Source organism: Paroedura picta, chromosome 9, assembly GCF_049243985.1.
Source record: "Paroedura picta isolate Pp20150507F chromosome 9, Ppicta_v3.0, whole genome shotgun sequence".
Classification (NCBI taxonomy): Eukaryota; Metazoa; Chordata; class Lepidosauria; order Squamata; family Gekkonidae; genus Paroedura; species Paroedura picta.
The window spans coordinates 36,729,489-37,261,080 of NC_135377.1; the positions used below are offsets into that span (position 1 = coordinate 36,729,489).

Consider the following 531,592-nt stretch of genomic DNA (forward strand, 5'->3'; position numbering starts at 1 on the left):
GAGAAAGGCAGGGTTAGATGAGTCACAAATTGGGATCAAGATTGCAGGGAGAAATATCAACAACCTCATATATGCAGATGATACCACTCTAATGGCAGAAAGCGAAGAGGAACTAAAGAGCCTTTTGATGCAAGTGAAGGAGGAGAGTGCAAAAGTTGGCTTGAAACTAAACATCAAGAAAACTAAGATTATGGCATCCGGCCCTCTCAATCCCTGGCAAATAGATGGGAAAGAAATGGAGGTAGTGACTGATTTTATTTTCATCGGCTCCAAGATCACTGCAGATGTGGATTGCAGCAAAGAAATTAAAAGACGCTTGCTCCTGGGGAAGAAAGCTATGGCAAATCTACACAGCATCCTAAAAAGCAGAGACATCACCCTGCCAACAAAAGTGCTTCTAGTCAAGGCTATGGTCTTCCCAGTTGCACTGTATGGTTGTGAAAGTTGGACCATAAGGAAGGCCGAGCGTCAAAGAATTTAGGCTTTTGAATTCTGGTGCTGGAGAAGACTCTTGCGAATCCCTTGGACTGCAAGGCGAACAAACCAGTTAGTCCTAGGAGATAAGCCCTGACTGCTCCTTAGAAGGCCAGATCCTGAAGATGAAACTCAAATACTTTGGCCACCTCATGAGAAGGAAGGACTCCCTGGAGAAGAGCCTAATGCTGGGAGCGATCGAGGGCAAAAGAAGAAGGGGATGACAGAGAATGAGGTGGCTGGATGGAGTCACTGATGCAGTCGGTGCAAACTTAAATGGACTCCGGGGAATGGTAGAGGACAGGAAGGCCTGGAGGATCATTGTCCATGGGGTTGTGAAGGGTCAGACACTACTTCGCACCAAACAACAACTTTTATTTTGGGTTTATTATTTATTTTGCATTTGTAGAAGCAACAGGGCTAATCCAGGAGTATTGCAGTACAAAAGTAAGACCAAAGGAAATTTCAACCATATAAAGGTAAAAGGTAAAGGTATCCCCTGTGCAAGCACCGGGTCATGTCTGACCCTTGGGGTGACGCCCTCTAGCGTTTTCATGGCAGACTCAATACGGGGTGGTTTGCCAGTGCCTTCCCCAGTCATTACCGTTTACCCCCCAGCAAGCTGGGTACTCATTTTACCGACCTCGGAAGGATGGAAGGCTGAGTCAACCTTGAGCGGCTGCTGGGATTGAACTCCCAGCCTCATGGGCAAAGCTTTCAGACGGCTGCCTTACCACTCTGCGCCACAAGAGGCTCTTCAACCATATATAACAAGTGAAATACAAATTATTTGGGGTAAATATCTCAAATAGGATATATTAAAACATATTGTAAACTCTTACAACTGAATGCCATAAACATTAGAACATACTGTATGGTCATTGCATACATATTGTGTGGTCATTGCAAATAATTTTCACATTATTAGTATAAATAACTGTTTTGTAGGACATTAATTACTACGGGAGATTGCTGAATCCTAGTGTAGGTCCAAAATCAGAAACATTTTAAATTACAGGATTACTAAATTCAACAAAAGCATTTTCATACTATGCATCAGAAACATAGCAGGGGAAGGTTAAGTGCAAAATCATCCAGCCTGGACTGAAACTTCAAAGTGGTAAACCCTATATATGCTGGATGCAAACACAGTACTGAAAACTATATTCAGGCATATTATAGTTCTATAAAATATTAAGTTTAATGAATTCCCATCCTGAAGCTGTATTACACTAGCTATCTACCCCAAAAGTCTCCAGGTAGTTTCCATCCCAGAGCTGGCAACCCTGTAAAGGTAAAGGTAAAGGTATCCCCTGTGCAAGCACCAGATCATGTTTGACCCTTGGGGTGATGCCCTCTAGCGTTTTCATGGCAGACTCAGTACAGGGTGGTTTGACTAACCCTTCCCCAGTCATTACCGTTTATCCCCCAGCAATCTGGGTACTCATTTTACCCTCCTTGGAAGGATGGAAGGCTGAGTCAACCTTGAGCCGGCTGCTGGAATTGAACTCCCAGCCTCATGGACAGAGCTTTCAGACTGCTGCCTTACCACTTTGCACCACAAGAGGCAACCTATACAGTAGCCTAATTCCAAGAACTAACACTGGCAAATTCTTCAGTTCTGCCAGCATTACATTTAAACCAGACCTAAGCTGTGGTGTGGAGAGTTTTGTGGGGAAAAACAAGTATACTTAAAGGTAAAGATAAAGGTATCCCCTGTGCAAGCACCGAGTCATGTCTGATCCTTGGGGTGACGCCCTCTAGCGTTTTCATGGCAGACTCAATACGGGGTGGTTTGCCAGTGCCTTCCCCAGTCATGACCGTTTACCCCCCAGCAAGCTGGGTACTCATTTTACCGACCTCGGAAGGATGGAAGGCTGAGTCAACCTTGAGCCGGCTGCTGGGATCGAACTCCCAGCCTCATGGGCAAAGCTTTCAGATGGCTGCCTTACCACTCTGCGCCACAAGAGGCTCCTAAGTATACTTACATAGCAGTAAATAAAGAGCATGCAAACATACTACACATTTATATGTAATTATATTAGTGGTCATTTGCACTGAGTTCCAGTGAATGTTTTGCATTTTTTAAAAGTCTGAACAAATCTAGATAATTATATATTTTCAGGTAGATTTCAGAGCAGAAACAGTCATTACTGTATGTAAGTAAATAAAGTCAAAAGACAGGAAAAGGAATGCAAGTAAACCACTGGACTTAAAACTCTACTACTGTATAACAAAACTTAGAATTTTACATTTCAAAAGGAGACTGTTGCCTAGAAGGGTGTAATGAACAACACTTAATAGGCACACTTAAGTCAGTATGCTTTAAAGGCTGCATTTGAGATTATATCCCATCAAAACACAGTAGGATATTTCTGAATAATGTTGGCAGGTTTGTGGCATAGCATAGAGCAACTTAGAGAGCAATATTCAGCAGGTCGGCTGAAAATCCTACTCAGGTATAATGAATGGTGCTTACACCCAAGGAAGTGAGATACTCTGAGCACCTACACAAGAGGTTAACTAAAATCATCTAACCAGTATATTTTTATCCCACCTTTACTCCTACAACCTCCGAATGGCATACATGGTTCCCATTCATTTTATTTTTACAACAACCCTGTGAGATAGGTTAGTCTTGCAGAGACTGATTGGCAATAGATAGGGCAAAACAAATGCTCATTATGGCAGTAACAGCCCTAGGAAGTCAATCAGGTTGAGAAAGAGTGTCTGGCCAATATCACCCAGTGATCTTTATGATTAAACTCAGGCTTAGTCCTGCAGTCTAATCAGTATACTATTGTGTACAGCTGGAATGAATTGTCTTGATTATAATATGCTGATCTAAAAAACACAAAGTACTATATGGTCTCCTCACATAATTGTACTTCAAGACAATCATCTGAAGAGTGATCCTGTGTGATCCTGTGAAATGGGCCAGTATACATGCACTTCTAGCTTGTAGTATGAATGGCAGCCATGTTGTAGCAAAGTTGGTGTAACTGCCATGGGACACAATGCATGTTGGACCCTGACCAAAAAAACCCCAACAACCTGTAAGAACATTGTGCAATAATTGCCAAACTTCACTTACACATAGAAATGCTTTATACTGATAGTTTTTGTAGGTAGTCTGAAGGCAAGTTTTTTAAAAAACTGCCTAGTTTTATTATATAAAGCAAGAGATAATCTTTGTTGTTGGTTTTCCACTTTTTTTCTGACAGAGCTCTTGAATTGTAGTATGGCAGGCAGAAATTCAGCAAGTATGGAACAAGGTGATACATTATTTAAGAAAGCTGTGGCTCCAAAATTCATCTGTTCGACAGCTCTTAAAGGTAGAGAACAGTTCTTAAACTGACAATCCTGTATCTCTCAGGTCTATTCACTTGGTGACGTTACATGCAAGAAAAAAACAACACAGGGGTAATATTTTAATTTCCAATCCTCCTTAAAACATTGACATGTAATTTACATTCATGTAAGGCTGTCATTTTAAATGTACTAACTAAAGGACTAAGTCCCATTTAATTCAGTGGTACTTACTTTTGAGTATTAGGACAGTGCTGTAAGTCTTTTTAGGACTGAGATAGTAATTTGAATTCTCTATAAAGCCCCGGGTTAGTAAATCACTGTTAAAACTGCTTTCATCTGAAAATAGATGCAGATATTTACGAGGAAGGAACAGGAGTTTAAACTTCCCCAGTAACTGCTTAATATTTTTTCCTGTTTATCAATCCTAACTTAATTTTTAGATAGGCATGCCTTCTCCTCTTCCTCTTAGTCGTCTTCTTCATTTGGAATTTTCTCCATCTGTGCGACCCTGTAGCAGTCCCTTGGTGCTGCCTGCCAAAAGTGGAAAACTCTTGGCAGAGGAAAATTCTCCCAAGCTGCATCGGCTGCCCCCTCGCCTGGCTTGGTGTTCTATAGACTGGCATCATTTGTGTCTGCTGCATCCCCTAGGCTCTGGTGGCTTTGGTTCGGTCTACAAGGCTACATACCGTGGAGCTACAGTGGCTGTAAAGCAGGTGAAGAAATGCAGTAAGAACAGTTTAGCATCACGGCAGAGCTTCTGGGCAGAACTAAATGTAGCACGCCTTGATCATCAAAATGTGGTGCGTGTAATAGCTGCTAGCACATGCTCCCCTGCTGGGCAAGATAGTTTGGGGACCATAATAATGGAATACGTAGGTAACAGCACTCTGCATCATGTTATCTATGGGACTAACTGGGTAACAGAAAAAAGGAAGGATGATAGCCTTGGATGTGGCCGAGAGCCCTTAAGCTTAGCTCAGTCTCTTCGCTACTCTTGTGACATTGTGGCAGGTCTAATCTTTCTCCATTCACAGTTAATTGTGCACTTGGATTTAAAACCTGCTAACGTATTCATCACTGAACAAAATATTTGCAAGATTGGAGACTTTGGATGTTCCCAAAAGCTAGAGGATATTGCAAGCTCGGGTCCACAGCTGTATCACCAAGGGGGGACATATACCCATCGAGCTCCTGAACTCCTTAAAGGAGAAAAAGTTACCTCCAAAGCAGATATTTACTCTTTTGCTATTACTCTCTGGCAAATGGTTACACAAGAAGAGCCTTATCTGGGTGAGCACCAGTATGTACTGTACTCTGTGGTGGCTTATAACCTGCGCCCCTCTCTGACTGCACCTGTGTTTAGAGACTCAGCCACTGGGCAAAAGCTTGAGACTATAATTGGCAATTGTTGGAGAGCTGATGTAATAGAACGTCCTAGTGCTAATCATCTCCTTCACAGTCTTCTCTCTTTAACAGTATAAAACTCTATCTCCTTGCCTTAATTCTGTCTATGGTTTTATTGTTAATTCTTGGTAAATTAGTGTTACTGCTCTGGCCCAGATCAGTGCATACAGGGATTTTCAAAAAAGGATGCTACAAGTGATAAAATATTCTATAAATAAAGTTATTCCCAGAAAATTAAAAATCGTTTTTTTGTGCTGTTGTGCTCAGGAGATTGAACTAGTTAAGCTGGTTATAGATTCTAAGGGTACAAGTCAGATTAACATTTATTTTCCTTTCTTTACATTGACCTAAATTCTGAAATTCGGGCTTTAATACTATGCAGTTTATCTAGGAGCTCTATCAATTACAGATTAACTGGGGGGGGGGGAAACCTACACAGCAGTAGGGTGCACAACTATAATGCAAATTGTAAAGATGTGTGTAACAAAATTGTCATACTGCTTGTCCAGGACATATGTATAAACAGAGTGTGCGTGTGTGTGTACAGAGTAATAATTGTTTACTTTGTCTGCCTCAAGTACATGTACCCCTTCTAGTTGCTCATTACAACACAATGATAGATTATGAAGGACTTGCTTACTTAGTATATGTCCTTAAGTGATATAGATTTCCGAGTGACTGGAGTTAGCATATTTATTTTAACTCATATTTAATTTAAAACATTGGGAAAAGTACCTCATTTTAATTCTATGTCAAATTAATGCTTAATTAGAAAAAATATGTATAATCTAAAAGTTCAACCAAATTCAAAGCTTTTATGTGGAAATTATCTGAATAATATTTAAAGATAATATATCATTTCTCTCTTACATTGTTTCTATCTTTAAAAATTAATCAAATATGCTGAAAACTATTGATGACAAATTTAACATTCTTAAGAACCCTACATGATATACCATGGCTGTAACTGTCTACTCATCTAGTAGCATCAGAATTTAACATTCCCAAGGAGGATTTTAACTTTCCCATGGAGGTCACCAGACAAATCAGATTTCCTGTCATTTTTCATGGTATGTGTTACGCTATTTGTTCAATTTGTTATTTGAAAGCGGTGTTATCAGAAGCTGTTTAATTCTAAAAAAGTGAGTCATAAGGGAGTTCTTGATAAGCAAGTTAAAATAAGGAAGCCTTTACTGAACCTCAACTACTACAAAATAAACTAGGAACTTTTGTTATGCATTTGTTTCCTGGTTTTCATGCTTAGCTACCCATATCCATACTAATTTAGTTTTGTGATTCTGATATAGAAGTTGGTAACCATAGTACCCCTGGAGAAAATGGCTGCTTTTGGGGGAAGGGGGGGTTATATATATCATTACAACCACTGATGGATTCTTGCTTAAGCCTACATATAAAATGGGTAGCTGTGTTAGTCTGTCTGTATCAGTAGAAAACAGCAAGACTCCAGTAGCACCTTAAAGACTAACCAAATTTGTGGTAGGGTATGAGCCTACAACTGCTTACCACTCAGTATCCCCAGTAGATGAAGAAGTGAGCAGTAACACACATAAACTCATTCCCTGCCATAATTTTTAAAGTCTTTAAGGTGCTACTGGATACTTGAACTTTTGTAATGCTTTAACCCAGTGGTCTCCAACCTGCGGGCCGCGGCCCGGTGCCGGGCCGCAAAGGCCATGGCGCCGGGCCGCAGCTCCCTCTCCCCGCCCCCCCCCCCCCCGCAGTAAAAAACTTCCCAGGCCGCAAGCTTGAGGCCCGGGAAGCTTCTTACTGCGGGAGGGCAGGGAGAGGGAATCAGGGCCGAGCCACTCGGCCGTGCGGGCGCGGCCCGATGAGCGGGCGCGGTCCACGTGGGCGCGGCCCGATGCCCTGCCGGTCCCCAGCCTCAGAAAGGTTGGGGACCACTGCTTTAACCTACACACATTCCTTTTATTATTATTTGTTTTAAAACTAAGTTGGGTGGCTTTTTTTAGATTTCACATTTTTCTGTAAACCAGGGGCCCTTTTTAGGTTTGGATAAAGATCTGCCTTGCCTATTCGCAGCTCAGACACTGGATTTAAATATCCTCAGATTTACCCTACATTGCTATTAATATAAAGATACAAGCCTTCACACAAATATTTACCTTTCCTTCTTGATACCCATTATCTCCAATATGTTGTTATTTACTACTACAAATTGTAACCCACCACGAGACAGTCATGAGAGTGGCGGGCTATAAGTCCAATCAATCAATCAATGAATAAATCAATACAAGTGCTACACTTCATTCTCCTCATTACGAAACATTAACTATTCTGGTTGTTATTAAATGCAGAATTATGCTATTGGTGTAGTATTTTGAATATTTGCTCTAATATAATAATAATAAACCTTTATTGGCATAAAACAATAAGAGGCAAATACAGCCAAGCAGGGTAAAATACAATAGGGTAAATGATAATCTCTAAGTAATAGTGAAACTGAAAATCTAAATGTGGCTAAGTATGACATTCCATATGGTCACTCTTGTGTTACAATTTATCCAAATGTGTTGGTTTCTTAGTGCCAGAGCCATTTACCCCCAAAACTTTGCAGTATATATTCACATCAATTCAGCTTTTCTTTTTTTTACCATTTCTGCTACCCCCTCCTACACCTTCTATTTTTCCTATTTTTATGCTTTGTATCCCCCCACCCTAACAACAGGCTTAGAATCCTCAGGAATGTTGGCTGAGGGATGCCTAGTGTGACAGACGGCATTAAAACTGTAAGGTACTAAATGCTGAAAAAAGCAAATATGAGAATGGTTAAAATCTTCAGTAGGAAGAGACAGCTTGAGTGACAGTCTTCTCCAAACGTTCTGATTGGTCAACAATAGATGAGAGGGAATTGATATAGTAGGTGTATGCTGAAGAATGTTTATTCTGATTGGCATACTGACAGAATGTGCTTAATTGAATATCTCTTCTGAGGAGAAATTTTAGTTAAAGAAAAGAATCTTTACTAAAGGCTGCAAGCAGATCTTTACAGTATCTTGAAAACTGGGACTAATATTTTGGCAGTAGGAATTTGGGCATAGGTGATACTCCCAACTCAGGCCAAAAGGGATAGGGGAGAATTTTTCTAAGGAAAGAAAGAGAACCCCTGCCCAGTGAAAAAGGTATATGGAATCAGTGAAATCAGATGTGAGGATTTCCTTAGATATGTGTGAACGAGGACTGAGCTTGAGATTTGAGGTAGGATCAGAGGGGGTAATAAGCTGCTAGATCCCCACCTCAAGATCCAGTCAATTTAAATTGAAACTGAAACTGACCAACAGTGCGTACTAGTGGGAAGATCCATTGTTTGTGTGTGTAGAATCATAGAATCATAGAGCTGGAAGGGATCTCCAGGGTCATCTAATCCAATCCCCTGCAGAATGCAGGAAATTCACAACTACCTGACCACCCACAGTAACCCCAATTCACTAGCCTGGAGGAAATTTGTCTTCCAATCCCAAATTGGTGATCAGCATTTCCTTGGGCATACAAGGAAGAATTCCAAGAGCCATGCAAGGACACAGTCCTTTCTGCCTAGCCACTCACAATCTGCCTAAATTCACAGCATTTCTGTGAGGTGGCTATCTAGCCTCTGCTTAAAAACTTCTAAGGAAAGAGAACCCACCACCTTCTGAGGAAGTCTGTTCCACTGAGGAATCGCTCTGTCAGGAACTTCTTCCCATTGTACCACCATGCTGAGATCCTAATAAGGAGTTGATAGAACTCCCAGTGCTTCTGTCTTCCTTCAAACCCACAGATTTAACACTGGCAACAATGTGGGACTGCAATGATAGGTAAGGAACTCTGGTAAGCGATCACCTTCTGCTGAATTATTAGTGTGGAGCACTGCTAACCAAGGAGGGATTATCCACCAGCTGAATCACACTTCTGTTGGTGCCCAACCCCCAAGAGGGACTAACAAAAATGACTAATGCACTGACTGGAGAGCAGGCTTAATCACATGGAAGCCATGGCCAACTTGAGCCCAAAGTTGAAAGCTTACATTGGCTGCATGGCCATTTTCAGGCAAACACTATCACCGACCAAGCAATCCAGTGGGACAACTTCCTCAGTGTCTGTGGCATGGCCACATTCGAACTGGCCCAGAACCTCATTGCTCCTACTGCTGTTGAGGCCACCACGTTTGACGAGATTCTGACCAAGCTCCATGTCCCCTATTTGGATCCTCCTGGAATTTGCGAGCCACTAGGTTTATTTATATTATGAGGTGATTAACTACATATAAGGGGGGGAAACATTGGTGAAAACGTGAAAGAGAGGGAATAGCCACTGACGAAAAGTTGTTAACCTTGAAAATGGGTACTTTTTAATCTAGACTCTGTTTTTGGAAAACGTTTATGAGAGGCTTACATTATTTTGCCATTAGAAGATGTACATGTATATGCAAAAGTTATTGGAAGAAATAAATAAATGTTTGCACTTTTTTTGAACTTTTGTTTCTGTATACAAGCTGTGGCTAAATCTGATGAAGACTAGAGTTTAACAGTAACGAATCTTTTAATACTGATGGCAAGATAGGAACACCTCTCTGAAAGTCAGAAAGACATCTCATATTTGCTGAGGACTGTCAAAGACAGCTGTAAAGTGGAATTTGGGAGACTTATTCAGGGCAGCAGTGTGGTAATGCCAAATTGTGTTCATAATCTGTTTACAGGATTTGTTATGTTTCTTTTTACAGTTTTAAACTGCATGTTGTGACCCACATCCAGTCCTGCAATTCTGATAGGCATATTTATGAATTTTCCATACACAAAAAACAATCTTTAAATACTTTTATGCCAACAGGCAAATCTACAGTACAATACCAAAGTTGTGGTACTTTGGTCATTATATTGCCTGCATCTTCACCAGTGCCCCAGTCTATATTCCATTATTTACTTCCAGACATAAATCAGATAAAATGCTAGGAACATACCAAGTAGTGTAAATGAAGTAAGAATATACCTGACCATGAGCTATGAACAACATATGCCCAGTTCAAATTATTATTTTTATTATTATTATTATTTAATTTTTAGACCACCCTTCTCCAAATAGGTCTCAGGGCGATTTACAACATAAACAGTTAAAACACAATAAAATCCCCATAAAAACCCCAATTAACATCAACAACAAGTTACATATAACATATAAGCGGCAGTGGTCACAATTCTGATCTTAATTACCCGACTTCCCCCCAAGTTCAGCCTGGTGGGGAGAATAATATTCAGAAGAGGGTGGCACCAATACAATAGATCTAACAATGATCTCGATGTTAGAGATCTCAATATTGGAGGGGATCCTCTGATGGATTAGTGGGAGAGCTGCCCTGGCCTCAACCATATGCCTGGCAGAAGAGCTCCGTCTTGCAGCCCTGCGGAAAGCTGGTAGATCCCGCAGGGCTCTTAGCTCTTCTGGGAGCTCATTCCACCAGATTGGGACCAGGACTGAAAAGGCCCTGGCCCGGGCGAACATACCGTGGGCCCGGGACAACCAGTAAATTCATACCCACAGAGCGGAGTGCCCTGCGGGGGGCATAAGCAACCAAGCAGTCCCACAGGGTGGCAGGGAAGAGGTGTTAATTGTGTGCGGCAGGAAAGAGGTGTTAATTCTATAGGCCTGTTATAATTTGCAGCCACGAATCAGAAAATAATGTACCTTTAACACTAGATTAAAACTATAAATCTGATTTAATAAAGGTTTATCCAGAAGTCAAGTTCCTATTGGCTGCAGACTAAAGGAGCCACAGTAATGGTTCTAAACTACATGTAGAACGATTCAAGTGGGTAGCCCTGTTGGTCTGAAGTAGCACAACAAAAATAGACCAACAACGATTTATTCAAGGTGTGAGCTTTCAAGTGCCTGAATTCTTCCTCGGGCTGGGAAGAGTGCATGCACTCGAAAGCTCACGCCTTTGGTTTTAAAGGCACTATTGGACTGTTTTTTTGTTGTACATGTAGAACTAGGTATCTGGGCTAGGTATGGGGGGGGGAGATGGTTTCACAGAGTAGTTCAGCAGTGCCTAAGCTCCCCCTCACCGGCGGTCTTCCAGCAGCGGCTGGACAGATCCTTATCCTGGATGTTTTCGGCTGCTCTTGCATTGAGCAGGGGGTGGAACTAGACGGCCTGCGTGGGCCCTTCCCACGCTTGGATTCTTTGAGTCCGTGGGGATTGCTCTCAAGTCAGAACGCGTAATGTCGGTACCCTAAAACGTGCGCACTTAGCAAAGATCCTCTGGCACTCCGCTGAGGTTCGGAATAAAACAGATCAGGTCCATTAGTCCCGGCACGGTCTCCCCTCCCGGCAGCTCAATGCATGAAGAATTCTTTATAGCCACCGAAAGGAGGGGCAGTTTCTTGGCCGAGAGCATAAAGACCGCCTCCTCCGCCGTGCCCAGCCAGCTCCGGCGCCTCCCTGCTGATCAGTTCCGGGGCAGAGGGGGAGGAGGCGGGCGTTTCGCGGCGGGCCTATATAGCGTGTGGGCTCGCCAGCGCCTCCCTCTTTCCCTGCATACGCGCGTGCTCGGGTGGTGTGGTGCTCTCCTGACTCACCGCTGTTCCTCGGGCCCCGCTCGCTCCGGCCAGGGATAAGTCGGTCAGGAAGGCTTCGAGGCGGCCATGGTGAGGAGGGAGCGAGCGTGCAGTTCCGTTTAACCGCAGTAGCGCGTGAGCTAAGCCCCCCCCCCCGTGCGGCCGCCGCCCAGTATTGCCTCGCGCCGCCCGCGCGAGCTGAGTTGTGTTGTTGTCGCGCGCGGCCTCTTGGTCGTGTTCCCGGCCCCCTTTGGCCTCGCGGGCAAGTGGAACGCGCAGGATAGCCGCGCAGGTGGTGCCGCTCGCCACGGGCGCCCTTTGCCTTCTCTTTCCCCAGCGTGGAGTAGAGTGATGCTCCTTTGCAAGCGCTGTGGCCTGTGTGACGACGTGGTGGCTAGACGGCCGAGGGGTGCGGGGCTGGACACGCTTCCACGAAGTGGGAGTTGAAGGCTGAGTAGGCGCGCGTCGGGTGGGGCCGCGCAGCTAGAGGGAAGCGCGGCGCCCGCTTTGGGGTTGCTGGCTTTTTACGGGTTTCACACGGTACTCAGATAAGGCCCGGAGAGGTTATATCTGAAACATTTGCATGCCAGACTGAAAAGATGCTCGGTCTTCCGGGAAATACTCTCTTTTCAGTAAGTTTGTAAAGAGGAGAGTATTTTAAATGCTCGCTTTTGGTCTCTTTGATTGTTGTGCAGATGTGGGAGGCAAAAAGATCTATGCTAGATTTAGGACTGGGTGGCTGATCTAGGAGGGAGTCATTTTAAAGGAGGGAAAGCCAAATTTGTATAAATGAAAACTAGGGCTCCTTTGAACCGCATTATATTTTTTCCCCCTGAAAGATTGCTGTCTTCATGTAAGGTACCTTCAGGTAAAAATGGGACTTATGATTCTCTTCCTTTAAAAAAAGAAAAAACTACTGGAGCTCGACCAACCATCTGTTTTGCAGAATATGTTGTTTTAATGTTTGTGTTAATTACTCTCTTGAGCCCCATCATCTCTACTTTCCCTGGCGGAGCAGCTCTTTCCTCCAACTTCTGCAAGAGTTTGTTGCTAAGAGGGAGAGCAGACCTTAAGCTGTTGCTTGCTGTCAGCATTAGGGAGAGTTCCAAATTTTCCACATTTGTGACTCTCTTACATTTTGCATTATGCAGAGCTCTTTAACAGATTAGTTGCCTAGCATGCTCATCTTTGAGATCTGTTTTGTTTCAGGCATTTAAAGATACTGGCAAGGCACCTGTAGAACAGGAAGTAGCAATTCACCGAATCAGAATTACCTTGACAAGCCGTAATGTGAAATCACTTGAGAAAGGTAAGTAGCAAAGCATTCTGGAAATTGACAGTTGACCAAAGGCCAACTAGGCCACTCTGCATACATTATAAGAGAAGAGCTGGAGTTTGGCCTTGCTTCTCACTACCCAGAATAGTTCCGAAGTGTCTTACGGACACCTTTTCCTTCCTCTCCCCACAACAGACACCCTGTGAGGTAGGAAGGGCCGAGAGAATGTAACAGAACTGCTCTGCAAGAACAGTTCGTAATTCTAGCCTAAGGTCACCCGCCTCATTGCATGTGGATAACTGGGGAATCAAACCTGGTTCTTCAGATCAGAATTTACTGCTCTTAAGAGAGCCTCTTGTGGCGCAGGGTGTTAAGGCAGCAGAAATGTTGTCTGAAGCTGTCTGCCCATGAGGCTGGGAGTTCAATCCCAGCAGCTGGCTCAGGGTTGACTCAGCTTGCTGGGGGGTAAATGGTAATGACTGGGGAAGGCACTGGCAAACCACCCCGTATTGAGTCTGCCATGAAAACGCTAGAGGGCGTCACCCCAAGGGTCAGACATGACCTGGTGCTTGCACAGGGGATACCTTTACCTTTAACCACTATACCATGCTGGCTCCCTTCTTAGAAGAAAAATTCATGGTGACCATCTCTGCAGTAACACTACAATATCAGGATAATGTCCAAGAAAGGCACTACCAGTGAAATGATTTGCCCAGTTACTCTAAATAAAATTCTACTTAATAGTAACAAAAAGATTACAGTGAAAATCTTTAAACCCTATATGGTTGGCTATGAGGAAAACAATTGTTAACTGAATTGCTTTGATTATTTTATACGCTATTCTGAGCCAACAGTAGTTACTGAACATCAATAGTACTGATTATTGAACTTGTGAAAAATGTATTATTATTTTTTAGTTTGTGCAGATCTGATCAGAGGTGCAAAAGAAAAAAACCTAAAAGTGAAAGGACCTGTTCGGATGCCGACTAAGGTATATAGTTTTGGGTTCTGAAAATAATTCCAAAAGCTGTACATAATAATGTAATGGATGGTAGTGGTTACTCATACTGGGAAGGGAGCAGGCCTTTTTCAGAGTAGAATCTCAAAAGAAAAATAGCTAGTGTGGAAGTTGGTCCAACTGCAGCGAACCCAAGCAAAAATAAATATTTATTAAAGTTTTACTAACTGGTTGAGGGTACAAAACTTTAGTATGAGAAATTCACATGCAGTAATATAGGTGACTGTGAGATTTATACAGGTTCATAGACCTCAGGGTCAGAGTTATAGGCAATGCAAACAAATGGGATTGGTGTAAACCATAATTCTTCTACAACAAAAATAGTTGTTGAGGTGATATTTGATTTCTGGTGAGCTTAAAAAGGGTAAGTCTCCATATGGTTATACTGCTAGCTCCTCTACAAAAAGGCCATATTTACCTAGTATTGCATTAAACATAAGTGCACACAGCTGTATAGTTCTCCAGACTTTGAAGTTAATAACATGGATATATTTTGGAAAATATACAGACAAAATGCATTTTATTATAGACTTTACTTTCCATATGGACTAATAAAATCCTATTCGGAATCTGCTTATGGATTTGCTGTTTATTTGCATTTTAGACTCTGCGAATCACTACTCGGAAAACACCATGTGGAGAAGGTTCCAAGACTTGGGATCGTTTCCAGATGCGTATTCATAAGCGCCTTATTGACTTGCACAGTCCTTCAGAGATTGTCAAGCAGATAACTTCTATCAGTATTGAGCCTGGTGTAGAAGTTGAAGTTACTATTGCTGATGCCTAAATGACTGTCATCTGTTTCAATAAAAGTTAAACTTTTACTTGCCTTTAATTTCTTGGATTTAGTTATGAAGAACTACAAAATTAATAGGACAGTTGTAAATAGTGCTACGTAAAACGTAAGCATGAATATATTTAAAACATTCTGTGAATTATGTGAGCAGGGTATACTAACGGGAATTGATTATATCGGGATTACCTATAGAGTTTTTCATACATAATCTTAGAACCAGATCATAGAATCATAGAGTTGGAAGGGGCCATACAGGCCATCTAGTCCAACCCCCTGCTCAATGCAGGATCAGCCCTAAACATCCTAAAGCATCCAAGAAAAGTGTGTATCCAACCTTTGCTTGAATACTGCCAGTGAGGGGGAGTTCACAACCTCCTTTGGCAGCCTATTCCACTGCTGAACTCCTTGTTCAAGATCATTTAATTAGCTGATTTTCCTGAAAAGCTGTTTTGTAGGGTTAGATCAGCCTTTTTCAACGTTTTAACTGGAGCAACCCCAGAAGTGCTACCAGCTGGCTGTGCCTCCCTGCCAATTTTTAGAAGTTGGGCTCTGGCATTATACCCCACTGAAGTCCATCCTTCCCTTATCAGGCTCCACTCCTCCAAATTTCCACATGTTTCTCAATCCGGAGTTGGCAATCTCAACCTGGTTGGTGTCCCCATACAACTATACTATGGTAGGTGGCCTCCCAAACTTCCAGGAAAAGCCTCAGGACCCCTGGGGAGCTCTTGTGGGGTCCCAAGGTAACCCGGAACCCCTGTTGGGAACCTCTGGGCTAGATGAACAAATCAGCAGGTAGCAATTTCTTATGGGTACAGCAGGAGCGGTATACCATGTATGGTCAATTGTGGATGACCTAGGTAAAGTTCAGGGAGGATTCCTGAACTACTTATGGAATGCTCTTATGTCAACCAGGAAACTCTCATAGATGCACTAATAAACTGCTAATCCAAATAACATTAACATTCAATTACAGTATGCCACATTTAATAGCAGTTCTTGCTTACAGTATTCCAAACACCTTGCAATTGTACCTAAATCAAAATAGATATGCTAGGATGGCTTTGTAAAGTTACAACTTATTTATCTGAAAGGCGGAACAACTGGATCAGCAAGTCTGATTTAAAATAAAATGTATGTGTCTTTGCCAAGAGCTGAAAATGCCGGGAAATAACTTTTAAATGATGCTGCTGTAGGTACTTAAAGGTAGTAAATTATTCTTGTGCAGTAGCAAGTATCTTAGAAATAGTTTGGTGCTAAAGACAGGTGCTAATCAGCTTCCTCCTGAAAGGTTTGAACTATTGAAGTTGAGTTTGTACAAGGAAGGTGGAATACTGAAAATGTAAAGCATTCAGAGGCTGGCAATATAATGAAGAAAGATGGCTTAATTTCCTGAACAAAGTTTTGAGTCCAGAGGCCCCTTTAAGACCGACAAAGATCTATTCAAGGCATAAGTTTTTGTGTACATGCACACTTTCTCAGATACAATGAAATGGGAATTACCATCCCATACATGTGGGTGAGTAATAAATTAACATACAGCATGATGATGTTTAATAGGTATGAGGGAAAACGAAAGACCCGTCAACCACAACAATAGATGAAAACCAAGCTGACAATGGCTAAAAATCCATTTATTGAAATATAGAGCCAAAATGAACTCTGGAATACAATAAAATTGTTTTCAACTGTGTGTCTTCTTCAGTGGCTCTATGAAATAGTAATATCAATGCTTAGTACTGATATAAATAAATCATACTCAAATATAAATTGCCAAAACCGCATACCTTAACTTTACAAAAATTATATGCTAGCCTGAGTGCAGAAGTCAAGTTGATTCTGGTTAGTACTTTGATGAGAGCACAGCTAAAGGTGAGTTGACCTAGTTCCATTTTTCACCATTAAGGGAGGGAAAAGAGGAATATTCCATGTCAAACAGGCCGTTCAAAAATATGGATACTACCACCCACTGTGACAAAGTACAGGCTGTAGCTGAATGATCCTGAACAGAGGGGACCATTGAAAGTGAGGTGCTTCATGAACTTGGTAGGCTCATGGGATCATACTAAAAAATATGAACATGTGTTTAAACTGTAAAATAGTACAGGAATTCAAAAAATTGAGGCATAATATGTATATATTTCCAGATTACAACTGGCTTCAGAATAAATAAAAATTTCAAGAGTTTGTGGCAGCCAGCTCACTAACGGCAGTTTAAATTATATGCATGTTTGCTAGAAAATGTTTATTTCTGCTGACCAACTAGTTACTCCTTCAATAGATGGCAAGAGAAATCTGCTTCCTCACCACAAGCATAGTACCCTGAATTATGTTGAATGTGTATCTCCCATATAGATTCAAGTGGGTGGCTATGTTGGACTGAAGTAACAGAATAAAGTTTGAACTGAGTATCCCTTAAGCTCTGGGGGTTTCCATTATCCTGGGTGTTGTAATTCAGCAAACCCCCATTCCTGTCTGTCCCTGACAGCCCATCTCAACTCATCTTAACCATTGGTCCCTTAAATAAAGTCGAAAGGGCCATGTAGGCAGCCCTGTCTTGAGTCAGCGAGCCAATCTGAACACACCCAGTCTGGATTGGGCTGGCCCCTGGAGTGCCCGCCTCCAGGAGCTGAGCATGCAGCCCAATCCGCACACGCCCAGCTACCTGGACCACATGCAGATTGCGGGCCCTCTGGTAAGGATGGCATGCGCCTGGCCCGGGGATGCCTTCCCCACTGCCGGGTGGGCAGCGGGGAGGCTGCGGCCTTGGCAGGGAGAGGGGGCAGGGGATGGTTTCCCCGCGGCCCACCAGGCACACCCAGGGCCTTGAAGAGGCGCTGGGTGTGCTTGGTGGGCCGTGGGAAAGCCACGGCCTCACCGGGGGGAAGGGGGCCGGGAAGGTGCCAGGTGTGTTTGGCGGGCCGCGGGGAAGCTACTGCCTCGCTGGGGAGAGGGAGCCGGGGATGGTTTCCCTGCAGCCCACTGCACACACCCATACCTCAGAGAGGCGCTGGGTGTCCTTGCTGGGCTGCGGAAAAGCCACGGCCTTGCCGGGTGGCAGGGGGCCTGGGATGGCTTCCCCACGGCCCGCCACGCATACCCAGCACCTTGCTTGGGGGGAGGGGGCCGAGGCTCGCTTTGGGTGTGCTTGGCGCGCCAGGGGGAAGCGGCCGCAGCTGGGGGGCCCTTTCAAAGTTCTTTCTTTTGAACGGGCTTTGTAGCTAGTTGCCTATAATACAATATCTAATTTGAACATGGAAATTGGTACCAGAGCTTGCAGTAAACCCAGATGCCACATACACCATACAACATAATCATTGGACCTAACAACATCAATCATTTCAGGCTCATTTGCTCATCTCTGATATTGTATATGCTGTTAAAAGCTAACAATGCCCTTCAGTTCTCTGCATAAAGCAAACAGTTCAACCCCTATGCCAAAGGATAGATGTACAACTCAGAAAACTATAGAACATTTCCAACTCCCAAGATACTCAATGGGGGAACCATGAAGTAGCTGTTTCATTGAAAAGGGACTTCAGAGACAAACTTGAGCAGGAGACTGCTGAATTTAAAGTTATTACGGCATTCAGGACAATGGAACTTGGGCTTAACAGAGCTATCGGTTCTTAAGTCATTCAGTTCTTGCATCTGTTTTTTAACTTTTATTTTCTGTCAATCCCAGGCTTTCCCCCTTTTGTAATTCAATCTTAGCAATACTTATTGATCAGTTACTTATGCCTCTTGAGTTCAATTAGCCCTTCCTGGCAACTAACCCCCTCTCCTCTTTACTATATGTAATGTTTGGCAAAGTCTGTTTCAATGTATCCAAAGAAGTGTCCATACACACAAAAGCTTATACCCAAAATTAAACTTTGTTGGTCTTAAAGGTGCCATTGGACTCAAACTGTGTTATATTACGCATAAAGTACAGCAGAGGGCAGCAGATGCAGTGCTAACAAGGTAACACAGTTCCTTGGCAGAAATCTAAGCCTGTTAGTTATATAATTTAACTTAATTTGATACAAAAGACCAGTTTGAACATTAAACAATTATACTTATATCTTTCTCTTATTAAATTCTGTCCTAATGGCTGACACATCAGAACTTAAAAATCTAGAGAAAATAATAATTGAACCAGTTGAGTTTTTTTTTTGTGAGCTCAATGGGCAAAATTACAACAGAATGTGTCTTACTATCTTCTACCATTTGAATGTGTTTTAATTGATAATTAAGGAGAGAAGTGGGTTCTCAGGTCCATTTCAGCTGATAGTAAAACAGAAGTGTTGCACTTTTGAGTACCAATTTGGAACTGTGATCTGAAATTATTCCTTCTTGAAGACAGAGGATGCGTATTATAGCATCCGAGTATACTTTAGTTTCCATGAGTTTTGTTTATTCATTTATATCCTTCCTTTCTATCCCAATGAGGACCTAAATCTGTTTATGTAGCTTCTCCATGTTTTCCTCTCACTTACCCTATGAGGTTAGTTAGGTTGAAAGTATGGAAATCTGAATCTAAGTTTCCCAAATCCCATTTCAGTACTAATTACTACACCATGCAGGAGTCCTTCAAAAATTCAAGGCCACATTTACAGATCATTTTCTGCCATGCTTGATTTGGTCTTTCAAAATACTAGAAACAGTAAAATTGTGAGAGATAAACAGCACCACAGTAGAGTATGAATGAAAGGGTGGTGACTGTCTATTAAGCTTTGCCAAGCTGCTTGTTTAACTTCAAGCCCATCTCCCCTTGTTTCCTAGTCCTGGAATCAGTGCAGATGATTGATGGTTAGTTTAATTACTTTTGTAATGATATAGTCTAATCCTGTACTGTTTATCCAGAAAATAAGTGTTGAGCACCTCAGGTCCAGATAGGTAAAAGATGGCAGAGATATATCACCACTTTCACTAAAATGTCCTATAAAGTTTAGCAAGTACTTGCAGAACCACATACCCAGCCCCGAAGGAAGACTTGGTGCTTTTGTTGCCTACACCACAGTAAACTGCCTGCCTGTTAGTATTCTGACAGTGAAAGCCTAAAAATACTTTCCTGAGATTAAATCTGATTGAACAGACCTGAGTAAGATTTGAATGCAAGGATTGCTCATTAAGTGATTCAAAGATTGGGATTATGAGTAGATTGAGGGTTACTAAATTGCTTAGCAATTTCTTATTGGTTGATGGCCAGCCTATACAACTTTGAAGGGGCGGAGGGGAAGCAGAGAGCATATCACAGGCCAAAATAAAGAAGGTGGGACTGAGTAGTGTTTGTAGGTGAAATAGGTAAGTATCAAACAAAAGGAGGAATGGGGCAGCAGAAAGGAAGAAAATGTAAGAATAAGGAAAAGTCTTATTTGTAAAATGTAGAAGTAGCATGAAATTTGAATGAAAATATGGGAAAGTAGCCTAATTCTAGGTATATTTGCTAACTGCATTAATTTTGTCTTAGTCCCAGGTAGCTGCATGAAAGATTACAGCCAGACATCCTGCTTCTATGAAGTGCTAGGTATGGTAAACTGTGGTAACTAAGTGTGCAAATATGTTTAATTTGAGCTATAAGAGCCATAAAAGGAATATATATCTGGGGATGTTTGGTTACTCAGAAGTGAAAATTATATATTTTTGTTTATACCTCAGAATTTGAGTTAAAAGGTAAAGGTAAAGTTATCCCTTGTGCAAGCACCGAGTCATGTCTGACCCTTGGGGTGATGCCCTCTAGCGTTTTCATGGCAGACTCAATACGTGGTGGTTTGCCAGTGCCTTCCCCAGTCATTACCGTTTACCCCCCAGCAAGCTGGGTACTCATTTTACCGACCTTGGAAGGATGGAAGGCTGAGTCAACCTTGAGCCAGCTGCTGGGATTGAACTCCCAACCTCATGGGCAGACAGCTTCAGACAGCATATCGCTGCCTTACCACTCTGCGCCACAAGAGGCTCTTAGAATTTGAGTTAGCTCGCACTAAATTGGAGCATTCTGTATTTTTAATGAGAGTCAATGGGGAGGGTTTGGCTTTACATGTACAAAAGCAAGGGGAAATGGTGTTACTACTGTGGCACTGAAGCAAGAGTCTGTCACCAAATTCCTGACCTTGTAATTGTTCTTTTATTTTAATGAGGATTTCAGTGGCAGCAATCCTGAACCATTAAGAAGAATTATTTTTATACACTGCTATTCACTGCCCAAAGAAGTCTCAAATTAGCTTACAAGCACCTTCCCTTTCACTTCCCACAAGAGACACCCCATGAGATTGGTGAGGCAGAGAGAGCTCTGACAGGACTGCTCGGTCAGAACAGCACTATCAGAACTGTGACTAGTCCAAGGTCACTCAGTTGGCACTATGAGGAGGAACGTGGAATCAAACCCGCATGCCAGATTAAAAGCTGCTGCTTTAAAATTTCTGTGTACTTTTTTGTCGTTGGCTTAAATGGGAAGTGTTTTCTCACAAGTAAAAAACTAGATGTTTCCTGGGGTACAAACATGCTGTTACTCACATTTTACAGTGGAACAATGAATTGTCAGGAAAGAGCAGATGTACTCTCAACAACATGTAGCATGGCTGAATTGGTGTCTAATACGGGCTTAACTTTACCCCTGGAGTTGTCAGAGATACCTGGCACTAAAGAGTATCATGAGGGAGAGGTAAGCTGTTTGTTTTTCAACTTTATGCTGACATTAATGTGTGTATGTGTCTTTTTTCCTTTCTGTCCGATGTAACAAACTCCTTTACAATGAAATCCTTTTATCCTAGTCATGGTCATTGTTTGGAAATATCAAGACCTATAGGGAGGAATTAATAAAGATTACTAATGATGCAAAAGAATTATCCTTATGTATTGTTCTTTTGTAGAATGAAGCTTGTGAGGTAAATATGGATGCGCAGAACCATAAAACTTCTATTTTAATGCTCTCTCACAGAGTCATAGCTATCTCACAGGGTCACATCTGAGGAGAAAACTGTATAATTAAGCCACTTTGTATCTTCATTGAGAATACTGGTATCATCCCTTCTTTTTTAATTTGTTTTGTTAGAACCTGTATGAATGGGTAAATGATGGTGGGATCAGGGTAGGAATATCTACCATAACTAATAGTGTAAAGTGGCCCAGCCATGAGTCCCATTAGCTACTGCATGGAAGTCATGGTTCTCACAGACAAGACAAGCTTTCTTGTGACTGTTTATTCAGATAACTTCTAATGTGTAGCCCTTGCATCATCACTGTACTTTGAGGTTTTAATAAATAAAAGCTCAGTGTGCTAGATTCTATAGTTATTTTTACCAGCTCAATATTTCTGTTAGCTGAGGAGGAAAGGAAGAATTTCCTTCCCACTGCAGTCCTCCATTTTGTGCCTTGTGCTGTTCCTCATGGTTCCTCTCAGTCCTGGGTTGGGGATAGCTGTACAGAGCATACTGGGAACTACAGCTGAGTTCAGAGTTGAACCTAACAAGGAATGACCAATAAACTGAGCCAAGGTATTTCTGTTCCAAGATTTAGTCCTGTGCCTTACTGCTAATGGAAAGATGCTTGATAACAATTGAGAAAGAGATTTTCAGGCATGCAGGGTCAGGAAGTGAATTGGGTGTATCACGAAGACAAGTGGAGATGCACAGCTCACAAGTTTGTGGCATCTTTGCCTAATGGTTGTTAATTCCAGATGTAATCTTTTTCAGGATATGTGTCAGTTACTGAAAGTGTATTTGAGAGTGCGGCCATTCTTCAAGGTAGAACTTGAAAACAATGAAAACCAAGTGAGTTGTACAGTTTATCACTAGTGGGCTATGTGCATGCAGAATCATTTTCAGAACTGTACCTGTGCCTCCATCCCAACCAGCATAAATACAAGAATGTAGCTTTTAATTTGCTTTGTACTTAGAAGTAGAATTTGAGGGGTTCAAGCCTCAACACTAAAAGACATGGTGAAGGGACATGACAATCAGGGGAGTGTTTAATGACTGAAGTAGGATAACCAGAACTAGAAACAGAGCTGAGTCCAGTAGCATCTTATAGGGTCAAAAAGATTTTTGAGAGTCAAAGCTCCCTTTGCATGGCAGAGGGCCGTGTTCCATGCTGAAGGGAGACACAGACACCATACTTGGCATAAAGCAGGGCACAGCTTTATTGTTATGCTTTATTGTTCCATCTGACTATAGCAGCCTGTTGTCTTTAAAGACAGGCTGGCTGACTTGAGTAAAAAGTGGCAGGAACCCACCCATGACATTTGGGTCCTATCAATAGGTAAGTTGGCTTATAGGTTAGAATTTTAGAAATTCTTTAAAGTCCTTTTCAGGTGCTTAATAACTATATGGCTGACTTAGAGCAAGTGTTGTTGTCCCTTATTCAGATGGGGGGGGGGGAGTACAAAGAGCTCATGAATTGAACCTTGTCATAAGATTGTATTCATTGTTTTTTCCCCCCTGGTACCTAAGGATGGAGGGGGCCTTAGGCCTATCCTAGCTACGAGGCCTCTAATTTTTTTCCTGAAGGTTAGAAAATTCAAAATGTTGTTAACATTAAACTGCTGGTTTTCTGTTCTTCTTCTTCAAGTCACATTTCATACAGCTGTCTACCCATGTGGTCATAGGTTTCTATGCGTGCTTAACTGTTTTTTAAAGTAACATTTGAGCTGCTGTGCTTTCTCAGCATGCTGCGTTCACAGTTTCTAGTGCAGTTGACTTGATAATTGTTGAGGGAATAATTTCCTAGCTGGGGTTCCTTCTGGGGGAAGAACTCCTCAGCTTTCTGTCACTTCTGATGCATCATTGCAGGCTTTGGGAGCCTATTGTGGGTTACTGTCAGTGTAATGTGCATGGTCACCAGATAAAAGAGGTTTTCATTTTAACCTCTTAGAGGAGGGGTAGTCAAACTGCGGCCCTCCAGATGTCCGTGGACTACAATTCCCAGGAGCCCCTGCCAGCGAATGCTGGCAGGGGCTCCTGGGAATTGTAGTCCACGGACATCTGGAGGGCCACAGTTTGACTACCCCCGTCTTAGAGTAACATGCAATACATTACGTACTTACCTTGTCTGCAGAGCCCACCAAGGAAAGTTATTCAGGTCGGATCAGTCAATACTACAGCTGTGACCTATATAAATCAACTAGGAGTCACAATTTCAGCAGTTCTATGCATGGAAGCTACTCTCATTTGGGAAGTGATGATAACTTAGGGATCCTTCATACAAGCAGTTCATGGATTTGTTTCTCCTGCTGCCACATATAGTGCCCGAGTACTCTTGTCATTAGTCTTGTCCCAACTCATGTAAGTTCCTTCAGGCCCCTATGTTTTGTAGCTTGTGACTATTGTCAGTCAGGGTTGTGTTCTTGGTAGCAATCACATCAGTCATGAGAGTTGGCAGCTTTGAGGGTGGATCATCCATTTATTAAGTTCCATGCTATCCATGTAGTTCTGATGCCTACTTTCTCCCAGTATTCTTCCATTCCACTACATAAGAGGTTGAGAAGAAGAAGAAGAAGAGTTGGTTCTTATATGCCGCTTTTCCCTACCCGAAGGAGGCTCAAAGCGGCTTACAGTCGCCTTCCCATTCCTCTCCCCACAACAGACACCCTGTGGGGTGGGTGAGGCTGAGAGAGCCCTGATATCACTGCTCGGTCAGAACAGTTTTATCAGTGCCGTGGCGAGCCCAAGGTCACCCAGCTGGTTGCATGTGGGGGAGTGCAGAATCGAACCCGGCATGCCAGATTAGAAGTCCGCACTCCTAACCACTACACCAAACTGGAGAAAATATTACGCTCTTTGGAATTTTTTGTTTTTAGATAGAACAAAGGGCTTTAGACAATCCTCATGCCATTTTGTTTGCTACTCAGCTAACTCAAAGGGGACACTAGTCTCAGCACAGATCATTTCTAGGTGGATAGCCTCAGCCAGGATGAGGTATGAAGAGACCAGATTGCTGTATCCACTGGAACTTCGGGTGCATTCAACATGGACATAAGCAGTGTTCCAAAGAGGGACTCTCTTGGAGGACATCTGCCAGGTGCTGATGTAGTGGTCATCAGACAGCTTGGTTAAACAGTAATCTGTGGACATGAATGCACAAAGGGGTTCACCAGTTGACAGAGCTGTGCTGCACTCCCTTGTTCCACTAAATTCACCCCACCTCTAAGGTAAGGAGCTCTGTAGTCTCCCAATATGGGACTGTGGAGAAGACTGATGATGAAAACTGTGTTGCCCTTATTAGTAACTGTTGTTTGTCGAGATGTCTCCTGTGCAGGCACACATTCCTTCCCTTCAACCCCGTTGTGAATTCATGGGATTTAGTTACATTCTAGACATCTGCAGCAGCTCTCTGCAGAGCTTGTGATCACTAGGTGGGAACCAGGCCTCTAATCAACTTTGCAGAGGAGGAGCTCCCGTTGGAGTGTTGGAAAATACCAGAATAACCTCTAGTGGCTGGCCTGTGCAAGCATAGTTGCAATGTGGGCATGCATAGAAGACACCTTGATAAACAGTCACACAAAAGTGCAGCACTGTTTTCTCTACACTTTTATTAAGGGCATTGTAACACCAACCCTGCCCAGATTTGTTCCTTTTGGAGGACAGATTTGTAATTTACAAATGTAAAAGTAGAGCATGTGTGGAGGCCAAGAGGGATTTCTGCTAAGAACTGCTGGATCCCTGGATGGGGATTGGAACTATAAAATATATTTAATAATATTAGTTGCCACTTTTCTGAAGTTATTAAGTATTCAAAGTGCTTCAGTCAACTCACAGCTTCTCTCTGCTTCTTTTGTTTTTTTACACACACAAACCTGTCCCTTCCCTTCTTTCCTCACCTAAAGAAGTCACCACCTCCTTGTTCTGATGGTATTTGATAGGATGCTTTGAGTGCTTAAAACAGGACTGTTAATTTTAGCAGCTGAAGTATACTTCAAGAGATTTATTTATGGTAACTTGTTTGCTGCTAAGGACTGCTTAATGATTGAAAACCAAGAAACAGTAATTCTTCGGGCACCTAAAGAATCAGCTGCAATGAAGAACAGCGAAAAGGGAATTGGGCAGTGTGCACATCGGTTCACCTTTACTAGGGTAAGATTACCTGACTTTAAAGGAAGAATATACTTAGGGTATTGTAACACTGTGTGCACTGATTCAGAGTGCTTACTCAGAAGTTGTGTATCGGCACATAGCTCAGGCCTAAGTAAATTGTGCCCTGAATTCATAAACAGATAAAATTTGGACCACTTTTTAATATAGAGATTTAATAAAAATTTAATCTTAGAAATCTGTAATATGTTTAAGGATACTTGGTTAATAGAACCTTTATCACTTAAATTTGATTATTTCTTAGATATCCCCCATCTTTTCTTGGAAGGAACTCAAGGTAGCATGAATGGTGGCTGACCCTGTTGTCCATCTTATCCTTCACAATAACTCTGTGAAGTTCATTAGGTTTACAAAGAAAAACTTCATTGTGGGATTTGTTATTTTAACCATTGCAACATACTGGCTCTCAAAGTGGCACACTTTGATTGCTCTATAGAAATCTTAGTAAAGATACCCATATGCAAGCAAAACAACTTGATCTTTGCTTAGTGACACTATAACTCTGATATTCTCTCTCTAGGTTTTTGGACCAGATAGTACTCAAAGTGAATTTTTTGAAGGCACAATGAATGAGATACTAAAAGCATATATCAGTGGAGTGAATGGACTTGTGTTTACCTATGGCGTTACTAATGCTGGCAAAACATTCACTGTTCATGGTACATATGTTGTTCCAATTTCTGTGCAAGAAATACACAGTTCAGAAGCCCTAAAAGCTAAAACATATAACACAAGAGAAATTCAATGTTTTTTGCAGGTTGTCCAAAAGATGGTGGTATCCTGCCTCGTTCTCTTGAAATGATCTTCAATCATGTAAGAGAAAGACAGTATCAAAAGATGAACTTAAAGCCATGCTTCAGCAATCTTGTCAAGAGGCTGGATGATATGCAGACTAAGCGAGAGGAATCCATAAAAGCTTCACTCCTTGCCTCTTTGAAAGAGGTCAGTGACAAGCAGGGTTCTCTGTTGTGCTTTGATATTACCATGCATTAAAATGGTTAGATGGTAGCACTACATTATTGTATGGGCAGCCATGTATTCCTCTTGTATTGATTTAATACTGTGTAATCTGCCTTGATTCTCAGAGAGAAAGGTAGACCAAAAGTATAGTAATAATGACTTGTTCATAGGCTGTTTTAGTATGTACAAATATTTTTGAAATGCCAAGTTTGAAAATGGAATTGATTAGGCTGATTTTTAAAAAAATAATTGATTTGTTTTACATCATGAAAATAATGGCATAGCACAACAACTCTATACATATTAGAATATCATTGACATTAACCTTTTTATGTTTATCAAGGAGCCAGATAATTTTTTGAAACGAACCACAACTTCGGGTGCACCAGATTCAACTTGTAGTAACTGTAGTTCACCCTGTCTTGCTTTGGATCAATTAGGTAACTGCTGAATGTTTATGGTTAACAAAATACTTTTGGAAGTGTTGTTAGCCTGTGGTATGTGAATGAAACCAGATAGGGTTACTTTACATAGGAATGTGGGAAATAATTAATGCAGAAGCACTTCTTTTGGTCCAAATATTTTGAATCAAAGTTGTTAAAGATACTGTGATGGTCCCCACATATTTCCATGCTCTGAGATAAAAAATTTCCCTCCCAAATAAAATCCTGTTCTTGAACAGACTTGGATGCCCTTTTAGTTTCTTTACTAGAAAAGAAGCCCATTTTAAACAGAAATAAAATGGGCGCTAGGCCTGCGCTCCCCAGGAAAGCCTTCGCAGGGCGAAGGCTTCCCGGGGGCTGGCGCTCCGTGGCAACTCAGCCGTGACCGGAGGCGTTCTCCCGGCCCCGGGAAGAGGCTCACCATGTCACAAGATGCGGCGAGGCTGTTCCTGGGGGCAGGAGAAGGGCGCTGGGCACCCACCCACCCACCTGGGGATGACGTGGGGCCTTCTCCCGGGCCGAGGAGCAGCCTTGCCATGTGCATGATGTGGCAAGGCTGTTTCTGGGAACGGGAGAAGGGTGGGGGCTAGGCGGACAGGCGGTGGCAACGACCAGGGGTTCCCCCCTACCTTACAGGAGCTCTGGCCGGTGAGGGCAAGGAGGCATGTGCGGGAGTCTGCACATGCGTGGTCCAGTGCAGTGGTCCCCAACCTTTCTGAGGCTGGGGACCGGCAGGGCATCGGGCTGCGCCCGCGCAGACCGCGCCCGCTCATCGGGCCGCGCCCCCGCAGGCCATGCCCGTGCATCGGGCCGCGCACGCGGGCCATGCCTGTGCACGGGCCGCGTGGCCCGGCCCTGATTCCCTCTCCCCGCCCTCCCGCAGTAAGAAGCTTCCCAGGCCGCAAGCTTGCGGCCTGGGAGGTTTTTTACTGCGGGGGGGGGGCGAGGAGAGGGAGCCGCGGCCCGGCGCCATGGCCCGCAGGTTGGGGACCACTGGTCCAGTGCAGTACCGTGGTGGCTGCTGCGTGGCTTGCACGGCCAAGCCTCGGCGCCGCAGGAACGCTGGCAAAGTGACAGGAAAGCAGAGGACAGCCTAACACTAAGGAGGGCGGCGGCGAGGGGCCGGGGGAAGGAACAATTTGGGTGGGGGTGGGAAGGGGCGGGAGGGCGGCGGAGCAATAGGCGGCCGGTGGGTGTCAGGTTGTGGAGCCGGGGTGGCGGCACGGGAAGGGTTTGGGGGGATTGAGGAGGGTCGTGATCGGAGAGTGCGTCCGTGTGTCTGTCTGTGTGTGTGGGGGTTTGTGTAAATTGGCGGCGGGGCAGGAAGAGGGTAGAGGGGGGTTAGTTATGGGTGGGTAGTGGGTGCGTGTGTGTGCATGTTGGAAGTGTAGCAATCGGCAGGGACATGGGAAGTGGTCTGGGGGGCGAGGGGGGGAGTAGGCGTTGGGCGGGTGCATGTGTGTGTGTGTGTGTTTGGTGGTGGAGAAGCCGCGGCAGGACAGATGGATGGAGGGGCAGTTTGTGTTAGCATAGTTGGGGGGTGGGGGGAAAGGAACAGGAATGTCGCGTCTTCGACGTGGCGTCCCTGCTCCTTTCCCAACGGGGAGGAGAGGTCGCCGGGAGGACTCACTGGCTCAGTGGTCTTCTTTGTCTGAGCGGCGAGTCCCCTGGTGGCTGAGGCAAGGCCGGGCCAAGTGGCCAATGGGGAGCCGCGCTTCGTGCAGCTCCCCATTGGCCGCTTGGTCCCCAAGTGGCACTCGGAGGGGCGAATCAGGAGCCGCTTCGTGGCTCCTGATTCACCCTTCCAAGTTTTTATCCCGGACAGGGCCCGCCTTAACTCCTCCCGTGGAGGCCTTAGCGCTTTATTTAATCCGCTCCACAGGAGCGGTTAAAGATTATAAAAAATGAAACTCACTGTCCCACCCTGTAACTGACAGATCTTTTGGCTTTAACTTAGCCTTGGACCTTTTGGGGAACCTGTAGAGCCCCCTTTTTAAACCTTTGTCAGCATGGCACTGAGGTGTTAAAAACAAACAAGGTTTTGTTTAATAAAGAGGAATAGGTTAGTTGGAATTAGGAATTCAAGATTTTGTTATACAAATCAAATATTTTTCATTTTAGAATTTGTTTACAGGTTTTATAAATGTTCATAGGCTTTTCTTTCAAATTTTAAGTTTTCTTTTAAACTGAGAGATTTTGTTACTGTGTTTTTCCAAAAACATATGTTTTTCTTTTGTCTTAGTGAGTTCCATTGAACTCTATTAGCTAGATGGGCAGTCTTTCTCTTCTCTGGACATACATGCATCAGACTACTGAGGAATTTGAAGAACTTTCTCTTCACATTTCCTCTTTTCTAACTGGACAGGGATTCTCCTTCTGACCTTAGAATAATTCTTCTAATTTTACCTTCATTGGGAGTATAACCTCTCTGCCCACATTCCCCCTCCAAAATATCTCCTCCCATTATTTCAGCCTGCCATTATGTCCAGGTTGATGTGGGCTGTATAGCCAAAGTGACCCATTGAGGGGCAGGCTACACCGGGCTGCCTTGTTGTCAGCTGACCACAAAAGGGCCTGACCTTTTTCCCATGCTTGCCATGCTCAGATTGTTGATTACAGGCTGTGGCCAAATTCTAATGCCAACCAGTGTGTCAGTGTCCTCATTAAGCAATCTTAATTCCCTGCAAAGCAACAATTCCCACTCACCTGTTGCTGGTCAGAGTGTTTTGAGCAGCCTGTGCTCAAATACTTTGCCTAACCCTTCATTTACTTTTGCTGTTATTTCAGCACTTGGATATGCAAGTATAATGGTGTGTTACATACATAGTGGCCCTGGTTTACATACATATATTTTCTGAGAGAGTGCCTGTAGATGTGAACAAAATAATGTGAACATTGACCTTTGTTTACACTTATAACCAAGTGATGGTTTTGAGTCATTCTACCTTTTTTCTACTTCTGGCTAACAGACCAAAGTAATGAACTACTAGATTCTGAGAGGGGCAGCAAGTATCAGAGGACACTGTTTTCAGTCTGGGTTTCTTTCTTTGAAATCTACAATGAATACATTTATGAATTACTGGACTTATCACCTACATCAAAAAATCAAAAGCGCAAAATTCTAAGGATCTGTGAGGATCAAGGAGGAAGTTCTTATGTAAAAGGTAACAATAGCTCTTCAAGGCTATGAGTTCAGTGCAGTTATTACCTTTGGGGTGCAGGGATCTTAGAACACACATTGTATTGGACCAGTGGTCCTCCTGACTGAGTATTCTGTTAGACACTGGCCACCTTTAGATGCATGGGGAAGCTCTTGACACTAGGGGGTGCTAACAGTACTTTCTTCCTTAAAATTAATATTGCTGTGATCCTTGCAACTGTTGCCTCTTATGCTATTTAGGGGCAGAGGTAATTCAAACATATTTTAGTTATTACATTTTAAAACTCAGCACATTTAGTAACAAATGATTTCTCATCCTTAGTAGTAGAAGGCAAGAGCACCAGTATTTTCATCCTTTTGATACCTATGTACCCCCATTAACCAAGACAGTTGCATCCTACCACTCTGGTCAGCATGGAGGCCTCACTTGTATTAATGGATGGCTTTTTTCCTGACAGAGTGTACCAGCTTAATTGAGTAGTGTGGTTGGATACAACCCATGGTATGTAAGGTTAGGTAAAGGTAAAGGCATCCCCTGTGCAAGCACCGGGTCATGTCTGACCCTTGGGGTAACGCCCCCTAGCGTTCTCATGGCAGACTCAATACAGGGTGGTTTGCCAGTGCCTTCCCCAATCATTACCGTTTACCCCCCAGCAAGCTGGGTCCTCATTTTACCGACCTCGGAAGGATGGAAGGCTGAGTCAACCTTGAGCCGGCTGCTGGGATTGAACTCCCAACCTCATGGGCAAAGCTTTCAGACGGCTGCCTTAGCACTCTGCGCCACAAGAGGCTCTTTATGTAAGGTTACATTACACTAATGATTCTCATTGTTTAGAGCTTTGTTGACCACTGGGCACTGAGCTGATCATCATGATGCCATTTACGACAAAGCTACTTGAGTGTTAAACGTGGTCCCCAAAGTTATACCCAAGTGGTAACTTTCCACTAAAGACATTGTTTCACATTGTTAATGCTGGATTTGTGTTGTGAAATCTGGATGGAAATCTTTGCAGTGTGATCTGAGCTATATTATGCTTTTTCTTTCTCAGAGTATTATTTTTTAAAGACGTTATGCTGTGTTTAAACAACATTAAACAACATTCAAGACAATAAAATAAACAGCTTAAAGGAAGGCAGTGTTCCATTTCTAGATAATTAACATTTGTGTAATACAATGTAGAAAATATTTCAAAATAAATTGTAAATACTGTCAATTTTTTTCCTTATTTGGTAAATTAACCGTTGACACTAGGGGGTGCTAACAGTTGCTTCTACCTATGGTCAAAATCATTTGTTTTGTTTAATTGCTGGAATTTCCAACATTTATTGATTTTATGAAATTCGATAGGAAAAAAAAGTTAAAGTGCTAAATACAAAAATACAAAAAGATATTGAATCCCTATATGGTTGCTGTTGACCCCTATTTGACTAATACATTGGTTTACTATCTATATAGTCTGTGCAGTAATACCATTGTTCTTTAAATTCTTCTGATGATCTACCATTGATCAGGCTGGTTAGCTTAGCCATCTTTGATAATTCTCCAAGTTTGCCCAACCTGTTATCTTTAGTAACTCCTGTTGTTGCCAGTTTTTGGCTATAAGTATTCTTGCCGCTGTAGTTGCATTAAATAAAAAATCTTGAGAATTTCAAGAAATATTATCTGGCATCACACTTAATAGCATATAATCAGGGTACATAGGGAATTTAGTATTCAACACTGTTTTTAAAATGCTATGAATTTTTATCCAAAATTTCATAACTATTTACAACTCCAACACATATGATAAAAGAAACCAACCTTTTCCCTGGATCTCCAACACTTATCATCATATTCTTTAGATATTTTAATGATTAGTTTAGGTGTTGTATACCATGTATAAAACATTTTATACATATTCTCCCTTAATAACTGTCATTTAGTGTGTTTTACAAGTCAAAATCATTCGTGTTATGAATCTTCAGAGACCTCTGCATAGGACTTCATTCATAATCAGCTTCCCGAAAAGCTCAGGACATACGATTTGATTGATAAATTTAGAACCATCAAAAAAGTATAGTATTGTGAATTTGGACTTTATTTCACAAGAGAAAATTTCAGTGTGTGCAATCCAATTCTTGGTTTGGATTTTTAGCTATTCGTTTGAATGTAGGATAAGTATAATGTTGCTGATCTGTTAATTTGTTTTGAAATCCATGGGGGACTTAAAAGTATCACTGTTCAAATTTTCTCCGATGTCTTGTTGAAATTACACATAAAAATATTTTATTTATTTTACTTTATTTGCAGATACCACCCTCTTAGTAAAATTGTCTCGGGGAGGTTTACACACATAAATTTAATGGACTAATACAATATAATTAATACTAAAAACAATTTTAAACCATTTTAAAACCACGTTTATCATTGTTGCATCAACACTAGTAATAATGAGCAAGTAACAAGATGTTGAATATTGAAGGAATCAGAGGAAGAAGGGCAGAAGGCATGGGAGGGAGGTTTGGATATAGTGTCCAACTGGCCTCAACCATAGGCCCAGCAGAAAAGCTGTCTTGCAGGCCCTATGGAAATCAGAGTTCCAACAGGGCATGGGTCTCTCTAAAGGGGCTCATTCCACCAGGCAGGAAGGCCCTGGCTCTGGTTGAGGCCAGGTGGGTTTCTTTAGGGCTAGGGATCCTCAGCCAGTTTGCCATACTTGACCAAAGAGGTCTCTAGGGAAATTATTCAGAAAGGCAATCCCTCAGATACACAGATTTTTAAATTGTTATGCAAATACACAAATGTAAAAATTGTTCCAGTGGTTCCATTGATTCTAGTTTGATAGGCTGGATCTAAGAACACACTTCTGCTAGTGTGGAGGCTTCCTTCCTTTTATGGAAAGTTCTTGACTTAACTGAAGAGAATTCGTAGGTCAACCCAGTTCAGCTACAAATAACATTTTGTTGCAATTTAAGGTAGCTGCTTTTTCTTTTTTTCTCCTGGCCACCCGTTTTGTTCTTGCATTTATTTTGCTGAAACATTTACATTGTACTGCTATTTAGTCATTTTTTGCCTTTAGTATACACAATTTAAAAAATAGAAGTATTTTCTTATCCTAGACTTGAAGTGGATTCACATAAAGAACATAGATGAAGCTTACAAAATACTTAAATTAGGAAACAAAAACAGAAGTCTGGCATGCACTAAAACAAATCAGCAATCAAGTAGAAGGTTTGTTCTTTTTAACTGACATACCCTGCAATAACTGTTATTGTCTGTCCTTCCTCCCTGGTTGTAATATTGTTTATATTATTTTTAAAAAATATATGTTAAAGTTTTTCAGTTGTTCTAATGTGTTTATGTGTGCCATCTTGATGACCCTGACTGGGTGGAAAGGGGAATTAAAATATTTTAAATGAAATAATTAAATCCATAAGCTAATAGCAGCTCTAGGGTCTCAAACCATTGTATACATGTGGGTTTGTAAAGGTAGTTTCAGAGTGAAACTGTATTTGTTTGTAGTAGAACAGTTTTGAGTCCAATAGCACCATGTGGCAAGATGTGTACTGGGATTTTTTTAAAAGTAATATACAGCATAAGGTATATTTGATCAACAACAACACAGTAATTTGTTTGATGTATGCAAGTCATGAACAATATCTAAAAGCATTCTGACTTGCTTCCTGTTAAGGAAAGAAGTTGGTTGGGTGCATCTTTGTGTGTGGATATAGCTGACAAAGTTCAGGAAATAATCCATGAAAATAAGCATGTTTCTATATTTTTGTAGTCATAGCATCTTTTCTATCAGACTAATCAGCTTGAGTGATGAGACTTCGCCGCATGTTCTTGGAGTCTCTGAGTAAGTGTCATCTTGGTTCTGCTAAACTATACAGGTGGTGGTGGTGAAAAAAGCCATCCAGTTGCAGCTGATGTATGGCAACCCCATAAAGTCTTCAAGGCAAGAGGCATGCAGACGCACTCCGCCTTTGCCTGCTTTTGTATAGCAGCCCTGGACTTCCTTAGTAGTCTCCCATCCAAACACCAACCAGGGCTGACCCTGCTCAACTTCCAGGATCTGATGAAATCAGGCTCCTTTGGGCCACACAGCCCAGTGCTAGAATATGTTTTTCTCAGTAATGAGGTTCTAGTAAAACATCATAAAGGTAAAGGTATCCCTTGTGCAAGCACCGGGTCATGTCTGACCCTTGGGGTGACGCCCTCTAGCGTTTTCATGGCAGACTCAATACGGGGTGGTTTGCCAGTGTCTTCCCCAGTCATTACCGTTTATGCCCCAGCAAGCTGGGTACTCATTTTACCGACCTCGGAAGGATGGAAGGCTGAGTGAACCTTGAGCTAGCTGCTGGGATTGAACTCCCAACCTCATGGGCAGACAGCTTCAAACAGCATGTCGCTGCCTTACCACTCTGCGGCACAAGAGGCTCAGTAAAACATCATAGAGCACATTAAATCTGTGGCAAAAATAAAGTTGTTGTTGTTGTTGTTGTTGTTATGTGCGAAGTCGTGTCCGACCCATCGCGACCCCATGGACAATGATCCTCCAGGCCTTCCTGTCCTCTACCATTCCCCGGAGTCCATTTAAGTTTGCACCTACTGCTTCAGTGACTCCATCCAGCCACCTCATTCTCTGTCGTCCCCTTCTTCTTTTGCCCTCGATCGCTCCCAGCATTAGGCTCTTCTCCAGGGAGTCCTTCCTTCTCATGAGGTGGCCAAAGTATTTGAGTTTCATCTTGAGGATCTGGCCTTCCAAAGAGCAGTCAGGGTTGATCTCCTCTAGGACTGACCGGTTTGTTCGCCCTGCAGTCCAAGGGACTCGCAAGAGTCTTCTCCAGCACCAGAGTTCAAAAGCCTCAATTCTTTGACGCTCGGCCTTCCTTATGGTCCAACTTTCACAGCCATACATTGCAACTGGGAAGACCATAGCCTTGATTAAACGCACTTTTGTTGGCAGGGTGATGTCTCTGCTTTTTAGGATGCTGTCTAGATTTGCCATAGCTTTCCTCCCCAGGAGCAAGCGTCTTTTAATTTCTTTGCTGCAGTCCCCATCTGCAGTGATCTTGGAGCCCAGGAAAATAAAATCTGACACTATCTCCATTTCTTCCCCATCTATTTGCCAGGAATTGAGAGGGCCGGATGCCATGATCTTTGTTTTCTTGATGTTGAGTTTCAAGCCAACTTTTGCACTCTCCTCCTTCACCCGCATCAACAGGCTCTTTAGTTCCTCTTCACTTTCTGCCATTAGAGTGGTTTCATCTGCGTATCTGAAGTTGTTGATATTTCTCCCTGCAATCTTGATCCCAATTTGTGACTCCTCTAATCCCGCATTTCTCATGATGTGCTCTGCATACAAGTTAAATAGGCAAGGCGACAGTATACAGCCTTGCCGAACTCCTTTCTCAATTTTGAACCAGTCAGTGATCCCATGTTCAGTTCTCACTGTTGCTTCTTGACCTGCATATAAATTTCTCAAGAGACAAATAAGATGCTCTGGTATTCCCATCTCTTTAAGAACTTGCCACAATTTGTTGTGCTCCACACAATCAAAGGCTTTAGCATAGTCAATGAAGCAGAAGTAGACGTTCTTCTGGTACTCCCTAGCTTTCTCCATGATCCAGCGTATAAAAATAAAGTATGCTTTACTAATCCAAAGTATGCTTTACTAATCCAATGTGAAAGTCAAATAATTTTTTTTTAATCTAGAGGATTGTCACATCAGTTATATTTATAAAAATTACCCTTTGAACATTTCTCTGTGACAGCAAATTGAACAGTTCCAAAGAAGAAACTATAATAAAATTAAGAAAATCTAGTTTAGTATATTGAACTCTTAGTTATTTGTTTCCCATTGAATGCACTGGAGTAAAATCACCAATACAATTTGTGTATACACTGAAATTAATGAATTATAAGTGTGGGAAATATGAAATGTCAGAAGGAATATGGCCTCATTAAGTTTGAGGAACACATAGAGGGAATTTTGTAGCAGATTAAAAGTTTTAGTTACTTCCCCATACTTTTTCATGTCGGTTTGACCTCACTTTCTAGGTGAGCTTTGTGTTCATTTGTTTGTCTTACCTTGCAATACTTTTTCTTGGCACAGGTGCTCTCATCTTGAAGTACCTTATGAAACAATGCCTTTGCCTTAGGGTTCTTGTGGTTTGGCTTTGTGGTATGAGAACCATTCTGTCATAGTGTGTGTGTGTAGAGTAGCTTGCTTCCTCAAATTTGATAGGGAAACTCAAACACACAATGCTGGATTGGAGCATCCCCGTGGTTTACCTCTGACTCTTTACTTTTGGAATTGATAGCAATGTTTAGTGGATCACTTTGACTTCCAGTAGACTTTCTCTTCTTAAAAAAAACAACACTGGGTGTCAGTTTTAGTACAACTTGTTTAAAGTAATATAACAAGTTTTAACTCTGGGAATTTATTTGTCCAGACTCTCTCTTTGTGACCTGGCTGGATCAGAACGATGCAATAAAACCCAAAGCTTTGGAGACAGACTTAAAGAAGCAGGCAACATTAATAACTCTCTTCTTATCCTTGGAAAATGCATTGCAGCTCTGAAACAAAATCAAAATCCTAAGTGAGTGTGAAAATCCAATTTTAGAAACTGTTGAAGAGTCTTACACCTGGTGTCCTTGTTATGTGCTTGCCGCGCCCCCAAGTGGTGAGACATCAGAATACAGCTTTAGTTGATTTTGGATAATGCAGAAGTAGATGCTGTGTAATAATCTGTTTTATTTACACAGTTCAGCTTGTCAGAGTCCAAGCTTTAAGTCAGTTGTCACTTGTGATAGGAGTTTTAGAAGTATTTTTGTTTTTTTATACTGACAAATAAAAAAAGAATATAGTTTTTATGCTGCTGTGTATATTTGTTCAGTTATAATTGTATTGTGAGATGCCTCAGACACCTTTATGGAAACAGAGCAGAATATAAAGTGTTTTAAATGAACAGATTCAACATGGGAACACTTTGGGATTGGTGAGCAGACATGTGATTATTGTCAACAGTTCAATGGGATGTTTTCCTAGCTATGTCCATCACTGCCATTCTTGTTTGTTCTGTCTGAGAAGGGTCTGGGTGTGGGGAGTTACCTTTTTTCCATTCCCAGTGTATGGAGGGCAGGGAAGAAGAAGAAGAAAACGTTTAAATTGAGCTGAATTTAATGACCTGTGTATATATAGCATATATAACTGGATACATATCTGGTATTACTAATTATTTACATCTTGGCATTAATGTTCTTACTATTTTCTCTTCAAGGTTAAGGCAGGCATACATTCCCTTCAGAGAAAGTAAGCTAACACGTTTATTTCAGCCATTCTTTTGTGGTAAAGGCAAAGCTTGTATGATAGTTAACATTAACCAATGTGCCTCTACATATGATGAGACCCTGCATGTAATGAAATTTTCTGCTGTAGCTAAGCAAGTGAGTAAGACTTTATTTCTATAGATATTTTATACCCTATAGATATTTTATACCCTGCTTTTTCCCAATTGATATCTGAAGTGGCTTTATAACATCATCCTGTCCCGTGTTATCCTCACTACAACCCTGTGAGGTAGGTCAGGCTTGAGAGAAAGTGACTGGCCCAACATCACCCATTGAGCTTCCATGGCAGGATGGTGACTTGAATCTGGGTATCTCAGGCCCTAGTCTGAAACTCAAACCAGTATACCACAAGGACTTGCTGGTTCTGTTTTCTCCACAACAAAAGCTTGTTTGTTTCTCGGTTACAACAATAGCGTGAAAAGGGATCAGGCAGAGCAAGTAAATGGTGATGAACCTAGCTCTGTCTATGACATCCAGTTTAATCCTAAATCCAGTTGTCAAAAGAAATTTGCTTCTGAATATACATGAATATAATTGGGCTGCACATGTAGATTTGAACAGTCCCTTATTGATTATGAACTTGTATAGAACACATTCTATTAAATAGCATTATCAGTTCCTTAAATGAAGAAAAAATTAGCCATAGAAATAGTTAAAGGTCACTTCACTATATCCTTCATTTCTCTTGTGGGTTTCTAAAACAAATAATCCAAAATTTAAAGATGCAGAGAAACAGCATGTATACCTTGATTTGCAACATTGTAACAATATTTTCCCCTCCCCCAGATTATTCAAACATTTCAGCCTAAAATCTTTGATTATTTCCCCCCACAATACAGTGGGAGGGAAGGAAAGCCTGCAGTGCATTTTGATGACATATCAGCAGAGGAGCTTCCAGATTACACGAATATATCAACTTCTTCCTCTGAAGAAGAAATAGACATTAGCATTATGACTCATGAGGTAACTTGAAGCTAAGTGCTGCTTTTAATTGTCTGCGTGATTTTTCAAACCAGTCTGCATCATTCAGAAAGGCAGTGGTTTAAATATTATGAACCTCAGGGGTAGTCAAACTGTAGCCCTCCAGATATCCATGGACTACAATTCCCATGAGCCCCTGCCAGCAGTTTGACTACCCTTGCTCTAAGTCAAGCTTTCTCAACCAGGATTTCGTGAAGCCTTAGGGTTTCTATATGGTCATGTCAATCCATCCCCCTCAAAATGGCCAATGATGGGCCTGGAGGGGGAGGTGAGGTGCCCCAGATGGGCATGATCACACCACTTCTGGGGTTTCTCAAAGCTTGAAGAATGTTTCAGGGGTTTCTCAATACTATAAAAGCTGAGAAAGAAAGATCTAGGTTGTTACAAGATTAGCCTATGTTAAAAATTGGTTGTTGTACTTAAGCCTGTCCTTAGGACCTGGGTCAAATGCATTAAGTGCTGTAGGCAAGAATTTGCTTGACTCTGCTAACTTCTTAATGATATGATAACTTCTAAAGGAGAAGGTTTTAATAATGTCTGTTGTTGTGTGCTCTTTATTCTTAATGGCTTATATGGCCATGTTGGGTTTTTTGACTGCTTTATTTTATTTATTTAAAACATTTATTAGCCACCTTTCTCCTTTCTCAAGGAAGCTTACAATATAAATAAAATAATTAATAATTAAATAAAATAATTAAAATAATAAATAAAATAATATAAATAAAATAATTATAAAAACCATAACAACAATAAAAAGTCAGTTTTAAAACTCCAGTTAGGAGGACTGCCGATAAATAAAACTGTCTTTAGCTGGCTACCGAAGACTGATAGTGAAAGGGGAGATTGTTCTATAATCATGAAGGTGCCACTGAAAAGCCCCTTCTCACATGGCTACCAGGTCAGCAGGTCAAGCTGTAAACCTAGCTTTCCAGTGTGAACATTATTCCATTCAAGCCAGGAAAGATCACATATTCCTGGTCTGTTTTTCCTCTGACCCAGAGTTTCTCAGAGGGACAGGCTTCCTTGGGCAGTGGTGGATTCTCCATCTTTGGAAATTTCAAAACAGAGGCTGGTTAGCCATCTGACAGAGAGGCTGATTCTGTGAAGGCTTAAGGGGGTGGCAGATTACAGTGGATGAGTGATAAGGTTGTGAGTGCCTGCATAATGCAGGTGGTTGGACTAGATCAGGGGTAGTCAACCTGTGGTCCTCCAGATGTTCATGGACTACAATTCCCATGAGCCCCTGCCAGCAAATGCTGGGAGGGGCTCATGGGAATTGTAGTCCATGGACATCTGGAGGACCACAGGTTGACTACCCCTGGACTAGATGATCCATGAGATCCCTTCCAACTCTATGATTCTATGCTCCCCACCTCTAGACAAGCACACTCTATGGGACTGCAGAAAAAATATTATCTGAAACATACTATGACTGTTGTTGATGCTATGGTTATTGATATAGTTACCGAACATGCTTTGTTATGTCATGACTGTTGTTAAATTATTGTTAAAGTTGATGTTAAAAGTATTGACAGTTACCAAACTTACCTGTACTCCATTACCCATCTAGGGTTCTCTATAAACCGCTCTGATCTCCCCCCTGGATACATTTGCCAGTTGTTTGGAAGCAGTGGCTGGAGGGCTCAGGCAGAGTCGCCTGAAACTCACGCCCTCCAAGACGGAGGTCCTGTGGCTGGGTAGAAGAGGCCAGGATCAGGAAGTGCGCCTCCCATGCCTGGATGGGGTGCAATTAACACCTGCACTGCCAGGAATTTGGGAGTGACACTGTCTTCCAATGAATGGTGTCTATTCATTAATTTGTTCTATTACCCCACCTTTCAACCCATAAAGATTCTCCAAGGTGTCCATAAAGATGGATACAGTTATTTTGAGAAAGTTACCATCTCCTTTGACATGGAAATGCCCACCTACATTGCAGATCTCATTAGGACTGGCTGTTTCCCAAGATCATTGCTGACAACCGGATAGTCGGTTGCTTGCTCTGTGTTCTCTCTGCTCCCCAACACAGGTAGAATGAGCTGATCAAGCAGTCTTATGCTTGATTTATGATAAAACATGAATTAAGAGGCATTTAAATCTTCTGACTCCTAATGGTATTACAACAAAATATTGCAGGATCTCTTGAAAACTACTGAGCTCCTAAAGGAGAAACTAATTTCAGAAAGACAAAGCAAGTTAATTCTTGAGGTGCAGATACGGAAAGAGATGGCAGAAGCAATGTTTCAGCAACTGCTGGAAACAGAAGAATCCTGGCGGTATGTTGTTAGATCTTGTAATGACAAATGAAGTGCTGTATCTATGTATGAGGAGACGTGAAGTCAAGGTTATGACTCCTCAGTTCTAAAATGAAGTTGCTTAATTTTTGATCAATATCGTATTAGAAACTGGATGATGTGTTAGTAGTCTATTGGTCTTGCGTTCAAACTATTTCAAAATGAAAGGCTGTTTGATAAGATCCAGGTTAGACTGCAGTAAAGTACTTTATGGGGGAATGTCTTTGAATATTGTGTGGAAATATTAGTAGCCTGAAACATTATTAATAATATTATCATTAACATTTGTATACCACCCTCCCAGACGGTTCAGGGCAATGGCTAAGCTAGGTACAGGGATCATATTGTACCTATGCCCAGAAATAGAATAGCCAGTACAGGGTCTTCAGCATAAATAAAATTTTTGATTCATTAAAATGAGACATGAACCACCTCCTCCCATATTAGGCAGACCACTAGTTAAAAATATATCTATAAGTTAAAGGGAAGCCAGGTGGTGTCCAGAGATGTAGCTTTCTCAATGATGATCTTTGGAATGATTTCCCTCTTGATGTTCAAGGAGGTACCTACCATACTGTCATTTAAGTGACGGGGCAAGAACATTGTTTCTATCTGTTATTGGGAATTTTTGTGGATAATTTCTAGACTGAGGACTATTTCTTGAGGACTGTTTCATAAGTATTTTTAAAAGCTACCGAATGTTCTATATTTTCATGTTGAAATTTTCTTGAGCTGTTCTGAAGAGATCTCTGGGGATATTACTATATTTTATAAATTTTTCTATTGCATTATTATCACAGGGACTACAGCTACCTTGAGCCAAGAGAAAAGACAGGGCATAAATATTAACCTCATTGCCACCCTGACTATGATGCAGATTTCATCCACCCCCTCCCCCCCCCCCACGGCTGCTTTTAAACATTAAATAATATATGATCCAATCACTGATCTCCATTGCTTCATGTTGTGGACTCCTTATATAAATAAGGTCCTGTGCAGCACACTTGCGGGTAATAATTATTAAGCCCTTTAAAATGTTCTGCAATTCTCATTGCTAACCCTGTCTAGTAAGCGCCTGGAAGATATGAAAGAAAGCTATGAAGAGAAACTGGAGAGTAAATTTGAAATGTACAAGGAGGCTATAAAGAAGCATGCATATATGTGTGCAATGGAACAAATTGAGGAGCATTATGTTCCAGTTGAAGAGTTCATGGCTGAACAAGCAAAGGTTGAGGTACGACTTATGAGAAAACTATTTGTGCTAACTTAGACCATTGCAAATACTGGCATTTTAGAATTATATCCAAGAATTCTATTCAAAGCTAATGGTGGAAGATGGAAGCTATGAGATCCCCCCCCCCCCGCAAGTCAATCTTGGCAGTTTTTAATCTTCCTGTACTTAAAATACCTCTGCTGCACAAGTACTTTGACTGATGTTATCTAATAGTAAGTACATTGTCCAGCAGCATGAAATGAATTGTCCTTAGAAAGCTTTAGGGGTGTGAAAAAGCTTTAAAAAACCCCTCTATTTGGACTGACACAGAATTAAAATACTATGTACAATATTTAAGAAGAACAGACTTTCAAAGCCTATATCGTTGTTCAAGGATCGAGAGATGAAAATACAGCAGCTGAAACTAAAATTCGGAGAACCCAATGCTTTTGCTTTGGAAAGTCCTAAATCAGATACCACAGAAGGGAAAATTAATCCAGGTAAGGGAATATTTTACATTTATGATTTATACTCTTTTCCAGCATCTGGTACAAATATTCTTAACCTTTTTATTACACATAGATGTTAAAGTCAAGATGATGATGCAAAAAGCTTCAGATACCTTGTCAAGGCAGTGTGAGGAGAAAGATGAGGTAACTTTCCTTGTGATTGCCAACAGTCACTTGACTTCGTGAATAAGCTACAAGTAGAACATTTGTGGGGGAGGGGGGAGACTGATCTCCCAAGGGGCAGTTCTGGGCAAGTAAATAAATGTAGCCACTCCTTGAGTCCTTAACACCTAGCCAGCACAGGTACTTTGTTGGCTGCATCCCTATTATCTGTAATTGTGAGCTGTCAAACACAGTATCCAAATGGAAGGTAGAAGTGGAGTATATTAAGTTTCATATAAAATTAAATGCAAGTATGCAGTAGATTTTGTACTGTAGACTTTCAAGTGACATATCCTATACTACAAGATCTCCCTGTGAGGCACGTCAATTAGAGTACAGAGAAAAATGAATGGGGTTATTGGCTGACAGTAAATGGAGTTAAAGGAAGGACTAGAATTGTCTTCTCCCCCTCTATTTTATTAGTTAAAATATTATAATAGTAAATACAGGTTCGTATCCCCATTCCTTTTAAGAGGGTTGTGCCATATGCACTTATTGACACAATGTTTTAATAAGAATAATCATCTTGTTTGGCAGTTAATCAGATCACTGAAGCTGAAAATGCAAAAATTAAATGAAATGCTACAAGATGCCAGTGATGCCTACAAAAAATCAGTTGAGGAGAATAATAGACTGAAGCAGGTGATAATGTTCAAGGTTGGTCATGTTTCTGCTGCATTTTAACATGGTGTAGTGGTTAAGGGTGAGGACTTCTAATCTGGTGAGCCGGGTTTGATTCTGTGCTGCTCCACATACAGCCAGCTGGGTGACCTTGGCCTTGCCACAGCCCTGATAAAGCTGTTCTGACCCAGTAGTAATATCAGGGCTCTCTCAGCCTCACCTACCTTACAGGGAGAGGAAAGAGATATAATACACTTAGAAGAGATGATTCTTGTATGCCGCTTTTCTACACCAGAGGGAGTCTCAAAGCGGCTTACAATCACCTTCCCTTTCCTCTCCCCACAACAGACGCCCTGTGAGGTAGGTGAGGCTGAGAGAGCCCTGATATTACTGCTGGGTCAGAATAATTCCAAGATGGCCTCTATCATGCTCTCTTTCTAAAGTAGCAGCCAAAACATTCTAGTAGCCCACTCACTCAAGGCAGCAAGTGTTTCTGCAGGTGCCAAGCTGCCAATGGGCAAAATCAACAGCTGCCTGCACATGTGCTTTCTCCCCACCTTGTGGAACCATTTGCCTGAAGAGGTCAGGAAAGTTGCCACTTTCCTGGCTTTCTTCAAACTACGCAAAACTAAACTATTCAAGATATCTCTTCTACACAAGTAATAGGGCTGCTCTGTACCAAATGGCTTGTACAAACTTGCTTGAATAAGTTATTAGGGTCTGATCTAGATTGCTTTGTATAGCATATTGTAAGTAGGATCCTGTTTACACAATTCTATACTATTTACTGTGTCATGTAATAATTCCATGCTTCATTTTATCCAGTGGTTTACAGACTTCTAAAATCCTAATGCTTTGGTTATTGAATATCCCCTTTTGTTGGTTGAACTGACTCTCATGTGTAATCTGCCTTGAATACCTGTAAGAAAGCTGAATTATAAATATGTATATATTTTAAATGGCTTCATTGTAACCCTGGGTTGGTGGTGAATAAGTATCTATGAATAACCTTCTAATGTATATCTAATGTTTCCATAGGAACAAGAGATTGAAGGACTTCAAATCTGGGCTAAACGTGTTCATGAACTTGAAGCCAGTGTATCCCTTCTACAGAAAGAACTAGATGAAAGCAAGAAAAAGTTTCTTGCTGCAGAAGATCTTAAGCATAGAAAATCCAAGAAGGGCTTCTTTGCAAATCTTAAATATACAGTAGCTGAGGTTCCTAAAACAAACACCAAAGACTCAGAAAAGCCTAACTGGTCACCTACAGTGATGTGCAAACAAACAGTGCATAAAGTAAAAGAATCACTCCAGTCTTTTTAGGTGTGTTAAATTGCCACTACAGAGACTAAGAAGACATTAGATTGGGGGTGGGGGTTCATAGTGAAAGAAAGGTGAAAAAAAATGAAGGCAGTCTAAATCTAACTTGAAGAGGATCAGTTCCAACTCTCTATTCTTTAGATAGGAAAACAGTATTGCTATGAACTGCCCTATAAGAATTATCGCTATGTAAATCTGCAGCAGGTTCTTTACACTTATAGTGTTTGAGGGACTTGACATTAAGAACAGGACAGTACTTTTTAACACCCCCCTTTTTTTTTTGCAATAAGCCATACTTTTTGGAAACCTTACATGGATGAGTTTTAAGAAATGCAGCTGACATTCAGATTTATAAACTGATTTCATAACTAATACAAGCATTTTGAAAAGGTACTATTAAAATTTAGTGACTCAACACTTTTTGCCTGTACAGAGGAATGTGTGAGAACCCTTTTTTATATACATACTAATAAATATTTTCCAGTTTTTGACCTGGCCAGTTTGTTCCTAGAATGGAAATTCAAAGTTGAGATTTATGTACCAGTGATGATGGTATGAGATCCAATTCTTCCATCATTTGTTTGCTAATATTTCGTATGCAAGTCCTAAGTCGAGCTATATACTCAAGAAAATATATAAAGAAAATCCTATGAAGATTTTACCTCAGTTTCCTTAAAGACATTTTCATAGTTTATCTTTTAGGATGTCTAAAGGTGACCTTGGAATACTAAAGAATGGGAACTAATCATGGAGTGTGAATGGGACCTACACACCAAACTCTGCCAGCTTTCTACAAACAGTAGCTCTGTTCACAGCTTAGTAAATGTGCATGCAATCCATGTATGGTGTGTCCTTTATACATGCCTTAAATATGTTCATGTTACATTTGACTTTTATACAACAGAATGTGTTGAGACCTTCACATTCATCCAGGCATCAGTCCCCAGTTTCATTGATAGTGAATACATGCTGGCACTTACTTACCAACAGGTGCACATATGTATCTGTAGGCATGTTCACGGTAACAAGTGAACAGGGCTACTGTCTCCTACAGTCAAGGGCCCCCTAACCTGCCTCACTGGTGACTAAGCCCTGGCTGAAGGGAAAATGACTGTTAACTGTTTTTTTGCTCTGACTTCTCTCTCCAATCTGTTTTCAAAGCTCCAAGGATCCTGCTGGCTGTTACTGACTCACTGTACATTCCAAGCAGCATTTAAAAGTAATTGGTAGGTGAGGGGGAAAGAGTAGGACTTTGACCTTTCAGTCACAAGATCACAATAATAAAATCACAGAACACAAATCTATCAATGGTTAATAGTCATGACAGTTAAATGGGCGTCCCTGTTCAGTCACCGTTGGCTCACTGTGTGTGTGTGTGTAAATGAGAGCAGGACATGGACAATGGCTAGGGTAATAGCGAGAGCAATATTATGTTGTTGAAATGCTAACAATCCTGTTTCTCTCCTCACTGTCTTTCATTATTACAGAAGGGCAAAGAAAATGGCATAATGCAAACAGCTACATTTGGGCCTCAACAATGGGTTTCTTTTTATTTAAAGAAGTTCTGTGCCAAGATGCCATTCCACTCAACTCAGGATCCCCCCAGTGGCAAACATTAAAACATTCCAAACACTAAAACAGCATTTAAAATACAAATATATAAATAAAACATGTATAAATACACAAAAGGAGGACTGATAGGAATTAAAGAACATGAAACAAAGACTTCACCTAACAGCAGAAGACAACAATAGAGGAAGATAGACAAATCTCCCTGGAAATAAGTTCCAGAGTTTTGTAGTCATGACTGAGGCCTAGAGGTGTCACCTGTCTAGAAGGGCTACTGAAGGTGACTGTTGTATAAATTCATATGGGAATAGGTAGGTTCCTACTATGGCTGCTATTTTAATGGCTGCTATGTTTTACTTTGTGATAAACTGGAACAAATGTAGGCCTGCAGTACTCATGAGAGGGTTCCCCTTCCCACTTTCGTGCCACGCCCATGCCTAGTGCAACTCTTATGGGTGTCTCTGCCACTGGCAGGCCTTTTGTGACTCAGTAGCATGCAGTGTGGTTCCTAAACTATGCCACCGGCAGTACATTAAGCTCAGTTCCTGAGATGCACAGCTGCTGGCAACCCAGTATGGTTCCTTGTCTGTGTAGCTCCCGATGGGCCTAGCACAGAGCCTGGTCTGCATGGCCACTGCCTTGGCTGCTCTGTCATTGCCCCCCCCTGTATTTTTGGGGGGAATTTTCAGAGTTTTCTGCAAATGTGGGGAGTCCCCTAAATTTGCTGAACCATCTGCTTAGTGTCTGTGTGAAAACCAATCTCTGGATTTAACTATTCACAGATGGGGCCCCACACTGATCATAGTATATAGACTGACTGTAATTAAATGGTCTGAACACTCAAGGGTAACAGTGGGGCTAATGTAAGAGGAGGTGCATTCCCACAGCTGTTATGTGATCAACAGCATTTTTTTCCTTTTCACCTATGAAACAGGCAAGTAAGTACAAATAATTTCTTCAGTCTCAGATCAGAAAATGTATAATTGGTCCTATGATTCTTAATTTTAAATTCTGATATCAAAGGAAAAATAGCTATCACTGTATTCAGAGGAGTTTTGTGCTATGAAATAAGAGATGCCAAACCTTAAGACTAGTCACCTTTTGGGGGAAAAAATCATATGTTGGATGAGGGTCCTTTGAGAAAAGGAAATGTTTTAAAATTTTATTTTAAAGCATAAGCAGCATTTTTGTATGAACAAACTAAGCTATGGCTATGCTTAAAGAGAATATACCTGATATGGTTGATCCAGTCCTCAGGTGTGCTTTGCAAAGCTCTGGAGAGCTTGGCAGCTGGAAAGGCCTCTCTTTGTTGAGGTAGGTGACTAATGTAGTGTCACAGGCCTAAAATAAGTAGATCCGAGCTATGACATCACTGTGCATAGTGAGGAGTCCAGAGGCAGATACTTAAGGTCATGTCTTTCTAGAATATAAATGTTCAGTTTTGTTTGACTTACTTCTTTCAGATCATAAACATATCTTGGAATAGTGAAGTTTGTTGGCATGTAAGGAAAACTTGAAGGTTTGAATTTGATGTGACATTTGGAGAGCATCTAGGAATGCATGCATTTCTTAATCTAGGTTAATATTGTTATCAATCCCCTTTAATATCCCAGAGTCATATAAACTTACTTTCCTAGCTAGTACAAACACTGGAATAAAAATGGGAGGAAAACTAGGACCATAATAAAAATAGGCAGCATAGGAGCTGGGAAAACTAGGACCCAACTCCTATGCTGCCTATTTCTTCAATCATAGATAGAGAACTGAAAAATAAACACACTTTATGAACTGAAGGCATGTTTGCACAGCTTTTTCAGGGCTTGGCCAACCTCTATGAAGACTATATGACATCAGGTTCTTTAAGATACATGACAGCATATATACTACAGCCAAAATAAACAGCAGAATTTAAGATTATTGTGCCAGGAAGACACAGCAACGTGTAAAAAGCATTTACTAGTCTGAATCTCGCTAAGTTTTTGTTTTGTTTTTTTACAAAAGGGTTTGCCATTTACATGGTTTGCCTTTTCAGTAAAGTTTCTCAGTAAGTTTAAGACTGGAATGATTCATACAGGGTCAAAAGGAATACACTGAAAAATTGGTGGAGGCACATTCAACTCAATGGAGTTCCTACAATGACCACATGAAGCTGCCTTATACAGCACCAGATTGCTGGTTTATCAAAGTCAGTATTGTCTATTCTGGCAAGTGCAACAGTCTAGTGCAGGGGTAGTCAAACTGCGGCCCTCCAAATGTCCATGGACTACAATTCCCAGGAGCCCCTGCCAGCGAACGCTGGCAGGAGCTCCTGGGAATTGTAGTCCATGGACATCTGGAGGGCCACAGTTTGACTACCCCTGGTCTAGTGTCTCAAGCAAACATCATTCAGCTCAGATATTACCTGGTTGTTCTAACTAGGAATGCCAGGGTTTGAAGCTGGGACATTCTACATGCAAAGCGGATAGTCCTGATTGAGTTGTAGCTCTTTCCACAGGCAGTCATAGAGAAGGTATTTTACACCATTAATCCAAGGAAGTGGGGACAACATACACGGTTTTCTCCTCAGTCGTATCCTAATGGTGAGGCAGACTGGGCTTAATAAATGATTGTCCAGATATCACCTAGGTCACATTTCAATTCTATTACCCTCTAACACCTTAAATAATTTTAGAAAGAACTGTTTTTGGCATTTCTAGTGTTTAAAAACTACATTTCCTGGGCTTTTATGGGTTAAAGAATAGCAACAATTTAAAGCATGCAAGAGAATCTATCAGGTCCAAAGTTTCAAGAATGTTTATTTATTAAAATCATGCCATGTAAATATTTACAGGTTGGCATATTAGTTATCAGTCTGCCAAATAGATTCCTTCATTGAAAAATAGTAAATAACATGCTTATAGTTTTGTAATGGGTGGCACACCACTGAACAGAATCACATTCCTTATAGCAACCAGTTTGTGAATGAGCATTTCCTTAATACTATTAGTCTTCCCATGCTTATCATGATAAAGAGAAAACAGCCCAACTGAGGAAATAGAGGCACGATTTCCAACGTTAGCTTTCATCCAGTTTCTGACTTGAATCCCAAAATTTTACCCCTGAAGACTTCTAATTTGATTTTTTGAGCAATTGTTATCACTCTAGATTGGATCCTATAAAAAATTGAACCCAGAATAGTCTCCCCTCCCCGAGTCTACTTTCATGTTGAAACCAGGAATTTTCAATTCTCCAGGTGCAGCAAATCTGGCTACAATGAGGAAGAGGAGGAGGCTTTTGTGCATGAGGATTTAGACTGGTTCCAAGCCTATTACATGCAAATATATCAGACTCTTTGATTGTACAAACCACAAGCAGTACTTCCTGAGATGAAATTAGCATTTTAGTTGTGCCTTTTGTAAAACATTTGACAAAACAAAAGGACTTAAGAATGAGAACAGCAATGACTCCAAAGTTGCTGTGCAGGGAAAGCAGCATCTTTTGCACTGTTAACTAAGTGCAGCAAGGTACATTTAGCAGTAATTTTTAAAAAATGTGTCTGGTAGAAAGGTTTTTAGAAACCCTATCAGTAGAAAGGATTTCACCAACCATTCACCTTTATCAAAGTGAGTTTAAACACTTCTACATGTCACATACAATGTCTCATATATTAGTTATAAAATGTATTTCAAATTCCGTACACTAAGCCTTTGAACAGGGAGCTCTCCTGGTATTTAGGATGGACAGGAGAGGGTGTGATACCACAGCTATTTCCCCATGCTTTAAATCATGGTTGCCAGCAGACAAACCTCAGCTAATTTTCTCCCCACAGGAGTAAAAAGCTACAGGGCTACTGTATATTTTCTCACACAGCTGTGATACCATTAGGTAGGAATTTTAAGAAGACAAACAGCAGGAGGGTAGCTACTGTTTCCCTTCTCATGCCCCTTCTTACCACTGCTCTTCTACTCCCAAGTGTGGCCCTTGAAGCTTCTGTTCAGTTAAGGCATACATTCTGCCAGGAGAATATTCAGATGTTTCCTGCACAAGATCAGGTTTCACCCTGATAGAGGCCTTTTTATGATGCACAGTAGAGCTGTGCCATTTGTTACAAGTCCTGATTACCAGCATGAACCTGCATTTGTTCACTGTGTTTGCAGTTGTTCCTTCATTGTATTTGGCAATGGTGTGGCTTTCTTTCCCTTTTGTCCTCTGAGTCAAAGCTCATCTCATCTGGATGCTTATCTAAGCAAAATGCAAAGGAAGCATTAATATTGGACTTTAACCTTGAGCAGGAGGATAATTTACATTGTTCATCTTCCAGCCGAACCGCAGTTTTTAGTTTCAGAAATCAAAGGTGATAAGACTATTCCAGTCTATCCAAAGTAACCGTACTTTCTTATCCAAAGACTGTCAATGGGGGACAGAAGCTTCTTTTTCTTATGGCTGCTGCTGGTATTGTCCTTCTGTAGCTGTGTAGAAGTCATCAAGCACACTCTGTAAATATTCAAATGTTGGTCTCTCTTCTGCTTTATCTTTCCAGCAAGTTTTCATTATGTCATAGAGCTCAACTGGGCAGCTATCCATGCGGGGCATACGGTAACCACGCTGAAGAGCGACCATTACATCAGAATTACTCATTCCTAAAACAATAAAAGCAAAAAACAACACACCTCATTCAAGCAGTCTGATCAGATTTTATCAGAGCCACTGGGTTTTACCTTTTCAACAAGGAAGGAAAAGTTCAACATGGTCAACTCAGGGGACCCACTTGTAAGGGGAGCATCTCTTTTCCCCTTATCTCTTTCCTCCCATATCTCTTCCCCCACCATTCCTTTTTCCCCCCATCTCTAGCAACCCCCTCTCCTTTCCTGCTTCTTTTTCTCCTTCAGATATAATACTGGATGCTTTTAAGCAGGGGACCAGAAAAGAGTAACTACTACTACTTTTCTGAGTTGACTGGCTGAATGACTTTTAATCTGAAGAAGTGTTGCTGCTGTTTTGGGTAATATCCCTGGTTTGAGACTATCATTACCAGTATATCTAGATGCCCAACCTGTATATACTTTCAAAATGTGCAGCCACGGAGTATATAAAGTTAACCCCAATAGTCGATAAGACCAACACTAAAATCAGGATCCAAGTGCCAGGAGAAATGTTCTATTCATGGCAGAATAATCATAAGTCTTGTTTACATGTGTCACTCTTCTTCATTTGTGGCCCAGTTCGATTTCAGCTCACTAGCAAGACACCTGTCTTTCAGAAGTTCCTAGTGTCAGAAGACTGCTTCCGCCATGGGAAAGGGTGCAGCATAACAAGGTTTAGGATCAATTCCCATTGTGATTTTATTTGGAAATATGCCTGCAAGTAAGTCAGATCTTCTTGGAAAGGGACAGAAATAATCTACTTGGAGATCAAACATGAATGTTTTGAAAATTTAGAATACATCCATACTATGATTTTATATATGAGGAACTGAGTGAAAACTAATACCAATAGATACTCTATTGCTTGAATGTCCAGTCCAAACACACCCTGTCACTTAAACTGGATTCTACATTTTAAAATATTTAGTTTATATGGTGACTGTGATGGCTTTCAATTTAAAACAAATCAAATAATTAAAATGCAGTTGAAGCAACCAAACAAACTAGTTGATCAAAAACAACCACAAAATCAACAGCACAGCATAGGGCCAAGCTAAAATCTTGTTTAACACGGCTGAAGGCTAGCCATATAATATATTAAAATCAGCTAAAAGGCAAAATGGGCCAATAAGTTGAGGTTATGGGCAAAGAAAGTGAAGCCTAATCCAAACAAGATGGAAGCAGTGCTCATTTGGGAACATAGTTTGGCTAGTATTGTACCAAGAAACTGTGTAATCTAGTATTCCAATACTGAAGTGCAGCTCCATCTGCAGATACCTAAATCCACAGATCCAGGCTACAGAGAAAAAACCAAATACATCTGTAAATTTGGAGGACAACCTAGCTATGCAGAAAAATCTCAAAATTAAAAAATGTATTAGGGGCTTAAATGCCCTCAAAATTATTATTTGTGTACACAGACAACATACTTACTCCATTTAGGCAATGCAATGATGTTGGGGAGTAAGGAGCAGTGGTGGGCCTGACAACGGCAGTGGCAATTGCGGGAGGAGGAGCTGTTCTAGGCCTGGTGACAAAGCTCAGGAGTTGTGGTAGATATGGCAGTGGGGGGGGGGTGGCCAGGTGCTATGACCCCAATGATGGGAACCATGATGATGAGTGATGGCAGCTGAGAACCCTGGCGGCCCTGATAATGGGAGCAGCAACTGGGACAGAGAAACCATGGTTGGCCTGACAGCAAAGGGGGGAAGGAGGGAAAGATCCCCTCACTAATATTGTGGATCCCCACTCCTGCCGTTGTACTCCAGAAAGCATTTTGTTTTAAATTTTTTGCTGGACGCTTGTGTTTTTGTGTTGTTGAAGCTTTTGCTGCTTTATTAACCACAATTAGTTTGAGGTAATGAGGAAATAACTGAGGATATACATTAAATGAAGATATATGTTTTATATAAAGCCAGTGGGGGTATAAAGGATAGTAGACTCTAATCTGGAAGTCTGTGCTTGGTTCCCCATTCCTCCGCATGAAACATTCTGGGTGATCTTGGGCTGGACACAGCTCTCTCAGAACTCTCTCAGTTCCACCTACCTCACAAGTTGAGGAGAGAGGAGGGGAAGGCAATTTTAAACTGCTTTGAGACTCTTTAATGTAGAGAAAAGCAGGATATATAAACCAACTCTTCTTGGTCTTCTAAATACTATTTACTATCTCTGAAGTGGTCGCAACCCAAAAGCCATTCTCCAGACAGATCAGGCAACAAAATTACCTGGGCTTAATTCATTTACCACTGCCCCTCAACATTAGAGCCAAGACTCTCCAGCTGATTCCACAATTTCTTCATCTGTAAAACTTGGCTCTGCTTGCTTTGAGTTTTCTATTTCAGCAAACACACCTGCATTTGTAGCAAAGCATGCTATTGAACAGGATGTTGTTGCTGCAGCAAAATAATACTTTTATGTTGTATAAATAGTACAGAGGGCTGGGTCACTTGTTTAAAAACAATTATGAATACAAATATATGGGTAGATATCAAGTTGATTGAGTACCATTGCCCATGTATTCTAATGCCAATGATGCATTCTAAGGTTGCTAATCAATGAGAACAACAGTAGCTTAGAACTGACTTTTTTGTGTGAGAGCTTCTGAACATACTGCCAGAAAGACAAGGTTCCAAGCCCATTTGTCTCATCTACCAGTTTAAATGTATTAAACTTAAACAAAAGGACTACTTATGTGCTGCTGTCTTTCCTCCATACCTGCCAAAATCAGCAGGCTTTGCCATTGGGTTGGACTTTACTAAGACCACTTCATTTCAGGTTGGGCATTACTGATTCACATTAGAGATCCGTGTGGCATCTTTAGGTTCTGGATTTTTGGGGGAGCATTATATTCAATGGACAGTCTGGAGCAGCAGTCACTGAAGATAACAACCACCCAGTGTGCTCTGAATGCAGTCCTCTTTCTTCTTTAAAGATGAGGGTTGCCAGCTCCAGGTTTGGAAAATTTTTGGAGTGGGGCCTGAGGAGGGTGAGGTTTGGAAAAGAGAGGAACTTCAGTGGGGTATAATGCCATAGAGTCCACCTTCCAAAGTAGCTATTTTCTCTAGATCTGTCACCTAAAGATTAGTTGTAACAGTGGGAGACCTCCAACTACCACCTCCCAAATTTCTAGCACATTCCACAAAAGGGCTCTGTTTTACTGGATGCTGAATTAGGCAGGTTTCCATGCACATGAACTGCGGGCAGGATGGCTTAAAATTAAGGACAAGAATGGCCTTTGGAAACAGTGGGAGGTACCTGAAGGCATACTGGTTATATTGGATCCATGTAGTTTCCTCACCCTTTACTTTCCCTACCTGTTCCTACCACCAAAAATGGCAAAATCAGAAACTCAGCTAAAAATCCCTTTAAAGTTGCTCAATACAAAATCCTTACATAGAAACCACTTTTGTGTGCAACATCTGTGTATGCTCAGAAGCCTGTGTGCTACTGAAACAGAACTGCTATCCTGCAGGCATTTTATAATGTACAGAAAATCCTTGATGAGTGAAAACTTTCAAAACTTCTTGCCTGCTGCCACTCCTTTAACACACTATTACACTCTTTTCATTATATAGGTCAATACAGTCTCAAAGATCTCAATAATTTGGCGTTCTGTTTCCAGCCCTTCTTTCATATGAGAAATCTGTTTATGACCAAGCACTAGCCAACTTTAAATTGTTCTTCCCATTATACAAAGTAACATGCACACAGCTTTTGTCCTTTAAAGCAGGGGTAGTCAACCTGTGGTCCTCCAGATGTTCATGGACTACAATTCCCATGAGCCCCTGCCAGCAAACGCTGGCTGGGGCTCATGGGAAATGTAGTCCATGAACATCTGGAGGACCACAGGTTGACTACCCCTGCTTTAAAGAGAACACTGACATCTGCAGAAAGAATAATCACACAGAATGGGGGTTCTTGTGTATTTTATATGATGAGTGTGTTTCCTAACTCCCACTGTACCCTATCCTACACCATTACCATTTCAAAATGTCACTGGATTTTTTACACAAAGAAGAAGTTCAGTAGCACCTTAAAGATGCACAACTTTTACAAGCTTTCATGAGGCAAAGCTCCCTTCTACAAGCCCAGACAAGCCCAATCCTGTCAGAACTGGAAAACTAAGCAGGATGGGAGTCCTCCAAGGAACATTAGGGGTCAAGACATGGGGGCAGGCAATGGTAAACCACCTCCGAACGTCCCTTGCCTGGCTGCCAGACAATCTTCGGATCTCCTGGCTACACAACACACATGCCATACGATAAATAACTTCCACAGAAGGTATAACGTCAAGAAAGACCTCTGGCATTAATCTGTGTTCTTCCAGTTTACTATGCTTATAAAATATTCTTCACATCTAACTTCTTATAAATAACTCAAAACCATGTCAGGAAACTTAGAACCTGCAGAATCTAATTTATTGTCTACAGGAAAGTTTTATAGAAACTAAGTTAAGAAAAAATGTATTGTATGTTCCTCTTCTTGTTCTCATAGTGTGTGGAATATCTTGCATTTATCATACTCTGATTTACCACACTCTAAATCTAAATCTCTATTCATTTCCATGTTAGAATCCAGTCTTGTGTGGAGTAAACACAATTCCAGGTCACTGAGGATCATGATAACCTGAATCTTAGTCAAACCAGGATGTCAAAGAAGGTGGATTAGAAAGAAATAAACCTCTGAACACTAAATTATTGCTCTCAAGCAAAACTCTTTCAGAAGAATTTGTAAGCCTCACATAGGTTTTGTTAGGAAAATATTTGGGGCCTTTTTGCACGCCTTCAAAATAGCACAATGGTTGCTAATTGAAAACGCTACTGATTTGCAATAACGCACGACGTCGTAGACAATCTGCCACACACCTGAAACCAATCAGCAAAAAGCGCTTCCTTGTAGCGCTTTCAGGGGAATCCCAAAAAGTGGATTCACCCTCCGGAAAGCGCTACACTCTTGCAACCAATCTGCAACACTAGCGAAAAAGACCTGTGCGTTAACATTGTTGCGGTTTCTTCAAAGTCCCTCCTCCTGAGCCTGTCCTCCAAACTTCCGGCGAAGCGATCGCCATTTTTTTTTCTCCGAGCGAGCGGGGATAAACGCACCAGCGAGCCTCTTTCTGTTTAGAGGCTTCCCTGGCTTCAGTCCTTCCCCTTTAGTCACTAAGCACAAACCACAGAAAAGCCCGTTTGCTGAAATAAAGTCCCTTTATTTTTTACACATTAATTCAGCTGAAAATCGGGCCCGCGAGAGGGGGGGGGATTTTTTTTTCCACTCGAGGCAGCGTGGCAACGATCATATGATCAAACGACAGCTCACATTAGGCAGCTGGATGGGTCTCTCCATTGCAACGAATCTACACAGATTCGTTACAATGGGTCTGTTTTTTAAAAAAAAAAACCCTTTCTTAAAGGGAAAGGGGCTGTTTGGGAGCATGCTAACGGCTGCCCATTGGCTGCTTGACGGCCAGGGGCGGGACGAGCTTGGCAATAGCGCTTCCTTTCTAGCGATTTCTGCCGAGACCGGAAGCTGTGGGAAACGCTACAAAATGCAACTGGATTCCACTACAAAGGCAGGTATGCATAACGACGAATTCCACTATTTTAAATGGCAATTTTTCATTCAGTGACCAATTTGCAACAAAGATCCCGGTGCGTAAAGCCCCTTGATATTTGTCTAAGTACATGAGTACTGTTTTATGAGAGTACATACAACAGAGAGGTAAATAAAAAGGTACATACCTGGATAAGGGATTTTTCCATACGTAATGATTTCGTATAGAAGAACACCAAAGGACCACACATCAGACTTAATAGTAAACGAACCGAAGTTAATGGCTTCTGGTGCTGTCCATTTGATGGGGAATTTAGCGCCTAAAGAAAGGGGGGGGGGAAATCATCTGAAATTACTGAAGAAAATAACTGATTCAGAGGACAATGGCTTTATGAGACCTGATGCATTTACATATGCTTCTCTCATCCTTGAACTTTCAGGCAAGAACTGTCTTTCCTAAGATATATCCCCAGACTAACAGTGAAGATGTTGTATGGCTGATGTTACATGTAATGCTGCTACATTTTTCCTGTGGGTTCACACACTGGCAGCTGCCTGCTCTTCCCATTTTTCCTTCAAGCTTTTAACATATGATCCTGGCCTTTCAGGAGAAGAAAGTGAGTCATGTTTAGAACTACTGAAATATTAACATTTAGCAAACAAGAAAATGCTATAAAATCTGCACATGCATCAGTATTTTTGATGAAAATCCTAAACGAGAAGTCACCCGTAAGAGCTGGGAATATTGAGCTGGGAATAAAAGGAAGGGGAAGCCAGTTGAGCAAACTGAGCAGCTGCAATGGGGGGAGAGGAGAATGAGATTTACACTTTCCACTATTAGGTATGGAAATGCGAGATAAATTCATTCAACCAGCAAAAGGCAGCTTCAGTCTGCATGCCAAAAATTCCTGACTCATTCATTCATTCATTCATTTATGCCACCCTCCCTTGTGGCTCAGGGCGGCTTACATGGAATATGGGAGAACATGGAACAATACAGTATAACTCAGTAGCCTTGCCCTCTGGGTATGTCTAAAGGGAAATGTTTTATATTTCCCCTAAGGTATTGGTATTAACCTTTAAGGCCATACACGGCCTGGGTCCCACTTACCAGCGGAACTGCTTGGTTGCTTATGCCCCCCGCAGAGCCCTTCACTCTGCAGGTATGAATCTACTGGTTGTCCTGGGCCCACGGGACATTTGCCTGGCCTTGATCCCGGCCAGGGTCTTCTCAGTCTTGGCCCCAACCTGGTGGAATGAGCTCCCGGAAGAGCTCCCTGGCAAAGTTATCAGCTTTCCGCAGGGCCTGCAAGGCGGAGCTCTTCCGCCAGGCGTATGGTTGAGGCCAGGGCAGTTCCCTGGTGGTCCAACTGAGGATCCCCTCCAGTAACTATTAGATCTGCTCCCACTCTCACCGAAAGTCATCTGGCCCACCAGGCTAAACAAAGGGGAAGGGACTGGAGTTGTGACCACTGCTGCCTTTATGACGTTAAGCTTGGGAAGATTTTATTGGGGAGCTTATTCTGTTTTAATGTTTTATGATGTAAACTGCTGTGAGCCCATTTGGGGATGGATGGATGGATGGAAGGAAGGAAGGAACGAAGGAACGAAGGAACGAAGGAAGGAAGGAAGGAAGGAAGGAAGGAAGGAAGGAAGGAAGGAAGGAAGGAAGGAGGGAAGGAGGGAGGGAGGGAGGGAGGGAGGTTCAGGACCTGTTTCAGCTGTCCCCAGGCATTGTGCAGGTGCATTATACAAGGTGTCACTGTTTCCCTTAGAAAAGTTAAGATTCTAAAACTTCAGGAAGTTACCAAGATACCAAAGAGACATTTCCCACAATATATTCTGCCTAGAGAGGAAAAAATACTTGCGTGCTCAATACATCTAACACTTAACAGAAGAATCCCTATGCTTCCACTTCCAAATATTAAGCATGAACAGAAGTTCTTGGCTTCAGAGTCTTAAATATAATCAAAACAAGACTAGACTCTCAGGTAACATTTAGTTTCACTGTAAAATTTCTTCAGCTTTGCAATAATGTTTGCATGCAACCAAAAAATTCAAACAGAGCACAAGGTCTCTTAGGAACAGAATAGAGCCTCTGCCCAGAGAAACGTGCAAACGTAAGTCACCCTAATCTCTCTCAAGCAAAAAGAAAAGGCCAATACATGACAATACAGTGCCCAGAGATTTAGAGCAGGGCAATTGGCTAGATACAAATGAGTAACTATTGGCAATGCAAAATTATTTTAATTTAAAATCCTTTGGAAACATGGCAAAGTTTCCTTTAACAGGTAAAAAAAGAACAATTCTATAGATTTATGCTGCATTGGTTGATTTAAGGCACAGACTATAATATTCTGAGAATCAGGAAAAGAACTACTTTATATCATCATTTAAAATATATTACTATTGTTAAAAATGTAGCAATAGTACTTGAAATATCAGATTCTTTCATAAGAAACAGTCATTTATAGAACTGTTTTTCTGTTATAAAGTGAAACTTACCTTCTCTGGCTGTATATTCATTATCTTCGATTACTCTGGCTAGTCCAAAATCAGCAATTTTGCACATTAGTGATTCTGAGACTAGAACGTTAGCTGCTCTCAGATCCCGGTGTATGTAGTTTTTCCTTTCTATATATGCCATACCCTCTGCAATCTGCAATCAAACAAGAGAAAAGCCTTCTGTTTTTATATCATAGCACAAAGTTTGACATGAAAGTACTGTTAACTATATCTAAGATTCAGATCCATCAGTGAAAAATAACTGAAGACATTTTCTCATATATGGGGACATTTTCTCTTTTCAATCATCTACACAATTCATCCACCTTAAAATAAATAAATAAATAAATTATGGGTTGCAACAGTCTTTTTTAAAAAGCACATAACAAATTCAGACCTATCCACCAGTGACTCTGTCTACAGATGTTTTAACATTAAAATATTACAGTTATATGTATATTTAAATGCCTTCTGAAACCAAGATGTTGTCAGAAGACAGGGAGGTCCAGTTCTTAACCACTATCTCAAAAAATGAGCTCGGGTTTAGCTCTTCTCCATTCCAAAAATATACCAGCCTTGTCTTTCAGAATTTCTTACACTACAGCCACTTCTGTAACTCTGCATCATAGCAATGAAATGGAGATAATGCTACTGAATGATTTGACTAATATATTGTCCCTTGACTCAAATAGGTCAGTGGAATGAATAAAGACTGGAAGTGCTGATGGCTGTTCATCAGGGGGACATTTAGCACAAACATTTTTGTTCAGTTCCTGGTATTGCTTTAGGTTCATACAGGAAGTTAGGCAACATGCAGTGTAATCAAGATTACCAGCTAGAGAAAATACACACAAACCAAGTTCATGCATATAAATCAATAGTACTAATCTGATTTTAATGCAATTTTTGCCACATAAGAGAATATTAGAACTACATTGTACAGAAAAGCACACCACCCTGGAAAGCCTTTTACATGCCCCTCAACCAGGAGTCCTGTATTTGACATGCAGGTCACCATTCGTAAAACAAAATTGTGCTTTCTCCTTGTTCCTCTTTTAGAGTGTCAGGCAATGGAAAAAAGCTGACAGCACTTCCCACCGCAGTATCACAAGACTGAACACAGTTTTTAAAAAAGAAAAATATAGCATGAAGCCAAATGGTTGCATCTGTGCGTAATCCGTGAAGCAAATGGGCAGTTTCTGTTTCTTGCTAATGCTGAAGTCTTTGCTATTAACATTTGCCTTTTAAAAGCTACAAAATTCACATGGCTGGGTAATTTGGCACTATGGGTTGTAGAATACTGACTGTTGCAACTAAGGTCTCTGCCAAAGAGTAACAGCAGTCTAGTACAGTAATGTCCTTTATCACAATATATCACTTGTAAAATTAATGAATCTGTATGGGCCAGGTTCCACTGAGGTTGGGTCTGAGTTCAGAGCTGTCTCATGTTTCAGGGTTGCTTTAGTTGGGCAAGTGTCCTAGGACAGAGCCTCAGAATAGAGCAAAAAGAGAGGGTTCTTCTTTACTCAGTTTCCATAATCTACAATGCCAATTACATGTTCTCACATGCCGTGGAATAAATCTGACTTCCTCACTGACTGGTCTTGGGCACACATTTTAAATGCTTCTCAGGCTCGGCCAATCCCCTCTCCCCAACCCAGTCCAAAGTGTGACAGGCCCCTGGCCAATGCATTCTTTGCCTTGGATTGGTGAGTTCACTGGCACTTCCCCCTGGACTTCTTTAAAGAGCTGGATGCCCCATCCAATCTCCTCTAAGAAGGTCAGTGCTGCCTACTCTCCCTACCCCTTTGTCAGAGCTTTTATGGGTCTCAGTGCCCATATAATATTTGGAAGGAACTCAAGTAGGTTGGCTTCTACTAATCAGTATGCTTCTCAGAGCCAGCTGGGCTCCTTCAAACTGGCTTATTCCTGAGGTCTCCATCAATACCATGCCAGACAACAACCAAAGGCTCAGGGCTGGCTGAGGCAGCACACCTTTGGTGGGGTTTGCAGTCTTTTGGAGGTAAGTGCAGGAGCTGAAGTATAGACCCCAGACAATATGGAATGGACACATACTGTGTGAACAACAAACATTTCTGAAATATAGCTCTCAAGATGATGTTGCATATGTATTCTTCTGACTGAAGATACAAATTTGCTAGCTAGCAGAATACTGTGAGATAATACAAAACAGAAAATGTTGTTACTTTGTTTTCAAACTAAGGCTCATTTTTATATTCAGAAATTAGGAGATGGTTCAAAGAATATTCGCTACAAAACTCTTTGTAGCATTGTGATGAGCAGTAAATATTTTTAAACCAAGCTTTGTGTGCATTGTTCTTATAGTTTCTCTTAATTGTGCTTCCTTTAAAGCAGTGGTCCCCAACCTTTCTGAGGTTGGGGACCGGCAGGGCATTGGGGCGCGGCCCACGGCCCGCACGCGGGCCATGCCCGCGCATCGGCCATGCCCGCGCATAGGCCACGCCCGCTCATTGGGCTGTGCCCGCAAGCCGCGCCCCCGCATCGGGCTGTGCCCGTGAGCCGCGCCCGCACATCGGGCAGCGCCCTCGCATCGGGCCGCGCCCCCGCATCAGGCCGTGCCCTGCGCCCCGCGCCCCGCGCCCCGCGAGCCGCACCCGCACATCGGGCCGCGCCCTCTCCCCGCCCTGCCGCAGTAAGAAGCTTCCCGGGCCGCAAGCTTGCGGCCCGGGAAGTTTTTTACTGCGGGGGGGGGCGGGGAGAGGGAGCCGCGGCCCGGCGCCATGGCCTTCGCAGCCCGGCACCGGGCCGCGGCCCGCAGGTTAGGGACCACTGCTTTAAAGTGCAAGAAAAATAGAGTCCAGTAGCACCTTTAAGACCAACAAAGATTTGTTCAAGGTATGAGCTTTCGAGTGCAAGCACTCTTCCTCAGACTAAATGAACAGCCATCATAACTGTGGAGATATATGGCACAAGCAAATTATGGCAAATTAGTACACTGTGTCACAATATCCAAATTAAACCATATGATTCCATATGATAATTCTTTGCCAAAACAGCCAATCAGTCATAACAAAAACAGGGAAGATGTAATTGGCAGCTGTTATGCATCCTTAACAGATTGCAAAATGTTATTCTTTTGCCCAGTCCCTAGCATTAATTTCATTGTCCCTCTGTAGTCATAGGGTCCATCTCTACTACTATGCGGCCTTTAAAAACCCTTGGACTGTTTTAGATAAAGGTGAATAAGTCTTAACCTTTCTTTAAATTGACAAGAGGACCTCCAAAACAAGATGCCTCCTGCATTATGCAGTCCAGAAGGAAAGGATCTGGATAAAGAAATCAGCCTTCTTGTGAGTTTTGAGTCTGGATTGGCCAATAGCTAGTTGCCAGTAGCTTGGAAAATCTATGCTGCAGCAGTGTGTCCTCCTGGGTTTGTAGAACTTTGCAACCTCTGATCCTACTCTGGTTTCATGACTGTTTCATGGATATAAGAAACACTGAAGGACAACTCCACCTTTCTGGCTGATTAAGACAACAATTGTAGGAATGCCAGCCTTCTGGTGGGACCTGGGGATAACCTGGAATTACAGCTCATCTCCAGGCAACAAAGTTCAGTTCCCCTGGAGAAAATGGCTGATCAGAAGGTGAACTGTATGATATTATACCCCACTGAAGTCCCTCCCCTCCCCAAACCATACCCTCTGCAGGCCCCACCCCCAAAGTCTCAGGAAAATGGCTTGCTACAGATTTGCTACCTTGTTTTTGTGGGTGTCCACCAGATAACATAAGTTTTGAGTACAGCTGGAGTATTTTCTCCCCTTCCCTCATTCCATTTCCATCCTAGTTTAGAGGACTTCTGATCAGTTGTTTTACATTAGTCTTTTTTCTGGCCTCTTCCACCATTCACTGTGCAGAAGTCATGCCCTATCCTCTTAATCACTTTAGATCTAAGCCAAAACCATTGCATTCTGTTTGAGAACAGCAAGTAGTTCTTCCTTTCCCTACACAAAATTTCTCCTCTCAGCAAAGCCCAAGCCTGCAATTAGGAAGTATGTGAATATTTCCATGACATCACAGAAACTTAGTCAAGGATTACAGGAAATGGTGATACATCAGTAATAGTACTGTGAGTACAACAAATTATCTCTTCATAATTAAATTTAAGTTTACACAATAAAGCGATACTTACAGGTAAACTATTTTGTGTTTTAAAGGTTACTTTTTTCTGCATTCTGGGGTCTGCAGCTCTGCACCAGGGTAATTATTTATAGTACATTCGAGGCATGCCATTCTATTATTTTCTACCACTTGTAGCTGACCTGCCCTGTGTGACCAAAAAGTTGCTCTCTATATTGCAAAGGCAGATGAATAAGGCCCTTGGTACATTATTCTGTCCCCACGAGCTCAGGTTGACATGAATTGTGACCAAACCAGTTTTGAGGGGGATTTAAAGAAAATAAGAATCAAACTGATTCTGATACAACTTGGCTATGGTTGCTAGTGATAGCCTAAAGAATCAGGATAAATGTCATAATAATCCCCCCCCCCACATAAACCAGAAAATAACTTCTTGTGGCCACATATGAGTATACTTTTGTTAAAATCCATTTAATAAAAACTCAGTATCCAAATTATGGAAATCAAAGGTATGGATCAAAGCATGCCTCAATAACCTGACCTTCAGGAAAATACGTCCAGGCCAAAGTACCTCTCTATCAATTGTTTTTGCTTCAATATACTGAACTTCAGCTTCAGTTATTGTGACAGTGGGAATGGCTGTCTCAGCTTCCTATGGCTTCTTTTGTCATATCAGAGAGCCTTGTGAAAGTAATATCCTTGCTTAGTCACACTTTTTATAAGGCAACCACATCAGAATTCTCAGCAACAGACCTGTAACACCCAAGCATTATACTATATTACTACTTTGTTTACCTGAGCTGAAAAGTCAATAAGTTTTGGAAGCAGTAACTTCCCACCATCTGTACTCTTCAGAAAATCCAGCAAGCTACCTGTGTTAACAGAAGTTTAAAATAATTTGAAACCAAGAAATAAGTTAGAACACTGGAAGTCTAATCTTTGAGGAATCAAGCAGAAATTTATTTCTACATATTTTAGTTAGCGAAACATAACAGATTTTTTCAACCCAGATAAGCTTTTCAGGTTTTTGTTTTGCAATAGCTAAGACTGCAAAACTGGCTACAATTAGCAATGCATTCCCAATATCTGTACATTGTGCTCTCATGCAGTGAAAAAGAAGTAGGTACATTCATCATGTACAAACTCCTAATCTACACCCAAAGTGAAAGTGTTTAATTTTTGTATGATGACTTTTTAAAAGAGTAGCTCTTTTGAAAACATGCTTCAGCTCCATAAAGGTAAAGGTAAAGGTATCCCCTGTGCAAGCACCGAGTCATGTCTGACCCTTGGGGTGACGCCCTCCAGCGCTTTCATGGCAGACTCAATACGGGGTGGTTTGCCAGTGCCTTCCCCAGTCATTACCGTTTACCCCCCAGCAGCAAGCTGGGTGCTCATTTTACCGACCTCGGAAGGATGGAAGGCTGAGTCAACCTTGAGCCGGCTGCTGGGATCGAACTCCCAGCCTCATGGGCAAAGCTTTCAGATGGCTGCCTTACCACTCTGCGCCACAAGAGGCTCTTTCAGCTCCATATGAACCTAATAATAGCTGCTTTAAAAAATTCAGAGAACTGTATATGAAGTAACCAGCTGACACATGTACTTGTAACGTTAGCACTGAGAGTAGGTGCAAAGATAAATTCACTTCTGAAGTAACCTACTTTATTCATAATAAAGAAAAAGAAACTGATTTGAATATACAAATTATCTACAATGTTTTCTTTCTTCCTTCATGCAGTCAACATACTGCATTTAATATGGTGTATGCAATCCTAAATATCCTCCCAACATTTCACAATGTACTTCATTGTAGAAACCAATAAGTACATGCCATAGACAGATAACCACAGATAAGGCCTATGTTCTGCTACATGTCATGCTTCTATAAATGAAAAGAACTCATAAAGCACTGGCCTGTGTAAGAACTTACATGTGACACAAAATCCTGGTGCATTTTTTAATCTTCTGAAATCTCCAGCCATTTAATCATTACCGTGTCCCCATTAAACTGTTTACTGAAGTAATTTTGTCCAATAAATGAAATTAACACTGAAAACAAGCTCCTTAGCCACTTCTATGTATATCAAATTGCTATCAGTGCTACACTTCAGGTTCACATTCACACAAAAATGATATTTTCTTGTTATGAAAACCAGTCATTCCTACCTTTTGCCATGAATTCTGTTATTATAAAAATAGGTTCTTCTTTGGTGACTACAGCATACAATCGAACCAGCTTGTCATGCTGAAGTGATTTCATAAGATTGGCTTCTTCCATAAAAGCTTGCACAGACATAGTACCGGGCTTCAGAGTTTTAACCGCAACTTTGGTGTTGTTATTGTAGTAACCTAGAATGAAAGAGGTGATTGTGGTATTACCAAAAGCCAGCAAGCTAAACTGTTTGGCAAAATGTTTTATGACACACAAAGGCCCAGAACAAAATACTATGTTTTTACAAAAATACATACAAACCAATTGAATAGATGGAATACAACTTTCAGATCAATCCCCTCAGAAACAGAATCTGAATCATTTAGTAAGTATATATTTTCTACATAAAAACACATTAGCCAATCTTCTGATATCCTCTGGAAGAGACCAAACTTATTCGCTCTTCATGTGGCAGAAAAGGTTGCCATTCGCAGTCTTTGAGGAAGAACGGAGGTTTTTTTTGGTACCCTGCTTCTCTAAGGAATCTCAAAGCAGCTCACAATCCCTTGCCCTTCCTCTTCCCACAACAGACACCCTGTGAGGTAGGTGAGGCTGAGAGAGCTCTGAGAACTGTGACTGGTCCAAGATGGCTGGCTGAATGTGGAGGTGGAGTGAGGAATCAAACCCGGTTCTCCAGATTATAGGCCACTGCTGTTAACCACTACACCAAACTGGCTTGGACAGAGATGGAAAAGAATGGAAAAGATGAACAGAATATAAGAAGTCGAGGAGATATGGTAAGCATAACTAGGTGCTGCTCCTAGTAGAATAGGCTTCCCTTTCAGCACAGTGTTTTATTCACTTTAGTCTTATAGCACTATTTGCTTTTCACAGTCAGCTGTTATCTGCTATCTATATGTCATCTGGATATCAGGAAAATAAAGGAGCAAAAAGTTTAATTGCAGAGAAGCATATTTCACTTTGCAACATGGGAAGCTTATTCATATGTTAACATGATGATAGCAAAGCTTGCATAATTAATGAGTTCAGAACTGGCCAAAGGTTGACCTAACACTTATACTTTAAGGCAGGGGTAGTCAACCTGTGGTCCTCCAGATGTCCATGGACTACAATTCCCATGAACCCCTGCCAGCATTTGCTGGCAGGGGCTCATGGGAATTGTAGTCCATGGACATCTGGAGGACCACAGGTTGACTACCCCTGCTTTAAGGTACTATTATTGGCTGTCATATGATTAAACAGTAATATTTTATTTATTTGTCACATTTGTAGACTGCCCCCATCAGGCCTGCCATCTCGGGGTGGTTCATGATATATAATAAATACAGTATAGTACAATAAAGTTTAAACTCAATAAAAGTTAAAAAACAGCCAACAAATTGGTGATGTCTTCATTGCTGTTCTTCTTTCAGGAGCAGATGGCGTGAGCTGTCTGGATTGCAGTGGGGAAGACCCTTTATGTTGATATATACTCACTTGTCGAAAAGGCCTCAACCATAAGCCTGGCGGAGGAGCTTTGTCTTGTAGCCCCTACTGAACTGTGAATGTCCCGTTAGGGCCCTGATGTTCTCAGGGAGCTGATTACACCGCCAAAAAGTCAAGGCCGGTTAGATTTCCTTAGGGCTGGGGACTACCAGGTAGTTTGCAGACACTGAGTGCTGTGTCCTCCGAAGGACATAGGCATTCCCTTAGATATGCTGGGCCTGGACTGTATATGGCATTGAAGGTTAAAACCAATATTTTGAAGCAAACCCAGAACTCTACTAGGAGCCAATGTAGCTGCTGCAATATCAAGGGGCCTCCGTGGTATTTTAGTGAGGACCACACAGCAGCATTTTGGATCAGTTGTAATTTCCAGATTGGGGCCAAGGTAAGAACTCAGACATTGAGCTGTACAATAAAATAATGTAAAGCTTGATAAGGAGGCATCAGAGATCATGCCCAAGTTCCTGGCAGTCTATGCAGTTGCACTTCAACCAGGCTTGCTCCAAACACACTTGCTGATCTGACCCTTTCCTTCCTAGCAACAGGACCTCTGTCTTTGAAGGGTTCATCTTCAGGTGACTAACCTTGAGCCACCCCACCACTGCCTCAAAACACTTCTCTTCAAGATTGCTGTTATTAAGATTTCCTACTACAATAGAGTTCCTACTACAATAGATTCCCTACTACATCTAAAATGAGTCACTGGTGTGAAAGCACACATTTATGCAGGGAATATACATTGTTTAATTTAAAGGAACAAGCATGATAATAGATTTCCAGGACCAAATCCTGGCATTTAGGCAGCGGGACAGTAGAAGCTCTCCTGATATCCAAGTATAATAATAATCTTTCCATACAATACATTCACTTTATTTCCACACTGCATTCCTTTTGAAGGGGCAAGCAGGAGGGGGGAAAGGAAGAACTTTTCCCTTCAACCTTATAGTTGGCTGGCAAGATAGCTAGAGAAAAGCCTCTTCTCAGTTACAATCCTGCTGTGGCTGGCTTCACTGCTGGAGGGAAGACACAGCCAAGCCATGTCTCTTCTCTTGTTTCTTTTCCTCCTCTTCAAACATCTGAGACTTACCATACAGGGTTGTGCAGATGAAACAGGATGCTGTTGCAGGGGTTCTTTGCTTCCTGTGGCTCTCAGAAGCCATGGAGTCAGCCAACTCAGGGTTGCTAACACCTGACAGGGAAATTCCAGGAGTGGATCCCCAAAAGGGTACAATGTCCACTCTCGAAACAGAGCTGTAATTCTGGAGATTCCCAGATCCCACATGGAGGCTGGTATCCCAAAACCTCAGTGGGGTGCCAGGGCAGCTGATCTTTTTAGTCTGGAGTTGAGTAACGATGGCAGTGACAGAGCAGCCTGTTGGTCAAGGCGGGGGCAGAGCAGCACAGCTGAGTTCCACCTGAGTGATAGACTCTGGCCAGCCCTTCACACCAACTACTACCACACATAATGGGTGTTAATGCTTGTACTGATATAATTCATGAATATATAAATGAACTATCGACTCCGATATTATTTGGACTTATGTTGCCACAGATACAAAATTGACAAAGGCTAATTGAAACTGTGGGCTTCCTATTTTTTTAATTCCCCTTCAGTAATCCCTTCTGATGAAGAAGGCTCTGGCCAATGAAAGCCCATGTGCAAGACATTGGTTGCTCCTTAAGTAGCTACTAGATTGTTTGCTGTTTTAGCTGCAGCAGCTTGCCATAATTATTTTTCTAAAATGCAAAGTCATCAGTATTTTACATCATTTGGATTTATGCCATGTAGATTTAGTGAGTCAGTACCCATGCACTTTTTTTTAATCTTTTATTTTTCTGCCACCATAAAATCATTCAGAAATAACCAAATACTAAGTACAATATTTGCTGGCGTATAAGACTACTTGTCCCCTTTGAAAAACATGCCTCCAAGTGGGGGGGGGGGTCGTCCTATCCGCTGGGTGCACTTCAGTTGGGATAGACATAGCTGCCCATAGTGGCCTCCCGATGCCCGCCCGGTGCCCATAGTGGCCTCCTGATGCCCACCCACCTCATTCTACATACCATCCAGTATCGCGCGGTATCCAGCGCAGCCGCGGTGGGTCATTAGCGTGGCTGCGGTGAGCATCAGCAGCGATACAGGGGTGCCAGCCTTTTCGGCGTAATCGGCCCGTTCTGCTCGGCGGGAAGCAGCGGTGCTCCAGCCTGCCCCTTGTCTACACAGAGCTCGCACATGCGCACTTGCGCACTAGTGTCGGTCACAGGGAGATGCAGGGGCGGGCCGGAGGTTGCGCTGCGGCTGTACAATGGTGACAATGACAGCTACTGTAATGTAATGTAACAAACTCTATATTTTGAGTGGAAATGTTGGGGGGGTTGTCTTATATGCCCAGTCGTCTTATACGCCGGCAAATACGGTAAGTATAATCCTTTAGGAACTGGTTGAGGCCACAGGCTTTCCAGGGCTAAAAAGGCAACTGAAGTGCTACAGAAGCAAAGCATTAAGATGTTTGCAATCAACATGCTTCCCACCAGCTGAAGCCTGAAGAGGAATCATGTAGCTTGGTTCACAGCACAGTAATTTTACCTATAATGTAACAATAACCCACAGAAAACCAACCAAGCTAAGCCAAATATAGACGTCAAAAGGCTCACATAAACAAGAGGAAACATCTTGAACCAGAAGCACCCCTCTCCAGTCCTGTATGCATATATGCAAGCACAGGACTTCCTGAAATTAGTTCTTTCTACCACAGATGACAGCACTTCACTCATATCTGTATATTAGCTCAGTTTCCAAATTGTTGTCATATGGGATTATTGCATAGCAAATGCTCTTGATGCCCAAGAACTGTATTTTAACTAGCATGGTCACACAAAAGAGGATGTATTTTCTATTAAACAGGTGAAATTGTTATACCCAAGTGGTAGAAAAGACTATGGGTAGTCAGAAAAATACTGCCCACACAGCATTCTTCCCTTGCAGAATGCAGCTGGGTCACATGTCAATGTGCCATAGTGCAGGGGTAGTCAACCTGTGGTCCTCCAGATGTTCATGGACTACAATTCCCATGAGCCCCTGCCAGCAATTGTAGGGCATGAACATCTGGAGGACCACAGGTTGACTACCCCTGCCATAGCGTAAGGGGAGAGCATCTCTCCCCATTTCAGGTGTATTTCAGTCTCTCAGAGAAATTAACAGCTGGCCACAGAATATCATATAGAAAGTTTCCCCTCAGCCTACTGAAGATCACCCATCATTGCAATTAAGATGTCCACAAACTTGCAAACTGTATCCCTATGGATGCTTCACATTTTTATTATTTTCCTGGAATGAATAATTCCGTTAAAGCAATCAACATTATTCATTCACTCACTCACTCACTCACTCACTCACTCACTCACTCACTCACTCACTCACTCACTCACTCACTCACTCATTAAGACTATATATGGAGGTGCAACCTAGGATATCCCGCCTAGAGGATATGGGGGGGGGGGGGAATGCCTCTGAGGCTTCCATTAGTAACAAGTATTTTATTGTTAATAGCACCTATGACATCTGAACTGGGCTTAAGATGAAATGAAGTAGTTTACCTGCTCTAGCCAGAACTTCAAAACTCCTTTCCTAAGACTTATTTGTCTCCCTCTATTGTTGTCTTCTGTCAGTGAAGAAAGGCTTTTGTGTTTTGTTTGTCATATTGTTCTTGGTCCCTGATTTTGGTATTGTGTGTTTGTGCTGAAATATTTTATATATACGTTATTTTTTAAACAAACTTTTAAAATTGAAATGTTTTCATGTTTGGTGTTCATTTATATGTTTGATGTTGGGGGTCCTATTTAGGTGAAAGGATGGAATAGAAACTGGCAGTCTTCAAGCAAAGGTTGGATACACACTTTTCTTGGATGCTTTGGGCTGATCCCGCATTGAGCAGGGGGTTGGACTAGATGGCCTGTATGGCCCCTTCCAACTCTATGATTCTATGAAATGTTTTAAGTAAAACAAACAGAGCTGAACACATTGCAGACTCAGATCATTAGTCTTGGAAAGTCAGAATTGTCTGTTCTCACTGGCAGCAGTTCTCACAGTCTCAGGCAAGAGTCTTTCATATCACTTGCTTCTTGGCCTCTTATTGAACATACCACTGGACATGAACCTGGGGCCCTGTGCATGCAGAGCAAATGTTCTGCTATTATGTCACCAATTTCTAGACAAAAAAGGTTACATAAAATAGTTTGTATGAATGACCTGGTCTGTAAAGGATCTTGATCTCCTTTTTAAACACATACAATATGTATAAGCTCCAACAGACTGCATCAAATGTAAAGTAACAACATCCATGTGAGGGCCCAGTACAGACACTGTGGATCATTCTGGCTTCTTAACAAACAACGTAATAACAGCAAGATTTAACACGTACAAGACCAGTTGTGAGAATTCCTAGGGTATGTTAATGAAACCAAAGGAAATTCAGAGTTAATAATTTAGCTCCTCAGTACTATACAGTTAGAACAATTTTACAAGAAATTAAGCCTCTGAACAGCTCTTTATTCAAACAAGCATCTTACCCATCCAGACTTCTCCAAATTGACCTGCTCCAAGCTTTTTGACTAATTTAATTGAGTCCCGTGGGATCTCCCAGGCATCTTTGTCCCACGGTTTCTGTGGTTTGGGACTAATGCATACTTTCTCCAGCTTTCGACATAAGCCATCAGCCTGCTCTGTTTAAGAGATAAACAAGATATGCTACAATTTAGGGTCTTAACCAACACCTGTTAGGTACAAAAGCCATGCACAATCAAGGACTCCTGGCTTGAGGAATTTTTACTCACTGAGCAAATGGCAGCCTCACAACTGCTCTGCCCCTGGGTTGTGTCAAAATAGTGAGATTTTATCCTTGCTTTTGCTGTACAACTCATGAGCCTTGAACAGTGGCTGGATTTATTGAGTACCAGTTGCAATGAGCATACAAAGACAACACAACATTCTATGGCAAAACATTTTCTCTGATTCTTAGAAATAAACACCAGAGACCCGATAGTAGGATCTTTCCCGTACTGACATACAACCCCCATAGATTTCTTACCCAGAATATTGATTAGCTTTGTTGGAATGTACATTGTGGAATTTGTGTAAGATCCTACCTATCTTCTGTGTTTGTCTGTGGCTGAGAGCTAGATTTTTAAAACTCTAATTCGAATCATCTCCCTAACTACTAATTAGTTTGAGTCATCCAGAAGACGGGTAGGTCTACCTCCCACTGGCATTTCTAAGGAAGCTCTTTTCTCCCAGAATGCTCCTTGTCAACCAGTCATATCCCAGGATTTTGGGGTACGTTCACACTGATTTTGCTGTCTCCTCTCCCCACCACATGTGGTACTTGTAGAGGGGTGTATTGAGAAACAGGAATGCAAAACGTCTTATTTCACATATTATTTACTTTGACATGGCTGTGTACTTGGCTGACAGATAAAATATGTATAGCTGAGAGACGGGCATTTTATATAGAAAAGAACAGTGGAAAGCAGAATCAGGCCTGAAGCATTTTAAAAAGCTCTACTTTGCTTCAGGTATGGATCAGCTCAGAATTCTCACACTAGGTTTATTTCTAATACACAAAAACATTGTCCTCCCTATCTTAAGATTCTGAAAATTAAAAATCAACAAGATCAATGTGAAAATTGCTATGAATTTTTAAAAATTAAACAATGCTACTTGTACCACCTATTCCACTGCTCTTGATTTTTCTGCCTGATGCCACTAACATAAGAAGGAAAATGCGATTGAATCAATCCCATCCAGTTTTGGGCAACTCAGTATCAAACCATGGTTTATGATCGCTTTAGACAATTGTCAGCAGCATTCACAGGAGACACATTAGACTAAAGAAAGCTTCTTAACCAAATCCATCATTACTCAGCCTTCAAAAACATGTTTGAAGTTCTATATAAGCAACACACATATCAAAAGAAAAAGAAATTAGTGCTAATTTGCCCTAATTAAAATCAGACCCCAAACAAACGAATTAAAATCAGAAGGCAAGTGTCTTCAAAGCATGATTTCCCCCTTACCTGATGAAAATAGTTTCATAGGAAAACAGGGGGGGAATCCCATAAACATTTGTAAATATTGGCATTAAAAACATTTCTGTGCACAAGTTAAATAGTGCTCTCTTAGAAGCCAAAGGCCATTCTTCTTTCCCACAGCTAGTATGATCACAAGAATGCTACAGTGTTGGTACAAGATAATTACAATGCTGATAACTTTAGTTTATCACTAGGTCTTCACAAGACTCGAAAAACTGCTTAATCTCCGAAACAAAAAACATCCTGTTTAAAGTTAATCTGATTCTCCCCTTACTTTAAGACTGATAAAAGCCAAGTTTTGTCTTTTCTGCAGCCTAATTGTTAAAATGCATTTGACATAAGTTACTTGAAATAGAAGAGCATCTTGTGTTTTGTGAAGCCAGTATTTCAAGAACTGACTTACTTTGATAATGTTTGATCATGTCACTGATGGAGGGAAAGGTAATTCTTGGGGAGATGTAATATCCTCCATTGTCTAGACTTCTGATTTTGTAGTGCTTGACAACATCACCCTGTTGACTGTCAATGTCCCTGATGGACAGAGAATAGCTACCTGTGGACAATTAAAAAGTTACATTACATGCATTACTGATGAAATTCCCACCATATCAAATTGTTGCTGTCCTGGCCAGTTTTAATGCTAAAGCATTATTTATTCTTTTTTTAAAGACTTGTAGAAGAGAGACTGAAATTTCTACTAGATATTAATCCTTTCCAAAGACTGGGCCAAATAATCATGTTTCCGATCCAATAAAATCACCTGAAGAAAGACAATAGACATTATACTTTCTCTTATGCTGCCTTATCAAATATTTTTGTTACTGCCATTAGTTTCTGCCACATTTCACAGAAGCAAAACTTTAGAATCTGGATTATCATGTTACTATTTATTTGCAAGATAAAATCTATTGTGGTAATTATCTTGAAGAATTCACACCTGTGCTTGAGGTTTCTGTAGAGCAGGTAGTCAACCTGTGGTCCTCCAGATGTTCATGTACTACAATTCCTATGAGCCCCTGCCAGCATTTGTAGTCCATGACCATCTGGAGGACCACAGGTTGACTACCCCTACTGTAGAGTGTAGGTCATCAAATTACGCCAAAAGGGCTACCATAGCAACAACCAAACTTTTAACACTTCATAAAAAGCGCTCTTTTGTTTTCATATGCCACCAATTCCAACAACAGTAACAAAGCAGAATTAATATATGGACTTGCAGCCTTCCATACTCCACTTCCTAAAGGAATGGATTTTGACAAACATAGTAACACATCAAAGTGCACAAATAATATATCTAAGCTAGGCTAAACATTCCTGAATTGCTTTTTCCCATCAAGGATCAGGAAGGCATGAGTGCATTGAATTTAGGGATCCAGAGCAAATCCTGGATTAGGAAGAAGCTTCTCTTGGATGAGCAGGACAAAACTGAATTTTAAAGTGGAATGGAATATATTTGCACATATTTGCCTTACAATTCATTGTTTTCCTATAAATGCAACAGGTTAAAAATGATATTTATAATACAAGAGTATCATATACTTTTCTTATTAACAGTAAGAGCACATTTCCTATGTTAATTTTTATTTTTCTTATATTTGTATACCACCGTCCCCTGCAGCTCAGGATGGTTTACATAAAACGTGGGAGAACATGGAACAAGTACTGTACAACTCAATAACAGCATCAAATAAACAACAGTAATAACAGTGGTTTCAACAGGTTCAGTAACTAATTGAACAACATTAACATGTTAACAATCCCATGGTTGGTCAGTTCAGGATATTTAGTTCACGGGGAGGTGTTCGGGGGGGGGCAGTTGATGTTCGGTCAACCTCAACCAATAAACAAACTGGGACAAAAAAAAAGAGTGACTTCAGAGATCAAGTCAATGGGCTTAGAAGTATGCAACTCTGTTTAGGATTCCATTTTTAAGTTTCTCCTTTCATAATAACTGGGACTCTTAAAGGGGATTAGACCATGATGGAAAGTTTATAGTTACTGGGAGATAAACAAATTTCAGTTTGCTGAGGCACGTTTAGGGGTGATTACAATCTGGAGTTAGCTTGAAGCCTTTGAACTTTAATCTCAGCTCAGTGCACAAGAAAAACACCTGAACTCAGAAACAAACCACATTTATGTTCCCTGAGAACAAACTCTAACATCTTATTTGTGAGTGAACTTTTGAAATTTAGAAGTATAAATTTTAGGAGCTGAAGTAAAAAGGCCTTTCACATGTCCTTTATAAATTATTATTAAATGGACTAAATTCATATACCTGAAGAAGCATATGGAGAAACCTTCAACTAGCCAAGTGTACATTGAAGAAGATCAGAAGGTTGAGCTTACTTTGGACACAATTCAAAAGGCCATTGCCTACCTTTTAATGTTTCACTCTCTCGGATAAGGAAAGCTCCAGGACTATTTCCTGGTGCAAGAAGTTGCCTTTCTGCATCTTTCCTGGTTATATCTTTAAAAAACCATCTGAAAAAAATATTTTGAAAAAATTAGAACCTTCCTTTTCCTGTTGGAAAAGTAGTGAACAACAAAAGCTAAATATGATAAACCTACTCTTCTGTTTCTAAGGTGTTGACTTTTGCAACATAGTTGCTTGGGATAAAGCCCTCATTCTTGGTCAAGAGGGATTTAGCTTTCCACCATTCTCCATGCCTGAGAGAGAAAAAAGAGCAAAACTCAGCAAATAGGAATGATCATCTTTATCAGTCTCCAAAAATCAAACAAACAAAAACCTCTTAGTCTTCACTGGGAGTGGGGAAAAGTCATGCTGGCTGTTAGGCATAACTCCAATCAAGTGCTTTGAGGACTTGTTTATATGAGTCCAAACCCAAATATGATACCTAAGGTTGCCAACCTCCAGGCAGAACCTGGAGATTTCCCACTTACCAACATCTGTATTCATACTATTCAGTTGTTCTGTCAAGTAAACACTTAGGTGGGAGAAAATTGCTCAGGCAAAAGCCTGGGTGGGGGATTATAATAACAGAAAAAAGAACCTATCCTAGGCTATAATAAACAATTTCACAATGAATGTAAATAACATGTCTAATCTCTTCTTTAATTGAACAACCAAAACGGCCTCCAGATTATAACCATTTTCAAGTGAGTTTTCATCAGTGGTTGTTTTTCAACTTAATGTTTGCTAATGAAGTCCTTCAATAGGATCAATTATTCTTGGCAGGATTTAAATAATATATATGTGGCCTTTGGCTCACAGGTACGGGGCAGTCTAGTCAGAAGATTGTTCCCACTCACTAGGTGGGGGATTAGGCAAGGGTGGCCCTTCCAGATGGTAAGAATTTGGCCTTGGCCTCAACCAAATGCCTGGTGGAAGAGCATGATTTTGCAGATCCTTCAGAACCTTGGGAGCTCCGTAAGAGCCTGGATCTCTATTGGCAGTTCATTCCACCAGGCTAGAGGAAGGCCAAAAAAACCCTGGCCCTGGTCAAGGCCAAGCACACATCTCTGGGTCTGCATGTTGGAATTTTCAGAGTGAAAAGTGGGCATATATATAGAGATGGCTCCTGAGGTATGCAGGCCTCAGACCACATAAGGCCTTAAAGATTAAAACCAACACCTTAAGCCTGACCCAGAATTCAACTGAAAACCAGTGCAGCTTTTGGAGAACAGACTGTATGTGGGCTCTCCATGGGGTCCTCAGCATACTAAACTTCAGTAGCAATGGGAGTATAGCTGTGCAATCTGTGTTCTCATATACAAAGGGGAGTTCATCTACCTAAAGTTGTTTACCCTGCATGTGATACAAGAACTACCAGTTATTCAGTAATTTAAAAACAGGTCTGTGTGTATTTTCTGCAACATCCACTTGATCAAACTGGTATGGTGTCGTGATTAAGACTGTCAGACTAGGATCTAGGAAAGGCAGATCCAAATCCCCACTTACGCCATGGGAACTTGCTGGGTGATCTTGGGCCAGTCAGATACTCTAAGCCTAACCTAACTGAGAGGATTGTTGTGAGGATAAAACAGACGAGATGAGAATGACATATGGTGCATATCTGTCTTAACCTGACTTCAGATTCAAGGGAGATCCATGTAGAAGGAGCCTGGTTGATGTTTACTCAGTTGTCTTGTTGTTCATTGGCCCCAACCAAATGCTTGGCATAACAGCTCCATCTTACTGGCCCTGCCAAACTGGTTCAATTCTGTTAGGGCCTTATGTCTTCTGGGAGCACATTCCACCAGGTCAGGGCCAGGACGGAAAAGGCCCTGGCCCTGGTTGAGCCAAACATACTTCTCTTTGGCCATGGATCTCCAATTTGTTGGAATTGGACAATCCTAAAGTCCTTTGGAGGGTATAATCAGTCAAGCATTCCTTCAGATACGCTGGGCCCTGATTTTAATTCTGCACTATATTATGCAGAACATTCAGCTTCTCAATAATCTCAATATTCTTTTAAAAACCAAACAAGTTTATTGTATAGAACTATGAGGACAGGGTTGATAATACATTCCTGCTGTGTTAAGTCTATACTTACTCCTCAAGAACTGTCATTTTCTCTCCTTTCTTGAAGGACAAATCATCTTCATGAAGACCATCGTAAGCGTACAAAGCTACTACAATGGCCCGAAAATCCTTCTCCTCTGCTAATATAGAAGTTTAAAAGATATTTTTATTCATTTATAGATTTTAATTTAGATTCATAGATTTTACTAACTTGTACTAACCAGTGGCTTTTGTTAACTTACCTTCTGGAAAGAACCTCTGACCTGGTAAAAGTACATCTGCTTTTTGCTGGAATAATAATAAAAAGGTAGTTAATGTCCTTGCCAAATGTATGAATTTGCCTATATTTGTCACTATTTAATTACATATTTTTCCCTTGGCCAGTGTTTAGGGGCTTTTACTAGATCACCAAGTGAGGGCTGGGAGAAATAGAAGTACAAAATTCACCAGGCTTGTACTTGTCCAAGGAATTAGGCAAAATAGTAGTATGAATAGTATGAAGTCCCTTTCTACCATTTCCAAAGATCAAAACAGAAACAGAGAAATCTTCAGATTCAGAGATTCTCACTGGAGTTGCCTCCTGCTGAGTAAGGTACTGCCAGATGCAGGCAGTAGTAAAGGTAAAAAATATTGTTATTTTATGGCTTTATTATCAGAGAGGGCAGAGGGGGTAATAGAGCCTCTCTCATGCCTTGTTATATGCCAAAAGAGTAGGCATGGATCAGTGCACCTCTGATCAGAAATGTGGGCAGGGGCTAAGCAGAAAAGGAATGGACTGGAGATGTGTAACAGTTGCATCATATCCTATAGGCCCCACCCCAACTCATTGTGTCTGCATAGAGACAGGCCACAGTCACTTGGAGTGATGGAAAGGCCTTGTGTATATAGAGGTATTTTCGTTTACCATTGATGTCTTTTGTTGCAATGCTCAACCCATGCACAAACTAAGAGAAACGAGGGCTATGTGGAATGCTTACATATGGCAGGAAAACCCGTTACCAAAATGTTTATTATTTATTTATTACTGTAGACTGACTGGAGGAGAGGTAAAAAAAACTAGAGTGGACTTGTACAGTTGTGTTCTGAATGTATATAGTACTAACAAGGGAAGTGTAAGGTGTGGGTGAAAGCAAAGACAATGTGATAACCCTACCATTCATTTAAATTGTATGGGAAAGGCACTCTGTTTCTTGTTCTGAACATCAGCAATGTCTATGAAATACTATTTATTAGAGTCACACAAAATGACACAAAATATTGTGCAGCCTACACGTCTTCACATTCAATGTATCACATTAAATAAAAATAGTGAGAAATAATTTTTCAGAATTCTTTCAATAATGGCTGCTTCATCCTTTATCTTCTGTGTATATGTAAAACAGGTAATATTAGATAAAAGATATGCACAAAATAGGCATCATGTTTTAATTTTTTCAGGTTTTTTATTTAACTGCTTGTTTCCTGTAAATAGGCATAAATAGTTGATCAAGAAAGGATTGGTATCTTGCTTGTGGTTATTGATGTGGAACATCTACTGGGGCACTCCCTCCAATGGAAGCCTATGGACATGGCATCCGTAGTTCCGCCCCCAGGGACTGTGCTAGTAGATGGACCGCATCAGCGGCACCAAAGCACTGAGGCGCACTCATTGCTCTGGCGTCATTGTCGCCGCTGCCAGTCTTCCAAGGCCACTCCTGCCCTCCAGAAAACGGGAACAGCCTCTGGAGACTGGGGGGGGGGGCAGGGGCAGCTCAGCATGACACAGCGCTGTGCACCGCTGGGCTGGGTCTGCTTCCGCTATGCCTCCGCTCTCACCCTCCAGAGAGCGGGGGCCGCCTCGGGAGACTGGCAGGAGCAGGGCCAGCAGGTAAGGGGAAGTGGGGGGAGGGAGGGGGCAGGAAGCAAGGATTCTCAGCCCTGATGTGGGTATTCCACATGTGGGTATTCCACATCAGGGGCGAGAATCCTTTTCGCTTGATTTTTTTTCATAAGATGCTGATTAAAATGCATTCAGTTCCAGCATGATACTATTCATTTAAAATTTTAAAAATACCCCCCAACCATTTTTGGCCCATAAGGTAAGCCAGGATTTTAAAAATTTTTGACCATGATGGTACTGCTGAAAAATGTTTAGGCTTTGAGGTAGCAAGAAGTAATGTCAGCTGACCATGTTTCCTCGCCATGCCCCCCAGAAGTGAGAGGAGCCTTGAGTGGCAAACTTTTCAATGGCTGGGCCCTTTACCTTCCCACTGCCTCCAGGCTCATCACTGGCCACTTTGGGAAGGGGTGGATCAACCTGCCCAAATAAGTATATACTTAAAAAAAAAATTAAAACTCCTTTTTCTTTCACAGGGTGGTAGGGCTCTCCCCAGCTGCCATTAAAAAAAACATGCCATGGTACCACTGAGGGACCTTCACAGTACCATATGGTACCTCGGTATTGTGGTTGGGAAATCCTGAGGTAAGCATATGAAAGGGCACATTTCCTATTTATATAATCACACTTGCAAAAGAACAGTTCCTTTCAAGTTATTAAATACCTTGATATTCATGAAACAAGCAACATATTTTGGAAGTCATTTTAAATAGCAATGTTCAGTAAGAATGTTTTAGTTATCTCAGTTTCTTTAAAAGCATCAAATACGCCAAGAATTCATAAGCCAAATGGTATTTATTGAAGAATGAACAACCATATAGTTGTAGATTGAAAAGCCATATTAGTGAACTTCAGTCAGTGGGACTGTCTTGCATATGCATTGGTGGGACAAAGTATTCAGTGTGCTCATGGAACTATTCACAGACGTCTATTGTGCATAAAAGCTTGTGATTTCAGCAATATTCTTTGCAAACTGAACAACTACAAACAAAAATCAGTTTTCACTTCAGCAAGCTTTTGTTTTTTGATTGAATTTTAAGATGTGCTGGTCATGCTGTGATCTTACTCTTGCAATTCTTCCCTGAGACTATCTACTTACTGGCCTTTGCTGTTTATTGGACGTTGGATCCCTCACATAAATAGTTCTTTCAGTTTTACGTACTGGTTGGTTCTTCAAATCTAGCCCATCTCCATGAAGATTGTCTTTTCGTTTGGATTTTATACATCCCATATTTCCTGCTGGAATAAAAAAAGATTAAGCAAAAATTCTGTACAGGGTATCCATATACAACACAGATTTCTGGCACAATTCTAGAAACTGGATATTTGTGACTTCAAATTGTCAGCATCCTATTGTTTAAAATAAGCTGAATTTAGGTTCCAGTGGCACCCTTAAAACCAACAAAATTTAATTCTGGATAGTTTTTTTGTGCATATACACTTTTTCTTCATAAAGCTCTCAGCTTTCCACAGGGCCTGCAAAATGGAGCTCTTCCGTCAGGTCTATGGCTGAGGCCAGTGCTAGCAGAAGATCTTAAAAATAGTTTTTGTAGTTTTCTATAATTTTATGGGGGTTTTAATTGGGGATTGTATTATTGTTCTGAACTTTGTCAAGAGCCGGTCTGTCTGGGAGTGGTGGGCAATAAATATACACAAAAGCTTATATCCAGAATTGAACTTTTGACACTGGGCTCAACTTTTCTTCTATTGCTTCAGACTAATATGGCTACCCAACTGAATTTAAGTTTTTAACTTAAGGATGGTCTTCGAGAGCCAGCTTGGTGTAGTGGTTAGGAGTCTGGAATTCTAATCTGGACAGCCAGGTTTGATTCTGCACTCCCCCACATGCAACCAACTGGGTGATGTTGGGCTCATCACAGTCTAATAAAGCTGTAATATCAGGGCTCTCTAAGCCTCACCTACCTCACAGGGTGTCTGTTGTGGGGAGAGGAAAGTTAAGGTGAATGTAAGCCACTTTGAGACTCCTTTCGGTCAAGAAAAGTGGCATATAAGAACCAGCTCTTCTTCTCCTTCTCAAATAGAGCTGCCAACTCTGGGTTGGAAATATACCTAGAGATTTTGGTCGTGCGGCCTGGGGAGGGTGAATTTTGAGGAGAGCAGGCAGTTCAGCAGGGTATAATGCCATATAATATACCCTCCCTGTAGCCAGTGTCACCTGGAGGTTGACAACCCTTAACTGAAATAATTATCCCTTTGACAATTTCTAAGAAGAAATAAGTTTTTGAAAAAGAAATAATTCTAGGATTCATTTTTAAAATTTCAGAATGAGACACTGATTCAGGTTGGACAGACAGACATATACAGTTATTTATGGTCTGGTTACCAAAACAATAAGCATTTTCTAATTTCCCTGACATGCTACTTCACTAACAAATGATGAAAACATTATTGGTCAGCCTTTTTCAAACTTTCTGACCGTGGAGGGAACCCCTGAAATATTTTTCAGGCTTTCAGAAACCCCAGAAGTGCTGTCAATGGGCCATGCCTCCCTGCCATGCCGCCCTCAGAAGTGATGTCACCCAGACACTCCCACTAGTTGTGACCAGGACATTCCCACTGCTACATCACAGGCGGTGATGTCATCAGGACCCCTCTCCTCCTGTGTGACCAGAATTGATGTGTCTAACCCATTCCATCCCCACCTACATTTGACTGTTGTGTATTAATGTAATAACTGCTTTGCCAGAGTTGCCAATCTTCAGATGAGGCCACAATTGTAGCTCTCCAAGAGCTACAACTGATCTGCATGGCTAGTGTTGCTGTTCTCATTCTGTTACAAGTGATATTCTAGGTAACAGTGATCAGTTCAACTGGAGAAGAGAGCTGCTTTGAAAAGTGGGCTTTGGCATTATACCCCACTGAAGTCCATCCCCTCACCAGTCTCCACCCTCCTCAGGCTCCACTCTCCAAATCTTCAGGCATTTCCCAACCCAGAGCTGGCAGCCTCAACTTAGCATGAGTCCCCACTCTGTGCCCCTATCCAAACATGCAGAAAGCCTATAAAACCCCTGGAGAGCCAGTTTGGTGTAGTGGTTAGGAGTGCGGACTTCTAATCTGGCATGCCGGGTTCGATTCTGCGCTCCCCCACATGCAACCAGCTGGGTGACCTTGGGCTCGCCACGGCACTGATAAAACTGTTCTGACCGGGCAGTGATATCAGGGCTCTCTCAGCCTCACCTACCCCACAGGGTGTCTGTTGTGGGGAGGGGAATGGGAAGGTGACTGTAAGCCGCTTTGAGCCTCCTTCGGGTAGAGAAAAGCGGCATATAAGAACCAACTCTTCTTCTTCTTCTCTCACAGAAGCACAGGGTTACCTGTTCCAGGTAGTGACAGATAATTCTTTTAAGCTGTTATACAGCCTTGTTTAAAAAACAACATGGCAACGTGATATCCCCATTGTTGTATTTGCTACTTAATATGTATTAGTGCCAATGAAAAGTATACTGGAATTCCAAGTCAAATTGAAACAAAGCTGAGAGACAGTACACTGGATTCCAGCATAGACTCTGATTACTTACAGCAGTGGTCCCCAACCTTTTTAGCACCGGTGACCACTCAACGCTTGACAATTTTACTGAGGCCCGGTGGGGGGGGTAGTTTACTCCTCTACTCTCAACCACTGCGCTAACGCTCTCTGGTCGCTATGGTAATGTTTAAACATCTCTTCAAAATATGATACACACACGCCACAACAATGAACATAAGGAACATTTTATTTTCATGGAAATTTTAACTCATGACAATGACAAATCAATGGGAACCCTGAGCTTGTTTCTCTGCAACGAGATAGTCCCATCTGGGAGTGATGGGAGACAATGACACCCAAAGTGTGTTGTAAAGGGCCGGGGGGGGGGGAGAAGGCGTCCTTCGCGGCCCACCTCCAATTAGTCAACGGACCATATGTGGTCCGTGGCCCACAGGTTGGGAATCGCTAACTTACAGGACTGTCTCTGTTTATGTAATGAGTATAAATGAATGGAATGCTCCGGCATCCATGAGCAAAGAATCTAATCAAATGTGAAGAAGAATCTGGGGTGGGTAAAGACAGGCTGTAACCCAACCCTAATTAATCTACAGTTAAACAAGGAAGTAGATTTCTTTATTATCCTCCCTACTGTTAGAATCATAGAGATGGAAGGAGTCATAGAGGTCATCTAATCCAAACCCCTGCTCAACGCAGGATCAGCCTAAAGCATCCAGTATAAGTATCTGTCCAGCCACTATGAGAAGACTGCCAGTGAGTGGAAGTTCTCCACGTCCTTTGACAGCCGATTCCACCGCTGAACTATTTTGACTGTGAAGACATTTTTTCTTGATATCTGTCTAGCCAGTACCGTTCTATATGTAATCATGCCAATCAATTTCACATGCTGTAGTTTTAGAGGCCAAATATACAGATTTGTGCACACAGCATGATCAATAAATGCTGCACAATTGCTGGAGGTTTTTTGGATCCCATATTAATGTGGATTATCAATATTTCCCTGTGTTGAATACTTTTTGTTAGAGGCTTCCTGGGTTTTCTGTGGTTTGCTTTCCATTGCCACTGCTAAACTGAACAATGATTTTCTATGTGTGAATGAGATGAAAATGAAAAGATACATCAGGAAAAGCCCTATAATTGCTGTATGTTTTGTCAGGTTTTGTCATCTACTGGTTAGCCTGGGAACCAGCCAGACCACCTAAGAGGAGAATGGCACCGATATGAAGACTTCCATTCTGCATTTTACATGGCATTACTTTGAAAAGCATGCTTTGATCAATCAAGAATATAATTAAAGATAAAAGACACTGCTCTCAGTTTTATCAAACGCCATCTATGCTCCATGCCCTCAGTCACATCATAATAAACTCTATCACATGGATCTCTGCTTAGTTAAGTGATTTTGATTGCTGTAAATGTCCATCACTACTTTCTTCATTCCTTAGTAATATCACCTGTATTAATGCTAGCTCTGTTGAACAGCAGCCGGTGGAAGACAAACAGAAGGACTCTGGAGGTTGGATTTATCCTGAAAATGATCAGTTCTGGCAGAAGTGAAGTGAAACTTACAAAAGATTAGAAACTGCAAATGCAGCAAATAACACACATGAAGCAACTAAGAGAAAAGTTACAAGAAAAGAGAAGAGACAGTATGCAATTGTGTAAGGTCTTGTTTCTTCCATCAATGGAAGCAGAACTAGGATGCAACAAGGGCATAATTCATGTATGAAGCAGGGCTGTATGTTCCATATATTTTCCTCCTTCCTTGGTTCCAACAGAAATGGAAAAAGCGCACGGAACAACAGATCAGCGGTTGGGATTATTAGATCCCACCATTTGTGTTCTTCGTGTGTCTTCATTGTCATTAGTTTCAGGTTTTCTCCTTTTTATTGGTATCCTTGACAATTCTATTGCTTCTTTTAATACAATTTACATACCATTGATGTACAAATAATGTTGAAAATATATTCAATTTATTGGGAAATTTTCAGTGTGAGGAAAGAAAAGATGTGAAAATGAAGACTCATGGATTCATTTCTCAGATGGGAGAAATGAAATCAAAATGGCAATATTCCAATCAGACTAGGCAGCTTTCAAAATCTGGCCTCGTCCCTAATAAAAGGGTGGCAGTAATGCAGTGCCCTTTTCTGTGTGTGCTATCAGTCACAATTTATTAGAAAACAGCTATTTGTATATATTTTTAAAAGCATCTACCACTGACACATCTAGTTTGATCCACAAAGAGGTCCTGTAACAGTGAATTCATTCAGTCACTACAGAGAGCCAGTTTGGTGCAGTGGTTAGGAGTGCATACTTCTAAATTGGTGAGCCAGGTTTGATTTCACATCCCCCTGCATGCAGCCAGCTGGGTGACCTTGGGCTTGTCATGGTGCTGATAAAGCTGTACTGACCAAGCAGTAATATCAGGGCTTTCTCAGCCACATCCACCTAACAGGGTGTCTGATGTGGGGAGAGGAAAGGGAAGGCGACTGTAAGCTGCTTTGAGACTACTTCGAGTAGAGAACAGTGGCATATAAGAACCAACTCTTCTTCTAGTTCTAGCTCATGAACTTCACCTTTCTCCACATATCTAGAGCATATCTCAACTACAGGCAACTTGTAGGGATTCTCTTTGCATGAAAACAAAGAAGAGTTTACCTTTAGAAGAGTTTAAACCACCAAGATAATAATTCTGTAGTTTCACTTCTGCCACTCTATAGCAGTGCATGTCCATCCAGATAGGGGACACTTAGAACATTAACCTATGGCATACAGATTGAACACATGTGACTGAGACTCAATTAATATGCCGGAGGAGTACTCAAAAACTTACATATATTTTACCAACATAAAATTGTAAGATTACCTATTTTTCTGTGTCTCAACTTGAGTTCAAAATCCCCAAATATAGATTTCTCCACTTCCTCCCCCTCTTCCAGCTGACCTCAGAAACTTTCACTTCCTCAACTGAAATTCCAGCAACTGTCTTAAACTATGTTCCCCATGTTTATTTCATTTAAAAGGCCTTGTAACTAAGCATTTAACAAGAGAATAATAATTTGATAGTAATCTCTTTTAACAAACAATAATTTGATTTTAAATACTAGAACACAATACAGAGGGAACTCCCAGGAGAAATAACAACACCACAAATACAGTACTGCAAATACAAATTCTGGTTTGGTAATCAAAGGTGCAATATATTGTCAAAAACATGAACTCCACAATAATTACATAATAATACAAAAATGAAGTCCCATGAAAAGTGAAATATAAATCCACATTTGGCTCTGTGGCCTGGCAGACAACCCAAATAATTCTGTCTGTTTCGAATCTCTTTCTTGGTTAGTCAGAGGAGAGTCAAATAGACATTATGCTGATTCTGATGGGCTCCAGCCTTGCACAAGAGCAATATCATAGCTTACTCACAAAATCTGAAACAGACTGAATTATCTGGGTTTACTTAATTTGGTAGGACATTCCCAAGTAGGTGTATTTTGTCCTGCTGCCTCAATCAATTAGAATCAAGATCACAGGTCCATCTTGGTCAGTATCTCTGTTTTCTAAGATCACAGGCCAAGTCTTTCCCAGCCTGTCAACTGAAATGTTTTTTCTTTAAATAGATTATCAAGAATAATGTATAGTTTGAAATGCTATTATCCTCTTTCACTGTCTTTTAGAACTGGCTATTATCTCTTCATTCCTAAATCAAGAAGAAGAACTGGTTTTACCCTGCTTTTCACTACCTGAAGAAGTCTAAAAGTGGCTTACAATCGCCTGCCTTCTCTCTCCCTACAACAGACACTCTGTGAGGTAGATGAGGGTGTGAGAGCTCTAAAAGAACTGCTCTGAGAGAACAGCTCTGTGATTAACCCAAGATCACCAGCTATCTTTGTGTGGGAGAGGAGAGAGTCTGCTTCTCTTTAACCACCACACCACACTGTTTCTCTATGTCAAGAAAAAGAGATTGCCCATTCAAATGTACCATGTCACTTGAAAAATAAAAGTACCATGTATCAGTACTGCTCTTGGCTACTAGAACAGGAGCATCAATTGTGAGGCAGGACTAATCCAAACAGAGTCAGTGTTTTCTCTCTCCCTCAGGAAAAAAAATTCAACTCAAAGATGTCTGTTTGTCAGAAGTGTAGTTGATAGAAGCTAAAAATAATTTTAAAACAAGTTTGCCCACATGACATATGCCATGGGAATCTCTTTAACTTGCATTAGACCTCATGACCCACCATATGGTAATCTCTTCATCTTGCAGATGTCTGAGGAAGAGTGCTTGCACTCGAAAGCTCACGCCTTGAATAAATCTTTGTTGGTCTTAAAGGTGCTACTGGGCTCTGATTTTATTGTTCTTCTTGCATTAATGACGAAGTTATGAGCCTCTGGTTTTTAGGGGCATTTCCTAATCTGCCTCTGCAAATTTGCCAGTTTAGTTTCTCTTTCTATTTTTAAGATTCTGCACTGGAGAACTCTGTGTGAGGGGAAAGTCAATACACAGAAGACTGATTTATTAAAAAGAATATATGTAACAGAAGGTGACAGAAAGTGGTAACTGACTATTCTTTTGATGTCATTGTGCAGTTGACAATGACCTAACAGGAAAAAGTTCTGGAGTCACTTTTCCCTACCAAAAAAGGTAGCGGAACAAGTAGATAGGAGAGCTGGGTTTTTTGTACCCTGCTTATTCGCTACCTGAAGGAGTCTCAAAGTGGCTTCTAATCTCCTGCCCTTCCTCTCCCCACAACAGACACCTTGTAAGGTAGATAAAGCTGAGAGAGTTCTGAAAGAACTGTTACTAGCCCAAAGTTACCCAGCTGGCTGCATGTGGAGGAGGCAGGAATCATACCTGATTCTCCAGATTAGAGTCCACTGCTCTTTAACTACTACACCAAGCTGAAGGAAATTCATTCCAAACATCGGTGCAGGATTGAGAGTTACATTCCTGCTCCTATTAGCAAAGGGCAAGCTTACCACAACTAGTTTAAAAAGCAGCTCATATTTTTAAACTTCCCTAATGCAACTGTGAGAAAGATCTCACAGCTCACAATATTGCAATAATGTGTGCTGATGGTACTGTAGGCACATACATCATCATAATGCCTCTTGGGCATTGTAGTTTGGTTTCAACCATGATGGAAAGCCACCTGGAAATTCAGCTGCAAGTACAACAGAAGAATTTAGCTTTGAATGGAGGGCAAGCAGCCGTATAAAAACAAAAAAAAAACAAGCCAAATTGAACCGAGGAGACTCTCACAACAAAAAACAGCTTTGGTGGGCAAATGTATTTACATTATTTACCAGCATTTTCTCATTGAGACTCAAAGTGGATTGCAAAAGTAAGTCAGTACAAGGACACATCTAATAAACAATGTAATGACACTTGGAATGCAGAAATATGGAACAAGTCATAAGTAGTATTCAAGTTATAAGAATTAATGCAAAAAATAGTACTATGTAAGTAAAAATATAATGCAGTAACAGCAAGATAAAAACATATAGCAACAGATAACATTTATTAGTAATACAATACAGTCTCATTCCCTCTATTGATTCAAATGGGTGGCCGTGTTGGTCTGAAGTAGCACAATAAAATCAAAGTGAGAGTTATATTCAAATAAAAGTGATTTTATTGTCCCTCTGTTGAAAAATCTTCCTGAATCATTCTGTCACAATGCAACTTTATTCTGTTATCCAAATCCTCATTACTACTAAAATAAAGTTCTAGTTTATTGAAACAAGGCCTGCTGCTTGCCATTGTTTATACAGCAAAGCTTCCTTTGGGGGGGGGGGGGAATGTTAAAACCAATTAATTGACTGTCATTAGGTCCATCCATGAATGTTGATGCTAGAGAGGAATTCTTGGATTTTCCCTCCCATTTTCAAACAAAACATTTTCACTACCAATTATGAATATGTGAAAAGTTGGATAGAAATATAATTTCTAATCTATGTTCTTCAAGAACAATTTTTAATGTTTAAAAATCTTTAATAAAAGTGGTAGTGCAATAGACTGCCATAAGAGTTACTGCAGAATAAGCTTAAAATGACAACATTCAAATTAGTGGAACCATGCTGATAATTTTCTGAGTAATGTTCATGTGCCTATAACTGATCATGGCCTGAAGAGTACAGAAGAAAAGCACATAAGGTTGTTTTTAAAAATAATACTATTGGAAACTTTGGCACCATCCTACTTCCCTTCTGCCCATCCTGTCTCATACAAGGGAAGGAGAATGACATCCAGTCAGGTCACCTCTCATCCTCCTCCAGCTCCCCTCTTTGCAAATGCTTGCATTTCATTTTCATTTAGAATGCTTTGCATATTGCTGTTTTACTGAACATTAGATTTGGGTGGGTAACAGTGCTGGTCTGAAACAGCAGAGCAAAGCTTCATGCACACTTCTTCAGATAAATTTGTGGCACATGAAAGCTCATACCTTGAATAAAACTCTTTGAGGCTTAAAAGAGCTGCTGGACTCAAAATTTGTTCTTACTAAATGTTATAGTATTTGTATTGCATTTTCCCATCAAAAATAATTGGGGGGCTTGTAAAATTAGGGTTTTTTCCCCAGAAAAACATCAATAATAAGAATAATCTTTAAAACAGAGCAGCTTTCATGTTTGGAAGTTACTACAGGATTACAATTTCCATAGCCCAAAGCCACCTAAGCAAGTACCCCATGAAGAAACTGGGATGATGTAAGCGTGGCTGCAACTAAACGGGTGGACTCAAGCAGACTGTTCATTTTCTAAACCACTGTGCAGTAAATATGCCAAAAGATTAAAACACTTTAATTTAAATTAGCAACTGCTTTTGTCCCCCAATGCATTATGGTTCTCAAGCGGATGGGCTAATACCAAACTCTTGTCTGGTTGGTTCCTTTTTGGCTAGCTAAGACAGGAAGAAACTTTTGCTGCTGTCTTGCCCCATTTTAAAAAATTAAGACATTCTGCTTTTTTATTTATCCAGTACTATATCTGCTCAATTTAACCCTCCAGTCTCATTTAACCCTCCAGTACTTAAAGCCAGAAGAGCTATAAAACTCCCAACACTAAGAATACATTGAGAATCCAAAACTTGCAAGGAAATATCCAAGAGGACTAGTGAGAGACAAAATGAAACCACACAAGATTCAGGTCCCAGGCTAAAATAGTAAATTGATCAAATGAACAGTAGTCTACTTTTCTTAACCAAACACAATTAGCCATGGAAGTCACTAATATCTTCTGGAAGCAATTCATGGTGCAATTTTAAAGATTTACTGGGGAGGGAGCTTTACTGAGCACTCTAGAACTTAATTCTGAGTAAACACGAATAGACTTTCGCTGTCACTGGAAAAATAAAAGTAACATGCTTCATTTTTTAAAATCTTTGGGGTCGCTCGTATTCTTTCACTTAAATTATTTCCGTTCTAGTTACTGTCCTTGTTTGGAAGAGGAGAACTGTAGTATAACCAGGGAGATCCCCCCCCTGTCAATGTATATAGACTCTTATCCTATCAAGAAGGCTGGGAAACATTAACCATCCTTAGGAAGCATTCAAACACGAGGTCAGATGTCCTTTAAAATTCATCCGCATCACATGAGAGATTACACTGGCCTGGCGGGCGCTTCCCCCAGGCGAGGGGGAAAGTGAGCCCTTGAGAAAAATAAGACTGACTTCCTTTTCACCAATGTACTGTAACATCAGTTCTGCCTGGTGCTCAGAGAAAAGTTCCTGTAAAGGGGGGGGGGGTGTCAGAAACACAAACTGTCCTTTAAGTGTCGCACCTTCCTCTTTTTAAAAATGTGCTCCTCCTGTAGTCCACATTACGGCCGGAGGAGGAGGGATGTGAAAGGAGGGTCTCAGTTTTCAGGACTTGATAAAAAAATCCTCTGATATATTAGATTCAAGTGGCTAGCCGTGTTGGTCTGAAGTAGCACAATAGAATCAGAGTCCAGTAGCACCTTTAAGACCAACAAAGATTTATTCAAGGCGTGAGCTTTCGAGTGCAAGCACTAAGAGTGCTTGCACTCGAAAGCTCACGCCTTGAATAAATCTTTGTTGGTCTGATATATGAGCCACCCTTGACTATGAGTTGCCCTCTCTGCTGTACAACCGAATTGCACAAGCTGCTTGTCTGACTTGACGGCCAGAACTTTGGGGAAAGGGCAGCTCGCCTCGAGGGGGCTGTGGCGGGCGGGTCTCCCGCACTTCCACCTGTCCTCCCCGTCCCTCAAGTCGACCGAGAGGTGAGCGGCCGGCCCCTCCCCGGCACGTTACGAAGTCTTCTAAGCCGAAATGAAGGGCACAACTTCCCCTTCCCGGGTCTGTAGGCAAACGAACGCGGCCCCTGAAGTGAAACGCGTGGCGGCGCGCAGGTGCCCCCCCCCCTTCCCGCAGCCGACTAGCCCTTCTCACACGCCCGACGACCCCCAAAGCAGCCGGGGCTGGCCTTTCCCGCCGCACCCCACGCTGGGAGGCTGAGCGGGAAGCATCACGAGTCAAAGTTTCCCCCGGCCCCGCGCCAGCCGCCCGCCGTCCCTACAATCCATCTTGCTTACGAGTAAGACAGGGGAGGGGAGGGGTGCGGGGACTTACTTTTCCCGAAGGCGGAGACTCGGGGCCCGCGAGTGAATCCCCCTGGTGGCTTCGGCGGCGCGGAGGTGCCTCGCTCAGAAGGAGGCCCCTGGGGCTTGGTGGGAAGGGACCCGCAAACCCGGCGCAGGAGACGTCGAGGCGACGGTCATTCTCAGCGCAGCCAGCCCCGCGCCCCTGCCGAGAGGAACTAAGCTCAGCGGCTCGCCCCGGGCGGCGGGTTGGCGGCTCACTTCCTGGTCGGAGGGAATTTGCATAGCTCTGCGGGGAGGCCGGGGTGGGCGCCCGGCGAGCTGGCGTCCGAAAGGGAAACCTGGCACTGCGAGTCAACACGAAGGACAGGGGGCCGCCCGGAGGAGGAGGCGCTGCCAAGAGAGAGGCCTCTGGGCGACCCCCGCGGCCCAAGTAGTTGGCAACGAAGGAAGGGAGAGGAGAGGAGAGGGTTACAGGGTTCTTATCTTGGCCTTGCTGGAGGGAAAAGGGAACTAAAGGATAAGCTGGCTGTAATCTGTAGTCCACTGGTCAAGTAAAGGCAAAGGTATCCCCTGTGCAAGCACCGAGTCATGTCTGACCCTTGGGGTGACGCCCTCCAGCGTTTTTATGGCAGACTCAATACGGGGTGGTTTGCCAGTGCCTTCCCCAGTCATTACCGTTTATCCCCCAGCAGCAATCTGGGTACTCATTTTACCAACCTCGGAAGGATGGAAGGCTAAATCAACCTTGAACCAGCTGCTGGGATTGAACTCCCAGCCTCATGGGCAGAGCTTCAGACTGCATATCTGCTGCCTTCCCACTCTGCACCACAAGAGGCTCTAGTACATCTGGCAACTAACCTCTTGAACCAGACTCTGGTTGAAAGACTATCATTGTCATCTGGGGCTGCTATTCACGAAGCCTAAGCATGTTCTATACTGCATAGGATTGTAATCGTGGTGTGGCAATGGGCAACTCTAAAATGGGTGGGAGGGAATATTCTAGTATAGTCTGATCGTGGCAGCTCAATGGGGTCAGTACTCAAATGGGAAAGCACCAGGAAGGACTTCGTAGACAGAGGCAAACTGCCTCAGCTTAATCACTTGCCTTGAAAACACTGTGGAGTTGCCACTTGTCAGAGATGCTTTGCAGCGCTTTACACACACATGCACACCCCACACACCCCATGGAACAATAGGAAGCAAGAAAGGGCAACCAGATATTGCTTAAATGTGCAGAAGAAAAATGACTTAGTGCACTGCATAACACACAATTTTATTTACATTATATTCATGTTCCACCTTTCTCCTCAATGTGAACCTTGAGCAACTGACATTGTAATCCTTTCCTCCATTTTATCCTCACAACAGTTTGTAAGGTAGGTTAGTTTGAGGGATGGTGGCTGGACGAAGGTCACCCAGCAAGCTTCTGTGATCTCCACAAGAGACAGACCCTAGAAAGCTGAAGCTCAGTAATCCGATCTTGTCAGATTGTGGAAGTTTAGCAGAGTAAACCCTGGCTATTATTTGGATGGGAGACCTCATTTTGGTGACACCAGTCCTGAAGAGATTAACACCTTGCAGCCACTCTGTCATAAACCATTCTTGGGCTAGGTGATTAAACAGAGTTCTTAGATTGGTGTTGTGCCCACTGGTGCAGAGGGCCATCATACCCTCCAGCAGACAAAACATAAAGCAAATACAAACAGGTAGGTATTTGATTCAGAAAACGAAGAAAAAGATACAACCAAAGAAGGTAGCATGTTTACACAATGCATCAGTAAAACAATTTAAAACTATTAAATAAAACATATATTGGCAGTAAAACCACCTCAGTATGTGTGCTAAAACCAACGGTATGAAAACACCATAAAAGTGAGCCTTAAAACAATCAACCAGCAGGGGGGAAAGGCCAAGATCACAACAACAGAACAGAAACATTTTAAACTGGTGCTGAAATACTGACAGAGTCGGCACCAGCCAAACTTCAGGAGGAAGGGCAGATGAGACAGCACCACTGGGAAAAACCACTGCGGTTCACTGCTCCCCTTTCTGCTTCAGGCAGGGACACAGAGAGCGGGTCTGATATTCAACTGGAAGTCTGGACAGTCCAGAAGAAGGGGGTCTGTTATTCTCCTGGGACCACCAAGTGGATTTATGGTTCAGTTGAGAGTCGAAGTTCATTTTTTTTTAATGTACTGTATGTGAAAAGGGTACATATTTATTTATTGTATCAAACTGTATTCTTTCATCAGGTTATTTTTAACTTTACGAAGCAAACTATAAAAACTTATCTGAGTAGTTCTTAAACCCTTTTCCACAACGGAAGAAGGAAGTGAACTTATTTTTGTGAGGTGCGTTGCTAGTGCTACTGAGAAGTAAGCGTCTTTTGTTCATAATCAAACATTCTTGAACTAGTTTCTTAAGGTGAAATACATTATAAGGAAAGGACTTTGGGGTTCATTAGGCAATGTGAAATGATGAAAGCATAATACAAGATTAATATCACTGGAACTGAAATCACACCCAAGGCCAACTAAGTGAGAGAACCAAATAAAATTTTCCAGGCCACTACTGAAAGAAAATTCCTTCCTCACTATGGTATTATGTGGCATTGGGTGTGTGTGTGGGGGGGTGGGGATACTGTTATTTTACTTAAAACATTTGATGCCACCTTTCCATGCACTTCATGATCCTCAGTCAAAACATTAAAACAAACATTTAAGTGCATATATATGAAACGCTAAAAACAAATTGCCCCCCAAAAAAGCCCACATAGAAACATGATAGGAATCCAAGAAGCTTATTTGGATGAACAGAGAACTTCATGAGGTACTAAGGAAGAAAAAAGAAATGTTCAAGAAATGGAGGGAAGGATAAGTCACTGGGCATTGTAGGTTAGTCATCCCAGTGGCCATAGCTAGGAGTGAGCTGAGACCGGCTAGGGAAGCCCACTATAATGAGAAAAGTTTCTTCAGCTATGTAAGGAGCAAGCGTAAAATAACTGAGACAATAGGTTCACTGTTGGATGAAGATGAAGAGAGTGTGACAGAGGCCAGAGAGAAAGTAGAAAGGCTAAGTGCCTATTTTGCTTCTGTGTTTGCCCATAAGAATATGGACACAATGAGGTATAGTGGGTGGTGGGTTGACATAAACAGGTTGTCAAGAGGCAACTGTCTGCACTGGATGAGTTCAAATACCCTGGGCTGGATTGTGTGCACCCAAGAGTGCTCAAGGAACTTCTGGAGAGGTTGCAGAACCATTGTCCATCATCTTTAGGACCTCTTGGAGGACTGGAGTGGTGCCAGAAGACTGGAGGAGAGCAAATGTTATCCCAATCTTGAGGGGGTTTGGAGGAGAGCAATGATAATTACCTGAGACCTGGGGACCAAACCCTATGAGGAAAGGCAGAGGGACTTGGGAATGTTCAGGCTGGAGAAGAAGAGTTTGAGAGGAGACATTATTGCTGTCTTTGTCACTTAGAGGAGGTCAGGGAATAGTACCTGTTGGCGGCAGAGGATAGGACCCACAGTAATGGCTTTATACTATATGTAGAATGGTACCGGCTTGTTGTTGTTGTTAGGTGCGAAGTTGTGTCCGACCCATCGCGACCCCATGGACAATGATCCTCCAGGCCTTCCTGTCCTTTACCATTCCCCGGAGTCCATTTAAGTTTGCACCGACTGCTTCAGTGACTCCATCCAGGCACCTCATTCTCTGTCGTCCCCTTCTTCTTTTGCCCTCAATCTCTCCCAGCATTAGGCTCTTCTCCAGGGAGTCTTTCCTTCTCATGAGGTGGCCAAAGTATTTGAGTTTCATCTTCAGGATCTGGCCTTCTAAGGAGCAGTCCGGGCTGATCTCCTCTAGGACTGACCAGTTTGTTCTCCTTGCAGTCCAAGGGACTTGCAAGAGTCTTCTCCAGCACCAGAGTTCAAAAGCCTCAATTCTTTGACGTTCGGCCTTCCTTATGGTCCAACTTTCGCAGCCATACATTGCAACTGGGAATACCATAGCCTTGACTAAACGCACTTTTGTTGGCAGGGTGATGTCTCTTCTTTTTAGGATGCTGTCTAGATTTGACATAGCATTCCTCCCCAGGAGCAAGCGTCTTTTAGTTTCCTTGCTGCAGTCCCCATCTGCAGTGATCTTGGAGCCCAGGAAAATAAAATCTGTCACTATCTCCATTTCTTCCCCATCTATTTGCCAGGAATTGAGAGGGCCGGATGCCATGATCTTTGTTTTCTTGATGTTGAGTTTGAAGCCAACTTTTGCACTCTCCTCCTTCACCAGCATCAACAGGCTCTTTAGTTCCTCTTCATTTTTTGCCATTAGAGTGGTATCATCTGCATATCTGAGGTTGTTGAAATTTCTCCCTGCTATTTTGATCCCAATTTGTGACTCCTCTAATCCTGCCTTTCTCATGATGTGCTCCGCATACAAGTGAAATAGGCAAGGCGACAGTATACAGCCTTGCCGAACTCCTTTCTCAATTGTGAACCAATCAGTGAGTCCATGTTCAGTTCTCACTGTTGCTTCTTGACCTGCATATAAGTTTCTCAAGAGACAAATAAGATGCTCTGGTATTCCCATCTCTTTAAGAACTTGCCACAATTTGTTGTGCTCCACACAATCAAAGGCTTTAGCATTGTCAATGAAGCAGAAGTAGATGTTCTTTTGGAACTCCCTAGCTTTCTCCATGATCCAGCATATGTTGGCAATTTGAGCTCTAGTTCCTCTGACTCTTCAAAATCCAGCCTGTACTTCTGGAAGTTCTCGGTCCACATATTGCTGGAGCCTAGCTTGTAGGATTTTGAGCATAACTTTGCTAGCATGAGAAATGAGTGCAATGGTGCGGTACTTTGAACATTCTTTGGCATTGCCCTTCTTTGGGATTGGAATGTAAACTGACCTTTTCCAATCCTGTGGCCATTGTTGAGTTTTCCAAATTTGCTGGCATATTGAGTGTAGCATTTTTACTGCATCGTCTTTTAAGATTTTGAATACTTCAACTGGAATGCTGTCACCACCACTAGCTTTATTGTTGCTCAGACTTCCTAAGGCCCATTTGACTTCACATTCCAGGATGTCTGGCTCCAGGTCAGTAACTACCCCATTGTGGTTATCAGGGATCTTAAGCTCGCTCTTGTATAGTTCTTCTGGATAATTTTGCCAACTTTTTAAAATCTCTTCTGCTTCTGTGAGGTCCCTACCATTTTGGTCCCTTATCATACCCATCTTTGCATGAAATGTTCTCTTCATATCTCCAATTTTCTTGAAAAGATCTCTGGTCCTCCCCATTCTATTGTTTTCTTCTATTTGTTTGCACTGTTCATTTAAGAAGGCATTCTTATCTCTTCTAGCTTTTTTCTGGAATTCTGCATTCAATTGGGTGTATCTTTCTCCTTCTCCCTTGCCTTTCTCTTCCCTTCTCTCCTTAGCTATTTGTAAAGCTTCCTCAGACAGCCATTTTGATTACTTGCATTTCTTTTTCTTTGGGATGATTTTAGTTGCTACCTCTTGTACAATGTTGCAAACCTCTGTCCATAGTTCTTCAGGCACTCTGTCTATCAGATCTAATTCCTTAAATCTATTTGTCACCTCTACTGTATATTCGTCGGGAATATGATTTAGTTCATACCTGGTTGGCCTAGTGCTTTCCCCTACTTTCTTCAATTTAAGCCTAAATTTTGCAACAAGAAGCTGATAATCTGAACTACAATCAATTCCTGGTCTTGTTTTTACTGACTGTATAGAACTTCTCCATCTTTGGCTGCAGAGCACAGAGTCATTCTGATTTCTGTGTTGACCGTCTGGTGATGTCCATGTGTAGAGTCGTCTCTTGGGTTGTTGCTATGACCATTGTATTCTCTTGACAAAATTCTACCAGCCTGTGCCCCACTTCATTTTGTACTCCAAGGCCAAACTTGCCTGCTATCCCGGTTATCTTTTGGCTTCCTACTTTAGCATTCCAATCCCCCATGATGATAAGCAAATCATTTTTTGGCATTGCTTCTAGAAGGTGTTGTAGGGCTTCATAGAACTGGTCAACTTCATCTTCAGCAGCAGTGGTTGGGGCATAGACCTGGATTACTGTGATGTTGAATGGTTTGCCTTGGATTTGAACTGAGATCATTCTGTCATTTTGGGGATTGTATCCCAAGACTGCTTTTCCTACTATCTTATTGATTATGAAGGCTACTCCATTTCTTCTGTGAGATTCTTGTCCACAGTAGTATACCTGATGGTCATCTGATTCACCCATTCCTGTCCATTTTAGTTCACTGATTCCTAAAATGTCGATGTTCAGTCTTGTCATCTCTTGTTTAACCACGTTCAGCTTGCCTTGATTCATGGATCTGACGTTCCAGGTTCCTATGGAATAAAAATCTTTACAGCATCGGACTGTCTTTTCGCCACCAGTTACTTCCACAACTGAGCGTCCTTTCAGCTTTGGCCCAGTCACTTCATTCATTCTGGCGCTACTTATACTAGCCGTCTGCTCATCCCCAGTAGCATATTGGACACCTTCCGACCTGAGGGGCTCATCTTCCGGCGTCATATTGTTTTGCCTTTTGAACTTGTCCATTGGGTTTTCATGGCAAAGATACTGGAGTGGTTTGCCATTTCCTTCTCCAGTGGATCACCTTTTGTCAGAGCTCTCAGCTATGACCTGTCCGTCTTGGGTAGCCCTACACAGCATAGCTCATAGCTTCACTGAGCTATGCAAGCCCTCTTGCCACGGCAAGGCAGCGATCCTTGAAGGGGGGTACCAGCTAGATACCAAGACATTTTTATTCCCAGTCAGAGTAGTTCAGCAGAGGAATCAGCTTCATAAGAAGGTGGTGAGCTCCCTCTCTCACTGGTGGTCTTCAAGCAGCAGCTGAACAGATACTTATTCTGGATGCTTTAGGCTGATCCTGCATGGAGCAGGAGGTTGATGGCCTGTATGGCCCCTTCCAACTCTGTGATTTACCTAAACATAAAAAGAAAGAGCAATATTCCACACCTGTCACAATTAATGTTGTGTTTAGTGCTTAATTGTTTATTTTCGCAAGTAATGAGATTTGTGCTTGAATGAAAAATGGATGATAATAAAGTTCAGTTTTATTCCAGTGAACTTATGTTGACCAAATATTCTGGCTGTCATTTAAACAAGCCTGCATCACAGTTCAGATTCTCCACCACTCTGTAATATTGCAAGAATGGAATGGAGCAGTACGTTGTTTGTGTGTATGATATTTCAGCACAGGATCTGTTTCTTGTGAGGTGACACTTGGAATTCTCTTCCTGGTTTTGACAGGTGTTAAATGTCCTATTGCACATTTTCATGATAAAATCATAATTTTGCTAAACTCAGATCCCTTTTCCCCCTCCAAATGTCTCCTTGGGCTGAACCCAGGTCCTGGACCAGCAGTTTCCATGTTTTTAACAGCCCAAGTAGCCCGGCTTACCTGAACTTCCCAAAGTTTAGGGGCTAAACAGGGTCAGTCTGGGTCAGTACCCCAAGGAAGGCTGGAGTTGAAGAGGAAGGCAATGGCAAACCACCTATGCACTTCTGTTGCCTGGAATACCCCATAGAGGAGGTCACCATGATTCAGTTGTGACTTCATGGCATGTTCTTCTTCCATGTTTTTTGTTTCCTTTCACCCCTTTCTGTCTTTCAGGTCAGTCTTGCTTTTTACATTTTATTGAGGATTGCATATATATCACTTTCTTAAAATCTCCACTGGATTAATTCCACTTCCATAGGTGGTTTCCAGGCTACTGCAATGTTGCTCTCTTTTGTCTTCCCCTGAAACTATCTAGGCTTTACTTTCTCAGTTGATTGCATCTCCTCCTTAATTATGTGGAACTGAGCCTTTCAGAGTCAGTAATTTACAAAGCCCTCCACGTTCTTTTTCAGCACCAAATACTTCTTCTATACATGTCTGAGCAAGGGCTCTCCATTGTAAACCATTGCAGAATATTTAAACAAAAGAACCAGCTGTTTCTTCCACAATTTTTTAGGTTCCTCCTTTTGTTCATTCAAAGTCTCTTGGCTAGTTTGTAAAAATGTTTACATTCTGGTCCTAGGAGATGAACATTTACTGATTCAAAGGCCTGCAACCAAATTTTGTACCAACAAGATTTGGAGGCATAAGCTTTTGACAATCAAACTTTATACTCCCCCCCCCCCAATGGTTCTTAAGGTGCTATTGGACTCAAATCTAGCTTTTCTACTCTGAAACTGTTAGAGGCAGATAAATACTGACTGTGAACAAAGGCAAGGCAAAGAGAGAGTGTGTGTGTTTCATATATATAGCCTCTTGTTTCTCAATTACGCGCCCATGAGGCTCCACTTTCTTGCTAACCACCCCTCCGTATTTAGTTAATATAGTTAAATAAGATTACCCCCCCCCCAATTTGAAGAAAAATACCTTGTTCCATTAGTAGAGGCTTAATAGGCTGTCAGATCCTATTTACCTCCAGGACATGAAAAACCACTACCGCCTATTTCTAAAGGAAGATCTCCCACATTTATACCTTCCCACCCCTCCTGAGTCTGAACAGCCCTGTATGTTGTGAGGATGAAAGTGGGTATGAACGATGCTTGTTGTGAGGGGAGGGGGAAGAAGTCCTTCACTTCTTGCATGCCACAGGCTCCTGCCCCCCCCCCCAAACACCAAGCCAATCCTGCCAGGCCATTGGAGCTCAGTCTTAGCATGGCATCACCAGAAGTCTTGGGGCTTGCTTTCCCTGACCTATTCCTAGGGTTTTCCATAGCGGCAAAAAGAGTTGTTAGCAGTGTCCAGAGATATCAGCAACACTTTCTGGAGAGGAGTATTCTGACAGCACTGACTCAGAGAGCTGAGGAGAAGCACCATTCCCTTCCACATCCCAACATCCTGTTGCTACGACCACCTTAACTACACCCCTCCATGGCCCCGCCCAGTCCAGTGCCAGAAAGCAGTGTCCCTCCTCCTCCCACCTTCTCTAGTCCTGGGGCTGAAGTTTGGAAACATTTCCACACTCTCCCCAGTGACTCCTGTGTGGCAAAGAGCCAGGTGTGCCACACCCAGTTCAAAAGGGGTGCAAACCCACCAAACACTTGTCATCCTCCATTTTTTGCAAGCACCTGCAAAGGGTGCACCCCAGAATGTTGCCACCAGTGGGAAAAGTGGCAGTCTGCAGGAGGAAGAAGAGGCCTATTCCCTCCTAGCAGGGAGAAGTGGAGGTCTCTCCAAGAAAGGTTACCCATACGCAGGCTGCCATGGGCAGGGCATCAAGGCGGGCCACCCTCCAAGAGGTCAAAAGGGCTACATAAAGGGCCCAGGAAGCAGTCACTCGCCTTGTTGGTGAGATGATTGCTGTGGCTGGCCAACTCTTCTCCCTTGTGGAGGATGTAGCCTGTTGCTGACTGCAGTGGCGAGGGCTAAGACTCAGCTCTCCAGAATCATGCACTTCTTGGCAGGCCATGAGGGCCAGTCCTGCCACCAGGCTACGAAGTGGTTTTGCTCCATTTGCAGGGGACGGATGTAGATCACAGAATGCAAAATACCACAGTCATGTGATAAAGAAGCCTGAGGGAATAGATCAGTTGTGGCAACATCATCTGCGGCTACATGCTGGCAGAGGTGAAGCCTGTGTGCCTCAAGGGCATCGTCTGCCTGGTATACACACTTCAGCTGGTAGTGAAAGGTGCTCAGAGGCTGGGAGCACTGTCAAGGCCACATGGGACGCTACCCCTCTCAAGATGAGACCTTTGCTCAAGAGACCTGCTGGCACCTGACCACCCTCTTTTCATTCAGCATCAAGTCTTCCCATCTGCACAAGAGGCAGGGGGAAGGGGATTAAGAACGCCATCTACACCATGATTGCATGTCTGGTGGAGCAGAATAGTGCTGCACAGGATGTCATCTCCTTCATCCTGCACAGGGAAGAGAAGCTCAGCATCAGCTCCAAAGACTGGCCAACCATTTCCTAAATGGTGCATGTCTTTCCAAACCACTACAGACGTGCTGAGTGTCCATAAGACCAGCCCAGGACAAGTCATTCTGTTGATTTGAGGGCTGTACCAGGCTTCTGCATTAGAGCTGGCTGGTCTCCCACTGGCCAGCGCCTTGGCAGAGAGGTTGCAGATGGGCATCACCACTAGGTTGCATCCTCCCTGCAAAACAAGGGAGTGCTAGCTGGCTTGTGTAGACTGTAACCTCCAGACAAAAGGCGGCATTGCTCTACCATCAGAGAAGGCTCCTCCTTGACCATCAAAGAAGGCTCTGTTGAGCCAGGGTACTGCATATACAATGTCGGTTGGGGCTGTTGTGAACAGAATAGCATGAGTGCAGAAAAGACTGCTGGATCTATGCCCATCTAAAAACATATCTACATAAATACGTTTGGCTGTATGTTGGAAATGCAGCTCTTTCCTGCCGAGAAATGTGCCAGGCTCTGTGGTAGGAACAGCTTCTCCCCACCCCCACCCTCCAATTGTTTTCCATCCCTGTTGATGGGAGAATGAAGATCCTAAACAAAAATTAGGCAGCAATGACAGGATGTCCTGTTGTATTTATCTAGTAAAGGCAGATACATGACTCACAATGTTGGTTCCTAGAACATTATTCATGTGTTTAAACGTCTACTTTAAGACATGGTTAAAGGCATAACAAGGTTTGTTTGTTTTTTTGTAGTCTTACCCCAAGATGAACATAGGGAACTATGCTGCAAACTTTAGAATAGGATTAGGAAAGGGACTGAGAATGAAATGGTTGGTACGTTAATTAGGGATGGGCACAAACCACCTGACAGACTGACGTTCATCAAGAATTTTGCCTGGTTTGTGGTTTGCTGAGGCATGTTCAAGAATTAAAGGACCACCACAAAATGCCTGCGCTCCCCACCACTCAGCGGTTTGATTTCAATGGCTCAAGCCACTGCTCCCTGTGAAAAGCCATGGGGATTTCTTCCCTGTGACTGTGGGCGGAGTTGCAGAAACAGCTGCTATAGGATGACGTTCAGACAGCACTGCGAGGACTACATGTCTAGTGCTATTTTTAAAACCTTTTTGCCTTGACCTGGCTAGCCAAATCTCATCAGATCTCCGAAGCTAACTAGGATTGGCCACAGTTAGTATTTGGATAGGAATAGGAGGGTTGCCATGCAGAGGCAAACAATAGCAAAGCACCTCTTGAAAATCCTATAGGGTTACCATCAGATAGCTGTGACTTGATGACAAAACAGTGTTGCCTCTGAAGCTATAAGGAAAAAAAGCTCTGCATGTAGCTTTCACAGCACTGCCCCCCTCAGCTAAACATCCAGAAGAAGTTCCTGACAGAGCGGTTCCTCAGTGGAACATGCTTTCTCAGGAAGTGGTGGGTTCTCCTTCCTTGGAAGTTTTTAATCACAGGCTTGATAGGCATGTGGCAGAAATGCTGATTTTATGACCTTAGGCAGGTTGTGAGTGGGTGGGCAGGAAGGGATGTGTCAGTGCTTGTCCCTTGCAGCCCTTCCTTACATACCCAGGAATGGTGGGAGAATTTCCTCCAGGCAGGCTGGATTCTGGAGTTTTGATGGAGGAATCACTTGTGCATGAAATCGGGGTCACCGTTGGTGAGCAGGTAGTTGTGAGTTCCTGCATTGTGCAGGGGGTTGGACTTCACTAGACGACTGTGGAGGTCCCTTCCAACTCTATGATTAATTTCCTTTTTCTTACCTCGTTTGCAGTTTCAGATCTTGCCCTTTTAAAACACAGCTTTTCTATAACCTTCTGTCAGCTACAGCCTACCCCAATTCATTTTGCAAATTGCATTTCCAGACTCATTTGCACCACTTCCACTCACTGAAGCTTACGGTATTTTCAATAACCATTCAGATGTTTAGCTTAATAAGTTCTCCAAATTGCAAAGTACTATGTTCAATGTAATGGCCTCAACGTCTTCCAAAATAAGGTTAGAAATGTGTGTCCAAAGTATCTCCAAGTTTCAGCCAATTTATGGTGACCCCAACAAAGCAAATGAAAAGCAGAGGTCGGCCGTTGCCTGCCTCTCCCTTTCAAGTACTGTTTAGCTTCCAAGCTGTGACAACATCAGGCTATTCTATACCACACTCCTTACCAAAGCTAATGATATTCCTAAATATTTACTACTGCAGATAACTCAAGCCTTACTAGAAAATATTTTATTAATATCTAAATTATACTCTTGACAATTTTTCTCAAGTCAACAATTCAAACATTACAGAACAGCCATTGATTGTGGAAATGAATGGAGAGATCAAAGTCCATGATGATCCACTGTGCATCAGCAAGACTGTACCCACATACATAGGTTATGCTACATCTTGTCTGATCAGATCACCAAAATAAGCAGTTATGGTCTTCAGTCGGTTGTTCAGAAAATTTTGTTCTATTTCAACTTTCCCTCCTGGTCCAGCTAAAGAAGCAATCTAAAACGAAAACAGAAAAGAAAGGTTCAAAACGATACCTAAACATGCCAGATAAAAACAGAAAAACAAGCCAACTCCATTGCTTTAGACATTTTTCTGCCAGCCCATTTCAATTCTGGTAACACAGCTGAGTTTCCAGAAAACTGTCTAGGAGGATTTGCACTTAAGAGAAGTGAGGCTGCAGAGAGTTTAGATTGATCTTACACACCTGATTTCTGAAGTGCAAATTAGCACCAAATCCTCACCTTTTCTCTCTTATACATGTATGTGCAGGATAGATACATGATTAGGTGAATGACACTGACTGGGTGACATCCAGTTGTCTTGAGAAATGCACACAAGTATATCATACATTTATTTAGAAGATTCCATATCCTCTATTATATCTTAAATATTTATTATATTTTACATTGGCACTCTGAATCCCAGTAATTAAATGCTAATAAATTATGTTAACAGTAAAGGAATAATAAAAAACAACAAGCCACCTCCAACTCTGTGAACTAGACTATTTGCTGCCAACTAATACTAGTAAGGCTCTCTTATCTGCTTGCCCAGAGCCTGCAGATCCACTAGAGAAGCAAATACATTTAGATGTGCCAGAAAATGAACTGAGGCCACGTGAACACAACTGTATCTGACACTAAGTGGGTTGGTCCTGAGTACTGGCAGAATTGGATACCATCTTGAAACTAGATAAAATCAATTCAGCACTTCTAGAGAGCAAAGCACCAAGAGCAAAGCTCTTTTCTCTATCCAAAGGAGGCTCAAAGCGGCTTACAGTCACCTTCCCTTTCCTCTCCCCGCAACAGACACCCTGTGAGGTGGGTGAGGCTGAGAGAGCCCTGATATCACTGCCCGGTCAGAACAGTTTTATCAGTGCCATGACGAGCCCAAGGTCACCCAGCTGGTTGCATGTGGGGGAGCGCAGAATCGAACCCGGCTTGGCAGATTAGAAGTCTGCACTCCTAACCACTGTACCAAACTGGCTGCTTCGGGCATGAATGGCTGCTTTGGCGGCCGAAACGCCCAACTCTAGTTTGGAGGTTTGGAAGAGTGGGTGGGACATAAAACTGACAGGAACATTACACACAAGGAAAAACCACTGCACCAAACTGGCAGAATAAATATCCTGCAGTCCACTCTCTCCCCCTAGTTTGACCTCATTATGTAACTGACCATTACTCTACATAACTCTCTCTACAAAACAAAACCAGCATTGGTATATTAATCAACAGGGTAGGGGTCAGCAACCTTTTATAACTGAAGTGCCAAATTATACCAAAACCAAGAGTATCAGAGCCAGCATACTAAAAACTATTTGCATTTTATATACATAATCATTTACACACACACATATATAAACACACTAATGATAATTTAAGTTAATGCTCTAAAATGAACCTCTTTCTGCCTCTGCCTTCTGGAACTTCTGTACTGAGAGATTTGTACCCAGCTTCAGAAAAATCTTGTACAATTCCCCTCCTTGAGTGTTGATAGAGATTGAGAACAAATGCTTAACCAGTAGTTTAATATTTAATTTTATACAGCAGAATGGACCATCAAGGACCACCCTGCAGTAGATGGCACTGGCAAACCACCTTCACATTTTTAAAATATTTTGCCTTGCAAGCCCCTTGCTGGGATTGCCAGAAGTCAGTCATGATGGCATAAAGCTGAAAGCAGAGAACAAGTGCTACTCTGCTGCCTTTCCTAAGTAGACGTCATTAATGTTTCCATTTGTCAACAACCCTTGCTGCAACAGGGACTCCATTCTCTCACTTATACCATGCTTAAATTCTACTTGCTGTCAGCATCTGGAAGTGTTGCTCCACTCACTCTGACGAGGCCTATGAAATGCTGCAGACACTATATATGAATTCTTATCTACAGAATATCAAATTTCAGTTTGTGTTTATATTCTTCTAAGACTTCTGTTACAAAGTACCAGCTTAAACACACCGAACTTCCTCTATCTTCAAGTTATTATTAGCAGAGCAAACTTACTGTAAAGAAGGAGGAAGTGAAATATTAACTGTTCTTTAAATGACTGATTCCTTGCAGGCAGAAGAGAAATTAGATGGCTGTCCAGCCCCCTCCCACTGTATCCTTTCATTCAATATACACAAATCTTTGTTTTAGTGAAAACAAACAAAACCAGCAAACACACAACAGATCAGGAATCTTACAGTATAAAGGAAGCAGAAACTGACCAGTCTGAGAGAACCAAGTGCCTAGATAACGGCTTGGAGAAATAAGGGCTCAAATATGTATATATGCTAGGACAGGGGTAGTCAACCTGTGGTCCTCCAGATGTTCATGGACTACAAATTCCCATGAGACCCTGCCAGCATTTGCCAGTTCCACTTCTTGGTGTACTGAGTAAGAATCTCTAATCTGGAGAACAAAATTTCATTCCCCATTTATCCACATGCTGCCTGCTGGGTGACCTTAGGCCAATCACAGCTCTTTCAGAGCTCTCTCAGCCCCACCTACTTCACAGGGTGTTACGGGAGAAGACAAGGCAACTGTAAGCATGGTAAGCAATAACTCAGCTCTTCTTCCTCTTAAAAATATCTATGTTCATGTGTATAGAGTACACAGACAGCAGATCAGATGACAGACCTGCCCCCTGGCTGGATAGTCAGTCTGCAGACAGGGTTTCCCATGGCAACTTGTTCCACAACAGTAGTTTTGCTATGTTCAGTGATTTTTTTTAAGTAGAAGAACTTTATGCTGTATAAGTGCATTAAGGATAATCATCTTATCACTTTACCTGTTGAGAGTGAAAACTAAATGGCAGCCATGGTAGAAATTAATACTAGAGTGCAGAAGAGAGAACGTTGTAAACTGGATGTTACATAAAACTAGCCTAACAGACTGATTTAGAAAATGAACCAACAAGTTAACTTCCCTGTGTCAGGAAGATGGCCCTGAATGTGATGCACACATAAACACACCCCTCCCAAAAAACTTTTACTGTTCACACTTGTATGAAATAAGGTGATTTCCCCCTTCCACCCCATTCTTGGCAGCACACCTGGGGAAAAAATCTACTCTTCCTTTTGAGTAAATATAGTATTTACAAGAGCAAATGAAACATTCAAATGTAGGGAGCGATCTGCATTAAATTCTTAAGAATTGCAGGACAGGAAGGTTCATTCCCTTCAAAGTACCACAGACAACATCTCCAACAACTGAATCAGAACAGGGATATCTTTCAGTCACAGCTAAACTAAGGCCCAAAATACAAACCAGAAAATGCCCTCAACTTCTTGCAAGGGAAGTCAGCAAAGGTGAAAAAGTCAATGCACTAAGTTGCATCTTCTTTCCTCTCCTGAAAGAACTCAGCAGTTTCTATTCCAGCACATGTACAAAGGACTGGGGAGCTGTAATCTAATTGTGGGCAGGCCTTTTTCCTGAAACCAGACTTCACAAAAGTTCACTGAACTCTATCAGCTCATAAGGGAAAGAACTGGATTGCACAAGACTTCTAATGCAAACTGGCTGAAAAAAAATGCTTTTGGAAATCCCAGCCAATACTCAGTTCCTGTCTGTTGTGCATTTGAGATATTAAGTCACATTCTTGTCATTTCCCATATTTCTAGGCACTTGCAATGTTCTCGTTATTTCTGAATGTCTTTCAGAAATAATTTGCATCTGGAATTGGACAGCTACACTTCAACAGCATGATGAAAATCAGACTAAGAAATTTAAGCTAAGCTCCAGGCCAGGTGGCATTCCCTGCACAAGCTCAGGCAAACCCACTCCCTGGTGATGAGGCACATGCAGGCAACACAAGGAGATTGGGACATCAGGCTACGTTTGCTATTTCCCCTCTAGGCTTCCCTCTTTGGCCAGAACAAGTCAGAGACTTCACTAAATGCTGAAAAGACAATAAAACCCCAAAGAAAACATCATTGGTAATGAGATGATATAGGTCATGGATCACCATCAGGTAGTTTGTAGTGGATGCTCGCTGGTGGCCACAAAAATGTAGGCACAGAAATGTATGTGGAAATCAGAGAGTAAAGCAGCAGAAGACGGGGTAAGAACTGACACAGGGGAAAGGTTCTGTGAAGCCCCAAAAGAGGGACAGAGTGCCTCAGAAGTTTATGATCTCTCCTTCAGTAGAGGTCTAAAAAAGCTGGATGGCTGTAGGGATACGAAACTGGAAGTTGGACTAGATAACTTCCACAGCCCTTTCTTATTCTGGCATTCTCACTATAAATAATGTTGGCTGACATTTGCTTGCTTCTGTGGCTCAGATTTGAAAGGAAGACATATCATTTCCTGTCAACTATGTATCTATGTATCTATCCCAGACACTTTGGCATGTTAAGTGCATGTCCAAAGCCAACACGAATTCTTGCAAACCATCTATTTCTTTCAAGTGGGTAGCCGTGTTGGTCTGAAGCTACACAACAAATTTATTCAAGTCTGAGGAAGAGTGTTTGCACTCGAAAGCTCACGCCTTGAATAAATGTTTGTTGGTCTTAAAGGTGCCACTGGACTCTGATTTTGTTTTGTTGTGCATCTATTTCTTTGTTTAAAGTAGGGTTTTGAGAAACAAACTAAAAAAGAGGACGTATTTCCCATCTGACTACTTCAAACAAAGTATCACTATGAGAAATCTCATTTTAATTACCACTAGTGTTTGAACTATGATAACTACAATTCCTAACCTTCCAAATCCAAAAGAGAACATTTTCATCAGGTTTCCCCCCCCCCAAAAAAAAGAGCTCAAAAGAGGATGGACACCCAAAAAAGGAGAACATCTGGTTGTTGTTAGGTTCTGTCAAGTCTTTCTGACTAGTTGTATGATTGTGCCCTCTAGGGGGTAAAAAGCAAAATGTAATAACAGAGTGTTCCATATTACCATGACACACCTTATTCTTTAGCTTCATGGCTTATTACATAGGAAAGTAACTAGCTGGATTCAAATGGTACTAAGTACCTGCTGGAGAGAGGGGATTGGCCTGACCATTGTGAATGTGGCGGTTGAGAGCAATTCCTCTTTAAATCAAATTAATTATTCCAGCTATTAGCCATTAGCTGATCAATGATCGAACTGACAAAGGAAACTGATCTGAATCCTTTCGCAATTACTTTCAATGCTCATGTGTTAAGTGAGAATCTGAAGTTTTCATAACTGGAATAACCACATTTCTGTTATCTTAGAACTACGATTAAGCACTGTATTTGCCCCTTAATACAGTTCTTCATGTTGTGGTGACCCCAACCATAAAATTACACAAGTGCTCTTTCACAGAAATTAAACTGAAACTGACCAATGGCGTGAAGATCCATTGTTCATGATTGTATATAAATTGGTTTCCCCCCAGGGTTTCTCAGTTCAGTTCTGCCTCTTGTCCCACCATGCCGATCTCTCTCTTTTCCATTGCTCCAGACAGACAAACGCTCTATTTTGATCTACCTCGCAAGGCTGTTGTGTGGATGGCGCCCCCTCCAGCCAAGCTGCTTGCACTGCCATGACCCCTGTGAAAGGATCGTTCGACCCCCAAAGGGGTCCCGACCCCCAGGTTGAGAACCACTGCCCTAAAGCATAAAAATAAGCAACTACTTTATGTGTAAATCCTGGTAATTTCTCTCTCACATACAAAACCATCTCACTGTGCTGCAGAGGACACTATGCTTCTTGAATATGGCAGGAGGGTAATACCCACCCATAAGACTGTTGCCAAAATTATTCACAGTTAAGCAAACCACTGATAACATGCTATATGGTTACAGTTTACATGGGAATTATTTTTAATGCTGTAGATTCTGTTTTTATAATACATTTAGATAAAACGTGGCTTTCATTTCACTTATTTCCAAAGGAAAAATACCACAGTTCTTTTTAGTGTTGTCAAATATTTCCTAATTTTTACATTTTTCATGTCATGATGAATTAGAAAAACCTAAGCAAAAGAATTTTTTTATTTCAAAAGACCTTCAAAATCTACTTTTCCATTGGAAAAATGAATAGCTGTTCCAGTTTTGTTCAATGCCTTAACATCTCTACTTTTTGACAGCAGCCCTGCAGACTTGATCCTGTGGGTCCACTGGGCCAGCATCCTAGAAGAAAAAGAGCTGGTTCTTGTGTGCCGCTTTTCTCTAACTGAAGGAGTCTCAAAGCGGCTTACAGTTGCCTTCCCTTTCCTCTCCCCAAAACTGATTCCCTGTGAGGTGGGTGAGGCTGAGAGAGCCCTGATATTATTGCTCGTTCAGAACAGCTTTATCAGTGTTGTGGCAAGCCCAAGGTCACCCAGATGGTTGCATGTGACGGAGTGTAGAATCAAACCCGGCTCACCAGATTAGAAGTCCGCACTCCTAACCACTACACCAAGCTGGCTCTAAACAACCAGTCAAATGCTTTCATGGGGCAGGAATGCAACAACTGGGGCTTCCCAAGTTCACATGTCCGCCTTAACCATTGTTAACCCAGCTGCACTCAAGGGTTACTATTTACCTGGTCAATATCAGCATTACGAGGGAGGAAGTACACTATGTTGTTTGTAATCATCTGTGATAGCTTGAAGATTTCATATGTAAAGATGAGTCAAGGAAAAAAGATAACATATCCCTTTGGGAGGTTCTCTTAGTAAGGAAGCACTCCAACAAGAGCAATACATTATTCCACAAATATAAACTGAATTATCACCTTATATTGAAGATGAGTTCATTCAAGCAGTGGAGTCGCCCTCTGCATGTTCAGTCAACATAGGTATGCTGGCACAGTTCCCTTACTTATAATCACTGGCTTGTGAGCACAGTGTGGATGCATAGTGTACATGTAAGTCAATGACTCTGCAATCTGAAATACTGCTTTTCAAATGTTCCCAGTCACAAGGAGGGAGTCCACTTACATAGACTCTGCTATACGAACCTGGTGATCATGGGAGATGGGGCCGGCCATGCTTGTGTCTGTTCCTGTCCTTTGTGTGCTGGCAGACTGTGTGGAAGGGGAATGTGTAGAGGGCTAAAGAAGTGGTAGAAACTGACAGAACGGACTGTTATTACTTCAAGCTATGAAGTAGTCCAACTGCCTGAGATGTGCAACAGCTAATTAAGGAAGAAGGACCCTCTAACCTAAAATAACAGAATAAATTTGCCATCCTGCATCCTACAATAGAAAATACTTATAGGAAAAAATGCTAAAACAAGATTTGATGTGAAAAAGGATATCCATTAGGAGAGATCATTGTTTGAACATCGAAGATTTCTGCAGTGGCATATTCAGGCCCACCCCATGGAGGGCTCAGGAATACAACGTCAGCTTTCAGCCCACTTGCAAGTTGCATGAAGTCCCCACATACGAACTCTATCTGGTCTGCAACTCCGTACACTTCCGCATTGTTGCGAGCAAGAGCAATCTTCACGGGGTCAATATCGACTGCAATCACTGAGAAGAACAAAACAGATATCTATAAATGGCTGCAAAAATCAGATCCAGCCTATTATTGTCAAGCAAGTTCTGAAGGCTTAAATTTTCCTGGCGCTTCAGGGACATTTTAGATACAAGTTCTTTTAAGGATTTTCACCATGGTCAATCATGGTAAACTGGCCACAGGATTAGTTCTAAAAGATGTATCTGCAAGTTCTACTTACCTTCTGCTTAATATAAGCCATGCTAAATTTATATCATTTATCTTCCATGTAAATGAGAGAACTAAACTGCTAAAATGCTGCCCAGGGCTCTTGAAGGCATGAGAGAGGAACCCAATCTCACAGCAGGTTCCTGACTGACAGTCTAATATATTTAATATTTATATACCACCCTCCTGTGTGGCTCAGAGCGGTTTACATAGAACGTAAGAGAACATGGACCAGGTACAGCATAACTCAGTAATAAAACAATAGTGGTAACAGTAATAACAGTAGTAACAGTGGTTCAGTGATAGGTTGAACAACATTAATATGATAACTATCCCATGGTTGGCCAGTTCAGAGTTCTTGGGAAGGGGTTCTGGTGGGTCCAGCAGATGTTGTTGGTTCAGTTGACTTCAACCAAATGGCTGAGTTCTACTTTTTACATTCTGAGCCAACAGCCGCCATGATCCCTGGACAGGTGCAAAACACACAAATGTGCCAGGCCTGTCTTTAAAAGTCTAAGACATAATCAGTCCTGCAACTGTGGGAGACAGCAGAGTGAGCAACTGGTAACAATTAACCATGAAGGAAATTGCTCCTTGTTTAGGAAGCTGTAACATTGTCTAACAATGCATGGCCCTATATTTTGCCTGTATTTAAGACATGTGTCAGCTTGGGAGTGTTTTCGTTGTTAAAACTATTTTCAGCTTTAACTACAGCAATCACATTTCAAAAATATTGACTATACCACACAATAAGAGATTCAAATGGGTAGCTGTGTTGGTCTGAAGTAGCACAATAGAATCAGAGTCCAGTAGCACCTTTAAGACCAACTGTTGGTCCTAAAGGTGCTAATGGACTCTGATTCTATAACACAATGAGAGAGAGAGAGAGAGAGAGAGAGAGAGAGAGAGAGAGAGAGACAGAGAGTGAGAGACAGAGAGAAGCCTTTTACCTCTTTTTGCTGCCAGGGCAAATTGAATAGCGTTCCCCCCTACGCCACAGAATGCGTCTATTATGATGTCAGAGTCAAATGACTGCTTCACACGCTCTGCAATGTGCTCTGCAATCTTCTCAGGAGTAACAGAAAACCATCCCTCTGTCAAAAAACAAAACAAAACACAACTGTTAAATTTCAGAATTCAACCCACAGACAAGTCTGGATTTTAAATTAATGGAGCCTTAGATCCAAACTATATTGGTGGAAGACACTTCTGTCAGCAAAAAAGGGGGTGTCCCCCAATTTCCCTTTTCAGCGCAGACTCCCCCCACCTCACCCCATTCTATTCCTCAGGGAGGGGAACACACAACCACTGCAGCAGGGAGAGGAAGCTGCTCGGCTCATTTCAGATAACGTCTCAACAAGCGTTTTTGGTGTGAAACAGCTTCACGCGTACATGTAGCATCATGCAATTTTACTACAGATAAAACACGACAGCCAGATATTCAAAAGAAAAAGGTTTCAATTCAAACAGTGAGTTGTAAGGTCAACAAATTAAGAGCTTACCTTTATCTAACTGAATTCCTTCATCAAATCGAGAGAACAGTCTATACCGTTGTGCCCAATATTTTCCTAGCTCAGGATCAGTGGCTATTTCAGGAGGCAGGGACTGTGGGGGTCTGATTCTTTTCTGCTTCTTTTTCTTGTTTTTCTTCTTTTTAAGAGAGTCTTTTTCACCTTCACCAAGAGGAAAAAATAGCTCCATGGTTAGCCTATCACTCTCAATCTGCCTGGCTGAAATGTTAAGATTTTCAGGGCAAATGTGAACAATGTTATCATACCTTTCAAGATATGGGATTGCAAGATAGAAAATATAGAAGTCGTCGTGACTGGCTTTGATTTGGCAGCACTATGCAGGGCCAGCAGTTCTAATTCATTACATGACTAGCAATTCATGAAGGTAGAAAAATGTCCCAACAAAAATGGGCAATGGTAATGTATTATTAAACAAATGAGACAGAGAAAACACTTGACAAAAAATAGCATGCAAAATTTTTCTAAAATCTTTTGAAAATGTCTGTTACTTTTTATCAGCATTTTCAATCACTTGCGTCATCTAAAAACACAGAAATTCCCCAGAAAGATTAACATAAAACCATTTGTTCCAACTAAACTGTCAAAACTACTATATCGCTTTCCAATAATTTATTATTTGTTAAAACAGGACACTGGATCAACGGGCAATTCCCGTGGGTGGAAGGGCTTTGTGCTTTCTCCCTTCACCCCTCAGCCCAAATGGGCTTCCAAAATGCAGCACCCTCTTGACAGGAACAGCTTCCAGTGCTGCAGAGAAGTGGGGTGATGGTGGTGGTAAGAAAGACATTCAGGCAGAATTCCTTCTACCCATGGAAAACTGGTGGATCCAAGCCATTCTCAGTTCTTGTTGTTGTTTTAAATTCACTGAAAATAATCAGAACTGGATGAGATCCAAACAATCAGGAGAAGAGGCAAAGGTATTTTCCTGTCATTCCTTCTCCCCTGTGGTCCTTTCTGAACTCCAGAAAAATGACTCCTGGATTCACGGGACCCTCATGGACAAAGCACATGTGTTTCTTTTGTTCTGTGGTTCCAACTGTAAGCTGCTTCAAGAGCTGCATGGAAATACCATACCACGTGAAACTGCGACCCTACTACCCGCCGATGTTGGCACTGACTGGCTGTCGGTGGGGAGGGGCTTCCCACTGAGCACCAAACAGAGAGCTGGCATGTTGCCAGGCACCACAGCAAGGCCTCTGAATGCTACCACAAAAGCACCGTCGCACCCCCCCCCCCCGCACATATAATAATGGCAGGGAACTGGTGAAACTGCCCTAACTTACTGCTTCAAGCACACTCTCCCGAACGGAAAGGGAGCTATTTTGCTGCAAGTCCCCTCCTCCCATCAGTCAGCAAACCCCAGGTTTTTTCTCTCTTGCTTAATTTGTGATAATGTGACAACGTAAGGTATATACTCCCACACCCATTAGAATTTTCTCGTACCTTCCGTTTCCACCTGCAGATAGTCTGGGATGTCCATGGGAACTAGTTGTCTTCCTGATGGACATTCTTCTTCTTGTTCTCCTGGCCCTGATTCCTGCGAGTTACAGCCAGACGTTGCTAGTACCCCCTTCTCACTGCTTTTCTCTTCAAGGCTTTCAGCTTTGCAGGAAGCAGAACTGGAAGGTAACAAGCCACAGTTCTGGAAATCCAAAGCCGTTTGAGAGCCACCATCGCTTTCCTGCTCCTCTAGATCACTGCTTGTAGAAGTGTTGTGAAGTACATCTTGCAGGGAGTCCTGTGATTTCACTTCCATAGGCTCATTCACTTGTTTCAAGAACTTTTCTACCTGGAAAATACCATGCATCACAAACAAGATGGGCCTCATATCAGAAATTATGGTAATAAAGAAATCACCTAGATAGAATAAAAGCACATATAGATTTCCAGTTTCAGCCTACGCTACATATCATAACAAACCATTTTCGAGTATAAATTCCAAATACATTTACAAGGCATACTTTTTTTGTTCTATTCATAATTTTGCAATTTGTTTCTAGTAAAATACAGAAGTTATACCTCCACAGAAGTGGAACTACGTGTCTGAGAAATTCCTGTTCTTTATTACCCAGTTGACTTATCTACACATTCTGTAATGCTTTTTTGTGCATATATTTTGGTACAACATTTAAGACATAATCAGACCTTGCAAATACACAGGCAAAGATGTACTGCTATGCAAATGAGCATTATGCCACATGCTTGCCCACCATCTACATGTTCACCATGAATCAACAAATAATGGTTCACCATTTCCATCCCGACCAGGATTATTAATCATGAACAAACCATGGTTTGGCCAACTATGGTCTGCACTAAAGCAGAAGTCATTAATCCAAACAGGAGATGGGGTACAGTGTTTTAGCACTGGGCTCATTCCTGTTTCACTAACCCATGGCTTAGAACTATGTCCACCCTGTCACAGATTTTTCTCTTGGAGTCACAAGGGATATTGTTCCAAGGTCTGTCTTCACCTCAGTTGTCTCAAAAACATTGTTTTTACAAGTGAGAGATCCATAAGATTCACTGGATAGGGGAATTCCCCCCCCCTCCATCAAAGCAGCTCTGGTTTGAAACTTCACTGCTCACCTTTGAGACCAGCTGTGGAGGCAGAAATGACTGGCAGCTGCTCAGAGCAGTTCCTGCATCCACCATAGAAGTGGCCGGGCCCAGATGTTCACTGCTGCAGAATTCTGGGGAATTTAAATCCCGTTATGTATCATTACTTCAGATTATTTTGAAAACCTCAGGGGTCTCCCAAGTTTGCAGGAAAATCTGTTTAGCATTGGTTTGTGTCAGTCCACAGAGTTAGGATCTGCAGAACGGGCCATATGTTGCTACTGGATACATAATCTAAATGCAGTGTGGACTAAACCGTTAGGCATTAGTTATTAAGCTGAACAGGATGTTGAAAAATATAGTAAAAACAGCACTTTGCACTTGTGTTCTATCAAGGTTATTACTATATAAATAATAGCTACCTTATTTAAGGTCTTGCTCTTCTTACAAAACAATGTATCAGATTCTTCTGTAAAAAAGATGTGTTTGTTTTTCATCTTGACTGTTCTGCGCATGTCTAAGATGTTAGCCTTAAATTTCATATTTTTATTGAAATGCGTCACTCTTCGTTCACTGAAGCCAGGAATTCCCCTGTATCTGCAGAAAGATTACATTTAGCAACAACTTTTCACTTGGAATACCTTTGCTAAAGGTAAAGGTATCCCCTGTGCAAGTACCGAGTCATGTCTGACCCTTGGGGTGACACCCTCTAGCGTTTTCATGGCAGACTCAATACAGGGTGGTTTGCCAGTGCCTTCCCCAGTCATTACCGTTTTACCCCCCAGCAAGCTGGGTACTCATTTCACCGACCTCGGAAGGATGGAAGGCTGAGTCAACCTTGAGCCGGCTGCTGGGATTGAACTCCCAGCCTCATGGGCAAAGCTTTCAGACGACTGCCTTACCACTCTGCGCCACAAGAGGCTCTTATACCTTTGCTAAAGCCAGTAATAACACAATACAGGATACATGTGGAAATACAATATACAAGTTATCAACTTTTAAGTCAACTTTGTCTCTAGTTAATTAGTCACTACTTGATGCATATACAAAAAGTTTTCTCTAGAAACATTTAAAAGAGACTTAGCTGTCCTCACAATATAGGTTGAATTCTCCTCATTTCACACTAGCACGTTTCTCAATTGCATCCATTTTACATTTCTTAAAATAGTTCAAGAAGGGCTGACAATATTTTGAGATTCTAACTAGGGTGCTTTGGCTGGTCTCTTCCAGTGCAGCCAGCGCCGCGGGGGGGGGGGGGAGAGGGGGAGGCTCGGGTGTCAGTGCGCCTGAGTGTATGCGCCAACCAGCGCACTGATGGCTGCACCCCCGCCCCCCCCCCCCCGCAGTGCAGCGTTGGGTGCGCCGGGAGAGACCAGCCACTTTGGGCACCGAAGCACCCAACCCTAACACAGTCAAATAGTATGTTGGCCACGGAAGCACAGTCTTTCCTTTAAGAGGGTTAGCAAGAATCGGCCTTTCACTACATTCAAGGGGAAGATGTTAAATCGTGCCACAAGTAATTTCTTACTTTTGTCCCATGCCATGTTTGAGACCCAAAAGGCAACAAACACTTTCTGGATATGCCTGAGCCTGTTCTTCAGCATCTAGTTCGTGGCTAAAAAGGAAACCAGAAATGTTTTTGTTAACCATCAAGAAAAAAATAGCTAGAGATACAGAAATATAGCTACACTACTCAGAACACTGGCCCCCTCAAAGGAGAATGGATCAGAGACTTAGCACTGAGTAAGGAGAGGGTGTCCTAACCTGCACACCCCAGGCTATCCAATTTCATTAAATCTTCAAAGCCAACCAGCGTTGACAGCCAGCTTGGTTGGGAGACCACTAAGGAAATCCCGGATTGTTATGTGGACGTAGGCAATGGCCAACCATCTCTGAAGGTCTCTTGCCTTGAGAACGCTACCAGCTTGATGGCACTTTCCAACACTAGGGAGAGGGGCATTTTGAACTGGAGAACAACTAGCAACACTGCTCAGATGCAGTGAGCGCCACCACGAAGCTGCTTCTTACTGTCATGTTACTCACCTAATGAGTAAAGTGGCCCAGAGTTTCCTTCAAAGTCTCCAGTTTATTAACAATGGAAGAATTTCTCTACTTCTCACATCATGACTTTGTGCAATTCCCCCCCCCCCCTTCCCAGAAAACTGGTCTACCTACTTTGACTCTGAAGTCAAAATACTATAGAGGTATAAATTATTTTCAGCTAACAGGAATACACACATATAGGAATGAAGTTTTCTCCACTCAGCATATCACAGGAGTTACTAAGCAAACACAAAATACTGCTTAACTACAGACACTATATTACCATACAATAAGGATCAATGATGCAGAACTGTATAAATATACAATGCCGGATTATTAAACAAAAAGAAGAAATGACTGATAACCTGCCTCCTCTTTAGTTTGACAGGCTTACGTTCAGGGGGCTGCTCTTCATCATCACTGTTATTAGGAGAAACCCCACCTTCTGTGGCATCTGCCCTAGATGACCGCTGAGACGCTAAAATGGAAACAGAAATGAATAAAAGATGAGGTAATTTAAGATACTATTTGGAAGCCTTTTTAAGATGTCATAATGCTTCGCCTTGAGACCTAATGAAATTAACTCATTAACAAATGACATTCCTCACCCCTTTTATTGGGCAGTGTCATATCTGACTTTGGGGATATACTACTAGATCTCTCAATTTACAGCATCAAAACAATGCTGTTTTGTTTGTAGGTCGTCTTTTTGAAACATTTTAAACCATTTCCTCATGAACCTTTTCTCAATGAGGTATCAGCCTATCTGAACTATTTGCTGACGGGACTGGGGGGATATTCTCCATGCTTGGGGGTAGGGGGCTTTAAACATCAGTATCCTGGGCACACTGCATTTTTCTATACCTGACTGTTTATAGGTCTGGGAATATAAGGAACAGCCTGCTGGATCAGACTAGTGTTCCATCTAGCACCGCATCCTGTTTTACACATCAGCCAACCTGCTGCCCTAGAAAGGAAACAAGCAGGACCAAGCAGCCAAGTTCTTCCCTAACGTTGCCTTCCGGGCAATGGGAATCAGAGGTTTACTGCATCTGAGTGTGGTTACCCTTTTAGTGCCAATGGCCTCTCCAGTTGAAAAGGACCAGCAAGTGACATGAAAGACTGCGATCAGAGACCCTGAAGAGCTGCTGCTCATCACAGCAGATCATGCTGACTTTGATGGACTAATGGTTTGATTCAGTATAAGGCAATTTAGTGTGTGTGTGTGTGTGTGTGTGTGTGTGTATTAGCCATATGTGTAATAGCCACTAACAGACCATCTATGCTCATGGCTTTCATTGCATTTCCTGGCACTAAATCCCACAATTTAATTACTTGCTTAATGAAGAAGCACTTCTTATCAGTCCTAAATTGACTTCATTAGGTGTCCTTGAGTTCTAGTATTATGGAAGAGGAAGAAAAAATTCCCTCTATGCATTTTCTTCTTCTCATGCATCCTTTTATAAAACTGCACATGTACAAATTACTTAAGCTGGATGCAAGGTATATGACTTATCACACTGGAATATCCCTCCCCACTGGACTTTATCCCTTTTTAGGTCAGAAGAATGCCGTTTCTGACCGTGGCATACCAACCTGGCTGACATCCTTTTTCTGAAGACACATTTTTTTCCTTTGTTCCATTTTCAGAAGTTTCAGCCTGACCAGAATCACTTCTTGAACTCAGTCCTTGATTACACGTAGTATCAACCACATTTGTTGAATTGTTCCATTTTGCTTCTTCAGAATCAATATTCATTTTTCTAACCGCAGAAAGCATTTCACTACAAAGTTCATCAGGTAGAATGAGATTATCCTTGCTGCTAACAACAGAAGAAAGATGGGGACAAAATTCTGAATCCAGTATTTCTCCAGTGTCACCATCTGCATCAATATCTGGTGTTTTTTCTTCTGGCTGCCTTGTTTCTAATGTGTTTTTTGTTATGCTGCCATTATGCACAGCATCAACAGTCCAACCCTGGTTTGCCCAGTAGTGAAACTGCTCCCAGTAATACCAGTATAGCTCGCTATAATGCTGCTCCCACTTTTCTTTCATTTCAGGATTGCTCCAAGGTTCAGAGTCACCATCCTTGTATTTCTCCTGCCAACTGTGCCACAGAAGTCCTTCTCCATATTCATGCCAATATGCTCCCCATTTTTCATTCTCATTAAGCTTTTCCAATAAAACAGCCCCATTTTCACACTCCTCTTCATTCTTACTCTCCTTTTTAATTAAGGACTCATCCTTGAAAAGAGAGTGGTCGTCGTCATCGTCACTTTGACCCTCTGCCAAAGTCTCTTGTGTCATTTCCAGTATATCTTTTTGGAGCATATTTTTCTTTTTCTTCTTTTTCTTCTTGAGTATTTTACACCTCTTGCCAACATTTTCACAATCCTGAAATTCAATAAGAGAAATATTAAATGCCTGTGCCAATTTTGCATACACACTGAAAGTAACAAATTCTGATTTCGTATGGATCATATTTCATTTAGCCTGCAGAGGAGGCGACTAAGAGGGGATTTGATAACCATCTTCAAATATTTAAAAGGCTGCTATATAGAGGATGGAGCAGAGTTGTTCTCTCTTGCCCTGGAGAGACGGGACCAGAACCAATGGGATGGAATTAATTCAAAAGAAATTAGATCTCAACATCCAGAAGAAGTTCCTGACAGTGGTTTCTCAGTGGAACAGGCTTCCTCGGGACGTGGTGGGTTTTCCATCTTTGGAGATTTTTAAACAGAGGCTGGATAGCCATCTGACGGAGAGGCTGATTCTGTGAAGGTTCAAGGGGGTGGCAGATTACAGTGGATGAGCAATAGGGTTGTGAGTGCCCTGCATAGTGCAGTGGGCTGGACTAGATGACCCATGAGGTCCCTTTCCAACTCTATTATTCTATGATTCTAACAGAACTTGGATGAATACCTCTCTTTCAACAAAGTCATTCTATGCAGTGCACTGATTGCAAAGCCTACATCTGTACAACATCCCAGTCCCCCAATGGAATGAAGAGCATACTGTTGCTTTCTGATGTGTTATTTTCACTGCAATCTTTTGTACCTTTTAAAAAATTCCCCACTTGCTAAAGTCTATTTTCTCTGTTCCCGTTCCTAATTTACTTTGACTTTCCTTCTGGAGGCAGAAGTACACATAAGTTCCATGGAGGTTCTTCTTGACTATTCCATTCGGGGTCAAACAACCAAAGGATACAATAGACATAGGATAATTTGGTCAGACTAATGGTGGCACGAATTAACTGAGTGGCAAACTCATATATAAATATTCATCACTTTCGAATCAATTGTGAGAGATGGCATTTGTAATACGTGCAATCAAAGCCATCTGCAACATTATTCAAGATTCTGCCTTACAACGTGCTTCAGAGGTTTCAAAAGAAAACTTGATTATTTTTCTGCCAGCTAATTCCTGTTATTTGGAAATATCCTTAGAGAGCCCTATACTTGTAAAATTTCTTTATCACTAACAAGATAAACAAACCTTGACAACAGATCTGTATGCAGGTGCGCAGCAAATATAATCAAATGGTTTCCAAGAAACAGAAACTTTCAGAGACAACCTCACTACATTTTCCAATTCTAAACCATTTTTTTGTACTTGCTGAGAATATGGATAATGTACATTTACGATCAAGATTTTAAAAAACTGAAGTTAAAATTCAGAAAATATAGTTAAGATGCACAAATATGAAGTTGAAATGCAGTAAATTCTTTTATGCTATAGTTTGTCAACATAAGCCCACGCATGCCAACAATTAAAAGTAATACTCAATGAATGAAATAAAATGGATTTTACCACAAATGCCTTTGGGCTAGTAACAGTGCCAAATTGCACAGGTAACCCCATACTCTTCATAAGTTCAGTCTCTGAATCAAATTCATTTTCTTCTAGCGTAACAGCATGGTCATTTGATAAATCAGCAGACGCAATGGGATTAAACTTTTCTTCTTCCTCCTCAGTGACTATGTCTTCCCCTATAAACAAACAACATTAGAGTTACAGGATGCTTTTTGTTTCCAACTAATCAACTGCAGATTTCAGCAACCTTTCAGTTTATAGATTATAATATCAAATCATTCTGACCAACAAGAATTCTACATAACTGAAGCATGTCTATTTTGCAAAGCTAAACATATGCTTAGGTTATTTGTGAGGAGAAGCACGGTTGCCACCACAATGGGGATCACCGGAAAGTTATACTTGCCGGACCTGGATAGCCCAGGCTAGCCCAATCCTAACAGATCTCAGTAGCTAAACAGGGTCAGCCCTAACTAGTGTTAACATGGGATCCCTCCAAAGAATACTAGGGGTCTGACATGGAGGCAGAGAATGACAAACCATCTCCAAACACCTCTTGCCTTGAAGACCCTATGGGGCTGCCCTAAATCAGCTATGGCTTAACAGAATTTTTGACCCATTCAATTTAAATGCAATCATCCCACAATTTCCAATCCAAGTTGGATTAGTTTCCAACTAATCAACTGCAGATTTCAGCAACCTTTCAGTTTATAGATTATAATATCAAATCATTCTGACCAACAAGAATTCTACATAACTGAAGCATGTCTATTTTGCAAAGCTAAACATATGCTTAGGTTATTTGTGAGGAGAAGCACGGTTGCCACCACAATGGGGATCACCGGAAAGTTATACTTGCCGGACCTGGATAGCCCAGGCTAGCCCAATCCTAACAGATCTCAGTAGCTAAACAGGGTCAGCCCTAACTAGTGTTAACATGGGATCCCTCCAAAGAATACTAGGGGTCTGACATGGAGGCAGAGAATGACAAACCATCTCCAAACACCTCTTGCCTTGAAGACCCTATGGGGCTGCCCTAAATCAGCTATGGCTTAACAGAATTTTTGACCCATTCAATTTAAATGCAATCATCCCTCAATTTCTAGATGCAAGAAACGTAAGGGGAAAAAAAATCTTTTCCAAGACACAAAGTTTAGCAATATAGTTTAAATGCATCTTACCTATACTGTCATTTTCATCATTTACATAAAACCCCTTTAAGCCTTGTTTGTACAATTTTCGGTCCCTGGGAGAAAGGGCAAGATAAAAAATACAACCATGTTACATCTTGAGTCAATTTTACTTGCTGAGCCACCAGCCTTAATGAGCTTTCTAAACCAATTAGCTGCTGCCATAACAGAAACGCAGAGGGAGACAGCTGCTCCATTCTGAAATAAGCATTGATAAAGAAGAGCTGGGTTCCCCCCCCCTTTATTGCTCAAAGGAATCTAAGGAACTTACCATCTCCTACCCCTCCTCTCCCCACAGAAGACACCCCATGAGGTAGGTGGGGCTGAGAGACTCCCGAGAACTGTGAGTAGGCCAAGGTCACCCAGCTGGTAGCATGCAGAAGAGTGTGGACTCAGGCCCACTTCTCCAGATTAGAAGCCACCACTCTTAACTATGCATTATCTTTAACCGCTCCTCACGGAGCAGAAGAAATAAAACAGTAAGGGCCCTGAGGGCGGGCCCTGTCCAGGATGAGGAAGGGTGCCGATAGACCCCTTCCCCTGGACTGACAAGCAGAGGGCTGAATCGGGAGGCGCTCGCTTGTCAATCCAGCCCCAAACTGCCAATCAGCAGCCGCGCACAGCGCGGCTGCTGATTGGCTGCTTGGCCGGACAACAACCAATTGGGAGGCTCCCAACCTGCTCCACCCCCCACCAGAGCTTTTCTTCACTCCACGGCGGCCATTACTCTGCTGGCTGCCGAGAGCGAAGGTAGGCTCGCTGGCCCCAGCCCCGACAACAGCTCCCCAGACCCCAGGGAGCCTGCTCGCCGAGCCACCCAGCACCCTCCCCGGGGCCTGGGGAGCGTTTTTCAAAGTTGGCCAGGGAGCCAAAATGCTCCCCAGGCCCCGGGGAAGGCGAGCTGCAGCTCCGTGAGCCGCGGATCGCCTTCCCCGGGGCCTGGGGAGCGTTTTTCTACATCGGGGAGGGGGGGAGCCAAACCATCCCCCAGGCCCCTAGGGCCCGCTGTATTTTTTTTACAGCGGGCTATACTGCTATGCATTATCCCTTCCTAAAAGAGAACCTGGATGTAGAACCCTTTAGAAACAGCGAACAGTATAGGCATGCACTTCAATCTACCCTCCATACAATTTTCAAGTGGCAGGTGGGAGATTAGTTGTACGGAGCTACAACCCCCAAATGTAACGTCCTGCCATGTTTTCTGTAGCAGGATCAAAAGTGGCTATCCAAATGAAGTATAACGAAGTATTGTTCCAAACAAATTTAATCTCTATTTCCTTGTCTTGCACAGTGATCATACGAATTATTCTCTTTGGAAAAGTCGGTCTCTTGCAGTCCCCATGTCTTCTGCAGCAGGCAGACGCAAAGCCGGGGGTGGGCAAACTGTGGTCCTCCAGAAGTCCATGGACTACAATTCCCATGACCCCCTGCCACATCTGGAGGGCCACAGTTTGCCACCCCTGCGCAAAGCCATGACTTACCACTCCCTCCCCCCGCCCCGCAAAGGAAGTGGCTCTGAGAATCTCCCGCTCTGTCCAACTTGGGAAGGCCAACGCGAGCTGCCCCGCGCACGACGGCTGCAAAATCGCCCCCCGCCGCGGGCACGCGCAGACCCAACCCCGGCCCCAGACTCACTCCACGAAGACCCGGGAGCACAAGCAGAGGATCCTCCCGGCGCTGCTGCCGCTGTTCCCTTCCTCTTCTCCTTCGCCCTGCAACGCCAGCAGCAGCTCGGCCACCATCAGGCTCCGCGGCACTTCGCGCAGCATAGCTGCGGCACCCGCCGCCAACCAGAGGCCCCCCGAAGCCGAGGCCCCGGCCCTACGGCCCAGGAAGCATGGCCCTTCCGCGCCGAAGCACCCTTCCGGCGGAAGCACAGCTCCTCGGGTGCCACCCCATTGGCGTCCGGGGGCGGAGCTGTGGGTCGTTTATGTGCCTCCGGATTCGCGGGCAGGGAAGTCCGCCGCCGCGCCGTTTTCCCTCCCTGCTTGGGGGGGGGGGGGGGGGATGAGGTCAGCGCGCAACCCCTCGGGATGCCTAGGGGTGCTTAGGACTCCCCCCTGGAGACTGGCACCCCTACTTCTCTTGGATGGTTCCCGGATGTTTCTGGGCCCAATTCAAAGGGCTGGTGTTGACCTTTAAAGCCACATACAGTTTGGGGCCAAGAATCACGTTCCCATAGGACCCTATCTGACGGCTGTGCTTTTCTTCTGTGGTTAGATGGTGGCAACATGAGACCTTTTTGAATTGTGGCACTGAGGCTGTGGATCTCCCTCCACTGGGATAATCTTCTATTACTACACCACACTACAGTCTTATACCAGCAGATGAGGTTTTCTTTGTTCAGTCTTTTCAGTAATCTGTACTCACTGCCCTATGTTTTTAACAGATCTCTCTTTCTCTGTTTTTAGTTCTTGTTTTTAACTTGAAGACAAAATACTGAAATGACAAATATGTATTATTTTGGTACTTCTATTCTGAGCATATGAGGATGTCCTTATTTTAGGGAGGACAATGATACTTCCCCAAAGAATACAAATTTTGTGAGTGTTCAGCAATGGATTGTGTACTGAGCTGTGCACCAATATGACATTTTGACTTGAATACCTTATTCCATGAGTTCCTTGTCCCTTTTATTTTCAATTTCTATGCTTCCACTCTACATTCTTTATCAAGTGGCTGTGAAGGATCAATTCACTACAGATTTTAGGCAAGGAGGCAGGACATAGTCAGGTGCGATGAAAACAATAATCAAGCCATGAGGTAGGGGATGGCAGAGGTTATAGTCAATAATAGTGTTGCACACTGGTTGGCTAAGTAACATATGGACATTTTAAAATAGTATTCCTGAAAGTAGTTCCATTCAGATAAAAGGCCAGCAGGTGGCAGTGTGGAGATATTACATCTGCAGTTCTATGAATTATGCTGTTTTATGAATGACTACCTGGGTTTAACCCCCCCCCCCCCGTATTTTTCAGGTTTGGTATACTGAGCCAATCAGGACATAGAAGGAGCACATTTGAAAAACACCAGGAACTTGCTAAGTAAACTATGCTAAATACACATCCCCATTGATGCCCAATGCAGGATATTCTTCATATGCTTCTGAATCATGCACACTACAGAACTTGCCTATTCGAACATTTCTTTCACCATATTGTCTGTTCACTCCTGTCTTTCTCTTTGTAAGCTCACTTGGCTGAGAGATTAGTGCTGGGCAGTTGGCGTCTGGTGAGCAGGCTTATCCTCACGCTGGTTCAGTGATCATGGACCAAGAGAGGAAGATATTGGTGCCATTATAGTCCTGCTGTACAACCCCTCTATGGGGGCCCCTGATTGGCCCCACTGCCACAGCCTCCTAGGAATGCTCTCTTATATGAAGAAAAGGCTGACATAACATATATACTTTTCAGTGTGGAATTAAATGATTTGTTGTGTATAGAAAAAAAATAAAGGGAAGATGTCATTTTTGTAATTAGTTCTCCTTACTGCATAGGGATCTGTTGGCGGCAGAGGATAGGACCCACAGTAATGGCTTTATACTATATGTAGAATGGTACCGGCTTGTTGTTGTTGTTAGGTGCGAAGTTGTGTCCGACCCATCGCGACCCCATGGACAATGATCCTCCAGGCCTTCCTGTCCTCTACCATTCCCCGGAGTCCATTTAAGTTTGCACCTACTGCTTCAGTGACTCCATCCAGCCACCTCATTCTCCGTCGTCCCCTTCTTCTTTTGCCCTCAATCTCTCCCAGCATTAGGCTCTTCTCCAGGGAGTCTTTCCTTCTCATGAGGTGGCCAAAGTATTTGAGTTTCATCTTCAGGATCTGGCCTTCTAAGGAGCAGTCAGGGCTGATCTCCTCTAGGACTGACCGGTTTGTTCGCCTTGCAGGCCAAGGGACTCGCAAGAGTCTTCTCCAACACCAGAATTCAAAAGCCTCAATTCATTGATGCTCGGCCTTCCTTATGGTCCAACTTTCGCAGCCATACATTGCAACTGGGAAGACCATAGCCTTGACTAAACGCACTTTTGTTGGCAGGGTGATGTCTCTGCTTTTTAGGATGCTGTCTAGATTTGCCATAGCTTTCCTCCCCAGGAGCAAGCGTCTTTTAATTTCTTTGCTGCAGTCCCCATCTGCAGTGATCTTGGAGCCCAGGAAAATAAAATCTGTCACTATCTCCATTTCTTCCCCATCTATTTGCCAGGAATTGAGAGGGCTGGATGCCATGATCTTCGTTTTCTTGATGTTGAGTTTCAAGCCAACTTTTGCACTCTCCTCCTTCACCCGCATCAACAGGCTCTTTAGTTCCTCTTCGCTTTCTGCCATTAGAGTGGTATCATCTGCATACCTGAGGTTGTTGATATTTCTTCCTGCAGTCTTGATCCCAATTTGTGACTCACCTAACCCCGCCTTTCTCATGATGTGCTCCGCATACAAGTGAAATAGGCAAGGCGACAGTATACAGCCTTGCCGAACTCCTTTCTCAATTTTGAACCAATCAGTGATTCCATGCCTGGTTCTCACTGTTCCTTGCATATAGGTTTCTCAAGGGACATATAAGATGCGGTGGTATTCCCATCTCTTTAAGAACTTGCCACAATTTGTTGTGCTCCACACAATCAAAGGCTTTAGCATAGTCAATGAAGCAGAAGTAGATGTTCTTCTGGACCTCCCTAGCATTTTCCATGATCCAGCGTATGTTGGTGATTTGATCTCTAGTTCCTCTTCGAAATCCTGCCTGTACTTCTGGAAGTTCTCGGTCCACATATTGCTGGAGCCTATCTTGTAGGATTTTGAACATAACTTTGCTAGCATGAGAAATGAGTGCAATGGTGCGGTAGTTTGAACATTCTTTGGCATTGCCCTTCTGTGGGATTGGAATGTAAACTGACCTTTTCCAATCCTGTGGCCATTGTTGAGTTTTCCATTAATTAGTACATTGACCTAAAAATGTAACATGCATGTCATGCCTGCTATTGCTGCACCTCTGTCTGAGCCTCCAGAGGGCGCAAGGCTGTGGCCAACTCAAGTATGCTGTCTGGTCCATGCACTCTTCCAACAGTGCCTGGATATCCTGCCATTGGGGACTGGGACCCGCCTGATTCCCTGGACTATGATCAGCCTGGTCCCAGCCAGGCTGATACCCAGACCTATGTGCCAGTCTACATAAAACTCTGGGAAAAGACCCTATCCAGCCCTGAAGTCTCATTAGAGCAGCAGTGATGGCACCACCAGACCAACTTGACAGCTGTCGGAAGATCACCATGTCTGTCAAGCACACTGTCAGTCTATATGGAGTCCACAACACGCTTTTGTCTGTTTACTCACAGGTTATATCAAATTCTTCCTCACTTTAAAAAAATCTTGCTTTGACTGATGCTTTGTTGTTGTTAGGTGCGAAGTTGTGTCCAACCCATCGTGACCCCATGGACAATGATCCTCCAGGCCTTCCTGTCCTCTACCATTCCCCAGAGTCCATTTAAGTTTGCACCTACTGCTTCAGTGACTCCATCCAGCCACCCCATTCTGATGCTAGGGACTGTTTAAACAAATTTATCTTTTTCATTTACACTCACTCTTTCTTCCTGATGGGGACACAAAGCACAATTATACAATTCTCCTGTCTTCCATTTTATCCTCACAATAATCCCATGAGGTAGAATAGGATGAGAATGTATGATGGTCTAAAGACACCCAGCAAGCTTCCATAGTTGAGGAAGAAGAGTTAGTTTTTATACCCCACTTTTCATTACCCAAAGGAGTCTTAAAGTGGCCTTCCCTTTCTCTCCCCACAACAGATACCCCGTGAGAGAGCCCTGTCAGGACTGTTCTGTAAGAACAGCTGTATCAGGACTGTGACTAGCGCAAGCTCACCCCTCTGGCTGCATGTGGAAGAGCAGGGAATGAAACCCGGGTCTCCAGATTAGAAGTCGCCACTCTTAAACACTACTCCACACTGGATTCAGACCTAGATCTCCCCCATTGTCAGATTTTTGAAGACTGTTTTATTAAGGGCTGCATTTGATAGCTCTCTGTGCGTAAGTGCCATCAAATTGCATTTGATTTATGGCAACCCAAGAATTCATGTCCTCCAAGATGTCTCAGGCCTTGCAAATTGAACACTTTGGCTTTCTTGATGGTATCAATCCATCTCTTTTCCTGCTGTCTTCAACTTTTCCTAGCATTTCTTCACTTTCAGCCTTAAAGTTGTATAATTCCTCATTAGTCATAATCTACAGCCATCTTGGTGTAGTGGTTAGGAATGCAGACTTCTAATCTGGTTTAATTCCGCACTCCCCCACATGCAACGAGCTGGGTGACCTTGGGTTTGCCACAGCACTGCAAAAGCTGTTCTGACCGAGCTGTAATATGAAGGCTCTCTCAGCCTCACCTCCCTCCTAGGGTGTCTGGTGTGGGGAGAGGAAAGGGAAGGGAAATGTAAGCCATTTTGAGACTCTTTCTAGTAGAGAAAAGCAGTATATAAGAACCAACTCTTCTTTGTCTTCTTGATGTTGAGCTGTTATCCTGCTTTGGCACTTTTGGCTTTATTCTTCACCAGCAGTCATTTCTGATCTCTACTGTCATCTGCAGACCTCAAATTGTTAATGTTCCTTTGGCCCCTCTTCCACCTTAATCTAAATATAACCCAGTTTTCCTTTTGATATTTTCTACATACAGATTGAAGAGATAGGGAGATCAAATACATCCTTGTCTGATGATACCTTTTGCCAATTGAAAACAAGGCTATTTCTTCATAATCTGTCCTAATAGTGGCCTCTTGCCAGACATTGTACAGGTTGCACATCAAAACAATCAGATGCTGTGACACACGCGTTTCCTTTAAAGCCAACCATAACTTTTCGTGATCTTCACAGTCTGACCAAATTATATATCTGTAGGTTGGAGATCTGGATCCAGGATTACTCTATCCTGGGGCCTGAACAAATGGGGTTCAGGAAAGGAAGCTCAGCTTTCCATCACAATATTTTAGCTCACTTTATTAGTATGAACACAGGAGAAGCTATGCTGGATCAGGCCAATAGCTCATCTAGTCCAACACTCTGTGTCACATGGTGGCCAAAACTATACACATGACCATACACAATCATGTTGTCAGGGAGGGGCAGCCAGTCATCATCATCACCATTCTTCACAGGGCAGGTGATCCACCCTTTAATTATTTTAGTTGACCTTTTATGCACCTTTTCCAATGCTAAAATATCTTTTTGAAGAGTGGGGACCAGAACTGTACCCAGTATTCCAAATGAAGCTGCACCATAGATTAGACAGGGGCATTGTGATGCTGGCTGATTTGTTTTCAATCCCTTTCCTAATGATCCCCAGCATAGCATTTGTCGCTTTATGGCCTATTATGCACGGCTGCCGAAACGGCAATTTCGGATCACATAGAAAACGCGGAGGGGGAAGCCGCGAAGCAAACTGCTTACGCACGGGACAGGACGCAACGGCAGCAAAACCCAGAGTAACTGATTATGCACACGGCGACCTCGGCGCCGCTTCTGGTTGCGCCCTGGTCGCCCAGGAGCGCCTCTTTCTTCTGCGTTTCGTTAACGCGGCTTTTTCGGCGGCATGCGTTATCGGTGATTTTAGGCGATGCCATTCCACCCCGAATGCGAACCTTCCCCTCCGTGCTTAATGGGCCTATTGCAACATTTTCCATGAATTATCTACCATGACACCAAGCTCTCTCTCTCTTGATCAGTTACCAACACAGCCTGACCACTGCTTTGCATTTTATTTGGAAAAGCCTATGTAACCCTGAGTCCACTAGTGGGTGTAAAAGAGTTGGGGTATTCCTTATTAGGAAGAAAAGGTGCAATTTTTCCAAGAGGGATTGGAGGGCCTGAAGCTGCAGGGAGAAGCACTTCCACCTCAGAAGCTCTCCTTTCTATGAAAGCTATATATTAAAATTTTAGCATTCAAGGATCCCAGAGACTTCTGTAAAGAATAGAAGACCTCCCAACCTAGAGCATGGCTGCAAGTTAGTGCATCTTCAAAGGACTGCCCAAACAGAAGACTGAAGCCCTGGTCTGCTCAAAACTAACAGGCCTGAGTAGTCAGTAGTCAGTTGTTGTTGGATATATTTAATTATTATTACAAATATGATGTCTTCCGGAGTTGGTTTATAGTTATTTCATAAATGCAAGTGTCACAAGTACAGGAATCACCTTGTCATATATTTGAACTTTCTGGGCACTAAATTTTTAACATGATTTTCCTTTTCTCCTCATCCAACTCTTAACATACTTATTTTTGTTGTTCAATTTATTTTTATTTATTATTACAAATAGCACCTAGCTTTTTCAAAGACACAAGATAAAGAAATACATCTACTATTGCTTATTGTTCTTTTCAATGTGCTTTGTGGAGAAATTGAGTCCATAATGTCATACTATACTGTAAAACAAGAAAAGGCAGGGGAAAGATGAGATAAGCATGGTGCTGTAACAAGGAATAGAGGAGAGATTGAGTCTAGAGAAGCCAACAAAGGATATAGAAAACACTGAGTTTTCCAGAAGTATATGATGGAGACTACAGGGATAATGAATTTAAGCTTCATTTAAAATGTGTAAGACATTTTATCTATATTTCCTATAAAATCACTTATCAGATATCATATCTATGTAGTTCATTATTTAGCTTTGTGATGCGTCTCAAAGCGTTCCCAAAGAGCTGTTCTTATGCTTCCTGGTATTTTTTGATGTTTATCCCGTAAGGCTTCTATTGCAGTTTTTACCTGTTAGGAGGGGAGCAGAGAAACATATACATTTAGAATAAAGTGTATGTCTCAGTTTTCTAACATGTAGGCAGACCTATAAAGTTATTCAAAACAGGACGTCTACTGCTTTGCCATAAAATGCACTGTACTCTGTCCCTCTTGTGAACATGCAGTGATCAGTACATCTTTGTGCACTGAGGACACCTTCTTGGTTACTTTGCCAACTCTGCCCTCTGATCAAGCAATCAATCCGTTTGCTCAGCACTCTGAGCAAACTGCCTATGTGGTATAGAGTATAATGGACTTTAGAAAGTCACTCACTGGTTCATATTGGACCGCATTACTTTCCCTTGTCCTTCTGATCTTTGATTTTTGTTCATGTCTTAGAAGCCATGCTGTTTGCCTCTGGTCCCAGTGATTGACAGCTGGCTCTGCCTTACCCTTGAAACATGACTGCTTAGTTAAGTTCCCAAGTTACCATGGCATCCTCATTCTTAAAGTTCTGTACTGGCAGCAATTAACAGAGAATTTGATGGTAGCATTAGCTTTTAGCACTGAAAGACTTACTTTTACAACCAGCTCGTCAGCAGTTGTATTTGGATCATAAGGAATTGGTTCTCCAATATGTGTCCGAAGTTTGACTGGAATTGGTCCAAATGCTGGAAATACTATAAAGCGTGCTCGTTCATAAAGCCATCTCATTGGCCCTGTAGATGAAATTAAGATGAGACTGGACTGAAATTGAAAGGAGATTCATTTTAAAATGAGTTGAATCCTTGAATAAAAATGTTTGTAAGAAGCCAACATAGGCATCATAAGCATCTGGTAGATTTTATCTGCTGTCACCAACTGAATAATACAAATTCATATTTATTCATTCATTCATTCATTCATTCATTCTGCGGGTATGGATTTGTTAAGGATCCCGGGTCCCCGGGAAGTACCCCTGGCCTTGAACAGGGCCAGGGTTTTTTCAGTCCTGGACCCTGCCTGGTAGAATGAGCTCCCAGAAGAGCTGAGGGCCCTGGGTTTGGCAGGGCCTGCCAGATGGAGCTCTTCCACCAGGCTTTTGGTTGAGGCCAGGCTCCATACTGCGCTATGAGATCGGGTTCTCCCCCACCCTTGTGGCATCTGGATCCCCCTGGGGCAGTCCATCACCCCAGTTTACATCTGCCGAGAATAGGTGAGTGAGTGAGTGAGTGAGTGAGTGAGTGAGTGAGTGAGTGAGTGAGTGACACTGCCGAGAATAGGGGAATAGGTGAGTGAGGAATATGGGTCTGTTAGGAATTGTTATGCCTGCCATCTTTGTTTTTAAAGGGTGTTATTGTGTTATATTGTAATATCGGCAAGGTGGTAATCTTGCTGTCTTACATTTTTATTGTTGTGAACCATCACAAGCCAGCTGGTTTGGGAGCTGGCGGTATAAAAATCTGATAATTCCTTCCTTCCTTCCTTCCTTCCTTCCTTCCTTCCTTCCTTCCTTCCTTCCTTCCTTCCTTCCTTCCTTCCTTCCTTCCTTCCTTCCTTCCTTCCTTCCTTCCTTCCTTCCTTCCTTCCTTCCTTCCTTCCTTCCTTCCTTCCCAAGCTGTCTCATGGTGATTCACAGAATAAAATAAAAGTACAATATAACTCCCCCCCCCCAAGAACCCCATACAAGAAATGAACAACATATGCAACAACAGATGGCGGCCTACTTAGGATCCTTCTAAACCCAACCTCGCTGATGACCCTAGGCAAAGATGACCCAGGGGTCTTGATCATTAAAAAGTAGGGTAAGATCCACAGTTCAAAACTCTAGCCACCTCACTGGCCTCAACCAAATGCCTGGCAGAAAAGCTCTATCTTACAGGCTCTGTGGAATTCAAAGAGCTCTGTCAGGGCCCTCAACTCCACCAGGAGCTCATTCGACCAGGTTGGGGCCAGAGCCAAAAAGGCCCCAGCCGTAGTCGAGGCCAAGTGGACATCCTGGGGGCCCAGGACAACCAGCAAATTCATACCCACAGAGCAAAGAGCTCTGCAGGGGGCATAAGCAGATCAGCGGTCCCTCAGATAAGTAGGACCCAGGCTGTGTATAGCCTTAAAGGTCAAAAACAGAACCTTGTACTTGATCCAGAAGCAGACTGGTAACCAGTGTAGGTCCTGCAGCACTGGCTAAATGTGGTCCCTCCAAAGTGTTCTAGTGAGGACCTTTGCAGCTGCATTTTGTACCAGCTGCAATTTCTGGGTTAAAGACAAGGGCAGGCCTGCGTAGAGCAAGTTACAGAAGTCTAGTCTGGAAGTGATCATTGCATACATCACTGTGGCCAAGTGTTCAGAGGGCAGGTAGGGCGCGAGTAGCCGCAATTGGTGAAGATGGAAAAACATAGTTTGGGCTACTTTCGTGATCTGAGTCTCCATTGACACAGAGGCATCAAAGATCACCCCCAAATTCCTGGTGACCGGTGCAGGTGTTAGTTGCACCCCTTCCAGGCAGGGGAGGCATGCTTCCTGATCCCACTACCTTCTGCCCAGCCATAGGACCTCTGGTTTGGAGGGGTTGAGTTTCAGATGACTCTGCCCAAGCCATCCAGCAACTGCTTCCAAACAACTGGAGATAAGAAAAGCAAGGTGCCAGATGTGCATGTTAGATTGAAAGTCTATGAATGCTCATGAACCCCTTGAATAGGCTGCTTCACCGTATATAGATTCTGGCTGCAGTCCAAAGCTGCATCATGTGCAAGATGCACAGAAAGAGTTCCCAGCATATGTACACAGATAATTTCCTGGGAATGTTAAATGCTGGTTGGGAAGGCTGAAACTGATGCTGGCTGGGAAGGCTGAAATTTTGGCGGGAGGTTTGCTAACCACCTTGGAGTGTGGGACTGTATCATTACCAGGCAGAGCTAGATTCTTGGGAGAGATTTTTGGGAGAAATCCATCATTATATGGCATGAAAATTGTCCCCTTCCTTTGACTAGGCTGGCCTAGCAATGCTAATCCATTCTGTAGTAAGTCTAGACAATTTTAACATGCCATTTGAGGATTTGTTCTTAAAGACAACACTGAAGCAATAACTAGTGCAGTCTTCGGCAGGTCTACAGTCACGATACCAAGGTTTTGAGACATCATGAAACCCTTTAAAAGTCTGTGTCGTTTTTTTTTATGTTACTAGGTTTTTAAATACTTACTATTAGCAGTAGCATATGTCTTGTTTTCCTTTGACTCCACAAATGTCCCTGGCCATGGCATTTCTCCCTTCCAATTAGATGCCTTTCCCAAAATCTAAATCTCCAAAGTATTTTTTTCCCAAGTGCATATGCCTTGAGTGGCCTACAAAGATTTGGAGAATCTGTAAAGCTGAGCTTTTCAAAAGAGCCTGGCAGCCCTTGAACGAAGGCTGTAGTAGTTTCTGTTTATTTGTATTTCTCTTGATATTTCTTTCTCTGTTTTTAAATTTGATGCAAACTGCTTTGAATTCAATTGAACAAAAAAATCTAGACATAAAAAGCTTTTAAAATTAATTTAATAAACCCCCTCCAAAAAGAATGTTTTGAAGATTGAGGAGCTTACATTAAAAAAAAATTCTTCCCTGGGATTTTACAAAGTGTAAGAATAACCCCATATACCCCATTCTTTACTCAGCTTCCTGGATGCAAAGCAAACACAATGCTTATACTGATAAACTAGATTTTAACACCATTGACAGCCTAATTGTAACTTACATATATTTCCGTATGTCCTGTTTGCTTCCCTGATATTTTGTGTAAATACTGGTATGACTGGCTAAAAAGAAAAGGTACAGTGAATTAAATTAGGAAAGCGTACTTTATTTCAGTTGGTGTAGATCAGTGAAAAGTGTTGCTGGCCTGTTTGAAAGGAAAACCATAATGAGAAACATCCAAGCAACTTGTCAATGAATTGATTAATTGCTGAACCACTTTGAGAAGAAAGAAGCAAGAATGATGGTTAGGGATGGCAGAGCAGGTGGCTAGGGACATGATATCAGGGTTCTGAGACATCATGAAACCCTTTAAAGGTCTGTGTAGGTTTTTTATGTTACTAGGCCCTTTGTTAAAGATGCGACATGGAATTGTCTCTTCTGCCTTTGAACTTTGTAAATAAAGTTCAGATGAAGTATAGATTTTTCTCAGACAGAGCTTGCCTGTTGCTGACAGCTGCCATTGAAGAATTACTAGTCATTTTAAAATCCTGAAATTCCAATGACAGCATTATTGTGAAACGTGTATTCTTTCTGAGAAAGCAGTATAATTTTAAAACAATATTTATTCCCCTTTCATCTTGAAATCAAGATATCTAGGAACAGAGGTATATTGTTGGATGTTGCTAGCCTATTACAATGCCCAGTATCTGGGCTATTGAGTTGAGGTGGCAAAACCCAAGAACACTTTGTTGCCTCAACACATTTTGGAATCTGATATTATCATGCTTGATGAAATCTGAATTGGGAATCTTATTTCAAGGGGGGTTAGGGAGGAAAGAGTGATCTGAAGCTGGTCAGGGGCACACAGGCATTTAAATTTTAAAGGACCACTATTTCTAAGGGAAGGACCTGGGTCCGGAGAATCTACTACCGTAGAATGTCATTGTTCTTTAAAATTTAAAGGGGGAGTCTGCTCTGCTGACCAGCTGTGAAGTGTTGACCGAATAGCCATTCTAGCATTTAAAGGGCCACTATTTTCTATGGAGACAGTTGGAACTATTCTGGACTTAGCTTTCTATAAAACACAGTGAGCCTCTCTTACAGCCCAGGGCTGTGTTTTATCCTGTCTCTGGTTCCAGGACCTCAATCCATCTCCAGGCCCTTTGTCTCATTCCAACTCCATTTGTTCCAGCCCCAGCATCACTACCAGCATTGGTGGAGGCGGAGCTTACCCAACAGCCAGAGAATTGGGGGCAGACCACAGGTTACATTTTCTCAATTTATTAAGGGATACATATTTTGGAATGAAGATGCTTAATTGAAAAATCTTTTAAAAGCATTCTCTGTATATTTATGTATTTTTACGTATGCTAGCATAGTGTAAAAATGTAATTACTAACTCATAGGCTTTAATTTAGAATGATCAAACGAATTAGACTACATGTTATCAGGTAAACTGGACCAACCCTATTCCTAATAGGTGAAATAGATTCCATGTGTAATGATATCTGGCAAATGTACACTACAAGAAGAGATAAAGTGATAGTAATGGCGAAATCACTCACCACTTTTGCATCTATGGCAACTTGAGCAAACCCTTTACGCTTCCCCCAGATAAGCCTGTAAGTGTTATCTCCATAGTTTTGCTCTCGAAGGCCACCTGGTGCAATACCCACCAGATAGCCCTTCTTTAGAGTTTCGACACACTCTTCTCTTGTCTCACAGAGGTTCCAGATCTTTTTCATCAACTTTACACCTACTAAAATAGGACCAAGTAACACATGGGAAATTGTTATTGCACTTTTTACAGAATTCTCTTTCTTTGACTAAGATTCAGACTATTACAAGTGATTTCCTTTAAAAAAAACCCCCACATAATTCTTGATGGTGTGTGTGTGTGTGTGTGTATAAAATTTCTATTTCCTCCATATATATGTCTGGGATAGAGGAAGAGTTACTTTCTCCTGTTTAGCGTCTCATGCTATGTATCCTAGATATGATTGCCTGACTGAGTTATGAACTGGTGGCTCTTTATTCTTTTCAGGCCAGAGCTGTCTTCACTCCCATGGCACTGAGGTACTTTGTGCTTGCCTGCCCTTTGCTGGCCAGTTGCTTATAATCTATGAACATGTACAAACATCAATCCTACAAATAATACATTTCCCAACATATTACAATTGGCTTCATGGGGGGAAGTTAAATCTGAGCGTCATGCACTTTTTGGTCCTGAGCTTCATGTACTTTTGTTCCTCCATGTGCACAAATCTCTTTTATCTTAAAGTCTATATTGTAGGCTATTTGTATTTATATTTTTGACAATCTAAATGTAGCATTCAAACGTGTATTTTGAGCTTCAGCGCAACATAGATTAGTTGGCTATGCAAAACAGCTATACCAGGAAGATGTTTGCAAGTTTTCATTTAAAAATACTTCTAATGACAAAAGATACAGATTATCCTTTACCTGGTAGAATATAAAAGTGGCGATCTATCACGCTGAAGCAACGTGTTCTTGTAATATTGAGTCTGCTCACAAAACACATGTAGTCTATAGGTGTGGATCCATGGTAATAGACAACAAGCCCAGGGCCTTCTGGTAGATTTTCAGTTCCACAAATCTCGTAACCTGTCAGTGGTACAACATAATGGCTTCAGTATTATTTCATAGATATAGATTACCTGTATATCTTAAGAGAGGAAGATGATGCAATGAAGAGCAAAATGAAGATGGCACAACGAAGGGCAAAAGTTATTTTGTTATACTAGAGCAGCCTTTCTCAACCTTTTTACTGTTGAGAAATGGCTGAAATATTCCTCTGGCTTCAAGGAACCCCAGAAGTGGCGCCATCATGCAGAATATGTTTAGGAAGCATAGCTGTGTACATGTCCACCTGGGGCCCCAGCTCTGCTCATCCCTTCCAGGCCAATCATTGGCCATTTTGGGATGGGTGGGTAGGTCAACATGACGTTATATGGTCATATCACCCAATAAATGTTTAACAAATTTTAAAAATATACAAAAATTAACAATTCATTCAGGAAACTATTCGAGGTCCATCAGGAAACCCCAGGAAACCCTGGTTGAGAAGCCCTGTGCTAGAGTTAAAAATCTAGTAGGATAAAATCAAGAATGTTATTGATTATACATTATCTACCAGGGGTTTCATTTGTCATGCTTCCATCTATACCTATTCCTCCCTTACTCCTAGGATCTTGGCTGTATGTCAGCCCTGTGAGGTAGTATAAGGTGGGAGAACAATTGACCAACTATTACAAAGTGACTATAACATAGATATATGAGACTAGTAGTTCATTTAATCTAGCATCCTGTTTTGCACACTGACAACACAGTTGCCCTTTTGAGCCAACACGCAAGACAGAATGGCCACTTCCTTCCCCTGATGTTGCTTTTGAGCAGTGGGTTTCAGATTTGCAATCTCTAACTATTGGGTTTCCTTAGAGTTACCAGAGAGTAGACACTGATGCAGCTATCCTCCATGTTTATGGCCATCACTATAAAACAAAATAATATAGAACATGTTTCTACAACGAAAGTAAAGAGGGAATAGGCTTTCTAGTGAGATACATTCCGTAGAGATGTTTACTGGCAGAAAACAAATGTGGAACTGAGCTCAATCAAGGTGCTATTAACCAGGCATTTGTATATTTTTTATAAAGATTCCAGGGCCCATTCTGCACACATTGGATACACTTTCAATGTATTTTAGAAGTACATTATCCTGCTCCTCACTGGAAAATCCAGCTGTAAAGGCACATTGAAAGTACATTATCCAACATGTGCATAAAGGACCCAGCACAGTGTTACCCAATAATGTTTCCTTGGTTAATTTTATTCTAGGTTTTTCGTGTACTTTCCTAATACTTCTGTGCATTATTTCTGCATTGTATGAATTTGCTCTTTCTACAGTTTACACAAAAGTTCTCTTGAAGTGTGTTCATAGCATGCCTGTGATTCATGTACCATGTCTCCCCTCCCTATTGCCTCCACCATGCTGCTACTATGGTCTTGAGTTCTTAAGAAATTTCTGTAACTTCTTCACTCTATAAGATTACATGATGACAGAAAAATAAATCAATTAAAAAACCAACTGAATAACTTGTGTGATTTAACTCAGGTCCAAGATACGACATTCTACACTTGTGTTCTGTTCCATGGTTAATCATTACCGGATTCCCTCAAACCATATTGAACGACATGTAGTAAGCGCATTGCTGAATTCTCATTTTTCTTCTGAAGAAAAGACTAACAGAAAGTCAAAGAAGATGAGATTCTAGAAAATCTGTGTAAGGCTCTTCCAGAGATATTTTTATTAAATGGGAGCCCCTAGAGATTGGATCCTGAACAGCTACTGCTGCTTTATTAGTAGCTCTGACTTTGAAGACCTAATGTGGGTTATTCAAATTTTAGCATACATCAATAAGTTAACACAGACATGATAAAAACACTGTCCCCTCTTTTCCTCTACTCTAGCCCACCCTTCAGGAGGTATCTGTGAATGATAACTAACTTAAAAGGTCTATTCAGAGATACCTAGAGATTACAAGAGAAAGTCATGCTTACCATGTACCAACTTTCCAAATATATTTAAAAATACTGAGTACCAATATGCTAATCTGTTCCATTTTTCATGAGCAATATCTTCTTGTAAGTTGTATATTTTTTTATAAATGAATGAAAAAATTAAACTTAAAGAAAAGAAAAAAGATAGAAGAATATAGGGGAAATACATTAGCACCACAATCATTAACAGTATCAAGGGATATAGAGTATAATTTTGATAAGCACATATCACATATTCCTGCAAGAAAGCACTGTTTGTGATATCTGTTGTCATCTTTGGAGTAAATAGTATTACAGATGCGACATCAAAAAGTCTCTTGTTTTTCTGGAATAGAGAGAGAGAGAGAGAGAGAGAAAGAAAAAATACAGTTTATAGACTTATTATTGCATTAACAAGGCAACTGTCTTGTCTAGGCTGGTCTTCCCCTTACTTTAGTGCTTTTCCTATAAGTGAAGATGAATCTGTATCTATTTAAACACTTACTCGATATTCTACCACACTTTAGAGTGACTAAGAAACTAGGGCAGAAGAATGTAAGAAGTTGCAGATTTGGTTCACAATGACCCATTGGGGTGTGTGCATCAGGTTCATGTGTGGTTAATTTTTAAAAGTAATCATTTAGCCCTTTTCATTGTGGAGATATAAAGGGAAAATGATATCAGTGAAAGAGGTTAGAGACTAATTATTTAAAATGAAAGCTAGGAATTCAGAGACCTTGATACATATATTGCTGCTATGTTATGATATTCCACTCTCAATTTAAACCAAAAAGTGCTCTGGTGTGGGGTGTGTAGAAATGGCCATTGCAGCAGCCACACCTTGCAACAGGAGTACATCTGCCATTCTCCAACTGTGAAGCAGGCTCTGCTACCTTTGATGCTGGCAACATGGAGAAGCTTCCAGTGAGAGCCAAGCTGGCATGATGAGTCCAGGGATGTTCCCCCCCCCCCAATTTTTTAGGACAGAACAAAAAGTACTTAGTAAAAATCTCAAACCAGTAACAACACTTTCAAAAAACCCAGGAAGACAAAAAGATTCAGAAGCATTACAATCACTTTTGATGAACACACCCTGAAATCTTTCAAATCTCCTTAAAAGATGGAAATAGGCCTACCAACCCCTGCTCACATCCCCATCCCATTACCTCTTTCCTGAAGCAGCTATTGTAAAGGCTTTGCGCTGGCCTCAGTTTTTAATGTCTTCACCCAGCCTCAGAGGGTGGACTGAACACATATCTATTAAATGACCTTGTTTGAAATACACCATGACATCAACTGAGGTATCAGATTTTACACCACCACTACAGTATTACTTCAGTGTAGCAAGTGTGGGCTTCTAGACAATGGGGCAATAATTTGCAGTAGATGTGGGAATAAAATATTATCTTCAGGAAGCTTCGATAAAAAAAATACACAAGAGCATCAGGAAGTTTAAATTAGAGAATTACAATTCAAGAAATAGGAGAGGCCAGATGGATTAACAGTGGAATTCTACAAACAACTGAAACATGAGGTGACCCCCCCCCCCTCTTTACAACGTATAATGAATGAAATCATTGAAAGGGAATCTGGAATATACCCAGAATCCTGGCGACAAGCATACATTTCATTAATCCCCCAAAGAAGGAGCGGATACAAAACTGCCACAGTCTTATAGGCCAATCTCTTTATTGAACGTAGATTACAAAATATTTACAAAAAATATTAGCTAAATGACTCATGAAGTGTGCAGTTGATGTCATTCATGGAGACCAAACAGGATTCATAAAAGGAAGACAACATTTGTTTTGCTCTGAATGCCCTAGAACTGGCGAGATCAAATGAAAAAGAGGCAGCTCTTCTATTCTTAGATACCAAAAAGGCCTTTGATAATGTCAGATGGAATTTTTTGTTATCTGCACTTGAACAAATGGAATGTGGAACTAATTTTATGAAATGGATACAAAAATATACTTTAAACAAGAAGCAAGAATCTTGATCAAGAGGTGGTCAAAACAAAACTTGTTCTGGTCAGCAATAAAAAATTATTTTATTTATTTTTAGACTTATATACCGCCGTTCTCAATGACAGTGTCACCTAAAATGAATTTTTTATTCCAATCCTAACCCCTAGACATCAAGGATAAAGCACTCCAAAACTGACAGAAAGAAAGAAACAAATTTATCTGGAATTATAAGAGGCCTAGAATTGCTTTCAAGGTACTACAGGGTCCATCATTGACCATTTTGGGATGAGTGAGTGGGTCGTCATGACCATATATGGTCCTATCACCTGATAAATGTTTAACAATTTTTAAACATACATAAAACAATAATTAAATCCCACTATTCGAGAAACCCTTCCAGGGCTTTCAAGAAAACCTGGTTGAGAAAGCCTGGCCTAAAGCATCCAGTCACTGCTTAAAGGCTCTGAATGAGAGGGAGCTAACCACTTCCTCAGACAGCCAGTTCCGCTGCTGAACTAGCCTTACTGAAATCCAGTAAACACCATGCAGTATGCAGTGGGACGATGACATGATTTTCATATGATGTCTCTACATGATGATACAGCACAAGTCTGCATTTGCCTTCTTTTCTGCTGCATCTCACTATCTGCTCATAGTTAGCTTACAGTCCACAAGTACCCGAAGATCTAATTCATAAATACTGCTACCTAGAAGTATATCTCCCATTCACTATGCATGCTTCTAATTTTTGTGACACAGATGTACTTATTCTTATTAAATTGCATCTTGTTCCCATTTGCCATTTCTATCATGGTCAGATCTTGTTGAACTCTATTTCTGTCTTCTGGGATGTTCGGTACTCCTCCCAGTTTGGTGTTATCTGCAAAGTTAACAAAGAGTCCCTTCCACCCCCTCATCCAGATCATTGATAAAATGATGATAAGTACCCTACCCCAGTGGTCCCCAACCTGTGGGCCGCAGCCCGGTGTCGGGTCGCAAAGGCCATGGTGCCGGGCCGCGGCTCCCTCTCCCTGCCCCCCCCCCGCAGTAAAAAACTTTCCAGGCTGTAAGCTTGCGGCCCGGGAAGCTACTTACTGCGGGAGGGCGGGGAGAGGGAATCAGGGCCGGGCCGCGCCTGTGCGGCCCGATCCGCAGGTGCGGCCCGCGGGCGCGGCCCGATCCACGGGTGCGGCCCGCAGGCGCGGCCCGATCCACGGGTGCGGCCCGCAGGCACGGCCCGATCCGCGGGCGCGGCCCGCGGGCGCGGCCCGAGGCGTGGCCGTGGCCTGCTCGGGCGCGGTCCCTGCGGGCGCGGCCCGATGCCCTGCCGGTCCCCAGCCTAATAAAGGTTGGGGACCACTGCCCTACCCAGTACCTAGCCTTGTGGCACCTTCCAATCTGATGTAATACCATTAACAATTATTCTTTGGGTGCAGTTTTCTCACCAGTTCCCCATCCACATAACCATCCAAAAATCCAGTCTGCAGTCCTCCAGGTTACCCTATCAGAATATTATTGTTGTTGTTGTTGTTGTTGTTGTTGTTATTATTATTATTATTAAATTTTTAGACCGCCCTTCTCCCAATAGGTCTCAGGGCGGTTTACAACATGAATAGTTAAAACACAATAAAATCCCCATAAAAACCCCAATTAAAAGTCCAAAGTTACATATAACATATAGCGGCGATGGTCACAATTCTGATCTTAGTTCAGCCTGGTGGAGAGAATAATGTTCAGAAGAGGGTGGCACCAATACAATAGATCTAACCATGATCTCAATATTGGAGGGGATCCTCTGATGGATTAGTGGGAGAGCTGCCCTGGCCTCAACCATATGCCTGGCGGAAGAGCTCCGTCTTACAGGCCCTGTGGAAAGCTGGTAGATCCTGCAGGGCCCTTAGCTCTTCTGGGAGCTCATTCCACCAGGTTGGGGCCAGGACTGAAAAGGCCCTGGCCCGGGTCGAGGCCAGGCGAACATCCCGTGGGCCCAGGACAACCAGTAAATTCATACCCGCAGAGTGGAGTGCCCTGCGGGGGGCATAAACAACCAAGCGGTCCCGCAGGTAGACGGGACCCAGGCCGCGTATAGCCTTAAAGGTCAATACCAATACCTTGAATCTGATTCGGAAACAGACTGGTAACCAGTGCAGATGACGAAGCACCGGCTGAATGTGGGCCCTCAAAGGTGTTCTAGTGAGGGCCCTGGCAGCCGCATTTTGGACCAGCTGTAACTTCTGAGTCAAAGACAAGGGAAGGCCCACGTAGAGCGAGTTACAGAAGTCTAATCTGGAAGTGACCGTTGCATGGATCACTGTGGCCAGGTGTTCCGAGGACATGTTAGAATTATGTTAGAATCCAGGTAAACAGAATCAAGTGAGTTTCCATGATCTAGTAAGCCTGTCACTCGGTCGAAGAAGGAACCCTGATCTGGCAGGGCCTGCTGGAGGTAAGTCTGTGCTAACCTCCCCAGATCAACAAATTCTCTTTCAGATGTTTTCAGATCACCCCCTTTAAAATCCATTATCTTCCCTGCAACTGTAGTCAGACTCACTGGCCTGTTATTTCCCAGTTCAACTCCATTTTTTTAAGTTTGGGATAACATTCTCACTCCTCCAGTCTTCTGGCACATCTTTGATCCTCCAAGAAGTCCAAAAGATGATGGACAAAGGCTCTGTAAGCTCTCCAGAAAGTTCTTTGAACACACTCTGGTGCAGATCATCTGGCCCACGGATTTGAACTCATCCAGTAGGCCATGCTAATTCACTAAAAAGAATTAAACAGAAACAACGGGAAAATGCCCTATTTATTAGGACTAAAAGTCACAATTATATTTTGAATTTTATTTTTAAAAGGAAATCCTCAAGATTTCATCATAAATGTGCAATTTATAATTACTATACCTCACAATGTAATTTTAGGTTTTGGTAGCCCTAGCAGCACAACGTATCAGAAAATATTAGCCTTTTTTGTACATAAACCTTGGAGCTTCACCAAGTATCACTGAGGCATCTCAACCCTGTATCAGTTTTTCACTATAAAAAGGGCAGGTAGAGGTGCTTTACCAACACAGACTGAACATACCAAATCCCAGATTAGAATGACAGCTTCTGGGCATAGCAGAAGTGCTCTGCAACTGGAACAACTGGTCCCAGACTGAAATAATAGCTCATGGGTATAAGAGGTGGAATGGCAGCCCCCAGAATGGTGTGATCAGAAGCATTTGGGGCCTGAAATGACAGTTCCTAGAGTGGAATGATGGCCTTTTTGAGTAGCAAATGTGTTCTGGGACTGGAATGAGAGGCCCAAGGTGTTGGCAATAACCTTTAAGGCCCTAGGACTCTCATATCTGCAAGACTGCTCCCTCCCCTATGTCTCTCAATGAAGCCTACATTCCAACGTGCAAAATCTGCTGAAGATCCTAGCCCTAGAGAAGAAAATCAGGCCTCACCCAGTCTGACCAAATTATATATCTGTAGGTTGGAGATCTGGATCCAGGATTACTCTATCCTGGGGCCTGAACAAATGGGGTTCAGGAAAGGAAGCTCAGCTTTTCATCACAATAATATTTTAGCTCACTTTATTAGTATGAACACAGGAGAAGCTATGCTGGATCAGGCCAATAGCTCATCTAGTCCAACACTCTGTGTCACATGGTGGCCAAAACTATACACATGACCATACACAATCATGTTGTCAGGGAGGGGCAGCCAGTCATCATCATTACCATTCTTCACAGGGCAGGTGATCCACCCCTTAATTATTTTAGTTGACCTTTTATGCACCTTTTCCAATGCTAAAATATCTTTTTGAAGAGTGGGGACCAGAACTGTACCCAGTATTCCAAATGAAGCTGCACCATAGATTTAGACAGGGGCATTGTGATGCTGGCTGATTTGTTTTCAATCCCTTTCCTAATAATCCCCAGCATAGCATTTGTCGCTTTATGGCCTATTATGCACGGCTGCCGAAACGGCAATTTCGGATCACATAGAAAACGCGGAGGGGGAAGCCGCGAAGCAAACTGCTTACGCACGGGACAGGACGCAACGGCAGCAAAACCCAGAGTAACTGATTATGCACACGGCGACCTCGGCGCCGCTTCTGGTTGCGCCCTGGTCGCCCAGGAGCGCCTCTTTCTTCTGAGTTTCGCTAACGCGGCTTTTTCGGCAGCATGCGTTATCGGTGATTTTAGGCGATGCCATTCCACCCCGAATGCGAACCTTCCCCTCCGTGCTTAATGGGCCTATTGCAGTCACACACTGAGTCAACATTTTCCATGAATTATCTACCATGACACCAAGCTCTCTCTCTCTTGATCAGTTACCAACACAGCCTGACCACTGCTTTGCATTTTATTTGGAAAAGCCTATGTAACCCTGAGTCCACTAGTGGGTGTAAAAGAGTTGGGGTATTCCTTATTAGGAAGAAAAGGTGCAATTTTTCCAAGAGGGATTGGAGGGCCTGAAGCTGCAGGGAGAAGCACTTCCACCTCAGAAGCTCTCCTTTCTATGAAAGCTATATATTAAAATTTTAGCATTCAAGGATCCCAGAGACTTCTGTAAAGAATAGAAGACCTCCCAACCTAGAGCATGGCTGCAAGTTAGTGCATCTTCAAAGGACTGCCCAAACAGAAGACTGAAGCCCTGGTCTGCTCAAAACTAACAGGCCTGAGTAGTCAGTAGTCAGTTGTTGTTGGATATATTTAATTATTATTACAAATATGATGTCTTCCGGAGTTGGTTTATAGTTATTTCATAAATGCAAGTGTCACAAGTACAGGAATCACCTTGTCATATATTTGAACTTTCTGGGCACTAAATTTTTAACATGATTTTCCTTTTCTCCTCATCCAACTCTTAACATACTTATTTTTGTTGTTCAGTTTATTTTTATTTATTATTACAAATAGCACCTAGCTTTTTCAAAGACACAAGATAAAGAAATACATCTACTATTGCTTATTGTTCTTTTCAATGTGCTTTGTGGAGAAATTGAGTCCATAATGTCATACTATACTGTAAAACAAGAAAAGGCAGGGGAAAGATGAGATAAGCATGGTGCTGTAACAAGGAATAGAGGAGAGATTGAGTCTAGAGAAGCCAACAAAGGATATAGAAAACACTGAGTTTTCCAGAAGTATATGGTGGAGACTACAGGGATAATGAATTTAAGCTTCATTTAAAATGTGTAAGACATTTTATCTATATTTCCTATAAAATCACTTATCAGATATCATATCTATGTAGTTCATTATTTAGCTTTGTGATGCGTCTCAAAGCGTTCCCAAAGAGCTGTTCTTATGCTTCCTGGTATTTTTTGATGTTTATCCCGTAAGGCTTCTATTGCAGTTTTTACCTGTTAGGAGGGGAGCAGAGAAACATATACATTTAGAATAAAGTGTATGTCTCAGTTTTCTAACATGTAGGCAGACCTATAAAGTTATTCAAAACAGGACGTCTACTGCTTTGCCATAAAATGCACTGTACTCTGTCCCTCTTGTGAACATGCAGTGATCAGTACATCTTTGTGCACTGAGGACACCTTCTTGGTTACTTTGCCAACTCTGCTCTCTGATCAAGCAATCAATCCGTTTGCTCAGCACTCTGAGCAAACTGCCTATGTGGTATAGAGTATAATGGACTTTAGAAAGTCACTCACTGGTTCATATTGGACCGCATTACTTTCCCTTGTCCTTCTGATCTTTGATTTTTGTTCATGTCTTAGAAGCCATGCTGCTTGCCTCTGGTCCCAGTGATTGACAGCTGGCTCTGCCTTACCCTTGAAACATGACTGCTTAGTTAAGTTCCCAAGTTACCATGGCATCCTCATTCTTAAAGTTCTGTACTGGCAGCAATTAACAGAGAATTTGATGGTAGCATTAGCTTTTAGCACTGAAAGACTTACTTTTACAACCAGCTCGTCAGCAGTTGTATTTGGATCATAAGGAATTGGTTCTCCAATATGTGTCCGAAGTTTGACTGGAATTGGTCCAAATGCTGGAAATATTATAAAGCGTGCTCGTTCATAAAGCCATCTCATTGGCCCTGTAGATGAAATTAAGATGAGACTGGACTGAAATTGAAAGGAGATTCATTTTAAAATGAGTTGAATCCTTGAATAAAAATGTTTGTAAGAAGCCAACATAGGCATCATAAGCATCTGGTAGATTTTATCTGCTGTCACCAACTGAATAATACAAATTCATATTTATTCATTCATTCATTCATTCATTCATTCATTCATTCATTCATTCATTCATTCATTCATTCTGCGGGTATGGATTTGTTAAGGATCCCGGGTCCCCGGGAAGTACCCCTGGCCTTGAACAGGGCCAGGGTTTTTTCAGTCCTGGACCCTGCCTGGTAGAATGAGCTCCCAGAAGAGCTGAGGGCCCTGGGTTTGGCAGGGCCTGCCAGATGGAGCTCTTCCACCAGGCTTTTGGTTGAGGCCAGGCTCCATACTGCGCTATGAGATCGGGTTCTCCCCCACCCTTGTGGCATCTGGATCCCCCTGGGGCAGTCCATCACCCCAGTTTACATCTGCCGAGAATAGGTGAGTGAGTGAGTGACACTTCCGAGAATAGGGGAATAGGTGAGTGAGGAATATGGGTCTGTTAGGAATTGTTATGCCTGCCATCTTTGTTTTTAAAGGGTGTTATTGTGTTATATTGTAATATCGGCAAGGTGGTAATCTTGCTGTCTTACATTTTTATTGTTGTGAACCATCACAAGCCAGCTGGTTTGGGAGCTGGCGGTATAAAAATCTGATCATTCCTTCCTTCCTTCCTTCCTTCCTTCCCAAGCTGTCTCATGGTGATTCACAGAATAAAATAAAAGTACAATATAACTCCCCCCCCCAAGAACCCCATACAAGAAATGAACAACATATGCAACAACAGATGGCGGCCTACTTAGGATCCTTCTAAACCCAACCTCGCTGATGACCCTAGGCAAAGATGACCCAGGGGTCTTGATCATTAAAAAGTAGGGTAAGATCCACAGTTCAAAACTCTAGCCACCTCACTGGCCTCAACCAAATGCCTGGCAGAAAAGCTCTATCTTACAGGCTCTGTGGAACTCAAAGAGCTCTGTCAGGGCCCTCAACTCCACCAGGAGCTCATTCGACCAGGTTGGGGCCAGAGCCAAAAAGGCCCCAGCCCTAGTCGAGGCCAAGTGGACATCCTGGGGGCCCAGGACAACCAGCAAATTCATACCCACAGAGCAAAGAGCTCTGCAGGGGGCATAAGCAGATCAGCGGTCCCTCAGATAAGTAGGACCCAGGCTGTGTATAGCCTTAAAGGTCAAAAACAGAACCTTGTACTTGATCCAGAAGCAGACTGGTAACCAGTGTAGGTCCTGCAGCACTGGCTAAATGTGGTCCCTCCAAAGTGTTCTAGTGAGGACCTTTGCAGCTGCATTTTGTACCAGCTGCAATTTCTGGGTTAAAGACAAGGGCAGGCCTGCGTAGAGCAAGTTACAGAAGTCTAGTCTGGAAGTGATCATTGCATACATCACTGTGGCCAAGTGTTCAGAGGGCAGGTAGGGCGCGAGTAGCCGCAATTGGTGAAGATGGAAAAACATAGTTTGGGCTACTTTCGTGATCTGAGTCTCCATTGACACAGAGGCATCAAAGATCACCCCCAAATTCCTGGTGACCGGTGCAGGTGTTAGTTGCACCCCTTCCAGGCAGGGGAGGCATGCTTCCTGATCCCACTACCTTCTGCCCAGCCATAGGACCTCTGGTTTGGAGGGGTTGAGTTTCAGATGACTCTGCCCAAGCCATCCAGCAACTGCTTCCAAACAACTGGAGATAAGAAAAGCAAGGTGCCAGATGTGCATGTTAGATTGAAAGTCTATGAATGCTCATGAACCCCTTGAATAGGCTGCTTCACCGTATATAGATTCTGGCTGCAGTCCAAAGCTGCATCATGTGCAAGATGCACAGAAAGAGTTCCCAGCATATGTACACAGATAATTTCCTGGGAATGTTAAATGCTGGTTGGGAAGGCTGAAACTGATGCTGGCTGGGAAGGCTGAAATTTTGGCGGGAGGTTTGCTAACCACCTTGGAGTGTGGGACTGTATCATTACCAGGCAGAGCTAGATTCTTGGGAGAGATTTTTGGGAGAAATCCATCATTATATGGCATGAAAATTGTCCCCTTCCTTTGACTAGGCTGGCCTAGCAATGCTAATCCATTCTGTAGTAAGTCTAGACAATTTTAACATGCCATTTGAGGATTTGTTCTTAAAGACAACACTGAAGCAATAACTAGTGCAGTCTTCGGCAGGTCTACAGTCACGATACCAAGGTTTTGAGACATCATGAAACCCTTTAAAAGTCTGTGTCGTTTTTTTTTATGTTACTAGGTTTTTAAATACTTACTATTAGCAGTAGCATATGTCTTGTTTTCCTTTGACTCCACAAATGTCCCTGGCCATGGCATTTCTCCCTTCCAATTAGATGCCTTTCCCAAAATCTAAATCTCCAAAGTATTTTTTCCCAAGTGCATATGCCTTGAGTGGCCTACAAAGATTTGGAGAATCTGTAAAGCTGAGCTTTTCAAAAGAGCCTGGCAGCCCTTGAACGAAGGCTGTAGTAGTTTCTGTTTATTTGTATTTCTCTTGATATTTCTTTCTCTGTTTTTAAATTTGATGCAAACTGCTTTGAATTCAATTGAACAAAAAAATCTAGACATAAAAAGCTTTTAAAATTAATTTAATAAACCCCCTCCAAAAAGAATGTTTTGAAGATTGAGGAGCTTACATTAAAAAAAAATTCTTCCCTGGGATTTTACAAAGTGTAAGAATAACCCCATATACCCCATTCTTTACTCAGCTTCCTGGATGCAAAGCAAACACAATGCTTATACTGATAAACTAGATTTTAACACCATTGACAGCCTAATTGTAACTTACATATATTTCCGTATGTCCTGTTTGCTTCCCTGATATTTTGTGTAAATACTGGTATGACTGGCTAAAAAGAAAAGGTACAGTGAATTAAATTAGGAAAGCGTACTTTATTTCAGTTGGTGTAGATCAGTGAAAAGTGTTGCTGGCCTGTTTGAAAGGAAAACCATAATGAGAAACATCCAAGCAACTTGTCAATGAATTGATTAATTGCTGAACCACTTTGAGAAGAAAGAAGCAAGAATGATGGTTAGGGATGGCAGAGCAGGTGGCTAGGGACATGATATCAGGGTTCTGAGACATCATGAAACCCTTTAAAGGTCTGTGTAGGTTTTTTATGTTACTAGGCCCTTTGTTAAAGATGCGACATGGAATTGTCTCTTCTGCCTTTGAACTTTGTAAATAAAGTTCAGATGAAGTATAGATTTTTCTCAGACAGAGCTTGCCTGTTGCTGACAGCTGCCATTGAAGAATTACTAGTCATTTTAAAATCCTGAAATTCCAATGTCAGCATTATTGTGAAACGTGTATTCTTTCTGAGAAAGCAGTATAATTTTAAAACAATATTTATTCCCCTTTCAGCTTGAAATCAAGATATCTAGGAACAGAGGTATATTGTTGGATGTTGCTAGCCTATTACAATGCCCAGTATCTGGGCTATTGAGTTGAGGTGGCAAAACCCAAGAACACTTTGTTGCCTCAACACATTTTGGAATCTGATATTATCATGCTTGATGAAATCTGAATTGGGAATCTTATTTCAAGGGGGGTTAGGGAGGAAAGAGTGATCTGAAGCTGGTCAGGGGCACACAGGCATTTAAATTTTAAAGGACCACTATTTCTAAGGGAAGGACCTGGGTCCGGAGAATCTACTACCGTAGAATGTCATTGTTCTTTAAAATTTAAAGGGGGAGTCTGCTCTGCTGACCAGCTGTGAAGTGTTGACCGAATAGCCATTCTAGCATTTAAAGGGCCACTATTTTCTATGGAGACAGTTGGAACTATTCTGGACTTAGCTTTCTATAAAACACAGTGAGCCTCTCTTACAGCCCAGGGCTGTGTTTTATCCTGTCTCTGGTTCCAGGACCTCAATCCATCTCCAGGCCTTTTGTCTCATTCCAACTCCATTTGTTCCAGCCCCAGCATCACTACCAGCATTGGTGGAGGCGGAGCTTACCCAACAGCCAGAGAATTGGGGGCAGACCACAGGTTACATTTTCTCAATTTATTAAGGGATACATATTTTGGAATGAAGATGCTTAATTGAAAAATCTTTTAAAAGCATTCTCTGTATATTTATGTATTTTTACGTATGCTAGCATAGTGTAAAAATGTAATTACTAACTCATAGGCTTTAATTTAGAATGATCAAACGAATTAGACTACATGTTATCAGGTAAACTGGACCAACCCTATTCCTAATAGGTGAAATAGATTCCATGTGTAATGATATCTGGCAAATGTACACTACAAGAAGAGATAAAGTGATAGTAATGGCGAAATCACTCACCACTTTTGCATCTATGGCAACTTGAGCAAACCCTTTACGCTTCCCCCAGATAAGCCTGTAAGTGTTATCTCCATAGTTTTGCTCTCGAAGGCCACCTGGTGCAATACCCACCAGATAGCCCTTCTTTAGAGTTTCGACACACTCTTCTCTTGTCTCACAGAGGTTCCAGATCTTTTTCATCAACTTTACACCTACTAAAATAGGACCAAGTAACACATGGGAAATTGTTATTGCACTTTTTACAGAATTCTCTTTCTTTGACTAAGATTCAGACTATTACAAGTGATTTCCTTTAAAAAAAACCCCCACATAATTCTTGATGGTGTGTGTGTGTGTGTGTGTATAAAATTTCTATTTCCTCCATATATATGTCTGGGATAGAGGAAGAGTTACTTTCTCCTGTTTAGCGTCTCATGCTATGTATCCTAGATATGATTGTCTGACTGAGTTATGAACTGGTGGCTCTTTATTCTTTTCAGGCCAGAGCTGTCTTCACTCCCATGGCACTGAGGTACTTTGTGCTTGCCTGCCCTTTGCTGGCCAGTTGCTTATAATCTATGAACATGTACAAACATCAATCCTACAAATAATACATTTCCCAACATATTACAATTGGCTTCATGGGGGGAAGTTAAATCTGAGCGTCATGCACTTTTTGGTCCTGAGCTTCATGTACTTTTGTTCCTCCATGTTTACAAATCTCTTTTATCTTAAAGGCTATATTGTAGGCTATTTGTATTTATATTTTTGACAATCTAAATGTAGCATTCAAATGTGTATTTTGAGCTTCAGCGCAACATAGATTAGTTGGCCATGCAAAACAGCTATACCAGGAAGATGTTTGCAAGTTTTCATTTAAAAATACTTCTAATGACAAAAGATACAGATTATCCTTTACCTGGTAGAATATAAAAGAGGCGATCTATCACGCTGAAGCAACGTGTTCTTGTAATATTGAGTCTGCTCACAAAACACATGTAGTCTATAGGTGTGGATCCATGGTAATAGACAACAAGCCCAGGGCCTTCTGGTAGATTTTCAGTTCCACAAATCTCGTAACCTGTCAGTGGTACAACATAATGGCTTCAGTATTATTTCATAGATATAGATTACCTGTATATCTTAAGAGAGGAAGATGATGCAATGAAGAGCAAAATGAAGATGGCACAACGAAGGGCAAAAGTTATTTTGTTATACTAGAGCAGCCTTTCTCAACCTTTTTACTGTTGAGAAATGGCTGAAATATTCCTCTGGCTTCAAGGAACCCCAGAAGTGGCGCCATCATGCAGAATATGTTTAGGAAGCATAGCTGTGTACATGTCCACCTGGGGCCCCAGCTCTGCTCATCCCTTCCAGGCCAATCATTGGCCATTTTGGGATGGGTGGGTAGGTCAACATGACGGTATATGGTCATATCACCCAATAAATGTTTAACAAATTTTAAAAATATACAAAAATTAACAATTCATTCAGGAAACTATTCGAGGTCCATCAGGAAACCCCAAGGTTTCATGAAACCCTGGTTGAGAAACCCTGTGCTAGAGTTAAAAATCTAGTAGGATAAAATCAAGAATGTTATTGATTATACATTATCTACCAGGGGTTTTATTTGTCATGCTTCCATCTATACCTATTCCTCCCTTACTCCTAGGAGCTTGGCTGTATGTCAGCCCTGTGAGGTAGTATAAGGTGGGAGAACAATTGACCAACTATTACTAAGTGACTATAACATAGACATATGAGACTAGTAGTTCACTTAATCTAGCATCCTGTTTCACACACTGACCAACACAGTTGCCCTTTTGAGCCAACACGCAAGACAGAATGGCCAATTCCTTCCCCTGATGTTGCTTTTGAGCAGTGGGTTTCAGATTTGCAATCTCTAACTATTGGGTTTCCTTAGAGTTACCAGAGAGTAGACACTGATGCAGCTATCCTCCATGTTTATGGCCATCACTATAAAACAAAATAATATAGAACATGTTTCTACAACGAAAGTAAAGAGGGAATAGGCTTTCTAGTGAGATACATTCCGTAGAGATGTTTACTGGCAGAAAACAAATGTGGAACTGAGCTCAATCAAGGTGCTATTAACCAGGCATTTGTATATTTTTAATAAAGATTCCAGGGCCCATTCTGCACACATTGGATACACTTTCAATGTATTTTAGAAGTACATTATCCTGCTCCTCACTGGAAAATCCAGCTGTAAAGGCACATTGAAAGTACATTATCCAACATGTGCATAAAGGACCCAGCACAGTGTTACCCAATAATGTTTCCTTGGTTAATTTTATTCTAGATTTTTCATGTACTTTCCTAATACTTCTGTGCATTATTTCTGCATTGTATGAATTTGCTCTTCCTACAGTTTACACAAAAGTTCTCTTGAAGTGTGTTCATAGCATGCCTGTGATTCATGTACCATGTCTCTCCTCCCTATTGCCTCCACCATGCTGCTACTATGGTCTTGAGTTCTTAAGAAATTTCTGTAACTTCTTCACTCTATAAGATTACATGACGACAGAAAAATAAATCAATTAAAAAACCAACTGAATAACTTGTGTGATTTAACTCAGGTCCAAGATACGACATTCTACACTTGTGTTCTGTTCCATGGTTAATCATTACTGGATTCCCTCAAACCATATTGAACGACATGTAGTAAGCGCATTGCTGAATTCTCATTTTTCTTCTGAAGAAGAAAGTCAAAGAAGATGAGATTCTGGAAAATCTGTGTAAGGCTCTTCCAGAGATATTTTTATTAAATGGGAGCCCCTAGAGATTGGATGCTGAACAGCTACTGCTGCTTTATTAGTAGCTCTGACTTTGAAGACCTAATGTGGGTTATTCAAATTTTAGCATACATCAATAAGTTAACACAGACATGATAAAAACACTGTCTCCTCTATTCCTCTACTCTAGCCCACCCTTCAGGAGGTATCTGTGAATGATAACTTACTTAAAAGGTCTATTCAGAGATACCTAGAGATTACAAGAGAAAGTCATGCTTACCATGTACCAACTTTCCAAATATATTTAAAAATACTGAGTACCAATATGCTAATCTGTTCCATTTTTCATGAGCAATATCTTCTTGTAAGTTGTATATTTTTTTATAAATGAATGAAAAAATTAAACTTGAAGAAAAGAAAAAAGATAGAAGAATATAGGGGAAATACATTAGCACCACAATCATTAACAGTATCAAGGGATATAGAGTATAATTTTGATAAGCACATATCACATATTCCTGCAAGAAAGCACTGTTTGTGATATCTGTTGTCATCTTTGGAGTAAATAGTATTACAAATGCGACATCAAAAAGTCCCTTCTGTTTTTCTGGAATAGAGAGAGAGAGAGAAAGAAAAAATACAGTTTATAGACTTATCATTGCATTAACAAGGCAACTGTCTTGTCTAGGCTGGTCTTCCCCTTACTTTAGTGCTTTTCCTATAAGTGAAGATGAATCTGTATCTATTTAAACACTTACTTGATATTCTACCACACTTTAGAGTGACTAAGAAACTAGGGCAGAAGAATGTAAGAAGTTGCAGATTTGGTTCACAATGACCCATTGGGGTGTGTGCATCAGGTTCATGTGTGGTTAATTTTTAAAAGTAATCATTTAGCCCTTTTCATTGTGGAGATATAAAGGGAAAATGATATCAGTGAAAGAGGTTAGAGACTAATTATTTAAAATGAAAGCTAGGAATTCAGAGACCTTGATACATATATTGCTGTTATGTTATGATATTCCACTCTCAATTTAAACCAAAAAGTGCTCTGGTGTGGGGTGTGTAGAAATGGCCATTGCAGCAGCCACACCTTGCAACAGGAGTACATCTGCCATTCTCCAACTGTGAAGCAGGCTCTGCTACCTTTGATGCTGGCAACATGGAGAAGCTTCCAGTGAGAGCCAAGCTGGCATGATGAGTCCAGGGATGTTCCCCCCCCCCCCCAATTTTTTAGGACAGAACAAAAAGTACTTAGTAAAAATCTCAAACCAGTAACAACACTTTCAAAAAACCCAGGAAGACAAAAAGATTCAGAAGCATTACAATCACTTTTGATGAACACACCCTGAAATCTTTCAAATCTCCTTAAAAGATGGAAATAGGCCTACCAACCCCTGCTCACATCCCCATCCCATTACCTCTTTCCTGAAGCAGCTATTGTAAAGGCTTTGCGCTGGCCTCAGTTTTTAATGTCTTCACCCAGCCTCAGAGGGTGGACTGAACACATATCTATTAAATGACCTTGTTTGAAATACACCATGACATCAACTGAGGTATCAGATTTTACACCACCACTACAGTATTACTTCAGTGTAACAAGTGTGGGCTTCTAGACAATGGGGCAATAATTTGCAGTAGATGTGGGAATAAAATATTATCTTCAGGAAGCTTCGATAGAAAAAATACATAAGAGCATCAGGAACATTTAAATTAGAGAATTACAATTCAAGAAATAGGAGAGGCCCTATCATCTTTGAAATTGGGCAAAGCGCCAGGACCAGATGGATTAACAGTGGAATTCTACAAGCAACTGAAACATGAGGTGCCCCCCCCCCCTCTGTACAACGTATAATGAATGAAATAATTGAAAGGGAAGCTGGAATATATCCAGAATCCTGGCGACAAGCATGCATTACATTAATCCCCAAAGAAGGAGCGGATACAAAACTGCCACAGTCTTATAGGCCAATCTCTTTATTGAACGTAGATTACAAAATATTTACAAAAATATTAGCTAAATGACTCATGAAGTGTGCAGTTGATGTCATTCATGAAGACCAAACAGGATTCATACAAGGAAGACAACATTTGTTTTGCTCTGAATGCCCTAGAACTGGCGAGATCAAATGAAAAAGAGGCAGCTCTTCTATTCTTAGATACCAAAAAGGCCTTTGATAATGTCAGATGGAATTTTTTGTTATCTGCACTTGAACAAATGGAATGTGGAACTAATTTTATGAAATGGATGCAAAAATATACTTTAAACAAGAAGCAAGAATCTTGATCAAGAGGTGGTCAAAACAAAACTTGTCCTGGTCAGCAATAAAAAATTATTTTATTTATTTTTAGACTTATATACCTCCTTTCTCAAACGGAGAACGGTGCTGAACTAGCCTTACTGAAATCCAGTAAACAACATGCAGTATACAGTGGGACGATGACATGATTTTCATATGATGTCTCTACATGATGATACAGCGCAAGTCTGCATTTGCCTTCTTTTCTGCTGCATCTCACTATCTGCTCATAGTTAGCTTACAGTCCACAAGTACCCAAAGATCTAATTCATATATACTGCTATCTAGAAGTATATCTCCCATTCACTATGCATGCTTCTAATTTTTGTGACACAGATGTACTTATTCTTATTAAATTGCATCTTGTTCCCATTTGCCATTTCTATCATGTTCAGATCTTGTTGAACTCTATTTCTGTCTTCTGGGATGTTCGGTACTCCTCCCAGTTTGGTGTTATCTGCAAATTTAACAAAGAGTCCCTTCCACCCCCTCATCCAGATCATTGATAAAATGATGATAAGTACCCTACCCAGTACCTAGCCTTGTGGCACCCTCCAATCTGATGTAATACCATTAACAATTATTCTTTGGGTGCAGTTTTCTCACCAGTTCCCCATCCACATAACCATCCAAAAATCCAGTCTGCAGTCCTCCAGGTTACCCTATCAGAATATTATGTTAGAATCCAGGTAAACAGAATCAAGCGAGTTTCCATGATCTAGTAAGCCTGTCTCTCGATCGAAGAAGGAAACCTGATCTGGCAGGGCCTGCTGGAGGTAAGTCTGTGCTAACCTCCCCAGATCAACAAATTCTCTTTCAGATGTTTTCAGATCACCCCCTTTAAAATCCATTATCTTCCCTGCAACTGTAGTCAGACTCACTGGCCTGTTATTTCCCAGGTCAACTCCCTTTTTTAAAGTTTGGGATAACATTCTCACTCCTCCAGTCTTCTGGCACATCTCTGGTCCTCCAAGAAGTCCAAAAGATGATGGACCAAGGTTCTGTAAGCTCTCCAGAAAGTTCTTTGAACACACTCCGATGCAGATCATCTGGCCCACGGATTTGAACTCATCCAGTGGGCCATGCTAATTCACTAAAAAGAAAAACAGAAACAACGGGAAAATGCCCTATTTATTAGGACTAAAAGTCACAATTATATTTTGAATTTTATTTTTAAAAGGAAATCCTCAAGATTTCATCATAAATATGCAATTTATAATTACTATACCTCACAATGTAATTTTAGGTTTTGGTAGCCCTAGCAGCACAACGTATCAGAAAATATTAGCCTTTTTTGTACATAAACCTTGGAGCTTCACCAAGTATCACTGAGGCATCTCAACCCTGTATCAGTTTTTCACTATAAAAAGGGCAGGTAGAGGTGCTTTACCAACACAGACTGAACATACCAAATCCCAGATTAGAATGACAGCTTCTGGGCATAGCAGAAGTGCTCTGCAACTGGAACAACTGGTCCCAGACTGAAATAACAGCTCATGGGTATAAGAGGTGGAATGGCAGCCCCCAGAATGGTGTGATCAGAAGCATCTGGGGCCTGAAATGACAGTTCCTAGAGTGGAATGATGGCCTTTTTGAGTAGCAAATGTGTTCTGGGACTGGAATGAGAGGCCCAAGGTGTTGGCAATAAACTTTAAAGCCCTAGGACTCTCATATCTGCAAGACTGCTCCCTCCCCTATGTCTCTCAATGAAGCCTACATTCCAACGTGCAAAATCTGCTGAAGATCCTAGCCCTAGAGAAGAAAGTCAGGCCTCACCCAGAGCCAGGGCCTTCTTGGCCCTAGAGCCAGCCTGGTGGAACATTCTCTCAGAGATCAGAGCCGTGCAGAACCTACAACAGTTCCACAGGGAACAGAATTCGGTAAGACAGAATTTTTATGCCAGGCCTATGGTTGAGGTCCAAAAATTCACCAGTGATCTGGCCTCCCAAAACATTTCTTATACATCTGTAATGCCAAAACAAATGTAAACCTCTGACTTAGCACTGTCTTCTCCTTTCCCCCAACGGTTGAGGAAGAAGGGTCACTCCTGAGCAGTAAGATATAGACAATAAGTAACAGTGATTTTAATTATTTATCATGTTTAGTTTTCTGTATTTTATTATGGAATATTTCAATTGATTTGACTCTGTGTCATTTTACTGTGATGCACTTGGAAGGGCAGTATAAACATGCAATATTAAATAAACGTGATCCACTTTCAACAGAGAGTCCAATTCAAAGTCCTCAGTGGAGAGGCCTGAAGAACCAAGGTCTGAGGAGAACCAGAGAGACCAGGGAGGACCAGCATAGCAAATGTACCTGCAGGTAGTGTGAAATCAGCATCAGGAGCCACCCTATCAGTGCCCACAGTGAAAACCTTGCTACTGCTCCCCGAGATAGCTGCCAGGTGTCCACTTGGCAAGACTCAATCTTATCTCTGTAGCCCTCAGGAATTTCTTGTTATAAATGATAAATGACTTTTCATTAATTTTCTAGATCTTTTTCTGTTGTCCAAAGCACAGCCATTTTAGATCTTCTACGCTTCTTCCTAAGAAGCAAATGCCTTCTGGTCTTTCTTAGAAACAAGTATCTCTTTTATACAGGCTGCAGAGAACAGTGAGGGACAGATTATCAGCCTCAAATGTCAGTTGCTTGTAAAAGAGAACAAGAACCCAAAAGATACATCCAATGAGAACACAGAGGACCATTCCACACCCGTTAAATCTAGTGAAACGCTTACCTTATGAAGCCGTGACATTTTTGGTGTTTTGCATGACGCCGCCAATATCCAGCATCCAAGCAGCAAACCGGTAGTTACATCTTCCATTTTAAAGCGCTACCTGGGGAATCGCATAAAGTGGATTACCCCCAACTAAAAAGTGCAAGCTAGAGGAGAGCAACCAGCAAGCCACATGCTAAAGAAATGTGTGGAGGCCAAGAAGTGCTACCTCTGCCTCCTTCTCCTTTCTCCTAGGGACGTTTAATCACAAACCATGCCGTTTTAAAGCCCCCCCCCCAATCAGGAACAATTCTTCCCCCGCCCTCTCCCCCAAATCAAAGGACTCAAATCCCTAGGGGCCCGATCCGACTGCTAGGGATTTGAAGTCCATGAAATTCTGGACTATAATGGGAATTTTGGCGTTCCCACCTTTCCTGAGGCCTGGGGGGGGGGGGGGGTTGGGGTTTGAGGTAGCTCCTCCAAACATTAAGGGTAGCTCTAGGAGGCTCATCCTTCCTGATTTCAGAATGATTGGTCCAAGGGGTCCACTTCTAGGGGCTCCCAAGGAGGGTGTCCCCATCCCAACATTATATCCTGTGGAGAGTCCATCCCATCCCATCCCATCGCAATGGAGGGTGGGGGCAGCCTCTTCGGGAGCACCTAGACATGGATTCCTTGGACCAATAATTCTGAAATTTGGAGGGGGGAGTCAGGAAAGAGCATCCTGGAGCTATCCTGAAAGGCTTTACCTCAACCCCCACCACACCCCAGGCCTCAGGCAATGTGGGAATGCTGAAATTCCCATTATAGAATGTGGAGGAAGGGGATTGGCTGCCTGGACTGATCGACAGGCGGAAGAGAGTTGTGTATAGGGTTCATTCCGCCATTTCCAGCAGCGCATGTGAAGGGTAAGGAGCATGAAACGGAAGCAGACAAGGTGAGACAGCAGAAAAAGTGAGGAATGGCTGGGAAGCGAGATAACATTTAGCACTTTGCCATTCAGTTAGCAAAACACTATTTTTACTGATGTGCAGAAATGCCCAGAGTTTCTGAGGTGCAGGTAAAGCCCAAAGGAGGGTCCAGGATGTTCTTATCACATGGCACATTTGCAACACGTATGGAACATGTAATTGTGAGTGATTATCCTGATGTTATCCACAAGAGCCTCTTGTGGCGCAGAGTGGTAAGGCAGCAGAAATGCTGTCGGAAGCTGTCTGCCCATGAGGCTGGGAGTTCAATCCCAGCAGCCGGCTCAAGGTTGACTCAGCCTTCCATCCTTCCAAAGTTGGTAAAATGAGTACCCAGTTTGCTGGGGGGTAAACGGTTATGACTGGGGAAGGCACTGGCAAACCACCCCATATTGAGTCTGCCATGAAAAGGCTAGAGGGCGTCACCTCAAGGATAAGACATGACTCGGTGCTTGCACAGGGGATGCCTTTACCTTTATCCTGATGTACTGCTAATCAACAATAAAATAATTCAGTCCTGATCTGCAGTCTCTTTTCCTATCTGTTGAGTCAGAGTAAGCATTTGATCTCTTTCAGAAATACCCCCCTCTAGCATCATAATACCAAACAGCTGGTTTTGTACGTAGAACAGGTTTTTCAGGGATGAATTTAGATAAAGCTTCTCCAGTTCAGACCATACTGACTTCCATGCTAGTTAAGCAACTCTTTAATTATGGCCTCTCTTGCCATTTTGTTGTTTGTGTCGCAGGCTTTTTCCTTTATCTGGCCATCATCTCCCAGTTGGGGGTCTCTAATAACATGTCACAGTCTTGTCTCAAGTAAGTGACTGTTCATTCTTTCTTTCCTATCTGGAATAGGCATGGCTGATTTGGCTCAGATAAGCTGGAAAGTATTTGAATCAGTATAGCAAAATAAAAAATCCCAATGGAAACGATTAGGGCTTGATTCAGCTGATTCAATTTAGCATTGTCAAGGACCCACCAAGCAGGTGATCTTGGCAACAAGCTGCTTGGTGGCTATTTAAATGTTGCTCCCCTCAGACCCTTCATAGGTAGTGAGCATTTAATCTCCACTGCCTGGAAAGGGGGTTGGAGAGAAGGAAGAGCTACCAAACAGCTGATCCTAACAGATCAACTGTTTAGGGGCTTTTAAAATGTCCCCTGCCCCTGTGCAGGCAGCAGAGGCCTGATTTCTGCTGAATGAGAAGGGTGGGGGTCACCACCAAACAGCTGATCATTCAGCTCTGGATGAGCTGATTGTCATGCTGTTTCCCCTGCACAGCCCACTGAGTCTGCAGAGAGCCTTCTCTCTGCAACCTCAGAGAGTTGTGTGTGGGGGAGATTTAAAGAGCCTACCAAGCAGCTCTCCCACTGAGTGAACTGCCTGGTGGGGTCTTTTCCCTCAGCACAAGCTGCAGTGAGCCTTCTGCCTGCAACCTCAGAAGGCTGTGCTGGGGCTGGGGGAGTTGAAAGAGTCCACCAAGTATCTCTCTTTTCTTTTTCTTCTGCACAGCCATCTTAGGCTGCAGCTTCACTCTGCAGCTTCAGAGGGCTGTGTAGGAGGAAGATTTAAAGAGCACGTCCAGCAGCTCTCCCTTTGGGTGAGCTGCTTGACAGATCCCCCCCCTCCCCTGTATAGCCCAGACCATGTAGGAAGGGCCGCCTGGAGGCATTTAAAGTGTCTTAGATCCCTTTAAATGGACCCCAGAGCCATCAAACGGGTGACCCCAGAAAGACTTCTCTCCGCTACAGGATCAGCTGCCTGGCATCTAATTTGGCCAAACTCAGGTTTCTCTGAACTGGATGACCAAATCAGTCATTCAGCTGATTCAAGTTGTACTGAGTCAGGAAAACCTGAATCCCATTTTTCTCCAGTGCACATTCCTAGGGAAGTTGCCTTCTGTGAGTCTGATAGATAAGTCTGCTGAATGCTGCAGAAGGTCACCATTGTTCTTTCTTGGGCCTGGGGGGGGTTGTTCTTTCTTTTCTGCCTGCTGGTCCATCTTTACTCGCACAACTGAAGCACTCACACTGGCCCCAGAACCCTGTTAGCAGAGTCTAAATAGACAGAAAAGCTAAGCACATGCTACTTAAGCATAAAACAGATGTACAGAAGAAAAGAGATAGAAGCTTGCCTGTGTATATTAGCTGGGAGAGAGGAAGAGACCAAACTGTTCTCTGAAGAACTGGGGTGGGTGGGAACAGTAAGCCTATCAGAGACCTGTCCCTAGTCTATCCCTAACTTTGCTAAACTATCTAGCCATTTCCTTTACTGTCCCTGCAGGATTTTCCAGTCAGTATTTATGTACAGTAGGTCTTGCCTATTCCAACAAAGATTAACTTCACTTTCAGTGCTGTCCTAAGCCATCTGCTTTCTGCTGCTGCTTCCCAACTAGCAATTTCTTATATAGCTTCAGTCACAAAGAGGCTGAGGGAGGAGGGCAGAAGAATGAATCTATTTTCATGAAGATTTGACTCATTTTCTTCTCTTTAAAGTAGACCAGTTAAAAGAATTATTCTAAACCTCTGCATGTTTTTCTTAAAATATTTCTACCCAAATTTTTCATGCTCAAAGAAAGTTATAGCCTATCTGAAAGATGACTGTAGAGTGTAGATATTCCTAATAACCCTGCAGTTGATCTCTTACTGTTGCATGTGTGTGTTTGTGTGTGTTTGCATATGCATGCCTTTTTCAAAGCACCATTTAAAAGTATATGCAGAGGCAAGGGAGGCAGTGGAAAACTGAAAATAAATTAGTATACAGCATATGGGGATGTTTAACAGGCTCAAAAACCAAATAGACCGTTTATGCACTGGGAACTTCACTGCCCCAGCTCCTGCGCAGGAGCACAAATGGGGGGTGGATGAGGTGCTCCAGGCCAAATGCTCCCCCATATGGGTGCAGGAAGAGGTGGGGCAACCTGCCACGACTAAAACTCCAACCTGTAGCTCAGCATGAAACCTTCAGTGCATAAACGGTCTATATGTTTCCAATTTGTCTGGGTTTAATTCTGGGGGAAACAGAAGGAAATAAATATGTCAAGAATGGAGATGGATGGGCAGATGGATCCTTTATACAAAGTGTAATTAACCAAGACCTGCCACTAGGCTCCAACCCTCTCTTCTCAAGCATGATGTATGCTAGCAAACTACTCACCCTCCACCTATATATAAAGGTAAAGGTATCCCCTGTGCAAGCACCGGGTTTACCCCCATTTACCCCCCAGCAAGCAAGTTGGGTACTCATTTGACCGACCTCGGAAGGATGGAAGGCTGAGTCAACCTTGAGCCGGCTGCTGGGATTGAACTCCCAGCCTCATGGGCAGAGTTTTCAGACTGCATGTCTGCTGCCTTACCACTCTGCGCCACAAGAGGCTCTACACCTATATATATGGACTGGTAATTTCCATTTAATTATATCTGAAGAAGTGTGTATGTTTACAAAAGGTTATGCCCTGAAGAAAACTTTGATGGTCTTAAAATTAGCACTGGACTCAAACTTTGTTCTGCATGCTTCAGACCTGAGTGTCTTTTAAACCAGCGCTTTCTCTGCAACATCACTGGGTTCAGAAGAACATTTGCAAAAGATTGGGCGGGAAACCCACAGAGGGTTCCAAAACCCGAGTTGGGGGGAAAGGCAAGCGAAAACGTTCCCTCCCACGTTTGCCACACGGGACGCGCCACGTCTCAACTGCATTGCGGCACGCGTGCGGTTCTCCGCCCCTCCTAGCCTGGTACTCAAATGAATCCGCCGCTGAGATCTGGCGGGGCTGAGGCGGGTCTCGACAGCTGCCTGCTCTGCTCCGAGCCGGCGGGGCGCCGCCCGGCACCCAAGCGATGCTTCTGGGAGGGCAAGTCCTGTGACGCCTGAGAAGGCCTCAGCATCAGAGTCGCGGCGAGGTGATGACGAACTGGGCTGGTAGGCAAGCCGCGCGAAGCCACAGGCCGGCCAGCCGGGCGGCAGCTTCTTGGCCCAGGAAGCCGTGGGCGGCGGAGGCGGAAGGGAGGAAGGGGCCGGGCGGAAGGGAGGGCGGCGGGGAAGGCGAGATGCAGAGGACGGTTCAAGGTGGCTCAGCGACTGGAGGGCGGGGCTGGTTGCCCGTTTCGCGGGGTCTGGTCTAGCTGGGGCCCTTCCTCTGTACCCCAACGCTGCCTTCTCTTTGGCCACCCCCCTCTGACGCTTCTTTCTCCGTACCTCGGTTGGCAATTCTGGATTAGAAAAGCCCTGGAGAGTTTGTTTTTTTTTGGGGGGGGGGATGGAACCTGAGGGGGGGGCGGTGGCCGTCAGCAGGGCATAATGCCATCGGGTCGACCTTGCAAAGCTGCCATTTTCTTCATGCAAAGTGATCTCTGTCCAGTCACTGCCAAAAGGCTGGCAACCCATCTATGCACTTTTCCATTCCAGCTTTCCCTTGTAAAGAGAAACCGTGTGAATTGTTACTCAGGATGAGGGGCAGACAAGGAAAAATCCAGACAGAAGTGAGGGCTTTGTTCCCAGCCGCAATTTGCAGACAGCTGAGTCTTATCCCTCTAGCCTCTCTCCTCCCTTAGAAGCAACTCCACATTTTCCCCTAGTCCTTGTGCCAGTGTGGTGTCTTGGTTAGAGCATTGGACCAAGATCCAGGAGACCCAGGTTTGAGTCCTCCCCCCTTTTATTTGTTCATTTTTATTTAACTTTTCTCCTTTGGTCAGTTCTCGAAGCAGCTTTTGATTTCCTCCCTCCCCCACCCCAAGAACAACCTTATGAAAGCGAGTTAGGCTGAAAGATGGTGAGAGACCCATGGTTACCTGGTGGACTTCCATGGAATTGAGCAAGGGAATTGAGCCCAGTTGCCCTAGTCCTGGCTACTCAACCACACCAGCCCTCTGCTGGGGAATCTTGTTGGGGAGTCCTGGGCTAGTCACAAACTCTCAGCTTAAGCTGCCACACAGGGTTGATGTGAGGAGAGAAGAACAATATAAGCTGCGCTGGGGAAGAAAGGTGGTCTATAAATAAAGTAAAATTAAAATAACTTGCTTTTAGTAGGCTAGATGAGGCTGGGCAGCTGAAGAAGCTTGGGGCCAGGGAGGAACAATTTATATCATATACATCTTGCCTCACTGCAAGTTCTTTAACAAAGGAGAACAGAACAGAGGAAGCTGGACAGATATGGGGGACACACAAACACACCCCTTTTCTTGTTGCAATCTCTCTCCACCCTATAGACAGCTAATTAGACTATCCAGAGTTCAACTAAACTTGATGGCAAACTCCACAGCCACCATAGGTTTGCCCTAGCCATTTTACAAAGAATTTAAAACACAACGTGGCCCCAATCCCATGGGGCAGAGCTTGTCCCACCGCTCATCTCTGCTTCAAAACAGCTGCTGGGAGGATTACATGTTCATGCAGCTGTTTTAGCACTCAAAGGCATGGGGACGCACTCCGTGCCTTGAGCCAATGTAGGATTGGAGTCTCCTGGTATTTAAAAATCTCTAAAATTACCAGGCAACCATGAGTTAGCCTTCAGGTTTGGATTCTCAGAAGCCATTCTTCACCTGCCCCCATTCCCCAATTTAGCGCTGAAGTGCAGGAGCAACTGCAGCCTGCGTTGTGCTAGAGAGAAGAGTTTCTAGCTGCTCATCACCTGTACTGTATTGCTAGGGAGGAAGGAGGCAGAGTCCTTCCTTCTGCTCTCCTTAGTTTCTGTGAGGGGGACCATGGAAAGTCCTTGGGCAAATGACCAACTTTTCCAGTGGATAAGTAGGGGAATAAGAAGCATCCACTCCAGAAGGAGTCTCAAAATGGCTTACAATCGCTTTCCCTTCCTCTCCCCACTCCTGCGTAGGTGAGACAGAGAGCCCTGATATTACTCCTCTGTAAGAACAGCTCTATCAGGGCTGTGACAAGCTCAAGTCACCCAGCTAGCTGCATGCGAACGAGCAGGGAATCAATCTCAGCTTGCCAGATTAGAAGCTGCCACTCTTAACCACTACACCAAACTGTGTCATGGTCTTTGGCAATTCTTCCAACAAGGCAAACTCATGTCCTGGGCTGAATTTGCATGGAGCTTTTATTCCAATCCCAGGTCGATTCAGTACCTGCTGTCTCCACTAAATACGATTTCCATTTTGATTTTGGGCTATTTAAATTTTCTCTCTGCAACAAGCATGATTGATCTGGAGTGACCCTACCTTCCCCTGCGATATCCTGGTGTGGATATAATCCTCAATATTTGAAAATTGAGCATAGTAAAGGCACAGCTCTCTGCTTTTCCCAAACTAACTTGCTGCCTGGAGCCTCCAACTCTTAGAAAAGCCTTGATTGGCCAGGGTGTTAAGTTAAAAGGCTTCCTCGTTTCCAGGATTTAGCCCTAACTTCTCTCAGCAGAAGCTCCAGAACCCTAACTTCTCTCAGCAGAGATTTTCCTCTTGGATTTATGCCCCCTCCTCTGCTGTCTCCAACCCTCCACTCCCTTAAAGAAAAGAAAGAAGCTCCTGCTGTGCTTGGCTTCCCCCCCCCCTCCTTCTGAGTTCCCTAACCATGTGCAGAACACTTTTCTGTTTCATGGGGGGGGGGGGATAAAGGAAGCCCTGAGTTCACATTGATCTGAATTCAGCAGGATCCACAATGGAATAAACTAAGTGCAGAATCAGCCCTGGTTAGAAAGTCCGTAGTTTATTGAGAAGACAACAGATGGCTAGGTGAGATGCTTTGTTGCTAAAGACATATAAAAGTTTGGAATAGATAATAGAGCTAGTTGTGCCACTTTCCCCGCCCATTTGTTCCCACAACCCATGATCTTACAGGATGTGCCTACTTATTGTCAAAGGTATGCACAGTTTACAGCTCAACACCTAGAGTCAGAAAAGAGTAGCTAAAGCATTCAGAGCATGATAGCTTGTGGGCCTGAGAAACAAGGAGGGAGGAAGTCTTCCGGCTGTCCTGAGAGGATTCTGGGGCACTGGTCAAGCAGTCATGGAGGCAAACATGATAAAATGTTAGGCAGCTCCTACATGAGCCATGAACTTGCTGGGTGGTCTTGCATATGCTTGACCAAAGTTTGGACTGTTGTATTTTAACATATAAAGATTGGCAAGTTATAGTGGCAGGCAGAGCCTGCTCTAGGTATTTTGCACTGAAGACAGCAGAAAAGTGGGTGGGGGGGGGGTGACTGCCACATCTGCCTGCTCTTCTCCCTGATGCTGGCTGGGAGATGATCTCTGGTAGCACTGACAGAACTATCCTTGTACATGCACTGTAGTCAGATGAAGGTAGAGGTCTCTCTCTGCCACTGCTCTTCTCAAAATGTGGTACCTATCCAACCCTCTTGATTGCCTGGAAAGCAAACCAAGGCAGGTGGTCCAGTGCAGGTGAGGTGCAGTGCTTCATCCTCAGTCCCTCGTGTAGAATGGGGTGAAGGTACTGAAAAGATCAAATTCACAGTGCTAAAAGATTTTAATACAGGAGAAATCCTTGTTTCAGGGGATGGAACACATGACTTTTCCACAGTCATTCTCCTTGCCTGTAAGCTCCTGTTTCTCCAGGAGGTTCTTTTTCATGATGTGCATGTGTTTTGCTCCATCTGGTGCTCAGTTCTATATTACACTAGTTTATGCCCAGTGTAAAAGGTTCCAGTTTAAATCAGCAGGGAGTAAACCAGTGTAATATCAAATCAACCACTAGAGAGAGTAAAACACATGTAAAACAGAAACACTTGCTTCCAGAAGAAATGGGGACTTAAAAGCAAGGCAACTGAGAATGCAGAAAACTCTACAGAATTAAAGTAGCATTTCTCAAACCCTTTTACACCCTCTACTAAAACTTATTTCAATAGTTCCTAGAGCCCCTCAGTCCATCTGCAAGCATCAGTTCACAGTCATGCTGCTGTGACCCACCTATACAGCACAGTGGTAGTGGGGTATCCATATAGTAAGTTTCCCAGCTGTTGTCCCTGATGGTAGCTATTCCCCCACCCTTCTTTTATGTTTAAAAGTGGATCCCTTCCCATTTCTGTTATAAAGGTCTTCTGCCTGTGCCATATTCAGCTTGGTTAAGAGCAGCGACTTCGAATCTGGAGAGGCAGGTTTGATTCCCTGCTCCTCCACACGTGGCTACCTAGATGATGATGATGATTTGATTTATTTCCCGCCACTCCCTGGGTAGGCTTGTGGCAGGTAACAGTTGTCTTAAAAATCCCAATTAAAACCCCATTAAAAGACATTAAAAATCAACATAGCGGCAGCCAATCATAATCTACTCCCACCTGCCAAGGCAATAGAGAATGTGGGAGATGATGTATACTTCAGACCCCCCTGGGGGGGCAACACCTTACCTCGCAGACCCCAGCCTCAACCATAAACCTGGCGGAAGAACTTGGGCTAGTCACAGTCCTGTCAGCTGTTCTTACAGAGCAGTCCTGTCAGGGCTCTCTCAGCCCCACCTACCTCACAGGTTATCTGTTGTGGGGAAAGAAAGAGAAGGCAATTGTAAACTGCTTTGAGCCTCCTTTGGGAAGAGGAAAGCAGGGTATAAAAACCAACCCTTCTCCTCCTCCTTCATATAGGAGATAACAATATTTCTTGTGCTTTTAAGCCTCAATCAAAATTGTGTACTGATATATCTAGCCTATTTAGGCAGAAGCCTAATTATATAATTTAGGCAGAAGAAGAATGATCAAACCATACCAAACAAATATTCAGAAACCTATATAATATCATATACCCCAGTGATTGTAAAAGAATTGTCACTAGCTTAATTTATAAAAGACAGAAGTAACATTCAAGGGACGTAAAGAGTTTAATCCAAAAACAGATCCTGAGGTAATCCAACAAAATATGAAGTAGTAACCAATATTGGGCTTTCCTGCATTCTCATTTTCCTTGTGTGTCCCTGTTGTTTCTGTTCTTGTGTTTTGTTCTCTCTAAAGGTCAATCTGATATCACTACCACCTAAGGTCACCATCTGTCAAGTGGCTGTGTCCTTAAAAAAATTCAGTCACAAGATTTTACCTTTTCCAACTCACCTTCTCTTACTCTCTTATTCATTTTCTGGTTTTTCTTTTGTAAAAGATTCAGTTTAGTCCCTTTTCTTTGGACAGATATATGTGGAAGAGACACATGGTATCTTGTACAATGTATGATATAGACCAGTGGTCCCCAACCTTTTTATCACCGGGGACCACTCAGTGCCGGGGACCATTCACCGGGGACCACTCAACGCCTTTTACTGAGGCCCGGTGGGGGGGGGTAGTTTACTCCTCTACTCTCAACCACTGCCCTAACGCTCTCTGATCGCTATGGTAACGTTTAAACATCCCTTCAAAATAAGATACAGACACGCCACAAAAATGAACATAAGGAACATTTTATTTTCATGGAAATTTTAATGACACCCAAAGTGTGTTGTAAAGGGCCGGAGAGGATGAAGTAAAGGGCCGGGGGGGGGGGGAGAAGGCGTCCTTCGGGGCCCACCTCCAATTAGTCGAAGGACCACATGTGGTCCGCGGCCCACAGGTTGGGATCGCTAATATAGACCACTTATGTCACTGTTTCCAAGTGTTGGCCTTGGAACTTGCTACATTGAAGTCTTTCTAATTTCAGTTTAGTAAAAATACTTTAGGAATGAATCCCAAGTTGTCCAAATTTTCTGATTATATGGTCATAAAATACAAGGCATTAACTTTCCTTTTTGTATCTAGGGTCGGTTTAAAAAAAACTGCTTTCTCCATGAACCTGTCTGATTACCTTTTATACAAAAGATGAGCAGCAGAAGTGAATCTTACTCTTCTGAGCTGGAAGATACAACCGGACTGACAAGCTTATTGAAAGAATGGATTTATCCAAATCATTACTTAGGAGATTTTGGAGACTGTACAGTATCTCTCTTGTGGGCGTTGACACCATTAATAATCCTGTTTTCACCAACTTTAATTGTGCTTGGTTTTATTTATCTTTCTATTCTCCTCCTTCATATCTACAAGAGAAAGAATAACTTGAAGGGAGATTATCTTAGTAAATCATGGGACAATGGAAGGAGGGCAGTTACTTATCTTTGGGACATGTATGGCATTGTATGGCATGGTAAGAATTGTTACAGCACATGGACAGCAGCATTATATTGTATTGGTGGACACTAATAGAGTTAAGTTTATGATAATTTATAAATGCTGTGTTTCAAATACCTTAGAATGTTTGGTTTCAAGTATTCACAATAGTTGCCATTTGTTGTGTCAGGAACTTTTAACTGTAAGGAAAGCCAGTCCTATTCCTATATTGCAGTCTTAGGGTAGAGGAAATTAAAACTGAAGACAGCAATTTTCCTAAAGCAACCAAGTTTGTGGGAATTGTGACCTGGGGATTTCCTAGCAGATCCAACAAATAATTTCAGGTGAGCTAGGTTGTTTATCTTATGATAAACAATATAGTAAATTCATTTATTGTTTAAAACATTTCTATGCCACCTTTCCATCTAAGCATGGTTGCCAAGGTGGTGAGTATCATCAAAGTATATATTTAGTTCAATAAAACATAAATATATGAAATATATGTAGCAGAATAACCAGGGGATAGGGCCAATAATAGTTAGTGGGGGAAGGCCAAACAAAACAGAAAAGTCTTCACCCACTGGTAAAAGACAATAGAGAGATGATGCCAAAATTAAGAAGGCCTTTTCGTGAGCTGCCACTTGTCTAGCCTCATATACCAGAAGTACCTGAAGCCCGGTCCCCGAAGAACCTTTGTTATTCTTTGTACTATCATACTTCATTTTAAAAATTGAGACGTTGAACTGTTGCCCAGTTCACAATAGTTCTGAATATAATTTTTAGCAATTAGAATTCATTTTGACTCTGAATATACTCTGCCATTACTGCTTTTAACAGAAGCAGTATGCATTCTGCTAAAGAATGCTTTATGGACTCTACATTAATATTAGTAAATTAAGTAGTAACTAATGGTATTTAAAGAGCCTCTTGTGGCGCAGAGTGGTAAGGCAGCGATATGCTGTCTGTAGCTGTCTGCCCATGAGGTTGGGAGTTCAATCCCAGCAGCCGGCTCAAGGTTGACTCAGCCTTCCATCCTTCCGAGGTCGGTAAAATGAGTACCCAGCTTGCTGGGGGGTAAACGGTCATGACTGGGGAAGGCACTGGCAAACCACCCCGTATTGAGTCTGCCATGAAAACGCTAGAGGGCGTCACCCCAAGGGTCAGACATGACTCGGTGCTTGCACAGGGGATACCTTTACCTTTACCTTTAATGGTATTTAGAAGGGTTACAATTATCTTACTTTCTGATGTCTTGACTCTTATCTATGTGAACTAAGTTCATTATTCCCCCCTGCCCCACATACACACAGTAGCCTTCTGTGGAAATTGTAGAACAAAGACTTATTCGAGAAATATTTTGGCATTCATGGAAGTGGAAAGGCACATTATTTAGATTATAACAGGGTGAGCGCAATAGCCTAGTGCTGCCTAAATATAAGGATACAAATAAAATGTCCTGTCACTTCAATAAAAGTTTAGTGAATGGATATGGATAGCTGAAGCTTTTCATGGCATGGAATTAAATAACATCACCTTATGATTGCAGATCAAGCTGCTATTAAAGGGGCAGCTAAAGGGACCAGTTTAGAATTTGGCAATCTAAGATATGACAGGGTCCAGGTGGTCCTGTGGCATTTGTAAATGGTTCTAGATTCCTGTACCATCCAAAAAGTGAATATTAGGTTTCTAATTTTTAGGAGGCCAGGGCCTACTGTATTAAGTGTATTTTAGGACACCATTCTCTTCACAGTAGCCTGTGCTTGAGGTACTAGGTTTAATTTGACAGGCTACTTGAAATTCAAAATGACTATAGCATCAAATTCAGGAGAGGGTAAGTTCCTGGATCCTGAAGACTATTGTAGGACTGGACATTTTTGGAGGTTTAAGAATATGTAACAGACATCACAACAAAATGTCTTCCATGGGGAGTAGTGGGACTAATAACAAAACATTGGTATTCTGTACAAAATGTTGAGAGATTCAAAATCAAGTATCCTCCTTTGATGGAGGTAGCTGTTTCCAAAATTACAGGCACAAAATTAGTTACTCCCGGGTGCCTTTGAGGCACCTTTCGCTCCGATAAAGTGGAGGAAATTCATGGCTGACTTGTTGCTGTATGGAAGAGATACTTTGGTGAAAAACAAGTAGGCACCAGGAAACATTGGTGGAAGCCATGGCTCCCATTGGCGCCATGCAGGGAATCATTGGCCATATTAATAGCCCTATTTGTTATCATTTCTTTTGTTATTTCCTACTAATCTTCTAACGTTTTGTTTCTGACAAAAAATACTAATACTAATTCTCTCACTTTTTGAATAGGTTATGAAGTGTGTGGGATGGATAAAGTGCCAAAAGGACCAGGACTTGTTGTACTTTACCATGGAGCATTTCCTCTAGACTATTTCTACTTTGTTTCTAGACTCTACTTACAGACTGGCAGACTCTGCCATTCAGTGGTTGATTACCATTTTTCAAAAATCCCAGGTAAAATAAGCTTTTCTGTGTTAGTGGAGATGCATGTGTGTGTTACAAACTAAGGGCCATTCTGCACCCGATAAATATAATGTAATGTTTATCTTCTGCAGGCGTCATATTTTTAGCATTTTGCACGATGTCACCAACATTCAAGCAGCAAACCACTCTGAAGTGCTAGTTGGGGAATTGCATAAGTTGGATTCCCCAAACTATGTAGCACGAGCTAGAGGAGAGCAACCAGCAAGTCACACACCAAGGAAATGTGTGGAGCTGAAGTAGCATGATCTCTACCTCCAGTTCCCACACTCGCACCCGCCTCCCTCTCCCTTCTCCTGGGGACTTCTTTTTTAAGCATACTTCCTGGAGCAATTAATAGGCATTCAATCGTTCAGGCAAAGCAACCCCCCCCCCAGTTAAAACACAATGCACGCCTGTTTAGAGCTCCCCCCCCAAAAAAAAATCTGGCTTGAGATTAATTTTTAAGAGATTCAAGGCTCATGATTCCAAAAGGGGTAGCATTAAGAAAAGCACTATGCATCTATGATCAGATGCACAGGCATCTCAGCAGAGACATTTTACTATAAAAAAACATAGCTGGCACCACAGGCCCTTTAAAACATGGAGAAAGGTGATTGGCTGCCTGGCTTGATTAATAGGTGGAGAAGATTCGCATGTAAAGCGCATTGTTCTCTTCCGCCATTTCAAGCAGGCATGCAGAGTGCTAAGAAGTGCGAGAAGGCAACAGAGAGCCAGAAGATGAGCAATGGCTGGAGGCACATTATTTTTTAGCGCTACGCATTTCACTGGCATAGCTCTTTTTTTTCCAATGTGCGGAACTTCCCTAAGAGACTAATCTGTAGTTGAATTAAAATGTCATATTATATGACAATCATGAAACATAGGCATATTTGAGTATATCTGAGCAAGTGTCCGAATGCTTCTTTTTCTGGTTATGTGTTGACATGCTGACTGCAAATCTGCAAGGATGCATCATAACTGTCCTTCATTTATATAATAAAAGCAAGTGAATAGTGTTTTATAGAGTGTATCAGAAAGTAACTGAAGAGTTTACTTAACTACTGTAACAAACATCCTGAACACTATTTCGCTTCCTTAAATATTTTGGAAACAGCCCCATGGGAGGGGACTGTCTAGGGCCCTGTCCATCCAGGTCCCACCTGATTGGCCCTCCCCCTCCAGCTCCCACCCTCCCTCCTTGCCTGCTAGAAGGCTTGTGGCTGTGGCCTCCATTGTTGCCCATGAGGAGAGAGGCAGTGACAGGGCTTTGTGGCCCGCAGGTACGCTCCTGGGAGGGAGCTGGGGGGTGGGACAGTTTGCAGCTTCACTATGGGTTGCAAAGCCCTGTCGTCACCGGTGGGGGGGGGGCCTTTCCACTCCCTTTAGCCCATTTTGCGGGCCAAAGGGAGCCGCGGCCACCGTCTCATGCTCTCCTGTCTGCTGCCCCTTTCAAAGCCCATTTTAAAAATGGCCTTTGATACTAGTATTTTTTATAATACAAAAGAGCAAGAAACCAGTAGCGCCTTAAAGACTAGCAACACTTGTGGGAGAGTATGAGCTTTCTGAAGAAGTGAGCAGTGACTCATGAAAATTCATATCCTGCCACAAATTTTGTTGGTCTTGTAGCTTTTGATCTCTTGCTCTTTTCCACTGCTACAGACAGACTAACATGGCTATACATTTTGATTTCTTTTGAATGTTAACTGTATATGTTTACATCTTTTTGTTTTTGATGTTTGGTTTTAGTTCTAATGATGCTCTTATGTTTGAGTTTAATTGGTTTTAAGACATATTTTTATTATGTATGTTTTTAATCTGCTAGCCGCCTTGGTGGCCCTGATGTGGACAGAAAGGCAAGGTATAAATTTGATTAAATGAATAAATAAAATAAATATAATGCTTCAACCCAGAAGAAAAAGCCCCATCCAGTTGTCAGCTGAATAGATAAGCCTACTGGTACATCCACAATGAAGATGAACATATAAGAAAAACATCCAAATGATGGATTCAGACACTGGGATTTTTCAAGGTCTGTTCCTTTTGAGCAATTGTTGCTCTGTCTCTTTCGGGACTCTTAGCTTTTTACCTATGTCTCTCCTTGTCTTATCCCTATCTGAAAACTCTTCCTTTCTAGTTCAGAAGCCCTGTTAACATGTTAAAATAAATATCTGTTTAAAGGAATTATCCAACATGCATCTGCTTTACTAATGAAACTTGAGACTAGTACCTGGATAAATCTGGTGTGTCACTCACATGCGACCTGTACACTAACTGAACATAATTCAATGCATGTATAAAGAAAAAAAGGGTAAATTATTAATGGATTAAAGGGTAAATTAAAAATTAATTAAATTAAGTAAAATTAAAAATTTACCCTTTAATGGATTAAAAGGTAAATTATTAATGGATTCACTTTAATTTGTGAACAAAAGTACAGTATTTCGCTAAACACACTATCTGGGTGTGGTGCATTAAGCTACCAGAGCCCCTAAGGTGATCACATACTTTGTTGCACTTAGAAATGTTGCTAGGAACACAGAGGACAAAAGAATGATTCTACTCCCCCATGAAGCTTTTAAAAAAAATAATAGGTAGGTATGTCTGTTTAAATCACTTTTAATAATTTGTGTTTGACTTTGAAATTTTGACCTTGATTTAGCAGTTTTATAAATAAACTGGATGAAAATATTTATCAACATGCAGCAAGTATGACTGTTTATGTCAATGGGGTTTTTTTTTTGGAACCTAGAGAAATGATTGTTTCAACCCGGCAACAACAATTTATTATAGAGATAATGAGCTGTATATCGTTCAGTTCTTTGGGAGAAGGTAAAAGTGGCTGTAGTCTATAATGTCACCGAATGAAAGGGAAAAATTGCTCCTAAGAATACTTTTACTGAAAGGGAGCTTCTGGTAGGTACAGGAAGAGAAAGAAAAGCACAATTTATCTTTAGGGGTAGTTGCGTTTATTGTAGCACAATTACACAATAATGTTTGTTGTAGCAAAATTACACCTTAACGTAGCTATTGAAAATAGCATTTTCTGTTTCATTTTGCAATTAATAGCTTTCAAATATATATGTGTGTGTTGTGTCAACCTGTTTCGGACTTATGGCAACTCCCTGAATTAATGGCCTCCAAAATGTCCTATTGCTAACGGCCTTCATCTTGTATTGGGTCATCTGCTGCCTTTAACTTTTCTTAGCATTATATTGTTTTCCTATGTGACCATAGTATGATAGCCTAAGTTGAATCATTTTAGTATTTAGAGAGGGTTTAGATTTGATTTGATCTAGAATTCACTTATTTGTCTGTTTGGTGGTCCAAGGTATCCTTAAAACTCTCCTCTAGCACCACATTTCAAATGAATTAACTTTCTTCTGGTCTGATTTCTTGCTTGCAGTCTTCCCTTTGTTAAATGATTAAACCAAGGAAATATTTAACAATTTCAGTTTCTTCACCATCAACCTTAAAGCTGTGTAATTCCTCAGCAATCTTTACTTTTGTCCCCTTGATCTTCAGCTATAATCCAGCTTTGGCACTTTCTAACTTAAGTTTTATCAGTAGATGTTTCAAGTCTTTGCTGTTTTCTGCCAGTATTGCTGTGTCATCTGTATATCTCAGATTATTAAAGTTCCTTGCACCAGTTTTCACTCCACCTTCATCTGAACCGAAGATAGTTTCCTTAAGAAATGTTCTCCATATAGATTGAAAGATAGGGAAATAAAACAATCCTTTGTCAGTTGGAACACATTTAGTTTCTCCATATCCTGTCATAACACTCACCTCTTATCAGATGTGTCAATATGTTTCTTTTTAAAACAGCCATAAAATTTTATGATCCACACAGTGAAAAGTTATAATTAATCTATGAAATGAAAGCTGATTTTCTTCTAAAAATACTCTCATATAGTCCATTAACCACCATAAATATCCAATGCACTCTCTAGGGCATTTTCTCTTTTTGAATTCAACTTGAACATCTGGCATCTGTCTTTCCATATCTAGCAACAGTTGTCCTAAAATTTTGAACATCAGTTTATTTCTGTGGGAAATTAATCTAATGGTCCAATCTTTGCTGCAGTTTTTGACATCTTTTTCTTGGAATTGGAATATAAATTGACCATTTTCAATTAAGGTATTTGCTTTCTGATACAGACCCATTTGTGACACAAAGGGCTATTATGCATGGCCGCCGATGATTTTGGGTCACACGGAAAACACGGAGGGGGAAGATGCGAAGCAAACTGCTTACGAATGGGACGGGACGCAAAACCCAGAGTAACTGATTATGCATGCGGCGACCCCAGCGCCGCTTCTGGTTGCGCCCTGGTCGCCTGGAAGCTCCACTTTCTTCCGCATTTCGCTAACGCGGCTTTTTCGGCGGCATGCACTGAATCTGTGGCCGGTTGCAGCCGGCGCCATGCGTTATTGGTGATTTTAGGCAACGCCATTCCACCATGAATGTGGACCTTCCCCTCCGTGCATAATGGGCCAAACGGTTTGCTGCCTTTGCTTTGGTTGCAAGAAAGATTTGAGCAGGCCTTGTGGCAAATACTGTGGGCTAATGATCAGAATGTATGGGTTTAGTGTAATTTTTTAATTCTGATTAAGTGATAACTATGACAGATCTGTGTTTGTTTCAATCTGTGGGCCATTGTGCTTTCCATATTTGTTGGCATCTTTTGTAGCATGTAGGTCTATTATATATTTTTGGTATTTTAATGTAATAGCTTAATTTTCTTTTTCAGGTATAAAGTTGTTTTATGATGTACAAGGCCTCACACAAAATGGAAGAGTACAATGTGTTGAAATTCTGAAAAAAGGGTACTTACTAGGTGTCTTACCTGGTGGAGTTCGAGAAGCACTTTTTAGCGATGAGAGCTACAGTCTTTTATGGGGCAACCGGACAGGTTTTGCTCACGTGGCCATTGATGCAAAAGTGGTGAGTAGCCACTTGCTATCCATTTTTGTGGTGGTTCAAGGGAAATCTGCATGCAATAATCTGCATTAAACCCTTTCTTAAGATTAGTAGAATCCTCAACCATTTATCCATGCTTGGATGTATGTACAGGTTGTTTGGTTTGTCCTGGGATAAGAAATCTTGGAACTCCTACTGAAACCATTGACAGGATAGATGAGATGCTGGAGAATTACTACCAGTCAGATTACTCAACAATAGTTAGATCTGACTTAATATAAGGCTGCTTCATATGATAAACCTTTCAGCAAGAACATGAAGGAGCATCAGAATTGTTACTGCATGTACATGTGGGGAAAATGGGATATGAGGAAATAAATACCTGTCATGAATGGATATGAAAGAGCCAAACAATTTTTATGCGCCCTGTGGCACAGCTGGTATGGAGTTTTGCTGGGTTATCATCAATATGCAGATGACACCCAGCTCTATGTCCTCACTGATGGACGGACGGGATCCCCCCCGGATTCATTAGCCAGGTGTTTGGAAGCTGTAGCTGGTTGGTTAGAACAGAGTCGACTGAAACTCAACCCCTCCGAGACAGAGGTCCTGTGGTTGGGTAGGAAAGAGGCAGACCAAGAAGCCTGTTTACCCACCCTGGCCAGGTTGCACCTGACAACCGCACCTCAGACCAGGAATCTCGGGGTGACTTTGGGCGCCTCACTATCCATGGAGGCACAGGACATTAAGGTAGCCCGCTGGACATTTTTCCACCTTCACCAGCAAGGCTACTAATGCCCTACCTGTCTCCCAAGCACCTGACCACAGTCATCCATGTGACAGTCACCTCCAGAATTGACTTCTGTAACTCGCTCTACGCAGGCCTACCTTTGTCCATGACCTGGAAATGGCAACTGGTGCAGAATGCAGCTGCAAGAGTCCTCAATGGAACATCTTGGAGCGCCCATATTCAGCCAGTGCTGAGACAGTTGCATTGGCTGGCTGTTGTGGCCCGGAACTGGTTCAGGGTTCTGGTTTTAACCTTTAAGGCCTTTCGCTGTCTGGGACCCAGATATCAGAGGGACCACCTATTGTCCTATGCCCCCCGCAGGGCCTTGAACCCTGTGGGCAGTAACTTGCTGGTGATTCTGTGTCCCAGGGAAGTTTGGTTGGTTTCTGCCAGGGCCAGGGCTTTTTCGGTCCTGGCCCCGACCTGGTGGAATGAGCTCGCAGACGAGCTGAAGACCCTGTGGGAGCTATAAGCATTCCGCAGGGCCTATAAGACAGAGCTCTTCCACCAGGTCTATGGTGAGGCCAGCCCAGGAATATCTGATACCCCCCTGGACAAGTGAAGAACGAAATGCGTGACTGGATGCCCTCACTAGCTGGCCATTGCTGTGGGTAAGGGTCAGTGCTCAGAGCTCCCCCTGTGACCAGTTTTATGCTTTTAGTTAATGCCATGGGCTTGATTTGTCACCACCATAGGGGTTTTTAATGGGTGTTTTAATGGGTTAATACTGTATTGGGGGGGGTTAGTGTGACCCGCTGCAATCCAGTTTACTGGGAGCGGCAGGATATAAATCGCAACATATATACATACATACATACATACATACATACATACATACATACATACATACATACATACATACAGGTATCCCCTGTGCAAACACAGAGTCATATGTGACCCTTGGGGTGACGCCCTCTAGCGTTTTCATGGCAGACTCAATACGGGGTGGTTTGCCAGTGCCTTCCCCAGTCATTACCGTTTACCCCCCAGCAAGCTGGGTACTCATTTTACCGACCTCAGAAGGATGGAAGGCTGAGTCGACCTTGAGCCGGCTGCTGGGATTGAACTCCCAACCTCATGGGCAGAGCTTTCAGACAACATTTCTGCTGCCTTACCACTCTGCGCCACAAGAGGCTCATCACATACATACATACATACATACATACATACATACATACATACATACATACATACATACATACATACATACATACATACATACATAAATACATACATACATACATACAGTTTTTCAGTCTGAGAAAGAAAAGGACTGCCTTTTCCACTACACCCCCCAAATGTCATTATGATCATCTTACAAAACCTTCTCAGGATCCCTGGCCCAAAGGAGCTGAAATTGACTTGGGCCAGGGCCTTGTCAATTTTGGATCCAGCCTGGTGGAATGCTCTGCCAAGAGAGATCAGGCCCCTGCAAGACCTTAACCAGTTTCACAAGGCCTCCAAGACAGAGCTGTTCCACCAAGCTTACCATTGGGGACCTACAAGAAGTGCTATTCTCACTGCTGCAAGCTGAGAGAAGATCTGCCCGCTAAAGATTTGACCTCCCCCAATCTAAATTACAACTAGTTGGGGGATATGGAAATACAATTTTTATGGTATTTATGTATGTTTTTATAATTTTATTGATTGAAAACATGTGAATTAACTGGACATTGCATAAAAATCTTTCAATATGTGGTTGCTCATGGCTGGACACTGTAGTATTTAAATTGCTCTACCTCTGTTTCTTTGATGACCTAAAAGTGCAAAGTTATGTAAGTCTTACCTATTGATTTCAGTACCCTGTTGCATGGTAAATCAGAGGAAACAGGAGTCCTTCAGTACCAGCAAATTTTAATTCCAGCATGAGGTTTTATGAATACAGACATAATAATTACATGTACCAGTAGCAATTGCCCCCAATAATATTTTACTTATGAGCACTGTGATATAGTATCATTAAATAATGGGAGGCTTAAATTCTGGCAATGTTTTACCTACATCTTCCAGCCCATCATCCCTGTTTTTACCACAAATCTTCGGGAAGGATACAGGACACTTGGAAAAATATGTAAGATTGTTTCTGCCTTTATCTTCCCATATGCTGCTCCCATGTTGTTGGACTTTTATTCAAAAATCTTACTAAGCTTTCTGCTTAGTCAGACATGCATCCTTTTTGTCTTTATATCTCCTTCAGGCTTCCATCAGTCTCTCCTCTTGTTCTCTTTCTGTCCCTTAAATATTCTACCATCTTTTTGTGTATATTTCTTAGCACTTGCTGTTGGCTAGTTATGCCATAGGCTAGACTGAAATCTAGCACATGTTTTTGTACTCATACACCCATTTAAATAATTGATACATCAGTAATTATGAGTTGGATTAAGGCCTTGGAACATATTATGCATGACAGTTTAAGCAAGCACTATACAATTAAGGATGACACTTAATGCATGGCCTTTTCTCATCTGATATGCATTTCTTAAACTTGTACACCGCCCTGAGATGACCTGGTCAAAAAAGGGCAGTATATAAATCAAAACATAAGATAAATACATGTGTACCTGTACATCTCATTACAAAATAGAAAATAAGTGGTTATTTAAAATCAGAGCTTCTTGCATTTGTCAAAATATGAATATATTTTAAATCTTACATACAGGGCCATTAAAGTGGCTGTATGAGCGTACCCGATGGCCAATTGTTCCTATATATGGAGGATTTCCAGTCAAATTTTGCACATATGTAGGAGATCCCATTCCATATGATCCACATATAACAGCTGAAGAATTAGCTGAAAAGGTAAGTTTTGTGTATTACTGAAACCTTTAAGAATCTTATAATTATACTAGCAGAAAAGACTGTTGTACAAAAAATACAACAGGTGCTAGCCCCCCCCCCCCCCCAGGCAGCCCGGCCTAGGCCTGGTGAGGCTGAGGCTGCGGCTGCTCAGGGCAGGGGGAGCATATAAATATTTGTTGTGCTACCATAAGTTCATTATACACAAGCAAAGATTATGTAAGGTGCTATGTTAGATGTTTCTCAAGTGATTCTTAGGGGCTTTTTAATGAAATCTTGTACTAGGACTAGCACAAGAAAAAGTGTTTAAATTATTATAGGAACCAACTCAGTAGTACAGTATTTTAAAACAAAAAGTAATAGTCTGTTCTTATGGCTTCTGGGGTGATAAAGCCCCATGACAAAATCTCAGCAATCACATGGGATGCACTGATCCTATTGATTGGACAACCCATACACCTGTCATTTTGGTTTGCCCATGCAATTGTTACAGATAGAAGAACCCGTTCCTATTAATCCCAGTGGTCTGTGTTCCAGTTGTCTCCTATCCTGTCCTTCAGACTACATTATCTGGTTAGATCCCAGTGATGATTGAAGGGGGAGGTATAATCTGAGGAGACCATTTTACCGACATTGGAAGGCCATCTTGGTGAAAGCAAGGTTGCAACTACTTGGAGAAAAAAAGTCCCATCTTTAAAGCGCTCGAGGAGCGTGAAACACCTTCTGGGCCCTCACCAGGACAGACAAGAGTTCTAGCCAATTGGGAGGCATGAAGCCAGTCAGGAGGCCAAATCATTGGGCCAAAGTTCTGACAGGGCCCGCCCACCCAGGGGCAATCTGGAGAAATGGCTGCCAGTCTGCTCCTGACCACCACAGGGAGAGAAGGTCAGTAGGGCTGCCAAGGGGGATGAGAACGGAGGCTTGGATAGGCTGTACCAGCCCTTTTCACCCCAAGGCTGTCCTAAATATCATGTCCAACTGTAAATTGCCTCAGAACACTGCAGAGCTGGCAGGAAGCTGGTGAGTGTGCTCCCTCCCCCTCCCTTCAGGCCTGCTGCGAAGGAGCCTTTAACAGTCCCTGACTGAGGGGAGGGAGGCGTTTCCGAGAGCAACGCAAGGGAGTCTGAGGGCATGGGTGTGGGCATTCCTTTTGAGGGGGGGGAGCTTTCCCCTTCTGCCAAACAGTTGGCTGATGGGGAGGCCACAGAAAAGCTCCTTCTCACTTAAAATACTGCTGTGGCTGGCCATGCTGCTGGAAGGAAGAAACAGCCAAGCGACTCTCTGCAGATTTGAGACCTACCACACAGGGTTGTTGTGCAGGTGAAATTGGAAGCTGTTGCAGAGGTTCTTTTGCTTCCTGTTTCATCAGCACAACAACCCTGTGCAGTAGGCCTCAAGTGTTTCAACTCCACAACAACCTTAGTGGAAGACCTTAAATGTTTCTTCTCCTCCACTGTGTCCCAACTCCATAGGAGTCCTTACTGCCTGGGCAGCTGATCTTTATACTCTGCAGATGAGCTGTAATTACAGGAGATCTCTAGGCCCTACCTCGAGGTTAGCAACCCCTGGGTTGGAGATATTCCTGGAGGTTTGGAAGAGGGCCTCAAAATCGTACAATGCCTCAGAGTCCGGCCTCCAAAGTAGCCATTTTTGCCTGAAGAGCATCATTATTATCTAGAGATGAGCAGCGATCTAGAGAGGATGGTAAAGACTCTGGTTGTGGAGGAGTGGTTGTGGGTGTGTCCCTCCTGGGCTATGTGCTTTGGCCAGCCCTTGCCAACAACTGTTTGTATTTTGAGGTGCAGAGAGACAGACAGACAAATATTAATCCTGCGAGTCTGGAAAGTTCAGGAAGATCTAAATAAAGAATATTTACAGCCTGAAACTGTAAATAGTGAACAAGTAAATGGCTGGAGAGGCTTGGGAACTGAAGTGACTTTTTTCAAACTTGGCTCGGTAAATATAACTCCTATGAACTCAAAGACATGAGTGGCACAGCATTTCAAGTGTAGTTAGCTTTACAGGAAAGTAGACAGTGAGACTTTGGGGAAAACTAGGTGATCCACTTTTATTAGGCAGCGACTTGGCCTTGCAGAAAATAACAGGGACTGCAATTGCCAGCAGTAGGTCTCAGGCTCCCCTTCGTATTCCCACTGCCAAGCTCTAGCGCCTGTTTTTGTTTAGGTTCTGTGCTGCCTTATCTTGTCAGACTCTGTTGATGTTATTTATTCTCATGCCATGAAAGGTTTCTACCCATTTCTACACCAGAAACTTGTATTAAAAAGACAATATATTTTTCTCCGGGCCTCTTGTTAATTCCTGTAGCTATATGGTATCTTAAGCAAAGCATTGTTTGTGGTTTGAATAAAGCATTTTTGTTGTTGCACAGCACAGTTTCTTTAGAGTTTCCTACAGGTAACTCATTCTATGATAGAGGATGGCTATTACCTCTACACTTTCCCATCTCCCCAGTACATCAGAGGTATTTTTGCATGTGCAAAATGTTCCTAGCCAGTCTTGGCATTTTGGCGGCATATATAGTTCCCTCCATATGACGTCGCCAACATCCCGAGGCTGTCCAGTAGCTAGGTTGTGATTTGGCCATTTTAAAATCGTAATGCGGTAAATCCAGGAAAGTGGATATACCACCCTAAATTGAGCGAACCACTGATGAGCGAACAGCGAGCAACCAGGGAAAATATTCTATGGAGGGGGAAACATGTGATAGTCTCTGCAGCTTAGTCTCCTCCTTGCTCCCACCCTCCCCTCTCCATTTCCTGCTTTGAGTAATTTTTCTTTTAAAAAATGGTGCAGTCTCTTTTGCAGCGGGATTGCAAACCTACATTATCCAAGGTGAAATAAAATCTTTAAAGTGTCCACAGACTTCTTGGCATAAGGCAAGCAAAACACTGCCCCGTTTTTGCTTTCTGGAGGTGCGAAATGAACTGGGAAAGGCATAGGGGATTGATCCAGCAGCTTTTCCCCTTTCATTCAGCCATGTCTGGGCTTTGTTTTAAGCCTCCCATTAGCACAAAATGTCTTTTTGGGATTCAGTTACCTATCCAGCCTTCTCACAACTCAGGCAGGCAAAAAAGTCCTATTTGAATTTTTCTGGAAGTGGGAAAAGAGGGGGTGGGTGGGTGGTCTGACTGCCTTCTCCTGATCCTACAGGCGTCTGAGCAGCTTGTTTTAAAGCCAGCCACTAGCACAAAATGTCTTCTTGGGCTTCTTGGGCAGCGTCTCAGAAATCCACCCAGAATGAAATAAAGTGCAAAACAAACAAACAAAAACAAACAACCCCCCCCCCAAAAGGGGGGCGGGATGCTGTATTGTTCTGGCATTTCTCCATAGCAAATGAGACAGTGTTAATTTTATTAAAGATGCATCTGTGTTGTGGCATTACTGTATCACTACATGGAAGTGCCTTAAAAAAAATTAATTTCAGGGCGGGGGGGAGGAGGAGGTTTCAGTCCACGAAGGAACTGGTGTGTTGTGACTGGTGACTTGCTGCGATTGACAAGCCAACGATCAGAAGAAGTTTGGCTTGTTTTCTCTTGTAGCCACACCAGGAGGCAAAAAGCCTTGATGGGCCAGAGGGAAAATGCGGGAGGGGGTCTCCCTGTGAGGAGGGCTGCAAATGTGAAATTTACCATTCTGCGTTCTCTAGCAGGAAGCCACTTCCATTTTACCCCTCCATGTGGAAATGGCTTTAGAATTCCTTTTAAATGTCATAAGTATGGTGGGATTTAAATGGGTAGCTGTGTTGGTCTGAAGTAGCACAAATTTGAGTCCAATAGCACCTTTTAGACCAACAAAGATTTATTTAAGGCATGAGCTTTTAAGTGCATGCACTCTTCCTCAGACAATGAAACAAGGATCAAAAGAGTACAGATATCAGGCAAAAGTAAATTAGTAGGAAATTATTAAACTGTCATAACATCAAAATTATGCAGTATGATAATTCTATGCTAAAAATGGTAATCAGTCTTTTGGGTTCAGCTGTAGTTCAGAAAAACATTGGATAAATAAATAAATTAATTAATTAATTATATATTTATATACTGCCCCTCCCCTGTGAGATAAGTAGGCAGATAAGAAACCAATGTCCTTGTTGAGTCCTGAGTATTCCATCGCTTTGAGTGTTCTAATAACTTACATTTCTGCAATCTCCCTTTCTACATATGCTAATTTCATTCAACTCTTATGTCCACATTCCTTACAATCCTCTCTTTATTTTATTTGGGACAATGTGACTGTAAAGTGATGTAAGTAGTGTGCAATGTAATTTATATTCTAATTCTTGGTCTCAAGATAAGATAACAAACTAGCACGGCTTGTCACTTATTGGAATGCTTCCATGTTTGGGTGGAGACGGATGGGGCAAGCAACTAGTCTCTTTTTATTATTTCTTTTCACAACTGGGGAATGTCTGCCATTAATAACTAACCTTGACTTTTTATTTTCTGATGTTTTTGTGAACTACAACTGAACCCAAAAGACTGATTACCTTTTTAAACAAAGAATTATCATACATAATTTGGATGTTAAGACACAGTTTACTAATTTGCTACTAGTTTACTTTTGCCTTATATCCGTACTCTTATGATCCTTGTTCCATTGTCTGAGGAAGAGTGCTTGCACTCGAAAGCTCATGCCTTGAATAAATCTTTGTTGGTCTTAAAGGTTCTGTTGGACTCAAATTAAGTAGGGTGGGAATTAGAGAAATAAGTACTGTATTTGCTGGTGTATAAGACTACTTTTTCCCCTTGAAAAACATGCCTCCAAGTGGGGGGGTCGTCCTATAGGCCAGGTGCACTTCAGTTGGGATAGACATAGCTGCCCATAGTGTCCTCCCGATGCCCACCTGGTGCCCATAGTGGCCTCCCAGTGCCCGCCCACCTCATTCTACATACTATCCAGTATCGCGCGGTATCCAGCGCGGCTGCGGCAGGTCATCAGCGTGGCTGCCACGAGCATCAGCAGCGAGACAGGGATGTCAGCCTTTTCAGCATGAACGGCCCGTTCTGCTCAGCGGGAAGCAGCGGCGGTCCGTCCCGCCCCTTGTCTACGCAGAGCTCGCACTTGTGTACTTGCACACTAGTGCCGGTCACAGGGAGATGCAGGGGCAGGCCGGGTATATAACAAACTCTATATTTTAAGTGGAAATGTTGCGGGGTCGTCTTATACGCTCAGTCATCTTATACGCCGGCAAATACGGTATCTCTGGTACCCAGTAACCCAAAGATTCCATTTCTGCCTTTTAAGGGCCAAATTAGATGATACCACATTTCTGAGTCAGTCAAAAGGATGCACCATCATTTTTGAACCTTGATATTTTTTACTTTTCAAAGTACCAGAGTCCCCAATCATGGTAAGGACCACAGTAAATCTACTGTGTTTCCCTCAGCTGCATTTTCAAAAATCTTATTAAAGGGACAGCAGATTTTTGCCCTAATCAGAACACATGGAGCCCCTATATGGCAAACAACAGACTTAAATGAAAAAAATGGTAGTTCTTTTATTAACAAACCTGGAGGTTAATTTTAGTTGATGCATCATATGAGATGTAATCATATACCAGTTTGGTGGGTCCTTGTAGTGATTTGATTATACATTCCTCCCATAAGTAGAGTCCTATAATGATTTGGTAGGATATAATGGGATGAGAAAGTCCATTTGATTTTAAAAACAAACATAATAATTAAGTGCTGTCAGGAACAACTGGCGTATGATGACCTGTCTTGGGGCTTTTCAGAAAGGAGATGAGCGGAGGTGGTTGGCCATTTCCTTCCTCTGCGCAGCAATCAGAGTCTTCCTTGATGGCCTCCCACTTAATTCCTAACCTTTGTTGACCCTGTTTCGTTTCCAAGATCTGACAAGCTTGGGCTAGTCTAGGCTAGTCAGACTGCAGAATAATTCTTAAGGAAGTTAATAAGATTTATATTGAACGGAATTTATCACAGATTTAAATTCTTAGTAACTGCAAACTGCTTACCAAAGAACTAGTATACCATAGCCCTAATTTTAAATCTATAATGGCCTTGAAATGCTCAATATGAGCACAACTTGAGCGTTTTGCTAGTAGTAATACAGAATATAAATGTTCTTTTCTATTTTCCCCCTCTCTTTTCAGACAAAGACTGCAATAAAAAATCTCAGAGATAAGCACCAAAGAATACCTGGTAGCATACCAAAAGCTTTGTTGGAACGCTTTGATAAACATCCAAAACATGATTAGTGAAAATAATTGATTGGAAATACATGTATATAAATTGTAAACGGTTTACTTAAGAAAACAATACAATTAGTATATTACTTTGTTATGTTTGTTTAGCTTCTGAAGCTGTAGCACTGTTATGTATGCTAGTCGATATTAGCTTTTTTCCTGCTATCAAATTGTGCTTTTGACTGTTTAATACCCTTTGATGACAAAATCTCTTGAAATGAAAATTGCTTGAACTACTGATTTTGTAGCTACAGTAATTGGCTCAGGAGTATGCCGTTCTTATTTGGTTGCTTAATTTGAAGGTCAGTGGTATTACTATAAAGGAATACCTGGACTATTCTGTATCATTCCACAATTCAGACTATATTATGTTAATCAACCTCTTTTAGCAAATAAATATGGATAGCATATGCTATGCTAACAATGGTACTTATAATTCAGCTGCCCCGATGAACCTGATGTTTATGTTGCAAGTAAGGTTGCAGTAGAAGCCCTTTTGAAAAATTGAATGTGTTTCAATATTTATGGTTCTGCTTCTGCTGAACTGTGTTTGAAAATCTCAGTTAGATTTAATGAAATTTTAGTGTTTGTTGAAATTGCTTCTGTCACATCATATCTAACTTGCCTTACATTAACAGTATATTCATTCTTGTGCATACTTATTTTGGTTTCGGAATTTTAGCATAAAATTTATGCAGTTTGCACTGTGCAGAATTTATGATGCAGTGTACTTCTGAAGATGTAAAGTGCAGTTTGACTTAAAGTGACCTCATTTTTTTTGGTCATATTAAGTACATGTAGAAAGCCAGTAATGCAGTAATGGCTGGCAGTAATTATGAGAACCAATAAGTAAAACCATGTTTAATTATCAGGCTTTTGAAAAAAAAATAATTCACATAATCCAGTTAATGGAGGTAAAATAAAAACATAAGAAACTGTCTTGCATGTACAGAAAGCATATTTCCAAATAAAGATTTGCATATTATCAACACCTTTGTCAAACATAACAGTTTCAACCAAATTATTATTGCTCTAATTTTCTAAATTGGAAGATAAAATACATTACAGTCATTCTAATACTTGTTGCTTAGCACTTTCTGATGTATTAATTTTCTGCTGGATTAAGCTCACTGCAACATTTAATAAACGGTTGCTATTTCTGAATGTGTGTTTTCTGTTTATAATGTTTGCTTTCCATAGTTGGATGTTTGCTGACAATTTACAAGTTTAGGATCACAAACCAAATTTTCCAGGCTCAGATAATCTTCACAAAGATGAATGTTTCCAGGTTTAATGCATGTTAAATAATGAAGTAATAATCCTGGCTATCAAAATTAATTTTGTTCAGATGTGACTTAATTGGAGCATATTCTATCATAATAGCCAAATGATGCCATATGTTTTTAAGACAGAAAAATACTAGAGTGTACTGCTGCATTCTATTCCTTTAAATATTGGATATTCTTTTCATGGCATTATGAATGGTTATTTCAGTTTACTTGTAGGCTACAGCCCTTCCTTGAAATTTGGTTTGTACTTCCAAAAATTTGGTTTGCTTTTTACAGAGTGGGTGGAGTGAGGTGGGGTATTTGTCTTCTGATCCTGTGTTCGCCCAGCACCACAGGGGGGAAGCACGCCTGCTGGTTAGTGGGTGCTGTTCCCCGGTCCTCCCTCTCCCCCCCCCCCGGTCTCCAGCCCGAAAAAGGTTGGGGACCACTGTTCTGATCAACCATTGATGATGGCATTGGCAGAAAACAACAGGGACTACAGTTGCCAGCAGTAGGTCTCAGGCTTCAGAAGGGCAGACATCACCAGCCAAGCAAACAAGTGGATTCTGGGCCCATGTGCATTCCTTTTGAAGGGATGCATGTGAGAGGAGAGAGCTTTCCCTTCCGCCTAACTGCCTAGAGATAAGCTGTACTTCCAGGGGATTCTCGGACCCCACGTGGAGGCTGGCATCCCTAAACCTCGGGATACAATGCTACACAGTCACCCCTCCAAAGTAGCCATTTTTGCCTGCAGAGCTGGTCTCTATAGTCTGGAGATGACCAGCAATTCCAGGCCCCACCTGGAGGTCGTCTGTCCCTGGTCTGAACATATTCCTTGAAGTCTGAAAGTGGGGCCTCAAAAGTGTGTAATGCCCCCACAGCTACCTAGCATCCCCTGACCTATTGTAGGTCAAGAAAACATTGCAGAGAGCAGGTAAGATTGCCAGATTGGTGTAGATTCATCTTTTGGAATTCCACACTACCTAGGTGTACATAAACCTGACATAAACCTGTGCTGTGCACAGAGGGACCTCCTCTTAGGGTTGGCATCTTCCAAGTGAGGCTCTCTACCCCACCACCCTCACAGAGAATCTGCTATGGAGAGAGGAAGGGAAGGCGATTGGAAACTGCTCTGAGATACTTGAAGCCTGCTGGGTTATGGCGGCCCATTCCCAGTTCTCTCAGACCTCTCACAGCCCCACATCCCTCACAGATGGTCTATTGTAGGGATACAAAGGTAAAATGAGTTTGAAAACCAGTTTGAGGCTTATTTGGGTAGTAAACAGCAGGGTACAAAACTCCAGCTCTTCTAAGAAGCAACCGTGAAAGAAGCAATTGGGCACATAATATTTTATCAACAGTAAAAAAATGGAGGCAGAAGAAGTAGGGTGGACACCTGTATACTGTGACTACCCCATGTGTATTAGGGCAGGGTAACAAGAAGGGAAATGATGAATGCAGAACTGGGAAGAATTGGTTGCCATGTAATCTCACCCTAAGTTGAGTCTCAAGTCCGATTTCCCCTTCACATATCTGAAGACATGGCTGTGGAAAGCTCATCTGTAACCACTATGCCACAATTCCCAAAGGTCAGTCCTCTCCCACACTCAATGAACATTCCACACCACAGGTTCTTGACACCCATCTCTCCACACCCATGCCCTCATTTGTCTCCACACCACCACAACCTCCCACACAACACACACATTCAACCCCATGCCCTAACAGACTGGACAACTCCTCCCCTTCGTCTTCCCACTGCCAAGCTCTAGCACCCGTTGTATTCCTGGATACAACGGGCTTTGCCTCTAGTTCCTTAAAGGGTTGTTATGTGTTTATTTTTGGTTAAGTTCTGTGCTGCCTTATCCTCTCAGACTTTAAGTTGATGTTATTTATCTTCATGCCAAAGTTGGAAACCATATTTCCTTCCCACCCAACAGCTAACCTATTTTTAAATTTTCCCTCATGCTCCCCTGGCAACCTCTACTTAGGAAAACTGTGTTCCAATTGAATGGTGCTTCCCCCTAGCCCAGTGGTCCCCAACCCCCGGTCTGGGGACAGGTCCTGGTCCGTGGATCAGTCGGTACTGGGCCGCGGCTCCTCCTCGTCATCCTCCCCAGCTGCTGCCTCGGGGGCTGCCCTGCCACTTTGGTGCTCTCCAGCGGCTGCCATGGCTGGGGCTCCATCTCGGCGTGGCATTGCGCAGCTGCTACTGGCAGTGCTTCCCAGTGGGTGGCGGGATGTCAGGGGCGCCGGCGGGAAAGCAAGTGGAGCAGGGGCTCAGGTGGCGGTGGCGACATCCCTTGGCAAAACACTACCGCCATGGGCCTCAGTAAAATTGTCAAGCGTTTACCGGTCCCCGGTGATAAAAAGGTTGGGGACCACTGCCCTAGCCTATGCCTATTGACATGGTTGGGAACTTATGGGATGGCACCCAAGTTTCTCCTGTATATCTCTTCCCCCCTTTTTCTGTGGGAGTTTTTATTTGTAAATTCTAGCATGCACATTCACAGATACTGAAGTTATGCATAATGGGAAAATTCTGTTTCTGTTAGCTTTGACTGTTAGTGACTGTTTTTGAGTGTTCAGAGTGAGAGTTAGAGTGAGTCTCTTTGTTCATATTTATAAGTCATCACAACTGTCCGAATGACTGTAAATAAAATTTGATGACTATGAGTCAGTCAGAAAAATCATACCAACTAAAATGTGCGGTGTACTTCTGATGACATGCCATCCCTCTGATTGGTCCCAGAGGGAAACTCAAAGGGGCTGGCGTACCTTCAGGAAGCCCCAGGGGCCATCTCATTAACCCACACAGTTAGGTCCCTCACCCAGAGGTTTGGCCATGGCCAGCATGCCTCCTTGCCACTAAATGCTGGCATCCTCCATTGCAGGGTCTGTGCTTCTCCCTGGTCTCTCATCCACCATATGGGGCCAGGAGCTCCATCACCCTTTGCCCATGTTCCTCCTGGCTGCTGGGGCAGGTGGGAGGAAGCCAGGCACATGCTCTACCTTGGCCACACAGCACATGCTTCCTTCCTGTGCTCTGGGTCAGGCAGCAGGAGGCTGGGCACTCTCTGCCACGTGTACTACCCTCCTGCATTCTGGCCCAAGCCGCTGGAAACGGGGCATGCTCTCTACCCCGCTGGCATGATGCCCTCTGTACTCTGAGGCAGGTGATGAGAGGCTGGGCATGCTGCCCTTCTGCACTCTGGAAGGAGGAATTTATAATCCAAGATGAATATAAACAACCAATGCTTGTAGGAAGAGTGTTAGAAAAGCTAAAGCTGAGTATGAGCTTAGGCTAGCGAGAAATTATAAACATAACAAAAAAGGTTTTTTTAGTTTTGTACAAAGTGAGAAAATGGACATGGTAGGATCTTTGAGGGGACAAGAAAGTGAAATTGTAACAGGTCATCCAGAGGGACCTGACTACTTAATTCCTACTCAGTCTTCTCTTGTGCGGAGAATTTTTCTCAACATGCAAAATAATTTCACATGATGATGGATGGGAGTTTTGGCCTAGGGTCACTGTAGGGGTACTCCATAAACTAGTTTCTTTAAATGAAACCAAATCCTCTGGACCAGATGAATTGTATCCAAGGGTACTAAAAGAACTTGCAGATGTAATTTCTGAACCTCTGTCCATTACTTTTGATAATTCTTGGAAAACAGATCAGGTGCTAGATGACTGGAGGCAGGCAAATGTTGTTCCCATTTTCAAGAAGGGGAAAAAGAGTATCTGAGTAACTACCATCCCATTAGCTTGATGTCTATAGCATCAAACAGTAGGTCCTTGAGCAACTAGAGCGGATGGCTGTAATTACTAAGAGTCAGCACAGCTTTCTCAAGAACAAGTCATGTCAGACTAACCTTATCTCTTTTTGAGAAAATTACTACCTTGCTAGATTAGGAGAATGCTGTGGACATAGTTTACCTTGGTTTCTGTAAGGCTTTTGATAAGGTTTTACATGATACTCTTGTTGACAAGTTGGTAAAATGTGGTATGGATCCTATTACTGTTAGTTGCATGAAGAACTGGTTGACAGATCGCACTCAAAGGATGCTTGTAAATGGTTTGTCAACTTCTTGGAGAGAAGTGACGAGTGGAGTGCCTCAGGAATCTGTCCTGGGCCCTGTGTTATTCAGCATATCTGTAACCGCTCCTGCGGAGCGGTAGTGATAAAAGAGTAAGGACAATGTGGGAGGAGAAAGGGCGGGCCCTGTCCGGGATAAAAACTTGGAGGGAACCAACATCAGACTAAAGAGTCTGTCCCATAGGATATAATGGGGTGGGTGGGGGCACCCTCTTTGGAAAGGCGGGGAAGCGGGGATTTCCCATTGACTTGCATTGGTGATTCGGGTGTTTCAGTGTTTCGCCCAAACCCTAATCAATCTGAATTGATCAATTACAAAATCAGAACGGTCCAAATAAGGTTCATCCAAACCCAAAATGGCCCAAATCGGGCCCACCTTTCACAACCCTATAAATGCAAATATTTATTACAATACTTGTGCACATATAAAATTTATATGTGCACATGTATTGTAATAAATATTTGCATTTAAATTTGTTATATTTATACCTATTCTGCTACTGCTCAACCTTTTAGGTTCCTAACTTGTACACAGGTTGGGTTACTTTGCTCCCTCTTTTGTTGTTTCAAAACATCCCTTTGCTAGCCACGCAGGCCAGCTAATTCTCAAAACAAATTCCAATCTTAGAATGCCCAGTCTTAAAGAACAGACCTTCATACCACTCCCTTTAAGATATCAGATTAAAACATATGAAGAGATTTCATAAAGCATTGAACCACTAATCCAATTTATATTAAGCACATTCCAACTACACTCCCACAGTCAAGTCAGCTTTAAAACCTGTGTGTCAATTCTCACAATATAGCAAAACACAAACGGGTTTATGCAAACTTTCTCAAAACAATCTACAATGGCCTCATTCTCACATGACAGCAGATAATAACTCTTTAACACCAGGACCTGAAGTCCATATAAAACAATGGGCTTCTCTTAGGAACAGAAGGAAGATATGAGAAACTCTGTGCCCTTTTCCTCTATACTTGGGCCTAGGTTATCCTAAGTAGCCAAACAAAACAAATAAACAAAAGGAAGTAAAGGAAGTAAAGGTAAAGGTATCCCCTGTGCAAGCACCAGGTCATGTCTGACCCTTGGAGTGATGCTGTTCCCATTGGCTGCAGAGGAAAGGACACGCAGTAATGGGTTTAAACTACAAGTACAACGATATAGGCTTGATATCAGGAAAAAAAAATCACAGTCAGAGTAGTTCAGCAGTGGAATAGGCTGCCTAAGGAGGTGGTGAGCTCCCCCTCACTGGAAGTCTTCAAGCAAAGGTTGGATACACACTTTTCTTGGATGCTTTAGGATGCTTAGGGCTGATCCTGTGTTGAGCAGGGGGTTGGACTAGATGGTCTGTATGACCCCTTCCAACTCTATGATTCTATGATTCTATGCCCTCTAGCTGTAAAGGAAGTACAGGCACTAAATAATGTTTGGAATAAAGACTTTAGGAAAGGGAATACCACATTAGATCACTATGCTGTCTTAACCCTTTTAAGTCAGAACTATACAAAATCAAGAGAGGTAAATTGTTTGCTGCTTTCATAGATTTAAAAGCAGCTTTAGATTCAAATCCTAGATGAAAACTTTCGGAAAAGTTATTAATCAGCATTTACTTTTTCTACTGAAGCATCTTCATCATCTGTCAATTCAAATACTCTGCAGAAGGAAACTTAACAAACAAAATTCCTATTACTATTCATGTGAGTGAAGTCTGTATCCTAGCCCCACACCTATTCAACTCTTCCTTAATTATTTGCCTGATAGTTTGAGATAAGGGAATGGCTACCCATCCCTACTTGCCAAGAGTCCAACTTCAATCCTATGTGGACAATACTGCAATCTTCTAAAGACAATGGGCCTCGTATGTTATCTTCATAATTTTATGAACTACTGTAGCAAAACTCAGTTAAAAATTAATCTTGAAAAGACCAAGATCATGGTTATTGCTAAAACCCAATATAAATACTACCAACAGGTAAAAGGTTATTAAATAGAGCAGGTAAACCACTTCAAGTATTTAAGAATTAATTTTCGTTTCAACAGCAAATGGGCAAAGCATAGCGCCTCAATACTTTTAAAGCAGCAAAAGGTAAATTAGCTCTTTAGGCCAAGTTTTACCACTATAAAGGCAAAATCTGCCAGCCATTCTAAAAATGTAGAATGCTAAAATGATACCACAGATCCTTTATAGAATTTCAATCTGGGTGGATGCATTCAACCATGATCTGGAAACCACTCAGTCTTCTTTCTTTAGGCACCTATTAGAAGTTCCAAACTGCATAGCAAACAATACCCTAGTTGCAGAACTTGGTCAGCAGAGACTAGAAACTAGAGCCGGACTAGAAACTAAAGTCTTCACATGTTGATTAAAGATCCATTATCATGCCAAGCCAAACAGTTTATTGCTCAAACTTTTGGGTGATTCCTATGTTTAACAAAAATGACTCAGAAACTTCAGACAATTGGTCCTGACATTTCAGTGCTCTCAGCCCAAAAGGAAGTGGCACTGCAAAAATTGATAACCCAGAGACTGGAAGATATAGATGCCCAGTTACTAGGTTCTTCAGTAAAGTGTGTATGTTCTCCCTTGTTCTGGGAATTCCCACTTTTATGCAAAACCTTGTTGTTGCATCTCCATATTTTGGATGTAAACTCATTAAAAAGAGGGTATCTGTTAGCCTGTTTAAATATTTTCCCATCAAATACAACCAGGGGTAGACGCCAACAAATTTCTCCCTCTGAGAGACTGCCACCATGGGTGCAAAATCCCAGGCTCGCTAACTCATATACTGTTATAATGCCTGAAATTTGCTCATTACCAACCCTCACTAGCCAACAATCTGAAGAAATTAAATCTTTTGTGTAGACAAGAAACATCAGATAATGATTATGTTAGGTGAGATAGATCCTATATGCATTATGACAGTTGCCTCGATCCTGTTGGTCTTTTTAAGAGATAACCTTTTGGCAATGAGCTCTGTAACTGCATAAAATATTAATGTTGTTGTTTTTGTTCTCTTGATTCATTATACTAATTAATATTTGGAACATACAACCACAAAATGTGGTGGTATCCAGTTGCTTAAATGGCTTTCAAAGGAGAGTAGTTAAATTCATGGATCATAGGTCCAGCAATATCTTTAAGTCAAGATGGTTGACAAAATCTCTGAATTTAGGGGTACTTAAGAATATCAGTTGCTGGAGAGGGAATTAGCATAAGGGCATAAACATTTGTACCTTGTTTCAGGCTTTCTTGCGCTATGTGTTGACTATTGCGGGAATCAGAATGCAGGAGGAGATGTCTTCTGGTCTGAGCTGTTCTTATGTTCTTAAGTTATACCCTGTAATTTTGTATGACAAAAATACATACTCTGTAGGTGTGATAACAAACTACCCACTTAGTTTAATCCTGCTAAGCCTGTAACTATGCTAGTTTGGCACAGAATATCTTCATTGTGAATATCCTAATTGAATGTCATAAATAAACCATGCCTATAGGTGTGACTATTCAATAATAAATACAGAATTCACCAGAATTCATACAGCTTTTACTTCTGTCAAAGCACAGTAGTTGTTTATCAACAGTGGTAAGTGAACAGAATATTTACCAGTGAATGTTTAGTAGTCAGGGATTATTTGATGATATTTTTACTGCTGTTTGTAAAATTATCAGAAAGTCCTGTTATTATGGGATAAACTTTCACAGACTACATACAATGTGTAACTATTATTCAATGATGGTATATAATATGTTCTTATGGACAAAAAGAAATACTACTTTACACAGAGAGTATTAAAATGTGGAATTTGCTACAAGAGGATGTAGTGATGGCCACAGCAATAAACACCTTTAAAGGGGGATTAGATAGATTCATGGAAGATATGTTTATCAACAGCTACTAGTCATATATTATCTGTATTGAATTTTTGAAGCTCATTGGGTGTGGTTGAAAAAAAAAAAGCAATCTGCATCTGACTTCAATCTCCACTCTGATGCTGCTCACTTCTAAGGAGCAACCATGAAAGAAACAATTGGGCACATAATATTTTATCAACAGTAAAAAAATGGAGACAGAAGAAGCTGGGTGGACACCTGTGTACTGTGACTACCCCATGTGTATTAGGGCAGGGGGACAAGAAGGAAAATGATGTTGAATGCAGAACTGGGAGGAATTGGTTGCCATGTAATCTCCCCCTAAGAAGAGTCTCCAGTCTGATTTCCCCTTCAGATAGCTGAAGACATGGCTCTGGAAAGCTCATCTGTAACCACTATGCCACAATTCCCAAAGGTCAGTCCTCTCCCATACTCAATGGACGTTCCACACCACAGGTTCTTGACACCCATATTTCCACACCCATGCCCTCATTTGTCTCCATGACACCACAACCTCCCACACAACACACACAGTCAACGCCATGCTCTTACAGACTGTACAACTCCTCCCCTTCCTCTTCCCTTTGCCAAACTCTAGCACCCATTGTATTCCTAGATACAACGGGCTTTGCCTCTAGTATTAAATATAATATAAAACATTATAGGCATAAAGCTGATATAGGAAAGTTGCATGTTTTGAAACAGGAACTAGAACTGGGGTCCCTGACCCATGAATCTCTTCAGAATTTAGGGGTGTGCAAAAAAAAATTGTGTGTTTGTTTTAAATTCGGGTATATTCTACCTGAACAATATTGGTATATACCTATATACCCATATACCAATATCTGTAGTGGTATTCGGATACCACTACATGAAACTCTGATTGAGAAAGCCCGCCCTGTGGATTCAAGCCTATTTAGTAGCCAATCAAGCCTTAGCTGTCTGGGGGGAGAGGTTTGAAGTAAAGGCATCAAATGTGCAGGATAACGTCTCAAAAGAATCACCAACTTTCAAAAGGATTGTACCAGGGGGTCAAATTCTAGGGGCACCCAAAGAAGGTGATCTCATCCTCCATTGTTTCTAATGGGTGGAAATAGCAATGCAATAAAAGCCCAGCCCAGCAACAGGGGCAGTGGAACATTACCCAGCAGAACCAGTGCCACTGTGGCTGTGCCAATCCAAGAGCACTAAATTCACATCCGATAATCTCTGGTGTAAAAACTGGGACCTTACTGCAGGGATAAGCAGAACCAGTACAATGTTCTAGAGCCCAGCAACAGAACTCATTGCCACCCTACTAGTGCCCAATAGCAGAATGCAGTGTCCCATTGTGACTAATGCCATATCAACAGGGTTGCAGGACATAATCAGAATCCCAGCCAGGGGGAAAGGGCTTGCAAGGACAGCAGAACCATCAGTGCAATAGTGTCTGGCAGCACAACCCAGTGACAATGTGGCAGCAGTACAAACCGAACCAACCAACCAATGCCACACCAGAGAATCTCAGCAGGATTTTTTAAAGATGCCAGGGCAGTAGAAGCCCAGCAAATCACCCAAAAATTCAGGGTGAGCAGGCTCTTCTGCTAGGCCACATGAACCAAGGCCAGCCCAAAACACAGAAGTCCAGTAACATTTTGTTCTCCTCAAAAGCCAAGGGCAAACCCAAAGAACCCTTATACTCCATTTCCCCAGGGAAGGCCTCAGAAAGTGAAAGGATGGGGGGTTGTGTCCCCCTGAGTCTCCTTTGTCAGCAGGAACAGTACCTATACCAACCACTGGTGCCTCATTGGAGGCGTCTTAGCCTAGGTGCTGCAGCTGCCCTCCTTCACAGGCTCTCCTTTTCCTACCTCCCACCCCTGCAAAGAAGAATGTTTCACAGCAAATTAATTTAATTGTTTATGGTTGGTGGTCCCTGGCCTGAGAGAGGGTCGCCTGGCTTTGACCAGGGCCAGGGCCTTTTCAGTTCTCACCCCCACTTGGTGGAATGAGCTCCTGGTGGAGCTGTCTCAGTTTTGCAGAGACTGCAAGATGGAGCCCTTCCACCAAGTATATGGTTGAGGCTGGGTAGGGCCATTAACATCTTGGGGCTCCCCTTGCAAAATTGCAGCACCCACATGGCAAAATGGACCATCTGAGCTCTAGTGGAACTTGGCTTGCTGCTGATTATTAATGGGTTTTATTCTGTATTTTATAATGTTTTAACTGCATTGTGTTTATATTTTATTGCATCTGTGCTCATGTTGGAGGCCACCATGAACCAAAACCCCCAGGAGTTGTGGCATATAAGTCCAAACAAACAAGTTCTGGAGGCCTCACTTCAAGAAGGACGTAGATAAAATTGAAAGGGTACAGAGGAGAGCGACGAAGATGATCTGGGGCCAAGGGACCAAGCCCTATGAAGATAGGTTGAGGGACTTGGGAATGTTCAGCCTGGAGAAAAGGAGGTTGAGAGGGGACATGATAGCCCTCTTTAAGTATTTGAAAGGTTGTCACTTGGAGGAGGGCAGGATGCTGTTTCTGCTGGCTGCAGAGAGGACACGCAGTAATGGGTTTAAACTTCAAGTACAACGATTTAGGCTAGATATCAGGAAAACGTTTTTCACAGTCAGAGTAGTTCAGCAGTGGAATAGGCTGCCTAAGGAGGTGGTGAGCTCCCCCTCACTGGAAGTCTTCAAGCAAAGGTTGGATACACACTTTTCTTGGATGCTTTAGGATGCTTAGAGCTGATCCTGCGTTGAGCAGGGGGTTGGACTAGATGGCCTGTATGGCCCCTTCCAACTCTATGATTCTATGATTCTATGATTCTATGAAATACACAAACAAATGGTAGTTCTGCTGGTTTTTATTTGTCCCGCTGGTCTCATTGTCCTACTGCACCCTTTCATTGCTATCAAGATGAAGAACTGTTTTCATGCGGCTGTTTTAATTTCAAAATAGAAAAATTCGACCAGTTGGCTATCAAAAAAGTATTCTGGTTTTATTTGAGATTGTACCAATTTATTGAAAAAATGAATAAATTCAATTGTTAACATTCAATAGATATTAGCTTCATGTCAGTGATGTCACAATTATAGGCATAAAAACATAAATCAAACCAAAAGGGGGTCTGGATACACAAAGTTTTTTTCAATAGCCCATTTTCAGTTATTCCTTCTTCCTCAGTGGTTTTATTTTTAAATGAGTCATGTCTCAATATCATCAAATATTTCATATAAACAGTCCCTCAGGCTCAGCGTTTCATGGAGGTCACCTAACTGCTCTATGGCTGGGGGTTTCCACAGACTATCAAATTAAATAATAAACATAAATTTCAATATGTCTACCCTAATTTCATTTAAATAGCATTTTATTATTTTACCCCACAGGTAGCTTGTATTCTGCTTTCCTTTCTTCTTGTCACCTTAACTCCATGGTTTCCTTGGAACTTTCTTTTCTGCATACTGCCTATTTTGTCCTCACGTTTTGACTATTCTCTTTTACGCTTCTCTTCCATACTCCCATAGTACACAGCTCATCTTTCTCTGAAATGTTGTCAGGTTTGATCAATTAATTCTCTAATTAGCATTGTCTCATTTTCTGCCAATTTTCTTGGCCTATTCTCTAGCCAGCATTCCATTCAGGTTTCTTCTCTTTCTTCTACAGGCCCTTTTCGGTCCTAGCCCCAAGAGAGCCAGCTTGGTGTAGTGTTTAGGAATGGGGACTTCTAATCTGGCGAGCCGGGTTTGATTCTGAGCTCCCCCACATGCAACCAGCTGGGTGACCTTGGGTTCATCACACCACTTATAAAACTGTTCTGACCGAGCAGTAATATCAGGGCTCTCTCAGCCTCACCCATCTCACAGGGTGTCTGTTGTGGGGAGAGGAAAGGGAAGGCGGCCATAAGCCGCTTTGAGACTCCTTCGGGTAAAGAAAATAGGCATATAAGAACCAACTCTTCTTTTTCTTTTACCTGGTGGAATGAGCTCCCAGAGGAGCTGCGAGCCCTATCTCTACCATAGAAGCTTGCTGGCTGAACTTGATCTGATCACACACAAACTCACTTCTACGTTTTTCATCCTATACACTTCTGATTTTCCTGTTTCTTAGACCTCTTAAATTCCAGTATTTCTTTCTCAGCCTGGATATTTAATTCCCATCAAACTGATAATTTTTGCTTTTCTCACAGAAGGTTGACTTCAAAATGTTCAGTTCATAGAACAATTGTACACTCTATGCAACCACATAACCTTTAACTAATTAATCAAGCACGGTACTTACGTTATACTTGTGGTATGGAAATTACTTCTCCTTTCCACAACTCTGGTTGTAGGATATAAAATACCACAAAATGAATGTTTCTTTAAGAAATGTGAGTGCACCAGTGCTATGATTAAATTACTAACTGAAGTTTTCATCTATTTCTGAAAACATGAAATGATTAAAGACAAGCACATCTCTGTAAAGGAAGTGTTTTATAAAGTGGGGGGCACTGCAGAGAAAACCCTGCTCCTACTATGACAGGAACTCTTAAGTAGTACTTACTAGTCCATCTGAAAACTTGATTTTTCTATCCCATCGTGATTTCTTCTGCTGAATATTAATTAATCTTATTTCCCTCAAATTTATGTATTCTTCTGGTATCTATACTGGTATCTATTTTGTCTCTATTTAGGTTATGAGGTTATTGGCATGAAAAATCTGCCAGAAGGACTGGGATTATTATTTATTTCCATGGAGTTGCTATTGTAGACTATGCATTCCTGATAGCTAGAATATATATACAGAAAGGAAGACTTATCCATTCCGTGTTTCATCACTTACTCAGTCGAATACCAGGTAGTCTATACTGAATGTACAATTAGGATTAGAACCAGTGGGACCAGTGATATTCACAGGGGGAATTGCTGTCCTATCACTGTCACTGCTGGGCTGGTGCAACTCCCAGACATCTCTTTGCTGCAGCCACCCAGCTCTCTTATGATCAGCTTGGGGATAGTGACAGTGGCATTTCCTTCTCTGAGTAATTTTTTTTAATGGTATGGTCCATGTTGCAGCATGTCCGCAAACCTACATTTTCAAAGATGAAATAAAATAAAAAAAAAAGTGTCCACAGTCTTTTTGAGATCAGGCAGGCATGGGTCTAGTAGGAATCGTTATGCCTGCCATTTTTGTCATTATTGTACTGTGGTATTTGTGCAATAAAATCAGAGTCCAGTAGCACCTTTAAGACCAACAAAGATTCATTCAAGGCATGAGCTTTCGAGTGCAAGCACACTTCCTCAGATTATTGTATTGTATTATTGGTGAGATGGTAATCTTGCCGTCCTATGTTTTAATGTGTTTATTCTGTTGTGAACCTCCACAAGCCAGCCGATCTAGAGGTGGGGAATGAGCTAGGAAATGGGAGGTGGGTGGGTGATCAGGCTGCATTCTCCCAATCATACAGGGGTAAATTCTTGCTTCATACAATTTTGAAGCCGTTACAAGGTCCAATGGTAAAGAGGTTGTTTGGAAAGTTTAGCAAGACCAGTTTTACTATTTCTGTAGAGGATATGCCTCTCTCCTTCTCCATCACTACTATTTATAATTGTTAATAGGTTTTTAAAAGAAATAACTATAATGACATAGTTCTTTTCATGTTTTTAACAGACAAAAGCTGCAATGGAAAATCTTCGACATAAATACCAGGAAAGACCAGGACGTATTTTACATGCCCTATTGGGACGTTTTAAAAAATCTCATAAAGTTAACTAATCTTTATAAATGTTTTGTGAATCTTTCATATCCTATGTAGTGACAATGTGCTTGCAGTGAGAAATGTTTGGGAGTATCATGTATGATTTAAATATATAACTTTCTGGAGTCTTATTAAATATGGAACACATTCTTATTCATATGATTTTCCAGGGGAAAATATTATTTTTAGTCAGTTAGATTGGATTGTAATAACTCTGTCATATCATAATGAACATTTTTTCCTTGATAAATGTCTCATTGTATTCTTCTCAAATGGAGGAGAAGGACCCATTTAATGAAGAAGGACCAAAATGCACTTTGAAAATATTTCTGTCTAGGCCAGTGGTTCTCAACCTTCCTAATGCCAAACCCCTCATGTTGGGGTGACCCCCAACCATAAATTATGCAAGTGTTCTTTCTTAGAAATTAAACTGAAACTGACCAATGGCATGAAGATCCATTGTTCACGATTGTATATAAATCTGGTTTTTTTCAGGGTTTCTCAGTTCAATTCTGCCTCTTGTCCCACCATGCCAATCTCGCCCTTTTCTGCTGCTTCAGACAGATGAATGTTCTATCTCGATCCACCCCACAGGCTGTTGTGTGGATGGCGCCCCTCCCCCCCGTCCAAGCTGCTTGCTCTGTTGTGACCCCTGTGAAAGGGTTGTTTGATCCCCTAAGGGGTCCCAACGCTCAGGTTGAGAATGACTGATCTAGGCCAAGTTCACTGGGTGAACCAAGTTGTATGGATGCTTTCCAGTTGGATTTCAGGCCTTGTTATGAGACTGAAATGGCCTTGGTCACCCTGGTTGTTGACATGCTCTGGGAGATGGAGTGTGACTCTACTGATTCTCACCTATCAGGCAACAGATACAAGAGAACATGACTAGAAGAGGAAAGTAGGGTCATACCACAAGTCCTTTCCAGGTGGAAGCCTGCTATTTGCATTTCAGAGAGATCAAGAGCTGTTGGTATGAACAGTTGAGTGCAGGAGCAATGAAGTATTATAGGCACGCCCATGAAATAGGTCAATCAGTATTACCTTTTATAATAGCTCTTTGAATACCATGACGATTCATTCAATCTGTTTGTTTTGATAAAGGGTATCGGACAACTTTGGTGAAATTAACATTGGGCCAGATGATAGTTTTAACAACTTCTGTTTCGCACAAGGTTCTGACATTGTGAGGTTGTAAGCCCACAAGGGGGCAGGCAAGGTATTTCAGAAGATCGGACACTAAAATTACATAGATTGGAACATCCTGCTTACAATCAATTGCATTAAATTTACGCAGTAAATTGCAACCTTTATGAATTAACAAGGGAAGTAGGGGAAACCAAGACATAGCTTGTTACTTTATATAGTCCTAAAGAAACAGAAATTGGTACAGACAGAACATGAGGAATCACAAAAGCAGAAAACAACACTGTGTTGGGCACAATGAAAACTTATTTTGTTAGTATGCTGATTGATCACAGCTTTGTATCTATATTGTCATTATTGGTGTTGTTTTCATATTTAGTAGATGTTTGGAGAACTTCCTTTGAAGAAGACAAGGGGCAAGATTAATTGGTAGAATTGGCAGACTGAAGAAGAATAATCAAAAGAGACTTTTTATCCGGTATTCTGTACTTTTATTATTTGGATGCCATTTCTGATCTACATTTGCAACACCTGAGTGTTTTGTCAGAAGAACTCTGAGAAGTCCATTGTCTTATTACTATTATGTTACATGAGGGACGAAGTCCGTTGCATTCAGGAATACAGCAGGTTGCATTCAGGAATACAGCGGGTGCTAGATTGGGGTGGTGGTGGTAGAAGAACTCTGTGGATAGCCTCTCTTTCCCCCCAAAACCTGGAAAGGCAGCAGGCAGCTTTTAGGATGGTGTGGCCCTGGCTGCGGCCAGGTGGCTCAGTCATCTAGGGGTGAGGCACCCTCCTCGGAAGCCCCAAGATCCAGGAGCCGGAGGTTCCTGGGCAGGGAACTCACCAGCAGGGGCTGCTCTCACACAGCAGGAATCTGCAGCCTCTGAGGGAAGAGGAAGGAGGAGGGGGTGGTCATGGGTGGGGGCCATAAGGTGATTGAATAGAATAGAAGAATAGAATAAAATCATAGAGTTGGAAGGGGCCATACAGGCCATCTAGTCCAACGCCCTGCTCAACGCAGGATCAGCCCTAAGCATCCAAGAAAAGTGTGTATGCAACCTTTGCTTGAAGACTGCCAATGAGGGGGAGCTCACCACCTCCTTAGGCAGACTATTCCACTGCTGAACTACTCTGACTGTGAAATTTTTTCCCTGATATCTAGCCTATATCGTTGTACTTGTAGTTTAAACCCATTACTGCGTGTCCTCTCCTCTGCAGCCAACAGAAACAGCATCCTGCCCTCTTCCAAGCGACAACCTTTCATATACTTAAAGAGGGCTATCATGTCCCCTCTCAACCTCCTTTTCTCCAGGCTGAACATTCCCAAGTCTCTCAACCTATCTTCATAGGGCTTGGTCCCTTGGCCTCAGATCATCTTCGTCACACTCCTCTGTACCTTTTCAATTATATCTACATCCTTCTTGAAGTGAGGCCTCCAGAACTGCACACAGTACTCCAGGTGTGGTTTGACCAGTGCCGTATACAATGGGACTATGACATCTTTGTGATTTTGATGTGATGCCCCTGTTGATACAGGTCAAAATGGCATTTGCCTTTTTTACCGCTGCATCATACTGACTGTTCATGTTTAGTTTACAATCCACAAGTACCCCAAGGTTGGCCACTGGATTGGCTGGCCACTGGATAGACAGTCAAGCTGGTTGGAGGAGAAGGCACTCAGGGGCGGGACAGCCACCCTGAGTGGGTGTTATGTGTCACTTAAGCCATGAGACCAGGCTCCTCCTCCAATTCCTTACCAGAAATAGTAAGTGGAACAGATGTGGTTTGGGGAATTTTTTACAACTCTAATCATTTGTATTTGCCCAACACAGTGTTGTTTTCTACTTTTGTGATTGATATTTTTCACTATGTACCTTCCTTCTTGTTTCACATTTTGCATTAGGCATTTGGCTTATTTAAGGGGTAAATTCCTATTATATAGATATATATCGAGTTTATATACTTGAGGAATAAAACATCATTAGGTAACATTGCTAGGCCTGTTTACATCTTAAACGTGTATGTTTTTCATAACTGGAGAGATTTTAGAGATTTTGTAGTTAGTTAGCGGACATTGTCCTGAGAGGAGCAAACATAGTTCTGGATGATCTTTCAACAAGTATGAGTATAATGGAAGGTTTAGCTCCATTAATAATATGATAAGACCATATACAAGAAGATAAAAATACATCATTAATAGTAAAGAAACTGCTTAATAATGTTATTAAAGCTTGTCCTCATTCAAAAATACAGCCCAGATTTACACTAAGAGATTTGTTGTCATGTGGGACAAAATTGCAGGTTGGTCCTCCTAACATAAGCAAGGTTTAGAATCCATAATAGAAGTCATATTAGCTGTTAAACACTGTTGTAAAAGTTGTTAAACTTACATACACAGCCCAGGTTTACACATGAGATATTCATTAGCATGCTAGATTAAGCAAAGCTTAGAATCCATAAAATGTAATATTAGCTGTATGTCATTAAAAAAGAGCCTCTTGTGGTGCAGAGTGGTAAGCAGCAGAAATGCTGTCTGAAGCTGTCTGTCCATGAGGTTGGGAGTTCAATCCCAGCAGCTGAATCAAGGTTGACTCAGCCTTCCATCCTTCCGATGTTGGTAAAATGAGTACCCAGCTTGCTGGGGGGTAAAACGGTAATGACTGGGGAAGGCACTGGCAAACCACCCCGTATTGAGTCTGCCATGAAAACGCTGGAGGGCGTCACCCCAAGGGTCAGACATGACTTGGTGCTTGCACAGGGGATACCTTTACCTTTACCTTTTATGTCATTAAAAGTGTGGTGTGGTTTATTAGCCAGTATGAGAACTTGGAGGCTTGTTCTGATAGTATTATTGGAAGGCTTATCCACAGTAAAAAGTATTCTGGACTTTTTATCCAGAATGTCGTCTTTGTACTTTTTATTATTTGGATGTCATTTCTTATTTACATTTGCAACACTCGAGTATTTTGTCAGAAGAACTCTGGGGAGTCAATTGTTTTATTACTATTGTGTTACATGTGGTTTGGGGAATTTTTTTACAACTCTAACGTACTATGTGGCATGACTGCTCCTACTATCAATCATTTGTTTTTGCCCAACACAGTGCTGTTTTCTGCTTTTGTGATTGATGTTTTTCACTACCTTCCTTGTTGTTAGAACATGAGGAAGCCAGTCCAGTGTCAGATGTAATAGGAACTGATGCCTTCTACTGACAAACCATTGTGTAGGAGGCACCTGTATTCAGTAGACAAGGAAAAGAATGAAAAGAAATGCTCAAGGTCACAAAAGGTCAGTCAGCTGTGCCACATTGTATGTTGGCTCTGGGAAAACAGATGCTAGGAGTTGCACACCTGCATCCTGCTGATTCTGCTGGAACTGATCTGTTTGTCTCTTCCTAGAATTGCTGGTAAAATGCCCCCAAATTTCACAATAATGGCAAACTTTCAATTGTCTATTATTGGGGTGCACTCTGTTGTGAAAGTGGGTGTCATTGAAACCCATTAATTTTTCACAAATCTTGCTTTATAGTCCTAAATTTGCAAAGCCATAAGTAGCTGCCTGTAAACTGCCTGTAAAATCTTATTGGTTGGCCTATTAGGGTATTGCAAAACAGAAAGCTTCATTGTCATAGTCAGTCCAGAGTGAAGATCTTCTAGAAGGCGGTTGGTATGAATTCAGAATTTGGGATTGTGAATCATTATCATCAGGATCAAATTGAGGGACTTGAATTTTCAGCCTGTAGAAGAGGAGGCCAAGAGGGGACATGATTGCTCTCTTAAAGTATTTAAAAGGTTGTCACCTAGAGGAGGGTGCTTTGGCACCCAAAGCGGCTTGTTTCTCCCGGGGCAGAGAGCACTGCACCGTGGGGGGAGGGGAGGCATTGGCGTTAACGCACCGGCGGGCACACACACGCAGGCACGGAGCTCCGCTGGCGCACCTGCGAGCACACTGATGCCCGTGCCTCCCCTCCTCCCGTGGCACGGCACTCACTGCGCCAGGAGAGACCAGCCACTTTGGGCACCGAAGTGCCCAACCCTAGTTGTCACCTAGAGGAAGGCAAGGAGTGGTTCCTGTTGGCAGCATAGTACCCGCAGTAATGAGTTTAATGTGTAGAATGGTATTGGCTAGATATCAGGAAAAATATTTTCACAGAGTCATACAGCAGTGGAATCAGCTACCTAAGAAGGTGGTGAGCTCCCCCTCATGGGTGGCTTTTAAGCAGCGGGTGAACAGATACATATCATGCTAGATGACCCTGCATTGAGCAGAGGATTGGACTAGGTTGTTTTTGTTGACTAGGTGGCGTATATCAGCAGTCCCCAACCTTCTTGTGGTCGAGGACCGCCTCCGGGGGTGGGTGAGAGCCGGCGGCCCGGGTGCATAAATGTGCATATGCAGTTGCCGTGCACGCGCGTTTTTGCCACCAGGTGGCAGCTCTGCGCATGTGCGTTTGCGTCCCTGGCGTGCCGGCGACCGCGCCTGCCTCTTCCCCCCCCCTCTCACAGTGAGCAGCTAGCCGGGCCGCGAACTGCTCACTGCGGGGGGGGGGAGGCAGGTGTGGCCGCCGCCAGCCCAGTACTGTGGCCTTCGTGGACTGGGGGGTTGAGGTCCCCCAGTGTATATGATCCCTTCCAACTCCATGATTCTATGATATGCAGCAGAGTCTGTCATGTTTGGATAAGTACAAATGGGAAATATCCCTGCACCAAGGATCATAGACATGTCAAAATTCATTTTATTGTGGCCATATAAGTATTGCTTTATTATGTTTGGAATCAAATTCTAACCCTTCAAAACACTTTAGACATGGAAGGAGGACACTTTGCAGAGTCATACAGAACAATGCTAAAGGGGGGTCTGAAAGCAATTAGGGAGCCAAGTGACTTTTGTGTCAACACACAGTAAAAGGTCCAGTTATTATGGTGCAGGCCTCCAGTGCTGCACCATCACTCTTGGGCACCAGTGAAGGCCTGTGGTAGCTGCCTGTTGGTGCAACTGAGGTGCAGGCCCTTGCTGGCATGCTTGAGGGAAGTTTTGAGGACATGGCTAGAGTTAGTTGGCTCCCTGAGCTCTTTCAGCCTGAGAATGCCCCCTGCCAAAGGGAGAAAGTTATGCCAACAGAGAAAAAAGCCCCATAATTGATGCACTAATTAAAATAATTTTATTTCTTGGAATATTTTTAATTTCTTTCTGTGGACATTTTAACCTTAAAGTGTACTGTGGATATTTTGATTTGATAATTTTTGTGAACCTCCCAAAGTCTTTGTTGGAAATGGTGGTATATAAGCCTAATAACAATAAATGAATATTGCTTGAGGTAAGTCAAGCGGTATCAGATGGGAGAGAAAGCTATTTATTTTTTATATATTTATTTAAATCATTGGGGTAATACAATATCATGCTCTATGAATGGGATTGGAATGGTTTACAACAGTGGTCCCCAACCTTTATATCATCGGGGACCACTCAACGCTGGGGACCACTCACCGGGGACCACTCAACGCCTTTTACTGAGGCCCGGTGGGGAGGGTAGTTTACTCCTCTACTCTCAACCACTGCCCTAACGCTCTCTGATTTCTGTGGTAATGTTTAAACATCCCTTCAAAATAAGATACAGACACGCCACAACAATGAAGTGTGTTGTAAAGGGCTGGGGGGGATGAAGTAAAGGGCCGGGGGGGGGGGGGAGAAGGCGTCCTTTGGGGCCCACCTCCAATTAGTCGAAGGACCACATGTGGTCCAATTAAAAATCAATAAAATCATCAATAAAACCATAACCCATACTAATAACTACCCCACCCTCTACCATCTCAATTAACTGTCAGGATGTGCACTCACTGGTCAAATTACATAGTAGGGGGAAGAGCACAAAATGGAAAAGAGGGAGAGAAAGAAGAAAGAAAGAAAGAAGAAAAGAAAAGAGAAAATAGGATACAGGGAGGCCCACCTGATTATAGCCCTGGTTGTTGTTGTTAGGTGCGAAATCGTGTCCGACCCATCGTGACCCCATGAACAATGATCCTCCAGGCCTTCCTGTCTTCTACCATTCCCCGGAGTCCATTTAAGTTTACACCTACTGCTTCAGTGACTCCATCCATCCACCTCATTCTCTGTCGTCCCCTTCTTCTTTTGCCCTTGATCACTCCCAGCATTAGGCTCTTCTCCAGGGAGTCCTTCCTTCTCATGAGGTGGCCAAAGTAGTTGAGTTTCATCTTCAGGATCTGGCCTTCTAAGGAGCAGTCAGGGCTGATCTCCTCTAGGACTGACCGGTTTGTTTGCCTTGCAGTCCAAGGGACTCGCAAGAGTCTTCTCCAGCACCAGAGTTCAAAAGCCTCAATTCTTTGACTCTTGGCCTTCCTTATGGTCCAGCTTTCGCAGCCATACATCACAACTGGGAATACCATAAGGTAAAGGTAAAGGTATCCCCTGTGCAAGCACCGGGTCTTGTCTGATCCTTGGGATGAAGCCCTCCAGCGTTTTCTTGGCAGACTCAATACGGGGTGGTTTGCCAGTGCCTTCCCCAGTAATTACCGTTTACCCCCCAGCAAGCTGGGTACTCATTTTACCGACCTCAGAAGGATGGAAGGCTGAGTCAACCTTGAGCCGGATGCTGAGATTGAACTCCCAGCCTCATGGGCAGAGCTTTCAGACTGCATGCCTGCTGCCTTACCTCTCTGCGCCACAAGAGGGAATACCATAGCCTTGACTAAATGCACTTTTGTTGGCAGGGTGATGTCTCTGCTTTTTATTTTATTTTATGCAATATCACATTCTTAAAACAAAACTAAAAAAGTGCCCCAGGTATTCCCTTGCTGCAGGGCAAATGAGGGCCTGAGTCAGGCTAGGCCTGGACTTGCTCCAATGTTATGAAGCGGCAGGAATTTGGTCCAATCAGCAATGAGGGTTGCTACTGCAATTTTTTAAAAATGTTGGTAATGTCTGTGTTCAGACCTCACTTACACTATTGTGGGTCTTTTCCCTCTACAATCCATTTAAAAAAAATCTTATTTATCTGCATTACCGATTTAAGAATATTTGTGGGGTGATCAATGGTGAAACTGAATTCATACAGGCAGTTAACAAGCCTTTTTTTTGCCCACACAATCTGGAAGATTAGTAGAGATAATTAAACTATCTTCCTGGAAAACTTGGCTCTGACTGCATTTATCCTTGAAGAATTCTTGATAAACTTCCCAGGAATTTCAGGAGATTGTGGAATGCAGTTTGAAAACTTCGGCTGTATAAATGTGATACTGCTTAGAATACCACAGGATATGACCAAACGCAATATGAAAACCAGCCCTTTAATAGTGCAATTGTTATTCTCTAAGACATCACTAATCAGCAGCTTTAGAAACTTACATAATAGTGTTTCATCCTGTTGATTTGCATATTGCCTAATTCTACGTGTTCTATTTTAGTTTGTCCATGTGCATTTAATTATGATCACACAGTGTTTAAGAGAAAGAAACCTTTGCTTACTGAAATAAAATTGAATTGAGTACAGTTGAAGAAAAGTGGGGTTTTATACCCTGCTTTTCTGTACTCTAAGACATTTCAAAGTGATTTACAATTGCCTTATCTTCCTCTTCCCACAAAGAGCACCTTGTGAGACAGGCGGACCTGAGAGACTTCTGAGAGTGACTGGCTCAAGATCACCCAGTCTTTATGCAGAGGAATGGGAAATCATACCAGATTAGACTCCACTGCTCTTAACCACTAGTCCAAAAGAAAGAAAGGCAGGGCAAGGAGGGCCATTTTTTAAGATGCAATGTACTGAAATAAAAATGCAATGATGAAAAATTAAACAGCATCTATGAGTGGAACCAGTCTAGCTAAACAAATGTGTCCACTCAGAAGTAGTTTAAGTGTAACCAAACTGTGAATGTGTGCTGTGTGTCCCCAAGGACAAGAAAAGGAGGGGAAGTGCTATAGTAAGGACTGAAAAGTAATTATGCTGATCAGTCATTCTTGTAGCAGGAGACAAGGGATGCAGCATGTGGTTTCAAGAGGAAGAGAGGCTGGGAAGCTGAACACCTCTGAAAGGAGGAGAATTCAGCATGATACTGAGAGGTTGATTGGAATAAAATTGGAAGGAATGTTCCTGACAGGGAGCAGACTCTGGAAAGGAGCTTCAAATGTGAGAAAGATTCATAGGTAGTGTGACCCTGAAACCTGACCATTTTCTAGAGTTAGGGTGATGAAGCACAATCCTGAAATAGATAGGCTGAAGTGGATGCCCTTCTATCCCAAATATATACCCTTTTCTTCATTCCCTTGAGATACTCCAGGGAAAATACTAATGGGGCTACAGTTGAGTTTATTCTTGCTGATTCTTTTGTCTGGAATGGCCCGTATTACTCTCAATGCTCCCTCAGTGAAGTGGAATGCCAGGCGTTCCCAGAAGTACTGCTTGTTCATTTTGTTCTCTCGTGAGGAAAATCCATGGAGTCACAAGACCATCCCTTGATGAATGGGTGTGCAGTTTCTCAGAGGAATTGGTGGTTGTGTTATTAGAACAAGATGAGGGGGAGGGAGAATGTGAAGATCACAGTGAGAGAATAAGGTTGAGAAATGGAGATCCTGAAAAGTATTCATGCTGATCCGACAGGTATCTGAGGAAATAATATTTCTTATAGCAGAGATGAAGGTGCAACATATGGGTTCAGGAAGAGTAAGTGTGTGGACTTTTTTGTCTTTAAAAATAAATTATAACTTTTGATGCTGTTAGTCATTCTCTCTACCACATAGACCTCCATTAGCTTAGCCACACTATTTTAAAAAGGAGCACCAGGAGGAAGTGGGTGGCAATCCATTGGAAAGTGGCTATTCCCCCAGTGGTGAACAAGACTGTAAGTTGTTCCCATGATAACCAGATACTGGATTGTCTACAAAGGCTGCTGTAGTGGCAGGAGTTAAGCAGAGAGAGAGAGAGAGAGAGAGAGAGAGAGAGAGAGAGAGAGAGAGAGAGAGAAGCCACTCTAAGTGGTGGGAAAACTAGGTGGGTGGTATATGCCATGCCAGGTGAAGATCTTGGGCAGCCACTGAGCCAGAGGCCTTGTAGGCCACAGTGGAATCGTGTCTGCAGGTCAGAGCAGGACTTTAGGTTCTGACTTAGATACTCCAGGCTAGTTCAGGTTTGCCTGATCTCTTCAGATGCTTAGTATTTGTATGGGAGACCAATAAGGAATACCAGTGCCACTTTGCAGAGACAGGTGATGTACACCACCACTGAATGTCTCTTGCCTTGAAAACCCTAGGGTGACCATATGTTGGCTGCAACTTGACAGTAGTAATACTGCTAGTTTGCCATGTTAGTTAGATTAGAAGATGCATTTATAATTTCCAAGAACTTGGGTAGATCTGGAATTACAGAACACAAATTAACTATCTGACTGAGGCAACTACAAATAGACCTACAAATAGACTTAGAGCACCTCTGGAAGAAGGTTACCATCATGCCAGTTGTCATTGATACACTTTGAGTAGTGTCTAGAAGACTCAAGAAACTCAAGACTCAAGATGTTGTTTACCTGGATTTCTTTAAACTTGTCAGATTTGGATAGCAGATCTTTGTACTGAAGACAAGTGAATCTTTTCTGTTGGACTTTACTGAAATATGCTTCAATTGGCGATTTTAGTACTGATTGTGCGGGGGATAATCTTTTTATGTACTTTGTCCATACATTCAATAATCCGATAATCCAAGAATTTGAAATTGTGTTTTTTTTGTTTTCCCGATGGCCAAAGTCTTTCATGAAAGTTATTATCTATTGTCTCTTTTTCAAAGATGAGTTCTCTTGTCTGTGGTTCCCATATGCGATCTACTATATACGTAAGTGCTGCTGCATGATGATATAGCTTTAAGTTTGTAACACCTTGTCCTCCTCTCTTCTTCTTATTTTGAAGTATTTTAAAGGCAACTCTTGGCCTTTTTCCACTCCAAATAAATTTATTAATCACGGATTTCCATTTTTTAAATGTTCTCTCTGCAATCTCCATTGGAACATTTGAAATAAAAAGTTTAATTTGTGCAGTATATTCATCTTAACTGTTGCCATTCGGGTTGACCAAGACAATTTCAAATCATCCCACCTCTAAATATCAGATTGAATAGTACTCCAAAGTCTTTCATAATCGCCAGTGAAGAGTTCTTGAAAAACTTTATCTAAATAAATACCAAGATATTTTACCCATTTGGGATTGATTCCACAATCAGTATTTTCTTTGGTGATTTGCACCTCCGAGTTTGAAACTCCTTGTAATACAATTTTAGTTTTGACTTTATATCCTGATTAGAGTCCAAAGTCTTTCAGTAGATCTAAGATTGGTGGAATCGATGTTACCGGGTTCACTACGGTACAAACCACATAATCTGCGTAGCATTTCAATTTGAATTCTTCACCTTCAGTTTTAATTCCCGTGATCTCCTTTGTAGCTTGGATCTTAACTGCCAGCATTTCTAATACCAAATTAAATAGCAATGGAGACAAAGTACATAGAATCATAGAATCATAGAATCATAGAGTTGGAAGGGGCCATACAGGCCATCTAGTCCAACCCCCTGCTCAACGCAGGATCAGCCCAAAGCATCCTAAAGCATCCAAGAAAAGTGTGTATCCAACCTTTGCTTGAAGACTGCCAGTGAGGGGGAGCTCACCACCTCCTTAGGCAGACTATTCCACTGCTGAACTACTCTGACTGTGAATTTTTTCCCCCTGATATCTGGCCTATATCATTGAAGTTTAAACCCATTACTGCATGTCCTCTCTTCTGCAGCCAACAGAAACAGCATCCTGCCCTCCTCCAAGTGACAGCCTTTCAAATACTTAAAGAGGACTATCATGTTCCCTCTCAACCTCCTTTTCTCCAGGCTGAATATTCTCAAGTCCCTCAACCTATCTTCATAGGGCTTGGTCCTTGGATCATCTTCATCGCTCTCCTTTGTACCCTTTCAATTTTATCTACGTCCTTCTTGAAGTGAGGCCTCCAGAACTGCACACAGTACTCCAGTTATGGTCTGACTAGTGCCGTATACAATGGGACTATGACATCTTGTGATTTTGATGTGATGCCCCTGTTGATGCAGCCCAAAATGGCATTCGCCTTTTTTACTGCTGCATCACACTGCCTGCTCATGTTTAGTTTACAGTCCACAAGTACCCCAAGGTCTCGTTCACACACAGTGTTACCTAGAAGCATGTCCCCCATCCAGTAGGCATGCTTTTAATTTTTCTGACCCAAATGCATAACTTTACACTTATCTTTATTAAATTGCATCTTGTTCTCATTTGCCCATTTTTCCATTGTGTTCCGATCTTGTTGAACTCTGTCTCTATCTTCTGGAGTATTTGCCAGTCCTCCCAATTTGGTGTCATCTGCAAACTTGATGAGTAGTCCCTCCACCCCCTCATCTAGATCATTAATAAATATGTTAAAAAGTACCAGGCCGAGCACTGAGCCCTGAGGTACCCCGCTACTCACCTCTCTCATCCTTGTCTGGTGCTTTTATTTATATTAATAGAATGTTTTGTAAGCATTCCATTTACTAGGATTCTTGCTTCTTGATCCGAATATATTTGCCTAATAAAATAAAAAAGTATCACCACAGTCTGTGGCTTTTAGTGTTTCAAATAAAAAATCCCAACAAACATTATCAAAGGCTTTCTCCGCATCCAAAAAAATAAAACAGCCTGCAACTTTTTCTTGTGCACGAAGTCTACAGCATTCAAAACAAATCATATGTTGTTCCTCATTCTTGGCATAAAACCCGTTAGACTGTGGAATTTTGATTTTATTGTACACCACCTATGTTCAACTGAGTGGTAGATATCTTTATCTACTTGAATATTATGCCATTAAAGGTAATCTACATCTATCTGATGACATGGTGATAAACAAAATGATTGTAACCTTTTGATTGATCAAACAGAGAGTTGTGATTTCTAAGATTCAGCATGGGTTTTTCAAGAACAAGTCATAACAGACCAACCTTACCTCTTTTTTCGAGAAAGTGACTGCCTTGCTGGGTCAGGGGAATGCTGTGGACATAGTTATCTGGATTTCAGTAAAGCGTTTGATAAGGTTCCACATGATATTCTTGTTGACAAGTTGGTAAAATGTGGTATGAACCCTAATTCTATCAAGTGGATCAATAGGATGCTTTAAGATGCTTTGGGCTGATCCTGCATGAGCAGGGGGTTGGACTAGAGGGCCTGTATGGACCCTTCCAACTCTATGATTAGAGTGAATTAAATCCCCCCAGATTAGCTAACAAACATATCTCGCTACTGCTCTATGCAGATGACGCTGTCCTGTCATGAAGAACACCAAATGGAATGAGGCCTTGGTTCTACAGACTACTTACTGCCGATTGAACCTGCTAGAGGTCAATCAATCAAAAACAAAGATTATGGGTTTTGGTAACAAACCTAAAACATATACATGGCATCTCAATTCATCAACCATAGAACAGGTCAGATTTTACAAATATCTGGGAGTACTATTCCAATCAAATGGCCGTAGAAACTCCCATATATCATATATTTCCTCAAATGCCCAGAGAAGCTCAGGTGCCATTCAGAAATTCTTCTGGCACAAAGGTGGGCGTAATGTTCCCACAGCCCTTAAGCTGTTCAAGGCAAAACCTCTAGCACAGATGATGTATGGGGCCCCATTGTGTATAAATGCCAATATTTCCAGCCTAGAAAAGACCCAGGCTAAATTTTTAAGATCCCTGCTCCATGTACCAACCAGCATTTCCAACGCTGCAATCCGGGTGGAAACAGGAATGTATTCTGTCCAGACCAGAATATGGATATGTACATCCATGTACTGGTTAAAATTGCTTTTTTCCACAAAGGGTTTGCTTTACCTAATGATGTCTGAATCATTGGTTGTGCCGTGGATATCCACTCTTGAGAAAAAACTTTGCTCATATGGTCTATCCCAACAGTTAATACTATCACTGGGTTTCAACCGAGCAAAGGAAACAATAAAACAAAGAATCCTAGATATCCATTGCCAACAGGATTTCAATCAAGTAAAAAATCCATTTTTTCCAATGCCTCCACTTAATAATTTGAGGCCATTACCTTATTTAACTAACCTTGTTTTCCCAGAACATAGGAGATCATTTACTCTCTTACGATAGAACATGCTCCCATCCGCTTTAGGGAAGGCTTATTCAAAAAAATACCCATCTATGATTGTTTATGCATCTGCCTGGATGGGAGCATTGAGACATCTGAACATGTATTACTCCAATGTAGGCTATACAAATCAATTCAGGGGAGAACTTATACCTTCCCTACAGAATAAGCCCAACTCAGAGGCAATCAAAGACAAGTTGTCAGACAAAAGCACAGAAATAACTTCTGTTGTGGCCAGATTTGCTTGGAGAGCTATCAAAACAAGGAAGACCTGGGTGGATTTGGAGCAACTTAGGTAGAGATAGTCTGAATTGCTTGAGATAATGCTTGTGAGTTTTAAAACCAGAATAATTCTTATAGCTGGAATGTTTTTATATTTTATAATATTTTAGTTATCAATGATTTTTTTATCTTGTTAATGCCAGATGTTTTTATGTATCTTGTAATTTGACTACTGGTCTAGTACTGTAATAATAAAGACTTGAGATGGCAGTGAAAGTGGCAAAGTGTGAGTTCTTTACCAACAACAACAAGCCTTTAATAGCATATAAAAGTACAATATAAGAAGGGAAAGTGCAAAAGGATCCACTGCTAGTGAAAACAAAGGCAAAGATCATGCTTTAGGGTAGGACATAATACATTCACGATTTCTCATGGCAAGCAGTGAGTTAAGAAATTTAGCTCGGATCGAAGAATAAAATGGACAATGGAAGAAAACGTGTGTAATTGATTCTATACAGCATTGTCCACATGGGCACAACCTAGCTGAATACTGGATCTGTTGAAATCTCCCATATAGAACAGCAGAAGATCGAGCATTAGTTCTAGCTAACATGAATGCTCTACGCTGTTGTGGGATGATTTGATGGTAGAAGTACGCAGCTAGGGGCTGAGAGCTTGGTGAGATCCCCAAGCTTAATGGTGAGCAAACGTTTCTAACTTTACTGCTAAGTTCCTGCAGTTCTATGTCTAACAGTCTGCGTTTAATTGAATTAAATGCAGTCTTTTCAGATATCAGATACAAGGAGTCTAAAGATATCCCTATAGATTTAATTTTTCCCTCAATGTGTCTTAACCAAGTAGATGACTCATGTTCAGATAGCATGAGGGAAATTAGACTATTGGGGTCAGATCTAAAATGAATGCGAAGCCAGAACTTGATTGTTAACAACCATGCTCTGGTTTCCAATAGTCTTTGGCTGGTTTCTAGACATAGGACTGCGTAAGAGACACAGTTCGGGGTCCCAAGGATTTTACGAAGGAAGACAGATTGGAGACTTTCGACTGCTTGGTTAAAAGCATTGATCCAAATAGGGATGCCATAGAACAGTTGGGCACTTAGTTTCCCATTGAATACTTTGAGGGCTGCTGGCACATACAGTTTACCACTGGTGTAGAAGAAACGTGTAATTGCCAGGGCACTAGTTTTTGCAGATGTGATTGCATATTTCCTCTGTGTAGCCCAATTTGCATTATGGTGAAAAAATACTCCCAAGTATTTGAAGCTTTTAACTTGTTCAATGTTGTTACCTCTTACATTCCATTTAAGAGGCTTCCAAGGGTTTCCAAAAACCATAATTTTTGACTTCTCAAATTTCAGAGCAAGTTTGTTTACTTCACAGAAGTCCAGGAATTGAACCAGTAAGCGTTTTAAGCCGATTTGTGAATGGGACAGCACTACCGCATCATATGCGTATAAAAGCAGTGGGATGTGAAGAGAACCAATTTTTGGGCTATGGCCTGAATTGGGGGATATGGACGGAGCAAGGTCTTTTATAAAAAGGTTAAATAGGAGGGGAGCCCAAATGCATCCTTGTTTTATCCCTTTGTTGATTGGTATTTTAGGAGTAATACTCCCAAGGGGGGTGACTTTAACTTGGCAACAGGTAGAAGAATAGAGTTTCCTTATAAGATATAGGAGCCTTTTATCTATCTTCACCTTTAACAGCTTATCCCAGAGAAGATCTCTAGGGATAGACTCAAAGGCCCCCCTTAAGGTCCAGAAAAGCTGCAAAGAGCTTTGGACTCTCTTTCTTACTATATTTGTCAACAAGGTGGGCAAAGATGGTGCAATGATCAAGGGAGGATTTAATTTCTTTTATTTTGGGGTATTTTGTGTGATGAACTAACAGTTATTTAGAAAGGGATGAAAATGATTGAGCTACAGGTGACTCTGTGGAAGATGTTCAAAAAAGAGAGGAGATAACAAGATCATTTTATGACATGCTTAAAGGTAAAGGTAAAGGTAACCGAGTCATGTCTGACCCTTGGGGTGATGCCCTCCAGCGTTTTCATGGCAGACTCAATACGGGGTGGTTTGCCAGTGCCTTCCCCAGTCATTACCGTTTACCCCCCAGCAAGCTGGGTACTCATTTTACCGACCTCGGAAGGATGGAAGGCTGAGTCAACCTTGAGCCGGCTGCTGGGATCGAACTCCCAGCCTCATGGGCAAAGCTTTCAGACGGCTGCCTTACCACTCTGCGCCACAAGAGGCTCTTATGACATGCTTAGGACTTCTTTAACTGGCAATTAATTTCTAATCTCTTCCATCTCTACCTCCAATCTCACCTTTTGTCCCGAAGCCTTTAATTTACCTAGCCCCCTCGTTCTGATTATCAACTAAACCCATTTAAATGCCTTTGCTCATTTTAATCTCATTACCCTGGATGCTTCAGTTTCATGACTCCTGCTTGTTGCTTACAGCTTCTCTTCTCACACTCAGATGCCTCTACTTCTGTTGAAATATAGATCATAAGCTCCTTGGGGCAAGCACCCACCATTTCATATAAAGCACTATGTATGTGGTAATTGTAGTCCCTGGCCTATTGAGCTGAGGTACTGATTGGAGCAGAATCAAATTTAAATGAGGCACAAGGGCAATACTGGCTCTTGATGAGCCAACTGCTGCCTTGTGTGGAGCAGCCAAATAAAAGGGTGCAGGAGAAACTAGGATACTGGGCAGAGTCTGCACTCACTTTGTTTATTCCATTGTCAATCCTGTTGAATTCAGATCGCTTTGAACTCAGATCTTCCTCTTGACAGAATCCAACCTGCTCAGGGCCTAGAATCTTTTCCTTAGTCAACCACAAGGTAAGTTTATTTGATAGGAGTTTGGCATATATCTTCCCAACAATAGAGAGAAGGCTGATGGATCTATAATTGGTTGGGAGCGAGCGGTCACCCTTTTAAAATACTGGAACAAGGATTGCATCTGTCCATGAGCCAGGCATTAAGCCTGTTTTGTTAATTACAGTAAAGAGAGCAGCCAAGAGAGGAGCCCACCAGTCTGGGAAGGTTTTAAGCAGCTCAGGAGGGATTGCATCAGGTCCTGGTGCTTTTCTAGGCTTTAGTTGATCAATATAAGCCCTGACTTCATCAGGCATCACTGGGGCCCAGTTTGGGATATCTGACAGGTTGATCTCGGGGAGGCTACAGGAGCTTACTCTGTCCTCATGGAATAGGTTTAAGAAATATTCATACCAAGTAAGGGAGGGGATGAAGTTTGTTAAAGAAGATTTCTCATGAAAAGCTCCTGAAACTAGGATCCAGAATTGTCTTGTATTATTGGTAATTATAACCTGCACAAGTTGTTCTCATTGTTTTTAATATAATCACTTTGCTTTTTCTTTGTTAGTTGATATAATTGATTTTTCAAATGAAAATTATTATTATTATTATTATTATTGAATTCTGCAGGTATAAGCTTAGCACTGGATTCCCTATAATCACGATAAATGGCACGGATTTGAGATTTTAATTTACAGCATTCATCATCAAACCAGGGATTTAGGGTTCTTCTTTGGGTTATTTTCTGTGAGTTTGATTGAGGGCTAAATAGCTGATGAATGCGAGTGATTATATTATTGTAATTGTTTATAACCACAGAAGGATTATCATTGATGTTGGGTATGGAGTTAAATGTTGTTAGAGTACTGGCAGTAAATAGATGTTTGATCTTTCCAGCAGTGCTTTGTGACCACAGGATCCTACATAGGGTATCTTGGACATTTTCAGAGCCCATAATTGGTGGAGATGACCTTAGGGGAGAAGATGATGGTCAATATCAGTGGGAGGTGATCGCTATCAGTGTGGTCTCCAAAATACCTCTAATTGGTCTTTCAAAGCAGGGGGAAACAATATACAGTCAATCACACTGCTACCTCTCCCAGAGGCAAATGTGAATTCCCCAGGATATTCTTGGGGGAACAAGCCATTTAGTATCAATCTGTCAAAACGTATGCAAAATTTGGCCAATGAGATTCCGGCATTATTTATATGAGAGTCTGTGGAATGTCTTGTATCAGAAAGACAATTGGGTAGGAGTTCACCTGGGTCCAAGCCCAATGCCCTTGAAAGTGCAGAGCCATCATTGCCTATCCTTGCATTGAAATCTCCTGCAAGCAGTATTTCCATCAAGGGAAATTTTGCTTCAAGCTCCTCAACAAATATTGTGAAGCGGCTCCAGTGGAAGTGCAAGTTTTGCTGGTCCAGGCAAGGAGGGAAATAAGCATTAATTACTATTAAAGCTATGTTGGAAAATTTTAGGAAGAAGGCCTGAGCAATAGGACTACAGACAGATAGAGCAGTGAGTTCTATGCTTGCCTGTTGGGAGCATAAGAGGGTTAATCCTGCTCTGTAGTGCCCCTTGGACTTGTAGGCTAATACTGAATGGGATTCATATATCTCTAAGCTAATTTCATAATGTGACCATGTCTCCTGTAATAGAACCACATCAAAACCTTTGATAAAACATATGAAATCTGGATCATTCACCTTACTTTTCCAGCCAGCAACATTCCAGGAGAGGATCTTGATTGCTGGGAGAGAGGGGTCCTTTAAGAGTCAATCAGTTTCAATTAGTTGCTCAAGAGATTTGTTAGGGTCAAAGAAAACACTGCCATTACCCTTTCCTGGACAATTGTGTCTATGTGCTGTCTCAATATTATCCCTTTTATGGCAGTTTCCCTCCCCCTGTGTCGTAAGAGCATTGGTTGGTGGTCCTAGATGTTTATTTCTCTCAGGCGCTGTTTCCGTTGGTGAATCCTTGTTATGAGGGGCAATAATAGTCATGTTGGAGTCATGGTTAGGCGCATCCATATTTGATGGATGGGTTGACGGAGTAGATAAGGGAGTTGTGCTGGCTGTGCTTTTCAGTAAGCTGGTTCTCAGGTACTCCGGCCTGTCTGTGATCAGTTGCTGATCCATGGGAGATAAGTCTTTAAAGGAGCCCAAAAATTTTCCCTCTAAGATGTCGTTATCTGATGAAAGATCCGAGGAGGTCTTTAAACCAGGAGGCAGGTCTATCCAGCTGATCAGGTCAGTTGAAGCAGTTGGGTTTTTTTCTTTTCTTTCTTTCCTCTTCTCAGAAGATTCGATATGCTTGTGCTGTCTCAAAGATTTAAAATTAGGAAATAAAGGCAAAAGGGTTGTATTATTAAAAACACCCCCTTTGCACTTAGAAGGGGTTTGTTACAAAGCAGCAGGGATGGTACTTTGGGGCTGCTGAATGATAGTAAAACCCTTTGTATGTGATTGGGATTGTGTAGCGTTTCCACTGCAACCCAAAAGGGCTCTCAGGTGTCTTTTAACAAGTAGCTTGCATCTCTAAGAGGGAATGTAACCGTTAAAGCTACAAACAGTTAAGCTGACCTTGTGTGGCTGCAAAACCAGGTGGTAGGTAGCTTCACTTCCTCTATCATGCAGCCGTGAGGGAGTATTGGTGATTTTTAAAGCAAAAGCACCCTGTTGTGGGGCAGTAGTTGTACCTGGTGAAGGCTCTTTATGTAGGGTGGTTTCTTTTAATGCAGCCATTAGTGTGCTCACAGGAACATCTTGGAGGGCCCACATCCAGGCTGTGCTGAGGCAGCTGCATTGGTTGCCAGTTGCAGCCCGGATCTGGTTCAAGGTTCTGGTTTTGACCTATAAAAGCCTTACGTCGTCTGGGACCCACATATCTGATGGATCCCCTGCTGCCTTATGACCCCCCCCCCCGAGCTTTATGTTCTCTGGGTACCAACTTGTTGTTCATATCCTGCCCCTGGGAGGTTCACCTGGCCTTGACCAGGGCCAGAGCTCTTCTGCCGGGTTTTTGGTTGAGGTCCAGGTGTAGGAGATCAGATTGGCCCCTCTAGACAAGACCATATGCAGTGGAGCCAGCATCTATACATTGTTCTGTTAGGTGCAGGGGATGGAGTTGTCAGATTATGAGGTAGAAGGATAGTTTTTGCCACTGGGATGTTATGTTTTTAAATAGGGGATTAATGGTTTTTATGTATTTTTATGTGGGATATTATATTATGCAACCCACTGTGAAATGGTTTGACTGATAACAGCAGGTAATAAATCCAATAATAATAATAATAATAATAATAATAATAATAATAATAATAATAATAATAATAATAATAATAATAATAATAATAATAAATCCCCACTACTCAAGAACATTTCCCCACATCATCCCTTTTATTAGAATCACAAATCAACCTCCTTCTAGAGCTTCCCACCAATAATGCTGTACTGTAGATCAATCTCTTAAACTCTCCATGGAAAAACATTCCCATAAACTTAAAATACCATGCAATTTTCCTCCATCCCACCCCTTTGCCAGGAAGTGAGTCCAGTGTACTGGTATGAATTCCTGATTATTCATTCACTGCCCAGCACCTCCCACATGATTGCATGTTCCCTAAAGCTTTGTAGCCAAAACTCTAACTTTGGGAGAAGAAGATGAGCCCTCCTTCAAGGGTGGAAGGAAACATGTCTGTGATAATTTCTTAAGCACAACAAAAGATATTAAGCAAAGATGCTGTATGGTGAAGTATGGTGCAACTGAATTACTACTTAGAAACAATCCACAGATGTGCTAGAAAACCAAATGTGTATATGACATGGATTACTGTGAAGCAAATACACACACTTTGTTTCACAGTTTCATTATCAAAATCAACATCTCTATGTAGTAACATTCATTTTATGTCTCTTTAAATGAAGTACACTTTTAAAATCTGTTACTTACACAGTTGATAGTCTATAGCATAGTATCTAGAACAAAGACCATTGCACAAAGCTAATAGGTAACTTAATAATTAGTTTCAATAAGATATGAATCGTAACGTGATATAAAAAGTCTACTATTGAATTAGAGATGAGAAAGATAAACACCTCCAGCATTCAAATAGCTGCAAAGTGAGCAGTCACTTGAACCATATCACTGCTTGCCTCCTGAATCAAGCAGCAAGAAGACTTTCTAAGCAAAGGAAAATATTTCAAGTGGGACGGCACCTATAGTCACATCCATTTCAAAAGCTGTGGATATTGCCAAGTGGTTTAACTTGTGGTGAGATATCAAAATCTTTTTTTCAGCTTGAAGTATTATGATTATAAAGAAATAGAAGGGATTAATTTAAGCTCCTGGGATTTTTAAACTCATCTCACAATGTTCCTTTTAGAACAAAACTATACAGTTTGCAAATACTATTATAGAAACAATTGTTTAAGTTGTTATTACAGTATATTAAGAGTAGCAGCTATAAAATGTTCATTGGTGCTCAAATTAGATTCCAGGTTTATTTTTCCATCTGGTTTTCTGTTTAATTATACAGGGTCATGTGCAGAAAAGTGCATGGTCCTACACATGTATTCTGTAGATTTTTTTGTACAAATGGGTGATTGTTGGCACTTTTACAATTTCAAGGATAGCAGCAAATTGAATAATATTAGTATACCAGGGCTAGACTGCCTTTTGGCAATCTACCTCTGAAGATTGTAAATGGCAGGGCAGAAGGGATTGTGTCCATGCTTGGCTCTTGTGGCCCTTTCTTGCATGCCCAGGGAAATGCCAATCACCAATTTGGGGTCAGGAAGCAAATTTCCTCCAGGCCAGACTGGCCATGGATTCTGTTTTTTTTTGGGGGGGGGGTGGGGTGTCATCAGATGGGTATGGAATTGGTGTCACTGTGGGTGGGCAGATAGTTGTGATATTCCTTCATTCTTCAGGGGGTCAGACTAGATGACCCTGGAGTTCCCTTCCAACTCTATGATTTCATAGATAAAATATATTGCTGGTGTTTTGGTAATCAGAAGGGTGAAGGTGGAGAGGAGAAGATGTGGGCTGTACTTGAACAGGCACTCTCTGCGTAAGCTAAGCCTCAGCAGCACTGTCAGCAACTTTGGGATCTGCCTTGGAATTGGCTGGTGGCTGTGCATGACTGGGGGGTCATGGCAGACATAAGCAATGCCTTTTCTTGAACCGCTGGCCCCAGTATTGCTGCCATTGCCTCGGTTATTTGGGTGGCGATTTGAAGACTCTCTGCTTTGTCTAAATTGCCCACACTTCACTCCCCATTGAGTAAAACTGGAAATTTTAAACTCCAAAATTATTAGATGAATTTCACAAGTACCAATAACACAAGACTGCATGCCGGTACTTGTGAAATAAACTGGATATTTAAAAACAGATTTCTCCACACCAAATGTAATAATGACAGGATAAATCCAAAATGGAGTTTTGTGCTTTATAATGGTAGAACATTGAAATCCACCCAGCTTTAATAATAGACACCTGCAGTTGGATCCGGCAATAATTTCTGCTGATGGAAGGAATTTCTGCCGGCAAAACAGGGTTTTCTCAGCTCCCCCATCCTGCTGCAGTCCAAATTACCCTGAAATGCTACTTTAGTAGCACAATGCACCCCAAGGATTAGACCTCTCTTGGTATTTAATTTCATTGTTTTACACCATGTAATCCACCCTGACTCACAGTAAGAAGCAAGAACTTTAAGTAAATGAGCAGCATCAGACTCAAATGGGAGGGGGGCCTTCAATGAAAGATGGAACCTCCCTTCCATTAAAAGAAATCTTTCACTAAATCCCTAATGAACCTGCTCCACTAGTAGCAAAAGCATTCTTAGGATTGCTTCTATGAAGTATAAACTGAAGGAGGCCATATCTTTCTCCTTTCTACCTGCAGTTTCCTACATCACCGAAAAACTGCTGTAGAAGGCCAGAAAGACTCACTAGAACAGAATGAGATGATGCACAGAATGCTGCGCCAGAAAGCCCTGTGTTACCGGCAGCTTTGTTCCTCATTTCCATCTCCACAGTCCCATCCCCCCTCAGCTTTCAGGGAGTAGGGGCAGTCTTAGGCATGGGACAACTGGGGCTGCTGTCCTGGCTGACCCCAACAACTTCTCCCTGCATCTGGCTCACCCCTGTGCTGCCCTGGCAGCTCTTTTTGGTCAACTGAGGATTGATGGCTGTGTGGTGTGGAACTGAGGATGAGGGAAGGAAACTGGCGGGGATTTAACGGCAATTCCGCACAACGGGCAATTTCGCTAAGTCTGAGTGCTATTGAAAAGCTCTGGAAACGAAAGTGGCAGGTCTTGGTAACACACACAGCCGGTTCAATAGAAGAAAAGGCTCTCCCACTAGCGCTGTTCCCGTAACACATAAGTTTCCAGTCTCGCCTAAATCAAAACAAAGGAGGCAATATTTTTCCGTGCTTCCTCCCTCCCTTGGCTGTCAATCAAAGAGAGCAGCCAATTACCGTATTTGCCGGAGTATAAGACGACTGGGCGTATAAGACGACCCCCCAACATTTCCACTCAAAATACAGTACTATGGGCCACTATGGATAGCTATGTCTATCCCAACTGAAGTGCACCCAGCGTATAGGACGACCCCCCCACTTGGAGGCATGTTTTTCAGGGGGGGAAGTAGTCTTATACGCCAGCAAATACTGTAACTGTTGTGTTCGTGTTTCCCTTTAAAAACGGATTTTTAAAAACACGAAAACACCAGTAGCAACGCATATTCGTTCATTCGATGTATCAGAAAGACCTTTTTAACTGGCTTAGGAGCTGGCGCTTACTCGTTTACACGCTCTGAAAGTAAAAAAAAACAATCCCCCCCTCCCCCAAGTGCTATTTCTGGCTGAAAGTATGGCAGTGTCGAACAGGGGGCTGTACTGTGCTTGGAAACTTTACAGACAATTGCTTGTGGAGGGATTTCAGCCAAAGAAGGATCGCTTATTTGTTGCTTTGGACAGTTTAAGGAAAAAGCGGCGGAAGCTCGGGTGTGAGAGATTAGGGAGGGACATGCTTGCTACCGCTATATTGAGAACGCACGTGTCTTTTTCGGATGTGTTGCAGGTTGTTCTCAAGAGTCTAGCGGTTTTTTAAGGGGGAATCCACTTTTGTGGATTCCCCAAAAATTGCTACAACAAAGCTATTTTTGCGGGAGTGTTGCAGATTGTGTACGATGTCGTGAATAATGAAACATAAATAGCTTTACACAATGGTAATAGTTCGGCAACATTAGCACTGTGTGGAATGGACCTAATTGTTCATTCTTTACTCACTGCTTCTTGAGTCATGGCAGCATGACAGAGGAGGCAATTGATGTAGGGAGGGGGAAGTTTCCATTCACCTAGCCATCATTATAATGGCAGCTTCTGCTCTGAATCCCTCCCCTTTTCCAGCAGGAGAAGTGCTTAGGGATCAAGGCTGGAAAAGGATTCAAACACTCTACCAATTGCCAATCCAGCTCCTACTACATACTATATCTTGGATTGTAGCATAAATGGCCTGGCTCACCCTTGGCTCTTTTTGTGATCCAATTATTCTTTGATGGAGGAGCAGATAAGAAGCCCACTCTCAGTAGAGAATGGGTTTCTGATTCACCTCCCATCAGGAAAAATGAGAAGTCAAAGTTGAAGTTCAGTTTGCTGCACAGCAATATAACAGTCAAGTTTGTCCCATTTTCCAGGATCTGCAAATCCCCTGCATGCCCTGGTCATCTGGAGAAAAAGCCAAAAATGACCAATCAGGACCCTGGAAACAGCTGGATGGGCACAATGTCAGCAACATCTCTGTCACTTTCTGGGAAAATCCAGTGTCGCCTAGGATTCTCCAGGAAATGTAGCGGTGCTGCCAACATAACTTGTTTATTTTTATCCCGCTGCCACTCAGAGTGACAGCAGGTGAAATAGGCTGCTTGTGGGAGGTCACCTGGCATAATGGAAGATGTGGCAGCCCTGAGAGGAGGAGGAACAGGCAGAAGAATCTTTAATTGAGATTTTAGTCAGATAGGGTTCAGAGGTTACATAAGCAGTTCAGGGCTCTTGCTTTGTCTCCAGTCACTTGAGATGGAAATAGACTATTTAATGCAGTTGCCTGGTGTGGTGCATAGTGGTGTATGGATATGAGCTCTTTTTGGGTAACTGGAAAGCTACTGGGTAACTGGACAGATACCGGGTGAGTGGAAATATCTTGGTACAGGTGGCCACATTTACTCCACACAGATTTTTCTAAACACTTTTTTTTGGAGGGGGAGGAGGGTTTTTTTTTGCAAAAATCTGATTTTTTAAATAAATGGGTTTAAATTCCCCCAAATTAAAGAGTGTTCTCCGCACATGCCAGACCATGGCTGTGGTAGAGCTCGGAGAGCGCTCCAAGCCTGGCTGAAGTGGCAGATCCTGGGAGCCGCTCTGGACCCAGCCATGGAAGTGGCAGGGGCTAGGAGCAGCTGGCAGCTCTAGCCATGGCATCCGTTGAGCACAGAAGCCACTCTGAACTGGCTGCAATGGAGGAGCCTGGGAAATGTTTGGAGCCCAGTAGTAAAGGTGGCAGAACTTTGAACGGCATTGGCTGGGCTCCAACAGACAAAAAGCAGCTGCATTTCGACCCCAAAGGGGTCTTCTTCATTGGTCAAGTAAGTTTAAATGCACTTGTACAGTACAAAATAGATAACCTCAAGGTTTCCTAGGTGGTAAAATAATCTAGGATCATAGGGTTGGAAGGGTCCATACAGGCCATCTAGTCCAACCCCCTACTAAATGCATGATTGGCCTAAAGCATCCAGGATAAATATTAATCCAGCTGCTGCTTGAAGACTGCCAGTAAAGGGGAGCTCACCACCTCCTTAGGCAATCGATTCCACTGCTGAACTACTATGACTGTGAAAAGGTTTTTCTTGATATCTAGCCAAGAGCCTCTTGTGGCGCAGAGTGGTAAGGCAGCCGTCTGAAAGCTTTGCCCATGAGGCTGGGAGTTCAATCCCAGCAGCCGGCTCAAGGTTGACTCAGCCTTCCATCCTTCCGAGGTCGGTAAAATGAGTACCCAGCTTGCTGGGGGGTAAACGGTAATGACTGGGGAAGGCACTGGCAAACCACCCCGTATTGAGTCTGCCATGAAAACGCTGGAGGGCGTCACCCCAAGGGTCAGATATGACTCGGTGCTTGCACAGGGGATACCTTTACCTTTAGCCAATATGTAGTTAAACTCCATGTAGTTTAAACCCATTACTGCGGGTCCTATCCTCTGCTGCCTATAGGAAGCTTTCCCTGCCCTCCTCTAAATAACAAGCTTTCAAATACTTAAAGACAGCAATCTGGCTCCTCTCAGTGTCCTCTTCTCCATTCTGAGGAGGACAACCGCCTCTTCTCCAAGTGCCTCGGCCTTTTCATTCTCGTTGCTCTCTTCTGGACCTTCTCAATTTTGTCCATATCCTTTTTGAAGTGAGGCCTCCAGAACTGCGAACAGTACTCCAGGTGTGGCCTAACCAATGTAGTATACAGTGGAACTATGATATTTTGTGATTTTTGATGTGATGCCTCTGTTTAAACAGCCCAAGACTCATTTTCCATTTTCCTTTTTTACTGCCACATCACACTGCTCATATTTAGCTTACAGTCCATAAATGCACCAAGATCACTTTCACACACACTGCAACCCAGAAGCATATCTCCCACCCAGTATGCCTACTTCTAATTCTTGTGACCCAGATGTAGAACTCTATACTTCTCCTTTTTGAATTGCATCTTTTTCTCATTTGCCCACTTTTCCAGCATGTTCAGATCTTGTTGAACTCTATATCTATCTAGAAAGTGAAGCTCCAGTTAATATGTATGTCTAGTATAGAGTCCTCATTGTGAAATATTGTTCAAAAATTACTGACTCTCATTTAAAGTACTTCCTCAATGTTCTTCTGCTTAACACATGAGAATGCCTTTTGAATGAGAGTTGGGCAACACAGACTGTGATGGTTTTGAACGCTATTTCACAATGTGGGCTCCATGTTCATTGTCAGGTTGGGATTTTGTTCCCCCTTTCAGTTATGTTTTGGGCTCCAAGGAATCACACTGGATGGTGATGTGGGTGCAGATGGAATTCCCCCATGAGGTTTGTGGGGGCCCCATGTGTGCATTTATTAGCATACAGTTTACTCCATCTTGTAAATACCCCCTTTTCTTGTTCTGTTCTGTTCTCCTTGATGTTAAGGGTTATATTTATCAAAAGAGGGGAGAGTACCTTTGGAACACCATCACAACTTGCATCTGGGTTGTCTAGTAGTAAACAGATCCAAGCACTGGCAGACTAATGAATGGATATTTAATTGGCCTGTTTCACAGTAGGCTTTGTATTGTGATGGGAAAGTGTGATGTTGACACACAGGCAGCAGTTAATTCCAAAATTGTTACATGCAAGCATCATAAGGACTTTAGCACAGTGTTTGTGTGCGTGTGTGTTTGTGTATGTGGGAGTTCCCAGAAAAACAAATAATTTAATGCCTGCTCCTGCCATCCTAAGCCATTACAAAATACTGCCAGATCAGTGGCATATTTAGAATGAAATCCACCAAATGTGACAGGAAGTTTTTCTGTGGTGACTATTTCTATCCCAAATAGTTTAAATGTAAATGTGTCAAAATGCATTTTAAAAGGACTAAGGAGCATTTAGCAAAGTATAGAATTCAGCCAAGGGTGACTGAACTGCTGAGGCAGACACTGTCAAAACTGTGGAGGCAGAACAGATGGAAATATGAAGAATTGGAAGAGAGATTGGAGTGGTTCAGTTAGCTCAGGAAGAGAATGAGAAACTGAGAGACAGGAAAGAGAATGAAAAATACAAAACATAAATAAAGAGAGCCAAAGTTTGCTTATTTGAGAAGTGACAATGAGCAAACAAGAAAAAAGTGTCAAAATCAAAACGAGCATGGATAATTACTGCAGAAGATCTATTGAGAGCAGAACTGCAATTTCTCAGGATTAGTCGGAAAGTATTCCCCATGAACCAAAAGAAATTTTCTCAGAAAGGAGATAGCAACGAAGCCTTCTTTGACTGCTTGAAAGGGTGTGCACTGATCTTAAAGTTAAGGATGATGACAGAATGATTTGCATTCATTCTCAAATACATGGAGGTCTGAGGTACATCTTTTTTAAAATGAGAATTGAGGAAGATGTGGACCACGACCCTTTTAATGAAAATGTAAGACTAAAGATTCTGCCCTGAAGCAGAATACAATTCTATGATGGTGAAATTTATTGCAAATCAGTAGGCAGAATAGGCTGATAGTTGGCAAAGTGGTAAGATGGGAGTAGAGATATATTGAAACAGGATGTCATAAATCTAGTTTGTGTGGGAAAATTTTATACAGTTACTCTTATAACGAATATAGCTGGAAAGTTAGGGAAAAGAAGCCTGAGTTTCTTGGAAAATGGACACTCCTGTGGATAATATGGAAGGAATAAGATTTACCTTAGTATATCCCAGGAAGAGTACTTGGGCCCACTCTAGAAAAATCTGTCCTTCAGAAATACCCAAATAAGGCAAGCTTCCCATACCTGGAGAGAAGCAGAAGTTCCTTGACATTACCATCATACAAGTGCCAAAGTGAACAAAACTCAGCAGCTGGGGACAAGCCAGATCTTTAAGTGTAGTCACATGGGTCCGGCGGGGCGCAAACATGCGCGCACGGCAAGTCCGTGCATGCGCACATGCGCAGCACTACCGCACGCGCACCTTGGCGCCACCACTGGACGCAAACGCGCATGTGCGGCAAGTCCGCACATGCACGTTTGCACTGGGGCTGCTGCTTGTGTTACAGAAAACAAGGACCTTGCTTTGGGAACCAGGCTGACTGTAAGCAACAAAAAATGGAAGTTAGCATATTTTTAACAACTTATTAGAAAAGGACAAAGCAACACAGGAGACATCTCTGTAGAACTTCCTGGGATTTGTGTTATTTGAAGGAAAATTGAGTTAATCACTGAGCAGATTTATTGACATTTGGAGAAAGAAGAGCAGCTTGCAGTTCCTGTAAAATACCAAATGCAGCTTTTAATGGTAAGGTAAAGGTAAAGGTATCCCCTGTGCAAGTACCGGGTCATGTCTGACCCTTGGGGTGATGCCCTCTAACGTTTTCATGGCAGACTCAATACAGGGTGGTTTGCCAGTGCGTTCCCCAGTCATTACCGTTTACCCCCCAGCAAGCTGGGTACTCATTTTACTGACTTCGGAAGGATGGAAGGCTGAGTCAACCTTAAGCCACCTGCTGGGATCGAACTCCCAGCCTCATGGTCAGAGCTTTAGATAGCATGTCGCTGCCTTACCACTCTGCACCACAAGAGGCTCATTACAGTTCATATGCAAGACAAAGCAGAGATTCTTACCATAGTTCTACTGGCCTAGGATGGGAAGGGATGTCACTGAATCATATCACTTGGATTTGCATTTCCACATTAACATTTACTTTCCCATGCATAGACCCAAACTGCCCTCTCAGTTATCACATGGGTAGGAAATTCTCGGTTACAGCAATCTCATTTTTGAAGATGGAATCAAATTTGGGTTGCCCAATGGAAATAGGTTGCATTCTTTTTTTCTTGAGGCTGCCATTTCAAGTCATTTGCGCATCCCCTTTCCTCATCACCATCCTCCCTGCCTCCCCCTCCCTTCCCCCTTCCACTTTGAAACATGTGACTTTTAAAAAAAGGGGGTGATAGCATTACAACACTGTTTCTAGTATATATTTTTAAAGTCTTGCATGTTAAAATGCAGCAGTGTTAACCTAGGGGGTTAAAAACGTTACATCAAGTATACACTAGGTGATCAATGGCATAAAATGGTGGAATTAAGAGGTACAATGAAGAAAAAAGGTGCTAACAGGCACCCTTTTGCAAAAAAAAAAGAAAGAAAGAAAAGCGGAAGGGAGCAAAGCAATATGGGAGGCTGTCTCCCTCCAACTCCCAATGCAGAAAACATGGCAAAATTCAGTGAGGAAATGGGGGGAAGAAAGCCCAGCTGTAGAAAGCAAAGTGTCAACTCACAGTATCCAATCAAATTTCCAAACTAGACTAAATGCGGAAATGGTCTTACTTCTGTAAAACATGTTACATGTGCCAAACAGAAGACAAACCCATTGACTAGACAAAAGAAAACTACAACAATGCAAAGACAAAAGTCACTGAATCACATGTGGGAATAGACATCATCAGGATGACTGAATCAACCCATTAGGAAATAAATTCATCCTAACTTTCATGGACTTTGCTTCACCATTCTCTGAATCACTGTCTTTAAGAATCATAAAGAACAATGCTGAGGCTGATTGCCCTCCTATCACTTTTTTTTGTCATTTGGTTTCCAGAAATAAATTATTTCAGATTTTTACCCATCATTCATGTCTATGTTAAGTGAATCTGACCTACCTACCAGAGCCTCTTGTGGCGCAGAGTGGTAAGGCAGAGTGGTAAGGTAAGTCTGAAGCTGTCTGCCCATGATTCTGGGAGTTCAATCCCAGCAGCCGGCTCAAGGTTGACTCAGCCTTCCATCCTTCTGAGGTCGGTAAAATGAGTACCCAGCTTGCTGGGGGGTAAACGGTAATGACTGGGGAAGGCACTGGCAAACCACCCCGTATTGAGTCTGCCATGAAAACGCTAGAGGGCGTCACCCCAAGGGTCAGACATGACTCGGTTCTTGCACAGGGGATACCTTTACCTTTACCTTTACCTTTACCTTTACCTTTACCTTTACCTTTACCTTTACCTTTACCTTTACCTTTACCTTTACCTTTACCTAACTACCTCCTCTTACCATACAGAAACCAATGGATAGATTAAGATGTTTGATGGGACCTTGGGAAGGATGCGGAAGACTTTCGTTCTGTTAATGCTCTTACCCTTAACGTTCTTATCCTCGATATTGTAGTCTATGTGAAAAAGCTTTAAATCAGCATACAAGAGATGATGATATGGGCTGGTAAAAACCTATACAGAACACGGAGTAAACTGTCCAGGAGTGGCCAAAAGAGATACTGGTTGGGGGTATCCTGCCTGCACAGAGGCTAGGAGGAAAGGCTATGCTACAAAATGCGCTAGCAGCTTTTTAACCCTCCCAAGGGAATGCATGGGAGCAGAAGGGAGGTGTCAAGCCAAGAAGGCTATTAACTAAAATCCCTTTCACTTGAGAGGAGTCTGTCCCACAGGAGATGGTATTGGTGAGCCAAGAGTCAGCCCATCCCCAGGAAATTATTGGGTCAGCTCAAGAAAAGTCAGGGAGAGAGGCCCAGACCAATCCCAAATAACCACAGAAGAGATAAATGGCAGGACAGGGGCAGTTTGAAGCTAACCCCCTCCCCCTTGCCCTATTATTAGACTCTTCCTGGGGGAGTCTTGTAAAAACAGCAACAACTGAGGGTGTTATATACCAGGACTCCATCCAAGAACAGGCAGAGCCTGTAGAGGAGCTGCAACCCACACCTGTACTCACTTGCCAGTCCTTCTTGGGTGGTTTGTTAGTCACCCACACACTGTCCTGTTATGTATCAACTTCCTATAACAGAAAGTCAGTCTAAGATGATGGTATCTGCAACAATCATAGTCTTCACTCAGTTTGGGCAACAGATGGCCAAACAGTATGACCAAGACCTGGGCGCAGGAGGACAAGATGGTAGCCTTGAAACGTAGGCCCATGTGTGTTCTTGGTTCTTCACCAGTCTCAGCTCCACGGTAAGGGGGAAGGGGTACTATCCGTGTCCGGGAGGCTTTCTTTTACAGGGCTCTCCCAGTGCCAGTGATCCCCTAAGTGGAGTGTGTAGGTATCAGATGGGACGTGGTTGAGAGCTTGGCCATCTAGTTGGTGTACCCCCTAATGAACACCCTCCAGATGCCCTGTCGAGCCTGCTGGAGGGAGTGGCCACCTGGATATTGCTGTTTCCCAGGCAGATAATCCTGAGGGACTTCCATGTCCAAACAGACTTGCCATAACCAGGTCATAGTTCAGACTTGGTGTTGACCCTGGTGACATTAGGGTTCTCACTGTCAGGAATTAGGCTGAGCCCAGCCTTCAGAGTCCGAGATAAAGGCACATCCGAAATCCAACAGCCAGTTGAAGATTCAAAGAGAGCTTTATTAAACAGAGTCCACAGAACGCTAAGGCAAACCAAGATCTTCCTAAGCAAAGATCTTGATAATAACAAAGTACAAAGGGACACTCAGGGCAGTTATAGAGCCCACAAAATAAGGGAGGGGGTACACAGGCATTTTGGCGGGAGAGCGAGGGAACAGTAAAGGTGGGTCTATTCCCAAGCGGCCAAATGGCCTGGAATCTTATCTAGCAGTTAACACTGTTGAGACTTCGGGTTGTCTCCGCAAGGACACTTACAGTAAGATTGATACATCAGCATGGAGCCTCTCCCGCTGGGAAAGGGAAGGGAGGCTGGGAGTTAACTGACAGGTTTATTGCTTTATGGCCTTGGCCAGGGCCGGCTGGTGAGAGGCCTCAAGGCATGTAAGAAACGAAACTTAGATGGCATGAATCGGGGTTTATGCCACTCACAATTTGTTACCAGTTCCACCCATCAAGCTGTCTACAACCTCACTCTGATCTTCAGCACTGGGGTAGAGGTGGATTTGATGGCAACAGCTGTCTTCTCCTGGTCAGACCACTATACCCTGCAAGTTTGGCTTCAGATACTGCCCACTTCCTGTTTGGGTGATGGGTGCATTTTAGCCTCTCTGTGGAGACTTATGGATCCGGTTGGATTTTGGAATGCTCTGTGGGACCTGATGCTTCCTAGTGACATGGTGTCATGGCCCCGTCTCCAGAGGGTGCCTCTGCACCACTGCCTGAGCTCATTCTGCCAGCTCCCTCTGAGGAAGAAGTGGAGGAGCTGGAGCAAAGCAGCAGGGTGCTGCTTAGAGAGGCAAGTCCCGATAGGGAGCCACAACCAGGTCCCAGCCAGACAAGTACCATGCCCTCTGCACCAGCATTACCTCAGCCTGCAGCAACACCCCTGAACAGCCCAGACTCATCTCCAGAGCGCAGGAGGGAATGCAGGAGGACAACATTGGCAAAGTGTTCGGCTTAGACTACAGCAACAGGCTAGGCTGGGCTCAGGTGGGGCTCATTCATCGGAGGAAGGCTGAGTGCCAGGTGCAGCCACTTGGTGTGACAGCTCAGCTTGTTCTTAAGCACAGCCGAAGTGCTTCCCAGTGTGGCTGCAACTTTGTGCACATGTCCACCCATTGCCTTGACTGGTTTCCTGCTCCCTGATGCTTTGGCGAAGCTCTGTTTGACTGATTCCTGGCTTGACCTTGGTAAAGATAAACGACAACTCTTTTGGTTCTCCTTTGGACTTTGTCAGCTAACAACTCCTAATAAGACCCGGACTTGACTTTTGACTGCTCTCTGGTACGCGCTTTGAACTTGCTGGACTCGGTAACTGTGCTTGCCCTTGCACTAACCCTGCGTGTGCCCGGCGAGGGCAGCACACTTGTTGATGGTGCTGGTGGAGGACAGGCAGTCCTGCTTATCAAATGCTGTAGACCAGTGGTCCCCAACCCCTGGTCCAGGGACCGGGACTGGTCCGTAGACCAGTCAGTATCGGACCGCAGCTCCTCCTTGTCCTCCTCCCCAGTTGCTGTCTCAGGGGCTGCCCACCTTTGGTGCTCTCCAGCGGCCATAATGGCTGGGGCTCCCCCTCTGCGTGGTACTGCACAGCTGCTGCTGGCAGCACCCCCCAGCTGGTGGCGGGAAGTCAGGGGTGCTGGCAGAAAAGCAAGTGGAGCAGGGGCTCAGGCAGTGGCAACATCCCTCGGCAAAAGAATACCCCCCACGGCATCAGTAAAGTTGTCAAGCGTTGACCGGTCCCCGGTGATAAAAAGGTTGGGGACCACTGCTGTAGACAAGAAAGCACCACAATGTCCTCTCCACCCTCACCTCAAACAGGTCCTTTGGTACACTAGGGATATTCAGGAGAAGACGAGGGAAGTGAGATGACTAAAGCAAGCATGGAAGAAAACTCATGATGAAGCCACAAGAACATCCTAACACATACTTATGAGGGCACATGAGATGGCAGTGAACGTGACAAAATGGGATTTTTTTGCCACAGAAATCGCATCCACAAGCTCTTACCCAGGACAATTGTTTAGGGTTGTTTGGTCTTTAACTGCCCTCGAGGTGGGGCACCAAAATTCTGGTCAATTGGATCTTAGCTGTGAATCATTAGCGAGATATTTTGTGGATAAAGTCTTGTTGCTCTGCCAGGACCTTCCCTGCCACCATTGATACAGATAGGGAACTGGAGGCCCATTGGCTGCTTCAGGAGGTGATGTTTGATGGCTTCAGGAGGCTCTCACTGATGTGGACAAGTTGCTGGTGTCACTTGACCCCTAGATCCCTGCCCTTCTTGCTCTGTGGGGGCACCCAGCAGATAGGAAGCCCATTCAGGGATATTATCAACCCCTCTTTGTTTACTGAGAAGTTCTCCATGGTGCTCAAGGAGACAGTGGTTCATACCCTGCTAAAGGAACCATCACTGGATCCGCAGGACCCAGCCAGCTACTGCCCAGTCTTGCATTTCTGGGTAAGGTAGTTGAAAGGGCTGCCATGGACCTGCTCCTAGATTTCTTGAAGGTAACTTCAGCACTTGGCCCATAGCAGTTGAGCTTCTGTCCTGGTCACAGAGTGGAGATGGTGCTGATCGCCTTGTTGGATGATCTCCGGCACCATCTGGATAGGGGTGGGTTGGTTATTCTTGTGATGTTAGATCTGATGCATTTGACACGGTCAACCACAAGCTCTTACCTACTGCCTCTCCAGAGCTAGGGTATGTGGACAGCCACCAGGACTCTCTTCTGGAACCATTCACCAGATGTTTGGAATCTGTAGCTGGGTGGCTCAAGCAGAATCAAACTCAACCCCTCCAAGATGGATGTCCTGTGGCTGGGAAAGAAAGGGGCAGGCCAGGAAGCACGCTTGCCCAACCTGGCTAGGATGCAACTGAACATCGCACCATGTTACAGGAATCTGGGGGTGATTCTTGATGCCTCCCTTTCTAAGGAGGCACAGGTCATGAGAGTAGCCCATCAGATATTTGTCCATCTATGCCAACTGAGTGCCCTATCTGTCTCTAGAACACATGGCCATGGTGATCCATGTAACAGTCACCTCCAGAATTGACTTCTGTTAGTTGCTCTGCACAGGGCTTCCCTTGTCCTTGACCCAGAAATTGCAGCTGGTACAAAATTCAGCCACTAGGTTCCTCACCGGAACACCTTGGATGGCCCACATACAGCCTATGCTGAGACAGCTGCATTGGTTGCCATTTGTTCCTTGCAGGGCCTTGCGCTCTGTGGGTACTAATTTGTTGGTGGTGCCTATCCCCTGGAAGGTTTGCCTGGCCTTGATCAGGGCCAGGGCCTTTTCGACCCTGACCCAGACCTGGTGGAATGAGCTTCCAGAAGAGCTGAGGTCCCTGCAGGAGCTTTCAAGGCTCCACAGGGATTGTATGACTGAGGCCATCTGCCAGGTCTTTGGTTGAGACCAGGGCACAGAAGGAGCCCCTGTAGGTCAGACAGCTATCGGATTGATGGCATCCCTGAACCCTTCCCTGAGGCACCAGGTGGGGGCTGCTGGAATATAGGGTGAGGAGGTTGGGGTTCATTTTTTGCCATCGGATTCTATTTTGCAATGGGGTGTTTGTGTAGATGGCTTTAACTTTTTATATGGGGTTTTATCTTTTTATGTAACCAACTGTGAGCCGGCTTGCCAAGAGTGACGGGGAATAAATCTAACAAACAAACAAATAAATGAAATGCCAGCTCCTTGTGACATAGTTATCTTATAGAATAAATCTTGTTTGGCCCTAAATGTCACAGTACCCCACAAGTCTGTTGTTACAAATCTATTAAAATGCCCTATTTTGACATCAGTTGATATCTATAGCACACATACACTGTCCTCCTCATTTAATTAATCTTATTTTGTTCTTTCAGGTAGGCAACAAATACATCGTGTGCCTCAGCACTTGTCCTTATGGTATACCCCACGTATCTAGTTTACACATTTGAAGAATGGACTGGAGCAAAGTATTTGCAGGAATATTTTCTTTGGGGACTCTGCTGGTTGTTGACAGCAATACTAACAGTTCCTTTCTGGATTTTATGCTATATTTCCCTATCCGCATTTATTGTTCAGATCTTTGACAAGATCTGTCAATTAACAGGAAATTCATTCAGCAAAGTACGAAGAAATTGCTTTTTAGTTTTGGCATATCTTTGGGACATCTTTGGGAGAATATGGCATGGTAAGCATGGTTTTATTATTTTAAAATCTAGTTTCACACTGACTAAGATGAATGTAACCAAGACCATTACTACATGGAGGTGTTATGCTGGTGCCTGGTGTGTGTTCCAGGGCTGGTTGCTGTTTTGCTTCTTAAAGAGGGCATTGTTGCACCCAGCCACCCCACAGCACAGCAGAGCCTCTTTGCAGGGCTGCAGGCTGGTGTTGGGCATTTTTGCTTTTTTATTTTATTATTATTATTTATTTATTTTAGAAGCTATTGTTACATTATTATGCAATAACACCTTCTTAAGTATTTTTTAAATTTCCCACCCCACAGCGTGGTGGAGTGGCATGGGGCATTTCCCCATTTTCTCTATTCAAATGACTCCTTAAAAGGGTGGTGGCTCTGTTGGGCAGCAGGGGCTGGTGGAAGTGACACTGAAGGGGTGGTGGCAAGTAGGTTTGTGTGCAGTGGCATTCGAATTGGCTGTTCCAGGGGGGGGGGAGGCGCGGGTGCTGGTGTGTAAATCGGTGCACACACGCAGCTGCATGTATGCACCAAGTTACATACCAGTGCCCCCACCTCCCCTCCCCCCATGGTGCGGTGCTGGCTACGTTGGCCTGCAATGGCTGATTCGGACACCGCTGCACACAACCCTAGTTGCAAGGGTGGGTAAAGCTGGTCCAGGATGGCCTTAGTTTTCACAGCCACATGTCCCAGGCATGACACATGCCCAGTTCTACCCTGCAGCAAAACAGGGAATGCTGATGTTCCTGCATGCCCTTGCTGCAGGGTAACTGAGGGCCTGAGCTGTGCCAGCCCTGGAACTGCCTCAGACTGGTGCCGACATCAGGAAGTGGGACTTAGTCCCATGGCCAGACGAGCACTGAACCAAGTCAAATTCCTCGTGTGGTAATGGTCCCAATCATACAGTTGAGTACCCAATTAACATTGGTTTCTGTGGATCTTAACTACAGCTAACATTCTCTGGTTTGTATTGCATGTGCCCAACTGGATCAGATGTATGAATAAACAAAATGTGTGAATCAAGATGGCTCTGGTAAAAAGCAGTTGTCGGTCGTTACAACATGGAATAAGTATATACCGGTAGCTTAAACAACCTGAGAGCCCTCAGAGAGAATTGGATGTTTTGAAATGGGAGGAAAATTGGAATATTTTCTTCCTAACTAGTAATTGTCTCCCTCATTGCTGAAGGGAAGCACAAACTTGAATACTGGAAGGGAACACATATACAAACATTCATCCTGTAGTTTAAAAACACACATAAAAATAAAAGTTCATCTATCAGAGGTTCCTCAGAGGTAGTGCAAGCTTTTTGCCACAGTCACCCACACGTTGTGTTCATCAAGAAGCAAGAATACGACAGAACTATTTGCATATCTCTGGCCATTTGCTTCTGCTTAGCCTGGTTCTCTATTTCCCAACCACTCGTTTCTTCTCCTCCCAATTTAAATTCAGTTTCTTTGTTTACTTCTCAGTGTTCTGTCTTTTGGTATGATAAACATCCTTCCTGCTGTGCCTCTTCCACACCATGGGCCAAGTAGGACTATCTTGCATCACCATCTTATGTATTTACATGTCACCTTTCTGTTTACCAGGGCAACTGATAAAAGGTTATTTATTACTTTATAATGTTTTACCAGGGCAGCTGATAAAAGGTAATTTATCGTTTTATAATGTTTTACTTTAGTTCAGTAACAAAACTGAAACCTTAAACAGCCAATGAGCTGTTTAATGAGGTGATGAGAACAGGTTAAGAGTCAAGTATCCCCCTCTCCCCTAATGTTATCAATCACATAAGACCAACACTTGCAGCAACTACATTGGCTCCCGGTCGAATTCCAGGTTTGGTTCAAGATTTTGGTACTAACCCTTTAGGTCATTTGCAGCCTGGAATCTGTGTTATCTAAGGGAACACCTGTCCGAATATGTCCCCCAGTGAACACTTTGGTTGGCCATGACCATGTGCAACTGGCCTCGACCAGAGCAAGGGCCTTTTTGACCCTGGCCCCTGCTTGGTATAATGATCTCCTGGAGAACATCAGAGCCCTGATGGAACTGCCACAGTTCCGCAGGGCCTGTAGGATGGAGCTCATCTGCCAGGCATATGGTTTTGTCCAGTAGACTAGCATTATATGGGCCTCCCCTGACAACTCTGGGTTCTTCTCTTGTTCGCCACACTTAAGGAGATTATCTGATGGTGACTCTGCTTTAAAACAATGGAATGAAAAAGTGCTGATGCTTTTATTGTGTTTTAATGTATTTAATATATTGTATGGTTCTATTGTACACATTGTTGTAAGCTGCCTCAAGATGACTAGTTCAATAGGGGCAGCCTATAAGGATAATATAAAATATATCATATTAATAATAGTCACAAAGATAACACTCCACAGCATATAAAGCTATCAGTCTCACAGAGAGGTAATTAATTAGAAAAATAGAATTAGAATAATAGAATAATAGAGTTGGAAGGAACCTCCTGGGTCATCTAGTCCAACCCCCTGAACTATGCAGGACACTCACAACCGTATTGCTCATACACTGTAACCTGCCACCCCTTGAACTTTCACAGAATCAGCCTCTCTGTCAGATGGCTATCAAGCCTCTGTTTAAAAATCTCCAAAAATGGAGAACCCACCACCTCCCGAGGAAGTCTGTTCCACTAAGAAACCTCTCTAACTGTCAGGAACTTCTTCTGGATGTTTAGATGGAATTTCTTTTGAATTTATCTCATCCCATTCGTTCTGGCCTATCCCTCCGGGGTAAAAGTGAACAACTTTGCTCCATCCTCTACATGGCAGCCTTTTAAATACTTGAAGATGGTTATCAGATCAGTTAGCCCTTTAAATATTGTGGTCTAAGACTGTTTGTAGAAGCTTGCCTTGATGGGTGCCAATAAGCACTTGCTTTGTATTTGGAATCTATTGTGGCTTCTGGATAAAGGCCGACTCATATAGACCATTTACGCACTGGAGGTTTCATGCCTGGCTGCAGGCTGGAGTTTTAGTCGTGGCAGGTTACCCCACCTCCTTCTGCACCCACATGCGGGAGCATTTGGCGTGGTGCACCTCATCTGCCCCCGATTTGTGCTCCTGCACAGGAGCTGGGGCAGTGAAGTTCCCAGTGCATAATCGGTCATAATCCAGTGTAGAGGTTATCAAGGCATAGATGACAGTGGCTATCTCCCTTTTCCTAGAAAGTGTAGCAGTTAGCATAACAGTGAAAATTAGTAAAAAGTGTTTCCAGCCACATGTCAACTGAATAACCAGAAACCAACTGAGACCAGGAACATACCCAAAGAACAAACCTGATCATTAATCAGGAATGCAATCCCATCCAAAACAGACTAGACACCTGAATCAGGATTCTTTACCTGGCTCCAGATGCTCCATCTTATACAAATTCTATAAAAGCACCCAGTCACCTGCTCAGAACTTTCATTGCATCATATCTCTGCTTATGTTAAAATCCTGGTCTCAGTCTTTTCAGACAAAATAAGAACTTGGACATTTCAGCAGGTAACAAATATAGTGGAATAAATTATAATAATCTTTTGCTAAAAACTGAATCAAAGATACCAGAATGTTTGGATCTTCCAAATAGAGTTCTCCCACACATTCTCTGGAGGGCTAAATTTTATGTCCTAGCATCTGTAACTACTCCTGCGGTATTAAATAAAAGGGTAAGGGCAACGTGGGAGGAGAAATGGCGGGCTCTGTCCGGGATAAAAACTCCAAGTGTCCATTCAGGGCCAAGCAGCCAATGGGCTGCTTGGCCCAGCCTCGCCTGGCCCGGCAGGGGAGTCACCGCGCAGACACTGAGGGATGGCCGCATGGTGAGTCCTCCGCCCAGGTTCTCCTCCCACTGGGGAAAGGAGCAGGGAGGATGGGTCGAGGCCTCCCTGCTTCTTTCCCGCTCCAGGGCCCTTGCTCGGCAGCCTTCTGCCGACCCCAGGACACCTTCACAATGTCCAGGACACTGAGAGGGTGCCCCTGGGACCACAAGAAGGCCGCCCCGCCCCTCACTGCCGCAAAGAGCCTTCTGCTGGGCCCAGCCACTCCCTGCCAGCGTCCTTGATGCTGCTACGGAGCTACTGGGGCCGGCAGAAGGCCGCGTCGCCCCCCCCGCCCAAGAGCCTTCTCCTGCCCTTCCCCCCACTCCCCCTCCCAAATTGCCCCCCCTTGCGACTCCCCCCCCACTGACCCTTCAACTACCCCCCTCCCCTCCAAGTCCACCTACCTCCCTGGCTGCCTTCCTTCCTTCTCCCTTGCTTTCTCTATCTCTCTATCTCTAGTATAGAAATAATAGGCTACTAGATTTTTTTTAGTGAGCCAGGGGAGGGAAAGTTTCATCTTACCGTGAAATGCAAATATTTTCATTGTCACATACTTATTACTAGACTATTTTAAATACATATATTGGAGATATACATGGGGCCTCCCATATTAATAATCTCCTCCTCAGCATTAACGAAAACTGGTGAGACTTATCACAGAGTCATAAAGACTGATACTGTGAGATCATAAAAATATGGCAAACAAATCAGTCATGTTACAAGTTATGGCGGTTTTTTAATTGTGCACGTAGCTTTGTTTTTGAGATTTGTTTGAAACATGGTCTCATGTGAGCAATCCCTATATTATGTTTCTCATACTTCTGCTTACTGGATAATGGAGCCACATGGGTGATAAAACTTGTATCTTTAGTAAAGCTAGGTTAGAGTCCAGTAGCACCTTAAGAGATCAACAAGATTTTCAGGGCATTTGATGGACTAACACCTAGCTCTTCGACTGCGGAGCAGCATGGCTACCCTGTGAAGCATGTATAATTAGGTATTAGCAGTCCTTTCTTCATATCTAGAGATCAGGGTATTTTCCTCCCCCTGGATGTTTATTAGCTGCTTACATCTTCATCCTACAATGGTGACATATGATTGCAGGTCTCGGAAGGATAGGAGGGTGATGCAGTGGAAGAAAAAAACCCAGAAACCATGTTCAGATAAAATATGTGGGCACAGCTTTATTGACTTCAATCAAAAGGAGCATTGTACAGCATGGCAACAGATCCAAACATCAAGTTACTTGCTGCCACCTAATAACACCCCTCCAGCCTGCCTGCTGGGGGATCAAGCCATAGAGTGACAAGACCCAGCATCCAGCCTCTTCATGGTTCCTTTGCCCACCTGGGGGTGGAAGCTAACAAGCAGCCTTTGAGCTGTGTATGCATCTTGAGTGGCTCCACCCCAAGACCCCATAAGGGAGCCTTGAAAACAGGGGAGGCAAGCACACGAGCACATCCTCCACAAAAGATGCACCCCATGCCGAAAACTGCCCAAACTATGATAACATGAAACAGCAGAATGATAAAGGAAAACATGAGAAACATGATGATTAAATCAGAACAACCCTTCACACTAAAACCACAATAACAAGGAAGGAAGGGTGGCAAAAGCTGAATATCCGAGCCAGCTGGGTAGTGGATTTTTAAGGCACCAGGCAATGTTCCCCATGCCCCCTCCAGCCATGCTGGCTTATGCCAAAATAGAACATAAAGGAAAAGGGCTAAAATCAAGTGACCTCTCAAGCATATAATTCCAATGTTTGTTTTTATTAAGGTTACTTTGAAAAAACCTAAGCAATCATGCTTCCATTGCTTCACCCATTCCCAGACTGCAATGTATGTCTCCTGGCAAGCCAGGGCCATATTTACATGAATGCATATAAATCCTAAGATTGTCATTTTAGTGGTACCTACCTTTTCAGGAACGGAGGATAAATAAGTCTTCCAATCTATTTTACTTAGGGACCTTAAAATTTACTATAGTAAATACAACGGTGAACACATTCTAAGTGTAATATGAGCACTGAGGGTTGTAATCTATCAGCATGCACATTTTTTGGACCAATGGCAGTTTTACAAACATGGAAATTGTGCTGCAGCAGTCTAATTCCGAAGTGACCAAAGGGTGCAAATGGTCAAAATAAAATGATATCTGGGAATTCCCAACTCCATCACAGTGGCACCTAGTGCCTTAACTTTTGTTTAAAGAGACAACATATAAATGAAACAGCACCACTGAAACATTTGATAGTTCTGTTAACTACTCTATATATGAAAAAAACTTTTGAATAACACTGAGTGACATGTGGGTACACACATATGGGTACACACACAAAAAGAAAAGACAATGCCCAGCAAATGCTGGCAGGGGCTCATGGGAATTATAATCCATGGACATCTGGAGGACCACAGGTTGACTACCTCTGCTCTAGAGCTTTACTAGGGTACTTATGACATGTCATCCTTACCTAGTGCAGGATTTTTTTGAGTTCTGGATCTGCTCTTATAGCTGCATAGATCTGGGAGTGAAGCATGTGCACTAGGAATGTAAGCTCTCCTCCCCATTCCAGCTATATGAATTACTTAGATGTTAGAACTTTGTGATAAGGTATCTATTGTGACCAGTCTTTTCCCTGCACCATACCCAACCCTCACTGAATCTAATTATTCTAATCAAACAACGCTGGTATTGTGGATTTGGTGCCATTAAAACCAATGGTGCCATTCAAGTCTATGGGGAATTTCTCCTTTGCTGGACTTGGGGGGGGGGAGAGGTGTGGCTTGTGGTAGAGGCACCAAACTTGCAGTGTTGTTGTGGGGCCCTCTCCTCAAAAGAAGCCCTAAGTTAGAAAAAGATTGGACCATTATTTCCTATTATTTCGTATGCTGAGAAAAAAAACAGATTATCTCATGTAGTTTCAACATAGGAAATAATGGAGGTTGGATTGGGGCATCATCTTTGGATGCCCCTAGAATTGGATCCCCTTGTCCAATCATTTTGCAAATTGGGGCTTCTTTTGAGGAGAGGCTCCTGCAGCTACACTGCAAGTTTGGCATCTCTAACTCAACCTCCATCCCACTAGAGCCTGGTAAAGTGTCTTTTCTGGAATTGGGAGGGGGATTAGGAGAGATTATTTTATGTATAATGGGACTTATTGGCCATCTCTCTCGGCCAGGCCAGCTCATGATGGCTTACAATTCTGATAAAACATAATAGTCTAAAACAATTAAAAACTTGAGTTAAAGCCCCCCCCCACAAACATAACAATAAAATAAAACAAAGATAGCCAGCAGCAAATCACTGCCAAGGCAATCTTTCTTGGCAAAGGCTATACCCTGTGCTGCAGTTCAAGAGAAGGTGCAATGTCTATAATAAACAACCTAAGAAAGGGAAGGAGAAGGAGGGGAGGGAAGCCAGTGATCTTCCAAATTCCCTAGTCCCAACCAAATGTCTGCTGGAAGAGATCCATTTTGCAGGCCCTGCAGAACTGTGACAGCTCTGACAGAGCTCTCTAGAGCAGGGGTAGTCAATTTTGAATATTAATCTGGTCACTCCATGTCAAAAAGGATATGAGATGGAAAAGATGAAGAAAAAGACAACTAAATGACTATAGGATTGTAATGTGAATTACTGTGTGGAAGGGGGGAGTTACAGGAATGGGATATGGGATAGAGTATGTGAATAAAAAGACCCCCCCCCCCCCAGTTCTCAGGCATACACAATGAAGGTGCTGAGCAGTAGACACAAGATAGCAAAAAATTAATTTTTCACTCAACACATAATTATACTAGGAAGAAAGCCTGTTTTGCCTGGGCTGCCATGGTGGATCATGCCTGGATAGCCTCCCCTGATCTCCTGGTAGGCAGGATTTCTGGAAGTATAGTACACCCATGCTGGACTGCACCTGTATGTCCTTCCCCCCTCTTCTGGCAGGCAGGAGGCCTGGGAGCACAGTGTGCCCATGGCAGAGCATGCCCAAACAGCCTTCCCCAGCTCTCTAACTTAACTTCAGCCAGCTCTTCCTTACCTCAAGCCAGGAAGCAGCATGGAGGAGGAGAATGGGGGCAGGGAAGCGATTCTAATTGGCCCTCACTGGGGGATTGCCCTCTCCCTATTGGGGGAATGTCTCCCAGTGAGGGCCAATCAGAGGCTTGGCATGTCATTGGATGGTATGCACACTCAGTTATTATATAAAGATATTGAATTATGCTATTCTTTCAACTGATAGATTTTGCTGAGTGGGACATCCTCCTACAGCTTATCGATGCCCTCCTTCAATTTTGTTCCTAGGGTTATTGGATCTACAGCAACACCAAAGGAGGCAAAGTTGGAGTCTGAAGTGAGACAGGAAATGTGGTAGAAATCATCATAGAATTATAGAGTTTGCAGGGGCCATACAGGCCATCTAGTCCAACCCCCTGATCAATGCAAGATCAGTCTAAAGCATCCATTTCCACACACACACACACACAAAGGCTGGATACATGCCACTACCATTAACTTAAATAGTTTAACAAGCTCAGAAAAAATAATGATAAATCTATCAATGCCTGTTAATCATAATGGCCATACAAACCTTCCATACAAGCGTACTTTATCTCTTAATATCACTTGCTTTAACTTCCATGCCCAACTAATAGAAGAAGAAGAAGAAGAGTTGGTTCTTATATGCTGCTTTTCCCTACCCGAAGGAGGCTCAAAGTAGCTTACAGTCGCCTTCCCATTCCTCTCCCCACAACAGACACTCTGTGGGGTGGGTGAGGCTGAGAGAGCCCTGATATCACTGCTCGGTCAGAACAGTTTTATCAGTGCCGTGGCGAGCCCAAGGTCACCCAGCTGGTTGCATGTGGGGGAGCGCAGAATCAAACCCGGCATGCCATATTAGAAGTCCGCACTCCTAACCACTACACCAAACTGGCTCTCTAATAGGCTCTCTATTGCTTGCACAGTGTGGAGAACAGGATGACCTTTGATCTGATCCAGCAGGATATTTCTTATGCTTTATTTCTTAGGAATGTAACTTTATATGACACCAAATCTTATGATGCCTATATAACAATAACATTATTTTGTTTTGCATCCAAAACAGGTTATGAGATACATGGTCTAGAAAATCTACCAGATGAACCAGCTCTTATCATTTATTACCATGCTGCAATTCCTGTGGACTATATTTTATTCATAGCAAGGCTCTTTCTTCAAACGAACATAGTCTGTCATACAGTGGTTGATCGTTTTATTTGTAAACTGCCAGGTGATACCAATTTGTTAATTCTCTAAAGTTTACATACTGAGAAAGCATGGGTCCAGCCAGATGGGTATTCTTTGACAGTGTTGTAATGCAATAGCAAGCCAATGTGGAATTGAAGTATAAGAATGATATCACCATATGCTGAGTTTACTTTTTGTCACTTACTCAAGTCATTTGATAGTGAGAATATTCCCAATGGTAACATCTGGAATTATATCAGTGCAGCCCTTGTCTGCAGGACTGTTAATTCATGCACATGGAAAGAACGGCTGGCTGGGGAAGAGACCAAGACAAAGTAAAAATCTGCATCCATCCACACCTTCCATTGACAGATCATTAGATCCTGCCTATTCCTAAAACTTCCTTTTCTATTCTGTCGGGCCTGCTGAAGGTGGCAGCCATCTGGTCACTGCAGTTCCCAAGGCTGTTGATCCTGGGGGACTTCAGTGTCCATGCGGATTTGCCTGGACCTGGTGTTAACCATGACAACACTGGGGTGATAGCAGTTTGTTTCTGGACCAATCCATTAGGCCAGCCATACACGAAACCTGATCTTTTGGGCTGGGGTAGAGGTGGATCTGATGGCGACTCATGTCATCCCATGATCAAACTACAATGCTCTGAAAGCCTGGCTCTGGGTGTCACCCCCTCCCTACTTGGGTGATGGGCATATTTTAGCCCACCTGCAGAGACTTATTGATCCAGATGGTTTCCTGAATGCTCTGCGGGACCTGATGCCTCCTTGCAACTCGTTGGCTACCTTTGTGGAGGACCGGCAATCTCACCTATCATTCAACATTGACAAAATTGCTCCCCAATGCCCTCTCCACCCTTGCCTCAAACAGGCCCTGTGGCATTCCGCAGAGCTTCAGAAAAGGAAGTGAGATGGCTAGAGTGAATGTGGAAGAAAATTCACAATGAAACTTCAAGAACATAAGGCCTATGAGATAGCAGTGAATGCAGCAAAATGTGCATTTTTGCCACCTCCATCAGGTCCACAAACTAATGTAGTTTTACCAATGTAAATTTTTATTGTATTTTAACTTGATTTTAACCCGCTGTGAGCCAGCTTGCCTAGAAGCAGCAGGAAACAAACAAACAAAGAAAGATTCCTTTTCTTACTGACAGCTGAGTCCTTGGATTCTAAGCTTTATTTCTACAGATGTAGAACCGTTTCTCATTGCAATGGTGATCACCTGCAGTGCAGTACTTTCCTCTGGTGCTAGATGCCAATAAGCACCTCCTGTACTGCAACACAGAGAATCTCTTCTGCAATGGAAAAATAAGGACACAAACAAAAGCAAAGCTTAGGATATAATTTTCACTCAAACTGGCTTTTAATTTATGAACAGACATAATATAACAAGAAATTGAGCTGAGATTAATTTTCGTACTGTTCCTCAACATCTCAACTAGGCATTGAGCAATCAAAAAAGCCTGCAGTAATATGCTCAAGGCTTTGTAAAACATCATTGCTGAATTGTGGGTTATATTATTATTAACTGAGCCGACATTAAATCTATGAGACTATGATTATCATCCTTGTTTCAACTTGATCTTCCACTGCCAGGATCTAAGACAAGCTTGCTTTCATCAGTCTCTTTCTGGCTTTTAAAGGTCAGCTTAAAGAAAGGCAAGTCCCTCCACAGCTTGCTGGCTCTCACTGTAGGCCTAGCCTTCCCCCAACATTCAGAGAGACAATTGCTGTTAAGTGCAGCCTCATCCTTCACTATTTTAATTTCACACTACTACTTCCCTTAGCAGGTAATAATGTCTTTACCATGATAATCAGCCAAATAACACTAAACTGTTGGCCCCAGATGAGGTATCAATAGGATTCTTGTCATGGCTAGAACACGGCCACCTAATTGGACTAGTGGCTGACCCTCCAACAGCTCAGCCCCAACCTCTTTTGGAGTTGACCCCCCCCCCCGGTAAACATTAGGATGGTATTTTAGTTTAGAATATTTTTTCTTTAATATGCCATGTTTCACTGTTTTGGTTATAGATTCTATATTTCTTTTTGTACAGGCTATAGAAGACTTCTAGAAGCATTATATATGTTTGCTGGTATGAAGGAAGATTGTCTGTCTTGTTTGAAAAATGGCAATTGGATGTCTATTTCACCAGGGGGGGTACGAGAAGCCCTCTTTAGTGATAACACCTATAAAATTATGTGGTGCAACCGTATAGGATTTGCTCAAGTTGCAATAGATGCAAAAGTGGTGAGTACTAAGAAATATATGCCAGAGCAACAAATGTATATCTTCCACAAATTCTTTCTTTAAGAATAGTGTCTTGGAAATGACATACTCCCTTAATATTTGTTGTATTTCTAGACAGCAATTCTCCTCTGATGCATCCTTAATCCCTTTAATCAAAATGTCACTAAGTACATAGTGGAAGTCTCTAACCGGGGCTGAATCTGCATGGAGCTTTTATTCCAATCCCAGGTCGATTCAATCCCTGCTGTCTACACTGAATGCGATTTGCATTTTGATTTCGGGCAATTTAAATTTTTCATCTGCAACAAACATGATTGATCTGGAGTGACCCTACCTTTTCCTCACAATATCCTGGATATAACCCTTGATATTTGAAAAATCGGCATGAGTAAGCGTGCAGCTGTCTGCTTTCCCTGAAATAACTTGTTGCTGCCTTAAGTCTTCAACATCGTAACAAGGCAGTCTGTTCCTGATTGGCTGGGTGCCAGTTCAAAGAATTCCTAGTTCCTGGTTGCAAGATTTTTAAAAAAGGGTTAAGGTAACTGTGTTCCAGAATCCACAATTCTCATAGCAAAGATTTGCCTCATTTTGTGAGAGACTGCTGCTGTCTCCTCTTTGCTTGTCTTGGCTCCCCCCTGAACGCCTGCCCCCGCATCCCCCTGCTTGCTCACTTGCTTGCCTGCCTGCCCGCTTGCCCATTTTCAGATTCAGCCCCTATGAGGTAGGAGAGGCTGAGAGATCAGCATGGGAGGTAGTTCTTTTAATTCTGGAGGATGAAATCAGGGGTCCTCATCCCCCCCACTCTCTCACCCGCAGCCTTGTGCAGATGGGTTTCTATTTCAAGTTGACCCATTATGCACGGGGGGAATAGCGCACATTCGGGGTGGAATGGCGGTGACTAAAGTCACCGATAATGCACGATGCCGGCTGCCACTGGCTGCAGATTCGATGCAGGCTGCCAAAAAAGCCGCGTTGGCGAAACGCAGAAGAAACCGCAGCTTCCCTGGCGACCAGGGCCCAATCAGAAGTGGTGCCAAAGGTGCTGCGTGTATAACCAGGGAGTTCCGGGTTGAGCGCCAGAGCCACAATCGAAGCAGCTGCTGGAACGCTGCAGCAGGCAGTAGGGCACCAAAGGGAACGGGAACAGAAAGGCAGCCAAGGAGCCCAAAGGGGAGGGGGATCAGGGGAGCACTGCAGGCAGTGGGCCGGGGCGCAGAGCACCAGCGGGGAACAGAGAGCAGCATGTTCCTATCTAGGGACGGCACAGAGGCCACCGCACCAATCACCCACCAATTCCCGGACCCTCCTCCAACCACAAATGACAGTACAGGCGAGGGGGTGTATGCAAACAGACAAACTTTATAAAACAGTAAAACAGTATAAAACAGTGCAAAACAGTAATACAAACAAGTGTGAACAGCAAGACAAACTCAAAACGTGAAGGGTAAACAGTATTAAAGGGAACGAACTAGGGGGCAGAGGAAACGGGGCAGCAAACAAGGGGAGGGGCGAACTGGGAGCAAACTAAGGGGACGGGAAAGCGCGAACACTAGAACCCCCCCCCAAAGTCCAGCTTCAGGATGGCAGCATCTGTGGCGGCAGCTCACGTTGGCGCTGAGGAGGGTCAGGCAGCAGTGGAGTCACTTGCTCCCTCCCCCTCCGCTTGCTCAGCGCTTGCTCCCTCCCCCTCCATGCCCGTCGGACCCGGCAGGGCTACGCCTGCGCAGGCTGCAGCTGCCCTTCCTGGCGTCTGCCTCCAATGCGGTGCCCGCTTGCCGACACAGTGGCGCGCTCACCTCGTTTCCCCTTGGCTCCGCATCGACACCTCGACGCCCACCGCTCCGGATTTTGCCACCGTTACACCCTGTCCCGTGCATAACCGGTTTGCTTCGTGTCTTCCCCCTCCGCATTTTCCATGTGACCCGAAATTGCCATTTTGGCGGCTGTGCATAATGGGCTGTTGGGGTGGGGGAGACTTGGGTTCAAATCGATTTGAATTCAGCAGGATCTAAAGTAGGGGGGGGGGAAAGCTCTGTGCAGATTCAGCCAAGGGCATGGAAGTAACCATATAATTTGTCAATATCATTTGATGTCTTATGAATAAATATTAGCATAGCAGCATGGGACAGACCCATGAATACTGCTCCAGTAACATGTAAACAGGCTTACATTTCAAATCATGATAAGTGTACTGTGGTCTCCCAACTGCTTGGGAGTTGTGCTAAAATTGTATTTTAATACATGGAAAGCTAAGATTGTCTACATTCTCACAATTTCTCTCTGTCTCTTTTTTAGCCCATCATTCCTATGTTTACACAGAATGTCCGTGAGGCATACAAGACATTAGGAGATATACGTAAGTTATCCAATGTATTACCCTAACTTTCAGTAATGTTCGGTTTCTAAACAAGGTATTTTATACTCATAGTCTGCTTCATATTGCATAGCAATTAATCAATTTTTGCAATTGTTTTCCATATGACAACTTGGGAAGGGGGTGTTTTTCTATTGTATTTGGAACTGTGTGAACAAATGTTTATCTACCTGTGGATCATTTTAACCAAGAAACAAGGGGAATGGATCTAGTTTTTTTACTGTTATGTGTTGCACATTTTAATCTCATATACTATCTCCACCAACAATTCTTATCAGGGCTTAACTAGACATTGCAGAAGTTTCATGGCTGCCAGTGACACTAACTGCATGTTGCCTGACATCTTCCTAGTAACATGTAATAAAGGAAAATTATGGTGACATCATTGTCACCATAAGCAATAAACTATTATTGCTGAGCCTCCGGGGCGGGCGGTATAGAAATATAATAAATAAAATAAATAAATTGTCTTCAGCACTACCCTGCCTTGTGAATGGTATCCAATGAATGGGAATGGGGGTGTTAAAAGATAAGGTTGGACTTTGCATCCTCTATTAATCTTCTGTATGTTTCAACCTCCTCTTAATGCTTTCAAAATGTTTTGAAACTTCATTAACAAAATTTTTATTTTGCTGTGAACAGTACATTGCTACATTATAACATCATTAAATGCTTCTCTCACACACTACACAGGGAACACTGGATTCCAAGTGTAACAAAAATTTATCTCCTGGAATCTCAGGGAAACACAATAGTAGGGAGGGAAAGAGAGGAACCTGGCCAGGAAAGCAGTTCTTATTGGGCAAAAAAATTGCTGACAACAGTTGATGATCAGATAGACCTGGCCTCCTCCCATGGCCCTGTACATTTTAAAAGGGAAAGGACTAGCTCTGGGCTTACCATGCCGGTGTTCTCCCTGCTGGAAGCTTTTCCCTGATACCACCATTGGAGCCAGCAGATTCTGCCTCATGGTTGGAAAATGGAAAGTGGATTGCCAGCTCCTGGATTTCTGCCAGGCTTCACTGTTACAGTAGCCATCTCTTCTCCTGCCACTGGAGAGTGGCTTTTAATGTATTTTGAATATATACAATTGAATCATGTTCTCTTAGCCAGTGGTCCCCAACCTTTTTATCACCAGGGACCAGTCAATGCTTGACAATGAGGCCCAGTGGGGGGGGGTAGTCTTTTGCCAAGGGACGTCGCCGCCGCCACCTGGGCCCCTGCTCCACTTGCTTTCCTGCTGGTGCCCCTGACTTCCCACCACCCGCTGGGGGGCGCTGCCCCTGACTCCCCGCTGCCTGCTGGGGGCACTGCCAGCAGCAGCTGCACAGTGCCACGCTGAGGGGGAGCCCCAGCCATGGCAGCCGCTGGAGAGCACCAAAGGAGAGCCAGCAGCAGAGTGGCAGGGCAGCCACTCTGATGTACACATCTCTACCTGGGCTAAAGAAATCCTTGTAAAGCAAAGCCTCAACTCCTCGCCAGAGGCAATTTTTCTAGATTTATAGAGTGCTTTCACATGGTGCTTACTCAGTGTGTCCCCAAAGGATGGAGGGATTGCACAGCATTCTGATATGTAGGATAGGGCCCTATTTAAATCAAAAGAACAATGCTCACTGCTAATCTGAAGTATAATGAAAGCCAATCACAGGATGCATTGTCTCTCTTACGTAACTCCTTTAAAAAACTCTGCTATGTTCACAAATGTGTTTTAGCTTTCTTCAAAATAAATCTTCAGTATGGTTGTGTACACATTTACTCTGAACAGCTAAATACCAAGGACAATGTTGATCAAAAAACTTTTGGGAAGGAAATGCTATTACATTACACATTATGATAATACTAGGGGCAAAGCCCGTTGTATCCAGGAATACAACGGGTGCTAGAGCTTGACGGTGGGAAGGGGAAGGGGAGGAGTTGTCCAGTCTGTAAGGGCATGGGGTTGAATGTGTGTGTTGTGTGGGAGGATGTGGTGGTGTAGTGATAATTTTTTTATTTTTATTATTATTATTATTATTTAATTTTTAGACCGCCCTTCTCCAAATAGGTCTCAGGGCAGTTTACAACATAAACAGTTAAAACACAATAAAATCCCCATAAAAACCCCAATTAACATCAACAACAAGTTACATATAACATATAAGCGGCGGTGGTCACAATTCTGATCTTAGTTACCCGACTTCCCCCCAAGTTCAGCCTGGTGGGGAGAATAATATTCAGAAGAGGGTGGCACCAATACAATAGATCTAACAATGATCTCGATGTTAGAGATCTCAATATTGGAGGGGATCCTCTGATGAATTAGTGGGAGAGCTGCCCTGGTTTCAACCATATGCCTGGCAGAAGAGCTCCGTCTTACAGGCCCTGTGGAAAGCTGGTAGATCCGGCAGGGCCCTTAGCTCTTCTGGGAGCTCATTCCACCAGGTTGGGGCCAGGACTGAAAAGGCGAACATTCTGTGGGCCCGGGACAACCAGTAAATTCATACCCGCAGAGCGGAGTGCTCTGCGGGGGGTAGACGGGACCCAGGTAGACGGGACCGCAGGTAGACGGGACCCAGGCCGCGTATAGCCTTAAAGGTCAATACCAATACCTTGAATCTGATTCGGAAACAGACTGGTAACCAGTGCAGATGACGAAGCAGCGGCTGAATGTGGACCCTCAAAGGTGTTCTAGTGAGGACCCTGGCAGCCGCATTTTGGACCAGCTGTAACTTCCGAGTCAAAGATAAGGGAAGGCCTGCATAGAGCGAGTTAAAGAAGTCTAATCTGGAAGTGACCGTTGCATGGATCACTGTGGCCAGGTATTCTGAGGACGGATAGGGCACTAGTAGCCGGGCTTGGCGAAGATGGAAAAATGCCGTCCGAGCTACATTAGTGACCTGAGCCTCCATAGAGAGGGAGGCATCAAATGTCACCCCCAAATTCCTGGCACCTGGTGCAGGTGTTAATTGCACCCCGTTCAGGCATGGGAGGCGCGCTTCCTGGTCCTGCCCTCTTCTGCCCAGCCACAGGACCTCCGTCTTGGAGGGGTTGAGTTGCAGGCGACTCTGCCTGAGCCATCCAGGGCATGGGTGTGGAGATGAGGGCATGGGTGTGGAGATATGGGTGTCAAGAACCTGGAATGTTTGGAATGTTTGTTGAGTGTGGGAGAGGACTGACCTTTGGGTATTGTGGCATAGTGGTTACAGATGAGTTTTCCAGATATGTGAAGGAAAAATCAATCTGGAGACCCTTCTTAGGGGGAGATTACATGGCAACCAATTACAGGTGGGGCCTGCTCCTGGAATTAGAGCTCATCTGCAGAGTATTAATATCAGCTCCCCAGGCAGAAAAGGCTACTTTGGAGAGGGTTGTAGTGGAGAAGTAACATTTAAGATCTCCCACACAGGTTGTTGTTAAATTGAAAGACTTGAGGCCTACTGCACAAGATTGTTGTGCAGATGAAACAGGAGAAAAAAGAATCTCCGCAACAGCAGAATAACAATGATTGGGCCAAAGTACTGAGTGGGCATGGCCTGTCAGAGGCAGGGCCCATATCGGGATGCGCTTCCCATGTGCCGCTGAAGGCCACGCCCACTCTCCGCCCACTTAGCCCTTAGTGAATTATAAAACAGCTCCCGCTGTTACAGATGGTAATACTTGAAGAGTGGAGCAATGTTGATAAAAAGCACATGTTCCAACTAATTGTAGTTAGGCCCTCTCTTGCCAATATAATTCCACTTAAGAGACTTGTATATTTAAGCACACACTCTAAAATTTTCTCTTGGTACATGTTCTACTCAACTGACTCTTAAATTACATGAAATATACTATCCAATTTATGCAATTTTCTGCTGTGAAATGTTTTATTTCTTGCTATCTGTTTTATCTGGCTGCAGTGCTGTATTAAAATAAAATAAATAAAATAAATACTATCTTATTGATTCTTTCACACAGGACTACTGAAGGATCTGTATGAATATAGCCGGTGGCCCATGGCTCTTATATATGGAGGGTTTCCGGTCAAATTGTGCACATACCTAGGAAAACCAATTCCATATGATCCAAACATAACTGCTGAAGAGCTGGCTGAAAAGGTAAGCTGACACTCTTCTCAAAACCAGAGTATAAATCCCAGTACAGGTTTGGGATGGCATTGCCAGCTCCTGCACAGTTTGCAGGTATCTGCAAACATCTTGTTGGTCTTTAAGGTGTTGCTGGACTTGAATCTAGCTGTTTTACTGCATATCAACAAAGCTACCCTCTGAAATTATTTGTAGGGATTCTGTTGATATTATGCATCAAAGGTGTTCAAGCAGCTGGGTGGAAAGGTTTGGGAAGGCATTGCCTGCCACTGAGAATCTACAGAATGAAATTCTGAAATTTTGTAGAGCCTCACTTTCTGTCCCTCCTGTTTTGGAATATCTCTTTTGATCATGTTTGAGCTGATTTGAAACAGTTTCCAAATACCTAAAAAGAGATGAAAAAAGGACAGTCGGATTTCATGGAAAAAATGAGTAGAGAGTAATTCAATTCCCCTTAACAACACTAGAAGCCATCAATTGCCAACTACCCCTAGCCTAATCAGCTGGTTTGTAGGTATTGGGAGAAGGAACCACTCAGTGAGAGCCATGAAAGCCACCCATGTTTGTTCCATGGTTTCAGGTCTGTCCTGAGGGACATGACTGAAGACACTTGAGGGCCTCAATGGTTATAAGGCAGCACTTTGGGAAAAAGCTAGACAGACCAGCACTGGGATAAAAAGGCTATGTGTGAGGAGCCGAGGGGGGCAGAATGGAAAAGAGAAAGCAGGAAGAGGTGGGAATGAAAGTAAAAGAAATAAGGAAACGACGGAGAAGAGGAAAGGAAAGGAGGAAGAGGGAAAAGAAGAAACAAGACGTGGAAAAAGGGAGTAAAGCAGACCATGCAAAAATACAACTCTGATCAAGGGAGCCCAGGAAGGTAGGAATAGTGCACAAGTTGGCTGGTGTTTAGCATCTTCCAAGAAAACACCCAGAAATGTGCCCATTTCCCTCAGGATGATGGTGATGGAAGATCCATGTCCAGAAAAAATAAAGCATATATAAGTTCAGTGTGGTTAACTCTTCCATTGAAATGAACAAGCTTTAAAGGACTGAAGTTTGTCACATTGGCCATGTTCTGAAACCAGTTATTATGCTAGAATTCATACACTAGAATAAAATGGTTGTTTTATATAAGCCAGTAGATACAATGGTGATCAATACAACTGAAAAATTGTTCCCTTTAAAGATATAGTGGTATCAATTACAGGAGAGAAAATCAGAATGAAAAAATATGCACCACAGTCTAAGAAAGAATAAATAGCTTGTTCGGGAACTCTGAATGTTTTACGTAGTCTTACTCTCCATATCAGTTCTGGGAGTCACCACGAATAATTTGAAGCAAAAGAAAAACATGTGCCATTGCAACAACCAAAACAATACAATAAGCTGGGAGAGTTTCCTGCCCAAATCTACCAATAACATTAATACCTGTAGATGGTAAAGAGCTGACTGTATGGTATGCAAAATTCCTGATATGTGGTGGCTGGAAATTAGTACAGTACTTTACACTGACACACTATTTGGTATTTTTTTTTAACTTCCCAACTTTTTACATAATAATTTTTATATTTTATCCAACTCTCCAGTAATTTTTTAAATATACTTCATCAACAAGATGATTCTGAACAGCTGAGCACATCCTTTGACCAAACCTACTATGTGTAATTGCCCAGTGATTCTGAGAGTGTTTGAGTAAATATATCTGAAAGTCAAAACTGTGCTGGATCCTGCACATCAAATGCAAGAATAGCAGACCTTTTCTCTGCCTCGAGGAACCTTGACATAAGGTTTCTTATGTAGAGAGAGCAGGAGAACAGATCCACAGTGATAAAGACAATGAAACCTTTCATAACTATATTGTATACATATGCCAATTATTTCATTCATATAGTAGACCTGCTTACTGAAAAGATTCATTGTAATAGGGTGTTTTATGTAAACTTAAGGGGAAGGGACAGCAGACATTTATGGGCTGTTTCCCTTTCTAGATCTTCTTCCAACTCAAGTTGTGTTGGAAACCATATCACTCAACTGCCAGCCTATACAATTTTGTTGTTGAATGCCAGGTCAGTAACCAGAAAAAACAGCCGCAGTCTGACCTGGCACTTATTACAGAGAGTTGGCTGGTGTTTAGCATCTTCCAATTAAGCCCCTAGGTACTCAGTGATACAACAGAAGAGGTCTGGCAGGCAGGGAAGTGGTGTTGCTGCAACATCTAAGGATTCTATTTTCTTAACATGGGGCCCATCTGTGACACTACTGGTTTTTGAGGCTGTACACCTAATGCTGGGATTATGAAAAATAATAGAGATTCTGTTAGTATGCCTGAGCTGACAGAGCTGATCTTGGGACTGCTGTTTAGGACTCCCATACTGGTTGTTCTAAGGGATTTCATCATCCATGCTGAGGCTGTCTTTCCAGGAGCAGCTCAGGGTTTCATGGTCTCTATGGGCCTATCTGATGGGCCTCTTGTGGCGCAGAGTGGAAAGGCAGCCGTCTGAAAACTTTGCCCATAAGGCTGGGAGTTCAATCCCAGCAGCCGGCTCAAGGTTGACTCAGCCTTCCATCCTTCCGAGGTCGGTAAAATGAGTACCCAGCTTGCTGGGGGGTAAACGGTCATGACTGGGGAAGGCACTGGCAAACCACCCCGTATTGAGTCTGCCATGAAAACGCTAGAGGGTGTCACCCCAAGGGTCAGACATGACTCGGTGCTTGCACAGGGGATACCTTTACCTTTACCTTTTATGGGCCTATCTGAGGTAATAATTGGTCCTGCACATTATGTAGGCCACATTCTTGAACTTGTGTTTTGTTATGGGTAGGAGGAATGTGATCTAAGATTAGAAGAACTGATGGTGGCTCCTTTGTCATAGACAAATCCCTGGTTCTTGGGTTTTGAGTTACAGGGATACCAAGACTCTTCAGAGGTGTGGGCCTATTGAAGTAATCTGCCTCCAGAGCTGAATGGCTTTCTGATGGTTCTAGGGAATTTTCCTGTTGATATGGTTGGTGTTCCTATTGATGTCCGGGTTAACCTCTGAAACAAGAAAATGATGTAAACAGTTGATATGATTGCTCTCAGGGACAGTCCCCCAAACATTCGAGCTCAGGTAGTACTTTGGTTTACTGAGGGGATGAGGGCAAGACAAGGGAAATGGATAAAGGGACCACAGAAGAAGGTGAAAGCTGATTTTAAAGCATACTCTTCATGCCAAAGAAACAATAGTTTTCTGCTTCTGCTACCATTGCATATACATAATGCAGGCCAGTAGAGCAATTCTGTGCTATCAGAGGTCTGTTGGGATGCGGTTTGCAAGAGAAGGTGATTTCTTGGTGGCCCACTGTGACCATTTTTCTCAACACTTTGCAAATAAAATCTCTTGCATCCATTCAGACTTGGACTCTGCATTAGCAGTGGCATTATCAGGGGGTGCCAGGGTGCCAACTTTTCAGGATTATTCAAGTCTGAAGATGTGGACATGATCCTTGGAGGTCTGAGCCCTACCACCTACTTGTATAAATCTTGCCCTTCCTAGTTACTTAAATCTGCCAGGAGAGGGGCTGGCTGACTGTGTCCAAGAGTTAGTTAATGCTTCCTCAAAACAATAGTGTGTCCAGTTCTAAATAAGCCTTCCCCAGAGCCAGGATAGCTCAAGAACTATTGCTTCAGGTCCTACCTAGTTACAGAAGGTAGTGCTGGGGAAATGATGGCCTTTGATTTAGTGCTAAGATATTTCTTGAGTATATTTTCAGCGTGGGTAGTTCTGAATGCACACCCCTAATAAATCCTTTATAAGTCTCTTATTATCTCCCTCCTCTATTGTGTACTTATCCTGGAATTCCTCGGAGCTGGTCCACTTCAATTGTAGATCTATATTTGAATTGCTTAAATGGGTCATCTGAACATATACAACAATACAAAAAAGGCACAGATTCTATAAGGCCATATGCCATTCAAAATGACTATGTCTTAAGCTCAATATGGAGTTTACAGAGGGCTCCAAATCCCAGCCTGTCTGCTGCTCCTTTCTTTTAAACTTGCAGTGCAGACTAAATTGGAGCCCTCTGCAAAGCAAAACAACTAGCCAAAGGGAGTGGTGCTATGGAGAGCAGCGTGAGTCACCTGTCTGAGATCTAATGTTAGGCGGAATTGTTCAGAGTCCTTCTATCCCTCTTCTATCCAAGCACAATAGGTACTCCTGCTTATGGCCTAGTTAAGAACTTCCTTGACCTTTTCTGTAGTTATGATTTACTCGGGTGCTTTCACCACATCTCTATATGAAGACCCCACAACTACCTGGCATTCTGCAGATTCCTGGAAACAAAAATACAGATTAGCAATAGTTTGGTTGGGCAATGGAATTTTAAAGAAATGCTTATATTCATGTTATTGTTAACTATATTTTTTATTTATTGTTTTAATGTTTTTAACACTATGTTATTAACTGTCCTGAGCCAGCCTTCAGGAGGGGTTGTATATAAATTTAATAATAAATATAAATAAATAAATAATAAACAAACAAATAATGCAATTAAAAATGTCAACCACAGTAGGATGTGAGCCCCCATGCTGGATGCACAATTTTGTGTTTTAGGGTTTTTTAAATTCCCTTCCAGCACAAAGGAAGACTTATCACAACCTCCAACCCCCCCCCCCCAATCCCTTAATTCCCATCACACTCAAATCACCAAAGCAAGGGGGAAGCAGTTCTCATGTGGATGTGCATTCACCATGTATGCTTGAAGACAAAGCATGTTGGCTGGCAATATATGTGTTTATCACCACAAAAGTTACAAAGTGCCCTGTTGTACCTTAAATCATGAAAGTACATTTAAGGTTCCTTGTTATAATGTAAACCGCCCTGAGCCTCCGGGGAGGGCGGTATAGAAGTATGATAAATAAATAAATAAATAAATAAATAAATAAATAAATAAATAAATAAATAAATAAATAAATAAATAAATAAATAAATAAATAAATGCTGGAGGCGGAGATAGGAAGGCAGGGGGAAAGAATGTGGAGTCCTACTTTTTTATATATTAAGTGTTTTTTATTTTCAAAATATAATAATACATAAAGAAGGATAGCGTCTGTTTACATGTTACACAACCTCCCACAGTCACAGATATCTCCAAGACTTTTTATTTTTATTTAGCCAAGTAATCCATGTAAAAGAGTCACTGTTCTTGGAATTGTTCCATTGGCCTTCTGTTGACTATTGAAGTAAATGTTGCCATTTTTGAGAAGTCAAAAACTTTATCAAGCCATGATGAAATTTCTGAGGATTTCCAGTTCTTGGCCATAACTAACCTTGCTGCTGTCGTCACATATAAGAAAAAGGTTCTGGCTTGAGGGGGTAATACATCTGGACACATACTTAACAACATATGTTCAGGTCTCATAGGGAACTTAGTATTGAACATCTCTTTTCTAATACATCATGTACTTTTGTCCAGAATTTATTCACTTTCCCACATCTCCACCACATATGGAAAAATGACCCCACTTTTTCACTACACTTCCAACAGACATTATTATATCCCTTAGCTATTTTAGCAATAGCTTTGGGTGTTATATACTATCTGTAGAATATCTTATACCAATTTTCTTGTAAAATTTGGCTGTTTGTTAATTTAGGAACCTTGACCCATATACGCTCCCAGTCTTCTATAGTGACATTAATCTCAACATTCTGAATCCACTTAATCATACATGCCTTGACCTGTTCTGTTTTGGTTTCATGTCTCAACAGCAGTTTATAATTTTGACCCTGCAGATGTGGTTTGGCTTGGAGTAAAATATTCTTGAATTCCTACTTCTTGACAGTCTACTCCAAACAAAACCAAACAGAGGTTCCCTCTTGAGGGAACCTTCTAATATTAATCATGGAGAAAGATCAGCCAGAAAACAATACTATATAACAGTGGTCCCCAACTTTTTTATCACCCGGGATCGGTCAATGCTTGACAATTTTACTGAGGCCTGGGGGGGTAGTCTTTTGCCGAGGGGCGTCGCCGCTGCTGCCTGCGCCCCTGCTGCCTGAGGCCCTGTTCCACTTGCCCAGTGCCACGCTGAGGGGGAGCCCCAGCCATGGTGGCCGCCGGAGAGCACCAAAGGTGAGCCGGCGGCAGAGTGGCAGGGCAGCCCCCGAGGCAGCAGCCGGGGAGGAGGATGAGGAGGAGCCGGGGCCCAGTACCAACTGATCCATGGACCCGGACCAGTCTCCGGACCGGGGGTTGGGGACCACTGCTATATAACATACTGAAGCATTCCCAGAAAGCAAGAGATAGTTATTGCAAATTTGCATTGTAAGCTAAATAAACCTAAATAAATAAATCTAAATACATCTAAATAAATAAATAAAATAAAAAATAAAATAATCCTCAAAAGTTAATATATATTAACTTTTTAATTAACTCCTCATATATATATATATATGAGGAGGGGAGCAGCTGAGAAAAGCAGTGAATAGAAGGCAAAGCTGATATGTATCTATGACATCACTGGAGGTGGGAATGCAGGAAGCAGACTCGAATCCTGAGCATCCTCATTCGATAACTGTGATTTGCCTTCTAAGGAGAGGGCAAGAAATCATGGTTTCTGAATATTCTCAGACCACAGGACAAACAGGGATTGTATCTGAATTTGCCAGATTTTTGTGTAAAAGCTTTATTATTTGGCAGAACTTTAGGAAGGTGAAGAGTGGCATTTTTCACAACTGTGGGAACAGTCATTGTGATTTACTTTTTATTGGGTCTTCTGCTGCTTTAAAATTAGAATTAACAATATGGTGCTGTTGCCTGTCCCTTGGAATTTATGCTTTTATTTCTTTCCAGACAAAGATTGCCATCCAGGATTTAGTATACAAACACCAAAAACTACCAGGAAATACAATAAGAGCTCTACTGGAACGATTTGGTCGCAAGGAAGACTAATTATGCTAATCATACCGTGTGCATGTATTTGCTGGAAAAAAGGTTCAGCACTGTAGTTTTGTCATGCCAATATTATTCTATTACATTGCTATAAATGTAAGTTGTCAAGGAATTTTCCAAATAATTTATTTTGTATGTGACCAAGTTCTTAAGTATAAATAATATTCTAAAGAGCTATTGTGATGTAGTGGTAAGTGCTGGGTTAGGATCTGGCAAACTCATATTCCCATCCCCACCCTGTCATGGAAACTCTCTGGGGAATTTGGGTCAGTATCTCTCTCTTCCTCATAGAGTTGTTGTTGTGGGAATAAAATGGAAAGGGGGGATGAAAAACTGGGTATAAATATTTAAATTAATAAATATTTTGGAGCACATGAAGTCATATCGTTAGAGGAATGTACTGTCATCATAGAGTAAACCATCTTATTTCTTCTCATCTTCCTTTTTTCCACCATAAAGGAGAACTACATCAGCATATGGGTTTTTTATGATGCTACTCACAGCAAAAAGAGTGCTGCCCTTCATGTTTATATTGCTGTTTTATATGTTGGAAACATGGGTATGGGAGTTGGATTCCAATGCAACAATCCTGGCATTATTGACCTTCAGGAAACATAACACATTGCTGACGATTTGGGGGTGGGGGAAGGGAATAGTTGAATTTAAAATATATTTAAGGTGGCTTGGTAAAGGTAAAGGTAAAGGTATCCCCTGTGCAAGCACCGAGTCATGTCTGACCCTTGGGGTGACGCCCTCCAGCATTTTCATGGCAGACTCAATACGGGGTGGTTTGCCAGGGCCTTCCCCAGTCATTACCATTTACCCCCCAGCAGGTGGCTTGGTATGTCACAGTATATGACAAAATGACTCTCGGTTGACAAATTCATAGCAAGAGGCAAGTATAGGTGTTAAACATTTTTACTTGAAAGCACAAATTTTGTATGTCTTCATAATCAGTATTTCTGCATAGCACAAAGATATGATCTGATCCTTCATTAGCTTTAAATATCTTGACCATTTCCACACAGAGGGGTAAAACATGAGTGGCTTCCTGCTTGCAAATGTGGGATGGTAAATCTCACATTTGCAGCTCTCCTCATGGGAGCCCCCTTCCACGTTTTCTCTCTGCCCCATTGTGGCTTTTTGACTCCTGACAAGGCTGCACGGGAAAGCAAAGTGAATTTCTCCCTCTGCTCCTTGGCTTATCAATCACAGCAAGTCACCACTCACAGCACAGAGGTTCTTTCCTGGACTGAAAAATTCTCCCACCATAAAAAAAAATTACTTGGAGCAGGAAATAGAGAGGGGAGCATGGGCGTGAGGGTGGGACAATGCTGCATAGATAATCACACCTTTCCCCCTCTGGATTGCTCACTGGACTCCAGTTATCTTACATTTCTGCCAATAGTACAAGAAAAGTATTCCTCTCTGACCCTGAAGAACATATGAACTGGCTCATGTCACCAACCAATCTTCATGGAAGTAGCAAAATCAGAGTGGCTATGACGTTTCCCCGCAATTCCTCTTGCCTGTCTTCTAGCCGTATGGGGAAAACCTTACCAGACACGTCTAGCATGCATGCAGAGTCAGATAATCATGAGCACAAATTATTTCTAACACTTTGTGTCATTCAATAAAAATGGTACCTTTCGTCAATAATTTCACTTGATTGAAAATAAATAGATCAATCACCAGCATAACATGCAGTTTAGACAACATTGTTTACTGCATTGCAAAATACTACGACAAATCATTTCATGGCTTTGCAAAACATATCGAATAGACAGAATCTATTATACTAAACTATGAAACTTTAGTTCAGAGATACGAAGGAACTCTGGGCTCAGGACAGAATTTATGGCACCTTTAGGATTGAGACGCTAGGACCCATTATGCACAGGGGTTTTAGCGCACATTCGGGGTGGAATGGCGGCGACTAAAATCACTGATAACGCACGGAGCCGGCTGCAACCGGCCGCAGCTTCGGTGCATGCCGCCGAAAAAGCCGCGTCAGTGAAACGCGGAAGAAAGCGCAGCTTCCGGGTGACCGGGGCGCAACCAGAAGCGGCGCCCGGATCGCCGCGTGCATAATCGGTTACTCTGGGTTTTGCCGCCGTCGCGCCCCGCCCCGTACATAACCGGTATGCGTCGCGTCTTCCCCCTCCGCGTTTTCCATGTGACCCGAAATCGCCGTTTCGGCGGCCGTGCATAATGGGCCTAGGGCATTTCAAGTATTACTTTCCCATTTCCTAGCAGGCATTGTTTACTAATATGATTTGCTGACTTGTCTGACCATCAGCTCAGACAAAGGAAAAGTTATATTTTATTAGACAGGTTGCCAAATTCTATGTTCACGTGCATAGTACAAGGGAAAGGCAATTAAAGTTTCATTAACAGTGATTGGGGGAATTTTATTATGTAATTTTATAATGTATCTGGAATTATTGATTTTAACTATTTTAAACTCTCTTACCTATTAGAAAAAGTAATGTTTTTTGCTTAGCATTTATAGATATTTATTTTATCTGGCTGCAGTTCTGTATCAAATAAAATTTGATTTGAATACGTTTTGCTGTGTTGCAACTGCACCTGCAGAATACTTAGACATACTTTTCTTACCTCTGTTGCTCCCTGAGTTCCCATAGGGCCATTCCACACCCAGAAAATGAAGTGAAAGGGTTACCTCTTGCAGATGCTTTTTAAAAAACGTTTTACACAATGTCGTCAGCATCCAGCAGCAAACCAGCAGCCACATTCTCCATTTTAAAGTGCTAGCTGGGGAGTCAACAAAAGTGGATTCCCCCAACTTTATTGTGCGTAACCAAAGTGGCCAGAAGTAGTGTGATCTCCGTCTCCAGCACCCGTCCTCATGCCCGCCTCCCTTTCCCTTCTCCCTGGAACGAGACTTTTTTTGTAGCAAGCAGCCGGGAGCAATAAATACACATTGCTCTATAGAGGCAGAACAAAAAAAAAAAAACTCCCACCCACCAGTTGGCACACAAAGCATGCTTCTCAACCCCCCCCCCCCGCATTCATCTTCAAGTAAGCTTCCAAAATGGGCTGGCATTAAACTATGCATCTATCATTATAAGCATAGGCATAGAATGGAGAAGTTTTACTTTAAAAAAAATATTGCTTTCCCTTTATAGCAAGGAGAAAACTGATTGGCTGGCTGCCATGACTGACAGGCAGGGGGAGACTCACTGATATTGCGAGTCCCTCTCTGCAGCCATTTGAATTGGCCGTGCAGAGTGCCTGAAAGTGTCAGAAAGCAGGAGAAGAAAGCAAGAGAGTGAAGGGGTGAGAAATGATGGGAGGAGGGGGGTGCGTTTTTTATAGAGTTAAAAAATTGTGATTGCTTAACGCTAAGTTTTTAGAGGTACGTAATGGCCCATAGAATCATGGAATGTGTACACGGGCAAAAAATACATTTAGCTATCCTTATACCCAATTAGAGGCTTCAAAGCCACAGACAAAACAAAAAATACACTGTTATAAAATCAATAATTTAAAAATTGGGCTGTATTTTTTCAAGGATTAAACCAGCAAAGATATAACAAAGTAATCAATAAAAAGTGATTACTTTCTCAATACTCAAAACGAGATTTCTTTTTCTTGTATTAGCAATGGCTCCTTTGATATTGTGTTGCATGATAAAATTGAGCTCCCTTCTCTCTATTGGATGTTTTCGAATATAAATCTTCAGCATGATATGATGGGATTGTTCAACTGCTAAAGCATTTTGGAGTGATATGATTTTGCTTTCAGTGATGAGAATGGAGAAACTTTTCTGCAGACCCTTAGACTGATGCTCCTTCAGAACAAGATTTGTATAGCTTTTACATCAGTGGTGCCATTTTTATTGAATAGTACAGAATTTTGGATGATCTCTACCAGAGTAAAGAAATTGAAATGGAAGAGGGAGTGGCTGAACCAGAAAAGTCAGCATCAAAGAAGAGAAGCCAAATTGAAGGCAAAAGGAAGCCCAGTTATACTTTAACAGCCAGGGCCCATGCAAACCTGGAACCATCCCTGAGAAGGTAATACAAGAGCAAATGAGGTGCCACCTGGAAATGCTTGAGAGTTTTTCACCATACGGTCAGAGTGTTAGACTTAAAAGCAAGAACACTTCTATTTTGGAAAGTTACTTTATTCTCAAGCAAAGACATCCAGCAGGAACATAGGTAGAACTAAGATTACACACAAGTATTCACATATATAAAACAGAGGCTCATCCCCCTCCCTCCCATGGGAAGGTGATTACTCAGGTTTCAAAGGGGACCAAACATCTCTATAATCAGGGTGCTAGGCACAGGCGGGCAAGGGAGTCAAAGGGAGGAGGGTATCTCAGCACAGCATTGTTGTGGGGAGTTCAAGCCATAAAATGCAAGCTAGAGAATTCGGCCTTGAGGTGCTAACCGGGGCAGGAACTGGGAAATGCCAGGCAGGACAGACAGCATCAGAAATAATTGGCAGGTAGGAGGTCAGTATGGCGAGTGAAAACGCAACACAATTTCTTGGCAAAAAATGGCCACAGCTTTATTAATACAACCAAACGCATAGAGTAAGAGCCCAAATCTGACCAGTCCGCTAACTACATCACATGCATCACTAAAAGAAGGATCCCATCAAAATACCCCGCTGGGCTATGGGTCCCTTCTTTGGATTATCCTATACCTGGGAGACGACTCCTGAGGAGGGCCAAAGGGCGCGAACCTCCTTGGCTAACTCCAGAGCCATCTGGTCATGAAACGAGCTCACACACCTACCCTGTTGGGTCTGTATGTGGCTCATTACCACCCCCCCCTTAAGGAGCCCCCATTTCCCACAGGGATGCTGATCGCACACTAGCTCCCATTAAATTAGGCTCATACTCTTGTGTATATTCAACTGTGAGAAAATATAACATCAATCATATAACCCATAAAACCAGGGAGGGAGGGTGGGGCTTGCCCGCATTCCAGGCAAAGAGGCGGGCAGAAAAGAGGCAGCATCCCGAAGGGACACTCAAGCCCCGCCTCCTCGAACACAGCGCAGCCGCAGCCACCGAAAAGACCCGCGCTGCAGCCGTGTGTGCCGCCTCTTCCCTCCCCCGCCCTCCACACCACCAAAAAGCGGCACTATATATCAGAATACCACGGATTCTGACACATACAATTCAGTTGTCAGTGCCATGGACCTGCACTGTAGTATCCCCCAGTAGAGACACTGATGGATAGAAAGTTGAAGAGAGTGAGGCATATAAAAGCAGGTTAGCTAGCTAGTGAGAAGGAAAGAAGGAAGCAGGAAAAGAAGATACTGTTTGTAAGCTTTCATTGAAGGGAAAGATTAAATGGTGCAGGAGGTAAAAACGAGACGTCTCATGCTGTCCTTGATGTCCTTCTTGTCTCAACATGGGCAAATCTGGGATTACTTAAATCCAGAGATGAGAGCCATGGACAGAGAAGACAGATATTTCCACTTGCCTGAAAGAATTCAGAGGTTGCAGAAAAATCTGAAATCTGGAAAAAATATTAGGGGTTAAAAATGAAGGATAATGAGACACATAGGCTGAATCTGCACTTTGTTTATTCTGTTGTGAAACCTGCTGAATCCAGATTGATTTGAACTTGGGTCTTCCTCTTTCCCTGTCCTCCCCATTGAAACAGAAAAGTGTTCTGCATGTGGTTAGGGAAGCTCTGAAGGGGGGGGGGGAGCCTCTTTTTTTTTCTTGAAGGCAGGGGGAAGAGGATTGGAGACAGCAGTGGACGGAGAAAAGAAAAACAAGAGAAAAGAAAAACAAGAGGCAAATCTCTACCGAGAGAAGATAGGGTTTCTGGAGCTTTTGCTGAGAGAAGTTAGGGCTTCCCCTTTAAGGCAAGCTTGCAATCTGGGAATGAGGAAGCCTTTGAACTGAAGCCTTGGTCAATCAGGGCTTCTTCACCATGGAGGCTCAGCAGCAAGTTCGGAACAGGCAGAGATCTGCATGCTTTCTCATGCCGATTTTTCAAATATTGAAGGTTATATCCACCCCAGGATATTGCAGGGGGAAAGGTAGGGTCGCTTCAGATCAATCATGCTTGTTGCAGAGGGAAAATTTAAATCAGACAAAATCAAAATGGAAATTGCATTCAGTGGAGATGGCAGGGACTGAATTGACCTGTGATTGGAATAAAATATTCAGAGTTGGGCATTGATCCTCAACCCTAATTAGTGTTACAAGGTTAAAGCAGTCAAATTCTTTCTGTCTTCTGGTGGTGAGTATTTATGTCTACACTAGAGGCAAAGCCCATTGCACCCAGGAATACAGCAGGTGCTAGCACCTGCATTGTAACCTTCCTGGGTTTTGCCCCTCCCCACCCCCACTCCCAATTTGATCTTGAGATCCAGTGTGGTGAAGTGATTAAAGAATCACAGATTCTAATCTCAAGAACTGGGTTTGATTCCTGACATCTCCTCTATATGCAGCCAGCTGGGTTGCCAACTTCAAGGTGGGGGCCTGGAAAGATGAAAGAGAGAAATACAGGTGCTGAGAGAGAGAGAAAGAGAGAGAAAGAGAGAGAGAGAGAGAGAGAGAGAGAGAGAGAGAAAGAAAGAAAGAAAGAAAGAAAGAAAGAAAGAAAGAAAGAAAGAAAGAAAGAAAGAAAGAAAGAAAGAAAGAAAAGGGAAGGAAGGCATCAGTTCTCTTGGAGAAAACAATTGCTTTGGAGAGGAACTGGCTCTCCTACCCCCAACCCATACAACAGTGTCTATACAGGTCACCTTCCCATTCAACCACACACACGGCAGGCTGTGGAGGTGTAGGCTGCCATCTTCCCACCTTCCACATCTTCGAAATGCTCAGCCAGGAAGGCTGCAGATGTGTGTGGGGGGTTGCCACCTTTCATCCCACCTTTTCCCCTCTCCCACATTTCCCAAAGGTTAGGTAGGAAAGGCTCAGGAGTGGCTGCCTCCTTCCTGCCCTGTTCTCCATATCTCTCAAAGGCCAGGCTAGGTGGGGAAGGCCACGGGGGGGAGGGGATGCCTCTTTCCTATCCACCCCATCTCCCAAAGTGCAAGATGTGCAGGGAAGGCTATGGGGGGGGGGGCTGCCTACTTCCCATCCACCCCCATCTCCCAAAGGGCAGGCCAGGCAGAGATTAGTCCCCCTGGAGAAAAGGACTACTTGGGAGGGAGAAACTCTCTGGCTGCGGATCCCATGGAAGTGCAGGGATGCTGGGCTCCAGGTGGGAAACAAAGAGAAATTCTGTGTGGCAGAAATTGTTAGTAACAATAAACATCACTTTATAAACTTGTCACAGTTGCTTCCTTCAATGAAAATATTTAATTGATAGCAAAATTTAGTTGAAGAACTGAAAACCTTTAAGTCTGTACATTCTTCAGTTCAGTTCGATATCAATGTAAATAAAAAAATGCATGTTACAATAAAACATTGGTCGGCAAAGAACATACAGAGAGTTTCTCAATTACTGCCTCTGTGTCAACTTTCCTCAACTTTTTTATACCATTTAGAACTCCATAAATATTCTTCAGGCTTCAAGAAACCCCAGAGGGGGATCTCCAGATTTATACAATCCTGTTGCAACAGCTGCTTCTGCCTGTGCTCTAGCTACATCTCTTTAAGTCAATGACAATTTGAACATCTTGGTGAACTAGTTAAGAGCAGCAACTTCTAATGTGGCAACCTGGATTTGATTCCCTGCTCCTCCACATTGGGCTACTCACAGATTTGTTAGAAACTGTTCTCTCAGCTTCACCTACCTCACAGGTTGTCAGTTGTGGGGAGAGGAAGGGAAGACTATTATAAATCACTTTGAGACTCCTTTGGGTAGGGGAGAAAAACCAACTCTTCTTCTACAGAGAAGGTACTACTGGAAACAGTGGCTGAATTTGCATGGAGCTTTTATTCCAATCCCAGGTCAATTCAATCCCTGCCATCTATACTGAATGTGATTTCCATTTTGATTTTGGGCGATTTAAATTTTCCCTCTGCAACAAGCATGATTGATCTGGAGTGACACTACCTTTTCCCGTGATATCCTGGAGTAGATATAACCCTCGATATTTCCGGAGAACTTGCAGAACCCTTGTCCATTCCGGAGAACTTGCAGAAATCTTGCAGAGATTGTAACCTGCCACGAGCCATTTGGGAGTGGTGGGAATTAAATTGAAATAATAACAATAACAATAACAACAACAATAACAATATTTCCCCTGCTGCAATTGCCTGTGGTGGTTACCCCCTTCTCAATTGCAAACCTCACATGACTTACTAAACTACCAAGGTGGGCCATTCCTGATTGAGGACAATTACTTACTCATGAGTAAACATTCCGAGGGCAGGGGCCATGAATTACTTATGAGTAAACATTCCTTGGGTAGAGGCTTTTCCTGGCCACCTTTGGTCCCAAAGCACCAGCACGGGTTCATTTCTGGGCTTCCTGCAGCCTTCATCTCCAGAAGGCATTCAGAGGTTATCCCAGAATGCAGCTTGCTCCCCCCCATTTCCTTTGAGTTGAAAGAGGCCAGGTGGCCAGGGCAACTTACTGGCAGAAGGCATGCTCTTTTTCCATCCAGCAAACTTCTGAATCTGACAGGAAGTTGGTGGCCGAGAGCTGACTCTCATTTGCAGAGTGCTCTGTTTCTATTGGTGGCACTCCCCCCAGGGAGGGCCAGTTAGGCAGTGAGTGAGCAGTCAGTTTGGATTTTATAAGATTTACTGACTGATGTTGATACTTAAATCTGTAGACTGAAATCATGAATAGGACTCCCGTCACATATTCCACCCCACTGTGCCTGCACCACCAACTAATCATATCACTTAGACTTTTTCCATACCTTGGTGTTGTTGCCGTTTTCTGACAAGTTGAATCCCCACCTAATGCTCTGACTTTGTGGCACTCCTTCTGCAAAAGGGCATTTATTTGGGGGATTTTTTTCCTAGAAATTGGATGTGCATATGTTCTGCACTTTCTCAGCAAGTGCGACTGCCATTAACGACAAGGCTAGATCCAGACACAAGGATAAGGTGCCATTGGGCACCTTCCTCTCCCCCGTCCACCTGCCAAGTGCTTGCTAGGTGCTTGACTCACCTGGCTGCAAATGGGATGTGGGAGGAAGGGGGCGGGGCCAGGAGCCTTCTTAACTGGGAGCCTCTGCAGAGACCTCTCCTTTGTCATGCGGCTCCTGGCCCCTCAGCTGCTTCCCACCCTCCCCTTAGTGTTTAGCTGATGTATTGTTTGCTCTGCTGTTTTGCAATTGTTGCTGGGTGTTCTTGTCACGGCTGCTGGTGGTGATAAGAGGTGGATCATAATTTGGCAGAGCCCGAGCCTGTGTGCCATGCTCTGATGGTATCAGCAGTTTCCCTAAGAGGCTGGGTGCACGCTGAGCAGCAGCTCCTCTAGGGGGGAGGAGCTGGCTCCCTGTGCGGGTGATGGTGGGAGCCCTAAAGGAGGCTAATGTCTGCAGGGCCTCCACCAAAACCACCCTCTCATGGGGCCCAGCAGGCCTAGTGGTTAGGGTAAACGTGACCATGGGGGTCACTCGGTCCCCAAAGGCCTGCTGGAGTGTGGAGCTTCAAATGGGGTCATGTGCCATCCATACACCAATTAATGACAGTGTTATGCAATATTTATGAAGCACATTAAATGTGCCTTCATGTACTTCATCAGCAACATAATCTTTTTTTGCGATACGCAGTAATGTTGTAACATCACATCACAACACTGTAAATAAAAAAGGCTTGTATATGCCATGGGTAACAGAATGGTTTCCCCCATTTCAAAGGTCCCCTGTTCCTCCTTAGTTGCCAACTAGGCATGGGTGATTTGATTTGTTTGGAAATTACCTGAATTCGGGCATGAATACTTCAAATTGAATCTGAATTGCCATTCATTTAAATGGCCAAACTGAGCCTGTCCAAATTACTGAATTGTGATTCTGTGTGATTCGGTGATTTGGACAAGCCATGTCTATTTAAAATGTAAAGGGAAACAAGAGAAAGGGAAGCACTTACCTTTCCCGCTCTTTCTTTCCTACCTTTCCTGGGGGCAGCATCCTCTCCAGACCTATGGCTAAGCTTCCTAGTGCGAGCTTAGTCATTCACTGCAATGCATTTCTGCAAATTAGGTCTTAACAGCATGCAAAGGTTTTAGCATGCTTAAGCCCAGTTTCTAGGGGATTTTAGCCAACAGGCATTGCTTTCTGGAGGGGAAACTGTCCTTGGCCAATCACAGAAGGTTTTTCTTTTTTGAAAACCTTCTGTGTATGATCAGAGGGTAGAAAAGGAAGGGACTTACCTAAGTCCATTGCTTGGTTGCTGAGCTGCTCTGAGGGAGAGGAGACTTGCTTAGTCTGACTCCCAGAGATTTGGCTGGAGAACCCTTCCTAATCCGCCTGGCTGGATTCCCTAAACATTGCTAGAGAAGACTGCACTTGTTTGGCTGGAGAGAATCTCTTTAAAATGTTACCTTTTCTTTTTTCTCTTTGTTTTATTTTAAGCCGCCCTTTTTGCTCACTTTGGGTTTCTGTGGGTGAGTAGGGGGTTGTGACTTTTTATTCCCCATTCTCTTCTGGATTTTCTGGCTTTATTTTAATTTTTTAAAATTAAACTACAATTTTATTTTAATTCCCTTTTTGGGTTCTACTGTCTATGTGGGGAGGCTGTGTGTGTTTGGGTTTTTTAACTTTTGATTTTCTATTCTGGTCCCCCCGCCCGCCAAGCGCTTTAAAAAGTTTGCAATCTTGTGTTGTCTTGCAATTTGGTTTGCTTTGGTTAAATTGTTGCTGTTTTAATGTTTTGAGTGTTTCAATATCTTGGGTTTTGTGGACCTCCTGTGGCTGAGTGTGTGTGTGTGTCAGGGGGGGGGCTTAAATTAGGAGACCATCCTCAATAATTCTTTAATTAAATCAGTAAGAAATCTATTTTGGTTTATCCCTGTAACTTGTCTTTCTGACAGGTTAATAACTAGTTAACTGGTGTACCAGTCAAATTGCAGAGTCCAGGCTAGAAACTTAAGTGCCTGTCCCATGATATCAAATGTTAGCCTGATGTCACCTTTATCTAAGGCCCAATTATAGTTTTTTGCTCGCTGGCATCAGGTAGTCTTTGGAATGCAAGCAGAGTATTAATTCACTAGAGCCTTCCATGATATGATGCAACTTACTCCTGGCTCATCCCTCTCATCTAGTTACTGAACTGAGCACAGAATTTTTTTCACTTAGCTAGTTACTACTTTGACATACAGATATCATCTAGGAGAAAAGCTAATTACAAACACCTGCAAGCTGAAGCAGATCCACTATTATTCCTGTCAGCCCTTGGTAAAAGCCCTTAGGATGCTTTGCCTCGGAGGGGGGGGGCAAACTTGTACTATATTGTTAAGTCATGGTTAAATATTTACTTCTCTCTTCTGTTCATGATATTAACAAAAGTTTGCCACTCTACTACTATGAAGTACATTCTAATGTACATAAAAAAGGTAAAGGTATCTCCTGTGCAAGCACAGGTCATGTCTGATCCTTGGGGTGATGCCCTCTAGCGTTTTCACAGCAGACTCCATATGGGGTGGTTTGCCAGTTCCTTCCCCAGTCATTACCATTTTACCCCCCAGCAAGCTGGGTACTCATTTTACCGACCTCGGAAGGATGGAAGGCTGAGTCAACCTTGAGCCGGCTGCTGGGATTGAACTCCCAGCCTCATGGGCAGACAGCTTCAAACAGCATTTCTGCTGCCTTACCACTCTGCGCCACAAGAGGTTCATCTAATGTACGTTAAATACATTCAAAATCCACTTTAAGTTGCCAAGCATGATAGGAATGAGAAAAAATTGAGATAAAGCCTCTTGAGAATAAAAGGGCAGAGGGACATGGAAAATTAGGTGGAGGGAATGAGAAAAGGAAATGGAAAGGTTAAGGAATGGGGTGGAAAGGTTGTTTTGCTTTGGGTTGATCCTGCGTTGAGCAGGGGGTTGGACTAGATGGCCTGTATGGCCCCTTCCAACTCTATGATTCCATGATTTATCTTTCTCCAAAGCAAGAGCTGTTAGGCAGGTTTGCTTTGATCTTGCAGAATCTAAGCGATAGTCAGAGTGCCTTTTACTCAGGCTTCTTTGTACCCCTAGTGGCTGCAGGAAGAGGTGCTTGCAAGGAAAATATTGAAAAGGTGTTCAGCTGGATGCAGTGTGAAGCTGGTTTCAGAAAAGGGCCTTTCGGCTGATCTGATCCCCCCCCACACAGTCTGTCCCCTCCAGAAAAGAGCAATTTTTCTACAACAGTGAGGAACGGCTGAAGTTTGCACGAAAAAATCTATTAACAATACTTTGAGGGGAGGTTAATACCTTAGAATAGTAGAAGCAGCAGCTGTTCCTTTAAGAAATAAATATCGTCTGCAGTGGCCACAACTGTACTGCCAGTTTTGAAGCACTGGTCCCCCCCCCCCAAAAAAAAAAAAACAAAAAAACAACAACAACAAAACAGCAATAGTCAGGGCTCATTCCAGGGCGACTTTCACATTTGAAGTAGGTCTCACTGGGGCCAGGCCAAGTGACAACCACTGGCAGGCCCAGCTGCTAACTACACCAGCCACTACAGAAAAGCCAGTGTGATGCAGTAGTTAGAATTTCAAACTAGAATCTGGAAGACATAAGTTCGAATTCCCACTGTAGAATCTCACTGAGTGAGATTACAATAATCACAATAAGCCTGAGGTTAAGGAATGGAGTATTTTTCCATCATTAGAATTGCCATCTGCTTTAAGGTTAAGGTGTCAGTCTATGATCTGGGAGACTCAGATTTGAATCTCGACTCTGCCATGGATGATGATGATGATGATGATGATGATGATGTCATCCATTCAGTCATGTCTGACCCTCGGCGATTCTATAGGAAAGTCTTCACCATGCACCCCAGTCTCTGACTGCTTCTTTTAGTTGGTTCATGGTCATTCCTGTATCTGCTTTGATCATGTCGAGACAGCAGATCCTTTGGCAACCACATTTCCTTTTGCCACTGACCATGCTGAGCATTAATGATTTTTCTAGCAAGTTTGATCGCATGATGTGTCCGATGTAAGTGAGCTTTAGCCATAATATTTTCCCTTCTAATGACATAGTTAGTTTGCTCCTCTCTAAAACTATCTTGTTGGTAACTTTGGCTGTCAATGGTATTCGCAGCATTTGTCTCCAACACCATAATTTGAAAGCATCTATTCTCCTCTTGTCTCCCTTCTTCAGGGTCCAGCTTTCGCATCCATAGGTTGTTATAGGGAAGACAATGGCGTTGACTAGCCAGCACTTTGTATTAAGGATGATATCCTTACTCTTCCATATTCGGTTCATGCCTAACATTGCGTTCCGGCCCAGTGTTATTTGCCATTAGATTTCATGGCTGCATCCACCACTTTGATTGATCATAGAGTCAAGAAAGATGAAATCATCAATACATTCAATGTTCTTGTTGTCAATCGTGACTTTGGTGCTACTGCCAGTAGTTATGATCTTGGTCTTGATATTTAGGTATAGTCCCATATTTTCACTTTCTTCTTTTAGTCTCTTTATCAGGGTCTTCAGATCATGCTCCGATTCAGCAAGGAGTATTGTATCATCTGCATAGCAGAGATTATTGATGTTACGACCTCCAGTTTTGACTCCGATTGTAGATTTTTCCAGATTAAGCTTCCGCAGAATTACCTCTGCAAAAAGGTTAAAAAGAAAGGATGATAAGATAAACACACCCTCGTCTCACTCCTTGGCTGTTATGGAAGTTTACCTAAACACCTAAAGTAAATACATAATAAATCATTTTTGAAACAACAATTAAAAAAGGAGAAATTTGGACAGCCAACTGGTCAAAGGATTCTTTTTAATGGAAGTTTACTCAGCAGCTATGGGCTAGTCCCATACTCTCAGATTAGCCTACCTCACAGGGATGTTGTGACTTTAAATGGGATGAAAGAATGATGTCAGCTGCTTTAGAAAGAAAGGTGGGAGATTAATTAATTAACTGGCCCCAGGGAGGTGCACCTGGCCTCGACCAGGACCAGGGCCTTTTCGGTCCTGGCCCCCAACCTGGTAGAATGAGCTCCCGAAGGAGCTGTGGGCCCTGTGGGAGCTTTCATCTTGCCGCAGAGCCTGTAAAATGGAGGTCTTTTGCCATGTTGTTGGTTGAGGCTGGGCAACAGGGGAAATCAGGGTCCCCTTACGAGATTGGAGTGACAGTAGCAAATGCCAAGAGCACCCTCTTTCTCCCTCCCCTCCATTACAGTTTCGGGGTGGGTTGTATTACCGTTTTTACCGCCACATCTTTGCATTGTGTTTTATAGTGTATGGGGATTTTTACTGGGATTGTTTAACATTGTAACTTACCTTGAGCCTCTGGGGAGAGGTGAGTAATAAATTTAAATAATAATAATAATAATAATAATAATAATAATAATAATAATAATAATAATAATAATAATAATACCTGTACTGCTAGCCACTTCAAAACGCAAACTGTAATGCTCCTGCATTAATCAAGGAACTGTTGTGATTTTCTTATGCCTAACTTAGTAAATGTTGTTATTTCTATACATTTGTAAAGGGATGAGGAAAGTAAAATTGACTTTGGTTAATATGCCAGTGAACAATGAGATCACACATAAATATATGACCACAGCAATCACAATTGGTCAACATGATTACCGTATTTCCTGTCCTCATTCGTTAACTTCATTATGGGTTTCCAAACATTTTCCTGACTCATCCAGACATTCCATACCTGACATTCCTTTTATTATCCAGTGTATCAACCATTCCATCACTGCCTAAACACTACATTAATCAATAGTAGGTAACACAGGATTTGGCATAATTTAAGCACAAGGTATTTTATTCCCCCAGTTTTGACACGTGCCCCATTAGTTCCTGAACTGAACAGTGTAAGTTCCTGGGATATATCTTGCAATATAAAGTCTCTCAGTATGTAAAGACTCACAGAATCATAGAATCACAGAATCATAGAGTTGGAAGGGGCCATACAGGCCATCTAGTCCAACCCCCTGCTCAAAGCAGGATCAGCCCTAAGCATCCTAAAGCATCCAGGAAAAGTGTGTATCCAGCCTTTGCTTGAAGACTGCCAGTGAGGGGGAGCTCACCACCTCCTTAGGCAGCCTATTACACTGCTGAACTACTCTGACTGTGAAACTTTTTTTCCTGATATCTAGCCTATATCATTGTACTTGAAGTTTAAACCCATTACTGCGTGTCCTCTCCTCTGCAGCCAACAGAAACAGCATCCCACCCTCCTCCAAGTGACAATCTTTCAAATACTTAAAGAGGGCTATCATGTCCCCTCTCAACCTCCTTTTCTCCAGGCCGAACATTCCCAAGTCCCTCAACCTATCTTCATAGGGCTTGGTCCCTTGGTCCCAGATCATCTTCGTCGCTCTCCTCTGTACCCTTTCAATTTTATCTACGTCCTTCTTGAAGTGAAGCCTCCAGAACTGCACACAGTACTCCAGGTGTGGTCTGACCAGAGCCGTATACAACAGGACTATGACATCTTGTGATTTTGATGTGATGCCCCTGTTGATACAGCCCAAAATGGCATTTGCCTTTTTTACCGCTGCATCACACTGCCTGCTCATGTTTAGTTTACAATCCACAAGTACCCCAAGGTCTCGTTCACACACAGTGTTACCTAGAAGTGTATCTCCCATCCAGTAGGCATTTTCTGACCCAGATGCAGAACTTTACACTTATCTTTATTACATTGCATCTTGTTCTCATTTGCCCATTTTTCCATTGTGTTCAGATCTCGTTGAACTCTGTCTCTATCTTCCGGAGTATTTGCCAGTCCTCCCAATTTGGTGTAATCTGCAAACTTGATGAGTAGTCCCTCCACCCCCTCATCTAGATCATTAATAAATATGTTAAAAAGTACTGGGCCGAGCCCTGAGGTACCCCGCTACTCACCTCTCTCCAGTCTGATGAAACAGACTCAATATTACCTCACATTGTAGGTGAGTGATAAGAGGCAGTAGCTTTCCCAAGAGTATCTTGTAATCTGACAGAAAGAGCAACGGTTAAATTAGGGCCTTTCCAAAACACACACGACCACTACATTATATACCTGCTTTATTTGATGGCATGAATCTCAAAATTTTACTGCTAAGTACAGAATTTAATTCAGATTAATTATTAGAAAAGGAAGCACTAGAATGCTTATAAACCTATTCAAATTTAACAATTCTTGTGCTCTTTATCTTGTAACAAATACTTACAAGTCTATCCAAACTTAACAATTTTTGCTTTCCTTACCCATTTAAGAAATAAATCTTAGTTGAAAATCTGCAACTTTGGCTTTCCTCCATTTTGTCACAGGAAGAAGAATGGCTCCATAAAATAATAGTGTTGATATGTCAGATGGGAAGAGGTCACAGTTCCACGGGCAATATGTTTTATACAAATCTTCATGGGTGAATAACTGAACACCCTAGAAAAGAACAGCTGATGTAAAGCACAGATTCAACAGCCATTTTGAGAAAACTTCCAGAATTCTGACAGGAATCTACAATATTAAAAACAGGTATGGACTATTTGGTTCCATCACATTGCCTATACCAAATTGTAGGTTTGATCCAGGACGCCATCAGCAAAGCTGTTAACATACTGGAATGTTTCTGTTTTCTGTTTCTCACTGCAACCCACTGAGCTTTCACCTCTCTATACATCCCATGAAGAATACTTCATTCTTGGATACCAACTAGTTGGTGGTCCCTGGCACCAAGGAGGTACATCTGGCCTCCACCATAACCAGGAAATGTTCTGTCCTGGCCCCTACCTGGTGGAATGAACTCTCAGAGCACATCCAGACACTGTCGGAGTTGCCACCAGGCTTTTGGTTGGGGCCAAAATTGAGGGCCATTCTGCACAAAACTATAGCTGAAGTCTTACAGTTTGTAAACGCTGTTATTTTGACGTTCTGCATGACGTCGTCAACAATCCACAAAACTCCCGACAAACTCCAGCAACATTCAGAATTTTATAGTGCTTTGGGGGGGAATCGCAAAAAGTAGATTTCCCCTGAAAAAACCACTCCACTCCTGAGTACAATCTGCAACACATCATCAAAAGATATGTGCACTCTCAAAATAGCGGTAGAAAGAATGTTCCTCCCTAGCTCCTGCCCCCGAGCCTCCGGAGACGAGATCGCCATGTCCCCCCCCTTAAACCGGCAAAAGCAACGAATAAGCGAGGCTTCTCCAGCTGAAGTCCCTCCACAAGCAATTCAGAAGTGTTTCACAATAATACAAAGCTCACTTCTGCAATTGTCTTAAAGTTCTCGAGCACAAAACAGCCCCCTGTTCAACACTGCCCGTAATTTTGGCCAGAAATTGAACCCATGGGGGGGGGGTTACTTGAAGAGCATATAAACAATTAAGTGCCAGCTCCAACGCCAGCAAAAAAGGTCTAGAGACATTGAATGAACAAATACTCATTGCTACTGGTGTTTTCAGGTTTTTAAAAAACAGTTTTTTAAAGGGAAAGGGGGTTTTCGGGAACACGAACACAACAGTTCATTGGCTGTTCTGTTTGATTGATGGCCAGGGGCGGGAAGAAGCACGGAAAGATATCACCTCCTTTGTTGCGATTCTGGTGAGACCGGAAACCTGTGGGGAATGAATAGACCGCTAGTGGGACTTCAATATTCCACTAGAATTGAAGGTATTCCACTATTAAATATAGGATTTCTGCATACTGCAAACTTGTACCAACATTGGTAATTGTGTGGAATGGCCCTGACATCTACCCACTGACCTATCTATGGTCCCATTTGTCCATCTATCTATCTATGCATCCTCAGACCAGCCTAACCTATTTGGAATAACCGCAATAGCTGCTGTGGAGAAACTGTTGCTGTTTATGTTTATTATCGACTTTAAAACTAATTTACATACCACTTTGTATACCGCCTTGAGCTGGCTCAATGGGAGGCCAGTTTAGAAAACTAAGAAATAATAATAATAAAAAAATAGCAGTGAAGTAAAGATTTACGTTGGGATTCAGCAGCACACAGCAATTCAGAAGTGAAGCAAAGAGGTAGAAAATGAGATAAAGCAGTTTCCCCTCAAAGAAGCTTAATCACTCTTTGCTAACCTGATATAAGTGGGTTTGTATGAATGGGTAATAAATTCTGCTGGCAGCTGGTTACTGAAACAGGTCTATCTGACCTGACCCCCCCCCCCCCAATAGCGACCAGTTACTAAAACAGTATACAAAGGCAGTTTGAAAATGGCCAATATAAATAACTCTGAGGTCAAACTAGCACATGCACAGTACATTTGTAGTAGTTGTTTATTACTGCAGTCATAGACCATCAAATATCAAAGATAAAAACAGTAAAAATCCATCTGAATAAACTAAAATCACATAAAACAATATGAAACTTAAGCATAAAACATAATATAGCCACTATTACCATCAGTTATATTATTCTGGGCTCTGCACAAATAAGCACAGAATTTGGCCACTTGACTTTAAAATTTTGTCTAAGCTAGTCTAAGAGGAGGGCTATGAAGTTAGTGAGGGGTTTGGATTCCAGGGAGCTTGGTTGGTTTAGCCTGAAGAGAAGAAGACTAAGAGGTGATATGATAACCCTCTTCAAATACTTGAAGGGCTGTCATATAGAAGATGGAGCAGAGTTGTTTTCTGTTGCCCCAGGTCAGACCAGAACCAATGGGCTGAAATTAATTCAAAAGAATTTTCTGCTAAACATCTGGAAGAAGTTCCTGACAGTTAGAGCGATTCCTCAGTAGAACAGGATTACTTGGGAAGTGGTGGGCTCTCCTTCTTTGGAAGTTTTGAAGCAGAAACTAGATATCCATCTGACAGAAACACCTTAGGCAGATTGTCAGCGGGTGGGCAGGAAGGATGTGTCAGTATTTGTCTCTTGTGGCCCTTCCTTGCTTATGCAGGAATTTGCTAATCACCATTGTGGGATGGTAGATGAATTTCCTCCAGGCCAGGCTGGATTCTGGAGATTTATGGTGTGTGTGTGTGTGTAGGGGGGGTTCACTTGGGCATGTAATTGGGGTCACTGTGCATGGGCAGGTAGTTGTGAATTCCTGCATTGTGCAGGGGTTGGACTGGATGACTCTGGGGATCCCTTCCACCTCTATGATTCTACGTCTCCTCTAAGCAATCATGGAGTTCACCTAGAATTGGGAGAATAAACTTAATCCTTTGTTCTTTATAGTATGGACAGAGAAGGAGAACATGCCTTATAAATTCTATCTCTCCATTGTACATAGGCATAATCTTTCAAAATAAGGGGTTCTCTTATACTTGCCCTCAAGAATGGGTGTAGGAAGGGCTTCACATCCAGCTAGCGTTAAAGCCCTTCTACTGGGATGGAGCTCAGTGAACGATAGATAAGGGGCTGGTGACATAATATGCCTTCTTTCCACCAGGGCTGTAAAACAGGGCAACTTACTTAGGTTTTGCTGTCTTTCTATATCAACCACTCTCTATTTGACTATGCATTTGGCTTGTTCGTAATTTAACTGGGTGAGAGACCTATTTAGGTGACGCCTAACCATATCAATCCATTTAGGTTGATAAGAGTCTTGAGCAATTAGCAGGAATAGACCTCTTGGACTCTGATGGACTTTAAGCTATTGATAGAAAGAAAGCAGAAAAATCCTAGCCTCAATTTGTATACAGCCCGTCTGAAGTCTGATCATAGCATTAGATATGCAGGAAGTGACTGGTAGAACGGCTCAGAGGAATTTGGACTGTATCTTTTCTAGTGAGTGTATTCAAGAGGTAGGTAAGCCAGATTGGATGACATAGGGAAGTTGAGCCAGTATCTTAGTTTGATATCGCTTTAAGGCCGCTGGAATGTGGAGGCCCCCTTTAGATCTGTAAACTTGAGGATGGAATGTACTGACATTTTCAGTGCTGTTGGTCAGAGAGCTACAGTGCATGGCTGGGGATCCTGAGGAATGAAAGAAAGCCCCAAAATATATACATTTGCTAACCTGCTCTATTTACAGACTTTAATTCTTGTATCAGTTTCATTAGAGTTATTTACAATTATTTAAAATCTTTATGTTGAATGATTTTGTTCAAGTGTTTCCCAAACACAGCACACTTTCTTTAGTATTCTCTGACATTTTTGTTTTCCAGAACCTGATATACCTTCTGGTACACCTTCTTTTGAAATACCAGCACTCATCTCAAGTTTTTAACAGACTCTTTAGGTTTCTACAGGTAGTTTCTAACCACACCAGGGAACTCTGCACTCTTCAGAGCTAACTCCCTGTTTGACTGGGTAGGGAATTTTCTTCTTCACATGTGGTCCTTTGACTAATTGGAGGTGGGCCCCGAAGGACGCCTTCTCCCCCCCCCCGGCCCTTTACTTCATCCCCCCCCCCAGCCCTTTATAACACACTTCATTGTTGTGGTGTGTCTGTATGTTATTTAGAAGGGATGTTTAAACATTACCATAGTGATCAGAGAGCGTTAGGGCAGTGGTTGAGAGTAGAGGAGTAAACTACCCCCCCACCGGGCCTCAGTAAAAGGCATCGAGTGGTCCCCGGCGTTGAGTGGTCCCCGGTGATAAAAAGGTTGGGGACCACTGCTCTAGAAGATCTATCCCCTTTCCTTGGCCCAAGTGGTATTCTCCTTATGGTACTTTCCCCAGTTCTCCAAACTATACTTCTCTTATAGTTGTCCTCAAGACTGTCATGTCTTGCCAGCTTTCCCCAGTTCTCCTGTCTGTGTTAAACTGACCTCAGTCAGGACTTATTTCTGAATGAAATCTTCTCCACAGCATCCAGTTCAGAAGTCTTTCTCTGCTTAGCAGATGCAAACTAATCAGGTCTCCTGGAACAGAACGCCACTCATAGTCCTTTTCCTGTTTACCTGTCACTTCTAATCTTTTACAAGTGCAGTCCATCACAACCACATTATTATATCACCTGACAACTGGTAGTGATAAAAGGAATGAGAGCACATAGACAGTGTCACAGTGAAGGTGAGAGCTTCTGCTGACCTCCACTGGCTGACTGCTGTAACTGTAGGCAAGTTGCAGGGGTGGCCAAACTGTGGCTCTCCAGATGCCCATGGACTACAATTTGCATGAGCACCTGGCAGCTCATACTGGCAGGGGCTCATGGGAATTGTAGTCCATGGACATATGTAGGACCGCAGTTTGACTACCCCTGCTGTAGTCCATGGGCATCTGGAGAGCCACAATTTGGCCACCCTGAAGCAATTGCACACAAGCTTGACAAGAGAACAATGGAAGTGGCCTGATGCAAGATGCCCCACACAATCCATTGCATTTAGTGTGGGGATAATCAAGTTTTGTTCCCTATGACTTGGAGGACACCCTGAAGTTTAGGATCTTCTAGAACGAAGTAGTTTAATAACTGATATATTAATTGGTAACTCAAGGCTTTGCCACCTGCAGATATGTGGAGGATTGGGGGGGGGGGAGAAAATTTGGAGGAAAATATTGTTTTTTCCATAAGGAAATTTGGGGGATTACTGAGGAAAAAACCCTTTTGTGAACTATTTTCTCCTATGGAATGAGTGACATGTTTCTTATTTTTTTCATTTAAAATGTATAGCATGAAAAGGACTTGTTCAGTTTATCTAGTGGAAACGTTGGGAAGTTTGGAAGAACACTAAAAATTCCTTTGAAATATTTTATCTTTTGGAATGAATGAAATGCTTTTTAACTCAAGGATTTACTTGCGCCAAATGGCTTGATAACTTTTTCTATTTCTCTAGTGGGGAAATTTGGGGGGAGGGGACACTGAAAAATTTTGGAATGAGTAAAATATTTTAAGGCCTGTTTTTACTCAAAATGCAGAGTACAAATTTTTTTATAGGCAACAATAGCTGGACCCATAAGAACTTGGAGAAGACATCTCATTTTCATTGTTTCCTCTTACTCATTGCTGAATGTTCCCATAGCCTTTACCCTTTTCCTGCTGTCTTCTGTCCATCCCATCTACCAGCCTGATTGACTTTATCTGCCCCCCACCCATCTTCTCTTCTCCCTCCTTCCTTGTTGGTGGCAGACTCTCCCTATAAAATATTTGGCCAACAAGCTGGGCCCAATTTCATAGTGGAGAATTTAAGAGGGCTTACAAGGGGTACCTACACATCCACCAAACTGCCTCTCCATGCTCCTTAAGGATGCCAACGCTGGACTGGAAAATTACTGGAAATTTGGATGTGGATCCTGGGGAAGGGGGGGGAGGACTTCAGCATGGTATAATGCCAAGAGCTCACTCTCCAAAGTAGATATTTTTATCCCAGGGAATTAATCTTTCTAATTTACTGATAAATTATAATTCTGGGAGACTTCCAGATCCCTTCTGGAGGTTGCCAACCTTAATATTTTTGATATAATATTCTAAAGAAGAAGATGAGTGTATCTGGATGGGAGGGGGATCCTGGGAGCCCAATAGATATTGCTATTGGCCTTAACCTAATGCCTGGTGGAAGAGCTCCATTTTGCAGGCCCTGTGGAGCTGTGGTAGCTCTGACAGGGCCTAAGTCTCTTCTGAGAGCTCATTCCACCAGGTGGGGGCCAGGACAGACAACAACCTGGCCTGGATTAGGCCAAGCATGTTTTTTTGGGGCCAGGGATCATTAGCTAGTTGATGTTGGCTGAGCATAGTGCTTTGGGGGGGGGGGCATGGGCTGAGAGACAGTCTATCAGGTATACTGGACCCAAACTGCATATGTCCTTAAAGGTGATTAACAGGACCATAAGCTTGATCTAGTATTCAATTGGTAACCATTGCAGCTCTTGTAGTATGGTCTGGAGTGGGCCCTCCAAAGTGTTCCCATGAGAACCCTGGCTGTTGCATTCTTGACCAGTTGTAGTTTCCAGATCAAGGTTAAGGGTAGGCCCACATAGATCGAGTTGCTTATGTCCAGTCTAGAGGTGACAGTCACTTGGATCATTGTGGTTAGGTGTTCCGGGGCCAAGTAGGATGCTAGTTGTTTGGCTTGGCAGAGATGGAAAAACACCAGCTGTGCTACTCTTGTGACCTGTGCCTCCATAGAAAGGGAGGCATCTAAGATCATGCCCAGATTTTTGGCAGAGTGGGACACTGATAGCTCCAATCCATCCAGGTTGGGTAGTCATGTTTCCTCACTTGAACCCTTTCTACCTAGCCATAGGACTCCATCATTGAAGGGTTTAACTTCAGATGGTTGTGCTTAAGCAAGCTCGTCACAGCTTCCAGGCATCCAGCTAAAGCTTCTGGGGGAGAATCAGGGTGGCTATCCATAAGGAGGAAGAGATGAGTGTCATCTGCATATTGATGGCACCCGAGCCTCGGCGCCAGCTGGCTAAGAAGGCACATAAAGATGTTAAATAAAATTCGAGATAGGACCAACTCCTGTGGAACTCCACATGTGAGTTGGCAGCAATTTGAATGTTCTCTTCAATTGCTACCCTCTGTCTGCAACCCCAGAAAAAGGAGATCAGCCATTGAAGGGCTGCCTCTTGTATTCCAGCATCAGTGAGGCAGCAAGCTAAGAGCTCATGATCAACCAGGTCAAACGCTGTTGTGTATGGTCAAGTAGTACAAGCAGCGCTGACTCGCCTTGGTCCAGCTGGTGATGGAGGTCATCCATCACGGTGACCAGCATTGTTTCTACCCCATGGCCAGGGTGGAAACCTGACTGGGATAGATATAGGTCTGAAGCTTCATCCAGAAATGCTGATATTTGGTTCTCAGCAGCCCTTTCTACCAGTTTTTTCAAAAATGCTGTGTGAGACTAGGCAATAGTTAGTGGGTTCCTGTGGATCCAGGGATGGTGTTTTCAGCAGTGGACATACCACTGCCTACACCAGTTTGGTGTAGTGGTTAGGCACACAGATTTCTTTTTTTTTAATATAATAGATATTTATTTTTCAAAAAAGAACAGAAAGAAATAAAATTATTATCGTTAGTACATCATATTACTTTTACACACTATAATAACAAGATATTAAGAATAACCTTCTTCTAATTCAATTTCAGCTATCTCTTTAAATAGTTCAAATAGGGGCCCCATTGTTCTTGAAAGGCTTCTTCAGTTTTCCGGTTGACCATCCGTGTCAATTTTGCCATTTTGGCCAGATCCGCCAGCTTATTCAGTCTTCTATCGATGGTAATTCTTGTACCTTCCATTTTCTAGCCATTACTAATCAGGCTGCTGTCACGTAAAAAAAATACTCCTCTGATACATGTTGGGAGGCACTGCAGTGGTAAACTTAATAACATATACTCTGGCTTCATTGGGAAATTAAGACCCCCACATTTTCTGCATAATAGTATGAATTTTGGGCCAAAATTTATATACTTTATCACAGTGGTCCCCAACCCCAGGTCTGCGGCCCGGTGCCAGCCTGCGAGAGCCTCAGTAGCAGGCCGCAGCTCCCTCTTCCTGCCCCCCCCCGAAGCGAGAAGCTCGCCAAGCCGCAAGCAAATCAGCCATCAAAGCAGCCAATTACCTTGCGGCCCAGCAAGCTTCTTACTGTGGGAGGGGGGAAGAGGGAAGCGTGGCCGCCGAAATGCCAGTGGCGCAAACACGCATGAGCGGACCTGCTGCACACATGTGTTTGCACCCGACAGGGGCGCAAACACGCATGCGTGTCAGTTTCATGCAGGCACGCATGCACAGAGCCGCCATGCATACACATTTGCACCCCCACCGGGAGCACAAACACGCATACGCAAAACTGCCACATGTGCACATTTGTGGCCCTGCCGGGTGCGAATGCACATGCGCACCAGGTCCGTGCATGTGCGTTTACGCGGGCCCCGGGTCGCCCTCTCCCCCCACCCCTTGGCAGCAGTCCGCAACCGGAAAAAGGTTGTGGACCACTGCTTTATCACATTTCTACCACATATGACAAAACGAACCCACTTTGTCTGAACATTTTCAATATTTGTTATTACTATTTTTTGCAATTTTGGCAATCACTTTCGGAGTTACATACCACCTATAAAACATTTTATACCAGTTTTCCCTGAGAATTTGGCTATTAGTTAACTTAGGAAATCTAGACCATATATATTCCCATTGTTCAATTGTCACATTCATCTCTATATTTTGCATCCATTTAATCATGCATGGTTTAATCTTGGTCTCATATTTTAGTAACACTTTGTATATTTGTCCTTGTAGGTGGGGTTTCTCTTGAATCAATAAATTCTCAAATTCTGGTATAGAAGCCCTTAGATCTAGCGGTTGGCTGAATTCAGCTTTAAATCTGGATAACAATTGGTTATATTCTAACAAATACATTTCTACTTCTTTTTCTAATACTTGTCTTTCTTTAAACTTTCCACTTTTAGCCAGCAGGTCTTTGTAACTAAGCCAGGCTATTCTTTTTTGTTGAGCTTTGCTAAAGTGTGCTTCAATTGGGGATTTTAATATAGATGGAATCGGAGACAGTCTTCCTTTGTACTTCTCCCACACCTTTAAATGTCTGGCAGTCCAGGAATTCAGTACTTTTCTTTGTTTTTCTAATGGCCACAGTTTCTCATGAAAGCTGCCCCCTCCAGCTTTCTTTTCAAATAGCAGTTCTCTCAATGATGGTTCTCCTATCCAATCTGATATGTACAACAATACTGCTGCAAGATAGTATGATTTTAGATTAGGTACACTTTGTCTCCCTCTCTTCTTCTCATCTTGCAATATCTTAAAAGCTATTCTTGGTCTTTCTCCACTCCATATAAATTTATTAATTGCAGATTGCCACTTTTTCCATGTTCTCTCTGAGATTTCCATAGGCAGCATTTGGAATAAAAAATTAATGTTTGGCAATACACTCATTTTAATTGTTGCTATTCGAGCAGAGCGAGACAGTTTTGTTGTTGTTGTGAGGTGCGAAGTCGTGTCCGACCCATCGCGACCCCATGGACAATGATCCTCCAGGCCTTCCTGTCCTCTACCATTCCCCGGAGTCATTTAAGTTTGCACCTACTGCTTCAGTGACTCCATCCAGCCACCTCATTCTCTGTCGTCCCCTTCTTCTTTTGCCCTCGATTGCTCCCAGCATTAGGCTCTTCTCCAGGGAGTCCTTCCTTCTCATGAGGTAGCCAAAGTATTTGAGTTTCAAGACAGTTTTAGCTCAACCCAATTCTTAATATCAGACTGAATTGTATTCCAAAGTCTTTCATAGTTACCCTTGAAAAGCTTTTGAAAATCTTTATCTAAGTAGATCCCAAGGTATTTAACACATTTTGTGTTAACTTCACAGCCTGTGAACTCTTTTAGTTTTGTCTCTGAATCCAAAACACCTTATAATAAAATTTTAGTTTTAGCTTTATTTATTTTATATCCTGAGTATATGCCAAAATCTTTTAGTAAGTCTAATAGAGGCGGGATTGATGTAATTGGTTTCTCTAAAGTAGCAGTCCACGACCGTTGTCAAGGGGTGGGGGGAGAGGGCGACCCAGGCCCCCAGGCATGCGCGACAGCCCTGTGCAAATGCGAATGCACGGACCTGATGCGCATGAGGCACATGCCCACCAGGCACAAACACGCATGCATGGCAGGTCCACACATGCACGTTTGCACCGGCGGCGTGCCAGCGGCTACACTTCCCTCTCCCCCCTCCCTCAACAAGAAGCTTGCTGGGCTGCGAGTTGATCGGCCGCTTTGGCCGATTGTTGCTATAGAAGCTGCTTTGGCGGCCGATATGCTCGCGGACTGGCAAGCTTCTTGCTGAGGGAGGGGGCGGGGAGAGGGAGCCACTGACCGGAGGTTGATGACCCCCGCTCTAAAGTACAAACTGCATCATCAGCATAGCACGGACTTCTGTGCATGGATGTGGCATGCCAGGTTTGATTCTGCACTCCCCCACATGCAGCCAGCTGGGTGATCATGGGCTCGCCACGGCACTGATAAAACTGTTCTGACCGAGCAGTGATATCAGGGCTCTCTCAGCTCCACCCATCTCAGAGGGTGTCTGTTGTGGGGAGAGGAAAGGGAAGGCAACTCTTCTTCTTCTTCTTCTTCTTCTTCTTCTTCTTCTTCTTACCTCTCCAGGAGTTCTCTCATTGAGAGGGAGAGGTTGATTATGTTCCAGAGGAGGTATGTCCCGGAGATGATGCACAGCTTTATCTTTGATTATTTCCCAGAGATGCTACACAGCTCTGCCTTTCTTTTCCATCTTTCTGAGGATGCTGTTGATGCTTTGAACTGATACTTTAGGTGAATAATGGCTTGGATAAGGACAAAGAAGCAGAAATTTAGTCCTAACAAAACAGAAGTTATCTGGATTAGTAGAAAGGTAGACAAGGAACTTAAGATCTCCCATGTCTTGGATGGGATACATTCTCCTTGAAAAGGTTGGTTCACAGCTTGACACCTTATAAACTAGGTGGCTGTTGTGGTCTGGAGTGCCTTTGCTCAGCTTCAGCTGGTATATCCCCTTAGCCAGTTCCTGATTCAGTAAGAACTAGCCATATCGATCAATGCCTTAGTTACATTTAGACTAGACTACTGCAATGTACTCTACTTGAGGCTGCTCTTAAAGACCATTCTCTAGTTGCAGCTATGGCAGAACACAACAGTTTGACTATGGTTGGGGGCAATTTGTGAGAGCATGTGACCATAATTATACAGCAATTACACGGCTACTGATCCAGTCCAGAGCCCAATTCAAAACACTGATTTTGTCCATTATAGCTATACATGGCTTGGGACCACAGTGTATAAAGGATCATTTTCTCCCATGCATTCTTGCCTGGAATTTAGGATCACAGTGAGAGGTCTTCCTGATTATCCCATCAACCAGAGAAATTCATTGGACTTTTTCAGTGGCTCCTGGCACCCTCACTTTTGTTCTTTGGGAGACAAATTAAGTAGGTTTTATTAAGGACTGCATTAGTTTTTCTTCCTGTTTATTGCAAACTGTTATTTTAATTCAGGTTTTAAGTTATTTAATGTGTTTCTATGTTGCAGTTTGGGAGGGAAAATATATCTATTGGAGAAAAACTGAGAATATGCCCAGCAGGTACTGAGCACAAAGCCATTTTGCCTAGTGCAAAGTTCTTTTTTCAAACTATAGCAAGATACAATAATATGAATTAAAAAATGAGTCTCAGCCAGGCTTGAGTCATACTAAATTTATTAGTATGATACTGCTCAAGGCCATTGGGCTGAATGAGTACTTTAAGTATTTCTCTATATTTTTAATCTGTTTAAGCTCCCTTGAGTTCTAGAAGTACAAAGGTGGCTAATAAGTATATTTTAAAAGAACAAAGACATTCATTTTAATTAATAATTTTAATTATCTCTGTGGGATGTTTATGATCTGATTGTAACCCACCGCAAGATGGTCTCAATCATGGTGGGATAGAAATAAATAAATACATGACACTATTTCATGTCTTCCTCCTCCTATATATATATAATATTCTCACCTTTCCCTGATTCCTTCTCTTATCACCACCCACTGACCAATTTACATTTCATCTGCTCCCATCTTCAGCTGTGCTTATTACTTACTACACCCTTCCCCCTTCTCCACACTGGAGACTCAAAACAGCTTGCATCATTCTCTTCCATTTTATCTTCACAGTATTGTTGCTTTTGTTTTAAAAATCTGCAAAACTGAGACATTTTTTGTATTAATAAAAACACTAGGCTGCAAAGCCCGTCCATAGGCCGGGTTTTGAAGGGGCTGGGGCACCCCTCTCTGAGGTCCGCAGGAAGCCTCTCCCGGCCGCCTCCCTCCCTGGCGATCCCCCGGCTTCCATGCAGGCTTCGGAGCTCCAAGGCCTGCACAGAAGGTTCCCCCGCCTGGCCGCCTACATGGCGTATCCCCGGGCAGGCGTGTAATGGAGCAGGGGGTGTGGGCAGGTCAGGAGGCACTGCGTGCCTCCCGACTTGTGAGTCTGTGGCCAAGGGGAGTGCAATCCCAGCAGCCGGCTCAAGGTTGACTCAGCCTTCCATCCTTCCGAGGTCGGTAAAATGAGTACCCAGCTTGCTGGGGGGTAAACGGTCATGACTGGGGAAGGCACTGGCAAACCACCCTGTATTGAGTCTGCCATGAAAACGCTAGAGGGCGTCACCCTAAGGGTCAGACATGACCCAGTCCTTGCATAGGGGAGACCTTTACCTTTTACACTCCACTTAAACTGTTAAAAATGTCAATGGAAGATCACAGGATGAAAAAGGAGGGGGGGAGAGGGGGGCATTGTTTGAAATGACCATAGTGCTTCAGAGTCATCTCATTAACAGAAGGAAATTCTCTGTATAAAACCGCCATCTTGGTATTTCTGTACACAAAATCAAGCCAACAACTAATAACATTTGGGTAAGAATGGTAATATTGAATAAAATATTTTGTTAATTTGGAATATAAAAACTTCTTGAAAACCATTGAAAACATATAAATTAAAGGGTGCTCCTATTCCTCTCCTCAGGTCCCTCAGCCAAATATATTGTACTGTGACCAGGTGGGGCAGCCATAATTCTTCAGGAAAGGAAAAGACAGATAGTTAGGGTGGCTCAGTCACAGAAAGGAAAGAAAATAGAGGGGAGATTTTGCCTCTGAGGGAAGAAAGTGGACAAAGGCCATTAAAAAGATCTATTGCACTGTGCCACTGGTTGTTTCTTGCAGTGGGGTAGCATGCCCGACCACTTCCCGTGTACTAACAGGGGAAGAAATCCCCCCAGTGCACATAATCTGCCTCGGAGTTGTGCATGAGGACAAACAACTCTGGGGCAGAAAGGGTCGGCTGTGCCTCACTGCGGCGGTGGTAGGGGGACAGGGTTTATTTTTTACAGCATGAAGGTGGGATAGTGTCACAACGCTATCCCACCATTGTGGGGGTGGGAAAAAAATGCCCTGTTTGGCTCTGCAGTGCTGCGAAGTGCCATGAGCCAAATGGGGCATTTTGTGTCCCTCATGGGATACTGTATGTGGGGGGAGGCCCAGCTGTTCCCTTTATGCAAGGGCCAGGCTGCTGATGGCACCCATGTTAAAAAAGGGAACACAGAAAAATCAGTATTTCTTTAATGTGGGGCATTGGAGGCCTAAAATGGGCCAAGGCCAGGAGGGGGCTGTGCTGGTGGCAACCTCATACATAAGAGGGGATTTAACCCACTGCCATGCAGGCACCATGCAGGCCTTCCCCCCCCCCCCATGCATTACCAGTCATTGTCAGGTATACCATCGTAATCTAAATTTCAAGGATTAGTTTATCATATTCCAAGCCCAAATCCTAACTAGATCTTTTCTGCATCTAATTGTACTACCCTAATCTATTAAGCAACTACCCTTTTCTGAGATGATCCACAGGTGATCCATAATTTGAGCTCCCATTTTTGTTTACTCCAATTAACATTTTTCATTTCCATAGATATCTTTTTCACACGCCCTCACTTGGCTAATTGATGTTTACATAGGAGACATCATAAATACCAAGGAACAGCACTATGTTAAACCATGGAAGGGGTTTAGAACAAAGAATTTTAGTGCATGTGGGTTTTCTTGCTCATATTGCTCATATTGTTTGGGTTTTTTTGCTCATATTGCTCATGTGTTAGGAAGTCTCAAATGTGGAAAATGTTACATTTACTCTTTATCTTTGGACAGTGGGTGCTTTGAACAACTGCAAGATCAGAGTAGGTTTCAATTACATCATGTTTCCAACTGTCTGAGAATACGTTGTAATTATACGTTCCCTGTAATTACACATCTATGTAGATCGTTATATGTTTGGAAAAGGGCTTATATTCCTTGGACTTCTACTGCTGTACATTTAAGAAAATGATAATGGAAGCACATTTGTTTGCTGTGTTCCTACAGAAGAAACATGTTTTGGTTGACAAAATACAAGAGCATTCACTGAACTGAGGTAATTATGATAATTTATCATGCACAAGGGAAAGGGGTGTTAGAATGCTTTTTTAGACTATAGACTGTAACTTCTCATGATCTTAATTTTAATCTAGATATTAACTGTTGTATATGAATGGGTATGATTACAAATCTATAAGAAATCAAGTTCCTGTGAGGTCTCTAACTATTAAAGGACAATATGATTTATAATGGATCAGGCTTTTGATATAGTTGACTGATTTAAGTCTGTAAGTGATTCTTAACAAGTTATTCTCTGGTGTGGCTAGAGCAAGTTTCTTTATGAGAAGGTACATAAAAGCTTCATGCAGATGACAATAAGCTCATCTGCTCAGCTGTTTAAGAAAGGAATTATTTTTTTAGCTTGTAGGTTGGTGTTTTTTGATAGCAGAGCCCTCAGTAGGATAAAGCTTTATATACCCACCTTGTAAAACTAAGAACAGAATTCCTTTGTCCGCTTTCAAGGCTTTCTAGAGATAGGCTCTGAAGCTGTGACATATGATTGAAGATTGAAGTGGAGTCTGATTTAACCAGATGAAAGCTTCAGAACAACTCAGGCTGTGTTAGGGAATTAACTGTGAGTGTGTTACTTAAAAGTACTTAAAGTAATATCTGTCTTCAGGTTTAAATTGCAGCTAGGCAGGTTTAGAATTTTTCTGTCAATTAAAAAAAATGTATGGGGAAATGCAGAATCATAACTTGATGCCATCAAACCTTCCCAGCTGCAGATTTAATGAAGTACAATTTCTGAAGAAAAGACTCTACCTAGAAACAGTAAGCTTTCCAGACTCTTGTTACAGACACATACAGTTTTGATGTAAATTTGGGTGCAGTGGTATGTTTCAATATTAGGGTTTCTTGCTTAAGAGAAATGCCACAGAAGACAATGAATTATTACACCTTAGCACCACTTCCCCAATACTCAAATATGTGTCAGTTTTATATACCCAAGAGTCCACAACTGCCTTCCTTGAGAAATGAATGCATAAATCCTGATACAGTGTTAATGGATGTGACAGATTGATTGGGAATCAATAGCAAAAGCAATGGAGCGTTCCCTAACTAAAGTAGACTATTGCCACTTTTTTAGCTGGAACTGACGGTCTTCTTCTATAGCAGAAAACCTCTCCATCAAGCCAGAGGCAAATAAGACAAGCCTAGGGATTAATAAAATATAAACCAAAACAATCCCCAAATGCCTCTATAAATGGTCTGAGCTGCTAGGGCCGTTAACAGTAGCTTTATTGTACCTGGGGAATACTGCCTTCTGACAGGTCCCAAGGCATATTGTATATACTTGCATATAAGCCGACCGGCATATAAGCTGAGGTACCCAATTTTACCACAAAATCTGGGCAAAGAAGAAGAAGAGTTGGTTCTTATATGCCACTTTTCCTTACCCGAAGGAGGCTCAAAGCGGCTTACAGTCGCCTTCCCATTCCTCTCCCCACAACAGACACCCTGTGCGGTAGGTGAGGCTGAGAGAGCCTTGATATCACTGCCCGGTCAGAACAGTTTTATCAGTGCCATGGTGAGCCCAAGGTCACCCAACTGGTTGCATGCGGGGGAGCGCAAAATCGAACCTGGCATGCCAGATTAGAAGTCCGCACTCCTAACCACTACACCAAACTTATTGACTCGCATATAAGCTGAGGGTGGGAAATGCTCCATCATCACAGGCTCTCCCATCCAGCCCCCCCCCAACAAATGCAGAAAAGGCAAGAGGATGAATAGCTGATGGTTTTTGTACCCTGCTTTTTACCCACAGAAACCCAAAGAATAGTTTGGAATGATTAAGAAGAAGAAGTGAAGGCAAAAGGAAAAAAAAGATCTACAAGCTGCCAGAGCAATGATTGGCTGTCTGGAGTAGGCTTTTATTTCCATTACTGTATATACCTGCGTATAAGCCGAAGAGGCCTTTCAGTGTGAAAAAGGTGCTGAAAAACTAGGCTTATATACGAGTATATAGGGTAAATAAAGAGCCTCTTGTGGCGCAGAGTGGTAAGGCAGCCATCTGAAAGCTTTGCGCATGAGGCTGGGAGTTCAATCCCAGCAGCCGGCTCAAGGTTGACTCAGCCTTCCATCCTTCCAAGGTCGGTAAAATGAGTACCCAGCTTGCTGGGGGGTAAATGGTAATGACTGGGGAAGGCACTGGCAAACCACTCCGTATTGAGTCTGCCATGAAAACGCTAGAGGGCATCACCCCAAGGGTCAGACATGACTCGGTGCTTGCACAGGGGATACCTTTACCTTTACCTTTTTATAGGATAAATACACCCTGCACATGGAACACTGTTATTAACAGCACCAGCCACAGAAACTTGTGTGTGTGTGTGTGGGGGGGGGAGTTAGAGCGCAAACCTCTTAATCTATATAGAAGCAGAGAGAAAATACACATCAATACATTTTTATCCCACCCTTCCTACAAGGAGCTCATAAATATTGGTAGTCTCCCAACATATTGTCTCACTGCAACCCTGAGACTACATGTGGCTGACTCAGTAAACTCAGTGAACATCATAGCTGAGCAAGAATCTGGACACTTGCCAGGTTCATCACCTTAAGCCTAATGCCAAATCAGCTGCCATTTTAAATTTTGCATTAAGAGCAGCCATGACTGAACGTGGCCTCCATTGATGAAGTGGTGAGGCGGGGCAATGGACGATGGCACTAGGCACATCCCTTGTGGGGATTAGGGCATGCGTGGCACTGATGTACTGCATCTGAAGGAACGGGGGAGGAGTGAGAGCGTGGTGCTTTATAAGGCACCACATGCTTGCTGGGCCACTTTCCCTCCCTGGCCAGCCTAGCAGGCAGCTTCCCGTCCCCCCTCTCCATATATTAAGGAAATCACATATTGTGTTGGTGCTCCTATGTTTGTTTTGAGTTGGGGTTTAATGCATATGTTCATTGTCACAGCTGGTGGAGGACAAGTGAAAGGAGCCTAACAGGGAAGGTGAGAGCAAAGAGAGAGGGATAGGACTCCCCTGATTGTGTGGCCTTGGGAAGAGGCAATAACACCAAGCAAATGCTCAAGTTCAGGTAGACTGGAATGAGCTGAGGGAGGTCTATGCCTCCTGAAGCATCCCATGTTACCTATGCTCAAGCACACACATGGCAAGGGATCCCGTGGCCCAGCAGGGACAGGATGCCCAGGGTGTCGTTTGGGGTAGCTCAGGGTTGGATGACCCAGGAAATAAGTTTATCCCCTTGTTGGCCAACACTCTGTTGTTGAAATAATAAAGCTGTGCCCTGTTTACCAAATCAAAAGGTGATGAGAATCATCCTTAGCCCAACAGCATGCCTGCAAGTCATATATATTTATGATATAAAAGTTTAATAACTCCATGCCTTCTTGGTCAACTCATCTACTCTGGTCCCTTTTCAGTTTGGCTTCAGACTGGACTATGGAACAGAGATGGCCTTGTTGGCTTTAGTTGATAGCTGAATTCAGACAACGGCTATGTTTTGTTGTTGTTGTTGTTGTTGTTGATACTACTGGATTTATCTGCAAGCTTTGTTTTGGTGGGCACTTGGAGGCAGACAAGGGTATCTGGGGATGTGCATTAGACTGGTTTGAATCATGCCTCATGGGTTATCACTGGACACCATCATTGTATCCTGGAGGGTTATACAGGACTCAGTCCTATCTCCCGTGCTTTTCAATCTCTATGTAAAGTCCCGAGGATAAATTATTCATAATTTTGGAGATGGCTGTCATCAATATGCTGATGATGCACAATTGTTTATATATGCCATAGGGTGAGGATAAGTTTCGAAACTGTATTTTGTTGTAAATTTTATTATTATATTTTATTGAATGTGTTTTATTCTTGTGAACGGCCCAGAGGAGTTGGAGAGGAGTGGTATAGACATTAAACATTCTACTCTATCCTTATCCAAATCTCCTGGTGATGTGATAGAGGTCCTGCCTATTGTGGTTAAGTGACTAAAAATAACCAAATCAAAGCTAAAGACAGAAGTAATGCTGGTTGTGAAGGTGGAGGTCTTAAAGGATAGGCCGTTGGGCATTCTGCTTTCATTGGGATTCAGCTGACACTTACTGAGTGAGTTAGGAACCTTGAGGTTATACTGGATCCAACATTACTGATGGAGAAGCAAGTTTATATAGTTGTTCAGAAAATGGCTCCCATCCTTGATACAGCCAATCTGGTCACCTGGATCCATGCCATAGTAGTAACAATACTAGACTACTGTAATGTACTCCATTGTTGGCACTTAGTCAAACTGCACACATTATTCCCATCGTGCAGGCACTCCACTGCCGGCCTATTATTTACTGAGCTCAATTTACAGTATTGGCTATCACATGCAAAATCCTTAATGAACTATATTCCTAATGCCAGCAGAACTGTCCATCCCCTATACTTCGCCACAGCAGTTTTGATGAACTAAGGCCTTTTGCCAACTTATAAATGGGCAAAACAAACAGCTTCCTGTGCATGTGCATTTTCTGTTGTGGCCCCACCTCATTGAATGGCAAGAACTTGTCACTTGGAGGAGGGCAGGATGCTGTTTCTGCTGGCTGCAGAGGAGAGGACACGCAGTAATGGGTTTAAACTTCAAGTACAACGATATAGGCTAGATATCAGGAAAAAGTTTTTCACAGTCAGAGTAGTTCAGCAGTGGAATAGGCTGCCTAAGGAGGTGGTGAGCTCCCCCTCACTGGAAGTCTTCAAGCAAAGGTTGGATACACACTTTTCTTGGATGCTTTAGGATGCTTAGGGCTAGTCCTGCGTTGAGCAGGGGGTTGGACTAGATGGCCTATGATTCTCTATGATTCTATGATTCTATGTTAACTGATGAGGTGAGAAAGGCTCCCAGCCCCCTGGCTTTCTCCAAACTATACCAAGCAGAATTATCTGTAACACAATGGCTCAGAAAGCTACTTGGCTAAAGAATTAGGAACTGTGGCCTAAACTTCTACGTATCACTCATATTATTGACCTATAAATAGAATCCTAGAATGTAATATTTGTATTGTTTAATGTGCTGTCACTGTCATGCTAATGCTTGTGCATTTTTTCACCTCTTTTTCAGATTTCTGTTTGGTTTTGGGTTTGTACAATTCAAATCATATTGCACTGTTTATTGGATGTCCCATCCAGTTGACTGTATGGACTTACTCTGTATAATCCACCTTGATTCCCAATGAGAAAGGTGAACTATAAATAGCAAATCCTAAACTCAATGAAAATAGACCAGGGACAATATGGTGGACATCAGTGCCCAATCCTAAAGTCAAATCACATGCTTCCAGTATTTCAATATCCATCACTTTTAGAAACTTAGACCCTTACATGGACTTCTTCAACAGCCCCTTCAACATAAAGAACAGTTTTAAAGAGAAAAGGTGGAAGAAATGTCTAGCCAGGTATGAACCGTTAGAATTCTGAAAATATTTTCACATTACATTAAAATGACAAATAAATTTGGCAGTTATTGAATAAATAGTTTTATCAGTTATATCAGCTTTATGCCTAATTAACATTTATAGAAGACTGGGCTGCTTTGTTCTCTTAGATAATAATAGTCATTTTTCACATATTTTTTTTACTAATTTGCTGCATCTTACTTTTCTATTCTCTGTGGGTTCTCTCATCATGCAAAATCTTTACTGCCTTTATCACACATTATCAAGGTTTTCAGTGATTTCTATATCTGGTGTTCATACTAACCAATACAAATGTCAAAGGTTCAAGATGTACAAATATTGCTGTACTTTATCATTTGTTCTGTTATCGTCAAACCAATAAGTCTACCACAGTGGATAAAATGCTCTTACTTCTTCAATTTTCCAGCAAGAAAAGATCATGTGGCCCACGTCCTAGTAAATTTGGAGGATGACTATTAGAGATAGCCTACTTAGATCCATTGAAATTAAAGGGTTTAGAAGAGTGTGATTCTGTTTAGGATTGTACTGTAAGATCACTCTTAACATAGTAGCATTCTTCCCTTTGGTATAAAGCAATTAAAAAATAATCCAGTGTATCTATATTTCCCAAACCTTGAAGTATATAGGAATACTTGCCTTTACTCGCTTCCTCAGTATCCTAAGTTTTTGCAGTAATTTATAAATGACACATTCCACTTTTGCATGCTTGTTAAATCTCTAGGGCAGGGGTAGTCAACCTGTGGCCCTCCAAATATCCATGGACTACAATTCCCATGAGCCCCTGCCAGCAAATGCTGGCAGGGGCTCATGGGAATTGTAGTCCATGGACATCTGGAGGACCACAGGTTGACTACCCCTGCTCTAGGGTGAAAATAATGCCCCTATAGCATCTTAATAAGGCTGTTGCAGATACTACTAAAGCTACTAAAATCTTTGATCTTCACATTACTTCTATGCATATTAAACATGTTTTTGTTATTATTCCCTACCAAGCATGTTTTATAGATGAAGAAAAGACAAAAAAAATTATTTCTCTTTTTTCTCTTCTATACTAATGGAGGACAATAAAATCAGAATCCAGTAGCACCTGGACTCTGCTTTTATTGTGCTACTTCAGACCAACATGGCTACTTATTTGAATCTATACTAATGGAGGGTTATTGTAACTCTACAGGATGCCTTCATAAGATTCATTCAAAAAAAAAATGGACGCTCAAGGAACTTACATCAGTGTCTTTTATTACATTCTTATTAATAAAATATATAACACACTTAAACACAGCAGCACAGTAATACAAACATTTAAATTAATTTTTAAAAGAATAAGTTTTCTGTTATTTTCTGATTCCAAAGCATAACACTCCCCAATGTTTATTAAATTTACTAGCCTCAAGACACGTAGAGCTTTAAACTCCAATTCTACTTCATTTTGTAATTTTGAGCTTCAAAAAGCTTTCTGTTCTAGGTCTGCATATGTGCAGTGTCCATGTGAGACAACTACGACAAAAAATTATATTTATTTCTTAAATGTCTATACTGCCCTCCCATAGAGTTTTGTATGCTGGACAAATTACATTCAAGAAGAGGCAGGGCTTCCCACTGAAACCAATGGAAAATATTTACAAAAGCAAAATGAAAACAAAAGATACAATACAATATGAAACAATCCAAAAATGGAAAAGTCCCTTTTGAAATTAGCAACAAAAATGGAAGAAGAGAAACAAACTTCCATAAACTAGTCTAGTAAAGTGTTTTTCATGTCTTTATAAGTTGATGGTGATGCAGAGGCTATAGGAAGAGACCAAGCTTCAGGATTTGTAAACGACGTGCCTGTTTTAAAATTAATAACATTATTAACACTATGATAATATTAATATATGTTAAATTCATTTTCTTCTCTTTTGAACAGGAAATGATAAGCAGCAATGAAACTATTACTTCAGTGCCAGTTTTCACGTCCTATCTATTAGGAGAATGGACAAATAGTGAGGATTTCCTGATTCTTCGTATGGCTGTACATTTGGCAATGTTCATAATCATCTTTACAATTAGTGTCCCCATTATTCTAACTGGCGTTTGTTATAGTTGTGCACTTATGGTACTAATATATCAAAAAGTTAACAAACTAAACAGTGATTACTCTAGTACATCATGGGACAATGCCAGACTAGTTATTGCTTACATCCTCACTGGACTTGGAAGAATACTGCATGGTAAAGTTTTAAATCTTTAAACTCCTGTTTTAAGTTAGAGCTAATAGTAATTTCCAGATAAAATGTTCTAGGCCCATAATTCCCCACACCATCTTTTGCTTTCCAATATAGAGTAGTAAGAAAATGTTTATGAGAACGTTAAAATATTGCTATGGGCTCAACTTTCCTTGAAGAATTCCTTTCAGTGGGGATTGGGTATTTTCATCTGCTTTCAGATATTTCCAAGTATGTTCCTTCCCCCCCTCCTTTGGGAAAAAGAATTGCCATTCACTTCTCTACACCAGAAAGAGAAAATGTGCACTTATAAACTCATTATTTTTATTCTGGTGGCACTAGGAACACTGTTGATGACAGGGTTAAGCTAGTGGCAACCCAGTGTTTGCAGCAGAGGAATTGTCCTCCACCCCTCAAATGGCTGTTCATCAAAGTAACTATTGGACTTAAGTATTTTATCATTCTTTTTATGAAGACCTTTTAGAGACTGTGCACTAGACACATTCAGATTTTCTGCCAGGGAAAAAGGAAGACGGAGTTCCCTTTGACCAGTCAAAAAGGCTATGTTGTGGTTCATTAGATCTGCATGCACAAAGTTGTGGAATGTAGGAAGGAGGGATATTAGGCAAGGTGATGGGGTTCATTTTAAAATATTTTCTACTTATTGTTAAATATCAGTGTCAGAGTTACTGGTTACAACATTTTACATTATTCTTTTAACAGGATATGAGATTCATGGAACAGAAAATATACCACATGGGCCAGGTCTCATTGTTTACTACCATGGAGCAATCCCAATTGATTACTCATTTTTCTTAGCTAATCGAATTTTTTCACATGGACAACGCTGTTATTCTGTAGTTGATCACTTTCTCTTTATGGCACCAGGTGAGCATTTACTGCCAAAGAATCACAAAATAAACAAGGTTTTGTGTTTTTTCTCCTTAGAGATTAAAAAAAAAAATACCAACAAAAGAAGTTTAACCAAGGAAAAAATAACTAAAAAGTTTAGGCAACACTGAATTCTACAGAAACTATACCCATCCGTAGGTAAAGAACTACCTTGCTCATTATTATTATTATTATGCGATTTATTATAATAATAATTATTATTATTATATAAAAGGAAATGGTATCCCCAGTGCAAGCACCGAGTCATTTCTGACCCTTGAGGTGACACCCTCCAGCATTTTCATGGCAGATTCAATACGGGGTGGTTTGCCAGTACCTTCCCCAGTCATTACTGTTTACCCCCTAGCAAGCTGGGTATTCATTTTACTGACCTCGGAAGAATGGAAGGCTGAGTCAACCTTGAGCCGGCTGCTGGGACTGAACTCCCAGCCTCATGGGCAGAGCTTTCAGACTGCATGTCTACTGCCTTACCACTCTGCGCCACAAGAGGCTCTTATGCTCATTATATACGTAGGCAGAAAATGTCTAGAAACATAGCTATGAATGGGTGGAGGGGTTATGAAAATTGTTCTTGCCACATAAAGTTACCATTGGCCAGTACTGAGTCATAGGACTTATAGAAGTCTTTCAATACAGTTCTGATAGAATGTAGGACTTCTGCAGAATACATGGCTCTTCTGAACTGAATTAAAAGATCATGATATTTCATAAGGCATCTCCAATACTGGACAAATGTCCTGATTCCTCATAGCCAAGTACATAATATCCAATACCACATATTAGAGATATGCAATTGAATATTCTGGGCCAAAAAAATCCCCAAATACCTTATTGGATTCCCCCCCTCCCCAAATCTGAATATGGTTTAGAGAATCTTTTTGGCTATTGGTAAAGATGACACCAAATAAAGCCCCAGATATTTGGCTTTTATGCAAATATATTCAACTATAGTAAATAATTACTGGTGGAGAGGTTTCAACTAAAGAGCTACAATGTTTCTTTTCAAGTATCTCCTCTAGGAACCTCTCCTACCCATTACTATGGTTTCCATGGCAACAGGAGAGAGGAGGAAGAGGTATGTCTGCAGTTCCATGACAAAAGCACCTTAGTGGGAGTGAGAGCTTTTGCAAAAGGCATTGCATTGCAGGTTTGCAAGGAGCAAGGCTGTCACTGGTTTCAAATATAAGCCCAATTCCACATCCATTTCCCAGGAAACACCAGGGAGGAGGATTTGGCAAATAGGATTTCAAGTTAGGAGAAACATTGCTCTTTAGCTCACATTGCTCACAGAAGTTTGTTCTTTTTGGAAATTCTTCTGTGCATGACCAGAGAGTATATAAGCAAGGGACTGGCTAAGATAGACTTCATTGCTTTTGAGACTGGATTGGAGACTGTGCACTGGGGTTTTGCTTCATGGTTTAGTCATTGTTTTAAGTGTTTGCTCCAGGTTTCAAGGGTTATTGAGCCACAATACTTCAGTGCAGCTTTTAGTAATGAGGTTTTTAGTAATGAGGAGCTGTTTTGGGAACTGTTTAACTTTTAAACACTTTTACTTAAAATTCAGCATAGGGCTTTACATTTTCCCTAACTAGGCCAGTGCTAGGGGGATATTAAAAGAGGCAAGATTGGGGTGTCTTCAAAATAGTGGTATAATAGCCTAGGCCAGGGGTAGTCAAACTGCGGCCCTCCAGATGTCCATGGACTTCAATTCCCATGAGCCCCTGCCAGCATTTGCTGGCAGGGGCTCATGGGAATTGTAGTCCATGGACATCTGGAGGGCCGCAGTTTGACTACCCCTGGCCTAGATTAACTATGGCTTTCTAAGGTTTAGGGAAGGCAGGTATTATGAGACAACTTTTCCTTGAGGTTATCTGGTAGTTTGTCAGTTTTCAGGAGGGAACTCCTACATCTCCATAAAGGAAATCTGGCTTGTACCAATTAAATCTAGTCAGGAGAAATTTAAGCTTTTTTTTTTTTTGCTTTTTTGTAAAGGTTTTATTATATACAAACACAAAAACAGAACAGAAAAAAACAAAACAGAAGAAAAACATCTGACTACACATAAGGAAAGAAATCACCATAATACATTATTGTTCCAACCAATAAAGAAAGACACAAATTGTGTAAAAAAATCTAAAAGAAAAACAGAAACCCAAAACAAAAGGAACTAAGGGTGGGGCGGTGCTTCTATGTAGGTTTGGCATTCTTTCTACATAAAATTATTCAATACAGTTCTAAACACATTTATATACATCACCTTAATCCAGTATAAAAAATGACAACAAAAGGCCTTCATCTGATTAAAGAAAATTTTTAAATGAGACATACTCTGGAAAGTATATCAGATTTTTTTATTAAAAATATTCTAAATTAACATAAAGTCATCTGTTTTTTCCCTCCCTTGAATTAATCTAGTTTTATTTGTTCATTTTTCAAATACTACTATATTTCTAATTTGTGCATACCACCTGTAAAAAGAGCCCTACAGTATTCTTCCAGCATCGGCTAATAAGCAATCTAGCCACAACTACAAGATAATTAACCAGTGCTTGTTTAGACTGGGAGCTTTCATTAATATATATGCTGAGCGGGGCCAATTCAGCATGAGGTCTTATTTGTTTTTGGATGATTTTAGCGATCTCTATAAATACTAATCCTCCAAATTTGGCTATAATTGGATAGGACCACCTATGTATAAATATCCCTAATTCTATTTCCTAGTTCTTTTTCATCACCTGCAATGGTGTTTGTCTGTTATTTAACAATATCTTGTATATTTTAGTAATTACTTTATTCTTTATATATGTATTTTGAATTAATTCTTCAAATTTGGTTAATGGTCAGTTTTTCTGATTTCTGGTTTCTTTCATTTGGAGAAAATTTAGGATTTGATGCCTCGACAGCCATTTATGCCTTCAGAAACTCTTTAAATCCAGAACTGACTATTATTGTTTAATCGGATAACTGTTGCATTTGTTAAGTTAACTGGTTAAGAAAGGGAACTCTACACCATGAATTATAATTTTTTAACAGAGACCAATTTTGGATGATATAGAATGGGAGTCAAAGGAGAAATCTCTTTTTCATTTCCTTCTTACCAACAGGGGGGCATGAAGCATTAGCAACGAATTCACTTTTAGTTTTTTAGTAAGAGCATTATCAAATATTACATACTATCCCCCCATTTCTTTGAGATTAAGTCTTTCTAAATCTAGCCAGCCTGTTTCCTTATAAGTTTCCTTATAAGGCAAGGAATTAAATGTCTCAATTGATAAGCATCATAAAACAAAGACATCTTTGGGATGCCTCGCCTTCCTTCATGAATAGAATTATATCTTAGAATTTTGGCCGTTTTTTAAAAAGTAAAAAACATATTGATCAAATTTTAATTGCCAGTCCTTCAAAATCTTATCTGAAATATGAAGTGGTAGCACATAAAACGAAACATATAATTTTGGAAGAATTGATATTTTGAACAACTATCCTTGAGATGGAATAGCAAACCTTTTTAAAATTTTAAACTTCATGCCCAACCTGAAAAGTGACAACCCTAACAGCAAGGCAAGATGGCTGTGGAAGGCAATGTTTACCATTCCTTGCCAAGTATGTTTGATTTTTGATTTAAAAATATACCTTTACATCCAAAATGTTTGGTTAAAAAAAATGCCAGGCATGCCTTTCCCATTGAAAACAATGGAACTAAATACAAAATATAAATTATACTGAACAGCCTTAACAGCAGTTGAAAAGGGGGAATAAAATGAACAATGTGCCCTGAACTTTTAAAAACACCGCAGAACTAGCAGTACAATTCAAAACAGAGTTATATTCCCCTGCTCCTCCTCCTGCTCCTGCTCCTCCTCCTCCATTTATTTCTACTGAATTGGAAAGGAATAACTGCTTAGTATTGCATTATATAAGAACCTCTGGTCTAAGTATGTTTTGTTTCTTATCTATGTAATATATTATTTTTGTATTATACAAATTTATGTTGTATTTATTTCTTTTAGGTTTAAAAACATTATTAAGGATAATGAATTTCACAACAGGCTCAAGAGAGGAATGCCTGAAAATTCTCAAAAATGGCAATTTATTAGGTATTTCACCAGGAGGACTTCGAGAAGCTTTGTTTAGTGACAACAACTACAGACTTCTATGGGGTAATCGTACAGGTTTTGCTCAGCTAGCTATTGATGCTAAAGTGGTGAGTACCTTTGCATAAAGACACATTCTTGCAATACATATATTATATTTTATTTCATATCTACTGTCATTTGGCTGGAAAAAACAAAATGAAATTGTGCCCAAGACAAGAGCTATAGCCCAAAGATCATCTTCCATTTAAAGTAACCCATCCCTATTTTAGAACTCCTAGTTTCCTTAAATAAACATCTTATAGTAGAACATTGCACAAGGAAAGTTAAACTTCATCTAGAAATTAGCAGTGCAATCTTAAAAATACTTTCATTAGACTAAGTCCCGTTTAATTGACCTAAGTAGGCTAGCTTAGGATGACACTAAATTTCACACTAATCTTTATCCTGTCTGCCATCCCCAATGAAATCTGAAGGCAAGATTATGTGATGGATATGAGCAGTATATATTCAGATACACACAGTTTCTTCTCATGTTCCAGAAATTGAAATGGCTGCTGATCCTAGTCTGAAAGTCTCTGGCTGCATTTAAGGCCTCCATTTGCCAGGGTCTATAACCATAAGCACACCCTTTATGTAACCCTGCACCACAACATTTGTAGTCCCAGCTAAGAAAAAGGAACCTATCAATATTTAATATCTTTTATCAAACTAACAGTGCACAACACTGATTTCAGGCTGCAAACATTAGCCACAAAATGCTACATTTAGGAAGAAATAGAGCACATAACCAAAATTGAACACTAGGGAACTAAGAGTCCAAGTCAGAAGATTAACTTGAGAATATGAGGATGACAAAGGACAAGAGCTAAAAAGATCAAGACAGCATAAAATATTAGCTAAATTATTGGGGAAATACTGATGGTGAATAAGAAGAGAATGTGACAAAAATGTACTTTGGAGAGGAAGGGATATCAAGGATTACTTTCATTTAGCTCAGGGATATGGTGAATCTAACAAGCATATCTGTTTTAACCCCAAAACAGCAGTATAATGGAGCTCTGCTGGGACAAACTGACTAACCCAGCATCCTTCATGAGTACAAGGTCAGGTATATTTGTGGTAGATAATCATAAAGAAGAGAGGGAACTGAGGACTGAAGTAAAATAAATTGTGAGATCAATAAGAATAAATACCAGACTCATTAAAAGAAACAGAACTACGGTTTTAGCAGCACTAAAAGAAAAATTGGAGGTGCTTTGCAATATCAATCTAAAAATTACAGCCAGCCTGTGAAAGAGTATGAGCAAGCAGGCAAATAGTGTATTGTTCGATTCTAATATAATCAAAAAATATACTAAGACAGTGAAGAATAGAAGGAATACAAAGAGCAGTGTTATTATCCCCTGGGGATGGGGATAATGGGGATCCCTTGGGTTTGCAGAAAAATCTAAGATGTCCTTATAAAAATAAGCACAGTTGCATTGCAACTATATGCATAAATATATATATTCTAATCGGTATTTATATGATATGTTGTATACTGCCCAGACCCAGGCTACTAGGATGAACAATATGAAAATCTAATAAATAAATAATAAATGCAAAAACAAATCAGACTTTGGCCAGTGCTATGGGTTGCCATAGCAATTGCATAAGAAAATAAGGAGAGCCTGCTGGATCAAACCAGTGATTCATCTAATCCAGCAATTTGTTTCATCTAATCCAGCAACTTGTTTCACATTGTAGCCAACCAGTTGCCCTGTGGGCCAACAAAAAGGGCTGGAGCTCTTGCTGTGATGCTGCCCTATATCACTGGTCTTCAGAGGAACCTCACTGGAGGTTCCCTTTAGTAGCCATTCATAGACCTATCTTCCATTAATCCATTGGCAATGCATTCCATAATTTTATTACTCATTGAGTAAAATAGTATTTCCTTTTGTCTGTCCTGAACATCACTGGGTGTCCCAAGTGCTATTGTCATTTCAGGAAAGGGAGAAATTCTCCCCTTTAGCTTTTTCTACCCAATACATAATTTTATAAACCTCTGTTAGGGTCCCTTCAGATCATTTTCTGTCCCCGACTCTTTATCTTTTCCTCATAGAAAAGGTGCTTCAGCCCTTTAATCATCCTGGTTGTCATCCTCTGTAGTTTTCAGTTCTGCAAGTACTGGCCAGTAGTCCAAATGAGGCCTCTCCATAGATCTATTTAAAGGGGTTACAATATTGGCAGCTTTATTTTCAGTTCCTTTCCTAATAATCCCCAGGCATGGAGTTTGTCTTTTTCACTGCTGTGGCCTACTGAGTCAAAATTTTCATTAGCCATTGCAATCCTAAGTTTTCTTTCCATCTCAGTCTCAGCAAGTTCAGCCCCCATCAGCATATAGCTTCATTTTCCACGTTGGTGCCCACTCACCCACCTTAGAGGAACCTTCCTGTGGCTCTTGTTTTTCATCACCCTGAATAATTTGGCATCATCAACAGCACCTGCTATAAATTTCATCTCAAAGGTCTCAGAAGTAGCCCTGGCAAAGACAAAGAGCAGAAAGAAGACAAGAAGGGAGATAATGGGTGGGAAGGGAGAAGAGATGGCAGCCAGAACAAAAGAGAAAATTAGGAGGCATGTTAGATTTTTTCCTCTCTTGTAAGTCTTTATGGACATCTTTCTTGTTACTATACGACATGCACAAATATTAAAACATTTTGTAGGAGGCATGATATATTCAGTTCAGACCACATTCTGTTTCAGCCTGTGGTGCAACATCCAAGATAAGAGCCTAGTTAAGCAATCAGCACTATTAGCAAGAACAGAAGGGAGTATTGTGGATACAGGAAAACAAAGACAGCATCATAAGTCTGAAAGCACAGAAAATTCTGAGCCCCCACTCAGGCCATACCCTGGCCTGGCAAACCCTACTTGGCAGTCGGGGGTGGTGGTAGGTATCATAAGTCAAGCTGAAATAGCAAAATACTAAGGGGCTTTTCGCATGCCTTCAAAATCGCACAATGGTTGCCAAATGAAAACGCTACTGATTTGCCGTTATGCACAACGTCGTTGACAATCTGCCACACACCTGAAACCGATCTGCAAAAAGCGCTTCCTTGTAGCGCTTTCAGGGAAATCCCCAAAAGTGGATTCACCCTCCGGAAAGCGATACACTCCTGCAACCAATCTGCAACACTAGCAAAAAAGACCTGTGCGTTAACATTGTTGCGGTTTCTACAAAGTCCCTCCCCCTGGCTCTCTCCTCTGATCTTCCGGCGAAGCGAACGCCATTTTTTTTTCTCCGAGCGAGCGGGGATAAACGCACCAGCGAGCCTCTTTCTGTTTAGAGGCTTCCCCGGCTTCAGTCCCTCCCCTTCAGTCACTAAGCACAAAGAACAGAAAAGCCCGTTTGCTGATGTATTTTCCCTTTTCCCCAGGGGCTGTTTGGGAGCATGCTAACGGCTGCCCATTGGATTTTCAGCCGAAAATCGGGCCCGTGAGAGGGGGGGGGGGATTTTTTTTTTCACTCGGAGGGAGCATGGCAACGATGAAATGACAGCTCAAACACACCAGGCAGCTGGATGGGTCTCTCCGTTGCAACAAATCAACACAGATTCGTTGCAATGGGTCTGTTTTTTTTTTTTAAACTTTCTTAAAGGGAAAGGGGCTGTTTGGGAGCATGCTAACGGCTGCCCATTGGCTGCTTGACGGCCAGGGGCGGGACGAGCTTGGCAACAGCGCTTCCTTTCTAGCGATTTTTGCCGAGACCGGAAGCCTGTGGGAAACGCTACAAAACGCAACTGGATTCCACTACAAAGGCAGGTATGCATAACGACGAATTCCACTATTTTAAATGGCGATTTTTCATTCAGCAACCAATTTGCTACAAAGATCCCGGTGCGGAAAGCCCCCAAGTAAATTTAGCATGCTTAAACGTTTCTTAATTTATTAATTTAAACTGGACTGGGCATTAAGTCCTAAGTAATCATGTGGTCAGGTGTAATCTTTTAGAGCGACCACTGGCTAATACTCTATTCAGAAAATTTCTCCACTGACCCCTCCCAAACCATAATTTGATTAACGTTTGCACTTTGCAAGCTTACACACTCATTAAAGCAACACACTCATTAAAGCAAGTACAGAAGCAGACTGTCTCATATATACTCATTGTCTGGCTAGAAGGTCTTACTGGGGAGAAACAAGAAACAATGTTGAGGAGGTTAGTACTAATGTCTCCCCTCGAATTTGTATCAGTGATGATGATACCTTTAATGATTTTTTATTCCCTTGGCCAAGGTATAATGCAAGCTTTCCCTGCAGTTCAGTAGAATTGCAAGGTCGTTTAAGAAGAAGAGAGTTGGTTCTCATATGCTGCTTTTCTCTACCGGAAGGAGTCTCCAAGAGGCTTACATTTGCTTTCCCTTTCCTCTCCCCACAACAGACACCCTGTAAGGAGATGGTGAGGCTGAGAGAGCCCTGATATCACTGCTTGGCCAGAACAGCTTTATCAGTGCCATGGCGAGCCCAAGGTCACCCAGCTGCCTGCATGTGGAGGAGAGCAGGGAATCAAACCCAGCTCACCAGATTAGAAACCATTGCTCCTAGCCACTACACCAAGCAACCCTCTTTGTGGATCCTTGATGTTGGCAGAGTTTAAATATGCAAAGAAGATGAAACACCAAGCTGCTTAAAAGATTATCATGAACAGAAAAACTTTGTATAGAAAGAGAGAAGAGATAGAGGGTCCTAGCTAAGAGTCTAACTTGTTTTGCATTCATTCAGACTGTCCATTCTGAAGCAGGGAGGAAGTATGCTTAGAATAGCAGGAAGTTTCCAGGACACTGGAGGAGACTATTTGAAAAACAGCAGGAATCTCCTAAACTATATCCACTAGCTACGTATCTGTTCTGGAGCCTCCTGTGGAATATCCTTCATGTCCATTCGAAACATGTACACTACACATTTTGCATATTCCAACACTAAAAGCCCCACTCAGATATGAAGTTCAACATAGGCTGAGAAAGAATGACTGGTCTATCTCACAGGGGTTTTGTGAGGATGTATTGTCCCAATCACATTAGAGGAAGGGCATAATGTAACAACAAATTGCCTTGCAGGAGGTGATGCATTTGGCACTGGCTAAAGCAAAATTATATTAGTACAAGTGGGAACCCGCAAGGACTTGCAGGAAGCATCTCATTTTTCTCTCCATTGTTTCCTCTTTCTCTTTCCTGAAAACCGCCATACCCCTTTCCTGCTTCCCTTCTTGGGTTGCTAACCTGAAAACCGCCATACCCCTTTCCTGCTTCCCTTCTTGGGTTGCTAACCTCAAGGTGGAGTCTGGAGATGTGGAATCACAACAGTTCACCCAGCTACACAGATCAGGTCCCCCTTAGGACTGCCAACTCCAGGTTGGGAAATTCCTGGAAATATGGGGGTGGAGCCTTGGGCTGGTGAGGTTTACAGAGGGAAGCAACTTCAGGTGGTAAAATATCATTGAGTCCACCCTCCAAAGTAGCCATTTTCTCCAGAGAAACTGATCTCTGACATCTGGAGAGCAGCTGTAATTCTGGGTGATCTCCAACTCTCACCTGGAACCTAGGAACCATTGTTCCCATGGAGGAAATGGCTGCTATGGAGTGTGGAGTCTTGACATAATACACTCTGGGTCCCTTTTCTCCTTAAACCTTATTCTCCCCATGTTCCATACCCTCAAAAATTTCAGATATTTCCTAACCTAATGTTGGTAACCCTATCTTCTTCCTACCCAACCATCAACCTACATTTATCTGTCCTTCTGTCTAGTCCGCCCCCAAAGCCTTTCCCTATGGAAACTGTGGCCCAGTTGGGTAGTGCTGGCCACTAGGATGGGTCCAATTGCCTAGTAGGGAAATTTAAGCATATGTGGGGGACTAGGGTTACCAACCCTGAGTTGGGAATACCTGGAGACTTTGAGTTAGAGCTGGGAGTGGACAGAATTTGGGGCAGGAAGGGACCTCAATGGCATAACCTCCAAAGTAGTCATTTTCTCCAGAGAAACTGATCTCTGTCACCTGGGGATGAGCTGTAAAACTGGCAGATCCTCAGCCCCCACCTGGAGACTACATCCTTATGGGGGCACTTCTCTTTCTCTTGAATCCACTTTCCCAGACTATTTTATCTTTTCCTCTTCCTCACAACCCTCATATCTACTCCTATTTTTCTGCCTCATTCTCTTCTTCTCAGCCATTCACAAATGTACTCTTTATTTGCCTTCCATCTTCACCTATATTCATTAATACCTAACCTTTCTCCACAACCATCTTCCCCTTTGTTCTCCTAACAACAGCCCTGTGAAGCAGAAAGTATGTCTGGTCCAAAATCACCCAGTAAGCTTCTTCAGCAAGTAGAGGAATCAAGCCTGGGTCTCACAAAGCTACACCACACTGGTTTTTATAGGGTGGCTGTCATTGGATAGTAGCAAGCAGCCATGCCTAATTGAGTAATGAAAGTTGGGTGGCATCAAGTCTCCAAGAGGTTGCTGCTTGGCCTAGGGCTGCCAACCTCTAGTTGGGAGAGTCTTGGCGATCTCTGAGAATTACAACTGAACACGGGTGGCAGAAATTTACCATAACCTCCTGGAGAAAATGAAGAGTGGCATTATATCTTGCTGAAGCTCCTCCGATCCCACCTCAAACTCCAACACAAAAATCTCCAGGAACTTCCCCACCCAAAGCTGCAACCCTAGTTAGGCCGGGCCCTACTAAGTCTTTTTTCAAAGGACAAAATAAGGACCATGCCCACTCCACCTACCTTCATACGGAAACATAGCCTGGAATACTGTGGTTACCTAGCAACAGTCACAGAGAGAATTCATTGCTTAAAGCTAAAGGCATTCCCTTTATCAATTTCAAGTTTTTCAAACCCCTCAATATGTATATTTTGATTTCACATTTTTCTGCAATCCTGGCATATTATTCCTGTTTGTAGAAAAATGTACCTTGACCATTCACAACTCTAGTCACTAGATTTAGGTACTTTTAGATTTGACCAACTTTACTACTAGTATGCAAAGAGCATAGAAATTGCAAAAGAATTAATCTCACTCTGAATACAAATGAAAGGATTGCAGCATTCACTGTTGTCTACTGACTAGAGGTGCTAATCTAAACAGGCAGGAAAAACAGGATCCTAATTTTATGTTGGCCTTTGTGCATTACTTTTACAAGTCCCCTTTAAATTACAATAATGTGATATCCCAAGCTACTGGATAGAAAATACACATGTTTGAAGAGTGAACAGAACATAAATAACAAAATATCACATATTTATTTTATTGATAATGGCTAGGTGAGTATTTCCAGATTTAAAAAGGGACAAAATATTTGCAAGAGCAGATTGGCAGACACTGCTGTGTTGTTCATCACTAACAATTGCAAATAACCACCCATTCAATAGGCACCTGTGATACCTACACAGTTGCATTCCACAGAATAATCCAGTGTGCACCTCCCTACACGTTAAAATTATTACAGGGCTGGTTGAAGGTACCTCACCCATGACAGTAGTGCTTGATGTAGTGGTTGAGAGTGACGGCCTCTAATCTGGAGAATTCTCCTCCACATGCAGCCAGCTGGGAGAACTTGGGCCAGTCACAGTTCTCTCAGCCTCACCTACCTCACAGGGTGCCTGCTGTGGAGACAGGAAGGGTAGGCAATCATAAGCCTCTTTGAGATTCCTTTGGGTAGTAAAAAGAGGGGTACGAAAAACAGCTCCTTCTTCTTAATGACCAAAACAAAAATCATAACTGCAATAACTTAGATCCAGAGACAGTCTTGGTAGGTGGAAGTAGGGTTGCTAATCTTTAGTTGAGTCCTGAAAACATACTAGAATTATAACTGTGATCTAGATTACAGAGATCACTTCCGTTTGAGAAAGTGGTTGCTTTAGAACAGTGGTCCCCAACCTTTTTATCACCGGGGACCACTCAACACTTGACAATTTTACTGAGGCCCGGTGGGGGGGGGGTAGTTTACTCCTCTACTCTCAACCACTGTCCTAACGCTCTCTGATCGCTATGGTAATGTTTAAACATCCCTTCAAAATAAGACACAGACACGCCACAACAATGAACATAAGGAACATTTTATTATCATGGAAATTTTAACTCATGACGATGACAAATCAATGGGAACCCTGAATTTGTTTCTCTGCAACGAGATAGTCCCATCTGGGAGTGATGGGAGACAATGACACCCAAAGTGTGTTGTAAAGGGCCGGGGGGAGATGAAGTAAAGGGCCGGGGGGGGGGGGAAGAGAAGGCGTCCTTCCGGGCCCACCTCCAATTAGTCGACGGACCACATGTGGTCCGCGGCCCACAGGTTGGGGATCACTACTTTAGAAGATGGACTCTATGGCATTACACTCTGACGAGCTCACAGCATCCCAGATGTAATGACACAACTTCCAGTTCACACGGACAGTGATATAGATATATTGTTGCATAGCAGATGGGTCTCTCTACCTGGCCAGCTGATTGGTGGTAGGGAGGTGGGACTTCGCAGCAGGGGACCCAAGTCTCCATGAAGAAGTCTGGCAATCCTGTTTGGAGGGCTATTTTATGTTGCATCAGCTGTCAGTCAAGATATCTTTTCCCTGCACTTCATGGATGTTCAGAAGCTTAGGGCTTTGTTCCAAATACAGCAATTTATGTATTTGTGGTAGAGATTCCATAGGACTTAGAAACTTGAAAACCTCAGAAATTTTGGAGGCTGTTAACACTTCTGGACTACACTTTGATTAGTCTATACTTGGGGCTGACAGCTCTGGGTTGGAAAATTCCAGCCTGGACACTTGGGTGTGAAACCCAAGGAGGAAGCACCTCAGCAGAGAGGTGCAAAGTGAAAGAAGCTCAAGCTATGGAATGGTTGTAACAGGCAGAGTTTTGAAATGTTTACAAGAGCATAGATAAGATTGTCAGACCTGGAAATCTCCCAGAATTACAGCTGATCTCCAGACTACAAAGAAGAATTCCTCTGGAGAAAGCAGCTGCCTTGGCATTATAATAAGAATAGCCTTCTCCTGATGCTGTCTTTTCACTTTGAGATTTAGAGTAGGGTTGTGTACTTCCCGAAGTAGCCAGTGCCGTGGTGTGGGGGGAGGGGTGGCACTGGCACACCAGTCGACGCACGCACACAGGCGCGGAGCTCTATGTCTGCACGTGGGCACCAGGTCATGCACCATCACCGGCACCCCCCCCCCACGCCATGGTGCTGACTACTTCAGGCTCCAACTGCTGCTTTGGTGGCTGAAGTGCACAACCCTAATTCAGAGTGTGCTGCCCTAGCTGGGCACATGCAGGGACTGTCCAGATAAACACACCCTTGGCCATTAAGCCAAGTTCAAATTGCATACCAGAAAGCAGGGTCAATAGTCGAGTCTGGGTCTTTGCAGTAGCTGTGGCAGACAAATTCCAAGGGAGAACCGAAGGGGAAGTCAATAAGCAAGCCGAGGTCAACAACCAGAGGAGCAGAGTCAAAGCCAAACCAAGTCCAAATACCAAAATTGCAGTCCAAGAAGCTGTATCCGAGGTCACAAAGCCGAGAAACAGTCGGGCAGAGTTTCGCTGAAGCACAGGCTGGTCAGGAACCAGGGTCAAGGCGATGAGTGGGCTTGTGCAGAGGTTGCACCCATGCTGAGAGCCGTCTCTGCCTTGCTTAAGTGCAGTCTGAGCTAAGGAGTTATGTGGCTGCACCTGGGAGCTCAGTCGCTGTCCATTAAGTCAGCCCTAGCTGGGCCCCATCTGGCTTCATACCGTGCTCTGAGCCTGGCACTTCGATGGCGTGCTGTTCAATCGCTCCTTCTGAGTTCTCTCCTGTGCTCTGGTGATGAGTCTGGGCTGGGAAAGGGTGTTGATTCTGGCTGAGGTGATGCTGGCGCAGAGGGCATGGTGTCTACCTGGCTGGGACCTGGCTGTGTGTCCCTATCAGGGCTTTTCTCATTCAGCAACATCTAGCTGCTTTGCCCCAGCTCCTCCTCATCTTCATGCTCTGAGGGGTCTGGCAGCAAAGCTTCTGGTGTAGGCACAGATGCAGCCTAAACCTCTGAGCCAGGAGGCAATATCAAGGGCAGACCACAACTTCTAAGTTCTGTGTTTGGCCACCCAGAGGAACTGGTTGGCCACTGTGTGAGACTAGATGCTGGACTAGATAGACAACTGGTTTGATATTAGGTTCTTATGTATAATGCCATAGAATCCACCTGCCAAGGCAACCAGTTCTCCAGGGGAACCAAGACACATTTATTATGCAGTGCAGAAATTGTACTGAGACCTAAAATATTCTATTCACTTTCTGATGAAAAAAGGATGTAACATGTGGGCACAGAGAATATTAGCATACAGTATATATCCGGATAAAGTCCTGAGTTATGTGGGAGAAATGGATGTTCTTGTGAACTGCTTGGTTTAGAAAATGCTAATTGCCGAAACTGTTCCAGGCTCATTTTGTCATTACTATACACAGATCATTCAGTTTATATATAGACTACCAGTCAAACTTCGTGATCGGTCTACTTCACAATGAAAATAACAGGAAATTAGTTTGGGCATAGTAGTACAGTAAAACTTAGATCAAGAAGAATTTAAGAGTTTTCTAATTTATCATTTTAGGCCATCATCCCATTATTTACAGAAAATGTTCGTGATGGGTATAGGACATTTGGAGATATATGTAAGTGTTCCATATAGAGTTTCTTAACTTTTAAGAATCTTGGCATTGACTAATATTCATTTTTTCTCAGTTTTATTTTAAATATTTTGTTTAGAATTTTTTGTTGTTTTTCTTGCTTGATTATTTGTTTTTTTCTAGGACTTAAAGTTTTTTACATGTTGCATTTGCATTTCAATTTCACTAGGCCAGGAGCAACTGCTACACAGCTGATTTCTAAGGCATTTTATTTATTTATTTTTCAAATGGATACCAAAGATATGTAGAGTCCAACTTCTTCTACAAAATTAATAAAAGTAATCAGATTGAAGTTATATTCATTTTCACGCATTAATAAATGGCTTATTGTTTTTACTATAACATAATTTAAGATAATATCATACACACACGCACACATTTAATAGTAAACACCTGAGAAAACTATAATCTCAAATATACATATGTAGGAATACCATTGTCCCTAGAGATGTGACTTCCAAAAAAGGGTAGAATTACTCTCCATAAAAGGGTAGAATGCTCCGCATTTCAGTGACATGCCTACATGATCTGGAAGTGACATAGGTATGTTAGGGACTTTAGGGTGATGCGCTGATTTTTGGGCAAAAACTCTATGATAGAAGCTTCTGCAATTATTTTTTGCCCCAAATCCAGAGCCTCATCCTCAACATGCCTATGTCACTTCTGGGTCACCAGCATGGTGTAGCAGTCGTTAAGAGTGGTGACTTCTAATCTTGGGAACCAGGTTGGGTTCCTCACTCCTCCACATATAGCCAGCTGGGTTACTCACAGTTCTCAAAGCTCTTTCAACTCCACCTAGCTCATGGGGTTGTCTGAGAGCCAGTTTGGTGTAGTGGTTAGGAGTGCGGACTTCTAATCTGGCATGCTGGGTTCGATTCTGCGCTCCCCCACATGTAGCCAGCTGGGTGACCTTGGGCTCGCCATGGCACTGATAAAACTGTTCTGACCAAGCAGTGATATCAGGGCTCTCTCAGCCTCACCCACCCCACAGGGTGTCTATTGTGGGGAGAGGAAAGGGAAGGCGACTGTAAGCCGCTTTGCGCCTCCTTCAGGTAAAGTGGCATATAAGAACCAACTCTTCTTCTTCTTGGAGGAGGAAGGGAAGACAATTGTAAGCCACTTTGAGACTTCTTTGGGTAGTGAAAAGCAGGATATTGAAACCAACTTTTCTTCACGTCACTTAAATACCTCCTATTTCCTAAAGCAATCAGAAGAACAACACAATAATAGGATGGCTGAAATGTTAATGTACATTACAAATGCACTCCTCTTCATTCTCTTTTGCATTCACAGCTATCAGATGTTAATATAACAATGTAAAAATTAAGTGAGTATCCACAGGACTGGGTATTGGGTGTAAACATCGGTTACATCTTCCTATCCCACATTAAGACTTGGAGAATTAACATTTTGATTGAGCAATATCTGTTGACATCTAAAGCGTCTCTTAGAATGTTTTCTTCCTTATTTTCTTGGTATGTTCCTTATGTCCTGAGCTCTCAAAATATATCTCAAATTGCAATTCATTACACAGGGCCACTGAGATATCTGTATGAACACACTCGATTACCACTTGTTCCTATTTATGGATTTTTTCCTGTCAAGTTTCGCACATATATAGGAGAGCCCATACCTTATGATCCAAACATAACTTCTGAAGAACTGGCTATGAAGGTAAAGGTTTTGGTTTTTTTTAATGAATTCAGAGGTGTCAGCTATCTTAACATGTTGGGCATTCCATGTAGAAAGTAAGAGAAAGAATTCCTGCTTTCATAATTGGTGTTTCCATGTGTATTATTAGTTTCATCAATTACCAGTAGCATCACAATGGAAGAAATGCAGCAGCTTGATTATAGTTGAGAGTGGCATTCTACTGCAGTAAATTTTCCAGATAAAACAGTGAACCATGACTTTTAACCCTTTAAAGAAAATGAACAAGTAGATTACAAGGTTCAAGACTCAGACTACTCTTGCAGATAATAGGTGGAGACCAATTCTATTCCACATACTTGTTGCTACAAACTGTGCTATAGAGCCTACTGTAACATCTACAAAATAGCCAAAGACCACGAGTGGAATACCTACTGCATTTGAATGGTAATGCATTTTTTAAATGGATAAGCCTCCCTCAAACCCTGTCAAGCGACTCTGACACTCCACACACACCAACCTAAAGCTGCTGCCCAGCTGCTGCCTTTGCCCCTCCCCCCTTTGACTAAGTCCCATGTTTTGACTGCTGTTTGCCTGTTCTTGCTTATTACACCCTCTGTTTATATTGTTATACACTAGGAAAAGAGCCCATTGTAAATAAAATACAATGGGCGCTAGAATGTGGGGGCAGAGGGAGGGACAGGGCAGTGCGCGGGAAGGAAGCGCACCTTATAGAGGAGATGTTGTCGAGGGCGGGCGGCGGCGGTGGGGTGTCCTCGGCTCCTCGGCGGCCATCTTCAATTGCGGGCGGGTTTTTTGGAGCTCCGTTGTCGCTAGGCACGGAAGTCCCCGCCAGCCGCGCGCAGGGCGGCTGGCGGGGGCTCCCTGGCCGGCGGCCAAGGAGCAACTGCGAACCGCACTGCGCGCGGCTCGCAGTTGCTCTGGCAGGGAATCGGAGGGACCAATCGGCAGGCGCGATTGGTCCCTCCGATAATCTGTCCGGAGGAAGGGGCCAATCGGCACCCTTCCTCATCCCAGACACAGCCTACCTTCCAAGGGCTTACTGTTTTATTTAGTCCGCGGCACCCGCGGCGCCACGGGCTTGTGTTAAAATGTTTAAAATGTACTAGTTCTGCTGTTCCATGTACTCCACCCTGAGACGTCACAGTGAGGGGTGGTATATAAATCAAATGAATGAATAAACAATAAATAGCATAGAAGCAAGAATACCAAATAGACACAAAGCAAAAGTAGGGTCACTGTGGTGATCAGGAAGCAAGCTGAGTACAGGATGTGACACTATGTTCTTCTTGCTTCTTCAGGTGCTAAAGTTGCCTTCTGCAGCCAAGATCAGTAAGACTAGGAGCCAAGATACAGAAGGCAAGGTTCTTACGCAGAAGACCTCATCTGGCAGGGTTTTTTTTAGTTGAAAAGCCAGGAAACAAAGACATTGCAGTAGCAGTGTCCCAATTATAATAAAGGTTAATAATATATCTGGTCTGTAGGGCCCAAAGTCCTAGATACATTTCTAGTGCTACTTTATGACTGGCAGCCTAGTTTCATGGGTGCATGCCAACAACTGATATGCATATGGCTTATTAGTTGTCTAGAATTGCATTATTCTCGTGCCTCTTGTGGCGCAGAGTGGTAAGGCAGCCGTCTGAAAGCTTTGCCCATTAGGTTGGGAGTTCAATCCCAGCAGCCGGCTCAAGGTTGACTCAGCCTTCCATCCTTCCGAGGTCGGTAAAATGAGTACCCAGCTTGCTGGGGGGTAAACGGTAATGACTGGGGAAGGCACTGGCAAACCACCCCGTATTGAGTCTGCCATGAAAACGCTAGAGGGCGTCACCCCAAGGGTCAGACGTGACTTGGTGCTTGCACAGGGGATACCTTTACCTTTACCTTAGTGCCTGGATGTAAAGGGAGTCCTCAGATGTGGTAGCCCACCAGCTAAGTAGCCCACAGTTAATGCCTAGATCACCAGGGGGACCCCCAACTCCACTCTCTGGTCAGTGGCTCAGAAGAGTCCCCAGTCAGATGTCTCTCAAGCCAACCACTGGGCCCTGGCTTCAATTGTTCACCAATGCAGTAGGGGAAAGTGTGGGTAAACTGTGTTGGAAGGATGCCTCCCCACTGAGATTTCTTTAAAATTAAGATTTTACAGGTTCCTAAAGCTTAACCCAGAAGAAGTGTCTCTTCTGGATTCCCATGCAATTCCTTCTCTTTTATCTTGCTGCATCAGTGGCAAGTTCCAAGTTGCTCGATCATGAGCTTGAAGTACACATTGATCGGCAAGGCATTCTGCCTGCCCTGTCTAGGGCACTGAAAACCTTTTACTCAAATGGCTATGTCTGGCTGCCTGTATCTTGGCAACAAGCTAACAATCTAAACTATGGAGCTGAGACACTAGCCATCAAGAATACATATGGAAAAGGCTGAAACTGGAGACCCAGTTCTGACTATATGGATCCTTCCCTTCCCGCTGCCTTAGCTATAACAGAATTTAAGGATCCTTCTGAAGGAAAAGAACTAAGATGAGCAAGGCATTCTGGCTAGGGACTGTTGAAATTTACTTTTCTAAAGATTACTCTGTGGGATCTGTACTAAACAGCAGACAGTGAGAAGGTATAGTGGGTCCATAGCTGGCCCACAGTTTTAAGCTGCTACCCCGTCTCTTTCTATGGAAGAGTGACTACAAAGGACCACATATTTCAACTTCTTCCTCTGAGGGTATTCTTTCACATTCTGTCCTTAGGTCACAATATAATTAATAACTAGCCTGCAGAACTTCTACAGACACATAGAATCATAGAATCATAGAGTTGGAAGGGGCCATACAGGCCATCTAGTCCAACCCCCTGCTCTACGCAGGATTAGCCCTAAGCATCCTAAAGCATCCAAGAAAAGTGTGTATCCAACCTTTAATAGGTAGAACAAAATAACTGGCAATAAAGCAGTTAAAGTGACACTAAATAAATCACATTTATCATTTTTCAAAAGCATGAAGTTCTAGATACTGGAACTTTCCCCACACAATCTTATCTATTCGGTGCTTCTTAATAATTGTGAAAGAGCCTTGGGGGACTAACTGTCCGGCCTCTCCAGGGCCAAACAGGGTGCAGCCAGCTGCATTCTTATTGGCCCTGCCCCTACAGTTCCTGCCCTCCCTGTCCGAGTTAGAATCATAGAATCCCTGTCTGAGTTAGAATCATAGAATCATGGAATCATGTGCTTTGCAGGCCTTTGGGGAGCCATCTGGGGGGGGGGGGCGGAGAGCACTTTCCAAAGGCCTGCAAAATGCTGTGGGTGTGCTTTCCAGGCCCCAGGGCAGCCATCTAGCCGAGGGAGCTGGTGGTGGGGAAACAGAGCACTTCCCAAAGACCTGCAAAGGACCCCGGATGTGCTTTCCAGGCCTATGAGGAGCCATCTGGCCGGTGGGTGGGTGGGGGGAAGGAGAGCACTTCTGAAAGCCCTGCAAAGCGCCCCGGGTGTGCTTTCCAGGCCTTTGGGGAGCCATCCACCTGGGGGGGGGGGAGAGACAGGGCACTTCCCAAAGGCATGCACAGTGCCCTGGGTGTGCTTTCCAGCCCTTTGGGGAGCCATCCAGCTGAGGAGTTTGGGGGGGGGGAGATGGGGTGCTTCTCAAAGGTCTGGAAAGCACACCCGGGGCCTCATAGAGCCACCGGTTCTGCTTGCCAGGCTCCCAGGAGGCTCTCCGTCTCCCCCACCCCCACCCCCCTCGCCCTCAGTGCTGACGTGGAGGACCCTTTCAAAGCCTGTTCTTATGAATAGACTTTGCAGCTATTAAGTTAATATGTAGTTTTACAGTGTTTGTCAGAAGCCAACATATCTGTGGTACAGGTGGAAGAAGATTTATCTGATTGGCAAGAACATCTCTGCCACCAACTTTGAGACTGCTGTTCTGCAGGATCTTATAGTGCTGACTTAGCTACAAGTGGGTGTGATTGAGGCAAGGCCCTCTTCTGCACATTTCCAAAGCACTATTAGCATTCATTATCCAAAGTAGTCAGAGCATACACAACTATATTTTATAAGCCAAGTTATCCAGATGTTGTTTTCAAGGACCAGACACAAATGGTTCAGATACAGCCATTTGATGAGGAACGCTAGGCATATTAGGGCCAAATAAGATGCGACACAGAGTTTTTGAGCACAACTTCTGGAATTTCCCCCCTTTTATTCAAATAGCAGACATGTGGGAGCTGAATTCCAATCATAGTGTATGAGAAGAGGGAGTTGAAGCCATTTTTTTCTGGTCCTCAAAACTTCCAATCAATGGCCTACCGTGCTAGGGCTGCACACTTTGGGTTGGGAAATTCCTGGACATTTAGGAGTGAAGTCTGGGGTTTGGGGCCACAGGACCTCAGAGGAGTATAACACTATAGAGTCAACTCTCCAAAGCAGACATTCCCCACCCTGGAAGTGATCTCTGTAGTCTGGAGATCACTTGTAATTCCAGGAGACCTCCAGGCTTCAGGTGGAGACTGCAACCCTATATTGTGCTTCCTATAGCCAGCTTAGTGTAGTGGTTAGGAATGTGGACTTCTAATCTGGTGAGCCAGGTTTGATTCACTACTCCCCCACATGCAACCAGCTGGGTGACCTTGGGCTCCCCACAGCATTGATAAAGCTGTTCTGACCAAGCAATAATATCAGGGCTCTCTCAGCCTCATAGGGTATCTGTTGTGGGGAGAGGAAAGGTAAGGCAAAAGTGAGTGTGGCTGCAATAGTGAACATGCACTGTAACACAATCAAAATAAAGAAAAAGAAAAACACACACCCATCCATCCCTTGATTCCCATGGCACTCAAATCATCCAAGCAAGGGGGAGGGGCATTTTTGGCATGCAGTCACCATGCATGCAGGAAGAAAATCATGTCAGCCACCATTACACAATGTTTTCCTGCACAAAATTTACAAAGTGCCCCATTGCACCTTAATTCATAAGGTGCTTTTAGATGCTGGAGAGGAGGACAGGGGATGTATGGAGTATGTTCAGGGGTGTGTGAAGTTGACTTTCAACTTTCTTGAGTGCCCCCAGAAAGCCAGTACTTATGTAACTGCAGATTAGCATTGTTACACGCTCATGTTCAAAATTTAATAAAAATACAGAGGGAGGGGAGGTGAAAGGGCAGGAGAAGAGGCAGACTATTGGGCAGAGTTCATACATCATCTTTTGAGGCAGGAAATGGAAGAGAAAGACAACTTGACTCTTGAGTTTCCTCATTGGGTAAATGTGAATTTCCTCCCAGGGAAAGGGGAAGAATCTGGTTTTAACCATGTGGTAAACAGGGAGTGCATTCAGATATCCTCCTGAATGGCGAGATTTCAGTGTATAATGCTTGTGATTCCACAGAACATTTAGGTGACCATTACACTGTAGTTAGTGGCTGTGGAGACAGTCCAAGTAAAAGGGTCACTTACTCTTTACCTTTGTTCAAGCAGGAGCATTAAATGAGGGGCAGACTGCAGCATTATAAGGCTGCCAGTTTCCTTGGAATTATAGCTCATCTCCCGACTAAAGAGATCAGTTCTCCCAGAGAAAACAGCTGCTTTGGAGGGTGGGCTTCATTGCATACAACACTCCAGTCCCTCCTCATCCCAAGCCCCATCCATTTCCAGCGCCAACCCCAGAGTCTATAGGTATTTCCCAACCCAGAGCTACAGCGTAATGATACTCTGGACTCGTTGGAATAACTGTTTTAATGAAGTGATCAGTTCATTTTATTAAGAAAGATGTATAAAATATGTTCTTTTCTTTTCTTTTTTTCTCTTTGTAGACAAAAATTGCAATAAAAACTCTAATACGCAAGCACCAAAGAACTCCTGGAAACTTAATAAGAGCTGTCTTGGCTAGATTTGTTAAGCAACAGAAACCAGACAAAGGTAAAAACAAACAAACAACGCAGGTAATAATAAAATCAATTTTTTTTAAATGCTACTAAAATATGATTTGAGATACGAGGAACTGACCAGACTCAACAGTGAGACTGGACTTTTGAGGTCTGTTCTTTGAATAGCTGCTGGTGAGCAGTGGGTCCATTTATATCAGAATCATCGTGTGAGGGAAGAGCAGCTTAAGATCCAATCTAAATTGGGCCAGTGAGTTACTATTTACCTTGTTTCATATGCTTGGAGCTTTAGTCTCATAACTAGCTCCCAGTGTTATGTAGTCTAAAGTTTATGTCTAGGTTCGCCCAGTGTCCATCCACATTCCACATTTGGTTATAAAAATGTTTGTTTCACCCAAGATTGCTTCATCTTTATGTTGAAACTGGATAAGGATTACAGGACAGCTGTGGCAGTTTCACAATAATATCATCCATACCAATTAAGCATGTATTCTTTTAACTGCAGTTAGTTTTCCTTTTGCACTTATATTTTGGTGACATCTGCTGGCTTACAAGAATATGACAGCCATAAATCAATCTGGAGCCAGTTTGTTGTGATTCAAATATATTCACTTGTAGGGATGGAAAGGAGGAGTGATTTTTGCTGATTATTGGGCATCCCAGCCTGTTAATCACATTTGACATAGGATGTGCATTCCGCTTAGGATCTTGGTGATCAAGATGGACTGTATATAATGTAAATAAATAAGCTGTGCTCCTCCATGGTAGACCTCGTCCCCTCCCCTGGCTATTCCTAGGTTTCCCCATTCCCCAGAAACAGCATCTGGGTGATTGGGCTGAATTAGGAGGAGAAAGTGGGGAGGTTACATCTCTACTTCTGATGCAGGTGAGATCAAAGCTGTAGCCTTAGATTTATTTATTTATTTATGTATTTATTTATGTATTTATTTATGTATTTATTTATGTATTTATTTATGTATTTATTTATTTATTTATGTATTTATGTATGTATGTATGTATGTATGTATGTATGTATGTATGTATGTATGTATGTATGTATGTATGTATTTATTTATTTATGGCATTTGTGTACCACCCTCCCATGAGGTTCAAGAGACTTGCTCTTATTGTGCTGTAAAGTAGTAAATTAGTTTCTCCCCTTGATGTCCCAAATACTTATGATAGAAGGATCTCCTATTAGAAATGCTGACCATTTTCCTCTAAAATGAAAACTTTGCGTAATTCCACTTAAAAATAAAAAATGATTAAGTATATCACATTTCGGCTAAGATTGAGAAGTTGCCCAGTTCTGGATTATGAAGATTCTGTCTAATAAGGCATCAAGAGATTAAAAATTCAGAGGGGAGTATCCAAGTGAATAGATAAGTAGATATGTTGTTGTTGTTAGGTGTGAAGTCGTGTCCGACCCATCGCGTCCCCATGGACAATGATCCTCCGGGCCTTACTGTCCTCTACCATTCCTAGAAGTCCATTTAAATTTTCACTGAGAGATTCTTGCCCACAGTAGTATACCTGATGGTCATCTGAATTAAATTCATCCATTCCTGTCCATTTTAGTTCACTGATTCCTAAATTGTCAATGTTCAGTCTTGTCATCTCTTGTTTGACCACATCCAGCTTGCCTTGATTCATAGATCTGATGTTCCAGGTTCCTATGGAATAAAAGTCTTTACAGCATCGGACTGTCTTTTTACCACCAGTTCCCTCCACAACTGAGTGTCCTTTTGGCTTTGGCCCAGTCGCTTCATTCATTTTGGTGCTACTCGTACTAGCCGTCTGCTCATCCCCAGTAGCATATTAGACACCTTCCGACCTGAGGGGCTCATCTTCCGGCATCATATCATTTTGCCTTTTGAAACTGTCTAAACAGTTTTCATGGCAAAGTTACTGGAGTGGTTTGCCATTTCCTTCTCCAGTGGATCACCTTTTGTCAGAGCTCTCAGCTATGACCTGTCTGTCTTGGGTGTCCGTGCACGGCATAGCTCATAGCTTCACTGAGCTATGCAAGCCCCTTTGCCACGTCAAGGAAGCGATCCTTGAAGGGGATGTAGAGATATATGTAGAGATATAATGTAGAGATATAATGGCAAAAATTCCCAAAGTGGCAGTGGTTCACCTGCTACTGAAAAACCTTCTCTGGCCCGCAACAGCCATTCAACTACTGCCCCGTCTCGTATTTAGCATTTCTGGGGAAGATGCTTGAAAAAGCTGTCACACTCCAACTATCAGCATACTTAGAAGAAGTTTCGGTCCTAGACCCATCCCAGTCAGGTTTCATGCAAACTGCTATGAGCCTTCGGTGAGGGCAGTATATAAATAAAATAATAAATTTAATAAAGGAGCAAAGCAACGATAGAGAGAGAGAGAGAGAGCATGAGACATCTGCATAGATCCTGAAGAGGTGGGCATCAGTGATGGTGTTATAAAAGTGATGTCATTCCTCTCTAGGAATCTCGGAGAATGTTTATATTAAACTAGTAATCAAGCCCATTGCAGTTCGAAATGCAATGGGCGCTAGCAGTGAGAGTGGTTTGGGGGGGGGGACTACCTGCAGTGTTTGGGCGGGCTTTGAAAGGGGAGAAGGGGGAAGGGGAAGGGGAAGGGACACGCTCCCACCCCCCCAGCCACCCCCTCTCTCAGAACCCCCCCCAAAAAAGTGGCGCCACGGCCCTCCCTCCCAAGGCGAGTCAAAACCCCAGGTCCACTCACCGCCCTCGCGCTGGTCCTGGCTAGTCTCTGCTGTTTGTCTTCGGCCATCGCACTTGCTGGTTCGTGGGGCTCCGTTGGGTGGCGGGGCCTCCCCCGAGCAGCGGTTCTTTTCCCCTTCCCAGCCCTGGACGGACTTCCCTCCCGCATTGCTTGATCCACCCACAGTCCGGGAGTTCTCCCAGGCGGCGGCCCGAGCGGCGGGTCTGTATGTTTTTTTTTTTTGGAGTCCGGGAGTTCTCCCAGGCGGCGGCCCGAGCGGCGGGTCTGTGTTTCTTTTTTTTTTTTGGAGTCCGGGAGTTCTCCCAGGCGGCGGCCCGAGCGGCGGGTCTGTGTTTTTTTTTTTTTTTTTTGGAGTCCGGGAGTTCACCCAGGCGGCGGCCTGAGCGGCGGGTCTGTGTGTGTTTTTTTTTTTGGAGTCCGGGAGTTCTCCCAGGCGGCGGCCCGAGCAGCGGGTCTTTTTTTTTCTTCGAGGAGTCCGTGGGTTCCCCCAGGCGGCGGCCTGACACGGCGAGAGGCGCTTTGCGCCTCTCGCCGCGTCAGGCCGCCGGGCAGGGAGCCCCCGGCAGTCGCGCTCCGCGCGACTCCCAGGGCCTCCCTCACGTCAGGCCGCCGTGGGCTCCGTCAGGCCGCTGGGCAGGGAGCCCCCGGCAGCCGCGCTCCGCACGACTCCCGGGGCCTCCCTCATGTCAGGCCACTGTGGGCTCCCTCAGGCGGTGGCCTGACGTGGCGAGAGGCGCTTTGCGCCTCTCGCCGCATCAGGCCGGGAGCAACTGCGAGCCGCGCTGTGCGCGGCTCGCAGTTCCTGGGGCTGGGAATCGGAGGGACCAATCGGCAGGCGCTTTGCGCCTGCTGATTGGTCCCTCCGATTGTCTGTCATGAGGAAGGGTCCAATCTGGACCCTTCCTCATCCCGGACTCATCCCGCCCCAGGACCCCTTACTGTTTTATTTAGTCCGTGGCGCCCGCGGCGCCACGGGCAGTTTACAGATGAAAGCAAATGAAAACCCACAAGTGAAAGATCAGGCAGTCCACAATCTGATGAATTACACGTACCTCCTCTCCCACACATGACAGTTACTAACAGGTAATGAAAAAAATCCATTGGTCTATAAAACACCATTATGAACTGAAAATCAAGAAAACTATGAGTTAACCTAAAGCAGTTTGCATAAGCTATTCTTCTAAGCTCCTCAATGGAATCTTTTTATCAGGCCAACCTCAAATCATATCCCAGAAAGGAAAAGTCAAAGAAAGATACAACCACACTTTAGAAGATTACAAAATCATACAAAAATTAAAACATTTGAGCAATCCAAATAACGGGAAAAAACAGAAAATAGAGCAATGAGGCAATATAAATAGCTGAAATGGAAAGAGAGGGAGGAAAAAGAGGTCTTGAACTGAGATAGTTTGAAAATTTGAGACAAAAATCTGATTCTGGTATGTTCCATTCTATGCTCATGGTATCTATAATGCATTTCTCCCCTCTCCACTGATCAGAGGCAGTAAATCCCAAAATTCTGAAACTAGATTGGAGATCAGTCCATAATGAATGAAACCTTAAACCTTAACTATGCAGCTACCTTTTTAATAATACTTTTTTATGTTGGGTTTTTAAAGTAGATGTCAGGGTGAAAACAAAGAAAGAGCATGCATGAACATAACATTTGCAATCTGAACATGGATCCTCTGGTGCATTAAGGCAAACTGGAGTATAGCTATAATCAATTGACAACCCAATTAGCTTCTGCCACAGGCTCAACAAACTCAAAATGTCTTTGATTGTTTTTTAATGTACAACATACATACAGGGGGGAGAAGGTTTGGGAATAGGGGGAAGTATTGTAAGATTACATGTGCTCTACATATATACTGTCCAATTCAAACCAATTTTGAATGTTTAAAAAACACATTTTTCCATATGTTCTGATTACAACTTTCAATCTAAACAGAGGGGTGATCAAATAAACAGTTCAAAATATAACTGACAACCATTTCTAATGATCCTTTCATCAAATCCTAGGAAAGCACAGAGGCTCTGAATCAATGTTTGAAATCAGCGATAAGGAATAATGAAGACTAGTGGACTGCACTAACAACAATGCTGGTCAGAAATATGAATCAAATGGAAATTAGCTTGTGTTAGTCTGGATAGATCTGTTCAGACAGTATTTTTCAGGTGAGGCAGTTCACTCATAATGGAATGACCTGCATATCTATGTTGGGTCTTTTAGGTAGATGGCAGGGTCTAAGAAAGAACTTGCATGAACACAACATTTGTGATCTGAACATAAATACTGTGGTGTGTTAACACATAGGCAAGCAGGCAAATTGGGGTATAGCTATGATCAGATGACAACCCAGGATGCCTGTCTGAATATGCCTCCTGGAGAAGGCTGTGGTCAGCTATAGCTAACCAATTGGTTGTCCCTGGACCCAAAGAAGTGCAGCTGGCCTTGACCAGAACCAGGGCCCCTGCCTGGTGGAATTTGCTCCCAGAGAAAATCAGGGCCCTGAAAGAACTAGTACAGTTCCACAGGGCTTTCAAGATAGAACTTTTCCAGCAGGCATATGGTTGAGGCCAATATGCCCAGAAGATCAGAACATCATATGGGCCTCCTCTACCAGTTCAGGGGCTCCTCCTGCATCCTCCCTCTTATGGGAACTCAATAAGCAATGACTCAGCACAGGATATTTATTGTTAACTTTAGTTGTTTTTACTGTAATTTATTGTATTTATATGTTTTATTGGTCCTATTTATAATGCTGTATACTGCCTCGAGATGATGGGCTTGAGAGAGATGGCTTATAAATTTAAATAATAAATTAAATAAATTAGAGACAGGTCTTCTATTAGTTTGGTCCCTAATAACCTCTGCCACAACATTCCTTCAGCTGAGGTAAGAAACACACATCACACAGCAAACATGGGGTTTCGGAACAGACATTAGCTGAAAGATCCTGATGGGGCTGAGGTGAGGAAAAAAGTAGGAAAACTTACTGTCCCCCCAGAATCCTTGCAAAAATAGAACACCAAAGGCAAATTGATTGAGAGTGGTCTTTGACTAGCATTCCCCGCAGTACCCTAGAGAGCCTATGGCCAATTGATACTAAAATATTAACAATAGTAATATAAGGAAAGGCGATAGGATTTTGCAACCTTTAATACTACAAACTGTTTTTGGAGGATTGGAAGTTTCAACCACTGATGAAGCCAATGAAAATGGAATTGATCTAGAAGCCGTTATGGTTGTTCCTTCTGGTATATAAAAGATGAATAAGAAATTGCATTTACTCATTGTATATATCATTACAAGCAGTAGGACTCCGGCTTCAGAAGGGCAGACGTCACCAGCCAAGCAAACACGTGGATTCTGGGGCCACGTGCATTCCTTTTGAAGGGATGCATATGAGGAGAAAGAGCTTTCCCTTCAGCCTAACTGCCGAGAGAGGAGCAGTTCCAGGGGATTCTCGGACCCTACCTGGAGGCTGGCATCCCTAAATCTCAGCGGGATACAATGCTACACAGTCACTCCTCCAAAGTAGCCATTTTTGCCTGCAGAGCGGGTCTGTATCCCAGAATCATAGAATTGGAAGGGGCCATACAGGCCATCTAGTCCAACCCCCTGCTCAGGATCAGCCCAAAGCATCCTAAAGCATCCAAGAAAAGTGTGTATCCAACCTTTGTTTGAAGACTGCCAGTGAGGGGGAGCTCACCACCTCCTTAGGCAGCCTATTCCACTGCTGAACTACTCTGACTGTGAAATTTCCCCCCCTGATATCTAGCCTATATCGTTGTACTTGTAGTTTAAACCCATTACTGGGTGTCCTTTCCTCTGCAGCCAACAGAAACAGCATCCTGCCCTCCTCTAAGCAATAAGCTTTCAGATACTTAAAGAGGGCTATCATGTCCGCTCTCAACCTCCTTTTCTCCAGGCTGAACATTCCCAAGTCCCTCAACCTATCTTCATAGGGCTTGGTCCCTTGGCCCCAGATCATCCTTGTTGCTCTCCTCTGTATCCTTTCAATTTTATCCACTTGAAGTGAGGCCTCCAGAACTGCACACAGTACTCCAGGTGTGGTCTGACCAGTGCTGTATACAATGGGATGATGACATCTTGTGATTTTGATGTGTTGATACAGCCCAAAATGGCATTTGCCTTTTTTACCGCTGCATCACACTGCCTGCTTATGTTAAGTTTACAATCCACAAGTACCCCAAGGTCTCGTTCACACACAGTATTACCTAGAAGCGTATCCCACATCCAGTAGGCATGCTTTTAATTTTTCTGACCCAGATGCAGAACTTTACACTTATCTTTATTAAATTGCATCTTGTTCTCATTTGCCCATTTTTCCATTGTGTTCAGATCTCGTTGAACTCTGTCTCTATCTTCTGGAGTATTTGCCAGTCCTTCTAATTTGGTGTCATCTGCAAACTTGATGAGTAGTCCCTCCACTCCCTCATCTAGATCATTAATAAATATGTTAAAAAGTACCGGGCCGAGCCCCGAGCCCTGAGGTACCCCGCTACTCACCTCTCTCCAGTCTGATGAAACACCATTGACAACAACTCTTTGAGTGCGGTTCTCTAACCAATTTCCTATCCACCTAACTATCTGAAAATCCAGATTGCAGTCCTTCAATTTATCCATCAGAACATGATGGGGAACCTTATCAAAAGCTTTACTAAAATCCAAGTAAACGACATCAACCGAATTTCCACGATCCAGCACCCCTGTTACTTGGTCAAAAAAGGAAACCAGGTTGATCTGACAGGACCTGTTGGAGACAAATCCATGCTGACTTCCTTGGATCACCAAATTGTCCTCCAGATGTTTGCAGATCACTCCCTTTAATATCTGCTCCATTATCTTCCCCACAACAGAGGTCAGGCTCACTGGTCTGTAGTTTCATGGGTCATCCCTCCTCCCTTTTTTGAAGATCGGAATAATGTTTGCTCTCTTCCAGTCCTCCGGGACATCTCCAGTCCTTAAATGGGTCTTAAATGGGTCCCGAAGATGATGGACAAGGGTTCTCCAGAAAGTTCTTTGAGCACTCTCGGGAGCATTCCATCCGGCCCAGGGGATTTGAACTCATCCAGAGGATTTGTATAGTCTGGAGATGAGCAGCAATTCCAGGCCCCACCTGGAGGTCGTCTGTCCCTGGTCTGAACATATTCCTTGAAGTCTGAAAGTGGGGCCTCAAAAGTGTGTAATGCCCCCACAGCTACCTAGCATCCCCTGACCTATTTTAGGTCAAGAAAACATTGCAAAGAGGAGGTAAGGTTGCCAGATTGGTGTAGATTCATCTTTTGGAATTCCATACTACCTAAGTGTGCATAAACCTGACTAAGGTCAAGACTGCTGTGCACAGAGGGACCTCCTCTTAGGCCCATTATGCACGGCCGCCGAAACGGCGATTTCGGGTCACATGGAAAACGCGGAGGGGGAAGACGCGACGCACACCGGTTATGCACGGGGCGGGGCGCAATGGCGGCAAAACCCAGAGTAACCGATTATGCACACGGCGATCCGGGCGCCGCTTCTGGTTGTGCCCCGGTCACCCGGAAGCTGCGCTTTCTTCCGCGTTTCATGAATGCGGCTTTTTCGGCGGCATGCACCGAAGCTGTGGCCGGTTGCAGCCGGCACCGTGTGTTATCGGTGATTTTAGTCGCCGCCATTCCACCCCGAATGTGCGCTAAAATCCCCGTGCATAATGGGTCTTAGGGTTGCCATCTTCCAAGTGAGGCTCTTTACCCCACAGAGTGTCTGCTATGGGGGATAGGAAAGGAAGGTGATTGGAAACTGCTTTGAGACACCTGAAGCCTGCTGGGTCACTGTGGCCCATTCCCAATTCTCTCACACCTCTCACAGCCCCACATCCCTCACAGGTTGTCTATTCTGGGGAGACGAAGGAAAAAGGTGTTTGTAAACCACTTTGAGACTCCTTTAAGTAGTAAACAGCAGGGTACAAAAATCCAGCTCTTCCTCTTCTAAGGAGCAACCATGAAATAAGCATTTGGGCACATAATATTTTAGCAACAGTAAAAAAAATGGAGACAGAAGAAGCAGGGTGGACACCTGTGTACTGTGACTACCCCATGTGTATTAGGACAGGGGGACAAGAAGGGAAATAATGTTGAATGCAGAACTGGGAAGAATTGGTTTCCATGTAATCTCCCCCTAAGAATAGTCTCCAGTCTGATTTCCCCTTCACATATCTGAAGATATGGCTCTGGAAAGCTCATCTGTAACCACTATGCCACAATTCCCAAAGGTCAGTCCTCTCCCATACTCAATGAACATTCCACACCATAGGTTCTTGACACCCATCTCTCTACACCCATGCCCTCATTTGTCTCCACACAACCACAACCTCCCACACAACACACACAGTTCTGGAGGCCTCACTTCAAGAAGGACGTAGATAAAATTGAAAGGGTACAGAGGAGAGCGACGAAGATGATCTGGGGCCAAGGGACCAAGCCCTTTGAAGATAGGTTGAGGGACTTGGGAATGTTCAGCTTGGAGAAAAGGAGGTTGAGAGGGGACATGATAGCCCTCTTTAAATATTTGAAAGGTTGTCACTTGTAGGAGGGCAGGATGCTGTTTCTGTTGGCTGCAGAGGAGAGGACACGCAGTAATGGGTTTAAACTTCAAGTACAATGATATAGGCTAGATATCAGGAAAAAAATTTTCACAGTCAGAGTAGTTCAGCAGTGGAATAGGCTGCCTAAGGAGGTTGTGAGCTCCCCCTCACTGGCAGTCTTGAAGCAAAGGTTGGATACACACTTTTCTTGGATGCTTTAGGATGCTTAGGGCTAATCCTGGGTTGAGCAGGGGGTTGGACTAGATGGCCTGTATGGCCCCTTCCAACTCTATAATTCTATGATTCTATGACACACATTCAACCCCATGCCCTTACAGACTGGACAACTCCTTCCCTTCCTCTTCCCACTGCCAAGCTCTAGTAACCGTTGTATTCCTGGATACAACGGGCTTTGCCTCTAGTCAACCATAAATCCCTGCCAAGATGTGGAACTCTTCCTGGTGAACTTCAAATGAATATGCAAAATCCAACAGCACTCAAAAGCAGATTTCCTTTGAGCACTGGCTCCACAGGAATCAGGCCTATTGTCAGAACTTTGGGGAGCAATGGAGCCAGGAAAACTGGCAGACTGTGCTTTGTTCAAAGAAAGGGTAAGGGGCAGGTTTTAATTCAGCACCTCACTGTGTGAGAACATTTCACATTTTACACAGAAGTCCTGGGGAGTCCTGAGGTCATCTGACAGTGAGGGTTTTGTGATTTCTGAAAAGACAGATGGATGGGGAGAAAATCACTTCTGTATCACAGCTGCTGGAGCTGTTGGTAAGAGAGAAGTTGTTTGATCTCCTCTTGGGGTGGCTGAGAAATCACATCTAGACAAGGAATCCAGGCACAGTAGATGCCACAGCCTTCTGGAGTAGGATACAGAGACAGAGCAAGCCTCACTGAGAGTTCTCATCCCAGCGGGGTCAAAACATTATCTCTCCAGTACTCTCCATTTAGCCACAAGCCAGTGAGGAAAGAGCCAAGTGCCTGGAGATGCTTCAACTGAAACTGAGCCTAATATCTATTCCATGTCAAGGGCAGATGTACTGATAGATCAGCTGGAGGGAACATTTTATCAGCATTTTAGATCTCTCAGATCTAGTGACAAGCCAAGAATCAACCCAAGCAGTAATCATTATCCACTTGTATGAGTTCACCTTATAGGAATTCCAAGCTATTTGGACTTAGAAATGCCCTGATGAAATTTCAGTGACTTGCTACGGGGATTCCAGTTGTTTATCACAACCTAAATGGATGCTCTGGCTCTGTTACCTAACTTATGGAATGAGTATCTGGGTATGTGTAGAGCATGCTTGCAATGCATGAGAAATGCTGGGCTTGTGATGGAAATCTGGTAATGCCAGACTGAGCATGCTGAAATTACGTATTTGGGACACAATGTACTTGGGACACAAAGAAGCAGGTAAAAATCATTCCTTGGGTTGGCAGGTACCATAGGAAGTCTGTGCCACAGTATAGCTCCTTTAACTGGCTTGTGCAGGAATTTACAGCCAGATATAGTCTGGACCAACACATTCCAGGAATCTTTTGAGGCTCCTAAATCCAAGCTTGTAGCTGTGTCAATGTTAAAGACTCCTAACTCCCAAAATACATTTGTGCTGCAAACCAACACATCAAGCTGGGATCTCAGAGGGGAAATGGGGCTGCACCAAATAGCATTCCTGAGCAGAAAATTCCTGCAGCACCATTCAATTATCAAGGAGGAGTGCTTGTAGAAATTTGAGATTATGCACTCTGCTTATTTCCATGAGTTAGGTGTCACTGAGTGTAGTGATATTGTGTGCAATGTAGAAGTTTTCTCAGCAGTTAGAACTCTCTCAGTCCTACCTACCTCACAGGGTGTCTGTTGTGGGGAGAGGAAGGGAAAGGTGCTTGTAAACTGCTTTAGGACTCCATTGGGTAGTGAAAAGTGGGGTATAAAAAACTGGCTCTTCTTGTTGTTGTCTGAAGATTGTCCAAGTGGATTTTCGCATCAGAAGACCAACCAGATGACCCTACATGATATTATGGGATGAGGATGAGAAATATGGATTGCTGGATTTTTTATCTTTTTTTGTGTGGCTTTTCCAAAGGCTTTGGGATAATCTGTGGATTCCACTCAAGGAGCCGAAAATTTGATGTGTCAGTTGGAACACTAACTTTGTCAACTAAGCTAAAATAACAGCTTCTGAGATATGGGAGCTCATTTGACAGATCATACCCAAAGAGTACTTGTAAATGGTTCAGCTTCCTCTTGGAGAAGAGTGACAAGTGGAGTGCCCCAGGGATCTGTCCTGGGGTCTGTGTTGTTCAACATATTTATAAATGATTTGGATGAGGGATTAGAGGGGGTACTTATTAAATTTGCAGATGATACTAAACTGGGAGGGGTAGCAAACACAACTGAACATCGAATCAGAATACAGGATGATCTTGATAAGCTTGAGAAGTGGGCTAAACTAAATAAAATGAAATTCAATAGGGACAAATGTAAAATTCTACATTTAGGTAGGAAAAACCATATAGAATGGGGGAGGCTCGTCTTGGCAGTAGCATGTGCGAAAAGGATCTAGGAGTCTTAGTAGACCATTTATTCTGCTCGGATTAGGCCTTACTTGGAGTACTGTGTTCAGTTTTGGACACTACAGTTGAAGATGGATGTAGACAAACTGGAGCGTGTCCAGAGGAGGGCAACAAAGATGGTGAACGGTTTGGAGACCTTTTGAGGAAAAGTTGGGGGAGCTTGGTCTGTTTAGCCTGGAGAGAAGATGACTGAGAGGAGATGTGATAACCATCTTCAAGTATTTAAAAGGCTGCCATATAGAGAATGGAGCAGAGTTGTTCTCTCTTGCCCCAGAGGGATGGACCAGAATCAATGGAATGAAATTAATGCAAAAGAAATTCTGTCTAAACATCTGGAAGAAGTTCCTGACAGAACGGTTTCTCAGTGGAACAGGCTTCCTCAGAACATGGTGGGTTCTCCATCTTTGGAGAATTTTAAACAGAGGCTGGATAGCCATCTGACAGAGAGGCTGATTCTGTGAACGTTCAAAGGGGTGGCAGATGACAGTGGATGAGTGATAGGGTTGTGAGTGTCCTGCAAAGTGCAGGGGGCTGGACTAGATGCCCCAGGGGATCCCTTCCAACTCTATGATTCTATGATTGGCCAGGACAAAGTTTTGCACATGATAAAGACCCTCCCTCCAAAATGTTAGCATGCACAATCATATGACTCAAGAATAACCAGCCTTTCATCATGGAAAGCTCCAGAATGTACTGCTGATTGTTGATCAAAAAGTTATAACACCTGACAAACACTTCTAACTCTAAAAAACAAGAAGTTCAGACTCATTGTTTTAGGATGCTGGATGTTATGGGTTTGGGCTTTTGCAGTTCCCTGGGTGTCAAAGTAAACAGCGAATGAGGGAGAAATTAATGGCATTTCAATACATCGGTAGCAATAGCGTTAGGCCAGCTGAATGGTGTAGCGCTAAATATTATCGTGTCCCCCAGCCCCTCCTCACCTGTTTGCTTTCTTGCATACTAGTCATTTTTATGTGGAGTTTTTGTTCCAGGTTGGCCTCTTAAATACACTGGGTTATTCTTAGCCTTACCCTGTCATTTACCAGTCGTCACTCTCCCCCCCCCCCAATCTGTTTTCAGTATACCTTTGGGCTGATATTTCTGGAAAAAAGCACATGAAGTGTTTTTGAAAGAGTCCATTCAGTTTGCTGCATTAAAAGTCCTGCCCCATCCAGAACAGTTTCAGTGTTCTCTCAGGATTATGCAAAAAGAAGTTTGTTTCAGAAGAAAAAATAAGAGCACCTTTAAAAGACATCCCAGTTGCAAAGTTTACATCAGAACATAAAAAATATTAAATCAAACAATAATAATTCCAGAAATCATATCATATACAAATGCATGGTAATGAAATAAAAGTACAATTAAAATCTGTTCCAGATATAATTTTAAACAATAAAGATTAGTAAGAAAAATAAAGTACCAGATCCATATGGGTTTTCATAAACATTTATGGAAAGATAAATGAAAAAAAGACTATACTCCCAATGTGGCAAGACACATATATAATGCTAAGACATAAAGAGGTTTGTGAAGTATTACTACCACATTTTTTAAAACTACTTACTACTGAATAATTTGTTGCAATTCTGACAGAAAGATTAAGAAAAAGGTCAAATACGTATTGTACCAAAGAGGTACATGTAAAATGTATATATAAGATTAGTTATATAAGATTTTATTCCAGCTGGAAACAGAAGATGAGAAAATGAAAAGATGTATGATTAAGTGGATTTAAAACCTTGAAGAACAGATATCTATGCAATAATGACTATAGAGAAAACATATAAGATTTATAGTTAGCCAGACACAAAGAGAAAATTGATAGACATTATTTTAAAATAGTATATAAATAATTTAAAAAGGGCATTGAGAAAGCAGATAAAAATCACAACGGAAAATGCTGGGAGTATCAAGACATAGGGGATTTTTATATTACTGTTCCATACCAGATATTATTAGTTTTTGGTCTGATTTTGAGCAAAATGATACAAGGACAAGGGTTTCATATAATGAATTTCCTTACATTAATGAGCTGTCTCTGAAGGATGATGGTCATTACAAACAGTGTCGCTGTCCTCCTACCTCCCACTGACCTTTTCCCCACGTGATCTTTCTTGCAGGTTTTTAAAACATTCTAAATGGTTTCTATATAGTGAGAAAGCAATATAGCATTTTTGGGCTGTAGCGGCCCCATTGAAATGCCTTGACTCCATTGACTCAATGGCATCTTAATGGTGCTGCTATAGCATTGAAGTGCTATACTGGTTTAGTGCTATAGCAGCGCCAGTTAGAATGTGCAATAAAGGTCACGCAGAAAAAAGCATTACCGGAAACACTATGGACTTTTTAAACATTACACCACAGTGATTCACAAGTGCACTGAAGAGGTGAACATCAGAAGCAAGCAGTTTATCTCAAAAGCAGCTCATCCACACTTTGCTAATCTGGTGCAAGCAAGTCTATATGAACAGGTAAATAAATTCTGCTAGCAACCAATTATTAGAATACAACGGCGATTTGGAAATGGCCACAAGCAGATCTGTTAGAAAATTTTATGAGGGACTGAGTGTGTATAATGTATATTATACTAGCAGGAGACAAACTTAATCATATCATATACAAATGTATGGTAATGAAATAAAAGTACAATTAAAATCTGTTCCAGATATAATATCTGGAATATAAGAGGGTTCTTGGTATGAGATATATAATAGACTTTATAAATATGTAAAAATGATAAATATGTTATATTCAGTACATAGTGATGATGAAATTAAAGCTTAAATAATTAATATAACAGTATCTCAAAAGAAATAAAAGCTATTGTACATTATAGATAATACTTTAAATTATAATGATGGAAGATGAGGGAAAATATTCTATACATTTTGTATTACACTATTGTCTTCAACAAATGCAATTATGCCCGCCCTTCACCCCTTTATTTGGTACCCCTACTGTTTTCCTAAATTAAAAAAAATATCCTGTCCCATTCAACCATTTCTCTACCCCAGTTCTGAGCGACTTCCTTTCTCCCCCTGAGTTACTGTTATTATCCCTGAAAATAGCCCATCATTAAAAAACAAAACAAAAAACTTGAGACCATGTTGATATTCCTCTGTAGCTAGCTGCCATAAAGTGAGAGTTGTCTTATAGTAGAATGGTACATTGTACTTTTTGTTCCTTAACATGCTAGCATTAATGGACAGTTCCCACCTGATTTTACAAGGGGAGATTAGGAATTTACCAAGCAGGATGGCGGAGGGGGACCCAGCTCCATGCACGACTATCTCTTTCATTTATACATAAACACAATTCCCAGATCCTTGAGGGATCCTGGACTACCTTGGTGGTCTCCCATCCAATTCTGCTTAGCTTCCAAGATCAGGCCAGGTTAGAGCATCAGAGTTATCATTCATTTTACTGCTCTGTATGTGGTCATGCCTCAAGCTCCAAAATCTAGTTTCTGTAGATAATCTTCAGTTTACACAGCCTGATAATATGCACATGATACTTGTAGTAGTGAGGTCTTTTGCACTCATCCCAACATGTAATATCTGCTACAGAGAAGCTCTTTATATTTTAAGGCATGTACGGACCCTATAGTCGGGGCTCAAAATAATTACCAAGAAGTGCTGGGAGATGAAGAAACGCTTTCAAACGTACTTATTTCAGGAATGAAGACCAGACAGATATCATCCAGATTTTCAGTTCCATTCTCACCCCCTCAAAATAAAATCATACATAATCTTTCTGATAGACCACTTATGGTTATTGAAGAATCTGTACTTTCAAAAGGCTTAAGTTTTGTACCCATGTATAAATACAACGCTCTCAGAACAAGAATAGACTTATTTAAGATCACTAGAACTTTGAAATTGAGATATATTTTTTCTAAAGACAGTAACAATTTAGATATTGAAAAATTAAGAATTAAATCCACATACAACCCTCTTACTGAAACACTTGAAATAATTATGTTTGAAAGAGTAGTTAACAGGTACATAGTGTCAATGGAAAAGAAACATAAGTTAGCACCTAATAGTCTTTCTTTAGAAGAATTTAAGGCTCTATACCAATTAAAAATGATTCCTCCATCACTATTAAGGCTGCGGATAAGGCAGGAGGTATTGTGGTAATGAACACTAGGGATTTTGAGCAAGAAGCCATGAAACAGCTATCCTTATCCATTGTTGTTCCTCTATATATTTATGAAACAGCCTAGGGGGTGGGACATGTCCGGCTGTCCAAGTTGGAATAGGGCCAATCAGGGCCAATCAAACTTTGCCCTGATTGGCCCTGCCCCTGCAGCTCCTGCCCTCCTGCCCTGGATTCTAGCCTCTTTGCTCTCAGAGGACTCAGTGCCTGGAGCCAGCAGCATGTCAGGTGAGAGGGCCCTGAGCAAAGGGTTGTGGTGGAGGGCTTGCTAACAGGGGCTTCCTGGCCTGCTAGGCTGGGCCTGCTGATGAGGGCCTCCCGGCCTGCTGACTGCCTGCTAAGGAGCTCTGTCCCAGGCCTCCTAAGGAGCTGCCCAGCCCCCACCTGCCCCATTTGATTTGGCTGCAAGCTGCAGCCCAAAGCCACTTTAAGCTGCCTGGCCAGGGGAGGGGGCCCTTTCAAGGCCTGTTCTTAGGAACGGGCTTTGAAGCTAGTCAGATAATAAATTTAAAAAAATGTACTTTATAGTTTTCAAGACACATTAATGAAATTAATACGGGTGGTGATACATGATAGACTGGGTCAATACTTTATTTCCAACCAGGAAGCGGATTTCTTAATTAATAAATATCCAGTAATTCCATACTTTTACATGTTACAGAAAATCCATAAAAATTTGAATAAACCCCCAGCCAGACCTATAATTGCACAGACATGTTTGGCATTAGAATCTCTTTCAAAATTCATTGACTTTTTTTAATGATCCCATTAACACCTGTTATTTTGAAGGATTCTACACAATTCATTACACTCAGAGAATCCTGAAGTAGAACAACATGCTTTATTGGTTACCTGTGATGTTAAGGCATTGTATACAAACATCCCGTTGGATGAAGCGAGGGAGGTAGCCAGAAAATAGATATCAGGGACATCAAACAACCTCCCACAAATTTCTTGTTAGACCCTTTCCCCCCAATTTGTTGGAAAATTATATTTACAAGTCCATGTGTTTTCTATGAGCTCTGCCTTGTCTCCAAACCTAGCAACATTGTTCATGTATGAATGAGAAATGAAATGGCTCAGAAATGAATATACGAATCCTTATTTGAGGAATATAGCATTCTTAACTCGATTCTTAGATGACATTTTTTTATATACAAAGATCCAGACACACCAGGAATTTATCTCATGGGCAAATTCAATACACGAGACTATAAAACTTGAATGTAATTTTCATCAGTTTAAGATTTCATTTTTGGACATGTATAGACGTAAGGATAATAATAGGTAAAGGTAAAGGTATCCCCTGTGCAAGCACCGAGTCATGTCTGACCCTTGGGGTGACGCCCTCCAGCGTTTTCATGGCAGACTCAATACGGGGTGGTTTGCCAGTGCCTTCCCCAGTCATTACCGTTTACCCCCCAGCAAGCTGGGTACTCATTTTACCGACCTCGGAAGGATGGAAGGCTGAGTCAACCTTGAGCCGGCTGCTGGGATTGAACTCCCAGCCTCATGGGCAAAGCTTTCAGACGGCTGCCTTACCACTCTGCGCCATAAGAGGCTCTTAAGAATAATAATCATTCTTATTAAATAATAAATAATAAGATATTATTTAATAATAAGGTACTATTTGTTTTTACTTATAAAAAATCCACAGACTGTAATACTTTATTAGAAATTAATTCTTATCACCCTAGACAACTTAAAGAAAATCTGCCAATAGGACAGTTTTTTACGGCACCGCTGCATAACCACCGGTGAAAGGGACTATAACTCAGCTGCTAGAAACTCTTTATGAGAGTGAAACTATCCTCAGGCAGTAATTACCAGAGCAAAAGACAGAGTGGAATTGACCTTGTTAATGTGCCTTGTTAATTTACGAAGTGCCTTGTTAACTTACAAAGAACTTGTGCCACTTAATAAGATGGTTTGTGTATTTGACTTTTCTCCTTATTCACACAAAATTAAGAATATTATTTCTAGACACTGGCACATGATACACTCCTAGTGTATCCGAGAGACCGCCTCCCTGCCTATACCCCCAGAAGAGCTCTACATTCTACCTCCTACCGCATTTGCTGGCAGGGTCTCATGGGAGTTGTAGTCCATGGACATCTGGAGGACCACAGGTTGACTAACCCTGCTCTAGGTCATGTACACAGCTACGCTTCCCAACCATATTCTGCATGATTGCACCACTTCTGGGGGTCCTTGAAGCCTGAAGAATGTTTCAGTGGTTTCTCAATGGTAAAAAAGTTAAGAAAGGCTGTTTCAGAAGGATGATTAATGAACAAGTCCAAATTATGAAGCACTTCAATGGAGTCTGGTGGCACATGTCATATTTTCTGGTGGAATATTAATTTACTTGTACTGTTTGTACTTGTACTTAAAGCACATCTCACTTTCAAACTGCTAACAGTTATTCGTTCCATGTTAGCATTGCATATCCTGCTCCCACTTAAATTCAGCAACCAACAAGAACAGCTAATACATAAAGCGCATATTCTAATATGTGACAGTTTTCATCTTTACTATTACCCTTGTATTAAAAAATATAGCATTGACAGATGTTGAAAAGTACACTATATTTCAGACAACTTTGCTCTTTAAAGTCTTGAATTAAACATTCACCAGAAGAAATGTAAAAGCATTGTTTGGACACAAATATACAACTTAATCCAAAAGGATATGTAATTAGAAGCAGAACTGGTTTACTACCCATGTGACCTAGGGGGTACTTGTGGGCAACAGGAGCATCAGCACACTACAGGGGGTTGTTGTTTTGCTCCCAGGTGGCAGCAACATAGTGATGGATATAGCTTATGTGTTATGCTGGCTTCCCTTCCCTTGCCTCTGTTACATGAATTCACCCCATCCAAGCCACACTCCAGAGGTTTTGCCAGCACCCGCAGAATGCTTCATAGAGCAAGTCTACAGCAGCAAGGGAGAAGACAGTCGGTACTTCTCAGATCCAACCAGGTCTGCACTGGGTGGCTCAGAGTCCATAACTCTCCCAAGAGGACCAAACTATTTTTCAGTCATCCTATTGCAGGCCAGAGGCTCTAGCTGCCAGAGCATCTCATATTCATCATGGATGGTGGCCACTGCATGGCTTGGGAGATGGCCATTGCCTCCATCCAGACGGCTTCTGGTCATATCCAAATGGCCTCCAAAAGGGTTGTGGCTGCATCACTTTAGGAGGTCACTGATATACTGTTTGGGGCTTCTGGAATGGGTTGATTTATGATTTGACTGTGGGGTGAGGGTTGATTGGATTGTGAGGTGGGATAAGTTGATGGGAAAGGCATGTTCACACTCCCATGCCAATATCACCCTGATACAGTTTTGAAGTTGAGTACCAAAGAACCTGACATTCAGCACCTAAGGAGAATTTCGGTCAAAGTAGTTCAGCAGTGGAATCAGCCTCCTAAGGAGATGGTGAACTCCCCTTCATTAGTGATTGTTAAGCAGTGGCTGGACAGAGACTTTTCATGGATGCTTTAGGTTAGGGGTTCGCAAAATGGGTGTTATGCCTCCACTGGAAGTGTTGGAAGAATCCAGGGGGCGGTGAGGAATTTGGGGGCAGCAGTCTGACTCTTCCTGCTGCAGATGTGTTTTCCTAGCAAGAGACATTCCAAGGTGGCTTTCCATTGCCTGCCTCTGGGTAGTGGTGACCTTGGACTTCCTTGGTGGTCTCCCATCCCAGTGCTGACCAAGGTCAACCCTGCTTAGGTTCCTGAAGAAAACAACAGATTCAGAAGATGGGCTGGATGGGATCATATTCCTCCTGAGCTTCTTCCCCTCCTTCCCAGGCTCCCCCAGATCTCCAGGAATTTCTTAACCCAGGGTGGCCAACCCTTCCCCAAAGGCCTCCACCTTTGGGAGGATAAAAAGCCTTCTGCTGCTTCCTCCTGACCATGGGATCTTCCATTACTTGCTTAGCTGTGTGACTTTCTTTCCCTGTCTGTCTTTCTCCCCAGTTAGGACCTAAAGTAGTTTTTACAAATGACTTTTACAAAGAACTTATATATTTTTGTCCCAACTAAAATATGGCTGCCACATACCAACCCCAAAAGAAATTTGTATGTAGGCAATGTAGTGTGTTTAGAATTTGTAGTAGACCTAACACCAGGAAAAAGGGGCGTGTACATATGTGTGGGCATGGGGGGGCACTAGGAATATGGCCTGGGAGCCAAGGGGGCAGCAGCCTGAAAAAGTCTGGGAACCATGGATCTTGCATTGAGCAGGGGGTTGGACTAGATGGCCTGTGTAGCCCCTTTCCAACGCTAGCATTCTATGATTCTATTACTTTGGAGCCAGTTGACACAACGACAAAGAAACTATTTTCTTCGAGCCAGGCAGCACCATTAAAGAAGGCAAAAGGTGCCCATTCCTTGACCTCTGCCACTTGGGTCCACTGCCCAAGACAAGGACCAGAGCAGGAGGCAGTGCAAAATAGCTTGGAGGGGCAAAATATCTCCCACCCCCAGTGAGCGCAGACTCACGGAAGCCCATGCAGGGATACTTTTGGTTAGTCTTTAAGGTGCCACGAGATCCCTCCCTGGGAGTATATTGAAATTCTATAATTTCAGGGATAACTGGATTGGGGGAGGGGAGCACGTCATTCAATGGAAAGACACAGTACCAGTTCAAGAGGAGACGGTTCGCCCACCGAAACGCTGGCTCTGTTTCAACGTCAAGCGCGCTGGTCCAGCCGCGGTAACTTTCCGACTGCTGAGCCTGACAAGGATCTTCCCAGACCCGCCTGGGGTTACGCCAGAAGTCCTTGCGCGAAGCCCGCTGCTTCCCGACCCATTTCCCATACGCAAGGCCGAATTGGCCAATCGGCGCTCGGGGCGCAGCGAGTTGCGTTTGCGTACTTGAGAAAAGGGCCGCCACCGCGGAGCGCAGGCTGGCTTCGAGCGCGGCGCTGGGAGGATCCACTCCGCTGCCTTCAGCCGTCCAGTGCTGGTAAGCGCCCTTTCCCTCGTCGTCCGCGCGGCGCGGTGAGGCGAGGCGCGGCGGAAGGTCCCTGGGAGAGTTGCCCGGTGAAGCAAGACGACGCGCGCCCGAGATGTTTGGGCTCGTTTTCGAGGGCGGGACGCGGGGAGTTCTCAGGGCTGGCCAGGCGGGGAGAAGGTGCCGAGCGCTGTGGGAGTCGCGGCCTCGTCCGCAAAGGGAAGGCGGCGCGGGTGCAGAACCGGAGGGAGGTGGTACCGATGGGCCATTGGCCGGCCGAGGACCATCTCGGAGCGGCGCCCGCGCGGGACCCCCGACCCAACAGACAGGGTTCGGGTCGGAATGGCTGAGGAGCTCTAGGCAAACGCCAGTCTTCGTCTGGAGGACTGGCCTTGCAATTGGGAGTCGCGTGTCTCGTGTGTGCCTGCGCGTGAACGAGATTGCTTGAAAAGCAACGTTTTCAGGTGTTTTAAACTCACCCTTAACATATATGGGGAGCATCAATTCACCCCAACTGATGGCGATACCAGCAGGGGGCTTTCCCGTCCAAGTACATCTGCTGCTTCGCCTCTGGGATCTGAGGAGAGCAGGCGATGCCACACCACCTCCCCCCGCCCTTTCTTCTGTAGCAAGTGGTCCAGTGGGTAGGCAGTGGGCAGTGATGCTTCTGCTTTCTTTATATGGTTTTCAAAGCCATAAGTGCCCCAAGTGCTGAAATACAAATAGGAGATGCTGAATACCTAAAAGTTCATTCTCTGTAGTTGATGGGTGTGAGATAATTTGCAAGCCAGTCCTTAATTGTAGTTTGTGCTGGTACAGTAATGCTTATATCTAAAAAAGGTAAAGGTATCCCCTGTGCAAGCACTGGGTCATGTCTGACCCTTGGCAGACTCACTACGGGGTGGTTTGCCAGTGCCTTCCCCAGTCTTTACCGTTTACCCCCCCAGCAAGCTAGGTACTCATTTTACCGACCTCGGAGGGATGGAAGGCTGAGTCAACCTTGAGCCGGCTGCTGGGATTGAACTCCCAGCCTCATGGACAGAGCTTTCAGACTGCATGTCTGCTGCCTTACCGCTCTGCGCCACAAGAGACTCGTGCTTATATATACATGCCTTCAAACCCCTACAGTTTAGAACAATGCTAAACACTTCTGTTTTGGAAATGGCATAACAGCTCCATGAGTTTAACGTGAAATCTGGACACTTTATATATTTTGTAAATGGCATAATGCACATTGGTGTGTCCATAATAGCCACCAGAAAGAGCCCACTGGGGCTACCCAGCACTGGGGTTTATCCCCTCCCCCCCCAGTAACCCCAGCCCCAAAATAGGGGTAGGAGGATGGGGCTGCCCTGGCTGCTTTGAGGGATGGGGAGGGCCCACCATTTCCTGCCAAGGGATGGGATGGAGCTCCCTGACCTTGCCATGACAAAGGATAGGGCAGTACTGCTCATCCACTCAAGGGACGGGACAGGGCTGCCATAGCCCGTTTTCACATGGACCAGCCTTGCTGCCACCATGGACAGGACCTCCTACACAATAAGCCTTTCTTCACCAGGCAAAGGACAAAAGGCCCTACTCAGCCTCACTATGGCAAAGAATAGGGGTGCCTGGCCTCATTATGGCCTGGCTCAGCAAAGGCTGGGATGGGGTCACACCACCTGGGTTCACCTTTTCTCATGCATCAAGGGATGGGGCTGCCTTTCAGCCTTGCACAGTGTAGATGGAACAGGGCTGCTTTGTCTAATCTCACTTCTGCTGGTGAGGGACAGGGCTACCCTGCCTGTCTTTAGTGCTGGAGTAATGGAGCCACCCTGCCTGACCTTCTTCAGTGGGGTACAAAAGAGGGCCGCCATCCTAGTCTTACTGAGGGCTAGGGCAGGCCACACTACCTGGCCTGACCTATCCTAGCATGGATCAGAATGGGGCCACCCTGCTTGTTAATTCTATGGTAGGGGGCCACCCCAACCAGCTTCACCTCTCTAATCAGGGAGCAAAATAGAGCTGGTCAGCCTAGCCTCACTGTAAAGGGATAGGACCCTCCCCCCCGTTCAGTCGCCACAGTGAGGGATGGTACAAGATCACAAGACCTAGCCTCACTTTTCCTAGTGAGGGGCAGGGCAGCTCTGTCCAGCCTCAGTACAGTGCAAGAGGGACCACCACATCCAGGCTCACCTCTCCCCGTGAAGGTTGGGTTGATCCTGCATTGGCCAGGGACAGTGCCATTTCACTTGACTCCACCTGCTTTGGTGGGGGGGTAGTATGGACCCCCCTGCTGCAGCCTTGCTGCCTCATTCAGCTTGGCAGTGGAGAGGGCTGGGGGGAGGTGCGGGCTGCCCAGCCATACCTCTCCCAGTGAGGCATGTGGATACCCTGCCCTGCTGCAGTGAGGGACAAGGCTGCTCTCTAGTGGGATGCTTCAATAGCAAAATCAATTTATTGTTGCAGTTGGGAAGGACATATTGTGCTCAAGGCACTGTGTCAATCAGGACACTGGAGGAGACTATTTGAAAAACGTCACGAAGTTCCTGTTCTAACTATGCAAAATCCAACCCACATCTCCAATGTAACGTCCTTCAGAGTACGTAGAAGTTAGTGGGCTTAGAAGAGTTTAACTCTGCTTCGGAGAGCACTGATGTGCTATTAGTTCAATTCTTCCTCTCCAGCCCCCCCCAGTGCATAAACAATTTTAATTTCTGTATTGCAATTTTTTTGCTTTCAGATTGAACTTTAACACTGCAGTGTCTGACCACACTGACCAGTTTATTAGAGGTACAAAAACCACTGGAGGTGGCTAGGCCCTAGCCTTTCAGTGGTTGTTTGCATTACCAGACAGAAAATAGCAATTATATATACCACACTGATAATTCCCTCTAATGTTGCCCAAACTAGAGTTTCCCCCACAGAAAAATCATGCAGTGTGAGTGCATACTGGGCTTGCTCATTCCATGGACCTGCCTTCCACATCCAAATCCACAATTACCCATACAAGTGGAGCATCTTTTGCAGACACTATTATGATGAGATGTTGACCCAGCTGGTTTAGATGTAGGTGTGTCTGGGTACAATGATTTTCATCAACAGGACTTCACATACTGAGTATAAACTTTGGCAGAGCACCTTAATCAGCTTAGTTTATTGGTAAATAATATGTCATAGAACATAGAATAATATGTCACAATGCAGTGTTCCATTTTTATTTGGAAATAAGACTCACTGAATACTTTCAGTCAGACTGTAGCCTGGCATAGAGTGTTGTAAAATTAAATGCTGGAATTTGCATGGAAATAATTTATTCTGCTTTTATTATCTTTTTAAACAGGTACTGATAACATGAATGAATGCCGGACACTGATCAGGCATCTATGATTTCTTCAACCTATTTTGCTTCCCAGTTGGGAGAATGGATTATTTTTGAATACCTGGAGAAATACTTTTTATATGTGCTCATCTATTCAACAATGCTACTTACAGTGATCCTGATTCTTTTTTTCATTCCTTTATGCATCCTCTTCTTCCTTTACACTTCTTCTTTCTTCCTCATCATCTATCAGAGGACTCATAAACTGCAAGAAGATTATTCCAGTAATAGATGGGATAGTGCGCGACTAATGGTAGCAAATAAGTGGGATGTATTTGCAAGATTTTGGAATGGTAAGTACATTTAGATTTAGGTTGTACTACATGGGGTCTAGAGCCTCTTGCGGTGCAGGGTGGTAAGGCTTTTTTGGGGGATGCGTCACAGTACTTGGTATGTGTGGAATTCTATTATTTCCATCTTACGATTATTGGCACTTGGCTTTCTAACCAGAATTGTCTGGAAATCATGATTTCTAGTTCTTGTTTGAAGAGAAAGTACATATAAGTTATTAATCAAGCTATTGTGGCAAACTGATTAGTGTCAAACTGAAGCTACTAGAGACAGCAAAAACTAGAGCATCTAAGCCATGGTTCATATTAAGCACAAGAAAGAAGTATACTTTGAAACAAAGTAAAAAAAAAAGAGGGGGGACCATAGGTTCCCACAGTGTACCCAAACAACACAGACATTATAACTCTTAATATTTATCTGAAAGAAAAATTACAAAACTTAATTGTTGATGAGAATATTTGTTGCATGTTCCAGAAATGTCCAAAAACAATTCAATGTATGATACAGATTGTGAAACAATCAGTAAAGCAATACTGGATTGGTATGCAACTATTTCAAAAGAACAGTTCTATTTGCTAAGTGAACAGAAGTACTTATCAACAGTAAAGAGTTGGCAACCAGCGTGGCAGGCAAAAATGTTGGCTGGCAATTTCAAAAAACAATTCTATATGTAAAACAAAGATAGCAGTGCAGAGTTGGCAACCAGCACAACACCATCAAGTCTATAATTAAAAAAAACCTTGATATCTTCTTTATAAGATAAGATTCCAGGATGTACTAACTCACTCACTTTCACATATAATAAGGAAGGAGAGATGGCCAGTGACTCTAACAATTCCAGGGAAGATAATGGAGCAGATATTAAAGGGAGCGATCTGCAAGCACCTGAAGGACAATTTGTTGATCCAGGAAAGTCAGCATGGATTTATCTCCAACAGTTCCTGCCAGACCAGGCAAAAGATGAGTTGGTTTTTATACCCTGCTTTTTACTACTTGAAGGAGTCTCAGTGGCTTACAATTGCTTATCCTGCCACAGCAGACACCCTGTGAGGTAGGTGGGGCTCAGAGAGTTCTGACAGGATGGTTCTGTAAGAACAGTGCTATATGAGCTGTGACTAGCCCAAGGTCACCCAGCTGGCTGCATGTGGAGAACTGGGGAATCAAATTTTGCTCTCCAGATTAGAAACCACAGTTCTTAATCCCTATACCAGTATGGTTTCCTTCTTTGAGTGATGGGCTTACTAGATCATAAAAACTCAGTTCATGTTGTTTACCTGGATTTCAGTAAGGGTTTTTAAAATATATTTTTTAATTTAAGAATAAAAAACTGCATATTATAGAACAGTTATTTCTTTAAAACATTTAGCATTTTAAAATACAAAACATAGGAAAGAATCTTTTTCTAGAAGACAGCTTTTAAGAAGAAAGGGAAGAAAAGACTCATCATAATATAATTTACATTTTATAATTCAGTTGTTCCTTTCCAGAAAGCAGAAACTGGAGTGTAGTTTCATCATTTACTAGACCCCTGGGACAAGGTAGAGGATCCAGAAGTTTTCTGCAAAGACTTACATGAAGTTCACAATCTACAATAATATGTGAGGTTGAATCCGGGCAGTTCGCAGAATATGGACACAATCTTTCCCCCCTTGGGACATTCTGGTATCTTCCTGCAAGGATGCTTGAGGGAAGACAACTCATTCTTGCCAGCATGTTTCATCAGACTGGAGGGAGGTGTGTAGCGGGTTACCTCAGGGCTCGGGGCTCGGTCCGGTACTTTTTAACATATTTATTAATGATCTAGACTAGATGAGGGGGTGGAGGGACTACTTATCGAGTTTGCAGATGACACCAAATTGGAAGGACTGACAAATACTCCGGAAGATAGAGACAGAGTTCAACGAGATCTGAACACAATGGAAAAATGGGCAAATGAGAACAAGATGCAATTTAATAAAGATAAGTGTAAAGTTCTGCATCTGGGTCAGAAAAATGAAAAGCATGCCTACCGGATGGGGGATACGCTTCTAGGTAATACTGTGTGAATGAGACCTTGGGGTACTTGTAAGCTAAACATGAGCAGGCAGTGTGATGCAGCGGTAAAAAAGGCGAATGCCATTTTGGGCTGTATCAACAGGGGCATCACATCAAAATCACAAGATGTCATAGTCCCATTGTATATGGCACTGGTCAGACCACACCTGGAGTACTGTGTGCAGTTCTGGAGGCCTCTCTTCAAGAAGGACGTAGATAAAATTGAAAGGGTACAGAGGAGAGCGATGAGGATAATCTGGGGCCAAGCCCTATGAAGATAGGTTGAGGGACTTGGGAATGTTCAGCCTGGAGAAAAGGAGGTTGAGAGGGGACATGATAGCCCTCTTTAAGTATTTGAAAGGTTGTTACTTGGAGGAGGACAGGATGCTGTTCCCGTTGGCTGCAGAGGAAAGAACGCGCAGTAATGGGTTTAAACTACAAGTACAATGATATAGGCTAGATATCAGGAAAAAAACATTCACAGTCAGAGTAGTTCAGCAGTGGAATAGGCTGCCTAAGGAGGTAGTGAGCTTCCCCTCACTGGCAGTCTTCAAACAAAGGTTGGATACACACTTTTCTTTGATGCTTTAGGATGCTTTGGGCTGATCCTGCATTGAGTAGGGGGTTGGACTAGATGGCCTGTATGGCCCCTTCCAACTCTATGATTCTATGATTCTAAAACTCTCCGGAGGGTAGTATTAGGAAGATTATAAAAATAATTAACAGTTTCCCCTTGATTTGATTGAATCCCCAGGGCAGCAGGAGAACATACACAGGGTTGTGCTAGAAACATTTTGGACTGTTCGGCCACCACTAATCTTTGTTTCAAAATATTAAAGATTTCAGACTCGTTAAACATAAGGAAAAAATCTGTTGAAAATCCTACAATTTAAGATTCAATACTGAGAAACCATGAGCTGCATTGTGGGTCCATCTTTAAGTAAAAGAGTAAGCTATGTGACTCCACTCTGAAAAGTATTTTAAGCCAAAATTTTAAAATTATCAGCCAAGCCTTGGTTTCTAAAAAATGTTGGCCAAGCTCAGCACACAACACATAGGGCACACACATGGGAGCACCAAGAATTTGACGGAAGAAGGTTCACTGAATCCCTTCTATAGAAAATTGTTAGTTAATTTTAATGGTTTGAAGTTCATTGTATTTACATCTACTTGATGTTATTTTTAACAGCATATGCAGGTCTAGACAGTTTGTCAAAACTGCTCCATAGTGAGAGTTAAAAGGGACTAGCAACCAGCCCCACTTGCTAGTCAACATTTTTACCCTACCATACTGGTTGCCAGCATTATTTTGCTGCCGTACACTGTGCTAGCTGCCAACTCTGTATTGCTGCTAATTATATATAGTATTGGTTTTTGAAATTGCCAGCCAACATGGATGTGTTGTCTATATGCTGTGTATTCAAATGTTGATAGTTCTAATTTCCTTGATCCATTGATTTACAAGGGGGGCTTTTATCTTTCCACTGTACTGATAGGAATCTTTTAGCTGTAGTAAGGGTACACAGGGTCTGTTTCCATTGACCATTGGTTAGACTCCAGAAGGTGGACAGATGGTTTAAAAGTACATAAGAATCCTAAAAAAATCTAATACAAAATTGATATGAATAATAACTTTTTCAAAAACCCAAGTGACTGGACATGCCCAAAGCATATGTTTAATGGATGTTTCCTATGAGTTACAACACATACAATTTGATGGTATAGTATGATAAAAAGTCACTGTGGTGTCCAGTATATTATAAATATAATTTTTGTTTTATAACTCTCAACTTAAGTTCCAGAGAGAGAGAGACTATGTACAGAATTTAAGGCCGTATCACATTGCTTTAGCAAAACAGAGTGATCTAGCACCTTATTCTGCTTACATTGCATATTTATAAACAAATATTGTTGGTTTGTTTTTCTGCCTTGATCTGATTAGAGTTTCCAGAAACAAAGGAAATTCTAAAACACCTAATGCTGCGGGGCCACGTTTAGATACCAACAAATGTTGCAACTGTTAAGTATAGCCATTTAACAGAAAATGGCCAATTATATCTAGATCTCAGCTGAGAAAATGATGAAAAACTCATCCTCGGAATCTGTCCAATGATCCAATATAAACATCTTCCACAATTTTTGAACTAATGTTAATGTAGAATGTGAAAATGGATCAAATTATTATTGTCATGCCAATATACTCCTTTGTTTTCTAGCTGTAGAAATTGCAGGAGGAATGAGATCCACTCTAGTATAGGTAGACTCTAATGCATCTCACTTTGACAGGGGCACCAGAAAAGAGGATTCCAAAAGCCCCCAAGATGGATAGTCCGACTGCAAGGAGTGGTCCCAATTATTAGTACAAGTTAACAAGTATGCCTGATTATATAAACTATCAGGGAAAGCAGATCCTCCTTCACTTAATGGAAGTTGCACCATCTTGAAGAAAATCTGAGGTGACACAGAATCATAGAATAACAGAGTTGGAGGGGACCGCATGGGTCATCTAGTAAAACCCCCTGCACTATGCAGGACACTCACATCCCTATCGCTCATCTACTGTAACCTGCCACCCACTTAAGCCTTCACATAATCAGCCTCTCTGTCAGATGGCTATCTAGGCTCTGTTTAAAAATTTCCAAAGATGGAGAACCCACCACCTCCCAAGGAAGCCACATGGAACGCCACATACATTTCTAAAACAGCATATTAATTTTATCAATATATATGCAAGGTATTGATAAAATTAATATGCTGTTTTAGAAATGTATGTGGGGTTCCATGTGGCTTCCTTGGGAGGTGGTGGGTTCTCCATCTTTGGAAATTTTTAAACAGAGGCTAGATAGCCATCTGACAGAGAGGCTGATTATGTGAAGGCTTAATATATATGCAAGGTATAGAGCCTCTTGTGGCGTAGAGTGGTAAGGCAGCCGTCTGAAAGCTTTGCCCGTGAGGCTGGGAGTTCAATCCCAGCAGCCGGCTCAAGGTTGACTCAGCCTTCCATCCTTCCGAGGTCGGTAAAATGAGTACCCAGCTTGCTGGGGGGTAAACGGTAATGACTGGGGAAGGCACTGGCAAACCACCCTGTATTGAGTCTGCCAAGAAAACGCTGGAGGGCGTCACCCCAAGGGTCAGACATGACTCGGTGCTTGCACAGAGGATACCTTTACCTTTACCTTTTTATGCAAGGTATACAGAAAGGAATTTTGCATAAACTATAGGCATAATATTCATTTTGAGCATATTTACCTTGTTCTATAGACAGGCTTAAGTGTTCCATCTGTTCAAATCCAAAGATATATCAAAAAAGTAATTTAGCATAGTCATTTGTGTAATATCTCTAGGAATTAGTATTTCAAGGTAAGTATTTCTAGTTAAGTAATGACATATGAGCACCCCTGAAAATGTCCATAGTAAAATGTGTTTCATGATACATTGTCTCCTAGTGGCATCAACTCAGATTTTTCCCATTTAATCATATATCCAGACAAGTCTCCCAAAGTATTAATCATATTAATTAATGCAGGAACTGAAGATTGAGGTGCTAAAATAAATAATAGATCTTCCTCATAAAGAATAATTTAAAATTGAAAACAATGATGTATAAAGCCATTATTATTATTACTATTACTTTGTTTAATAGTACAAGCTAGAGGTTCGAAACATAAATTAAAAATAAGAGGAAAAAAAGGGCAAACCTGTCTAGTACTCCTCTCAAGAGAGAATGGTGTGGAATGATAAACTACCTCTTACTGATATAAAACTTGAAATTAAAACAGAAACTACATCACCTTGTAACCTTGAGATATAAATAACATTTATTAAATAAACATATATTCAGTTCAGAACCCACATAATAACCCTTCTACGGTCTCAGAAATAGGAAACTTAAGATAGATTTGCGCTTGGAAAGAGTTAGTCCATAAAGCTCTCTAGATGTCTACTTCATTTCAGTTTTGTTGCCATTAATCCATCTGACTGTGCCTGACTATTTTAGGCTACCTGAACAGAAGGGAAGAAAATCTGTCTGATGGATCACCTCTTCCCTGATTAAAGTGGTTAAAGCCAGTCGCAGAGAATATTGTCCCTAAAGTATGCTTGGCTTGGCTGGTACCCCCTGACTGGGTCTCTTGTTATAGGGCTAATATCTATATTTTTACTGTGTGGTATGTTAAATTGGTAAGACCATAAATTAGTAGGGGTCAGGGATACTTTGTACGGCTATTTTTTAAAAATATAAATTTTCAGAATAGTCATACATATTTGCAATTCACATTACATTCTATAAAGTTCAGTCTGAAGTTGTTTGCATTCCCCCTCTGTTCATTTGTTTTAAGCAGCTATGTTCACGTCTGATTAGAATTGTCTTAATCTAGTTCTTTTTCAGTATGCTTGTCTGGGTTCCCTTCTTCTTTCCTTGTTGTTTCTTTTAGAGAAGTTGGTTGGGAGCTCCTGGTCCACATTGGTGCTCATATTGCCATTGCATATCTGACTGAACTAGAAATCTACCACTCGTACTGTACCCCAATGATCTAGAAGAGAAAGGAGAGGTGGCTAGCCAGATTTGATTCATATTTATCATTCTTAAATGTTATAGCCTATCCTATTTGTAGGATGTCCCATAACTTAGGATTTAGCCAGTGAATTACAACACCCTCATGTGGGACACCAAATTTATTGTTTTTTAATTGATTATTATCATCACATTATTTTCATTAATATTCTATTTAATACATGCGTGGATAATTATAAGAACATAGAAGACGTGTGGGTTATGGGAAAGATTCACTTTAACACTGACACCTCCTTCTTACTGTTTATTACTTATTCTGCTACTGCTCCCAGGTGTAATTGTTTTCCTTTATAGGAAATGCTTCAATTTATGAAACAAGACATCTTTAATCTATACCAGCCTTTCTCAACCTTTTAATTGCTGAGACACTCCTGAAACATTCTTCACATTTCAAGAACCCCTGGAAGTGATGCCAGCAGGCCACACCTTCCTGCCATGCCTCCAGAAGTCACATGTCACCCCAAGTGCCATGACCCACAGTCAGAAAGGATTTGTATAGCAGGGACCATTCTCCTTCTAACCCTCCCCAGACCCATCATTAGCCATTTTTTTTGGGGGGGGCAGATTGACCTGACCACATATGGCAATATCACCCAATAATTCTTAATTTTAAAAAATATAAAAAAATAATTCCCATCCATTTGGCAAATCCCTTCTGGGGCTATTGGGAAACCCTGATTGAGAAAGCCTGATCTATATAGTTTATTTCAAGCTTATTATTAACTGGACCTAATATATAAGATTTTGGAATAAAAATAGTCAGAAATTGTCATGTCTGACAATTGTAAAATGGACTGAACATATTCTAATATAATCAACCACTTTTGAAACCATATTTTGAAACAATAACATTTTTGTGTTTTGTATTCTAAATAGGTTATGAGCTACATGGCACAGAAAACCTTCCAGATGGACCAGGTCTAATTATTTATTATCATGGAGCAATTCCTGTGGACTATTTCTACTTTTTAAATAGATTATTTATTCTGAAGCGCAGACTTTGCTACTCAGTGGCTGATGAATTTTTCTTCAAAGTACCAGGTGATATATTTTTTGTTAATAGAAAATTATTACAGATATTGAATGGTGAGTGAGATAATATATTGAATGATTTGTGAGATATAATGTATTGTTTCTTCCCCCCTCCACTTCCCCAGGTTGTAGGAAATTTTAGCGCAGCCTTTCATAGGGTCAGTTTGCTAGTAAGAAAAGACTACTAGATAACAAGAGGAAACCTGCAAGAAACTTGTGGGGTAGCTATCCCATTTACCCCCAACTTTGCTTCCTCTTCTCTCCTCATACCTCTTCTGCCACCCCTTTTCTTATTCTCTCTCTCCTCCACGCATGTCACTTACTTTCTCTTTCTGCTCCCGTCACTCTCCCTCTTTCTCTTTCTATGACTCATTCAATCACTCTCCCTTTCTGTTCCATCACTATTATAAGCAGATAATGTGGCAAGTAAGGCCATGAAATGTTCCTCCCAACAGCAGAAATATGATAAGAAAAGAGATGTTTACCCCAAATGCTCAAAAGAAATGTGTGGAATTTGCTATGTAAGAGGGGGGTAACTAGCAAATAATATTTTGCTAGTTTTTACAAGATGCCTTACACCCTTTGAAGAACCTAAGGCACACAACTATTTATTAGTATTTAAAAATAAAGAAAATAGCTCTATTCAGAAATAAGACACAAGACAAACACTATGCAATTACACTAACACATGTATGCAAAGAGAAATAAGGTAGGAAATAGCCAGGTTTCAGGGGAAAGGGGGCAGCAGGGGTTATACAGTTACTGATCAGGGCGTGGGGTGTGCAGATTGAGGGAGCCAGGTGAGTAGATGGAAGGAGTCAGAGCAACACAAATAAGCCAGCATCCAAGTTGAGTGTCTGGCTGGGATCCGTACCAGGAGACTGACCACTAGAGAGGCACTTGGGGGAGCCCAAATGAAGGGTTTTTAGACCCTTTACCTAGCCAGGTATGTGCTAAAAAATCATGTAGGCTGAGGTGGGCTTTAGACAAGAGGCCCTTTTGATTGCGATGACAAAAAGATTTAATTCAATTAGGATGGCAAAGATAAAAGAGGGGGCTCTGAAAACTTTGGACCTGGTTTGAAATTCTAATATCTAGGTAAATAGAGCAATAAAGCTCTTGGCAGGCTGGCATTATTTTGGGGATAGGAATGGGGTTCATGAGGTGAGAAAGTGACTTCTAAAGGTCTGCTGGTTCTCGTGTTAGCAGTACAACGGCTGGCATGGGTAAAAGTCTGCACTCCTAACCGCTACACCAAGCTGACTCTCTATAAGGGGATGGAGTATGAAGGAGCCAGGTTTCGCAGCAGCTAGTGAAAGACTGTCTTCCATGAAAGAGAAGGGTTGGCCATTCAGAGCAATCATCTTGCTGACAAGGTGTATTGCATGTATTAGAATTTTGGTCTGAATGACCGTAAATAAATATTGATTGCTGACAAGGTGAGTGACTGCTTCTAGGGGCCGCTACATAGCACTTGTGGATGTCACCGTTGCTGTCCCTGGGGAATGATCTCTTTGAGGGTGGCCTGCTTTGAAGTCCCACCCATGGCACCTTGAGTGCAGGGAGCCTTTCTTGGCAGGAGCTCCTGGTCCCACTGAGCTGCTTCCTGCTCAGAGGGAGTGGGCTTCTTCTTCTGGCCACTGGCTACCTCTTTTCCTTGGTGGCACTGTAGTGGAACACACCCTTTGTAGGTGCCTGTGGAGAACAGAGGAAAAGTATTGGGAGTCTGCCCACCTCCGGACAGCTGGCATTCTGTCGCACAGGGGCCACTTAGAAGGGTGCAGAAATGTTTTCAGAAGTGTGGACTGAAGAAGGTAAGAGGAGGGACAGCTTTCTTGCATTCGATTGGAAGGCACTATGGAGAGTTTACTGGAGGCAGGAGGAGAAACAGGGAGATGTATAGAATGATGTTTCCCTCCCCCCTAAATCACAGCTGTCAAGACTTTTCCAATGAGTTATCAACTACTGGTCCTTATGCAGTGTAATAATTCTTTATCCTCTGTAGAGAGCTCCAGGAATAGATCAGGAAAAGGAAGCTTGAAGACCTCTGGTGATGCCCTGCTAGAGGCAGATTTCAGTGTGCTTTCAGGATGCATGTGGTGTGGATCCATTGGTTCATGGGGTTAGAGGATTCCCCACATGATGAGTACCATTTGCACCCACTTTCACCCTCATGGCACAGAGAGTTTCACAATCAGGAGGGGTGGGAGAGTATAAAACATTGATCTTCAGCTGTACCATCCATTAACTAAGCCCCATGGCTTGGCAAGAGCAGAGAAATGAAGTGGGTTAGTGCCCTGAGTCCACCTACCCCCAAACAAGGGAGAGAAATTCTCAATCAAAAATTTGGTCCTCAGCCAAGGAACCCTCTAGCTATAAGCCCCTTGGGTCAGAATGAGCTGAGAGATGGGGTGGCTCTAGCTAAGCCCCTTGGGTCAGAATGAGCTGAGAGATGTGGTGGCCCTGAGTCTACTTAATGCCAGAATTCAAAAATACTACCTTTTGAAAATGGAATTGTGTTGATTCCCATGGGTTCACCAAATTGCTACCAAATTTGTTATAACTTTATGGTATAACATAACCTTTACAAACTATTCTGAGAAAACACATATAAGTCCTTGGGATTTGGCTAATGATTCTTTCAAGAATCAAGTCTTAAACATATAGAGAAAAAATTACTTAAGTCTTAACACATTTACTTAAAATTTCATTAAATCTTAACAAAGTGACATCTTGACCACTACCTCCAATTATATAAATGTGTAAAGGCAGAGGTTTTCCTATTAAAGCATTCCTTCTACATCTTCTCTCCATCATCATTGATTTTTGAGCCTGAATTATATTGTCTAGATAATTGAAGAATCTTCTTTCCTTCCAGAACAAAATAATTATTCTGAAGTCTAAGAAATGGTCACGGCAACACTGAATGCAGATGTTAAACACGTATAATATTGTATGATTTAATTAGTACTTAATTCTTACAGGCCTCAAACCGCTACTAAATCTTTTGCATATTATGCCTGGTACAAAGGAAGAGTGTTTAAATGCCCTGAAAAATGGTCATTTAGTGGGACTTTCACCAGGAGGAGTTCGAGAAGCCCTCTTCAGTGATCACTCATACAACCTTTTGTGGTGTAAACGTAAGGGCTTTGCTGAAGTGGCCTTAAATGCTAAAGTGGTAAGTACTGTGCAACATGAGAATATATCCAGATGTGTTCAAAATGAGAGCAATTACATTGTTTTGCATAAATATATTAAATTGGTTGAATTTATTATCACATGCATGGATTCTTAGTCTTCATTAATAGGAGCAAGAACATCTATCCAACCAAATAATAGTGACCTGCATCACATATTTATAGCAAAAGCAAGTGAAATGAGGATTATATTTAAACTGTTCTCTCAAGTGAAGCTTTCCTGCTATTCCTTGGAGCATGAAATCTCCCACTGCAGATTCTTATGACTCTGGGGGCAATGTTTCCTAGGTCCACATTGGATTGTAGCAGAGGCAGAGAAATGCCATCACTCCACAGAGGATTTAAGCTATAGCACTGTGAACAATCTAACATCTGAAGCATCAGTTCTGCATCTCTGCAGGAGAGAGGCCACATGTCACATACTTAACATTTGTCTTTGCAGCCACTTCTGTGTTGTGTGATGCACATTATTTCTTTATATAATAAGGTAAAGGTAAAGGTATCCCCTGTGCAAGCACCGAGTCATGTCTGACCCTTGGGGTGACGCCCTCCAGCGTTTTCATGGCAGACTCAATACGGGGTGGTTTGCCAGTGCCTTCCCCAGTCATTACCGTTTACCCCCCAGCAAGCTGGGTACTCATTTTACCAACCTCAGAAGGATGGAAGGCTGAGTCAACCTTGAGCCGGCTGCTGGGATTGAACTCCCAGCCTTATGGGCAAAGCTTTCAGACGGCTGCCTTACCACTCTGCGCCACAAGAGGCTCTTTATATAATATTTATATAATATTTAGTTTATATATAATCCAGTGGGTTCATCACCCATAATGTTACTACTTCTTCTTTACATAAACACTATAGATTTTTCTACCATTATGACATTTAGAGAAAGAAACAATGGCAGCCTATGTTTTCAGTGAAATCAACGCAGGAGGAATTAAACAGAATAGCATAAGCCATGAAGGTGAGGGTTGCTGGTCGAAAGTGTCATGAAGTCACAGCTGACTTATGGTAATCCCATAGGACTTTCAAGGCAAGAGAATTCAAAGGTGGTTTATATCACCTGCCTCCTAGTCATGGCCCTGGGGTTCCTTGGAGCTCTTCCATCCAAATGCTAGCTAGGACTAGCTGTATTAACTTCCAGGTTGTTACAAGATTGGGCTAGGCTGGGCTATTCAGTTCAGGGTAAAGGTGAGGGACCAATTGGTATTATTTTTAATGTCATTTATAAAGAGTTTATTTTGCATTGATAGACAAATGATTAAGTGATTACATGCTTGGAAGACAGGGAAAGTATTATTCGAGTTAGAATCCATCAAAAATTGACTTTACTTACTTACTTATTTTATATACCGCCCTCCTTGAAGGCTCAGGGTGGTTTATGTGAAACAAATGACACAGACAATTCAGTTTGCAACAATGTGGTAACAACAACAACAATGTAGTGATAACAGTAAACAGCATTGTGGAACGGTAGCATTTGGAGTCCCATTTCAACAGAAGAGACATAAACTAAGAATTTCCCACTGGAAACAGTGAGATGTTAAAGTGTTCCATTTCTGCTTGCTTGTGCCCATTGGGTCTTTGAAAGTGCTAATCGTGGAAGAAGATGCTAAATAAAAATTCAGAACCACCCACAGCACAATGATGATTGCTTGACCTGCCTACTCCACCCTCTTGGAGTTTCACTTAATAACTAATCATTTTTTTTAATTGTACCTTGTCATGAAGTCTAGTAGTTTCAAGTTTGGCTGGAGTCAAGCAATAATATTAAAGACATCTGAAAATGAAACAATAGAGACATAGTTGCCCATGCTGTAAAACTTCATTTCCCATTTAATTTTAGATACAATTTTTTTTTGTAATTGTTTCCAATACCTTTCCAGACAAAATATGTATGAATTACAGTAAATGATCAGTAACATTCATACTCTATTTTGAGTCCACTAAAGTTTCATAAGTACAATTTTTTTCTCTCTGGCCTTATTCTAGAGTTCACAGTACCCTCTTATTTCTCTGCTTATATTTTTCTAGGTAACTGCTTTGTTTCTGAAGAATTTCTTCTGCCATCACAATTATAGAGAAGAGACAATTGTATGGCAGCGAAATAAATTTCTATTTATTACAAGTTCCAAAAAGTCTTTTTTGCATGTATTGTTTCAATTCAAACTACAGCAAACTGTAAAGATAAGAAGCAGAAGCTTTCCTCAGAAACAATGGCATATTGCCAAAATTAAGTCCTAGGTTTCCACTCTCATTTTCAGAAAGCTGGTGCCTTATTCAGTGGCTATCACTCAATAGGCTATAAACAATAACATCATCATCACCATCATCATCTATTAATAATCACTCCTCAAGATATAAATGCAAAATTAAAACATCACATTATTTTCTGTGTACCACTGTAAATCTACCAGAATTGATTTTTCTACAAAACAAAATAACACTGCATAATTATCCATAATATACCATCAATTATACATCTTTAAACTGCTCCTGTGGAGCGGTATAAATAAAAAAGTAAGGGCAAGGTGGGAGGAGAAAGGGGCAGGCTGAGTCCATGATAAAAACTCGGAGGGGCCATTTAGGAGCTGCGAAGTGGCCCCTCCGAGTGTCACTCTGGGGCCAAGTGGCTAATAGGGAGCAGCGCACAGTGCAGCTCCCCATTGGTCAATTGGCCCATCCTCAACTCTGCAGTGAGGTGAGTCGGCCAGGGGAAGAGGTTCCTTTCCCACCGCCAAGGCAGCCACCTTGGCCAGGGAGGGAGGTGGCGGCAAGCCTTCGAGAGGCTTCGCTGCCAGGAGAGGAGCGGGAGGCTCACATATGTATAGGAGAACCACACAAATAATAGTCTCAAAGACTGGTATTTCTAAAGTCCCACATTTATGTTTCCAAATATATCAAACCCATGATACACATAAAATTAGGTATGTTATAATGTGAGTGAAGCTTTAATTTTGCATTTGTATCTTTAGGTGTGATCATTAATATATGATGATGATGATGATGATGATGATGATATTGTTTATAGAACTTTGCGAATTAGCCACTGATGAAGTCAGCAGCTTTCTGAAAATGGGGGAAAAAACTAGTACCTCATTTTTTGCATTCCTCCATTGTTTTTGGGGAAAGCTTCTGCTTATCTTTACCGTTTGACTTAAATTGAAATAATACATGCATAGAAGACTTTTTGGAACTTGTAATAAACAGAACTTTATTTCACTGCCATACAGTCGTCTCTTCTCTTTGGCCAGCACTTTGTGGCGTCTACAGTTTTCCTTTTGGGTTTCCCCAAGCTACCAGGAAACTGGGTGGGGTCTAGGCACTGAAGAAGAAGCTTGATTAATTCTAAAAGCAAGTAGACTCATATTTCCTGCTTTTTCACTAGTACTATCGTATACAAATCAAGACGTATGATGCTACATGATTGGTCTTGATTTCCTAGAGGTAAAGAACAAAGGAAAATAGGGATAGAACTTTTTTTTCATAAATGTCTTCTAAAATGTTCAAATGGTATGATCTTGAATTACTTAATTTTGGAATTACATCATAACTTTAAGATACAAAGGTTCAGCTACCAAGTGTTTTACATAAGTAGAACTAGCTACACAGGCTTTCTGTGCATGACTGAACATGAAAGTGTAGCATTGATTTGGCTAGACAAGGCATGTACAGGTTGTTGTGATGTCTTAGGTATGTATTACACATAGCAAACTGCACATAAAACAAGTATACTGAATATAGTTGCTCCATAGGCTCACTGAAATAGGATTGTTTCTCGTTCCATTTCTTTTTGAAATCAACCTTTCCTACTTTGTTCAGCTGACATTCAGAAATGCAAACACCGATTACTCTTATTACATATTATAATTAAGCCCATATCAGAGATTTGGTAATGCCTAAGAATCCACCTAGAATGTGTGTGAAAAATCATAGACAATGAAAACATTAAAAAGATAAATAATCCTAACACCAGCCACGGCGCCATGGGCACCGCAGACTAAATAATCCGATAAGGCCTTGGAGGGAGGAGTTAGGGCATGCTTCGTCCGTGATGAGGAAGGGTGCTTATTGGCCCCTTCCGCGCCTGCCGATTGGGCTCTCCGATTGCCGCCCCGCCGGCAAGGGAGCACCCGTCAGCCGCGCGCAGCACAGCTGGCGGGTGATCCCTGCCCGACGGCCTGATGCATCAAGAGGCGCAAAGCGCCTCCGGCGCATCAGGCCACTGCCACGCCGCCACTTGCGGACTGCCCACTCGGGGGCCGCCCGCGGCCCCGCTAGCACCCACTGTATTCCACGTACAGCGGGCTTGATTACTAGTATATTCATAATTATGGGGTTTACTGGTTCATGGGTTTTAAAATATATATTGTAGACAAGCTGATATCTGAAAAACTAATAGGTATATTTTCCTTCTGACTTTAGCCAGTAAGCTGACTTCAGTTATGGAGAGGTATTGTTTGATGTCCAGGATTGCTTGCTGTCACAGGAGACATCCTGCCTCCTACTGCCATTGACTTCCATAGCTCAGCTGGGTGGTGGGAAGAAATTCCCTGGTAAAATGTGTGCGGGAGACAGATGCTTCCAGCACAATCTGGAGGTGACACCATCACTTTGGGTGGTGCCCAAATATGTTACTGCATCACTCCTTGTGTGATGTCATGTCTAGTGTGTCCTGAAAGAAAGATATACATAAATTACACAAACTTTTTACAGGAATGTGTATTTCATAGTCTTCAGGAATGCTACATTACATTATCATGTTTTCCTTCTTTCCTTAGCCTATAATTCCAATGCACACGCAAAATGTACGTGAAGGATTTAGGACTTTTGGAAGTATCAGTAAGAAACTTTTTTCTGTATTAATATTTTAATTTTTAACTCCAAAATTTAATTTAAAATATTTCTAAAAAACATTATAAATTTGCTTGATTATCAGTGCAATCCTAAATAGTTACACCCTTCTAAGTTCAGTATGGATTTAGTGAGTGATTCTGGTATTTTCCACTCCAGATTTGTATTTTTCCTTATATCTCTGCAAGGGAAGCACTAAAGACTTCCTTTAAAAAGTGAAAGTTGGGAATTCAGAGAAACTGCTATACATATTGGTACAGTAGTATACTGATATTATGAAATTCTGGTGCATTAAAAAAAAAATCAGTTCTCCTGCAGTGGGAGGGGGAAATGGCTGCCATTAAGGCTAGAAAATCCAGGTTTTACTTTGGCAGAAAGGAGATTTCAAAATCAGAGAAAAGCCAAGGAAAATCCTTCATGCATGTGCTAATTTCCACATGTGCAAACAGATGTTCCTTTTGTTCCTAAAGAACCATTGCCTTGCATTGGAATAGCAGTTTTTAGATGAAACCAATCCTTTCATAGTGAACTTTTGAGACAGAGTTTCCGCTGATCTTCAGCAAATGAGGAATTTTCCACTGATTTTAACAATAGAGATAACTTCGTATGCATGAAAGGAAATATATATGGAAATCTCACAGAAGTGTGACAGCTGTTTTTTAATGGGATATCTCTCTGTGTGTATCAGAGTGGATTATGGATTGTGTTTTCATGTTCTTATTAATGCAAGATAGGATCAAAATATGTAATTAGTTTCAAAGTGTTTTTATATTTTACATATTTCTTGACATTAGATTCAACTGCATTTTTATAGAATGTAAACTGATTTTTTTTGTGTATGAAACAGCATTAACAAGGTGGTTATATGAACATGTAAAAATACCAGTCCTTCCACCGTATGGTGGACTGCCTGTCAAATTTCGGACTTATATTGGAGAACCCATTCCATATGACCCTAATATAACTGCTGAGGAATTAGCTAAAAAGGTAAGGTGTTAAATTACCTTTGTTAAATTATCTTGAATAGTTGTCATTATAGATCTACTTGTAAAATATTAATGTTTAATAAAAATGCAAAACAATTATACATATGGGGGGTTTGACTTGAAGCCATAGATCTGGAAAAGGAAAGGTTAATCTCTCCCCCACCCCACCTATGTTCACTGTTTGCATTGTTGGAAATAATCTACCTCCTGGGCTTCAGTAAGCCTGAGTCAGAAGAAGAGTTGGTTCTTATATGCCACTTTTATCTACCAGAAGGAATCTCAAAGCGGCTTACAATCGCCTTCCCTTGCCTCTCCCTACAACAGACACCCTATGAGGTGGATGAGGCAGAGAACGCTAATATTACTTCTTGGTCAGAACAGCTTTATCAGTGCTGTGGTGAGCCCAAGGTCATCCAGCTGGTAACGTGGGGGAGCGCAGAATCAAACCTGGCTTGCCATATTAGAAGTTGGCACTCCTAACCACTACACCAAGCTGGCTTTTGGTGGGGCAAAAACAGAGCTGGCTCTTGGAGTGGCTCTTGAAGAGGCAACAAGTTAAGTACCTGAACTGTGCCAGTCTGTTTTCTTTGGGGTATTTCTAGCCAGAAGGGATACAAAGAAAGTCCAAGAGGAGGTCATGTCAAAGACAAGGAACCGTAACTGGAAATGTTGTAGCTCTTGTTGTTGCTGGCCTCACATCTGAAAACAGGGGCACAGAAAGCAGGGTTTGGAAAAAAACTGGCAGCCTGGATGGTATGGGAGGAGATGATCCTTTAGGAAACTCAGTCCCAAGATCTTTAGGGCTATAAATGTAAGAACCATCATTTTGAATTGTGCTCTGAAATAGATGGGTGTAGATCTTTTAGCACAGGAGTGATACAGTTCCTGTAACTAACCTTCGATAGTAGCCTGCTGTCACATTTGTAATAATTACAGTTCAGTTAGTTTTATTACGGTCATAGACCAGCACAAGATGATACAAAAACATCCATTAAAACTAGGAATTAAAACATCTTAAAATATAACAATATAATAATAATAAGGTACATCAACACAGTTCACTTGAAACAGACCATTCTATTATGAAATTGATTCTCTGCAGGAAAAAAATGAAAGAAAATGGGAACTAGATCATAGTGTACTAGCTTCTAATTCAGGACACTTACAAAATGGTGTCCTGGCAAACAGAATATTAAAAACCACATTCTCAATTCAGTTTCCTGTGAATTATATGACTTAATTTGTTGTGAGCATAGGATTCCCTAGCTACAACAACCATTCCCATATCTTTAAACCGCCCGTGGCGCCGCGGGCGCCACGGACTAAATAAATGGTTAAGAGGTTCTAAGGCAGGATATGTCCATGATAAGGAAGGGTCCGGATTGGACCCTTCCTCAGGACAGACAATCGGAGGGACCAATCGGCAGGTGCTGCGTGCCTGCCGATTGGTGCCTCCGTTTCCCAGCCTCAGCAACTGCGAGCCGCACGCAGCGCAACTCGCAGTTGCTCCCTTTGCCGCCGGCCTGACACGTCGGGGGCGCAGAGCACGGCTGCCGGGGGCTCCCAGCCATGCGGCCTGACGCAGCGAGAGGCGCGAAGCGGGCTTGATTACTAGTATATAGATAAACCAGATCTAGAGTACAAAAATGCTAGCCTGTGCATTGGTTTTCAGTGTATATCACCCATGCCATTCTGTGTTGTAGTTATCTGTATTGATTTGAATTTCATCCCATTAAAGGTAATCTATATATCTACATTTTCCCCTCCCCTTTTGTAATGAATGATGCAACTTGCGTATGTAAGGCAGGTTTTCTCAACCAGGGTTTCGTGATGGCCACAGAAGGGTTTCGCTGATTGGGTGGGAGTTAATTAACTTTAAAAATATATTTAAAATTTAAAAATTTGGTATGACCATATATGGTCATATTGACCCCCCCCCCCAATGGACAATGATGGGCCTGAAGAGGGTTGGAACGGGAGGACCCCCGGCCATACAAATCCTTGCTGGCTGAGGCTTATTGCATTTGAGAGCAACTGGAGTCCAGAGTGGTAAAAACTCTCAATTTATCTGAACTGCGTGGGGATGGAGTGTGGAGCAACATAGGTTTGCCCCAGCCCAGTTCCTGGCCCAGTGAAGTAGCCACTGAGCTGTTTTGGGCATTGGAAGGGCACCAGAGTGGCATAGGCCTGCTCAAGCCCTGTTTCTGGTGTTGTGGTGGGGGTGGCTGAGTAGCAGTCCTGTTTCTGGCATGGGAGGAGGGGAATGACAGAGTGGTATAGGCCTACCTCAGCCCTTTTCTGGCATTGGGGTGTGTATTAAAATGATGGAGCAGTGTAGGCCTCTCCCAGCTGTGTTGCTGGCATGGGGGGTGCAGGCAACATAGCAGCATGGCCCTGTTTCTGCAGACTCCCTTTGGTGAAGGAGAACCACTCGTAGCCAGCCCAGAGTGAAAATATTTCTGTGCTGTCACTTCCTGTGGTGTGGGAGTGGCCTGGTGATTCCACATCTGATGGGGGCATCTCGGTGATATCACTTCTGTTGATATGTGACTTCTGGGGGCGTGTCGGGAAGGTGTGGCCTGCTGACATAACTTCTGGGGTTTCTCAGAGCCTAAAATATTTTCAGGGGTTTCTCAACAGTAAAAAGGTTGGAAAAGGCTGATGTAAGGATTCTGCTAGGGTACTGGAGCATATGCCATGCTCTAGAATTAGCCAAGTGCATTTGGTTTACCTAAACTGGGAAGAATACCAAAAAAAATGTCTTATGGATACTATATGGTATTTTCCATGCTGATACAGATTCTGTATTTGGCTACTGATAGAGGCAATACCAAAAATCCAAAAATATCTGGGAATACTGTGCAATGTTCCCTGAACCAGAGCAACTGAGGCAGTGCCAAAAGCCAACAGGACTAAAGTCAAATCTGAGAATCTCTGAGAAGTAGAAATGTGGGGGGGATTTCTGCAAAGTCAGAAGAATCGGTGCAATCAATGGACTTGTGCCCAACAGCAAAACCCAGTGCCAAGTTGCCATTGCCACCATAGACCCAGTGGCAGAACTCAGTGCCAACCTACTAGTGCCCAGCAGCAGAACCCAGTGCCCCATTGAGGCAAGTGTCAGCTCAACAGGACTGCAGCACAGAATCACAACCCCAGCATGGGATGGGGATTGCAAGGACAGCAGCACAAGTACAGTACTGTCCGTGCCACTGTAACAGTATCAAATCAAGGCCAGCCCTATACACAAAATCCCAGTAATATTCTGTTTTCTCCTGTGGAGCGGTCTAAATAAACAGTAAGGGCTAATGGGAAGGAGAAAGGGGCGGGCCGAGTCTGTGATAAAAACTCAGAGGGGCCAATCAGGAGCCGCTGTGCAGCTCCTGATTGGACCCTCCAAGTGTCACTCCGGGGCCAAGTGGCCAGTTGGGAGCCACTTGGCCCGTCCTCGGCTGTGCGCTCTGGCGAGTCGGCCGTCCTCACCCCTGTGGCCCACTCAGGTAAGTCGCCACCCGGGGGGGAGATGCTTCGCCACTGGGAATGGAGCAGGGCCACTGCCTCGAAGACACAGTGGCTCTGCTCCTTTCCCGCCGCCCTCCCACGCATAGGGCCCGGGGAGGGGAGGCACCGAAGGACCGTGCGGCTTATTTTGCCACCGCTGAGGCAGCCATGTTCCCCGGGGATGGCGGGGTGCCACCTGTGCGGCTGTGCCATTCTCCCAGCCCATGGTGCACCCGTTCATTGGTGGGGGGGCCACAATGCCTTCCCGCGGGCCCAGGAATAGCCCATTTTTACAAATGGGCTTTCCTACTAGTTTATACATAAAGTGATATGATGGAATCTCACCATATTAAAAGCAACTTCATCCAGAGTAGTCTGAAACTCAACGGCTCATCAAGACAGGTCTCAACAATAGGTTAATAAACATGGATCAAGCCTAAGCATGTTTACTCAGAAGTAAGTTTCATGTCATTAAATAGGGCCTCCAGAAAAGTATCCTTAAGGGCTGTAGCTAAACTTGATTTCATTCTCATTGAAACAGAGTGAGGTGTGCATTTTGCAGGGGGGTAGGGATTAATTAGGGCAAAGCAGCAAAAACTAATTTGTAGTCTAATGTCAGTCAGAGTCAGATGACCTTTATTGGCATAAAATGGCAAAGCATAAAACTAAAATGTTAAAATAATTCCAGTTACAGATTCCATCAGGGAAAGATTTTCATTTAAAATTGCCAGCAAAGACTTAGCTACTTTTACAATAATTGCTCAGTCCCTCACAGATAGTATCATTTTAATCCAACGTTTCTCATCAACACAGCAGGATCTCAGGTTCTTCAAGTAATTAGCTAAAGGGTGACAATATAGAGCAAACTTAGGACACACCAATAGTATGTGTCATAATGCGTCGGGAACACTACACCCATGCAAACAGTATCTCTCCTGAGGAGGGATCTTCAAAAATCTACCTTGGGTGAAGTTTGAGGGAAAGATGTTTAAGTGAACTAATAGAAATGTTGTTCTTAACGGGTATGCCTCCAAAATTTGGAGATACAAGGGCATGGTTGTGTGTGTAAAAGGAATATCCCAGAAACTGGGAGTACATACACTGTTATTAGAGGAACCTAAAACCTGAGTATCCTGATCTTCTAATCTCTGTATAATCATAGAATAATAGAGTTGGAGGGGATCTCCTGGGTCATCTAGTCCGACCCCTGCACTCTGAAGGACACTCACAACCCTATCCACTGTAACCTGCCACCTTCTTGAACCTTCATAGAATCAGTCTCTCCATGAGATGGCTATCCAGCCTCTGTTTAAAATTTCTAAAGAGAACCTACTACCTCCTGAGGAAGCCTGTTCCACTGAAAAAACGCTCAGTCAGGAACTTCTTCCAGATGTTTAGACAGAATTTCTTTTGAATTAATTAGTTCTGGTCCGTCCCTCTGGGGAAAGAAAGAACAACTCTGCTCCATCCTCTATATGGCAGCCTTTTAAATACTTGAAGATGGTTATCAGATCCGATCTCCTGGAAATGATAGCACATCAGCTATGTCTTGTCTTGAATAAGAAATGAAGCTCTATGCTTGATCTGGAGAATCACTCATAAAAACACTGAGATCAGGAAGGGTGACTGCCTTTCATCTTTTAAGTGAATTAAGAGATTGTTAGTGTTATTAATTATTTAGTATTGTGTTTGTGGGGGATAGGGGGAGTGAAATTGATAGTAAATTGTGATTGGTGGAGAGAGAGGACGTGAGGGTGGAGGAATAATAGGGAGGCCAGCCAAGAGCCAGCCAAGTGATTTCTGCAATTGGAGAAGGAGGAAGTATGATGGTGTGCCAGTAGCAAATTCCGTTTACTCAATATGTATTATAATTTTTAATTTATATATTTTATTTTATTAGCTACCTTCAAACCTAACAACTACAGTGAACTATAATTATCAAATGACCATACAACTTGCTGTTTTATTATAAACTAGCTTCAAAGCCCACTCATAAGAATGGGCTTTGATAGGGCCCCTACCAGCGTTTCCCACTTCCAGGAATAAATTGTTAACATTTCCATGTTAAGAAGCATCTGATTAAGACAGGCATGAAAGTTGAGGAGTTGATAATCCTGTTTGTCTGTACCAGTCTCTGCTTTCTAAAGCTGCACAAGCAGTTCAAGAGGGGCCAACTGCATCCTGGCAATGGAGCCGGTTTTGCTACTCTGATTTGCTCCCCACTGGAGACTCAAAGGACTGGGCAGAACAACACAAACAGTGAGACGCGTTCCCACCCGTCAGCCTCCTGCTTCCTCTGGCTGTTGAAGCAAAAAACACCTTTTTGGAGGATCTGGCAGGCAGGCAGTTCGTCCGACGCATGCATTTTCCTCCTCCATTTTCCTCCTCAGCCGGTGGCGTCCCAGGGAAGCCGGTGGCTCGAGTTCATTGTTTCGGTACTGAGCATGTTCCACACTCCATATCGGCAAACAAGAAGGGCCCAACCTCAACCCCAACCTTTTTTTGCTCAGCTTGGGGATCAGAATGGTGAAGAGCAATCTCTGGATGACACCAGCAAAACTCAGGAGTGGGAAGACATAGTGGTGGGGGAAGCAGTATGACCCTAGCAATACGAAACTGGTAAAATCCTGATAAGGGGGAATTGATGAAAGGGGCGGGTTAAGAAACCAACAATAATGGGAGACTGCTATGTGGAGAGACTTCTGAAGAAGTGGAGAGCAGGGTAACACCCCCCTCCTGCAGCACATTAATCCAGGCACTCACTACTCTATCAAAATAGACCCAAAAACAAACTAAACAACCAATCCAGATAACTCACTCTCCCAATGCTCTGGTTACTAAGATGTGGCTCATTATGTTACCTTTATATTGGTTAAATCTTCATTTTAACTCTGACCCCTCCAGTTATGTGCATCAGTTTCTTTCTGAATATCCATTTTGTAATGGGCTAACATATACATCCCATTACAAAAAAAAGTGGCAAAAAAGGTGGCAAAATTATACAGAAGAACTATACAAGAGCGAGTTTAACATCCCTGATAACCACAAGGAGGTAGTCACTGACCTGGAGCCAGAAATCCTGGAATGTGAAGTCAAATGGGCCTTAGGAAGTCTGAGAAACAATAAAGCTAGTGGAGGTGAGAGCATTCCAGTTGAACTATTCAAAATCTTAAAAGACAATGCAGTAAAAGTGCTACACTCAACATGCCAGCAAATTTGGAAAAATCAACAGTGGCCACAGGATTGGAAAAGGTCAGTTTACATTCCAATCCCAAAGAAGGGCAATGCCAAAGAATGTTCAAACTACCGCACTATTGCACTCATTTCTCATGCTAGCAAAGTTATGCTCAAAATTCTATAAGCTAGGCTCCAGCAATATGTGGACCAAGAACTTCCAGAAGTACAGGCAGGATTTTGAAGAGGCAGAGGAACTAGAGATCAAATTGCCAACATACGCTGGATCATGGAGAAAGCTAGGGAGTTCCAGAAGAACATCTACTTCTGCTTCATTGACTATGCTAAAGCCTTTGATTGTGTGGAGCACAACAAACTGTGGCAAGTTCTTAAAGTTATGGGAATACCAGAGCATCTTATCTGTCTCTTGAGAAACCTATATACAGGTCAAGGAACAACAGTGAGAACTGGGCATGGAATCACTGATTGGTTCAAAATTGAGAAAGGAGTTCGGCAAGGCTGTATACTGTCGCATTGCCTATTTAATTTGTATGCAGAACATATCATGAGAAAGGCGGGGTTAGGTGAGTCACAAATTGGGATCAAGATTGCAGGGAGAAATATCAATAACCTCAGATATGCAGATGATATCACTCTAATGGCAGAAAGTGAAGAGGAACTAACTTACTAGACTCTGATATACAAAATCTTTCCAAGGCTTCTAATAAAACTTGCTGTCCCCTCAATTTAGGGATAGCACCAAGAGTGGGCCACATGGCTCTGTATTTCTTTCAACGTCCTGCACTAAATTTTCACAGAGCTTTATCTTTGGCTGGATTCTATTAGCCATATTATTTGAATGATATTAGGGTCTAACTTATTCTGATAGGTACTGCCCATGTGCAATGGATCATATTGAAACCCTTTCTAATGTTCTTCTTCAGTGCTCCTTTTACCAGATGCTTTATTCCAACTAACTCTCTGGTTATCCTAAAGTTCTTTTTCCTCTTGATAATGCAGCTCAAGAAATAACAGGAATTCTAGCAAAGTTCCTTCATGTTGATATAATTATTTAATCAGATAGTAATAATTAGCTATATGATTTTACATCAGAACTTTGTAACTGTATTGCTGATTGTATATTATGTTACTGTTTATTTATATGCCAATAAGGGCTACTTGACTTGAACTTACTCTCCCTATTCACTAAGAAAGTAACAAATCACTGTTGAAACTAAGCTGTAGCACTGTGTCTATCTCCTTCAGCTGCAGATGGCAAAAAGCTGTATCTTGGAGACAAAAATATAGGGCTTCTCCTTCCAGCATTCCCATTAGATGGCAGCATTCCTTTCACATCTAATCTGGCCATTTGTTTTATGCAAGAGGGACTGGAGCAAATCAATTCCCAGTTTACTGGCTGGAAATGCTTGTTTTCACAATAGTTGGATGGGTGTGAGAAGAGTTTGCCCTCTAAAAGGACCTGTGGTGAACCCCAATTTGAGAAACACTGGTCTTAGATAGCTTCTTTTTAAAAAGAAGGCTGAAATTGTAGGTAGGACTTCAAGTGTCTCTGAGGGAGCCAGCATCCCATAAAACCTTATAATATTAGTGAACATTTCACATTGCTTTTCTAGCAGATTGCCTTGTGTGCCCATTGAACTGTACTAGTGAATGTGTTGTGATGGTGTTTTCTTTTCTTTTTACATTTTCAGACAAAGGCCGCTCTCCAGTCATTAATTCAAAAGCACCAGCAAATTCCCGGAAACATCTGCAATGCTTTAAAGGAAAGATTTCATGAGGAAAATAAAAAGGATTAGAATTTAATTGTTGACTGTAAATCTGTAATGCTTTGACCCAGTGCTTTTTTGATCAATGAAGAGAACTACCATGTCTGTACCATCACTTTAGTTGAAAGGTTTTTCTATGTATGAAGGTAATCCTGCTGCTGAATTGAGCTGGCATCCAGGAGAGCTCTGTTTCATACCCTATAGCAGTGGTCCCCAACCTTTCTATCACCGGGGACCGGTCAACGCTTGACAATTTTACTGAGGCCCGAGTGGGAACGTTGCCACTTGAGCCCCTGCTCCGCTTGCTTTCCTGCCAGCGCCCTTGACTTCCTGCCACCCAGTAGGGGCGCTGCCAGCAGCAGCTGCACAGTGCCATGCTGAGGGGGAGCCCCAGCCATGGTGGCCGCTGGAGAGTACCAAAGGTGAGCCAGCAGCAGAGTAGCTGGGCAGCCCCCAAGGCAGCACCTGGGGAGGAGGACGAGGAAGAGCTGCAGCCCGGTACCGACTGATCTACGGACCGGGACCGGTCTCCGGACCGGGGGTTGGGGACCACTGCCCTATAGTATTCTTTAAAACTATTAAGAAGTTCCTGAAAGGTTTAAGAGGTATAAGCTAATTAAAAAAAACATATTAGATTAAAACCTGTGTTTTTCATGCAGAAGACCAAACATATATCTTATGGAGAGCAAACAAATTTTGCAATCAGAAGGTAACTAAGTGACCGTAAACTTCTGGGCTGCACTTTGTTTTCAACACTAACATTTTCTATTTAAAAAAAACAACAGAAACCTTAAAATTACATCTTCAGTGTTATAACATTGAATGACAAAAAGAGCAGAACTATGATTGATTAAGCTGTTGATCACTTAACAGGTCCCTGCAATTAATCTGGAAGCATATTTTAAATGTATTTTAAATACAAATATTTATTGCAGTTCTGGATAGCATATATAGAAGGAATCATGTCACTCCCCACTCCTTGCTGTGTACTGTAGCTAAATGATGAACCAAAGTCCCAAGAGTCTACAGGGCTCATCTCTTATTCTCCTGCTTCCCCCTCATTTCCCCCCTCCTGCTGGATTCACGGCTTGCAGGTAGCCTGTTCCCAGGAAATGCAGAGTGTCCCTTGTGATGTTATTTGTAGTTTGGTATGTTATGATTTCACCTTTTCGCCACTACGGGTGAAAAGTGTAACTTTCATTTTATCTAACTAATCTTTGAAGATACAAACCCTTCCTCAGTGGGAATTGCAAATGGTGGGAAACTGAAGTGTTGATGGGGTACCAAGATAAATATGCCAGTTGTTCTTAGCAATAGATTTTCCTATCATGAAGTTTCCTGATATGTCTTCTTTGACTCAATAATGCTCTGAACCTTTTCCTAAGAAGAATGTCACTCACTACTGTCATGAATCAAGGAGTAGCCTCGGTTCATGACAATAGGGAGTGATATACTTTGGGATGGTATATGCAATATTTCTATGCAATATGCATGAAATATCTAAAATAAGAGAAATATGCTTTCTTTCAGATTTATTTTACTGATGATATCTAGATGTAGCAATTAATTAATTTAGTCGTTAAAATGACTGCAGTCAGCTAATGTGTCTTTATTCAGATTGTAACCTAAAATGTTTCCCATGAAGCTGAATGCATTTTAGCAATTACCAGGGAATTCATCTTGCATCTATCCATTTATCCTGTGTTCAGATTCTCTGACAGCCAGTAGCTAAATTGTAACTAGGTAAACGTTTCTCTAGAGGCTCTGTTCTCAGAACAAAACAGCATAAATTTTACTTCCTCTGGCCTCCATAAGCTCTGTGGTCCTATTTATTGTGTAAGTCTGACAGAGTAGAAATTATTGTAGAGGCTCCTTGTCTCCAGGTCACAGATGACATCAATCATTTCCTCATGAAATTAATTTCTCTTAACTTTATAATCTCTGGATTTCCAAATAAAGTTGAAATGGCTTTCAGATATGTTGAGTTAGTGGGTAAAAATCAACTACATAAACTTTTGAATGCTAGAAAAAAAGATTCTTGCTCTCTTGAAATAATGTCAAGCCCTGAGTAGTAGAACAGTCCTGCACTGCAGCCCTTATTCTTCCATGCCCTCCAAGGTTTTCTCAACAGCTGGAGGGGCTTCTTTCTCTCTCTGCTCGATCACTGCCATCACCTGCCCTTTGTAGGAATTGCCCACTGTGGAGACTAGGACTTCCAGCTTCCCTTCCAAGCTCTGAGGCCTTGTCTCTGTGTCTTCTGCTGACCAATATCTGATTATCATGGGGACAGTTTACTGCCTTGTATACCATTGAGGAAGTAGCCATTGAGGGAGCAATGGCTTCAACTCCCCCCTCATCTTCCTGGCAATTTTAAAATAGTATATCCAAGATGGTGGAAGTCTGTGTGGTACAGAGAACCACTCCAGTATGGAAAGTTATAAAAATATGTATTAAAAAGAAAATGTTCACAAGCATACTCTTGGTGAGTAGGCATGTTGAGTATACCAGTTGATCAAGGGATTCAAAAATAAAGGGTATGTACCCTATCTGGTGTTAAATATAAGACAAGCTCCATAGCCTAGACGTTCACAGATGTTTTAGAGGAGTTCCATTACCTTCAATCGTCTTTTAGGTATGCAGATCAAGAGATGGCAATGGCTGCCTCCTCCAGTCCTCAGTTAAGAGTTCTGCCTGCTTCAGTGGAATCAGCACAAAGGAGCCCTTCCCCTTTCTCCCAGGAGCTTTAACATTCCTCTTTCTCTTCTCACTGGCCAGGTGAAAGAATATTTTCCTGATGTCTCCAGAAGTTTCTTCCTGAAGTCTTTCTGATACTTAATTGCTCCCTCCAAACCTCTGTTCTCTTTGGGGGGGAGGAGCTTGACTACCCTGTTGTCTCTTGCCGATTAGTATTTCTAAAAGGGTAGCTGAGGTGAGGCTGCAAAGCAACTGAATTTACTTTCCCCCACACCAGTTCTCTGTCCAGAGAAAAACATTTCCTAAAACTCAAGGTGTTGTTCAGTTCAAACCTCCCCCCCCCCAAGCATTTCTTCATGCCCTGTATAAATTTCCTTTCTTCTCTTCAGCATATGCGACTAAGAAAATTGTAATTACTCTGGTTTAGGACTATCCCTTGGGGAATGCCTGGAATACTTGGTTTATAATAGATATAATAAAACTGTAACAATAATTTAATAATTGGAGCAAACTGTTTTTATCATTGTGATTTTATTTATGTATGCTGTAAACTGCCCTGAGCCCATGAAGAAAGGGCATCATAAATGTCTTCCCCCTTAATGAATTATCTGGCTGATTCTCAAATAAACTGACTTTACATTTCCAAACTGCAAAAATTGAAACATTTATTATATTATCATTACTCAGAGAATAACCGAGTTGACCTGCAGTAGAGCAGCGAAATTTGAGAGCATTGAACCCTACAGTCATTTTTCTACATTGGGAGACAGAGGTCATTGTTGTGTAGGGTTGTGTAGACAAGCCAAAAGGTGAGCAAGATCATATCAGGGGTCTGTGTGTGGGGTGTGGGGAGTAGTTTTCATTCTATTATGTACTAAATAGCTATTTTATTTTTGAAGGAACAAGCACTGGATGCATCATTCCAGTGAAATGATAAAATCCAGTGATGAGATAAGAAGCCTAAATGGCAGACCATTCAAATAATGTTTGGAAAATAATTCCCCCCCCCCCCTAAATTTGTAGGATTCCCTGTCTTCAAAGTTAGGATAAAATTTCATATTTTACCTCAAAAGTTAATAAAATTTGGCTATTAACTGCTCTCTGCACCCAGTAAGTGACAATTGATATGTTAAATTTGCTAAAATTGAATGAGCCCAGCAACAGTTGTAGTATCTTCAACACAGGCTTTTATTTGTGTTAAGTCTTTCTAATAATTGTTAATTTAAAACCCATTGACAATTAAATCCTTCTCTTTTAAAGTTTTCCCTTGTTTTTATTTTATATTCCACTTAGGAAAAATCATGTTAGTTATTTGTCTTCAGTGACTATTTCATGATGTTTATAAAAAAAAACTTCCTGTGTTGAAATCCACAGTGGTGCTTTTGTACAGAATCTAGCATTATACTTATTCCATATCCTCAGTATTGCGTGTGTGGCAGACATCACCTGGAAAAGCAGATTCCAAGTGCTGAAGAAACCAACCCAGAGAGGGTAAAGGGTTAAAATGCCATCACAAGGGCTATAGGTTGTAGATTGGATGGAATTCATTCAATTCTGAGACTGGATTCTGATGGAGAGTTGTTGTTTTTTTTTTTTGAGATCTGACCGGAGAGCAGACTGAATAACCTGCCTGTACTTAGTAGAACAGCTGCTTGTGAAGATAATTTAGTTCAAAGAAAGATTATTCACTAAAGAATTAAATGCCAGTCTACACAGTGTCTGGAGGACTATGTCAGATGCCAATCGGAATTTGGGGCAGTTGAGAGAACTCCTTAATTCAGTCCAAGGTGGGATTCTTTTGAAGACAGAAGGACCCTTGCCCAGTCTGAAGAGGGGAAATCAGGTGAAAGGATTTCCTCAGATTCTTGTGGGAGAAAGTGCTTGAGACTCAATAGGGAGAAGCATGTGTTGGTACCAGGCAAAAACCCCTTCTAGGATCCAGAGTGAAATTCAGGGGAACTTCTGTAAGTTATAAGATCTAAGAATATGAAGGTGTTAATCACAGCTATTCTCTTCATTATCAACAACTTCAATTTATCCAATTTTAAGAAATCTTAAACTTCATTCCACATTTTAATACAGTTGCTTGGAAATAATATAAAATTCTTATTTATCTACATATAATTCATATTTGTATATCATCTTTTCAATCTTAAAGCCAGTACTTTTAATCAATTCTGTTTTATGTTTTATATTATATTCTTATTTAATATTGACGTGTCTGCAGGTTCAGTAAACACAGATCACGAAGTTCTTCAAAAACTATCAGCTCTTTTATTCAATTCAACACCAACTCCAAACACCGAACAAAGAACACAGGCACAACATGAACTTATATACACTTTTGATATACACTTTCAATTGCAAAGAACCTGATTGGTCCCAAGTGAAGACAGCTCACTGGTCCATGTAGATAGTTCAGATATAAGGCTGCGATTGTTAAGTTCTCAAGCCCTTATTTGCACAAGGTTCAATGGCATGGATTGTCAACATACATAACAAACATCTTGTTTTTTCGCTATTGATTTTTAACCCCTGCAGCTGAACCAAATTCTTTCATCTTATTAATAACTATTCCCATTAAACAATTTCCAAGGTCAAAACCACATTACCTGCAAAAGCTCTGATTTTCTAAGTTTCTTTTCTAATTTTAAAGCCTCGTGTACTCTTGTCTTGTCTTATATTTCTATTTAGCATTTCAAAAACAAAAATAATCATGAGAGGAGAAAATAGGCAACATTGTCCAGTATGCATCCCTCCCTTTTCACCAATAAGAAAAATTCTTTTAGGCATTTATATAAAAGGCTGAGCTTTTATTCGAGTCATAATTTCAAGGAAAGGAACACTTTGGCAGAGACATTCAGCTTGTTTCTGTGGAAGTTATTTACAAAATAGTTGCAGGTACAGAAATCCTATGGTACAGGAAGTAATACAAAGGCATGTAAACTATTTAAAACATATTTGGAAATATATTCCAAACAACGCTCATTGAAACTGCCAGAATTAAGTTATGTCTTCCTTTTCACTTCTAATAAAAGTATAATGTTTTGAGCAAGGGCAATGCTAGTTTTCCTGATTTCCACACAGGTTTAAGTGAATTACATTTTCAAAAGTAATGCCACTTACAGACTAATTCAGCAATAGTGAAAGAGTGCTAGGACACCTTGAAGACAAACTGATTGCAGCTTTGACTGTTGTAGGTGGCAATTGACTCCCATCAGATGCATGAAGTGAACTGAGAAGTTGAGGGGAGGGAAGTTGCTTTAGGTTGCTCTGGGCTGATCCTGCGTTGAGCAGGGGGTTGGACTAGATGGCCTGTATGGCCCCTTCCAACTCCATGATTCTATGATTCTAGGTACAGAACCACTTAGCTTTTTCTGGAGGATAAACAAGATGAGATCTTAAACTAATGGAAATATTAAGAACACACATCCCAAAAGCTGGAGTGTGATATATGAGTACTCAACATAAGAATTAGATAAAGCCTCAATCAAGCAGCAATGACTGGTTTAGTAGCAAATCAGCTTACTCATATCCCTAAAAATGCACATTTACAGCAATCCTACACATTTATACCTTTCAAAGTCTATTGAAGCCAAAGGGCTTAGAAAGACCAGTGTTGTAACCTAATGTGAAGTTTTATTTTGATTAGTTTGGCTTTTTTCAGACATAATTAAAAGCTGTGGTTATTCAGCTATGGCCAGTTAGTGAGAGCAGGATTAGGCATCCTAGCAATCACTTGAATTCTGGGTTGCCTGCCATGCTTTCATTGTGTTCTCTCTGACCAAGCATCTCAGTAGCCAGGGCCTGTGAAGCCAGGGAATGGCAGAAATAAGTCAGGATGAAGCAAGGCTGTCTGCATTCATACATCACATGAAACCATGTTCAAGACAAACTTTGGTTAATAATCTAACTTAAAATCAAGGATTCAAACCTTGGTTTGATGAACTATAACTTGGTTAGTGAAATGCATACAATTCCTGTTTGACAAAGCGAGTTTTGACTCTTCAAGACGGAGCTCTTCTGCCAGGTTTATGGTTGAGGCCAGCACACCAGGAAGATCTGGACCCCCCTCCTGAACTATTCTATGGGCAGTTGAGATCGTTTTTCATGTCACCCCCGGAGTTGGTTTCCGTTGTTGTTAGGTGCGAAGTCATGTCCAACCCATCAAGACCCTATGGACAAAGATCCTCCAGGCCTTCCTGTCCTCTACCATTCCCCGGAGTCCATTTAAGTTTGCTCCGTCTGCTTCAGTTACTCCATCCAGCCACCTCATTCTCTGTTGTCCCCTTCTTCTTTTGCCCTCAGTCACTTCAAGCATTAGGCTCTTCTCTAGGGAGTCCTTCCTTCTCATGAGGTGGCCAAAGTATATAAGTTTCATCTTCAGTATCTGGCCTTCTAAGGAGCAGTCAGGGCTGATCTCCTCTAGGATTGACTGGTCTGTTCGCCTTGCAATCCAAGGGACTCACAAGAGTCTTCTTCAGCACCAGAGTTCAAAAGCCTCAATTCTTTGACGTTCGGCCTTCCTTATGGTCCAACTTTCACAGCCATACATTGCAACTGGGAAGACCATAGCCTTGACTACAAGCACTTTTGTTGGCAGGGTGATGTCTCTGCTTTTTAGGATGCTGTCTAGATTTGCCATAGCTTTCCTCCCCAGGAGCTATTCTTCTACCTATTCTCTGAAATTCTGTATTCAATTGGGAGTATCTTTCTCCCTTGCCTTTCACTTTCCTTCTCTCCTCAGCTATTTGTAAAACTTCCTTAGACAACCATTTTGCTTTCTTGCATTTCTTTTTCTTTGGGATTTCTTTGGGAACTCTGTTTTAGTTGCTACCTCTTGTACAATGTTTCAAACCTCTGTCCATAGTTCTTCAGGCACTCTGTCTATCAGATCTAATTCCTTAAATCTATTTGTCACCTCTACTGTATATTTGTTAAGGATATCATTTAGTTCTTACCTGTGGCCTAGTGCTTTTCCCTACTTTCTTCAATTTGAGCCTAAATTTTGCAACAAGAAGCTGATGGTCGGACCCACAATTGCCTCCTGGTCTTGTGTTTACTGACTGTATAGAACTTCTCCCTCTTTGGCTGCAGAGCACATAGCCAATCTGATTTCTGTGTTGACCGTCTGGTGTTGTCCATGTATAGAGTCCTCTCTTGGGTTGTTGGAAAAGACTGTTTGCTGTGACCATTGTATTCTCTTGACAAAATTCTACCAGCCTGTGCCCCGCTCCATTTTGTACTCCAAGGCCAAACTTGCCTGTTATCCCGGTTATCTTTTGGCTTCATTTTGACTTCCTACTTTAGCAGGAACTACTTTTGTAGTTGGTTTTGGGGGAGTATTTTAGTTGTGTTATGTCGCCGCATATGTCTTGGATGTTGGGTTCTGTCAGGATATTGTTGTATTCTTAGGAGTATTTTATTGGGATTTTTATTGAATGTAACCCGCCACGAGCATTCCAGGAGTGGGGGTCTAAAAGTCAAATAACAATAACAATAACACCCTAAAGCTCCTGTTAGTCTCTAAGGTGTCACAGGACTTCTTTATTGTCTCTGGCCTAGGCACTATTACTATTGGGATATCTGGCTATATAGTCTCTATTCTAAGGTCCCATGCCATTGACACTCCTAGTTATGTTCGCAACACCACAGATGTTTGAGGAAAATACAATCTATAAACAACCTTTCAGAGAATACTATTTTAGCCATCATGAATGTGGAATCTCTATATACCAATATTCCACACAAAGATGGATTACAAGTGATAAGGAATATGATTTCGAATAATATGACAGCGACCAAACTATGCCATTTTGTCCTCATAGGGTTAGGGTTAGCTTATTTATGGTCCATGCTGGGGAGGAGAAAGAGACATGGTTAGCAAAGCCATGGGATGTATAATTTCCCCCCATTATTTTACATGTAAAAATGTGTTTCAAAACTGTTAATAGATATTAGAGCGGTGGTCCCCAACCACCAGGCCACGGCCACTGTATGCATGGCCAGGTCGCGCATGCGTGTTTGTGGAATTTCACGCCGGCAAACACGCATGTGCGGCACTCCCACGCATGTGCGCATGCACAGCTGGGTCGCACAAGCGTGTCTGTGCCATGCGCAGCCGCAAACGCACATATGCGGCACTCCCCCGCATGCTGTGCGTGCGCATTTGCAGGCACGCATGGCACAAATGTGCATGTGCAACCCGGCCATGCATGCGCACACATGCACGGGAGTGCCGCGGATGCATGGCATGCATGGCCGGGTGATCGTCCTCTCTGCCGCCGCCGGCCGCAGCCTGGAAAAGTTTGCGGACCACTGTATTAGAGTATATTCTGTGCTGGGTGTGGCGGTTTATAAATATAACAAAATATATTAAAAATAAAAATAAATAAAAAGACACCCTGCCTAAAATGTTGAAGATGTACTATGAGAGTTATGTAGAGCTTGACACACTGACATTTTGTAGTTGGCTTTGTCTCTTAGGACAGCCATTTTGTTACTGGCCCCACTTCCTGCAATTGCCATGTTGCGGTTCTAGCTACCACTCGGTGTCAGAAATCTAAATGTGCCTGCAGGCTTAAAAAAAATGGTTAGGGACCTCTGAATTAGGCTGTAGTTCATTCCACCACACAGATTTAAAACCACATAGGTTCAGTCTGTCAGGGCCATACTTGTTGAACTTCACACATAATTTAAAATCCTAGCCTCCACAGAGGAGGGGAACTTCTTTGCGTCCTGATCTAAATTGGGCCCTAGACACTTGTGCATTAAGCTTAGAGCATCCAAGCAAGTTTCTGATCAACATGACCCATCATGGTCACAGTGGAGAACTGACCCTTAGTGAAGCTGACAATTTAGGTCAGATTATGTTAGTTTATTAATTGGAAGGGTAGGAGACATGGATACAGAATTCCCCATTGGCTGTTCATTGTAACATAACTATTAGGTGTGTGATTAATAATATTGGTATGCCATTTAATTTGCCTGAATTTTATTTGTTGCATTGTTTTAATAAGCTCCTGGAATTTGTCCTGGTTGACTATGGGTGTGCCTTCTTTCTGATTGAGCATTATCCACAAAGGTTGGTAACACACTCAGGTTTTCCAGTTAGCAACTCAGCCTATTGCTGCCACTCACCAACATTACACAGAAGGTCTCTTAGTCTTGGGCTCTGTAGTGTCTGTAACAGCATTTAACCTCTCTCTCTGTGACCATGTTAAGTTGCATACCCAGCTAAAAGTTTTTAGGTAGTGATGGGCGCAAACTGGCTGACAAACCAAAGTTAATTACGAATTTTGGCTAATTTCAAATTGGCCAAGGTTAATGAACTGACCAACTGAAATAAGGAGGGGGGGCAGTTTGTGGTGGTCCATGATCCGCTGTGTAGGCTTTACCCCTGCATTTTGTTCTTCATGAAAAATAGCTAGGAACTTCTCACCACTCAACTGTTTGGTTTACACGGCTCAGAACAATTTAAACCACATTTTTTCACTGTGAATCTCAAAATGAACTGCCTTTTTAAGGTTCATGTCCATCCCTAATCTGAGGTATCATGTATTATGAAAGTTAGTAGAGAGCTGTTGCCAGTTAATGTAGGCAATACTTATTCCAGTTTTAGGAAAGATATTGGTTTGTTTGAGACTGTTATAACTCTGTAGGGAACTGTTTTCAACAAAATTCTATAAATGGTTCTCACAGACTCATGGATTAAACCAAATCTTCAAAATCTTATTGTAATACTATATAATGCATTGAAACAATGTAGAGCTTCTAATTAATTAAGAGCTTCTAATATGGCCAGCCGAATTTGATTACTCATTCCTTCACATACAGCCAGCTAGGTGACCTTGAGCTAGTCACAGACCTCACAGAGCAGTTTCTCTCAGAGCTCTCTCAGCCTCACCTATCTCACAGGTTGTCTGTTGTTGGGAGAGAAAGGGAAGGCAATTGTAAGCTGTTTTGAGACTTCTTTGCGAAGTTAAAAGCAGGGTTTAAAAAAACAACTTCCCTTCTTCTCTTCTCCTAAATAGAAAAAATAAAAATAAAAAGACTCCACAGCATCATTAAAATGACCACAGTGTACTTTATTTAATGATTTGGTACTTTGTGTTGCAATAAAATAAAAAAAATCTACAAAATCCAAATATATAAAATTTTCAAGTTTTTCTTTAAAGGTTTACAAGAAAAAATCAAGTTGTAACCAAAGAAATTTGTTAGTATGAAGCACTACTTTCAACTTCATTTCATCACAAATTGTAACTTACTGAACAGACCAAAAGAACTATGGTACTGTAGTACACTAAATACTTCACACACTGTGTTCTTTACTATAGCACATGTAACCACTGCCATGAAAAGAAAGCAGTCTCTATCCAATAAAGACACTCTTCACCATTGGGACTCTAAAGGAATGGTTGTATACATGGACTCTGATTATATCTATTTACAGGGATGATCTCTCTTCTTAACTATTTTGTGTCTTCATTTCAAACAAAATACCAAATACATATGTACAATGTTTACAAGTCAGAGCACAAGTACCGTCGTGAATATCATTCAGCTCAAGTCACTGTGCTTGTACTGAGGGAATTATCTACACTTTTCCATAAACACAAAGGTGATCTCTCAGAACTCATTTCTGACAATGGCAACTATTGAGTAAAAGCACAGTAACGGTTAATTAGCACAATCAGTTTATAAAGCAACAGTTTACAACAGGAGCGAAGAATTATTGGTCCACTCTATTCCATTTGCTAGTCTGCTGCTAATAGTATCTTTTTTATTTTAAAAACATTTTATATAGCTATACATCTGATACAGAATAGACAAAAATGAAAAAAAATGAGTAGGAAGGAGTGCAGATGTTTTAAGGCAAATCAAGCATATAAAGAAGCTTATGTGGTGCTTGTTCCTGGATATTTAGACTGCACATAATCCGATCCAGCTACGCATGCACCTAGCTGCACGCGTATTCCCCCCCCCCCCCATCAAGCTGTGGTCAGCTCTGGCCACATTGTTCCTTTGTTCAGGAGCACTGAATTTATCCTGCCTATCACTGAAAAAGCAACTGGTGGCATCATTACTAACCATCTTATCAGATGATAGAAACCACATACACCAGCCTTTAGATACCCCCTGGAAATGCACAAATAGCTCCCATTTGCCAGTATACTTCACAGTAAAAGACAGGATACACGCATGGAAGCCTGTGTTGATGCATGCAGAACCCTAGCTGGATCAGGACCTGGGTGCTCTGCAGTGGTCAGCAACTTTAGGCTTTTCAGCATATCTTGAAAATTAATTAGCATGGCTTTGAAACAGGTTTTGTTTTCCAAGCTGGAAAAAGAAAGAAACCCTGATAAATACAAAGTGCATGTTCTAATATGCTTGGGAAAAATGAAAGGCAGCTGAGGTAGTTCAATGTAAAAAATGCAGTTTTTCAAAATAGCTAGGGAAGCAAAAGAAAAGTCATATTTTCAAAGATTATTTGGAATTTATTTGTTCAGCAATTTAAGTCTGTGCCTTTATACCGTCTACCTAAAAATGAGAATGATCCAGCCAGAATTAGATGCTTTTAATGTCCACTGGTTCAAGTTAAAATTAGTGGATTTACTCTTCTTCTGCTGCTGGATCATGTTTATTGCTAGATGTGATCAATTGCGTGCATGTAGTCTCATTTGTTTGAATGGTTCTGTCTCAGTATTCCCTCTTGTGCTGATAAACATTTGTATTTGATTTGCAGATACTGATGTGTTTCCATATATGCAAGTTTTCACAGGCCTTTTTATATTTTATCACAACATTATATTTGCACTGATATTATGTCTTTAATATGAGAATAAAAATGGCTCACTATAGCAGTTGTAGTCAACCTGTGGTCCTCCAGATGTACATGGACTACAAGTCCCATGAGCCCATGCCAGCGTTTGCTGGCAGGGGCTCATGGGAATTGTAGTCCATGGACATCTGGAGGACCACAGGTTGACTACCCCTGATCTACAGCATCCTTAATAGTCTATGTAGAGGTAACAGTGTGCCAGGAATTTCCTTTGAACAAGCTACATTGAGGAGAGGGGAATGCCCTCTCACCACTACGTGTCTTTTCTCCACTATAGACAGTTCTTTCCAAGTTGATTTCATATTGAAATGGGCAACTGAATCCATAATCCAGTTTTGCTGGAGTGTTTTGGTGAGTTTAATTTGCTAAAATTAGGGTAAAATAATATCTACCAAAATACTGTACTGCTGTGGAACCATAAGGACAGAAAGATGGAGAAAATACATGAATGTGTTCAGAAAGGATTTGCAGTGTGGTGTAGCCAAGACAGACAAGTCATTGTGGTTTCCTGTTGTTAATTCTCTGATTTAAAATAGGGCGTTAAATGCTATGCTTTTTCTTTCCTCCATTCACCCTCTTAGAGATCTGTTTATGGCAAAACTGAAGCAAAATACAGAAACAATGGAGCTGAGTGTAGGGGAAAAGCAGCTATCAAACTCTTCCAGGAAGGTATACTATCCAGGGAGTCCCAATTTAATGGATTAAATGACATATGGCATTATATAGCTGCTTGAAAGTGAACACTTCAATTTAACAGGGCTGATGGTTATGTTTTTGTTGCAATTTCATCTTATAAACTGATCTCATAAACTGATGAGACCACTGAACAAACTTAATCACAAAATTATGAAAAAAACAAATCAGATGTCCATCTTTGAGCTCAAATATGCGTATTTGATAAATGCTACCTTTCCTCATCCAATAAACACACTGTGTTTTCTTCTGTAATTATGCTATTTATAAATATTTTGATATAGAGAACAACTTTTATGTTCATTAGAGACAATAAATCATGAATAATTTACCGTAGCCTATTTTTCAGTTTCAGAAGGAAATTCAATATTGAGTAATGCCTAGATTAAAGGAACAGGCTACAGAAAACCTGGCTCAAATTCTTGCTCAGTTATGAAAGTCATGTTGTTGTTTTTTCTGGGCATTTGATAATATGAGATAATCCTACATATTGGACCTTAACATCTTTGGAAGAAGACTGAAGAACAAACTTTCAGAGTACATGTACCAACAGCTGCAGATTAACCACCATAGGTAGAAATGAGGAAAATGTGATATATGTGTTTTAAATAAACCTAATAGTAGTAGATATGTTGTCCCCAGGATGCTAGACCACAGTTCTAAGGAAAAACAGACTTATGGAAAATGGACATAAACTCCAGCAGCTTTTATGGCTTAAAAAAAATTCCAGGAGCATGTTTTAGGGAAAAGAGCAAGATGGTCAGAACTTCACAGATTGTTGCACAATAGCTGAAAGAGACAGAACAGCCAGGTTTGTATTTCCAAGGAAATTGAACAAGGAATTTCATATACAAAATAGATGAAAAGGTAAATATCGCCTTTCAGGATGAAGCAATGCCCATGCTGTGATGAAAGTCTATGGGAGAAACCTATCAAGTTGCAGAGCAATTGTCTCTGCTTGGCTCTGCATGGAATGGGGAGAAACTGGCTGAGCAGACAAGCCCTAAAGAATCTGCAGTGGCTCCTTATCTTTTAATACAGTCTGCTGAATGGAATGCAGTATCAAACGAACATTTTTTTTTTCACTGTGTGTTTCTGAAATGTGAATAGCTTTGCATTTCTCTTTCCCTGAAAACCTGAGTACTTAAATATAAGTGTAAATATAAGCCTTTTATAATTTGGGAATGATTTCATTGAAAACCACCAAGACAGTAATGTCTACATTTGATATGACACAAGAGATCTGTGATTAAGATCTATTGCACTTGGGATTAAGAACACACAACCTAAACTGGTGAATTAGGCTGGGGAAATACATAGATCTAGTCAAGGATTGTTAACTATCTTGAAACAATAGTTAAGGAACAAGAGGCATGTCAAAAGATGTGTTCATAATGGAAATCATAGCCACACCCTTACCACTAGGCTGCAGGTTGCCAAATCGGAGGGTGGGGCTGTCAAGGAGAAAGCAGAGAGGGCAGGTGGCATGGGCACAGCTTGCGTGTAGTGTTCCTGTGTGTGCTGTTCAGGGGCGGGGCTGCCCTTTTAAAGAGGCCTCTTGCCTCCTCGACCAGCCAGTGGCAGATTATACCCACTGGGGGGAACCAAACAGAGGCTCACACCCATTGGGTCTCCCAATTTGCCTTCCCCGTATTCTGGTCTCTGCAGCTATGGGGTTCTGAGTGCTCAGCAACTCTGGTGATGCCACTGGAGACTGGCCTTTCTCACGGTTAAAATTTGGTTTGTCTCTGTGATAACATATAGCACAACTGTAATGAATGAATCATACTCAAATTTCCATGTGAAAAACTGAGAATGAAGTATGGATGGTATTTAGGACCTCAGTATGTATTTATTAGCACAGTAAACTGTGTATATACTTTTCAAAGTTTTGAAAATGCTCATATATGCCTGACATGGTATTCCATGTAATGGAGAATTTGAAGGCATAAGGAGATTAATGCATATATATGTATCTTATACAAGCAAAGCTAAAAATAATCAAATATCTTTAGGGTGTTTATAAAACTCACAACAGCTCCAGTTTAGATGAAATACATACCCCAGACAATTGGGCTCATTCCACATAGGCTGAATAATGCATTTTCAATGTTGTTTTGCAGTTCGGTTTTACTGTGTGAAACGGGAAAATCTGCTTCCAAAGTGCATTGAAAGTGCATTATCTAATGTGTGTGGAATGCAGGAAAGAGATGATCAAAACTAAAAATATGAAAGGGACTAAAATGTGCTACTGGATTCAAACTGTTCTGCTGCTTCAGATCAACACATCTACTCACCTGAATCAATTTACAAAGATGTAAGAGTTAATACAATGCAATCCTGAAACTCTTGGACATTGGCAACACTTTGAAAAACAAGTCATCCTTGAAATTCTGAAAATCCTAAATCTCGATGAAGTTCTGTAACTAATATTTTCTATAACTACTTTTTGTCTAGGAAACATGAATATCAATGGAACACAAAAATCTCCATGCAATTAAAATGAAATGAAATTATTTGTATTTCATTTGTATTTTACCTACATTGCTCAGGCTGTCACTTGTCCTTTTATCAATCCTCCCCTGGACTACAGTCACTCTCAGAGCTAGTTAATAACAGTGGATGTTTTGGAAACTCACTAAAATTAATGTAAGTTACAAAGTACTAAAGAGTTGTATCTAATCATGCACTTAAGACTTATTGACACAAGTCTTTGGAAGAGAGCACTGTGATTTCCATTGATCCTCCACCCCCATTTTAAACTCAGCACTTTAACCTAGTTCTGTCCCTGAGAGTTTGATAACCCACAGGGGAAAAAAATTAGGGCGCTTATTGAGCTGCTATGGGAAGGGGAAGTGGGAAAGTCCCACTTAGCAAAGTCCCCAGATAGTTGTATACACCCCAGTATTTTAAAGTTTATTGATTTGAAGCATGGGCCTAATAGGCAAGAAAATTGAACTGTTTTGTATATGTTAAGACATAGGCATCATGGTATGTTGATATGATTTTCCCCCCTTCTGTGCTGGCTGCTTAAGTTTATCTTGACTAAAATTTCAAGAATATTGATCAGTAACAATATGGATACTATATTTCACAGCAGCTAACATATGATGGTTTTGACTAGCATCAGGGAAATTTAGGCTCAAATCTCTTTCTCACTGGAACCCATTCACACCTACTAAATAATGATGTTTCAATCCACTTCAGCAACTGTTTGCAAGTGGATTTTGCCATTTCACGCAGAAAAATTGCAAAATGCATTGAAAGTAGATTGGAAGGGCATTATTTAGTGTGTGTGAAAGCAGATCTGGTGATATTAAAACTGGCACTCTCTCAGAAGAAACTTCCACAAGGTTTGTGTAAAGAAACAAAATGGAGGGAAGGGATAATGTTTGACCCCCTGAGCTCCTTGGAGAATCCACACACTGTACCACAGAAAACCTAATCAAGAGCTGTTTTGTGAGTGCTGTATTTACTATATATTCCATTTCAAAGTTCTCACTTACATAATGATAATTTATTTTCAGGACTTGGTAAAACAAGAGATAAACATTCAATCAATAAAACAATTTCCACGTTAATATTGTTCAGAACATATGAAATGTAATCAATGATTGTATTAAAAACATTTTAATATATCTAGTTTTTACAACGATGATTTCAGGTGTATTTGGGCTTTCCCATTTCAGAATGCAGAAGAATGTTCACACGGTGAAATAGTCTCCAATGAAAGATTCCCAAACACAGAAATCTAGCTCTCTTGCTTCGGACGTCTAGCTTTATAAGTGAAGATGTTTTGTTTGTTTTCTTAGTAGAGAGACATTCAGTCATATAAACATCGCTTGCAGTCTGAAGTGGTACAGTTCGCAGGCCTAAGCTTAATATGCTTGAGGATGAAGATTAACATATCAAAACCGCAACCACTTCTGTTCTTTAACAATTTCCTTTATTCTGCCTAGCATAGGCAGAATATAAATTTGCTTCCAGACCAGTCAGGGGGTTGGATCAAGCAATGCACAAAAACAATCCCCCTTCCCCCCAACCCTCCCCCCAAAATGAAACCAGCCTATTTAGGAACTGCATAAGATCCAGGATCCATTCAGATCACACAGCTGGCTAGTTGTGTCATCTCTCTGCCTCACCACTCTCCTGCATACAAAGGATATTGCACTTTCAATGTGCTTTGGCAGCTGGATTTTCCTGTGCAGAACAGGAAAATCTACTTCTAAAGTGCATTGAAAGTGCATTATCTATTGTGTGCAGAATAGGCCCAGGACTGATTGCCACTGTCATGTATGGAGTTCTTAGTCTGAGGAAGAGTACTTGCACTCAAAAGCTCGCACCTTGAGTAAATCTTTGTTGGTCTTAAAGGTGCTACTGGACTCTGATTTTATTGCATAAGATTTTGTGTAGCATCTCCCAATTCCATTCAAGTTTACTGATATGCACAATGATATACACTCACAAGATCTTATGCAACAATCGTGCCATTTTGAGAATGAAGAAGCTGCTAAATTTCCCTTCTCAGAAGCCAGGATTCGTTTTGCAATATGCAAACAAAAATGCAAGCAAAGGGTATGAGTTTCACTGTGCGCAAATGGCTATTGTGGTCTTTTTCTTACTTTTCCACTTGCATGAGAGCTATAGTGCAAGCAGAAATTTTATGCTGGATAAGAACCATTGCTAGTGAGATGCTGCTGGTATCAGCTCAACATGCCATATCATAAAGCAGCTATGTGCTAGCAAAGTCTTGGACATAGACCAGTAACCAGTACTTTGATTTCAAGAGGTTCAGGACACTTTTGGCTCAGTGTTGCTTCAGTGTTAGATATCCACGTGATCTAGCCTTCTAAATGGAATGTTTCTTTCATGGAACAAATTGATTACCTGGCAAGTCACATGATGCTCCATGTATTTTCTTACTTCGGCTGCTGTACAACTTAATGACTGGTAAACAGTTGTAATTAGTAGGGGTGGATTGAGATAGGCATTATGCTGGTGAATGACACGGTTAAACCACCATAAAGTAATTATTTGGACATTATTGTTTAAATAGTCTGACAGATCATTTATGTAGCAAGATTGTAGCTTGCTGCCAGAAGCCAGTTATTTGAACATGTGTTTTATCAGCCACATGGGTGGCATGCTTCTTAACCAGCAGGTATTGTGCCTCTAATATTTTTACTAAACCAGTAATAATTTAATTTAATTATCTGAATACACTCTAAGACTTTATATTACTTCCCTATTATTTCTTGCAAGATAAATTTTCCATCATTGAATCTAGTATATGCATTGCGTTATATTTGAAACACTCAAAAATTTCACTGTTCTCAGAATATTCTAAAAGTACCCATGGAGGCTTTCATATGGCATTATATTGCAAAATAAATAAATATGGTACCAAGATTCTATGGTTTTATCAATTTACAGTGAGCAGATAATATATTTTGTGGACCAATTCTTTACCTCTAAGTTATAAAAAGAGAATGACATGTGAGAAAAGATTTACTGTCTATAAAAGTAACACCTTTGTATACTGTGTTTTGGCTTTATAAAAATATTGACATAATCCATGAGTTATTCCAGTTTGCACCAGGTATTTTTCCTAAAAAAAAGACTATCAAATTTTGATTTGCACCATTAATGCAACTGAAAGCACCATCAAGGGATACTTTTAACATAAGGAAAGATACAATTAGCTTGACCAGGGGATTTATTTCTTGCCCAGATGTTTGCAAGCAAAAACAAACTTGTACACCTACATTTTTATAGCCATAGGAACAGAGTGTGGCCCATTCAAGAAAATCCTGCACACACTTTGGTTTCACTGTAAGTTTACCTTAGGTATTTACAGACAAGTGGCTGATTTTTGTCTTCAGCAGGACAAGACAGTATTGTCTGTAAAGATGGAAAGTACAGTTGTTCTTCCCAGCTTCTTGCTTCTTTAGGACTTGCATCACCCAGTCTCTGTCCCTCCAACAACAATGCTGCAATTACACAATGTTTGGCACTAGAAGGGTATGACATATTGTGGTCTATTATCACATCTTCTCTATACATTCACACACAGAGCCATGCATCCCAGGTCCTGAAAAATATATAGATCACAAGGCTATTCATCTCCTGATACCATTCTGAACATGGTCCTTGAAAGATTTTGAATATGGAACCCACACTCGCCTTGTTGCTATTTTTGTAATTGAAAATTTAATCATGATTATCATTTAATTTAAAATGCTAGAGCTTCTAGTTCTTGTGATATGCTGTGGGGGTGGGGTGGGGTAATTCTGCATAGAATTTCTATAGAAAACACCTAAAACCCTGAAATTGTACTTACAATATTTTCTGTTTAAAAATGAACAGCTCTTTTGATTCTAATACTCATAATTTTTTCACTTTGAACTTAATTAGGATTTGGAAAAAAACCCTTAATGTCTATTTTCAATAACAAAACCTTTTTTTGCAAATATTTTATGATTTACCCATACTAGATGATTTACCAAAATGAGAGGACTATACCTTCATGATTTCTTTTATATAAGCAAGAGTTCACATAACAGTAACATTGCCTTTAACAAAATAAGCTATTTTGACAAGTAATTCCCCTCCAAACTGTTCTTTTTGTAAATGACTATGCAAACATCAATAATTGAACCTCTTGAAAATAAAAAAATTGCACTAATTGGTATGTTGATATCACTCATTCAACCTTCCTGTTTTAAGTACTGTGCAGTGCACTTTGAAAGCAATTAGAAGTCATTAGATTATCAGTCAAAATAACTAATTCTTTGAGGCTATTGACTACTGCTGCTTTATAAGTATATCGCAGATAGACTGCAAACAGTGGATCAAATGATAATCATGATGATAGTCAACCTAAGGACACTAGTAGAGCTTGCTGTTCTGTTGCTGAATGCAGTCAAGTTATTGCCACGGCTTTACTATTACCATTTTATTTGGATTTGTATCACAGCACTGCTGTTATTTTTCCAAAATTGTTTATAGTGTTGTCTCATATTCCAAGCGCTCCTGTATAAGGGCATCATCTTTATACTGTAGCCGTGGAGGAGTAGGAGAACATTCAAAAGCTAAAATGGCCTTTCTTAGGCTCCTGTCCAAGACATGTCTCTCCCATGCTGGATACCTGTTCCTGAAAAGATCAATTTTAATGACAGATTCTTCAATCCTTGGCGGTCTGGATGAAGGCGTAGAAGGGGCAGTAGGTCTCACCTGAAACACAGGTACACACCCATCTCTCTCTGTAAATTTCTGATCCCGATCACTTGTGACACTTCTGTTATTAGAAATAGACCTTAATGTACTTGATGCCACTTCTGGAGGAAGTGTAAAGGCAGCAACAGAGTCTTCACAAGCACAGCTTGGTGACTGCCCAAACCTTGGTCCATTTGGATGAAAGAAGGCATAGTACATCAGCATAAAAACAATGCCTGTTAAAAAGCTGCTGAATACTACACATAGGGCTGGGATGGCAAATGCATCAGAAATCAGAGGAGCCTTGTAGAGGTACCAAAGAGCACTCAAGGCAGTATTTTCCAAAAGGATCACAAAATAGTAAATGAAAAGTCTACAGCGTGTCCTTCCCTCCTTGACGTTGAACCAACTAAAGATATAGATTATCCCAACAACCATATCAAAGACAATCTCTTCCCATTTAGTGATGCAGAATTCCGTCTCACAATGGACAATCCAAAATGTCATGATACACCAATGGAGGACGATAAAGATCCCAAAGTACAGTTGGAAAACAGAAGCAAAGAGAGCAAAAGTAATCACTCTGGCTGCAATGGTGAAGAAGTGCCAGCAAAACTGGATGATTACAGCCATGTAACTGATAGGTTTCTTGTCATCACGGGAATCACGAAGAGCCTTTTGGTATGAAGCCAAAGCCCATGCCAAAGACACAAGAGATGCTGCAGCTGTAAGGCCTAGAAGGAAGGAAGAAAAGAAAAAGTTTTATAGTCAATAGATGTAGAAGGTGCAAATGAAGGAAGAAAGAAAAGAAACATTTGTACGGTCAATAAATGTAGAAGATGCACATTGGTGCAGTTTTTATAAGTAAGACTCTATTAAGCAGGATTAAGCCTTTGTCTTTTAGAATTATTATGCAACTAGAATGTGACAGTATAGTCACTGGGAGTAGGCTTAATAGTAGTCTACCTGCTGTGGGTTTTTGTCCCATTGTTCTTTCAAATTGTAAGAACTTCAGTGCATTTATACTTTGTCTATGTTATAGTGGTAAATGGAAAACAATTATATATATGAGAACAAGACACAGCTATGCATATTACAACATTTTATGTTTTAAATTCATTAAAATGAATTAAAAACAATGATTTACAAAAACAAATATTAAAATATTTTGAAAAATGTTTTTAAGAGGTCCACCCCCCCACCCCACCCCTTGCAGGCTACAAATGTTCAATCCAGAATGTCATGATAAATCAGATCAAAAAATATATAAGATTATATTGCATTTCTCTTCTCACTATTCAATCCTAAACATGTAAAAATCAAAACCTTTTATTTCTCAGAATAGTAGCTACACTGAACAAAGCTGTATATTAATTAGATTGATACAGCTCCCCCCCCCCCCCATTTGTGACATATCAGGCTGCTCTTCTTTTTTAGCATTATTCTTTGAACCTGAATGTAGAACTGAAAATGCAATTTGCTTCCTATCTGAAATACTTGTGCATGCCTGGACAAATCCAATACATTAATGGCAGCTAGCACTTGAGTCTCCATATGAATTGGTTAGGTATTGGACACTTTGATACATCATAGCCCTTGCTCCAAAGGCATGGGGATTCATGATCAGTTTTTGCCATCTTACTCTCAAATGTCTTATACATTCAATTTCTTGACACATCAGTGATTGCACATATGAGGTCCAAGGCATTAAAAAAAAAAACTGGCCAAAGTTCCCTTTACCCAACTTACTTTTCCCACAGCCACTCAGAAGCTGTGGAAAAGATCTAAAACTCTAGTGCCTCAGTTTGGGGGTGTGGCATGGAAGAAGGAGAACAGTATATTGAACAAACATCAGTTTTTCAGTATAACCAAACAATTTTCTAAGAACCAGTTCACACAAAACCTAGTCTTTTCTGAAAATGCTTGATTACGCTGTTTGATTTGAACTTATGCATGGTTATTCAGAAATAACGTGGCCTGCAGCATTATAAAGCAACTATTAAAATAGCCTGTTGTAATTTAAAATACAACGGGCACTAGCCTTCTCTTCCCTTGCCCCAGGCAGGCCAGCAGAGGGCTAGAGAGGCTGCAGCACACCTTCTTGGGGCATGGAGGGCACTGGCGGGGCCTCACCTCCTTCCTCCCCCCGCCACGGTTCTTGAGGAAGGGGGAGCACTGGCAGGAGCTGCAGCCTTCCCCACAACCCCACGGACTGGTGAGCCCAGGGCTTAACTCCCTTCCCTCCCAGGCAGGGAATAAATTAAACAATAACAAGATATAAAGTTAAAAGTTAAAAACATTTACAGTTCTCACAAATACCCCCCCCCCTCTAACTAAAATTCCCCAACAGGGGGGTCTTTTTGCTGACCCAACTTCACCTTCTGAAGAGTAGGCAAGGGGATCGGCATTCCGCATTGGGAACCGTGGCAGACTCCCAGGGCACCTCTGGAGGCCATGGGGGAAAAGTCAGCAGACTAGGGCCTATTCTGCACACAACAGATAATGCACTTTCAATGCACTTTAGAAGTAGATTTTCCTGTTCCGCACAGGAAAATCCGGCTGCCAAAGCACATTGAAAGTGCGTTATCCTATATGTGGGGAATGGGCCTAGGTCAGGGTCCCTTTTCTCATGCAGTACCAACCCTCCAGTGTGGAGGTGAAATAAAAGCTGTGTCCATTTTTAAAGCCATATGGGGTGTCGCGTTTTCTTCCGGGCGATATTTGCCATCCTACCAGTCAAAAGTGGTACAAGTTTGTTAAGTGTCTTACAAAGCAATTTAACATAGTTTGCTCTTTAGGCAAAGGCCAAATCCTCTTTTGTCTCAACACCATGTCTCAACACCAACCATGAAGAGGCTAGCCTTCCTAATATCTTAATACACACTCCAGTATGTCTGTTTTTTCAATTATTGTACTTCTTTGTTATCAAGCACTTTGTCTGTAAAGAGCACTGATGGTTTGCCAAATCACCAATTTTAGAGAAAAAAGCTGCTGCTGCCTACACAGCAGTTTAGAATCAACATCAATCTATCAAATAAAAGAAGGAAGAGTCTGGACAGTTTTCTGAGAATTCACAAAGAACTGACTGCTGCTCTTGTGGCAACCACCCATCTCTTATACCCGTCTGCCATTCAATGGCAATACATGTAATCAGACACATTTCCAGGAACAGTGTGAAATCCCGATCAACCAGATTACTGAACCAAAACCAAGAGCTCCATAGAATGCAGAAATACAAGAAATCATATCAGAAAGCATTATTGCTAGCTGATGTACTCGGGAAACAGGAGATGCTTGCTAGGCCAGTTATGCTCATCATCAACTGGCTGGCATATGGCCATTGGAAAGCAGCCAAAGTTCTCCTTCCCAGAAACTGTTATAAGTGGCTCTGCAGTCACTCTTGCTCACAGGTTATCAAAGAAGAATGGTTAACAAACATATTTAGTTAAGCAGTAGAACAACTTCCAGCTGTAGTCCTTAGAAGAGCAAAGGATAGTAATAGTTAAAAATTTAAAGGTAGAAATGGCTCAGCTTAAAATAGTTTAAAACAAGAAATATTTGCTTAAACAGTAAAACATCTGTGAAACCAGAGGTGCTCACATGCTTATCTCCTGTTTAATCACTGCTAACAGGAGACTTGCTCATACCTGCTGAAAACTGTCTGGAATTGATATCATCGGGACTACAAGCAAGATATATCCTTCCTACTTCAAGGCAGGACTTGAAACAATCATTACAACAGGAATAGGAGCCAGCGTGGTGTAGTGTTTAAGAGTGGCAGCTTCTAATCTGGCAAGTCAGGTTTGATTCCCTGCTCCTCCACATGAAGCCAGCTGGGTAACCTGGGATCAGTCGCAGTCCTGATAGTGCTGTTCTGAGCAGTAATATCAGGGCTCTCTCAGCCTCACCTACCTCACAGGGTGTCTGTTGTGGGGAGAGGAAGGCAAGCCGATTGTAAACTGCTTTGAGATTCCTTCAGGCGGTGAAAAGCAGGGTATAAAAAACAACTCTTCTTCTAATACATCAAAAATATCTGCTAAAAAGTAGTTTACAAAGAAGCTACAATTGTGTAAACATGAGGAAGCCCCAGTGGTAAAGAGATAACTCTGGGCTAGGGAGCAGATCTGGATTTATGGGAGATTCAGTACTAGTAAACTGCTTCAGGTAGATGCCAGAGTATGCAGAGTTAACTCAGATAACAGGTGCTGGTTATCAGAAGCAGGATGCCAGAGTTTAATAAAGAGAGTCTATAAATTGTACAGGCGTTGTCTAAGCAGGCCAAGGTCAGTTTTTCCAAAAAGCAAGACTGACACAGCACTTTTCAAGCAGGGCTTGCTGACCAGAGTCAAAGGAGAATCCATGCTTATGGTAATTATCAGAACCAATGGAGAAAAAAGGACAGGAAAGGATTCTGACACTGATGAGCAAAGGAGAAGGAGGTGAAAAAATGCTGTCAAGATGTGCAAGTACAAAAGCAACTCATAAACCTAACACAGATGCATTTAGTATGACCCTCCGATGACCCTCAGTATATTAAGCATTAAATAACTGATTTGCAGTAACACAGCTCAAAGTTTTCTACTTTTTCTTGAATCTATACAACTGCTTTCAAGTGCAATACTCTTTGTGAGAAAAAGAGAAGTCCAATTCAACAAAATATGGACATTGTAAACAAGGTAAACGTGAATGCTTTTCAAAAGTTCTCATAAACCTTTACTCAAACCTCATGCAATTTTAAATAATATACTCTTCCCTTCACCTCAGGGCATATGTCACTTCACCAGGAATCCACTTAGTTCTGAGCATGTGCCAAGAATGGCAACTAACTGGCTGTCTATTGTGCTGAGGAATGCTGCTGACTGCACAGATGCAAAATCAGCACAAGGACAACATGCTTTTTATTATTACTTTGTGAATTTATCAGCAATTAAACAGTATGGGAAATCCACTCAAGAGATGTGGACAGGAATTACCAACAGGGACTTTTGATTTTTGTATATGCTGTTTCCTAGGCTAGTACTTTAATTAGATAGGACAGGGTCATCATAACAAAGGCTTTTGATTTGTTAAATACTGGGGGATATTTTGGGAGTATTTAACTTATTTAAATATTCATTTATCTCCCACTCAGCAAAGGGACCCAAAGTAACACACAGCAATAAAACAAATCACACAAAGAAAACAATTTGGACCTATGTTTGAGGCCCAAAATAGCATCTGAACTATTATATATATACATATGTGTGTGTGTGTGTATGTATGATAACGACAATAACATTAGAGAATGATGGAATTGTAAAAGAGCCTCAGCTCAACTCTTACTGGGATCCAGTGGGTTAGGTAGATAGGTAGCAGATGTAGTAGGAAGGGGGGGCCTTGGGGGCCATTTGGACGCAATGGTTTGGGTCAACCTCAACTAAATGCCTGGTGGAAGAGCTCCCCTTTGCAGGCCCTGCGGAACTGTTTAGGTTCTGTCAGGGCCCTGATCTCCTCTGGGAGCTCGTTCCACCAGGTGGGGTCTAGAATGGAGAAAGCTCTGGCCCTGGTTGAGGTTAAGTGGGCTTCCTTGGAGCCAGGGATCACCAGAAGGTTGGAGGTAGTAGAGTGCAAGGCTCTTTGAGGGGTGTAGGTGGAGAGGCAATCCCTCAGGTATACTGGGCCCAGACCACATATGGCCTTAAAGGTGATAGCCAAACCTTAAGCCTGATCCAGAATTCAACTGGGAGCCAGCGCAGCTGCTGAAGGATGGGCTGGATGTGGGACCTCCAAGGTGTTGCTGTGAGGACACTGACAGCCGAATTCTGGATCAATTTCAGTTTCCGAATCAAGGATAAGGGCAAGCCAGCGTAGAACGAGTGATAGAAGTCCAGCCTAGAGGTGACCGTCACGTGGATCACTGTGTCTAGGTGTTCCGGGGCCAAGAAGGGCACTAGTAGTTTGGCTTGGCGAAGGTGGTAAAATGCCAGCTGTGCTACCGTTGTGATCTGAGCCTCCATTGAGAGGGAGGCATCAAGTATCACTCCCAGGTTCCTGGCGGAGTGGGCCACTGTTAGCTGCACTCCAACAGGACTGGGTAGGTGCGCTTCTTCGCCTGGGCCTTTCCTGACAACTATGCTGGCCTCCCTGCCAAAGCACTAACCGATACAACAGCTAAGGCCAAAGTGATCGTCCCCCACTGCTTTCCTTCTCTTCCAGAAAGCAGAGTGATGATTGGAATGTGTTTTTTAGATTTGAATGCCATAAATTTAGGATTTTTATATTTTATCTGTATATTTATTTTTATGCGATTTTATTATGATGTAATCCACTCCGTCTCAGGATATGGGGCAGCAAATAAATATAATTATAAATAAATAATTTTGAAAGAACTAGCCATATTTTGAGTCAGGAAAGGTTTGAGCAATGGTCAAACACTGTTTTTATTCTGGCCCTTTAGCTTGCACCTAAAGGCCCAAGTGTTAGACTTGGACCCATTATGCACACACTAGATAATGTACTTTTGCAGCTAGATTTTATTGTGTGGAACAGGATAATCTATTTCTAAAGTGCTTTGCAAGTGCATTATCCAACATGCGCATAATGAGCCCTGGAAACAGGAAAGAAGGGGAAAAGCCCAGCTCAGATGTTACAGGTGACAATAATGATCCTCCCCATATTCCCTCTCTGCCTGAGCCTGTTCAAAAGCGAAGCCGGTCACCTAATCCTCAGTGGGGCCAGATTGCTAGTCCTGGCTGAGGTCCCAGAGCAGCTTTAACATTAGTTCTGGAACAACTGACAGAAACCAGGGAGAGTTCAGTTCAGTAAACTTATTTCTTGGGAATGGTGATATGTTTCAGGTTCTCAATATGGAGAAGGCAAAACTGGGCAAGGAACCACATTACCAAAAGAAATTGAGGGAATCATAAAATTATACTCGAAATGGCTATTTGGACAGGGAAACAATATATAAACACACACACTTATAAGTTGCTACTCCAGTTCTTATGAAAAAGTGGAAGCCTTTGAACCAAAAGGGGATATAGATTTAGTGAGCATATCAGAAGCATAGTGAAACAGTATCTCTCAATGATATATGGACATCCTTGGATGAACCTTACAGATATCTATAGGACATTGCACATTGTTATGTTTCTGTTATTTGCAAAAAGATATAAACTCCAAAAAAAATCAGAAGATATAAGAGAAATATGCTTTTTACTGAGTCACCATCAGTTCATTCCTTAACAAAGTTATAGCCTTCTGAGATCACTGACTTCAATGGATTTAGAACTCAGCTTTGCGTTGTACTGTGAGGTGGGCACAGATGTATTAAAAATGCTACTAGAAAGTTGAAACTGTACAATTGTCCTACCCTCAACCTCAGCCTTGAGATGGAAAATGAGATCAGAGAGAAAATAAAAAGATATCATCATACTGGGGAAAGGAAAGTACACCAAAATGATCACCTTCTCAATGGAGAAAGTGTACCGTCTGAAGCTTTTTAGTTTAGAAAAAACAAAACAACTAAAGAAGAAGCTTATAAAAACATACAACACTATAACTCAGATGCTTGTTATTTGACAAAGAATATTAAACATATTCATTGAATATACGCCTATTGACAGTTACAAGGTGATTATGACACAGAGCTTCTATGTCCATATGTGCAATGGTATGCATGGGAGGCTTAGAGGAGTACATTCAATCTGCAACCTTGGGATATCCAGAAGTGGGGGTATTGGTGCTAGGGGAACAAAATGTACATATCAGTCCAAACAACCAAGAAATTTGTGAAATATGCCCTACCCTCCTATGACAATGAAGAAGGGCCTGCCTGCCCCCTCCTTCCACACTGTTCAATGGATTTCCATTCTAATTATGCAGGTTCCCTTTTGGTATTGTTAGCCTTCAAACTCAATTTATATATACTAAATGGTTCATTCACAGGGAAACGCCAGAGCACTTATACTGACCACAGGCAACTGGCACTCATTAAGTCATTATACCAGGGAACAACCTTAAAGGTGAGATGTACTTCCAAAGACGTCTTACAAGTCCTATCAGCACCTTTAAGACCCCAGTCTTAACCATCACACCATGCTAGTTTTTAATACCCTGATTACTGCTCATTATGAATTTCAAATATCTGCCACATTCCCTTTTATACTCTAACCTTTAGATAGTATTACTCAGTCACTTTGCATCAAGATTGTCCATTACTTCAGTGGTCCCCAAACTTTTTATCACTGGGGACCTGTCAACGCTTGACAATTTTACTGAGGCCTGGGGGGGGGGGGTAGTCTTTTGCTGAGGGACGTCGCCACCTGAGCCCCTGCTCCACTTGCTTTCCCGCTGGCGCCCCTGACTTCCCACCGCCCGCTGGGGGGTGCTGCAAGCAGCAGCTGCACAGTGCCACGCCAAGGGAGAGCCCAGCCAGGGCAGCCACCGGAGAGCACCAAAGGTGAGACGGTGGCAGAGTGGCAGGGTAGCCCCTGAGGCAGCAGCCGGGGAGGAGGACAAGGAGGAGCTGTGGCCCAGTACCAACTGATCCACGGACCGGTCCCGGTCCCCGGACCGAGGGTTGGGGACTACTGCATTACTTTTTTAAAAAGGTTATTTTTGTTTCTGCTTATTAATTTTTTCTCTATGGTACAGGAAAAAAGAAAAAAGAAAGTATGGCCCAATTCATCACTGCAAAAGCTTTTTCTTCTGAAACCACTTGCATGGTGAATGGAAGTTTGCCACACTGAGCAACAGGCAAAATAAAGTGAAAAATGCTAGAGATCAACAATAAAAGACAAAATTTGAAATAATATCAATTTCCCACTAGATGGCACTGCAGTTTTGGAGTAGAAAGGGGAATTCTGTTTTTTTGGTAAAGATTTCAATATTTGCCATCAATTGGTCTCTTCCCCTCTGTAATGAACTTGGCTTGCACTTGCTGACAACTAGAGCTTGGATGATAACTATCAAGTATTGGCTCAAACTTCACTTTTATCCCCAACCTAGGAGCCTACTTCACGATTTGCTAAAGGATTCTTATGCTTTTAAGTGGTCTCAGCAAATACACTATAAAATCCACACTCTTGGTATGGAGACTAGAGTTTGATTACTTTCTTTAAAATCTTTAAGCTCATGGGAATTGTGGTCCTTGGACATCTGGAGGGCCACAGTTTGACTACCTCTGGAGTGGACAGTCTAGGTCGGGTACCACGGAGACTGACATCCTGACCAGGGGCTACGAAGAAAGCGGCAATGGTGAGAGTATAACCAGGGGTGTTTCAGCAATAGCCTCAAAGCCTGGCAGACCTGATGCATGCCTCAGAAGGGAGATATGATGGTTCCTTGCTTCCTTTTCACTTTCCTTAGTTAAAAAGCCCCCTTCCTCTTTGTTTTTCTTTCTCTCCCCCAGTTGTTTAAATGTACATAGTATATTCTGACACCGTCTAGGATGCTGAGAAACTAAAAAGCCCTTTTTTATTTTTATTCTTGATATGCATGTGTATTAACTTGAAAAAAAATATTTTCCTTCTCTTAATAAGAATTTAAAGAAAACAAATAGAAATGACTCTTGCCCTTCTGTCTACCTTTCCACACATCCTGGCATTGGCTCATCTCTTTGATGCAGCCTGTATAAAAATACTGCTTCTACTATTGGTATAACTACAGCTAAAATGTCAATGTGATTAGATCTCCAGAAACCTTTAATTTCCTTTCAAAACAATCAGAAGGGGAAAAAGACAGGCAACCCCCCCCCCCCACCTTACAGCAGCTTTAGGAGGAGAAGGTTTCTGTAAGGGAAACAACATGGTATTGGAGAAGAACTACCCAATACTTTCCCAAGGCTGGGTCTCCAATTCAAATTGCTCCCTCTTCTGTAGCGGCTATTAAGAAAATGTCTGCAGATGTGCCTAGGTAAGCTAATGTTATACTCCCTCTGTTAGGCTAAGGGCAATAAGATGATGCCCAATGTTACTATAGTTTGCGGCCTGGGAAGTTTTTTACTGCAGGGGGGGCGGGGAGAGGGAGCCGCGGCCCGGTGCCATGGCCTTCCCGGCTCGGCACCGGGCCGCGGCCCGCAGGTTGGGGACCACTGTCTTAGAGGATAAACATCCATGACATCCATGGACTTATTTCTGAGTAATTAATGAATAAGGTTAGGCTGCAAGACCCGATGAGAGTGAGAAGACAAAACTAATTCGGTTTAATATATATGGATTGGTATAGCAGGGAGGTAAGGTGGCATGGTGTAGCCTGACCCCACCAGATCTTGGAAGCTAAGCAGATTCTGTACTTGGAAGGGAACCCCCAAGAAATACTGCAATTAGCCCTTCCTGGTGGCATTATAGGTTGGCTGTGCCTTTACAGAACTTTACACATGCACACATTTTATCATGCAACATGTCAGTATCCTACAGTTGAAGTTAATTAAGGAAGAAAGTGTGGCTATGGAACTTTGAGATGTTAGGAGGAGGAAGTATTAAAGCACATTTTGCTATAGCCTTGTATTTTCTGCTTTCTGGTGTCACTTTACTTCCTTCAGTTGTTTACCTGGTTGAGCAGGAAATCAACAGAAAAAAAGGAACCAAAGGAAATTAATTTTGTTCCATAGGACCAAACTGAGGTTCAAGTGTTTCAGTTAATTTTAATTTATATTCCCCCCAATGAAATCCTGAGACTGATTAGGGCAGTAGAAAATGCTGCTTACAATGTTGATGACTTTTTACCACATGCTCAGCTATTTTTAAATGTTGTATTAAAGCTGTAATATGTTCCTGTGATCTACTAAATTAAGAACCTGTGGAGAAATCTAATTAGCATTTTGAGTTATTCTTTTTTGTGATCTGAAAAGATCAAATTTCAAACACAGCAAATATCAAATCTAGCTGAGGGATATCAATGGTACTAAGGATAAGGTCTAGTTTGGGTTGACTGCTAGTGTGATCTTTTCTGTGGACTTATCAGCCACCAGGTGGTATCTGGTTGATCACTGTGGAAAACAGCATTCTGTGTGCATTTGGTATATCTGAGACGAAAAAATACCCAAAACATGCATTAGTATTTTCTGGATATTTTTTCAGCCAATAAATACATTGGGGTATTTATTCAACTCTCCAAAATGTCTGAGCCTGTCTTCAGGACCACCAGATAGTTGAAGTTTAAAGGTGTTTAAAGGGATTGTAGTCTCTTAAAATGCCTTCCTGGTATATCTGTGGCTGAAGAAGGAATTTATACCAGCTTGGTGTAGTGATTAAGAGCAGAGGCTTATAATCTGGAGAGCCGGGTTTGATTCCCCACTACTCCACATGGAGTCTGCTGAGTAACCTTGGGCTCATCACAGTTCTCCTAGCAATATTCTCACAGAGCAGCCCTGTTAGAGTTCTCTCACTTACCTCACAGGATATCTGTTGTGAGGAGAAGGAAAGGCAACTGTAAGCTGCTTTGACTTCTTCTGGCAGTGAACAGTGGGGCATAAAAACCAACTCTTCTTAAGGGACCACAAGTCCTTTAAATGCCTCCCCCCTTCCATTGAAAGCAACAGAGGACAGGGAACCTTCTTTGGGGGCTAAGCTATTTATTCCTAATCTCATTTTCAGAAGGTAGCTGTGTTGGTCTGAAATAGAACTGCCAGATTTGAGTCCAGTAGCATCTTAGAGACCAACAAGATTTTCTTGAGCCAAAGCTCATTTTATCAGATATGAAGATTCCTGAGTCTTTATAATCCAGGCAGAGGGGTGTTGCAAATAAAGGAGTCAAGATGCAGAGGTTCAATGCACAATAAAATCAGTTTAATTAGAGTAGGGGAGATATGCTTATGGATATTAAATTAGCATATAGTGAGAAGAATCCTATGCCCCTACTCAGTCCTGGAGGTGGCCCATTGTCCTGTGTTTGTGAATGAAGTTCATCACTCTCACATAGTGATCACCACTTGAAGCTCCTCTATATCAGGAGTGCCACTTTTAGATCAGCAAGAGAACATTCTGGAAGATTAAAATGTTCTCTCATTGTTTTTTAAATGTTCTGATTTTTGATGTCAGATTAATGCCCATTTACTCTGTTGTGTTGGGAATGGCCTATTGGTCGAGTTAGATAATGGACACTTGATGGCATATGAAACTATTGGAAGATGAAGAAGTGAATAAACCTATGATGGTATGGCTGGTATTGTTAAGCCCAGTGATTATGTTGTCATAGTGAATATGGAAACAGAACTGGCATCTTGGTTTACTGCAGGCCTGGGCTGTATTAGGCAGTGAATTGTTGTAGGCGACAAGTTGTTTAAGGTTATGAGGCTGTGTGCAGGAAAAGGGTAGCCTCCCTGGGAGTCTACCTTTCTGGGTGATGTTGGTGTACATCTATAGTGACCAAAACAGTGTTACCTAGAATATTGTCAATGACTTCTGTTGTGTCATGCACTCTGATGGTATACAGAAGGGGTTGCCAAACTGTGGCTCTCTAGATGGCCAAGGACTACAACTACCACAAGCCCCAGTTAACATGCTGGCAGGACTTCTGGAGAATCACAGTTTGCCTACAACTGGCAGAGGTGTGAAAAAAGGTCCATGCATCCACCCCTTCAGTGATTGTGCCTATGCCTGAATCAACAGGTCATCTTTGGTTGTCAGGCTTGTGTATTCTGGGGAGCATACTATGTGAGATTGCTGAATTTGAGTTAATTCACAAACTCAGAATATAGAGTTACAGATGCTTTCCCTAAGCATTTCCCCCTATTCTGACTAAGATGATTATATTTTTCATTGTATCACTGCAAGCTGACTCCTTTCTTAGCAACAATCTCTCCACCTTCTGATTGGACCATAAGTTCTTGTGGATCTGCATTCCTATTTGCATCTGACAGAGGAGTTTTGACTCTTAAAAGCTCATATTTTGAAAATCTTACTGGTATCTAAGGTGCTAATGGAATAAAATCTACTATTCCTATTCCCCATTCCCAATTGGCTACACAGACATCATATTGCAAATCTATATTAGCATGGAATTTTAAACATTGTTGGGTTGTGCATCAACTGTTTAATCAGAAAACTTCTGAGTGTTGATTAATATTTTGGCAAGATAATGTTGGAATAGGTGCTATACTAAAACTAGAACAGAATCATCACTTTATATCTTAAAATTAATAGCTAATTTACATGGTAACACATATGGGGAGGTGGTAATGAGGATGTATAGAAGCCATGGAGGTAATGACTCAAGAGCAGAAGCATTAAATATTCTATTAGCACAATACACTGGAAGTAAAGTATCATGCTCTGTATGTTATAGTTATAACAATTATATCCATCCAGTTTGCCACTAGAATATTTAAACCAATTATGTAACAATGGAATGTGTGTGTCCCCCAGTGAAGGACACCACATTTTCAATATGCTTTAAACAGCTGTCTTGGTTTTAGATCTTGTATATTCCCGGAAGACAGCAGTTCCTTGAGAGAACTTACTAGAGGTGGTATAAATTAAGAAATCCATTGGCCAATATTAAGGAATGATGTTGGGACGCATTCTTCACAGTGAAATGAACCTCATTAAGAAAATTATACTATTGGTAGATAACATAACAATCTATATTACACTCCTACATTTTGGATTTTTAAAGTATGTGAGTTGTTAAAGACAGTGTGGCTGCTCAGTGGAAGGTGGTGGGAGACTCCTGCAGTCCTCAGACAGTAAAGGTATCCCCTGTGCAAGCACCGAGTCATGTCTGACCCTTGGGTTGACGCCCTCCAGCGTTTTCATGGCAGACTCAATACGGGGTGGTTTGCCAGTGCCTTCCCCAGTCATCACCGTTTACCCCCCAGCAAGCTGGGTACTCATTTTACCGACCTCGGAAGGATGGAAGGCTGAGTCAACCTTGAGCCGGCTGCTGGGATTGAACTCCCAACCTCATGGGCAAAGCTTTCAGACGGCTGCCTTATCACTCTGCGCCACAAGAGGCTCTTACCCCTCAGACAGTACTTTTGTGTTAATTTATTCTCTCACCATCCCCTTCTGTCTATTTATTAAAACTGTGAAATTGTGCCTTCTTTCCATTAATATGTCTGTGCCCAGACATTCTGGGATCTCAGACAGATCTGGATAAGACTGTTAAAATGCCCTTGGGCTCTTCTAAACTGAGCAGTTCTCACTGGAGATGTTCAGGCTTTCCTGTCTATTCAACTGATTTCTTTTTGGCTTCTCTAAACGGCTTTTTTCCAGACTGTTTTTCTTTTAAGAATTTGGAAGGTAGAGGCTATTTTGTGAAACTGAAGAGATATTCATGCCTTTTTTTCCGTACATCATTGTATCATCTGTCTTGTGTTCTCTCTTATTGATCTCTTCTGTTTTAAAGAATATCAAATTTCACATTGGGATTTTCCTTACCATACTTCTTTTCCATCTTTGGATCAATAGATTTTTATATAAAAGATATATGGCAGGACATTATCAATGTAAGAAGACACTAACAGAGACACTTTCTGCTGATCAAAACAGAAGCTACAATCCTCTCCCCCAATCTATAATACTTTTTTAGCATATTGCAAGCCTCAAAATCTTTATTCTTTCGATCTTCTTCTAGAAGCAATAAAAAAAATAACACAAACCAGATGTTATAAGTAATTGAAAACTAGCTGGGAATTAAAATGCTGACAAAATGCTATCCTTGGCAGTGCTTAGCAGGCCCTGTGGTACTGCAATCAGCTCTGCATTGTAAGTCTGTGCCTGTGAATCTCTTTGATTTTAAGCTAACAAATGTTTAGATACCAATTCAATTCTATCCATTATGTGTCCCGTGAACTCCCATCTGGAGCCAATGCATAAAAAGCTTGAAAAGAATATTATCCTTTCACTTAGATAATTGTAAATCTGAAGTAATGCCACTGAATTAAATAGAGCTATCCATGCTAACCAGGTGCATAAAATGCAAAGAATATGACTAAATAATGGTTTCAGAGTCTTTCTTCATATTTTGTTTTCACAGTCATTACTGTGGTGCAGATTCCTAGAGGAAGTATGATGGCTCCAAGTTATTTCCCTCTCCCTGAAGAATCTTTACAACAAAGAGAGTCACATATCTCTTAAAACTCAAGTAAATGTTAATGGAAAAGAAAATTATTTCTTCTACACAGACGGGGGGGGGGGGGAAGAGAGGAGGAATTAAATACTTCCACTTTAGAGAAAAGATAGATGTCTGAAAATTATTTGGAGATGGAATTGATTATAGTATTAACTATTTATTTTGGAGCATGCATTTATCAATGTTGAAATTAAACCCCAAATTGGCTGCTTTGGGTCAGCTCAGGATATCAGAAATGAACACAGACTCTTCCAGGAGTAATCTTAATTTATCTTCTGGAATTCCGGAAGTGCATTGGGTTTCCAGGAAGCACAGCAATGAGGAAGCAGGAAGAAAGGCAGTGCAAACATATCAAACTCTCAGCTGGTCTGCAGTCCAAATTGGGGTGGCTAAGTTTTCCCCCCATTAAAGGAACCATCTGTCACTAAACTGCTGAGAGCTAGGCATATGCCCCCTCTCTTTCTCCCTCCCCATTCCTGCTGCCGTGGGGATTAGGAATGAACCAAAACTTATTTTAATTGTGGGTTGGGTTTTAAAGGCATGAAGTTACAACTTTATGTATAAAATGTCTTTAAAACTTCCCTCTGATGTTATTTTTCAGATCGAAAAAGTCTCCATTGGTTGCTTATAGCCACTCCCAGCCCCCTCCTCTCCCCAAACAAATCCTCAGCAGGAGTAAAAGCAGCTCAGCGGTAGCATTTTTCAGCACAAAAACTGCAGGGGAAGACAAGGTTAGAAAGTCACTCCCTATTAATGATATATTTTTAAGTGAACGCCAGTGAAAACAAAATAATCAGTTTGTTCCCAAGAAATAGGAATCCCTGTGCCTTTACTGACTTGCATCTGATGGAGGCAGTTAGGTAGGGGGCAGGCTTATGCTGCTTCATGCATGCAAGCTGTTCATGAATGTTCAGTAGCACCACAAATGGTGACATCATAGTCCATACTTGCATGAAGTGCACTAATCCTTCTGTACAATACATTTTCATAGTGCTGTGTAAACCAACTATCTTTCTAATCTCCCTCTAACAAATGCATGCTGGAAAAGGCAGAGTTCTCCTTCTCTAATTCGTCACGGAGTGGCACCAGCCATTTGCCGATTTCTGCTCCAACTTGTTGGTTGCAACTGTGCTTCAGTCACATACTTGCAAGTACTACAAAGGCCAAGAAAATTCTGCATTAGTAAGCTGTTTCCAACTTTGAATCCTTTGGATTGCTTTCTTTCTTCCTGACAGCAAATGCTGTAAAAACTCCTGCTACATTTCATGTCAGTTATTTTTAGTACCTGTAAAGCAAAACAATAAAGTAAAAGTTTGGACAAGAAAATGCAGCTATTTGAGCAAGGTCATTGGTTGCCATAAGGTCAAACTAACTGTAGTGCATTTGAATTGGCAATTTCATTTGAATCCTCCATAAATGACAACATTTGAATGGGGAGGGGATGGCATATACTGAACCCCCCAAAATTTCATATATCCAGAAATTTCTGAACCTGTATGATATTTGGATACACAGGAATGCCAAAATTTTCAGCTCCATTATACCCTATGTTAACCATTATAGTCAATGGTCCCAATAGGCAATAATGGAGAATTATATGGGGTATCTGTGGCTGGGGTGGGGAGCTTTTTAAAGATAGATGCACCAAATTTGCTGCATAGCTGTTGATGTCTCTTCTCAACTCCCCCTCCCACAAGTCTGAAAAGAATTGAATTAGGAAGTCTAATTCTATGAGCCCCCAAGGAATGTGCCCCCATCCTCCATTACTTTCAATGGAGGCAGAGAAAGGCACTTAAATGTCGAAGGGAATGCCAAACCATGAATTCACTCAGAAGGCTTTTAAAGAGGCTCCAATTTTTCTTGGTGGCTGAATATTGTCAGCATTTTTCAAGCTTGGCCATTCTGGAGAGCCCCCCCCCCAAAAAAAGAGTACCCAGCTTGCTGGGGGGTAAACGGTAATGACTGGGGAAGGCACTGGCAAACCACCCCGTATTGAGTCTGCCATGAAAATGCTAGAGGGCATCACCCCAAGGGTCAAACATGACCCGGTGCTTGCACAGGGGATACCTTTACCTTTTTATCCAACTGAAAAAATATTCCTCAAAAACTGATAAGGTAGTTTTTGGCATTTTTTTAACGCTCAGATTGGTGAATGCACACTCCTAGTTGGAAACTGACAAAGGAAATTACAGAGCTGAGAGAAGTTGTGCCATGAGAAAACTAATACTTAAAGCGATTTGCAAAGTAATGGCAAATATTGCATGTTTTAAAATCAATATTTAACTGTTTCTGCTTGATATTGTGATTGGTAGATATTCTTCTCTGGTAAATTAAATAATTTCTTTCAGATAATTTGCCTGACTCCCCCCCAGAATCTTTAGCCAGATGCCTGGAAGCAGTGACAAAATGGATCAAGCAATCGTCTGAAGCTCAATCCTGCAAAGACGGAGGTCCTGTGTTTGGGTAGGAAGGGACCATGGGAGGAAGTGCGTCTGCCCACCCTGGACGGTGTGCAGCTCCTAGTGACTCACTCCGCCAGGAACCGGGGCATGATCCTGGATGCTTCCCTTACAATGGAAGCCCAGGTCACAAAGGTAGCACGGCTGGCATTTTACCACCTCCGCCAAGCCAAACTACTAGCGCCCTACCTGGAACCAGAGCACCTAGCCACAGTGATCCATGTGATGGTCACCTCTAGACTGGATTTCTGCAACTCACTCTACGTGGGCCTAACCTTATCCTTGGAGCCTGAAGTTATTAAATAAGGTGATCAATGAATTCAGAAGAATGTGGTTTTGTGTATTTTGTAAGATTGTTTCCATTTTGCTTGATTATTTAAATACGTTTTTATATGCTTTGGATCTCTATTGGTGAGAAAATAAGGACAATAACTTAATGAGTGGGGTGTCAAGATAGTGCTTCCATTAGATTCTAGGCATTACCATGGAGATGAACAAAATGGCACCCAAAATTACCAGGAATAATGTGAAATGTTCTCTTTTGGTCCTGGTGTTACATCCAAGATAATGCTAGGTACATGTATTGAATGCAGCTTTTTAAAGGAATGTTGCAAAGCTGGATTCAAAGGGGTGTAAGATAAATTTTTACACTAAGAAGTATTTCCAGGGTTGCTATGAATTTAGCCAATAGTTTCCCCCTCAAAGGTTTTCACAATAAGCATTGTGTCTCTTTGAGATTAGAAATATATGACTATGCCTTTGGTATTTCTTTCTGGTTTCTCATATTAGTGGTGCTCCCAATTTATTTTTTGCATTTTACACAATGTATCTACTGAAACGGGACAGGAAAGTTGAGGCAGTTGCCCACATAACTGATTAACATACCTTTCTTAGACCGTTGATGCACTGGGAACTTCACTGCCCCAGCTCTTATGCAGGAACACAAATTGGGGACGGATGAGGTACACCAGGCCAAATGCTCCCCCATGTGGGTGCAGGAAGAGGTGGGGTAACCTGCCACTACTGAAACTCCAGCCTGCAGCCCGGCATGAAACCTCCAGTGAGTAAATGGTCTTACAGAACATATTCAGGATAGCAACACCTCAGAATTAATTTTTGTTGGACATGTGGAACTTGCAGGAAAGGCAATTTTTCCAATAAAGGTGTATGAGTTATAAGCCATAAGTTGCCTCCAACATATGGGGCACCTGTAGATGAACAACTTCTAAAACATCCTATTATTAACAGCCTTGTTCAAGTCTTGCAAACTGAAGGTCTTTCTTGACTGACTGAATCAATCCACCTCATGTTGGGTCATAACTAAAAAGGTAAAGGTATCCCCTGTGCAAGCACCGAGTCATGTCTGACCCTTGGGGTGACGCCCTCTAGCGTTTTCATGGCAGACTCAATACGGGGTGGTTTGCCAGTGCCTTCCCCAGTCATTACCGCTTACCCCCCAGCAAGCTGGGTACTCATTTTACCGACCTCGGAAGGATGGAAGGCTGAGTCGACCTTGAGCCGGCTGCTGGGATCGAACTCCCAACTTCATGGGCAGAGCTTCAGACAGCATATTGCTGCCTTACCACTCTGCGCCACAAGAGGCTCATTCTGCGCCACAAGAGGGTCATAACTAGGGATAAGCAATTTGATTCAATTTACCTGAATAAAATACAAATCAATGCTGATTTGAGGATTTTTTTCCAGACAAACTGAACGAAATTCCATATGCCCATAGGAATGTAGTACCCAGACTCACCTTGATTTGGGTTTCAGTTTGGATTTTCCAAATTGTTTCGGATCCATTATATCCTATGGCAGGCTTTCTCAACCGGTGTTTCATTAAAGCCTTGGAAGGGTTTCCTGAATGGGTGGGAGTTATATAACTCCCACCCATTCAGGAAACCCTTCCAAGGCTTTAATGAAACACCGGTTGAGAAAGCCTGCCATAGGATATAATGGCACCGAAACAATATATATATGTGTGTGTGTGTGTGTGTGTGTGTATTTGTTAAATATTTATGGGATGACCCCAGTTCATGTCAACCTCTCCCCCGTCCCAAAATGGCCAATGATGGGCCTGGACAGGATGGGAAAGGAGGGGGCCCCTGGGTGAGCATGTACACAGCTATGCTTCCTAACCATATTCTGAATGTTTGATCGAGCATCAGTATTATATTATAGGACTCATGCAGCCACATATTAACCAGCTAGAGTTTCCAGAACAGTCTCAAGGGTAGCCCTGTGTAGAGTGGGTTGCAGAAATCTATTCTAGAGGTGACTGTCTCATGGATCACACAGTCTAGGTCTGGCTATGAGAGGTATGATGCAAGCTGTTTTGCCTGACGCAGATGGGAAAATATCTGGTGATACGTCTTCGCAACTTGTGCCTCCATTGTTAATGTAGGATCTAGAGTCACATCTAGACTTTTAACAGTAAGTATTGGTATTAATTGTATCCTGTCAAATTCTGGGAGCTGTATCATCTGCCCCATTACATGCTGGCCTATTCAGAGGTCCTCCATCTTGTCTGGATTCAACTTCAGCCAGCTCCACCCAAGCCAGTCCACTGCAATGTCCAGACATCAAGTTGTCTGGGGGGTTTGATGATCATCCATTAACAGAACTAGCTGGGTGACTTTTGCATGCTGGTGATAACCCAGCCTGAAATACCAGATCATCTGGGTGAAGGGGTGCATATAGAAATTGAATATCATTGGAGAAAGGATAGCTCCCAGTGGGACCCCAGAATTTATAGCCCTACGTTGGCATATGTTTTTTCCTACTGCTACCCTCTGTCCCTGATTTTGCAGAAAGGACTCCTCCAGCCATTTCAGGGCTATGACTCTAACTCCTATCTCAGCTAGGAGGTGGGTCAGTAGTTTGTGATCGACCATGTCAAATGCTGCTGTCAGATCTAGAAGGAGCAGCAGTGCTGGACAACCAGGTTTCTCTGGAGATACGTCTGTCAGCCTGTGTCAAGCTGGAGAGAATAAACCTCAAGGGGAGAGTGATCCCTGAATCCAGGAAGACGGCAAGCATTGGTATCAGTGATAAATGTTGTGGAAGACATCTGGACTTGCATCAAGAGGAAGCCTGTTGGGCATGTTTTCACTACTTTTTGGCTTTTTTTGATGGTGGGTCTGATGCCAAAAATGCTGGTGCTGATTCATCTGTCGAATCCAATATCAAGGGACTGAGCTTTTGGGGAGCTTGTTTTTCTGGAGATTTCAGTATCTTTCTGACAATGCTTCTTGAAGCCTGGCACAACTATCCCCCTCATGGGCTTTTGGAGTACAGTGGCAACATGTTGGGCATGATGTCATGTTATACCCTTAGTCCAAAGACAGTAAATGTGACTTATGGTCATCATTTTGAGCCATTTTGAATCTACACTCCCTGCTATCCTTCCAGGTTTTATGATCAGTAAAATGATCTCCAGGCACCACAGAAGTCTGAGGAAAAACTAGCTTGAGCTGATTCCGCTTTCCTGTTTTTTGTGTCCGCACGGGGATGCAGCTGCGGCGGAATGGTTCTGCCACATGGGAGGGCTGCAGGGGGCGGAGTTGCAGGAAGGTGAGGTTGCATGAAAACACCCACCTTCCTGCAAAAAAACTACAGAGAGCTGTGAAGCTGACTGAGACATTGCTTGTTCTCTCCCAGATTTTTCCATGTTCTTTTAGCAGAAAATTTAAGTGAGAACTGAGTACTACTTCACCTTGATAAAAGACTGACAGACAGATCGTTCCTCAAAGCACTCACTTCACTCTCTCATTTAGCTGATATAACAATGAGAAATGCACTTTAAATGATGAAAGTCAAAAATCCCAAGTGGCCATAGGCTGTAACCATAAATTTGGACATAACCAGAAATAAATTTCAAGAACTGGCTACAGAACTGCTGTGGATATGGGTATCAGTATCATAGATGTTATGGATAACAGGGAACTAGTAGATACTACAGTTGATTCAGTGGCACAGATGGATAAATGGACTTCCACCATTTGTCTTTTATAAAGTGAGTGTTCTTATCTTCTCAGGAGCTCAGTATTATAAGAATAACAGATGGACTTGAATACGCTATGTTTCAAACAACAATTATTAGAAGGATATAACCAAGAACATAGCAGCTGGAGCAGCTAAAAAAAGATGTTGGTAATAGAGCTGCATTAGTCCATCACAGCTCTAGATGGAGCACTTTGAAAAGAAATAGCATGCTTACATTTGTATATATCAACTTCTCACAAACTGTAAAAATGTACAGACAGAACAGCTCGGAAAGAAATCAATTATTGCTGAATTTCAATCCTAGGTAAGTATTTAAAGTAATAGATTCTCCTGTTCATATATCATTTCAAACAAACAGCATTATTCAACCAGTATTACATTTTACATTTCCTCTATGGAGCTCAATGTGGTTTGCACAGAATTACCAGGGGCTCCCCATCTAGACACTAACCAGTTTCCAATCTGCTTAAGTTGAGCAAAGTGGCCATATCATATCATATGCCAGGACTTTTCTTTCCTTCTTAGATGCAGTAGGCCAATGTATCTAACTACCTTGGATGATTTTTCACCATTGTGCCAACTCCATGGTTAAGATGAGTGAGTTGCTTTACAGTTTCTACTAGAAGAAACTTAAATATTTTGCTCCACTGCAAAGGACTCAGTGAAGTAAATAAAAGTCCTAACACACCTATATTGATTTATTTGCAGCCAAATCCATTATGTTAAAATAGTTATTTAAAAATGTCTAAGCTTCTTCCTCTGATTCTTCTTCAAGATGGCTTACAATAAAAAACTGTAGTATAAAAATGCCTTCAAAAGCAAGCCATAAGGAGCATAAAAGCTATCCATAAAACAAGCTTACTATTAAAAAGTAGATAAGATAAAACTCTAAAAATCTGGGTAAAAAGATGTGTTTTAGCCTGACATCTAAAAGTAAGTAAAGTAGGTTCCAGGCAACCCTCAAGTGGAAAGCCATTCGAAAAGTGAGGTGCCACTAGAGAAAATGTTGTCCCTACTTGCCACCTGCCTCGCCTTTGAATTTTAGAGCATATTTGTCCTTCATATCTGAAGTCTCTCTTTTTAATCTTATATGGTAATACATCAGTATATAAGTAAGCTAGGAAGGGAAAGACAGGGAAGGATTAAAAATTAAAGGAAGTATAGGGGACAATGACTTCACATATTGTCTTCAAATTTAAAGTAAGGGAGATGCTGTTCCAAATTTTCAGACCTGCCTAAAGAACCTGAGGGGAGGGAGAGGCAAATTCTAAGGAAAGTTCCGAAAACCTGATAGCATCTTGAAATCTAGACCTGAAATCTTAAACATTTTGATGCTCACACCCCTACTCAAATCCTCAAGAACACTTTAAATAAAGGAATTTAGAAGCAATTTGTAAAGAATGTTAGATTGAAGACTAATAATAAGACAATGGGACATCCTGTGTTCATACCTTCTCTGTGTTTCTCTCTGGCATACTACTTTGCATCCAAAATATATAATTATATTCTTGCATCCAAGAATATAAAACAAAGCAAGAATACATGTACCCTGGGATCACTTTAAACAGACAAAATGCTAGAGTGATGGGGAGATGAATTTTTCTTTGTGCCATTTATGTTAAAAACTCTTCCCTCATTATTAAGAGTAGTAAATTTCTACAAAAAGAAAAGTTGGGACTTAGTCTGTTTTCCTAATTCCTGATATCTGAGAATATCCTGTCTTCAGTGGGGAAGCTAATGCATTGTAACTGCACTATTTCCTTAGTTCTTTTTTTCAAGTTGGATCTATCATTTAAAACAAATGATGGGGTTTACCTTGGGTAATTATTAGCAAAGATTATGCTCTGTTGAAACATCTCTGAAGACCTAGTCAACAAGCCTGGGCTTGGGAGACTGTGATCTCCCAGTAAAAATGATTTTCATGGAAACTTCTGAGCATTCCAGAGCTTTCACTGAAATACCTTGTGTAACCAAAATAGCAGAGAGAGGGAGGGTGGGTTTTGTGTCTTCAGACACCCTTAGGAAGGGGAAGAGGCCGAGCTACATCAGTCCATCCCTTAAAAGGATGCCTGGTTCAGCCCCACCCCTTCCCTGCTGCGCCGTTGTGCTGTGCCGCCCAGGGGATGCTGGGGCTGGGAGTTCTCTCACACCAGCCAGGTCCTCATCGGTGGTCTTCCCCCACAGTGGCAATGGCCCACTCAGTGAATCTCAGGGGCTTTTTCTTATATTAGATTTTGCTCTATTATGGTGTTTTTAGAAGAATGTGGCTTAGTAAAGGTTAAATATGTATCACTTGACTTCTCTATTATGAAGAAATCCTATTGCTTTTCATTTACATCATACATTTATTGTTTGTGATGTAAATAACTGGGTTCACAGTCTCCATCATAGATGGCTCACTGCAAACCTCTCAGCAGCAAAGAACAAATTGCCAAATGTTTATTGTCATGCTACAAATCTCTAAAGTAAATTAAATGGATGTGTATTGATCATGGAAACAATCAGCATAGCAAAGCAGGTCCGCTTTTCAGAATGATCAGATAGCTAAAAAGCAACCCTGCATGCTTTAATAATAAAACCAGCTGTAACAGAGCACAGCTGCAAGAAATTATGATTCATTTGCACAGCTTTGTGATGTTACCGTCGACTTCCTAAATATTACATTAAGGAATCCATGGAATTTTCAACCTGTTTAAGTCCTAGGTAAAAACCTAGTCACTCATAAGTACATCACTCACACTTGCTAAGTATCTAACTCCCTAGCTAGGCTTCTGTTTACTCGGCTTAGTTTTGAGTTTTTATGAGAAATCTATTGATTTGGATTTTGTAATCACACAGCTTAAAACATAACACTGAATGAAGGGATAACATCAGTTTTTAGGCCTGCTGGTGCCTGCCCGACTCCCTCCCACTAAGTGCTGTGCTTGTGGGCACTGGCCTGATGATGTGGGAGCAGGTTGAGGTATGATGACATGGTGGCAGTGGGTGGTGTGCCCAGGTGGCAGCTTCAGCTGGGGGGCTGGGTGGGGCCTCCAGTGCCACCCCTTTGCTCGGCTCTGCCCCACCCAGTATTGGTCAGTGTCCATGGGCAGGGCTCCTAGTGGGAGGAAGGGAGGGAAGGGACAGGGTAGGCAACAGCAGGCACCTCAACTGCCCTGCTCATCTCCTCCACCAGTCAGCTTTGTGTGCCCACACCAAATGCACAGCCTCTTATCCTGAAATGCATTATGGCCATGTGGGACAACATGTGTTACCCATTTCTCTCCCCCTTCTGCTTTTTTAGGAAAGCTCTCCTTGTGCTCTCATTTGCTCAGCCTCCATGCCACCCCCACCAACACACAACTGAATGAAATAGCTGGTGTTTTGTAGCTTTTAAAGATTATCAATTTGGTTGAAGTAATGCAAGTTTTATCCTTAAATCTGGTTCCATATTCAGTTAGTTTCAGCATCTAGATTTGAATGCAACAAGTGCAGAAAATATGCTCCACTAAACCACTCATGAGGAACAGTTCTTCTCAAGCAGCCCTAACTAGGTCAGAACATTGCGGGGGGGTGGGGGGGTGGGGGGGAGGTGCAAGGCTGGCCTGTTGCTAGATGAGGACACAGAGAAGGTGGACCTAATTGGGGAAGAATCCTGTGTTGTGGTAAGATAGCTGGCATATTAAACCCTAACACAGAGCTGGGAGGACAGGGCTGCCACAAAAGCAAGCACAGGGGAAAGCCACAGATAGGTGAAAGAGAAAACCTGTCCAATATGGATGTATTTTCTGACCACAATGTCCCCTGGTGTCATTTAGCTCACAGATTGGGAACAACAGTACCAGAAAAAAGGGGTTCCTAATACCTAAAATTAACTCAGATTTTCAAAATGTAGGCAAGAAACCATAAAAAAATGAAGAGGTACACTATAGGAAGGAGACTGTTTCACTGTCATATTCCATGCAGTAACCAATTCTGTATGCACCACGACCTGGGAATATTTGCATGTGTAGGCTCTGTTCATATAGGAGGGTATAGTCCTATTAGTCTTTTCATTCTGCATCATTTTCTATCACATGAAGATAGCTATGTTCTGACTGAGCAGTAATATCAGGGCTCTCTCAACCTCACCTACCTCACAGGGGGTGTGTTGTGGGGAGAGGAAAAGGAAGGCGACTGTAAGCCACTTTGAGACTCCTTCGGGGAGAGAAAAGCAGCATATAAGAACCAACTCTTCTTCTTCTTCTTCATGATTATTTCCTTTGAAATGGCATTGTGAACCATAAGGATACATATAAAAATACCCAAATGTAATGAGAAGTCTACTATTGCATTTAAGAAGACAAATAACATTGATATATGGTATAAAGGCAAAGGACTAAATTTTGCCAGATTACTACAAGGACATTTTTTTGTGGTTACAAAGTATGCTAGAAACAGAAAGAAAATATGGTATTCCTTGTAAATCTTTCAGACTACAGAATACACAATTTAAGAGACAGTACTACTTCTAACAGATATCTGTGGTTTTTAATGCTCATGCAATGCCAAGAAATGTTGCTAAAATGAGGTTTGGGGAATAAAAGCAAATAATACATATACCAAGCTAAACTTTTCCTGAACAAGGTTTATTTGAAGGTTATTACAACCAGAGCTGAAATCAAAATTTTCCAGTTTCTACTACTATCTCTGAAAGATCAATTTAACTTAAATAATTATAGTTTTCAGGTCCATCAAAAGGATTTTCTCATATCAAGTATATTATGTATGTATTCAATATATTGCATAGTAATTTTCCTGGATTCAAAACTAAGGCAATAGATATAACACTGCATCTCATTTTTACAAAACATCTTGTACTAGAATGCTCCTTTTTTATCTCACCACTATTAGGGTTTGGGCCTTTGTTTCTGAAATCTTTTTTATTTGATTAGGCAAGTTGGCATGGCTCTTCCCCTTTGGACTTGAATCTTGAAATAATTACTGGCATTCCCCAGTTCAGAAATAATCCAGAGCAGCTAGTTTCATGTTTCACGTTCTCAGGATTCACAGAAAATCAGTGTGTAGACCTCATAGAAGAGATTAAACTTGGTTGTATACGAACAAGGCATCTGGATTCCAAACAAGTTAAACCTAAAGCATATTAAATCCATGCTGATAGAAACCACCCAACACTCCTTTTTCTCTTTCCCCACACACATAATCAAAGCCCTGCTCTACCACCCTAGGTTCTGCCTGCCAAACCTCCAGAGACTTTCTAAGCCAGAGTTGGCAAACCTATTCTGAGGTCAACATGATGGTATGAGATTTTATATACACAAAAGTATTTCTTAATGTTTAGAATGGTGAAAGACGATAAGTCTTTACTTACCTTGGAGGGCCTGAAGAGTACGCGTCTGTACAACAATGCAGAGCTGCAAGACTAGCTGTGGAGCACTTTCGAGGAATGTGGCAAGTAAATGCAGCATGCTCACATCTGCATATTCATAGACCATTTTCCAGTAAAAGCGCCATCTGTCATTTTCTCCACTCTGTCGACTACGAATGCCCAAGTATATGGTGTGGAAATATCTAAAAAATATATATTAAAAATTAAGTAAAATTTTAGAAACCAGAACTGCTTTGTCTAAAACACACCATATAAATTGTAGAATTATGGTAAAAAAATTAAAAATACATAAGAGATTTTAAATATTTTGGATAATTGCATATCATTATAATGCAAAGGCAAAGAGTACATTTTAAACAGAATTAGCTCATTTGACTTTCACTGAAATGAATATAAGAAGGGCTGCATTTTTTAACAGATTATTTGCATTAGGTGGGTGGAGCTACTGCAACCCCTACTCTGTTCTTCTGTTAGAACCCACATCCACCCTTCCAAGTCTGCAGAAACAAGGAGCATTCAAGTTTACATCATAGAATATGGCGAGATTAGTAGATGAAGGAACAATAATGGGGCAGGAAGCATAATGGGAACACCCTCTGCTTGTCCTTCATGTAACATGTAACAAACCAGATTATCAGTGTACTCCTAAACAGAGTCACACACTTCTAAATTGACTGAAATCAAAACCACTGGGAAATTCCCGGAGATTTGGGGGCAGAAGCTGGGAAGTATGAACTTGGAACATGAGCTCAGCAGAGATGTGATGTCACAGAATCCACTCTCCAAAGTTCCTGTTTTCTCTGGAACTAAAATGTGTAGTTTGGAAATCAGTTGTAATTTCAAGAGAATTCCAGGCCCCACCTGGACACTAGTAGCCCTAACTGGGCCATATATATGGACAAATTTAATAATTATAAATTTCTGGCCTGCTGATTTATCTCTTCAACAAACTATACAATGAGGAAGTTAATAATGTAGGTGTAAATCTATTACAAATTATCCGAAAAACAAAACTTCCATGTATCAACACTGCCAGAAGACACACTCTTCTAAATCCATTAAACTCAATGGCTTAGAATAGTGTAACTCTGCTTAGGATAAATTTACTTACTAATTTTGAAACATAATGGCAATTTGGGAGGAAAAGGTGCAATCCAATATTTATTGTTATTCAACAGGGCTTACTCTGAGAAAAGTGTCCTATAGGATTGCAGCTCTATTCTGTTTTTGATAGCTATGTGATAGAGCAGCAAAGCTGAAACACTGAATGTTTTCAATTTATTTTTTATTTGTTCTTGAGCAATGTAAAAATTCTCTGATGCGTCTGTATGACACTGTATGACACTATGAGCTCTGGGTGCAACAAGATTGATATTGCAAAAGAAAATTACAGGATTTATTTTGGTTAAATATTCACAACATTTTAGAATATAAGAGATGTATGGACTTGAACTGCATTTCATATAATAACAGAATGGTGCACTAAAAAGTATTAATGAACATTGTGTTTAAAAAGGCTTCATTAGCACAGAGAGAGACAGAGCGGTTTCTGTCTCCAAGGAAGCTAAATTTTGACAGTAGGGCAGAGAACAGAGGAAGTGAAGAAAATGGATAGATAGCCAAGGGTGATAAATATGCATTTGAATGTACTTTGATTTACTTTCATTAGCAGATGACAACTATGGCCCCAAGTTGCCAGGAGACTCTCATGGTAATCTGGGAGGTGAGTGAAGCAACGAAAGCATGGCTTGCAGCTTGGTGTGGGGGCAAAGCCAGCTGAATAGATTGGTCTGCTGCATAAGCCAGCATGGCTGGAATGGGCATGGGGAATGTTGCCTGGTGACTTTAAAAATCCACTCTCGGTTGGCTCATCCTCTCTTCTGGTCTTCAGCATTTACATTTTTCTGATCAGGAGCACATAGGAAGCAATTGCAGCCACAACCACGTGCTCTGATCAAACCCCTTCCTGATACCAGTGATGTACAGATCAGAATATAAGGGGCTACAACTGATCAGATGGCTATGTGCTCCAGCATATTAGCTATGTTGAGGCAGCTGGAGTTCCCCACCCACTTTTTAAACTCATGTGGTAAGAGAATCTTCCCATTTTAAGGGAATTGAGCTGAACAGTTTCAGCCAGCGGTGTTGTCCCTGTATTAGCAGAACCCAGCAATTTTGGGCTTCTTAAAGGGGCAATAGAGCCTCTTGTGGCGCAGAGTGGTAAGGCAGCAGTCATGCAGTCTGAAAGCTGGGAGTTTGATCCCAGCAGGGATGAGGCTGGGAGTTTGATCCCAGCAGCCGGCTCAGGGTTGACTCAGCCTTCCGTCCTTCCGAGGTTGGTAAAATGAGTACCCAGCTTGCTGGGGGGTAAACAGTAATGACTGGGGAAGGCACTGGCAAACCACCCCGTATTGAGTCTGCCATGAAAACGCTAGAGGGCATCACCCCAAGGGACAGATATGACTCGGTGCTTGCACAGGGGATACCTTTACCTTTACCTTTAAAGGGGCAATGGGGTGCCTGCCATTACAAGCATTATATTGTCTTTTACCAGGGGGCGGGTGGGTCATCCAATGTTTAGATCCATCCCACTAATGAGCATACAGCTGTGGCCATATATTTTATTCAAACATGGTTAGTGGCTATTTTATTCCACTGCACCACCCTCCTATCCTTCCTAGACCTACATTTAAGGATTATGCTAAACACATCATAGAAAGGGTAAATTTTGACAAAGAATTTGGTGTACAAAACTACTAAGACGAGGTTTAGAGTCTCTTAATATATTGTATTTACTCCAAACAAAGATGGCTACCAAATCATCAACAGAAATGCTGATTTTATGAACTTAGGCAGATTGTGAGTGAGTGGGCAGGAAGGGATATGCCAGTGTTTGTCTCTTGTGGCCCTTCCTTCTATACCCTGGGAACTGCTAATTGCCACTGTGGAATGTAGGTGAATTTCCTCCAGGCCAGGCTGGATTCTAGAGATTTTTGGTGAAATATACATATCTTTTGTTCTTATATGACTATCCAAGATATAAAGTATGAATGAGCTCTGTACCATTTAGGGCTTTGTGAACTTCAGCAGAGATCATGAAAGCACATATGCTACAATTCCTAAATTACAGTACTTCAGTGAATGCATTTCCATGGCACTCCCAAAAGAACCCAGTTGATCTCTGGATATTCTGGGACTATTTTTCTAATTCTATTTTTCTAATTCCCAGGGGAGTTTTACATCTTCCTATGGAGACCGGGGGGGAAATGGGTATAAAAATCCTGAATTTAGACTGCCGATCTGAAATCTTATGGATCATGATTAAGCATAATAAACAGTTAAGATTTCTCTCCTGATTTATGAAATCTATTCTAATTGGACTTCACAAAATATATTATATAAAACATAATATAATATAAAATGAATATAAAAATATAAATATATATTTTAAAGGTATAATATGAAAAAATAGCCAAATTAGAAGTTAGTAGAGTTAACACAGGATTTTTTCTTATGGTTTTAGAACCAAAACAAAGATGTTTCCATCTGTTTAATACATGTTTTATAAGAAATATAATATCCATATAGGAGCACTGCAAGACAAAACGTCAATAATACTGCAGACCACAAGACAAGTCATCCTATAGCTACAATCTAAAACCATATATAGTCTTGGAATTCAGTACATTATAAATAATATTACATCTGCTTTCCATCAGATAATTGTTCCCCACTTTCTTCCTTCCCTAGCAGTAAGCAGCCACCCTTCATGAATAGAAAGTCAGGCGTGGAGGAGAATCTGCTAAGAACCCTCACCACCTTCTTACATCAGTGGAACATGAGCTGGATATGACACAGTACAACCTTTACCGCCACACAGGTTTTGGCTCAGGACAAGTTGCCTTGCCTTTTCCCAGGTCTGCACAGGTTAGCCCACTGTACTCCATCTGCCCCAGATGCATGCTCCTGCATGGCAGCAGGGGCAGTAAGACTTACTCTGCCATGCTGCAGGGTAGTGTGAGCCTTTTTTAAAGAATTAAAACAACAACAAAAAATATGCCCCAGGTGGCTCTGCCACACTGTGCATCATGGCGGAACGACCTGGGGCTTTAGTTTTCCTTCCGGTACACCATATTTGGGCACAGGTAGGGTGGAGCTGGGATGGCCTGATTGACATTTTCATTCTCTACTAAACTGTTCACTCTACCAGTGACTATGTTTTTTTAATTTAAATTATCCCACTTTCCTCCCCAATGATTATCCAGAGTAATTTACATCATTTTCCTCTTCTCCATTTCCCCCCTTACAACAACCCTGTAAAGTAGGTGAGGCTGTGAGTATGTGATTGGCCCAAAGTCATCCAGCAAGCATCCATGGCAGAGAGGGTAATTAAACGAGTTGCCCAATGTAACCCACGGGGGTTCTTGACAGTCCTTGAAGGGTTTTCCCCTCCCAAAATGGCCAATAAAGGGCCTGGAGTGGGTAGAAAGGGGAGGAACCTCATGAGTGTGTGTGCACAGCTATGTTTCCTAATCATATTCCGCGAGATCATGCCACTTCGGGAGTTTTTCAAAGCTTGAAGAATGTTTCAGGTGTTTCTCAATGATTAAAAGCTTGAAAAAAGCTGCTCTAACTACTACACTGTGCTCAGCTTCCACTGAGTAATAATGAAGATGTGTGTGTGTGTGTATGTGTGCGGGTGTATATAAATGAAATGGCATAGTATGATGATGTGCTCAATTTGAAAAAATCTTCATGAAGAACAACATGAGGGAAGAAACATTCTCATTTTTGGAAATGTTATCGTTTCATGCCTCATAGAGTTTAATATTTATTACAAATCAGGAGAGGGCATTTGCTATTATTTACATAATATATTGAAAGGTTTATAAAAAATAAAAATCACTAATGGCTGGTTACAGATATACGGGACATTTATTTTGTAGTCTAATTTGCCTCCTCTACCAAACAGTACATTAAACAATTTAGCTACACTGTAAACAGTCACTCTTTTTAACATCTCATAAGTGCAGAGAATAAAAATTTCTACAGCTGGGATTTAAAAATAAAAAGTAAAATAAACAGCAATTCAGGTAAATGGTGTTTTCTTCTGTTACCTAGCTACCAATGAAAGTTGCTGCATTTTTAACTCAGTAGAACTAGCTGTTAAGTAACAATGTGCTGCTCTGTTTCTGAAGTCATTTTTAATTAGATGTACCTGACATATGCATTTGTTGTATCTAAACGTGAATGGGGGAGGTGACTTCCCCCCCTTTCCATATTAAAAACATGCTCCCACTCCTTCTCTGTCAATCTACTCCCTTTCTCTGTTAACCTATCCCCAATCCCCCCTTTCTTCCATTCTCCTTATCTCTTTTGCCCCCTTTTCTCCATAATCTACCAAACTCCTGCTGCTTTCTTCACCTACCACCCCCACCCTTGTAATTCCACTCACCCCTACCCTTGACATTCATTCACTCCTCCACATTCACTCCATTCACTCACCTCCACACTTGCCACTTACTACTTCTCCTAGCACTCTTTTACCCCCACTCTTCCCATTCACCCTCCCGCCCTTGCTGCTCTCCCTCCCTCCCTCCCTACCTTCCAGCAGGCTGGTGGTAGGTTGCTGGCTTGGTAAGGGAGGTTAGAAGTTGCAGGAGGAGGAATAAAATACTCCCATTTGCTGCACCTCCTGGGCTGCCCCTTTTTTGTACTGCCACTGGGCTGGCCCAGAATAGCTCTCAGGAAGCTGTGCTGCCAGTGCCTGGCCCAGCGCAGCTCTTGGGCTATCACACTGCCCAACTGGCTCCTGGGATGCTGCACCACCACTGCCAAGCACAGCACAATGAGAGGGGAGGACCTCATTTTTCTCTCTCCTACTAGTTCCTCATTCCTTCTCCTGAAAGCTCCCAAAGTGTTTTTAAATATTTAATATGTAATACAGAATATGTAGTAATTGTGAAATTAATAATATAGTTGTAAAATACATCAGTTACCAAATAATGTTTGAAGGAAGGAATATAGTATCTTATATAGCGTATCTTTAAAATTATAATGAATGGGATGCTGGGATGAAATATTTTCTGTTCCATACACCTAGTAATAGATAACTGATGTTATATAATTCCACTTTTTCTTTTGTTTCCCTTTTATATTATCATCTTGCTCTTTAAAATTAAAAAGAAGTCCAGAAGGAAAGGCCAGTTAGCTCTCCAATCTAAGGCATGGATCTATTGGCCCAGGGGCCGGTCACTCCCTAGGACTGTGTTGGGAAAGGAGGATTGGCTGGGGAAGCATTTCAAAGGCACACCCAGAAACAGCCAGATCCATTCCCTGATATGTAGGATTAAATAACTGGCAAAGCAGACTGTGGGAACTAGATGAAGAGCAACCCCTTGCTCTGTTCAGAGGCTGTCTGGAAACACTTGCTCAACTAAAACAATGTAAAGGTTAAGACAGCCCCAGACTGAGGCCCAACTTCAGAGGAACCAGATCCTTTGTTTTAAAGAGTTACCTAATGATGCTACTCACAAGACCCAGCTGTTGAGCAACATCCATTCATTTCAATGAGGCCCCATTATTACAGCAGTTAATATATATTTAATGCCAGTGGTATGCCATGTAGGTACTGTTGAAATAAATGGAGATGTGCCGCAGTAGTATTGGGATTTCATTCTGCAAAAGCATCCAGTACGGACACATTAGCTGATGAATAATTTTCTTCTAAAGGCTCAAGTCTCAACATCAGTTAAAGCTTCCAGAATAATATACTGACATTCAACTTCAAACTTGAGGCATGAAGGATATACTTGTACAAAGTACCACAAAAAAGCAATTTTGTCTTCAGTGCAGTAAATGTGTTCTTTCTTTCTCCCTCGATCTGATATTGTTTGAGGATTTCCACTTATTGTTGCTCTGCTGCCCAAAGAAATATTTAAAGGAAGACAAAATTGGCAAGATACACATTTAGCAAAAAAATGTTTGTCATATACAAATATACTGATACCATTCCTTGAATTCACAAGTAGTCATTAACAATTGTTCTTTTTATCTGTTCAGACTAAAAGGTCAGCACTTTTTATCAGTTTTTTATCTTTTGTATTTAAAATGTCATCCAACACATTTAACTTAAATAACATTTTTGCTTGCAACACTCCCTTTTCTGTTTTTATGTAAGATAAGGGCCCTTATGCATAAGAAACTTAATTATGTCTGAGCATATGCAGATTCAGTTGAAAAATACCATATGCAAGAAGATAGACTCTTTCAAACAAATATGCTCCAATCCAACTCTGATCATACTCATAACAAAGTATTTTGTATGGTTTATTGCACAAGAATGTGGATACACACCACACACCTCACATATGTGGCCGTAATCTATCTAAGGATGCAGATTGTGGCTACAGAGGGCAAGAGGCCAGAAGGAAGAGGCCTGGCCATCAGCAAAGGCAGGAAAGAGGGTGGGACCAGGATGTGTGCATGCACTGGAAGCATCTGGTATACAATGTGGGGGCCTGAAAGGCCTCGGTCTGGCAAAACCATAAACTGGGCTATGCACCACTGAAGAGCTTCCCACACTCTCAACGTATTTCTGGGCTGGAACAGATTTTGTTCCATCATAATTTCATAATTATGGCATGTCATTATTTCATGTTTATGCTGATTTTTTGGATGGTTGTGTTTTGCTTGCTCATGCATGTCTTTTACATGACATCACAGCTGGCAGTTGTTGCAGATGGGGGTGGATCTATTCAGGGGAGACAGAGCCTGTATGCTGGACTCCCCCATTACAGGGGTCTCCATAAGAGGCTGTGTAGATGGAGGGCCACAGTGGTGCCCCCAGGTGAGGGCTGTCTGGTTGGCTCACATGTTCACATGAAAAGGAGACCGGTAGAGCTATGCCAATACTCCTTGTCAATAACCAAGTGTTTGCCAAAAAAGCTGTGGCCTAATTAACTGTATAAAATATTGGCATGTGCATCCTCCTTTAAGGCCTTAGAGCACATCCTCCTAACATGCAATATTTATATACATGGGAAAGCCTGTTGTATATACTGGGAAAGCCTGTTGTAAAAATGGCTGGGGTCCTGGCTCTCCCCAGCTTTCCCAGCATCAAGGCAGCCTGGGGGTGTGGCCCTCACAGTGAGGGCCAATTAGTCAGCCTGCATGTCATTGGAAATACCCATCACATTTTTATTATAGACTAGGGGCAAAGCCCGTTGTCTCCAAGAATACAACGGGCGCTAGAGCTTGGCAGTGGGAAGAGGAAGGGGAGGAGTTGTCCAGTCTGTAAGGGCATGGGGTTGTCATGTGTGTTGTGTGGGAGGTTGTGGTGGCATGGTGGCAAATGATGCCATGGGTGTAGAGATATGGGTGTCAAGAACCTGTGGTGTGGAATGTTCGTTGATTGTGGGAGAGGACTGACCTTTGGGAATTGTGGCCTCCCTGTCATGCTACAGACAATTTATGGCAACCCTGCAGGGTTTTCAAGGACAGAAAATTACAGAGGGGTTTCCCACTGTCCGTCTATGAATACTGAGCCTCAAACCCCTTGGTGGACTCTCATCCAAAGACTTACGACGGCCAACTCTGCTTAGCTTCTGAGATCTAGCTAGCCTGGGCTATCCAACTCAGGATTTAATGATAAACATTTTAAAGGCTTTCATTCATTTAAAAGGTAAAGTGCAACAACAAAACTCCAGATGAAAACAGGTTTTGAAAAACCCGGACAAAGGTTTCATCTATAATGTGTGTGAAACCTTAAAAAAAACTGTTTGGAGAAACCAAAGAAAAGCAGTTTTGACTTGCACCCTACTCAAATATTATGGTCAGCAATTATAAATAAAAAGGCCACATTTAAGTACCACTTATGCAACATTCTTAATTCTTTGAGCTTGCATGTATGTATTATGCACCATCATATCTCTTTAGAATCAGAATTGGAAGGGGCCTACAGGATCATCTAGTCAAATTCCCTGAACAATGCAGGAACTCACAACTACCTGCCTACCCACAGTGACTCCAATTTCATGCCCAACTGATCTCCCCACCAAACTTTAATTATGATGACACTATTAATTAATTTTTAAAATCACTACCCATATTTGTCTCTGTCCCATAGTGCAAGTTGTTAGCATGGCGATTTTTCAGGATCCTGCTTTGTCTATTTCAAGTATGTAGAAGTTAAGAGTCTAAGGTTCTGTGCACACATATGCACATGATTTATCTCTAGTGTATTTTTATAAAAGCACATGAACAGTAAGGTTGATTGAGTAGATAGTACCACTATCACACATGGTAGCTGATTAGGTATATTTGAATTATTAGTGAATTATTGTAGGACTATTATGTTTTATTTTTGTATTTTAAACTATTCTGACTTTAAATTATTGGAAGTTATGATATTATAAGTAAACTAGGGGCAAAGCCCGTTGAATCCAAGAAACCAACGGGCGCTAGAGCTTGGCAGTGGAAAGAGGAAGGGGAGGAGTTGTCCAGTCTGTAAGGGAATGGGGTTGAATGTGTGTGTTGTGGGGGAGGTTGTGGTGGCATGGTGGCAAATGAGTCCATGGATGTGGAGATATGGGTATCAAGAACCTGTGGTGTGGAATGTTCGTTGAGTGTGGGAGAGGACTGACCTTTGGTAATTTTGGCATAGTGGTTACAGATGAGCTTTCCAGAGCCATGTCTTCAGATATGTGCAGAATAACGCAGTAGACCTCAAATCTGCAGAGTTGCAAAGAAGAAAGACACATGGCTTGGCTGTGTCTAATCTCCGGGCAGAGCAGTATTTTAAGTGAGAAGGGCCTTTTCTGTGGCCTCCCTGTCAGACAACTGTTTGGCAGAAGGGGAAAGTCCCCCCCCCTCAAAAGGAAGGCCCTCAGACTCCCCTGCGTTGCTCTTGGAAAGGCCTCCCCCCCTCAGTCAGGGCCTGTCAGAGGCTCCTTCGCAGCAGGCCTGAAGGGGGGAGGGGGAGCACTCTGCAGCCTCCTGCCAGCTCTGTCAGGGTTCTGAGGCAATTTACAGTTGGACATGACAGTTAGGGCAGCCTTGGGGCGAAAAGGGCTGGCACAGCCTGTCCAAGCCTCTGTTCTCATCCCCCTCGGCAGCACTTCTGACCTCCTCTCCCTTTGGTGGTCAGGTGCAGACTGGCAGCCATTTCTCCAGATTGCCCCTGGCTGGATGGAATTTTGGCCTGTCCTGGTAAGGGGCCAATCGGAAGGTGCGAAGCGCCTTCCAATTTGCCCCTCCGCTTGTCAGTCCAGGGCCATGGGACCAATTGTTGCCCCTCCCCATCACGGACCGAGCCCACCCCAACACCCCTTACTGTTTTATTAAGAGGGAAAAGATGAATACTGTAGTCAGAACTTTCAGCAATGTGTGATGGAGGCCCTCAGGCAAGCGCTACTGTTTATAAGAATAGAGGTGTTATGTAAGTGTCCCTATTTCCATCTGTGAAATGCTGGATGGCATAACCTTATTTTGCTCTATTCACCAGCAGTATTTAATAGCACCTGTGCTAAAAACAAGACAGTCACTGCTGACAGCTCTAAAATAAGTTACTTCGTGGGACATGCTATTTAACATAAAGTACTGTGGTCTGTGCTTTATTTATTTTTTAAAAGCAGAACAGAAACTCTTCAAGGCTGCCTGGAAATTGTATACGATGCCCCCCCTCCCCCAGCTCAGTTTGATGTAGTAGTTAGGAGTGTGGATTTCTAATCTGGCGAGTCGGGTGTGATTCCATGTTCCTCCACATGCAACCAGTTGGGGGACCTTGGGTTAACCACAGCACTGATAAAGCTGTTCTGACCAACCAGTAATATCAGGTTGTCTGTTGTGGGGAGAAGAAAGGGAAGACAAATTCAAGCTGCTTTGAGACTCCTTCAGGTCGAGAAAAGCGGCATATAAGAACCAACTCTTCTTCTTCTTCAGTTATGGAATGTCTACAATTACTTCATGGTGACAGAGAAATTTTCTACGCATGCTCAGCAACTCTTTTTATAGTATTGCTTTATATATTTCAGTGATGATCCCTGACATTTCAAAGAGTTTGGAGACTGGGCCCTGGTGAGTCATAGCTCCAATTAAGTCCTGGTGGGATGACATAATGTAGGAGATCATTGGACAAAGTCTCACCTTGTCCATGAAAATCTAATCAATTTCTAGTAAAAATGGTTGTACAATACAGAAACCCTTAAGTCTTTCATTTGCACACTGTTTCTCTGTTCATTACTTTCATTTATTTCCTAGATATTGAATTCTTATTAAATATATACTACTAGTTGCTTCTTTAAATTATTAAAATTTGGTATAATTCTGCAATTCCCTAAGAACCATTCAAACCCTTCCTATGGATATGCTACTTGTACACAAAAAGTAATAAGAAAGATGGAAAAGGAATTGATCCAACCTCTCTACGACAATTTCCCTTCAATGTGCAATATGCCCAGGCCATAATTTAGTATGCTACTTTAGTGTAGTAACATGGCATGCAAATCTGTTCCAAATTAAAGCAGAGATTCTGAGAAACGTCTTTCTTTTAAGTGCAAGCAAAAGATCCCAAATTAAAGGATACATTATAAATTGAAGAGAAATATACTGTCAGGCTCTGACTCTCAAGGCACAAAGCCTAGGACTGCTTCACCTTTTAGCACCTTTTATCATCAGGCTGCAAACAACACCTCAATCCTTGGGAGAAGAGGAGGGTTCTATCACACCCTGGTCCCCTGTTTCCTTAGCTCTGTCTGGGTCATCCTTTCTGGCTACCCTGCTTCCTGCCTTTTAATCCTGAAAGCATGGCAATCCTTGGTTCTTTTAAAGTCCCATGCAAAAGATCATGGTCCTGCAGGTGTGAGCAACAGAGGTGCTACATGTCTTTCCTTCCTTCCTTCCTTCCTTCCTTCCTTCCTTCCTTCCTTCCTTCCTTCCTTCCTTCCTTCCTTCCTTCCTTCCTTCCTTCCTTCCTCCTTCCTTCCTTCCTTCCTTCCTTCCTTCACTTCTCTTTCCTTTTCTACTTTGAGGGCCTGTCCTCTGGTATGTACTGTGTCTCACCCCCAGACACAGACTACCTACTAACAAATTCAAAGCCTCCTTCCAATATCACAGAAAATGTACAAACCCTGTAGTCCCTTCAGAACACTCCTATAGCAGTATTACCGCATATACAAGAGCTGGAGATATGCAGGTTATATCACAGTGAAAGGAACTTACAGATGGTGGGGCTTAAGCCTTTTAAAACCTAGACATTGTCTGTCAAACAAGCTTTGATCTCCCTGGATGAAATGTTCCATGACAGGAAGAAAAAAAATGAGGCCATCTAATATGATAGAGGTGCAAAATGGAGTACATTGTGGATGATGACAGTGATATGATACAATGGTAACAGCATTAGCGCTGGGAAGCCAGCACTAAATGCCTTTTATGTAGTGTGGAGATGGTCTCCTATGAATCTTTGTATCTTCCTGAGTTGCATTCAAGCTATGAAATAAATAAGATCTGATACAAAGGCACATACAAAAATAATAAAAATATATTTGAAGAAACAAATGCAAGTAACATGTTCAATAGGAAATATTTAAATTCGTATAAAGGTAAAGGTATCCCCTGTGCAAGCACCGAGTCATGTCTGACCCTTGGGGTGACGCCCTCTAGCGTTTTCATGGCAGACTCAATACGGGGTGGTTTGCCAGTGCCTTCCCCAGTCATGACCGTTTACCCCCCAGCAAGCTGGGTACTCATTTTACCGACCTCGGAAGGATGGAAGGCTGAGTCAACCTTGAGCCGGCTGCTGGGATTGAACTCCCAGCCTTATGGGCAAAGCTTTCAGACGGCTGCCTTGCCACTCTGCGCCACAAGAGGCTCTTAAATTCGTATAAATGCTAGCTATACATTTCCCCTGTGTTCTGTATAGTCTGAAAACATGTCACTGAATGTTATTCTCAGAGATGGTATATTTTTAAAAATTCAGCAAGCAAGAGCTGCATGTAAGTGAAATCTGATCTTCCTTCTTTGGGAGTGTTATTTAATAATAATCAAAAATATTCAAAAGGATTTATTAGAAGAGAAAATAATGCAGTTTAGGCAAAAGAGCCGGCTTGGTGAAGTGGTTAAGAGAGCAGACTTCTAATCTGAAGAGCTGGATTTGATTCTGCGCTCCCCAACATAAAGCCAGCTGGGTGATCTTCGGCTCGCCATAGGACTGATAAAGCTGTTCTGACCAAGCGGTAATATCAGGGCTCTCTCAGCCTCACCTACCTTACAGGGAGTCTGTTGTGGGTATAGGAAAGGGAAGGCGATTGTAAGCTGCTTTGAGGCTCCTTCAGGGAGAAAAAAGTAGCATGTAAGAACTACTTCTTCTTCTTCTAAATAGGTAATTATTGAGGAGTTCTCCTAATCCTGGTGGGCTCCTCTAAAGGCACTTTCACAAAAGTAAATGCAGTTGCAAAGTGGATTAAAAGTGCATTATTCAACATGCGTCAAGCACTCCATGACTTGGTGCACCAGAAAAAAGTGATAATGTGGAGGCAGGACTGTGAATGTGATAAAATAAAATAGATAAAATAGTACTACTTTGGACTGAAAAGGGGACTAAATTTTTCAAAGTTTCCCTACATTAATCATGCCCCCAAAGTTAAAACACAACGACAACCTAACTCATGTGATCGTAATGCAATAAGTTTATTGTTGCAACCTTATGCCATAACAACAAAGGTAAAACAATTAAAACAAGCGTTAACAAACAATAATTAAAATTATGGACTAAGTCAGATTCTTACCACCAATATGATCATAGAATCATAGAGTTGGAAGGGGCCATACAGGCCATCTAGTCCAACCCCCTGCTCTACGCAGGATCAGCCCAAAGCATCCTAAAGCATCCAAGAAAAGTGTGTATCCAACCTTTGCTTGAAGACTGCCAGTAAGGGGGGGGGGGCACCACCTCCTTAGGCAGCCTATTCCACTGCTGAACTACTCTGACTGTGAAAACATTTTTCCTGATATCTAGCCTATATCGTTGTACTTGTAGCTTAAAGCTATTACTGCGTGTCTTTTCCTCTGCAGCCAATGGGAACAGCATCCTGCCCTCCTCCAAATGACAACCTTTCAAATACTTAAAGAGGGCTATCATGTCGCCTCTCAACCTCCTGTTCTCCAGGCTGAACATTCCCAAGTCCCTCAACCTATCTTCATAGGGCTTGGTCCCTTGGCCCCAGATCATTATCGTCACTCTCCTCTGTATCCTTTCAATTTTATCTACGTCCTTCTTGAACTGCCTCCAGAACTGCCTCCAGAACTGCACACAGTACTCCAGGTGTGGTCTGACCAGAGCCGTATACAATGGGACTATGACATCTTGTGATTCTGATGTGATAATTTTTATATGCAGATAGTTTTTACCTTGAGAAGAATTACAAAACTGATCTTCCCAAATAAAGTCTAAAGTCATTCTGCCTATTTCTCAGCATCAGAATTCTGCCACCTGGATGAGTAGATTGTCTCATCTGTAACTGCTCCGCTGGAGCGGTGTAAATTAAACAGTAAGGGCCCTCGAGGAGGGCCCTGTCCAGGGTGGGGAAGGGTGCCAATTGGGCCCTTCCCCCGGTGTGACAAGCAGGGTGTCCAATCGGCAAGCACAAAGCTCCCGGGTGGCGGGGAAAGGCTGCAGCCCGGGGGGGGGGGGGGAGGAGAAAGCCCTTTCCAGCGGCTCAGGCAGTGTGGCCGCCAGCACAAAGAGCTATGGGGAAAGGTCCCTCCACTTCACCCGCCTCCCAGTAGGCTATTGAGCTAAATTACACATTTTGATTTACAAAGGTGAATGGGATACATTTTACCTTGCATTGTAAATTAGAAAATGGCCTTTTAAAATGTTGTGAACATGTGAATAAACTAAAAAAAGAAAAAGGAATGTATACATGAATCCTTGTAGAACGATAATATTGGACACTATTGGACACTATATTCATGCATGAAACACACACAGTCCTATACTAGCTCACATTTGGATGAATCCACAGTTAATGCCTGGTTTACACTTTAGAGATGCTCAAATGAAGCACAGGAGATATATTTCCTGTGCATTCTATGCTAGATTTACATTTATTGGCAATTGTTAATATAGAGGAATTTGAAACCCTACTTTTTGATAGTCCATCCTATCATCTCATATCTCATATCTCCTTCGCCCCATTACATACAGTTGTATGCACAAAAAGTTTAAACTTCCATTTTGAACTAGTCGTGCAATTTGTTTTTAACCACATTATTTCTATCATTCCTCAGAAAAGAGGAGAGAAATGGAGTCCCCCATTGAAAGTATAGCTGCAACAATTTTAACCAAATATTAAGGCAACTGATTTGTTACTTTTTACTGACAAATTCTAAAGGCGCTTTATCCTCTCATTTTTCCACATGGCTGGCTTCTAATCATCCATAGGCAATCTGAACTGACATTTTCTTAACCTGCCCTATAAACTCAATCTCCGCACTTTGTGCAAAGTTCAAACTTGCCCCCAAGTCATGAGCATATCTAAATCTAAATAAGTAAATAATGAGGAACACTAAGCTTCACCCAGTGGCACAATTATTAGTATCCCACTCCTAACACTACTTTCTTCTAGCCAGAGACCTCTGTCTACCGAACCCTAGAGATTGTGGTTTTATTCATACTTTGATGCTGGTCAATGACTATAAATAAATAATAAATCAATCAGACCCCTTAGAGATGGATCTCTTTGATAATGAATCAATCATCCATGCCAGTGGTCCCCAACCTTTCCGAGGCTGGGGACCGGCAGGGCATCGGGCCGCGCCCCCGCGGACCGCGCCCGTGCGGGCCACGCCCAATGATCGGGCCGCGCCCGCGGGCCGCGCCCACGCCGCCCCCGCGGGCCGCGCCCACGCCGCGCCCGCGGGCCGCGCCCGAGCCGCACCCGGGCTGCGCCCACGGATCGGGCCGCGCCCATGGGCCGCGCCCGCGGATCGGGCCGAGCGGGCGTGGCCCGCACAGGCGCGGCCCGGCCCTGATTCCCTCTCCCCGCCTCCCGCAGTAAGAAGCTTCCCGGGCCGCAAGCTTGCAGCCTGGGAAGTTTTTTACTGCGGGGGCGGGGCGGGGAGAGGGAGCCGCGGCCCGGTGCCATGGCCTTTGCGGCCCGGCACCGGGCCGCGGCCCGCAGGTTGGGGACCACTGATCCATGCTATGATAATTCACTTAAACTTTCCTGAGCAGGATTACTGTCTGCTATGTGAATGCATATTTTCTGGAAAAGCTGACAGGCAACTACTGAAAGTTGATGTGTAGATATGTAGATATCTTAAATGGAAGATAAAATTAATGCAATTGTACAACTTGTTCAAGATACTTTGGTCAGCATTCACTGACAAAGAAATACAGTGATGTCTCTAGCCGCAGAATAATATTATAATGGTGACATAACCAAGCCAGAAGAACTCTACTTTCATAATATGATTTAATTAGGAATTTAGCATACCTTTGAAATCGTTGAACTTTAAAGTATACTAATTTACACATCGGACCAGAAACTGATCAATAAACCAAATAAATTCTTTGTTGATAAAAAGATGCACTGGATCTGAAGTCCCAGAAAATCATATTAGTTACATTAAATTCAATATTTTGTTTTCATAGATGGTGAAAACCAAAACCAAAAAGCAGATAAGAAAATAAGAAGAGACTTATAGCTACTGGATTGGACTAGTGCTTCATGTGGTTCACCATAAGCATACAGGGCATATGAGCCAGGGTCTCCCCTTGATTCTGCATCCCGGCACTGGTATTCAGACAGTTGATGCCTTTAGTCAACATGCAACTACCTGCTGATGGACCTCTCATCCATGAATCTGTCTAACCCCATTTTTAAGCCATCCATGCTCACAGCCTTCATTATGTCCTGTAGAATTGAATTGAAGTTTTACTACTTGTTGAGTAAAGAAGCATTTCCTTTTGTCTGTCTCTAATCTGTTTTCCAAAAGCTTGATTGGATACCCCTGAGTTTTCCCATAAGATCAGGACAAAAAACTTTCCTCTATTCACTTTCTCTACCTCATGCATAATTTTATCTACCTCTATCATGTCTCGCATTAGACATCTGTTTTCCAAACCGAGAAATCCCAGTCTCTTCGTGCTTCACTCAAAGGAAAGACACTGCAACCCCTTAATCACCTAGGTTGCCCTTTGCTGTACTTTTCCACACCTGCAACATACTTTCTGAGTTACTATATTCAGAACTTAATGCAGTATACCAATGAAGCTCACACTACAACTTAAGATAATATTTCACTATTGGCTGTTATATTTTCTTCTTCTTTTTCCTGATTATGCACAGGGGGGAATATGTAAGCACTTAAGGAAACATATGATAACTATTATTTGTTCAAAGATGCTCTCTATTCATACAATGCTGGAATAAAGTTGAAGTTTAACAACAAACCAAGCATGAGATTCTCAACAGTATATGAAGTAGTGGTTCTAAGAAAATTGTGATAATGCATTTAGAAGGTTAGAAATCACCTTGGTTGCCCTTTGCTTTGTATAAAGAAGGTGATACATATTGTATTAGATGTACAAATTGAAATTTATTTTGGTTGTTATGTTTTGGAAATAGAGAATTGTTATTTGAAGATTTTTTCTAAGTTACAGTTATCTAATAATTAACCAAATGTATTTTCAATCCCTTTCCTAATATTCCTTTATCCCTGCTGCAACACAGTGGGCTAACATTTTCTTTGAGCTTTCTACTACAACACTCAGTCTCAGCTACTTCAGGTTCTATTAGCATATAAAAGATAAATCATGCTGCATTACTTTATATACTCGCATATAAGCCGACCCTCATATAAGCCAAGGCACCTAATTTACCACAAAATCTGGGCAAACTTATTGACTCGCATATAAGCCAAAGATGGGAAATGCAGCAGCTACTGGTAAATCTACATTAATTGAGGCATCAGTAGGTTAAATGTTTTTGAATATTTATTTCAAAGAAAAACAGTAAATTAGCTCTGTAAGTGCAAAAGAGGGCCAGCAAATCAGAGCAGAACAACAGTTGGCAACCTACTACAACAAGTAAAACAGATACCAAACTGGGAGAATGGACAACTCTAATTACAACTGCAGTGCCCCCACCAGAACAAAACACTGAAATAAAGAAGTGTAAAACTGAACACTGAAAGAACTGTAAAAATCAACTTTTAAAAGAAATGCAACCCCAAGAAGAAAAGGCAAACAATGCTGCCCCTCAAATAAAAGAGGAAAGAAACACTAGGATAAACAGTAAATTCCAAAGCATCCCAAAAACCCACCCCACTCCCACCTCCAGAAACCAAAAGAATAGTTTGGAAGAAGTTATTAGGAAGAGAAGAAAATCAGAGTCCCTCAGTCAAACCTTTGCAAACACATTTGCAGAAGGCAATGCAACGATTGGCTGGCTGTATTCCACAGCAGAGAAGGCTGTTATTTCAATTACTGTATATACCTATATATATGCAGAGGAGGGCTTTTTCAATGTGAAAAGGAGTGCTGAAAAACTCAGCTTATACACGAATATATACGGTACTTGCTTTAAAAAAGAGATGCAATAAATGTATCTACTGATGATTTACCTGCAAGCCACAAACCACAATAATTTGTGCAGAAAAGACTAGAAGTAATTCTTATCTAGCAGATACATTTTTATTTTATCAAGAAAGGCTATAAGGTCCTTTGTGTGAGATCTAATCACTATGGCTATTGACAGGTACATTTCTAGATGAGCTTAATTTAAATTAAAGTGCACTGTAATCAATACCAAAACAGTTTCATTATGCATTTTACTTACTAATAATAGACAAAATTGTCTTACAGTTTCCATTTTGATTGGAAGATTTTAATGAACCACTGAACTTACAGAAATAGAGGGCTAACTTCAGTCCACTGGGCCTTGAACACAAGATAGCCAGAACTCAAGACAGAGTTGCCAGACGGAATTGGGCTGGTGGTGGTGGGATTTAGGGGTGTGGTCTGAGGGACCCCTGATGTGCTGATGGCACTTTCTACCTCCACTTCTCAATAGACTTAGGTATTCATATAATGGAAAGGTAGCATACAAATGTAACAAAATAATTTTGCAAAGTTTACATGTTAGCATGACATTAATTTCCATGTGACTGGAACTGAGTGATATCCATTTTATAATCAACTCCATTAACTGGAATTAGTGATGTATATATGCAGCATGCTGAAGGAAACAGTATCATACCCTTACCAATTAGAGCAGGGGTAGTCAAACTGCGGCCCTCCAGATGTCCATGGATTAAATTCCCATGAGCCCCTGCCAGCATTCGCTAGCAGGGGCTCATAGGAACTGTAGTCCATGGACATCTGGAGAGCCACAGTTTGACTACCCCTGAATTAGAGTCATTACCACTTCATAAGAGCCTCTTGTGGCACAGAGTGGTAAGGCAGCAGACATGCAGTCTGAAAGCTCTGCCCATGAGGCTGGGAGTTCAATCCCAGCAGCTGGCTCAAGGTTGACTCAGCCTTCCATCCTTCCGAGGTCGGTAAAATGAGTACCCAGCTTGCTGGGGGGTAAACGGTAATGACTGGGAATGGCACTGGCAAGACCAGCCTATATTGAGTCTGCCATGAAAATGCTAGAGGGCGTCACCCCAAGAGTCAAACATGACCCAGTGCTTGCACAGGGGATACCTTTACCTTTACCTTACCACTTCATAAAATTCTCTGATATCATAAAACACACTAGCAATGCTAAATAATAATAGATGATCCGGATGATCCTTGATAAAAGCTTCTAGTCCACTAATTAGAATCATTATTAGAAACCATCAAGGAAAAGGAAAAACAATGTCCTTGGTATAACATGGCACAAACAAAATATAGCCTAGAGTGGGGTCTCCAACACGGCGCCTGCAGAAACCTTCCTTGGTGCCTGCCTAGTGTATTTAGAAAGAGGATGGGTCCAAGTGAGGCATCTGCCCATCAAGGGTTCTGATCGGTTACTGGAGAACTGATTATCTGTGCAAGGACAAAAAATTGTTTTCAGCAGAATCTTTCACCATAGCACAAGAATATTCACTGAACTGCTGAAAGAAAAAGGATCAATATGTTCAAAGCAATAAAAGTATTACTTTGTTCCTTTTCAAAGTATCTTGTTGATTAGAGCTTCTGTCTGTAATGTTGAAAAACTTCTCTTAGAGTTATGCATAACCTGACATTTTGTGGTTTGCTCTACCTCCTGGGGCAGTCATTTTGTACTTGTGCCCATCACCGGGTCAAGTCTTCAGGTATCAAGATGTTCAAAAAGTCTGGGGATCCATGGTCGAGACATTAAATGCTGAACTGATATACAAGGTTTAATTTCCAACTCTGGCATAGACAAATATACTCTGTACCTCTGACTTTATCCTTATCTGTAAACCGCGTTCCACAGTATAAATAAAAGGCTAAGGGGTGTGGGGGTGGGCTCAGTCTGGGATGGGGGGCCAACAATTGCCCCCTAGGCCCTGGACTGACGTCGGGAGGTGTGCAGTGCCTCCCAACCCGCCCACACACCCCCGCCAGGTTGGCACCCGGCTGGCAGAGCCTTCCATGTGGGTCTCGCAGCTCCAAGGCCTGCATACAAGCTGGGGGTATGCCAGGGAGGGGGGCAGGAGTCGACTGAAGATGGCGCCATAAAAGCTGGACTTCTGTTCAGCTCTTAAGCCATGCCGAGGGTCAGGAGCTTCTGCACCTGGCTGACCTGAGCAGATACGCAAATCTGCTCGCCGGTCGCCCCAGGAACCGGGAACGGCATCCTGAGGGTCCTACAGATCTGTGGGGAGGTAGGGGGATCGAGCTCCCCAGATCAACAGCGGCGTGTGCTCAAGGTCACGATGGCGCCCTTGTCGCAAACAACTTTACAAGCTTGAAACGACCAGCTGACCTTACATTCTTCCCAGACCATCTTTTACCAGATTGACAGGAGCGTTGACAGAAGCTGAAGTCTACAACAGTAAGGATTGAAAGCTTTCTGGCTTTTCTCTTTCTTCTCCCACAAGCTCTTCCTCCCCCCTCCTCAACCAATTTACAAGTGAATTCCTTCTTTCGTCGAGTGAGAGACTCCCAGCTAATTATACCCGCTAACCAAACAAAGAGACAGCTTTGAAGTTTTGTTGGAAAAAGTTCAGTGGGAGTAGCTGACTTGATACGGAGATCGACAAACTGATAATTTGGGATCGCCCGTGCTCCCGCGAGACCTCACGAGACTTTCTGTTTATAATTTGTGACTGCCTAGAGATGGCAAACCATATCAGCTGGTCGCTTTTTTTCTTAATTTTTCTGTAAATGCTTTATATAATAATAAATAATAAAATTATAAAATAAATAAATAATAAATAAATAAATAAAAGGCTAAGGGGTGTGGGGGTGGGCTCAGTCTGGGATGGGGGGGCCAACAATTGCCCCCTTGGCCCTGGACTGACGTCGGGAGGTGTGCAGTGCCTCCCAACCCGCCCACACACCCCCGCCAGGTTCGCACCCGGCTGGCAGAGCCTTCCATGTGGGTCTCGCAGCTCCAAGGCCTGAACACAAGCTGGGGGTATGCCAGGGAGAGGGGCAGGTGGGGGACGCTTTGGTGCGGCTCTCGGGCCCGCTCCGAGTGCCACGCCAAAGCTGGGGACTCGCAGGGAGGAGGCTTCGGTGGGGGGCTGCCCCGGCCCCTTCAAAGCCCATCCTTATGGTCGGGCTTTAAAGCCTAGTGTCAGAATAAATGACCACCTGGAAACACACACTCTTGTGCATGCTGGTCAGATTTAAAGAAAAAAAAGTGTCAATTTGTCATCTCTGTTTCTTCAGGATTAAAATAATAATTATTACATGCACAGAACCGGTTTGGAATAGCAACCAACTAATCAAATCAATCTGTTCATGAATTTCTGAAAGCACAAGGCAGAAATGCTGAATAGCCACACATTTCTGCCTACACAAAACTACAGATTCTCTTTCATTGGCTCAGGACTGAGGAAATTAACTGCAGTTTACTGGTATCACAAGGGCTACTCTGTGATCTCTGTGCCATGGCCTCAATTATATTATCCATGCTTAAAAATCCAACTAGTAGCGCACTCACAAACCAATACAAGGAGACAAAAGCTGTCACATTAGGTCAAACAAATTGCACATCTGCTTAAACTTCCCAGATTCCAGGGGGAAAAGGCAGCAAGAAGCCACTAGGGAGATTATAAACAGAGTAGGAGACTGATATTAGCCTAAGTGACATAATGTCAGAAAAGTAGACTCAGATTCAAATCCATCCATAAACCATTATGCTTACTGGATGCTCTTTGGTCAGCTATATTTTTTCTCTGAACTCTACCATCTTCACATACTTCTTACAAGGATAAAATAAGGGAAGAACCCTGTTCACTGTCTTGGAGAAAGAGAGAGAAGATTATGTAATAAGAGACTGAATCAATCCCATTAACCCACAAGAACTGTTAGTTTTACTGGCTGTGAACCCTGCACCTGTTTTATGGCTATGAACATTTTTATTTGTATTATGATGCAATGCTTATCCAGCAGCCTGGATTAGGATCTAGAGAGTTTCAGAGGGGAAAAAGGCCCTTGCTCCCAAGATAATGGAGTAGTAGCCAGGAAGGAAGAGACGACGTGTTGCAAAAGAATGATATGGCCAAGTTATTATCAAACCTTAGGTAATCTGACCAAATACAGCTACAGTGCATCTTGAGAATGTGATTTCTATTTCAGACTGCAAAGTCTAACTCCAGACTTCTTTATCAAATATATTCTTTACAATAATTTGCTCTTGTACACACGTTCAAGTGCTGTATGAATGATTAACCCAGAAACTACATGTTTTGCAAATTTTCTCCAAAACGTGTTTTGATGCTGCCTTGAAGAAGCTATTTATTTCAGTTGGGCAAAGACTATAATGAACTCATCATGGAAAAATCAATAAAGCTCTAAACAATTCCAGCTATAGCTCCTTGTAAGTGTAAGTAATTCATTAGTTTGCTACTAATATGTTGTGTTGGTTCGAACAAACTTACAATGTGGTGACAGCTCATAATTAACAACTAAATGGACTTCATGACACCATAAATGTGTTCCTTATTAGTTTTTATTTAAACCATAGTACTTGCTTCCTGGTGAGCCAAAACAATTGTGATACTGACAGTGCAATCCTAAAGGGAATTGTGTCCTTCTTTCCACTAAACTCAGGTTTAGTAGAGTGTGGCTCTGTTCAGATTTCCCTGTCAGCGAACTGGTCTCAATCCAGTTTACTCCTTTAGTTGTAGACCCATTGAGTGTGACTGCCACAATGACTACATGGAAGCTTGGTTTTGTGTAGAAAACACATTGCACTCATGGTCTAAGGTAGCGATCCCCAACCTGTGGGCTGCGGACCACATGTGGTCCTTCGACTAACTGGAGGTGGGCCCTGAAGGACGCCTTCTCCCCCTCCCCGGCCCTTTACTTCATCCCCCCCAGCCCTTTACAACACACTTCATTGTTGTGGCGTGTCTGTATCTTATTTTGAAGGGAGGTTTAAACATTACCATAGCGATCAGAGAGCGCTAGGGCAGTGGTTGAGAGGAGTAAACTACCCCCCCTCCCACCGGTCCTCAGTAAAAGGCATTGAGTGGTCCCCGGTGATAAAAAGGTTGGGGACCACTGATTTAAGGTTTGTACCAGCCTCCTAGTCGCCTTTTGAATACAGTTTCACCACCCTCACCAATTGGTTTATAAAGACAATTTAGCTTGCTCTCCACTTGCATCCTGTTGAGTAGGATTGTAAGTGCACCAGCTGCTGAAATAGGTTCACTTCTTCAATAAGCTAGTGATCACCTCTCAGTTTGACTCTCACAATTCAGTAACTACCTGCACACAGTATTATGGTGGCTCTCTCAAAGGATCAGGGTAAACAGAAATTATCATGTAGGAATAACTACTTTTCTTAAACAAGTGTTTTTCAACCATTCTCTGCCTTTGGGGACGTCCCAAAATTGGGTCACAAAGTCTCAGAAAGTGGGTTGTTGGCCAGCCCTCCCTAATGGCTATTCCTGCCATTTCCATTGCTCTCTTTTGTATTTGGGAAACTGACTCTGGAAACAGTATCTTCCACATCATATACAAGTTCATAAAATAAATTGTATCATGATGGTTTCTAGAGTGAGTTTATTGGAACCCTATGGGGCATAGAATATACAGGGCATGTTCTCCTTCCCTATCCCTACCAAAAAGAGACAAGGGTTAAGTTCATTCTCCCACTCCTGGGTGAACTCCACAGCTGCTCAGAGGAGACTTGCTTAGACAAATTATTAAATGGCAAAAGCCTGTCTTTTTAAAGCCAAGTGGCCAAATTCTGTGCATATTTGTACAGAGAGCAAAATAAGATAACTGATGGTAATAGTGGCTAGGGCATATTATGATATCTAAAGATTGAGTTTTATATACTTTTATGTGATTTTTTAAAACTGCAGATGGCTTTTTACTGTTTTTATCTGTATTTGATATTTGATGGTCTATGACTATAACAATAAACTACTACAAATCCTATGGGGAATGTAAAGGAAGTAATGGAGAAACTGGAATGTCGCCTCCATATGCAAATGCTATATATGTTGGGATGCCAGATGCTTGGGGATCATAGTTGGGGCAGTTGCACACTTTGTGCAATGTCAGTTGCTTTCTCAAAAACATCTGGTTATCCACTGTAAAAAAAAACAGAATACTGAACTAGATGGGTGCCAAGGTCATAGATTGCCTAGGGAGCAAAAATAACAACCCAACCCTTGGCTAACACTCGATGGGTCACCATATCAAGTAAATTTGGTTTTGTGGGTTGCCATACAAAAATTTGGGGGGAATGCTGCCACACCCCACACAGAGAAGAAGAGTTCTCCACATTCATGTATTTTATTGCATTTTTCCAAGCTGACTCAGGTTATACAGTCTAATAAAGGACTGGGGGAGGAGAAACTAGCAAAATCCCTTAAATCGTTTAATAAATGTGACAAAGCAAATGTTGAATCAGTTGTCAAATAACAGAAGAAAAGACTAAAGCTTGCTGGATACATGATGACAACTCACTGCAGAGCAACAAATCCTTTAGTAACAAGCAAAATCCAAGCCGCTTCTCTAAAATTCAGTATATTACAATTCAGAAGAGATATGCTTTCTCTTACAGGTATGTTGGCTTGCTTGTACAGAATATTTATTATTTCTTTGTTCATATTAGGGTGCTGAAATCTCCCACAGGCTAGGTAGGTAGCAATATATATAGTAAATAAAAAACTGTGCATCAAACGTTACGCTCTGCCTGCATGCTCCCAATTAACTCGATTCCCCAAATACAGATTAAAGTAGATTCATGTTTGTAAAATAAACAATCACAAGTAATGTATTGTCCTTTCCATTTTTGCAGTTTTAAAATATCTAAAATTGATGATCTCTACCTGCAGGACACTGAATGAGCTGTCCCTCTACTAGGAACAGAAATCTCATAACATTTGTAGCAGTTTGGCTATTGTTAAATGTGACTTACATTGCACTATTCTTGGCCACGCTAAAATATGCTAAACAGATGGAGACCTGTCATTTATAATATAGATAGGCATTATAACAATTCCTCCATGGTAGGTATAATCTGAGCTGTGACTCACCCAAAGGCTCCCAGGTTGCTGCAGTGGAGGTGCGAATCCGCTTAAGGGAGGCACATCACTGTGCATGTCTTCCTGGCCACGTGTCTTCCTGTCGGGTGGGGGGGCGGTGTGATAGACATCTATAAAAGGGGCCGTGCGTGTGCGCTCGGCCTCCTGATGACGTTGGGGAAGCTTCCCTCCCACCCTATTTAGCATGCTGTATTTGTTATCATAATATTGTTAATAATTGTTGAGTTTTACTGTTAATTTTGTCACAGCTGGTGGTCTGGCATGGGAGGATCCTTTTAGGGGAGACCAGTCTATGTATGACCCATTATGCACGGGGGGAATAACGCACATTCCGGGTGGAATGGCGGCGACTAAAATCACCGATAACGCATGGTGCCGGCTGCAACCGGCCGCAGCTTCGGTGCATGCTGCCAAAAAAGCCGCGTTAGCGAAACGCGGAAGAAAGCGCAGCTTCCAGGTGACCGGGGCGCAACCAGAAGCGGCGCCAGGATCGCCGCGTGCATAATCGGTTACTCTGGGTTTTGCCGCCGTCGTGCCCCATCCCGTGCATAACCGGTGTGCATCGCGTCTTCCCCCTCCGCATTTTCCATGTGAACCAAAATCGCCGTTTCGGCGGCCGTGCATAATGGGCCTATCAGACTCCCTTGATATTGGGGTCCCCATAAGAGATGGCGCTTATGTAAGTAGGGCACCTACCCAGTTGGGTTGGCAAGCTCACACTGCCAGGCGAGACATTCAACGGGTGTGCCGGCACCTGTGCCTCCCTCTCTCCCTTGGTCCCTGCACCTCCCACCCACCCCAGTCCCTCGCTCGAAAAAGGTTGGGGACCACTGCTGTACAGCACTTCAGTTAGATAAAATCTGACTGATAAATGATTTATAAAATAGTACGAGTGCAGACATAATGGTAGGAGGTCAATCCTTGCTTTCAATTCATACTTCAGTTGTATTCTACAATCAACATGTAGGTTTTGGCAACTTCAGTAACAGTTCTCTTTACACTTTCTGGCTGGGTAGGAACATTTGCTAATAGAGAACTATAACACACACTGACAGACTACAACTCTTAAACCAAACAGAAAATCAAAATGATGTTCCTCCTGTACAGACCTTGTGGGGGAGAAAGAAAGGGTACCAGTGGACTCAATGGGTAACGTCAGAGACCCGACCCTACATCTCCCTTGGTTCTTGCTCCTGGTCCTCTGTGTGGCAGCTCTGAACTACTTCCCAGACTTATGAGTCCTTGAAGTTGGTGTACAGATGTGTGATTAACACACATGCATAACTTTAAAAAAATGAAACCCTGTCAAATCATGTTTTTTTTTAAGGAATTGATTCAGTCTGTTTTCCCCTCACTTGACAAGCAACGTGGTGAAATTTAAACTTTTAAACAAGGTTTGCATATGTGCAGCCCCAACTAGTTTTTTTATCAGAACAAATATGTATGTGCAATGACTAATTAACATGCCCTCTTTCTTGTATTTGGATGCCGATTTGAGAGAATTCTGTATAATGAATAAATTCGGCAATATCATGAAACAGCACTCACAACACACCAGAACATACTTAATCCACATTTAAGCAATGTTCTGAAGGCCATCCCCTCTTTTTACAAATTTGTTATCCTGGGTTTGGCTTTGTGTATCACAGAAGCCATTTTGGCGTGGCACTTAGCCCTCCCTCTCAAAATCCCCAAAGTGCTGACAGTTTGTGGATTCATGTTCTGAATGTTTGGGATGATCAAATGATAGAGCAAGTGAAGGAATACTCAGAAGTGTATGACGGTAGTGAAGTAAGTATATTTCTTTGCCACCACTGTGACTTTACAATTCTGTTCAGAGAGATTTTATTGTGATAGGACTTTAATGCCGGATTACTGAAGATGTATATCTGGAAAACATATAGGTCCCCTGTCATTCTTTTGCAATGCATTTTTCCAGATGAATTGCTTGCATGGTTGTCTCAGTTTTATTTTGGGGTGTTATTGGAGTACAGTAATTCTGGTTGCACAGATAATTATCAGTTAGTAAGGCCTGATTAGAAGAGTTGGTTCTTATATGCCGCTTTTCTCTACTCAAAGGAGTCTCAAAGTGACTTACAGTTGCCTTCCTTTTCCTCTCCCCACAACACACACCCAGTGAGGTAGGTGAGGCTGAGAGAGCCCGGATATTACTGCTCAGTCAGAACACCTTTATCAGTGCTGCGGCAAGTCCAAGGTCACCCGGCTGGTTGGATATGGAGGAGCACGGAATCAAACCCGGCTTGCCAGAGTAGAAGTCTGCACTCCTAACCGCTACACCAAGCTGGCTGTCAGGTGGACATTACATGTGGTTCATCATTTCTAGGCCTTCATGGTTTAAGATGGGCACTTGAATTTTCTCAGTGGTGGTATCTGACCTTCGGAACATCTTCTTTGAAATTCCACTAACTCTCCACTTTATTGTCCATTAGGTGCCACATCAGAACATTTTTTTTATCCCAGGCTTTTAATTAGAGGTTCTATATTTTTCAAACTGTTTTATTGTCTGTTTATATCTTGAGAGTTATTTTATGACAATCATTTACTGTTCTTTTAGCTGTTTATATGTTCAAGCTGGGTGTTATGTTGTTTTAGAGCCTCTTGTGGCGCAGAGAGGTAAGGCAGCAGAAATGTTGTCTGAAGCTGTCTTCCCATGAGGCTGGGAGTTCAATCCCAGCAGCCAGCTCAAGGTTGACTCAGCCTTCCATCCTTCCGAGGTCAGTAAAATGAGTACCCAGCTTGCTGGGGGGTAAATGGTAATGACTGGGGAAGGCAATGGCAAACCACCCCGTATTGAGTCTGCCATGAAAACGCTAGAGGGCATCACCCCAAGGGTCAGACATGACACGGTGCTTGCACAGGGGATACCTTTACCTTTACCTTTATGTTGTTTTACACTCTAGCCTGTTTGTGGTGTTTATGAGATTTTGTTTTATTTTTGAACTGTCTCAATCAGTTCTTTGGAAAGGTGGCATATAAATTTTGTGAATAGATTATATAAATAAATACAGATGAACTGTTGTTGTCATATTGAGCTTTGTGACAACATTTTACTCCCAAATGTACTCTACACTTGAACCCATCTCCATACTGGAAACTTGCCTTTCCCAATATATGTGTAGTTGCTGTTTCTGTACAAGGCCTTTGATAATCACAGGTATAGTTATGAATTAATTTGATACATCTATACTAAACTGGATAGATGGGAGCAATGAAGAATATATAAATCATGAATGACAGTACTGTTCTTCTGCTTTCCCAAGCAAGTGCTAAAGATGTATACGTTCAGAGTTATAAAATATAAAAGCAGCCTATGGATGTTATATTCGCCAATCATGTAGTAGATATTCAAGTCTTCAGTTTGAGAAAATGGGCCATCTATATTTGTGCATTTCAAAAAAAAAGTAGATAATAAAGATTTTTAAAACAGCAGGAGACAAGATGGAAGGTGACCGTTGGGGGAATTAAAGTGATTTGCACAGTATCTTTACACATTCTATATTGGTATTTATTTACTTTCAATATGCAGATTTATGAGCCCACTTATTCTTGGGGAGTGTAGTTTTAAGTATATTTATTACATAAAAGGATCAAAGGTGCAAAACCCAATCCATTCTTTCATTTATTCTGAACAGTGCAAATAAGTAAAACTGCTCTAATAATAATGGCAAGTATTTCTGATTATAATGAGCAGAGTAAGAATAAACACATGAAACACATCTGCATAATAGTGAGCATAATTACTGTTTCCTGCCTGATATTTTAATATTAGTAAGAGCAATGCCCCCCCTCAGGCTGAGCTATACAACCTCTATTGCAGCTCTTGTTAGATGACTGTGGGAGGTAGGAGGGACCTGGCCATCTAGGTACCTTGGGTGTTGATGCTGGTATAGGGGTTTTTATGGGATTTTATATTTTTATGTAACATGGAGGAAGGCAGGCTATAAATGTAATTAATAAATAATAACAGTATTAAAATAGATATTATTCACAGTCATGTAATCACAGCCATGTATGAAGAATTACAGAACAAACAGTTCAAGAACAAAAAGCCACAAAGAGTAAATTATTCACTAAACCAATAATCCTGAAAAATTGAGGAATACAGCTACCCATCTTGATACCACCAAAGAGCATCCCGGACTTCACAAGATAGGAGAAAGCCCCTCTAAAGATAATTGATTCATCCATAGATGGTAATCATGAGTGCTAAATATATCATAATTTTCATAATAAAGTACAGTACACTCCTGCTTACAAAATGCTGGAAACAAACAACAATTGATGGTGATCATCACGGACTGCTGCACGCCTGACAGATGTTTTGGGGATCCTAAAAAAAATTAAAATAGGTATCCTCTGGTTGCTATATAAAATAGAAGAGAGGACTGCTCCATGTGGGACTCTACACATGAGCTGATGGTGGTTGGATACTCTCTCTCCTATTACTACCCTCTGTCTGCGACCCTGGAAGAAGAATATCAGCCATTTGAGGGCTGCCCCCCCATATCCCGGCATCAGCGAGGCGGTGAGATAGGAGCTCTTGATCTACTGTGTTAAACGTTGCAGAAAGATCTAATACTACAAGCAGCGCTGACCCGCCTTGGTCCAGCTGGTGACGGAGGTCAGCCATCAGGGCGAATAGCAATGTTTCGACCCCATGGCCAGGCTGGAAACCTGACTGAAATGGGTCAAGGGCTGAAGTTTCCTCCAGGAATATTGATATTTGGTCTGCAGCAGCCAATTTCCCCAGGAATGCTAAATGCGAGATGGGATGGAAGTTGTCAGGCTCCTGCGGGTCCAGGGATGGTTTTTTGAGCAATGGGCATACCACAACCTCTTTTAAACCCTCCAGGAATTCTCACGTTGAAAGGGAGAGGTTGATTATTTCCCGGAGGGGGGGAGGCAATTCTTATGTTTGTTATTTTTAAGAGCCATGATGGACATGGGTCCAGTGGGCAAATGGATGGTCTCGTTGCTGTTAGCATCCTGCCCACTTCAGCTAATGAGAGTCATCTGAAGTTACTCAGTGTTCTCTTCAAGGATGACCAAGGCCAATGAATATCCAGCCTTCCTCTGACAGAGGACATTTATTGATCTTCAGTATTTTTTATTCAATTCATCATTTCTATTTTAATACGTTACTTGTTTATACTATATTGAAGAAAAATTCCCATCCAGACACAACAGACAATTTACATGTGTCAATAAATCAATAATTCTGAGAAACATTTCCCCTCCCCCCCCATCATCCTGGCACACCACTAAATGAGGAAACTGAAATATGTCCAATCCTGAATTGTTGTATTGAGGGATTTAGCTTTTCAAGGAGAGAAAATTATCAGAGTGTACAGAGAAACAGCAAGATACCACAGGACTGCAAATCATAATTTGGCAGGAAAACGGAGTTCTGTTGTTTAAAAGGTGATGAAATCTAATGTCATATATAAGATTTATTAATCTATCTCTAATTATAATTTTAAGAAATAAACTCAGAACATAGGAGGGTGGAGCTTTTAAGGAACCCCATGCAAAATACACTGGGTTATCACAATAGTATGTACAGGTATATGCAGAACATTTAGCTTCTATTCCTTCTACCAGTCAGTGGTACCCTCAGGGGTGGCGGAATTATCTAAAGGGTGCTAAGAGTTAAAGTGGCAGCAGGGGGGACAGTAATTTAAATCCCTCCTTTTTAGACTAAACATAGTGAGTAGACGGGAAAATTGGGGTAACTGAGGGATGATTTGGGGGTATCATTAATAAGAGAAAAATATAGTAAATAACTATAAATATTGGGGAAAGATCTGTATATATTTCCAGGAATTAAAAAAAATAGACAATTTGTTTCCAAGCAAAGAAATTGACTCCAGATTACTAAACATGGGGATTTAAGACTCCTGCTATGTGATTTTAAACCAGACACATTAGGAAGCCTATCCATTGCATTAAGAATTTACTGAAGAGTGAAATAATTACTAAATGTGGTATCTAAGATTCTTGTTAAATCAGACTTTGAAAATCTCATAAGGTCTTCACATTTTTTTCCTGAAAAAATTAAGCTAACAAATCTTAATAGGATTATTAATAAATGTAATTAATTCTTACTGTTTGGAATTTCATTATTATATTATTATACCATTCTGAGTGGGTCATGCAAACTTTTTAAATTTAAGAGGGAAACTGGTTGCTGGCTTTCCAGAACTACATCAGTAGATACACTAGAGCACAGAACCGTTGCCAGGAAGTGCCTAGCAACCAGCAGAGAAGGGGAGAGGGGCTCAGTATTGTAGAAGATTTTCTTTAATGTAGCCCGATGTACTTAACAAAAGTTCTTGCCAGAAATAATGAAGAATTCCTAAAATCATAGAGTTTCTGGTGATTCCTAGACCTACCCTTTCACTTTCAGTAAGGACTGTGGGTAAGTACAGGAGGCTGATTTTTTTCTCTCTCTCCCACTACCCCTCACAGTGGCTGCAGGGGCAGGAAATCCCCCGACCTTACCAGGGGCTTGGCAGCTCTAGTACACACAGCGTGGTCTTTTCCACATGGCACATCATATTATTAAACTTGTTTAATGAATGCTCTGAATGTTTTCAGAGATGCTGCTTTCATAGTAGCACCTGTTCTGTATTACAATCAATTGGGGCTGGTATAATACAAACAAAGGGGGTGAGACAATTTTTACACAGTTTTAAGTGAGCTTCAAGTCAAGTAGTACAGCTGGAGTCCTGTTTCTTTGTCATTTCAGGAAACAGAATTGACGTTCTTTATAAAATACAAAAAGGGTACTTGTGACATAGTAACTAGGAGGTACTTCTTTTCCTTTCTAATTATATAGCTGCTGATATGAAAATGCCAAAAACGCAGAGGAATGGATCAAAGTTCACTTAATACAGATTATTTATTTTATATTTATAAAGCCAAAGTCTGCAATAAAACAACACTTAAGGCAGTGTGTAACAACTGTAAAACAATAAAATCGCCTATTAAGCTAAAAATACAATATAAAATTCAAAAACAAATGAATTAGCAGATAATACTTTGGCCATTCATTTCAAACTATCAGAGTGGTTTCAGGCTGGTAATGTGTATTTAAACAAAGAGTAGTTCTTTTGAGTCACACTTTCGTCCAGGGTTTCCCAACCATGCTACCGAGGTACCATAAGGCAACACAAAGGCCCCTCAATGGCACCACAGCATGGGGATTTCAAAATGGCAGCTGGGAGAGCCCTTCCACCCCTGTGAAAGAAAAAGGTTGTTTAGTTGTTTTTTTAAAAAAATTCTACTCTCATTTGGGCAGGCTGACCCATCCCTTCTCAAAGTGGCCAATGATGGGCTTGGAGAGAGTGGAAAGGGGAAGGGCCCTAGCCCTTTGCCACCCAAGCCTCCTCTCACTTTTGAGGGGGTAGTAACGTGGTGTGGCCAGGGGACATCACTTCATGGTCCCTCCATGGTCAAAAGGCTGAAAAAAGCTTATATTCTTTAGGTTACAGGCAGTCTTTCTCAACCTTTTTATCACTGAGAAACCCCTGACACATTCTTGAGGCTTCAAGAAACTACAGAAGTGAAGCAATCATGCAGAATATGGTTAGGATGTATGGCCCATCCAAGTCCCCTCCCCTTCCCACCCCAGGCCTATCATTGGGGAGCTTGACGTGGGTTAGATATGGTAGCAAAAGTGCCTGCCCACCCCAGAGTTTTGAGTGTTCTGCTGCACTTCTATGGCCCTTGCATCTAAAACAAGACCCTGCTTGGATGCTGTAGTGTGACACTGGTTGCTTCTGTGTATTGGATCAGTGCACTGGTACAACATGGGTTATTCTGCTGCTGGCCTGAGTGGGCACTGGACACTACTGCACTGGGGATCCTGCTGTCCTCCTATGAGAGCGAGGCAGTTTAGAAACATAATAATGATAGCCCCACCCCTTCACTGGGATTGTTATTCCATGCCACAGTCCTGTGTTTAGCTGGCACTTGCCATGATGGGCTCCTGGATTCTGCTAATAGGCATTGCAATGGTCAGTGAGCATTGAAATCTAGTGATGTTTGCTCTGGTACACTGCACTGGTTCTGCTGTCCTCGCTACTAGCTCCCCCCTTGCTGGGTTTGTGTTTCTGTGCTGCAGCCTTGTGTTGAGATGGCATTCTCCATGATGGGGAATGGTGTTTGTCAATTCAGCTAGTGCGTGGACACTAGCAGGTTGGCTTCGCTCTGTGCTGCAGGGCACTGTTCTGCTGCTGGGATATGACCACATAAAAATGCCCCTCCCCCTCACTCCAGAGATCCTCTGATGTGAACTTGGTCCTGTTAACATTGCCACAGTGGCACTGGTACTGATGGGCATGTCGCACTGCTCCCTCTGCTGGGCTGGCCTTGCCAAACCACCAACCCTTCAGTTACACTAGAGAGATTCTCTGAGCTTCTGTTGCTTAGGCTAGGCATTTTCCCCCACCACAGGAATCAATGGAGGTCAGATGTTGCCCCTCTTTGGGTACCCATAGAATTGGACCCACTAGTCCAATATTTTTTTTAAATGAGAGGGATCTTTTAAGGAGAAGCTCCAGTAGCTATACTACAAATGTGGCACTTCTACCTCAAACCCAGACCCCTGAATAGACAGCCAAAATTTCCCATTGATTTTAATGGCCCCATAGGTTATAATGGATTTGGCTGTACCCAGACCACCCAAATCTGAATCCCTATATGAGAAATAGGATTTGGGGAATCCAGGAATACCTGAATTGATTTGGGATGAATATGAAAAGCACCATTTGCGTGTGTGTACACATCCCTACTGGTCACAGCTGCAGCAGCTCCTAAAAAGCAGACCACAGCAGTGGCATGTCCCCAGAACCCTGCCACAGCACCTCCTAGGAGCCCTGCCACAGCCAGAGACACTACAGCTCCAAAGGTAGTAAAAAAAGGACAAGGAAGAGAGATTAAGAAAACAAGGGAGATTCACTGAGGGAGGGGAAGAAACAGGGAGAGAGAGACTTTGACTGAGAATGGATGGGGAGAAAGAGAGGAGGGGCACTGCTTGAGATAAGGTGGGGAAAGTGAGGGGGGATAATGTCTGAGAAGAGGTGGAGGATAAATGAGGGGAGACTGACATAAAAGGGATAAGAAAAGAAAAAGGTGAGAGGATTGCTAGAGAAGGGAGATGGGTAGAACAAGATGGGAAAAGACTGACAAGAGTTTAGGATGAAAAATTGGATGAACAGTATATTATATTTATTATACTGTTATGTTATAATAAAAATAAATGGAGCACAGTTCAGAATGACTCATCCCCAAATCCAGAATATTAATGAACACATTAAACAGCACCAATAACAAACCCGATCGGATCCTACTGCTCACTTACCTTCACTGAGATAACTTGTTCATTCATTCCTACTCGCTGCTGTCTATCATTTACCAAATTCTTAATCCATAAGAGCCACCCTGTTATCCTTTGACTGCTAACCTTACCCAGAAGTCTTAGGTGAGGTATGAGATCATCATTACCCGTAGGCTTGTTCACTTTTTCAAAGTCCAAAGGTTTCTGAGACATAATTATCCTTCACACAAGTGTCTTCTCTGCAAGAGAGCTCTAACAGAACTGCTCTGAAAGAACAGCCCTATGAGGAATGTGATAGGCCAAGGTCACTCAGTCAACTGCATGTGGAATAGTAGAATCATAGAATCAGAGTTGGAAGGGGCCATACAGGCTATCTAGTCCAACCCCCCTGCTCAATGCAGGATCAGCCCAAAGCATCCTAAAGCAAGTAAGTAAGCAAGTAGGGAATTCAACCTCCAGATTAGAGTCTGCCTCTCTTAACTACTAAACTACACTGCCTCTACTTACAGTCTGAAGTGGTACAGCTCATCCTACCACCTTAGATTTTCACAGCCTCATTTTACTACATGCATAGACCACACACCTGACTTTATTACATGTGTAGACCACACATAATTAGTAGGGTGGTTCATATTTACACGATCAAGTAACCATTGTTAGTTTAATTAAGTGTGGCTTTGTGTGAAGTCTGAACTGAGCCTGCAGGTATGAGACTGGAAAAGGGTGCAGAGGCTTTATGCTTATCGTGTCAGATGCGATGAGACCATTCCTATTTAAAAGATCTGTAGGAAAAGTATAAATTAAAACAGAGTACTTTATTATATTTTAATTGGGCTGAGAATTTCCCAGTATGGGTCAGCAGCATCTTTGTGATGTGCCATAAGGCAATATATGATTCATTGTGCTAATGAAACTTGCAAGCCTGCCAGCTATGTTTATACACAGGGCACACTGGTACCATGCACTGGAGCAGATCAGAAATTTGACTCTCATTATGGCAGCTGTGCTCACTGGTGCATCCAAATTAAAAGTGCCCTGTGGGGGAAGGGGGAAACTACACTGCTTTCAGTGCAAACATACATAGAAGAATTATAAGGTCTATGAAATAGTCTTGGTTAATTTAAAAAACAACACCCAGATATCAGGGATCAACATTTCAAGCACCAGCTCTCCTCTTTCCAAACATAAAAACACAGTATTTGCCTGTCTATAAGGAGCAGATAAGCCCACTGTCTTACGTGTACATATGGCACCCCAACTCAGTCCTCCCCATGGCACGAAGTTTTCTCAAAGACTCCACTGCATATGTACAATGCCACAGAATAAGTGAAGCAGTGTAACACAGTATTTCCACAGGCTTTGACTGATCAGACATCAAACCAAGTTTGATATTTACAGATACTTCATCTTGGAAAAATTATGAGGGCCCGTGTCCCTCCAAAACAACTGTTTTCTCCCGGAGAACTGAAGCCTCCCTTCCCCCCTTTTCTTTCCCTGTCCCTTTCTTTTACCTTCCTGAAGGTTTCCAGCCTCCCACCTGGAAGTTGGCTACTTAGCGGGCTGCATATGGAGGAGGAGTCAGAAACCAAGCTGAGCTCTTGAGATTAGAGTCTGCTACTTTTTAACCGTTTCACCACACTGGAGCTCAAGATGGAGCTGGGAGCAGGGTGTGTGTGAGGAGGGCCAGGACCCAGGTCACAGTGCGAGTGTATGTGCTAGTGCCCGTTGTGTCCCTGAGTGCAACGGGCTTTTCCTCTAGTGATGGATATATGAACCTCCATCATGCTGAGTTAGACCACTGGCTTATCAAGTTTAGCAGTGTCTACTCAAAGGGTAGAAAGCTCTGCGTATGTGTGCTGAACAGTGGCACGCCAGATCATTTTGTTAAATGCCCAGGGTCAGTTCTCCAGCAGAGCAACCCAGGAGCTCGTAAGGTGTTGTCACCAACAGTGTGGAAGAGAGAAACAAGCAGAGTGCATCTAGCTATCACCTACGTTTGCCAAGCCAAATCTGGCAGTCAGCAGGAGGGCTGAGGAGCAGAGACAAGCATTTGATGTTAGCGACATTCCCAGTGTCACCACGTTACTCCTAGGCACAGCCTATCATAGCTGTAAACCAACTGCTGTAATCTCTGTGGTTTTACCACTGCCACTTACAGGTTATATCTGGAAGCAATATACCAGAGCGGAGGACACTAGTGAGGTCTTAAAATGTTTGTCTCACTCTGCTATTCACAGCAGCGGTGGGCACCAGATGCCTGCTAACTCTAATGCCGCATCCTAGACTCGCAACAAGCCCCTGAGGTGCTGCAAGTACTGCTCAGTTGCCAACCTGGTTTGTCTCCCTCCACTGGTTTTTAGGCAACAGGCCAATCTACAAATAGATGTTGCAGGAATTTGGGTGGCACTGGGACTAAAAACTGTGGCTGCCCCTTGTTTCTTGAGAGCAGCAGCTCTCTGATGTCTCAGGGAAGAAGAGATCTTTCACATCACCTGATTTGACAACATCAGATACTGGGGACTGAATATAGGACCTTCTGTACAAAAAAGCTACTAACTAAGTTAGCATAATTCTAAGCTGTCTCATCAGAGGCTTATAAGTAAAATGATAAATGACCAATATAAAGAGAACAAATTATTTCAATAAGCCATATGTTCTATTCCTGAGCCACAGTCTGAATGTCAAATATCAAGTAAGACACTAGGGGGCTTTACGCACCGGGATCTTTGTTGCAAATTGGTCACTGAATGAAAAATCGCCATTTAAAGTAGTGGAATTCGTCGTTATGCATACCTGCCTTTGTAGTGGAATCCAGTTGCGTTTTGTAGCATTTCCCACAAGCTTCCGGTCTCGGCAGAAATCGCTAGAAAGGAAGCGCTATTGCCAAGCTCGTCCCGCCCCTGGCCGTCAAGCAGCCAATGGGCAGCCGTTAGCATGCTCCCAAACAGCCCCTTTCCCTTTAAGAAAGGGTTTTTTTTTATAAAAAACACACCCATAGCAACGAATCTGGGTAGATTCGTTGCAACGGAGAGACCCATCCAGCTGCCTGGTGTGTTTGAGCTGTCGTTTGATCGTTTGATCGTTGCCACGCTTCCTCCGAGTGAAACCCCCCCCCTCTCGCGGGCCCGATTTTCGGCTGAATTAATGTGTAAAAAATAAAGGGACTTTATTTCAGCAAACGGGCTTTTCTGTGGTTTGTGCTTAGTGACTAAAGGGGAAGGACTGAAGCCAGGGAAGCCTCTAAACAGAAGAGGCTCGCTGGTGTGTTTATTCCCGCTCGCTCGGAGAAAAAAAAATGGCGATCGCTTCGCCGGAAGATCAGAGAAGACAGCCAGGGGGAGGGACTTTGTAGAAACCGCAACAATGTTAACGCACAGGTCTTTTTCGCTACTGTTGCAGATTGGTTGCAGGAGTGTATCGCTTACCGGAGGGTGAATCCACTTTTTGGGATTTCCCTTTAAGCGCTACAAGGAAGCGCTTTTTGCAGATTGGTTTCAGGTGTGTGGCAGATTGTCGGCGACGTCGTGCGTTATGGCAAATCAGTAGCGTTTTCAATTAGTAACCATTGTGCGATTTTGAAGGCGTGCAAAAAGCCCCTAGGAAGCGAACAAAGGAAAAATTTAGGGCTCATTTCCTAGCTTATATATTTAAAAGAAATAAAAATACTGAAAAGGATCAGTACATAGTGTTGAATCTATTTTATTTTGTGACAATGCTGTTTTCTTCATATTAGCTCAGAAATGATTAGTAAGATTATCCCGTTGGGATGAAACTATTCTTTGGGCCATTCCGCACCGGGATCCATGTAGCAAATTGTTTGCGGAATGAAAAATCGCCATTTTAAATAGTGGAATTCGTTGTTATGCATACCTGCCTTTGTAGTGGAATCCAGTTGCGTTTCTATCGTTTCCCACAGGGTTCCGGTCTCGGCATAAATCGCTAGCCAGGAAGCGCTATTGTTGAGCTTTGTCCCGCCCCTGGCTGTCAAGCAGCCAATGGGTGGCCGTTATCATGCTCCCAAACAGCCCCTTTCCCTTTGGGGCTGATCGATGACTCCTTATCTATGAAGGCTCAGGTCACAAAAATAGCTTAAGCAGCATTTTTCCATCTGCGCCAGACTAGGCTACTAGCGCCCCACCTGTCCTTGGACCACCTGGCCATGGTGATCTATGCAATAATCACTTCCAGATTAGACTTCTGTAACTCGCTCTACGCTGGCCTTCTCTTGTTTCTGACCTGGCAATTGCAGTTGGTGCAAACTGTAGCTGCTGGGGTCCTCACAAGGTCATCTTGGAGGTCCCGTGTCCAGAGGCAGCTGCATTGGTTGCCAATTGGCATCTGGATAAGGTTCAAGATTTTGGTTCTTACTTTCAAGGCCATATGCAGTTTGTGTCCCATCACTGACCCATTATGCACGGGGGAAATGACGCACATTCGGGGTGGAATGGCGGCGACTAAAATCACCAATAACGCATGGTGCCGGCTGCAACCGTCCGCAGCTTCTGTGCATGCCACCAAAAAAGCACAGCTTCCGGGTGACCGAGGCGCAACCAGAAGCGGCGCCGGGATCGCCGCATGCACAATCGGTGTGCTTCGCGTCTTCCCCCTCCGCATTTTCCATGTGACCCGAAATCGCCGTTTTGGCGGCCGTGCATAATGGGCCTATCTGAGGCACCACTTGTCTCCTTATACCCCTCACAGAGCTCTCCGCACAGCGGATAGGAATCTGATGGTTGTTCCTAGTCCCCAAGAGGTGTGCCTGGCCTTGACCAGGGCCAGGGCCTTCTCAGGCCAGGCCCCAACCTGGTGGAATGAGCTCTCAGAATCTCTAAGGGCCTTGATGGAATTGTCAACATTCTGTAAAACGGTGCTCTTTTGCCAGGCATTTGGCTGAGGCCACACCAGGAAGAATGGTTCCCTCCCTGCATAGGCCTATAGAAATCTGCTGAGCCAGGTACTCTCTGAAGCTGCCTCCTGGAGGGTTGATGGCTATTGCATGTGGGTGTTGGGGGAGTGGAACAGAGTAGGTATCCTGAAGACAGTGATTTCACTGCCATTTGGATTTTGGTCTTGTTGTGGATATCGTTTCTATGTGGGTTTTTTTTTAATGCTATGTAAACTGCCACAAGCTGGCTAGGTCCAAGAGTGGCAGTTAACAAATACAATTATAAAATAAAAAATAATAAAAATATAATAAAAAATTGAGACCCTGGCATAAGATTTCACGTTTCCATGTGAAGAATGGCCCCAAACCATTTGTTCTGTCCAGCAAGAGTATAGTAAAAAGGTAAAGGTAAAGGTATCCCCTGTGCAAGCACCGAGTCATGTCTGACCCTTGGGGTGACGCCCTCTAGCGTTTTCATGGCAGACTCAATACGGGGTGGTTTGCCAGTGCCTTCCCCAGTCATGACCGTTTACCCCCCAGCAGCAAGCTGGGTACTCATTTTACCGACCTCGGAAGGATGGAAGGCTGAGTCAACCTTGAGCCGGCTGCTGGGATCGAACTCCCAACCTCATGAGCAAAGCTTTCAGGCGGCTGCCTTACCACTCTGCGCCACAAGAGGCTCATAAGAGTATAGTAGGGGTGGCCAAAAATCTGACTGTTTCATTGGAAATCAGATTCCTTAGATAGATATGGTAGTACTAGCTAGCGATTTCATGTTATGCTTCTATTTTTTATATTTTTAATTTGAAGATTAGATTTTAGACTGCTGGTTCTCATAGACAGAGCTGTACTTACTTCAAACCAAATCCTTTTTGTATTACTCTTTTCCTTTTACCATACTAAAATGTTAATGTAGAATTAATGCAGCTGCTGCATTGGTGGTAGTTCCTGGTTGCAGAGGCACGGGACCTGGCTGGGAGGAAGATGTGGCATGGCCAGCCCAGACGTGACCCAGCAGAATCCCCTGGGCCATGTGAGGCCACAGCTGCTTCCCACCATGCGGAATGGTACATGGGGGCAAAGGGAGGAGCAGTGGGCCATCAAGCCCTATATAAGGGCGAGCACAGTGGCAGATGGCCTCTTAGCTTCTCCTGCTGTGCCATGGTTCCCGCTCCCCCTCCCATGTCGCATTACTGTTTTGTTTAATGTGTTTTTTCACTTGTCACAGCTGGTGGTTATGCTGGGGCTGAATCCTTTCAGGGAGGAGCCCAGGCCTGTGAGCATGGGTACCACTGCTATAACTAAATAAGCAAACCACAGAAATCTTGAAATAACTTATTCTATTATATGGTGACTGGCCTTTACCAAAGGCAGGGGAAAACCACACAAATGGGGGGAAATCAATATTTAGCTTCTTCAAAAAATGACAGCAGTCATTTAATACACATACTCACACACATATATATTTAATACACACAGATATATATGTATTGTAAACAAAGGGATTGCAGAGTAAGCCTCAGCATTAAATACCTAGCAACCTGATCTAAGTACTTCCAAATCCAAAAGGCAAATTGTAAATTTGTTTCAGTATCTTTTCTTTTTCTTTGTTGCTCTCACTTAAGCTGCTGGTTAAAAAGTCACTTGGTAATATCTAATTCAAGAACACACTCGCTTTTCCTATTTGATTCGCTGTCTCCAAAATGCATTAGCAATACACTGGAAATTAAACCACAAGGTAATACAGGGGGCAGAAGAGTCTCTTTCTGTCTGTCTCTCTGCATGTCAAAGAAAAGCTGGAGATTCAGCAATTTTTGCCCCTAGGAAGGAATAAGAATGACAATTTAGGGGCACAGATCCCATGTGATACTGCTGCCATTTATTCTATAACTCTAGCTGAATGAAGATAAAAAGAAAAATCTTTTTATCTAACCATCAGGGATTGTGTTTGCAGCATGCTTTAGACTGGAGATGATTGCTAATGGGCAAAAGTTAAAGACATTAAAACCTGAAATGGTGAATAATTCAACTGGCAAATGCATCGTAGCTTTTAATTCAATCTCACTAACGAGACCACCTAAGGAAAAAAGGCAGAAAAGATACCTTGGATTATTTGTTGTGCAGCACGTTCTGCACCAGCAAGGGTATTCACACAAGCTATCGCATTGGAATTTATACACTGATTTGTGGCTACGATCAAAGGTAGACACAATCGGAACTAGGGATGGTTGGCTCACTAACAAAAGTTCCTCCTTACAGGTGTATGTATACTTTCACATTCATCATACTTTGCTAGGTCATCAATTGTTAAGAGTAGTATCAATCAATCAATCAGACCTTTCATGGCATATAAAATATGTAAAATAGTATGAATATAAAATTGATACAAAATCACAAGACCAAGCAGAATAGTAAACAGTTTCAATGAAGCAATTCAGAATTAACCACGATAACGGTCTCTAGAAATTTGGCGACTACTTTGTGGTATCAGGATCATTGTCCATAATGAGTTGCTAGCATATATCTCCTTTGTTTGCATCAATCCTGTTCTGCAGGATGGTTGAAAGAAATGTCTGGCGATGTACTTTGTGAATAGGGCACTCTAAAATTATGTGCGATATTGTATCGGGCAAACCCCATGCCACAAAGACAAAGCCTCTCATGCAGAGGGATATGATGACACCTTCCAAATAGTATCATAGAAGGAAAGGCATAATGACAAGCTAGCATAAAGGCCTGGCCCTGAGAGGGAATGTCTATGGTGCAAAAATAATCAGCCATTTTTCCAAATTGAATTGGCAGTCTAATTCTGGAAGAGTAGTCCACAATCCATAATGACTAGGCCACCTTCTGTCCTCAATCTTTAACATTCTGCTTCCCCCCCCCACACACTCTTAATTGATACAACAATAGTCTTTTATAAACTGTCCTTAATATACCACAGTCCTTTACTGACATTACTCGATTCTCACCCTTTAAACTGCCTCATCCGTAATTGGTTTATTTACAGTACTTTATTTATTACACTTCTGTTTATTTTCACTGCAGGTAAGAGAGGCTAATACCTCTGACTTCTCTCATATGTTATCCAAGTAGTTCAATTCTATGTGACAGAGAATGGCACCTGATTTACTCATTCCAGGCTTTCACAACTAGGGGTTTGTGAAATCCTGGGTTTTCTTGATGATCCTGGAAGTTTCCTGAATATGTGGGCGTTCATTTTTAATATATTATTTAAATTCGTTAAACATTTATCAGATGATATGACCATATATGGTCATATTGACCCCCCTCCCTACCAAAATGACCAATTATGGGCCTGGAGGGGGTGGGAAGGGCAAGGGCCCAGATGTGCATATACACAGCTATGCTTCCCAACCATATTCTGCATGATTGTGCCACTTCTGGGGTTTCAGGGGTTTCTCAATGGTAAAAAAATTGATAAAGGTTGACTCAATTTGTCCCTCTTTCCTCTCTCCTTCAGTAATTTTCTGAGTATTGAAGAAAATTATTTTCTTGATTTGCATTTTTTCCTGAAGAATTGAGCTCTGACTCATGAACGCTCATACTGAAATAACTTTAAGGTACCAGTGGACTTCTGTTTTGCTCTGCTAATGAACTAACACAGCTAAACCAGTGGAATTGTATTATTGTTATTGTTATTGTTATTATTTTAGATTTTTATTTCCCGCCACTCCCAAGATTGGCTTGTGGCGGGTTACAGCAATCCATAATAAAAACCCCGATAAAACCCCATTAAAATTAAGACAGGGCATAAAAAATTTATATATATATATATATATATATATATATATATATATCCCCCTTCAAGGATCGCTGCCTTGTTGTGGCAAGGGGGCTTGCGTAGTTCAGTGAAGCTATGAGCTATGCCGTGCAGGGCCACCCAAGACGGACAGGTCATAGCTGAGAGCTCTGACAAAAGGTGATCCACTGGAGAAGGAAATGGCAAACCACTCCAGTATCTTTGCCATGAAAACTCTATGGACAGTTCCAATAGGCATAACGATATGACACTGGAAGATGAGCCCCTCAGGTCGGAAGGTGTCCAATATGCTACTGGGGATGAGCAGACGGCTAGTACGAGTAGCGCCAGAATGAATGAAGCGGCTGGGCCAAAGCCGAAAGGACGCTCAGTTGTGGAAGTAACTGGTGGCGAAAAGACAGTCCGATGCTGTAAAGATTTTTATTCCATAGGAACCTGGAACGTCAGATCCATGAATCAAGGCAAGCTGGACGTGGTTAAACAAGAAATGACAAGACTGAACATCGACATTTTAGGAATCAGTGAACTAAAATGGACAGGAATGGGTTATTTTAATTCAGATGACCATCAGGTATACTACTGTGGACAAGAATCTCGCAGAAGAAATGGAGTAGCCTTCATAATCAATAAGAGAGTAGGAAAAGCAGTCTTGGGATACAATCCCCAAAATGACAGAATGATCTCAGTTCGAATCCAAGGCAAACCATTCAACATCACAGTGATCCAGGTCTACGCCCCAACCACTGCTGCTGAAGAGGATGAAGTTGATCAGTTCTATGAAGCCCTACAACACCTTCTAGAAGCAACGCCCAAAAATGATGTGCTTATCATCATGGGGGATTGGAATGCTAAAGTAGGAAGCCAAAAGATAACCGGGATAACAGGCAAGTTTGGCCTTGGAGTACAAAATGAAGCAGGGCACAGGCTGGTAGAATTTTGTCAAGAGAATACAATGGTCATAGCAAACACTCTTTTCCAGCAACCCAAGAGACGACTCTACACATGGACATCACCAGACGGTCAACACAGAAATCAGATTGACTATGTGCTCTGCAGCCAAAGATGGAAAAGTTCTATCCAGTCAATAAAAACAAGACCAGGAGCTGATTGTGGTTCAGATCATGAGCTTCTTGTTGCAAAATTTAGGCTTAAATTGAAGAAAGTAGGGAAAAGCACTAGGCCACTCAGGTATGAACTAAATCATATCCCCGACGAATACACAGTGGAGGTGACAAATAGATTTAAGGAATTAGATCTGATAGACAGAGTGCCTGAAGAACTATGGATGGAGGTTCGCAACATTGTACAAGAGGTAGCAACTAAAACCATCCCAAAGAAAAAGAAATGCAAGAAATCAAAATGGCTGTCTGAGGAAGCTTTACAAATAGCTAAGGAGAGAAGGGAAGTGAAAGGCAAGGGAGAAAGAGAAAGATACACCCAACTGAATGCAGAATTCCAGAGAAAAGCTAGAAGAGATAAGAATGCCTTCTTAAATGAACAGTGCAAACAAATAGAAGAAAACAATAGAATCGGGAGGACCAGAGATCTTTTCAAGAAAATTGGAGATATGAAGAGAACGTTTCATGCAAAGATGGGTATGATAAGGGACCAAAATGGTAGGGACCTCACAGAAGCAGAAGAGATTAAACAAAGGTGGCAAAATTATACAGAAGAACTATACAAGAGCGAGCTTAACATCCCTGATGACCACAATGGGGTAGTTACTGACCTGGAGCCAGACATCCTGGAATGTGAAGTCAAATGGGCCTTAGGAAGTCTGAGTAACAATAAAGCTAGTGGTGGTGACAGCATTCCAGTTGAACTATTCAAAATCTTAAAGGACGATGCAGTAAAAGTGCTACACTCAATATGCCAGCAAATTTGGAAAACTCAACAATGGCCACAGGATTGGAAAAGGTCAGTTTACATTCCAATCCCAAAGAAGGGCAATGCCAAAGAATGTTCAAACTACCGCACCATTGCACTAATTTCTCATGCTAGCAAAGTTATGCTCAAAATCCTACAAGCTAGGCTCCAGCAATATGTGGACCGAGAACTTCCAGAAGTACAGGCAGGATTTCGAAGAGGCAGAGGAACTAGAGATCAAATTGCCAACATACGCTGGATCATGGAGAAAGCTAGGGAGTACCAGAAGAACGTCTACTTCTGCTTCATTGACTATGCTAAAGCCTTTGATTGTGTGGAACACAACAAATTGTGGCAAGTTCTTAAAGAGATGGGAATACCAGAGCATCTTATTTGTCTCTTGAGAAATTTATATGCAGGTCAAGAAGCAACAGTGAGAACTGAACATGGAATCACTGACTGGTTCAAAATTGAGAAAGGAGTTCGGCAAGGCTGTATACTGTCGCCTTGCCTATTTAACTTGTATGCAGAGCACATCATGAGAAATGCGGGATTAGAGGAGTCACAAATTGGGATCAAGATTGCAGGGAGAAATATCAACAACCTCAGATATGCAGATGATACCACTCTAATGGCAGAAAGTGAAGAGGAACTAAAGAGCCTGTTGATGCGGGTGAAGGAGGAGAGTGCAAAAGTTGGCTTGAAACTCAACATCAAGAAAACAAAGATCATGGCATCCGGCCCTCTCAATTCCTGGCAAATAGAAGGGGAAGAAATGGAGATAGTGACAGATTTTATTTTCCTGGGCTCCAAGATCACTGCAGATGGGGACTGCAGCAAAGAAATTAAAAGACGCTTGCTCCTGGGGAGGAAAGCTATGGCAAATCTAGACAGCATCCTAAAAAGCAGAGACATCACCCTGCCAACAAAAGTGCGTTTAGTCAAGGCTATGGTCTTCCCAGTTGCAATGTATGGCTGCGAAAGTTGGACCATAAGGAAGGCCGAGCGTCAAAGAATTGAGGCTTTTGAACTCTGGTGCTGGAGAAGACTCTTGCGAGTCCCTTGGACTGCAAGGCGAACAAACCGGTCAGTCCTAGAGGAGATCAGCCCTGACTGCTCTTTAGAAGGCCAGATCCTGAAGATGAAACTCAAATATTTTGGCCACCTCATGAGAAGGAAGGAGAAGAGCCTAATGCTGGGAGCGATCGAGGGCAAAAGAAGAAGGGGACGACAGAGAATGAGGTGGCTGGATGGAGTCACTGAAGCAGTAGGTGCAAACTTAAATGGACTCCAGGGAATGGTAGAGGACAGGAAGGCCTGGAGGATCATTGTCCATGGGGTCGCGATTGGTCGGACACGACTTCGCACATAACAACAACAAATATATATATATATATATATATATATATATATATATATATATATATATATATATATATATATATATATATATATATATATATATATATATATATCTGTCTTCCAACTGAATATAACACTTCATGCATCTGACAAAGCAGGCTTTGGCTCACAAAAGCCTCGGCCACAAGTGCAAGAAGACTGTCATTTTGGCCACAACAGACAACAACCCCTCTGCTTTTTATCCTTTTCCTCGAGACAGAAAAATAACTTTACAAGCATCACTTTAAAGGTAAGCATGTCATCCCGCCAGATTCCATCTAGTTCTCACATTGGTCTCTGCAGCTCTGCATACCTGCCAGTGTGTATAAGTAAGATCCTTGCCTCATTCCCCAGCAACCGTCAGTTTCATCTTACCAGGGAGAAAGCAGATGTGGCCTGAATTAAAGCTTCTGCCTTGACATGCAGTGAGTGCAAGTAAAGCCCTTTAAAAATGATTCTCAGTCATTCAGAGAAATGCAGGGAAATAGCATTTGACTCTGTGGAAGACAGAATGGATTTAGCACTGGACTAGCACAGAGCCAACTATTACGATACTCTGTGAGGGTTCAGTAACAGAACCCATTTGTCAATTGTGTGCATCTCATCACTGATGCAAATGCTTTTTTTTTTTTTGCCATTCAATATTTTTTCTGCATATTCCTTGCCTCAGACATCCCCTTCCCCATGACTACATTTCCTCCCCCTTCCCCATGTGCTTTAAAAAAAATACTGAGAACTGCTAGAACTGTAGAATTATAACAATCTATTTTCATGAAAACAATTGGTAACTATTATTTATAGAGGGTAGCCATGTTGGCCTAAGACAGCACAACAAAATTTGAGACAAATAGGACCTTTGTTGGTCTTAAGGGTGCTATTGGACTCTTCTTAGTGCAGGCACATGTGGCGATTGTGCATGACCAGGCCTACCATTGGAGAGCTAGGAGCCTCCAGAGGGCACTGTGCACCAGGGTCAGACCTTATTCCCACTCAGGAACCAGGGTGTTCATAGCCTTTTTATTGCAAATTTTTAAGGAGAAAAGTTCAGCTAGCACCCCCAACTCTGTAATGGAGGGGGCTAGAGATTTATTTTTGAATAGAGGATGATGTCATGTGGATGGTCTCAAAAACAGCAAAATAGGAAAACAAAAGCAGTTCAAAAAGACTGCATGAAAACAGCTCTACAAGTCTGCAAGACATGCATTTGCAAATCATAGGTATGCATATGCATGCACTAGCATGCACAAATAGCTATATAAAATATGAGATTTATTATCAGTAACCAGACTGTGTATGTATGTGCCACCACTGCAATACATTTATGATGACCCAGCAAGGCAAGTGAGAATCATAGGTGGTTTGTTCTTGCCATCCTTTGCAGGATCTTCCTTGGTGGTCTTCCTTCCACATATTGACCATGCTTAGCTTCCAAAAGCTGACAAGATAAGGCTATACTATACTACTCCACATCCCATAAACAGATTAGTAATTTATCTCAGAGCTAAATATGAGACATAATTAGCAGTTTTGTCTATTAATGTGAATTTAGGAATGTTACAGAGGGCATGACTGAATGTTTCTCACATTAATATTCCTTAATGTAAGTAATAACTGGATATTGTTTCTTTTCCACTGCTATATTTATGTTTATTTACTTCTGTAGTCTATGTAGTTTTAGTAGTCTTTTATTGGAATGCTGTCAGTTTTGTAAAGTTAAAAGACTAGGACCTGCTTTGAAATATCAATATAATTTACACTTTCTATCATAAAACCAACAGCAGATAAACATCAGGTCTGAGAATGGGCAAAGGAGGGAAAAATCCACAGAAGGTCAGGGAGAATTAAAACTTTGTTGTTTAGTGGTTAACGCTCAACCTGATACCTAGCCAACATCGTGAGTGATCCAAAATCAAGGCATGAGAACAAAAAAGCTTTGTATCTAGGATCACCAAATTTATTTTTGAAAGTGGAAGCTGAAAAAGCAGGGTACCTAAAGTTAATCTTAACCATCTAGCAAGTTCCTAGGAAAATAAAACATCCCTTAGAACAGTGGTCCCCAACCCCCGGTCTGGGGACTGGGACCAGTTCGTGGATCAGTTAGTACCGGGCCGCGGCTCTTCTTCGTCCTCCTCCCCAGCTGCTGCCTCAGGGGCTGCCCTGCCACTCTCACCTTTGGTGCTCTCCAGTGGGCGCCATGGCTGGGGCTCCCCCTCACCGTGGCACTGCACAGCTGCTTCTAGCAGCACCCCCCAGCAGGCGGCGGGAAGTCAGGGGCACCGGCGGGAAAGCAAGTGGAGCAGGGGCTCAGGCGGCGACGTCCCTCAGCAAAAGACTACCCCCCTCCCTGGGTCTCAGTAACATTGTCAAGCATTGACCGGTCCACGGTGATAAAAAGGTTGGGGACCAATGCCTTAGAAAACCCACTCCAAGGCTTTTTAGGATAAGCAGATACCACTGCTATTCCAATTTAAAATTTAGCTGGTATCATAGTATGCTACGCAAAATTGAATCGTCATGGACAACATTAAAAAGGCTGGTATTTTGGCCAGCAGAATTTACAAATTGCTAATGGTTGTGCTACTCACTTGAAGAATAAAAAGAAACCATTTCATTCCTCTTAAGAGACTGATCAGAAAGTAAAATGCTAAAGAATAAAACAAGAACAAATTAAATGGTGTTTGGAACCCCAAAGGGGAAAGTAATTCAGTCTGCATTGCTTGAGATTTTAATTGCTGGCAAATTATATTTTGGAATACATTCAAAAGATGAAATGGTTTCTGCTCTGCTTTATAAATCATTTTTATGTTTTGAAGGCATGCACCCAACTGGTTATAATGACATATTGAACTCCAAGTCCCACGTGATCTGTACTGATTGTATATTCATCATACTGGATAGAGGATTTCCAAGGATGCGTGATATTTTTTAAAAAGGAAAAACACACACATTTGACCCATAAAATGTATGAATGCATGTATATCTGCCTTGAAGTAATTATTCAGTGGATGATCGCCCACCCAGTGCTCTGTTCGTCCGCACACGCCCACCTCTTCCTTCCTCCATCTCTACCACCATCTGTCTGCCTCTGCTCTCCCACCACCACAGGAGATGAAGAATGGAACAATTCTTGCCCTCTGAAGCTACAAGTAGAGCATTAACTCCATGCTGCTATATGGTGCAAAAAAAGTACTATATGAACAACTGTATAAATAATTCATAGAAGTACAAATTAAATAAAATTATGACTTAAAAGTACTTTTTAACCATTTAATCCCCAATATTCATTATGTAGATTATCACTAAAATCAGAATCCTTTATTTTCATATATTTCTCATATTTGCTAGGGAGGTTTCTCGGTTCTTTTAGAAACCATTTCCTTTTCCATCACTTCATGTTCTAGAGACTTATCTTGGTGACCACTATATACAAGAATTGCTTATATTTGCACTCCTATATGTCTAGTAAAAATAACCTGCTTTATCCTCGAACCTTAAAGCTGCATGACATGCGGTTTTCATCTATTGAGCTTCTCTGTATATTCTAAATCGTAATCATATTTTAAAAAGTATAATACTGTTAAACATAAAGTATTACACTCCCCCAAAAATGCAGTCCACTGAAATTTTTTTCCTTCCCTGCCCCCTCAGCAATGGTATCATTTGTAGTTTTAACTGTTTAGTAGAGAGAGCCAGTTTGGTGTAGTGATTAGGAGTGTGGAGTTCTAATCTGGCATGCTGGGTTCGATTCTGCATTCCCCCACATGCAGCCAGCTGGGTGACCTTGGGCTCGCCACAGCACTGATAAAGCTGTTCTGACCGAGCAGTGATATCAGGGCTCTCTCAGCCTCACCCACCCCACAGGGTATCTGTTGTGGGGAGAGGAAAGGGAAGGCGACTGTAAGCTGCTTTGAGCGTCCTTCTGGTAGAGAAAAGTGGCATATAAGAACCAATTCTTTTCCTTTTCCTTCTCCTTCTCCTTCTTCTCCTTCTTCTCCTCCTCCTCCTCCTCCTCCTCCTCCTCCTCCTCCTCCTTGAGAGGACAGGGACTTACTTAGCGGTATGACCACTCTTGTAGTTGTACCATCTCAAAATTAAAATGGGTAAAGTTAAATCTTTGATTGTTTTCCCATGCCAAGACCCTCTGCACATAGAAAGCAATCTTTTCAAGGTAAAGATTATACAATAACTCTTTTCCTCATGTGGATATCTTTCATGTAGGAGAGTGTTCAATTATCTTCCCCCACTTCATCTACACTGTGGGAAGTGTCCCACATAGCTTTTTTTCTGAAACATAAACTGATTCCAGTTGACAAACTGGAACATGTCCAGAGAAGGGCGACAAAGATGGTGGGGGGTTTGGAGACCAAGACATATGAAGAAAGGTTTGGGGAGCTTGGTCTGTTTAGCCTAGAGAGGAGACGACTGAGAGGGAATCTGATAACCATTTTCAAGTATTTAAAAGGGTGCCATATGGAGGATGGAGCAGAATTGTTCTCTCTTGCCCCAGAGGGACGGACCAGAACGAATGGGATGAAATTAATTCAAAAGAAATTCCATCTAAACATCCGGAAGAAGTTCCTGACAGTTAGAGCGGATTCTCAGTGGAACAGGCTTCCTTGGGAGGTGGTGGGTTCTCCATCTTTGGAAATTTTTAAACAGAGGCTAGATAGCCATCTGAGGGAGAGGCTGATTCTGTGAAGGCAAAGGGGTGGCAGGTTACAGTAGATGAGCGATTGGGATGTGAATGTCCTGCATAGTGCAGGGAGTTGGACTAGGTGACCAATGAGGTTCCTTACAACTTTATTATTCTATGATTCTATGATCAGATCAGAACGCAAATTTCAAGAGAGTTTTGAAAGCAAAACACATTACAATTATGTTCACAGTAAGCACTATTTAAATAAATGTTATTGTGAGTAGGACTTCAGCTTTAAAAAAGTTTGTGGTTTCATGTCACATACTCCCCTCTCCCCAAGGTTATATTCCTGAGAGCTTATATCTATATACACACCTTATCCATTTGGTGCCTATAAATAATTGTGAAACAGCCTTGGGGGACGAATGGTCTGGCCTCTCCAGGGCCAATCAGGGTGCAGCAGGCTGCACCCTGATTGGCCCTGCCCCAGATCCCGCCCTCCCTCACTGAGCCCTCATCCCTTGCCTCACAGACGTGCCTGGCTGTTAGAGCCAGGCACGTCTGTGACTCCACCGCTTCACATCCAGGGTGCCAGGTAAGAGGACCGGCCGTGGAGGGGGGCGAGGGAGTACTTCCCTGAGAGACCCCGGGTGTCCTTTCCATGTTGCAGGGAAGCGTTCGGGTGTGGGTGATGGGGCGCTTCCCAGCCCATGGGGAGGCTCTCCACCGGTGCGCATGGTGAGGGGGGCTGCAGCGTCCTCTTGCCCTGGGAAGGCCTTGCGCCCCATCACACGCATGCCACCAGGCCTTCCAGGCCCAACGGGCCCCCTCCAGGGCCTGCCTCTTGTCCTGCATGCCCGCCAGGGAGCCACTCTTCACCCCCCTACACCCACCCGCCGCTCTCCACCGCCCAAGACCTCCTAAGGTGAGCTTCGGGGTGGGGGGTTCCCTTTCCCCTTCCAACGCCTATTTTTTATAAATGGGCTTTGCTGCTAGTACAAGGTATATATACACATCCTCATTAAATTTGCAGATGACATCAAATTGCAAGGAGTAGCAAAAGCCCCAGAAGATATAGAGTTCAGTGATATCTGAACAAGCTGGAAAAGTGGGCAAATGAGAACCAGATGCAATTCAATAAGGGTAAGTGTAGAGTTCTAAATCTGGGTCACGAATAAGAGAAGCATGCATACTGGATGGGAGACACTTCTGGAAGGCGGTGTGTGAACGTGATCTTGGGGAACTTGAGAACTGTAAGCTAAATATGAGCGGACAATGTGATGCAGTGGTAAAGAACGCAAATGTAGTATTGGGCTGTATCAACAGAGGCATCATATCAAAATCATAAAATGCCATAATCCCACTGTATGCCACATTGGTCATACTCCATCTGGAGTACAATGTGTATTTCTGGAGGCCTCATTTCAAAAAGGAAGTGGACAAAAGTGAGAGGGTTCAGAGAAGAGCAATGGGACTGATCTGGGCCCAAGGGACCAAGCCCTGAGGAAAGGTTGAAGGACTTGGAAATGTTCAGCCAGGAGAAGAGGAGGCTGTTGCACAGAGGAAGTCAGGGAAAGGTTCCTGTTGATAGTAGATGACCTACAGTAGTGGGTTTGAATTACGTCCAGAACGATATTGATTAGATATCACGGGGGGAATTTTCACAGACGGGGTAGTTGAGCAGTGGAATCGGCTGCCTAAGTACATGGTTGGTGACCTCCTCGCTGTCAGTCTTTAAGCAGCGGCTGGACAGATACTTATCCTAGATGCTTTAGGCTGATCCTGCATAGAGCAGAGGGTTTGACTAGATGGCCTGTATGGCTCCTTCTAACTCTATGATTAAAAATGCTAGCTGGCATAAAAACAGAATTCTCAAAAGAAATTCTATGAGGACATGGTCACTTCCCCCTAGGGTCCCCACCTCCTTCACCTCATCCACCAACTCTTGCCTGTTGGTGCTAAAAATGCTCTTCTGTTTCAGAACAGTCATCTAAGCTGCTATTTTGCTTTGAACTTTTGCAGAAGCAAAGAAGCAATTTCACTTAGGTGGTGAAAGAATAACTGTTTTTTTTTTTAGATTAATGAAGCTGATACAGAGAAACTAGCAGAAGCATATACATAAGGAGCTAAACACATGGAATAAATCTTTTGTTGATTGTGTTAAGATTTTTCTTCAGTTATAAACCCACTCAAAGGTTTCCTTCTATTACATAACAATATATGTTATGTATGTCCAAAGGATATCTATCATAAACTTACAATGAACTTGTTAAAGTCCAATCAAATTCTCTTTTATCTCTTTGTTAAACAACAAATAGTAATGCAGCATTAATGAGCATATAGTACAGAATAATGGAATTAAGAAGTCTGAAACAGCTCAAACAACATCCTATTACATCAGACGAACTCTCCTATTTTAATAGTAATCTCTTCTACAAGCATACCAGCATGCTTATGCAGTCAAAGCAAGAAATAGTTGCCAAGGAAACCAATCAGTTGAAGAGACCTTGAGTGAAAAATGCAAATGGCAAAAAGGGGTGGGGGACCTGGTTACACTTAGACATTTTGTAAGATTGCTATAAGCATAACTATTGTTTTAGGCCTTTTAATTAACCGGGGAATTTAATAAACGGGGGATTTCTACCCTAAACTGGCCTATTCAAAATACTACTCAGGTTTGGCTGAATGAGACTTAATCCCAGGAGAGCATTCTTAGGATAACACAATAGTTCTCATAGAATATATTATTCATTCACTTAATGGTCCCGATTAACATGATTGACATGAGATGCTTTTGAAGACTATCTAGAAACTTCAGGCAGCCCAGGATCTGTAAATGCTGCAATTGTAGTTGGTGTACTTTCTGAGCTTTCATTAACTGGCATCCACTTGAGAAAGACTTTCTTAACTGTTGCACCTAAATATTGTGGGACATTAACAGAAACTCATTTTGCCCCCTTTTCTTATTTTGGAAGCCTTTTGGTATGCAGTAATTATTGATCGCTCTTTTGATTGGTATTGATTGGTATGCAGTAAGTTACTGATTGCTGTGATTCTTTTTTTAATTGCTAATTTTATTGCCACATATCTGATGTTCCACTCCTCTAATATATGTTGGGATTTATTTTTATTTTTTTACTGCTAAATTATTCTGTACTCAATATTGTGGTTTTATGGTTTCTACATTGCATTTTTATACTTTTAATGTATAAGCTAGTTTCTACCTCTGCCAACACAAAGCAACTCCTATAATTGTATTAGGACAAAAGCTTCCTAGTCAGAAAAAAAGGCTTCCAGCTAGGTCTAAATTCATGTGCCTGGTTTTAAAAGGCCTTGGTCTTTTTATGACTTTCTCAGTACATTTTGGAGTTTGATTATTTAATCTATACTAACACAGACACCCTCTAACATGCGCCTAGCCAGGACAGCATAGTATGTAGTATGCATATAAGCCGAGGCACCTAATTACACCACAAAATGCTGGAAAAAGATTGACTCACATATAAGCAGAGGATGGTGTTTGGATAGTGGCTTTTTCTCCTTTCCTCCCTTTCCCCCAGCTAAAGGTTGACTCAGCCTTCCATCCATCCGAGGTCGGTAAAATAAGGACAGCAATACTAGTCCCTAAATCAGCAGTCCTTAAGGAGGCAGGCAGTAGCAAACTCTCTCTGAATGTTTCTTGCTTTGAAAACTCTTCAGAGTCACCATAAGTTGCCTGTGACTTGACAACACTTTTCACCACCATCTTCACCGTTAGTGCATTTAATATTTCTGAGAAGGGACTAAGGGCAGAGCGCTGTCCAGGTCGGTGTCTGGGACATGCCCAGTGTCCGGATACCACTCTGGCATCATGGGCCAATCCAGGCGCATCCCACAAAGCTGGATTCCCCCACTAGCACTTGCTGCATTTGCAGATGCAGCGGGATTTTTTTACTAGTCATAAAATAAAGAACTAAATAAATCTGTTAGTCATTCAATTCTGTGTGAAGTACTGAAAAGTATGACAATCAAGTATACTGGGGAAGCAAACACTAGCCAGACACAGAATATTTAATAAGACAGATACGAGAGACCATCAAGAAAACAATGTTTTGGAATGACTCTTTGCTTCCCCAATTTACTTGATTATCATACTTTGCGGAAACTAGGATCTAAGCTATGTTATTTTCAAGACAAGAGATGTTCAGAGGAGTTTTGCCATTGCCTACCTCTGCATAGCAGCCCTGGACTTCTATGGTGGCCTCCCATCCTAACCAGCTTAAATCCTGAGATTTGACAAGGCTGGGCTAGCCTGAGAAATCCAGGTCAGGGCATTCTATAATAAATCATGTATAGTGATCTATGTAACAGAAGATGGGGAAAGATGCAAGAATCCATAGAAAATAGTAAATACAAACTGAATATTACCTTGGAATTAAGCAAGCAGTGTGCAACTGTCACATTCAGGAGGAGGAAGAAACTAGCGGTGATTTTTGTTAATTTTGAGAAGTGCTGTGCCACCTCCTTTGGGCAAAAATCACATAAACCATAACGATATGAAAGTATATCATTCAGGAATCTTTCTCTACTTCAAATTATGTGCTTTACGGTGATTAAAGAATGCTTTTCCCATTTAAAATATTCGTCACTACTATCTGCCCCAAGTGTGGTCAGTGCAGGAGTGGCTGAAATGCTTTTCCCATGTACTTTTCACTCTATGGAACACAAAATAGGACAAAGCACTATTAATACTTGTTTCTTCACCCCATACGCATTTGATTAATCAGTTCTGTAATTCATCATTATATAGAATCATTAGCTATGAAATTACTTCATTTACTCTTTGAAATTCTAATGGTTTAGAATGTCTCATATTTAAGGGACCATTCCTTATCACAATCCCATATGTATTGCATGAAATGGAATGGCATACAGAATTCCTTTACCCATTGATGAGTTGCTTGTTGTTCAGCATCTGTTGTCATTCCTGTTGCAAGGCAAGCAAAAGGAAACTGAATGGCAGAGGCTCCCAGGTTAGAAACGTTATATTGCACACTAGACTGGAAGGGGGGCTGAAGGGGAAAGTCTGAACTATTAAAGGTATGCAGAACCGGAATGAAAAGAAAACTGGCAGGCAAGAGAAAGGTGACAGTGACTCTCGGCTGAAGCTAGGAAGTCCAGGGTCCAGCTGCTGGGTCTGAAGGTGGGGAATCATAGGCATAGTTCCAGTAGTGCATAGCCATGCCTTTATACTGTCATGCTTGAAAGGTGTACCAGCAGTTATGGCCAGTTCCAAAAATATACCCCTTAGTTTTGTTTTTGCTGCTGAGAACAGTGCTCAGAACAGCAGAGATTAATGGATTTCCCAAATCAAACTAGAAACTGAGTTAATAAACACAGCTTATTCTCCATATTCATTTCCACACCCTGCAGCTAAATCCTAACCTTAAAGACAGAAATATTAGAGTCAGCAGCCTATAATTAGAGAGCCAGGTTTGATTCTCCACTCCTCCACACACAGCCAGTTGGGTAATTTTGGGCCAGTCACAGTTCTCTCAGAGCCCTTCCAGCCCCACCTACCTCTCAGCAACATGTCCACTGTGGGGCAAGAAAAGGAAGGTGATTAATAGCCACTTTGAGGCACCTTTGGGTAATAAAAAGTGAGACACTCAGCTTTTCTTCTTCTTTCCTTGGAAATATCCAGGTCAGTTTTTATAGGTGCCAACATCTCCTCCTAATGAGTTACTGGACTTATTTGTGTGTTTCTTAATCACCATGCAGCAAAAAAACAAACAAAAAACTTTTCTGGTGCACTACCCGCTTATGCAGTCACCCTCCTCCTTGCTTCTCCTCAAAGCACGTACACGTTCCTTTCCCCTCCCTGCACTGATGCTGCTTTTTCTGAGAGAGGGTCAGGATGGGAGCTCACAACTAGGAAGAAAAATGGGGGAAAGTTGACAAGGCCATAGTGAAAGTGACAACAGTTTCTCACCATCTTGTCAGCTTCATCAGGAAAAAAAGCAGGCAAACTGAAGCTCCACTTTGTTTTAGGGAAGAAAGGTTAAAATGCTTATAAAGCCATTCCTTCAAGTCCTGTTCTACAGAAAACATGATTCATAGAGGACTACAAATACACAACTATAACACTTACATTCACACTGAACTGCATTAGTAAATCAACTTCCCTGCAGGGTTACCTACTAATTCAGAAACTGAATACAAACAAGCACATCTAAAACGGTATTCCTGTCTTTCATGCATGCACACACAGACTGAGAGAGGGTCTCAAAAATGTTTTAAGTAGTACACGTTAACTTAGTTTTCGGTGTGAACAAGAAAGGCATGTTACCAAGTTGTAACAGACACATACAGCAGAATAATACTTGTCAATTAGTAGAGATTTGCATCACAGAATGCCTGAAGAATCCCAGATATGGGGTAAGAGCCCTGAATACAATTAACCTGCAAGAAAATTTCTTTGAAATATGGTGCCAATACTACCCGTCTTTATGTGATACTGTCCTTCAGTGAAGTGCTAGAATATGTGCTTCCAGAGCAGGCACATGTTTATGTGGTCCTAAACTCAAGATGGATGCAATAATAGAGAATGACCTTACAAGGTTGTTAAGGATTACAAGACAACGGACATGAAATACATTTAACATTTTACAACAGGATTTTTTACCCAGGTTTTCATGAAAACGTGGGGTTTCTTGCCAACCCTGGAAGGGTTTCTTGAATGGGTGGAAGTTAATTAATTTTAATATATTTTTAAAAAAATTGTTAAACATTTATTGGGTGGGAAGGGGAAGGGCCCCGGGGGGGGGGGGGGTTATATAGCTATGCTTCCCAACCATATTCTGCACAGTTGCCCAAATTCTGGGGTTTCTCGAAGCCTGAAGAATGTTTCAGGGGTTTCTCAATGGTAAAAAGGTTGAGAAAGGCTGCTTTACTTTTTCAAGCCTCTACCCCCATGTCTTCATAAACTTAACAACAGTGTCCTCTGCCCTATTCAGAACAGTGGTTTGCACAACCTACAAAGAACATATTAACAATAAAATTAAATATTAACAATAAAATTAAAAATGGTTACAATGGCACATATTTTCAAAATTAAATTAAAACTTCTTCGCTGAATTTGGTTCAGCAATACTATCTTCTCAAAAGCTGATAGTCTTTTAGTAAGAATCTTAGATACCACATTTAGTAACTACTTCACTGTGATAGATGGGCTTGATGAAGTAATACTAGTTTCTTGATATCTGATGAAAGTCACTTAGTATGTTTAGTAATCTGGAGTCGATTTCTTTGGAGAGATATTGGATGATCATACTAAAATCACACTGCACTAAATATGATATTGGAAATGTGGCAAGTAGTTTCTTAACTAGTGTCCATAGAACAGGATAGTGATCAAAATTTTTCTTCTTTTGGTATGGTTTCTTAAACTTTGCTTCAGCTTGATGTCATTTTGTAGCTCAGTTAGTTCTTCCTTCACTTACTCCAACTTCCTCAGTATCTGAAAATGCATTTATCACCCATTCTGGTAGTTCCATTAAAAGATCTTCAAATCTTCATGCAGCATATTCAGATGTCACAAAAAATTGCTGATCATCATCTTGTACCCCGCTTTTCACTTCTAGTTCAGACAGGCTCATAAATTGGTATAGCTTGCAGCAACCTATATTGTATTTGAATAGATTTAACTTTGAAATAAAGACAGAGGCAACAGATCTGCCCTTAATAACACTGACCTCATTTCCTTGCAAATGCAAATTCATTTCACTGAACTCTGCAAATAGTTCTGATACATAAGCAATGTCATATCTGATCTCTTTGAATTCATCATTGAGCAAAGTGTATCTTTAAAAAAATGCTGATGAATGACACAGGACATGGTAAAGACATTTGGTGTCTTTACCCCCCACAGTGGCAACCAGTCACTGATGATGCTCCATCAGTTGCACAAGCATGTTGGAAAGCAGAATATCATCTTTGAAAAACTGCTCTCCAACACTGGATATTGATTCCCTTTGAATATCTGTTCTTATTTGTCTTGAGAATAGTCAAAATTCTATTTCAACTTTTGTAAAGCACAGAGAAGAACCACAGTCTTGCAAAGTGGGGTCATCCAGTTGTAAAGCAAATGGTGTTGATAATTATTTATTTGATTTTATACCGTCCTCCAGATGGGCCAGATCAGGGCAGTTCACAACATCTATATAAACAATAATTAAAATTCAATGTCAATTGAATAAAATATATAATCAAATTAAAATTAATTTAAGATGATCAGTATAGTGTCAACAGCGTCAACCCATTGTCAGGTGCTAATAATTGTTTCCCAGGCCAGGGCCCATTATGCACATGTAGGATAAAGCACTTTCAATGCAGTTTAGAACTAGGTTATCATAATCTGCACAGGAAAATCCAGCTGCAAAAGCACCTTGAAAGTGCATTATCCAATTTGTGCAGAATGGGCCCTGGTTACAATCTGGGGGTTCTTACAATAAGTAGTAAATGGATAGTATGTAGGTGGGGCCTTGTTAGCTTTGGCACTAGCTAAATGGGAAAACTGTCCCATCTCCAACAGGGATATGTTCTGGGAGCTCATTCCACCAGGCAAGAAAATGTCCTGGCCCTGGCTGAGGCCAGACATACCCTCTTGGGGCCAAGGATCACCAACTGACTGGTGTTAGCGGAACAAAGGATGCTCTGGGGAATACAGATAGTTCTTTGTATATATCTTCCACATATTCAGCCATTTCATTGGTGTCTTTTCACTAAGAAGAATTGTCTCTCAGAACTTCGAGCAAATACTTGAAAAATGACAAAGACACAAACACGTGAAGGGATAAATATAACTCGGGATTTTGAATACACCCAGTTGGCTCACTGAAGGATGCATTGTAAGAAACTCTGTTTTTTACCCTAGGTTTTATAAAGTTTTTATCTTTGTCTTCAAGTTTTCCGGTCATAATTTTATACACTAACTCCTTGAGCTGGTGCTAAGTAATGAGCGGGACTCTTTGTCAGAATTAGGAAAGATAAAAGGACTATTTTATCTCCTTCATGTCCTTCAGACTCTTTTTGGCTTATACTTAAGGCTTAAGTCTCAATGGCAAAATTGTTTTAATACCAGTTAGTATAAATTCCAAAGGAGAGAATTATTTACTTAGTAACTTACTTTAAGTGTGAACCTACTTGGCTGCAGCTTACTTGGTGTCAATTAGAAAGTGAAGCCCCAGAAACGGTGTACTGAACTGGAGACCAACTTACCACCAGGATCTAAACAAGCTAAGATAGAGGACTATTTTTTTTTTTTTGCTTTCTGATAATATCCTTGCTCAAATTCCAACTTTTAATTGTTTTTCACCTTTAACAGAGACTCCAAAGCCAGAAATTATTGATGAAATGATGGAGTCTACTCCCCCCCCCCGCAGAGAACTGTCTCTGAGAACTTATGAGCAAATACTTGTAAAATGACAAAGACACAAACATATGCATAGACTACAGTTCCCCAAAATGTGTCATACTGGTCTGACTTAAGCTCCGGTGGTGTGTTTACTAAAAATTCTGACAGTTTCTACCAGAGTTCAGCTCTATGCAGTGGCATTTGCTTGCATCGTGCCGTAGCCTGGCTAACCATAAATAAGTGAATAAGGCAGACCAACTCCAGGGCCCTCCTACAATCCCCTTGTCTCTTATCACATTTCTAGGTAATCCCGGAATCCATAAGACGTTGTACCACCCACTTTGGGAACCATTGTCCTAAAGGTAAACTCTTCAGTCAGTACTAGGACCCACAGGCTGCCTATACTTTGACCTAATTTCTTGCCTGAGCAGACTTGGATCTGGAACCCTGCCATTGGAACATAGTACAAGAGGCCATATACATCTTGATTATTTCTTTTAAGCTAGTGAGAGGAGACAGACACAGAGAAACACTAAGATAAAAAGCAAATATAATAATAGAATCTTAAAGCTGGAAGGGGCCATACAGGCCATCTAGTTGAAACTCCTGCTCAGTGCAGGATCAGCCTAACCTATCCAGGATAAGTATCTGTCCAAGCCACTGCCAGTGAGGGGAAGCTCACCACCTCCTTAGGCAACCAATTCCACTGCTTAACTGCTCTGTGAAAAAAAAAATTCTTGATTTCTAGCTGGTACTGTTTTGTATGTAGTTTAAACCCATTACTGCAGGTCCTGTCTTCTGCTGTCAACAGGAACTGCTCCCTGCCCTCTAAGTGACAAGCTTAAAGACAGCAATGTCCCCTCTTAACCTCCTCTTCCTCAGGCTGAACATTCTCAAGTCCCTCAGTCTTTCCACATAGGGCTTGGTACCCAGACCCTGGATCATCCTCATGGCTTTCCTCTCAACCCTCTCAAGTGAGACCTCCAGAACTGCACACATACTCCAGGTGTGGATTGATCAGTGTAGCATACGATGGGACTATGGCTGTTTTGTAATAGTGATTTGATATCTCTATTGATGCAGCCCAGGACTACATTTACCTTCTTTACCACCACATCACAATGTCTGTTCATATTTAGCTTACAATCCACAAGTACCCCAAGATTTTGTTCACATACACTGCTACCCGTAAGTGTACCTCCCATCTACAATGTGTGCTTCTCAGTTGTTGACCCAGATGTAGAACTCTGCACTTAACCTTACTGAATTGCATCTGGTTCTCATTTGCCCACTTTTCCAGTATGTTCAGATCTCATTGAACTCTGTATCTTCGGGGGTGTTCACTACTCTATACAATTTGGTGTCATCTGCAGATTTAATGAGGAGTCCCTCCACCTCCTCATTCAGATAATTGATAAAAATGTTGAAAAATACCAAACCCAGTACTGAGTCCTGTAGCACTCCACTGCTCACCTCCCTCTAATCTGCTGAAATTGACAACCAATCTTTTGGTGTAGTTTTTTAACCAATTCCCAATTCACCCAATTCACCTAACCATTCCAAAATCCAGTCTGGAGTCCTCCAGTTTACTCATCAGAACATAATGGAGAACCTTATCAAAAGCCTCACTGAAATCTAAGATACTACACTTGATTATAGTCAGAAGGCCAAAAAGCAATACTGAAATCCAAGTAAAGAACTTCAACTGAGTTTTCACAATCTAGTAAGCCCATCACTCAGTCAAGAAGGAAACCAGGTTGGTCTGACAGGACCTGTTGGAGACAAATCTGTGTTGATTTCCCCAGAGCAACCAATTGTCCTCTAACCAATTTGCCCCCATTAAAATCTGCTCTATTATCTTTGCTGCAACTGAGGTCAGATTTACTGGTCATCTCTCCTCCTTTTTTTTTAAAAAAAAATATCTTTCAGGTGTGAACTAACAACAAATTTTAATTGTGATAGCTCAGATTATTATTATATCTAATTCTGATAATTAAATATGCATATCAGGACCATGTACAGAGAAGGGAGATCTTTCTATTGATTTGGAGAGATACTTATGCATGTCCCAAAAATGAACAATTAAAAAATGGAGTATTAAAAAAAGACAAATCAAAGAAGCACTTTCTGTACTTGCACAAGCAAAAGAAAATATAATGCACAATGGTCAGCTGCAAGGTTTGGAGTTGCATAACAACCCTTGCTAGACATTGCTAGAGCAAGCAGACACCAGTTACAAATTGGGCAAGGAGGGATAGCAGATACCGTATATACTCGCATATAAACCAACCCAGATATAAGCTGAGGCACCTAATTTTACCACAAAATCTGGGCAAATTTATTGACTCGCATATAAGCCGAGGGTGGGAAATGCAGCAGTTACTGGTAAATTTACATTAATTGAAGCACCAGTAGGTTAAATGTTTTTGAATATTTATTTCAAAGAAAAACAGTAAACTAGCTCTGTCACTGCAAAAGAGGGCCAGCAAACCCTGCTACAACAAGTACAACAGATACCAAACTGGGAGAATGGACTACTCTAACTACAGCTACAGTGCCCCCCCCCAGAACAAAACACTATAATAAAGAACTGTAAAACTCAACACGGAAAGAAAGAACTGTAAAAATCAACTTTTAAAAGAAACACAACCCCAAGAAGAAAAGGCAAACAATGTTGCCCCTCAGAAAAAATATGAAATAAACATTAGGAGAAACAATAAATCCCAAAGCACCCCCAAAACCCACCTCACCCTACCCCACCCACAGAAACCAAAAGAATAGTTTGGAAGAAGTAAAGGAAAAAGGGGTAAAAAAAGACCAGAGTCCCTCACTCAAACCATTGCTGTCCTACAAGTAGCCAGAGCAAGTAAGCTTCAGCTTGCAGGAGGTTTGCAGAAGCAATTCAACGATTGGCTGACTGGGAACAGGCTGTTAGTTCAATTACTGTATATACCCGCGTATAAGCCGAGAAGGACTTTTTCAATGTGAATACTGTGCTGAAAAACTCGGCTTATACATAAATATATACAGTAAGTGGGTATCATAAATTTTAAAATTAACAATTTGTATTTTTCTTCTTGTGCAACTAAAGTCTCCAAATTGACACATCTGTAAACTGGATTATTACTTATTTCTTTTGTAAAGTTTTAAAAAAAATTATAATAAAATGGTACAATTGTCTGAATCTGCTTTTCTTATGCCTAGTGATCTTCTTAACTGATCAAATAAACACTATTAGAATGTTGAAAAGGACCACGAGTGTTTTCTGTTTCCACTGGGAGTTGGGTTCAAAGGCACTGTTTCTTTTTCACTAGCTTAAAAGCTAACTGGATCCACCTACTGAGTTTGGAAAACTTTTATGCTTTCACCACTCCATGTACCTGCTAAAAACTTTCCAGTACACAACAAGCAGAAAATACAGAATACATGGAAGCTGGGGAATCACCAGCCAGCCAATCACTCCATCTGTCCTATTTGTACGTTTAGAAAGTTATGACCTCAACCGTACACAATCATCTCCCTGTATTCATCTTCCTGCATTCTCTAATACCGCTGCTGTAAAAATAAAGATGGAGTTATGGTCAAGAAGAATATGGATTTTACTTACCTGACTTTAGGATGGGACACAGCAGATTATATTTAAGCAAAGAGGAGCAGCTGACATACATGAGGTAAGAGTACAGATGTGGCAGTTAACTAAAGTGAGGGATCAAAGAGATAGAGAGAGGGAAGAAGCTAGAACCAATGGAGATACAATCGGGAAAAAACAGATGAAAGGGAGATAAAGTAAAATCTTACAGTGAAAAAATGATATTGATCTACATTGAGACCAGTGCACTATATGATCCCAACTTCCTTGAAATAAGCAAAAATGCACTTGAAGAAAATCTAAGAAAGCAAAAGTAGCTTGTTTACTAACACAAATGTTACTTGGTTGCTATCAAGGTCATGGATATAACGAGAGAGACTTAAAATAGCTGATGCTTTGATTAGGTTATTGCCTAATTTTGTTTTGTTTTCCCTTTGAAGAAATGTGAACTCCATGACATTGTATCATTATTCAGAACAGTTTTGAATTTTAAAATGAATATCACATTGCTATGTACATAGCTCTTGGCTTCAAGCCATGCAGCCTCCCTTCTTAGCCTTCCCTTGACATAAGTGGGACTGTAGCCCCCCCCCCCCCGGCCCTTTCCGGGAGGGGGTAGTTAGGAGAAATTGAAGGTTTCTTTAAAAAATGAAATTATGTGTGTACATATTATATATACCTCTGATTTGCATGTAGGTGCCTGCACTTACACATACTTAGAGAACTCTTTTACCAAACAAATTAAAGAGGTTGTGCCGTAGCCTAAATAAAGATTTTTAAAAATGAATATTATATATTTAAATATTAACAATTCAACAACAATTAGATCTTAAATCTAAAAAGAACTATTTACTAAAGTGGGTAGCTACTATTGCTAAAATATTCTGCTAGATTAGTTTGAAAAATAGCCTGGAAAATATTCTGTTAGACAAATATGGAGGATGGAAAATATCCTTTCCTATTTATTATCTCTGCCTGAATTGCAATGGCAGACTTCTACCAGGATACAGATCAAACTTTGCAGTACGGGTGGGGGCTGAAAAGGGCCCTGAAATTTGCTATTGGAAGCATATAAAAATGTCATTGTTAACCTTACTAAGTTGATATTCTGCAAGAAACTCATGCAAATGTGTATTGAATATTCAAAGCCATACTGTTATCTCTAAATAAAGTAAATATTGGAAGACTTATGCATTAATTAGCAAGTGAGAGTAGACTATGGATTCACTAATGGCATTTAGTGATATCTCTTAAAAATATACACACATAACTGGACAACTTGGAATACACATAAAGATGTATTGTCCAGCTTGCCCATTAAAAGCTGCCTCACAAAGCTGCTCCCTTCAGAGATAAAGTAGGTAGCAACCACAGAAACTACTTTTTTCTCAGTTGTAATGGCACCTCTCACCTTTCCCCCTTCAGGCTCACCTCATGTCTACACAGCTTTCTTTTAGGTGCCAGGCCAAACCATTTCTATTCACCCAAAAATTTAATCAAAGGATTGATATTTAAACACTTACATAGTCTGGAAACTGTTATTTTAAGCTGTTTTTCTAGTCTGTTGCATTTTTAATCATAGAACCATAGAAACATGCAGGCCATATAGTCCAATCCTCTGCTCAATGTAGGATCAGCCTAAAGCATCCAGGATAAGGATCTGTCCAGCCACTGCTTGAAGACTGCCAGTGAGGGGGAGCTCACCACCCACTTAGGCAGCTGATTCCACTGCTGAACTACTGTGCTCGCCTGTCAGGTTGCACTAATATGGCTGAATGCTGAAGTCAGAGCAGAGAGCCTGCCAAATTTCCAAGTCCAGTCTGGGAGTTTGGGAGCCAGGGAACTCAGAGTTTACTGTAGAGTGGGAGCATGGTCAGACAAAGCTGGAGTCAAAGAGCCAAAGCATGGACAGTAGCCGATGACAGGGTCAAAGAGCCAGAAAGGAACATCAGTCAAACTGGGTCGAGCAGCCAGAGAGGTACAGGAACAGAGCCTCACCATGATGAACCAGAACAAGAGTCTTGGGAGGCAGGATAATCCACACATTGACCCCACAAATAGCCTTGCCTCAAGGCTCTGCCGAAATAGCCAGGTGGGGCTGCTCTCAGTCACAGAGCCTGCAGCTGGAGTTAAAAGATATCAGAGGAAGGCACTGCAGCTGGATCCCATCTACCCTGACAGTGAGCTGCCAAACATGCAGATCTTCTGACAGCTGTCAGGGTAGTTTGCCTCCTCTGACACTGCCATTCAGGGCTTGCAGAGCCTTGGCCTGGGGCCTCCGGTGCTGGTCCTTCAGTAATTCTTCCAGACTTGTGGCTGCTTTATATAGGGTCTTGACTTGGCAGCCCCGGGTATCCACCTGTCCAGGATGGTCCAAAACCACATTGCCGAGTGGCACCGGAAGCGGGTTGCGTACTTCCTCCATATCCGCGCCCCTTGGCGCCAACTCTGGAGGTACAGTGGGACGTTCTAAAGACAAGGGACAAGGATTCCACAAGCTGTCCAGAAAAATTCCCCATAAAACCCCCATTAAAACAAATGTATACAATTTTGGTCTTGCTGGTGAAAGATGGCCTCCCTCTATCCATTCTGCCTTCTTTGTGAGTTGAGGCCTTAAAAGCTCTGCTTCCTATACAAATGATGACTTTAGGTGTCTTTAAAATTGAGTACATTCTCCAATCTGTCTAAAATTTGCCAGGAAGGAAATGGGAGGACAATATATAAGGATTTTCTCAACTGACTGTGAGAAACTAGGAGCCTACAACTGTATCTAAACCCTATCTTCTTCCCTCTGACTGAAGTTTAAAGACTATGATTGTATCTAAACCAGATATACTCCTCTCTGACTGAAATGTGATAAACAGAAATTCATGGACCTGTAGACAAGGAGAGCAAGGGGGAGAGAGGCAAAATCCAAGATGATCTTATCAAAATTAAGTGGAAAACTACAAAAACATTGCAGGGGAAATATATGCTACCCACTGAAACCAACAGAAATAAAAAATAAATTGGACATGCAGCCATGGAAATAGGAAAAAAAACAATTTAAAAACCAAATGATCCATAGCAAATAGTTTATAACTTCATAATTCTTATCTTTAAAAAAAAATCCAACTTTGTAATTCTTATATTTTTTTTTAAAAATCCACTGCACATGGTTCTGAAACCTAAAATTGTCTACATATGGACTACACGTGGTTTCTGGCACACTATCTGCCTTCTGAAAATGTGTAACATGTATTAGAAATCTGTAACTTCACGAACTTTAAACAGCATAAATTAATGAATAAACATATATTGGGGTTGTTGTTTTTTTGGAATTCCAAGACTGAAAGGAATGAAAATTATGCTCTCTTTTGTACAAAATGAATGTAGCAGCTATTCCCTAAAATTAAAAGATGTATGAATTGCAGCACATTTTATCATTCTGTACTTTCCCCCAATCACAGCTTTGTTTTCAGAATCTATTCTTAAAGTAAAAAGCCAGAAGTTCAAGTATGAATTTTTGCTCTGCACCTGTTTTTCTACCTTGGAACAATATAATTCAAACTATACAAGTTAATGTTTGAAATCTATTGCTCTGTCTTAAAGGCTCTTTCCTTTCCTTGCAAAAGAGAAAAAATAGATAGTCTGGTTGGACCTGCCAATAACATGTTGACATTTCAAACTGCACATAAAGCAGGAGGTTCATCTTCGTCTTCTGTGCAGTTTCACGTTGGGAACTTCACACGTGCAGCCCTGCCACGGCTGACCTCCTTCTAGCTTAGAATCCTTGGGGGCATCTGCTTGTCCACTGGAACTGCTGTGAACATCTCCCTCCCAACAGTCACAAAGTCCAACAGCACACTTCATCATGACTGCAGAGGTCTCTCTTCTAGTGTTCAGGATATACTGGATCAGTTAAGAAGGAAACTGGCAAGCTGTTTCCAAAGAGCGGATTACAGGAAGAAATCTCTCCAGAGGGTGGCTCTGTTACGATGGCAATTGCTGCCGGTGTTGAAAGAGAGGGAGAAAGATCGATCAGATTCTCTAATTGCTCAGAAGAGCTTAAGAAATGTGCAGCAAAGATGGCACATACAGATGGACATGGTCTCTCTGTGTTATGCCTGGGTGAAGGGCACAATGTGTCAAATTGCAAGGTTTCTCAGCATTTCTTACAAATAAGAAAAGCTTTGAAAGAGCATCTAAAATGAAGGTGGCGTTAGGGGACAAAGCTCTACAGCAGGGGTAGTCAACCTGTGGTCCACCAGATGTCCATGGACTACAATTCCTGTGAGCCCCTGTCAGAAAATGCTGGCAGGGGCTCATGAGAATTGTAGTCCATGGACATCTGGAGGACCATAGGTTGACAACCCCTGCTCTATAGGATTTGGAGACCCCGGCCAAGGCTATTCACACTACCAAGAGATCAAAGACTCAATCAGTCATCTCTAAGAAGTCAGCTCCATCAGAGCAGAGTTAAATCTTCAGTCATCGCTCAATCCAGATCCCCTTTCATTGCCGAGAAGTCTCTTAGGACTCTTGGAATTCACAAGAAGGTAAAGACCAAAATGAAGCATAGAGAGAACAAAAAGCCAGGGGCTAAACATCACCACGCTATGACAACCCTTACCAAGGAACAAAGAAGGAACTGTCCCCCAAGCCTCTGCCTAGAACGCCATCGGTCAGATCAGCCTGCCCAGAGCAGTCACTGTCAGAAAGAGATATCAGGATGGATCCAGCCCCTCCATCTGAACTGTGGCACTGATAAAGATTGGAATGACAGCAGCTGTTGCACTTATAGCTCCATCACCTTACTGCATGCCCCTTCATTACTTGCAAAACTGGAGTCAATATAATGAAATGACTCCAGGAATGGAACAATTTGCTGCCCTCCAGGGGTTTCTATAGCAGCATGGTCTGCATGCCCACATGGGCCAAGATCCTTGAACCTGACGTTTGATTCAGACGAGGAGACAAATGAAAATTATGTCCTTTGAAGCTACACCAGAACCAGTTCCTGAAGAAAGGTTGGGTGATGTCTCATCCCTGTCATCTTCAGAAGATCTCAGGCTATATGCAGAACAGATGCTTTATATGGCAAGGGCATTGGAAATCAACACCTCCACTACATCTCAAGAATAAAATTTTATCACATCTATAGTCTGAATCACCAGGAGTCGTGGCTTTCCCCATGTTAGAGATGGCAGAAAAATTATGGAGTAAACCTGCAACTATGCCAGCTATGTTGCAGAATTTCAATAGAGCAGGGGTAGTAAAACTGTGGCCCTCCAGATGTCCATGGACTACATGGATATCTGGAGGGCCGCAGTTTGACTACCCCTGCTATAGAGTAAAACAGGAAACAGTACTTATTTAGGGGCACATCCCCTACCATTGTCCTTGGTAAAGGAGAAGATGCAACTGAGAGGGTGGCATAGCTATCATGCTGCAACAATGGTCAAAGACTGGAGGAAGCTAGATGTGATGGAATGAAAAATGCACTCCTCAGCAGCAGAATAATTGTCAAGTGATAACAAAGAATTAACAAAGATTATTCAGGTAGATGCACTGAGGAAGTGTGCATGCACACAAAAGCTCATGCCTTGAATTAATCTTTGTTGGTCTTAAGGGTGCAATTGGACTCAAATTTTGTTGTGCTACTTCAGACCAACACAGCTACCCACTTGAATCTAGAAGTACTTTAGTTACCAAAGCAGTAGATTAACAGGAGCAGACACTTAGACAAGACTTCAACAAGATCTATAGCTACATCTATTGTGTTGAGAAGACATGCACGGTTGAGATCCACTGTACTGCCAGAGGAAACATGTCAAAGGAAACATATCCAAAGCACTGTACTTATCAGAAGTTTTCAGCTTGCTAAGTACACAGCAGGAAAGACATAACACACCAAATTTACATTTGACAGGAAGATACTGTCTCAGGAGTTCAGGTGCTCTTCAGGTGTTAGGAGAAATACTGACAGAAGTGAGAATGCCAGCAACAAGGCATTCATACAGTAATTAGTGAAGCAGGTTTAGAGAATGGTTATTGAATAAATGTGTTTTGCTTCAAAGGGCACATCTAGCTCTTATATTAGAATAATTCCATCTTACTGCCTTTGAAAAATCAAAACAGATCCTGCAGGGCACAAATCTCTTCAACAGAGCATTCCATCAGGCTGGACCACAATGGGAAAAAACCTGTGTTCTGGTCAGAGTTTAATAAGCACCTGAGGTTCAGATCCCACCAGAATTCCACATGAAGCTGAACACAAACAATCATGGGGGCTCATAACAGACAATATGATCCTGGTCCTAAACCATTTAGGGCTTTAAAGCTTAGACCCAGCACTATGCTTGGGCATCACATACATGACTGTGGCTGGTATGGCATCTGTGCAGTTCAACATGAGTGTGTGCATTTCTGTTTAGTGAGAGAATGTGGGACTCAGAGACACTCCCCCCCCCCGCTATGCCAAAGAAGCTACACACACTCTTGGACCACAGGTCCACTTCCAATGTAAACTGTATGTTGGAGAAACCCTGGTTGCCAACAGACTATGCTCATGTATAATTAATTTTATTGTTGATATTATCCTGGCATTTAGGAAATGCTTCCTGAGTTTAAATCACTCCCAGCAGGAATTCTGTTATATATTATGTGTTTTTTAAACAAAATGAAATATGATAAACTTCTGCGACTATTCTATATTAGGCTGGTTCCAACTGGAGTTTCCAAAATTTAGAATGCAGAAAAATAGCCATTTTTCAATAGTACATTTATTTATTTACAAAATTCCGCTTATTAGTGGTGTTCATTCCAAACGGATCTAAGAGAAAGTAAGCCACCATTAGTTATTCTGTGAAATTTCCTGAGCTATACATGAGTATCCTAAATTAGCTTTTTAATGGGCAGGTAGTCCCTATTATTTAATTTGAGGGGTAAAGATACATCTGCCTTGCACTTTATAGCCCAGGTTAGTCCAATCTTGGAAGGTAAGCAGGATTGGTCCTGGCTAGTATTTGGATGCGAGACCTCCAAGAAATGCCATGGATGTGACACAGAAGCATGCGATGACAAGCCACCTCCCAACATCTCTTGCCTTGAAAACCCTACCAGGGTTACTGTAAGTCAGCTGTGATTTGATAGCACTTTCCAGCACCAAAGATACATCTAACTCTCTTGCTAGAAGCTTATTTTTCTCATGTATTTCCTCTGAGAGGTTGAAGAAGCTTAAAGGCTTAGTCATGAAGATTTAACCACTACAATAACATGCCCTGTGCAACTGTGAAGAGTAGATTGATAGATCCTTGTATTAATGACCCAGAAACAGGAAAGGTTTCCCTGTCTCAACTACCAACCCTTCCATCCTTTATCATGTCTTATCTTTCCTACTAGTTATGTCAAGCTGCTCTTTCACTTTACTAAAATGGGCATAAACTCTGACAGAGGAGACAAAGGGCACATAACCTCAGAAAAACCTAAGACTAAGACACACAAGCTCCTGTGCTTGGACTATAAAATAAAGGGGTGCTCAACCAACAATTTTTTTTAAATACATTTACATGACAAAATGCCTTTGGTGAATACTCTACTCATCACTCATGTAAAATACACTAGATGTGATAAGGTCTTCATATTTCTCTGATGAATAATATGATCCAGGTTTATCCTCCTAAGAAATTTCTGATCTAGAATTAATCTAGAATTAGACTGAGGCTAAAAACCACACTGACCTCTCTTGGATGAGGAAAGAGGAAATGTCAGTGTCTGAACTCAGAGTGGTTCTTTCATTTGAGGAGTCTGCCTATGTCCACTACTCACTTGTCCTGGAGCTCTCCTAAGGCCAATGATCACCCAAGGCTAAGGTCACCCAACAGCAAAATAGTGCATATACATCCAGTGTACATATATCAAGGCCAAAATACCATTCATTTAAATTTTGCTTTGCTTTCCTTGACTATCAATGCTTTGGCAGTCATCAAACTCTTTTAGTGACCTTCTGCCACAACACCTGTAACTTGCCCCATTTGAATGCCCGTGTGGCGTAGCCATTAGAACGTCAGACTAGGATCGGGGAGGCCCAGTTTCAATTTCCCCACTCAGTCATAAAGATCATTGGAAGATCACAGCAGCCTCATAGGTTTGTCATAAGATAACATGTAAGAGAGATGAGTAGTATAGACCCTCTGAGCTCCTGACAGGAAAGACAGGATAAAAATATACCAAATAAATCAGTTTTTAGAAATAAATATTTATTGAGTGAATTTAGATTAGTTATAGACCCTAAAAGTTTTTTCTGGTCCTGTTTCTAGCCAGCCAACTAGAAACTTTCTCTCTCCGCTGACTGATCTGTTCATTTATCTATCTGCTTTTGCATGTAGTTTCAGATAGATGGTCAAAAGATCTCCTTCTGGAAGCAGAAGACTCAGAAGCCCTTTTATGCTCACCAGCCTCACCACAATTACTACTACCAAGCATCATTTGTTTAATAGCGGTAGTGATGATAGCAGGTACTATTAAGGCTCTCTTTCTAAGGTGTTTTTTAAAATAAGTGCTTTAAGAATTTGCGATAGTAAGCCAGTTTAGTATTACTAAGCTCTAGCTTAAAAGCCTGGTTTCATATTTACTAATACAATAACGCATTACAAATTCACTGAACATCTTTACCCAGCAGCCTTGATTCAACTATAGACCCCAGCCTAAGGAACCTTCCCTTAGAAACATGAGTCCTATTTGGGAAGATATTTCGTATAACCTTAAATCCTACACTCTGCGTTTTAAAGCATCTTGATGTTATAGCATGTGACAATATATCTCTGTGGAACAAAATCAAAATAGAGAAGACCTGAATTTGTTGTGACTGTATTTGTACCAGCAAGTTTCCTAGCTCTTCAGACCATGCCTCCAGAATAAACAAAAATGCAAAACTTGGACCTAACTGTCTGTTTCACAATTCCATCTGTCTGTTTCAAATCTTTTTCTTATATGGAGTAAAATGTAACATCTCTAGATCTGCAAGATATTTAATAAGCTGCTATAGTATTTTGATGCCAAAATTATTTTAGCTGGAGAACAGGAAAGATAGTTCTACATCTCCCAAGTATATTCTGCACACTTCACAGGTTAAGACATTGACCCTTTTCACATTAGGACAGGGGTAGTCAACCTGTGGTCCTCCAGATGTCCATGGACTACAATTCCCATGAGCCCCTGCCAGCATTTGCTGGCAGGGCTTGTGGGAATTGTAGTCCATGAACATCTGGAGGACCACAGGTTGACTACCCCTGCATTAGGAGACATTCCGTATATACTCAAGTATAAGCCAAGTTTTTCAGCACATTTTTTAACACTGAAAAAGCCCCCCTTGGCTTATACTTGAGTGAGGGTCCTACTAGGGATGTGCAGCTCGGCTCAGTTGGGACAAAAAAAAAAAAAAACCCAAGGGATGGCTGCCACTTACCTTGGCTAGCCTGGTTCCTTTTACGCTTCAAATTTCCCCCTTTGCCAAAGGTTTTTTTTTCTTTGCAAAATGGTGCCTGCTTGCACCTTTCTATTAATTGCATCACTATATTTCACCATTTCATGCCCTTGATCATGTCCCCTTCCTCTCTCCAGACTTGGAGCCAGAGCTGCCAGTTGTGTCTTCCTGGCCTGGCTATAACAGATGGCATCTGGAGTGTTTTTGTGCCCAAAAGGGTATTTGTGGAGAGGTGGGAGACTGGAGGTTAAGAAAGGGCAACAGTCCCTAGGTGTTCAGCCTTGGCAAGGGTTTTGAGACAGTTTCTTCAATATACATCATTGTTTCTTAAATATACAGATTTTTTTAACCAATGCCTATTCTGCACACAATAGATAATGCACTTTCAATGCATTTTAGAAGTAGATTTTCCTGTTCCGCACAGGAAAATCCAGGTGCCAAAGCACATTGAAATTATCCTATGTGTGAGGACTGGGCCCAAGTCTGCTTATTGGGAGCAATCACTAATCAGCTGAACTGACAAATATTGCCTGCATAACACCTTCCCAAACATGAGCAAACCTGAAGAGGCAATACTAAAAAAGTTATAGGGGCAGACAGTCACAAATTCCGCCATTGAGAACAGGAGAACCAGAATTAGATGACAGGTGGGTTGAACCCTCCTGAACAATGGATGACATTCTGAAATTTACCCCTGCCTATGAAATTTCTACTGTGTCTCTGTGATTGGTCACTTCAATAGATTAATAATATTCCATATATAATACTGAATAAATTAAAAATAAAATAATCTCCCATTAAACAATGGATTATTTCTCATAAAAGGTATGCTGTGCTGGTCAGTAAATTACTGGCAGGAAGGTAGAAAAATGTGATTTGCTGGTGACAACATCCGTCAAAAGCTAGTCTTAGCAACAGCACCACAATTAGTCTCACTTGAGCTTCAATCCTCTGGCCTTCATCCCATTCCGCAACTCAAGTGCAAAAATATAATTCAGTGAACACACTTTTGTTATACAGCCACGTCAATATAATATTGCAGTGCCTCACTGCAGAAGTCACTAGAAAGAAACAGAAAAAGAGTGATGTAATAAAAGCTCACCTTTTCCAGCACTGCACCTGCTTTGTCAGATCACAGAGCTCCACCCCAAAGGATCTCTACCACACAACAAACTCTTTTGGAAACTAAAAAGTGGTTCCCCTGTGGCTGTGGGAGCTATTTTTGCTTTGCCAAAAGTTCAGTACGTGGAATTGGAGTCACTTTACACCTTGCAACAAATATTTTCCAATAATAAACAAATCTATTATCTAATATATATGTGTGGATAGCTAGCTAGCTAGCTAGATGGACGGGTGGACAGATGGACATCCATCTCTTAGCTACAATGGCCACTGACACCAAAGAGAACAGCAAAGCCTCAGCAGACCTATAACACTTTATGTCAAGGTGCACATATATTGCAATTATCATCTTAAAACCAAAGACAATTATATGAAATAATGTTTTTCCTCTACTATATTTGCTAGTTTGCATTTTAAAAACTGTATAGCAACAAGTCATAATAAACAAAGTTATTCACATTTTAGCTTTGTTTTGATTTCAATGTATTCCTTCTAAGAATGCTATTGAATTACAGGTGCTGACATGTGTCTGAGTAGACTGCAAATAGACCCCTTGAGTCATGCAACTCAGTATGGCTTGAGAAAGAAAAAACCTGCCATCACTTAAATCCTTCTACTTTGAGCACTTGAACTATTGTTCTAGCATGTTTACACTGTTGTACTGAACATTTATTTTGTGATAGAAAGGCAAAATAATCATGTTAGCCCATTAAAGGAAACAATTTATATGAAGATGTAAATAGGAAATGCAGAGTTATCATCAGAACAACATGCAGATTAATACTATCTCTGAATAATGCATCTTTCATTCTCTCTTCCAGAAGATATAAGAGCACTGCAGCCACTTGCCAAGTCTTATCCTAACGTGCCACTGGGTGAACAGAGACCCTAAACTGTCACACCCTATTTAAATCATACTTGTTGGAGAAAATCTATCTTGGTTGCTTTGCATATTAAATTACTATTACTTTACTCATACTTTGTTATGGGCAATCCACAATCCTGAATTAATTATTAAAGAAGGAAGTAGTTTTAGAAGGGAATGTTATTTCATCCTCTAAAGTCTAAACATAATGACGTTTAAGACTACAGGTACAAATAAAAACTGAAATGAAATTCAGTACGGGGCTGAAACCATTCTGACTATTCTACTTGAATTTTTATGGAGTCTGAATCAAGGACAACTTAAAAAGAGCTTGGAAAGGAGAAATTCCCAGAGAATTATTCCCACTGGTCAATAATCAGGGAGGCAAAATTCCGCATTCATACTACATATGACAATTTGTACTATCTCATGCCTCTATCAGATCAGAGTGGTTATGCAAACTGTAAACAGGTATCTAGAAGCAGTTTTCAGATGGATGGTCTAACAAATTGAAGCATAATCACAACAAAACAGAAGTGACACTGGGGGAGGAAGGGTTGACCCAGGAATAGGGATATCTCCTGTTCTGATTAGTTTTACACTTCCCCTCAAGGGAAGTGGATGGGTTTACAATTCCCCTAATGTTCATAGCTTGGGGTGCCGCTGGCCCTGGACTTCCTGTTGGATAAAAATATGGCATTGGCAGCTCCTGTATAGGGCCCCAATTCTTACTCAGCCCAATTAAGGTTGCTGGCATTGACCTTTAGAACCCTATATAGCTTGCGGGAAATCATCCCTTAAGAAATACCTTCTCGCATATGAACCTACCAGTCCAGATTTCCCCTTCAGAGTTTTAGTTGTCTCCACCATCTAAGGACGTACAGTTGCCTGCCCAAGGTGACTCTTGCTGAGTCGTCTGTGTTCCTCTAACATTCTCTTCTGCAAGTAGGTAAAAATTTGGGAGAGGTGTGTGGGTTGGGATATCCCAATAACAATCATTAGCTCTCCCCCTTTGTCTTATGTGCTTATATGTTTTACTTTTACATATACTTTATTTTAAATGCCGTTTTAATTTTGAAATGTTTTAATATGTTGATGTTCACAAGCTTGGGTGTGCTACTGGTGTTGAAAAGCAGCATTGAAATGGTTTAAATAAATAAATACAGCGGGTTTTTCTGCACAAGGACCAATGTTGCCAATTGGTCCCACAAAACGGAAACGCTATTTTTAAAAGTGCAACCTTGGCGTTATGCACACCTGCTTTTTTAGTGGAAACCAGTAGCGTTTCATTCGTTTCCCACAGGTTTCCAGTTTCGCAAAAATCGCTAGACAGGAAGTGATTTTTTCTGTGCTTTGTCCTGCCCCTGGCCGTCAATCAAACGTACAGCCAATGGGCGGTTGTTATCATGCCCCGGGAAAGCCCCTTTCCCTTTAAGAACAGGTTTTAAAAAAAACACACACACGTTGCAACAAATGTGCCTTGAAAAGGTATCATGTCTAAAGTTGTCAGCTTTTGGTTGAGAAATACCTGGAGATTTTGGAGCTGGAGTCTGAAGATGGCAGGATTTGAGAAGGGAAGGAACACAAGTGGGGTATAATGCCATCGATTCTACCCTCCAAAACAGCCATTTTCTCCAGGTCATCTCTGTCTCTATGAGATCAGTTGTAATTCTAGTAGATTCCCAGCCACCACCAGGAGGTTTGCAACCCTATACCAGCTGGGTATTAGGATTTCCGCACCCCACCCCCAGGAAGAGTCTAGCAGTGGAATCAGCTGCCTAGAGGAGGTGAGCCGCCTCTCACTGGCAGTCTTCAAGGGGAGGCTGGACAAACACTTGTCAGGAATGCTTTAAGATGATCCCCGTTGAGCAGGGGATCAGACTAGATTGCCTGTATGGTCCCTTCCAGCTCTATCCTACCTAACAAATTTGTTGTGAGGATGAAATGGCCATAAGGAGAAACATGTGCATCACCCTGAGCTCCTTGGAAGAAGCGTAGGATAAAAATGAACAGCAAAGGGCAGAGGCTAAATAATTAAATAATGTTGTCTAAAATTAAACAATGTTGTCTAAAACCCAGCACTTAAAAAGTCTTTCCTTAAAACACAAAGGTTTCTGCATCACTACACTCAACACAGCATCTTGTTCTGCACCAGCTGCTTAGAGAATAGATGCTCCCAAGAGGACAGGTCATTGACTTTTTAGCCAGTGGCTATTCTGTCATGGGGACAGACTGATGACTTACTGCCTCACTTCATCAGCTCTTCTACAACCTGTTCTCTGGAGCTTTCATCACCCCCACCATAGCCTGCTCTTTAGCAGAGTGATCCAAGTCCCTGCTCCTGGAAGCCATATAGGGGGAGCCGAAGGTCTACACCTCATAGGAGGGCAGTTCATGATTAAAGTACTGCCACAGAAAAGGTCCTGTATGATTTCTGCTCGCCAAATCTGTTGACGGTAGAGCACCCCAAGCAGGAACTTTGACTAAAGACTTAACTGATGAACAGATTTATACAGAAGTAAGATGTAACTGTGGTGTAGGAGAGTTCATGGGAAGTTCCATATGTAATCTTGTCATAATTTGTGGCAGTGCCTAGAAGTAGGCAGCCAGCCATGTAAATGTTGTTAGCCAAGAACCTTCTCAGGTTAATAACAGTTCTATCACCAAATTACAGGCATAAAAATTCTTTTTTTTAAATTGTATTTGCATGTGAGTAGCAGTGTGTGGAATCGAAATGGCATGCACATGGAAGCTCACATCATGAATTATTTATTTATTTATTTATTTATTTATTTATTTATTTATTTATTTATTTATTATACATCTATCCCACCACTCCCAGCACAGCTGGCTCACGGCGGTTTACAGAATATCCATACCATAAAACATCCCATATAATCTCTCTTACCCTTGGCAATCCATAAAACTTGCCCTGTAAAAATTAATATTAACAACAAGTGGTGGTACAATATATAACCCTATTACAAAAAACTCCTACTCCATATTTCAAGTTATTGGTATGGTGTAAAATATTGATGACCAAAAGATGGGTAAAAGGGGCAGATTGCCTAATGGCTCTGGAAGGGGGGAGAGGGTGACCCATTCTTATAATCCCGGGAACTCAAATCGGCCTCAACCGAACGCCTGGTGGAAGAGCTCCATTTTGCAGGCCCTCCTGAACCCCAAAATAAAACTTTGTTGGTCTTAAAGGTACCATTGGACTCAAATGTTATACACACCATTGTTATTCTTGTCATAGTTACAATAGACGTGAATGTATGTATGATTATTGGAGTCACATCACTTCTGTGAAACTAGGCTTTATTCAGTGGCACTGCTCAAGTCCATTCTTATTCATCTTAATTTGTGCCATGGCAAGCCCTTGGAACATATTGAAGCCTCCTGATAGATGGAGTGTTAGCTCAAGGTCATTAGCATGTAGGAAATGTGACGCTCTTGCTGCATGTGTGAATTAGTTGTTAGAATCCAGGCAAATAAAGCAGTCTGTCATGTTGTAGATCCAGGGAAGCCTAAATAGTGACAGTTCAATCCTCCTTACATTATCTGTTAATGAGACTAAAATCCTACTTGTCACGGTACAACAGCATTTACAGCTGAGATGGCTTCAGTGTCTCTTCTTTGTCTAATTCATTGATTCAGCCAGCTACCTGTTTCTGCAGAACATTAGTCTAAATTCAGTGCATTTCATAAGAGCTTTGTGTCCTGCTCCCAGAATAGAATGAACTGACTGCTGTACTTCTGCAATATCTCTACATTGACCTGGGCAGTTGCAGTTTGATTTAGGGTTTCATGTTGCTAGTAACAATTTCAAGTCAGATTTTTTTTAAATGCAAGTATCATTAGGAAATTGGCTCCGTACTGTTTTCTACTCCAGAGTTTAAACCAGCATTTTGCATAGGAATTCTTGAGAAATAATAAATAAATACAGGTTTGTTGAAGTGTATAAATTACTGCTAGAATACCATTGGGAAATTGGTCAGGTAAAGGTGCTTTTATTGATGCATTGTTTGGGCTACTTTATAATTTTGGGGGTATGATTTACATCATGTATACACTGCCCTTTTCTCTGATGGAGACTGAAGGTGATGTATATTGTGCTGCTAGTGAAAAGTGCCTCTCCTGCTGATGGAAAGCTTCAGCATTAGTAGAACATAGTCACTGGGTACAAAAGAACATTTTCATTAAATGTCATATGATCATATGATTTGAGAGACAACATGGTATAGTGGTTAAGAGTGATGGACTCTGATTTCGAGAACCAGGTTTGAGTCCCCACTCCTCCACATGAGTACCACCACAAAAAGCCCTGATAATAATAGATTATACAATAGAAAGAATACACACCTAAACTAGAGTCCACGACATATTAAGCAAATACATGCTGTAAACAAAGACTAAGCAATTAACAAAGATTTGCCAGAGTGAAGGCAAATACAGTACAGGATAATTAATGGTGCTAATGCAACTCAATAATAACCACTTTGAACTCTAAACAATAGTGCATGAATGTGTGTGTCAGAAGGACAGATTATAATTACTGTCAGCAACAATTTGCTATGGGTTAATTAGGAACTTGTAATAATTGATTATACTGATTACTAAAATAAGGGTTATGCTAACTTTTTAAGTATGACATTTCTTGTTTTATTGTTCATTCCTGTTATCACAGAAAGCCTGTTTTAACCTAGTTCAGAACACAGTCTTCTTTCTATGGGTCATTGATAAATTTATTAATGGCATAGTATATGAAGATGACCTGTGTTATCTGTTCTTTCTTTTACAACTCTTTGCTTTTGTGCATTCTTGTAATGATGGTTGGGAACTGTGGTTCATATGTAGGGAAAGGCATTGCATTGTTTAGGCAGCTATGGAATGCTCTGTACATGTCATGTTAGAATTCTATATGCATGCCAATAGCATTGACTAATAGACAGCAATTGTGGTATATGTTGACGACTGCACAGAGGGAACATCAGCAACTTGAGATACAATTCATTTTGAATGACAGACATACCAAAATTCTACTGTATCACTGAATTACTTAAGAGAACAGATATTGCAAGCAGGATAAGTTGAAGTTTCAGTTTTGAGCATATTGTTTTATCTCATGTAGGAACTTGTACAGTGTTATCTTTGAAACCCACCATGAGACAGTTCCCTGAAAGGGTCGGGAAATAAATCTAAATAATAAATAAATAAAATAAATAAGTGTAGTTATTTAGATCTTCTGAGCTGTATGAAGATTTGTTGAAGGCCTGCAAACATTTTGATTTTTTTTTATTCAAGAAGGAAAAAATTCCCATATTAATTTTATCTGGAGATAGAAGGCACATCTTTGTACAAACCCGGTTTTGCAGAAAAATTTGAAACCTTACAAAACACATGCATTGACAGGTTAACTCACCACAAAATAATAGGTGCTGATAACAGTTGGGTAATGGTGACCAACATGTACTGTCTTCACACATGCATGGTGACTGAGTGAACATCAACACAAGATCCTCCCCCCTTGCTTGTGGAATTCGAGTGCCACAGGAATCTAGGGTTTTTTTTTTTGGGGGGGGGGTTATGATAAATTCATTATTGCAAGTCCTACTCCCTGCTGCCAAGAGTAACAGCTCTCTGCCCTCCTTTATATGATAGGCTGAAGGGGAATGATGTGAAATCACCCACAGAGCTTTATGAGGTCTGTAATTTTAGACTGGGTCTCCCAGACCCTAGTCTGACTTTCTAATCACTTAACAACACCAATGCTGGGCTGAAGATGGTAGTGGTTTGAACCCAAAACTCCAAAATGCAAGGTAGGAATAACCTTGCTACAAGTACGATGGATTTTTGAGAAGCCCATTCAGTATAGCTATTTCACAGGAGATTATGTGGGCTGTTGATAATGTGATCAAAATCATATTTCATCTGGAACTGCATGAATTATGCAGCCATGAACTATGATGCGTTGTTTGACATGAGCTGTCTGGGAATTGCAAAGTGCACAAAGGTGCTCTAAACTATGTGCATTTTTAACTATATACATTCTGCTTTAGAAAATACATATACACCTGAGAACTGTTAATCATCCAAATGAACAGATACCTTGACAACCTTATCATAAATAGCAGCAGTCTGGCCACTTGGTTCTTCTTTCCACTTTTTATTCTGGTTGGGTAAACTGCTAATATTTTCTAGCAAATACTTTCTGTTCAATCTCTGCAATCTAGAACTGGGATGACAAATCCTGCTTCATGTTTGAGGTTTTCTCATTATCTTTTCCCATTATCTAGTTACCTCTGAGATCTCGAACATAAGTGTGATGATTGTTAGTGTTTAGGAATATTGCATTCTTTTATCTTATTCTGTCAGTCTAGGAAGTTGACCAGGTCCTAGCCCAGTAGTTCTCAACCTTCCTAATGTCATGACCCTTTAATACATGTTGTGGTGACCCCTAAACATAAAATTATGCAAGTGCTCTTTCACAGAAATTAAACCGAAACAGATCAATGGCGTGAAGATCCATTGTTCATGATTGTATTTTTCCCCAGGGTTTCTCAGTTCAGTTCTGCCCCTTGTCCCACCATGCCAATCTCGCTCTTTTCCGCTGTTCCAGATAGGCGAACACTCTATCTAGATCATCCCCGCAAGGCTGTTGTGTGGATGGTGCCCCCCCGCGGCCAAGCTGCTTGCCCTTCCGCAACCCCTGTGAAAGGGTCTTCTGACCCCCCAAAGGGGTCCCAACCCCCAGGTTGAGAACCACTATCCTAGCCTGTGAATGCTAGAGGTTTTGCAACTATCACAAAAGAGTTGTAATTTGTTGTCCTATCTGAACACCTGTTCTGCTTTGTTCTCCTCTCATGAATAATTCTGGTCACTAACATTGTGTTCAAAATAAAACTGCATCAATAAGTAATTGAATTATGCAGCAGTGAAGTATATATCACAAATTCTGAGGAGAGTAAATGTGCACTTTAAATTATCAGTAACACTGATATTTTGTACAGTGTAAATATAGTATTTTTAACTATCTTGGGATATGGTAATCTGTCCCCATAGTGGCGCTCACAAATAGGTATCAGCTGACACCCTTTACTGGGGCCTTTTGGTATTGTGATGGTTTGGAATACAGAATTCACATAAAATTGTGTTATCACAGACTTACTTCACAAGCATCTTGGGCCTGCTATCAGGACTGTGGAAATGCTTGGGATAGCACTGCAATCCCATTTCTGTTAGCCTGGTGAATTTACTTTGCGGCTCACAAACAGCAAAACAATCCCTTACCTCGGTTTAAGTGTTCTTTGGCAACTTTTATATTGTTTTCCTCTCTTTCATTTTATCCTCACAACAGCCTTGCGAGGTGGGTTAGGATAAGTAGGTGACTGGCCCAAGGTCATCCAGCAAGCTTCCAAGGTACTGTGGGAATCTGAACCTTGGTTGTCCAGGTGCTAGACCAACACTTTAACCCAGGGGTTTTCAACTGGTGCACTGCGATACCGTGGTTTACCACGAGAGCCCCTCAGATGTACTACAGTGTGGGGAATTCAATATGGAAGGAATTAGTGCCTCTCTGATCTTCTGCTTGGAGGGGGGGCTCTCCCAAAGCCTGTGTGACTGGAAGGCAGAGCATGAGTGCCTCCTGATCCCCAGGATCTCTTTGCTCCACAGCCATTTCCTGCCTGTCAGCCAGCCTGGGAAGGAAATGAGTGGCTGTCCCATAGTTGTTGAAGGCATCTCTGTTGGAGGCTGCACTGGGGCATGAAGAAGAAGAAGGAGTGCAATACTCTGGACGTGGCTCAATCTTCCCTACCAGGAGCCAGCAGCCAAAGCAACAGCACCACTGCCCACCAATGCCAGCCTCTGCTCAGCCAAGGAGTGATAAAGAGACTGTGGGGAAACAGGTCTATTTATTCATTATTTCATTCATTAGACTTGTAGGCTGCCGCTCACAGCTAGCCGGCTCACAGTGGTGTTTTTTAAAATTTTATTGGTACATATGGTTTGGAGCTCTTGTTGTTGTTATTGTTATTATTATTATTGGCATATGGGGCACTGCACCCATGCTGGAGTGGGGCGAGGAGAAGGGGGATGGTTTTTATTTTTATTTCCATTTTTAAAACAAATATTTACAGATATATTATTTATATTATTTTTATTTGCATATGGGGGTGTGGCAGGGATCGTTACCAACTGACATCATTTCCATGGTAGCTTGAAGCCTGAAAAATATATCAGAGGTACATCCACAGAAAAAAGGTTGACAAAGGCTGCTCTAACCATTCTACAATGCTGACTTCTGTAGTTTCTGCAGCTGCCACATACACTGTTACATCTTCTTCAGGTTCTGAGGAGTCTTCAGATGACACCAGTCTTCGTGATAATTTATGTGCTAAGATCAGGACCTTTCTACAAATGATAAAAAGGTATCTCATGGTACTTTAAGCACCAAAAAACTTATTATGGAATAAGCATTTTTGCACTAAAGCTTATGTTATCAGATACATTGACCATTTATGCACTGGGAAGTTCACTGCCCCAGCTCCCGTGCAGGAGCACAAGTCGGGGGAGGATGAGGCACACCAGGCCAAACGATACCCCATGTGGGGAGCAGGAAGAGGTGGGGCAACCTGCTACGACTAAAACTCCATCCTATAGCACAGCATGAAACCTCCAGTGCGTAAACGGTCATTAAGAGCATCCTCAGTTAGCAAACCTATGTATCTTTTCATAGAGAAAATATATATAAACAGTAAAGCTAAAACAGCATGAAATGCAAGAAGTGAGGGCTGTGCTGTTCCTGTGCTGATGTCACTTCCCAAGTTCCTCAGGGCCTGCAACATGGAGCCTTTCCACCAGGCCTATAGTTGAGGCCAATTGTAACACCTAAACAGTGGGCCTTCCTTCCACCCCCCCTACCCCCAACTTCTCCCATTCAACATCATAAATGGGTAACATCATCACCTATCTCAGTAACAATCACTAGTGCTGGTTTTAATAGGGCTTTTTGAATGCATTGTTTAATTGTAATGTTAATAATTGGCATTGTTTTATTACGTTATAATTTAATAGCTGTAATTTAATTGTTATTAAACAAATATAAAGCAACGTATAATACGTCAGCACAACTATCACTCTCCATCACACAATTTAGTGATTATGTGTGAAAACTGAAGATACCCTTGTACATCTGAGAAAATGAATGCTAATCCATGAAAGCAGATGCCACACAATTTTAGGGTGCCACAAGTCATCTCTGGCCCCCTTCTTGATTTTGTCCCCCAGTATTTCATCAATGGGTTAAACCGCCTTACAAGAAGATATTGACGTCTCAAGAACACTTCTTGGCTTTTCCCACTAATTAGAACAACAAGAGGACTGTGATCAGAGAAGTTCACAAGAATTCAGTCCATGTAATTAATTAGTTTTCATATGGCCTCATATACATTCACTGACCATTTTCCCCCTGTGTTTTATTTCTGTACTTGTAAAGAAAATGCAACTGGTTTTCACTTAGATTTGTACACTTGTACATAATCTTCCCCAGAATCACCCCGATACTATATGTGGCATTAGATTTCTAGGGTTATGAAGCACTTGTGTGTGTTGTAGACTTTCCTTGTATATCTATCCAGAGAAAAGCCAGAAATTGTCTACAGTTTGCACATTGGTGCCTTTGAGGATTTTCAGTTACTGACATGTATAGATGAAAAGTAGCTTGTGATCTCTGGTCTTATTTTTAACAATCTCAGAATCCATTGCTAAGTTTATTAATTGATGATGATGATGATGATGATGATGACGACGACTCTCGGCGATTTTATAGGAAAGTCTTCGCCAAGCACCCCTGTCTCTGACTGTTTCTTTTAGTTGGTTCATGATCATCCCTGTATCGGATTTGATACAGGCTTATATTACTTTCTATGTGGGAAAGCTTATACTACTTTCTGCATTTTAAGCCTCGCTAAAAGTCCTTTGTTGTTTCTGTGTCTTTGTTATTTCCTTACTTTTTATCTCACAAATTGCAATTTTGCTGTTTTACAAAGCCTTCTCACAAGTGATTCTACTGAGCTTAAATTCTGGAAGAAATAAGCTCTTTCATAACTGTACACAGGGCTCAACAAATGTATCCAGAACCTATATATAATCATTCTTATGAAGAATTGTATGTAAATTCAGAAGTCCTTTATTGGCTTACAAAAAAGGAAATAGAAAAAAACACACATCATAAAGCATTTATTGTTCTTCAGTTATGAGACCTCATAGCCAGCTGTAGAAACTTGGCAACCAATTCAATTACAAGAGAGTTTTGTTTCCTTGTAAGAAAATGATCTTACAACAAATCTGTGTCATTTGGAAAGCAGTAGGTTGATGATCTGCCCATGAATAATGGTACAGAATAGGCAATAGAAAAACACATATAAGATGGTTTCAACAAAACTAGAATTTGAAGAGTTGGTTCTTAAATGCCGCTTTTTTCTACCCAAAGGAGTTTCAAAGCAGCTTACATTTATCTTCCCTTTCCTCTCCCCTCAATAGACACCCTTTGAGGTGGTTGAGGCTCAGAGAGTCCTGATATTATGGTCAGAACAGCTTTAGCAGTGCTGTGGCGAGCCCAAGGTCACCCAACTGGCTGCATGTGGGGGAGCGGGGAATCAAATCCGGCTCGCCAGATTAGAAGTTCACACTCCTAACCACTACACCCAGCTGGAACATCTTTCAGAATAGGGCATTTTCAAAACTCTCCCTAAGAAAACAGTAGAGGGAATGCATTCAATCTTGCTAACATAAATGCTCGCTGCGGCTGGGGGGGGGGCAGGGAATGGAACACACGCCAGTTGACTGATGTCTAATCCCCCCCCCAACATTCTTAGACTTCATTCTCCTCAGTAAAGCTGATGGACCTGAAAATGTAGTCACATTCCTACCCATGGCATAGAGATTAACCTGAATATCTGTTTCCTTGTGGAGTTTTGTTATGTAAAAACTAGAAACTTTCAGCCTGGCCATTCTGAAACTGTGTAAAAGCTGAAACTTTCAGGAACTGAAAACTTTCACATGTTTCGAGTGCAAGCACTCGAAAGCTCACGCTCTGAATAAATCTTTGTTGGTCTTAAAGGTGCTACTGGACTCTGATTTTATTGTGCTACTTCAGACCAACACGGCTACCCATTTGAATCTTTTCACATCTTAAGTAATTCCTTTGACTTTTAAAGGTTATTCTTTTGGCATCAAGTTAATCTTATGCAGAGAATCAGCAAAACAGAATGTGAACAGAATAGTGTCCTTACTGCTTAAAACAATTGCACTTAATATAGTTGTCATCTTAGCATTAACATGGTGCTAGAACAGTTAAACTGAGGTTGACATGCTACTCAACAACCATACTCCTCAGAGTGGCAAGGAGATAAGGATATTTTTATGTTAAAAAAATTACAGGTCATCAGAAACATCTCTGATGGATAGATCAAGTAGCACTTTACATACCAACAAGATTTTGGGGAGATCTGCTCATAACAACATACTTTGCTCCCCAGTGTTGTACTCACCACTATTAAACACTGATCTTCATGGTAAAGAAAGAGGTTCAACTATGACCTCCAAAAGAACTTTAATTATGTGATGCATGTATAGTCAAATACAAGATTAGATCAATTTGCAATATCCTTCCAAACTCAATTTGCAATATCCTTCCATACCCACCTAACACCCAAAGTCCATTCCCAGTTGCCCAGTATTTTATTGGTAGAAATTTGACCACAAAATAGCATAGATTGTATTTTTGATTAATGTGAAAAAATTGATTAACACTGACCTAATCTGCTTCTTTAAGACATTATTCCATAAACTTTGCCCACAATTTCATTATATGGTTCATTAACTTAACACCTTTATCATTTCCATATTCCATGATGTCAGGATGTCCTTGGTCTTAAAAACTGGTACTAAAGTACTACTACCATATTCCAGAGATCTCAATACCTTATTAAAATATCAAATTCAGAACTTCCGGTGTGGGTACTTTTCTAACTCCCACCATATCCTTGTTTCCCACTATTAGCTTTCTCATTTTTCATGGTCCCCACCCAGAGGTTTCTTTCCATTTCAGTCCCCCTTTTTTTCTTGTTTGTTTCCAGAAGACATCAATCTCCACTCTTGTACAAATCTTGAACAAATCACTTATTCCATTAAAAACTTAATTAAAAAAGGAAAAGAAACCAGGAATAATATATTTCCTAACATGGTATCATTTGGACAATCCTTTTCATATATACAGAAGGGAACTTATGCCTTGTGTTTGAATGAAAAGAAATCCCACCCCACCTATAAATCTAATCTAATAAATATGAAATATATAAATTCCTCTGCCTTTTTATGGTTACCTGTTCAGTATTATTGCTGACATCAACAAAACAGAGATTTGGGAAGAGAAGGGGTGGTCTATTGTAGTGACTACATTACAATGCAAGTGGCAACAGTTTTTCTATGCTCACTTGATCAGCATTTAAAATTTACTGAAATGTTTTCTTTCCTTCCCCCAAGCAGTAGGAGGCCAATTAGTCTTTTCCATATAGATGCCCACAATGGGCTACCCAGTATTTTGGAACACATAGCATTACCAAAAAATTCAAGTATTGTACTAATGTGGATCAGTAGTATGAATACACTAAAAAAAATTAAAAGGTAAGCAAAGAATCATGACAGCAGCATGACAACTTCAGGAATGGGATATGGTGATACAATCTGCATCTGGTATTATAGGAATTTATGACTAATAAGGGTGAAAAATCAGTTTACCTTATGTAATAAGAAATCAAGAGCTGCCTTCCGTGTTGGATCTTGGGTGTTCAATCAGCATCTAACCAGTGACTTCAGAGCTTTGCTGAGGATTCCAATTAGTCTCAGAATTTTTTTTCACCTTTTTCATTAAAACTAAGGACCAAGCCCATTGCATTCAGGAATACAACCGGCATGAGATTGGGTGGGATGGGGCGGAAGAACTCTGTGGATGGCCTCCACAGCTTCCTTTCTTCATTGGGGAGCCTCATATGGAGATACTAGAGCTGAGGCCTCCAGACAGGGGTGACATGGAATAGGGCTGGGGAAACAGCTTTCTCTGGCGAGCCTTGGCAGTCCCAGGCAGGCTGGCTCCTACAGACTAACCCATCTCTTCAAAGCAGGATGACACATCCCACTCTGGACCAGCCTAGCTAGGCACACTCTGTGAGGCCTGCTGCCCACCAATACTGCGGCAACCAGCAGCTCTCGTCCACCATACCAACTGAGTTCATTTCCAAGGTATGGACAACCCATTTGGTCAGGTGGCTGGAACTCTTGGGAGCGCCCCACACAAATGCTCAGTTTGTTCAGCAGGCATCTAGCCCCGGCTGAGGACAATCCCAGTTGGGCTGGGTCAGTGTATAATGTTGTAACTCACCCTGTTTTTTTCAAGATTAAATACTCCTTGTTTAATGTCTGCACCATTCCTCAATCAATCTTCAATGAAAGAGGGCATTACTGTATTTTTCTTTATCAAAGCACTTGTTCATGGTTGCTTTTGTAATTGTGCACATTCAGTTATACAAAATGACCAAATTCTTTGACTGCAGCAAAAGAAAGCAGGAAAAAAGAACCAACAATATGGATCAATTCAGGAGTGCTGTAGTTAGTGAATAGGAAATAATAAGCATATAAAGCAGAGGTGTTGGGGTGACAAATAAATACAAAATAGCTGTACTTTTTCTCCAAACAAAAATTAAGTACACACGAGAGAATCACTGTTTAAAGTTCAAGAAATTCTTATCAGTATAGTTGAACAAAACATAGATGAAGAACACATTTTACTTGCTTCATGCATTCTGAATAGCATCTCTTATAGATGACCACCGTATTCAGAACAAGTTATGACTAACATACATATGAATGTATCCAACTAACCAAAGAACAAAGAATCATGGTCTCAGCATTGTGTACAACAGCTCTGGAGATTGACCAGGATATCCTGATCAGAGACTTTGAGGAACTGAACTGGAGGTTACCATGTAATTTACCATGTGATTGTATTGTAATCAAAAGTATAAATGCTTTGTTTAAAAGAGCCTGCATGCTCTCTGCCTTTTTGGACTATTGCTTTCCAGCAGGGAGCCTATTCCTCAACTAATGAATAAAGAGTTCTCGCTTCTTACCCTTGGTAGCCTGAATCATTTGGAGCATTGAGGTACCACATTCATCAAACCTGAGTGACTTCAAAACCTTAAGTCAACAGAGGGGTATATCTTAAGGGGCGGTAGCCTTGCGAACTCTAAATATCACTTGCCTATCCAGAATGAAGAGAAAGACAGTACAATTATATTGGGAGAGTGTCACAGATCATCTCTGAGGACAAAACAGGAATGTCAAAGGGAAAACATCATCTATGGTTGAGGCTGGTGTAGGGGGAAGATCTGTCGGCTGCTCCCTTAGGAATCATAGAATTATAGAGTTGGAAGGGGCCATTCAGGCCATCTAGTCCAACCCCCTGCTCTATGGAGTATCAGCTGTAAGCATCCTAAATCATCCAAGAAAAGTGTGTATCCAACCTTTGCTTGAAGACTGCCAGTGAGGGGGAGCTCCTTAGGCAGCCTATTCCACTGCTGAATTACTCTGACTGTGAAATTTTTTTTCCTGATATCAAGCCTATATCGTTGTACTTGTAGTTTAAACCTATTACTGCGTGTCTTCTCCTCTGCAGCCAACAGAAACAGCATCCTGCCCTCCTCCAAGTGACAACCTTTCAAATACTTAGAGGGCTATCATATCCCCTCGCAACCTCCTTTTCTCCAGGCTGAACATTCCCAAGTCCCTCAACCTATCTTCATAGGGCTTGGTCCCTTGGAAGTCATACCACCGGCTTGGAACTTCACGGCTGATGATTGATTGACATAGCCCTCTACCGCCACTGTAGCAGGCGTACCCTTATGGGGGAAGGATTGGTTTTGCCGCCACGCTGCTGCTTTTGGTAATGTTTTGTATAATGAGGTTTTAATGGAGCTTTTATTAATGTGGGACTTTATATGTTGTAAACCACCATGAGTCAGTGTCCCAAGAGTTGTGGGTAAGAAATGTATTTAATTATTTTATTAATAATAACAACAACAATAACAACAACAAAATAAACGGAACAGATGTTTCTTTACAACCATTTAGACCAATATAACAATTAGTATCACAGTTCGAAAATGTATGATATATTGTGATTCAATGATGTAAAATATATAACATGTAGAAAGAGCTTGGAAACTTTAAAAAAATTAAAAGGTAAAGGTAAAGGTATCCCCTGTGCAAGCACCGAGTCATGTCTGACCCTTGGGGTGACGCCCTCTAGCGTTTTCATGGCAGACTCAATACGGGGTGGTTTGCCAGTGCCTTCCCCAGTCATTACCGTTTACCCCCCAGCAAGCTGGGTACTCATTTTACCGACCTCGGAAGGATGGAAGGCTGAGTCAACCTTGAGCCGGCTGCTGGGATTGAACTCCCAGCCTCATGGGCAGAGCTTTCAGACGGCTGCCTTACCACTCTGCGCCACAAGAGGCTCTTAAAAAAATTAATGGTTATTAAAAATATTACAAATGCTATCAGATTCAAAATTTCACTGGACAGTCTAAAATCTTCTATTGCTTTGCAGGGGAACACCTTTTCACCACAAAAGCCAAAAAATTTCTTTTTGGCATTAAAGTTAGCCACAACTTTAATAACTGCTGAGTGTTGGTCAGGATGGGAGGGGGGGGGTAAGGAACCAGCCCTCTCGTGGCCCTCAGGCCGCAAGGCAGCCAAGTAATTATTCCAGCAGGCATGCATGGGATCTTCTGGCACCCCTCCAGACTCCCCATGCTCCCAATGACCTGCTGGTTATTTGGGAGGTAGCAGCATTTTGGGAACTCGTTGGGAACCCGTTGAGGCATGAACCTCTGCCAGGTTCCCTTGCCACCCAGAAATGCGGCTCTGTCAAGGCCCCTCCTCATAAGTGATGGCCACCCGGCTCTGCCAACACACAGGCTAGGTCTTCTCCCATATGGTTCCTCCCAATGCCAATATCACACAAGTTGTGACAACTAAATCCCACATAGCAGTATTTTTCAACCACAAAACTCAGTTTTCTTTTCTTTACGCGTACCTTTCTTAGTTCCTTAAACACAATGAAACCATGAGGGGAGGGTGGGCAACTGTGGTGGCAGGGAAAGGAGGCAGAGAGGAGCCGATCTGGTCCCACTCCTCCCTGAATCCCCCAGTCGCATGCCATAGACCCGGGGAGTATGGGACATGTAGTTCCCACCCCCCAAGTCTCCTTGCAACGAGGGCTTCCCCGTGACAGCAATCACGCCTGGGGTAAGTTCCAATCACCCTTATAACAAAATGTTAGCCATAATATCACCTTGATTCCCCACTAAAACAATTAGTGTGAAAACAAATTGAAAAGGAGGGAGAAGTACACTCTAGTCTCTCTTCCTTCTAAACAATGGTCTATCAGTTATAGCTCATTTTACAGGGCTAGGAAAGACAGATAGCTTTCCCTCCTATCTTAAAATCCATTCTGACCTTGAAACTGTTAGCAGCTGAAATTGCTTTAGTAATATATTAATAAATGTTGAAAGGAAGGCAGTCTTGGCTATGGAAGTCCCTGTCCATCTTAAGTTCATACTCCAAACACAGATGGACTTTCAGGCCCCCCTCCCTATTCGTGGTATGTTACATCACTTTTCGCAGACCTATTCTAGGTAGCAGACTCATTTCCATTCCAGCTTTTTAATGTCTATTTTGAAGCAACTAACTACCCCATCCAGATAAAGAAACCTTCCTCCCCTAATAGTAGTGTCTGCCTATTTTAGTACTAAACTGGGCAACTGAGGCATTTCAGCAACTGCAACCAGTGAATGGTGGTAGCTTAGTATCTTCAACCCCTTACCTTGACATGTATATGGAGATATTCCACCTCACCCTATTCTTTGATATACTCCCCAATTACATAATTCGCAATGTGCTTCCCAGAACCCTCATTAAAATAACAGCTTCCTCTTCAATGCTTACCAAAGAAACATTTATAGGCCAGATTGTCTTTTCCAGTAAGCCCTTTTCAAATCTATCTGGCAGTAGACACAAGATGAAAGAAAAACACTGTTCCCTACCTTGATATGCACATATTCAAAATAGTCACAGCTGTACCTTTATGCATAAGAAATACTTGGAAAAGGATGGCAAATAATCAATAAAATCATCATTGCCTGTATGCTGATGAAAAGTGATGCCCAGCTGAAACAGCCATTCCCACTATATTGATAATGGCTTAAGCAGAAAAACAAGTTCCCTGACACCCTCCAAAAACATGTTCAACTTTTTATTAGTGCATTCTGCAGTACAGTTCAGTCCTCAGAAGTCTGTAAAAATGAAAGGCAGAACACAAAGGATACAAACCTAATTATTATTAATAAATCATATATCAATACCAAGCATCACTTTTCATGCTTTCTAGTAAAAGTTCATTTTAATCAGTTTAAATAGCTTTTTAACAGCACCATCCCCACACATGCAACATTAAAAACCCCATTAGTTTCTAATTAACATGCTTTAATTAAAAATAATACATAGCTGTTTTCAACAATAGCACTTCAATTCTTAAAGGAAAACTGAACTTAGCTGTATTAATCACAACAAATGAGTCCTAGCACTCTAACAGCTTGAAAAATGTCACAATCATTTTATGCAACGGATTGTGGGAGGTCAAACATACCACAGTATCAGTAAGGTAAGATTTGGAGCTTCGGCCTCTGTGGCTTGCTGCTGCCAGTACTGGACAGCCAAGCCAGAAAGGGAAAGGCCATTCTTGCCAATAACTGCTGAGACACAGCACTGCAGCCAAGGGTATATTGGTTAGCACCATGCAAGAAGTCTACTAAGCTGGCCAAGTAAGCAACTATGTATCTGCAAAGCGCTGGCTGAGATGCCCCCCTTACTTCCTCCTGTGATTTCAAATAATGGTAATCTTTTGCTCCCCCTCCAGATATCCAATCCCATAGCACTGATTGGTTCACGTCATAGAAACTGATCATCAGACACTGATGTCCTCCTGTAATGTCATCACAGTTAGACTTAAGCATAACCGTAGCCTTCAACCTTCAGAAATACACAAAGAAATAAGAAAACCTGACCAGTTGTTGGTGGGAAGGACCTTCAATTGGGGGCTTCTAAAGCTAAAAAGTGGGCTTCTAAAGCTCACTGGTACTGCACCTGCTTTACGTGCAGGAGACACCCTCAGGATTTTCAAGACAAGAAACGAGTAGAAATGGTTTTCCATCAGCAGCAGCAGCAGAAGAAGAAGAAGAATTGGTTTTTATATGCTGCTTTTCTCTACCTGAAGGAAGCTCAAAGCGGCTTACAATCACCTTCCCTTTCCTCTCCCCACAATAGACACCCTGTGAGGTGGGTGAGGCTGAAAGAGCCCTGATATTACTGCTCGATCAGAACAGCTTATTAGGGCTGTGGTGAACCCAAGGCATATAAGAACCAACTCATCTTATCCTACTCAAATCCTCCCTTACAAACTTTCTCTGTTTCCAGAAGCTCATCTTTCCTAGAAATAAATAAATATAATCCGGAGACTAATAAAGCTACAATTTCCATCAGCATCATGAATACGAACTTCACTGCCTGCTTTATGAACCATAGTCATGCATTTCCCCCAGTTTTCCATCCCTACATCTACTCTGTAGTGAAATTTTATCACTTAAAAGTTCATCATAATTATTAATAGCAATACAGAATATTTTTAGAATACAAGGATCAGAATACCAGTATGTACAAAATATATCCTTGTTCTATCATGTATGTATTATGAGCTATACTTCGTTTATGAAAAGCAAAATTAATAGCTATAGAAGCCAGGGGCCTGAGGAAGGATTATATGGAAGGGGGAAATGCCATCCAGTTTCAGCTTTCTCTCTATCCTCAAAGCCTTGGACCAGCTGATTTTTCCGCATTCTCCCTTCTTTTCCTTTAACTATCACTCTGCTGGTCTAGGCATTCTCTCCTTTCTGAAACATCCCTTTGGAGACCAGGTTTTGAAATTTTTTCTTCTTTTGGTTGATGATTTGCAAAGTCATATTGTTCTGCGTACCATGGTACCTGCCCAAGAATGTAGAAATCCCTGTTTTCTATGAGTAGCCAGGGCTTGCTGCTTCCATCATCTGCAGAAGGATCAGATAGCCAGTCACTATATCTAATAGTAAACTAAGTCAGTCTTTCTCAATGTTTTTACCATTGAGAAAGCCCTGAAACATTTTTCAGGCTTTGAGAAACCCCAGAAGTGGCACAATTGTGCAGAACATGGCTGGGAAGCATTGCTGTGTCCATGCCCACCAATGGATTCCTCCTCTTCCCACCTCCTCCAGGCCCATCATTAGCCATTTTGGAATCAGCGAGTGGGATGACATCATCATATATAGTCATGTAACCCGATACTCAAGTCAAACTTTATTGCCATAGGCCATCGCAAGATCAGACATGTAATCAAATTGTTCAGTACAGTAGATTAGTTCAAAACAAACAAATCTATCACGGTTATCAAATAAAGAGTAAAAATTACATTTAACCCATACATTCTGCTCATTAGCTATTTAGAAAGTCCACAGTACTTGCCAAAAGGCCAGCTCGAATCTTTCTTGTGGCCAATGTAATGCATCACTAAAGGATCCGTATCAGAAGCAAATACCTTTATTTATCATGAGCTGAAGAAAATGCCCCCAAAATAGTTTTATTTAGAAATTTCTTCCTTGGATCTGTGTAAATATATCACCCGATAGATGTTTAACAAATTTTTAAAAATATATGAAAATGAATTAACTCCCACCCATTCAGTAAACCCTTCCAGCGCTGTAAAAAAATCCCATCCCAGTGTTTCATAAAACCCTGCTTGAGAAATCCCGGGCTAAGGGATGCACCTGTTACTACAACAATAAAAGCTGAAATTCCAAGGGAACCAAGCCAGCAATGTCACAGTCCTGCAAAGGCTTCAGGCAACTTACTTGCAAAGTGGTTCTCTTCATCTCTTACAATACAACCAGTCATACCTATGCTCTCATTACCCCGTAGCCTGGATAAGAAAGCTCCTGGGTAACACTTATCTAATAAACTCTTATCTGGAAAACTTGAAACTAGGTTCAAACACCCATTGAGCCGTGACTGTCACTTCAGATCAGTCACGCTGTCACAGATGAATTCAACTCAGAGTTTGAAGCTAAAATGAGCAAGAAAAAAATGTGCATGCTTCCCAGGTCCATTGACAGACAGATCAAAACAACACAAATGGACAGATGGACAGATGGTCTACTACACTGTTCCCACCAACCAAAACATGTAGCTTGCACTCAATACACAGCAAGTTCACACAGCTCCTTTAAGGTCATGATGCAACATTTTAAAATCAATTATCTGGATTGCAGTCATGCTCTGTTGCAGGCAGACCACACTGGGGTGTGGCAGTATTGATAAGGATATTTTTTTATTTTTAAAAAAATCAGGGGGTAGAATAATGCAAATTAAAATAGTCATTTTGAAATCAGGAGGTTCTATGTCAAATTCAATACAACAATGAATTGTAGTATTACTTTTTATTCCACCATATCTTCCTGAACACAAAAGGTTCTTTCACCCACACCTTTCAAATATTAGAACTTCAATAAAGTCATCAGCACTAGTGACCATGAACTGTATGTTGTTGAGAAAGACAGAAATACATGTCAACCAGTAGTCTAGCGTACAATAAAGACATTTAGAATAAATTTCTGAAGACACCTGTTTTGAGAATCAAAAAGACAGGCAAAGTCTGGAGAAATATAAGCAATGAGAAGCTGCTAGGCCAGGGTAAGTACACAGGCATGAACAAGTGTTTTTCCACAACTACTCAAAATCTGCCCTGTTTTGAAATGTTCATTTTTAAATTATTTTATTTATAAGCTTCATTTGGTATCACTCCCAATTATTTCAATAGTGTCAGAATTTCACTCTTATCCAAAGTAATCATTCAGAAGCTTGTGTTAACTGGTCATAAAGACAATTATATACACGATACACCATACTAATGCATTATGTGTAATTATAAATGAAGAGTATAGGGGCATTTTATTACAAAATTCAACTTAATCTTTGTCTCCATATACTCCCCTTAAACATAATGTCAGACCATATTTAAATCAAGTGTGTAAAAAGAACAAAAAAGAGTTGAACAATTAAACTTCCTTTACTGATCACACTTGTGGATCTTCGTGATATTTAAACACTGGATTTCTTCTCTAGGGTACTTTGCTTTAAGGCGAGGCAAATGTTCCTGATCATGTGTTCCTAACACTTTAGGAGGAGACATGCCTACACCTTCACAAAAATGAAAACACAAACGTTGGAATGAATCTATAAATGTCAATCTCAGAGTGTTTGATCTTCTTCGAAAAGGGAATCTGGAGTCAGACTCTCTTCACTTTACCACAGTGACAATTCCTAGTGACATTTCTGTTTAAGACCCTTGGGGCGATTCCAGTACCAAGGAGCGCCTTTCTGCCTTTAAAAGGCAAGATGGAAAATAGGCTAGGATTCAGCATCATGCCATGGCAAAGCACACCGGGTCTGGCAGGGGGCGTGGATGCCATCTCTCCATTGTGCATCTATTCAGCCACCCCTGAAAGGCTCGGGAAGGGGCAGCACTAGCAGTGCGATCGATGTGGCCGCATTTGCAATGCCACACGAGGAGCAGGCTGCCTTGGGAGGGAAGCGAATTCAAGAGTGTGCGTTTTCACGGCGAGAACCCGGGCTGAAGCCATCACACAGGCCGTGGCCCTTGGAACCGGCACCCACCCCCACGTTGCTGCGGGTGGCCTTAGGGAAGGCAGCCCCGCGCCCCCGCCCCGCCCCCCGCTCTCTTACCTCCAGATCTGGCCGAGCTGCAGGATGTGGATGAGGGACTGCATGAGCCAGATGCAGAAGGCGCAGGAGGCGGACCGGCTCTTGGGGGCCCTGACGCCGCCGCCGCCGGCGCCGCCGCTGCTGCTGGTGGCGTTGGTGGCGCTGCTGTGGGTGCTGTTGGTGGCGTTGCCCTTGCTGGCGTTGGACGCCTGCCTCTGCGGCGTGCCCGGCCGGGGCCCGGCGGCGGCATCCATGTCCCCCGCGGCCGAGCCGCTGCTCACCAGCAGTTTGCCCTCGGCGTGGCCGCCGCCCGCCGACGAGGCGGGGGCCGCCACGGCGCTGTCGTCGGCGGTGAAGTCGTGGACGAACCAGCGGAAGCTGAACACCTGCACCGACAGCGAGCCGAGCAGCACGAAGAAGAGCGTCAGGCCGAACCACCAGCGCTGGCCCCGCAGGTAGTAGTCGACCGCCAGCCAGAGGTCCGTGCCCACGTCGGCGAAGTACACGGCCACGGCGGCCAGGATCCACAGCCCGTCCCACAGCGAGTAGCGCCGCTGCTCCCGGCTCAGCCGCAAGCACAGCGACGACGAGCCCCCGCCCGAGCCCCGCGAGCCCCCCGCCGCCCGGCCGCCGCCGCCGCCGCCACAGCAGCACCGGCGCCCGCCGCAGCAGCGCCCGCCGCCGGCCGCCTCGTCCTCTTCCGCGCCGCCGGGCCCCGCCGCCGCCGCCGAGGGCAAGCCCGAGGCGAGCGCCTGCACCGAGCCCGAGTGCTCCGAGTTCTGCAGCGGCGTGAACGCCACCTCGCTGCCCTTCTTCATCTTCAGCCGCCCCCCGTCCGACTTCGCGGCCATGATGCGGCGGGGAGGCGGCGGCGGCGAGGAAGGCGGCGGTGGCGGCGGCAGGGAGAGGGACCCAGTCCGGGAGCAGCCGCGAGCCCGCCCCCTCCCTCTTCCCCCGCCGCCGTGGACGGCCGCCTCGCCTTCTCGGGGCGCTGACCGGGCTGGGCCACGGGCGCCTGCTGGAGCGCCGCCTGCCTGCGGGGAGACCCGCTCACCCGCCCAGCCCCAGGCGGGAGCAGCCGGGGGAGCGCGCCCCGCACCAGCGCATCCGTGCCTCGGCCTGGCCCGCCCCGCCGCCTTGCCGCCACCCAGCTGACTGACGCCAGGCAAGAGGATGACCTCATCCCTCTCGCCCCCCTCCCTTTACACACGCACACGCCCACCCAGCCCCGCCGTGGCGCCCGGGAGGGAGAGAGGGAGCGCGCGAGCGAGCGCGCGACGGAGGGAGGGGAGGCCCCTGGGGAGGGGGCCTTGTGCAGAGGGAGATGCAACAGGAGAGGGGGGGGGAGCTCGCGGGGAGGGAGCAGAGGCAGCGAGGCCAGCCGGGGCGGCGGCGACGAGGGGAGGTGGTCTGCAGACCGCGGCCCACGATCGTCTTGGCAGGGCGGGCAGGGAAGGCGAAGCTGCGGTTGGGTGGCCCTTGCCCTGCCGTTGCAGGGAGGCTGAAGCCTGGGGGAGAGCGGGGCATTGATGAATTGATTTTTCGGGAAGAGCCGTGTGTGGGGGGGGGGGGGGGTTTCATGGGAGGGCGGCGGCGCCTGGGCGCTCCCTCTGCTCTCGGCCACAGAGAGGGCTTCCAGTCCCACAGCCTGGCCGCCGCCGCCCCCTTTAACCCTCCTCTGCGCCACCGCGAACTCTGCCGGGGACCGAGAGGGGGGGGTGCCCTGAGGAGTCTAGACCCCCCCGGGGAGGCGGAATGAGGGAGCGACTGCGGCGGGCGGGCAGCGAAGTCGCGCGTGCCGCGGAGCTTTTGTTCCGGCAGCCTCCTGGGCCGAAGCGGGAGCAGGTGTGTCTGCGGGGGGGGGGGGGCGCCACTTTCCTTCTCCGTAGCCCTGGGAGGGGGCGCAGGAGCGGCCTGATTAGCTTCGCTTTGCCCCCTCCCTCCCGTCCCCCCGGGGTGCGGAGCGCCCATCCCAGAAGAGCCGCGCTTCCATTAGCTTGTGCCACCGGGAAGGGGGAGGCGGGTGCCGGGAAGCTCGGGGGGTGTGGAGATCCGGAGCATAAGTGACGGGGAGCGCCGCGCGCGTGCTGCGATCAAGTGGCTGCGGGAGCGGCAAGAGGAGAACGCACCCGGCGCTGCGTTGCTGGAAGCGCCTTCCTACAATAGGCGTCCTTACACCCTCTCTCTCACAAGGCAAGTGAGCAATCCCCGCCTGGAGCCATTTACTAGACTAGCGCTTGGAAACTGGCACATTAATATGATGATGCAGGTTAGGACGAGCCAAGGCAATAGAGCGCTTGACAGGAGAGGATTAGCTCCGGGCCAGGCACCTCGCTGGCAAGCGAAGCACAAATGAGCCAACCTAACACTTGGCGGGGGAAGCAGGCTCTGCTTGGGATGCGTTAGGTTGGGTGAATGCAAGAGGCCGGGTGGTCCCTGACCCTTAGGCTCTGACTTAAGGTCTGTGGTCTGCGCTGGGTGCTAACAGGTGTCCAAGTTTTGGGCATGGTCTTTGTTCAGAATGACTGAAGGAATCTGCTTCTGAGCTTATGGAGAGTACATTATTTTCTAAGTGGCTGCAGACTACTGTCTTACCTATACTGAGGCAGGGATTCCCACTGCAGAGGGTAGCCCTCAAAAGGATGAACAAAAGAATTGGTCCCATTCCCTCCTTTACTGAAAAATATATCCTTGAATATTTGTACCACAAAAGAATCAGAATCACACACCTGGAAGAGGCCACCAAGGGCCATCCAGTCCAGCCCCCCACCTTCTCAGGGACTTAAAAAATGACACACTCCTGACAGGTGCTTATCTAATCTCCTAAAAACTCCCAACAAAGGAGAATGCACCATCTTCCGTGCAAGGCAGATATTCCACCAACAAACAGCCCTCGTGGTCAGAAAATGCTTTCTAATATTTAAGTGGAACTTCCTTTCCCATAATTTGAATCCATGGCTCCCAGTCCTTGTATCTGAAACTACAGGAAAATACTCAGCTCTCTCTCCACCTTTCCTGGCAAGGTTTGGATTCCAACCCCTCCAGCATCTGAGTCATCCTTTTCTGAACCTGTTCCAACTTGTCAATATTCTTGTCAATATCCAACTTGTCAATATTCCAAATGAGGTCTAAGCAAAGTGGACAGATTGTTATTATAACTTCCCTTGCTCTAGATTCTATGCTCCTAATAATTCAGCTTAAACCAAACATATTGCCTAACAATAGCCATTGAAACCTTGTAGTGTGAATGGAGAATGCACCCCTGGAGGCAAGATTGAAGCAGCATAGGCTGTTTTCACAAAGGATGCTTCAATCTGCTTTTACACTTACTGCTTTTGCAATACAGTGCAATCCTATTCACAGACGTTACTCCATTTTTAAAGCCAAAAGTCATTATAGGAAGGGACGTCTGTTTCAACTGCTTTATTGTTTAGTTATTCCTCACTTTCTCCCAATGAAGACTCAAAGCAGCTCACAACACTATTCTGTCTTCTTCCATTTTATCATAACAACCCCATAGGGTAGTTTAGACTGAGGGTGTCACTCTTCCATGGCTGAGTGTGGATTCATAGTTGAATCACCTGGATCCTAGTCCAACATTTTTAACCACTAGACCACATTGGTTTTCAAACTCACTTGGCCAAAAGTAGACTATCTACTACAACTACCACACATTCAGAATAGCCCACCATTCAAATGATAAGCATCATACTTAACATGTAACCAGACACTTCATGTACAAAGATTTTGCAGTATAAACCAGTATCCTAAGTCCTTTGTGAGGAACCACATGCCGAGCAAGGCAGCCAGCTTGGTATAGTAGTTAAGAACAGTCTTGATGTGAAGAACTACTCCAGATGCAGCCTGCTGGGTGACCATGGGCCAATCATAGTTCTCTCAGAGCTTTTTCAGTCTTTCCGACCTTATAGCATGTCTGTTGTGGGTAGAGGAAGGACAAGCAACTGTAAGCTGCTTTGAGATTTCTTCGGGTAGTGAAAAGCAAGGTATAAAAACCAACTCTTCATCATCATCTTCCATCATCCTGGAACTTTAGTCTGTTTTCCTGTATCCCAGTTTCTACCCACATAACATGTTAGAAAAGCCCTGCTGAATCAGACCAATTGTCCATCTAGTCCAACATCCTATCTCAAGCAGTGGCTAACCAATTCCTCTGGAAGGAGAACAGCAGGGCATAGAGGTCAAACCCTTCCCCTGATGTTGACCCTTGGCTCTGGGATTCAAAAGTTTAGTGCTTCTGAATATGGAGGTTCTACTCAGTCACTATGCCATGAATCTGTCTAGTCTCCCTTTTATTGCTGTTTATTCCTGTTGCCATCACTACATCATCTGGCAGTGAATTCTATGTTTTAATCACAGTCTGTGTAAAGTAATTTCAGGTGGGTAGCCATGAAGCAGCAGAACAAAGTTTGAGTCCAGGGGCATCGCTAAGACAACAAAGGTATACTTATTATGTTCCATGGCAGGGATTCCCACTCCAGACTGTAGCCCCTCAAAAGGATAAGCAAAAGCACTTATACCTTGAATAAAACTTTGTTGGCCTTAAAGGTGCCACTGGATTTATATTTTGTTCTGTGTAAAGTAGTATCTCCTTTAGTCTGTCCGTAATCTACTGCCTATCAGGTTCATTGGAAACCCTCAAGTTCTAGTATTTCAGGGAGGGAGGAAAAAATCTCTGTCAGCTGTCTCAATCCCATGCATAATTTTGTAAACCTCTACCATTACAGGTCGACTGGGTGGGCATGAACTTGGAAAATGTGGTTCATTTTGGTTGATGAACCATAAAATTATATGGACTAAAAAAGGCACCCTGCTTTCGGGGAAAATTGCAGTTGTAGATTCAAAAGTTTATCATAGAATCATAGAGTTGGAAGGGGCCATACAGGCCATCTAGTCCAACCCCCTGCTCTATGGAGTATCAGCCCTAAGCATCCTAAAGCATCCAAGAAAAGTGTGTATCCAACCTTTGCTTGAAGACTGCCAGTGAGGGGGAGCTCACCACCTCCTTAGGCAGCCTATTTCACCGCTGAACTACTCTGACTGTGAATTTTTTTTCCTGATATCTAGCCTATATCATTATAGAACATACCCCGTGCAAGCTAGACACATAAAACTAACAGCCCATGCCTTCCAATTTACATTGCTTTGAAGTTTGGTAAACATTTAGCTTGAGCTGAGATCATCTGTCTGAAAATGTATCCATTCACAAACTGCTTGCAAGTTTATAGAAAGGTTATGCTGGTTGACCTGCCATGAACTTCTTCGTAGTTTGTGAACTGGTCCATGCCCTTCCCTGTTAATTTCCTGGTTCCCCTTTGGATCCCATTTAAAAAAATGGCATAGCATTTGCTACTCTCCAGTCTTCTTGTCCCCCTTCAAGGATCGCTGCCTTGTTGTGGCAAGGGGGCTTGCGTAGTTCAGTGAAGCTATGAGCTATGCCGTGCAGGGCCACCCAAGACGGACAGGTCATAGCTGAGAGCTCTGACAAAAGGTGATCCACTGGAGAAGGCAACGGCAAACCACTCCAGTATCTTTGCCATGAAAACTCTATGGACAGTTCCAATAGGCATAACGATATGACGCTGGAAGATGAGCCCCTCAGGTCGGAAGGTGTCCAATATGCTATTGGGGATGAGCAGACGGCTAGTACGAGTAGCGCCAGAATGAATGAAGCGGCTGGGCCAAAGCCGAAAGGACGCTCAGTTGTGGAAGTAACTGGTGGCGAAAAGACAGTCCGATGCTGTAAAGATTTTTATTCCATAGGAACCTGGAACGTCAGATCCATGAATCAAGGCAAGCTGGATGTGGTTAAACAAGAAATGAGAAGACTGAACATCGACATTTTAGGAATCAGTGAACTAAAATGGACAGGAATGGGTGAATTTAATTCAGATGACCATCAGGTATACTACTGTGGACAAGAATCTCGCAGAAGAAATGGAGTAGCATTCATAATCAATAAGAGAGTAGGAAAAGCAGTCTTGGGATACAATCCCCAAAATGACAGAATGATCTCAGTTCGAATCCAAGGCAAACCATTCAACATCACAGTGATCCAGGTCTACGCCCCAACCACTGCTGCTGAAGAGGATGAAGTTGATCAGTTCTATGAAGCCCTACAACACCTTCTAGAAGCAACGCCCAAAAATGATGTGCTTATCATCATGGGGGATTGGAATGCTAAAGTAGGAAGCCAAAAGATAACCGGGATAACAGGCAAGTTTGGCCTTGGAGTACAAAATGAAGCAGGGCACAGGCTGGTAGAATTTTGTCAAGAGAATACAATGGTCATAGCAAACACTCTTTTCCAGCAACCCAAGAGACGACTCTACACATGGACATCACCAGACGGTCAACACAGAAATCAGATTGACTATGTGCTCTGCAGCCAAAGATGGAAAAGTTCTATCCAGTCAATAAAAACAAGACCAGGAGCTGATTGTGGTTCAGATCATGAGCTTCTTGTTGCAAAATTTAGGCTTAAATTGAAGAAAGTAGGGAAAAGCACTAGGCCACTCAGGTATGAACTAAATCATATCCCTGACGAATACACAGTGGAGGTGACAAATAGATTTAAGGAATTAGATCTGATAGACAGAGTGCCTGAAGAACTATGGATGGAGGTTCGCAACATTGTACAAGAGGTAGCAACTAAAACCATCCCAAAGAAAAAGAAATGCAAGAAATCAAAATGGCTGTCTGAGGAAGCTTTACAAATAGCTAAGGAGAGAAGGGAAGTGAAAGGCAAGGGAGAAAGAGAAAGATACACCCAATTGAATGCAGAATTCCAGAGAAAAGCTAGAAGAGATAAGAATGCCTTCTTAAATGAACAGTGCAAACAAATAGAAGAAAACAATAGAATGGGGAGGACCAGAGATCTTTTCAAGAAAATTGGAGATATGAAGAGAACATTTCATGCAAAGATGGGTATGATAAGGGACCAAAATGGTAGGGACCTCACAGAAGCAGAAGAGATCAAACAAAGGTGGCAAAATTATACAGAAGAACTATACAAGAGCGAGCTTAACATCCCTGATGACCACAATGGGGTAGTTACTGACCTGGAGCCAGACATCCTGGAATGTGAAGTCAAATGGGCCTTAGGAAGTCTGAGCAACAATAAAGCTAGTGGTAGTGACAGCATTCCAGTTGAACTATTCAAAATCTTAAAGGATGATGCAGTAAAAGTGCTACACTCAATATGCCAGCAAACTTGGAAAACTCAACAATGGCCACAGGATTGGAAAAGGTCAGTTTACATTCCAATCCCAAAGAAGGGCAATGCCAAAGAATGTTCAAACTACCGCACCATCGCACTAATTTCTCATGCTAGCAAAGTTATGCTCAAAATCCTACAAGCTAGGCTCCAGCAATATGTGGACCGAGAACTTCCAGAAGTACAGGCAGGATTTCGAAGAGGCAGAGGAACTAGAGATCAAATTGCCAACATACGCTGGATCATGGAGAAAGCTAGGGAGTACCAGAAGAACGTCTACTTCTGCTTCATTGACTATGCTAAAGCCTTTGATTGTGTGGAGCACAACAAATTGTGGCAAGTTCTTAAAGAGATGGGAATACCAGAGCATCTTATTTGTCTCTTGAGAAATTTATATGCAGGTCAAGAAGCAACAGTGAGAACTGAACATGGAATCACTGACTGGTTCAAAATTGAGAAAGGAGTTTGGCAAGGCTGTATACTGTCGCCTTGCCTATTTAACTTGTATGCAGAGCACATCATGAGAAATGCGGGATTAGAGGAGTCACAAATTGGGATCAAGATTGCAGGGAGAAATATCAACAACCTCAGATATGCAGATGATACCACTCTAATGGCAGAAAGTGAAGAGGAACTAAAGAGCCTGTTGATGCGGGTGAAGGAGGAGAGTGCCAAAGTTGGCTTGAAACTCAACATCAAGAAAACAAAGATCATGGCATCCGGCCCTCTCAATTCCTGGCAAATAGAAGGGGAAGAAATGGAGATAGTGACAGATTTTATTTTCCTGGGCTCCAAGATCACTGCAGATGGGGACTGCAGCAAAGAAATTAAAAGACGCTTGCTCCTGGGGAGGAAAGCTATGGCAAATCTAGACAGCATCCTAAAAAGCAGAGACATCACCCTGCCAACAAAAGTGCGTTTAGTCAAGGCTATGGTCTTCCCAGTTGCAATGTATGGCTGCGAAAGTTGGACCATAAGGAAGGCCGAGCGTCAAAGAATTGAGGCTTTTGAACTCTGGTGCTGGAGAAGACTCTTGCGAGTCCCTTGGACTGCAAGGCGAACAAACCAGTCAGTCCTAGAGGAGATCAGCCCTGACTGCTCTTTAGAAGGCCAGATCCTGAAGATGAAACTCAAATATTTTGGCCACCTCATGAGAAGGAAGGACTCCCTGGAGAAGAGCCTAATGCTGGGAGAGATCGAGGGCAAAAGAAGAAGGGGACGACAGAGAATGAGGTGGATGGATGGAGTCACTGAAGCAGTAGGTGCAAACTTAAATGGACTCCGGGGAATGGTAGAGGACAGGAAGGCCTGGAGGATCATTGTCCATGGGGTCGCGATGGGTCGGACACGACTTCGCACATAACAACAACAACAATAACAAGTCTTCTTGTACAGTGGCTGAATTTAGTGCTAGAAATTGTTCAGGAAGTGCTCAGCTGCCCTGATCTGGTTTATGGTGCAAATTATGTGAATATTTTAGAAGAAGTTCTATCCATTCTATTGTTCTACTTGCTTTTCATCCTCAACTGTAGTAGCATGTACACAGTTGCTCCATTTGGTTTTAGGCTATTAATATTTTACTTGGACAAAAGAAAAACAGTTTAGCCTTATAATTCAAGAGGGAAGTATAGGATTGTCTTTAAAAAAACACCCAAACAAGTAAAATACGCAAACCTGGAAAGGGAACCTTTACCATACTGCCAACAACTGAAATCAGTTTGTCTGAATTATTTTTTTAGCTGTCCATGATTAATATCTTTCATATATGTATGCAGCTAAGTTAGTTCTTCATCTTCTGAAAGAATATCTATTTTTGATTATCTATTGTTGCAATGTAAAAATTGTCTATTGTTGCAATGTAAAAATCACCGCAGTCAATCTTATCCAATTTGGTCCAATACCTAGGTCACCCATAGTATGGGGAGGGATGGGCCCTTGTTTTCATGTCTTTGTCACTGTCCAACCCATAATCTCCTGTGCAACTGGCCCTCCCTTCTGACTCTAGCTGCCATTGCTTCAGCTACCTCCCCTCCCTGTGCAGGACTGCAAACAGGGTCATAGACATCAAAGCCTATAGAGCAGGGGGTCTGCAACCTTTAAACAGCCAAATTCCATCAAAATTCACCCAAGAGATCAACAGAGAACCAGTATATGAAAACATATTTGCATAACTGAACCTATACAACTTAACAAGATGATCATTGTCATATTGATTAATAATCCATGGTTTTCATAGCCCAACTATTGTTTTTTTATGAGTCCATTATTAGGAAATGGCATATACAAATAATACTCATAAGCACCCTGTGACATAAATCTGTACATAGTTCATGCTTGGATTACTGGCAACTGCTCACCTCTATCATTCCCCTTTCTGTAAAGCATCTTGAAGAATCCCTTTAGCCCCATAAATATCATTTCCAGTCACTCTCTTCACATACCGGTTCCTTTACAATCCTGCCTTCCTTGCCCCTCATGCCTTAAAGAAAGATTTGTTTTTCCATTTTAAAAGGACCATAGCTCATTCCATACTGAACCACATTTAACTCTAATGGGATAGGATAATGTCCTTGTTATCCAGAGTAACATAAGAAAACAAGGCAAAGCCCTGCAAAGAGGAACACAAATGTTACAGTGCGGGAAAACAGAACAACGGTAGTCTTGGGAAGAAAAGAAAGGGCACAGGTTGTAAATGATAAACTCATGCAAATTTGATTTAATGAACGTAGGCTTAGTTTTTATTCGGGATAAAGACTAAGGAGTTAAGACAAAGGCCTCACAAATAATTCGGGTATTAAAATCATTTGAAAGAAAAACTGGTTTCTGTGAGAGTTACAGGCTTTCCATTACCTGAGCCAGCATCAGCAGTTGGCCAGGTGGGGCCGATAATGATCCTGAGGGCCTCCTGAGACTCTATGTATAATGCCCTTGATCTGAAATAATTGTTTCTTTTATAGAACAGAAGTCCAGTGGCACCTCAAAGACTCAGAACTGCCATTCATCATTACCAACTTCAACAAGAATCCTCAGCTGCAGTAAAGGGCAGAGATTCAAGTTAATAACTTGTATCTTATCAGTTAATGCTATAAAGTGCCTTTGTTTGTGAATCTCTTGCTCACTCCATGAAGAATTACAAGAGTTCAGTACAGCTCCATCTACTTCTTTAGCAGATGTTTTAGAGTCACTGTCACTCCTAATGAGTTTGGCTGGCAAGATTTACACTAAAAGTACATCATGTAACATTCAATTACAGTCGACTTATCATCATAGGTAGAAGGGTCAGGTGAGTATG

At 42.2% G+C, this 531,592-nt stretch overlaps 12 protein-coding genes and 1 non-coding gene across 29 annotated transcripts; 8 read left to right on the plus strand and 5 right to left on the minus strand.

The window, feature by feature from the left end:
* The first annotated feature begins 3,145 nt into the window (after positions 1-3,145).
* Positions 3,146-6,782, plus strand: MOS (MOS proto-oncogene, serine/threonine kinase). Its single transcript, XM_077352378.1, has one exon. It carries the CDS (start codon positions 4,233-4,235, stop codon positions 5,265-5,267), a length of 1,035 nt encoding a protein of 344 aa, XP_077208493.1. The 5' UTR covers positions 3,146-4,232; the 3' UTR covers positions 5,268-6,782.
* Positions 6,783-11,672: 4,890 nt separating this feature from the next.
* RPS20 (ribosomal protein S20) lies at positions 11,673-14,877 on the plus strand. The gene is made up of 4 exons (XM_077352382.1): positions 11,673-11,849; positions 12,969-13,068; positions 13,953-14,026; positions 14,658-14,877. Exons 1-4 carry the CDS (start codon positions 11,847-11,849, stop codon positions 14,838-14,840), a joined length of 360 nt encoding a protein of 119 aa, XP_077208497.1. The 5' UTR covers positions 11,673-11,846; the 3' UTR covers positions 14,841-14,877.
* Positions 13,822-13,888, plus strand: LOC143845299 (small nucleolar RNA U54). Its single transcript, XR_013234353.1, has one exon. It is a non-coding gene; the product is annotated as a small nucleolar RNA U54 (small nucleolar RNA).
* A 4,793-nt stretch (positions 14,878-19,670) lies between the features above and the next one.
* On the plus strand, positions 19,671-45,409 carry LOC143844764 (kinesin-like protein KIF20A). 3 transcript variants are annotated; one of them, XM_077352379.1, is made up of 20 exons: positions 19,671-20,135; positions 20,302-20,358; positions 21,354-21,492; positions 22,523-22,600; positions 25,778-25,897; positions 26,436-26,574; positions 26,673-26,857; positions 27,219-27,315; positions 30,288-30,482; positions 33,578-33,689; positions 34,246-34,317; positions 36,917-37,063; positions 37,745-37,910; positions 38,601-38,777; positions 40,932-41,071; positions 42,158-42,323; positions 42,697-42,802; positions 42,885-42,955; positions 43,511-43,630; positions 44,633-45,409. In XM_077352379.1, exons 3-20 carry the CDS (start codon positions 21,361-21,363, stop codon positions 44,915-44,917), a joined length of 2,508 nt encoding a protein of 835 aa, XP_077208494.1. In that variant the 5' UTR covers positions 19,671-20,135; positions 20,302-20,358; positions 21,354-21,360; the 3' UTR covers positions 44,918-45,409. The 3 variants fall into 3 exon arrangements, with proteins under 3 accessions (XP_077208494.1, XP_077208496.1, XP_077208495.1); XM_077352380.1 differs by having other exon boundaries at positions 20,134-20,183; XM_077352381.1 differs by lacking the exon at positions 20,302-20,358.
* A 3,851-nt stretch (positions 45,410-49,260) lies between these two features.
* Positions 49,261-91,895, minus strand: LYN (LYN proto-oncogene, Src family tyrosine kinase). 7 transcript variants are annotated; one of them, XM_077352389.1, is made up of 13 exons: positions 91,476-91,895; positions 80,543-80,616; positions 77,747-77,792; positions 77,536-77,641; positions 75,590-75,688; positions 75,399-75,502; positions 73,425-73,574; positions 71,504-71,656; positions 65,443-65,625; positions 64,075-64,151; positions 59,161-59,314; positions 56,844-56,975; positions 49,261-51,102 (listed from the first exon to the last, which is right to left on the minus strand). In XM_077352389.1, exons 2-13 carry the CDS (start codon positions 80,609-80,611, stop codon positions 50,900-50,902), a joined length of 1,476 nt encoding a protein of 491 aa, XP_077208504.1. In that variant the 5' UTR covers positions 80,612-80,616; positions 91,476-91,895; the 3' UTR covers positions 49,261-50,899. The 7 variants fall into 7 exon arrangements, with proteins under 7 accessions (XP_077208504.1, XP_077208500.1, XP_077208503.1 ...); XM_077352385.1 differs by having other exon boundaries at positions 80,480-80,619; XM_077352388.1 differs by having other exon boundaries at positions 80,543-80,619; positions 91,476-91,894.
* Positions 91,896-103,582: 11,687 nt separating this feature from the next.
* TGS1 (trimethylguanosine synthase 1) lies at positions 103,583-124,487 on the minus strand. Its single transcript, XM_077352390.1, has 13 exons — positions 124,239-124,487; positions 122,595-122,659; positions 121,411-121,589; positions 119,196-119,994; positions 117,969-118,077; positions 117,085-117,171; positions 115,979-116,153; positions 114,441-114,786; positions 112,968-113,138; positions 112,416-112,559; positions 111,052-111,272; positions 110,340-110,414; positions 103,583-103,864 (listed from the first exon to the last, which is right to left on the minus strand). Exons 1-13 carry the CDS (start codon positions 124,370-124,372, stop codon positions 103,748-103,750), a joined length of 2,622 nt encoding a protein of 873 aa, XP_077208505.1. The 5' UTR covers positions 124,373-124,487; the 3' UTR covers positions 103,583-103,747.
* Positions 124,488-130,606: 6,119 nt separating this feature from the next.
* LOC143844773 (DGAT1/2-independent enzyme synthesizing storage lipids-like) lies at positions 130,607-164,282 on the minus strand. Its single transcript, XM_077352404.1, has 7 exons — positions 164,173-164,282; positions 139,565-139,889; positions 137,447-137,608; positions 136,549-136,739; positions 135,045-135,105; positions 131,911-132,050; positions 130,607-131,361 (listed from the first exon to the last, which is right to left on the minus strand). Exons 2-7 carry the CDS (start codon positions 139,836-139,838, stop codon positions 131,257-131,259), a joined length of 933 nt encoding a protein of 310 aa, XP_077208519.1. The 5' UTR covers positions 139,839-139,889; positions 164,173-164,282; the 3' UTR covers positions 130,607-131,256.
* Positions 146,119-346,801, minus strand: LOC143844769 (DGAT1/2-independent enzyme synthesizing storage lipids-like). Of its 5 annotated transcripts, XM_077352394.1 has the most exons (9): positions 346,646-346,801; positions 277,518-277,889; positions 159,706-159,805; positions 155,171-158,058; positions 152,829-152,990; positions 151,931-152,124; positions 150,427-150,487; positions 147,415-147,554; positions 146,120-146,865 (listed from the first exon to the last, which is right to left on the minus strand). In XM_077352394.1, exons 4-9 carry the CDS (start codon positions 155,217-155,219, stop codon positions 146,761-146,763), a joined length of 711 nt encoding a protein of 236 aa, XP_077208509.1. In that variant the 5' UTR covers positions 155,220-158,058; positions 159,706-159,805; positions 277,518-277,889; positions 346,646-346,801; the 3' UTR covers positions 146,120-146,760. The 5 variants fall into 5 exon arrangements, with proteins under 5 accessions (XP_077208508.1, XP_077208507.1, XP_077208509.1 ...); XM_077352393.1 differs by lacking the exons at positions 277,518-277,889; positions 346,646-346,801 and adding an exon at positions 164,173-164,302 and having other exon boundaries at positions 146,119-146,865; positions 154,946-158,058; XM_077352392.1 differs by lacking the exons at positions 277,518-277,889; positions 346,646-346,801 and adding an exon at positions 164,173-164,302 and having other exon boundaries at positions 146,119-146,865; positions 154,946-155,264; positions 159,700-159,805.
* Positions 164,412-189,066, plus strand: LOC143844771 (DGAT1/2-independent enzyme synthesizing storage lipids-like). 3 transcript variants are annotated; one of them, XM_077352401.1, is made up of 7 exons: positions 164,412-164,551; positions 170,332-170,713; positions 172,996-173,160; positions 177,921-178,114; positions 180,891-180,951; positions 181,540-181,679; positions 187,810-189,066. In XM_077352401.1, the coding sequence occupies exons 2-7, from the start codon at positions 170,392-170,394 to the stop codon at positions 187,912-187,914; spliced, it is 987 nt and encodes a 328-aa protein (XP_077208516.1). In that variant the 5' UTR covers positions 164,412-164,551; positions 170,332-170,391; the 3' UTR covers positions 187,915-189,066. The 3 variants fall into 3 exon arrangements, with proteins under 3 accessions (XP_077208516.1, XP_077208517.1, XP_077208514.1); XM_077352399.1 differs by having other exon boundaries at positions 164,428-164,570; XM_077352402.1 differs by lacking the exon at positions 170,332-170,713 and having other exon boundaries at positions 164,427-164,570.
* On the plus strand, positions 221,949-266,890 carry LOC143844228 (DGAT1/2-independent enzyme synthesizing storage lipids-like). Of its 2 annotated transcripts, XR_013233876.1 has the most exons (8): positions 221,949-222,471; positions 239,216-239,526; positions 248,463-248,627; positions 250,656-250,849; positions 253,145-253,205; positions 257,157-257,296; positions 264,122-264,898; positions 265,054-266,890. XR_013233876.1 is itself a non-coding variant. In XM_077351200.1 (7 exons), exons 2-7 carry the CDS (start codon positions 239,256-239,258, stop codon positions 264,218-264,220), a joined length of 930 nt encoding a protein of 309 aa, XP_077207315.1. In that variant the 5' UTR covers positions 221,949-222,471; positions 239,216-239,255; the 3' UTR covers positions 264,221-264,911. The 2 variants fall into 2 exon arrangements, 1 of the variants encoding a protein (XP_077207315.1); XM_077351200.1 differs by lacking the exon at positions 265,054-266,890 and having other exon boundaries at positions 264,122-264,911.
* LOC143844770 (DGAT1/2-independent enzyme synthesizing storage lipids-like) lies at positions 300,152-331,450 on the plus strand. Of its 2 annotated transcripts, XM_077352398.1 has the most exons (8): positions 300,152-300,470; positions 302,401-302,704; positions 303,422-303,586; positions 307,621-307,814; positions 318,338-318,398; positions 319,948-320,087; positions 325,865-325,970; positions 330,689-331,450. In XM_077352398.1, exons 1-8 carry the CDS (start codon positions 300,459-300,461, stop codon positions 330,736-330,738), a joined length of 1,032 nt encoding a protein of 343 aa, XP_077208513.1. In that variant the 5' UTR covers positions 300,152-300,458; the 3' UTR covers positions 330,739-331,450. The 2 variants fall into 2 exon arrangements, with proteins under 2 accessions (XP_077208513.1, XP_077208512.1); XM_077352397.1 differs by lacking the exon at positions 330,689-331,450 and having other exon boundaries at positions 325,865-326,118.
* A 54-nt stretch (positions 346,802-346,855) lies between the features above and the next one.
* On the plus strand, positions 346,856-379,556 carry LOC143844772 (DGAT1/2-independent enzyme synthesizing storage lipids-like). Its single transcript, XM_077352403.1, has 7 exons — positions 346,856-346,971; positions 350,282-350,613; positions 358,095-358,259; positions 361,235-361,428; positions 366,226-366,286; positions 367,146-367,285; positions 375,669-379,556. Exons 2-7 carry the CDS (start codon positions 350,301-350,303, stop codon positions 375,771-375,773), a joined length of 978 nt encoding a protein of 325 aa, XP_077208518.1. The 5' UTR covers positions 346,856-346,971; positions 350,282-350,300; the 3' UTR covers positions 375,774-379,556.
* A 6,947-nt stretch (positions 379,557-386,503) lies between these two features.
* Positions 386,504-522,211, minus strand: XKR4 (XK related 4). Its single transcript, XM_077352405.1, has 3 exons — positions 521,088-522,211; positions 423,055-423,254; positions 386,504-396,920 (listed from the first exon to the last, which is right to left on the minus strand). The coding sequence occupies exons 1-3, from the start codon at positions 521,915-521,917 to the stop codon at positions 395,974-395,976; spliced, it is 1,977 nt and encodes a 658-aa protein (XP_077208520.1). The 5' UTR covers positions 521,918-522,211; the 3' UTR covers positions 386,504-395,973.
* Between the last annotated feature and the right edge of the window lie 9,381 nt (positions 522,212-531,592).

Excerpts from the sequence above, each read along its gene's own strand:
- MOS (XM_077352378.1), top strand. The coding sequence starts at position 4,233 with ATGCCTTCTCCTCTTCCTCTTAGTCGTCTTCTTCATTTGGAATTTTCT.
- RPS20 (XM_077352382.1), top strand. Across the intron at positions 13,069-13,952 it reads TGTGAAATCACTTGAGAAAG|TTTGTGCAGATCTGATCAGA; the intron begins GTAAGTAGCAAA and ends ATTATTTTTTAG. Across the intron at positions 14,027-14,657 it reads CTGTTCGGATGCCGACTAAG|ACTCTGCGAATCACTACTCG; the intron begins GTATATAGTTTT and ends TTTGCATTTTAG.
- LOC143844764 (XM_077352379.1), top strand. The coding sequence starts at position 21,361 with ATGAATTGTCAGGAAAGAGCAGATGTACTCTCAACAACATGTAGCATG. Across the intron at positions 33,690-34,245 it reads AATCAGCAATCAAGTAGAAG|TCATAGCATCTTTTCTATCA; the intron begins GTTTGTTCTTTT and ends ATATTTTTGTAG. Across the intron at positions 43,631-44,632 it reads AGCAGGTGATAATGTTCAAG|GAACAAGAGATTGAAGGACT; the intron begins GTTGGTCATGTT and ends ATGTTTCCATAG.
- LYN (XM_077352384.1), bottom strand. The coding sequence starts at position 80,611 with ATGGGATGTATAAAATCCAAACGAAAAGACAATCTTCATGGAGATGGG. Across the intron at positions 73,575-75,398 it reads AGAGAGTGAAACATTAAAAG|GTAGCTATTCTCTGTCCATC; the intron begins GTAGGCAATGGC and ends AATTGTCCACAG. Across the intron at positions 56,976-59,160 it reads TGAATATACAGCCAGAGAAG|GCGCTAAATTCCCCATCAAA; the intron begins GTAAGTTTCACT and ends CCCTTTCTTTAG.
- TGS1 (XM_077352390.1), bottom strand. The coding sequence starts at position 124,372 with ATGCTGCGCGAAGTGCCGCGGAGCCTGATGGTGGCCGAGCTGCTGCTG. Across the intron at positions 121,590-122,594 it reads TGATGAAAATGACAGTATAG|GGGAAGACATAGTCACTGAG; the intron begins GTAAGATGCATT and ends GTTTGTTTATAG. Across the intron at positions 118,078-119,195 it reads AGAAAAAGGATGTCAGCCAG|CGTCTCAGCGGTCATCTAGG; the intron begins GTTGGTATGCCA and ends TTTCCATTTTAG.
- LOC143844773 (XM_077352404.1), bottom strand. The coding sequence starts at position 139,838 with ATGACAACAGATATCACAAACAGTGCTTTCTTGCAGGAATATGTGATA. Across the intron at positions 135,106-136,548 it reads TTGCCATAGATGCAAAAGTG|CCAGTCATACCAGTATTTAC; the intron begins GTGAGTGATTTC and ends TTTTCTTTTTAG. Across the intron at positions 131,362-131,910 it reads CTGACGAGCTGGTTGTAAAA|GTAAAAACTGCAATAGAAGC; the intron begins GTAAGTCTTTCA and ends CCCTCCTAACAG.
- LOC143844769 (XM_077352392.1), bottom strand. The coding sequence starts at position 159,792 with ATGGAAGATGTAACTACCGGTTTGCTGCTTGGATGCTGGATATTGGCG. Across the intron at positions 147,555-150,426 it reads CAGGACATACGGAAATATAT|GGCCAATGAGATGGCTTTAT; the intron begins GTAAGTTACAAT and ends TTTCATCTACAG. Across the intron at positions 146,866-147,414 it reads CTGACGAGCTGGTTGTAAAA|GTAAAAACTGCAATAGAAGC; the intron begins GTAAGTCTTTCA and ends CCCTCCTAACAG.
- LOC143844771 (XM_077352401.1), top strand. The coding sequence starts at position 170,392 with ATGAGCAGCAGAAGTGAATCTTACTCTTCTGAGCTGGAAGATACAACC. Across the intron at positions 170,714-172,995 it reads GTATGGCATTGTATGGCATG|GTTATGAAGTGTGTGGGATG; the intron begins GTAAGAATTGTT and ends CTTTTTGAATAG. Across the intron at positions 173,161-177,920 it reads CCATTTTTCAAAAATCCCAG|GTATAAAGTTGTTTTATGAT; the intron begins GTAAAATAAGCT and ends TTTCTTTTTCAG.
- LOC143844228 (XM_077351200.1), top strand. The coding sequence starts at position 239,256 with ATGGTATACCCCACGTATCTAGTTTACACATTTGAAGAATGGACTGGA. Across the intron at positions 250,850-253,144 it reads TTGCAATAGATGCAAAAGTG|CCCATCATTCCTATGTTTAC; the intron begins GTGAGTACTAAG and ends TCTCTTTTTTAG. Across the intron at positions 253,206-257,156 it reads CAAGACATTAGGAGATATAC|GACTACTGAAGGATCTGTAT; the intron begins GTAAGTTATCCA and ends TCTTTCACACAG.
- LOC143844770 (XM_077352397.1), top strand. Across the intron at positions 303,587-307,620 it reads CTTTCTCTTTATGGCACCAG|GTTTAAAAACATTATTAAGG; the intron begins GTGAGCATTTAC and ends TATTTCTTTTAG. Across the intron at positions 318,399-319,947 it reads TAGGACATTTGGAGATATAT|GGCCACTGAGATATCTGTAT; the intron begins GTAAGTGTTCCA and ends TTCATTACACAG.
- LOC143844772 (XM_077352403.1), top strand. The coding sequence starts at position 350,301 with ATGCCGGACACTGATCAGGCATCTATGATTTCTTCAACCTATTTTGCT. Across the intron at positions 350,614-358,094 it reads ATTTGCAAGATTTTGGAATG|GTTATGAGCTACATGGCACA; the intron begins GTAAGTACATTT and ends TATTCTAAATAG. Across the intron at positions 367,286-375,668 it reads CTGAGGAATTAGCTAAAAAG|ACAAAGGCCGCTCTCCAGTC; the intron begins GTAAGGTGTTAA and ends TTACATTTTCAG.
- XKR4 (XM_077352405.1), bottom strand. The coding sequence starts at position 521,917 with ATGGCCGCGAAGTCGGACGGGGGGCGGCTGAAGATGAAGAAGGGCAGC. Across the intron at positions 423,255-521,087 it reads CAGCTCGGCCAGATCTGGAG|ATATTTCCACACCATATACT; the intron begins GTAAGAGAGCGG and ends TATATTTTTTAG. Across the intron at positions 396,921-423,054 it reads TACTCTTCAGGCCCTCCAAG|GCCTTACAGCTGCAGCATCT; the intron begins GTAAGTAAAGAC and ends CCTTCCTTCTAG.